At 42.4% G+C, this 528,959-nt stretch overlaps 3 protein-coding genes and 1 pseudogene across 17 annotated transcripts; 2 read left to right on the plus strand and 2 right to left on the minus strand.

Moving 5' to 3' along the window:
- Positions 1 to 13,214: 13,214 nt before the first annotated feature.
- On the plus strand, positions 13,215 to 144,148 carry lrrfip2 (leucine rich repeat (in FLII) interacting protein 2). Of its 11 annotated transcripts, none has more exons than XM_063054807.1 (28): positions 13,215 to 13,336; positions 15,875 to 16,056; positions 27,873 to 27,959; positions 29,853 to 29,900; positions 34,241 to 34,291; positions 34,375 to 34,419; positions 42,360 to 42,428; positions 47,684 to 47,737; positions 49,424 to 49,498; positions 54,115 to 54,153; positions 60,829 to 60,885; positions 60,977 to 61,030; positions 70,763 to 70,831; positions 76,383 to 76,496; positions 84,295 to 84,324; positions 95,844 to 95,975; positions 96,130 to 96,201; positions 99,080 to 99,250; positions 99,841 to 99,933; positions 100,828 to 100,920; positions 101,351 to 101,443; positions 101,825 to 101,935; positions 111,885 to 112,017; positions 112,343 to 112,392; positions 115,162 to 115,282; positions 119,247 to 119,326; positions 126,593 to 126,697; positions 137,151 to 144,148. In XM_063054807.1, exons 2-28 carry the CDS (start codon positions 15,967 to 15,969, stop codon positions 137,259 to 137,261), a joined length of 2,247 nt encoding a protein of 748 aa, XP_062910877.1. In that variant the 5' UTR covers positions 13,215 to 13,336; positions 15,875 to 15,966; the 3' UTR covers positions 137,262 to 144,148. The 11 variants fall into 11 exon arrangements, with proteins under 11 accessions (XP_062910877.1, XP_062910887.1, XP_062910899.1 ...); XM_063054817.1 differs by having other exon boundaries at positions 42,360 to 42,419; XM_063054829.1 differs by lacking the exon at positions 101,825 to 101,935.
- An 8,415-nt stretch (positions 144,149 to 152,563) lies between these two features.
- On the minus strand, positions 152,564 to 265,390 carry mlh1 (mutL homolog 1, colon cancer, nonpolyposis type 2 (E. coli)). Of its 3 annotated transcripts, none has more exons than XM_063054877.1 (19): positions 265,184 to 265,390; positions 258,640 to 258,730; positions 254,486 to 254,584; positions 236,050 to 236,123; positions 235,336 to 235,408; positions 227,589 to 227,680; positions 226,583 to 226,625; positions 210,582 to 210,670; positions 203,694 to 203,806; positions 199,847 to 199,940; positions 199,605 to 199,758; positions 190,334 to 190,674; positions 184,180 to 184,328; positions 181,315 to 181,423; positions 180,053 to 180,116; positions 179,802 to 179,966; positions 178,613 to 178,705; positions 170,792 to 170,905; positions 152,564 to 155,430 (listed from the first exon to the last, which is right to left on the minus strand). In XM_063054877.1, the coding sequence occupies exons 1-19, from the start codon at positions 265,294 to 265,296 to the stop codon at positions 155,266 to 155,268; spliced, it is 2,235 nt and encodes a 744-aa protein (XP_062910947.1). In that variant the 5' UTR covers positions 265,297 to 265,390; the 3' UTR covers positions 152,564 to 155,265. The 3 variants fall into 3 exon arrangements, 2 of the variants coding, with proteins under 2 accessions (XP_062910947.1, XP_062910953.1); XM_063054883.1 differs by lacking the exon at positions 265,184 to 265,390 and adding an exon at positions 264,930 to 265,044; XR_010018787.1 differs by having other exon boundaries at positions 155,410 to 155,430; positions 178,613 to 178,671.
- LOC134349934 (AP-1 complex subunit beta-1-like) lies at positions 240,453 to 258,677 on the minus strand (annotated as a pseudogene).
- A 179-nt stretch (positions 265,391 to 265,569) lies between the features above and the next one.
- LOC134349943 (TPR and ankyrin repeat-containing protein 1-like) lies at positions 265,570 to 412,456 on the plus strand. Of its 3 annotated transcripts, none has more exons than XM_063054909.1 (25): positions 265,570 to 265,702; positions 269,259 to 269,392; positions 291,322 to 291,456; positions 299,444 to 299,558; positions 310,285 to 310,438; positions 315,689 to 315,789; positions 316,868 to 316,954; positions 319,788 to 319,929; positions 325,586 to 325,726; positions 329,904 to 330,071; positions 330,170 to 330,343; positions 333,991 to 334,236; positions 334,419 to 334,592; positions 346,216 to 349,023; positions 353,037 to 353,236; positions 356,099 to 356,236; positions 361,586 to 361,726; positions 369,616 to 369,772; positions 372,377 to 372,465; positions 375,497 to 375,600; positions 382,568 to 382,700; positions 389,647 to 389,792; positions 398,269 to 401,285; positions 409,734 to 409,829; positions 410,835 to 412,456. In XM_063054909.1, the coding sequence occupies exons 3-25, from the start codon at positions 291,323 to 291,325 to the stop codon at positions 410,951 to 410,953; spliced, it is 8,784 nt and encodes a 2,927-aa protein (XP_062910979.1). In that variant the 5' UTR covers positions 265,570 to 265,702; positions 269,259 to 269,392; position 291,322; the 3' UTR covers positions 410,954 to 412,456. The 3 variants fall into 3 exon arrangements, with proteins under 3 accessions (XP_062910979.1, XP_062910975.1, XP_062910968.1); XM_063054905.1 differs by lacking the exon at positions 265,570 to 265,702 and adding an exon at positions 268,617 to 268,844; XM_063054898.1 differs by lacking the exon at positions 265,570 to 265,702 and adding an exon at positions 268,865 to 269,146.
- Positions 412,457 to 528,959: the final 116,503 nt, after the last annotated feature.

Here is a 528,959-nt window from a genome sequence, read left to right on the forward strand (position 1 = left end):
GGGGAGTTTGATATTTTCCTTTGAACCTGTTCCATGGTTTCCTTTGTTTCGGGACTGTCTGTGGGAAGACTAATCTCAGGGGTGTATACTGCATGCATACTTTGATAATAAACGTACTTTGAATCTTTGAATCATTCAATGTTCCAAATGTGAGAGGGAGGGAATGTGAATGCAGAAACACTTCAGGGCATGACTAAAGCGAAAGGGAAGAAAGCCCGAGAAACATACTTAAATTTAAGAGTGTCGAAGAACTTTGACATCTGAAAGAAACCTCTGTTAAAGACATATGACAGGTGGAACTAGGGACAATAATTATTTTGAGAAAAAGTCAGTGCTGCTGGAAGAAGCCAGGAGTATGGATCACAGGATGCGAATAGAACAGTAATGCTGGAAATGCTGAATGTGTAGGAGATATCCAAAATCATGACTAGATCCAAAATGTGAGGTGTGAAATTTCAGGTTTAAACCAGAAACATTTTCTAAGCAAAGATACTACGGCCCTTCATTAAGACTGACATAGCAAGAAACAAGTTAGTCTAGGTAGTAAGGAAAGTTGAGGAGGGTGATAGGTGGAACAAAGGGAATTTCTCGGATAGAGTGAAATGATAGTCATAGAGCCAAACAGACCTTCGGCCCACTGAGTGCATGCCGACCACATTGTCCACCTAGCTAGTCCCAATTTGCTGTGTTTTGCCTATATCCCTCCAGGCCCCTTCCCTCCATGTACCTAGCCAAGTACTTCTAAAATCTTACTCTGGTACCTTCCTCAACTATTTTCTCTGGCAGCCCATTAAATATACCCCACCCTCTGTGTGAAAATGTTGGACTCTGCTACTCTGGGGAAAAGATTACTGCCATCCACTTTACCTATACCTCTCATAGTTACAAACGTTTCCATAAGGTCAACATTCACTCTCCTACATGCAAAGAACAAGGACCAAGCCTGCCCTGTCTCCCCCTATAACTCATGCTCCCTAGCTCTGGCAACATTCTTGTAAATCCTTTCTGCATTTTTTCTGGTTTAGTCATGTCTTTCCTATAACAGGGTGACCAAAACTGTACACAGTACTGCAATGCAGACTCACCAATGACTTGTACAACTACATTATGTCCTGATTCAAATGTATAAAGTGACAGTTTGGATCAGCTTAAACTAATGTACTGATAATGTTGTCCAAAAAGAGACTATACAAGTGAAAGAGAAACTAGAAAAGTATGCCTTCCAAATGGCAGTTTTCATACAGACTGAACTTATTTTAACAACTGCTACAAAGCAGGATTTTGAACCAAAACGTCAACAATCTTTTCTTCCCAGATGCTGCTCAACTTGATGAGTTCTTCCAGCAGATTGTCCGTTGCTCCAGATTTCAACATCTGCAGACCTGTATGTCTTGAGTGAGAGAGAGAGGAACAAGAAAAGATGGTGCCAGCAGATTCTGCAGACTTCTTTCAGTTCATCCATGAAGCAGCCTATTTCTTTTTTCTTATGTCATTCTTTTCTTTTCAAGGTGGATATGGTTGTGTCAGAGTCTGTGATCTACAGTTCAAACGATGGTTCTTTGCAAGTGCTGGGTTTTCCAACCAACTGTGTGGCCTAACACATCGCTATCTCCACGAATGTCCTGGAAGACATGGAAGGTGTGATGGCTAATCGCCGACTGCTGCTGGAGGAAGGCCCCTGTACTCAAGTGATATCCCTCTCTTTGTTTCAATGAAGGGAGCAATCCTCTTGGTCCTTGAGATGGGGACTTGCAGAAGTCACACAGAAGAGTATAACATCGGAACAGCGAATTGCTGATCTCTGCTCTCATTGTGGGAGCAACCTCTCTCTCCTTTACTGGAGAGAGAGAGATCCTGTCTGAGATACCGAAGTGCTGGTTGGTGGACTGTAGCTTGATGAACTCTGGATCAATGGACTCTTTGGTATTCTGCTGCTGCTCGCATGGTGGGTGGGGAGGAGTTGGGGTTGGCGCTGCTGCTGACACGGGTGGGGGTCGATGCTTTTGCTACTGCTTGTGGGGAGGGGGCTTCGATGTTTCTAACATAGTAGGGGGTTTGTTTCATGGATGCCTGTGAAGAGGAGGAATTTCAGGTTGCATACTGTATATATTATGAGACACTCCCAACCACAGCAGCTTCTGAGATTTAAACGCTCTCTCTGGAGTACGGATAGTTGGTATGGCCTCTTTAAGGGCTTAGGACATTTCCGTTCATTGATAATCATGTTTTGGGCACCAAGACTTGAGTATTTAAGGAACACCTGAACATAGGTTCAGTGCTCAATCATAAGCCTACTGGTGATATCGTCTAGTGTTTGTTTTGTACTCAGATCCAACTTGATACCGTGTCTCGAACCTTGCTTCGGATACGCCGGCATTTAGGTCCAAGCCATCCTTGTCAAGGACTGTCATCACAGTATACATATTCTGATACTAAATGTACCTTGAAACTTGAATAAAAAAGATGGGGGGAGGGGAAGGAGGACAAGCTGGAAGGTGACAAGTGAAGCCAGGTGGGTGTGAAAGATAGAGGGCTGGAGAAGAAGGAATCTTATAGGAGAGGAGTGTGGACAATGGGAGAAAGGGAAGAAGGAGAGACACCAGGAGAAGTGATAGGCAGGTGAGGAGAAAAGGTGAGAGGCGAATAGAAGACAAAGGAAGGGAGAAGAGCAAAGAAAAAAAATACCAGAAGGAGAAATTGATTGTTATGCCAACAAGTTGGAGGCGACCTAGACGGCTCATAGTTAGTTACTAGTTAGTTCATATCTAGTTGTTCCTCCACACTGAGGGTGGCACCATCATGGCAAGAAAGGAGGCCATGGACCAACATGTCGGAACAGGAATTGGAACAGGAATTGAAATGGTTGACCACCAGGAAATTCCTCTTTTGCTGGATAGAGGGAAGGTGCTCGACAAAGTGGTCCCCCAATTTACGTTGTGTTTCACAAATGTAGAGGAAGCTGCATTGGGAGCACTAGATACCATAGGTGACCCCAGCAGATTCATCAGTGAAGTGTTGCCTCACTTCAAAGGACTGTTTGGGGCCCAGAATGGAGGTGAGGGAGGAGGTGAATAGGCAGTTGTAGAATTTCTGTTGCTTGCTGAGGTAAGTGCCAGGAGGAAGATTAGTTGAAGGGACAAATGGAGAAGGGAATCATGGAAGGAGCATCCTCTGCATAAAGCGGAGAGTGGCAGAGGAGGTAAAGATGTAATTGGCAGTAGGATTCCGTTGAAGATGGTGGGGTTGCAGAGAATGATGTGTCGGACATGAAACTCATGGGGTGGTAGGTGAGGACAGGAGGAACACTATCTCTGTTAAGGCGACAGGAAAAATAGGGTGAATGCGGATGTCCAGGAAATGAAGGAGATGTGGGTGAGGGCAACATCAATGATGGAGGAGGGGAAATCCCATTCTTTGAAGAAGGAGGACATTTCTGATATCCTGGTAAGGAAAACCTCATCCTGGGAACAGATGTGGCAGAGACAAAGGAACTGAGAAAAGGGAATAATATTTTAACAGGAGACAGGGTGGGAAGAGGTCTGGTCAAGATAACCGTGGGAATTGGTAGGTTTATAAAAGAAGTTGGTAGACAGTTTGTGTCCGGAGATGGAGACAGAGAGGTTAAGAAAGAGAACAGAGGTGTCAGAAATGGGCCGTGAATTTGTTGAGGGTGAGGACCAGTTCTGCCAGTCAGAGGGGATGATGGAGAGCTTTAAGGTTTTCTTGATGGTGGGGGGGGGGGTGGAAGTAGCCGTCCATGGTGAGAATGAGGCAATCAGGGACGGGGAATGTTGTTGGGGTGATTGAGAACATGTGAAGTGTTGCAGATGTACGTGGGAAGGCACTGAACCTAGAGGAATAGAATGGAATCGAGGCATGCAGACATGAGTTCAGTTGGGCAGGAGCAGGCAGAGCTAGAGATTGTTTTATTGGCCTTCCAATTCCCCTGGCAGCCTCCAAAGTTAACTGAAACAACTGCAGAAGTGTCAAATTGCTGAGTAACCTTTAAATAGCTCGGCTGTGCTGGATAGCTGTGGAAGCATGGTTCTCTAATGTTTCTACAGAAGTAAAACATAGCTGAGCTTTATCTGCAAATAATCCATATAATCTTTACACTAGGAATAATTTCATTCCACATGCTTCCTATACACCAATTGACAGTTCTGTTTGAGAAGTCACCAGACTGAATTTTGAAAATGGCATCTTTCTCACAAAATAACTTCTTTTCCCTGATTTATGTAATAAAACTATTCAAATTGAGCTTCGCAGGAGGAAGGACGGTTTGGCCGGAAACATCGACTGTACTCTTTTCCATAGATGCTGCCTGGCCTGCTGAGTTCCTCCAGCATTTTGTGTGTGTTGCTCAGATTTCCAGCATCTGCAGATTTTTCTCTTGTTTGAAATTAAGCTTTGCATAGTTTTTTGTAACAAATAGTGTTTTTATTATTTTAACATCAATTCTAGGGGATATTTCTGCCAAATAGGTGAGTGGAATACAGCAAAGAAGTAAACAAGACTTAAAAAGAAAGTCCAGTAGTTCCAGTTAAATGGCCATCAGTAAATCGGGACAGCCACTTATTTGGGACAACTTGCAAAGAACAAAAACTAATTGAGAAAATAGCCAGGATTCCCTTCATTTATTTGGAACATTATGCCAATACTGGGGCAAAAAACTGTTGCCAAACAGTTTCTAACCAGTGTCAGTTATGTGCACTTGCTTGACCTTTAGACACAACTCCGTGCTTTGAGCGAACAGCTTTTAAATAGCGTCGGTGTTTTGTGTTCAAAAAGTGGTGATTTTTGTCACTGATGGTTAGCAATAAATAAGTAGTAAGGCAATTTCAAACTGTTTCCCTCACTATGGTTTGCAGCATTCAGGCTTGAAGATTTTTGAAAGGCTGTGAGTGACAATGAAACAACTTCATTACTTCAACAAGTTAGAAACTATGAAAAATTTGAAAGTATCGACAATCATCTTGAAATGTTACAATGAAAATGAAGGCTTGGAGGAGACATTCATCAACAGCATTCTATGAAGGCAGTCCATTATCTGCACTGGATGTCTGCACTGATTTTGCTCATTTACACTGAACACGGATGAATTCCTCTGTTAGGAACTAATACAAAGCTTTGTACTATTTAGAGGTATTTGTAGTATTCTGATTTGTTCTGTACTTCATTTAAATATATAAATTGTTATTCAGTTAAAAGGTAGTTTGTCTTTTATTATACATTTTTAACTATTTCCATGAAACTTCAGCTAATTGGGGCAACTGCTTAATTGGGCCAAAATGTACTGGTCCCAATTAATGTGCCCTAATGAACTGGAGTCCATTGTATTTTCCCCAACAAGAACAAAGTAATTGCTAATCTTGCATTTTCATTTACAGATTATTATAAAGAAATAATAATTACCCTTTCAACAAGTTTTCAAAGGATTTGTACATTATTTAAGTGCCATCCAAAAAAAAACACTTTACGTTGATAATCTCACCAAACAGTGGAAGAATTGGCATCAATTCAGGAAATTTAAAACTGATAATTATATTTTACACAGGGGACCTGAGAAATAAGAGCAAACGAGAACTGGAGAGCGGCACAAATTTTTTTGGAAATTAATTTGTGCTCTAAGAAATGATAAAAGTTATTTCCATCATACTTTCCTGGAACTGCTAAGCTGGAATAATAGTGTAAACTGCAGATAAACTACAACTGTGATGAAAGCTTTCAGGGAATTCTAGACCACTATCTAGCCAGCTGGTGACATTGTTACAACCCTTTGCTAACTTGTTACTTTCCAATATACGAGTGTCTTTTGGAAATGATCAAATTCTGTAAAATAAATGGTTAAAACATTCTGTGTGCTATAAGGAGAATACAGTGCAAATGGATTGCTTAAGGATGGGGATCTAGAATGGAAATTTGATGTGAATATATCAGAACAAAAAGCATGACTACATCTTCACATTCCCAACTATCTAACTTTAGGTTCTTCAGTCATCAAACCACATGTGCAGCTACCTAACGTGCCCAATCACATTCTTGACGACCACGTCTCCTAAACTACCCTTCCAGTATGACCTTCATTGTCACCCCCTTGAATCCAAGAGGCAGAGACTTCCAAGACAAATTGGTATATTTAAAATTAGCTTTTTTAAAGATTTAAAGTATATTTATAATCAAAGTATGTAGGGAGTATACGACCCTGAAATTCATCTTCCCTACAGACAGGCAGAAAACAAAAAAAAACTATGGAATCAAATCAAAAAAAAAATCAAACCCTTTTTGTCACAAATATGAACAGAGTGCCATGGTTGATGAATTTGAGCTAGAACAGAAATTTAGCTGGTAAAATTAGCTTTGTTGATCAGTCTGTATCATCATGTAATAATGTGTTGGTTAAATTACTTGCAGTTGGTTAGGCAGATTGTAAGTCAATGCCGCTAAGCCTTGATGCATTGATTTATGAAGAGTTGGCCTGACAAAGCATAGAGATTGTAGCTTTTAATATCAAACTCTGAGTGGAGATCTAGGAATTTGAAAATAGCAGTGAATTTATCAACTGGGGAGAGGATAAAGAGATTTGGGATAGGTTACAAAGGTGGAGGATCAAAGTTTTCTTTGTTTTTGAGGAGGTTGTGATGATAGTAACTAAGGCTTTAATCTTGGCCTTCTGCTTCTTCTTCTTGTATTTTAATTCATTGGTCCATTTAGTTACTTCACTTGTGATGTTGGGTGCACATTTGTCGGTTTTGTGCTCTTCACTTTTTAAAGGAGGCTGCAACATTTGCACTCCCATAGAATCACTTTCATATAGAAACATAGAAACATAGAAAATAGGTGCAGGAGTAGGCCATTCGGCCCTTCGAGCCTGCACCGCCATTCAGTATGATCATGGCTGATCATCCAACTCAGAACCCTGTACCAGCCTTCCCTCCATACCCACGATCCCTTTAGCCACAAGGGCCATATCTAACTCCCTCTTAAATATAGCCAATGAACTGGCCTCAACTGTTTCCTGTGGCAGAGAATTTCATAGATGCACCACTCTCTGTGTGAAGAAGTTTTCCCTAATCTCGGTCCTAAAAGGCTTCCCCTTTATCCTCAAACTGTGACCCCTCGTTCTGGACTTCCCCAACATCGGGAACAAACTTCCTGCATCTAGCCTGTCCAATCACTTTAGGATTTTATACGTTTCAATAAGGTCCCCCCTCAATCTTCTAAATTCCAACGAGTATAAGCCTAGTCGATCCAGTCTTTCATCATATGAAAGTCCTGCCATCCCAGGAATCAATCTGGTGAACCTTCTTTGTACTCCCTCTATGGCAAGGATGTCTTTCCTCAGATTAGGGGATCAAAACTGCACACAATACTCCAGGTGTGGTCTCACCAAGGCCTTGTACAACTGCAGTAGTACCTCCCTGCTCCTGTACTCGAATCCTCTTGCTATGAATGCCAGCATACCATTCGCCTTTTTCACCGCCTGCTGTACCTGCATGCCCACTTTCAATGACTGGTGTATAATGACACCCAGGTCTCGTTGCACCTCCCCTTTTCCTAATCTGCCACCATTCAGATAATAATCTGTTTTCCTGTTTTTGCCACCAAAGTGGATAACTTCACATTTATCCACATTAAATTGCATCTGCCATGAATTTGCCCACTCACCTAACCTATCCAAGTCACCCTGCATCCTTTTAGCATCCTCCTCACAGCTAACACTGCCGCCCAGCTTCATGTCATCCGCAAGCTTGAAGATGCTGCATTTAATTCCCTCATCCAAGTCATTAATATATATTGTAAACAACTGGGGTCCCAGCACTGAGCCATGCGGTACCCCACTAGTCACTGCCATTCTGAAAAGGTCCCGTTTATTCCCACTCTTTGCTTCCTGTCTGCCAACCAATTCTCTATCCACATCAATACCTTACCCCCAATACCATGTGCTTTAAGTTTGCACACTAATCTCCTGAGTAGGACCTTGTCAAAAGCCTTTTGAAAATCCAAATATGCCACATCCACTGGTTCTCCCCTATCCACTCTACTAGTTACATCCTCAAAAAATTCTATGAGATTCGTCAGACATGATTTTCCTTTCACAAATCCATGCTGACTTTGTCCGATGATTTCACCGCTTTCCAAATGTGCTGTTATCACATCTTTGATAACTGACTCTAGCAGTTTCCCCACCACCGACGTTAGGCTAACCGGTCTATAATTCCCTGGTTTCTCTCTCCCTCCCTTTTTAAAAAATGGGGTTACATTAGCCACCCTCCAATCCTCAGGAACTAGTCCAGAATCTAAAGAGTTTTGAAAAATTATCTCTAATGCATCCACTATTTCTTGGGCTACTTCCTTAAGCATTCTGGGATGCAGACCATCTGGCCCTGGGGATTTATCTGCCTTTAATCCCTTCAATTTACCTAACACCACTTCCCTACTAACATGTATTTCCCTCAGTTCCTCCGTCTCACTGGACCCTCTGTCACCTACTATTTCCATAAGATTATTTATGTCCTCCTTAGTGAAGACAGAACCAAAGTAATTATTCAATTGGTCTGCCATGTCCTTGCTCCCCATAATCAATTCACCTGTTTCTGTCTGTAGGGGACCTACATTTGTCTTAACCAATCTTTTTCTTTTCACATATCTATAAAAGCTTTTACAGTCAGTTTTTATGTTCCCTGCCAGTTTTCTCTCATAATCTTTTTTCCCCTTCCTAATTAAGCCCTTTGTCCTCCTCTGCTGAACTCCGAATTTCTCCCAGTCCTCAGGTGAGCCACTTTTTCTGGCTAATTTGTATGCTTCTTCTTTGGAATTGATACTATCCCTAATTTCCCTTGTCAGCCACGGGTGCACTACCTTCCTTGATTTATTCTTTTGCCAAACTGGGATGAACAATTGTTGTAGTTCATCCATGTGATCTTTAAATGCTTGCTATTGCATATCTACCGTCAACCCTTTAAGTGTCATTTGCCAGTCTATCTTAGCTAATTCACGTCTCATACCTTCAAAGTTACCCTTCTTTAAGTTCAGAACCTTTGTTTCTGAATTAACTATGTCACTCTCCATCTTAATGAAGAATTCCACCATATTATGGTCACTCTTACCCAAGGGGCCTCTCACGACAAGATTGCTAATTAACCCTTCCTCATTGCTCAATACCCAGTCTAGAATAGCCTGCTCTCTAGTTGGTTCCTCGACATGTTGGTTCAAAAAACCATCCCGCATACATTCCAAGAAATCCTCTTCCTCAGCACCCTTACCAATTTGGTTCACCCAATCTACATGTAGATTGAAGTCACCCATTATAACTGCTGTTCCTTTATTGCACACATTTCTAATTTCCTGTTTAATACCATCCCCAACCTCACTACTACTGTTAGGTGGCCTGTACACAACTCCCACTAGCGTTTTCTTCCCCTTAGTGTTATGCAGCTCTACCCATATCGATTCCATATCCTCCCGGCTTATGTCCTTCCTTTCTATTGCGTTAATCTCCTCTCTAACCAGCAACGCCACCCCACCTCCTTTTCTTTCATGTCTATCCCTCCTGAATATTGAATATCCCTGAATGTTGAGCTCCCATCCTTGGTCACCCTGGAGCCATGTCTCTGTGATCCCAACTATATCATATTCATTAATAACAATCTGCACTTTTAATTCATCCACCTTATTACGAATGCTCCTTGCATTGACACACAAAGCCTTCAGGCGCGCTTTTACAACTCTCTTAGCCCTTATACAATTATGTTGAAAAGTGGCCCTTTTTGATTTTTGCTCTGGATTTGTCGGCCTGCCACTTTTACTTTTCACCTTACTACTTTTTGCTTCTACCCTCATTTTACACCCCTCTGTCTCTCTGCACTGGTTCCCATCCCCCTGTTGTGAACTAACCTCCTCTTGCCTAGCCTCTTTAATTTGATTCCCACCATATGAAAGGATGCTTTATGATTGTGACCAGAGTTTCACCAAATCCATCCTCCTCTCAGAGTTCCAGAATACAGTTGCTTATATGGTGGATGCAGATGCAGATAACTTGGGTACCTCTGTCCTGCTCTCTATATTCACAGGATCTAAACAAAATAAGAGCCCATGGTATTACAGAAAATATACTAGCATGGACAGAAGATGGCTGACTGGCAGAAAGCAGACTGGGAATAAAGGGACCCTTTTCTGGTTGGCTGCCTGTAACTAGTAGTGTTCTGCAGGGGTCAATGTTGGATCTGCTAAAGTACTTCATATGTTAATGATCTGGATGACGGTATTAATGACTTTGTGACCAAGTTTGCAGATGATACAAATAGGGCAAATGGTGTTGAAGAAGCAGGTAATTTGACAAAGGCCTTTGACAGATTAGCAAAATGGGCAAAGAAGTGGCTGATGCGTTACTGTGCAGGGAAGTGTATGGTCATGCACTTTGGTAGGAGGAATAAAGGTGTAGAATGTTTTCTAAATGTGGAGCAAATTTAGAAATTGGAGGTGCAAGGGGACTTGGGAGTCCTAATGCAGGATTCCCTACAATTTAACTTTCAGGTTGAGTCCGTTGTAAGGAAGGCAAATGTAATGTTAGACCTGCTGTACGCTCACTTCCAACAAGAAGAAACTAGAATGAAAAAGCAAGGATGTGATGCTGAGACTTTATAAGGCATTGGTCAGACCATAATTGGAGTATTGTGAGCAGTTTTGAGCTCCATATCTAAGAAAGGACATGCTGGCTTTGGAGAGATTCCAGACGAGGTTTACAAGAATGCTCCCAGGAAATGAAGGGTTAATGTATGAGAAGTATTTGATCCCTCTGAGCCTGTTTTTGAATATTGAAAGGCCTACATAGAATGGACATGGAGAGGATGCTTCATATGTTTCAAATAGTGGGAGAGTCTAGAGCAGTAGGGCACAGCCTCAGAATAGAGGAACATCCTTTTAGAATAGAGGTGAGGAGGAATTTATTTAGCTAGAGGGTGCTGAATCTGTGGAATTCATTGCCTCTGTCATTGGGTATATTTACAGCAGTTTGATAGGTTTATGATTAGTAAGGGAATCTAAGGTTGCAGGACGAAGGGTCTCGGCCCGAAACGTTGACTGTACCTCTTCCTAGAGATGCTGCCTGGCCTGCTGCGTTCACCAGCAACTTTGATGTGTGTGGCTTGAACTTCCAGCATCTGCAGATTTCCTCGTGTTTGCGTGATGCTTCTTTGTATTATAGTTTTATGGTATAATTGCCATAACCATCCATTTAATTGGACCAAAGGAAGAAGTATGTTCTGATCTCATTTACAATATCTATGAACCATATTTTATTCCAAAGAAAACCTATTTTCTCTTCATCAGTAATCTTAACTCACCCTGCTGTGTACTCACCTCCAACAAGTACAGAAATATTATGCTTTTTATTCCCTCAAACAGAGAAATAATCTATTTATCTGCCACTTCCCTATTCCTAGTTCACTTGATCAAATTTTCCAAATATTTCTCCATCATCTTCATCCTAGTCAAATATCTCCCTGTAACTTCTGTCCCATTTCCCATGAAAATCTGTCATCAGACTGTCATCTTCATGAGAGTTCCTTATTGTTGCCTCAGTCTTAAGTCTTATTGCTACCTCAATCTTATTTCTGATCATATTAGCCTATTTCCCTTCCTTGCTCCCTAGAGTTAAGGAGCAATTTAGCAAGGAAAAAGGCTCCTATTGGGCCCAAATCATCCAAGCCTGCCGCGATGCCCATCTCAGCTAGTTCCATTAGCCTGTGCTTGCCTCATATTCTTCTAAACCTTTCTTATTTATGTGCCTGTCCAAATTCCTTTTATTTTTTATTGTTGTACCTGTTACTCTACCTACCTCCATATTGAACTAACCCATCATATTGGCCACCATCAGCATATATTTAAAAATAAATGCATCCTTAACCAAGATCTTTGTAGTTTCCAAATGTTTTGAAAACAACACTCGGCAGGTCAGGCACCATCTGTATTTCAGTGCAGGACTGTTGGAGCTAAGCAGCATATCAGGTTTTTCTGATGGAAAGTGAAGAAAATGAACCAATATCACAGAACCATAATACACACCTGTAAGTAGCCAGTTCTAAAAACAGAAAAAAATTGAGTTACCTAAAATTAGGTCATTCAGTGCTGAGGCCAGAAAGATGCAACTTTCCCATACCAAATTTATATCCATATTGATAAAAGTTTATACGTTCGTCGTCACATAGCTTGTAAAGCAATATTCTACAGAATTAGAAGTTCACTTAAATTTTGAACAACAAAAGTTGTGTTTACAGAGTTTCAGGTTTGAATTAGCCCCACACCATCAGTTTCAAGAACAGTTCCTACTCCTTAACCATTAGGCTCTTGACCCAAAGGGGATAACTGCACTCATCTTCACTCACCTCAACACTGAACTTATGGACCACAACCTATAGACTCACCTTTAAGGACTTGTGTTCTTGATATTTGTTGCTTATTTATCATTATTTTTCTTTTCATTTGCTATTTGTTGTCCTTTGCACATTGGTTGTTTGTCTGTGTTGTATGTAGTTTTTCATCAATTCTGTTTTCCATTTACTGTGAATGCCCATAAGAAAACGAATCTCAGGTCAGTATATGGTGACATTAATGAAGTTTGATCAATTTGCTTTGAACACCTTAAGCCCTCTTCATTTAATTGTGATCGATATAGAGGCTTGGAATGGACCTAAATTGCTGAGAATCATCGGATTTCACCGACACAACATATACAAATTATGGAGTAACACACACAAGCTCGGCAGGCCAGACAGCATCAATGGAAAGAAATCGACATTTCAGGCTGAGACCCTTCAACAGGACTGTCCAAATTAAACATCAACATTTTATTCCTCTCCAGAGATGTCGCCTGACGTGCTGAGTTCCTCCAGCATTGTGTGTGTATGTTACACTGCATTTCCAGCATCTATAGAATCTCAAGGCTTGTGTGTGTGTGTTTGATAATAAACGTGCTTTGAATCTTGAATCTTTGACCTCAGCAGGTCAGGCAGCATCTATGGAAATGAATAAACTTCAGGGCGCGACCCTTCATCAGGACTGGAAAGGAAGAGGGAGATGCCAGAATAAGAAAGTGGGAGGAGGAGAAGGACAACCTACAGATTTCTCTTCACGCAAGGAACTTCCCTCAGCTATTCAGGAGCAGAAAGTAAATAAGCATGCGCAGGGATGGGCACGAGCCGCGTTCTCGGCGCCGGAAGTCGAGTGCGCGCACATAGGGGTGTGAGGGAGGTGACGTTGACTTCGGACGGCCGACTGTCAAAGCAGCGAAGAAAAGAGCACTGGTTGTGGTTCGTGGGCAATGTCCGACCTGTGGGTGAGCAGTGGGTTCGGGGGAGGATTCACTGAGCTGCCTAGGGCTTGGCCGGCTGTCCTGAGCTGCTCGGCCGAGGGTGGCCCCTTGATTGTTCCGCCCAACGATCGGTGTAAAACTCATCTCCTCCCGGCTTGTCCCTGTGTGGAGCAGGGACAAACCGCACCTCCGCCCCAGGCTGAATCAACTTGCTGGGCCTGTAATTCTCACCCTGTATTTGGCTCTTGTCCAAGCTGTTTTTTTTTGCCAAGTGTTTAAATCTGCGGAGCAAGTTATGAGGTGGGGTTTCCTTGGAGGCAGATGGTGAGAGGGCGATCATAGAGAGTAGGGATACAGGCTCTTCAGCACAGTTTAACCATGCCCACAGTGTTGCCCTACCAGAGCGACACCCATTTTCCTGCGCTTGGCCCACTTTTCCACTTTATATATCTACCCATATTTCTAAATGTCTTTTAAACCCTGTCATTGTAACTTGTCGCTAGCATTGCCTCCGACAGCTTGTTCCATATACCCACCACCCTGTGTGTGGAACAAACTGTCTCTCAGATTCCTTGTAAATCTTTCACCATCAATCTATGTTCTCTTGTCTTACCCTACCCTTGGGGAAAACAGTGAACATCCACCTTCGTTACACCCCTCATAATTTTATCAGTCTCTATAAGTCACCCTTCAGCTTTCTCCTCTGTACCTCCCTTTGCAACTGGATCCTTGACTTCCTCATCGGGAGCACAGTCAGTGTGGATCGGATATAACGTCGCTGACAATCAACATTGGCACACCTCAAAGATGTGTGCTCTACTTCCTCTACACCCACAAACTGTGTGGCTAGACTTAGCTCAAACCCCATCTATAAATTCGCCGATGACACAACCGCTGTTGGCAGAATTTCAGATGGTGACGAGGAGGTGTATGGGAGTGAGATAAATTAGCTGATTTGAGTGGTGTCACAGCAACAACCTTAACGTTGGTAAGACCAAGGAATTGATTGTGGACAAACCCAACCTATTCGCTGCCCTAAGCAATCGGAGTACTGGATAGGTTAATATTTAATCTAGGTTATTCTAGATTCTGAATTATTTGTTGTCATACTTCATTTCAAGACCGTAGAGAGTCAGCAAGGGCAGGGCTGATGGAGCGGTGAGAAGATATTCTCTGTTACTACAGCAATTCCCTTTGACGCCTTGCTGACTGTCACATTACCACTGCATATAAAATTCTCATTCTTGAGTTTCAGATTTTTTTTTGCATCACAGTTTCTGTATCTCTGTAATCTGTTGTTTGTTTTGGCTTTTGTGCTCTGTCTGACCATGGGCAGCAGCGTTTCTCCAGCACTTGAACCCTTCTACTTTAATGATCCTTTCTAATTCCATCCCCAGTCTAAGTTAGGGGGTCTTCTTTCTTGATTTTTCTATTTGATTTGGCTATTTTGCTTCCATTCTACTAATCCTTGTGCACTTTTTTGGTTTTTGTTTATGGTGTCAAGTCAAATGTATTGTCATTTAACTATGTACGTGTATAATGTCAAACAAGACATGGTTTTTCCAGACCAGGATGTAAAGTACACTTGTACACAACAACTGGACAATGAGAAATCCATTTTACTATGAGACAATGAGATTGTGCTTGTCTTCATTCAAGTGACTTTATGGTCGGTTTATTTTTTTCTGGAATTCAATGAAAATGGAAGCTTCCCAAAGTTACCTGGTATAACAGAGTTGCATGACTTTGACACCCAAAGCAACTGAACTATCAACTTGGTTTTGCTTTCGGTTTGAGTATGAAAGTGGAGTCAAATCACCACTCTGATCATTGCAGCACTAGAATTGTAGAAGATCAATGGAAAAATGTTAGGGCATAAATACTTTAATATTGTACTTTGTTTAGAAGTGAAATATTAGTTTGTTTCATCTAGTATTCAGCTAGATCTTCTATGTACATAGTAACAGACTACAACAAACTCAGTGGATCAAAATATTAGCGTATTTATTACTTGTAATGGAAAGTCTACCTCCATACATTAAGTCGTCGGTAGGAGCTTCAATCTTACAGCTGAAAACAGATAATTCTTATACATTTACAGAGTCCAGTAAGTCATCCTTTAATTGCAATCTTTTCTTATCTGCATCCATCTTGAATGAGTCACATTTGTCTTTGAGGCTTCCCTCCCTTCCCCCAACAGCTTTGTTCTGTTTTTCTGTGCTGTCAAAACACTCCCTGCCATAAAACACATACCCTGCTATAGATTACATGCTTTCAAACTTCCCATCCAAACATATCAACAAACGAGCAAAGCACTCTGGGATCACACAGGTTCTGTTTTGTCACATTACATTTTATAAAAATTTTAAGTTCATAAAGACTTCAGAATTACAGGTATATTTCCGCAGTTGACAAGTAAAATTATTATAGTAATCCATAGGATGTGTATCTTAATTCATGAAATTGAACACATTTGTAAATTTTGCATTTTAAATTATAATTTGTATGCAAGTTCAGGATGTGCAAGAGAGAAAAAAATTATGGCTTATTTTGCCTTTACAGCACAACCATAGAAGGGAGCACCTGTTCAAATTATACTTGGTTCTGCAGTCCCGAATATTCTAGAAGACATTGGGTTTAATCATTTGGAGAAAATGGGGACACCAGGCGCTGGAAGAAAACGGACACCTATCAAAGATAGATTCTCAGCCGAAGATGAAGCCCTGAGCCATATTGCCAGAGAGGTAGGTTGAATGTTCAAAGTTCATTTTGTTACATTTCTAGTCTGGTTATGATGCTGGATGTGCATAGGTAATCTAGCATATTATTTTACAAAACCCAGAGTAAAATTGAATCTTGACTTAAAAGAATTAAGATTTTCTTCATATCTGGTGTGTAACACATTTCTGTCATTGGAAGGCAATGCTGTGATCTTTAGACACTCCTGGGCAATCTGAGTAAATGTTTATCAAATTAGAAGCTTTCCTTATACATGTTCTTTCATAAATTTTAATGGTAGATGTATTTTATTTGAAAAGAGTTATACCTATTGTTTTCAAGTGTCCCAACCATGTGAAGATGACATGGGAAATTGGAGTAGGCCTTCTATGAGCATGTTGCACCATTTCAAACAATTGTGACTGATCATCAAAATTTAGTATCTTGTTCTTACTTTGTCCCCACATCCCTTGAGGTTGTTACCCATAAGAATTTAATTCAGTTCATTGTGCATAGTTAATGGTTTGACATCAAATCCCTTCTGTGGTTTAAAAAAAAATTCATTTGTTTGAAGAAAGTTATCATCTGTTGTCCAGTCCATGCACTAGAAGGTGAATCTGTTGAGCTGGAGTCCTTGGGGTGAGCCACATCTCTGTGAAGCAAAGTAGCAAAGTCATGTAATCTTGCTCTGAGGTCTTCATCTGTATTTTCCAGCAACTTTACATTAGCTAGGGGTTCATCTTGGAGTAGTGGGTAGGGCCCTGTGTTTCAATTTTATCTGGATCCAGACTGGCAGTCACATTTCCTGAGAAAGTTAATATGTTCCCTGAGCCTCCAGCTGCTACACTTACTTCCTGGGTGGCTTGCCAATTGTGAAGATCATAGTTTTTTAAAAATATGACTTGAAACAATGTTTGTTATTGGAGTGCCCACGGTTACAGATTTCAGTTGTAGCAGTTCTGAATGGGAATATTAGCTGATTCTCTTGGAGGCTGTACAAAAAAATACACTGCTCCCTGGCACAATATTTAGATTAGAGTACAGATAAGTGTGAGGTGATGTATATTGGAAAGTCAAGCCAGCTAAGGACTTGTACTATGAATTATCTGGCATGGGCTGAATGCATGAAATTGGGACAAGCTGGGTGGGCACCGTGGTCAGAGATTGGCCTGAAGAGCCAGTATCCATTGCTCTGTGATCTGCTGTGGGGCTGGTTCCAACTCCCAACAATTTGAGCTTTTGGTTGAGACGTTGTCCTGGATACTTCTAATGCCCACAAAATTGAGATTGGTCAGGTGTATCTTAATGTTATGAATGCCATGCTCTTTATTTTCCAGTTTTGCAGAACTGGAGATTAGCCAATGTTGTTCCTTAATTGAAGAAGGGAAATGGGGATAGTCCAGGGAATTACTGGTCGGTAAGCTTAATGCAAGTTGTAGGGAGGTTATTGCAGAGTTCTTAGGGATAGGATTTATGTGTATTTGCGAAAATTTAGCCTGGTTAGGGACAGTTAGCATGGCTTTGTGCAGCAAGTCTTGTCTTACAATCTTGATTGAGTTTTTTGTGGAGGCGACAAAGGTGATTGAGAGTAGGGTAGTGTATGTTGTCTGTGTGGATTTTAGTAAGACTGTGACAAAGCCCCTCTTGGTAGACGGTGTGAGTGTTGCACCTTGGAACATGGTAAACTGTTAATGTTCATAGGGATCTTAGGGTCTGGGTCCGTAGCTCTCTGAAAGTGGCTATACGAGTTGATAAGATGGTAAAAAAAGGCATGTGGCATGCTTGCCTTTATTAGTTGAAGAACTGAGTTAAAGAGTCAGGAAGTTATGTTGTAGTCCTCATTGCTCCATTATGGAAAGTCAGGTGGTGGATACAGAATTCAAAGTTTTTGAATGCATGCGGCATACAAAATAAGGTAGGTTATCTTGTAGCCTGGTTAGAAATGAGCAGGTATGATATTGTGTCATCACCGAGTTGTAGTTGGAAGGAGGTCACAGTTGGGAGCTTAACATCTAAGGATACACATTGTATCAAAAAACCAGGCAGGAGGGCATTGTTGGTTTAAAAAAAAGTGAATCAAATCCTTAGAAGTGACATAGGACCAGAAGATAAGACCAGAAGACAGAGAAGCACTTAGTGCAACAAGTGTGCACCACTATTCTATCATGGCTGATTTATTCTCCTTTACAACCCTATTCTCTCACCTTCTCCCTGTAACCTTTGACCCCTGACTAATCAATAATTGATCAACCTCCCCTTTAAGTATATTCACTGACTTGGCTTACCCAGCTGTCTGTGGCAATGAATTCCACAGATTCGCCATCCTCTGGCTTAATTAAATTCCTCCTCATCTAAATGGGTATCCCTGTATTCTGAGGCTATACCCTCTGGTCCTAGACTATAGAAAATATTCTCTCCACGTCCACTCTATCTAGGTCATGCGTACCACTAAAAAATGGTCTTGTGGTTGGATGAGACTGCAGTGGAACTTTCTGGTCTCAACACTCAAACAGTACATGTGGCTTAAACCTAATACTGCGCATCAGCCCGATAACACAGCCCTACTGTAAAATATGGTGGAGGTAGCATCGTGCTATGGGGATGTTTTTCAGCAGCAGGGACTGGAAATCTGTTCAGGATTGATGGGAAGATGAATGTTGCTAAATACAGAAAGATCCTGGATAAAAACCTGCTAGCCTCTGCCAGGAATCTTAAACTGGGGAGGAAGTTCATCTTTCAGCAAGACAATGACCCAAAGCACAATGCCAGAGCAACTATGGAGTGTCTTCAAATAAAGAAAATTAATGTCCTTGAGTGGCCCAGTCAGTCTTGACCTTAACTCAATCAAACATCTCTGGCAAGACCTCAGGATTACTGTCCATTGCCGCTTCCCAACTAACCTGCCACAGCTTAAGCAACTTTGCAAGGAAGAATGGACAAATCTTGCTCTACCACGTTGTGCAAAGCTGATTGAGACTTATCCAAAAAGACTGCTGGCTGTCACAAACAAGTGAAAATCTGCAGATGCTGGAAATCTAAGCAACACACACAAAATGGCTGGAGGATCTTAGAAGGCCAGGCTGCATCTATGGAAAAGAGTAAACAGTCGATGTTTTGGTCCAAGATCCTTCATCAGGACTTAAGGTTGTAATAGCTGTGAGAAGTGGTTCAACTAAGTGAAAGTTAGTCCGTAGGTTGTGGGAACATTTCAATGATGGGCCAAGTGAAGTTGAGTGGTTATCTCCTCTGGTTCGAGAGCCTGATGGTTGAGGAGTAATAAGTGTTCCTGACCTGGTGGTGTGAGTCCTGAGGCTTTGGAGTGTGCATAGATACACTGTCATAAGTGTAAACTGAGTAGAGCAGGGGGTTAAGCACACAGCCTTGTGGAGTACCTGTGCTGATGGAGATTGTGGAGGTGATATTGTTGCCAATCCAAACTGACTGGGGTCTGCAAGTGAGGAAATCGAGGATCCAATTGCACAATGAAGTTTTGAGGCCAAGGTCTTGAAGCTTATTGATTAGTTTTGAGGGGATGATAATATAGAATGCTGAGCTGTGGTTGATAAAAAGCATCCTAATGCATGTGTCTTTGCTGTCCAGATGTTCCAAGATTGAGTGAAGAGCCAAAGAAAAGGCATCTGCTGTGTACCTGTTGTGCCGGTTGGCAAATTAGAGCAGATCCAAGTCGTTTCTCAGGCCGGAGTTGATGTGCTTCATCACCAACCTCTCAACATATTTCATCACTGAGGATGTAAATACTACTAGACAATAGTAATTGAGGCAGGTTATCACATCCTTCTTAGGCACCGGTATAAAAATAAAGTCTGCTTGGAGCAGGGGGTACCTCAGACTGCCAATGCCAGAGGTTGAAGATCTCAGTGAACACTCCATCCAGTTGATCAGCACTGCTTTTCGTACTCGCTCTAGTATCCCATCTGGGCTGGATGGTTTCTGTGGGTTCACCCTCTTGATGCTCTCACTTTGGCTTCAAAGATTGAAATCTTTGGGTCTTCAGGCACTGTGGGAGTTTGTGATAATCCCTCCATGTTTTGACGGTCAAAGTGAGTATAGAAGGCATTTAATTCATCTGGAAGTGAAGCTCTTTTGTCACCTATGTCGCTTGATTTCACTTTGTAAGACATTATAGCTATAATTCATCTGGAAGTGAAGCTCTTTTGTCACCTATGTCACTTGATTTCACTTTGTAAGACATTATAGCACTCTAGCCCTGTCAAAGCTGTTGAGAATCCTCGAATGATTCAGATTTCATCTGGAATTGCCACTTTGCCCATGAGATGGCTTTCCAGCGATTGTACCTGGACCACTTGTAATTTTCTTACTTGGCAAACTTGAATGCCTCTGATCTGGCCTGCAGCAGATTGTAGATCTTATAGTTTCATCCAGGACTTCTGATTGGGGAAGACTGAATAATTTTGTGGGGACAATCTTGCTTGCAACTGTTTTTATAAAGACTGTGACAATCATGGTATATTCATTCAGATCTACAAATGAGTCCTTGAACACAGCTCAGTCGACCAATTTGAAGCAATCCTGTTGCTGCTTCCCTGCTTCCCATGACCACCTTTTTGTGGTCCTGATCTCTGGAGCCTTGCTGTTTAGCCTCTGCCTGTATGCAGGTAGAAGTAATCCAGAAACTACTACTTAGTTGATGTACTAATTAGTTTATTTAATACTTATTAATCTCTTTCCAAACTCTTTAAAATCTGCTGACAGGAATCCAGTCAGTTTTATACCTATACTGTGGGTACTTCTGTGGACTGTGACCTATTTCTTCTATTCCTTACACATAGATCATTAAGCTCAGTAATCCGGAGGTGAACTCCAGCTGATGATACTTTCTTCAGATATGTGAGTTTTCAGTTTGTGGCTCTAAACCTATCTAAGTGGTGGTACTTTTATCCTACATATGGTCACTAAAAGCTTTTCACCATATTCATGCATATTCTAGGATTACCCCTTCCTTTCAGTCTGTGTTGCAATACCTCCATTTCTTCTGAGAATTGTAAACTCATCAAATTCAAAGGCAGCAGCTTGCTTTGCGGCCAGCAGAGCTGCTGCCTCCCAGGGTGAGTTTGGTTTGCACGTTCTTCTTGTGATTGTGGGTTTTCTCCGGCTGCTCCAGTTTCCTCCCACATCTCATGAGTCATTGTTAATAGACTCTAATTGTACTTGGTGTGTAGGTGAGTGGTAGAATATTGAGGGGAGTTGATGAGAATGTAGGGAGAATAAAAAAAAGGATTAATGTAGAATTAGTGTGAATGGGTGGTTGATAGAGCAGACGGTTGACAGTTGAAGGATCTGTTCCTGAGCTATTTTAGTCAGATATGTTTATACTTTATTGTCACCAAACAATTGATACTAGAACGTACAATCATCATAGCGATATTTGATTCTGCGCTTCCTGCTCCCTGGATTACAAATCGATAGTAAATATTAAAAATTTAAATTATAAATCGTAAATAGAAAAATGGAAAGTAAGGTAGTGCAAAAAAAACTGAGAGGCAGGTCTGGATATTTGGAGTCAGGATCTGTTCAGCAGTCTTATCACAGTTGGAAAGAAGCTGTTTCCAAATCTGGCCGTACGAGTCTTCAAGCTCCTGAGCCTTCTCCCGGAGGGAAGAGAGACGAAAAGTGTTGTGGCTGGGTGGGTAGTGTCCTTGATTATCCTGGCAGCACTGCTCCGACAGCATGCGGTGTAAGGTGATCTTGTATTTTGAAATATACCATGAAATGTGTCATTTGTGATGTTTTAGAGGCAGCCACACATTCCAGCACTAACATAGCATGCCTACAATACCACAGAACAACACAAGCAGCAGCAACAAAACAAGAAAACAACAGCAAAACAAGCTCCTTTCCCATCCTTCCACATATACCTAGACAGGCCTCCAACCTCAATACAGTTAATCTCCCAGCCTCCAGTCCTTGTCCCCGAATTCTGTGACTCACAGTTACTGGATCTCCAGCTTTGGACTTCACCCCAGGATGCTGATCATGGACCTCAATCTCTGGACTTGCATGAACCTTCCTTCTGGGGTGCATGGGCTCTCATGATTCCTTCCGTGCCTGGGACTTGCTGCTGACTTCCAACCAGAGATTGGTCTCTGACCTAAGATCGCTGGTCTCCTCAGTGCGTGTACTTCTTGGATCACTGACATTTGAACATGGAAAGCTTTGACCTGGACTTGAACTCCTGCCCAGACTCTTCATTTACTACCCTGACTACCCAGTTTATCCCTCTAAGCCCTAACTTGACTCGTAAATCCCCCCTCTGGGCCCAAATGGCCAAATATCTATAATGGACACCCTTAAATTCTCTTCCGAATTTGAGACGAGTGATATCCTGCCATTGTTGCTTTTTCAATTTTATTTTTACCAGCCTTCCAAATACATATTCTCATGTACTTTAATCCCATCTAAATTACTAGTCTTGTTTATTGTTCTATAATTTGCTTATTTTGTTCAGACTAATGAAGAATATTTTTTCTATTTTGCACAAGGGATCAGATTTTTTGCTCGATAATTTACCTTGCCTTTCTGTTCTCCTAACATTTTATGTTTTACATGTTTACATAAGACTTTGGATTCTGTTTTGTGATAGCCACTAATGCACCTTGATCTTTTTTATGACATTCTCCTCTTTGGGATTCTACATGTAGATAGTTTTTGTGTTCCCAACTCATTCAACATTTTCTGTTTGTCTGTGAACTCAATGTAGTTTAAATTGGAATGATGCAATTGAAAATTGAAAAGAAAATTCAAATGGGTGGATTGCATAAGTTTGTCTATTTTATTAAGTTCCTCATCTAATTCCTGTTCAGTCAATTTTGTACCACTGATGACAAAATCTGCCATGAAAATGTGTTGAAATAACAAATGTAGTTTACATTTTAACTTAAAATATCTCATTCATATATTCTGCTGTTCCCCTCTCAAACAAATATACTGCTTTTGGGTACGATAGTGGAGGATGGCCTCTCAGAAAAAAATTGAAAGCATTAGCCAGATCATTGGCACCAGGTGTGGCTCTGATACAGAGCAGGAGATGGTGGAGATGAGAACTATAGTGGTTGGAAACTTGATAGTCAGGGGAAAATATGGAAATTCTTGGGTGCGAATGAGACTACATGATGGTATATTGCCTCCCAAGTACAAGGGCCAAGTTTGCAGTATGTTCTCAAGGCAGAGGGTGAGGAGATAGAGATCAGTGTCCACATTGGTAACGTTGGTATAGGTAGGAAAAGAAGGATTATAACCTTTGGTTTACTGATGTGTTTATGAGGGTAGGAATTAGAGGATTAGGCAGATGAATATGTATCTGAGGAGCTGGTGTAGGAGTAAGGGACATTTTGTACAGTTGGGATCTCTTCTGGGGCAGAGGTAAACTGTACAAGAGGAATGGGTTACACCTGAACTAAAGGGGTCTATTTTCCTGCTGGGAAGTCTTGCTGGTGCTAGTCTGTCAGGGGATGGAGCCCAAAGTTTAGTGCGGCAGATAAAAAAGTTGAAGCAGATAAAGCAAGCATGTTTAGTAGGCAGATCAGATAGGAGCAGGAAGGTGAGTCTGGAAGCTTGGAAAGGCTTAAGTGCATTTATTTTAATGCATAATGCATGACAGGTAAGGCAGATGGCATAGGCATGTTATAGCTATCACACAAACATTGTTAAAGGCTGGGCAGGACTAACAATCCAGTGTTCCGGACTACAACTGCCTTGGGTATGATTATGGTGGGGGTAAGGGAAAGAGGGAATTGCTTCTTTAATTAGGGGGAATCCCAGTAACTAACAGAGGATATATCTTGGAAATTGTTAATTCAGGCTATAAGGGTGGAAAGTAGAAATAAGAAGGGAGTGATCTTTTTGATGGGATTATACAATAGTTAGCAGGAATTAGAGGGTTAACTGTATAGGGAGATTGCAAATAATTGTAAAAACAATTTATAATGGCAAATGATTTGAACTTCCCCAATATTAACTGGGACAGCCATAGTGCTAGGGCCTGGATCGATCCAGGAAACATTTCACAGGCAACATATAGATGACCCTACGAGAGACAGGGCAACACTAGATTTCTTCTTGGGAAATGAGACAGGACTGAAGTGTCAGCCGGAGAGCATTTTTGGACCCATGTCTATATCATGAGAGATAGGACTGGTCCACAAGTTGAAGATGGAAAATGGTGTAAGGCCAATTTTGATGGAATTAAATGGGAGCTTGCAAAAATTGATTAGGAGAGGTGGTTTGCAGGTAAATGAATGCCTGACAAGTAGAAGGCTCTTAGCTGATAGGAAGAGTTCAGGAACAACATGTTCTTTGAGAGTGAAGAGCAAGGCTGGCAGAGTTATGGGATTCTGATTCAGGAAGGTCATTAAAGTTGAGAGGCATTGAAGTTGAGAGGTCTTGGCCTGCTGCGTTCACCAGCAACTTTGATGTGTGTTGCAGGACATTAAAGTTCTGGTCAGGGAAGGGGAGACATATGCCAAGTACAGAGAGCTGGGATCAGAAGAATTCCCTTGAGGAGTATAAAGGATGTCGGGGTATTGGGGGAGCAAAAAGTGACACGAGAGTACTTTGGTAGGTATATTAAGGGAGAGAATAGGGCCCCTTAAGGATCAATGTTTGTCTCTGTGGAACTACAGGAGATGAATTTTTGAATGTTTCTTGTCTGTATTTACCATGAAGAATATGATCATGGAAGCTGGGAATCCTGGGAAGAGCACGTATCCACATACAAAAGAATTGGTAGTCTTGAAGTATACAAAGTTAGATAAATCTCTGGGGGCTGACCAAGTGTATCTGAGGATACTGTGTTAAGGTAGGGAAGAAATTGTTAGGCCCTTTTTCGAGATACTTGTCATTAGCCACGAATAAGATACCAAAGTGTGGCTAATGCTGTACCATTATTTAAAAATAGACTGCAAAGACTGGTCTGCCTAATATCAGAGGTGGGTAAGTTTCTGGAGGAGATCCTGAAGGACAGGATCCACCTGCATTTGGAAAGGCTTGGACTCATTATTGATGGTTAGCATGGCTTTATTTGTGGGGAAATTGTGAGTTTTTGGAAGAGGTGACCTAGAGGGCTGATAAGGGCAGGGCAGTTCATGCTCTCTCCATTTTAAGAAGGCATTTGACAAAGTCCTACATGGTAGGCTGATCTGGAAAGTTGAATTAAATGAGATCCACAATGGGCATGCCAGTTGGAGACAGAATTGACTTGGTGGAAAGAGTCAGAGATTGGTTGAAGAAAGTTGTTTTTCCAAACTGGAGGCCTGTGACCAGTGTGCTGCAGTGATGATTGCTGTGTTCCCTGTTATGTGTCAGATATATCAATGATTTGGATGAGAATAGAGTTGGCATGGTTTGTAAATTTGCGGATGACAGCAAAATTAGTGGTAGAGTGGACTGTGAAGAAACTTGTCTAAGATTATATAAGGATCTTGAAATTAATTCTGGCAAGAGAATAGCGTTGCATTTTGGAAAGACAAACCAGGGCAGAAGTTGGGCAATAAATAGTAGTACCCTGAGGGGTGTTGTACAACAGAGATCTATAGGTACAAGGGCATAGTTGCTTAACAGTGTCGACATAAGTAGACAGAGTGATAAGTGATTCATGTCTTGCACCTTTTGTATATTTGAAGCTTAAATTGAGAATCGTGTTGAAACTTAGGGTACGTCCACACTACGCCGGATAGAAACATAGAAACATAGAAAATAGGTGCAGGAGTAGGCCATTCGGCCCTTTGAGCCTGCACCGCCATTTATTATGATCATGGCTGATCATCCAACTCAGAACCCCGCCCCAGTCTTCCCTCCATACCCCCTGATCCCCGTAGCCACAAGGGCCATATCTAACTCCCTCTTAAATATAGCCAATGAACTGGCCTCAACAGTTTCCTGTGGCAGAGAATTCCAGAGATTCACCACTCTCTGTGTGAAGAAGTTTTTCCTAATCTCGGTCCTAAAAGGCTTCCCCTCTATCCTCAAACTGTGACCCCTCGTTCTGGACTTCCCCAACATCGGGAACAATCTTCCTGCATCTAGCCTGTCCAATCCCTTTAGGATCTTATACGTTTCAATCAGATCCCCCCTCAATCTTCTAAATTCCAACGAGTACAAGCCCAGTTCATCCAGTCTTTCTTCATATGAAAGTCCTGCCATCCCAGGAATCAATCTGGTGAACCTTCTTTGTACTCCCTCTATGGCAAAGAAGCTTTTCCTCTTCGTTTTGCCCTCCTGTCCACGCTGAGCCGGCATTTTCAGCCCCCGAAAACGGAGATTTTCGAAAACACTCTCCAGAGTGAATAAATCTGAAAATGCTTAATATCCGGCGTAGTGTGTACGGGGTAACCGGAGAGATTTTAAAACGCTGTCATGACAACACCACAACAATGCTTTTTTCTGCTTCTGCTTGGTACTGCGCAAGCTGTTATGACGCACTGTCGGTGTGAATGGCGTGAGAGTTAAACTGTAAAGTGAGCTTTTTTGACTATTTAAAAACACTGTCATGATGTGCCAGAACAGATGTTCGTTGTTTTCTTGAACGCCACCACCTAACAATTTCAGAACAGACGGACGAGACTGAAGCCAGTTGACCCATAGCTTACTGAATTAATAAGTATACTCACTTCGCCCTGTTTTCTGTCCTTGCTTGTATGAAGGTGGTTTACCTATTTATGCAAGTACTTCTCTGACAATAGATGTGTAACAGCCTAATGTAACATTGTATGGAAATACAAGATAACGCTGATGCAGACATTTTATACATTTAATAAGGTGCTTTATTAATGTAACAGAGTTAGTCAGTTTTTCAACGTTGGTCGTCAGCCGGGTCGTACTGTCCGTGAACTCCCTGTGGGTTGCCTCCATACGCTCCAGTATTTGTTTTTTTTAAGTTTTAAGTCCTCCTTTGCGAGAGCCAAGAGCAATTCCTTTAAAGTTTTCCTACTCTGTAACTGGACAAACGCGCACAAAGTATACCGTTTCCTCTTCGCTTGTTTGCTGTGTGTGTCCTGCGCATGCCCAGTAGGAGGAGATTCGCCCAAATATCCATCTAATGTGGACGGAGATATTTTGAAAAAGGCTTAGTGTGGACGCCTGTCCTTTTTACTCGAAACCGGCGTTTTCAAAATTATCCGGCGTAGTGTGGACATAGCCTTAGAATTGAAGAACTGTTTTCCTTGTGACTATGTTGTGATGATAATGGTAGTTAAACTGTGGAAAATCTATTCCTTGGAAAGCCATTTTATTTTTGCAAAGTTACATTTGTGTGAAGAATTGTTTAATCTTAGATCAATTTTAAGTATTTTTGAATTACTCGTGTTAAAATTGTTTACAAATCTTGGATTAGGTAAACTAAGGCCATGGTAGCTTTCAGGGGCATTCTTAATCAACAACATGGTAAAGAATATTTTTATATAGATATTGAACTTAACTGTTTCTTCATACTTTGAATCTTTTAAAAATTCATTTGTGTTAAGGGAAAATTGCCTTTAATTTTCAATGACCTGTATTTCTTTGCGTGGTTGAAAGAGCTAAATATAATTTATATTTTGAAATGCTATTTTGGCTGATGCCTCAGCTGCTGGAAGCTTTGGAATTGATGCTGGACAGGAATCATTGAAAGAGGACCGCAAGGTTTTTGTGGTTTTCTTTGTTCATTTCCCTTTTACTACAAACGTTTGGCTTTTGTTACACTAGTAACCTATTGCTTTTATACCTTCATGGAGCTACCTTATTCTAACTATGCATTTTACTGTATATTTTAATGTACATGTGACAAATAATGGAACTCAACCAATCAATTTTCTTTGCTTTTTTGTAGGCAGAGGCCAGGCTTGCAGCCAAACGTGCAGCCCGAGCAGAGGCAAGAGATATTCGTATGAAAGAACTGGAGCGGCAGCAGAAGGAGGTATGGGAAGGCATGCTTTCTGAGTGCCTGAAGAAAGTAAGGTGCAGTGAGTAATGAAAATTGGCATGGTCATCTGCCAGGCACTTCAGTAGAATTAACGCAACAGTGTTGTGAAATTGAGAAGATTGTAAGATATTGTTTAAATCATATTTGCAAGTTGGGACACATGATTTAGCTTGGTTCTGAATGAGATGCAGGAAGAAATACCATCTTTCATGCCTGCACCACATTTTCTAACTATCTTGAATGTTGTGGCAGTGTTTATTGCCACTCAAGGAACCCCTAGACAATGTTGGTACGTTCTTTTTTGATCTGCTGTAAACTGTATTGCATGAAAGCTTGTATACAGAAGACATTGCATGTGGGTAGCCCTAGCCTCAGCCAAAAAAAGATATATTTTTGATGGTACATTGTCTGTGAATCATTCATCCCAAGTGTTTTTGTGGAGAACTGCAATACATCGTGTATGGGTCTTTGAGTGACATGCTGACCTAATTTTCCATTTGCACCATATAAGTATTAAGTGTTTTGAACAGTTCATTCGAACTGGTTCTTCATTTCTTGTTTCATTCAGTTAGATACTTATCTTTCATTTGTGTTCCTTTTTTTCATGGTATGCTTTTTGGCTGACTTGCAAGCATCAAATTAAATGCTTTTTAAATGTAATTATGTTTATGGATGCACTGAAGTAAACAAATTATTTAGCAATATTCCTATATTTTGTAATTATTTAGAATCTATTATTATGCCAGTCCTTGAATGAGGTGTTGGGTTTTTAAAGGAAAAGTTGTTGGAATGTTTTTCAAAATTGTGGGTTTTGCTGTGTCTAGATGTATTGGTTGTAAAAGTACGTGCAGAATCATTCAGAAGACAAATGTTGCATTGGCAAATTTCAAGGGTTAAGGAGTACATAGGAGAGGATATTTTATGTAAGTTGTATAGAGCCTTAGCTAGATCTGCTGAATTTCAATGGGTACTGCATTTCAGGAAGGTTATCTGAGTCTTGGTAGGAGGGTGTACAGCATGCATTCACCAGAATCGTATCAGGCTCTGAAAGGACAATAGTATTTCTTGTATAAATTGTGATAGACACTGACACAGCTTTGGAGGGAAGTCAAGCATATTTTGGTCAGACAAACTGTAATGTGTACTCCTCCACATTACTCTTTTTAAACTGTTGTGATCGTTTTTCATTGTTTATGGAAGATTATCAGAATATGGAGCATATGTATCAAAGGTTTAATAGTCTAATAAGTAATTAAATGGTCAAATTGACTTGAATTAAATGATGTTTTCCTTATTTGTCTTGTAAATGAACAAAAGTGACTCAATTAATCTGAGTTTAGTATTATAGCTGAGCCTCAGAAAACTGTAGCAATAAGAATGGCAAACATTTGAATTTTTTGACAAACCATTCTGTTCAGCCAACCAATCTTCTGGGCATGTGCTAAATATAATTATGTAACTGTGCACACATCATGTTTTGACAGAGTCATGGCACTTATTCACCTGGACTATGTGAGGTACTTGGTACATTTATTTGAAATATTGGAAAACAGGGTGGAGTGGTGGACATGCCCTCTTGTCAGTACGCAAGTCTTTAACAATTCCATAATAAAGTAATAGCTCACTAAGTGACTTGTATAGCTTCTGAAACTGCTTGTGATGATTTGATCTTCAATATCTTAAAGCAAAATTGTGTAGGAAAAACATGAAAATCTGAGCTCTCAGGATGTTGTAGCACTGCTTACTAAACACAAATTAAAGTTGGAACATGTGCCCAAACAGAACTGAAGCTTGCTTTTCCATCGTGTATCAGTAGTGCTCTGATCTGTCAGTGTTTCCTTTTCCTCTCTCAAGTAATTTTCTTTTTCTTTTAACTTCTTTGTGTAGATTTATCATTCATCTGACAGAAAATGGGGAGAAATTCACCAGTGGATGGTATAAAGCCTGGTGTTGGTTGTTACTGTGCAGTGGTGGCTGATGTTTAACTTACTAACAAGTACAATTTGAGTGCATTTGTTTACTTGGAATTATCTGAATTAACAGCTTTATTTTAGGTTTTCAGTCTAATAAATGCTAATGCATGCAGGGTATAGAATTTATATATTACAATTTGAGTGTCACAAATAAATGAAAATAAATTCAAAATTTGAATGTACTCTTCTGATTGAGCCCTGCCTCATTTATTTTAAATACTTGTTCAGGAGACATCTTCCTCAACAATTAGTTTCAATTTCTTGAGAAGATAATTTGTTGTTATAGCCTATTCACTTATGTACCCCTGCAGGATGAATAACATGCTAGTTTTCACATGTCTTGAAACATTCAAATCCACTGTGGATGTCACTGAAAATATCAACATTTTCAAGATGGTTCCAAACAGTTTTAAGGATCAACCCTCCTCTGAGGATTGATACTGCATTGGATTCTTTCAATAGGCTAAAAATGACCTAGCACCCTCCTGGATCAAAAATTAACTCAGGGACTTGAACTTTTAATTCTGGTCCTTTAACAACATGCTTACCTCTGGTTCTGTTATCTTCATTATAACTTTTCCACCCTTAGTAACACAATGTAGTTCTGGGGTTAATGCTTACAGCACTACCCTTTAATTTGCTACGTTTTTAAGATTTTTTTACATTGTTGTTGCTATGAGATTTAATGAATGGCTGATGACCATCAAATGAACAAATTTTCATTTGTATTAACAAAATCTAACTTAATTTTAGCGCCAAGAGCTGGCCATTATTTCTTGGAGGAGGAGCAATCTTAGGGACTACTTGGGTATTTTGAATCTTAATAACAAGCAGAACTCTGTAACCTTGACAAATTATGGTTGGATAGGTTGGCATATTTTTGCTGGAGTAAGGTAAGGCTTACAATGTGTACCCCAAAGACTCAGTGGTATTAAAATGAAATCTCATGACTCAAACTCCTGCACATTATACACCTATGGCAAGTTTGGGAAGGGATTGGAAGTCTGATGCTCTGCTGTGAATGTCATTAATATTTTTTAGTACTTGAGCATGTATCACTGAAATACACTCAGTGGCCACTTTAGTAGATACCACTTGTACCTAATTAAAGTGGTCACCGGTCCTGCTTGGTGGCGCAATAATATCAGCACCAGACTTTGGAGCGAAGGTTCCCGAGTTCGAATCCAAGTCGGGTTGAGTGTCGAGCTAGCAACTCGGCCTCGTAAAAACAAGAATAGCTTGCTACAGAAGCACCGTCATGACGATGCTCCGATAACTCCACTGCCGAGTTAAGGGCTTAAAGAAGAAGAAAGTGGTCACTGAGTTTATGTTCGTGGTCTTCAGCTGCTGTAGTTTATTCACTTCCAGGTTTGACGTGTTGTGCGGACTAGAATATAGAAAGAAGTAAGGAAACTTCACAAAGCATTGGTCAGACCACATTTGGAGTATTGTGAGCAGTTTGTGGCTCCATATCTAAGAAAGGATGCCCTGGGATTGGAGAGGTTCCAGAGGAGGTTTATGCGAATGATTCCGGGAATAAAAGGGTTAATGTTTAATGTCTCTGGGCCTGTTTAGATAGAGTAGTCATGGAGAATACGTTTCCAACATTGGGGGAGTCTAGAATCAGAGGGTACTGCTTCAAAATAGAGGGAGCTCCATTTAGAACAGGGATGAAGAGAGACTTCTTTAGCCAGAAGGTGCTGAATCAGTAAAATTCTTTCCCACAGGAGGCCAATTCATTAACTATATTTAAAGTGGTAGTTGCTAGTTTCGTAATTTGTAAGGGCATTAGTGGTTATGGGGAGAAGGCAGGAAAATACAATTGGGAGGCAAAATAAATCAGCTTTGGTTGAATGGTGGATGGACGTGATGGACAGAGTCTTAACTCTGCTTTTATAACTTAAAGACCTTTTGGTCTAAATTAACTCAGTTCCATTTAGTCTCTTGCAGCTTTATGCACGTTTATGTTTTACTTCAGCTACTAATCATATATCCTTTATCTTTCTCTACCTATTTTTTAAAATTACATTTCTATTTTCTATTTTATTTTGCACAATTCTCATCTGCATTAATTTGATCGCATGTATCTTAAACCACATTTTTTTGATCAGTTTTAATTTCATTTGAAAGAATTCAAACTTTGTTTCATTTTCTTTCCTTCTTGAGGTATTGTTCAAAGTTCAAAGGAAATTTATTGAGTATATGTCACTATACATGAGATTCATTTTCTTTCAGGCATTCACAGTCGAACAAATAAATGCAATAGAGTTTAAAAAAAAGCTACAGACAAAGACTGACAAACAACCAATGGGTAAAAGAAGACAAACTGTGCAAATTAAAAACATAATAATTATTTATAAATAAATAGATAGATAGATAAATAGATAGGTAGGGTAAATAAATAATACTGAAAATCTGAGCTGTAGAGTCCTTGAAAGTTAGTCCATAGGGTGTGGAATCAGTTCAGAGTTGAGATGAGTGAAATTATCCATACTGGTTTGGGATTGGAGGGTAATAACCGTTACCCTTCAGAGCAGAGCTGAGGAGGAATTTATTTAGCCAGAGTGTGTTGAATCTGCATAATTCTTTGCCATTGGAGGCTAATTAATTAGGTATATTTAAAGTCAGCAGTTCCCAATCTGGGGTCCATGGACCTCTCAATAAAGCTCCATGGCATGAAAAAGGTTGGGAACCCCTGATTGAACTGGTGGTTGTTAGCTTCATGATTAGTAAGATCTAATTACCAATTAGCCCTTACAAATGGTGGTGTGGGACCTCAAGCTCCTTTACCTCCTGTCTGACAATGGTAGCAAGAAGGCAGCATAGCTTGGATATTGGGGGTCCTTGATAATGGATGCTGCTTTCCTTGTAGATGTATTTATTGGTAGGTTTAGACTTTACCTACACTTTCTTCTGGTAAAACGTTCCCTCTTTCCAATTAGTTTTTGACACTGAATCCACATGTATCAGATTGAACTTATTTCCTCATGTTGGAGCACACTTCACTTTGCTGTGCATTATTCCAATAATTGATCCATTACTCCATTACTGCTTCCTTCCTGGTTGTCTCTGGACAGATGCTACTGATCTGCTGAGTATCCCCATTATCTTGTGTTTTATTTCTGCTTCATTGTTTAAAGTTCAAAGTAAATTTATTATCAAAGTGTATATATATATGTCACCATAAACAACCCTGAGATTCATTTACTTATAGGTACATTCAATAAATCCAATAACCACAGTAGAATCAACAGGGCAGACAACCAGTGCACAAAGTACAAATTGTGCAAACACGAAGAGAAAGAAAAAAAGAGTAATAAATAACTAAGTAATAAATATTGAGAACATGGGATAAAGAGTCCTTGAAAGTGAGTCCGTGGATTGTGGGATTGTCCATGGAGTCCAGTGATGGGGCAAGTGAACTTATTCCCTCTGGTTCAAGAGCCTGGTGGTTGAGGGGTAATGACTGTTTCTGAACCTGGTGGTGTGAATCCTGAGGCTCCTGTGCCTTTTTCCTGATGGCAACATAAATGAAAAAGCATGGGCTGAATGGTTGGGGTCCCTGATGATGGATGCTGCTTTCCTGCGACGATGCTCCCTGTAGATGTTTTCAGTAGTGGAAAGAGCATAATCTAAGATCTTGTATTTAGGGAATTGCACCTCCTCTTTACCATTTTATGTGGTCGCATTACTGTTAAGTATTGTGTTCATTAAGTCACTGATACTACCACTCATACTTAATTACTCCTGCATCTTTCATTGCTAACAGTTAACTTGGGTGCACTCCCCTAAAGCTTACATTATGGCAATCAGACACACCCTCAAACTGAAAAGGAGGCAAGGTGAAAACAGATTCTCCGCTTATTTGGTTAATGTTTTATGAAATTTGACAGGTGTAATCAAGCTTAACAGGTGATGACTCAGTTTAATTTGTGCAATTTGTGCTGCACTTAACCATTTAATTGATCCAGTCTCAAAGTAGTTTTAATCTTTTGCTGTAAAGTAGACAATTCATTGTAAGTTGTTGGTGGTTTTCTAGTGTCTTCTATTTAACAGTGTGTATCAGTTGATCAGAAAAAGCGATTTTTGACAAATGGTTGGAGTGCTGTGCTTTAATAATCACATAAATCAAATTCTGTGGACTGTTCTTTGCTGATCTTCTCTACTTCCAAGATAACCTCTCTCTCTTTGTGCATGATTATTATTGAAATATATTTAGCTTAATTTGTTCATCTTAATGAACTTGTACATCATTTGGTTGTTTGATATCTGTTCATTTGATGTTTGCTGTCTCCTTACCAGGAGAATGCAGAACGTGCTAAGCATTCTATTAGGCCTCACCGACATCACCTGGTTTGTACACCTTTTAAAAATCACTTTTTGGAGTTAATACCAGCTCTATCTGTTCTCATTTATTTTCTTTTTATACTTATCAGGGAGCCAATGATGCCCTGTCTGTTCGAAGTTATAGCAGCCCAAGGGTTAGTACTTCAATTCTATCAATGATTCTGGTCAGACTTCTCAAGTACATCTTATATTTAACTGAATAAGACATTTATGGTACACTGGCTATAATTTGTCTCCAAAGTTGGTCTACGAATGAACAGTAATTCTGACAAAAGATTGAGGCTGAGGAGATGGTGGTGGCGTCATTGTCCAAACACTGAAGTAGGGATCTTCAGTCTATGCTGGTGGACAAAACTATTTCTTTTAGCAAAAAGCAAGGAATGAAAGCGGATGAAAAACTATTTGTTGGGTTGTCAATATCTGCAGTGTAATAACTTATGGCTGTGTTAAATTGCTGTCCTGCTTAAATGCTATCAAAAAGCCAGAATGAGAGCAGATGAGGAGCTATTTTCAGTAAAGTTTCAGCAGTGATAGTTGCTGTCTAGGTTATGGATTAGAATGTCATCTAGTCATAAGGACTAGAAAGAAGCCCTTTGGTCCACCGTGTCTGTGCCCAACCTAAGTAAATTCCATTCCCTATATTTTTCCTGTATCCCTTTAAATCTTTCCTATCCCAATATCTATCCAAGTGCTTTTTAAACTTTGTAATTTTACCCCCCTCTACTACTACCTCACCCACCATCCAGTATCGTTGGGAGTAAAGGTCTTTCTTTAAACCTGTTCTCTGTAGTATCCTATGAACAGGACAGTGACCATTCTTATTATTTACACCCCTCGTAAAGCTCTTTAAGGTCACACCTTGATCTTCTTTGCTCCAGTCTTTCCAGTCTCCCCTTACAATCTCAGTCCCTGAAGTATTAGCAACATTCAAGTGAATCATTTTTACATCCTCTCACTTAATCATGTTATTCCTATAGTATGGCAACTGGAACTGCACGTAGTTTTCCAGATGGAGTTTCATCAATGTTCTTTGCATGTTTAGTCAACCAAATGAGTAACAATCCAATGATTTTGTGATTACATTACAATTGTTTTTGGTTTTATTTTAATTGTAAATTTGTAAATAAGATCTAAAATCAAGCACATACTAGCTCATTCTGAACATAAATGTGATTATATTTTTAGCTGCTACGTGAAATTATGGAAGGGCATAAATACTGCCCTTGAGAGCAATATCTTCTTCCTATAAATTATTTTTCAAGAAACATTGCATGAATTAGCTCTCACCCATTGTCTCCTGAATGGGAAATAACTTCATTTTAAAATTGTCATCTGTGTAATGAGCTCCGTACTTGGACTTTTACCTTTTCTTCGTCTGTAATCTTATCTGGATCTAGAATCATTTGTGTACCTTGAATTTTGGAGTGCTACATGTCTCCACATACAATATGGGAACAGTGAATCTAAATTCTGAAATTCTATACAGGTTTTCCCCGCCATCCAAAGGTAGAGCGTTTCTATGAAACGGTTCGTAAGCCGAAATGTCGTAAAGCGAAGAAGCAATTACCATTTATTTATATGGGAAAATTTTGTGAGCGTTCGCAGACCCAAAAATAACCTACCAAATCATGCCAAATAACACATAAAACCTAAAATAACAGTAACATATAGTAAAAGCAGGAATGATATGATAAATACACAGCCTATATAAAGTAGAAATACTTCTCCACAATCATCGCCGGCACTGTTCTCCGAAGCAAAAATCTCACGCAAGCGCTCTTGGCAAAAACATGGCGCAAGCGCTCTCCAGTAACCATTAAGCTATGAAGCTGCCAAATCATACCAAATCATACGTAAAAATACACAGCCTATATAAAGTAGAAATAATGTATGTGCAGTGTAGTATCACTTACTGGAATTGGGAAGACAGGGCCGAGCACACTGATGATGGAGTGTTAGACTGAGTTGTCGCAGGTTAGGGTGGTGCAATGGCCCCCACTCTCCAGGCTGCCGACTGATATATTGCCACGAAGCATGCAGCGGTAGCTGGAAGGCACACAGCACATCTTTAAGAAAAAAGCCGAAATAAACATGCTAATTAATTAGGTGCCGCCCAACACGTAATTGTCGGCCCAGATCATTGCCGATTGCATCGCCTCTGATCTGGGCCTACATTTACGTGTCGGGCAGCACCTAATTAATTAGCTTGTTTATTTAGGCTTTTTTCTTAAAGATGTGCTGGGTGCATCCTGGCTACCGCTGCATTCTCTGCGAATCGGTATCTGTCCAGGGCCTGGGTGTTGGGGTGGTGGGACACTGGGGTGTCATCTCATCATCGTCTGTTTCCATTAGAGCAGGCGACTCATCTTCTCCTATGACTGCCCGCCTCGATGTCGAAGGTCGAGGTTCGTCATCTGCTGTGGCTGATGTGGAAGGCTTGCTTGACTGCTGAGCCTCGCGCATTTTTCTATCATACAGTTCTTTGTAAGCACTCAAACCATCATGCAAATATCCCCTAAACCTACGTACCCTTTCAAAATTAAAGTCGTATTTTATCATTGCAGCGAAAATCTCACACGGTTGCTTCACATTCATTTCGCTACTGAATTTGGTTTCGATTGTTATCCTTTCCTCTTCCAATTGCATCAGCTCTTCATCTATCAGTTCTTGGTCATGGGATGCCAAAACCTCTTCAATATCGTCTTCGTCAGCTTCCACAAATCAAACTCACGTTGTCCTTACTTCGTTCACCATGATCGAAACACTTAATTATGTCTAGTTTTACGCTAAGTGTAACACCCTTACGAGCTCTTTCAGGCTTTTCCAATACCTCAGAACTCATCTCGCAAACGGCTGCTCACAGGCACGTATTAAAGCAAAGCCGTTCCGAATCCAGGGAAGAGTGGCTGCTCGGGGTGCGCGCTGCCTTTTATTGCGCGGCGCTGGTTTTTTATCACACGCTAATTTTTTTCGTAACAGTGAAAACACCTTCTGAAAGCGAAAACAGGGTACTAATGTAGGTCTTTCGTAACAGTGAGGTTTCGTAAAGCGAACGTTCGAAAAGCGGGGGACACCTGTATTAGAGAATATTTATGTTCTCTTTCCTCCTTTTAGAAAGTTATTTCCAATCCTAAGTATTTTGATCAGTGGAAAGGTTTCAATGTTCAAACTAAATATATATTATCTTGAGCAAGATCTGCTCCCAGAAAGCCAGTGCGGCTTCTGTGCTGAACGTGGGACCACGGACATGATTTTTGCTGCACGCCAACTCCAGGAAAAATGCCAGGAGCAACACAGCGACCTCTTCGTGACCTTTGTCGATCTAACCAAGGCTTTCAATACGGTCTGCAGAGAAGGCTTGTGGAAGATCATGGAGAAGTTTGGCTGCCCCAGCAAGTTCATCACAATCGTCCGGCAGTTCCACGACAGTATGATGGTGAAAGTTCTGGATGATGGTGACGAGTCAGAGGCCTTCCCAGTGACAAATGGCGTCAAACAAGGCTGTGTTCTTGCCCTGACTCTGTTCAGTATGGTATTCTCTGCCATGCTGACAGATGCCTTCCGTAACTACGAAGAAGGAATCCACGTCAGGTACAGGACTGACTGCAGGTTGTTCAACCTTAGGCGCCTGCAGGCAGTTACAAAGGTGCAAAAGACTGTCATCAGAGACTTCTTGTTTGCTGATGACTGTGCACTCAACGCCAGCACAGAGCAGGAGATGCAGCATGAAATGGACTGCTTCTCACAAGCTTGCGACAACTTCGGACTCACTATCAGCACCAAAAAGACCGAAGTTATGTACCAGCCTGCCCCAGGAAAGCCATACCAGGAGCCGTGCATCACGGTGAAGGGTCAGAACCTCCAGGCAGTCGACAACTTCACCTACCTGGGCAGCATACTCTCTCGCGCAGTGAATATAGACGCTGAGGTCAAGCAGCGTCGCCTTTGGGAGACTCCGTGAGAACGTCTGGGAGCGGAGGGGACTCAGCCTTACCACCAAGCTGAAGGTCTACTGTGCAGTGGTCCTTACCACCCTCCTTTACGCCAGCGAGACCTGGACTGTCTACAGCAGACACGCCAAACAGCTCAACCACTTTCAGCTGAGCTGTCTCCGCAGACTCTTCTACATCAGGTGGCAGGACAAAGTCCTCGACACGGAAATCCTGGAACGAGCTGGGCTCTGCAGCGTCTACACCCTCCTGCTGAAAGCCCAAGCCAGGTGGGCTGGACATGTGGTCAGAATGCCAGACAGCCGATTGCCTAAGCAGCTGCTGTACGGAGAACTGTGTCAGGGCAAGCGCTCAGTCGGGGGGCAGAAGAAACGTTACAAAGACTGCCTCAAAGCGTCCCTCAAAGGCCTGGATGTGGACATCAACACATGGGAGACGCTTGCCCTCGACCGTCCAGCTTGGCGCAGCAAGATCACCACAGGAGCCCCTGCAGCTGAAGTCAGACGCATCATCGAGGCGCAACGAAAGCGTGCTGTGCGCAAGGCCCGAGCAGCATCCACTGCCACAACAGCACCCACCCACTTGTGTCCCACATGTGGGCGAGCCTTCAGGGCCCGGATTGGCCTCATCAGTCACCTCTGGACCCACAGCCGCCAATCTCCCATTTGACTTTGAAGCCATGGTCATCTTCGACTACGAAGGACGAACAACAAACAACAACAACAACAATATTATCAAAGTACATATATATCACTATATACACCCCTGAAATTTATTTTCTTGCAGGCATTTACAGTAAACACAAAGAAACACAATAGAGTCAATAAAAGACTGCACCCAACAGGATGGACTGAAAAACAATGTGCAAAAGACAACAAACTGTTTGGCATAATTGCATATATTTACACAAAACAACAGAATTTTGCAGAATATTTGTCTTTCAGACAAGCACATTCATCCCATCCCTGCTGGGATTTTGGCTAAATGTTTGCTTTTTTTTGAGGACTAATGATAAATAACAGGACAAGTATGATATGTCAGAGCAACACATACGAAATGTTGGAGGAACCAGCAGGTCAGGCAGCATCTATGGAAAAAAGCTTGGTCGACATCTCAGGCCAAAAGCCTTTGGCAGGACTGGAAGAAAAAAGCTAAGGAGTAGATTTGAAAGTGGGGGAAGAGAGAGAGAAACACCAGGCGATAGTTGAAATTTGGAGAGGGCGGGATGCAGCAAAGAGCTGGGAAGTTGATTGGTGAAAGAGAAAGAAGGCCATGGAAGAAAGAAAAAAGCTGCGGGGGGGGGAGGAGGAGCACCAGAGGGAGGCGATGGGTGGGCAAGGAGATAACATGAGGGAGGGCAAAGGGGATGGGAAATGGTGAGGGGTAGGGGGCAGAGGCATTACGGGAAGTCTGAGAAATCGATATTCATGCTATCATGTTGGAGGTTACCCAAACGGAATATAAGGTGTTGTTCCTCCAAACTAAGTGTGACCTTATCACGATAGTGGAGGAGGCCGTGGGTGGACATATCGGAATGGGATTGAGAAGTGGAACTGTCGTGATAAGGCCACGCTTAGGTTGGAGGAACAACACCTTATATTCCATTTGGGTAGCCTCCAGCTTGATGGCATGAAATTGATTTCTCAAACTTCTAGTAATGCCTCCCACCCCTCCCTTCACTATTTCCCTCTCTCATGTTATCTCCTTTCCCACCGAAAAAGAGGAGCCTCCCTCTGGTGCTCCTCCCTCCCCCCCCATCCCCCTTTTTCTTTATTCTGTGGCCTTCTGTCTCTTTCACCAATAAACTTCCCAGCTCTTTGCTTCATCCCTCCCCCTCCAAGCTTCACCTATCGCCTAGTGTTTTCTCCCTTCCCTTCCACCTTTCAAAGTCCTGCTGAAGAATTTTGGCCCAAAACATCAACTGTGCTTTTTTCCATAGATGCTGCTTGGCCTGCTGAGTTCCTCCAGCATTTTGTGTGTGTTGCTCGGATTTCAGCATCTGCAGATTTTCTCGTTTGTAATTTGAAGTACAATATACAGGTGTCCCCCGCTTTACGAAACCTCACTGTTACGAAAAACCTACATTAGTACCCTGTTTTCGCTTTCAGAAGGTGTTTTCACTGTTACGAAAAAAAAGCAGCGCGCGATAAAAAATTCAGCGTGGGAAAAAAAATCAGCGCGCGATAAAAGGCAGTGTGTGTCCCGAGCAGCCGTTTGCAAGATGATTTCTATGGTGTCGGAAAAGCCTAAAAGAGCTCGTAAGGGTGTTACACTTAGCATAAAACGAGACATAATTAAGCGTTTCAATCATGGTGAACGAAGCAAGGACAAAGTGAGTTTGGCTTGTGGAAGCTGACGAACTTGATGTTAAAAAGGTTTTGACATCACACGACCAAGAACTGATAGATGAAGAGCTGATGCAATTGGAAGAGGAAAGGATAACAATCGAAACCGAATGCAGTAGCGAAATGAACGTGAAGCAACTGCGTGAGATTTTGGCTGCAATGATAAGTACGACTTTAATTTTGAAAGGGTACATAGGTTTAGGAGATATTTGCAGCATGGTTTGAGTCCTTACAAAGAACTGTGTGATAGAAAAATGCGCGAGGTTCAGCAGTCAAGCAAGCCTTCCACATCAGCCACAGCAGACAACGAACCCCGACCTTCGACATCGAGGTGGGCAGTTATAGGAGAAGGTGAGCTGCCTGCTCTAATGGAAATAGATGACGAGATGACAACCCAGTGTCCCACCACCCCAACACCCAGGCCCCGGACAGATACCGATAAGCGGAGAATGCAGCAGTAGCCAGGAGGCACACAGCACATCTTTAAGAAAAAAGCTGAAATATACATGCTAATTAATTAGGTGCCGCCCCACACTTAAATGTCGGCCCAGATCAAAGGCGATGCAATTGGCAGTTGGCACTGATCTGGGCCGACAATTACGTGCCGGGCAGCACCTAATTAATTAGCATGTTTATTTTGGCTTTTTTCTTAATGATGTGCTGGATGCCTCCCAGCTACCGCTGGACCCCTGCATGCTTCGCGGTTTGCTATCGGCGGCCTGGAGGGTGGGGGCCACTGCACCAGCCAACCTGTGACGACTCAGTCTAACACACCATCATCAGTGTGCTCGGTGCTGTCCCGATTCCAGTAAGTGTTACTACACCGTACATACATTATTTCTACTTTATATCGGCTATGTATTTTTATGTGTTGTTTGGTATGATTTGGCAGCTCCATAGCTTAAAGGTTACTGGACAGCGCTTGCGCCGGGTTTTTGCCAACAGTGCTTGCGTGAGATTTTCTGCCAACGGCGCTCGCGTGAGATTTTCGCTACGGAGAACAGTTCAGTAATGATTGTGGAAAAGTATTTCTACTTTATATAGGCTGTGTATTTATCATATCATTCCTGCTTTTACTATATTTACTGTTATTTTAGGTTTTATGTGTTATTTGGCATGATTTGGTAGGTTATTTTTGGGTCTGTGAACGCTCACAAAATTTTCCCATATAAATAAATGGTAATTTCTTCTTCACTTTACGACATTTCGGCTTACGAACCGTTTCATAGGAACACTGTACCTTCGGATGGCGGGGGAAACCTGTATCCCTGATTTTGATGCCAGAAAGGCTTTCGTGTGAGGACCATGATCTTTTTAATGCTTGCTGATGGGCGTTGCAATCTAAAGTGTGCAGCAATAGATCACTTAGTACAAAATTGCTGTCCGTGGTAAAGTGACATGAATGAACTTCTGCAGGTAGAACTGAATGCCAGTATCAAATTGCTATTGTGCATTTTATTTAGCTATCTCTGTGTCCTCAATTATTAAGTTACCATATTCAAAACATGATTTCAGGAGTGGATAAAATAATTGTGATTAGTCGCTTAAGATACTGTCCTTTATATTTAAACATGGAAAAAGAACTGCTTTTTTGAAAGATAGCAAATCATTCCCATGATTTGTCAGGAATCAGTTGACAAGCAACCAAAATTCTGTGTTTTCTCTGCACTTTTTGTCAGTCATTTACAACCCATGTAAAGTTCTTGTTTTGGAGCAGAATAGTCAAATAGTAAAGCATTCTTAAAATGTGTTTGTGTTCTTATTTTGTTCTTTTCAAAGCACTCTTACTTTGATGTACCTGTGCCTCACAGAAGCACCTCAAGGAGAAAGGATCTTGTGGTTTGTAAAGTAAAAATCTTCGTTGCTTGTTGAGTATTTTCATCCAGTCTTTTATATTCTGCAAGGAAAAGATATTAGGTGCATGGAAATTAAGAATTTCTAAGTAAATGCCCTTTACTAATTAACAAGTGTTCTTGGAGTGAAATATTCTGCGTCCTTTACAAAATGATTGCACGCATACTTGGAATGCTCTTTTGCTTGTAACAGTGTGCATTATTACTACATTTTCTGTTTATAGATTTCTAGCATCTGCAATTTTGAAGAGTAGAAAGGGTAAGCCAGGGAACTACAGACCAGTCAGCCTAACATCAGTGGTGGGAAGTTACTGGAGAGAATTCTGTGGGACAGGATCCACCAGTGTTTGAATGGCCAATGTCTGATTGGAGGAGTTAGTAATGCTTTATGTCTGGAAAGTTGTGTTTGATGAAACATTTAGAGTGTTTTGAACAGGTAAATAAAAGAGTAGATGATGTTAGGATAGTGGATGTTGGCAAGGCATTGAACAAGGTCCTATATCATAAGCTTGCCATTAAGGTTAGGTCTCATGGTATCCAGGGAGATTTGATTAGGTGGATTCATAATTGGCTCAGAGGTAAGAAGCTGAGAATGGTGGTTAAAGGTTGTTCTCAAAATGGAAACGTGACCAGTAGTGTTGGGGCCCTTGTTATTTGGTATTTATACAAAGTGATTTGGATGTGAATGCAAAAGGCTTGATCAGTAAGTTTGTGGATGTCACAAAAATTGTAGGTGTTTTTACAAAGAAAGTTATCATAGAATATTAGGCAATTTGGGAAGTGAGCTGAGGAGTGGCTCATGGATTTCAACACAGATAAGTGTGAGGTGATGCATATTAGAAATTCAAACCAGTGTAAGACTGTGAATGGTAGGGTATTAGGGTGTGTAATATTACAGAGGAACCTAGGAATATTAGTGCACAGTTCATTGAAAGCAGTGTCATTGGGAGACAGGGTGGTGAAAAATGCTAGCCTTGATCCTTTAGTGCTTTAGAGCTGCAGGAGATGAGTGGGATTTTTAAACAATATTTCTCCTCTGTATTTACTGCATTTACTGAAGAGAAAATCATGGTTGACCTGTTACTTAATAAAGGCAGCAAAAGTAAACCAGCATGCTGAACCAGACATCAGTGTTCAGTAATTTACTGGAGGAGATTCTAGAGGGACAGGATCTATCAGAATTTCTATAGACAAGGTCTGATGAGAGATAGTCAGCAAGGCTTTGTGAATGGGAAATACTGCCTGACAAATGTCCAAGTTTTTTGTACAGGCAGCCAAGTGCATAGATGAGGTCAGGGTTTTGGATGTTCGGCCAAGACACATGGTGCTCTCTAGGGATTGGTGTTTGTCATCATCTGTATCAGTGATTTGAATGAGAATGTTGAAGGTATGGTTAGTAAGTATTTACCTACTAATAAATGGTACTTTAATATCAACTGCATACTTACTAACCATGTGAAGAAAGCTATCAAAAATTATTAGTAATGGGACAAGGACTAGTAATGGCTGCTAATTCAGACAAACACTGGACATTGCATTTTGGGAACTCGTGGTAGCGTAGCAGTTAGCACGACGCTGTTACAGTTTGGGGTGTTGGAGTTCACAGTTCCCGGTGTCCTCTGTAAGGAGTCTACATCCTCTCCATGGAATACATGGGTTTTCTCCAGGTCCTCCAGTTTTCTCCCACAGTCCAAAGACGTACCGGGTAGGTTAATTGTAAATTGTCCTGTGGTTAGTTTAGAGTTAAATCCTGGTTGTCAGGGGTCGATGGGGTGGTGCTGCTCAAAGAGCAGGAAGGGCCTACTCCACACTGTATTGCAAGATAAATAAATTTTTCGCTAAATAAAAAAAATCAAACATGGGTAGGATTTATCCTATAAATGAGTGGGCCCTGGGGAGTATGTGGAATAGAGGGACTTTGGAGCACAAATATATAGTTTGCTGAAAGTGACGCCATAGGTAGATGTGGTGGTGAAGGAGGAATTTGGCATGCCAGCCCTCATCACTCAGACCACTGAGCAGGCATCACATTGAAGGGACATCATGTTGCGGTTGTCTAAGATTATGGTGAGGCTGCATTTGGAGTATTGTGTACAGTTTTAGTCACCTTCCTGAAGGAAAAATGTCAATCACGTGGAAAGAGTGCAAAGAAGATACACGAGAATGTTGCTGGAAATCAACCCTGAGTTGTAGGGAGGGCTCAGTCAGGCAGTGACTTCATTCCTGAAACTTTGGAGATTGATGAATAATCTTAAAGTGCTGTATAAAAGCATGAAAGGTATAAACAGGGTGAATTGTAAAATTAAAGATTAGCTTTATTTGTCACATGTACATTGAATCATACAGTGAAATAGGTTGTTTGAGTCAACGACAAACACAGTCTGAGGAAGTGCTGGAGACAGGCCACAAGTGTTACCATGCTTCCAGCATCAGCATAGCATGCCCACAACTTAATAACCCTAACCTGTATATCTTTAGGATGTGAGAAAAACTGGAGCACCTGGAGAAAGCCCATGCAGTCACGGGAAGAGTGTACAAATTCTTACAGACAGCAGTGGGAATTGAACCCTAATTGCTGGCACTGTAAAGTATTCGCTGACCGTTACACTACCATGTCGTTGTAGCGTGTACTGTCTTTTTCTCAGGAAAAGCAAGTCTAAAACGAGAAGGAAAGGAATTAAAAGGCACCAGAGGGGAACCAATTTACCTGGAGAGGGGTGTTTATTTGCAATAATCTGCTAGCAGATGTAGTTGAGGTAGGTATAGTGGAAAGTTGTTGTGCTGAAGGGCCAGTTTCCATGCTATATGACTAACAAGCTTTAAAAGGCATTTGAATAAGTACGTCGTTAGGAAAGCCTTGAGAGATATAGACCAAATATGGGCATATGGGACTAGCTCCGGTAGGCACCTTGGCTGGCATAGCTGAGACTAGGGGTTTGTTTCCATTCCTTGTTACTCTAAGTAAATGTCCATGCTAACCAATCCCATTTAATAGCACCTTGGCTATTGCTTTCTCATATTTTGATGATTAAAATGCTCATCCCTATACAGTTTAATTCAGGTCAGGCAGTGAAATCTGAAGTGTCACCACCTTATTGGTGAAAGTTTTTTTCCTCTGACTCTTTTATGCCTCACCTTAAACCTAACCCATCTACTTTGCACTTTGGAATAAAATTTTTCCCTGTCTGCCTACCCAAGCCCCTCATAATTTTGTATACTTCCATCAGGTTACCCTCAGCAGCCTCTACTCCAAGGTAAATGAAGTGGTTAAGGGCAGGTACTCCCATATTTAAAAAGTGTCTGCACAAGCATTCCTGGAAAATAGGTGGTGGCATGGACATGATGGGTTGAAGGGCCTGTTTTCATGGTGTATGACCTTGACTATAAACCTAGAAGGATGCTGAAAAGGATCTGGTGCTTTCCCGGCGTATTTTCCCTGTGACTTGATACGTTGAATAGCGCTCTTCTTGGGCTTCCAGCTGGATACATGTATTGATTTTAACTGACGTTTCGATGACGTACCCTGTCATCTTCATCAGGGATGATGCCTGGACATGTCTAGCCTACTGGTATTTATACCCCCGTTGTCTGTCCCTACTGGTTGTTAGTCCTCATCCAATCAGAATTCCACTGGCCCACCTTTTTTATAATTGAATTCCAGTTCTTACTTAGAGCCGAGACTTTTGTCTTTGTTAAGATTCTTTTGTTCTAGTTTTATTTTAATGGCTTTCTTCACCAGGCGGTCCCAAAACCCATTGGCGTGTCACAGTAGTTTAGTGCTGTCAAAATCAATCCTATGGGCATTGCGAATGCAATGTTCTGCTACCACCAATTTCTCTGGGTAATCCAAACAGATACACCTCCTGTACTCCATGATGCAATTTTCCACAGTGCATCCTGTCTGGTCGATATATGCTGTTCTGCATTCACAGGGAATCTTGTAAATGCCAACTGTCTTGCGTCCCAGGTCATCTTTGACCTGCGTAAACTGTGATGCGTTTGCCATTGCTACCGTCTGTCTTCCCTATATTTCCACAGTTTCTGGAAGGATCTCCAGGATTCTGAAGAAATACCGGATTAATACCATCCATAAACCCATAAGAAAGCTCAAATCGCAGTTTATGCGGGTTAAAATCGATATATGTACCCAGTTGAACGCCCAAGAAGAGATTATTCTAAAAGGGTGCAATCCAACATATCAAGTCACAGGGAAGGTGTACAAACACCACAAAGAACAGCATCTAGGGTCATGAAAGAGGAGAGAATCTGTCAATATTCCCTTGGGTGTTATTTACCAGAGAAACCTCTTTGCATTTAATGGCTAGTGAGGTTTTATGATAAAATGGTTTAACTTCTTGTGATATCAATCACCTCCAGTAACAATGATTCCAGACATAGTCATAGTCATACTTTATTGATCCCGGGGGAAATTGGTTTTCATTACAGTTGCACCATAAATAATAAATAGTAATAAAACCATAAATAGTTAAATAGTAATATGTAAATTATGCCAGGAAATAAGTCCAGGACCAGCCTGTTGGCTAAGAGTGTCTGACCCTCCAAGGGAGGAGTTGTAAAGTTTGATGGCCACAGACAGGAATGACTTCCTATGACGCTCTGTGTTGCATCTCGGTGGAATGAGTCTCTGGCTGAATGTATTCCTGTGCCCACCCAGTACATTATGTAGTGGATGGGAGACATTGTCCAAGATGGCATGCAACTTGGACAGCATCCTCTTTTCAGACACCACCATCAGAGAGTCCAGTTCTATCCCCACAACATCACTGGCCTTACGAATGAGTTTATTGATTCTGTTGGTGTCTGCCACCCTCAGCCTGCTGCCCCAGCACACAACAGCAAACATGATAGCACTGGCCACCACAGACTCGTAGAACATCCTCAGCATCGTCCAGCAGATGTTAAAGGACCTCAGTCTCCTCAGGAAATAGGGACGGCTCTGACCCTTCTTGTAGATAGCCTCAGTGTTCTTTGACCAGTCCAGTTTATTGTCAATTCGTATCCCCAGGTATTTGTAATCCTCCATCATGTCCACATGCTCATTTATTGAGGGACAGCTATCATGAAATGCCACCCTATTTTTCTCAACAATGTTTTCAACTGCTGGCCTGCCACACATCTTAGGAATGAATTGTGTGCACTCACCTTTTGCTTTTTTCATGCTTTATCTGTCTGCTTTGTGTTGGATATTTATTATTCTTGCACCTTATTTTCCTTTCTGTGGATTTGTAGTCATTGCCTCAGGAAAAGAACAAGTCAGCTCAACTCAAGAAAACCTCTCGATCTGTATGTAAACTGATTGTTGTATTGTTTTAAAATCTAATTCATAGACAATATTGTTTATTTTTGTGTGAGACGAAAAGAGAATCCTTAAAATTGCCTTTGCAGGATTTGGTTTGGAAAGTGAAGTATTTTCTACGTGATCTCAAAATATTTTGTGGTACAGGAATATGTGCAGCCGCTGTCTATGTATGTTTTATGTGTATACCAAGAGACTGCAGTTTCTTTTAATTAGCTGGGATCGCTTCAGGTTTTCTTATTGAACACAAAAAGTATACCATGCTAGAAATGGTAACTATATTAACAAGATTATATAAGTGCTCGGCTACAGCAAAGAGCTGAAGCTGTAAAAATATTTTTGAAGTATATGAATGAAAATGTTCTCCATTACATTGCAATTCTTGCACAATTTAGATAAGGTAGTTGAAAAATCTTCAGTTACTTAAAACTACATGCGAACTACACACTGATGAGGGAGAGGGAGAGGTGGAGAGTCCGTCATCGTGCCCGACGCCGGCCCCCTAGGCCTGAATCGACGTAGTAGTAGTACATGTGAATCACATAATCTGGCCCATTGTATGGAATACAGGTTAAGACAATACTTGAGACAAGTCTTCATGCAATCTCAGACCAAGGGGTTCAGGCTGTCTATCAAATTGATAGAAACAAAGAGACAATATAGTAATTAAGTTATCAAGTATGCAGATGGCCCTTGCAATTTGAATAATAAGGACAAGAAATTCCTTCCTCCCTCCTGCATGCTATGCCTTTTTTCAGCTTCCCAAAAATGTGGCTGATGAGAGGGAGAAAACTCTTTCCCTTGGAGAAGGTAAGAAAAGTCCAGGAGATCAGTTCAAGTAAATACACAGTGGCTCTAAATCCACTCAGAAGTTCACTTAGAAATCCATTTAGATGGAATCCACTTAGAAATTCACTTAGAAATCTATTTAGTAGATACCAAAATGATATGATTTCTGTTATAGCCAAGAACAAGCCTGGCTCTGTTCTGAAGATCTGAAAGGTCTTGATGGGCACTATATAACCTGGATGTGTAAATTGATAGCAGTTAAAACTACTTGTAGGAATCTAACATTGAAAATATTATTTTGGATTGAAAGGACCAAATAATTGGTGGTTACATTAAACTTTTGCACCTTGTGTAATCTAAAAATCAATGGGTTTTAATAATGACACAATTAAATTCTAATACTCATATTGAAATCTGATAAGGATATTCTGTCGTTTTAAATTTACTTGATTAATCAATAATTGTTGATTTAAAATATTAATGTTTAGATGGTAATTTTGAGACAGGAATACATTTGTTTTTATTTATGTTTCAGTGCTAGAGCTCAGTGAACAGTGATGCTCAGGTAGCCAGGGAGAAGCTCTCCACAGGTCCACCCCAGGTTACAGCAGATTCTGTTCCTTTTTATAGCCTGGTCTCCCACATGCTCTTAGTATGTAATGCACAGTACACAAGTTGAGAAGTCATAAACTTGGGAGGACTTGTATTTGCTGATTTCTTGGGTAGTTAACCCTTTGCCATGATTCATTGTAAATCTGCCATATATGTTTTATTATTTATTCTATTTTCTCCATTTTATGATATTTGTTGAATTGATGTCCATAAGTCTTATGATTTATTATTTTGAAAATATTAAAGTTTTTTCTCTTTAATTTGCTTTTCAGAGTGGAATATCTCATGACAAAATGAAGTACAGCATCTTACCTAGCTCTAACTCCTTCTCTTCCTTTTATACTCGGGTCTGTCCTTCTATTTTTGCCTTGTTACTTAATGTAAAGTTTGTTTTCTTTCTGACTCTATTTTGGGAGACTTTGCTTTGACTACCATTGCAATGGCTCTTTTCCATTTGGAGGTCTGTTTACAAATTAGCTGAAACTTGCAATTTTAAATTCTGGTTCTGAGTTCTATAAATGGGTAGAGACCAAGAAAAGCTGTGAATATCCATAAGGCATATTTTTGAGAAAGGCTAGATATTTCTGTAATAATATATATGCTTTTGCTTCTTCATGTGGAAAGATTTTAGACAGCTTTGAACATAATTTCAAACATGATGGCTATAAATGGTGTTATTCAGCTGCATATTGCTTTTGTTGATGTTTTCTTGGGCTAAAATCATATCCAATATGATGTGTGTTAGTGTCATACAGCTTGGGAAGGGGCACTTTGACCTACTGTATCCATGCCAACTTTCAAGCACTCATCTACACTAATTCCACCATTCCTCTTGCATCTCTTCCTCAACCTGATTCTCCTACCACCCACCCTCACCAGGGACTGTTTACAAATGTTAATTAGTCTACAAATCAGAACTTCTTTGACGTGAGCGGGAAACTGAAGCCCCTTGGGAAACCCACTCAATCATGTCGAATAGTGAGACTCTGTACAAACAGCAGCTAAGATAAAGTTCATAACCTGAGTGTCTAGAGCTGTACAGCATCAGCTGTGCCTCTTTCCTGCCCTACCACTGGAGTATATTTGAAATAATTCGAGTCACTATGAATTTCTTTGTCCATAAGAACTTAAGTCCATAAATTAGACTTAAGTTTGCAATTGAGGGACAACTGTTAGTGATACAGTGAAGCACCAGGGATTGGAAACTGTTGCATTTTGAGCTTCCAGTTATTGTCTAAGTGCTGTTAGTTTACTTTTACAAATCCTTGAGTATATGCCCATTTGCCCTCTCACTTGTGATCGGGGTCTCGGCCTGAGGCGTCGACTGCGCCTCTTCCTGTGGATGCTGCTTGGCCTGCTGCGTTTACCAGCAACTTTGATGTATGATCCTATTTCATTGTCTTTTTTCTAATTAGGAATTCATTAGCAGAACTATCAGCTCATCAACCACTATAATTTCTTCCTCAGGCTTTTTATAATGCTAAGCCCATGAATGCAGTTGTAAACGTAACTTTGCTGGATCAAATAACGACAGCACAAAAAGATGGTTACTTATCTTTTCACCCGTTTATTTCTTCGAGCTCAGCCGGCGAGTGAACTTAGACCCGACGTCAGGGAGAGACCCTTTCTCATCTCCCCGGCGGTTCTGCAAGTTCACTGCCCGATGTTAGAATTGTCAGAAGTTATAAGGCCACCGATACAAAAGAACAATCAGTTTGATAACTATTCCGGTCAAGTCAATGGACTATTGATACAAAAGTACAATCAATTTGTTAGACACTCCAGCCACCTTAATTAAAGAAAAGAATGTCCTACCTGGTTTGCTGGAGCCACAACTTAATTACAAAGATAAGAACATCTGTCAAGTATATGCTTCAATTAAGAAAGGAATGTTCTGTCTAATTTCCATCAGGTACTGCTTTTTGTCAAAATCAAAAGGCATGAAATCATATCTGTGAAAAGCTCAGAGACATCTATGTGGATCTGGGCAAACTTTAATCATCTTGCTCCAAAGAAGGCAGCTGTGAGACATTATTCAAACACACTGCAGTTACAGACATAGTCAGTACTGAATCCATTGTTTACAGGAATCTTGAGAATCCCCCATTCCCTTAAACTGATAGGATAGATGTGAATAATTGGCTACTTGAAATGATTCAATCCGCTGGTTTGAAAAATATTTCAGTTATGAGATGCCCACATCTCCACAAATGCCTTGCTTTAATACAGATTCATGGTACAGCACAAGAACACCGGGACTGGACGGGATGTACCCCAGGCTACTGTGGGAAATGAGGGAAGAAATTGCTGAGCCTCTGGCAATGATCTTTGCATCATCAATGAGGACAAGAGAGGTTCCGGAGGATTGGAAGGTTGCGAGTGTTGTTCCCTTCTTCAAGAAAGGGGGTAGAGATTGTCCAGGAAATTATAGACCAGTGTGACTTACTTCAGTGGTTTGTAAGTTGATGGAGAGGATCCTGAGAGTCAGGATTTATGAACATTTGGAGAGGCATAATATGATGAGGAATAGTCAGCATGGCACTGTGAAAGGTAGGTCGTGCCTTACAAGCCTGATTGCATTTTTTGAGGATGTGACTAAACATATTGATGAGGGTAGAGACGTGGGTGTAGTGTATATGGATTTCAGCAAGGCATTTGATAAGGTACCCCATGCCAGGCTTATTAAGAAAGTAAGGAGGCATGGGATCCAGGGGGATATTGCTTTGTGGATCCAGAACTGGCTTGTCCACAGAAGGCAAAGGGTGGTTGTAGATGGGTCATATTCTGCATGGAAGTCGGTCACCAGTGGTGTGTCTCAGGGAGTGCCTCAGGGATCTGTTCTGGGACCCCTACTCTTCATGATTTTTATAAATGACCTGGATGAGGAAGTGGAGGGATGGGTTAGTAAATTTGCTGATGACATAAAGGTTAGGGGTGTTGTGGATAGTGTGGAGGGCTGTCAGAGATTACAGCGGGACATTGATAGGATGCAAAACTGGGCTGAGAAATGGCAGATGGAGTTCAACCCAGATAAGTGTGAGGTGGTTAATTTTGGTAGGTCAAATATGATGACAGAATATAGCATTAATGGTAAGATTTTTGGCGGTGTGGAGGATCAAAGGGACCTTGGGGTCCGAGTCCATAGGGTACTTAAAGCTGCTATGCAGGTTGACTCTGTGGTTAAGAAGGCATACAGTGCATTGGCCTTCATCAACCGTGGATTGAGTTTAAGAGCTGAAGAGGTAATGTTGCAGCTCTATAAGATCCTGCTCAGACCCCACTTGGAGTACTGTGCTCAATTCTGGTCGCTTCACTGTAGGAAGGATGTGGAAACTATAGAAAGGGTGAGAGGAGATTTACAAGGATGTTGCCTGGATTGGGGAGCATGCCTTAAGAGAATAGGTTGAGTGAACTCGGCCTTTTCTCCTTGGAGCAACGGAGGATGAGAGCTTGCCTGATAGTGGTGTACAAGATAATGAGAGGCATTGATCGTGTGGATAGTCAGAGGCTTTTCCCCAGGGCTGAAATGGCTAGCATGAGAGGGCATAGTTTTAAGATGCTTGGAAGTAGGTACAGAGGAGATGTCAGCGGTAGGTTTCTTACGCAGAAGGTGGTGAGTGCGTGGAATGGGCTGCCAGCAGCGGTGGTGGAGGCGGAACCGATAGGGTCTTTTAAGAGACTCCTGGATAGGTACATGGAGCTTAGAAAAATAGAGGGCTATGGGAAAGCCTAGGTAGTTCTAAGGTAAGGACATATTCGGCACAGCTTTGGGCCGAAGGGCCTGTACTGTGCTGTAGGTTTTCCATGTTTCTAACAAACATCTCAGCTCAGGATCTCTGTGCTGACCATGATGACAAATTAATGAAACCTATCATCTATATTCCGCCATTTCTTATCCCCTTACATTCGTCCTCCCAAAGTGCAACACTTCACGTTGCCCGGATTAAACTCCATCTGACTTCTTCAGTCAGGTTCAGCAGCTGGTTTATATCCTGCAGTATCCTTTGACAGTCTTTTTTACTCTCACGACTCTGCTCATTTTTGTGTCATTTACAAACTGTAATCAGCCCATTACACTTCCTCCCAAGTCATATATCACAAATAATAGAGGTCCCAGCACTGATTCCCAGAGAACACTACTGGTCACAGAATAACACTTCACTACTACCCCTTGTTTTCTAGGACCAAGCCAATTTTGAATGTGATGTACCAATGGAGCATGGATCTCATGCAACTTAATCCAATGCACCTACTTTTGTTAGCATAGGACAGTACGATGCAGAATAAGGCTCTTTAACCATAGTATCGATGCCAACCTTGGTGCCATTTTATCAAATCCCATTTTCTGTCTGTATCCCTCAACTCCATGTCTATTCAGGCATCTACCACCTCCCCGGCAGCATGTTGTGGGCACCTACCACTCTTAATGTAAAACGAAAAAAAAATTGCCTCACATATCTCCTTTAAATTTTTCCCTGAACACTTTAAAGCTATACTCACTAGTATTTCTCATTTCCACTCGGGGGGGGGGGGGATTCTAACCATCTACCCATCTGTGCCTCTCATAAATGTATATACTTCTATCAGGTCACCACTCAACCTTTGATGCTTCTGAGAAAACAGACCAGTTTTTTCCAACCTCACCTTGTAATTAATGCTTTGTAATCTGAGCAACATCGTGGTGAGCCACTTCTACACCACTTTAACAAATACTATTTTAAGACATGAAAAAAATATTGCTTTTCATGTGATATAACAGGGTTGCTGGTCTTTTGCATAATTGAGAATGTGTTCATTCATTTTGATTCACCATTCTTTAATTTCCAATTTAGCCTTCCTCTCCTTATAGTGCTTTAACTACAATAGCCAAGAGTTACAGGGTTGGTAGAATTCATTGATCATATTTTTACAGTGAAATTAATAATAATGCTTAACTTGTATAAACACATCTTTCCTTATTTAGGCATCTTCTAACATTGGTCTAATTCGAAGTCAGAGTTTGGTTGGTATACTTCTGTTCTGCATGGGCTGCAGATGAAATCTTGAGGAATGTTGATTGTTTATAACAATAATAGTGCTTCTAAAGCAGAGTTTTTTTTAATGCCTGCAAAGACCAATGAAGCACTTGGCATTAAGGCAACAATAGTAAAGAATGGTTGTTTGTGATCACCAGCACGAGCTTGTGGTGTGCTTATTGCAGTATTTGAGGTGTTCTCTTATTTTTTAGAGCACAAATGTCTATTCTCGTGTCAGATTTTGTAGTCATACAGCACAGAAACAGGCCCTTTGTCCGTGCAGATCAAGATGTCTACCTGCTTGTGTCTCATTTGGTTGCATTTGACTTGTATCTCTCCATATCTTTCCTGTCAGTGTACATATTCAAATGACTATTAAATGTCATAATTGCATCTGTCTCTGTGCTTTCTCTGGCAGCTCATTCCATATACCCATCAACCTCTGTTTGAAGCTTTCCCTCCAAACCCTATGTCTGTTTTAAATCTTTCCACTCTCCTTAAACCATGATATCGCTATTGGTTTATTACTGTCACATGTACTACGATACAGTGAAAAGCTTGTCTTGCATATTATTCATACAGACCAAATTGTTACACAGTGCATTGAACTAGAATAAGATAAACAAAAACAATGCAGTGTAAAACATACTGGAAAAAGTGCAGTGCAGGTAAATGTTAAAGTGCAAGATTATAATGAAGTAGATTGTGAGGCCAAAAGTCCTCCTTATGATACTAGAGATCTGTTCAGGAGTCTGATAACAGTGGGATACAAACTGCCCTTGAACTTGGTTCTGTATCCTTTCAGACTTTTGTGTTTTCTGCTCAATAGGAGAGAGGAGAAGAGAGAATACCCAGGGTGGCTGTGGCCTTTGAATATCCTGGTTGATTTATTGAGGCAGGTTGAAGTATGTACAGAATCCATAGAGGATGGTTCCTGTGATGAGCTGAACTGCGTTCACAACTCTGCGGTTTCTAATGGTTGCATGCAGAGCAGTTGCCATAGTAAGCCAGTGAGCCAGTGAGCATCCATGCATTCTATTTTCTATAGTGCGTTGATAAAAAATGGTTAGATTCGATGAGGACCTGCCAGATTTCTTTAGCCTCCCAAGGAAGTAGAGCTTTTGATGAGCGTTGATGAGCTTTTTTGTCCGTGACATCAACATATGGATCAGGACAGTCTATTGCTGTTGTTCATAGCTAGGAATTTGAAGCTCTCAGCCCTCTCAACTTCAACACAGGAACATATGCACTGCCTTCCTTTCTGAATCTGAAGCGAATGACCAGCTGTATTGTTAACATTGAGGAAAAAGTTGTTGCCATGACCACCATGTTACCAAGCTCTCTTTCTCTTTCTTGTACTCCAACATCATTATTTCTGAAGCAGGCCAGTACAGCAGTATCATCTGCAAACTTCTAGGTGAGAGTTAGAACAGAATTTGACCATGCAGTTATGTGTGTACAAGGAATAGAGTGGGGGCTGAGGACACATCTTGTGGAGCAGTGTTTAGAATAATCATGGAGGAGGTGTTTATTTCTATCCTTCCTGATTCCAGTCTGGTCAGAAAGTCAAGGATCCAGTTGTAGAGGGAGCCATTAACCCCCATGCAAAAGTTTGATGAGTTTCCTTGGAATAGTAGTATCGAAGACAAAACTGTAGTCAATAAGCAGAAGGCTTATTATATAGGTGTCTTTATTGTCCAGATGTTTCAAAGATGAGTGTAGGGCCAGGGAGATGACATCTGCCATAGACGTGTTTCCGTGGGAGGCATATTACAATGGGTTGAGGATGGAAAGTTGGAGTCGATGCATGCCATGACCAGCCTCCTGAAGTACTTCATGGTGGTAGATGTTAAAGCCATAGATGTTAAAGTAGTAGTCATTAAGGCACTTTATTTTGTTGATAAGGTGCCTTAATGACCAGGTTGATACTATCCCTCTAGTTTTGAATCCACCTACCCTGGGTAAAACTATGCCTCTCTTCTTTTTATTTCTGCCTCTCATGATTTTATGTAACTCTATAGGGTCATTCCTCAGCTGTCTATGCTTCAGCAGGGAAAATTCCCAGTCTATCTAGCCTCTTCTTGTAATTCAAACTCTCCGATCCTGGTAACAATCTTGTAAATAATTTTTGGACCCTTTCTGGTTTAACATTATCTTGTCAGTGTCTTAGACAACTGTAACATGAGGCCCCAACTCCTATATTCAATATCCTGAGTGATGAAAGGAATCATACCACATACCCATATATAATCTTTGTCACCCTGTCTACCTGTGTCACCACTTTCAAGGAACTATATACCTGAACCCTAAGGTCTCTGTTCTATAATGCTCCCCAGGGCCCTACTGGTACTAGATAATCCATGCCCTGGTTTGCCATCCCAAGATATAATACTGCACACTTTCCAGAGTTAGCTTCTAGATCCTGTTGTAATCTTAGATAACATTCTTCACTGTTCACTATACCACTAATTTTGGTGACATCCACGAACTAGCTAACCATGTTATCTACCCTCTCCTCAAGTTCATTATTATAGATGAAAAATAAAAAGCACCATTGCATTGGTCAGTCTCCAATCTGGAAAAAAACTACTGTCCACTACCACCCCTTGACCCTACCACCAAACAAATTTGGTATCCAATTGGATTGGTCACCCTGGATCCTATGTGATATATCTTACTAGACCAACCTACCATGAATGACTTTGTCAAAGCTTGCTCAAGTCCACAGCAATCGTCTTTATCATGCCTGCAAAAAATCTTTTAATCAAATTTGTGAGACACCATTTCCCATGCCCAAAGCCATGCTATCACGAAGCGGTCCTTGCCTTTCCAAATGCAGACGTATTCTGTCTCCCATAATCCCCTCCAGTAACTTTCTCACCACGATGTCCTAGGATACAGTTGGTCATGGTCTGGAGATAAATAATTATTTAACTTTCTGTCCTTAAAGAATGTCAGCACCTGCTGTTTTGTAATGTAGATCTATTTCAAGATATCATTATCTTCTCTGTATTCCCGGGTCTCCTTGTCTTTCTTTCTGGTAAATACAGACAAGTGATATTTATTCACAGCCTTGCCCTTCGCCTGTGGCTTTATATCATAGGTGACTATGTTTACTCTTTAAGGGATCTCTTCGGATTCTTTACTTACCTATCAAGCTATGCCATGTCCTCTTTTTGCCCTTCTGATTGCCCGTTGATGTGTGCTCCTCCTACATCCCTTGCAGTTAATCCCAAATGACATATGCCTCCTTTTTCCTGACCAGAGCTTGATTATCCTTCAGCAACCAGGATTCCCTAAACATGCCAGAGGACTAACTAACCAAGGGCTGAAAAGAATGTTTAATAGACGTTATTGTCATTCACAACATAACGGTGGACAACTGTTTTAGTCCACAAACAAAATGTGCTATAGTAGGCTTAAGGGCAAGTGGATATTCATAGGCTTGGGGCCTCTATTCAATGGTGTCTGTTAACTAATCATTTCCTAGCAATATGCCCCATAATCAAGAAAAACTGCAACAACTAAGTTGTTTCAGAATGTATAATAGAAGGGAACAGGAAAGCGCAGGTGCTTAAATTAGGAAGAGAGAGGACTAGATATGTAGAAGAATAAATAATTTTTCAAATTAAAGAGTATCAAGAATTCTTGAACTCATTCTGAGCATAATTGAATTCTGATTTTATAACGAAATATGTTTTATTAAATTGTCTTCATTGTACTTACTGTTGGAGTATTATTTGACAATTGAGGCCCAGAATTTTTTGCAGAGTTGGTGCTTGTCAATTTTACCTTGACTACATCCCCCGATGAAGGTTATGAAAGCATCTAAATATGTAGTGCATTCCAGTTATTAATACCACAGAGGTGTGTCTGTTCTGGTAGAACTACATCACCATTCTGAACCATTCATCTGACTGCCCTTCTATTTGATTTCCATAATTATTCAGCAACTACTTGGAGATGTTAACATACTATGATTATTAGAATGAAAAGTTATAAACATTCAATAATTACATTTAAATGCATGTGAAACTAATTGAAACAGGTCACTCACTCCCTTGTCTTTTCCCCTCTATTCAAATGAATATAATTGCTGGACCTGTGAAAGACCTAATGATAAAGCAGAGAAAATATAATACAGATTCATACAAGTTATAGAGTTATACAGCACAGAAATATGCCCTTCAGCCCAAATATTCTGTGCTGACGTAAGATGCCACATCGAAACTATTTAAATTTCTCAGTGTTTGGCCCATAATCTTCTAAACCTTTCTAATCTATGTACCTGTCTAACTTCTACATATCTACATTTCTCGTAATTGCACCTGCCTCAGAGCCCATGTCAGTCCATGGCCTCCTATTGTGACAAAATGAAGCCACCCTCAGGGTGGAGGAGCAACACCTTAGCCTCCAACCTGATGGCATGAATATCGATTTCTCCTTCTGGTAAAATAGATTTTCCCTACACCTCCCCTCTTCTTCTATTCCCTACTCTGGCCTCTTACCTCTTCTCACCTGCCTATCTGGTTCCCTCCTCCTTCCCTTTCTCCTATGGTCTATTCTCCTCTCCTATCAGATTCCTTCCTCTCCAGCCCTTTACCTTTCCCACTGCCTCACTTCACCCTCTAGCTATCCTTTTTCCCTTTCCAGCACTCACAACACGCTGGAGGAACTCAGCAGGTCGGGCAGCATCCGTGGAAACAATCAGTCAACACTCAGTCCTGACGAAAGGTTCCGGCCCAAAATGTTGACTGATCGTTTCCACGGATGCTGCCCGACCTGCTGAGTTCCTCCAGCGTGTTGTGAGTGTTGCTTTGACCCCAGCATCTGCAGAGTATTTTGTGTTTACTTTTTCCCTTTCCTCCCACCTTATTGTCTTCACCTTTCCTTTCCAGTCCTGATGAAGGGTCTCGGCCTGAAATGTCAGCTGTTGATTCGTTTCCATAGATACTGCCTGACCTGCTGTGTTCCTTCAGCATTTTGTGTGTGTTGCTTTTGTTTTCTAGCATCTGCTGAATTTCTTGTGTTTCTAATGATGAACCTATCGACCTCCGCTTTAAATATGCCCAATGACTTGGCCTCCACAGCCATCTTTGGTAATGAATTGCACAGATTCACTAGACTCTGGGTAAATAAATTCCTCCTCATCTCCGTTCTAAGGTAGATGGTTGAAGGTTGTTTCTCAAATGGAGACCAGTTATTAGTTGTGTACCATAGGAGTTGCTTTTTGGACCCTTGTTAATCATTATTTATACAAGTGATTGCGATATGAATGCTCAAGGCTTGATCAGTAAGTTAGTAGGTTATGCCAAAATTTGCAAGTGTTGTTAGTGAAGGAAGTTAGCGTAGATTACAAGGGATCTTGACTGGTTAGGGAAGTGGACCAAGGATTGGCAAACTAATTTTTATACAGGCAAGGAGGTGATGCATTTTGAAAAGTCAAACCAGTCTAGATATTTGTACTATGAATGGTAGGTCACGAGGGAGTGAATAGAGGGATTCGGAGTACATGTGCATGATTCATTGAAGGTGGTGTCACGGGTAGACAGGGTGCTGAAAAAGGCATCAGTCAGGTAGCCATGCATTGGAGGTAGTGCATTATGTTGCAGTTGAATAAGTCTTTGGTGAGGTTACACTTGGAGTACTGTGTAGTTTTTTTGATCCTCCTATTATATAAAGGGTGAGATTAAGCCAGAATGATTTACAAGGATGTTGCCAGGACTAGAGGGCCTGTGTTATAAGAAGAGGTTGTGCAGACTAGGCTTTTATTTCTTCAAATGTAGGAGAATAAGGACGCAACATTATCAAAATGTTTAAAACTATGAGTGAGGTGGCTTTTTCCTAGGGTAGGAGAATCTAAAACTGGGAGCATTGATTCAGAATGAGAGGGGAAAGATTTAAAAGGAACTTGAGGGACAACTTTTCATGCAGTGGGTGGTGATTCTGTGGAAAGAGCTACCAGAGAAAGTTGTTGAGGTAGATACAATACTATCATTTAAGAAGTACTTGGATAGAATATGTGGACAGATATAGGCTGAATGCAGGAAATTAGGGCAATTTGGATGGGCACTGCATTGACTGTTAAGTCCGAGGGGTCGGTATCCATGCTGTATTATTTCAGAATCTATCTGCTGCTGTTCTTGGATTGGAAGTTGAACCTATAACCTTCTAACCAGGATGGAAGGCAAATGCTCACATCATTTGATGTCTTTGGGAACCTAGAAGCAACTTCAGTTTGATTAACTTCAATTAACTCAGTTTTTCAAGATCTTAGATTATATACAGTAAGTTTAATTAATGCATGTCAGTTTACACAAGGCAAAATGAATCTGATAAGAAGCTGACTTGAACAATGTTGAAACAGTAACTTTGTTATTCCTGTTTAGCTAACTTAACTCACAAAAATTAAAATATTGCTTGTATTAAGCTTGGCAGAACTATAAGAACAATGCTCTACTCTCTGGTTGTCATATTTTATCAAAATATGAACCAATTTGAAGCCTGAAGTTGCTGGAGTGTTTGGCTAGACATTTGTCTAATTTTAAAATTTGTAATATGTAGAGAGAATCAGTGGCTAAGGTGCTATCAATATGGTTGCCTGCCAAATTAGAACACATTACTCTAACAGTTAAACATCTGCCCATGATTTATACTTGTAGGCATCACTATGTGATGACAGGCTTCATAGTCGTCATTGGAGATATAACTCAAGAACTGTAAGTTTCCTTTGTTGAGTGCATGGCACATTTCAAAGAAATGCATTATTGAGATAGTGGACAGCTTTTAAAATCATGGCTTTTTTCACAGCCAACTGGAAGCAGCGTTTCTTCCCAAACAAGCTCATTACACAACAGCCCATGGGTAAGGAAAGTGTCTGAGCATGTGAATAGTTCCCAGTTAATTCATTAAGTTGTTGATTAAAGCAGCAGTGTATTCTGAAAAGAATAAGGCACTGCAGCAGAAATTTATTCCACTGTAGATATAAATACAGTGAATGATAGAAATTGCACTGCAGTAAGTAACTTGAATGAGTTGACCTGTATAATGATTTCAGAACATATGATAGGCAGTAGGAGCAGGAAGAGCCCTTACAGGACCTTATGCAAGTTCTGCCATTCAGTTGGATAATGCTCATTCACTATTCTGTGCACTTTCATATTCAATTTTTATACTGCTTAATACCTTTCAGAATCTAGTATTTAAATCCCAGCTGAAGGCCTTCTGAAAATCCAAATATGAACTTTAAACGCTATTTCTCTTTCAGAAATCTCTATAATTTTATTTTCCTGAGATTGTATCTTTTGTTATATATAGCATTCTTTTACTCAATTATAAATGCTGATCCATTCCTTTTTTCTTAAATAATACCATAAGACATGAGCAGAATTAGGCCATGCAGCCCCATTGAGTTTGCTCCACCATTCTATCATGGCAGATTTACTATCCCGCTCAATCCCATTCTCCTGCCTTTTCTCTGTAACCTGTGAAGCCCTGACTAATCAAGAACCTATCATCCTCCACTTTAAATATACTCAGTGACTTGGCCTCCGCAAAAGTCAGTAGAATTCCATAGGTTCACTATCCACTAACTATAAGAAATACTTCCTCATCTCTGTTCTAAATGGACATCCCTTTATTCTGAAGCTTTGCTTTCTGATCCTAGACTCACCCAATATAGGAACCATCTTCCCCATGTTCACCCTATCTAGGCCATTCAATATTTGATAGGTAGGTTTCAATGATATCCCCTTCTCATTCTTCTAAACTCCAGCAGGTACAGGCCCAGATCCATCAAATGCTCCTTGTACATTAAACTTTTGATACCTGGAATAATTCTCATGAACCTTCTGTGGACCCTGTCCAATGTCAGCACATCTTTTCTTACATAAGGGGCCCCAAACTGCTCACAATACTTAAAGTGTGGTCTGATCAATATCTTATAAAGCCTCAGCATTACATCCTTCCTTTAACATTCTAGTCCTCTTGAAATGAATGCTAGCATTGCATTTGCCTTCCTTTCCACCATTTCAATCTGTAAGTTATTTGTAGGGAATCCTTCAAGAGGACACCCAAATTCCTTTGTACCTCTGATTTTTAAAATTTTCTCCCTGTTTAGAAAATAGTCTACGCCTTCATTTCATCTTTCAAAGTCCATGACTATGCACTATATTCCATCTGGCACTTTGCCCATTCGCCCAATCAGTTAAAGTCCTTATGCAGCCTCCCTGTTTCCTCAACACTGCCTGCCCTTCCACCTGTTTGCATTTCATCCACAAACTTGGCTACAAAGCCATTAATTCCATCATCCAAACTATTGACATATAATGTGAAAAGAAGCCTTCCCAACACCAACCCCTGCAAAACACTTGTCAGCAGCAGCCAACCAGAAAAGCCCCCCTTTATTCCCACTTTTTTCTTCCTGCCATTCAGTCAATCTTCTATCCCCATTTGTATCTTTCCTGTAATACCGTGGGCACTTATCTTGTTAAGCAGCCTTGTGTGGCATCTTGTCAAAGGCCTTCTGAAAATCCAAGTAAACAACATCCACTCACTATCCTTTGTCTATTATGCCTGTTATTTCCCCAAAGCATTCAAACAGATTTTTCAGCCAAGATTTTCTCTTAAGGAAACAATGCTAACTTTGGCTTATTTTATCATGTGCCTCCAAGTACCCTGAAACCTCATCCTTACTAATGGACTCCAACATCCTCCAACCACTGAAATCAGGCTAACTGGCCTATAATTTCTTTTCTTCTGCCTCCCATCCTTGTTTAAAGAGTGGAGTAATATTTGCAGTTTTCCATTCCTCTGGATACCATTCCAGAATCTAGTGATTCTTGAAAGATCATTAGCAATGCCTGCACAATCTTCAGCTACCTCTTTCAGAACCCTGGGGTATAGTCTATCTGGTCCAGTTTACTTGTCTGTCATCAGACCTTTCAGCTTTCCAAGGACCTTCTTTTATTAATGGTAACTACATTCCCGACACTCTTGAATTTCTGGCATACTGCTGGTGTCTTCCACACTGAAGACTAATGCAAAGCACGTATTAAGTTCGTCCGCTATTTGTTCCCCATTGTGACCTATCCAGTGTAATTTTCCAGTGATCTGATAATTCATTCTTGCCTCTCTTTTGCTCTTCATATATTTTCTATTCTTTATATACAAGAAAAACTTTTGGTATCCTCTTCTATATTATGACAAGCATACCTTTCATCTTTTCTCTCCTTATTGCATTTTTTGTTGTCCTCTTTTGGTTTTAAAAGTTTCCCAATCCTCTAACTTCCCACTAATCTTTGCTCTATTATGTGCCCTTTCTTTTGCTTTTATGTTGTCTTTGATTTCCCTTGTCAGCCACAGTTCCCTCATCCACCCTTTGGAATACTACTTCATCTGTGGATCTTGAGCCTTCTGAATTATCCCCAGAAATTCCAGCCACTGCTGTTCTGCCATCATCCTTGCTAGTATCCCCTTGCAATTAACTTTAGCCATCTTCTCTCTCATGGCTCTATAATTCCTTTTACTCCACTGGAATACTGAGACATCTGACTTTATCCTCTCCCTCTTAAACTGTAGGGTGAATTCTATCATATCATGATCACTGTCTCCTGAGGGTTCCTTTATCTTAAACTTTCTAATAAAATCTGGTTCATCACACAACACCGAATCCAGAATTTCCTTTCCCCAAATTCCCTCAATGACAAGCTGCTGTAAAAAGTCACCTCGTAGGCATTCTACAAATTCCCTCTCTTGGGATCCAGCATCAACCTGATTTTTCCAATCTATCTGCATATTGAAATCCTCTATCACTATGGTAGTAGTGCTCTTTTTCTATCTCCGTTGTAATTTGTATCCCACATCCTGGCTACTGTTCAGAGGCCTTTCTGTAACTTGCATCAGGGTCTTTTTACCCTTGTAGCTTCTTGACTCTTCCCACAAGGCTTCTACATCTTCCCATCCTGTCTCACCTCTTTCTAATGATTTGATTTCATTTTTTACCAACAGAGCCACCCCAGCCCCTCTGCCTACTTGCCTGTTGTTTTGATACAATTTGTATTTTTGGATGTTAAGCTCCCAACTATGATGTTGTGGGCAACAACTCAGTGATGCCCACAACATCATACAATACTTGCTAATCTCTATCTGTCATACAAGATCACCTAACTTATTTTGTATACTGTATACATTTAAATATAACACCTTCAGTTCTGTATTCATCACTTTTTTCAATTTTGCCCCATGTTACACTTTAACTCAACCTACTGGCTGCAAATTTTCCCTATCTGCCGTCTGTCCTCACAGTCTCGCTACATGCTGCATCTACTTGCATACCAACTGCCCTGTCCCCAGCCCTATCACTGAGGTTCCCATGTCCCTGCTAAATTAGGTTTAAACCCTCCCCATCAGCTCTAGCAAACCTGCCCGTAAGGATATTGGTCCTCCTCAGGTTCAGGTGTAAACTCATACAACAGGAATTCTGCAGATGCTGGAAATTCAAGCAACACACATAAAAGTTGCTGGTGAATGCAGCAAGCCAGGCAGCATCTCTAGGAAGAGGTACAGTCGACGTTTCAGACGGAGACCCTTCGTCAAGACTAACTGGACTTCGCCAGTTAGTCCTGACGAAGGGTCTCGGCCTGAAACGTCGACTGTACCTCTTCCTAGAGATGCTACCTGGCCTGCTGCGTTCACCAGCGACTTTTATGTGTGTTGCTTCAGGTGTAAACTGTCCTTTTTGCACAGGTCATACCTTCCCCAGATTGGAATTAAGGAATCCCCTATCACTACTTCGCTCCTCTTCTCTCCCCTTCCTTTCTGAGCACAAAGCCAAACTCAATGCCAGAGACCTGTCACCATGGCTTCCCCCTGGTAGGTTGTAACCCCCCCCCCACCCACCGACAACCACAAAGTGGTATACTTATCATTGAGTGAAACGACCACAGGAGTACTCTGCACTAGCTGCCTATTCCCTCCCACTCCCCCTTGCCCCTCCCCTCCCCCTTCTTTGTCCCTTAACAAGCTTTATACAAAGCTTCAGAAATGGATGGAATAATTTCCAATAAGTTATTGAATAGTCAGAGACTTGCTCCCTAGTGAGAAGTTATTCTGGTGAAAGATGCAGAGACAGATGGAGATAGATGACCATTTGAATAATTCAGGAGATTTTATTTTTCAGCACTGTAGTAGAGTTCGCTCTCTGGGTATGACCTTTAAATTGTGTGGACTTTTGGTCTTGCCAAGATTAACTCAGTATCAGAATCAGGTTTGCTTTCTTCCTTTGCAAAATGCAATTCATTTCCCTGATCTTCTGTTTGAAATAGTGCTGAATAATAAGTTTGTATTATATCTAAGTGTATATAGATGGTCTGTACCTTTTGACTCCAAGGCAGGAGTTTTCTTCAGTGCCTCTCCAGGTCTTGATTTCTGTCCTTTTTTTCTCTGCATTTGGGCTCTTCACAATATTCGCCGTGAACCTTTCAAATTATTATTTCAAATGAGTTTGTGACAAATGTATTTCATCCACTGGTATTGGCACTGCTTTCCCTTGGAATTTAATGACTTCAGGAACTGCACTTTAACCATTTATCCCGTGGTGTTGCCAATTTGAGGGATCTTTGGACTTGGACACTAAGATCCCTCTTGCATCAATATTGCTAAGGATCCTATCATTTACTCTGTTCTTTCCCCTTGCATTTGACCTCCAAAATGCAACACCTCACCCTTGACTGCATTAAACTCTTATCTACCATTTCTCTGTCCATATCTGCTCTATATTTTGATGACCTTCTTTAGTATCCAAAACTCTACCAATTTTTGTGTTGACTTCAAACATGCTAATCAGTTCATCCACATTTTTATCCAAGTCTATGTATATCACAAATAACCAGCCCCAGCACTGATCTTTGCACTTCACTGCTGGTCGCAGACCTTCAGTTAGAATAACATACCTCTAACATCCTCTTTGCTCCAGGCGGTGGGGACGGGTGAGAGAAAGTGCTAGACTATCCAGTTTCCCATTATAATCTAAATACCCCATTGCCCTCCTTCTCAAATTATGTTAATATTCTTGTAAATCGTTTCTGCATGCTCTCCATATCAATAGCAGGGTGACCAGAAGTGCACACGGTACTCTAAACGAGGCCTTATCAACAATTGTTGACGTCCCAGCTCCTGCACTCAGTATTCTGAATAGTGATGCAGTTTGTATGACATGATCTGCCCCGCACAATGTCATGCTGACTATCCCAAGTAAGCCAATGTTTTTCCAAAGGTGAGTAAATCCTTTTCCTAAGAATCCCCACAGATAGCTTCCTTAGCACTCACTAATCTATAATTTCCTGGATCCTGCCTCTGGGACCCCTTCTCTTTGTGATTTTTATAAATGACCTGGATGAAAAAGTGGAGGGATGGGTTAGTAAATTTGCTGAATGACACAAAGGTTGGGGGTGTTGTGGATCGTGTGGAGAGCTGTCAGAGGTTACAGTGGGACATTGATAGGATGCAAAACTGGGCTGAGAAGTGGCAGATGGAGTTCAACCCAGGTAAGTGTGAGGTGGTTCATTTTGGTAGGTCAAATATGATGGCAGAATATAGTATTAATGGTAAGACTCTTGGCAGAGTGGAAGATCAGAGGGATCTTGGGGTCTGAGTCCATAGGACACTCAAAGCTGCTGTGCAGGTTGACTCTGTGGTTAAGAAGACATACAGTGCATTGGCCTTCAACAACCGTGTGATTGAGTTTAAGAACTGAGAGGTAATGTTACGGCTATATAGGACCCTGGTCAGACCCCACTTGGAGTACTGTGCTCAGTTCTGGTCACCTCACTACAGGAAGGATGTGGAAACTATAGAAAGGGTGCAGAGGAGATTTACAAGGATGTTGCCTGGACTGGGGAGCATGCCTTATGGAATAGATTGACTGAACTTGGCCTTTTCTTCTTGGAGTGATGGAGGATGAGAGTGTCCTAGTAGAGGTGTATAAGATGATGAGAGGCATTGTTTATGTGGATAGTCAGAGGCTTTTTCCCAGGACTGAAATGGCTAGCATGAGAGTGCATAGTTTTAAGGTGCTTGGAAGTAGGTACAGAGGAGACGTCAGGGGTAAGTTTTTTATGCATAGAGTGGTGAGTGCGTGGAATGGGCTGCCGGCCATGGTGGTGGAGGCGGATACGATAAGGTCTTTTAAGAGACTTCTGGAAAAATACATGGAGCTTAGAAAAATAGAGGGTAACCTTAAGTAATTTCTAAAGTAATTACATGTTCGGCACAGCATCATGGGCCGAAGGGCCTGTATTGTGCTGTGGGTTTTCTATGTTTCTATCTCTCTTGCCTTTTTTAAACAGTCAGTAGAGATAATCCAGGAAATTATAGGCCAGTGAACAATATAAGGATCTTTGCCAACATCCCAGCAATCTCCTCTTGTGCCTTTCTCAATAACTTGGGATAGAACCTGTAAGGCTCTGGGGATTTATCCACCTTAATGTTCTTCATTGGACCCAACACCACCTCTTCCTTCATTCTGACGTACTGTAGATTATTAGCATAACCTAAACTCAATTTGCTTTTTTCTGCAGTGCCTTGAAAAAATATACAGCCCCTAGCCCTTTGTTCACATAAATTAGTGTTACAACCAGGAATTTTGATAATTTTAACTTAGAATTTTTTATTTGTGAATAAAATGCTTCTTTTTCACAGTACAACCCAAAAATATAGGAAAAGTTGTAAAGCATGAAAAACTAATAATTCAAAAACTGGCATGTCAGCTCTTCAAAAGTATTCATCCCTCTTTTCTCAGTACTTAGCTGAACCACCTCACACAGCTATTTCAGCCAGTAGTCTTTTTGGTTAAGTCTCCCTTCCTGTTTACCCTGTATACCTCAGACTTTAGATACAACACTGAGTAATATCATCTGCAGAAATTCTTTGATGACTGGGCAATAGTTGGGTGTAGAAAGGGAGGACGGAAGGACAAATACTTCGTCAAATGGTGCAACCTGAATCATCTGCAGCTCATCATCAGTAAGACAAAGGAGATGGTGATGGGCATCAGGAAGACTAACAATAGGAAGACTAATCCTGCACTGCTCCCTGTTACTATTGACGGTGAGGATGTGGATGTGGTGAGGACCTACAAGTATCTGAGGGTTCAACTGGATGTCAGACTTGAATGGAGCACCAACACAGAGGCTGCATACAAGAAGGGCCAGAGTTGCCTCTACTTCCTGAGGAGACTGATTTTCAGGCCTCTCCTTCATATGTTCTACCAATATGCTGTTGCCAATACAATCTTGTATGCGGTGATGTGCCGGGGAAATGATATCAACACGGGTGATGCCAACAGGCTCAGTAAACTGATTAGAAAGGTTGTTTCTGTTATAGGAGTCAAACTGGACACACTGGAGGCTGTGGTAGAACAAAGGACCCTCTGGAAAATCCTGGCAATTCTGGATAATGTTTCTTACCCTCTGCATGCCACCTTGGCTGAACAGAGTAGTACTTCTAGTAGTAGACTAAGACAACTGCGCTGCTCCAAAGAGCACTATATGAGGTCATTCTAACCTTCAGCTCTATAATGAGTCAACATGTAGCCAGGGTAGTGATGACCTCCTCCTGTTTTACTGTTTGAGGTAACTTATTTTTTTATTCTTTCTTTCTTCTCTTCTAATATTTGTATATCTGTGCATTGTAATTTCCTTTGGGATCAATAAATTATCTATCTTTCTATATTAGCTTTTCACTATGTGCTGGAGCAAGATTTGTCATTCCTCCTTGCAAAATTGCTCAAACTGTGCCAGGTTAGTTCAGGAGCTGTGGTGGGCAGCAAACCTGAGGTATTGCCAGAGATGTTCGATCAGATTAAGGTCAGGACTCTGACTGGGCCACTCAAGGACATCAGCCACTCCATAGTTGCTCCGGCAGTGTGCTTTGGGTCGTTGTCCTGCTGATGCTACCTACACCATACTTTATATAGAGAGTGATCCTGAATAAAAACGTGCTAGCCTCTGCCAGAACACTTAAACTGGGGAGGAAGTTCATCTTTCAACAAGACGATGATCCAAAGCACACTGCTAGAGCAACTATGGAGCGTCTTCACATAAAGAAAACTGATGTCCTTGAGTGGCCCAATCAGAGTCCCAACCTTAATCCTATCAAATGTCTCTGGCAAGACCTCGAGATTGCTGTCCACCACCACACCCCAACTAATCTGGCACAGCTTGAGCAATTTTGCAAGAAGGAATTGACAAATCTTGCTCCATCATATTGTGTGAAGTTAATAGACTTATTGAAAAAGACTACTGGCTGTAATAGCTGCGAGAGGTGGTTCAACTAAGTACTGAGCAAAGGGGGATGAATATTTTTGAACTGCTGACATTTCAGCCTTTGAATTTTTAGTTTTTCATGCTCTGAAAAAAGCAGCATGTGACTAACGAATAAAAATTCTGCTAAATTGATCAAAATCCTGGTTGTAATACTCATTTATGTGAACAAACAGCTGGGGGGCTGAATACATTTTCAAGGCACTATATGTTCTTCTTCTTCTTAGTGAATATTTGTTCAGTATCTCACCCATATCCACTAACTTCAGGTATAAATTCCCTTGAAAGGTCTTTAGTTATCCTCTTGTTTGTATATGTATAAAATTCCTTTGTATTTTCCTTAATCCTTCTTGGCCCTGTTAATCCCTTTGAGTTCTTCCCTACTTTCTTTCTGTTCCTTAAGTGCCTGTCTGATTTTAGCTTCCTTAACCTTATGTAAGTTTACTTTTGCTTTTTGACTAAACTTCCAACATCTCTCAGCATCCAGAGTCACTGTATGTTACCATCCTTGTCTCTCCTCCTCACTGGAACATCTTGGTCCTGAATTCTGATCAGCTAGTCTTTAACTGACTCCCACATGCCTGATGTGAACTTGTCTAAGTTCAGCTGCTCCCAGTCTACTCTTCCTAGCTCCTGTCTAATAATGTTGTAGTTTGTCCTCCTCTAATTTAGTATCACACATCAAAGTTGCTGGTGAACGCAGCAGGCCAAGCCGCATCTGTTGGAAGAGGTGCAGTTGACGTTTCAGGCCGAGACCCTTCGTCAGGACTAACGAAAAAGTAACGAAAAAGTGTTAGTCCTGACGAAGGGTCTCGGCCTGAAACGTCGACTGCACCTCTCCCTACAGATGCTGCTTGGCCTGCTGCGTTCACCAGCAACTTTGATGTGTGTTGCTTGAATTTCCAGCATCTGCAGAATTCCTGTTGTTTGCGTTCTAATTTAGTATTTTCACTCAAGGTCCTGATTTATAACTTTCTGAAAACTTAAGAAGTATTTCTTGAATAATTGTAAACTTGTTATGTTTTTGATTAAAATTAGTTATCATTTGAGGGAGAAAATCACCTTACAGCTGAACTGTTGAACATTTAACAGTTTAACAATTAACTGTCCAATTGGAGTCTTGGAGTATTTTTAAGTTAAAGTCTTTTATCTCATTTGCATTCTCATGTGAAGAGCTGTACATTTTTTTAAAAAAAGAGACCTGTTAAGTTTCTTGAAACTGATATAACTGTCATCAAGATTTGTTCCATATTTGATTTACCTGAACTGTTCATAGAATTCAGATGATGAAACGTTAAGCACCGTATCCCAAGATAGTTTCAACCGGGAGCGTTATGACAGTATGGTGAGTTGTTTCTCTGCATGTGGAAATGCATTCTGTGGCATGAGCCCTCAGTGATACGTGGTGTTGTTTGATTCTTCCAAACATTCTGGCTTATTTGGATTGTTGTTTCAGCCAAAGTAGTGATAGATTGAACATATTTTATTGGTTTTAAAATGGCAATTTGTTTTGATGCCATTGTTTCAAAACCGCACATGATAGAGATCAGAGCGCAGAAAACGCTACTGATGCTTTGCAGCATTGGGAAACAGATTAGGCTGTTTATGTTTTGCATAAAACTCTTAATTCGAACTGTAAAGCAAAAGATATACAAGCCTTCTAGTAGCCATACAGAAGAAATAGATAACAGGTACAATAGATTAATTAAGTAGGTTAAATCATCGGCTTCTAAAGGAAAGCATGATACTTTCAGATAATGTTTTAATGTTAATGAACAACACAAACAAAATGCTGGAGGAACTCAGTAGGTCGGTTGGCATTTTTTGCAGGGAAATAAACAGTTGACATTTTGGGGTGAGACCATGCAGCAGGTCTAGAAATGAAGTGGACAGAGTCAGAATAAAAAGGTGGGGAAGAGGGAAGGAATATAAGCTGACAGGTAAGGTGATGGGCAAGACCAGGTAATGGGTAAGGCGGGTGGGTTGATGTAAGAAGCTGGGAGGTGATAGGCAAAAGAAGTACAGGGCTGAAGGAGGAGGAACGTGGAAGGAATGGATAGTGGACCATGGAATAAAGAAAGGGGTGACGAACCAAGGGAGGTGATGGGCAGATTGTGAGGGTGGGGACAGAGAAGAGAAGGGGCAAAAGGACCACCAGAATGGAGGAAAACGAAAAGGCTGGGGGAATAGGAAAGAGAGAAGAGATTATTGGAAGATCTGGTCAAGATGGCACTGAGCTGCAATATCCAGTGTTTTTTAGATTCATAGTTATGGCTTTGGGGACACCATGGGGAGCTAGGAGTTAGGTTAGAGATTAGCGACAGGCATTAGGGAGCCAAGGGCAGTAAATTAAGAGTCAGGAACAGGAGCCAATGTTTGGGTCAAGTTGGCGCTGAGTTCTAATGTCTGTTGATGTCATGGCTCAGATTTTATTGTTTAGGTTTATAGGGATAGTCTGGCAATAGTGTGAGGAGATAAGGGTCAGCTTAGAGTTAAGGATAGGGATGAGAGAGATTGAAGAGTTGGGCAGGAGTTGGCGTTCAGAGCCCAGGTTGAAATGCTCCACGGTCAAAAATCAACGATCTGAATGTCAATTGGGTCAGCAAACACTGAATAGAATAGTGATCCCCAGATCCTCAAATCCCAAGCCAGAGGTCCATAAGGGCAGGGGTTTCAAGGGATGCTGACCCTTCCCTCCCCCCCACCCCCAGCCATCAGTTTGGATGTGCTTGCGAGTTTGGAAGTTGCAATCCAGATGGGTCGGGTGAGTTGAAGGGAAAGATGTGCCTGGTGGTAGGATTCTCTTGGAGGTAGTTGCGGAGAATCCAGAGTATCTAAGTTCTGATAGCCGCTTCCCTCTTCCCCCACCCACCACCTCCCCTCCTCCTCTTTATTCCATGGTTGATTGTCCTCTCCTATCAGATTCCTCCGTCAGCCCTTTACCTCTTCCACTTATCACCTCTCAGCTTCTCTCATCATTCCTCACCTCCCCACCCACCCACCCACCTCCCCTCTCACCTGGTCTCACCTATTACCTGCCAGCTTCTACTCCTTCAAGCTTCACACATCATCCTCCCTTTCCCCACCCCCAACTTTTTGTTCTGGTTTCTGTCCACTTCCTTTCCAGTCCTGATGAAGTGTCTCGGTCCAAAATGTTGACTGTTTATTTCCCTTCACAGATGCTGCTCAACCTTCTCCTTTGTGTCCTGTTCAAGATTTTCAGCATCTGCAGAATTTTTTGTGTCTCTAATATGGAATCAAAAGCATGAAAAAAAGATGAAAGTGGCTTAGTTTTAGTAGCTAAAGGAAGAGTACAGTTTTCAAATAAAACTGAGATTGCTGACTTAAAGCAACACACATCAAAGTTGCTGGTGAACGCAGCAGGCCAGGCAGTATCTCTAGGAAGAGGTACAGTCGACGTTTCAGGCTGAGACCCTTCGTCAGGACTAACTGAAGGAAGAGTGAGTAAGGGATTTGAAAGCTGGAGGGGGAGGGGGAGATGCAAAATGATAGGAGAAGACAGGAGGGGGAGGGATGGAGCCAAGAGCTGGACAGTTGATTGGCAAAAGGGATATGAGAGGATCATGGGACAGGAGGCCCAGGGAGAAGGAAAAGGGGCGGAGGGACCCAGAGAATGAGCAGGGGGTATAGTCAGAGGGACAGACTGAGAAAAAGGAGAGTGAGAGAAAGAATGTGTGTATATAACTAAATAACGGATGGGGTACGAGGGGGAGGTGGGGCATTAGCGGAAGATAGAGAAGTCGATGTTCATGCCATCAGGTTGAAGGCTACCCAGGTGTTGTTCCTCCAACCTGAGTGTGGCTTCATCTTCACAGTAGAGGAGGCCGTGCTTAGACATGTCAGAATGGGAATGGGATGTGGAATTAAAATATGTGGCCACTGGGAGATCCTGCTTTCTCTGGTGGACAGAGCGTAGGTGTTCAGCAAAACGATCTCCCAGTCTGCGTCAGGTCTCACCAATTTATAGAAGGCCACAATGGGAGCACCGGACGCAGTATATCACCCCAGCCGACTCACAGGTGAAGTGTCGCCTCACCTGGAGGGACTGTCTGGGTCCCTGAATGGTGGTAAGGGAGGAAGTGTAAGGACATGTGTAGCACTTGTTCCGCTTACACAGGTAAGTGCCAGGAGGGAGATCAGTGGGGAGGAATGGGGGGGGACGAATGGACAAGGGAGTCGCATATAGGGAGTGATCCTTGCGGAAAGCGGGGGGGGGAGGGAAAGATGTGCTTAGTGGTGGGATCCCGTTGGAGGTGGCGGAAGTTACGGAGAATAATATGTTGGACCTGGAGGCTGGTGGGGTGGTAGGTGAGGACATGGGGAACCCTATTCATAGTGGGGTGGCGGGAGGATGGAGTGAGAGCAGATGTGCGTGAAATGGGGGAGATGCGTTTGAGAGCAGAGTTGATGGTGGAGGAAGGGAAGCCCCTTTTTTTAAAAAAGGAGGACATCTCCCTCGTCCTGGAATGAAAAGCCTGATCCTGAGAGCAGATGCAGCAGAGACGGAGGAATTGCAAGAAGGGGATGGCATTTTTGCAAGAGACAGGGTGAGAAGAAGAATAGTCCAGATAGCTGTAAGAGTCAGTAGGCTTATACTAGACATCAGTAGATAAGCTGTCTCCAGAGATAGAGACAGAAAGATTTAGAAAGGGGAGGGAGGTGTCGGAAATGGGCCAGGTAAACTTGAGGGCAGGGTGAAAGTTGGAGGCAAAGTTAATAAAGTCAATGAGCTCAGCATGTGTGCAGGAATCCCATTCCCATTCTGACACGGTCTCCTCTACTGTAAAGATGAAGCTACACTCAGGTTGGAGGAACAACACCTTATATTCCGTCTGGGTAGCCTCCAACCGATGGCATGAACATTGACTTCTCTAACTTCTGCTAATGCCCCACCTCCACCTCGTTCCCCATCCGTTATTTATATACACACATTCTTTCTCTTGCTCTCCTTTTTCTCCCTCTGTCCCTCTGACTATACCCCTTGCCCATCCTCTGGCGTTTTCCCCCCTCTCCCCCTTTTCCTTCTCCCTGGGCCTCCTGTCCCATGATCCTCTCATATCCCTTTTGCCAATCAACTGTCCAGCTCTTAGCTCCATCCCTCCCCCTCCTGTCTTCTCCTATCATTTTGGATGTCCCCCTCTCCCTCCCACTTCCAAATCTCTTACTAGCTCTTCCTTCAGTTAGTCCTGACGAAGGGTCTCAGCCTGAAACGTCGACCGTACCTCTTCCTAGAGATGCTGCCTGGCCTGCTGCGTTCACCAGCAACTTTGATGTTTGTTGCTTGAATTTCCAGCATCTGCAGAATTCCTCGTGTTTGCTGACTTAAAAGTTGAAAGAGAACCGCAAATGTTAATTCTAAGTTTATTCTACTGTATGGTCCCACTACAGCTCACAAATGATAAAGATTTGTGTTTTTTGGAAGGCTTATGTGTGTTTTATTAACTATTTCAATACCCAACAAACATCTCTGAAGAAAATGACCAAATGATTAAAAACACAGTAACACACAGGATGAAGGGTCTTGACCCGAAACCTTGACTGTTTATTCTCGCCATAGATTCTGCCTAACTTGCTGAGTTCCTCCAGCATTTTGTGTGTGTGGCTCAAGATTTCCAGCATCTGCAGTATTCTTATATTTAAAATTGCACTGTTTTTGAAACTGTACACCAATTATTTACTATTTTGCTTTCAATCTTTTCTGCCATTTTAACGTTTATTTATACTTCCAAATTAATTTAAATTTCAAATTCCTGTTATGCATTTAAGGATTAACTGGATTAACTCATTTATTGAGTTAGCCTGTGAACAGATCCTTCATGAAATTACAATTCCAATAATCTGAAACTGTGGCTGTAGTTCAGAGACTATTTGAGGACCATTTGCGCAGAATTCTATTCGGCAGGGTCATGAAGTAACAGTGATGACTTGTGTGTCTTTTAACATAACCATCAAGGCTGGAGAAAACAGAGATATGAAAAAGACAATGATAGGAGTTCATTATCATTGTCAAAGTGAAAAATATTTTAACTATAACTGAGACAGTCAAACCACGTGGCAAACCTTTTCTTGGTGGGGGGAGGGGTCTGTCGAGAATATCCTGGACAATTTAATACCATGGTAACAATTTACATTTGTAGCACCTTTCATGACCTCTGACAACAGCATTACTGTAATAGCCAGTGAAATCTTTTAAATATTCTCACACTTCTTAACTATTTAAAATAGGGTTCAACAAATGGCTCAGTTGCAGAGTTTTGACTTCAAACGTTGACAATTTCGCTGTACGGTTTTGACCTGAAATGTTGACAGGTTGTTTTCTCCCACAGATGCTGCATGACCTTCAGCATATTGTTGCTCAGTTGCAGATCATCAGATAATGCTATTACTAGCATGGAATTTTTGTATTCGTCTGAGAGAACATTATCAAAACAGCAGTAGATTAGAAATTGTGTTGCATGTGAAAAATGGACACTAAAGGGAATAATATAGCATGTAATGTGTGTGCCACCAAACCTGATATTACTGCATATTAGCATATAATTGTATGCTATTTCATGGAGTACCCAGCAGTTGCTCTAAGTGCACATTTGGTATCTGAGTGCAGCATGTGTCAGAGGCAAGCTACCAAATGACCATTGCTGAGCACCCATGCATTTTTCTAACAAAAGATTATCACATGATAATTTATTTAAATAACAGAAACTTACTGAGAGATCAGGATACAAAAGAAATGATACTTCGGGTGTAAACAGCCTATTGTCCTTCACATTATTCTGGTATCCTGACATCTGTAAATTATATGGCCCTTGCTGACTTCCGTATTATTTGATATCCTCTGTTACTTATTCCTTTCAATTTTTCTTTGTCCTCTACAGTCATCTGATTTTTCTGATCAGATTGGATCAACAGCTGCCTATTTTAGCCGTTCAAGCCGCCGGGGAAGTGTGGTTTCAGACTCTGATGATATAACTGTCCCAGATGTTTTTAGTGTGAGTGAGCACACCTGTGCTGTGTGATTTGGAGCTGAGTTTTAGAGGTGACCATTCCCCCTGTAATACTGTGATTTATGTCTTGTGATTTGGCAATTTATCATCTCCATGCATATTTTAACTTGCTGCTCCGTGGCTTCTGAAATAATGATCATATGTTTATTTTGGAAGTAACATTGTGATCTTTTAAAACTGCATGATTGTGTATATTAATTTAAGCCAAGCATTAATAAACATTGAATATAAATATTTGTTCAACTTTGTTTCAAATAATATTGGAAAAGTCTGGGAAAAGACTGTACACTGTCTACTTGTGGCCATTATTGTGTCTTACTATGTATTCAATAATAACATTTTGCATTCATACTTGTTAATATTGTGCTGATCAAAATTTGCAACTGTGTTTGTCACTAAATGATCATTGACCAACCTTGACAGTTTTGACTGAATGTTCCAGAATGTGTAGGAAAGGTCTTATGTACTAGTTTTCTTCAGTAGTATTTTAATGTTATTGCAGTGTTTTGAGATTTGTTGTACAAATTGTGTATGCTAACTTGTGTGCATGAAAGACTCGTGATTTTGTAGGTTTTTAATTTTCCTGCAGTAGTTTTCCCTCATACAGATCATCTCAGGTTACGGTAGGATTCTCTGTGGTGAATTGTTTAAACCCAAACAGTCAGCAAGTCAGAAATGTGGCTGTGAATCAATTTCCCAGTCAGCAGAAGATGCCTGAAACTCTGCAGTAGTTGACTAATCCTTACTGCCAGTCTCCCAAATGCTTGTTTGTATGTGCGGTCTGTTCCATACTAAGTCGGGTGTTCGTAAGGTGGGGAGAACCTATACTTAGAATATATTGTTTGCTGGCTTCCATAACTCACTGCAGGCAGTTTTCTTCATACCCAGTTAGCATGTTGAAACTATTTTTGACTGGCTTTTGGCACAGGGCAATACAATCACTAACCTGTTTTTAAGTAAATATGTCCAGGAAATGCACAGCCAACCCTCAGTACAGGGAGGGCTCAGTAATAGGTCCTGGTGTGCCTGTCACCCCCTTCACTTGCTGGACTGGGGTAGATAGGCAGCTCCATTGATTTGAACAGATATTTGTGATCTGGAGGTTATGAAGAAAAAAGTGTTGACATTTAACATTTATTTTTCCTTGCTGAGAATGAGAGTATGTGTGGGAAGGGTGATAAAGGACAGTTAATATAAAGGCATATGCCATTTCATTTTATAATGATATTATGTAGCATTATATTATATATTATATAGCAGTACAGCACAGATACAGGAGCTTCAGTTCATGCCTACCAAAACACCCACTCATTTTGTCCCATTTTCCTGTGTTTGGCCCGTACCCATCTAAACTTTGCTGCTGCATATATCTATTCCAAGTGCCTCGTAAATAATACTTCTGTAACTGCCTCAACCACTTTGCCGAGCAGCATGAGTTATATACTCACATTCCCTCTTGTGAAAAAGTTGCCCGTCAAGTCCCTCAGTATAGGACTACTTTATCCTAAGGAAAAGCCTGCTACCATTCACCTTCTTTCTGCCCCTCGTGATCTTATAACTTCTATAAGGTCTCCCCTCATTCTTCTACACTGTGCTGCAAAGAATAAAGACCTAGTCTGGCCTGCCTCTCCATATTATTCAGGTTCAATAGTCATAGCAACATCCTCATAAATCTCCGCAGTCTTTCCAGTTTAATCATGTCTTTCCAATAACAAGGTAACCAAAACTGTATACTGTATTCCAAGTGTGACCTTACCAGCAACTTGTACAATGGGCGACAGTAGCTTAGCGATTAGCACAACACTATTACTTCTCGGGGTTTGGAGTTTGGAGTTCGATTCCGATGTCATCTGTCAGGAGTGTGTACATCCTCCCCATGGAAATCATGGATTTTCTCCGGGTGCTTCAGTTTCCTCCCACAGTCCAAAGACATACCAGTTAGTAGGTTAATTGGTCAGTGTAAATTATCCTGTGATTAGGCTAGGGTTAAATTGGGAGTTGCAGGGTGATACAGCTTAAAGTGTCAGAAGGGCCTTTACCACATTGTATCTCAATATACAGTGTAAAAAAACATAATCTCCGAACTCCCATACTCAGTGCCCTGACTGATGAAACCCAACACGTTTAATGTCTTTTTCATCATCCTATTTACCCTGTGACTCTAGTTTCAACAAGCAGTGCACTTGTACTCTTAGGTTCCTCTTTTCCATTTCTTAGTACCCTACCATTCATAGTACAAAACGTAAGCTGGTTTGACTTTCCCAAATGGATTACTTCACACTTATCTATATTGAAATCTACAAACGTTTGCTACTCCTTGGCCAACCTTTCCTAAATGATTTCTCTGTTATCGATGATAATCTTTACTATCAATAACACTTAATAATTTCATATTATCCACAAATTTACCAATCAAGCCTTGTGCATTTGCAACCAAATCATTGATATAAGAATGAAGCGTCCCAATGCTGACCTCTACTGCACACCAGTAGTCACTGACCACCATTCTCAGAAACAACCTTCAACCAGCACCCTCTATTTCCGACCTCAGAGCCAATTCTGAGTACAGCGAAGTAGCTCTCCCAGGATTCCATGGGATCTCACCTCCCAGACCAGCTTATCTGTGGCAGCTCATTTCACATATGCACCATCCTCTGAAAGAAGTTTCCCGTCTGTCCCTCTTAAATCAAAGAAGACATCTTCAGTTATCTGAATAATCATTAATCAACCTGATATTTTTGCATGAAATGTGTGGATAGACTGTATGATGAGGTATAGGTGTATGATAAGCAAAATTACCAATGCCTTAGCAGTTAGCATATCGCTGTTACAGCGCCAGCAACCTTGCTCAATTCAGCTGCTGTTTGTAAGGAGTTTGCATATTCTCCAGTGAATATTTTGGTTTCCACCGGGTACCCTGGTCTCCTCTCACATTCCAAAAAGATGTATGGGTTTGTAGGTTAATTGGTTAATTGGTCACATGGGTGGAAGCTTGTTGGGCCTGTTGCAGTGTCATGTCTATTAATAAATAATTTCAAATGGCTACTAGTGTTTAAATTTCTGCAGAAAAGAGACACAATAAGAATACAACACAATATCTTTGCAGATGCCGAGGATACAAGGCTATCATGCCCAGTTTATTTTGTTAGATAAAAACAATTTGTTTGTAGGAAAATACTTGGGGCTGACTATGCTGCAGCTTTTGTTGTGTTGTGGCACTTTTTTAAAATTACAAAGGTCATTTTGCAATGCAATATTATAATGTCAGCACCAAGAGATGTTGTTATTAGAGTCATTTACACTGCCTATCAAATTTTAATTGCAAAAAGGCCATCCCAATCACTTGTCAAATTGTTGCAGATTTTTTGAGGTTTCTGGCTGTAGGAAGACCCAGGCTGATAAGAAATAGACCAATGAATTGAAGTGCAGAGTTGTACCTAATTGAAATAAAAGCAAGGAATGCTAGAAATCAGACATCTCACCCTGCAAAAACTCACTTCAGGGAGGTAGCACCCCTGCCCCCCGCAATCCCATATTCCCCCCCCCCACCATCCCCACGGTCGACCTCCAAGGGTGTATGTAATACTTTGTGTAGTGATTTTGTCTAATCTGTAAGCCAAGTTGGGTATATGCAGGAAATGTGATATTAAAATATGTACTTATATTATCATGTTTATTCTTTACAACTTTAAGCAAGTCTCCAGGGAGTTTGGCCTCTTCAAGTAGGACATCAATAGCATAGCTCCTTAGCAGCTAGCCAGCTAGTTTAAATAACGTTAGCTGTGCTAATGAACGAATGACACCTGTTAAACTCACCTCAACATGTCTTTTACATTTTAACCCACCATGGGCAATAGAAACAACACACATAAAAGTTGCTGGTGAACGCAGCAGGCCAGGCAGCATCTCTAGAAAGAGGTGCAGTCGACGTTTCAGGCCGAGACCCTTCGTCAGGACTAACGAAAAAGTAACGAAAAAGTGTTAGTCCTGACGAAGGGTCTCGGCCTGAAACGTCGACTGCACCTCTTCCTACAGATGCTGCTTGGCCTGCTGCGTTCACCAGCAACTTTGATGTGTGTTGCTTGAATTTCCAGCACCTGCAGAATTCCTGTTGTATGGGCAATAGAAAGGTCACTGTTGCAAACAGTGCAGCGAGCAACACTGTCATTATTTTTGAGGTCGACTATAAAGCCCGCCCACAGAGAAAACTGATAGGTCTACTTAGCAGAGATCCGCAATCGTTTTTGCACCGCAGACCGGTTTAATATTGACAATATTTTTGCGGACTGGCCGACTGGGGGCGGGGGTGTTAATCACAACTGGAATATAGATGATAAGTCAATGGCATCATAACATTTTAAGTAACGTTTGGATATTAAACACACCGCATATTTTCCCGTATGAACATATAAAATCATTGCAACACACCAATATCGCTGAATCAGTGGGAGCCCTGGGCTTGTTTCCCTGCAACAAGACGGTCCTATCGAGGGGTGATGGGAGACAGCGATACTCGAAGGGGGTTCCTTATGTCCAGTCTATTCCGCAACTTAGTTTTTGTTGCATTCATTGCAGAAATCTCCACTTCACAGAGATATGTTGGAAATGGAAGCAACGTTTTCAGTGCTTCCGTGGCTATCTCAGGATATTCAGCCTTGACTTTGATCCAGAATGCCGGCAGAGATGTTATGTCAAACATACTTTTCAGCCCGCCGTCATTTGCAAGCTCGAGGAGTTGATCTTTTTCCCGCGCTGACACAGATGATTCACTGGGGACATTTACAAATGGGTCACGGATCCATTCCTTTGCACATCTCGGGTCACTGGTGACTTCGCGTGCGTTAAAATTCAACAGTGCGTGACAGGGAATGAGGAAAGGTGCAGCTGACTCATATCGTTTCATATAACCAAATCATATTCTTTGTTGGTGGTTGAGGACCACTCTTAGCACGAAGAGAGACCAATCAGGATGCACGCTCTCCCTCTTCCTCTCCCTCTCAAAAAAATCTATTTCTGGGATATTGTAGATAATTTCTGGGCGTCAGGGAGCCACTATCAATATGCAGGAGACTCCCGGAACTTCCGGGAGAGATGGGATGTCTGAGAAATATCGAGCAGGCTGACATTATCTGTTGAATGAAAATGAGTTAACATTTCAGATCAATATAATTTCATCAGAACCTGGAAAAGCTGGTCATTTTTTTTTTCGGAACATGAGGAGTGCTGGAGAGAATAAGGGTGGGACACTTAGAGAGATGCAAATGGTTCTGTGCTTGTGGTTGATCTGTAAGGGGTAGCATTTGGACAGTAGGATAAAAGTATTGTTGGATCTGTTGTACTGAACCCTGCAGATCTGTGGAGAGGGAGTTGTACAGTTGATGTCTTATTATCTGAACTGGCTGGTTGCAAAACAAACTGAAAATCTAGTTAATTGAAACTGTTCAGTTGTGTTGCATCCTGAGGGTTGTCAGAAAATGTGATGCTGTTTCTTAAGCTCACATTGAATTTTGTTTGGACAGAAAGAGGCCAAGGTGGGTTTGGAATGGAGAATTAAAATGGCAGACAATTGGAAACTGCTGGCTAGTGGTGTAATGGCATTTGCACCAGACTTTGAGGCAAATGGTTCCAGGCTCAATTCCAGCAGACTTCTTGCACACTTTCTATCCATGCTGGGTTGAGCATTGAGCTAGCAACTCGGCCTTGTAAAAAAACAAACAAATGCTTAAAAAAGGGCAAGGTTGCTGCCTGATGCGCCACAAGGCTTGGAGAGGAACAACAACAGTTGAAAACTCAGGAGTGAACAGAGGTATTCTGCAAAGAACTTGCCCAGTCTGTATTTGGTTACGTAAATCCCAGTGTAGAAAGGAAACTGCAATGTGAGCACTGAGTGCAGTACACTAAATTAAGAAATGCAAATGAACCACTGCTTAACCTTGAAGGAGTATTTGAGCCCCTAGATTTTGGGAAAGAAAGAGATTAAGTGGCTGATGTTGTGAGATGAGCAGTTCATAGAGTTCAAGAGTTAGAATAAGAAGGCTGTGGGAGGGGAAGGAGTACAAGCTAGAAGGTGATAGGTGAAGCCAGGTGAGTAGGGGAGAGAGGATGAAGTAAGAAGCTAGGAGGTGATAGGTGGAAAAGGTAAACAGCTGGAGAAGACCACATCCTCAGAATAGAGAGATATCCGGTTAGAACAGAGATGACAAGAAATTTCTTTAGCCAGAGAGTGGTGTTTGTATGGAATTTGTTGCCAGAGGCGGATGTGGAAGCCGTTATTGAGTATATTTAAGGCAAAACTTGATAAATTTTTGAATAGTCAGGGCATGAAGGGTTATGGGGGGAAGGCAGGAGATTGGGGCTGAGAGGGAAATGGATCAGCCATGATGAAATGGTGGAGCAGACTCGATAGACCAAATGGTCTTATTCTCCTCCTATATTCAATGGTCTTATCTCAAAGATGAAATCTGATAGGAGAAGAGAGTGGATCATGGGAGAAAGAGGAGGAAGAGGGGCACCGAGGGAAGTGATAAGCAAGTGAGGAGAAGAGAAGGGTAAGGGCGGGGGGGAACAGCGGGGAATTGAGTAATTGGGAGGTGGGTGGAAGTTATTGGAAGTTGGAGAAATCAATGTTTTTGCCATCAGGTTGGAAGCTACTTGGACAGAAAGTGAGGTGTTGCTCCTTCAGTCTGAGTGTGGCCTTTCATAGCAGAGAGTAGGCCATGGACCAACAAGTCAGAATGGGAATGGAGTTTGGAATTAAAGTCGTTGGCCACTAGGAAATCTTGCTTTTTGAGGTTGGAGTGAAGATTTTGACCAAGTGTTCTAATGTGCATTGGGTCTCACCAATATAGAGGAGACCGCATTGGGAGCACCAGATACAGTTAACAACCCCAACAGAACTGCAGGGGAAGTGTTGCCTCACCTGGAAGAGGCTCTGAATGGAGGTGAATAGGTAGGTGTAGCACTTTTTCTGCTTGCAGGGAATAGTGCTAAAAGGGGAGGAATGAATGGACAAGGGAATCACAGAGGGAGTGATCCTTGTGGAGAGTTGGGGCAGGGGTAAAGGTGTGTGTTAAATGAGGCTGCAAGATAAACTCCAAGATTTTATATTTAGTGCCCCTCCCTTACGAAGGCAAGTTGCAGTAAAAGTCAGCTTGGCAAGCATTGACAGAATCAGCTTTATCAGGAGGTTTTGAGTATGATCTTTGATGATATTAGGATTAGTACTTTGTGAGCAGAATATTGTATGCTCAAAGGCTAAGTTAAAGGCAGCCAGGGCAGTGGAAAAATAGAGTCGAGGTCATGCTGTCAGCTCGTAATGAGTCAATGTAGAGAGGGTAAAATGGTCAGGCTGTCAGCTCATAATGAGTCAATGTAGAGAGGGTAAGATGCCTTCTCATTAGTAATTAGTTGAAAATTGACCAAATCATTTTTCAATTAATTTTCTAATGTTCATGTTAGTTGAGGTAATCCTTTACCACTTGATTGATGCACAGTATTTTTAGTCAAAGTGAAAGTTTTATTGCATAAATGATAAACAGTTAAAAGCAGGACTGCAGTTTAATGGAATCAAAAAGTTTACATGCTTTTCATTTTGAATGTCTGAAATTCCACTATTTGCCAAGCATGGCATAAATTTAACATTTAATTCCTTGTGTTTAGTTCACGCTTCATTTTATTTTTGTGCTAAACTTAATTTTCTGATGTACTTTCACATAAATTGGTAGTTAGATATGATTATTATTTAATATTGTAGTATTAATATATGTTTTTTGTTTGTTTACAGTTGGATGAGAAGACTGAATTATTTTCCCGAGTAAGTAACCACCAGTAAAAGTGATCTACGTGTATCTCTTTGTTCCATTGATGAGGTTGCTAGCTTCTTTCTGTATTAGGGAAAAAGTAGTTGATGTTAGAAAGTTGTCTTAGAATGAAGTTGAAGGCAAATAGAAATTTACAGAAAATTCTAGTTTTTAAAATTAGAAATATTTGAAGATTTTTTAGGTAATTTGTAACATAACTGTGATGTATTTTACTCAATCATGCCCGTTATTAAACACCATTAAATTAGTTTTAATTGTTGATAGTTATAGAATTGCTGCAACACATTCTATCATTTTAGCACATTGAATCTTTGCCAGATCCCAGCAGACAAATCCCATCACTCCCTAATGATTTTGCTACCCCACCAGCTCTGCTCCACTACACTGTAAATTTTATTTCTCAAGTGCCTCACGAATTTCACTTTGAAAAATTAAATTAGTTACATTTTCACCGTACCTACAAACAGTGAGTTCCTGGGAATCTTTACTTCCCACTTTTTAAATACAAGATTGTCTCTTATGTTGTTTCTATTTCTGGATAATATTTCAAATCTGTGCCCCTGGTTCTTTCTTGGTATTGCATATCATGTAATCTTTCTTTCTCTTCTGAACACCTTATATCATGGATTTTTTTCTTTTGATGAACACAAGAGATTCTTCAGATGCTGGAAATTTAAGCAACGCACACAAAATGCTGGAGGAAATTGGCACAGCATCTATAGATGAAATAAACGGTCGACTTTTCAGGCTGAGATCCTTTACCAGGAAGAGAGCAGGAGCCAGAATAAGAAAGCAATAGTAGGGAATGAGTGTAACTTTGCATGTGATAGGTGAAACCAGGTGAGGGGATAGGTGGTTAGGTGGGGGCAGATGGAATCAGAACCAATTGGGAAAGGTAGGGAAGCCTATGGATGAACTGTGTATGTAGGAGTAAATGGGGTGGGAGCAAGGACAGTGATGAGTGTTAGGACTTCTTCAACTTTATAACTTTCTTTGCTGACATTATGTTTTGATTTGCACATAGTATGTTACTTGTGCTTCTATTAGTAACCATCTTAGGCACGTCTCTTCTGCATCAGAACTTCTGCCAATACTCTGTGAATCTGAATGTCTTCTTCCTGCACAATCTAATTAACTTTGTTCTTTTCTATTCAAGCTGGCATGTGCCACCGGAAATAGCTCGGACATTAATGCCTTTTGAATTCCTTGTTAATATTCTTCTATCTTCTGACAGGCTGAATGTGAGAGCTATTCCTGTCCTTTCTATCTTATCAATATCAACAAACCCATACAATTTCTGGCTCATTCCAAGGTGCTTTGCATCCTCAGAATGAGGCTTTTTGTCCTGTCACCAGACAAGACAATACAATATTGGTATTCATCATTGCGGAAATACCTTTCATCCATGCCTGCAGGTTATGTACAGAATGTCACCGACCTCTCCAGTATCTAGCAAGGCATATAGTTATAGTGAGATGAAGCCCAGAGTCAGGCCTTGTGGGCTTTCAAGTCTGTGCTGACCACTGATCCACTTGCATTTAACTAACCTTGCAATTATCGTTTTTTATTCTCTCCTAATTCTCACAATTAGGACTTTATTCCTTGGAACATAGGAGATTTTGGGTGACCTGGAGAGGTATATAATATAGAGGGGCATCGACAGGGTGAAAGCACATAGTCTTTTCCCCAGGTATTTGTGCTGAAAGCATGAGTGCATGGGTTTAAGATTGGAGGCAAGAGTTCTAAAAGGAATATTGGAGGTGGTGAGTATTTGGAATGAGTTGCTAGAAATAATGGTTGAAACAGATATTAGCAATATTTAAAAGCTATCTGGATACATACTTGGATAGGAGAAGCTTAGAGGGCTATCGTCCAAATATGGGCTGAAGGTACTAGCCTGCTGAGCAACACAGCATGAATTGGGCTGAAGGGCCTCATTCCATGCTGGAAGACTATGAGAAGGACGTGGATCATTTGGAAAGTTGGGTAAAGTGGTGGCAGATGGAATTTAATCCAGGCTAGTGTGAGGCAGTGCATTTTAGGATGCTAGGAACTGATAGGACATGTATTTAAATGGACCTCAGGAGTGCTGATGCACAGATGGACCTCAGGGTGTGAATTCCCTGAAAATAGTGACATAGGGCCTTGAAGAAGGCATTTGGCATGCTTACCTTCATACGTCAAGGTATTGAGGGAAAGAGTTGGGATGTCACTTCACTGTTCTATGAAACGTTGGTCAGTCTGTACTTGTAGTGTTTTGATTGACACATTACAGGGAATATGTGGTAGTGTTAGAAGGAGTGAAGAAGAGATTGACAGGTTGTTGCCTGCAATGGAGAGCTTTGCTTTTAAGGAGAGACTAGATACGCTGGCTTTATTCTCACTGGAACCTCAAAGACTAGACTTTATAAGATTCTGGGGGGCAATAGATAGGGTAAAAAAATGTTCTTAGGTTAGAGCAGTCTGAAACTAAGTGGCACAGGTTTAAGGTGAGCAGGGAGTGATTTGAACAAGATCTTAGGGCCAGATCTTTCTCACAGAGGATGTGATGTTGCGGGGGGGGGGGGAAGGGGCGGTGGGGGGTGTTATATAAAATGTGCCAGTGGAGGATGTGGTAGAGTTAGAGTTCAAGTTTATTGTCATTCAATCATATACATGTATACTGCTAAATAAAACAAAGTTTCTTGGGGACAAAGGTGCAAAGCTGCATATATTACATACATCATATAAAATAATATTAATGCAATATTAATAGGTAAAAAAGTAATCTGAATTTTTAAGTTAACATAATGTACATATATGACGTATAGTTAAATATACAATAGTATACTGCTACTAGTGCTGTCATAAAGATGTGTACAGGGTGGTAGCAAGGTGTATCACCCTCGGGGATAGAAGCTGTTACCCTGCCTAACAGTCCTTGTTGTTATACTGTGGTATCTTCTGCATGACGGTAGGAGGTTAAAGAGATTGTAGGATGAATGGGTGGGGTCCTTGACCATGCTGAGGGCACTGCGAATGCAGCACTTCTGGTATACAGTGCCTATAAAAAAAGTATTCCCTCCCCCCTTGGAAGTTTTCAAGTTTTATTGTTTTACAACATTGAATCACAGTGGATTTAATTTGGCTTTTTTTTGACACTGATCAACAGAAGAAGACTTGTGTCAAAGTGAAAACAGATCTCTACAAAGTGATCTAAATTAATTACAAATATAAAACACAATAATTGATTGTGTAAATATTCACCCCTTCAAGTCAGTATTTAGTAGATGCACCATTGGCAGCAATTACAGCCTTGAGTCTATGTGGATAGGTCCTTATCAGCTTTGCACACCTGGACACTGCAATTTTTCCCTGTTCTTCCTTACAAAACTGCTCAAGTCCTGTCAGATTGCATGGGGATTGTGAGTGAACAGCCCTTTTCAAGTCCTGGCGTACATTCTTAATTGGATTGAGGTCTGGACTCTGACATGACCACTCCGGGACAGTAACTTTGTTGCTTTAAAGCCATTCCTGCCTAGCTTTGGCTTTATGCTTTGGGCCACTGTCTTGCTGGAAAACAAATCTTCTCCCAAATTGTAGTTCTCTTGCAGACTGTATCAGGTTTTCCTCCAGGATTTCCCTGTGTTTTGCTGCAGTCATTTTATCCTCTATCTTCACAAGCTTTCCAAGGCCTGCTGCAGTGAAGCATCCCCACAGCATGATTCAGTCACCACCATGCTTCACGGGAGGGATGGTGTATTTTTGATGATGTGCTGTGTTTAGCTCACATTTTGGTTTCATCAGACCATAAAATCGTCTTCCATCTGACTTCACAGTCTCTCACATGCCTCCTGGCAAACTCTAGTTGAGATTTCATGTGAGTTTTTTTGTCAACCATGGCTTTCTCTTTGCCACTCTTCCATAAAGCTGCAACTGGTGAAGCATCCGGGCAACAGTTGTATGTGTAGTCTCTCCCATCTCAGTCACTGAAGCTTGTAACTCCTCCAAAGTTGTCATAGGTCTCTTGGTGGCCTCCCTGACTAGTCCCCTTCTTGCGTGGCCGCTCAGTTTTTGAGGATGGCACGCTGTAGGCAGATTTACAGCTGTGCCATATTCTTTCCACTTCTTGATGATTGACTTAACTATACTCCAAGGGATATTCAGTGACTTGGAAATTTTCTTGTATCAATTTCCTGACTTGTGCTTTTCATTAACCCTTTTGCGGTGTTGCTTAGAGTGTTCTTTTGTCTTCATGCTGTAGTTTTTGCCAGGATACTGCCTCACCAGCAGTTGGACCTTCCAGATACAGGTGTATTTTTACTACAATCAATTAAAACACCTTGACTGCATATAGGTGATCTCCATTTAACTAATTATGTGATGACTTCTAAAACCAATTGGCTGCACCAGTGATGATTTAGTGTGTCATATTAAAGGGGTTGAATACTTACGCAAATAATTATTTTGTGTTTTATATTTGTAATTAATTTTGATCACTTTGTAGAGATCTGTTTTCACTTTGACACAAAAGAATCATTTTCTGTTGATCAGTGTCAAACAAAGCCAAATTAAATCCATTGTGATTCAATGTTGTAAAAAAAACATGAAAACTTAAGGGGGTGAATACTTTTATAGGCACTGTATATCCTGAATGGGAGTCGGGAGAGAGACACCAATTCTCTCAGCAGTCCCTGTAATCCACTGCAGGCTGTTACCATCTGATGCTTTGCAATTTCCATACCAGACGGTGATACAGTTGGTCAGGCTACTTGATGGTGCCGGTAGAATGTGGTTGGAATGGGGATGGGGAGCCTTGCTCATCTCAATTTCCTCAGGCAGTGGAAGTGCTGCTGTGCTTTCTTGACTGAAGAGGTGGCATTGAGGAACTAGGTGAGATCATCCATGATATGAACTCCAAAAAACTTGGTGCTCCTCATTCTCTCCATGGAGGAGCTGTTAATATACAGTAGGGTGTGGTCAGCCTGTACCTTCCTGAAGTTCACAATCATCTCTTAGTCTTCTCCACTTTGAGAGTCAATTTGTGTTCACACCAGTCCACAAGTCACTCTACCTCCTCCCTGTATCCTGACTCATCGTTGTTGCTGATGAGGTCAGCTACTGTTTTGTCATCAGCAAACTTAATGATGTGGTTAGAGCTGGATCTAGCAGTACAGTCATGCTTCAGCAATGTGACCAGCAGCAGTGATAGAGTCAAATACAATGGGTACTTGGTGAGGAAAAGAAAAAAGGGATATGGGCCTAACATTGGCAATAGGGATGAGAGTGGATAATCATGGTTGGTTTGGTTGAGTTGGACCCAAGGACCTGTTTGTGTGCTCCACAACTGCATGGATTAGAAGGTATGGGGCAGGGCAAGAATTATGTGATTTTAGAAGATGAGGTGCTAATGGAACTTATTGAATTTATGTAATCGATCTTTGCTCTTTGTATTAGAAAGGCACAGATCTCATTGCTAACTTGGGTTTTGAACTGGTTTGTCCATAGCAGACAGAGAATAATAGTGAAAAGCTAGAGGTGCGTGACTAGTGGGGTTCCATAAGGATTGGTGCTGGACCTCTGTTGCCTCTGATATATATCAGTGACTTAGATGAAAAGATAGGTGAATTTATAAGTTTGTGGTACCAAGACTGGTGAAGTTGTGGGTATAAAGGATTATCTAGGAATACAGCAGGATATAGATCAGTTACAGATATGGGCAGAGAAGTGACTGATGGAGTTTAATCTGGGCAATGTAATATGTTGTACTTTGAGAGGTCAATTGAAAGGAGAAATTGTACTGTAAATGGTAGACACCTTAAAAGCATTGAAGCCCAGAGGGATCTTGGGTTCCTGGTCCATAGTTCACTGGAAGTAGGCAAACAAGTGGATAAGGAGGTAAAGTAGATGTGTGGCATGCTTGCCTTCAACGGCAGGGATGTTGAGTATAAGAGTACGGAAGTCGTGTTGCAGCTATAATGAATTTTACTCAGGCTGAACATGGAGTATGGTGCCATGGAGTTCTGGGTGCCCCATTACGGGAAGGATGTGGAGTCTGTGAAAAGGGTACCAAAGAGGTTTACCAGGATGCTGCATGGAGTAGAAGGTATGAACTATGAGGAGAAGTTGGACAAGCTTGTATTGTTTTCCCAAAGGTGTCAGAGGTACAAGGGAGTCTTGATGGAGGTTTTTATGAGATGCATTGATAGGATAGAGAGTCAGAATCTTTTTCTCTGGGTAGAAATGTTGAATACCAGAGGATAAAGCTAGAAGAGGGAATGTAAAGGAAACTTGGACAGTTTTTACACAGAGTGGTAGGAACCTGGAATGGGTTACCAGGGATAGTAGTGGAGTTTAAGAGGCTTTTAGATAAACACATGAAGGGAGTAGAGGAATATGAGTGATACACAGGAAAAACACATTCAGTGTAAACCGGCATTAAGATCAGCACAATATTATGACTTGAATGGCTTGTCCAGTATTGTACTACGGGGGTTCCCAAGCCCGGTGCCGGTCCGCAGCCCAGTAGTTGGGGACCACTGCTGTACTATCTTCTATATAATACAAGATCACAACCTAAAATGCAAACTCAATGTTTCTCTCTTCATATTAGTATTTGATCTGCTGAATATTTCTAGCAATTTCTTTTGTTTCAGATTTCCAACTGTTATATTCTCCAGTTCATAGATGAAGCAGTTTTTTCCATCTTTCTGATGCCCTCATTCATCATCTTTCTATTTACAGTCCCCAAGACAGATTAGCTATGATAAAGATGCATTAATTTATTCTTTTATCTTGGTCTCCACCTTGTCACATACTTTTCCTTTGCTCGCTCCATCCCAATCCTGTTCACATTTTAAAAACTTAATATTTGCATTGTTTACTAGATTTATGCATCTCATAATATTATAAACATCTATCTGGTCTCCCCGAAGCCACTGCTTCAGAGAAAACTACCGTAGTTTGTCCAACCAGTCCTTAGAGCTCATACTGTTCAATCCAGGCAGCATTCTGCTGAAGTTCTGCATCCTGTGCAAAGCCTCCACATCTCTCCTGTAATGGGATGACCGGAGGGTTTCTAGTCAAGAAAACAAGATTAATTTGTCATAAAACATTGAATTATAATTTAAGTTATAATTTCTTGAGTTTTCTTGGCCATTTCTTGACAGTTTAAAAGATGAGGAAATCAGTTGAATTCTGGACAGTCAGTTTTTATGACAATAATTGGAGAAAAATCTTTCACAGAAAATAAATCATCCCCAAGGCTCCAAGTAATATGTAGATGGTGCTAATATAGAGGAACAACACTCAATATGAGGCATAGCAAGTGACTAAGGTGTCAGTGGAGAAGCACTTCGGGACCTGAGACCATAATTAGATTAGTTTTTAAATTATTATGGGAAGAGAGGGAAATAGTTCACAAGTTAAGTTTGGGCAGTCTAATTTTGACGATATGAGTCAGGAACTTGGAAAAGGAGATTGGGAGAGGCTGTTTGCAAGTAAAGGGGCATCTTGGGAGTGGGAAGCTTTTAAAAGTGAGGCAAGGATAGTGTTCAGGACCAACATGTTCCTGTTAGAGTGAACAGCAAGACTTGCACAGTTTGTTGATGAAAGATTTTGAGGCTCATGAAAAAAGAGGAGGCACATATATGGTTTCAGCAGCTGAGATCAAGGAGTATAAGGACATTGGGGCTATGTTTCGGGGGAGATCAGGAGTGCAAAAAGAGAAAAATTAGGTAGATTTGGCAGATAATGTAAAGGAGAGTCCTAAGGGATTCTTTAAGTGTATTAAGTACAAAAGCATAACTTGGGAGAAAAAAGGGCCCCTTACGGATTAACAGATTTGTCTATGCCAGTAACCACAGGAAATGGTGATACCTTAAATGAATATTTCTTGTGTGTAAATATGAATATTTCATGGAAGCTATGGAATTCAGGGAAGAGAACATTGCTGTCTTGAAGTATATGCACATTATCAAAGAAGTGGTGCTGACATAAATCCCTGGGGCCCTCACAGACATGTTTGTATCATTCACCATGGGAGAGGTGCCAAAAGACCAGAGGGTGGCTGAAGTTGTGTCTTTATTTATGAAGGGCTGCAAAGGAAACCAGGCAACCCAAAGTCAGGAAATCACTGATGAGAAAGTTGCTGGAAGGAATTCTGTGAGACAGGATCTACCTGCAGTTTGGAAAAGAAAGGGCTAATTATTACTAGTCATTATGGCTTTGTGCATGGAAAATTGTCCATCAAAAATCTGATGTTTTTTGAAGAGGTGACCATGAGTATTGATGAGGAGGACATGGCAAGGTAAGGTCCAGTGCGGTATGCTAGTCTGGAACATTACTGATGTGACCACTGCTGCACAATAGGTATCAGTCCTGGATCTGCAGTTGTTCTTTATCTGTATTAATGATTTAAGTGAAAAATTGGCGGTATTGTGGACTGTGAAGAAGGTTATTTAAGTTTACTGCAGGATCTCGAACAGCTGGAAAAGTGGATCAAGGAATGGCAGATGGAATTTAATTTGGAGAAGTGGAAAGTGTTGTATTTTGAGAAGTTAAGCCAGGGCAGGGCTTGCACAGTGTAGTACTGGGAGAGTGTGGTAGAACAGGAAGACCTAGAGGTTCAAGTACATAGCCCCCTGAATGGTGACACAGGTAGACTGGATGATGAAGAAGGCGTTTTCCATGCTTGCCTTGATCAGTCAGTGCACTAAGTACAAGAATTGGGGCTCCTCACCTACCACCCCACCAGCCTCCGGGTCCAACATATTATTCTTCGTAACTTCCGCCACCTCCAACGGGATCCCACCACTAAGCACATCTTTCCCTCCCCCCCTCTCTCTGCATTCCGCAGGGATCGCTCCCTACACAACTCCCTTGTCCATTCGTCCCTCCCATCCCTCCCCACCGATCTCCCTCCTGGCACTTATCCGTGTAAGCGGAACAAGTGTTACACATGCCCTTACACTTCCTCCCTTACCACCATTCAGGGCCCCAAACAGTCCTTCCAGGTGAGGCAACACTTCACCTGTGAGTCAGCTGGGGTGATGTACTGCGTCCGGTGCTCCCGATGTGGCCTTTTATATATTGGCGAGACTCGACGCAGACTGGGAGACCGCTTTGCTGAACACCTACGCTCTGTCCGCCAGAGAAAGCAGGATCTCCCAGTGGCCACATGTTTTAATTCCACATCCCATTCCCATTCTGACATGTCTATCCACGGCCTCCTGTACTGTAAAGATGAAGCCACACTCAGGTTGGAGGAACAACACCTTATATTCCGTCTGGGTAGCCTCCAACCTGATGGCATGAACATCGACTTTTCTAACTTCCGCTAATGCCCCACCTCCCCCTCGTACCCCATCTGTTACTTATTTTTATACACATGTTCTTTCTCTCACTCTCCTTTTTCTCCCTCTGTCCCTCTGAATATACCCGTTGCCCATCCTCTGGGTCCCCCCCCCCCGTCTTTCTTCCCGGACCTCCTGTCCCACGATCCTCTCGTATCCCTTTTGCCTATCACCTGTCCAGCTCTTGGCTCCATCCCTCCCCCTCCTGTCTTCTCCTATCATTTTGGATCTCCCCCTCCCCCTCCAACTTTCAAATCCCTTACTCACTCTTCCTTCAGTTAGTCCTAACGAAGGGTCTCGGCCTGAAACGTCGACTGCACCTCTTCCTAGAGATGCTGCCTGGCCTGCTGCGTTCACCAGCAATTTTTATGTGTGCTACAAGAATTGGGGGATCATGTTACAACTGTATAAGATGTTGATGATCCTTAATTACGAGTATTGTGAGCAATTCTGTTTGCCAAGTTAGAAAATGTATGTTATTAACCTGGAAAGGGTGTTTAAAAAAAGATTCACAAGGATGTCATCGAAGTGGAGGGCTTGATTTATAAGTAGGACTGGATAGCTGGGGCTTTTCTCCCTGGAGCATAGGAGTCAGGGGGAGGGGTGGGTGGTGGTGCAGTGATGCTTTTGTATTTATGACAGGTACAGATTAGGTTAATAGTCACAGTCTTTAGCCTAGGTTAGATGAGTCTAAAACTAGAGGGCACAGATTTAAGAGGGAAAAATTTTAAAAGGGATGTGAAGGAAAACCCTTTTAACACAGAGGATAGTGGGTATGTGGACTAAGCTGCCAGAGGGAGTGGGAGAGGCTGGTGCAATCACAACATTTAAATGGCATTTAGACAGATACAGTACATGAAAAGGGAAAAATTAGTGGAATATGGGCCAACTATTGGCAAACAAGGCCAGATCAGGTTGACAGCTTCCTCTGCATGGACAATTTTTCCATGCTGTATGGCTTGGCTCATTATTGGATTTTTGTTACAGACCATTCCTAGCAGTTTCTAATTGAGTGCAGGTTACTTTGAATAATAATTAATCAATATTACCATTGATACAGGTAAAGCCATCACAGGGAAAGCCCTCCCAACCATTGTGCATATCTACATGAAACACTGTTGTAGAAAAGTAGCATCCATCATCAAAGATCCTCACCACCCAGGTCATGCTTTATTCTCACCGCTGCCATCAGGTTGAAGCTACAAGAGCCTCAGGACTCGCACCACCAGGTTCAAGAACAGTTACTATCCCTCAACTAGGCCTTGAACAAAAGGGGATAACTGAACTCATCTATTGAGATGTTCCCACAACCAATGATTTAACTTTAAGGAATCTTTATCTTGTTATTTCATGCTCTGGTTATTTATCGCTATTGATTTATATTTATATTTGCATTTGTAGTTTGTTGTCTTCTATGCTCTACTTGATCTTTCATTGATCCTGTTATAGTTACTATTCTATAGAGTTGCTGAGTATGCCCATAGGAAGAAGAATCTCAGGGTTGTATGTACTCTGATAATAAAATTTACTTTGAACTTTGCTACTGACTTTATATTTTTTGAATGTATCTTCTACAATCCGGAATGATTTAACACCTTTTAAAATATTTCAGCATTTCAGACAGTGCAGCACTGACTCAGTGGGCACAGAAATGCCAGCTCAGATTATATGTTCATGGTACCAGTGTGCATTTTTATTGCTTGCTCTTATGGTCAAATTATGTCCATTGAGCCACAGATGACATGACCACTGTCTGATTGCACCTAGAAAATCCTACTGAAAGAATGGGTTATAGCTTATCAGTCAATAAGAATTTTGGAATTCTCAACCTTATCTTCTCCATGGGGCTGAGGAAGAAGGTTGCCCATGGTCCTATTGTTTTCTCTCAAGAGTTCGCTCTACTTTGAGCAACTATAAGATCTTGCACATACAATGTGGCAGCTTTCAGTAATAAGTAAAATACGTTTTGATCCTTTACATCATTCAGAATGATATCTGAAGATTAACCAATAGCCTGCGAGGTAAAATTTTGTTCTTTTTCCCCTGAAGCAACAATATGAAAAAACATAATCTGCTCTATCAGTTGTCAAACAGTTAGAGAAAAAGTTCTGTGTTCCAATATTTCGCTCTTATTCTCTGGCAATAAGTACCGACCATCTCTCCTTTTGTTCTTTGATTAGCCAGCATCTCGAAATGCAGTTTCAGGATTGTCTGCAGCCACACTGTCCTCCCTTGGAGGAGCTTCCTCACGACGAGGCAGTGGGGAGATGAGTAGCATTTTGGATCCAGATGTTTCACTTAGTGAAATGCGGGTAAGGTTTATTGAACTTTCAATATGGCTGGAAATATTTAATTGTTTTGAAATGCTTCTGTCAATTTTAAGAATTCTTATACAATGTGGTTACTTAATGTTTTTGCACCCTCCCCCTCCTATTTATCCACTGGTTCATTCCATGTGTCCAACAGGATATCTATGAGCTTAAGGACCAGATACAAGATGTAGAGGGGCGATACATGCAGGGATTAAAAGAACTTAAGGTATCAGGGCCATGTCCCCAGCATGTTTTGTCTGTTTCCTCTGGCTGCCATAATGGGAATTTGTGCTACACTTCTTAACATGCAAGAGTAGAAATCCTCCAGCAGTTGACTAACTTTTTTTTGAATGATTGCTAGAGAATGTGGATTCTTAAGGCATGTGTTCTGTTTTTCCTAATATAAACCTTTCAGCACTTTATGTTAACGTGCAGTATCAAAAAAAATTTGTAAGTAGTATTAATATTGTAAAGCAACCAATGTGAAAAGGTAGCAGTTAGAATCAATTACAAGTGACCTATAAAAGTAGAAAGCAATTGTTTAATTCTTGATCTGTGATTTATTTTGGTTTTAGTTTCATCAATTGTTTAGATATTCCTTGATTTATAAATATTTTATTTATTTTTGTTATAATTCCATTGACACGTTAGTCTATGCATTCTTGATATACAAATTTGAATTGCTACAATAAATGGCACACAGTTGGAGAAAGAGGGAAATATGAAGACAGAAATTATTAATATCTGTAATAATAACTGGCAGCAGCATACAATGTATTTCTGTTGTGCAGATCATGATGATTCTTGTTGGCACAACTACGTAAATATATCTACAATCAAATTAACTTGCTGCTGGAGAAAAGGGTACCAACTTTCAAAATTATGTGTTATATGGCATTTCCAAATGTGGTCACAAAATGACCAATCACAATTTTTTTGTGGTTAAGAACATGATAATGCAATTATTTTCTCATGCCACATTCCCTCTCCCCGAATTGGCAAACCACTACTAACATTTTGCTTCCCTGCTAATCAAGATCTGTGTTAAGAATTCAGATATTTGTGGTGATGTCTCTTTGTTATATTTAATTTACATATTTAAAGTTTAGGTTTATTGACTGACATTCATGAGCTCTGGGACCCAGCTAGATATTTTATGTTGAAACAATATACATATACATGTTTAATAAAACCTGAGAGTACAATCTATTCATAAATCAAGGAGTATCTCTATTTTTTGTAATTTATTTCATTTAGAATGTATCTTGAACCAAAATGGTGTCCTAGTTTTCTGAAATATTCCTCAGAAAATTTTAGTTATCTTTTTGGGAAGCGTGGATATTGGAAATTTAAAACCAAAATTTAATTTGCTACTGGAAATGAAAGCTGTCTTAGAAGCATTTCCACATGTGAATACCTTTGTAAAACAAACAAAAAATTCTAATCCTTTGAAATGCATGGCTAAATAATGTTTATTTTTGGCAAGGTGGAAGTGCTTTTATTTGGATTATGATAAGCTATTTGGAAAAGTCAGTAGTTTAATTAGAAAATGAAATGTCAATTAAAGGTGAAATTCATGTAAAAACTAATCAAAGATATCTGTCAGTTAATAAGCTTTACAAGTTGGACTCTGAGAATGGAAAGGGGAATCTTATTTTTAATTTATATGAATTTCAGTACCAATCTAAAAACTGTTTCATCATAAAAAATGAAGGGACTGTGTTCAATCTAGTAATCTTTCACATGATTGCTTTTTATATAATTGATTTGTGTTGTGTAAAATATTGTGTTATGTCTTTTGCTTCTGCATGGCATGATTATTGGCAAGGTATTTTATTTAACAAAGTTTCTTGCCTGTTAGAACGAAGACTTCTCATACTAAATTGTTTGTTAGAAAGCCTTACTAGTCTAAATGTATTACTTGTGACTAACCTATTATTACAGTAGTCTCTAATCCTGATTTATTACTACCTGCATTCTGCTTGTGTTTAATTTTTGACACCAAAGTAGAAGAAGTTGATATTATCGGGTTTTAGCAGTTTTGATTGAATATGTGGGCAAGTGGCAAGTCCTTTAGGGCTTGCCTGAAAGAGTAGCATAAAAAGAGAGGTAAAAGTGTCATGAATTTAAAGAACCACTGAAATATAACCAGAAGCAAAGGACTGTTTGGCTAAGCAAGTTGAGTTTGCATTCAACAAGTTATTTTTCTTGACTTACATTTTGAATTGTTTTTTCAAACATGAAGGCATTTAGGAATTTTTTGAGGGAATATTCAGAAGATTGCCAGATTGATTTTTTTTCCTATCTTGAAGCTGCTTATTGGCAGCTTCCAAATTATACATTTATACTTTAATAAGAATGTGGCAACATTTGGTAATTGAAGAATCATGTAACCTTTTAACCCACTATGTAGGTTGGGAAATTTCTCTATTAACAAATTTTCATTGGGACCAAATTGCATTCATAGAATGTGGAGACTGAGGCGAGGCTGTAAGGTTTACCAACATGAATGTATTCTGCCAATAGTGAATCTGACAAAATCCATTTTCAAAGCAGAAGTTTAATTTGAAGGTTTCTTATCAGCCCGTATTATGCGGTCTTTTTGAAGAGCTGTTTTTAGTGTTCTGCAATTAAGATGTACTTGAAATTTTGTTGAATTGGCCGTTGGACTTGAGATCATTACAGGGGTGTTTCTAGTCATATTTTAAAGAGTAAAGGAAATTGCTACAACATTACTTTTATCCCAAATAAAACCATTGTTAGAAATTATCAGCTGGTCAAGGCAGCATTTTGTGGAGAGAGAAATAGAGTTAAAACATTTCAGTTAAGTGATCCTTCCTGAAAGTCTATTGTTTCTCTTCAAGGCATTAAGTTCTAATTTATAAATGAAAAACAGTGGGAATAACTGAGAATTAATGCATGTTTATTATTTTTTCATGATGAAGACTTGATAAGAATCTAATTGACTATAATTATATTGACATTCTTGTCTACCACAAAACTGTCATGTTAGTTTACATGCATAGCTCCATGTTCCTTTTGTTTGCAGTCGTTTCCAACATTATTAATGCTATTACTGAAACATGAATTATTTTAACTTGCAGGATTCCTTATCTGAAGTAGAAGAGAAATATAAAAAAGCAATGGTTTCCAATGCACAACTTGACAATGATAAATCAAATCTAGTCTATCAAGTGGACACTCTAAAAGACGTTATTGAGGAGATGGAGGAGCAGATGGCAGAGCTATATAGAGAGAATGAGGAAAAATCCAAGGTAGTTGGTTATAAACTTCTGCACCATTAACTGGGTGTTACTGTTGACTTTGCACCATATTGATCAGGAAGTGGGGAAAACTATTCTAATTTTACAACTGTGGAATTATTTTAATTGAAATTACTGTTACTCAGTTTTTTTTTGTTGTTGAATGCATTGGCGTATCCTGCATGACATGGTCAAATGAGCATCAAAACCAGGTAAAAGCTTTGATTGTGATGCTTTGTGGGGAGCTTTGTGTCTTCAATACCAGGTTACCTCATTTCCAGGAGTAGAAAAAAAGGGAATTTCATTGGGCTAGTCTTTGCACTATACACCAAAGTCTCGTACGAGTAAACGTGTACATTCATCAGGTGAAAAGCTGGATGGGGCCCAGATCTGATGAGCTTTCATGGGCAATATATAAAATTGTACTCAAACACATGTCTGATCAGTTGGTAGTGTTCACTCTGGCAACAGGAAAGGGAAGTCACTTAAGGGAAGACTGAGAGAAAAAATATGCCTGTGTTTATCTCGTTACCCACAATATAAGAATATAAAATAGGAATAAAATTTTATAAAAACTATCATTTAAACTGTTTCTTTATCAGGAACTGGAACGACAGAAACATATGTGTAACGTGTCACAACATAAAATAGAAGAATTAAAAGAAGGTATTCGGCAAAGAGATGAGCTGATAGAGGTAGGTGGAAGGTTAAGGACCATTCCTGTCAAAGGTTATCTCCTGGATGTGAAAAGCATTTGGACAATTATATTGATTATAAAGGTGATGGTATTGCTGTTGGAAATTTTACAGAAAGTGGTATGGATTTTATTTGGAAGTAGAGCAATGTGGTATTTGGAGGTTTTTATTTCGTCCTTGTTCTATGATTGTTGTGGACTTGGAAACAGACCTTTGGGCCTCTGTGTTGTATCTCTCAATGACTCTTAAATAAGTTTCAAATTAAGCTTTGTTTCCAGGATGAAAGTTGAAAGGCTATGAAATTAGTTGACTATTCACCACATCATTGTGCCTGAGATGATTGTCTGTGGATTTGTTAAAACTTTTATCAGCATTATTTTTATTGCTTTAAAAGAATTAAAATTTCGAGCCTTTCAGGGTGAAATGTCTTGAATTTCTGTACCTTAGCTACCCTAAATTTGAGCAATAGGAGTAAAAAGCTGATTACACTTGATAGCTAATACCCAAAGAAATTGAGGTTTAGTAACAAAGTCTCCATTCTTGAGCAGTTTGAATAGGTTTAATAATGACTTGTCATCAGGACAGCTGTGAAACATTTAAATTTTATTTTGGAACTTCATTATTTTGTAACACTGGGGAAGGACAAAAATTTATTTCCCAACAGTAACACTGCCTGCTTCGATAAGTGAAACTTTTAGTATCTTCTTTAGGTAGATTCTAAACCAATGTGATGTTTAACGTAATCTGCTTCTTTTGTAATATATTAGCATTCACTTTCTGCAGATCCTTTTTATTTCTATATCCTAGATTCATTTTGTCTCCCCTTATTTTTTTCCCTTTTTTACTGTCATTTCTGTTGTTTACTTGCTCTGAATCTCCCCTCCTTGTCTATAGGAAAACAAGTGTCTACAACAGAGGGTGGACACCCTCATGAGGGAAGTGTTTGATCTGCAGGAAACTATCAACTGGAAAGACAAAAAAATTGGGGTAGGAGGTTAAAATGAACAGTGGGTTTGCAAATGCATGAGGTATTTATTGGTCGGTAAACATAAGGGTTTCTCTGACCAGTCACTATGTTGGAGCATGCTATAGTTGTTAACAAGTTAAATAAAATAAAATCATATTTGTTACAAGTAGTTTTAATACAAATTTTCTGTAATTTATTGGTTGTTTGATGTAGGTTTAGTATTTTTAAACATCTGAAAGCATGCTACAGATGGTGATAGTTGTGCAAGATGAAGAGGAATGATGAATATTACAAAATTTTAGATGAGGATGAGAATTTTGATACTTCTAAACTTGATCCCATTCACTTTTTTGCTCCTTACCATTTCATCCGCTTTGTTTATATGTTGTAATTCACATTTCCTTCATCTTTCTGCTGTTTTTCTTATTCTGCTTGCTGTCCTGTGATCAGGCTCTAGAGAGGCAGAAAGACTACTTTGACTGCATTAGGAATGAGCGTGATGAACTCAGAGATGAATTGACTGATCTGAGGGAAAGAACAAAGGTAGGAAATGTACATGGTTGAGGCCAAAGATTGATTTATTTTGGTTTATGCTGAACTTTTATTTTCAGTTGAAATCGGTGACTGAACATTAAGTAGTGTAACGTTAAAAGGTTTGATAAGCACCATTACTATTTGTAGTCAAAATTTCACTTCAGAGAGCAGTTTCCTTCATGACACAATAACATCAGTCATTCTTAACATATAACTGTTTTTAAGGAAAGCTATTTAAAGTAATAGAAAATTCCTTCTCTGTTAATTCCAAGAGAGCAAGAATTGTTTACCTTGAATGAGAAAGCTTAATCTTTTTGATTGTTCCAGTGTGATTAATATTCACCATTTTTTAAATCAACTGTTCAGCGTGTGCTTTTTATTGTTTGTTAGGTCCTTCTATGGAAAGTGGAGAGCGAAGGTTCAACACTTTCACATGATACTTCACTTAACATGTTTTTAAAAAAATTTTGCCCCGCTGTGAAACAAAAGAGTGGAAAAAAGGTATCTTCTGTTAGCAACAGAACTGAGCATTTTTCATGATTTAACTCTCAGTTTCAAACGAGATTAGCCTGTAATTTGTAGTTTTTATGGTGACAAAACTATTAATATTCCCTCCGTAATTTTTCTGTATTAGGTCCTGTTCATGCCTTTGTACTTAGTCGACCCACAAAGTCTCTCAATTTCATAATGCCACTTTTTAAATTGTTTACTACTCTTCTCTATCTTTATTTTGGTCCTGTGTAACCAAGAAAGGAGGATTTTTTGACTCGTTGAGCTTTCTGTCTCTCAGCGATCCTATTAATCCCATTCCCTGGTTTGTTTCCTTGTTGTGCATTTAATCATCGTGTTCTGACAGCTATGTCTCAAGTGACAGAATTTGGGAATTTGTTCCAATCTGTTGAATCCTGAGGATTTCGTCATCCTGAGGTTCTTCGGAAGTCAGGAATGAGGCAGAAAACTTGTTGATTAGGGCCATTTATTAAATGTTACAGGAATGAAGAAGGAACAAAGAAAAAGAAACAAAAAACAAATAAGTCATGGTCTTATGCAAAAATTAGCTCAGACTATGAAGATAAAAAAATTCAGTGATAACAATTTAACTCTGAAACAGCCGGATTCAAGTGGCATGACTCCTGCTAGAAAAAAACTACAAAGCTTCTAAAAAAAAATACAGAATCTCTAATACAACAATTACTGGAAAATTCACTGAATAATTACATTTATATTGCTGATTATATTAAAATTCAAGCAAGCATAGGAAAGTTTAAACAAAGTTTATATTTTTAAAGCAAAATAACAATTTTCACTATAATCCAGCATACCTTCTTCACTGTAGCTTCATTTCAGAGTTAACTTAAAGCTGACCCTTATGGCTCTACTTTTCATTGTCTAATATTGTGTTGCCTGGTTTTTGTGTAGAAAAGCTCTGCAAATGATTCCTCACGGAGTCCAGTGATGGAATATGTTCCTGCAGTTTCGCAATACTTGTGCTATATCAGTTTATGGAACAGAGAACAGTACAGCACAGCAACAGGCTATTTGTCCCACAGTACTATACTGACCTAATTAAAACAATGATTGCTAATTACACTGATCTCTTCTGCCACATGTTGCCTGTATATCTTCATTCTCTACATATTCATGTGCCTATCTAAAGGAGCCTCTTAAAGTCCTCTGTCCATATCTGCCTCCACCACCACCTATGGCAATGCATTCCAAGCAACCATTAAACGAGATGTGTAGGGGGAGGGGAATGAAGGAATAAAAACTTTCCCCACACATCTCTTTTGAACTCCCCTCTCACCTTAAATGCACACCTAGTTTTAGAATTTCAACTCTGGAAAAATCGATCTCTGCCTCTCATAATGTTATAAACTTCTGTCAGGTCTTCCCTCAACCTCTTGCTGCTCCAGAGAAAACAACGTTAATTTGACCAACCTCTCCTGCCCCCTAATTCAGGCAATATCCTGATTCACCTCTTCTAACCCTCTCCAAAGTCTCCACATTTTTCCTATAACGGGTGACCAGAATTGAAGGCAGTGCTGGCAGAGGAACAATATTTGCATTTGAAGGGAGAAAAACGGTTACAAAGCACCAAAATGAGTTTGTTATTTAGTGATTTTTATTGAAAATTTTTTAAAAATGATTTAGGTCTTTAATGGTTTTTATTCATTTCTGAAACTAATGCTTTGAATATTTCTGCAAAACTTTAGCTTCTGAGCATTAGAAATAATAAAGAGGGTTTTCCTTTGACAGCAGCCAAGCCGAAGAGCATGTTAGAATGGGCTGCTGATGCTGTTACCTATATTTTCATGTGTATGGATTGTTTAAGCCATATCCCCATGATTATGGGCATCATGGTAACATACCAGTTAGTTCAACACAATTACCGCTCAGGGCATCAGAGTTTGGAGTGCAATCCCAATGCTGGCTGTAAAGAGTTTGTTCATTCTATCTGTAACTGCTTGAGTTTCCTCTAGATGCTCTGGTTTCCTCCCACAGTCCGAAGATTAATTAGCCATTGTAAACTGTCCTATTAAATGTTAAGGTTAATGTTAAATAGGTGGGTTGCTGGGTGGAGCAGCTTGTTCATCCAGAAAGACCTGTTCCACTGCATCTCGAAACACATAAATAAATAATAAATTCATCCCTGGAAGTTGTTGACTCTATACAGGGCCTCTCCACCCCACCCCCCCCACCCGAGGTTGTGTATGTTGACTTTGGAGATTTACACTAGGTAAGTATGGGGCTTTGTTGTATGTCAATGACTGCTGCAGGTAATCTGTTGTTTATGCTAAAATTGACGTTGTTATGAAATCAGAAATTAAATTTTCTGTTAAAAGCTTCAGAGGTTTCAATGCAAGAGCTGTAGGTTTTTGTCTTTAAGTAGACTGCAGCTTCTGGTGGTCACACATGCAGTTTGCAAGTAATATTTGAATGTTATGTCATTGTGGTGACCTGTTCTCTAGTCTTTGAATCTTTCCAGTAATGCTCAAATGAGGATCAGTGATTTTATGTGAACTTCTTTAAATTTTTGACCCCTATAAGTGTTAAATAATGAATTGTCTATAAATTAGTGTTTAGCTTCTTGCTGAGCTATAGTTGTGCTGAAAAATCTCTGGTGCTGCAAAGCTGATTATTTACATTGAAGTGACAAAGTGATGAAAAATGCCGTAGATTTTAAAACTAATCTTTTTAACATTTGATATTTGAAATCTTTATTTCATTTTCTTTGAAATGATTAAAAATAATTGTAATCTATATTTTACATTCTGGTTTGCTGCCTGTGAGAATTTATTGGTCTTATTGGTGCTACAGTAGCTGTGAAACACTTGTTTTGGGATGCCACAGATGCCTTGTAGCTGGAGCCAGGTTAAAGGCCATGTACGAATAGGGAAAATTGGCATCATATTTGAGGACAGCCTAATTCATTATTAGTGACAAACTCAGTCCATTTGAACATTGCTGTGGTTTAGTGATCTAAAAATCTGTGCTATTTAGCTATTATAATCTATCTTTTATAAGGCAATGAATCAAATAATCCCATTGTTATTAAAATCTATGCAAGTATATCCTGTCAGGCTGAACTGTTAAATTCAAATATGCCACACAATGATATTATTAGCAATGACATTAAATTTGGTAAATCCTGTTGCCTGGGACTCATCTCCAGAATGCTGACCAAATATATTTTCACCTAAAAATAGCCCTTGACTTTGATATAAAATTACATAATTAGCTTAAAGTAACTTTCTATTTGTGATCTCCTCTTGAGGTACAAACCTTGTTTAATTGTAAATATTTTCTCACATTGGACAATTAATTTTACTGTGTTAACTCACTGTATCAATTCTGTAGATTAGCTCCATCTGGGTTTTGGATAGTATTGAAATGTAGGAAGCTTTAGAGATAAATTTTACTCAAAGTGTGAAAGACTGGAACAAATGGTCTCAGCAAGTTTTAGAACATGGAACAGTATAGCACAGGAACAGGCCTTTCAGCGCATGATGACTGTGCAAGCACAATGCCAAATTAACCTAAATTCCTTATGTCTACACATGGTCCCTATGCCTCCATTCCTGCATATTCATGTGCCTGTCCAAAAGCCACTCAAATGTCCCTATACTTTTTGTATCTAGTACTACCCTGGCAGCCTGTTCCAAGTACTTAGCACTCTATGTAAAATTAAAAAAAATTGTCCCACACATCTTTAAATATTTTGCCTTTCACCTTAACTGCATGTCCTCTCCCATTTCTACCCTGGAAAAAGATTCTGACTGTCAATCCTATTTATCCCTCTCATAATTTTATAAACTTCTATCACACCTTCCCTCAATCTCTGCCACTCCTGAGAAAACAATCCAAGTTTGTCCAACCTCTCCTTATAGCTGTTGTACCCTAATCAGCAGCATTTTTGGTAAACCTCTTCAGCCTTTTCAAAGCCCCCACATCCTTCCTGTAATAGGGCGACCAGAACTGCACACAATATTCCAAGTGGCGCCTAACCTAAATTTTATATACAGTTGCAAGAAAATGTTTGTGAACCCTTCACAATTACTAGTTTTCTGCATTAATTACTCATAAAATGTAGTCTGATTTTCATCTTAAGTCATAATAATAGACAAACATAATCTGCCTAAACTGATAACACACAAACAATTGTACTTTCATGTCTTTATTTAGCACATTGTTTAGTCATTCACAGTCCAGGCTGGAAAACGTATGTGAACCCTTGTATTTTATAACTGGTAGAACCTCCTTCAGCAGCAATAACCTCTACCAACCGTTTCCTGTAGTTGCTGATCAGACTTGCACAATGGGAAGGAGGAATTTTCCTCCATACAAAACTGTTTCACTTCATCAATATTCCTTGCATGAACAGCCCTCTTCATGCCACAGCATCTCAATTGGGTTAGGGCCTGGACTCTGATTTGACCATTCCAAAGCACAAATTTTCTTCTTTTTAAACTGTTCTGTTGTTGGTTTACTCTTGTGTTTTGTCTTATTGTCTTGTTGTATCATCCAGCCTCTAGTAAACTTCAGGTGATGGCCCACCACCCAGACATTCTCCTGTAAAATGCCTTGATACAATTTTGAATTCATTTTTCCCAAGAAATGCTCTTGTAGCCTTTTCTAGCTTCATGCATCACCGATTCAACCTGCAAGATATCCTTTAGTGACTCCTGCACAAGGAATCCCAACTCCCTTTGCAACTCTGATTTTTCTCCCAGTTTAGAAAACTGTCTATGCTTTTATTCCTTCTTCCAAGGTGCATGGCCAAAGACTTCCCAACACTATATTACACTTGCCACTTCTTTGCACATTCTCCTAATCTAAGTCCTTCTGCAACACTACCTGGCCCTCTAACTATATTTATATCAAAGGAAAATATGGTCACAAAGCTATCTATTCTGTCATCCAAATCATTGACATGTAATGTGAAAAGAAGTGGTTCCAATACCAACCCCAGTGGAACAACACTATTCACCGGCACTCAACCAGAAAAGGCCACCTTTATTCCCACTCTTTGCCTCCTGCCAGTCAGCCAGTCCTCTGTCAATGCTAGAATCTTTCCTGTAGAACCATGGGCTCCTAACTTGTTAAGCAGCCTCATGTGTGGCACCTTGTCAAAGGCCTTATGAAAATCCAAGTAAACAACATCCCAGACTCTCCTTTGCCTATCTGGCTTGTTAGTTCCTCAAACAATTCTGACAGATTTGTCAGGCAAGAATTCTCCTTAAGGAAATCTTGCTGACTTCAGCTTGTTTTATTATATTGCTTCGTCGTTAATAATGAACTCCAGTATCTTCCCAGCCACTGAAGTCAGGCTAACTGGCCTATAATTTTTTCTGCCTCTCTTCCTTCTTGAGGAGTGGAGTGATATTTTCAATTTTCAAGTCCTCTGGAAACATTCCAGAATCTAGTGATTCTTGAAAGATCATTACTAATGCCTCCACAATATCTTCAGCTACTTCTTTCAGAACACAGGGATGTAGTCTCTCTGGTCCAGGTGACTTACTTACCTTGAGACCTTTCAACTTCGCAAGCACCTTCTTCTTAGTAATAGCAACTGCACTCAATTGTGCCCCCTGACACACTTGAATTTCTGGCATACTGCTAGTGTATTCTACAGTGAAGACTGATGCAAATACTTATTAAGTTCATCCACTATTTCTTCGTCCCCTATTACTTCCTCTCCATTGTCATTTTCCAGTGGTCCAATATCCACTCTTGCCTCTCTTTTTCTTTTTGTATATCAAAAAAATCTTTTTGTATCCTCTTTGATAGTATTGACTAACTTACGTTCATATTTCATCTTTTCTCTTTTTAGTTGCCTTCTGTAGCTTTTTAAAAGCTACCCATTCCTCTAACTCCCCATTAATTTTTGTTCTATTACATGCTCTGTTTTTTGCTTTTATGCTTTTTGACTATTTGTCTGCCACAGTTGTATCATCCTCCCTTCATCTTTGGGTTGTATCTATCCTGTGGCTTCCAAATTGCTCCCAGAAGCTCTAGCCACTGCTGTTCTGCCAACACTCATGTTGATTTCCCTTCCAATCAGCTTTGGCCAGCTGCTTTCTTTTATTCTTTTATTCCACTGTAATACTGATTTAGCTGACTTTATCTTCTCCCTCTCAAACTGAATTCTATCATATTATGATAACGACCTCCTAGGGTTCCTTTATCTTATACAACACCCAGTCCAGAATTACCTTTCCCCTAACCGCAAACTGCTCTAAAAAGCATTCTAAAAGTTCCCTCTCTTGTGATTCAGCACCAATTTGATTTTCTCAATCTACATGCATATTGAAATCCCCATGACTATCATAATATTGTACTTTTGCCGTGCCTTTTCTACCTCCTATTGTAATTTTTATCCCCCATCCTGGCCGGAGGGTTGAAAATGCTTTCTTTGAATTGAATATCTCCAGTGGAGACACCTCTGAATGTTCAAATACTTCAGCTAGGACACCTCCCTGAATTTACAGAATGGTACAAATTTCTTTAAGCTGTAGTTGATGCAGGGCAATTAACACAGCCCCATTTAATGTATGACTGAAGCATATGCAATCTTGTAGTCTGTGGAGCAGTTTGTGCTTGTAACTTCAATTTACAGCTTGTATTTTATAAAAATAACTTAAGACTAATTGCAAGCTTCCTGAACTTATTGACATTTACAATAAGAACTGAAGCCTGGTTCTTGTTTGAATGAATATCTGCTTTATCCACTTAATTCCAGAATACTCTCTAGCAATCCCTACCCTCTGCACCAGCTCCTCAGCCAAGCATTCCTCAGCTATATCTTCCTATTTTTACACTCTGTTGCACGTGGCAATAGGGGTAATCCAGAGACTACTACCCTTGAAACCATGCTTCTTAACCTTTTTCGCTATGCAATTGCTCAGAGTCATCCTTGACCTAGCACCAGGGAGACAAAGCATCAGTCTAGCGTCCCTTTTGCAACCACAAAATCTCCTGTCTGCTCCCTTTCTATCACTTCAGTCCTGTCAGCTTTCTCCCTTCTCTGATAAACCTGAAAGGCAGTCCTAGTGCAAAGATCCAGCTGCTGTTGCTGCTCTTGTCTCCTGAATGGTCAGCCCTCCAACAGTATCTAAATCGGTATACTTATTTTCAGGGGGAATGGACACAGGGGAATCTTGCACTATTTATTGACTCTCCTGTACCTTTCCTCCTGGTCACCAAGCTACCTTCACACCTTGGGTGTGACCATCTGGATGATCTTAAGTGCATCCAGCTCCAACTTCACCCCTTAACACAGACATCTTGGAGTTGCAACTGGACAATTTCCCATAGGTGTAGTTCTCGGGGACACTGGAACTGTCCTTGATCTCCCACATCTTGTAGGATGAGCATATCACTGCCGTAACTGTCATCCAACCATAAAGACTAAAATTGAAAGATCTTATCTGTGTTTATCTTGACATTTTGTTCCTTTATTTCCTACTGACTGTATATTTGCTCCTCTAACTCTCACTAACTGTCCTCTGGCCTATAATACAATCCCATCAAGGTGATCACTCCCTAATTATTTCTGAGTTCTACACATAGCCTCACTGGATGATCCACCAGAAATATCCTCTCTAAATACTACTGTGATGTCCCTAATCAAAAAACAGCTCTCCTTCCTTTCTTCCCTCTATCTCTCACGCCTATTCCATCTATGCCACAGCACACTAAGTTGGTAATCTTGCCAGTCAACCATGTTTTGGTTGTATTTGACACCCAATCCTTATGTACCTATCTGGAGTTTATTTGCCTTGCTTAGCAGGCTTCTTGCATTAAAATAAATGCAGTTTAGTCTCTGAACCCTTCTTGCTCCCTGTCCTGCTTACTAAACTTGCTTGCTTTTAACTTCTATGTTTGCTTCAGCTGTCTCATCTGCCAGATTACTGCTTTTGGTCCTGAAACATTGACTGTTTATTCATTTCTATAAATGCTGCCTAACCTGCTGAGTCCCCCAGCATTTTGTGTGTGTTACAAGGATATTGGTCCCTTTCGAATTCAGGTCCCTCTTTAACAGGTCACCTCTGTCCATGAAAAGATCCCAGTGCTCTGAGAACCTGAATCCCTTCTCCCAACTGCATCAGCACTGTAGTCCTCATTCATCTGCCGAATATTCCTATTGTGATCCTCTCTGGCGTGTGGCATTGAGAGTAATCCAGAGATTTACAAACCTCGGAAGTCCTGCGTTTTAAGCTTCTGGAGCGTCGACTGTTCATTTCCTTCTGTAAATGCTGCCCATCCCACTGAGTTCCTCCAGCATTTTGTGTGTGTAACTCAAGCTATTGATGATACTTGCACCTTGAAACTTGAAGCTCTCAACCACCTCAAAGTTCAAAGTAAATTTATTATCAAAGTACCTATATGTCACCACATACAACCCTGAGATTCATTTACTTGCAGGCATTCACAGTGAATACACAGAAACACATTATGAAAGACTGCACAGAACAAAACAGGCAAGCAACAAACACTGCAACTACAAAAAGAAGAAATATTAATAATAATAAACAAATAAGCAAAAATATCAAGAACATGAGATGTAGTTTCCTTGAAAGTGAGTCCATAAGTTGTGGGAACAGTTCAGTTTTGGGGTGAGTGAAGTCGAGTCATGTTATCCCCTCTGGTTCAAGAGCCTGATGGTTGAGGGGAAATAACTGTTCCTGAGTCTGGTGATGGGGGTCCTGAGGCTTCTGTACCTCCTTTCCTGATGATAGCAGTGAGAAGCGAGTATGGCCTGGATGGTGGCCTCCTTGATGATGGATGCTGCTTTATTCTGACAGCACTCCATGTAGATGTGCTCAATGGTGGGGAGTTCTTTACGCATGATGACTAGGCTCTATCTATTACTTTCTGTCAGCTTTTCAGTTCAAGGATGTTGGTGTTTCCATACCAGGCTGTGATGCAACTAGACAGTATACTCTCCATCACATATCCATAGAAGTTTGTCAAAGATATAGGTGACGTACCAAATCTACACTAACTTCTAAGAAAGTTTTGAGGCACTGCTGTGCCTTCTTTGTAATGGTACCTTTGTGCTGGACCTGAGACAGATACTCTAAAATGATAACACAGAGGAATTCAATGTTACTGACCCCTCCTTTCCTTTGATATCCCAATGAGGTCTGGCTCATGGACCTCTAGTTTTTTCCTCTTCTATTCTGTGATCAGCTTCTTGGACTTGCTGACATTGAGTAAATAGTTGTTGTTGTGACACCACTCAGCCAGATTTTCAATCTGCCTCCTATATGCTGATTTGTCATCACAGTGGTGTTGTCAGCAAACTTAAATATGGCATTGGAGCTGTGCTTAACCTGATTGTCACAAGTATAAAGTGAGTGGAGCAGGGGACTAAGCCCACAGCCTTGTGGTGCACCTGTGCTGATGGTGCTTGTGGAGGAGATGTTGCCAATCTGAACTTACTGGGGTCTTGAAGTGAGGAAATTGAGGATCAAGGAAGTATTGAGGCCAAGGTCTTGAAGGTTTTTGATTAGTTTTGAGGGAATGATAGTATTAAATGCCGAGAGCAGTCAAAGAGAAGCATCCTGATTTATATATTTTCACTGTCCACCTGTTCCAGGGTTGAGTGAAGAGGCAGTAAAATGGCATCTGCCATTCACAAACAAGTGAATCTGCAGTTGGTAGAAATCCAAGTAACACACACAAAATGCTGGAGGCATCAGCAGGCCAGGCAGCATCTATGGAAAAGAGTACAGTTGATGTTTCGGGCCAAAAAGTATTTGAATGTATATGATTTTGAAAACAGATCCATAAAACAGGAAAATCAGCAACTTTTGCTAAATTTACTCCCATTACATTTTTTTTCTCATTAAAGAATAGTTTCATGATGATAACCGGTTGATTTGATCACAGAAAATCAAAAATAGTGGATTTACTGCAGATGATGTTTAATAATTTTATCTTCCAGAAACACGGTTTGGTGATTATTCCAGAAAGTACACCAAATGGTGATGTAAACCATGAACCTATTGTTGGTGCAATTACAGTTGTGTCTCAAGAGGCTGCACAAGTACTTGAAAGTGCTGGCGATGGGCCACTAGGTAATTGGCATGACAATTTGCCGCATTGGCAAACTGTAAACTTTTTACTTTATCTGTTGGATTGTATTTTATACTGGTACTTTATGGTTGAGATATTGCAATAAATCTTTAAGTCTCTAACCAGGAATACACAAATCATTACTGTTGTAGAATATATTAAATATATAGAATTTATGTTGTAATGATGCACTTCTGCCCTAAATCAGTCAGCTGCTATCATTAGTCAATATGAATTTGTTCAATTTCTGAATTAAGTAATGCAAGTCTTGTTGCTTTTAAATTTTAAGCTTGTAAACATCATGTAATATCTATTTCTTCATCTTAGATGTGCGGCTAAAGAAACTGGCTGATGAAAAGGAAGAATTACTTGCACAGGTAATTATATACCTTTGGAAAGTTGGTGAGAAAGCAAAAATGTATTTGAGAAATAGTAATATTAAACTGAATGCTGTAGGTGGTGGGTAATGGATAGAACATAGGACTTTCAGCATTATGTCTTCATAAAAGCACAATCAGTTCCTATTGGGCACCAACTATCAATGTCTTTCAGAAGTGCAGACCCAAGTGAAGAAATGACTGTCCGTGTTTGTTCTAAGTGCAGTAGTTTTATACCTAAATTTTCTCCTTCTGACTTGATCTTGTTTTATGTACTTTGCCGCTTGAAATAAGAAAAAGTTTTATTCCTAGCATTAAAGAGACCAAAAGGTATTTATTATTTGTACAAAACCTCATTTTTCTGAAACATAGTAAAACATTTCGCATAAAGTCAATTATTCAGAAACGTTATCATTAATGTAGCCTTTGTGAATAAATATGCTGCTTAAAAATGTGCTCCCGCTGATGTCTGTGGAGCAATGCAAGAAAATGGATGGAGTAATTTTCAGCAGCAGGTGAGAATAACAAAATATCAGGTATCAATTCAAGAAGTTCAGCATCAGTTGTCTGACTACTTGTTCAGTAATCTGTTTATTATCTTCTGGAACCTCTCTACCTCAAATTCATTGATTGCTAGGTGTTGTAATGCGATATAAAGAAAAAGAAGCAGGAGTATATCATTTGGTCTGCTTATATTTCATCTGCTTTTCATTAAGGTCATAGCTGATCTCAGAATCAGGTTTATTATCACCGGCATGTGTCATGAAACTTGTTAACTTAGCAGCAGTAGTTCAATGCAATACATAATATAGAAGAATCAATCAATCAATTCCAGTATCTGTATATTGAATAGATCAAAAATTGTGCAAAAACAGAAATAATATAGATTTAAAAAGTGAGTTAGCAGTGTTCATGGGTTCATTTAGTAATCAGATGGCAGAGGGGAAGAAGCTGTTCTTGAATCACTGAGTGTGTGCCTTCAGGCTTCTGTACCTCCTACCTGATGGTAACAGTGAGGAAAGGGCATACCTTGGGTGCTGGGAGTCCTTAATAATGGACGCTGCCTTTCTGAGACACCGCTCCTTGAAGATATCCTGGGTACTTTGTAGGCTAATACCCAAGATGGAGCTGCAGCTTCTTTCAGCCCTGTGCAGTAGCACTCTCCCCTCCACCCCAGCAGTCTGTCAGAATGCTGTCCACGGTACATCTATAGATCTTCGATATTAATACCACTTTCCTGCTGTAACCCCACATCTTATGGTTTTCTTAGTCTTTAAAATTAATGCTCTGATCAACTGAGTCTTTGCTGTCCTTGTTGGCAGAGATCTAAAGATGTATCGCATTAGCAAAGCAATTTTTTCTCTTATTTTGAAACTGGCTCCTAATAATGGTCCCCTTGTTGGGTTATCATCAACCCTTTATACAATTTGTCAAGTCCCAGAATAATTCTGTATTTTTGAATGAGATTATCTTCCTTTGGAATTTTGCAGAGGGAAAAAAGCTGTTTCCTGACCTGCTGATTTTTCCAGCAAAGGTTGGTGATGCAGACATTTATAGCGAGAGGATTCGAGTACAGGAGCAGGGAGGTACTACTGCAGTTGTACAAGGCCTTGGTGAGACCACACCTGGAGTATTGGGTGCAGTTTTGGTCCCCTAATCTGAGGAAAGACATCTTTGCCATAGAGGGAGTACAAAGAAGGTTCACCAGATTGATTCCTGGGATGGCAGGACTTTCATATGAAGAAAGACTGGATGAACTGGGCTCGTACTCGTTGGAATTTAGAAGATTGAGGGGGGATCTGATTGAAACGTATAAGATCCTAAAGGGATTGGACAGGCTAGATGCAGGAAGATTGTTCCCGATGTTGGGGAAGTCCAGAACGAGGGGTCACAGTTTGAGGATAGAGGGGAAGCCTTTTAGGACCTAGATTAGGAAAAACTTCTTCACACAGAGAGTGGTGAATCTGTGGAATTCTCTGCCACAGGAAACTGTTGAGGCCAGTTCATTGGCTATATTTAAGAGGGAGTTAGATATGGCCCTTGTGGCTACAGGGGTCAGGGGGTATGGAGGGAAGGCTGGGGCGGGGTTCTGAGTTGGATGATCAGCCATGATCATAATAAATGGCGGTGCAGGCTCGAAGGGCTGAATGGCCTACTCCTGCACCTATTTTCTATGTTTCTATGTTCTTGATGGGAAAGGAGTTAAAAAGTTACAGTGGGTAGGAAAGATTGTGGAGTTGAGGTTACAATCAAATCAGCCTTCCTGTTATTGAATGCCAGAGCATAATCAAGGTGGTGAGTGCCCTACTGCTCTTCTGCCCCCGATTTGTATGTTCGATGTTCTTTATGACTGTGAACATTTCTCAGTTACCACAGTTGCTCTGACATCCTTTCTGTTCCTACTCCAATTCTAAGTAGTTCATTCAGAATCTTTCCCTTCTAAAGTGTTAGTTTGCCAAATTCCTGTAATGACACTTCATAGTGCATTAGTAAGAGAAGTATTAGATCTGTTGTTGAACTACGGGAAAAAAATAGTATTATTTTTAACTAGTAACAGAAACCCATTAATTACTTTAATATAGATTTTGGCCAAAGATCATGATACCATGACTAAATAGTACAATGGGTTATTCTAAATACTGTTTAACAGAGGGTCATGTGTTTGTGTTCATATTTTTATTTATTTTGTCTGTGATTTATATGTGGGGTCAGTTTTTTGATTGTTAAAGATTATTGATCAAATGTTCTCTGGGCAACTTGCTTTGGTAGATCAGAAAACTGAAACTGCAGTTGGAAGAGGAACGACAGAAAAACTCTAAGATTGAGAATGTGCTCACAGATTCTGATCGATTAGAAAATGGCACAGACCTACAAATTCTTGAAATGCAGAGTAAGTTTGAGAAGTATTGTGTGTATCTTTTTAAATTCCAAGCTGACATGACTGCTATTCAGGAGACAGAAGAGATTGCAGGTGCTGGAAATCTGGACTAACACACAAAAAGTGGATTAGGCAGCAACTATAGAGGGAAATGGACAGTCAATATTTCAAGTTGAGACCCTTCATCCAGACTGGAAAGAAAGAGGGAAGTAGCCAGTAGAGGAAGGTCAGGGGTGGGGGGAGAAGGGGTGCAACAAGAGCTGGCAGGTGAGAGGTGGATCCAGGTATGGGGATGGGGAGAGTGGGAATATTGTAAGAAGCTGGGAGGTGATAGGTGAAAGTGATAAAGTGCTGAAGATGGAATCTGTGGGAGAGGACAGTGCATCATGGAATATAACTAGACAGCGGAACTGCTGGGTAATGGGCAGATGGAGAGGGTGTGGGAGGGAAAAGAGAGTGTGATGAAGACCGGGGACTAAGGGAGAAAAAAATTAAGGAAGGGAACAGAGTCAGAGAATTACAACATGGAATGGGCCTTGCAGCTCAACTTGCCCATGCCGAATGTTGCCCAGCAAGCTAGTCTCATTTGCTTGCGTTTGGCCCATAGCTCTCTAAACATCTCCTTTCCATGTACTTGACTAGATGGCTTTTAAATAATGCCAATGTGCTTGCCTCAACCACAATGTCTGGCAGCTGATTCCAAATATGCATCACGTTTTGTATGAAGAGGTCACTTTTAAATCTTTTACCTCTGATCTTAAGCCTATGCCTTCTTGTTTATAGCATGACCTCCCTGGGAAAAAGATTGTGCTTTCACCCTGTCTGTGTTCCTTATGATCTTGTTAACTTCTATCAGGTTACCCCTCAGTTCCTTACATTCCAGGGAATAAAGTGATAGCCTATGCAATCCCTTCCTTGTAACTCAGGCTCCCAAGGCCAGGCAATATCCTGATAAGTCTTTTCTGCACTCTTTCGAGTTTAATAACATCTTTCTTTTAAGAGGATCACCAAAACTGTGCACAATACTCCAAGTGAGCCTCACCATTATCTTGTACATCTGCAGCATCTTAACTCCCAAACTCAGTGTTCTGACTGGTGAAGTCCAGCATGCCAAATACTTTCTTCACCACCCTATCTACCTATGCGCCACTTTCATTGAACTATGCGCTTGCTCTCTTAGGTCCCTCTGTTCCATAACACTTCCCAGGGCTCTTCTATTCACTGTGCAAATTCCATCCTGGTTCAATCTCCTGAAATAAGTCACATTTATCTGGATTAAAAGCTATTTGCCAATCCTGAGCCCGCATATCCAGCTGATCAAGATCTCCCTGTAATTTTTCATAATGTGCTACACTATCCAGAACATTGCCTATTTTAGTATCATCCACAAACCCCTGTGGCGCACCACTAGACACAGGACATTAATCCAAGAAACAGCTGTCAACCATCATTCTCAACTTCTGAGTACTCAGTAAATTATGAATACAATTCATAATCTCTCCATGCATCCCATGCGATCTAAACCTCAAGACTAACCTGCCATAGGGGACCTTGTCAAAGGCCTTGCTGAAGTCTATATGGACTACATCCACCACTCAACCCTCATCTAGCCTCTTGATTAAGAAGAACTCCCAATAGACTTGGCAGACATTACTTCTCATGCACAAAACCGTGCTGACTATTCCAAATCAGACACTGTTCCTCCAAATGTTGGTAGATCCCTCCTCCAGCAATTTTCCACAGCCAATATCAGACATATTGTTCTGCAGTTTCCTGGCATGTTTTTGGCTACACTTTTTATACAATGGTGCCTCATTAACAACTCTCTAGCCCTCAGAAACCTCACCCTGGCCAGAGATGAAGCATAAATGTCTGCAAGGGCCACTGCAGTTTCTTCTTTCACCTTCCCACAAGGTCTGAGAGTGCTCTGGGTATGGCCGTGATTATTTATTCGCTTTAGTGCCCTTTGAGTCCTCCAATGCCTCCTGTCTGCTAATTAAAAATCTCTCTCATTTCTGTTGGTTCCACATACAGACATGCATGCTGATCTTCAAGGCAACCTATTCTTCTCCAGCTACCCATTTACTTCCAATATACCCATAATTCTATGGGATTAATCTGTTGGATTAATATAATCCAATTAATATAGTATTAATATAATCTGTTAGGATTTTGCCTCACCTTGCCAGCCACCAACTTCTCATATTCTTCTTTTGACTTCCTAATTCATACCTTAAATGCAATCCAATGGTACTTGTAACCATCAAGAGGTTCACTAGGTCCCAATTGTTTATGTGCAGTGTATGCCTCCCTCTTTTATTTAATCAAAGCCTTAAACTCAGGGTTCCCAAAACCTACCAGACTTGCTCTTCGTCCTGATAGGAACATGCAGGCCATGAAAAGAGGGGAGTTGTTATCGGAAATTAGAGAAATCGATACTCATGGTATCATGTTGGAGATTACCAAGACAAAATACAGTATGAGGTGCTTTTCCTCAAATATGTGACTAGCCTCAACTTTGCAGTAGACAAAGCCATGGACAGACATGTTGGTGTGGGAATAGGCAGTGGAATTAAAATGGCTAGCCACTGGGATATCCTGCCTGGTACAGTGGATGGAGTGAAAATGCTGGACTATTCAGAGGGGAAAAAAATTCATCATTATGTAAGCCTCGGGCTCGCTCAGCTCGCATTGGTCTAGGGCCCCACCAAACTGTGTGATCAAGTTTGTGTAGATGCTGTGTGATGTACCCCACAACACCCAATAACAGACAGTACACCATATGCGATTAAATTATTACACTTTATAACTCTTACTTGAACTATGGGATTAGTAAAGAACCAAAATATAAAATAAAAAGGTGCCAAGAATAATAATTAGACAGTTCATGCACTGTTGGAATTCACGCAGTATCCTTGGTCCACCATTTGACTTCCTCCGAACTCTGTGGGTCCCAAGCCCCTGCTTGGGGTCTGCTCCGCTAGCCAGCTCATAGCATCTCTTCGTGTGCGTCTTCTCTCTTCATCCCCATGGCGCGTTCTGACCAAATCCCACGCAACAACAGCTTTCAGATACACAAGAAAGAATAACATATGTCCCAATTGGTTAGCAAATGAATACAAGTCCTGTTATCACTAATTATAACCCAAAGATGCTGCTACAGAGAACCCCTTACGTCAGTTAACATTACAGAGAAGCCATTTTATTAGCCTTAGCAAGTAACATGAAAGAAGAACCCCTTACAGTTAGTTTTCACCTAAATTCTACCCTCTGTCTTTCTGAAGACTTTGATATATCCAGGTTGTCGAAGCATTCACTTAACTACAATAAAAGGGGTTCATTTAATCAGGTTCTTCACGTCAAGGTTTTGCTCACTATGGCAAAACTGTACATTTTGCCACACATGGTGAGTGGTAGAATTTTAGGTAATTTGAAATCCTAGTTGTGGATGCCAAGCAGAATATTTTTCCATAGGAAAAAATGAAGAACTATGTCCCGTTTAATGATTTTTCACACAATGGAAGGTTGTTCGGAGCAACCCACTTTGTTAACTGAGGAAAACATATATTGAGCTATGCTTCAATCTGGACATTGGCTTCTGTGGCTGAACTCAGTCATGTGACCATTGAGAGTCAATGAATAGTGCAAGAGATTTCCATTTGTCAAATCTTTGGCTGATTTATTCATATGGCATTTACAAACAAGCATGAGTCATCATATTGCTACATAATAAAATGCTTGATTTATCTCAGGGAAAAATTTCAAATAGCCTCATTTCTTAAATCAGATTATTTGCACTCCATTATGTTGGAGCGATGAGCCATGACATTTGATTACTGTTGATGTCATATTGTTCAGTTCTATGTTATTATCTCAGCTATCAAGTCCAGAGCATTTTTAATACAGTTAAAATTGTGCTGTATGCTCTTTTGAAATTCATCATTCATTCATGTTTCCTTCCTCTTTCTGCTTTCAGGAGATGCAAATCGGCAGTTGAGTGAATACAAGTTTAAACTTTCTAAAGCTGAACAGGACATAGCCACTGTGGAACAAAATGTGAGTATCTTTCTGAAAGGTTTTTCTAAATGTTAATTAGCTGAAGTTATAATAATTATAGCCTATTTATTAAAATTTTGTGTCTTATATTCATTTAGGTTGACTTCTTCCTGTCTTCATGCCATTGTCATGATATTTCACTTGATCTTTGCACTGATGCAGAAACTTGACATGAAATATTGACAGTTCATTTGCTCCTACAGATGCTGCTCGATCAGCCAAATTCTTCCTACAGATTGTTCATTGCTTCACGTTCCAGTTTGTGCCTCTGTCATGATATTTGATTTTCTTTTAATGCAATATGTAACATTAACAGTCTTTAAATGACAGTATTAGAATTTCTCAATATCAATATTATCTGCTTTAGATATTGTTTGGAGAGGGTGGGAAATGACCTATCAGGAGAAAATCACAGCAACCAGGTCTTTGGCACTGAGTGTGGTTCTGTGGCTCAGAAGGGAAGGGTGGGGGGGAGGTGGTAGAAGAGAAGTGCAGTAGTGATAGGGGATTCCATAGACAGAGCAGCAAACAGGAGATCCTGTGGACGTGAAAGAGACACCTGGATGGGATGTTGCCTCCCAGGTGCCAAGGTCAGGAATGTTTTGGATTGGGTGCATAGCATTCTAAAGGGGGAGGGTGAGCATCCAGAAGTTGTTATACATATTGGTACCAATGACATAGGTAGGAAAAAGGATGAGGTCCTGAGGAGCAAATATAGGGAGCTAAATAGGAGCTCAAAGGTCAAAGTACATTTATTATCTCAGTATGTATTCTATATACAGTATAACCTTAAGATTTGTCTCCTTTCAGGCAGCCACAAAACAAAGAAACCCAATAGAGCCCATTAAAAAAGAAGGCCCAATGTACAAACTACCAATGTGCAAAAAAAAAGAACAAATCATACAAATAATCATAGTCATAGTCGTAGTCATACTTTATTGATCCCAAGGGAAATTGGTTAATTTGGTTAATAATAAAAAAATAAGCAAATAACATTCAGAACTAAAATTCATGGAAGTGAGTTCACAGCCACAAAGCCAGTCACAGCCGATCCAGGAACCCATTAATTGCAGTCCATAGCCTCCGTTCAGAGCAGAGATGAGTAAAACTCGTTGAGCAATGAGCTGAACACTAGCCTGTCCCTCGCCTCCGTTACCAACAACCTGACCTTTTCAATCTGGCCTGGCACTTACGTCAGCCGTACCTTGGGTCGTTCCTTGCTCCTGGTCTTGGGCCCTGCCATATTGACTCTGCCTCACCTCTGGTCTGCCGCTTCAAGTTGGCTCCAAGTCTACTTTAACCAAGGCCATACCCTTCACTCTCAGGTCTGCACCCCGCCACCTCAATTCGGCCTGTACACGCCATGCCACAACCATCCTGCACCTTCAAGTCTTCCAGACAAGAGAAAATCTGCAGATGTGGGAAATCCGAGCAACACACACAAAATGCTGGAGGAACTCAGCAGACCAGGCAGCATCAATGGAAAAAAGTACAGTTGACGTTTCGGCCCAATAGCAAAGAGACACTGTTGGAAATATGCAAAAATAATGGAGTTGTTATCATGGGAGTCTTCAACTTCCCTAATATTGATTGGCACTTCCTTAGTGCAAAAGGTATGGATAGGGTGGAATTTGTTAGATGTGTCCAGTGTCCAGGGAGGAATCCCGACTCAGTATGTAGACAGCACAACTAGTGGAGAGGTCATATTGATGTGAGGCAATGAATCAGGTCAGGTTTCAGATCTCTCAGTTGGAGAGTATTTTGACCACAACTCACTGACCTTTACTATAGCCTTGGATAGCGATAGGAACAGAAAGGATGTGAAAGTCCAAACACGAGGAAATCTGCAGATGCTGGAATTTCAAGCAACACACATAAGAATTGACGAAGGGTCTCGGCCCGAAACATCGACTGTATCTCTTCCTATAGATGCTGCCTGGCCTGCTGCGTTCACCAGCAATTTTTAAGGATGTGAAAGTATTTATTTGGGGGATGGCATATTGCAATGCTGTTAGGCAGGAACTGAGGAGCATAAATAGGCAACAGATGTACTCAGGGAAATATACAACAGAAATGTGAAGGTTGTTTAGGGAGCATTTGCTGGGGTTTCTGAATAGGTTTGTTGCATTGTCCCATGAAGGAATGGTAGGGTGAAGGGACCATGGTTAACAAGATGTGGAACATGTAGTCAAGAGGAAGAAAGAAATTTATTTCCTCATCAAAGATATTTATAAAAATCTCAGAGTATGGGTCCCAGGGCAGATCCCTTTGGAACACCACCACTGGTCACTGACCTCTGACCTCCAGGCAAAATATGCTCCATCTACAACCACCATCTGTCTTCTATGGGGAAGCCAATTCTGAATCCACACAACCAAATTTCCCTGGATCCTATGCCTCCTGACTTTCTCAATGAGCAATTACATAGGGAATGTTATCAAATGCTTAAGAAAGGCTGAAAGGACAAGTCAGGAAACCACAGGCTGGTGAGTGGTAGGAAAGCTACTGGAGGGAATTCTGAGGGACAGAATCTTCCAGTATTTTAATAGACAAGGTCTGATTGGGGATAGTCGGCATGCCTTTGTGTATGGGAAGTCATGTCTCAGCACAGAACTGTTGCACGGCAAGCCATGATGCATCCAGATGGAATGTTTCTATGATGCATCTATAACATCTGGTGAAGGTCGAAAGGATCATGCCAAATTTCATTAGCCTCCTGTGGAAATCAGAATCGGATTTATTTTCGCTGACAAATCATGTGAAATTGGATGTATTGTAGCACCAGTACACTGCAAAGATGTACAAATCTATAAAGTATAGAAATAATTAGTGCTTTAAAAAATAGGAATAATTATGTAGTGTTAATTAACCATTCAGAAATCTGGTAGTGGAGTGTTTGGAATATTGGTGTGGTTTTTCTGACAGAACATCTACGTGATTTGACCAGGTGTGTTGGTGATTTTTGCTCTTCGGAAATTGAAGCTCTCAACCATCTTCATCTTAGCACTGTTGATATAAACAGGATGTGCAGTGCACTGCCTGGCTTCCTGAAGTCACTGACTAAAACTTGTTCTTACCTCAACAACTTCTCTTTTGAATCCTCTCTTTTTGTAAAACAAAGGTGTAGGCGTTGACACTCACATAGGTGTCAACTTTTGTTGGTTTTGTGGATTAGTCCTTGTTCCTAACCTACTCTGGCACACTTCGTTAATTCTTTCTCTGTGACATAGACAACTGCATTGGTGCTGCTTCTTGTATTCAGATAGAACTTCTTTATTTTTAATACCTCTGCTACTAACTTCCACCGTGACTTCATATTCACATGGACCATTTCTGACACACCTCTATCTTTTCTGGATCTCCCTTTCTCTGTCTCAGGAGACAAACTATCCCCCAAATCTTCTGTAAATCCTCTGACTCCAACACCTACATCAGCTACACCTACACACACCCTACCTTCTGGAAGGATGCCATCCTGTTCTTTCAGTTTCTCTGTCTCTGCTGCACCTTTTCTTGAAAGAGTGTTTCCATTTCAGGAAATATGAAATATTCTCCTTTATCAGGAAACATGGCTTGCTCCTTCACTTCACCCTCATCATCACTTAGGTGAGGCAGAAATTCACATGCACTTCCTACAAACTCATCTATTGCAATCAATCCTTTCACTGTAGATGAGGCTGCATCAGCAAGGCCAATCATAGACTAGGCACTTGTGCTCTGTTCACAGCAGCCATGTTGACTTACCAGTTGGATATCATTTCAACTCCCTTTCCTTTCATATTCCCACATTGTACACTGTCCTCTGCCTTCTTCACTGCTTCGGTGAGGTCAGAGACAAGCTGGAAAAACAACACCCCATAATCTGCTTGCCTCACCTGTGACCCAGTTTCAGGTAATCCATGCCCCTGGTGCTCCTTTTTCACTCATACAGGTCCACCCAAATTCTCTCTTCCTTTGTTTGTCTTTTCCAATCCTCAACCCCAAGCCTTTCCTTCATTTCCTAACTCCTCACCCATCTTGTTCTATTTGTCCATCATCTTTCCTATTTCTGGTTTCTGCAAGCCCCTTCTCCCTTCCCTTCTCTCCTCCTAATTAGCTATGTTGTCTTTTTTTTTTGTTGTTGGCTGTTTCTACCTGTTGCCTATCCACCTCTGTCTCACATCTCTTTATATTGGCTATCTTCGTTCTACACATAGGGGTTGAAATCCATAATCCTGATGCAGGATTTTGGTCCAAAATGTCAATCATCCCTTTGCCTCCGTAGATGCTGCTTGACCTGTTTAGTTCCTCCAGCACTTTGTTTTGTCTATACTGACTCTAGTAAGGTCTTTGACAAGTTCTTACATAGTGGTCTGGCCTAGGTTAAGATACAAAAGATCCCAGCTGAGCTGAGCTGGCTGAATAGATCCAAAATTGGCTTGATAATGGGAAGAAGATGATAAAAATGGAAGAATAAAGACTTGGATGTGAATATAGACTGTATGATTAGTAGGTTTGCAGAAGTTGATGTTGTGGATAGCAAGGAAGGTTGTCAAGGACTACAGCAGCTTATAGATTCTTTAGAAAGGGACCTAAAGAACTCTTCCAGGTCAGGCAAAGGATCACATACTCCTCCTCCACCTTTGGCTACTACTGTCAGTACTCTGTACCAGTAAGACCAAGTATAGAGCAGGTGGCCATTATGCAAAGCACCTGTGCTTTGATTGCTGTGGTCATTTTGGCCTTCCAATTGCATGTTATTTTAACCTCCTTTCTATTGCCACACCATCCTGGCTGTCTGGCTTTCTCTATTGCTACAGTGAGGTCAAATACAAATCTGAAGAACAACATCTTATTACCAAAGAGTATGAACATGTCAAGTAACCCATGTCCCTAAAGTTCTCGTCCCACACACACTGGCCTGTCCATCTAGGTGCTTTCTCCCTTTATTTACATTTCCCATCTCCTCACTTTCTCCCAGCTGGTCCTATCTGCCCATCATCCCTTACCTTTCTGGTTCCACTTATCCATTTACATACCCATTTCCATCCTATGACAAGCCACTGATTAGGTTATATTTAGTATTGTGTGCGGTTCTGGTTGTTATTCTATAGGAAGGATATGATTGTGTTTGAGAGTGGAGAGAAGCTTCTTTGTTAGACTAGGTGGGTGGTTAGTCCAGTTTCGTCTCCGAGTTTTACCATCACTATTGTGATACAAGTGGTTGGCTTGCTGGCTCAAGAACAAATCCCATTGTCATACAAATTTTCAATGTATTTTGTTCCTCTTCCCCTCATTCCGATTAACTTGCCATTAAGGGAGGGAATGTAAATAATTCAGTCCTCTTAACCTTTGTTCATATGACCATCTGTCATTTAAGGAATTAATTATGTAAATCTTTGTTGCATTTCTTCAGTTGCAAGATTTAAGGGATTAATCATGTGAACCTTTTCTGTGTGTCTCTAATGTATTCTTAAATAGAAGGTCAGACCTATATGGATGTCAGTTTGCAGCACATCCTTATGTATTTGATGCTTGGCATCTATATTACTCTGAACGTTGAGCCTTTGTACTTAGAATTTTGATTGTTATACTCATATCTCCTTGCAGTAAAGGCTATTTGTCTTATTTGCTTACTTAGCTGCATGTTAATTTTCACTGATTCATATGGAAGGATATTTGGGCCCCTTAGAACTAAAACATTCTTATTCCTTCATTCTTGTGGGGTCAAAGTTATGTATTTGTTGAGAAAACGGCATTGTGGGAATACCTTTGCCAGAAGAACATTTTTAAAAGTACGTATAGCATCTGGGCTGGAGGGCTTGAGTTATGAAGAGAGTTTGGATACGCTTGGCTGTTTTCCCTGGAGCAAAGGAGATGAGGGGAGACTTAATAAAAGTATATAAAATCAAGAAAAACATGAATAATCCATAGCATTTTTCCCGGGGTAAATGAGCCAGAAACTAGAGGACAGAGGTTTAAGAGTGTGGGAAGGTTTATTGCAAGTCTGAGGGTCAAGTTTGATACTTAGAGTCTAGTGGGTATATGGAATGATCTGCCATTAGAGACAGGTAAAATTATAATGAATAAAAGATATTAGACTGGGACTATATGGCAAGTTAATGGGAACGTGAAGGGGGGGTGGGGGGGGTGCGGGGACCAATATACATAGTAAATTATCATGAGTATAGGATTGGGTTCTGGGCCAGCAAGCCATCTACTTGTATCATAACTGTGACTAAAAGACATTTGGACAGGTACATTGATGGGAATAATCTAGAGTAGGGGTTCCCAACCTGGGGTCCACAGATCTCTTGCTTAATGGTATTGAACCATGGCACAAAGAAAGTTGGGAACTTAGAAGGGGTTAGATTCTAGAAGGGGTTCTAGAGGGAATACCCTTGGTGTAGAGGGTTACAGCTCAAATTTGGGAATAGATGGGGCCTTTTCTAGTCGGCAGCCAATGATTAGTAGTGTTCTGTAGGGGCTGTAGAGAAGATATTTCCCATAGTGGGGGAGTCACGGACCAGAGACCACAGCCACAGAATACAACGATATTCCTTTAGAACAGAGATGAGGAGGAATTTAAGTAGATGGTAGTGAATCTGTGGGATTTATTACCGTGGACAGCTGTGGAGGCCAAGTCACTGGGTATTTTAAAGTAGATGTTGATACATTCTTGATTAGTAAGGGTGTCAAATGTTACAAGTAAAAGGCAGGAGAAGGGAGTTGAGAGGGATAATAAATTAGCCATTATAAAATGGAGAAACAGACTTAATGGACTGAATGGGATAATCCTGCTCGTATGTCTTATGGTCCAATGTAGGTAAATGGAACTAGCTGAAATATGTATTTTGCTTGGCATAGGCAAATTGCCCTGAAAGAGCCTGTTTCTGTGCTGTACAATTGAATGATTCTAAGAACTGTGTCTGTTCAAGGTGGATCACTGTCTGCATCTGCTGAAGGGCAATTATGGATGTGTAGTAAATGAGCAAATTCAAACAAATACTGCAAGTTTGAGAATTAAATTTGAGGATTATTGGGGCAAGGCAGAAAGTGGAGTGGTGGCAAAGACAAAATCGGTGATGATTTATTTTATTGTATAGCAGAATGGGGTTAAGGACCTAATGGCCTAATTGCTACTTTTTATATTCTTGCTATTTTATGTTTTGTCAGGCTATGGGATCATACCATTCTTTGATGTCTGTTATTAAATAAATTAGTCTTGAAGTATTGTCTGGATGCAATTTTATTTAAATTGCTTATGTTTCTTGTTTATATTTATAGGTTGCCAGACTTGAAGGGCAGTTACATAGGTATAAAACAGCATCAGAGAACTCTGAAAAAATAGAGGATGAACTTAAAGCAGAAAAAAGAAGGTTACAGCGAGAGGTATGAGTATTTGGTTGCTGTGCTCACTTGATACTGCTATGTTTTTCAGCATTCCAGAAACAAGTAACTTTCAAGTAATCTTATAGGGAAATGGAACTAAAAGAGTATCTTTTTCTAACATTTAGTTCAAGTATATTGTGTTCTTTATGTGCCTTGGTGACATCGTTCATTTCAGCTGAAAAGCTGAGTCATTTGAGTCATTTTTAGTGCAGATTTGGGTTTGTGAATAACTGCTTTATACAAAAATGCATTTCGTATATTTAGCTGATTGCAAATGCAGTTTAAAATCCAAACAGCTTAACATGATAACTCTAAATGAGATATGCCAGCAAACCAATCTAGATGGTGATTCAACTATAAACACGAGATTCTGCAGATCCTGGAAATCTTGAGCAACGCACAAAGTTTTGGAGGAACTCTGCAAGTCATGCAGCATTTATGGAGGGGAATATACTGTTGATGTTTTGGGCTGAAAACCTCCATCAGGACTGGAAAAGAAGGAGCAGAAGCCAAAATAAGGTAGGGCGAGAGGAAGGAGTACAAGCTAGAAGAGGAAAGTAGGGGGTGGGAGAGAGGGATGTAGTGAGAAGCTGGAGGGTGATAGGTAGAATAGGTAAGAGGTAAGGAAGAAGAAGGAATGTCACTATCCTCCACTAATAGATTCCTTCCTCTTCAGCCCTTTATGTCTTCCATCTATCACCATTCAACTTCTGACTTCATCTCCCCTCCCTAACCCACCCACCTTCCCCCTCACCTAGTCTAATGTATTATCTGACAGTGTGTACTCCTTCCCCTCCTCCAACTTATTCTTGCTTTTCCCCCCTTCTTTTCCAGTTCTGATGAGGGGATGTTGGCCCGAAACAGTGACTGTTTATTCTCCTCCATTGATATTGCATGACTTGCTGAGTTCCTCTAGCATCTTGTGTCTGTAAACAACAGGAATTCTGCAGATGCTGGAAATTCAAGCAACACACATCAAAGTTGCTGGTGAACGCAGCAGGCCAAACAGCATCTCTAGGAAGAGGTACAGTCAACGTTTCAGGCCGAGACCCTGACTAGTCCTGACGAAGGGCCTCTTCTTTTACCTTCCGTTTTACCTAACATGAGAGTCTTCTCCAAGGAATCCTCTCTTCTCATGATGTGGTCAAAATATTTGAGCTCTTATCTCATAATCAAGCCTCCTAGTGAGCAGTCTGGCTGTATTTCTTCAAGTATTGACGTTGGATCTTCTTGCTGTCCAACGAACTCTTAACACTTTCCTCCAGCATCCACGTTCACGGGGATCGATTCTTTTGTATTCAGCCTTACTAATAGTCCAGCTCTCACAGCCATACATCACAACTGGAAATGCCATAGACTTGACTATATAGATCTTTGTAGACAATATTATGTCTCTGATCTTCAGTATTTTATCTAAATTTACCATTGCTGCCCTCCTCAGAAGTAATATACCAATTCTACATACCTGTTGATACCCCAAGTTCATCTGTCGTACATCTTGTATTGAGATAAATGTAATTTAATCCAGATGATTTTTCTTGCTCTTTGCCATACTCCTTCCATTCTGCATGTTCAATTTGCTTTTAGCATCTTCTCAATCCCTAACCAGCCTCTGAATTGCCTCACTTCTTCTTGGGATCCCATCTCCTTGCCAGTCTACTTTACAACTTCCCTAATAGCACTGGCAAATCTGCCTGCAAAACTATTGGACATATTGCACATGTCAATGTTGCCCCAAAAGAGATAACAATAGTGAAAAATTTCAAGAGGATCTGAAGTGTATGTCTGGCATATTCTAAAAGCAAGATGACACAACCAAGGGAAGTCAAAGCCAACATAAAAGCCAAGAGAGGGCATGCAATAGAAAATTAGTAGGAAGTGAGAGGATTGGGAAGCTTTCAAAAACCAACAGAAGGCAACTAAAAAAAGTTATTAAGAAGGTAAAAATGGAAAACAAAAGTAAGTGAGCCAATAATGTTAAAGAGGATACCAAAAGTTTCTTCAGATACATAATGGGTAAAAGAGAGGCGAGAGTGGATATCGAACCACTGGAAAACAATCCTGGAGAGGTAGTAATGAGAGGGACAAGGAAATGGCGGACGAACTGAACAATTATTTTGCATCAGTGTTCATTTTGGAAGCCACTAGCTGTTCCAGGTATCAGGGGTCATGAAGTGTGCGAAGCTACCATTACTAGAGAAAAGGTTCTTGGGAAACTGAAAGATACAATAGACAATAGGTGCAGAAGTAGACCATTCAGCTCTTAGAGCCTGCACCGCCATTCTGAGACCATGGCTGATCATCTACTATCAATACGCGGTTCCTGCCTTGTCCCCATAACCTTTGATTCCCCTATCCATAAGATACCTATCTAGCCCCTTCTTGAAAGCATCCAGAGAATTGGCCTCCACTGCCTTCTGAGGCAGCGCGTTCCACACCTCCACAACTCTCTGGGAGAAGAAGTTCCTCCTCAACCCTGTCCTAAATGACCTACCCCTTATTCTTAAACCATGCCCTCTGGTACTGGACTCTCCCAGCATCTGGAACATATTTCCTGCCTCTATCTTGTCCAATCCCTTAATAATCTTATATGTCTCAATCAGATCCCCCCTCAATCTCCTTAATTCCAGCGTGTACAAGCCCAGTCTCTCTAACCTGTCTGCGTAAGACAGTCCGGACATCCCAGGAATAAACCTAGTGAACCTACGCTGCACCTCCTCCACAGCCATGATGACCTTCCTTAACCCTGGAGACCCAAACTGCACACAATACTCCAGGTGTGGTCTCACCAGGGCTCTGTACAAATGCAAAAGGATTTCCTTGCTCTTGTACTCCATTCCCTTTGTAATAAAGGCCAACATTCCATTAGCCTTCTTCACTGCCTGCTGCACTTGCTCATTCACCTTCAGAGACTGATGAACAAGTACTCCCAGATCTCTTTGTATTTCTCCCTTACCTAACTCCACACTGTTCAGATAATAATCTGCCTTCCTGTTCTTGCTCCCAAAGTGAATAACCTCACACTTATTCACATTAAACACCATCTGCCAAGTTTCTGCCCACTCACCCAGCCTATCCAAGTCACCTTGAATTCTCCTAACATCCTCATCACATGTCACACTGCCACCCAGCTTAGTATCATCAGCAAACTTGCTGATGTTATTCACAATGCCTTCATCTAAATCATTGACGTAAATCGTAAACAGCTGTGGTATGAAGGTAAATAGGTCACTTGAACCAAAAGATGTACACCCCAGGGTTCTGAAGGGGGTGGCTGAAGAGATTATGGAGGCATTAGTAATGATCTTTCAAGAATCACTAGAATTTGGAATGGTTCTGGTAGAGTGGAAAATTGCAAATGCCACTCCGCTCTTCAAGAAGGAAAAGGCAGAAAAAATTATAGGCCAGTTAGCTTGACTTCAGTGGCTGGGAAGTTGTTGGAGTCAATTATTAAGGATGAGGTCTCAGGGTACTTGGAGGCACATGATGAAACAGTAGTTTGAAAATCTTGCCTGACAAAGCTGTTGGAAATCTTTGAAGAAATAACAGGTAGGATAGACAAAGGATAATCAGTTGATGTTGAGTACTTGGATTTTCAGAAGGCCTTTGACAAGGTGACACACATGAGGCTGCTTAGCAAGCTACAAGCCCATGGTATTACAAGAAAGATTCTAACATGGAAAATACAGTGGCTGATTGGCAGGAGGCAAAGAGTGGGAATAAAGGGAACTTTTTCTGGTTGGCTGCTGGTAACTAGTGGTGTTCCACAGGTGTCTGTTTCGAGACCGATTCTTTTTACATTAGTGTCAATCATTTGGATGATGGCTTTATTGCAAAGCTTACAATATGAAAATAGGTGAAGGGACAGGTAGTTTTGAGGAAGCAGGGAGGCTGCAGAAGGACTTAGATTAGGAGAACGGGCAAAGAAATGGCAGAGGAAATGCAGTGTTGGGAAGTGTATGGTCTTGCAGTTTGGTAAAATAAATAAAAGGGTTAAAAGGAACGTCCTTTTGGAATGGTAAAGAATTCCACAGATTCACCACTGTGAAATTCCTCCTCATCTCCATTCTAAAAGGATGTCCCTCTATTCTGAAGCCTTGTCCTCTGGTCAGACTCTCCCACCACAGAAAACGTCCTCTCCACACTCACTCTTTTAAGGCTTTTCACCATTCCATAGGTTTCAATGAGGTCACCCCTCATTCTTCTAGTGAATACAGGCCCACAGCCACCAAACACTCTTCATATGACAAGCCATTCAATCTTGGAATCATTCTCATGAACCTCCTTTGAACCCTCTCCAGTTTCAGCACATCCTTTTTAAGATGGAGGGCTTAAATTTGCTCACAGTACTCCAAGTGAGGCCTCACTGGTGCTTTATAAAGTTTCAACATTACATCATTGCTTTTATATTCCAGTCATCTTGAAATGAATGCTGACAGTGCATTTGCCTTCCTCACTATGACTCAACCTGGAAATTAACCTTTAGGGGATCCTGCACAAGGACTTCCAAGTCCCTTTGCACCTCAGTTTTTTGTATTTTCTCTCCATTTAGAAAATAGTCAACCCTTTAATTTCTTCTACTGAAGTGCATGGCCATACACATCTCCACACTGTAATCCTTTTGCCATTTCTTTGGATATGGGGAGAAGACAGAAGATTGAGGCTGAGAGGAAAATTGGATCAGCCACGATGAAATGGCGGAGCAGAGCTGATGGGCCTAATGGCCTAAATTTGCTCCTATATCTTATGGTCTTGTGGTCTTTTATGGAATAACCTACTGGAGTTGGTAGTAGATATGGTTAAAATGAATGGCAGAGCAGACTCAATGGACCAAATGGCCAATGTGTCTTATGGTCATAGAGAGAATCATGGAGCAATACAGCAGGGATATAGGCTCTTCTGCCCAAAGAATCCATGCCAACCAAGGTGCCACCCAGCTAGTTGGAATTTCCTACATTTGGCCCGTAACTCCCTGAGTCATACTCCTCCATGTTCCCTATCCAACTGCTTCTTAAATGATACCATTGTACCTGCATCAAACACTTCTGTTAGTGCTTACACTATAGAGAGCACACTCTTTGTGACAAGGTTGCCTCTCGGGTCCTTTTTAAATCTTTCCCTCTCATCCTAAGCCTCTGCCCCTCGCCTAGCATTTGCACTCCCCTGCCCTAGGGAAAACACCTTAACAAAAAGATTTAAAGTTTAGCTTTATTTGTCATGTGTACATCGTAACATCAAAGTACACATTGAAATACATTGTTTGAGTTAATGGCCAATGTAATCTGAGGATTGTGGTGGGGTTAGTCCACAGGTGTGATCACTCTTCCCAGCGACAACACAGCTTGCCCACAACTCACTAACCCTAACCCTAACCGTGGGATGTGGGATGACACCTGTGGAATAAAACTGGAGTACCTGGAGGAAGCCCACCTGGTCACATAGAGAATGTACAAACTCCTTACAGACAGTGGTGGAAATTGAAACTTGATTGGTGATCACTGACGCTAACCAGTGCTACGCTACCGTGTCGCCTATCTGTGCCTCTCATGATTTTAAACATTTGTAGAAGGTTGCCCCACGTTCTCATACTTTCCAAGGAAAAAAGACCCAGTCTAGTCAACCTCTTTGTATAACCGAGGCCTTCGTGTCCTGGCAGATTCTTGTAAATCCTTTGTGCACTCCTCTTCGTTTAACCACATCAAAACTGTAATGGATGACCCAAACAGTACACAGTACTCCCAAATGTGACTTCACCAATAACTTACACAACTAGGATGTAATGTCCCACTTCCTATACTAAGTGCCCTGACTGATGAAGGATAGCAGGCATGATGCCTTTTTCACCACACTGTCACGCTGATGCTGCTTTCAGTGACCTATGCGCTTGCACTCCTTGGTAAATTCTGATCCATTACACTCCCTAGTGCCTTATCATTCATAGTGTAAGTTCTGGTATGTGCTGGTTTATCTTTCCAAAACACATCATCTCACACTTATCCATTTGCCACTCTTCAGCCTACTTCATAAACTGAACAAGATACCCCTGTAATCTATGATCTTCTTCACTACCATGTCATCCACAAACTTCCTGATCAAGTCTTGTGCATTTGTGTCCAAATCATTTACATAACTAATCAAGTTCAAGTTCAAGTTTAATTGTCATTCAGCCATACACAATTGCCTATGAATACAGCCAAACAAAACAGCATTACTCTGGGGCTAAGGTACAAAACAGTTTACCAACAGTCATTCACAGCACAAGGCACATGTAGCACATGCTGAGTCGACACTGGGGGCAGCACTGACTCCAGCATGGACGCAGTGCCACACTGTATCCAGCACTCTTGTGGAGTGCCTGATTCCGACACCCATCCATAGGGGTGTCTGCAAACAGGCAACGCAGTGACTTGAGGACTGTGACTAAAGCCACTTAAATCCCACAACCTTTGTCCCTGCTGTTCACAATAAACTAATAAATTGGATTTACAACATTCCAAATCCAAGTTCCTGAATCCATGAATGTTGCAGCAGTCTTCAGTCAAGCACAACACATCTAGTCTTCTGCCAAATGGACTCCCATCACTGATGTTAGGCTGACCGGCCTATAATTCCCTGACTTGTCCTTGCTACCCTTCTGAAGCAACAGATCACTCTTCCACTCTCAGGAACTTTACCAGTGGAAAACAATTAAGCAAATATGTTTGCAACAGTCTGGGCAATTTCTTCTCTAGCTTCTCTCAACGTCCGAGAATGCACTTGTTCTGGCTCTGGGGATTTATACATCGTAATGTGCTGTAAGCTGCGAGTACCTCCTTCCTGATGATATGAAAGTCAACACTGAACATAACATAGAACAGTACAGTACAGCGCAGCACAGGAACAGGCTTGATGGCACATGATGTTGTGCAAAATGGTAATCAAATGGCCAACTAAGCTAATCCCCTCTGTCTACACCATCTCCATATCCTTCCATTTCCTGCACATTCATGTACCTATCTAAGAGTCTGTTGTATTTGCTTCCACAACTCCCACCTCAGAAGCATATTCCAGGCACCTGCCACTCTCTGTAAAGAACTTGCCCTGCACATCTCCATTGAACTTGCCTCTTCTCACCTTAAGTGTATACCCTCTGGTATACATTTTCTGGGAAAAAGATGCTGACTGTCTGTGCCTCTCATAATCTCATAAACCTCTATCAAATCTCCCTCAGCTCTGCTGCTCCAAAGATCAAAGTTCAAAGTAAACCTTATTACAGAGTACATTCATGTCACCACATAGAACCCTGAGATTCTTCTTCTATGGGCATACTTAGAAAATCTATCAAACAGTAACTGTAAACATCAGGAGCTGTTAACTGTAAACAAACTGTGCAAATGCAGATATAAATAACGAGCATGATATAACAAGATAAAAGTCATTAAAGTGAAACTATTGGTTGAGAGAACACCAGAAGTAGAATGATTGTAGTTATACACACAAAATGCTGGAGGAACTCAGCAGGCCTGGCAGCATTTACGGAAAAGAGTACAGTTGATGTTTTGGGCTGAGACCCAAAGCAGGACTCCTCCAGCATTTTGTGTGTGTTGTTTGGATTTCCTGCAACTGCAGATTTTCTCTTGTTTATGATTGTAGTTATCCCCTTTTGTTCAAAAGTCTGATGTTTGAGGGGTAGTAACTGTTCATGAACCTGGTGGTGTGAGTCCTGAGGCACTTGTACCTTCTAGTTGATGACAGCATCAAGAAAAGAGCATGCCCTGGGTGGTGAAGATCTTTGGTGATGGATGCTACTTTTCTATGGCAAAGTTTCATGTAGATGTGCTCAATGGTTGGGAGGGTTTTATCCATGATGTACCGGGCCAAATCCACTACCTTTTGTAGGATTTTCCGTTCAAAGGCATTGGTGTTCCCATACTAGGCCATAATGCAGCCAGTCAGTACACTTTACATCACACATCAAGGCTTTTGATGACATGCCAAATCTCTGCAGACTCCTGAGGAAGCAGAGGCAATGTCCTGCTTTCTTTCCAATTATATTTAGATTAGATTAGATTATGAGGACACGCAGTCCTCTTTTATTGTCATTTAGTAATGATGTATCTAGGATAGGTCCTTTGAGATAGTGGCACCCAGGAATTTAAAGTTACTGACCCTCTCCACCTCTGATCCTCCTATGATTACTGGCTTATACACCTCTGGTTTCCCTCTCCTGAAGTCTACAACCAGTTCCTTGGTCTTACTGACATTGAGTGAGAGGTTGTTGTTCTCACACCACTCGCACAAGTTTTCAATCTCCCTCCTGTATGCTGATTCATCACCACCTTTGATACAACCCTCAACAGTGGTGTATCTGCAAATTTGTAAGTGGTGTTGGAGCTGAACTTAGCCATATAGTCATAAGTGTAAAGCGAATCGAGCAGGGGGGTTAAGTACACATCCTTGCGGTGCCCTTGTGCTGATGAAGATTGTGGAGGAGATGCTTTTGCCAATTCAAACTGATTGAATTTTGCCAATTCAAATTGTCAAATTCAGCTAGATTTGCCAATTTAAGTCTAGGATCCAATTGAACAATGAAGTATTGGGGCCCAGGTCTTGGAGTTTTCTGATTAGTTTTGAGGGGATGATGGTGTTAAATACTGAGCTGTAATCGATAAGAGTATCTTTGCTGTGCAGATGTTCCAGGGTTGAGTGCAGAGCCAATATGATGACATCTGCTGTGGACCTGTTGCTTTGGTAGATGAATTGGAGCAAGTTGTTTCTCAGACAGGACAACAGCCCACATTTGTCCAACCTCTCATCGTACAGACCCTTTAATCCAGGAGGCATCGTGGTAAACCCCTTAAGTACCCTCTCCAAAGCCTCCACATCCGCCTTGTAGTGGGACCATCAGAATTGAATGCAATACTTCAGATACTGCCTAATTAGAGCTTTGTAATTTCCCTGCTCTTGAACCTAGTTCCTTGATTATTAAAGGCAAGCATGCTGTGTGCCTTCTTTACCACCCATCAATCACAAGATCCCTCTTCTTATTAACACTGGGCATTGCCAATAACATGGAACTGCTTCTTTATATTTGGTTTGCCAAAGTGCAGCACCTCACATTTGATAAACACAAGAGATCCTACAGATGCTGGAAATCCAGAGTAACATACACAGAATGGTGGCAGAACCCAGCAGGACAGGCAGCCTGTATGGAAACGAGGGGGGGAAGAAGCTAAAATAAGAAGGTGGGGCCCTCTTATTCTGACATTTTTCTGCAGTCCTGATGAAGGGTCTTGAGCTGAAATGACAACTGTTTATTCATTTCTGTAGATGCTGCTTGACCTACTGAACTCCTCTAGCATTTTGTGTGTTACACTTCACATTTGGGTGGGTGAAACTCCATCTGCAATTTCTCTGCCATATCTGAAACTTCTCTATATCCCGCTGTATCCTTTGCCAGTCTTCTACACCATCCTAAACACCACCAATCTTCCTATCATCTGCAAACTCACTAACCCACCCATCTATGTTTCCATGCAGATCGTTTATATATATATATATCATTAACAGCAAAGGTGCCAGTCCTCAGAGGTCCCTGAGGAACACCAGTCACAGACCTCCAGCTAAAATAAATCCCATCGAACACTGCCAACCCTGGATCCAAAGGGCTAATTCAGCCTGGATCCCATGAATGTTAATCTTCTGGATTAGCGTTTAAGCACAGGAACAGGCCCTTTGACCCATGATGTCTATGCACATTATAAGATCAAACTAAATTAATCCATTCACATGGTTTATATCCCTCCATCACTTGCCTGTTTATGGCCTGCCTATATGCTATTGTATCTGCTTCCACCACCTCTCCAACAGCGCATTCAAGATGTTAAAAAATGGTTTTGTAAATATCCTGTAAACTTCTCTAGAGTAGGTTACATGGTTGGTATAACATTGTGGGTCAAAGGGACTGTAATGTGCTGTAAATTTCTATGTTCTGTATTATTTTTAATATATTTTATATATAATATTTATAATAAAAATAGTAATATTTCTATATTACAGGAAGGATATTAATAAGGTTGAAAGAGTGCAGAGAAGGTTTACAAGGATGTTGCCAGGACTTGAGAAACTGAGTTACAGAGAAAGGTTGAATAGGTTATGATTTTATTCCCTGGAGCGTAGAGCTCACTTTTAACATTTAAGAAAAACTTGGACAGGTGCATGGATGAGAGGTGTATGGAGGGATATGGTCCAGGTGCAGGTCAGTGGGACTAGGCAGAAAAATGGTTCGGCACAGCCAGAAAGGGCCAAAAGACCTGTTTCTGTGCTGTAATGTTCAACAGTTCTATGTTCTATATTCTCCCCTCTGGCTTTATATCAGTTTAAATATGGCACCTTTTTCTGAGAGTTCCAGTTTTTTTTAGATTTTCTATGCAACTGCTGTTTGAGTTAACGTGTCTTCTTTCCTTCTTCACAGTTGCGATTAGCATTGGATAGAAATGAGGAAATGGAAATGACCAATAGCCACTTGGTGAAGCGATTAGAGAAAATGAAAGCCAATCGAAATGCACTCCTCTCTCAGCAATAGAGATCAAAGAGCTAATGCACTGCATCTTAAACTAACAAAACCTCCAGATGTTCCAACTTATAGACCTTTTCTATTGGCCCAGCCACTATTAAATCCCGAAACATGTTTATCTATATGGCTCTGGATTTATAAATGTAGACAAACTTTTGTAATTTATGAGAGAACGAAGACATCACCTAATGTCTACATGTTTGATAATAGTTAATTATGTAACCTTGTAGCTCACTGGGTTAATTATACTCTTTGAGTTGGGATGTGTTCTTGATATGACTAATTAGCATGTAAATATGAATTGTTATAGCTTTAGTACATCAGAATGATTTACCTTTCTGCTGCTGAGAAATGATAGTGGTTGCTTAAAGACCTTGAAGGACTGTATGAACAGAACTGATACAGAAGAAAACTTCACAAGCTCCTTTTGAAAAATCGGCTACTGTTTAGTGGCCATAATAAATCACCACTACACATTTCAAGTGCCTTTTCTATGGTGTAGTGAAGATTATCTTGCTTTTGTTACCTAATCAACAACATGTATGGACTGTTCATTTGGTCTAAAGTAATATAATCTGTCTTTTAAAAACTAAACATGCAAATTTCTGGAACAAGTATTTGCCAAAAGTGACACTTGGTTTTCCATAATTAACATTCTAAAGAATTATATGCAACTTATTCTCATAAATAAATGGACTATAGGTAAGTGTTGAATCAGTTTCAACCACCGTATTATGTATTTCAAAACACAAAAGTGGCAACACTCTACTCCTTACTATGTTCATTAAAGTAAAGCAAATGGAAAATTATATCTTTTGCTCTATAAAGCTATTGGACTGCATCTTCAAAACATTGCTTATGTTCCTTGTTTGTAAATGTTTGGTCTTTTCAAGAAAACAGGCTTGTGAATGAGGGTTTTGACATTAAATGTAAACGTGGACACTTTATATGGCATAACTAATGATGTTTTTTATCATTGCTGTCTGTGTCTTCATGAAATGGGTGCACATAGGAAGGAGGCTGTAAGGCACTTAATGACTAAACGTTTGCTTGCTTAACAATGTTAAGTGGTCAGTGAGAAAGATACACAAATGTGTAGAAATAGCAGAAATATTGTAGAAACTTTGTGGGCAAGATAGAAACCAATTAATTGTAAGAGGAAAGTAAATGGTAGGACCATGAGGAGCACTGAGGTAGAGAGAGAGAGATCTTGGGGTGCAAATCCATAGTCCCTGAAAATGACAACATGCTGAAAGTGACCAAACAAATAGATAAGGTGGTACAGGCAGCATGCCTGCCTTCATTGATTCAGCCACGGAAATATATGAGTCAGGTTGCAGCCATATGAAAATGGTTAAGCTGCACTGGGTGCGTTGTGTGCAATTTTGCTTGCCCCATTGAAGGAAGGATATGGAGGCTTTGGAAAGGATGCAGAAGAGATTTATCACGATGCTGCCTGGATTAGAGGGGATGAGCCAAAAGGCAAGGTTGGACAAACTTCAAGTGTTTTTTAGAGAGGTTTGAAGACTGAAGGTCAAAGGGGATGTGTGGGGCAAATGTTTGGTTTTACACAGAGAGGCAGTGAGATGATGATAATGAGAAGAGGACATGTTCTGGATGGTGAGGGTCCTTATGATGGATGCTACATTTTGAGGCACCAGCTCTTCAAGCTGCCTTCAGCAGTAGAGAACATGGTGCCTGTGATGGAACTTGCTGTGTCTATAACCCCTGGAGCCTTACTTGTGGTGAGTAAGTGTCAGATTTTAAAAATGACTGAAGCCTTTTGTGAAATTCTGCAGAGATTGAGATTGTTTAGGTTCTTCAGTACTTGGCAATGGCCAATACAAAGAATTTAGGTTTTAGTGGAGTCGCCATTGTGGGAATGGGACAGAGTTGGAGTGAAGAACTGAAGCTTTGCTGAGAAGAGGCAGAGGCACGGTGAGGCTTTGGTTTCTTTATTTATGTAGCTACAGTAGCAAGAATGGATCCCAGGGTAGTTTTGTGCTCCTATTGCAAGAAGTGGGAGATTGCTATATCTTCAATGTGCATCTTGGTGCAGTTCCTCACAGAGTGTGTGAGGGAACTGGAGCTCAAGCTGGATGACCAACGGATCATTCTGGGGAATGAGTTCATAGATGGATGCAAAAGGAAGGCAGTGACATCTACGTTGCAGGAGTTGGGTAGCTGGGTGACTCAGCAGAAGGATAAGCGGATGGTGCAGAGTACCCCTGTAGCTGTTCCCCTAAATAATAAGTACTGTATACGGTTGGGATAGAATCATAGAAAAGTACAGCATAGAAATAGGCCCTTCAGCCTATCTAGTCCATGCTGAACTATTTAAACTACCTAATCCCATTGACCTGCACCAGTACCATAGCCCTCCATACCTCTACCATCAATGTACTTATCCAAACTTCTCTTGAATGTTGAAATCGAGCTTGCATGCACTACCTGTGCTGGAAGTTCATCCTACACACTCACAACCCTAAGACTGAAGAAGTTTTCCCTCATGTTCCCCTTAAACTTTTCACCTTTCACCCTTAATACATGACCTCTGGTTGTAGTACCCCCTCCAACCTCAGTGGAAAAAAGCCTGTTTGCATTTACCCTATTTATACCCTTCATAATTTTGTATACCTCTATCAAATCCCCTCTCAATCTTCTACATTTACAAGGAATAAAGTCCTAACCTTTTCAATCTATCGTTATAGCTCAGGTCTTCCTGACCCGGCAACATCCAAAAGCTTTCTTTATGACCCTATTTACCTGTGACACTACGTTAAATGAACTATGGACCTGTATTCCCAGATCCCTTGTTCTACTACACACCTAAGTGGTCTACCATTCACTGGTTGGTCCTATCAAAGAGCAAAACCTCGCACTTGTTTGCCTTAAATTCCATCTGCCATTTTTCAGCCTATTTTTCTAGTTGGTTCAAACCACTGCAAGCCATGATAGCCTTCCTCACTGTCCACTACACCCCCAATATTGGCATCATCCGCAAATCTGCTGATCCAGTTAACAATATTATCATCCAGATTGTTGATATAGATGACAAACAACAGACCCAGCACTGATTCCAGCTGCACTCCACTAGTCACAGGTCTCAAGTCAGAGAGGAAACCAACTATTGCCACTCTGAATTTTCCCACAAAGCTAATGTCTAATCCAATTTACTACCTCATCTCGAATGCCAAGCTAATGAGCCTTCTTGACCAACCTTCCATGTGGGACCTTGTCAAATGCCCTGCCAAAGTCCATGTAGACAACATCCACTACCTTGCCTTCATCAGCTTTCCTGGTAATTTCCTCAAAAAGCTATAATATTGATTAAACATGATGTACCACCAACACAGCCATGCTGACTATCCTTAATTAGTGTACATCTATCCAAATACTTATATATTAGTCCTTTAGAATAATACTTTCCAATAACTTTCCCACCACTGATGTCAGGTTCACCAGTTCTATAATTTCCTGGTTTATTTTGGTGCCTTTCTTAAACAGTGGAACAACATTGGCTATTCTCTAATCCTCTGGTACCTCACCTGTGCTAATGATGACTTAATTTCTGCACTTGCCTCTTGCAGGTTCCGAAGGAACAACTCGTCAGGCACTGGGAATTTATCCATTGTAATTTGCCACCTCCTGTAATCTGTACAGTATACGGTTCATGAGGATGATGCCAATTTGCCTCATTTCTATAGACGCTATATCTGTCTCCTGAATGAATAAATGCAAAAGAACAATCATTTAAGACCCCCTCCCCATCTCACTTGTCTCTATACATGGATTACCATTCTGATCTTCCAGAGGACCAATTTTGCTCCTTGCAATCCTTTTGCTCTTAAAATATCTGTAGAATCTCATGCAACCTCATGCCTTCTTTCCTGGTTTCTTGCATTTCTTATACTCCATAAGCAACTCGTTTGTTCCTACCTGCCTATACCTGCTATGCACTTGCTTTTTTTTTAACTAACCAGGGCCTCAATATCTCTTGAAAACCAAGGTTCCTCACACTTATTGTCTTTACCTTTTATTCTGACAGGTACATACAAGCTTTGTAAAGGCATTATGATCACTAAGTGCAAAGTGTTCCCCTACATAAACTTCTGTCACCTGCCCTGTCTCATTTCCCTAATATGTGATAATAGAGGATCAGGTATCACATGCTGTCTTGTTGGGACTTCTACGTGTTGATTAAGGAAACCTTCCTGAACACATTTGACAAACTCTATCCCATCTAGTCTTTTTACAGTATGGGAGTCCCAGTCAATATGTGGAAAGTTAACATCAACTGCTACAACAACTTTACGTTTCTTGTAACAATCTGCAATCTCTCTGTAAATTTGTTCCTCTAAATCCCTCAGATTATTGTGCCTAATATAGCCTCATTAATGTGGTCATATCTTTCTTACTTCTCAGTTCCACCCTTATCGCCTCACTAAATGAGTTCTCAAGTCTATCCTGACTGAGCAACACCATGACATTTTCCTTGACTAGTAACACCACCCCTCCTCCTTTAATCCCTCCTGCTGTGTCGCATCTAGAACAACAGAACCCTGGAATATTGAACTGCCAGTCCTGCCCCTCCTGCAACCAAGTCTCACTAATGGCTACAGTATCATAATTCTAGGTGTTGAACCATGCCTGATCTCATCTGCCTTTCCTGTGATACTCTTTTTATTGAAATACATGCAGCTCAGGACATTGGTTCCAACATTATCAACCTTTTGATGGCAAAACACACAGATTCCTGATGAAGGGTCTCGGTTCAAAATGTCGACTGTTCATTCATTTCCATTGGTGCTTCCAGACCTGCTGAGTTCCCCCAGCATTTTGTGTGTTTTGCCTTGGATTTCCAATATCTGCAGATTTCTTCATGTTTGTCAACCTTTTGATTCCTGATTTTGGCTGAGGTCTTAACAACATCTGTGTCAGCAACCTCTCCACTATCTGTCTGGGCACTCTGGTTCCCATCCCCCTGCAACTTTAGTTCAAACCCTACCATGCAGCATTGGCAAACCTCCCCTTCCAGTTCAGGTGCAAACCGTCTCTTCTGTATAGGTCCCACCTTCCATAAGACCATAAGTTGTAGGAGCAGAATTAGCCATTTGGTCTATTGAGTCTACTCTGCCATTTCATCACAGCTGATCCATTTTCCATCTCAGCCCCAATCCCTGTACCCTTTTATTCCTTGTCCAATCAAGAGTCTTATCAACCTGGTGAAGGAAATTCCTCTTACTCTCTGTTCTCTATTTTGAGCCCATGTCCTCCGGTCTTAGACTCCCCCACCAATCCCCCCATTCTCTCCACATCTACTCTATCGAGGCCTTTCGACATTCCATAGGGTTTCAATGAGGTCACCCCTCATTCTTCTGAATTCCAGTGAGTAGAGACCCAGAGTCACCAAATGCTTCTCAAATGAAAGTTTTTCAATCCCGGAATCATTTTCGTGTACTTCCTTTGAACCTTCTCCAATGTCCCTGGAAGAGAGCCCAATGATCCAATAATCTTATGCACTCCCTTCTCCACCAACTCCTCAGCCATGTGTTAAACTATATAATCTTCCCATTTCTAGCCTCGCTAGCATGTGGCATGGGTAGCAATCCTGACAATGCTGCAGGTCCTGCTCCTTAACCTAGCACCTAGCTACTTGAACTCATTTTACAGAATCTTGTCTCTCTTCCTACCTATATCTTTGGACCACAACCCCTGGCTGTCCACCCTCCTACTTAAGAATGTTGAGGACTGGATCTGAGATGTCCCAGACCCTTGTATCTGTTAGGCAACATACCATCCAAGAAACGTAGAAACATAGAAAACCTACAGCACAATACAGGCCCTTCGGCCCACAAAGCTGTGCTGAACATGTCCCTACCTTAGAACTACCTAGGCTTTACCCATAGCCCTCTACTTTTCTAAGCTCCATGTAGCCATCCAGGAGTCTCTTAAAAGACCCTATCATTTCTTCCTCCACCACCGCTGCCGGCAGCCCATTCCACGCACTCACCACTCTGTAAAAATACTTACCCCTGACATCTCCTCTGTACCTACTTCCAAGCACCTGAAAACTATGCCCTCTCGTGCTAGCCATTTCAGCCCTGGGGAAAAGACTCTGACTATCCACACGATCAATGCCTCTCATTATCTTGTACAACTCTATCAGGTCACCTCTCATCCTCTGAGGCTCCAAGGAGAAAAGGCCAAGTTCACTCAACCTATTCTCATAAGGCATGCTCCCCAATCCAGGCAACATCCTCGTAAATCTCCTCTGCACCCTTTCTATGGTTTCTATGTCCTTCCTGTAGTGAAGCGACCAGAATTGAGCACAGTACTCCAAGTGGGGTCTGACCAGGGTCCTATATAGCTGCAACATTACCCCTCTGCTCTTAAACTCAATCCCACAATTGATGAAGGCCAATGTACTGTATGCCTTCTTAACCACAGAGTTAACCTATGTAGCAGCTTTGAGTGTCCTGTGGACTTGGACCCCAAGATCCCTCTGCTCCTCCACACTACCAAGAGTCTTACTATTAATTCTATATTCTGTGATCACATTTGACCTACCAAAATGAACCACCTCACACTTATCTGGGTTGAATTCCATCTGCCACTTCTCAGCCCAGTTTTGCATCCTATCAATGTCCCGCTGTAACCCTTCACAGCTTCCACACTACCCACACCTCCAACCTTTGTGTCATCAGCAAATTTACTAACCCATCCCTCTACTTCCTCATCTAGGTCATGTATGAAAATCACAAATCTCATCCTCGTCCACAGAACCTCCTTTCTGTTTCTCTAACTTGAATTCCCCGATCACCCTAACTTTAAGTTTTAATTTCCCCTATCACCACCGCTGAACTCTTTTCACCCCTCCCCCTTCCCTTCCCTTCTAAGTTGCAGAGTCAGATTCAGTGCCAGAGACTGGATCACCATGATGCTAGGTGATGCCCCGCCAGTGGTATGCAAAGTGGTATACCTGTTGTTGAGGGAGATGGTCACAGGGGTACTCTGCAGTGTCACTCCTGTGTCCTGCACTTTGGGTGTTACTACTATGTTCTATCTATCACCCCTTCAGTCTCCCAAATGATCTGGAGTTCATCCATTTCCAGCTCCAACTCCTGAATGCAGAGTGGTAGAAGCTGCAGCTGGATAGATGCACTTCTTGCAAGTGTAGTCAGGGACACTGGAGGTCTCCCTGCCTTCCCACATCCTGCAAGAGGAGCATTCCAATATCCCACCTGGCATCTCTACTGCTCTAATTGCAAATAGAATGAAGGAAGAATAATGAATTGTTGGGGGAACTCTACCTACAGATTTTTTGCCTTCTCTCACTGAAGCCTTGTAGAGCTAAAGCCTAAAAAAAAATTCCACTCTAACCCTGACCACTCCAATGAGAGCCGCTCCGCTTGTCCCTGCTTTAATCTGTTCTTGCCAATCAATCCTGATCTCCAATTGAGCACTGCTCAAAGCACTAAACTGCCGTGTGTCACTGCTATTTCTGCTCAATCGGTGAACCTGAGTGATCTATGTCTTCTTAGGCCTCCGATCTCCAACTGCATGCTATTCAAAGCTACTTTCAGCAGCATTGGGTGGGGGGGGGGTCATTGTTGGAGGGGTGGAGAACATACCAGGGGAAAGCCACAGTGGTGACCAGCTGACAGTATTATTATCATCTCTGGCACTGAGTCTGGTTCTGTGGTTCAGAAGGGAAGGGTGGAGAAGAGGAGAGCTGTGAGGATAGGGGATTCAGGTAAAAGACATCCAGATGGTATGTTACCTCCCAAAGTGCTAGGGTCAGGGATGTCTCAGATCGAATCTGCAGCATTCTTAAGGGGAAGGGTCTCAGCTGTAAGTCGTGGTATGTAGTGGTGCCAATGAAAGAGGTAGGAAAATGGATGCAGTCCTGGGCAATGAATACAGAGATCAAGGTTGGAAGCTGAAAAGCATAACCTCAAGGGTAGCAATCTCAGGGCTGATGCCTGTGCCCATAGGATCATATGGCAGATGAATGTGTGGTTGAAGAATTGGTGTAGGGGGTAGGGTTTCAGATCTATGGATCTCTTCTGGGGAAGCTATGACCTGAACAATAGGTACATATTACACCTGAGCAAGTGGTCAACCAATATCCTTGCAGGCTGGTTTGTGAGAGCTGATGGGGAAATTGGTGTTCCCTTACACCAACTGCTCCATCCTCCAACCTGTTGTCTTAGTTCTCTTCCCCACCCCACCCCCACCCTAAACTAGGTCAGATAATGGAGCATTTGGTATAATGGTTGATGCAATGTGTCGGGAGAATGTGAGAAAGGATAAGCAATGGATTGGGTGTAATTGAAATCAGTTGGATGGGTTAAAATGTATCTATTTTAATGTGAGAAATTGAGCATGAATCAATGCATGGAATATATGATGTGGCCATTACAGAGATTTGCCTGTCACAAGGGCATGATTGGCTGCTGGTTGTTCTAGGGTTTATATGTTTCAAAAGAGACAGGGAAGGAGGTAAAAGTATTGTGAATCAGAGATAGTATCACAGCTGCAGAAAGGGAGGAGATCATGGAGAGATTAGCAGGTTTGTGGATGACACCAAGATTGGTGGTGGAATTTAATGCAGACAAGTGACAGGTGTTGCACTTTGGGAGGACAAAGCAGGGTAGGACTTGCACAGCGAGTGGTAGGGCACTGAGGAGTGCGGTAGAACAGAGGGACCTGGGAATACCAGTCTATAATTTCTTGAATGTGGCGTCGCAAGCACATATGGTCGTAAAGAGAACTTTGGGCACACTTGGCAGTTCGGACTTTATATATCAGAGATAAGGAGTAGGGAAGTGCATGAAGTGTAGGTGAGGCCAAATTTGGAGTACTGTGGGCAGTTATAGTGATCTAACTACAGGAAAGATAGCAATAAGGTTGAAAACGTACAGAGACAATTTGCAAGTATTTTGCCGTGACTTGAGGACCTGAATTATAGGGAAAGGTTGAATAGGTTAGGACTTTACTCCCTGTAGCATAGGAGATTTAATGGTGGTACACAAAATTATGAGGTATATTGATCGGGAAAATGTAAGCAGGCTTTTTCCACTGAGGTTGGGTGAGACTAAAACTAGATGTTTTGCGTGAAGGGTGAAATTTTTTAGGGGAGCTTTAGGGGATTGTCTCCACTCAGTGGTAAGAGTGTGGAATGAGCTGCCAGCAGAAGTGGTGGATGCAGGTTTGATTTCAATATTTAAGAGAAATTTGGATCAGTACATGAATGGGAGAGGTATGAAGGTCTATGGTCCAGGTGCAGGCCCATGGGACTAGGAAGCATGATAGTTCAGCATGGACTAGATGGGTTGAAGAGCCTGTTGTGCTGCAGTGTTCTATGACTTTATGAATGTCTGTTGAGTCATTGTAGATGGAAGTCAGTAAAAAGGAAGGGAGCGATGGGTCTATAGACAACCCATTAGCAATAGATATACAGAGTGAATCAGGAGGCAGATTCCAGAAAAAGTAGGGTCTAAAAATAATAGGGTTGTTGTCAGGTTTGACTTCAACTTCCTGAATATTGACTTGCACTTTCTTAATGCAAGAGTTTCAGATTGGATGGAATTTGTCCAGGAAGGATTCCTGACTCATCATGTGGACAGGCTGACTAGAAGAGAGGCCATATTGCATCTGTGACAGAATTTTGGTGAGTGAGCAGCTTAGAGACAGTGACCACAACTCCCTGACATTTACTATCGCCTTGTACACAGATAGGAGCAAACAGTATGGGAAAGTACTTAACTGGGGGAGGGTGAATTATTGAGAATAGGTATTCAGGTAAATGCACAATGGAAACATTGAGGATGGACACTTTTAAGGGGTTCTGAATAGGTTTGTCCCACTGAGGCAGGGACAGGATGATGGGAAAGAAACCATGTTTGACAAGTGATATGAAACATCTGATCAAGAGGAAGAAAGAAGTGTACTTAAGGTTCGGGAAGCAAGGATCAGATGGGGCTCTGGAGGGTTATAAGGTAGCAAAGAATGAGATTAAGAATAGAGTTGGGAGAGCTAGACGGGGAGACAAGAAGTCCTGAGTGAGTAGGATTAAGGAAAGCCCCATGGTTTTTTGCACGTACAGGAGGATGACTGAAGTGAGGGTACAACTGATGAGAGGTGAAAAGTTAAACATACCTGGAGTCAGAAGATATAGGTGAGGTCCTTAATAAACACATCAGTGACAGGAACCTTGACAAGTGTGAGGACAGAGCAGAATAGGCTAATATGCTGGATCATGTGAATGTTAAGGAAAAAGATGGTACCAGAACTTTTGAAAAACTTTTGATAGACAAAAGATCCTGGAGCCAGATGGGATATACCCCAGGTTACTATGAGAAGTGAGGGAAAGAGATTGTTATGCCTTTGGCAACGAACAAGGGTGGTGAATGATATTCCTTTCTTCAAGAAAGGTACAGGCTTTATGAGCATTTGGAGTAGTGTTGGCTGATTATGGTTAGTCTGCATGGCTTTGTGAGGGGCAGGTTGTGCCTCACAAGCCTGACTAAGTAACAAAACAAATTGAAAATAGAGCAGTGGATACGGTGTATAACGTGTGTGAAACGGTTTCCAATGGTAGGCTCTTTGGAAAGTCACGCGGCATGGGAACCAGGGAGACTTAGCTGGGTGGATTCTGAATTGGTTTGCCCACAGAAGACAATAAGATATATAAGATGATAATGGTCTTTGATAGAGTGGGCAGCCAATGCCTGTTTCTCCCAGGGTGGAAATGTCTAATACGAACATAGAACTTTACAGTAAGTACAGGCTTTTCAGCCCATGATGGTGCCGACCTTTTAACCTACTTTGAGATCAATCTAACCCTTTCCTCCTACATAACCCTCTAGAAACTATCATCCATGTACCTATCTAAGACTTTCTCAAATGCCCCTAATTTATCTGCCTCTGCCACCACCCCTGAAAGGGCTTGCCATGCACCCACCATTCTCTGTGTAAGGAACTTGCATCTGACCTCTGCCCCTGTACCAATCACCTTAAAATAATGCCCCCTTGTATTATCTATTCCTGTCCTGGGAAAAAGTCTCTGAATATCCAATCTATCTGTGGCTCTTATAATCTTGTACTTCTGTATAAAGTCACCATTCTTTCCTCCTTTGCTAGAGAAAAGTTCTAGATCGCTCAAAGTATAGCAGGGGCCATTGCAGAGTTATTTAAAAAGCTTTAGCCACGGATGAGTTGCTGGAGGATTGGAAGATAGCTAATATTGTTCCATTGTTTAAGAAAGGCTCTAAGAATAAGCCAGGAAATTATAGGCCAGTGAGACTGACGTCAGTAGTGGGAAAGTCAGTAGAAGGTATTCCGAGGGACTGGATATGTCGGTATTTGGATAGACATGGACTGATTAGGGATTAACAACATCACTTTGTGCATGGTAAGTTGTGTCTCGCCAATGCTAGAGTTTTTCAAAGTTACAGGGAAATTGATGGCGGTAAGGAAGTAGATGCTGTCTACATGGGCTGTAGCAACGATTTTGACAAGGTCTCATATGGGAGGTTGGTCAAGAAGGTTCATTAGCTTGGCATTCAAGATGAGGTAGTACATTACAGTAGACACTGGCTTCTTGGAAGAAGCCAGAGAGTGGTAGCAGATGATTGCCTCTTTGACTGGAGACCTGTGATGGATGAATGGTGCGCCGCAGGGATTGGTGCTGGGTCAGTTCTTGTTTATCATATTTATCAATGATCTGAGTGATAATGTAAATTGGATCAGCAAATTTGTGAATGATCTCTAGATTTGGGGTGTAGTGGACAGTGAGGAAGATGATCTGGACCAGCTGAAAAAATGGACTTAAAATTGCCAGATGGAATTTAGTGCAGACAAGTGTGAGGTGTTGCAGTTTTGGAGGACAAAGTAGGATAGGACTTGCTCTGTTGAGCAGTAGGACACTGAGGAGTGTGATAGAACAGAGGGATCTGGGAATACAGATCAATAATCCGTTGAAAATGGTGTCATGGGTAGGTCCAAAAAGAAAACTTTTGGCACATTGGCCTTCATAAATCAAGGTACAGGAGATGGGATGTTATGTTGAAGTTGTAAAGGACATTTTTGAGGCCTAATTTGGACTATTGTGTGCAGTTTTAGTCACCTACCTACAGGAAAGATGTCAATAAGATTGAAAGGGTGCGGAGAAAATATACAAGGATGTTGCCAGGACTTGAGGACCTGAGTTATAGGGAAAGGTCAAATAGGTTAGAACTTTATTCCCTAGAGCATAGGAGAACAAGGGGAGATTTGATGGAGGTGTACAAAATTATGATGAGTATAGATAGTTTAAATGCAAGCAGGCTTTTTCCACCGAGTTTGGGTGAGGACTAGACTAGAACTAGAGCTCATGGGTTAAGGGTGAAAAATGACATTTTTACGTGGAACTGGAGGGGGAACCTCTTCACTCAGAGGGTGGTGAGAGTGTGGAATGAGCTGTCAGTGGAAGTGCTGGATGTGGGTTTGATTTCAATGTTTAAGAGAAAATTCGATAGGTACATACATGGATGGGAAGGCTATGTATGGGCAGGTCAATGAGACTAGGCAGATTAATAGTTTGACATGAACTAATGGCCGAAGGGCCTTTTCCTCTGTTGTAGTGTTCTATGACTCTATCTTCATAAGACATGCCCTCTAGTCCAGGCAATATCCTGGTAAATCTCCTCTGCACCCTTTATAAAGCTTCCACATCATTCTTATATTGAGACGACCAGAACTGAACTCAATATTCCAAGTGTAGTCTCGCGAGGGGTTTGTAGAACTGCAACGTTACCTTGGAGTTCTTGACCTCAATCCTGTGTCTACTGAAGGCCAATATACTATATGCCTTCTTAACAGCCCTATCAACTTGTGCGGCATCTTTGAGGGATCAATTGGCCATGGTCCTCAAGATCCCCCCGTTCCTCCACTCTGCCAAGAATACTATCATTAACCCTGTAGTCTGCATTCAAATCTGACCTTTCAAAATGAATCATTTCACTCTTTTACTGGGTTGAACTCCATCTGCCACTTCTCAGCCCAGCTCTGTATCCTGACAATGTCCCACTGCAGCCTGCAGCAATCCTCCACGCTGTCCACAACTCCCCCAACCTTTATGTCATCTTCCATCTTACCTTCCCACCCATCTACTTCCTCCTCCAAGTCATTTCTAAAATTAATAAAGAGCAGGGGTCCCAGAGCAGATCCCTGTGGAACACTACTGGTCACCAACCTCCAAACAGAATTATCTCCATCTACCACTACCTTCTGCCTTCTGTGGGCAAAATCAAAAAGGATGACAGATACAGGACTGAAGGTTTTATGTGAATGTATGCAATATATTAAATAAGGTATATTGTAGAGCAGTTAGAGATTGGCAGATATGACATAGACATCATGAGTCGTGGCTGAAACAAGATTATAATTGGGAGCTTAACATCAAAGGATACACATTGTATCAAAAGTACAGTCAGATAGGCAGAGAGGATGGGGTGGCTCTGTTGGTAAAAAATTGAAATCAAATCCTCAGAAAGAAGTGACATAGGATGGGAAGATGTAAAATCCTTGTGGGTAGATTTAAGAAACTGCAAGGGTAATAAAGATCCTATTAGGAGTTATATAACAGGAACAGGAGCCAGGATATGGGCTACAAATTACAATGGACATGTCAAAAGGGAAATGTTATGTGGTATTTCAATATGGAGGTAGATTGGGTAAATCAGGTTGGTGCTATGTCCCAAGAGAGAGAATTTGTGGAATGCTTACAAGATGACTTTTTAAGAGCAGCTTGTGGTTGAGCCCGCTAGGGTATCAATTATTCTGGATTGGGTGTTGTGTAATGAACTGAATTTGATTAGGGAGCTTAAGGTAAAGGAACCCTTAGAATACAGTTCTCTAGTATGATAGAATTCACTGTGCAATTCGAGAGAGAGAAGCCAAAGTCAGATGTTTCAGTATTACAATGGAGTAAAGGGAATTACAGAGGCGTGAGAGAGGAGCTGGCCGAAGTTGATTGGAAGGGGACACTAGCAGAGATGATGACTGGAGTTTCTGGGAGTAACTCTAAAGGTGCAGGATAGATACACATTGGTGCTAGAAGCAGATACTATATACACACACACACACAAAATGCTAGAGGAACTCAGCAGGCCAGACAGCATCTATGGAAATGAAATAAAAACAGTTGACATGTTGGGCTAAGGCACTCCTCAGGAGTGGAAAGGAAGGGAAAGGAGGAGCAGTTAGAAGGTGATAGGTGAATGGGAAAGAAAAAGGGCTAGAGAAGAAGGAACCTGTTAGAAGGAGAGTGGGCCATGGGAGAAAGGGAAGGAGAGGCAGCAGGGGAGATGATAGGCATATGAGGAGAAGAGATAAGAGGCCAGAGTAGGGAATAAAAGAAGAGACAAGGGGAAGGAAAAAGAAACTGTAAGGAGAAATTGATGTCCATGCCTTCAGGTTGGAGGCTACCTCGATGGAATACAAGATGTTGCTCCTCCACCCTGAAGGTGGCCTCATCATGGCAAAAGAGGAGGCAATAGACTGACGTGTCAGTACGGAAATGGTGATAGGAACTAAAATGCTGGCCACTGAGAAATTCCACTTTTGACAGATGGAACAGAGACGTTCCATTGGAGATATTTAAGGGAGTTTTAGATAGGCACATGCATAAAGAAAAACGTAGGGCTATGCAGGAGGGAAGTGTACATTGATCTTGGAGGTTAGCACAACACAATGGGCTGAAGCGCCTGAACTACAAGGGGTGAGTTCTTGGCCTAAGGTAGAAGGAGTCAATTTTAAAAAACCTAGCACATTTATTTTTCAACATAGCCCCCTCCTACATGTACACACTTAGTCCAGCAGTCATGGAGCATATCGATCCCTTCTTTGCAGAAGTGGTCCACAGCAGGGGTGATTGATAAGTTCGTAGCCTAAGGTAGAAAGAGATGAGTTATTACCTTCAAACTTTCTGCATTATCACTCAGAGTTGAACTGCACATGCATGTAACGAGAGCGTCTTGGACCTCCAGGTGGTCCACAGCAGGGGTGATTGATAAGTTTGTGGCCTAAGGCAGAAGGAGATGTGTTATACAACTCTCGTTAAATGCACATGCAGTTCAACTCTTTTGAGTGAAAATGCAGAAAGTTTGAAGTTTCTCTTCATCTCCTACCGTGGGCCATAAACTTATCAATCACCCTTGTTGTGGACCACTTTCTGGAGGTCAAAGACACTGACTTCTACAAAGAAGGGATCTGTATGCTCCACGACTGCTGGACTAAGTGTGTAAATGTAGGAAAAATAAATGTGCTAGGTTTTCTAAAATTGACTCCTTCTACCCTAGGCCACGAAGTTATCAATCACCCCTCATATCTACGTTCTCTTGCAATCCTGTGCATTGCACCTTGTAGACCAGGTTGTGATGCTAGCTGTAAGAATCCTCTCCACAGTATGTCTATGGAAATTTGAGCATCAGGGAGTTGTGGTCACTGTCTCTGAGCTGCTCACTCAACAAAATTCTGTCACAGATCCAGCATGGCCTCTCCTCAAGTCAGCCTGTGCACATAACGTGTCTTTGGGATTGCATCAACATTTTGGGCCCAGAATTCTGACATCCAGGAACTTGAAGCTGCTCAGCTTTCCACCAAACCTCTCAATGAGGAGTGCTGTGTGTTCTCCCAACTTCCACTTCTCAACCAGCCAATCTGACTCCTCTATGTCACCTTGTCTCTATCTGTGATTCTACAAACAACACTGGTGAATTTATAGATTGTGTTTGAACTGTGCTTAGCCACACAGTTGTGATTGTACTGTTCAAGAGGCTCTTAGATTGACACTGGTCAGTACAGATCCTGGGCTGGAGAGCCTGTTCCTGTGCTTTACTGTTCTACATTCACACCATATAGGATGTGACACATTTGTCTACATTAGAGCATCGGGTATAAGTGCAAGATCATATTGCAGCTGTGTAAGACTTGTGTAAGTATAAAACTGTAAATGTCAGAGTATCATATGCAATCCTGACCTCTGCATTATAGGAAGGATGTATAGGCTTTCAAAAAGGTGCAGTTAGAAGGTGATAGGTGAAGCTAGGTGGATGGGAAAGAAAAAGGGCTAGAGAAGAAGGAACCTGTTAGAAGGAGAGTGGGCCATGGGAGAAAGGGAAGGAGAGGCAGCAGGGGAGATGATAGGCATGTGAGGAGAAGAGATAAGAGGCCGGAGTAGGGAATAAAAGAAGAGACAAGAGGAAGGAAAAAGAAACTGTAAGGAGAAATATTGGCTCTGGATTGGAGAATATTAGGTTTTAAAAAAACCCAACAGGTTGGACAAATTTATATATTTTTTCCTCTGGAATGTCAGACCTGATAGAAAGTACTTGATGGCTCTGGCTCTTAGAGCTTAGAAAACAAGAGGGGTGGGGAATCTCATTAAAACCTACTGAATCTGAAAGGCTGAGGGTGAGTGTACTTGGGAGAAGATGTGGGAGACCCTAGGACCAGAGGGCACAGCATCAACATAGAGGATGTCTGTTCAGAACAGAGATCAGGACCTTCTTTTGCCAAACAGTGTTGAATCTGTGGAATTCATTGCCACAGATTACCATGGAGGCCAAGTCATTGGATATATTTAAAGCAGAGATTGATAGGTTCTTGATTAGTCAGATCATCAAAGGTTGCAGAAAGAAAGGAGAATGGGCTTGGGAATAAAAATAAATCAGTCATGACTGAATGGCAGCGCATACTTGATGGGCCACATGGCTTAATTCTGCTCCCATGTTCTATGTTCTGCTCTGTTTACATAGGGAATTAAACAAATTTTAATGATAGGATGAAAATCAAGGTAGTGGGAAAAGATATACAGTATTGGGAAAGAACCTAAAATGATCAAAGTACAGGAAATAGTTTGCATAATGTAGACAAGTCCTTATGCTAGCAAAGGAAAGCAATAATTTATGCATACCATAATTACCACAAACTGCAATGTGATATTGACTAGTTTCAGACACTTGAATACCCTGATGTACCCTGCTCTTGCTCTCTATCAAAGCACAGGGAAATCAAGTATCAAGAGCTCAATGTATTTTTTGTCAAAACCAGAGTAAAAATCTTTATTATTATTACAAGATCAATTACAGCCTCTGATGTTGTTACAGATAAATATCCCTTCAGCATACAAGCTTTTTTTAAAAAAATGTAGAGACCCACTTAAATGTGAATCAAATAAAACTTTGTTCAGCTTTTTGAGCAATATTGTTCAGTTTTTTTTAAGTCAAAGGCCGTTATATAGATCAGTGCAAGAAAGTGACTGCCCAAGGTAACTTCATTAATAATTTGTGCTTATGCTTACAGAAGATCAGACAACATTGTGGCTCAAGCAACTTCCACCACTCAATTAACATGCAACTATCAAATAGAAACCCGCAAAAAACTGAATTGCTGCTGCTCTGCATATAAATTGTTCATTTCAGTCTGTTCAACTGTGGGAAGGGAACATTAGCCAAGTGCAAAATTATCATAATGCAAATGCATTGCTGCTTATGGTAGGATGGCACAAGATAGATTAGGGTTGTCGTTTATTGAGTTCAGAAACAATGAATGAATGACACTGGGTTGTGCATTTAAAAATTAAATGGTTAGAAAAAATTTATTACAGCATATGATTACACCACTTAAAGCTTTGAAGAAATGTTTGATTTATTTGAAGATTTATGTACAACTGAAAAAAACACTTTGCCTTGAGGGAAAATCAAGGTCGCTCAATTTAGGACCCTGAATGAACTGACAGGAATTACAAGAGGCAGAAACAATTACAGCATCCAGAAAAGCATTTGGGCAAATAAAGTCCTAATTGGATTACTGTAAGCATCACATATGGCATAGACAAATGAGTTCATTGTCATGCTGTACAATTCTACGGACTTGGAATACTACTGGCATAATGAATATTACTTGCAGCACTTAAAATCTGTTTATAAACAGATATTTAGCTCTGTCTCCTTGTAGTAATTGATCAACATCTCTCAAAGACTTTGTACAAATCAGATAAATTGGCAAGCTGCAGGATAGATCCATTTTCTGCAAACTGCTTTGGTGGAAGGAGCAAAGTCCTGAAAGCTTTGGATATAATGTGTTCTACAGACCACTTCCAAGACTTGTCACTGCCAAGTTCTTCATGCTAGAAGGAATAATAAAAGAATCAAGTAATAATTTATTAAAGATTAAACAATCATACTCATGTCAGAAAGAAATCTGCAAATAATTCTTGTTTCCACTGTTCATTTTCTTGTCTTCCCATCATTTCATAGAAACACAGAAAACCTACAGCACAATACAGGCCCTCTGGCCCACAAAGCTGTGCCAAACATGTCCTTGCCTTAGAACTACCTGGACTTACCCATAGCCCTCTATTTTTCTAAGCTTCATGTACCCATCCAGGAGTCTCTTAAAAGACCCTATTGTTTCCGCCTCCACCAGCCCATTCCACAACTCACTACTCTGTGTAAAAAAGACATACCCCTGCCACCTCCCCTGTACCTGCTTCCAAGCACCTTAAAACTATGCCCTCTCGTGCTAGCCATTTCAGCCCTGGGAAAAAGCCTCTGACTATCCACACGATCAATGCCTCTCATTACCTTGTACACCTCTATCAGGTCACCTCTCATCCTCCGTCGCTCCAAGGAGAAAAGGCTGAGTTCACTCAACCTATTTTCATAAGGCATGCTCCCCAATCCAGGCAACATCCTTATAAATCTCCTCTGCACCCTTTCTATGGTTTCCAAGTCCTTCGTGTAGTGCGGTGACCAGAACTGAGCACAGTACTACAAGTGGGGTCTGACCAGGGTTCTATACAGCTGCAACATTACCTCTTAGCTCTTAAACTCAATCCCACGATTGATGAAGGCTAATGCACCGTATGCCTTCTTAACCACAGAGTCAACCTGCGCAGCAGCTTTGAGTGTCGCCTCTGATCTCGGCTGACATTTACATGCCGGGTGATACCTAATTAATTAGCTTGTTTATTTCGGCTTTGACTTAAAGATGTGTTAGGTGCGTTCCGACTACTGCTGCACCACTGCATTCTTCGTGGCAATGTATCGGTCTGCGGCCCGGAGGTTGGGGACCACTGCTCCACACTGCCAAGAGTCTCACCATTAATGCTATATCCTGCCATCATATTTGACCTGCCAAAATAAACCACCTCATACTTATCTGGTTTGAACTCCATCTGCCACTTCTCAGCCCAGTTTTGCATCCTATCAATGTCCCGCTGTAGCCTCTGACAGCCCTCCACACCATCCACAACACCCCCAATGTTTGTGTCATCAGCAAATTTACTAACCCACTTCTTCATCCAGGTCATTTATAAAAATCACGAAGAGTAGAGGTCACAGAACAGATCCCTGAGGCACACCACTGGTCACCGGCCTCCATGCAGAATATGACCCATCTACAACCACTCTTTGCTCTTTACCTTCTGTGGGCACAACCACTCTTTGCCTTCTGATTTCAATCTTATTCAAGTGGTAGCCACCTGTGTATGAACCTCAACCATCAGTCAACAGATTATTCTTCAAACTTTTGGAAGAAAACAGTAACCAAATGCAGAATTGTCAATGTAGATCTATAGTTGCCTATGGTAGAATGTGCAAGGTAGCTCACACAAAATGCCGGAGGAGCTCAACAAGTCAGGCAGTATCAATGGAAATGAATAAACAGTAAACATTTGGGCCAAGACCCTTCATCAGGACTGGAAAGGAAGGGGGAAGAAGTCAGAATAAGGTGGTGGGGAAAGGGGAGGGAGTACAAGCTAGAAGGTGATGAATTCAGAATCTGGGAGGTGACTGGAGAAGAAGGAATCTGACAGGAGAGGAGAATAGACCATGGGTGAAAAGGAAGAGAGGGGCAGCACCAGAGGGAGGTGATAGGCAAGAGAAAAAAAGAGGGGGGGGGGGAGGGAGAGAGAAATGAAGAAGGGAATGGGGAGTTGGAAGAATTACCAGAAGTTGGAGAAATCAATGTTCTGCCACTAGGTTGGAGGTTACCCAGACAGAATGAGGTACTGCTCCTCCAACCTGAGAATGGGTAGAGGCAGCAATGGACTGACATGTTGAAATGCAAATAGGGATTGGAATTAAAATAGTTGGCCACGGGGAAATATTGCTCTTTGCAGAGGGAGTAAAGATGCTCGACAAAAGAGTCCCTCAATCCATGTTGGGCCTCACCAATGTAGTACAGGCCGCATTGGGAGTACCCAGTACAGTAGACGATCCCACCAGATTCACCAGTGAAGTTTTGTTTCACCTGGAAGGACTGACTGGGGCCCTGAATGGAGGTGAGGAAGGAGGTGAACGGGCAGGTGTAGCACTTTTTGCACTTGCTGGGTTAAGTGCCAAGAGGGAGATGAAGGGAGATTAGGGGGGTGGAACAAATTGACAAGGGAATCGCAGAAGAAGCAGGAAGTGGAGAGTAGTGGGGAAGAAAGAATGATAGGCCGGATCGCAGAGGTTCATGGGATGGTAGGTGAGAACAAGAAGAACTCTATCCCTATTAATGTGGCAGGAAGATGGGGCAAGGCCAGATGTCTGAGAAATGGAGATGTGGGTGAGGGCAGCATCAATGATGGAGGAAGGAGAAACCATTCTTCAAAGGAGGACATATCTGATACCCTGAAAAGAAAAGCCTCATCCTGGGAACAAATGCAACAAAGACAAAGCAACTGAGAAAAGGGTGGGAAGTGGTATAGTCAGATAGTCATGGAAGTTGGTAGGTTTGTAAAAGAGATCAGTACATGGTTTGTCACCAGAGATGGAGACAGATTACATTGATAACAGCAGTGCTGTTTCAGGCACCCGTGCTGAGCTCACCAGTTTCATAAACTTTGCCTCCAGCTTCCACCCTGCCCTTAAATTCACTCGGTCCATTTCTGACATCTCTCTCCATTTTCTCTATCTCTGTCTCCATCTCCAGGGGTCAGTGCCAGGCCCACTGCTATTTGTCAATCACTCAGATGGGGCTGTACAAGGCATGGTTAGTAAGTTTACAGATGACACTGTGACGAAAGAGGGTTACAAAGAGTACACATAGATTAAGATGTTAACTGTCCTGTGCTGGCACCAGTGGGATCAACAGTTGATCTGCCACCTGTCTTCAGGAGAAAGAGAGATAAGGAAGACAATGGAGCAGCATTTGGAAATGTTAATGAAGAGACGGGAGAGTTTAACGGAAGGAGACACGGTCTGAGAACTGTCAAGATCGGCTCCTTTTTGAACCCTGAACTGTTTGAAGTGTGATGGACAGGCGATACCCCAGCAGGGGGATAAAAAGGAACAGGTTCGCTAAGGCAGGACACACACGACACCACGAGGTAACGAGACCCTGGAAACGGTGCGCCTTCCACAAGTCGGTGGGAGTTTTTGGAGGGCTGGTCGCGGGACCAAGCCATAGACGCACAGGGTGGAAAGGTACGATCGGCGGGAACCTGGTGTGTGTCCGCCCTTGCCTGGGTGCCAGGTTCACTGCAGAGGAACGATCGTATCTGAAATGGAGGGGTCACAGTTGGTGACCTCAGAAGACATTACAAAGGGCTCGCCCGAAAGCTGACTGCGAAGAATATCGAAGGTCTGTGTGGAAGCCGTTTTGAATAATCATTCGCTTTCGCTCTGTCTCTCCTTCCCCCCCTCCCCGCCCCCCCCGTCCACCGCCACAGCAGTGATTACTGTGAACTGAACTGAACTCAATTGAACTGAACTTTGCGTCACTTTGAAACTGGTCATTTACCCCTAGACGACGATAGAGCTTGATTGATCCTATTATCCTAGTTCTGTGTACATGTGTGTTTATCATTGCTGAATTGTTGCATTTATATCCTTACTATTAGAGTACTGTGTTGCTTGTTTCTTTAATAAAACTTTCTTAGTTCCAGTAATCCAGACTCCAACTGACTGATCCATTTCTGCTGGTTTGGCAACCCAGTTACGGGGTACGTAACATAAGTGGGGGCTCGTCCGGGATTTTGAATACTAAATTTGGGACGGAGTAAATTGATTGGGTTAAAATTCCCGAAAGAAAGAAAAGGCAAACAGCAGAAATGGAGATTGAGGAATTTCTAAAGGTGCTGACCTTGGAGGCATTAGAGGATGCCAGGAAAGCGGAATTGGCAGCTGTGGCCAAACGATTGAACCTTGTTAAGGGGAAGTCGACAATGAGGAGAGAGGAGATGCACAGAGCTATCATAGAGCACTATGTATCTAAAGGTGTGTTTCCCCAAGGGGAGCTGGAGGTGGTGCAGATTGAAAAACTGAGACTCGAGCACGAGTTCCGGGTACGGCAGCTAGAACACGAAGAGAAGCAGTTAGAAAGGCAGGAGAAAGAGAAAGAGAGGCAGTTGGAGCGAGAAGAGAGGCAGAGGGAAAGGGAATTTGAGCTGGAGAAGTTAAAGATGATGGCAGAGCAGGGGCCTATGCTGAACCAAGGTGGAGGGTTCAAGGCGACCCAGGAGGTTAGGCTGGTTCCCCCATTTGACGATACCGATGTGGATCGGTACTTTCTCCATTTCGAAAAAGTTGCTACAAGTCAGGACTGGCCGAGGGATAAGTGGGCTGTTTTGCTTCAGAGTGTACTTAAAGGAAAAGCCCAACAAGCTTACTCAGCTTTGTCCGCGGAAAATGTCCAGAGGTATGAGGTGGTGAAAGAGGCCATCCTCAGGATTTATGAGTTGGTCCCGGAGGCATACCGGCAGAGGTTCCAGAATGAGAGGAAGCAGTGGGACCGCACGTATTTAGAGTTTGCCCGTGAGATGCAGACATATTGTGAGCGTTGGTGCGCCTTGAAGGGGGTAGATGGGGATTATGACAGACTGCTACAGCTGATCCTGATTGAGCAGTTTAAAGGTTGTGTCCCTGAGGGTATGAGACCCTACCTAGATGAGAAAGAGGCAGCCACGTTAGCCGCAACTGCTAAGTTAGCGGATGAGTACACGTTGACGCATAGAATGAAGTTTGTCCCGAGTAAAGGCCACCAGAAGGGTAGTCAGGACGGTGGGGAGAGTCCGCCAGAGAAGTCAGAAAATAAGCCAGGGACTAGTGAGAAGGATAAGGTAGACCGGGAGCAGTCTGGTAGGAAGTCTCCTGGGGTCGTCTGTTATAATTGTGGGAAAGTCGGACACTTTGCGTCCAGGTGCTTTGCCCCAAAGAAGGAGACGGGGAAAGGAAAAACGGCGATTTTGACTGGCTGTATCGAGCTGGTAAACGAACTGCTAGGAGAGGAAAGGTCTGCCAAAGTTCAGGAAGGGCGCAAGAGGTTTATCTCGGCCGGATTGGTGTCGATGAAGGAGGGGTTAAACCCAGTTCCAGTGCGGATCTGGAGAGACACGGGAGCGTGTCAGTCATTGATATTGAAGAGTGTATTAGAGTTCAGCTCAGAGACCCAGACTGGGGAGGTCAAAGTCAAAGGTATTGGGGAAGGGACAGAGGCAGTCCCTTTGCACCAGATACACCTACAAAGCAACTTGGTCTCTGGACCAGTCACGATCGGGGTGAGGCCCGAATTACCGATAAAAGGCGTGGAAGTCTTGCTCGGTAATGACCTCGCTGGAGGAATTGTGTTCTCGACAGTGAGATTGACAGGTCAGCCTGCCAGCATTGAGGCCCCGCCCACGGACTCACAGGTTCATCCTGGGACTGCCGAAGTAAATTTAGCTGAGACGTTTCTACCAGCCTTGTACCAGGGGGAAGTAGAAAGTGAAAAGAAGGAGTGTAGTGAAACAAGAGGTAGTGAGGGAGCTGAAACCGACTTAGCATTAGAAAAGAAGGACTTTATACAGGCGCAGGAGCGAGACGAGGAAACAGCTCGCTGTGAAACAGAGTTAGGAAGAGAACCAGTAGGCTATGGTGTGAAGGGGGAGGTGATAAGGAAGGAAGGGAGACCAAGTACCACAGATAAGGAATGGGGGATGGTGCCAAAAATCTCTTGGGGTGAGATTTTTAACCTGGCCCACAAGGTACCCCTCGGTGGACATTTTGAGGTGCTGAAGGAAACAGTTGGCGGAATCATGAAAGAGGTTTACTGGCTGCACAGGAGGAAGGATGTTATTGATTATGGCAGACGCGAACTGAGACGGTCTCAGGCTTTTGATATGCTAACAAACCTAGTCGGTGTTAGCGCGGAAATCAACGAAGCTAGGGTCCCCCGATGAAAAAAAAAAATTTTTTTGTAAAGATGAGGATGGTATCCACCAGATGGGAGAAGGCTATTGTTTTGGCCAGCTCTGCTGATAAGGTCTCTCCCTTAATCCCCGAACAAAGTGACTCTTTAGGAGAATTAATTAAACGGCTCGCACACCTGTGTTTGATTGTCCTGAGGCGATGCAAAGAACTGGGACGTTGGGTGGTGTTTGTCATGCGAGGTCAGCCTAGTGAGCAACACCCCTATAGAATGAGTAATTCAGTGACGAAAGGGCTAACGAACACATAAGTGTATATTGGCGATGTAATACGGCTGTCTGAAGCCAGCTTGATAGTGAACCTTAAAAAAAATGAGTTCGGCCACACGAAGGTCACTTATCTGGGGATTGTGGTAACACAGGGGCAGCTGGCAGCGATGCAAGCTAAGGTGCGGGCTATCTCTGACATCCCAACCCCGACAGACAAGAGGGCCCTCAGAAGGCTCTTGGAGATGGTGAGGTACTGTAGGAAGTTTTGCAATAACTCTGCGGTTACTACCCCTCCCCCTCCTACTAAGCCCTTGCGAGAGAAAACTAAGTCGGATGGGACGACCCTTGTTATCGTGGTCCGGGACGAAACCCAATGAGAGGTTATACTGATCGCAATTCATCAGTGTTTTCGGCCACTATGAAGTTTGCTAAGTTGGAGCCTGGTTTAGGGGATTATTAATAACACATATAAAAGGAACAGAAAATGTGATTGCTGGCTGTCTGTCAGGTGTTGACAACTTAAAATTCTCTCTATTAGCCAAATAGCTGATGAAGATGTATATTTGTGTGTATCTAATAATGTATTCATGTTTGTAATTTTTACCCCGGTAAAAATCCTTAAAGGTGAGGGGTGTGACGAAAGAGGGTTACAAAGAGTACACATAGATTAAGATGTTAACTGTCCTGTGCTGGCACCAGTGGGATCAACAGTTGATCTGCCACCTGTCTTCAGGAGAAAGAGAGATAAGGAAGACAATGGAGCAGCATTTGGAAATGTTAATGAAGAGACGGGAGAGTTTAACGGAAGGAGACACGGGCTGAGAGCTGTCAAGATGGCTCCTTTTTGAACCCTGAACTGTTTGAAGTGTGATGGACAGGCGATACCCCAGCAGGGGGATAAAAAGGGACAGGTTCGCTAAGGCAGGACACACACAACACTACGAGGTAACGAGACCCTGGAAGCGGTGCGCCTTCCACAAGTCGGTGGGAGTTTTTGGAGGGCTGGTCGCGGGACCAAGCCATAGACACACAGGGTGGAAAGGTACGATCGGCGGGAACCTGGTGTGTGTCCGCCCTTGCCTGGGTGCCAGGTTCACTGCAGAGGAACGATCGTATCTGAAATGGAGGGGTCACAGTTGGTGACCTCAGAAGACATTACAAAGGGCTCGCCCAAAAGCTGACTGCGAAGAATATCGAAGGTCTGTGTGGAAGCCGTTTTGAATATTCATTCGCTTTCGCTCTCTCTCTCCTCCCCCCCCCCCGCCATCCACCGCCACGGCAGTGATTACTGTGAACTGAACTGAACTCAATTGAACTGAACTTTGCGTCACTTTGAAACTGGTCATTTACCCCTAGATGACGATAGAGCTTGATTGATCCTATTATCCTAGTTCTGTGTACATGTGTGTTTATCATTGCTGAATTGTTGCATTTATATCCTTACTATTAGAGTACTGTGTTGTTTATTTCTTTAATAAAACTTTCTTAGTTCCAGTAATCCAGACTCCAACTGAGTGATCCATTTCTGCTGGTTTGGCAACCCAGTTACGGGGTACGTAACAACACTAAAAGAGGTGATGTTTCTGACAGGGAAAACATTTATCAAGATTTACAGAGGTATCTTCATCAGCTGGGTAAGAGGCCCAAGGAATGGCAAATGGAGTTTAATTCTGAAAGTTATGAGGTGTTGCATTTTGAGAAAACAAATCAGAGTGGGACATTCAGTCAAAAGTAGACCCCTGGGTAACATTTTAGAATAGAGGGATCTAGGAGTACAAGTACATGATTTCCTGAGGGTGGCATTGCAAGTAGACAGTGGCTTTTGGCATATTGCCTTCATCAGTCAGGGTATTGAGTTTAGAAGGTGGGATGTCACGTTGCAGCTGTACAATACACTGGAGAGGTTGGATTTGGAATTTGTGTAAATGTTTGGGAACTCTGCAATACAGAAGGTGGTGTTGGAAAGTGTAAAGAGGATGTTACCAGCATTCGAGAGACTGAGTAATGGTAAACATTTGAGCAGGATGAGGCTGTTTTCAGTTGAGAATGAGGGTTAATCTTATAAAGGTGTATAAAATCTGAGGGACATAGCTAGGGTGAATACACTACCCCCCATCCCGCCAGGGTTGGGGAAATCAAGAACTTGAGGGCACAGGCTTAAGGTGGGTGGCGATTACCGACTGCGTTGCCTCTGATCTGGGTCGACATTTACGTGCCGGGCAGTACCTAATTAATTAGCTTGTTTATTTCGGCTTTTTTCTTAAAGATGTGCTGGGTGCGTTCCGACTACCGCTACACCGCTGCATTCTTCACGGCAATGTATCGGTCCGCGGCCTGGAGGTTGGGGACCACTGACAAAGGAGTGTCAGTGGGTGCTGTATACTTGGATTTTCAGATGGCCTTTGACAAGGTGCCACACATGAGACTGCTTAACAAGATAAGAGCCCATGGTATTACAGGAAAGATACTAGCATAGATAGAGCATTGGCTGAGTGGTAGGAGGCAAAGAGTGAGACTAAAGGGGGCTTTATTCTGGTTGGCTGTTGGTGATGAGTGGCATTCTGCAAGGTTTGGTGTTGGACTGCTTCTTTTTATGCTGTGTCAATGATTTGGACGACGGAATTGAAGGCTTTGTGGCTAGGTTTGTGTATGATATGAAGATAGGTTGAGGGATGGGTCGCGTTGAGGAAGCAGGGAGACTGCAGAAGGACTTAAGACAGATTAGGAGAATGGGCAAAGAAGTGGCAGATGGAATAAAGTATCAGGAAGTGTATGTTGGTGCATTTTGGCAGAAGGAACAAATATATAGACTTTTTTTTAAACTGGCATAAAATTTAAAAATCTGGGATGTGAAGATACTTGAGAGCCCTTATGCAGGTTGAGGCTGTGGTGAGGAAGGCAAAAGTCATGTTAGCATTCATTTTGAGAGACAAGAATATAAAAGCAAGGATGTAATGCTGAGGTTTTATTAGGCACTGACAAGGCCTCACTTGAGTATTGTGAGCCATTTTGAGCTTCTTATCTAAGACAGGATGTGCTGACATTGGAGAAGGTTCAGAGGAGGTTCATGAGAATGAAAAGTTTAACACACTAGGAGGGTTTGATGGCTCTGGGCCTTTACTCATTGGAATTTAGAAGGCTGGGGGGAGTACCTTATTGAAACTATTGAATGCTGATAGCGTGGATGTGGAGAGGACATCTTCCAACAGTGGAGGAGTACAGGACCTGACGGCACATCTTCAGAAGAGGGACGACCATTTAAAACAGAGATGAAGAGGAATTTCTTTAGTCAGAGGGTGGCGAAACTCTGGAATTCGTTGTTCCAGGCAGCTGTGGAGGCCAAGTAATTGGGTTCATTTAAGGCGGAGGTTGACAGGTTGTTGACTAGTTAGGGTGTGAAAGATTATGGGGAGAAGGCAGAAGAGTGGGGTTGAGGGGGAAATGGATCAGCCATGATGAAATGGCAGAACAATTACAATAGGCGAATACCTTAATTCTGCTCCTATATTTTATGGTCTTACGAATTAAATCTCTACTTATTGTAAATTTATAGTGTCCTTTTATAACTATGCATTTCTGCATTTAAGAATTTTTGCAGCAAGAGGAAAGCAGTAACTGTTTATAGCACATTGACAAGTAAAGATTATCTATTTGTCTAGTTCTTTCAAGTTTGTTCTTATGTTGGAAACAAGTACTTTTAATTAATACATCCAATTAGCTAAGGATGGATAAGTATTGAGAGGAAAACTAATCAAAATGCTCTTCATCATATTTACCCTATGTGTACCTTGGCTCTTTGCTAATTTTACACTACTTTGAAGAGGAGATCCCTTAAATTTGTCATTAACACTTCTGGTTGAATTTTTGGTGAGTTTTAATGCAAAATTAGTATACCTAACTTAAAACTGCTAGAACATCAGGAAAATTGCTTTGGTGTATTTAGATCCTTGTGTCTACATTCTAAATTAGAGATGTTCATGGTATTTTAATATACAAAAGGACTGAAACTTCACTCTCAAAATTTCAGGTAAACATTCCCTCCCATCCCATTTTCCCTCCTAAACTAATTGTCTTTTCTCTTTCCCACCCTCTCCATCTGCCCATCACCCACTCACTCATTCCATGCTCCACTGTCCTATCAGATTCTAGCTTCAGACCTTTGTCACTTCCACTTAAATTCTCTCTCATCCTTCACATGCCTATCAACACTACCCCTCACTTGGATCAACTTATCACCTGCCACCTCTTTATACTCGTTATCTCCCCTCTTTCTTTCCAGTCCAGATGTATGGTCTGAACCCAAAATATCAACTATCAATTTTCCTCCACGGAATTAAACCTGTACAAGCTCCTTCTTTAACAAATTATCATCCAACTAAGGACAAAAAATGGGACAAAAACATGATTATAGTTTTCTGAGTGATATCATATTCAACAGTCCTGAAACGATCTTTACAAATAATCAATAATAGACAATAGGTTCAGGAGTAGGCCATTCAGCCCTTTGAGTCAGCACCGCCATTCACTGTGATCATGGCTGATCATCCACCATCAGTATCCAGTTCCTGCCTTATCCCCATATCTCTTGACTCTGCTATCTTTAAGAGCTCTATCTAATTCTTTCTTGAAAGCACCCAGAGAATTGGCCTCCATTGCCTTCTGAGGCAGAGCATTCCACAGATCCACAACTCTGTGTGTGAAAAAGTTTTTCCTCAACTCCGTTCTAAATGGCCTGTGCCTTATTCTTAAACTGTGGCCTCTGGTTCTGGACTACCCCAACATTGGGAACATGTTTCCTGCCTCGAGCATGTCCAATCCCCATCTTATATGTTTCAATCAGATCCCCTCTCATCCTTCTAAATTCCAGTGTATACAAGTCCAGTTGCTCCAATCTTTCAACATATGACAGTCCCACCATCCCGGGAATTAACCTCGTGAACCTACGCTGCACTCCCTCAATAGCAAGAATGTCCTTCCTCAAATATGGAGACCAAAACTGCACACAATACTCCAGATGTGGTTTCACCAGGGCCCTGTACAGCTGCAGAAGGACCTCTTTGCTCCAATACTCAACTCCCCTTGTTATGATAGCCAACATGCCATTAGCTTTCTTCACTGCCTGCTGTACCTGCATGCTTACTTTCAGTGACTGATGAACAAGGACACCTAGATCTTGTTGTACTTCCCCTTTTCCTAACTTGACACCATTCAGATAGTAATCTGCCTTCCTGTTCTTGCCACTAAAGTGGATAACCTCACATTTATCCACATTAAACTGCATCTGCCCACTCACCCAACCTGCCCAAGTCACCCTGCATTCTCATAACACCCTCCTCACATTTCACATTGCCACCCAGCTTTGAGTCATCTGCAAATTTGCTAATTGTTACATGCTCAAGGAGATGTGTTTTTTTTTGTGAGAATGATGTAATGGTCTTTTGGAGGTCACCTGATGTGATTTTCCCGCCAATGTGAGGTCACGGGATGACATGCCCCGTGACTGTACAAGGGTTGACCCAGGTGACGCAGTTAGTTTTTTTTGAGTTTGTAGATTTCCAGGTAGAACGTGTTGTGCCTCCGTTTCTGCTGCATCTGTTTTTTGTGACGCAGTTTCATTTTTAAAACGGTTGTACGTTCTGTTGAAAGTTTCCATATTACTTGGACTGGAAATTTGCGGCTGGAAGTGCCAATTTACTCAATTCTGACATTTGAAGGGAGTGTGAAGAATTCATCGAAGGATCGAGAGAAGTCGGCATCGTTTGGCAGTTTAATAAAGAATCGACCTTATTGAGTCTTCGTTGGAGAGAACCTGCATTGAGATAACTCTTGCAAAAGGGCAATGAGTTCATGCAAACAGGTGCCCTCTCTCTAAAGGAATTTAAGGTCAGTTGATTTAAACTGTTTATTTTCGGCATCGGGAATCCCATGGACAGAACCAGCAGTAAAAGTGCATCGGTGAAGAAATCTTTCTCCAGACAAGTCTCTCCCAATTGAATGTGTAAAACTGTTGGACTTTCGAAGTTATCACTTTAAGAACTATATCTGACTGTATCGCTTTAAGATCTGTTTTCGCATTTAACGCTTTAAGAACCAGAGCCGAGTGGTGAGTTGGTGAACAACTGCATACCTGTAAAACTCCGGTTAAAGTTTTCCTTTGTTTTTTTTTCCCTTATCGTTTATACGTGTTTAATAAATGTTTGGTTGTTTTTATATAACCTGTCTTGATTAATATTCATTGTTGCTGGTTACGTAACATATTACTTTTAATCCCTTTATCTAAATCATTAATGTATATTGTAAATAGCTGCGGTCCCAGCACTGAGCCTTGCGGTACCCCACTAGTCACTGCCTGCCATTCTGAAAGGGACCCGTTAGTCCCTACTCTCTGTTTCCTGTCTGCCAACCAATTTTCTATCCACATCAGTACCCAACCATCAATACCATGTGCTCCAATTTTGCCCACTAATCTCCCCTGTGGGACCTTATCAAAGGCTTTCTGAAAGTCCAGGTACACTACATCCACTGGCTCTCCCTTGTCCATTTTCATAGTTACATCCTCAAAAAATTCCAGGAGATTAGTCAAGCATGATTTCCCCTTTGTAAATCTATGCTGACTTGGACCGATCCTGTTACTGCTATCCAAATGTGCCGCTATTTCATCTTTTATAATTGACTCCAGCATCTTCCCCACCACTGGTGTCAGGCGAACTGGTCTATAATTCCCTGTTTTCTCTCTCCCTCCTTTCTTAAAAAGCAGGATAACATTAGCTACCCTCCAATCCACAGGAACTAATCCTGAATCTATAGAACATTGGAAAATGATGACCAATACATCATCGGGCCCTGGGGATTTATCAGCCTTCAGTCCCATCAGTCTATCCAACACCATTTTCTGCCTAATGTGAATTTGTTCAGTTACTCCGTTACCCTAGGTCCTCTGGTCACTATTACATCTGGGAGCTTGCTTGTGTCTTCCCTAGTGAAGACAGATCCAAAGTACCGGTTCAACTCGTCTGCCACTTCTTTGTTCCCCATAGTAAATTCACCCGTTTCTGTCTTCAAAGACCCAACTTTGGTCTTAGCTAACTTTTTTCCTCTTCACATACCTAAAGAAGCTTTTACAACCCTCCTTTATATTCTTGGCTAGCTTACCTCATCTTTTCTTCCTGTAATGCCTTTTTAGTTATCTTCTGTTGCTCTTCAGAAGTTTCCCAGTCCTCTGGCTTCCCACTCATCTTTGCTATGTTATACTTTTATTTTTATACTGTCCTTGACTTCCCTTGTCATCCACGGTCGCCCCTTACTTCCCTTAGAATCTTTCTTCCTCTTTGGAATGAACTGATCCTGCACCTGCTGTATTATTCCCAGAAATACCTGCCATTGTTGTTCCACTGTCATCCCCGCTAGGGTATCTTTCCAGTCAACTTTGGCCAGCTCCTCCCTCATGGCTTCATAGTCCCCTTTGTTCAACTATAATACTGACACTTCCGATTTTCCCTTCTCCCTCTCAAATTGTAGATTAAAACTTATCGTATTATGGTCACTACCTCCTAATGGCTCCTTTACCTTGCATACCCTTATCAAATCCGGTTCATTGCACAACACCAAATCTAGAATTGCGTTCTCTCTGGTAGGCTCCAGTACAAGCTGTTCTGAGGATCCATCTTGGAGGCACTTCACAAACTCCCTTTCTTGGGGTCCAGTACCAACCTGATTTTCCCAGTCTACCTGCATGTTAAAATCCCCCATAACAACCGTAGCGTTACCTTTGCTACATGCCAATTTTAACTCTTGATTCAACTTGCACCCTATACCCAGGCTACTGTTTGGGGGCCTGTAGATAACTCACATCAGGGTCTTTTTGCCCTTACAATTTCTCAGTTCTATCCATACTGACTCTACATCTCCTGATTCTATGTCGCCCCTTGCAAGGGACTGAATTTCATTCCTCACCAACAGAGCCACCCCACCCCACCCGCTCTGCCCACCTGTCTGTCCTTTCAACAGGACGTATACCCCTGAATATTCCTTTCCCAGCCCTGGTCCTCTTGCAGCCATGTCTCTGTTAATCCCACAACATCATACTTGCCAATTTCCAACTGAGCCTCAAGCTCATCCACTTTATTTCTTATACTTCATGCATCCATATTTTAATCCACTACTCCTCTCACCTTTCACATCGATTCCTATTGTACTTGGCCATACTCTCCGATCCCTTCCTGAGCTTTCTGCCCTGTTAATTCTGTTGTCTTTCTTAACTTTTCTTATTCTCTCATTCCCTTTAACTCCATCCTTATATTTCCAGTTCGTCCCCTCCCCTTCCCCCCCCCGCCCCCCACTACTTAGTTTAAACACACCCGTGTAGCAGTGGCAAACCTGCCTGCCAGAATGCTGGTCTCCCGTCTGTTAAGGTGCAACCCGTCCCTTCTGTACAATTCATCCTTACCCCAAAACAGATCCCAGTGGTCTAAGAATCTAAATCCCTGCACCAGCTCCTCAGCCACACATTCAGATCCCCTATCTCCCTGTTCCTACCCTCACCAGCACGAGGAACTGGAAGCAAACCCGAGATAACCACCCTGGAGGTCCTGCTTTTCAGCCTTCTTTCGAGTTCTCTGAAGTCCTGCAGATTACAAAGCAACCTCAGTAATTAGGAATGTGTGTATATAATGGTACTTCCATCGACTTTTGGGGGTGGGGGGAGAGAAGAGGGAACAAATTTTTATCTTTTTTCTATACCAGTACCAGTTCCCACTACTTATCCCAACTCTCCAGATTCTGCTTCTAAGGTACTCTGGGTTAAATGCAGAGGCTGATGTCTTACATGTACATAGCTTCTAAGCAGGACGTAGATGCAGATGCAGATCCTACCTCCAAAGCAACAGAAGCAAGTCTACTACCATGAAGCATTAACAGTATCCACTACATGGTAGAGATCCATGCTTGGTCTATGCACAACTTCAGGACTTGCTCCCTTCCAAGTAACTATTTACTTATACACCAAGTACTAACACAATGTATTAAGACAATGAACATGTGTGCTGCCATCAATGCTGAGGACAGTGGGACAAATTTTTTCAGTAAGTTTAGATATTTGCATTTTTACCTGTTGTAGCAAGACTGGAGAATTATACAGTGTGTATTCTTTTCTGATGGAATAAAACATACTGCATTCCTTGCTCAATGTTTCAAAGCACTCCTTTTCTTCATCCCAGTTCACCTGTAGAATAATACAGCTTGGGTAGTCAAAGGAACTTTACACAAAGCTTCCATATTATTTTATTATATTACATTACTATATTACAATTATTTATCAAGTCATCATTGTTTAATATTGGAGTATTCAACTTCAAATTGACAGTGTCACTATATAACAGCAATCCATGATTGAATTTTACAGCAATGGACAGGCCATTTGGTCCACAATGTTATGCTGATTTTGATGCCAATTAACAATTGAAATATTAAAAACTAAACTGGATCAGAAAATTTGCAGATGACACCAAGATTGGGGGTGTAGTGAACAGCGAGGTAGACTATCAAAGCTTGCAGTAGAATTGAGACCAGCTGGAAAAATGGGCTTATAATTGGCAGATGGAATTTAATGGAGACAAGTGTGAGCTGATGCACTCTAGGAGGAGAGGACTAACCAGGGTAGGTATTACACGATGAGTGGAAGGGTACTTAGGAGTGTGGTAGAACAGAGGGATATAGGAATACAGAACCACAATTCTTTGAAAATGATTGAACAGGTAGATAAGGTTATAAAGAAAGCATTTGGCATATTGGCCTTCATAAATCAAAGTACTGAGTACATGAGTCAGGATGTTATGCTGAAGATGTTGCCAAGGCCAAACGTGGAGTACTGTGTGCAGTTCCTGTCAACTACCTGAAGGAAAGATGTCAATAAGATTCAAAGAGTGCAAGGAACATCTGTAAGGATGTTGCCAGGACTTGGGACCCGAGCTACAGGGAAAGGTTGAAAAGAGTTAGACATTATTCCCTAGAGTGTAGGATACAAAATTATAATCATATAAATAGAGTAAATGTAAGCAGGCCTCTTCCACTTAGGTTGAGTGAGACTAGAACCGGAGGTCATGGGTGAAAGGTGAACTGTTTAAAGGGAACAACTTTACTCAAGAATGTGGACGAGCTGCCAGCTTAAGTGGTAGGTGTGGGGTTGATTTCAACATCTGTAATCCTGAATTTATGAATTTGTAACTTTTGTAAATTGTAATGAAATCAAATGGGGGTTTATGAAATCCTAAGGTGCTTTATGACCAAAGGGGATGTTTGATATCTTAGGGGGTGGGGGAGGAGGGTGGATACAGGATGGAACTTCTAAAGCTCAAATGTTTGAACAAGGATTATGATAACAAAGGAATGTAATGTTATAGAATGGAGCAACCTAATCACTGGTCTTTGTGGAAAAAAAAAGGTATAAAAGTACTTTGGTTTAAACAGAAGATAGAAGCCATATTTCCAGAGGAAACTTGGTTGGAAGTACATCTCCCCGCGCAAGTAAAATAATACATGCCCTAATATTGTCATAGTCATACTTTATTGATCCCAGGAGAAATTGGTTTTCGTTACAGTTGCACCATAAATAATTAAATAGTAATAAAACCATAAATAGCTAAATAGTAATATGTAAATTATGCTAGGAACTAAGTCCAGGACCAGCCTATTGGCTCAGGGTGTCTGACCCTCCAAGGGAGGAGTTGTAAAGTTTGATGGCCACAGGCAGGAATGACTTCCTATGACGCTCTGTGCTGCATCTCGGTGGAATGAGTCTCTGGCTGAATGTACTCCTGTGCCCACCCAGTACATTATGTAGCGGATGGGAGACATTGACCAAGATGGCTTGCAACTTAAACAGCATCCTCTTTTCAGACACCACCGTCAGAGAGTCCAGTTCCATCCCCACACGATTCAATCTGCATTTGTTCTAGCTTGTTTCTTTATATTGGAAGACTGTACATGACACAGGAGAAAGGTGAAATGTTTAAGGGGAACAACTTCACTCAGAGTGTGAATGAGCCGCTAGTTTAAGTGGTAGGTGTGGGGTAAGAGAAATTTAGGTAGGTAACATGGATGGGAGGGTATGGAGGACTATGGTGCAGATGCAGGTCAATGGGATTAGGCAGATTCCTAGTTGCGCATGGACCAGAAGGCCCAAGGAACTTGTTTCTGCGCTGAGGTGTTCTATAATTCTATCTTCATAACCTATACCTTCTCATCTAGGCAGCATCCTGGTAAATCTCTGCACCCTCTCTAAAGGTTCAACATTCCTCCGATAAATGAGGCGACCAAAACTGAACACAATATTCTAAGTGGTCTAACCAGGATTTAATAGAGCTACATTATCACACTGTTCTTGAACATAATCCCCTGACTAATGAAACCAACACAGCATACGCCTTGAATACTGAAATGTCCTCCTCCTGTGTACCATCTATATCCCTCCAATCAGTTAATTTTTATGTGTCTATTTAAAAGCTTCAAACTCCACTAAGCTGCCTGCTTCCACTACTACTTAGTAACCTATTGTTTAAAAAAAACTTGCTGCTCATATTGCCTTTAAGCTTCCCCACGTCTAACCTTAAAACAATGTCTTCTGGTATTTGACATTTCTACCCTGGGAAAAAGATTCTGATGGAGCAAAAAAAAGGGCTCAAGAACAGTAATCTAAAAAATCAATTATACAAAAAATAAATAAATGAATATTAATTTAAGTAATGTCAATGAGAACATGAAAGCAGAGCTAGCTGAATGCAAAGTAAATTAGGTAAGAGATTTTTCAATTAAAATTAAGCAGCAGATAATATACAATCTTTCAGAATACAGTGAAACTCTATCCAGCATGCTCAGGATTTAGGGGTAATCCAGAAAAATGAACTAATCTTGCTGAATTAGCAGAATTTTTAGACTGTTGCATGTTATTTCTACCCCAACCTATTTATAATTCAGTTTTTAACTCAATGTTGCGCCTGGTGAGTTTAAAGCAAAGGAATGGAGTGTTGCAAACATGTGATGGTGTGCCAGATGCTAAAAGCATCAGCATCTCCATATATTCACATTATGGAATACTGGAGTTGCTAACATGCATCTTGGAGCATGAAAAAAATGTTCAGAGTTAAGTGAAAAAAATTAAAGATATGAAACTTGGAAGCAATTATTTGCAACGTCAGGTGGCAGTTCTAAAGATTGGACTGATTATAAACAGATATTTATGGAAACTTATGGTTATAAAAGTTAAAGCACTCATCCTGAAGAAAGTCTGAATTAACAAAGAAATGGGCGATGAGTAAAAAAAACACTAACACTGTGCAATATTTCAGAATTGACCATAAGTTAAAGTAGAGGGAGGAATATGGGACAGTTACACATCATCAGGCAAGTGGCACAGAACAAATTGTTGGAGTTGTGGGCTGACATGTCTGCCATCACGACGGGCTTCATTCCAAGGATGACATTATAGAGGTGCACAATATAGAGGTCGCCTAGCAGTTAGTGAAATGCATCTATAGCTTGAGGTGTTCCAGAGTTCGGAGTTAAATTCCAGTGCCGTCAGTAAGGAGCTTGTACGTTTCCCCCATGACTACAAAGGTTCTCTGGTTTCCTCCCATAGTCCAAAGACATAGTGATTAGTAAGTTAATTGGTCATTGTCCTCTGATTGTTGTTCCTCTCCACGCATCGTGAAGCATTGGGCAATTTCTTCAGTATTTGTCTGTTTTTTTTAAAAAATGAGGTTGAGCTGTTAGCTCGACATTCAACCCAGCATGGATGGAAAGCACGTAAGGAGCTGGCCAGATTCAAACCCAGGAAGTCCAGTGCGGATGCCCAACACCACTGGCCGGCCAGGGTCAGCAGGTCCTGTCATTAGATTAGGCTATAGTTAAATAGATATGTTGCTGGGCGGTGTGGCTCGTTGGGCTCTCGGGCCTGATCCGTGCTGTATCTCTAAATAAAAATAAACATGACAGGCATAGATAGAAATTATGCAGTCTTCCTCCCGAGAGAAAGGTAATAAAAAACTAGAGGACTTTAGTGTGAGAAGGGAAAGGTTTACAAAAAAAGGACCAGTGGGGCAAAATGGAGTACAGTGCGTCCATGGAACGAGCTGCTCGAGGCTAAGGCATCATTTTAACATGTTTGGACAGGTACATCGATAGGAAAGGTTTAGGAGGGATATGTGCTCAACACAGAAAATAGGACTAGCTGAGGCATGCAGCTTAATCGATATGACAAGTTGGATCAGAAGTTCTTTTTCTGTGCTGTAAAATTCTATAAAGCTTTATAAATTTGTTGGAGAGATGCATGGAGAAATTTCACATCTGGACAAATATGAGGTACGACACTTTGGGAGGTTAAACACTAGAGGAAAGTATACAATAAATAGCAGGACCCTTCGGAATATTTGCATACAGAGAAATCTTGGGGTACAAGTCCACAGCTCCTCGAATATTGCAACACAAGTAAACAGGGTGGTAAAGGTGGCATACAACATACTTTCCTTCATCAGTCACAGCAATGAATATGAAAGCTGTGAACTGACATTTGGAGTATGTGTGCAGTCCTAGCTGCCACATTACCATGAGAGTTAGTAGCAGAATTAGGGCCATTCAGTCTACTGAGTCCGTACCGCCATTCCACCACTTCTCAACTTCATTCTTCTGCCTTTTTCCTGTGACCTTTGATGTTCTTACCTATCAATAAAACTATTAACCTATGCTTTAAATATAAATTATTAATAAATTATATGAAAGATGAAGCAGCTTTGGAGAGAGTGCAGAGGAGGTTCAGCAGGATGATGCCTGAATTAGAGATAATGAGAATCGGCTAACTTGGACTGCTCTTTTTCCTGGAGCAGTGGCCAAGGGGGCATATTCAGAGAATTATGAGGGGTACAAATAGGGCAGATTGGTCTTCTTCCCCAACATCCAAGAACGGAAATGTCAAACACAGACAGCATAGTTTTAAGAGCAGAAAGGGGAATATTAAAGGGTGTGTGTATATATACACACACGAGTGGTACATGCCTGAAATGCTCTGCTAGTGGGTTGGGGGTGAGTGGGTGATAAGGGGGTTGTGGTGGAGGCGGATTTAATGGTGTTCTTTAAGAACATTTGGACAGGCACATGAAATTGCAGGGAATGCAATGATACGGACCATATGCAGACCGACAGGGTTAGATTAATCTGTCTACGTGGTCAGAACAGCACCAAGGGCCTATTCCTGTGCTGTACTGTTTGGTATTCTTAAGGTCCTGAATAGTGCAATTGTCCTGAAGGTTAAATCACATAGTATACAAAGTAAAACAGCCAACTAGATACAAAATTGGTTTAGTGATAGGAGTCGGAGGGTGGTAAGTGAGGCGTTTTAAGATTGGTCAAGTCAAGTCAAGTCACTTTTTATTGTCATTTCGACCATAACTGCTGATACAGTACACAGTAAAAACGAGACAATGTTTTTCAGGACCATGGTGCTACATGAAACAATACAAAAACTACACTGAACTATGTAAAAACAACACAAAAACTACACTAGGACTGCATAAGGTGCACAAAACAGTGCAGGCATTACAAAAAATAATAAACAAGACAATATGCACAGTAGAGGGCAGTAGGTTGGTGTCAGTCCAAGCTCTGGGTATTGAGGAGTCTGATGGCTTGGGGGAAGAAACTGTTACATAGTCTGGTTGTGAGAGCCCGAATACTCGGTGCCTTTTGCCAGATGGCAGGAGGGAGAAAAGTTTGTATGAGGGGTGCATGGGGTCCTTCATAATGCTGTTTGCTTTGTGGATGCAGCGTGTGGTGTAAATGTCAGTGACGGCGGGAAGAAAGACCTCGATGATCTTCTCAGCTGACCTCACTATCTGCTGCAGGGTCTTGCAATCTGAGATGCTGCAATATCCGAATCCGAACCAGGCAGTGATGCAGCTGCTCAGGATGCTCTCAATACAACCTCTGTTGAATGTGGTGAGGTTGGGGGGTGGGAGATGGACTTTCCTCAGCCTTCGCAGAAAGTAGAGACGCTGCTGGGCCTTCTTTGCTATGGAGCTGGTGTTGAGGGACCAGGTGAGATTCTCTGCCAGGTGAACACCAAGAAATTTGGTGCTCTTAACGATCTCTACGGAGGAGTCGTTGATGTTCAGCGGAGAGTGGTCGTTCCGTGTCCTCCTGAAGTCAACAACCATCTCTTTTGTTTTGTTCACATTCAGAGACAGGTTGTTGACTCTGCACCAGTCTATTAGCCGCAGCACCTCCTCTCTGTATGCTGACTCATCGTTCTTGCTGATGAGACCCACCACGGTCGTGTCATCGGCAAACTTGATGATGTGGTTCGAGCTGTGTGTTGCAGCACAGTCGGTAACCAGTGGTGTGCAACAGGGATCAGTGTTGGGCCCACTGTTGTTTGTCATCTATGTTAGTAATTTGATTGATAGTGTAGGTGGCATGGTTACCAAGTTTGCAGATGACACCAATATTGGAGGCGTTGTGGACAGTCAAGGTGACTTTCTAAGATTACAATAGGATCTATAAATCAGCTGAGAATGTTGCCCAAAGAATAGCATATTGAATTTAGTGTGAATACAGTTAGACAGGGGCAGAACTTACATCGTAAATGGCAGCGCTCTGAAGACACAGAACAAATAAACCTTGCACTATAAGGACACAGTTCCCTGTAAGTGATGACATTGGTCGATAGGAGGGTAAGAAGGCATATGGTAAGCTTGAGTTGATGGGGTGTTAGAGCGATTTTTGGGTTTAGCACATTAACATTTAGCAAAGGACTTCTCAGCCACTGATTTTCAAATCTGAATGCAAACTGTAGATTTAAATTAAATGAATAGCTCCTAAAAGCTGTGTATCATAAACCAGAAAATGCTGATTAAAATTCATTAGATGTCTGTGGTGTGGGTGCGAATCAGGAAGTGTGAAGTTTGTGTGTAGTCCCAAAGAAAGCATTGCAAATATGGAATTGTCTTTTGACGTTTAGTACACAAAATAGTGAGCCCCACATTAGGCCAATGAGACCTTTCTACCAAAAGTGTCTCCATATGCCGGCTGCTGTATCTTGTTCTGTCGAATAAAGGGGCTGTTTCATATCTACCAGTACTCTTTCTCTAGTGACTTCTTCCATGCAACAACATGGGTCAAGGCATGAGCTGGAACATCATGCTACAGCTGAACAGGATATTGAGGCATCTGGAATATTATGTGCAATTCTAGTTGCCAAGCTCTAAGAAGAATACCATTAAGCTGGAAAGGGTGCAAGGACATTACTAGAACCACAGGATTTGAGTTATTTGGGGGGGGGAAAGATAGGCTGTTGCATTTCCTCCCTGTAGGAGGCTAAGGCATGACCTTATAGTGGGTTTAAAAATCATGAGAGTAGAAGATAAGGTTGCTGTTTTCTTCCTTGGGTAGAGGAGTCTAAAACTAGAGTACAAGGGGAAGTATAAAGCACACCTGAGGAGCAACTTTTTCCACATGGAGGTTGCTGGGTACATGGAACACAGTCAGAAGTGTTAGAAGCAGGTACAATTACAAAATGTAAGACAACTGGATACATGGATAGTAAATGTTGAAAGAAATATGGCTAAATACAAAAACCACTAGCTCAGGTAGGCAACTTGATCAACGTAGATGAGTTGGACAAAAGGGCCATTTATGTTTAGTATGATTAACTCACCAAACTTCCTTAGACAGCAAAGGCTTTGGAACAAAACCATCAGGAAATTGTCCTTCAAGCCTTCCTGACTGGTAACACACGACTGATTCCTTCACCATTGCTGGGTTAAAATGCTGGAACTCTCTCTCCATACCTCAAGGACTACAGTGTTCAAGGCAGCAGCTCACCCCCATCTGGCTCAGCCTGCAAAACCCATATTCCTTGAATTAAGAGTGTAAAAGTACCTACCTCTGTAGCTAGACGCAAGATGAACATCGGCAATCCCTCAAGGGCTGGAATATAATTTTCTAAAAGCAGAGGTAATCCAGTTAAGTTTCCCTCCTGTGAATAACCACAGTAAATCCATTTTGAGAATGCTTAACCTCAAGTTTGCTGCAAAACGTGAGCAACACACACAAATGTTGGAGGAACTCAGTAAGTCAGGTAGTATCTTTGGAGGGTAATAAATAGTCTATGTGCAAGCTGAGACCCTTCGTCAGAAGTGGAAAGGAAGGGGGCTGAACCCAGAATCAGTAAGTGGGGGAGGGGAAAGATAGGTAATAGATGAAACCAGGTGACGGGGATGATGGGTAGGTGTAGGAAGGTAAGGATGAAGACAAAGCTGGGACGGAATGGGTGAAGAAAGTAAAAGAATGAAGGAGGAATCTGACAAGAAAGGACAGCGGACCATGGAAGAAAGGGAAGGAGGGGAACCAGAAGGAGGTGAGCGCAGGTAAAGGGAAGAGAAAGGGTAACAGGAGAGCCAGAATGAGGAAACGAAAAAAAGAAAAAAAAATGACTGAAAGTTGGCCCTCAACAATCAGGCTCTTGAACCAAAGGGGATAACTTCACTTACCACAACACTGAAGTGTTCTCACAACCTATGGACTCACTTTCAAAGACTCTTCATCTCATGTTCTTGTTATTTATTCTTTCTTTCTTTCTTTTTGTACTTACACAGTTCATTGTCTTTTACATACTGATTGAACGCTAAATTAGTGTAGTCTTTCATTGATTCCATTATGGATTTATTGAGTATGCCCGCAAGAAAATGAATCTCAGTGTTGTACATGGTAACCTATGTACTTTGATAATAAATTTGCTTTGAGCTTTGAAATCAATCTTTATGCAATCAGGATGAAGACTCTCCAATATAAGATTGGCCTCATCACGGCAGTAGACACCATGGATAGACATATCAGAATGGGATTGTGAAATTGAATTGAAATAGGCAGTCGCCAGGAGATCCTGCCTTTTATGGTTGATAGTTCAAAGGTCCTTGAAGAATTGTTTCCCCAGTTTGCATCCTCCAACAAGTTGAGAGTGTAAAATTAGATACCTTGCTATTTTCTTTTTATTGACTTTCAGCAAGGAATCGACAAACTACTTCAGATGGAGAATAATGTTAATATTAAGTCAGCTTAAGTTATATACTAACCTCATCAATACCAAGGGAAAAATAATCTTGCAGCATTTCAGATTTTGTCTTCAGGAAGTCCACAATATACTCTGCTAATCCTTCTTTAGGACCATCCTCCTCTGTCCATCCACTTTCTGGACTATCCAGTGCCATCATGGCCAGTTCATACAGTGGGGCTGGGGTCTGAACACAAAGTGAAAGAACAAATTTAGTGTCTTCAACTGGTGACTAAACCCATGGGAAAAAAAACGTCCACCAGACATACTTACCGATAACCTCAAAACTCCAAAATTGCCAAAGTCATAGATCAAGATTTGGTGAAATAATTCCTGACTGAAAAATCACACATTTTGTTCAGAAAACGGTGTATAAACAAGATATTTCACAAAAACAAAGTTGCTCAGCCCCACAGTAATATTTATACTCTGCACTCCATACTTCTCTAAATTATAATTGATAATCATATCAATAACATGAATAAGCAGCTCTGCTGTCTTTCATGATTTCTCCATAATTGAACAGTAATCTGCTTTATTATACACCTTAATCAGTGAATTTTCAACTTGTTATCTTGCCTCCACAGCATCTCATATTGTTATTGATGGTGTCTCCAACGTGGGTGATTGTTCCTTCAGCTGGAGATACAGCAGAGATCCTATGGATGATCGTTTTCTCAGAAACCAGTGGATAGCTGCCAACAGTGAACACTAATCACTAAAGCCCTACAAGTGAAGACAGATCCATTTCTAGCAGGGGCAAAGTTTTCTTATAAAATGCAGGACTACAATTCAAGACTCGAGCAAACTATTGGACTAAGCGTGCTAACCAAGAGGTCTGAAGAAGAATTTCCAAGCTTTCTTACCCCCTCCTTGCTTCTGTTATCTGCTTTTTTTTAAGAAAAAAAATCCCCATTGTGACATGGAACAAACTGGGTGAACCACAATTGTTTATAATTACTGTTCGTATCCTCATGTACATATCAACGACTGTCAATTCTACAAAATAACACAACTTTTTAGTGTAAACCTAAATATTTGTTGAGGTTTTATAGCAACCCAGGAGAAGGCCATTTGGCCCATAAGGTTCAAATCAGCTCCTAAGGGTCCAATCCCCTCTGTCTTATTCCCAACCCTCATTTGCTTCTACATTTGTAACTTATTCAGTCTCACAAATAACCAGTAAATTCTGATTTTTCCCCACATTAACTTGTACCAAAGGTAGCCAATTATTGTACCAGAACTATTTTGAAATGTGGGAGGAAACCCATAATCATGAGTACGTGCAAATGGCACACAGACAGCATTTGAAATCAGGATTTAACCTGGGTCCATGGATCTAAAGCAGCAGCACTGTATGCTGCACCACCTTCTTGCAATTGATCAATTTCTTCTAAAAAGACATTTCTAGCAGTGAAATTTTCATATTATTCCAATTTTTAAAAAAAGTTCCTTGTCATCACTGGCATGGAAGCTATTGATGGCCACATCTACATTAAACAGTACTCTCTCGGTTGTGTGCATGTTGAAAATACCTGAGTTTAGTAGTGTTGATCAGGTAAAGTTTAGTTTGGTACTGCACCAATGCCCACTGAGGATTCACACAACCTATAAATACATGATTCTGTAACATATCTTGGAGGCCTTAAAAATAAAAGACTCAGAGTTAGTATCTGCAACACAATGATAATATCTCCTTACATTGTCAAGGTGCATACCACGTGATTGTATCTGACATGTATTAGTTTCACAACACAAGTACAAACAAATCATTCTAAATTCTTAGTAGCTGATTCATGACCCAAGCCCTGAATTTCTTGGCATCAATCTTGACTGTTCCTTCTGATCCCAGAAATCAATAACATTTATAAAATTATGATAGACAGCTGGCATTTCTCCCCACCCCCAACACTCCCCTCACCACTAGTCAAAATGTCTAATACTACTGGGCATGAATTTAAGGCAAGAGGGGGAAGTTCAAAGATGATGTGCGGGGCAAGTTATGTTTCTCTCCCTCACAAGCTAAGTGGCAGGTATATGTAATGCAATGCCTGGTGTTGGAGACAAATACAATAGAGGCATTTCAGTAGGCCGAAGGGCCCATCCCTATCCTATACTGATTTATATTCTAATATTTAGGAAATAAAATGCAACAATAGAAGTAGAAAAACCTCACTGGCAGATAGTGAGAATCTGAAGAAATTGCTGGTAAAGTGTAGATCACTGTGACACTGAATGCTTCAGATCAGTAAATCTCTCTCTCAATGAATGTCCATTGCCTGTTTTGTATTTCCAGTGGAAAAATGAAAGGGCAAGGTGTGGAGCACATGCTCACACACTGACCATCTGCAGTCAATCTCTACTTTCACAGAATATTGTACCTAGACATGAACGAGTTATCTCCACAACAACTCAATGGTGATGTTTTATGTCCTGATCTTATGCTCCATTCCACTCCCTTGTCAACCCATGCCCATAAGACTAAGTGTAAAGCTGCTTTCTGTCATTTAGCACATATTTCTAAAGGCCCATCAATCAACAGAAAAATACAATTCTCTAACAACAGGAATACTGCAGATGCTGGAAATTCAAGCAACACACATCAAAGTTGCTGGTGAATGCAGCAGGCCAGGCAGCATCTCTAGGAAGAGGTACAGTCGACGTTTCAGGCCGAGACCCTTCGTCAGGACGAACTGGAGGAAGAGTTAGTAAGAGATTTGAAAGTGGGAGGGGGAGGGGGAGCTCCAAAATGATAGGAGAAGACAGGAGGGGGAGGGATGGAGCCAAGAGCTGGACAGGTGATTGGCAAAAGTGATATGAGAGGATCATGGGACAGGAGGTCTGGGGAGAAAGACAAGGGGAGGGAGGGGGAACCAGAGGATGGGCAAGGGGTATAGTCAGAGGGACAGAGGGAGAAAAAGGAGAGTGAGAGAAAGAATGTGTGTATAAAGATAAATAACGGATGGGATACGAGGGGGAGGTGGGGCATTAGCGGAAGTTAAGAGAAGTCAATGTTCATGCCATGAAGTTGGAGGCTACCCAGACAGAATATAAGGTGTTGTTCCTCCAACCTGAGTGTGGCTTCATCTTTACAGTAAAGGAGGCCATGGATAGACATGTCAGAATGGGAATGGGATGTGGAATTAAAATGTGTGGTCACTGGGAGATCCACTGGGAATACAATTCTCTTCCCATTCTTCCTTATGGAATACTGAACTTATGGCCTCAGGCTCCTTCTCACAGTCAATTTAATGCTATAAATTTGTTGACAACACAACTATTTTTGACAGAATTTCAGATGGTGACAAGGTGGTGTACAGCAGCTAGATAGACGGCAGTGGAGTGGTGTTGCAACCTTGCACTCAATGTTAGTAAGACTAAGGAACTGACTGTAAACTTCAGGAAGGGGAAGTAGAAGGAACCAGTCCTCATCAACAAATCAGAAGTGGAAAGGGTGAGCAGTTTCAAGCTCCTGGGTGTCAACATCTCTGAAGATCGATCCTGGGCCCAGCATATTGATGCAATTACAAAGAAGGCATGACAGAAGTTATGACAGCATTAGGAGTTTGAGGAAATTTGCTATTTCACCAAAGATTCTTGCAAATTCCCACAGATATACAGTGGACCGCATTCTAACTGGTTACATCACCAACTGGTATGGAGGGGCCACTGCACAGGATTGGAAAAGGCTGCAAAAAGTTGCAAACTCAGCAAGTTCCGTCGTGGGCATTAAACTCCCCAGCATCGATGACACCTTCAAAGGGCGATGCCTCAAAAAGGCAGCATCAATAATCACCAAGGACATAGCCTCTTCGCATTGTTACCACTAAGGTACAGGCGCCTGAAGACATGCACTCAATGTTTCAGAAACAACTTATTTCCCTCTGCCATATTTCTGAATGGACAATGAACCCATGAACACTTCCTCACTATTTCCCCCCTCCCTTTTTGTACTATATATTTAATTTATTTTTTGTTTATACTTTTTATTATAATTTATACATTATTGTTATGTATTATAATGTACTACTGCTGCAAAACAACACATTTCACAACATATATCAATGATATTAAACTTGATTCTTCTCAGACAAATTTATGAAGTAAAAACAACTTTGATTTGCAACATGATGAACTATCAAGTAGTTTCTGAAAAGCATCAGCCTGTGTGGAGGTTCAAATGTGATACATCACAATCCCTTGTGAAAATAGGGATATTCTGTCATTTGTCAATGATATACACAAAATGCAGGAGGAACTCAGCATGTCAGGCAGCATCTATGGTAAAGAATAAAGAGTCAATGTTTCAGGCTGAGACCCCAATGATGGGTTGAATACACGTGATATTAGCACACAACTTGTGTTTCTCCTTAAGAAAAAGACTCATCTAATAGCTGTACCTGTATGGTTTTGACTGTTGATGTCCTCCCGCAAAGAGAGTATACTGGTAAGGTTAATAATTCGCCTCTTTGGAAGATGAGCAGCTGTCATATTATGACTGGAGTTCATTTCCTTTTCTTCATCTGGCAATTCGGCCCTTGATCGTTTTCTGGCAAATAAAATTACACCCTATTCAGATATCAAACTACATTACTGTCAATATAATAGACTAACAATTTTATAAAACCCATTCATGATTATTTCCACCTCCATCCAACTTTCACAACTGGGTGACTTCTCATTTCTTCTTTTGACAACCTGTTAGTTAGGCTATATGTTCCTGGAGTTTTCATGGCTTATCATACTAAAGTACTATGCCTAATACAGGTGCACATTCCTTTATCCGAAATTCTGAAATCCAAAAAGCTCTGAAAACCTAAGTTTTTCTCGCCAACAGCTGATGTCACTCAGGTGTGCCTTGACAGCACTAGCAGAGTCCACCAGATGTCAGTTGTGGCTCAGCGCTTATACTAGTTACACGTGCATTTGCTGTTCGCTGATATTTTGTGTTCACTGTTGACTTTGTGTTTAATTTCACTGAGAAAATGTCAAAAAGAGCTGCAGATACCCCTCGGGGTAACAATGAGAAAAGGAGAAGGAAACATCTGTTTCATTATCAATAACGCAGAAAGTGGAGTTACTGTAGAAGCTTGATCGTGGTGTGTCTGTGTAGCATCTTACTGAAGAAAATAGTGTTGGAACTACCACTGTATATGATTTAAATAAACAGAAAGACAAGTTACTGAGGTTTTATAGTGACAGTGACAGTGACGTTCTACATTTATTCCAAAAACTCATTTACCTTGTGTTTGATTCGGTTCGTTTGAAGCTGTATATTTTTATGTTTTATTGAATGTTTTTGCTGGAAATAAAATTTTTTCTTGTCATTATTCCCTAAACAATACAGTATAACAACTATCTACATAGCATTTACATTGTATTAGGTATTATAAGTAATCTAGAGATGATTTAAAGTATATGGGAAAATGAGCGCAGGGTTGGTGCGTCGCTGGGTCCTAAAGACCACCGCACTGAGCCAGATTAAATAAGAGACTTGAGCATACACGAGAAATCATTTGAAAGTGGGAGGGGGAGGGGGAGATCCAAAATGATAGGAGAAGACAGGAGGGGGAAGGGATGGATCTAAGAGCTGGAGAAGGGAGAAGATAATCGGACGGGAAGCCTGGGGAGAAAGAGAAGTGGGGAGGGGAGCCCAGAGGGTGGAGAGCAGGCAAGGAGTTATAGTGAGAGGGACAGAGGGAGAAAAAAGAGAGAGAGAGAAAAAAAAGGGGGAAAAGAATAAAAAATATATAAGATAAATAAATAAGGGATGGGGTGTGAAGGGGAGGAGGCACATTAACAGAAGTTAGAGAAGTCATCAGCCATCAGGTTGGAGGCTACCCAGACGGAATATAAGGTGGTGTTCCCCCAATCTGAGTGTGGCTTCATCTTGACAGTAGAGGAGGCCATGGATAGACATATCAGAATGGGAATGGGATGTGGAATTAAAATGTGTGGCCACTGGGAGATCTTGCTTTCTCTGGCAGACAGAGCGTAGGTGTTCAGCGAAACTGTCTCCTAGCCTGCATTGGGTCTCACTAATATATAGAAGGCTGCACCGGGAGCACCGGATGCAGTATATCACTCCAGCCAACTCACAGGTGAAGTGTCACCTCACCTGGAAGGATTGTCCGGGGCCCTGAATGGTGGTGAGGGAGGAAGTGTAAGGGCATGTGTAGCACTTGTTCCGCTTACAAGGATAAGTGCCAGGAGGGATATCGGTGGGGAGGAATGGGGGGGGGGGGACGATGAATGGACAAGGGAGTCACATAGGGAGCGATCCCTGCGGAAAGCAGAAAGGCGGGGGGAGGGAGGGAAAGATGTGCTTGGTGGTGGGATCCCATTGGAGGTGGCTGAAGTTACGGAGAATATGTTGGACCCGGAGGCTGGTGGGGTGGTAGGCAAGGACAAGGGGAACCCTATTCCGAGTGGGGTGGCGGGAGGATGGGGTGAGAGCAGATGTGCGTGAAATGGGAGAGATAAGTTTGATGCAGAGTTGATGGTGGAGGAAGGGAAGCCTCTTTCTTTAAAAAAGGAAGACATCTCCTTCGTCTTGGAATGAAGCCTCATCCTGAGAGCAGATGCAGCGGAGACGGAGGAATCGTGAGAAGGGGATGGCATTTCTGCAAGACAGGGTGGGAAGAGGAATAGTCCAGGCAGCTGTGAGAGTCCGTAGGCTTATAGTAGACATCAGTAGATAAGCTGTCTCCAGAGGTAGAGACAGAAAGATCAAGAAAGGGGAGGGAGGTGTCGGAAATGGACCAGGTAAACTTGAGGGCAGGGTGAAAGTTGGAGGCAAAGTTAATGAAGTCAACGAGCTCAGCATGCGTGCAGGAAGCAGCGCCAATGCAGTCGATGTAGCGAAGGAAAAGAGGGGGACAGAAACCGGTATAGGCTTGTAACATAGATTGTTCCACAAAGCCAAAGAAAAGGCAGGCATAGCTGGGACCCATACGGGTGCCCGTGGCTACACCTTCAGTTTGGAGGAAGTGGGAGGAGAGTGGTGGTAGAGGGGAACTGGTTAGGTCTGGAATCCAAAAAGAAGTGGAGAGCTTTGAGACCATCCTGCTGGGGGTTGGAGGTATATAGGGACTGAACATCCATGGTGAAAATAAAGCGGTGGGGGCCAGGGAACTTAAAATCATTGAAAAGATTCAGAGCGTGAGAAGTGTCACGATCATAGGCAGGAAGGGATTGAACAAGAGGGGATAAAACAGTGTCAAGGTATGAAGAAATAAGTTTGATGGGGCAGGAGCAAGCTGAGACAATGGGTCTACCTGGACAGGCAGGTTTGTGGATCTTGGGTAGGAGGTAGAAATGAGAAGTGTAGGGTGTGGGAACCATAAGGTTGGTAGCAGTGGCTGGGAGATCCCCTGAGCTGATATAGTTGGTGATGGTATGGGAGACAATGGCCTGGTGCTCCTTAGTGGGGTCATAATCGAGGGGTAAATAAGAGGAGGTATCCGCGAGTTGACGCTGTGCCTTGGCAAGGTAGAGGTCAGTACGCCAGACCACAGCAGCACCGTCCTTATCGGCGGGTTTCGTAGTAAGGTTAGGATTAGTGCGGAGGAGTGGAGAACAGAGCGTTTGAAAGGAGTGAGGTTGGAATTGGAACAAGGTGTGGTGAAGTCGAGACGATTTATGTCCCGTTGGCAGTTAGCAATAAAGAGATCCAGAGCAGGCAGAAGACCAGAGCGGGGTGTCCATGAAGAGCAGACGGGTTGAAGATGGGAGAAGGGGTCATCGGTCGGGGTGAGAGAGTCCTTGCCGAAAAAGTAAGCTCGAAGACGGTGTCACAGACCCCGTGACGGGGATAAAGAACCAGCAGAGATGGAAAACACTTTGGAGTCTCATATTGCTATAAACTAATAATATTAGTAACTACGCAATACAGTAATATAAATGTAAATAAATCAAACAGGTTAGCAATGATTATATATAAAAATAAGTGTGGAATATATATGTATGAAACCCAAGCTTCGTTAGGTCTAGGGGAAAAAAGATACAGTCTTACGATGTTGAGTAAAGTTCCGTTCGTGGTATTTAGTTGAGGGGGGGAGGGGGAGAGGGAAGGGGAGGGGGAGGGGGAGGGGGAGGTGGAGAGGGAGGGGGAGAGGGAGGGGGAGGGGGAGGGGGAGGGGGAGGGGGAGGGGGAGGGGGAGGGGGAGGGGGAGGGGGAGGGGGAGGGGGAGGGGGAGGGGGAGGGGGAGGGGGAGGGGGAGAGGGAGAGGGAGAGGGAGAGGGAGAGGGAGAGGGAGAGGGAGAGGGAGAGGGAGAGGGAGAGGGAGAGGGAGAGGGAGAGGGAGAGGGAGAGGGAGAGGGAGAGGGAAGGGGAGGGGGAGGGGGAGGTGGAGAGGGAGAGGGAGAGGGAGAGGGAGAGGGAGAGGGAGAGGGAGAGGGAGAGGGAGAGATGGATGAGTCTTCAGGTGAGCTGATGCCGTCGATCTTCTCGTCGTCCTCCGAAATCCTTTACAAGTCCCCGACTGTGACTTTAACCAGGGGGACCGGTCTTCTGTGGTGGAGCTATCACCCAGGCGAGGGTGGACACATAGACAACTCCCCACCCGTCAACCCCTCCTTTACCGTTGGAATGGCAATTTGGATCGATCCACCTGATCAATCCTCCAAAACCCACTTTCTCTGCGGGCACAATAATGCTCCTTCAGTGTCCGGATCATGTGTCCCGAGGTCTGTATCATCTGACTTCCCATTTATTTCACCAGGCTGAGCATCACCTGTCACTCAAAGAGTCCCTCCTTCCTTTGTCTGTAAAGGAGTGCAAGCAGGCAACATGTCCTTGAAAGTAACATCAATAACCAGCCTTTGGTCACCATAGCAACCTTCGAGCTGCTCGGTGCTGTCTCTAGCTCCAAACTCAGTAAAAATCCAAAGTTACTTCCAATGCCTTAAGGTGACAGTCCAACCGCTAATCTTCGTCTCTCTCTCTCTTTTCAAAAGCAACATGTCAGTGGTAAATAACTCTGTCTCTCTCTCCTTTCCAAACAAACCATCAATGATGAATGTCTCTCTCTGTCTCTCTTCAAACAGTTAATAGGGGCACTCCTGGATCCCCTCACAACGGAGCCGGCAGAAGAAGAGACTCAGCATCATGGCATACGCGGAACTCGCTGAGGTGTGGGCGAAGGGGGACAAAGGTAAGGCCCTTACTGAGGACAGAGCGCTCTTCCTCAGAGAGCTGAAGGTCGGAGGGGATAGTAAAGACCTGGCGCAGATGAGAGCTGGGATCAGAGGGGGGGGGGGAGGGTGAGGGAGGCTGGTGGTGTCAGTAGAGAGGGGAGGGTTGGGATGAGAGGAAGATGGAGTCTCTGAGGGCCCAGGAGTTGACGGTGGGATCTGAGGGAGATGGGGTTGCAGAGTGGTGGTGGGGGAAGGGAAGACGGGAGTCACAATAGCAGCACATGAAGTCCCAGCTTGGAGTTCAAGGTTGGAGTCGCAGTTGGTGGTTGCGCAATCGCTTTGAAGGTGTTCATGGTCGTTGCTGGAGTCCGGGTTTTGAATATGCCCTGGGGTGCTGGAGCCGCCGAGATCGAGCATATGTGTTTTTTGGTATCGGTGGGGAGCTGAAATCTGAAAAATTCTGAATTCTGAAATGCAACTGGCCCCAAGGATTTTGGATAAGGGATTGTGGACCTGTACCAACTTCCCTCATTCAATCTATTGCATTGTCCATAGAGATAGAAGATGCCACAGCTCTCCAGAAGTGCTATGGCTATGATGGAGGGAGTGGAGGGGAAGAAGGGAAGTAAAGAAAATTAAGCTGTGGTTTCCCCTGACCTATATAAGGGGTTTAGACTCTGCTCAAAAGCCAACTGGTATAGGTTTCACCATTAAAGGTTGACTTAAGATCAAACTGAAAAGGCAAGCTTTTATCTTTCATAACCAAGTAATTTTTATTGAAGCACAGGTCCTCTCCCAACTTTCTGAAGGACATTCCCAGCTGGGAATATGAGGACCTTATCCTCTATCCAAAACATTTCAATAATTGATGGAATGACATCTCACTCAGGATGGTCAGTCAATATCAAAACGTCGATGATAACAAAGATGGCTCTCGTCGAGCCTGTTGGTGTTGGCACTACCCACAAGGGGCCATGCATACCTGATCCCGAAGTTCATATTTCACAGGGGTTGCCTTTGCACATCTTTTAAGTGGGATATGTGTTGCACACCAGCTGACTTAACAGAGCTAGGTCTCAGTAACGGAAGAACAAGATCTGCTACATTGGCATAGATGCTCTTGGGCAGTGTGTTCCTCTTCACATGCCCACATTCCCAATCCCCAATCTCTCGTCCTTCAATGTATATGTCAACCCCTAACCACCCCACCCTCCTCCGCTCTTTACACTCCTCATGCTGGGTTGCATTTCCCCCCACTTTCTTGTGTGCACAGAACTATGGGGTATGGGACAGAAAGGGTAACAATGAACTAAATCTCAATCTAAAACAACCTCCTGGACCTATGTGCAGGTCTCCAACTTCAAGATATTAACATTCTGAAGTTTATTAGATATCTGATTTGACAGAAGTATTTACCTGGATGAGCCACTGGAGGAGTCTTCAATACAGGGATGTACATGCTTCTCCACAGTCTTAACCACGCTCTCAACATCTTTCACAGATGGTACTTCAAAGTCACTTGCATCCAACATCTCAGAGTCCTGATACCTAGGTACGTCTGCAGCAGGAGGAACAGCAGGCAGCACAGCGTGTGACTTGTTGACTGGTTGAAGGAAAGCATCCATCTTCTGTTCCCTGGCGTCTGTTCGCACCATCTGGCGAGGGCATGGTTTGTCACTGATACCTGGAACCATGGATGATGCTGCCAAAGGTTTGACAATGTCACTGGATGTTATGACTGGCCCTGGTAGTAAAGTCTAAAAGGATTTAAAATACACTATAGTTTTAGTTATCCATATATAGTTTTACTTACACTCAAGTAAAACAAGTTTAAATTGGATTGTTTTCATACAAATCACCACGTTAGAATTAACATGCAAAAGAGAGACAGTGCAGAGGCTGGAAAGAAAAAAAGAAAACGCTAGAAGCAGTACACCATAACAGCATTTTGTGGAGACAAAGCATTAACGTTTTGAGTAAATGACCTTGCATCAGACCAGAGACAAGTTGGAGATAAAACAAATTTTAAAAAAGGCATGAGAGGTCAAGCGACAAAAAGGTGATGGTTCAGGTGGCAACAGGTGTCAAGGCATAAATAGATGACGAACATGTCTGAAACTGTAAGAAAAAACTCAAATGCTGAAAATCAAAGCCACAAGGGGTCAATTTGATGATTAACTGAAAATTTTGAATTGAACAGCACATCTACAAAGCTGTAATGTACCAAGTTGTGAGGTATGCTGCTCACCAAGTTTACAATAGGCTTCACTGGAACAGTATGGGAAGTCAAAGATAGTAGGAGTGGGATGAAGAATTAATGCAAGGTCAAGGATGGAACAGAGGTGATCACCCACTGCTGGAGACACCACATGGTGAGCAGTGACCTAAAACAATAGATGTTACTGCCAGTAATATATTACTACTCCACCTGGAAAGTTAAGTTCACGTACACAAGATAAAAAGTGCAGCTACTGCATTGGTTGTACTGTAAAGTGCAATAAGAGACCTCTACTGATTTATTTTAAAGTGAGATAGCCTTTGCACCCACTGCCACATTGATCTGACAGAATAATTCTTGGTATAACACCAGGAAGGTTCATGATGATTGGAGATGACTCATCAGCACACATTAGCACATATGGGCTCTGTGACATTTACTTGGCTCTACGCTGAACTGAGGCTGAGGCTGTGGCCCGTTCTTGCTGCTCCCAGCTTCATGTCTATAGACTCACTTTGGTTCTGAATGCTCTTTGCTTACGTTTATTGTTCACACAATTTGTTTTTATTTTCCCTCACTGCACATTGGGTGTTTGACTGTTTTTTTAAAATGTGTTCTTTTGGGAATTCTTTGTTTTGTAGCTACCTGTAAGGAGACACATCAAGGATGTATAGTGTAGACATATTTTAATAATAAATGTACTTTGAACAAAGGCCCTGTCAGCACAATAGACTAGGGAGTTTTTGGTCTTTCACTGCTAAGTAATGATCAGAAGATTAAGATGCTCCTCTTCCTGCTAGAAGAACAAGCCTCTATTGGCTTACAAATTGATTTGGTTCACTGTGTGAACAGCCTGCAAAGCATTGGAAGACTGCAATCTGCTGACTAATGTATTATTAGAGATACTCCCAAGGTTTACTGGGACAAGTTACAGGTACCCTGGGATAGACTACATACGAAAACTGTGGCTACCGGAACAAAGGCAAATCACAGGTGGCTTACAAGGATAGTGAAGAGAGTCATGTTCCATAGCATGATAGAGAGAGAGAGACAGAACCACAGAAGAAGGGTATAGTGAGAGAGCAAGTGAAAGAAAATTAATGAATAAATTTCTTTAACTAGAAGCCTTCATATAACACACATATAGTGTGTTCTGGTGAGCTAAAGATGTATTTTGGTAGTAATATTACATACAGCTTACAAATTCAAAGACAATTGGTATCTTAAACTGCAACAAACTTGACAGAGTAACATATTAGATTGTCAAAGTTATTAATTTTCAGTCACCAAAGAAATAAATTTGACTTGTCATATTGAACAATTTTTGTTGACATAAAAATTAATGAATGCCATTCATTACACTTCAGCATTCAATTTCTATTTTAGTTTTTAAACAAAAACCCTGAAATTGATAGTTAATTGCTGAAGGTGAGAGGGACAAGATTTTTCAGAGGTTTTGACAATCCCTGAGGGATGATCAATTTCCAACAGAACTCAGAAGAAAACAAAATTTAAAAATTGCTGCAAAGGTAATTTACTGCAACATCTGACAAGGAACATTCTACAATTTATGATAAAAACTGCACTACAAATTAATACTAACTATTCAAAATAAGTAATTAAATAAAAACTAAAAAACACGACATCACCTTTTTATCATTTAGAGATACAGCACATTAACAGACAGGCCTTTCTGGCCCAATGAGCCCACACTGTCTGGTTACACCCACGTGACCAATTAACCTAACCTGTTTGTCTTTGAACCATGGGAGGAAACTGGTGGAGCACCTGGAGGAAACCCATGCAGTCACAAGGAGAAAGTACAAACTCCTTACAGATAGCAGTGGAATTGAACCTGGGTTTCCTGGTGCTGTAATCATGTTACGCTAACTATTACACTACCATTTCTTTGATGGCCGGCTGGTGGCACAATGGGATTAGCGCTGGACTCCGGAGTGAAGATCTCCTGCGTTTGAATCCAAGTCCGGCTACACCCGAGCACGCTTTCCATCCGTGCCGGGTTGAGCGTTGAGCTAGCCACTCGGCCTCGTAAAAAGAAAGGGTTGAGTCAGGAACGTTCATATTGTGACCCGGTTAATCCAAAAGGAGACCAATCCTGACACCACGCGCCAGACAAGAATGGTTGACTGTCTGGTGCGACATGCTAAAGAAAAAAATTTCTTTGATGATGGTTACAATATCGTCATTTCAGGACATTAATGGAATCAGCAGAGAATTAAGTCATTCACATTAAACAAAAATGGATGGTGAAGCAGACAGTCAAAATTTTACTCTACAAGATCCTTGCTATAGATTAATCCGAAGGAAACAGTTGCTAATCAGAGTGCCAGGACTTGGAATATATTGCCTGAAAAAGTGTGGAAACAGTATTCTGGATTTAAAAAAAAAGAGTACCTGGAAGGTCATCCAGAGTAGACTAGGCATTGAGGGCTAAAGATGAAGCACTGGAAGATAGAATTAATATGGGCTAGTTTCCACTGATCAGTATGGACATGCAGGGCGAAATGGCCGATTTTCCTTATGTATTGTCTGTTAATTATTGATAAAGATGCACAGAACCTCAACTGAAATAGCATCAGCTGCAGAGCTTTGAACATTTACCAATGAAGGGTATATAGAATCCCACTACATGGAAACAAGCCCCTCAACCCAACCCAACCCATTCACATCAGTTCAGCTACTCCCATTTTTCTAGGTTTGGCACATATCCTGCAACATATTTCAGGGTCCTGTCATTTCCAGCGCAAGTCCTGCCCTGATTTAACTTACAAAATGCAACACTTCACAGCTGGCAGTATAAATTCCATCTGCCCGCTTTCCCCATTTCTGGATCCTGTTGTAATCTGAGGCAACCTTTTTCACCATTTTCTGCATCAGCAATTTTGGTGACTTCTGTAAGCTTACCAACCAGGCCAACTACATTCTCAGCCACATCGTAAATCATTAATCCCAGCAGCGCAACTCCTGTCACAGGGCTCCACTCTGAAAAAACCTCTGCTACCATCCTCTGACTCTTACCACACTTGTATTCAATTGGCTGGCTCACCTTAGATCTTGTGATCTAACCTTCTTGATTAGTCTACCACTGCTCTGCTTCTGTCAATCCTCAAAAACATCAACTTCATAAAATATGATCTATCACACCAAGACATGCTGACTAGGCATGGTCACTGGGATTGAATTACAGGCTCCCAAGAAGCTACGGGAATAGGAGGAGCAGCTATGTAGAGAGATTGAAGCTAGTAGTAAACATAATAGGGTAGTATGAGTGGGAAATTTCAACTTCCCCAACACTGACTGGGCCAAACATAGGGTAAAGGCTTGGATGGAGTAGAATTGGTGAAGTGTATCCAAAATACCTTACTTTATCAGTATTGAGGGACATAACACTAGACCTCCTAGGAAATAAGGTATGACAAGTGGCTAAAAGTGTTTGTCAGTGAGTACTTTGGGTCTAGTGACCATAATGCCACTAGCTTTAAAATAATTAGAGGATGCAATCAGTTTACAGATTAAGCTTCTAAATTGGGCAGAAAAAAAAAATTGTAGCCATTAGGCAGGAACTTGCAATGGATGATTTAGGTGAGATTGTTTGCAGAGAAAGGAATATCTGCCAATTGGAAGGCCTTTAGAAGTGTGATGTCAGAGGTCAGAGTTCAGAGCCTGCATGTTCCTGTTAGGGTTCAGGGCAAAGCTGGCAGGTTTCCGGAGCCCTGGATGACAAGAAGCATTGATATTGCAGTCAAAAAACAATGGGAGACGTACACTGTGCGTAAGTAATCGGGAATTAATGATTTGGAACAATTGAGATCTAGTGAAGGAGATGAGGGAGGAAAATGAGGTTGAGGGGGATACTAAATCAGCCATGACAGAGCAGAATCAATCACTGAATGGCCTAATCCTGCTCCTATATCTTATGGTTTTATCTCTTGATGATTACAAGTAGTAGCGGAGTACAACTGAGAGAGAAATTAGGAAGGCAGATAAAGGATATGAGAAGAGGTGAGGCAAAAATCACAAAAAGATTATACAGGTATATTGAAAAGATAGCTAGGTAGAGAAGTCCTCTTGAAAATCAGCATGGGCTTCTGTGTGGAACTAAAGGAAATCTCCCAACGGGATCCCACCACCAACCACATCTTTCCCTCCAACGCCCCTTTCTGCTTTCCATAGAGATTGCTTCCTACACGACCCCCTTGTCCATTTGTTACCCCCCACTGATCTTTCTCCTGGCACTTATCCTTGCAAGCACAACAAGTGCTAAATCTGCCCCTACACCTCCTTTGTCACTACCATTCAGGTCCCAAACAGACATTCCAGATGAGCTGACACTTCACCTGCAAGTCTGTTGGGATCATCTACTGTATCTGGTGCTCTGTGTGACCTCCTATACATCAGTGAGACCCGATGTAGCTTGGGAAACCACTTTGCTGAGCACCTATGCCCTGTCCACCAGAAAAAGTATGATCTCCAAATCCCATTCCGATATGGCAGTCTGTGGCCTCCACTATTGTTGTGATAAGGCCACACTCAGGTTGGAGGAGCAACACCTTATATTCCATCTGGGAAGCCTCCAACCTGATGGCATGAACATCGATTTCTTGATCTTCTGGTAATGCTCTCCACTAACCCCCCCCCACCCCACCATTCCCCATCCCCTTTTCCCTCTCACCTCATCTCCTTACCAGCCCATCCACTACACTCTGGTGCTCCTTCCCTCTATTCTTTCTTCCATAGCCTTCTTTCCTCTCCTATTAGATTCCCCCTTCTCCAGCCCTGTATCTCTTTCACCAATCAACTTCCCAGTTCTTTACTCCAGTTTCACCTATCGCCTTGTGTTTCTTCCTCCCCTCCTCCCACCTTCTAACTCTGACTCATCTTTTTTTCTCCAGTCTTGAAGGGTTTCAGCCCAAAACATCAACTATACTCTTTTCCATAGATGCTGCCTGGCCTGCTAAGTTCCACCAGCATTGTCTGTGTGTTGTAAAGGACATAGCTGATGTTTTTAATGAACATTTCAGGTTTTATTGAGGAGGAACTGATGGGGCTGAGGAAATGGGGGAAATAATGGTGATTTTTGGACCATGCAAGAGTTAGCAGGGAGATGATATTGTAGGTCTTTAAGTACATCAAGTTACATAAAACACCAGGGCATGTCCCTGTGCATTCTTAGGCGCTGTGGGAAACTGGAGGAGACATTGCATAGACCCTTGTGGATTTTTGCTTCATCTTTGATCACACATGCCATTCCAGAGCACCAGAATGTGGCTAAAGTGGGACTACTGTTTAAAAAGGTTAGCAGAACAAGCCAAGAAACTGCAAGCTGGTGAGTCTGACATTACTAATAGGTATATTGCTGGAGGAAGTTCTGAGGGACAGCATCTACAAAGAGGCAGAATCTGACTTGGAACAGGTAGTACCGCTTTGTGTGGGAAGACACGTCTGACAAATCTCTTGGAGAGGATAAAAACTAGCAGCCAAGGTAATGAAATTTATGAGTTTCAGATGTGAGCAGGAAGTAGTACTATGCAACGTACAGCAAGAACATAACTCCATTCATTTTCCAAAATTCTATGCGTCTACTGCATACATTGGAGGGCACCATGGTAGCGCAGAAGTTAGCACAACACTATTACAGCTTGGGGTTTCGAGAGTTAGTAGTTCAATCCAGGTATCCTCTGTAAGGGGTTTATATATCCTCCCCGTGAAATGCATGGGTTTCCTCCCACAGTCGAAAGTCATACCAGTTAAAAGGTTAATTGGTCATTGTAAATTGTCCCATGATTAGGCTAGAGTTAAATCAATGAGCTGCTGGTGGTATGGCTTGAAGGGCCTGTTCTGCACTGTATCTCTGAATAACAAAAAAATAAAAATGAAATGATTAAATTGCATTCTTTGGAAATTTTAATCAAAAATAGAAGCCGCTGGACATACACTGCAGAAAGTCAGGAGGCATCTGTGGAAACAAGCATTGACATTTCAGGTCAAAGAACCTTTGCCAGAACTGTAAAAGACAGAAAATAATTTGCTTTCAAGTTGCAGAGGGTAAGTGAGGAAATGGAGGACACAGGCAATCGCTTTGATATGCTAGGACTGCCTGGCTGAAAATGGGAACTTATTAGAAAAAGAAGATAGTGTAAAACCTGTGAAATGCAGGACAGGTTATTGCTGAAGCCATAAAGAAGGTTGCTGTGTCTGTGGAAAGAAAAAACCTGAATTAATGTCAAAGATGGGTAACATTAACACCAAACTGGCCAGTCCACATAAAGGTGAAAATTATCTGAAATTGCTTAAGGCAATATTAAGTCTGGAAGGCTGCTACATTCCTGGACAAAAGATCTTTAACCATGCATTCTAATTGTACAGGAAGCCACAGTAGAATTGGGATGAAAAACTAACATGGCAGACAACCAGATGCTCAGACTTAATGGCATCTGACTCCTCCAATAAAGATCATATTGCAGACAGTGAAAGCAATGCACAATGAATGAATCACTGCTCATCTGTAAGAACTATTTTGGCTGCAAAGTTCAAAGTAAAACTTATTATCAGAGTACATACATGTCACTGCATACAACCCTGAGATTCTTTTTCTGCAGGCATACCTAGCAAATCTATAGAACAGTAATTGTGAACTGTAAACATCAGGAACTGTTAACAGAGCAAATGCAGATACAAATAAATAGCAATAAATAACAAACATGAAATAATATAAAAGAGTCTTTACACGAGTGTAGCTATCTCCTTTTGTTGAGCCTGATGGTTGAGGGGTAGTAAGTGTTGTTAAACCCAGCGGTGCGAGTCCTGCGGCACTTGCACCCTCGATCTGATGGCAGCAGCGAGAAATAGCATGGCCAGGGTGGAGAGGATCATCGATGATGGATGCTGCTTTTCTACAGCAATGTTTCACGTAGGTGTGCTCAGTGTTTGGGAGGGTTTTACCCATAACGTACTGGGCCAAATCCACGACCTTTGTAGGATTTTCTGCTCAAAGGCATGGGTGTTCATAATGCAGCCAGTAAGCACACTTTCCACAACACATCTATAGAAGTTTGCCAAGGTTTTCAATGACATGCAGGGGCGCAGTGGTAGCTGGAGCACTCTGAAACGTGTTTGGCACCTCTTTAAGAAAAAAGCTGAAATAAACAAGCTAATTAATTAGGTGCCACCCAGGGTGATTTGAGTCTCTCAGAAACTGCTGATCTCCTGGGATTTTTACATACATCATACTTTGGAGTTTACAAAGAATGGTGCCAAAAACAAAAAAAATCCAGCGAGTGGATTTAACATGATGTTTTTGCTCACGGAACAGCGACTCGCTGGATTTTTTTTGTTTTTGGCATCATTCTTTGTAAACTCTAGAGTATGATGGGCGTAAAAATCCCAGGAGATCAGCAGTTTCTGAGAGACTCAAATCACCCTTGTCATTCTGCAATCTTAAAGTAGATTGGAGAAGATGAAGCATCTGGAGTTGAATTCCCACTGAAAATAGGGGAATTAAGAAAGAACCACCAACCACATATAAAGGCCCACTCCACTTATGAACCCCCCCCCCCAAGCTGTTCTTCCAACTTCATCATTGATTGCTTTTCTTGTCAGGTCCCCCAAGACTATCATAGAAACATAGAAATATAGAAACATAGAAAATAGGTGCAGGAGTAGGCCATTCGGCCCTTCGAGCCTGCACCGCCATTTATTATGATCATGGCTGATCATCCAACTCAGAACCCAGCCTTCCCTCCATACCCCCTGACCCCTGTAGCCACAAGGGCCATATCTAACTTCCTTTTAAACATAGCTAATGAACTGGCCTCAACAGTTTGCTGTGGCAGAGAATTCCACAGATTCACCACTCTCTGTGTGAAGAAGTTTTTCCTAATCTCGGTCCTAAAAGGCTTCCCCTCTATCCTCAAACTGTGACCCCTCGTTCTGGACCTCCCCAACATCGGGAACAATCTTCCCGCATCCAGCCTGTCCAATCCCTTTAGGATCTTATACGTTTCAATCAGATCCCCCCTCAATCTTCTAAATTCCAACGAGTACAAGCCCAGTTCATCCAGTCTTTCTTCATATGAAAGACCTGCCATCCCAGGAATCAATCTGGTGAACCTTCTTTGTACTCCCTCTATGGCAAAGATGTCTTTCCTCAGATTAGGGGACCAAAACTGCACACAATACTCCAGGTGTGGTCTCACCAAGGCCTTGTACAACTGCAGTAGTACCTCCCTGCTCCTGTACTCGAATCCTCTCGCTATAAATGCCAGCATACAGTGACCTTCTCATGTACAACTACACTTAAATATTTTATGATTCAAGCAATATACAAACACAAGGTGGTTTTGAATGGTTAGTCTTAAACAGTGAACCTGGAGACGAATTTTATAATCCCTGCAAAATAAAGATCAGAACACCTTCCCACTTATTGACTATGGCAATCACAACACTAACCTGAGTGAAATAGGTTCTGGAGGAGTTTGCTCCAAGCAGCTTACTCTCCACATATTGTTGCACACTCTCGATGATACTATCTTCATGTAGAAAGTGTACTTCATGCTTTGTTGGATGGACGTTTACATCTACATTTTGTGGTAATATTTCAAGGCTTAAAATATACATAAAAAAAACTTCAAACAGTGCAAACATAGCAAGAATAAATGGATGAAATAAAGTTCTCCCCGTATCGTATTTACCTCAGATATAGGAAGGGATGTGTATTTTTGGGAAGGTATGCTGCATAAACATTTTCAATTGCTTTTCGTAAAGCACTTGATTCTACCAAGCGATCTTGAGAAAAAATTGAAAGTAAACTTGAATAAATAACGAGTTGGCAAACAATTTTTTTCATTACATTTTCCATTAAATCTATAGTGAGTACTTCAACTGCTTAGAGAATTTTAAGGATTCACCAACAATTTGAGTGAAGTAATTTATCCACATTGCAATACAATTCTGAGAGCAATCATTGGTTTTAGGCTTTGTCACAAAAAGAAATATAGCTTTAAGGCCAGCAAGAACTACTTAAGATTCAAAACAGAATCAGACAGCCAAACCATGGGAAAAATACTTTGATTACATTACCTATGGCTCTTATAAATGTTAAGCAACTCTATCAGATCACCTTTTATCCTAGGGAAAACAATCTGAGCCTATCCAATCTCTCATTAGTGTCTCCCATCCACTACATAATGTACTGGGTGGGCACAGGAGTACATTCTGCCAGAGACTCATTCCACCGAGATGCAGCACAAAGCGTCATAGGAAGTCATTCCTGCCTGCGGCCATCAAACTTTACAACTCCTCCCTTAGAGGGTCTGACACCCTGAGCCAATAGGCTGGTCCTGGACTTATTTCATAATTTACTGGCATAATTTACATATTACTATTTAACTATTTATGGTTTTATTATTATTTATTATTTATGGAGCAACTGTAACGAAAAACAATTTCCCCCGGGGATTAATAAAGTATGACTATTATGACCATGATTGTCTAATCCAAGCAACATCCTGGCGAATCTTCTCTGCATTCTTTTGAATGCAATCACTTCCTCCAATTGTGTGGTGACCAGAACTGCAGATAATACTCCAAGTGTGGTCTAATCAGTTTTTTGTAAAGTCGCTAATTTAAAAGTATGCCATATGCCTTCCTCACTTTCTACCGGCGTTGTGACATTCGGCAAACTATTGATTCTTACTCCAGGTAGCTCTGTAGATCAACATTCCTTACTGCCCTTACATTTACTATGTATATACTTGTTCCATTTGAGTTTTCAAGAACAATTCTCGGGATTATATTTCATTGACCAACAGTGCATCCAAACTGCAAACAGGCCCTCTGGCCACTGAGTCCATGGTGACCATCAATTACTCATTTACACAAATCCTACACTAGTCCCTTTAATTTATGGCCTGTTGGGGGGAAAAAAAAAGACAGATATTGAAGGGTAAACTCAAGCTGCCAGGAAGTCCGGTTGGAAGTTGCACCAGCATACCAGAATGGATGGAGGCTGGTGACCCACCCTCCAAGGTTCAGTGAGTTTGTGGGGCGGGGGGGGGGTCTGGAGTCAGATTCCCATGCCAGCAGGAGGAACAAGGTCCAATGATCCTCTAGGTTCATGAATCGGTGAGACTGGAGTCAAAGCCTAGCGTCTGAACTCCCATCATCGACAAGGCCTGGTGATCGATTGATGACAATGATCAAGGCCCAAGGGTCGAATTGGAAGTCCGGAAACAAAGACACGTTGATCGGAGCATCAGGGTCTGCGAAGCTCTACAAGTCTGATGGCGTAGTCAAAGATCCAATGTCTTTGTGTCCGTGTCTACTGAAGACTGGAGGCTGAAAACGACAGCCTTTTTTGGGGTTTGAGGGCTGTGTATATGCATGGGTGGGAGGGAGGAACAGAACTTAGTTTACTATGGATTTTTGTTGCTTGTCATGCCCTGGTTTGTTGTGATCTGTACTGCTCTGCTAAACATTGTGGGTATGCCATGTTTGCCCCAGAATTGTGTGGTGACATTTGCAGGCTGCCCCAGCACACCCTCCTGTGCGTAGGGTATAAATGCAAACAATGCATTTTGCTGTATTTTTGAAGGAATTTGGATTAAGGATAGCACTTGAACTGGCAAAAGGCGAAAAGGTTGATAGTGATAATGATTTGGACTCTGGTATAATTTCAATTCTGTTATATCAACTAAGTTTTATTATTGCAAATTTAAGGATAGGTCAATGCAGGAAAAAAGTTAACAAATTTGTATGGAATGATTGTGTGATTGGTAAATTAATTTCACTAATAGACAAGAATGAGCACAGTTTGGTTTCAGAAGCCAAATACCACATGGATATTAAGAGTCAAAGTAGAGTACTTGGGGATAAACTAATCACTTAAAATACCACACCAGGTTAATGTCAAAAAACATATCATCATTTTTAAAAAGCAGAAAAACAGAAACCAAAAGCAGCAGTGAGAGATCAACTCAAGTGAGATTGGAGTAAAGATAACTGACTCAGAGTAGTTGGAAAGGGCACAGAAAAGATTCATGAGGTGTTATCGGAACTGGAAGGTTCGAATTACAAGGAGAGGCTGGGACTTTTCTTCCTGAGATCAAAGGAAGTTGAGGGGCAAACATAAAAAGATGATGGGCATAGATTGATGAATGGTCAGTCTGTTTACCAGGATTGAGGAAATGAAAATTACAGAGCAAAGATTTAAGGCAAGTGGACAAACATTTAGAGAGACCCTGAGAGGCAGTTCCCCTCCCCCCCCCAAACACACACAGGGACTCATTAGTATATGAACTGAGCATCAAAGTACAGAAACAAATACAATTACAAATATTTAAAGACATTTGGACAGGTAGATGGATTGGAAAGGCTTGGAGTGATGAGCCAAACAAATGGGACTAAGCTCAGGTAGACATCTTAGTCCACATACATAATTCTAAATGCTTTCCTGATTCAAATAATAGAACAACTGAAGATAAAATTTATCACATTTCCAACGCACGCATGCTCTTTTAAAAGCATTTAAACTTTGGACAACAATGTGAGCTTCTTGTAGACTCCAATCCTTTATTTACACATTTCAATCCTAAAATTCAAATGGCAAGGGACAGAAAAGAACAAGAATAATATGTGGAAATGGCAAATGATAAAATACTGGGGGAGCTGGTGAGGATGTACGGAAATCAAAATAGAGTTAATGTAATAAATCGGTGTTTGATTATCAGTGTGAGTTTAGTCACACAGCATAGAAACAGGTCCTTTGGTACACTATGACCTGCTGGATGAATTTTCCTATTCATATCATACTGGTAAACTAATGAGATGCAGACAGATAGGATCATAAGTAAAATAATAATAATAAAACTAATTTCTCTGCTACATTTGAGGCCAAATAAAATGGACATAATCATTAGGTGGTGTCATGTCCCCTACAATATATTTGTCATAGGTATGTTCCCTCATGCGACCTATATTGATTCTTGGTGCAGCTTTGCTTTGGAAGCAAGATCACTTTTAAGTGCGCACTTCTCCTAATGGAATCACAGAATGACAAACAGCAGATTCAGCTTTCTCCAACTTCAACATTCGCTGTCATGTTGCATTGCACTGTGTGAGACGCTTGTTAATTGCTTAAATTGTTATTCCACCGATGTAAGAAAGTACTAAACAATTCAATTATGACAAATACTGAAGTGAGCAATAAGGTCTTTACACCATAGTGCAGAAAAGGCACAAAGCTGAATAGATTCCCTCCCAGCATAGAGCTCAGCCCAACAGAAGCACGACTCAATCATACATGAAGAGATGGATGTCTGATTTGCTCTAACCATTAGTAGACTCAATATATGTTTCAAGTTCCCCATTATATTTTCTACAGAGAAAGACCATACCTACAATGAAATTCTATAATTCCAAGCATATTGGAGGAAAGAGATATCCTGATGGAAATTAAGAGCTCAAAAGGACGACAGCAATTGGCTCATAAACCAAACTGGAGCTTAAAAAAAAAACTATCAGTTCAAGATGTTCACTTACGATTTATGAAGAGCAAAAAGATGCATTTTTTCACAGAATAATTTGCATTGGATATGTAACCTTTCATTTTGAAAGCAAATTTTGGTTCTTCAAAGGACACTTCAATTAATTCCCTGGAATGGAAAGAAAAATAGAAGAAATTCAAAGTCTAAAAGGGTTTCTAAATTGCCCAGATATGAATAATAAACATGAAATTGTTTGGGATTCCACCATATCCATAGCCAATTATTTTCAGGAACTGATGAGTGACCTTAGAAGTCCCCATGCAGATGATATTGTCCGACACAATTTCTAAATAATTTTGCTACACTAAGCAACTTAGCCAGCTAGTTACAGGAGAGGGGCATGGATGATTTGATGACTCAGGGCTGCAGTACAGATTCATTGCTTTTCAGTCGAAAGTTCATGATTACATCAAGTGAGGGCTATATGTTGAGTCAAACTTTGTTGACAGTTTACAGGTCAGTAGGACACAAGTGTAATAGTCACATGGCCACGGGAAAATAGCAGCATTTGTTCTTTCAAGTACTGTAATTGCAAATAAAAACAGATAGCAACTGCAGTTTTGAATGACAGGCCAGAAGATGGCACCGCTATCAAGGACCCCAATTACACAGGTTCAAAGTAAACTCAAAGGTTCACTTATCACGAAAGCATGTATGCATATACAGCTGAAATTTGTATTTCTCCAGATAGCCATGAAACAAAGACCATGGAAGTCATTCAGAGAGAAATTTATCAAAGTACATATATCAACTTATACTACCCTGTGACTCATTTTCTTGTGGGCATTCAAAATAAATACAAAGGAACACAACAGAATCAATGGAAAAACTACAGTCATGGAATTGAATTGTCTTTATTTCCATTAAGTCTCTGTCTGAATGTGCAAATTATAGTAATTTGTAATAAATACTATGTACAGTAAGATATACAACAGAACAGTCAATATAATTAGAAATATAATTGTGTCAGCTTGAATTAATCAGTCTGATGGCCTGGTGGAAGAAGTTGTTCCAGAGCTTGTTAGTCCTGGCTTTTATGCTGTGGTACCGTTTCCCAGATGGTAGCAGTTGGAACAATTTGTTGTGGGGATGACTCAGTTCCCCAAAGATCCTTGGGCCCTTTATACGCACCTGTCTCTGTAAACGTCCTGAATAGTGGGAAGTTCACATCAACAAATGTGCTGGACTGTCGGCGCAACTTTCTGCAGAGTTATGCGATTGAGGGAAGTTCAGTTCCCATACCAGGCAGTGATACAGCCAGTCAGGATGCTCTCAAATCTGCCCCTGTAGGAAGTCCTTAGGATTTGGGGACTCATGCTGAACTTCTTCAACCGTGTGAGGTGAAAGAGGCGCTATTGTGTTTTCACCACACAGACAGTATGAACAGACCGAGTGAGGTCCTCGGTGATGTATATACCGAGGAATTTGAAGCTGTTCACCCTCTCAACCGCAGATCCATTGATGACAATAGGGGTGAGCCTGTCTCCGTTCCTCCTGTAGTCTACAACCAGCTCTTTTGCTTTTCCAACAATGAGGGAGAGGTTGTTTTCTGGACACCACTGTATCAGGGTGATGACTTCTTCTCTGTAGGTTGCCTCATTATTATTTGAGATAACACCAATCAATGTAGTATCATTTGCAAATTTAATTAGCAGATTGGAGTTCTGGGTGGCAACACAGTAATGGGTGTACAGAGAGTAAAAGAGTAAAGAAGGGGGCTTAGGACACAGCCCTGGAGGGCTCCTGTGTTGAGGGAGCCCACTCTTACCACCTGCTGGCGATCCAACCGGAAGTCTAGGATCCAACTGCACAAGGTAGAGTGAAGGCAGAGGTCTCTGAGCTTCTTGACCAGCCTGGAGGGAAGTATGGTGTTGAATGCTGAACTGTAGTCCAAGAACAGCATTCTCACATAAGGATCCCTCCTCTCCAGGTGTGTATAGCTGTGGCTATTATGTCATTTGTTGATTCGTTGTGTCAGTAGGTGAACTGTAGGGGGTCCAGTGCTGCAAATGTAGTCCTTGACCAGTGTCTCAAAGCACTTGCTTATTATTGAGGTGAGTGCAACAGAACGCCAGTTATTCAGACATGTTACCTTGGTCTTTTTAGGTACAGGTGGATGTTTTGAAGCAGGAGGGCACTCTACACTGGAAGAGGGAGAAATTAAAAACGTCTGCAAACACACCAGTCAGTTGTGCTGTGCACATTCTGAGTACCTGCCCTGTGATACCGTTCGGTCCCATAGCCCTGCAGCTGTCCATTCATTGGAAACATCTGAGTACTTTAGCCTCAGATGATCAAGGTGCAAGTCGCAAGGGCAGCCCGCCTCGGGAACTCAGTGTTGGCGACATCGAACTGAGCAAAGAAGGTTTAGCTCATCTGGCAGCACCACTGCGTTTAGCTTTGAACAAAACTAAACAAGCAATTAATATGCAAAAGACAACAAATTGTGCAATACAAAAAGTTAAAAACAAAATTAGTGAGACTTGGTTGCAGGAGGGACAAGTTGGGCAGCTCAACGTTCCAAGATTCCATTATTTTAGGTGCCTTAGAGTGGGAGGTGTTACAGTGAGTTTTTGGGTAGATGATTCATTTGCACCTACATGACTCTGGCCACCAGCCTTCTATTTGACAAAGTACTGTGGATTGAGTTCACAACAATGCATTTCCTAAAAGCTGTAAATATCGGGAACTAGCCAGACGCTGTAGATGGAAGTGTGAAGTTTACAGGTACTTTCGAAGACAGTATTATCTATACTTCATAGATATGAATTGTCTTCTATGTTAGCACGTAAAATGCCAAATAAATATATTGTGGATTTAACTTGCACTCCTAAAGCCTGTGGATATCAACCCAGACATGTTGGCATTGGAAGGAAAGGATGAAGTCAGAAGGCGTGATGCCTTGCATGGAGCTTCAAAAGGGAGCATTGTCTGTAACTTTTTAAATAGCGATTGCCCTTTGTGTTTAGCATATAAATATTGAGCCCACTTTGGGTTAGCAGACCTTTCTACCGAAAACGTCTCTGTCCGTATGATGCCTGCTGTACCTTGTTGTGTCGAATAAAGAAGCTGCTTTGCATCTACCAGTGACTCTGTCTCTCCGGTGATTTCATTCACCCCACAACAGGAGGGATTAAGGGGGAGGGGTGGCATTAGTAATCAGGAAAAATGTCACAGCAGTGCTCAGTCAGGACAGATTGGAAAGCTGTTCTTAGTGGGACTTTATGGGTAGAACTAAGAAAGGCATGACCGTGTTAATGGGATATTATACACTACCCAACAGTCTACGAGATTTAGAAGAGCAAATTTGTAGAGATGTCAGTCTGTTGCAAGAAACAAGGTAGTGATAGTAGGGGATTTTAACTTTTCACATATTGACAGGGACTCCCAGACTGTAAAAGGGCTAGATGGGATAGAGTTTGCCAAATGTGTTCAGGAATGTTTCCTTAATTAGTACAAATAAGTCCCAACAAGAGAGAGTGCAATACCAGATGTCCTATTAGGGAATGAGATAGGGCAGGTAACAGAAATTTGTGTAGGGGAACACTTTGCATCCAATGATTATAGTTTCAAGGTACTTATGGAGAAGGATAGGTCTGGTCCTTGGGTTAAGATTCTAAATTGAAGAAGGGTCGATTTTGATGACGTGAGAAAGGATCTGGCAATTGTGAATTAAGGAGGCCTCAAAAGTGAAATTTTGAGAGTATACTGTTTTTATATGTTCCTGTCAGAATAAAAGGAAAAGATAACAGGTTTAGGGTTTGGTTTTCAAGAGATATTGAGGCCCTGGTTAAGAAAAAGGAGGTGTTAGCAGGTAAAGGCAGGCAGGAACAAAATAAAGTATTTGAGTACAAGAAATGCAAGAGGATACTTCAGAAGAAAATCAGTAGCTCTAAAAGACACAAGGTTGTGCTAGCACACAAGGTGAAGGAGAATCCTATGGGCTTTTACAGATGAGTTAAGAGCAAAATGACAAGGGACAAAATTGGTCCTCTGGAAGATCAGAATGGTAATCTATGTGTGCAGCCAAAATAGATGGGGGAGATCTCAAGGTCGTGGACCCTATTCAGGGTAAAGAGGTGGTGGTGTTTGCCATCTCAGGGCAAATTAGGGTAGATAAAACCCCAAGACCCTAACAAAGTGTTCCCTCTGACCCTGTGGGAGGCTAGTGCAGAAATTGAGGGGACCCTAGCAGAGATATTTAAAACATTAGCCACAGCTGAGGTGTCAGGAGGATTGGAGGATAGCTAATGTTACTCCATTATTGAAAAAAAGGCTCCAAGAGTAAGCCAGGAAGTTATAGGTTGATGAGTTTGGCATCAGTCCTGGGCAAATTATTGGGAGGTACTCTAAGGGACTAGATACATAAGTATTTGGATAGATGGTGTGATTAGGGATAGTCCACATGGCTTTATGCATAGTAGGTCACATCTAACTAACCTTGAGCTTTTCCAAGGCAGTTACCAGGAAAGTTGATGAAGGCAAGGCAGTAGATGTTGTCTACACGGACTTCAGCAAGGACTTCGACAAGGTCCCGCACGGAACATTGGTCAAGAAGGTTCAGTCGCTTGGCATTCAAGATGAGGTAGTAAATTGGCTTTAAGTAAGAAGCCAGAGAGTGGTTGTAGATGATTGCCTCTCTGACTGGAGGCCTATGACTAGTGGTGTGCCACAGGATTCAGTACTGGGTCTGTGTTGTTTCTCATCTATATCAGTGATCTGGTTGATATTGTGGTGAACTAGATCAGCAAATCTGCAGATGACACCAACATTGGGAGTGTAGTGGATAGCAAGGAAGACTATCAAAGCTTGCAGAGGGATCTGGACCAGCTGGAAACATGGGTTGAAAAGTGGCAGATGGAATTTAATGCAGACAAGTGCAAGGTGTTGCATTTTGGTAGGACCAACCAGGGTAGCTCTTACACTGAATGGTAGGGCACTGAGGAGTGCAGTAGAACAGAGGGATATGGGAATATAGGTCCACAATTTATTCGAACTGCTGGCACAGGGAGATAGGGTCATAAAGAAAACTTTTAGCATATTGGCCTTTGAAAATCAATGTATTAAGTACAGAAGTTGGGATGTTATGCTGAAACCGTATAAGACGCTGGTGGAGTATGGTGTGCAGTTTTGGTCACCAACTTACAGGAAAGATATCAATGAGATTGGAAAAGCGCTGAGAAAATTTATAAGGACTATGACTCGACTTGAGGACCTAAGTTATAAGGAAAGGTTGAATAAGTTAGGACAACGAAGATGGAGTGGAGATTTTATAGAGGTATACAAAGTTATGAAGGTATAGATAGGCTAAATGCAAGCAGGCTCTTTCCACTGAGGTTGGGTGAGACTATAGCTAAAGTTCAAGGGTTAAGAGTGAAAAGTGAAATGTTAAAAGAGAACATGAGTGGGGAACTTTCCTCAGTGAGAATGTGGAATGAGCTGATAACGCAAGTTGTGGATGCAGGGTCGATTTCAACATCCAAGAGAAATTTGGATAGGCTTATGGAAGGTTACGGTTGGGGTGAAGATTGATGGAACCAGGCAGATTAAATGATTTGGCACGGATTGGATGGCCAAAGGTCCTGTTTCTGTGCTATAGTGTTCTATGACTCTAAAATAATAATAATAATAATCAATAAGTACTGAGAACACAATTTGTAAAGTCCTTGTAAGTTTGTGGATTCAGTTCAGTGTTGCGCTAAGTGAAGTTAACACCTCATGTTCAAGAGTCTGGATGTTAAGGGATAATAACTGTTCTTGAATCTGGTGGTGTGGAACCCAAGGCTTCTGCATCTCTATCCTGATGGCAACAGTGAACAGAGAGCATGGCTTGAATGATGGAGGTTCTTGATGAAGGACGCTGCTTTCTCATGACAGTGCTCCTTGCTGTGATGTTAGGCAAAATGGAGTGGATCCAAGTCGCTTCTCAGGCAGGAGATGGTATGTTTCATCACCAACCTCTAAAAGCACTTCATCACTGTGGATGTAAGTGCTACTGGATGATAGCCATTGAGGCAATTTACCATGTTCTTCTTGGACACTGGTATAATTGAAGCAGATAGGTACTTCAAACTGAAGTGAGTTAAAGATATCAGTGAACAGTCCAGCCAGTTGATTAGCATAGGTCTTCAGTACTTGGCCAATTACACCGCCTGGGCCAGATGTTCTCCATCAGTTCACCCTCCTGAAGGATGCTCCCAATCGGCCTCAGAGACTGAAATCACAGGGTTGTTGGGGCTGTGGGAGTTCATGGAGCTGCCTTAAAGTTTTGTAGGTCAAAGCGAGCGTAAAAGGCATGAGATCACCTGGGAGCAAAGCCTTGTTGTGACATGGATGTCTGAGACGAAAAAAAAAACTTCTGCCGCAGATTTTGGCAATTTGAAGTTTATGATTTGAAGTGACATCAGTTGGCAAACTAACATCTTGTGAGCTCAGAAGTTACACAATTTCAGACATCCTTTTAAATAGAGATAAGATAGCACAGTGGCTCAGTCTGAAGTACTGGTTCCTCACACCACATACCAGAGGCCTTAGTTCAATCGTTGCTTTAGCTACCATCTGCTTGTAGTTCACAAATTCTTCTTGTGATTGCATGAGATTCTTTTGGGTGCTCTGGTTTTGCCTCTGATCCTAAAGACATCAACACTGGCAAATTAATTGGTCAACTGCAAAATTACCCTTATTATATATTTGAGTTATGTAATCTGGGAAGAATGTAGGAAAATAAAATAGGATTAATGTAGGATTAGTGTAAATAGGTGGTTGATGGCCAACACAAACTGAGTGGGCCAAAGGGCCTGTTTTTGTACTGTGTTACTATGATTCTCGGAATGAACTGGGTAACTGGAAAGATAAATAAATGTACATCACAAGTTAACCATACCTGCTCACAGCATTTCCAAAGATTGTTCGAATATTGTCAAGGGTTGAGGCATTGGGCAACGTTCTCACGTCAGCAACAGTTTCACCTTGCTAAACAAATTAATAATTTGATATACAAATAATTAATACTTTCATATTAGCATCAAAAATATATATATCTTGCTTCCTGAAAATTTTTCTAACTGAATGTTACAAATAGCTGAATTAAAAGGGTACATGCAAATAAGGAAGCCAAATAAACACAAAGGGAAAAGGAATAGAAGATTATGTTGATGGTAAGAGGCAGCTGGTGTGTAGCATAAACACCAACCTGGTCTAATGGGTTCACTGCTTCTGTGCTGTTGTCTGTCTACCTAAAGACGTTGTGCCTAACACACACATTTTTGTGATTGTCAAACATACTTTGCAACATTTCCCAGATCAACTAGTTAGTCCTTCAAAAGCCACACATCTTCTGAACTACAAATAATGCCACATACGACGTTGGTGCAAGGCAGGGGACAGATATTCTGAAAGCAATGACAAGCTAGCTTCTCCATGCTTTTGCAAAACATCATAAGCCTCATATTAGATTTTGCCCTAAAATGTTAAGATCATTTCTCTTTCCCGCAATCCTGCATGACCTGCAAAGTGTTCTTTTATTTTCGATCGATAGCATCTGCAGTGTTTATTTAATGCAAGTCTCAAACTTTGATCTGCATGCACCATTATCTACATATTAATTCTTGATCCCAGAAAGCAATCCCAGGATTTTCCCATTTCTTCTACATGGGAAAAGGAAAAGAGTACAAATTGAAAGAAAAGGGTGTATGCATAAACAGAAGCAATAGAATTGTGTGATTCATAAATAAGAGCTTAGAATACATCAGCAAAAAGATTACTAAAAACATTTAGCAACTTGGGGTAGCCAAACTAGAGCACTGTGTCCAGCTCTGAGCACAGCATGAAAAAAGAAGTGAGGACACATTGCAGTAGAAATTTACCCAAATGATTCCAGGAGTAAGGGGAAACCTTGAAGTTATTCTATTTACTCTATTTTGCACAAAGGTTGTACAAGTTTCAGATGAGAGTTCAAAATCAGCTAGAAAATGGTTCTCAGAATGAATTATTCAAATTGGAAAACAGGCTCTTCAGCCCAGCTGGTGGAACAGACTCAATATCTCATTACAACTCACCCCTACAGTTGCAACATCCTTGAGTGTTTTCTGCACCCTTTCTAATTCAATGAATTAAAAATTTCCAGAAGATATATTTGTTTCCTCCTTCATGTGTCAAAAATGGTGATGAATGTTTTGAGAACACACAGGTGTCCTGCTACACAGCCTCAAGAGTAGATAATGATGAAAAACATGCTCTTCTGCAAAACCCGATGTCTTTACATTATTTGTCTAGGACAAAGTTCACTAGAGAGGTACCATCTGGTACCTGGGAAAAATACAGGGCAGGAGTTTTGAAAGATATAGAAATGGTGCTATTTCTTTGTGCAAATAAGAATCTCACCTTAAAGACACACAATACTGTAAAAGAGGCTGTTGGACACCGGAAGATCTCCGCAGTTTTATATTAGATTGAGTCATTGACTGGTTGCCAAATATATTTGTCACAGGATAGACACAGCAGCATAATTCAGCAGAACATTTTACAAAGGATACATCTGCAGGTAGGGCTGAGGTTAGGTACCAGGGAGGACAGATGACACCCATGGGCTTGGGAGTAACAGTTAACACACAGGGTGTTGCTCTTGCTCTTGTTGGAGAGCTGAGATGAAAAGCAGGAGTGGCAACCTGCCTATGATAGAGAAGGGTAGGGTTACCCAAACAAAATGGCCTAAGAAGCTTGTTGCACATCTAAGAAAAGGAACAAAGGTTAAAATATTTCCTTAAAATGACATCCTTCTGATAGATGGGCAACTAGAATAGCACACAATACTCCAAGTGCTATCTCACCAACATCTTGTACCACTGAAATATGGCATTCCAACTGTTGTACTCAATTTTTGCAATGTATAAGACCATGGGACACAGAAGCAGAATTAGACCATTTAGCCTACTGAGCCTGCTCCACCATTCCACAATGTCTGATTTATTATCCCCCAACACCATTCCCCTGCCTTCTCCCTGTATCCTTTCACACCCTAATTAAGAACTTATCAACCTCCAATTTAAATATATCCCTGACTTGGCTTCTACAGCAGTCTATGGCCATGAATTCAACAGATTCACCATCCCCCAGCTAAAGAAATATCTCAACTGTTCTAAATGAATATTCTGAGGCTTCGTCCGCTGGTCCTAGACTCCCCTATTATAGGAAATATCCTCTCCATATTCACTCTACCTAGGCCTTTCAATATTCCATAGAGCAAAGAAAGCCATTAAACACCCATTCCCAAAATCATTCTCACAAACTTCCTTTGGACCCTTTCCAATGCCAGCACATTTTGTCTTAGATTAGGAGCCCAAGATTAATCACAAAACTCTACGTGCAGCCTGCCCAATGTTTTATAAAGCTTAAGCATCTTGATCAAGCCTTTGATCAAGAAGACGCCGGTAAGTGGCGACTATGCATGCAGCTTCGATGGGAATCATCAAATATTTTTGTTTAGGAGTACTACAGCTGAAATCCACAGTAAGCAACATTGTTTTAAGACACTTTAAAAAATCTATCGATATTCAAATTTAGCAACATTGGCAGATCTTGGGTCATGAGTGCAGTTCCGCTTTAAGAAAACAGAAGAATGAAAGGTGATCCATTCTGCAGGTGCGAATGAAACACAGAGGCCTCTCAACTATCCTGCTGGCGAATGTCTCTGGAAAATAAAATTGAAGACCTCAGAGCTAGATTGCAATTCCAGAGAGATATCAGGAACTGCTGTGTACTTTCATTTAAGAAACATGGCTCATTCCAACATCTCAGACACTGTGCTGCAGCTCAAGGGCTTCATCATCCACTGCAAAGACCAAAGAAACGGAGCGTTTTTTTTAAATGGTAGAGAAGGTAGAGTATGCTTTATGATTAATTCATTGTGGTGCACAGATGTGGTAGTTTGTCTCAGTCCTGCTCATCTGACCTGGAACATCTTGAGGTCAAATGTCGTCCTTTTCATCTGTGAAAGGATCATCCCGAGAGCAGTGAACATTTCTCTTCAGGCTAACGTTGAGCAGGCAATATAGGAGCACCATGATCAACAATCACAAAACAGTGCACCTGGATGCCTTTCCTATCATTGGTGGGTGGGGGGGGGCGGGTGGATTTTAATCAGGTCAGCTTGAAGAAGTCTCTGAACCACCACCAACATAGCACTTGTGGAACCAGGAGAGCCAACACACCTGACCACTGTTATACCACCATCAAAAACACTTACCGTGCTATCCTGAGCCTGCACTTTGGAAAGTCTGAGCACCTGGTTGTAAATCTACTCCCAGCATAAAGGAAGAGACTAAAAACTGCAGCAGCAGTGGTGAGGACCAAGAAGGTATGGTCAAAGGAGGAGGCGGAGCACTTAGCCGACTGCTTCGAGACGGTGGATCGGACAATATTCACGGAATCATCTTTTGAGATTGAATGAATACACCACAGTCGTCATCAGCTTCATTAAGAACTGTGTGGATGAGTGAGAACATACCAAACATACCCAAACTAAAAGATGTGGATGAACCAGGAGATCCATAATCTGCTGAGGGTAAAATCAGTGGATTTCAAGATCAGTGATCCAGAACTAGCATACAAGTAGTATAGGCACGACCTATGGAAAGCTATTTTAAGAGCGAGAACACAATTCTGATTGAAGTTAAAGACTGAATCGGATGCACATTGGGTCTGGCAGGGTTTACAAGGCATTATTTCCTACACGGTGAAACCTAACAACATGAATGGCAGTGATGCTTCATTCCAACATGAGCTCAACACCTTTTACACACACTTTGAAAGGGGGAATAAAACTACACCCGTGTGAACCCCTGGAGCATTTGATGACTGTGTTCGTCTCTGAAGTCGATGTCAGAACATCTGTCAAGATGCAGAACCCTTGAAGGGCATCAAGCCCTGATGTTCTATCTGGTAGGACACTGAAAACCTGTGCCAGCTAACCGGTGGGAGTCTTCAATGACATCTTCAATCTCTCATTGCTGCAGTTAGAGGTCCCACCTGTTTCAAAAGGGTGACAATCATTCCAGTGCCCAAGAAGAGCAGGGTGAGCTGCCTCAAGAACTATCACACAGTTGCACTCACATCTACTGTGATGATGCTCTTTGAGAGGTTTGTCATGGCCAAAATCCACTCCTTCCAAAGCAAGGACTTGGACCAGTGGCAATTTGCCCATTGTCACTACAGGTCTAAGGCGGATGCAATCTCACTGGCTCTTCACTGTGTCTTGGATCACCTGGACAATACTTATGTCAGATGTTGTTTACTGATTACAGATCCAGCGTTCAACACAATCACACCCTCAGTTTTAGTCAAGCTCCAAAAGTCTGGACCTCTGTACCTCTCTCTGCAACTGGATTCTCCACTTCCTCACTGGGAGACCACAGTCAGTGAGGAACACAAATAACATCCCCCTTTGTTGCTAATCAATACTGGATACCAAGTATGAGTGCTTAGCCCATGCTCTACTGTCTTTGCACCCATGACTTGTGTGGCTAAGCACAGCTCAAACACCATCTATAAATTTGCCAATAACACAACTATTGTTGGCAAAATTTTAGATGACGAGGCAGCATACAGGAGCAAGATAGATCAGCTAGTTGAGTGGTGTCACAACAACAACCTTATGCTCAAAGTCAGCAAGACCAAGGAATTGATCGTGGACTTCAAGAAGGGGAAGTTGAGAAAACACAGAAGTCCTCAATAAGAGATCAGCAATGGAAAGGGTGTGCAGTTTAAAATATTTGGGCATCAACATCTCTGAAGATCTACCTTGGGCCCAGCACCTTGATGCAATACCAAAGGCAGCATGACAGCTGCTACATTTTATTAGGGGTTTGAGGAGACTTGGCATGTCATCAAAGGCACTCGCAAATTTCTACAAGGTAATTTCTTCGGCAGTTTGAACGGGGCACAACTGTGCAAGCGCGTGAAGGTCGGCCTGAGACAGCTGGAGAGTTTAAAAAGCGAGCAGATTGAGATGAGGAAAGTCATTTCTTCGTCAGTTTGAACGGGGCACAACTGCGCAAGCGTGTGAAGGTTGACCTGTGAGACAGCGGGAGAGTTTAAAAAGCGAGCAGATTAATGGAGCGGGCGACGGATTAGTGGGTGGCTTTGGCTCAAGAGGCTTCAGTGAGCTGAGGCTGAGGACAAGCTTGCTCCCAGTGAGGTAAGGCCGGGTAAGTTCCTTTAATTAACTTAGGAGTAGGTAATGGAGGCAGCAGTTAGGGCAGTCGAGTGCTCCGTTTGCAGTATGTGGGAAGTCAGGGTGAGCACAATTGTCGCTGACGACTACACCTGTAAAAGGTGCATCCAGCTGCAGCTCCTGACAAACGGAGTTAGGGAACTGGAGCTAGAGCTGGATGAACTTCAGATCATTTATGAGGCAGAGGCAGAAATAGGAGTTTCAGGGAGACAGTCACCCCTAAAAGTCAGGAGGCAGGTTGCTGGGTGACGATCAGGAGAAGGAAGGGGAATAGACAGAAGGAGCAGAGCACCCCTGTGGCCGTTCCCATCAACAATAAGTACATCGTTTTGGATATTGTTGGTGGGGATGACCTACCAGGGACAAGTTGCAGTGGTCGTGTCTCTGGCACCAAGACTGGACCCTCAGCTCAGAAAGGAAGGAGGGAAAAGAGGAGAGCAGTAATGATAGGGGATTCGATAGTTAGGGGGACAGATAAGAGGATCTGTGGGAGAGATCGAGAATCCCGGATGGTCTGTTGCCTCACTGGTGCCAGGGTCCGCGATATCTCGGATCGAGTTCTAGGTATTCTCAGGAGGGAGGGTGAGCAGCCAGATGTCATGGTCCATGTAGGGACCAATGATGTGGATAGGAAGAAGGAGGTCCTGCAAAGGGAGTTTAGGGAGTCTGAAGGACAAGACCTCCAGGGTTGCAATCTCAAGATTGCTACCCATGCCACATGCTAGTGAGGCTACAAATAGGAAGATAATGCAGCTAAATATGTGGCTAAGGAGATGTGCAGGAGTGAGGGCTTCATGTTTCTGGACAATTGGGCCTTGTTCCAGGGAGACTGGGACCTGTTCCGACGGGACAGGTTGCACCTGAACTGGAGGGGCACTCATACCCTTGTGGGAAGGTTTGCTAGTGTTGCTCCGGGGGGTTGTAACTAGATTTGCAGGGGGAAGGGAACCAGAATGTTAGAGCAGATAGTGAGGTGGAGGAGGATAAAGGTGATGCGAGAACTGTAAGTATAGTGCATGGAGTAAAGCTGGATTTAACATATAAAGAGGCTTTGAGGAAAGAGAAGCAGAATAAAGGGTGTAAGGATAGTAAGGTAGAAGGGCTAAAGTGTGTGTACTTCAATGCAAGAAGCGTCAGGAACAAACTGAGAGCTTGGATATATACATGGAATTATGATGTAGTGGCCATTACAGAGACGTGGCCTGCACCAGGGCAAGAATGGATTCTCAATATTCTTGGATTTCAGTGCTTTAAAAGGGATAGAGAGGGGGGAAAAGTGGAAGAGGGGTGGCATTACTGGTCGGGGATACTATTACAGCTACAGAAAGGGTGGGTAATGCAGCAGGATCTTCTTTTGAATCAGTATGGGTAGAAGTCAGGAACAGGAAGGGAGCAGTTACTCTATTTGGGGGTATTCTATAGTCCCCCTGGTAGCAGCAGAGATACCAAGGAGCAGATTGGGAGGCAGATTTTGGAAAGGTTGTTATCATGGGGGACTTTAACTTTCCTAAAATTGATTGGCACTTGATTAGTTCCAATGGTTTAGACAGGGCAGAGTTTGTTAAGTGTGTCCAGGACAGATTCCCGTCACAGCATGTTACAGGCCGACTAGGGGGAATGCCATACTAGATCTAGTATTAGGTAACGAACCGGGTCAGGTCACAGATCTCTCGGTGGGTGAGCATCTGGGGAACAGTGGCCACCGCTCCCCAGCCTTTAACATTATCATGGAAAAGGATAGAATTAGAGAGGACAGGAAAATTTTTAACTGGGGAAGGGCAAATTATGAGGCTATAAGTCTAGAACTTGCGGGTGTGAATTGGGATGATGTTTTTGCAGGGAAATGTACTACAAACATGTGGTCGATGTTTAGGGATCTCTTGCAGGTTGTTAGGGATAATTTTGTCCCAGTGAGGAAGATAAAGAATGGTAGGGTGAAGGAAGAATGGGTGACAAGTGAGGTGGAAAATCTAGTCAGACAGCATACATGAGGTTTAGGAAGCAAGGATCAGATGGGTCTATTGAGGAATATAGGGTAGCAAGAAAGGAGCTTAGGGGCTGAGGAGAGCGAGAAGGTGGCATGAGTAGGCCTTGGTGAGTAGGGTAAAGGAAAACCCCAAGGCATTCTTCAATTATGTGAAGAACAAAAGGATGACTGGAATGAAGGTAGGACCAATCAGAGATGAAGGTGGGAAGATGTGCATGGAGGCTGTGGAAGTGAGCGAGGTCCTCAATGAATACTTCTCTTCGGTATTCACCAATGAAAGGGAACTTGATGACAGTGAGGACAATATGAGTGAGGTTGATGTTCTGGAGCATGTTGATATTAAGGGAGACAATAGACAATAGGTGCAGGAGTAGGCTATTCAGCCCTTCGAGCCAGCACCGCCATTCACTGTGATCATGGCTGATCATCCACTATCAGTATCCAGTTCTTGCCTTATCCCCATAACCTTTGATTCCACTATCTTTAAGAGCTCTATCCATCTCTTTTTTGAAAGCATCCAGAGACTTGGCCTCCACTGCCTTCTGGGGCAGAGCATTCCATATATCCACCACTCTCTGGGTGAAAAAGTTTTTCCTCAACTCCGTTCTAAATGGCCTACCCCTAATTCTTAAACTGTGGCCTCTGGTTCTGGACTCACCCATCAGCGGGAACATGCTTCCTGCCTGCAGCGTGTCCAATCCCTTAATAATCTTATATGCTTCAATAAGATTCCCTCTCAGCCTTCTAAATTCCAAGGAATACAAGCCCAGTCGCTCCAATCTTTTGACATATGACAGACCTGCCATCCAGGGAATTAACCTTGTGAACCTACGCTGCACTCCCTCAATAGCAAGAATGTCCTTCCTCAAATTTGGAGACCAAAACTGCACACAGTACTCCAGGTGTGGTCTCACCAGGGCCCTGTACAGCTGCAGAAGGACCGCTTTGCTCTTATACTCAACTCCCCTTGTTATGAAGACCAGCATGCCATTAGCTTTCTTCACTGCCTGCTATACTTGCATGCTTGCTTTCAGTGACTGATGTACAAGCACACCTAGATCTCGTTGTGCTTCCCCTTTTCCTAACTTGACTCAATTTAGATAATAATCTGCCTTCCCGTTCTTACCACCAAAGTGGATAACCTCACATTTATCCACATTAAACTGCATCTGCCATGCATCTGCCCACTCACCCAGCCTGTCCAAGTCACCCTGCATTCTCATAACATCCTCCTCACATTTCACACTGCCTCCCAGCTTTGTGCCATGGAGTTGTTAAAATACATTAGGACAGATAAGTCCCCGGGGCCTGACAGAATATTCCCCAGGCTGCTCCATGAGGCGAGGGAAGAGACTGTTGAGCCTCTGGCTAGGATCTTTCATCTTCTCGTTGTCCACGGGAATGGTACCAGAGGATTGGAGGGAGGCGAATGATGTCCCCTTGTTCAAAAAAGGGAGTAGGGATAGTCCGGGTAATTATAGACCAGTGAGCCTTACGTCTGTGGTGGGAAAGCTGTTGGAAAAGATTCTTAGAGATAGAATTTACGGGCATTTAGAGAATCATGGTCTGATCAGGGACAGTCAGCATGGCTTTGTAAAGGGCAGATCGTGTCTAACAAGCCTGATCGAGTTCTTTGAGGAGGTGACCAGGCATATAGATGAGGGTAGTGCAGTGGATGTGATCTATATGGATTTTAGTAAGGCATTTGACAAGGTTCCACATGGTAGGCTTATTCAGAAAGTCAGAAGGCATGGGATCCAGGGAAGTTTGGCCAGGTGCATGCAGAATTGGCTTGCCTGCGGAAGGCAGAGGGTCGTGGTGAAGGAAGTACATTCGGATCGGAGGGTTGTGACTAGTGGTGTCCCACAAGGATCTGTTCTGGGACCTCTACTTTTCATGATTTTTATTAACGACCTGGATGTGGGGGTAGAAGGCTGGGTTGGCAAGTTTGCAGATGACACAAAGGTTGGTGGTGTTGTGGATAGTGTAGAGGATTGTCAAAGATTGCAGAGAGACATTGATAGGTTGCAGAAATGGGCTGAGAAGTGGCAGATGGAGTTCAACCCAGAGAAGTGTGAGGTGGTACACTTTGGAAGGACAAACTCCAAGGCAGAGTACAAAGTAAATGGCAGGATACTTGGTAGTGTGGAGGAGCAGAGGGATCTGGGGGTACATGTCCACAGATCCCTGAAAGTTGCCTCACAGGTGGATAGGGTAGTTAAGAAAGCTTATGGGGTGTTAGCTTTCATAAGTCGAGGGATATGTTTAAGAGTGGCGAGGTAATGATGCAGTTCTATAAAACTCTGGTTAGGCCACACTTGGAGTACTGTGTCCAGTTCTGGTCGCCTCACTATAGGAAGGATGTGGAAGCAGTGGAAAGGGTACAGAGATTTACCAGGATGCTGCCTGGTTTAGAGAGTATGCATTATGATCAGAGATTAAGGGAGCTAGAGCTTTACTCGTTGGAGAGGAGGAGGATGAGAGGAGACATGATAGAGGTGTACAAGATATTAAGAGGAATAGATCGACTGGATAGCCAGTGCCTCTTCCCCAGGGCACCACTGCTCAATACAAGAGGACATGGCTTTAAGGTAAGGGGTGGAAAGTTCAAGGGGGATATTAGAGGAAGGTTTTTTACTCAGAGAGTGGTTGGTGCGTGGAATACACTGCCTGAGTCAGTGGTGGAAGCAGATACACTAGTGAAATTTAAGAGACTACTAGACAGGTATATGGAGGAATTTAAGGTGGGGGGGGTTATATGGGAGGCAGGGTTTCAGGGTCAGCACAACATTGTGGGCCAAAGGGCCTGTACTGTGCTGTACTATTCTATGTTCTATACCACGTACAGCCTTCTAACTGGTTGCATCATTGTCTGGTATAGAAGGGCCACTGCACAGTATTGGAAAAAGCTGCAGGAAGTTGTAAATTCAGCAAGTTCCATCATGGGCACTAGCCTCCCCAACATACAGGACAGCTTCATAAACCAATGGCTCGAGAATGGAGGCATCAATCATTAAGGATCCCCATCACCCAAAACATTGCCTCCCCCCTTTCGTTACTACCATCAAAGGGAGGTACAGAAACCAGAAGATACACACTCGACATTTCAGTAACAGCTCCTTCCCCTGCGCCATCAGATTTCTGGACAATGAAACCTCGAACATTACCTGCATTTTTTTTGCACTGCTTTTTTTTTATTACATGCACTTCTTGTTGTAACTTATATTTTTTTTAAAATGTTCGAAATATTGCGGAATATTGGTAGCTTGGGTTTGCTATTTGGAAGTCTGGTTGATTGCTGAGCTTGGTAAAATGTCTGTAGACGTTTTGGCTCCAATCAAGAAGCCACCATCAGTGTGCAGTTGAGGGCGCTGTCTCCTCAGAGTGCTGGCTTATACACTCCTCCGGGGTCTGAACGGATATTGACCAGACATCCTGCTCCAGGGCTTGTTCAAAAACCCTGAACAGCTTAGTAACAGAGGATTCCGACTGGTTACGAGGGAGGTCCCTTGCAAGAGTTTATAATGTACTGCAATGTACTGCTGCCATTAAACAATAAATTTCACGACATAAGCCAATGGTATTAAACCTAATTCTGATTCTGTATGCAAGTGTGCCAAATGTCTTACTACCATCCCAACTACCTGGGTTGCCATTTTTAGGGAACATGTACCCTAAGGCTTTCTACAATACTCTCACAGTAAATAGCAAGGCCCTGAAAACTCCTGCCCTAGTTAACTTTTCAAAATGGAAAATTTCACTCGTCAGGGAGTTAAATTTCATTTGTCAATTCTTGGTCACTTCATCTACATCCAGTTATAATTTTCAGTAACCTTCAGTTCCTTATAGTCAAAATGCTGGAGGAACTCAGTATCTCAGGCAGCATCTACAGAGGGAAGTGAACAGTCGACATTTGAGGCTGAAACCTTTCATCAGGACCTAATGCATGATCTTGGCCTGAAACATCAACCGTTCATTTCCCTCCATGGATACTGACTGACCTGTCAAGTTCCTCAAACATTCTATGTGTGTCACTCAAAATTTCCAGCATCTGGGGCATCTCATGTCTGTCTACTACATTATCAATTTATGCTATCTTCAAATTTACTAAACATATCTGAACAGCAACTGTCCATTACCACAAGATACAGATGCTGCAGGTGTGACAGAGGTACAGTTTGATGAGGGGGATACAGTTTGATAAGAATACTGGTATGGAAGGCAAGGTCCTGTGGAATCCAGGAAGAACTACTTAGGTCGATTCAAAACTGGCTTGAAGCTACGAAGCAAAGGGTGACGGTTGAATGTTGTAATGGAGACCGATGACTAGTGGTGTGTCTCAGGGGTCAGGATTGGGACATTTGCTAATCATTACTTATAACGATTTGCACGTGAATCCACAAGGCTTGATCAGTAAGCTTGTGGATGACAAAATTATCTGGTGTCATTGATAGTGAAGAAGTTTATCATAGATTATATAAGGATCAGTTAAGGAAGATAAGAGGCAAACGGATTTTGTGGTGTTTGTAATGTTTCAGTAAGCATTCTTTGTTGTTTACATAATTCATTATGGATTATACATAAAAATACGTGAATGGCATGCGTCATTATGCCACCACATTACAAGTGCATGCCTCACTTTAGTCAAACTAAACATATACAGGTTATCCCCGTCTCCTGTGTTTGCCTTTCAATTAGTTTTGTGTTTCAAGAAGATTTCAATACAAATAAGAGTGAGGTTAAGCATTTTGAAAAGTCAAACCAGCCTAGGATTTGTACTACGAATGGTAGGGAACTAGGGAGTGTAACAGAACAGAGGGACATAGGAACTCAGTTTAACTAGGATCATATGTAGACAGAGTGTTTAGCATGTTGTGAGATTATGTCGCAGTTGTACAAGTCATCAGTGAGGCCACAGTTGGAGTGCTGTATACGGCTTTGGCCACTGTTATAGGAAAATATGCAGAAAAGATTAACAAGGATGTTGTCAGAAATAGAGATCATGTTGTAGTCCTGTGTTATAGGGAGCAGTTAGCAGGCTTTGTCTTTATTCCTTGGAGCAGAGGAAAACGGGGGACAAACATGCAAATGTTTACAATTATGAGAAGCTTAGATAAGATAATACAGGTAACAATTCTCCTCCAGGCTAGGGGAGACCAAAACTAGGGGGCTTAGATTAAGACAAAAGGGGAAAAATATATAAAGGGACCTGAGGGGCAATCTTTTTTCATGCAAAGGGTGGTGAGAGTATATGGAACGAGCTACTAGATGAAATGCTTGAGGCAGGTATAATTGCATCCTAGAAGAAATTGGTTAAGTACAGAAGGGACAAGGCTTAGAGGGATATGGGCTGGTCGCAGGAAATTCAGATTAACTGGGTGGGCCCTGCAGTCAGCAATGGACTCTGAGTTGAAGGACCTATACTCATGCTACGTTACTCTCTGACTGCCACATCCCCTTCCTGGCCCGACTCCTTCCACAGTCTCTTCCAATCTACCTTTGCTATTCACACAAAATGCTGGAACAACTCTGCAGGCCAAGCAGCGTCTATGGAAAAAAGTACAGTCGATGTTTTGGGCTGAAACCCTTCGGCAGGACTGGAGAAGAAAAGCTGAGAAGTAGATTTAAAAGGTGGGGGGAGGAGAGAGAGAAACGAGGGAGATGATGGGCGGGCAAGGAGGTAACATGAGAGAGGGACAAGGGGATGGGGAACGGCGAAGGGGTGGAGGGGCAGTGGAGGTACTACTGGAAGCTTAAGAAATCAATGTTCATGCCATCAGGTTGGAGGCCATGGACGGACATATTGGGATAGGAATGGGAAGAGAAATTAAAATGGGTGGCCACTGGGAGATCCCGCTTGTTCTGGCAGACAGAGCGTAGATGCTCGGTGAAGCAGTCTCCCAATCTATGTCAGATCTCACCGATATACAAGAGGCCACACCGGAAACACCAAACATAATTTATGACTACAGCAGACTCACAGGTAAAGTGTCACCTCATCTGGAAGGACTGTTTGGGGCCCTGAATGGTAGTGAGGGACGAAGTGTAGGGGCAGGTAAAGAACTTGTTCCACTTGCAAGGATAAGTGCCAGGAGGGAGATCAGTGGGGAGGGATGAATGGACAAGGGAGAGACATAGGGAGTGACGTAGGGAGTGATCCCTACTGAAAGCAGAAAGTTGTGGGGGGGGGGGGAGAGAGAAAGAGGGAAAGATGTGTTTGGTGGTGGGATCCGGTTGGAGCTGGCAGAAGTTTTGGAGAATATGTGCTGGACGAGGTAGTAGGTGAGGAGGAGAGGAACCCTATCCCTGGTAGTGTGGCAGGAGGATGGGGTAAGAGCAGATGTGCCTGAAATGGAAGAGATGCGGCTGGGGGCAGCGCTGATGGTAGAGGAAAGGAAGCCCCTTTCTTTGAAAAAAAAGAGGATATCTCCTTCATTCTAGAATGAAAAGCCTCATCCTGAGAGCAGATGCGGTGGAGATGGAGGAATTGAGAGAAGGGGATGACATTTTTACAAGTAGCAGGGTGAGACGAGGTATAGTCCAGGTAGCTGTGAGAGTCCGTTGGTTGTGTTGCTCAGATTTCCAGCATCTGCAGATTTTCTCGTTTGTGATTTACCTTTGCTATTTCCTGTTTAATACCAAAATTAGCCTTGTCCCAATTTGACTAAATTGTGGACCTGTATTATCCTTTTCCCATAACTATTTTTAAGGTAGTAGAACGATGGTACTCATCTCAAAGTACTCCCCAAACGACACTTCAATCATTTTCCCAGCCTCATTTCTCATTAAGACATAAAGTGCTGTCCCCTGTCTGGTTGAGCCATCTACATAGTGACATGTCATCATTGGAAAAGGACCTAAAACAGAAGGTAAGGAGCAAAGCTGCAAGTGACATGAGGAAAATTCTTTATATGCAGCGATTGTCTAAGATGTGGGATGCACTACTGGCTTTGGGGTGGTGAAAATGCACAGATTCAATTATTGCATTCAAAACAAAAAATATGGAAAAGAAATACTGCAATAGGGGAAAGGATGGGGAGGCCAAGGCAAAGTGCCATCATGGACTCAACAGATTAGATAAATGGCCTTGTTCTCTAGGTAACCCATCGATCTGTCACAACTTTGGCAGAACTTACTTCTGGGCAATATCAACTAGAATACAAGCTGCTGACTATTATGAACAATCTGTCATCTTAGACTACATTCAAATCTGTGAAAATCAAGAGCTGACAATCGTAGTATTTGTACAATCATTCAGGAGATACTACATTGGCACTTGTAAAATTCAGATTCTGGAAAACACTTAAGAGTCAGAAATCACTACAACAGTCCTTCAGCCCAGCTTGTCCTTTCTAACCAGGATGTCACCTAAACCAGTTTTATTTACCTGACTGACCCATATCCCTCTGAACCTTTGACTCACGTACTGTCCAAGTGTCTCAAATGTAATTTTTGTATCTCAACCACTTCTTCTGCATCACCTTCTATGTGAAGTTTCCTCTTATGCTGAAGGCAAGATGGGAAAGATTTAAAAGGTGTAAGCCCATTTGTTCTTGATTCCCTTTCTATAGGAAAAAGGCTGTAGCATTGACCCTTCCTATGCTCATCAGGATTTACATGGCTCTATAAAGGTGTATAAAATCTCAATCCCAACGCTTCAAAGAATAAAGTGCTAGCTTGCCCAACTTCTCCCTCTAACTCTGGCTCTCAAATCCTGACAATATTTGCATACACTTTCTCTGTCCTTTTTCCATCTTGATGTCATCTTAACATTAATCTTTAACAGGGTTACGAATACACAATACTTGTACCAATGACAACAAACATCTCAATTCCTATACTCAATGCTTTGACAGATGAAGGCCTTCACCATCCTGTCTACCTTTCTTGTCCCCAGATACAAAAGAACCAAAGACTTACAAATATAACGAGGTTGCCAGGTGGAGGGAGGGAGGTGACGTCGACTCAGACCGTGGTTGAAAATGACCAGTATTGCTAAGTATAATATATTCTATATGGCAAAATGATTTTATTTGGTGTGCTTTTGTTTGAAAAAAGAATGCTTCCTCTCCTCCCTCCAATCCGTCTAGAATCTAAACTGCCAGTGTAGTGTTAAACAAAAATAAATCAGATAATCTGGCAGTTCAAGCAGTTAGTTGAATGTCACAGTCATTTCACAATGTAACTGTTAAAAGCACAACCTGAAACTAACTTTTTCTCTTCCCAAGTATTGTCTAGCCTATTGCGCACTTCCAGGATTGTTTTATTTCGATTTTCTTGATTCACAATTGTTTTTTATTTTGATTCTTCTGCGTCAGTGGGGAGATTTCAAATTCTATTCACACAATGAAACTGCCAATTTGCCAGTGAAACTCATGAATCACATTTCAAAACCTTTAGTACATAGTAAAAGCTTGACTAGTTTGTAAATTGCGGTCCAAAAGACCCAGCACAGAACTTTACAGTACTCGCAGGAAAGCTGAAAAGTATGCACAGCAAATTCATTGTACTCAAGGCTGTAGAGGTAATGCATCTAAATACCAGTCACTTAACAGCTGGAGAAATCAAAATCTACCCCAATTGTTTCTGATGTATTACTTTGTATAAAGGTCCTCTTTGAAACCCATTATTTCAAGAGGAAACCATAGTCAACGCATTCTACACTCACCTTCTTCACACTGAAGCTCACTCCTGAATTGTGAATTGCATACCTGCAAGATTAAGCAGTATTTCAAAATTAATTTGTATTCCACGAAAAAAATCCCCCCTCATACAATTAAAATATTAAAATGTACTTTATCATATAAAGCAGATTGTGTGAAAACAATCATCTACCCAACACAACAAATAAAAACATCATTCATGTAAAGGTTGGACATACAGGATAACCTCAACCTTCCCCAAGAGCTGATACTTGAGCATACAAGTGACAAATAAGATCCCATCTGGACAGACTCTCTTGAAGGGATTCTTTTCCTATTGGAAGTCAGCCTATGTATGACAAGAATGGCAAAGATCGCAGAACCATGTAAGAAACCCAGTGCAGCAAAAGTGAAAGTCTGACATTTTGCTTTCAGTAACAATGAAGATCTAAAGGCATTGTTGTGGAAACTATAATCTGACCCACACATTATTTCCCTTGAGTTGCTGTTCCTTCAGATTTGGTAACACCACCAGCAAGATTTAAACTTAAGACAAGTGTGAAGCTATCAGTCACTTATTTAAACCTCCAGCATAGGTACATTTCACCCTATTAAGTTGGATACAACGTGGCTGTTCTTTGAGATTTATAACATTTTCTTCAGAAACATTTGACCCAATGCCATCTATAGATTGATAGTTCAGTATTTTTCCTCTTCCAAGTACTAATAATTCTAAACTACAAGTAACAAATTTCTGGAGTAAATAAACACGCACCATTGTTCTCCCTTCCAAAATATTACACCTCTAACCAAAATAAACTGCATTTACAAGTTTAAAATTACTATAGCCATTTAAGCCTTATGGTTCAGCTTCAATGCGATCAAGATACAAGGCACATATTCCACATGCATTAGAGCTTTCTCCAAATTCCAAATATATACCTCATAACTCAATAAATCTTTATATCAAGCAATGAATTCCCTGCAAAATGAACTGGTGAACTTAGAGAAATTAATAAAAAATTTTAAAACCTGCTCACAACTTCCACAACTTTAGAAAACTCATCACTGGGATTTTTCAGAGCCTTCCTTCGTGTAGCGATATTGTAGAAGAGGTCTTCCACCTGTAAGCAGATGTCAACATCCAGTTACTGCACAAAATATTTCAGTAGCGTCTTCAAGAAATCTCAGTACTATCAACTTATTGGGCCAAAGGGATTAAAATACATAACTAGTGTTATAGTCTTAACGTTTTACATCTATTACTATAAACGGATTCAAAGACATAACATGGGATTTCAATCACATATCACTACAATGTAACACTGCAATTATAGGGAACATTCCATTGATAATAATACACCTGAAATATCAAAGGCATTTGACAGTTAACTTGGCATAAATATAAGCGCATGCTTATTTTACATCAATTTCTATAGATCCCATTAGTATCAATCACAAGCAAGTTTCTGAGGCCACCAGAAAGCAGTAATTTATAATGGATACAGAGTCTCAAACAGAAATGCTCCTCAGCCCAAAAAGTTCATGCTGACCATTTTGTCCACCTAGCAAATCATAACTTCCTGCATTTGGCTTGTATCCATATAGACCCTTCTCTTCCATATACCTATACAAGTGCTTTGTAAATTATTCTTCTGAACCTGCCTTCCTCTAGCAACCCATTCCATATACTTACAACCTCTGTGTGAAAAAGTTGCCCCCTCCGTGTCTTTTAAATCTTAACTCTCTTTTCCTATGCATCTAGTTTTGGACTCCCCTATCTTGGGAAAAAAGACTATAATCATCCTCATTATCCATGCCTCTCATAATTGTTAACAATAAGATCATAATATATAGGAGCAGAATTAGGTCATTTGGCCCATTGAATTTGCTCTGCTGTATCATCATGTTGCTGTGCCAACCCTTTAACCTACTCCACGATCAACCTAATCCTTCCCTCCCACATAGCCCTGCATTTTTCTTTCATCCATGTGCCTATCAAAGAGTCTCTTAAATATTCCTTATGTATCAGCCTCTACAACTAGCCCAGGCAGCATGTTCCACCCACCTACTGATCTGTATAAAAACCTACCTCAGAAAATGCTCTTATACTTTCCTCCAAACATCTTAAAGCTATTACAAACAAAGAACTGTGCAGATGCTGGAAATCCAAAGCAACACACACAAATGCTGGAAAAACTCAACAGACCAGGCAGCATCTATGGAAAAAGTAAACCGTCAACCTTTTGGGCCAAGACCCTTCATCAGGACAGGAAAGAAAGAAGTCAGAGTAAGAAGGTGAAGGTGGGGGTGGGGGGGGGGGATGGAGAAGAGAAGAGGAGAGGAAGAAACACAAGGTGATAGGTGAAACCGGGAGAGGGGGATGGGTGCAGTACAGAGCTCGGAAGTTGATTTGTGAAGAGATATAGGGCTGGAGAAGAGGTAATCTGATAGAAGAGGACAGAAGGCATGGAAGGAAGAAAAGGGGGAGGAGCACCAGAGGGTGGTGATGGGCGGAAAAGAAGTCAAGGTGAGAAGGGGAAAAACAGGAATGGGGAATGGTGAAGGGGAGAGGGGCAATTACCAGAAGTTTAAGAAATCGATGTTCATGCCATCTGGAACAAAAGGTGTTGCTTCTTCAACCTGAGTGTGGCCTCATCGTGGCAGTACAGTAGGCCATGAACTGACATGCTGGAATGGGAATGGGAAGTAGAATTGAAATGGGTGGCCACCGTGAAATCCCACTTTTTGTGGCAGATGGAGCGGAGGTGCTTGATGAAGCGGTCTCCCAATCTACATCGGGTCTCACCGATGTACAGGAGGCCACACTGGGTGCACTGATACAGATGACCCTAAAAGGCTTGCAGATGAAGTGTCGCCTCACCTAGAAGGACTGTTTGGGGCCCGGAACGGTAGTGAGGGAGATGGTATGGGGCAGGTGTGGCACTTGTTCCACTTGCAAGGGCAAGTATCAGGAGGGAGATCAGTGGAGAGGGACAAGTGGTCAAGGGAGACACAGAGCAAATGATCCTTGTGGAAGCAGAAAGTGGAGGGAGGAATGAGAAGGCAAAGATGTGCTTGGTGGTGGCTTTTGCAAGGGTAACTACCAGGAGACCATCAGTGGAGAGGAACAAGTGGACCTTAAAGTTATTCCCTTTTGTATTAGCCAATTCCACCCTGAGGAAAATCCCTGGTGTTCACTGTATCTATGGTTCTTATCTCCAATAGTGCAGGCAAAATCTATTTCATTTTGAGATAGCAAAGGTGATTGATGAAGGAAAGGCAGTACATGTTGTCTAAAAGGACTTTAAGGCATTTGCCAAAGTTCCACATAGTAGGCTTGTTCAGAAGGTCAAGGCAAGCTGGTTGACTGGATCCAAAATTTGTCTTGGTGATACACAGAATAGGTTATGGTAGAAGGATATTTTTTTCTGGTCACTGGAAGTCTGTGACTACCGCTGCAACATACGGATTGGTATTGGGACCTTTGCTACTTGACGTATATTCATAACTTGGATGTGAATGTAGGAAGTATGATTAGTAAGCTTGCAGATTACACAAAAAAATTAGTGGTGCTGTGAATAGCAAGGAAGGTGGCCCAAGGGCAAAAAGGACAGAGATCAGTTAGAAACGAGAGTGGAGGACTGATAGATGAAATTGAATCCCAACAACCGAGAGGTGAATAAAATGAGATTCTGCACATGCTGGAAATCTAGAGCAGGACTGATGGAGGGTCTCCATTCATAACGTCGACCGTTCATTCCCCTCCATATATGCTGCACAGCTTGCTGAGTTCCTCCAGCTTTTTAAATAGGGCTGCAACTAAAAACTGGAAAGTGCAAGTCCTGACAAAGAGCCTGTGATGTGAACCATTAACTATTTCTCTTCCCACGGATGCAGGCCGACACAAGTAGATCCAGCAGTGTCTGTTTACATTTTAAGTGCAAAGTAAGACATGTACTGTAAACTGTAGGACACCAAGCAATGTCTATGAACAGAAAAATCTCAGAATTCAAATTCGTAGCTCCCTTAAAGTGGCAACACTGGTTGATAGGACTATGAAGGCAGCATATGGCATATATGCCTATAGAGGTCGCGGCATAGAATATAAAAGGGTTCAAAGTTACGTTACAAATGCACAAAATAATTATTAGGCCACACTTGGGTGTATTGTGTGCTTTCATGGTGATTGTGGTGAAGAGGGTGCAGGGAGATTCACCAGTATATTTGTAGTAATAGATAATTCCAGTTATGGGAAAAATTGGATAGTATAGGCTTGCTTTCCCTGGAGTAAAGGAAGTTGAATAGTGACCTGATAAAATATTATGAAAGGCAGAGTTAGGATAGATAATCAAAATCATTTGGCCTTATTAGGGTAATCAAACATTCTTTTGGGACTCATATCTAAGAAAACATGCACTGGTATTGGAGGTGGTCCAGATGCTTACAAGAATCTCAGGAATGAAAGAGTTAACATACCAGGCACTAGCACTCACCGGAGTTCATCAGAATGAGGGGGAAGATCTCATGGAAACCTTCAAAACAGGAAAGGCTTAGAGAGAGTGGATGTGGAGAGGGCATTTCCTATAGTGGGAGAGTCTAGGACCATAGGGCGCAGTTTCAGAATAGAAAGCTGCCCTTGATGACAGAGAAAAAGAGGGATTTCTTTTTCAGAGGGTGGTGGGTCTGTGGAACTAATCGCCACAGACAGCTGTGGAGAGCAGGTCACTGGGGATATTTAAAGTGGAGGTTAGAGGTTTTTTTTTAATTAGTAAGGGTGTCAAAGGTCACAGGGAGAAGGCAGGAGAATGTGGTTGAAATTAAAAATAAATCAGCCATTATCAAAGGTTGGAGAAGACTCGATGGGCCAATTGGCTTAATTCCCTTCCTACGTCTTATGGTCTAACAGCACATCGGCGAGAGGAAGGAGCTTTACAGACAATGTAAGGGCCAAGTTGACACCTTGGACATGCTACCAGAGGTGAAGAAAGCAGACACATTTGAGGCATCTAAATAGTCACTTAAATTGACAAAACATCGAAGGAAGTAGTCATAATGCAAGCAAATGAGGTTACAAAAAGTCAGCATGAACTTGGTATGCCAAATGACTTATTTTTGTGCTGAATGACTATAATTACATGCTCTACACCCTCCCAAAGGCACTCATATCCTTTCTGCATTGATGAACTGGATGCATAATTTCAGTTGTATAGAACACTGATGAGACCACAAATTCAAAATAATCTGCTACTTTTATACTTTCCACTTCAAACAGCTTTCTAAACACATCCTGTCACTTTCAAACATCTTTGCACCTAAACACCATTCACACACAACACCTTGGAACTGTGCCTTCAGATAAACACATCTCCTCTCCCATTTCTTCCTACTGCCCAAAAAATATTACTACACACCAATGTTCCCTCTAATTTGTAATGACCATTGTTCGCAAAAATCCTGAATTTTATATATAGGAAGTACCCAGTTTAATAGCTAGCAAAATACTGTCAATAAGAACTTTGACCCCCCCCCCCCGCCCCGGGTTTGATTGTTTTCATTCTCGTTCAACTGCACTCGCACAAATCTTACGTAGCATGCCTGTAGCGGGTTATGAAGAATTTTCTTGCTAGAGCTTTTGCACACCATCCATATGTGATTTGCTTGCTAAAAGCAGCTCAGAGGCTTCTGCCTTCACCCTGCCTTGTGCAGCTACACCCTCAAATTCCTGTCAGATCGCCAGCAGGTGGTAAGAGTGGGCTCCCTCACCTCTGCCCCTCTACACAGGTGCCCCTCAGGGCAGTGTCCTAAGCCCTCTCCTTTACTCTCTGTATACCCATGACTGTGTCACCACTCACAGCTCCAACCTAATTAAATTTGCTGACGATACTACATATTATCTCAAGTAATAACGAGGCAGCCTACAGAGAAGAAATCATCACCCCGACACTACTACTACTACTTCAACTCAGGACTAGGGGCCAGCGTCGGGCAAAACAGTGGTGTCAAGAAAACAACCTCTCCCTCAATGCCGCAAAAACGAAGGAGCTGGTTGTGGACTACAGGAGGAATGGAGACAGGTTAACCCCTATTGACATCAATGGATCTGGGGTTGCGAGGGTGAACAGCTTTAAGTTCCTCGGCATACACATCACTGAGGACCTCACTTAGTCTGTACATACCAGCTGTGTGGTCAAAAAAGCACAACAGCACCTCGCTCACCTCAGACGGTTGAAGAAGTTTGGTATGAGTCCTCAACTCCTAAGGACTTACTACAGGGGCACAATTGAGAGCATCCTGACTGGCTGAATCACTGCCTGGTATGGGAACTGTACTTCCCTCAATCGCAGGACTCTGCAGAGAGTGGTGCAGACAGTCCAGTGGATCTATAGATATGAACTTCCCACTATTCAGGCCATTTACAGAGACAGGAGCGCAAAAAGGTCCTGAAGGATCATTGGAGGCCGAAGTTACCCCAACCACAAACTGTTCCAGATGCTACTATCCGGGAAACAATACTGCAGCATGCCACCAGACTGATTAATTCATGCTGACGCTATTGTATTTCTATGCTATATTGACTGCCCTGTTGTACATACTATTTATTACAGATTACTATAAACTGCACATTTAGACGAAAATGTAACGTAAAGATTTTTACTCCTCATGTATGTGAAGGATATAAGAAATAAAGTCAATTCAATTTTAGAAGTTTCCAAATATTAGAAAACATAGTACAGCACAAGAACAGGTCACTTGGCCCACAATGTTGTGCCAAACCAGCTAAAAAGCAAATCAAACACATCCAAATGCTAATCCCTCCTACCTACTCCATGTCCACATCGTTCCATCTTCCTTACAACCATGTGCCTATCCAAATGTCTCTTAAAAGCCTCTAATGTATTTGCCTCTGCCACCATACCAGGCTGCATATTCCAGTCATCCATGACTGAGTAAAAAAATTACCCCTCACATCCCCCTTGAACCTACCTCCTCTCACCTTCAATACATGCCCTCTGGTATTAGACATTTCAAAACTTGGGAAACAGATAGACTCTGCCCACTATCTATCCCTCTCGTAATCTTGTCAACCTCTATCAGATCTCACCTCAGCCTCTGACACTCCAGAGAAAACAACCGAAATTCATCCAACCTGTCGTGATAACACGTCCTCTAAACCAGGCAGCAGCCTGGTAAACCTATTCTGCACACCCTCCAAAGCCTCAACTCCTTCTTATAGTGTGCCAACCAGAATTGTATGCAATACTTCAGATGTGGCCCAGTTAGAGTTTTATAAAGTTACAACACAACCTCCTGACTTTTGAACTCAATGCCTCAACTAAAAGCATGCATTCCATAAGCCTTCTTAACCTTATCAATCTGTGTAGCCACTTTCAAGGAGCTATGAAGCTGGATCCCAAGATATTCTCTGCTCAGCAAAACTTGCATTTTCCCTTCCAAGGTGTAACACCTTAACATTTATCTGGGTTAAACTCCATCTGCCATTTCTCAGCCCATACTGCAACTGACTTACATCGCACAGCATTCTTTAACAGTCTTCTACACTACCCACAATTCCGCCAATCATGGTATCATCAGCAAATTTACTAACGCACTCATCCATATTTTCATCCAGGTCGTTTAGAAACATAGAAATATAGAAAACCTACAGCACAATACAGGCCCTTTGGCTCACAAAGCTGTGCCGAACACGTCCTTACCTGAGAAATTACCTAGGGTTACCGATAACCCTCTATTTTTCTGAGTTCCATTTACCTGTCCAGGAGTCTCTTAAAAGACCCTACTGCATCTGCCTCCACCACCGTTACCAGCAGCCCATTCCACGCACTCACCACTCTCTACATACAAAACTTAGCCCTGATAGCTCCTCTGTACCTACTTCCAAGCATCTTAAAACTGTGTCCTCTCATGCTAGCCATTTCAGCCCTGGGAAAAAGCCTCTCTATTGTCCACATGATAAATGCTTCTCATCATCTTATACACCTATCTATCAGGTCACCTCTCATCCTCCGTTGCTCCAAGGAAAAAAGGCCGAGTTCACTCAACCTATTCTCATTAAGCATGCTCCCCAATCCAGGCAACATCCTTGTAAATCTCCTCCACTTCTTCCCACTTGCAAATTATCCAGCAAATTTTGCATTGTGACAATACCTGCAGGTAACATCAGTTTCTGTACTGTACATAAATACTTGCAATTGCATGTTCCTGACCTCATGGGATTTCGCTATAGCAATTTCCACTGTTTCATTAAGCCATTCTACTTTAAATGAACCAGTAGTTCTTTTGCACTTCACGATCTTTGCTTCTTTGGAATTTGACATAGTGAATGAATAATTTCTTTAAAAAACAGTATAAAAAAGCTAGTTCTAAAATCTGCAGACAAATCATTGCAAACTCCACATTGTCAACACTGTATCCGCATCAGAAACCAGAAAAAGAAATGCGACAGCGTACGATTGTGAAATGTACTTAACATGCCAATAGAGGGTGACAAACTGCTGTGTGAAGTTTAAATTCCTTTGTGTACTAGTAGCAAAAGATTTGTGAGCACACACATCTTAGAGGCAATGTTGCTACTCATATTGACTTTGAATTTGGGAGGTGGCCACAAATCTATGGAAAGAAAAAGGCAGAAGACAGGAGCAGTGGTTTACATAAAAATAAGACAGAATTAGGTTGTTTTGAAACAGTACCTTGGGAAAGAACATTAAAACAAGTGAACATTCACAAGAGACAAAAATATTATTAAGGAGGGACATACTGTTATCTGTGTGCCTTGATTTCCAGCACATGGTTTTGGAGGAGCTTTCAATTTCCCATCACAGTAGCTACACCTTTAAAACAAAAGCACAATTCAATAAATTTCAAGGAAGTTCACATTATTAAAGAATTGACCTTTTAAACTTCAATAAATAAAGAATAAAGCATTGTGAAACTTTTGTCATAGCAGCCGAAAAATTTGTCAAATTTACTACTTATGCTGACTCCACAAAATTGTTTCAGCTAAGGGAAACAAATCTGGGATTGCCTCTTGCTTCTGTCATGGAAAACTCACATTTGGAGAGCTGGTTCCAAAGACTATCTTACCATTTCCTATATCTCAGGATCAATGAGCTCACAATGACAATGCACCAACAATCTGATGCTGAAAAATTAAGTTAAACCATTTAGCCACGTTTAATAGAATAATGATTTACAGGCAAATGACAAGTTGCATTTTACAAATAATTAATTTTTCAGGCGCTTCACATAATGAAAGGCTGTTAACTAACCAAATCACCAGCTGTTCCAGAGCATGGTGATGTTCTTAAAGCAAGTCATCAACACTTTCAATCTCAGATCTGGCTGGGTGTGGTTCAAATGCTATAAAGAACAGATTTATAACTCTCAGCCACGACTCCCATGATTTTCTGACCATATGTTCCAAAGGACACTGATTTTGAAACATATCCAAAAAAAATTACAAGTCAATTACCTCAACGCACACTTAGCATCAGCAGTTTTGGTCATCACGGTGACATGTGCCACATGGCTTATGCTGGCAAGAGCCTAAAAAAAATAGATATTCTCATAAGTTAATGCATTCAAACTTCACATTGCTTGAAAGATATCAATCTCAATTGTAATACCTCAGGAATTTATCATGAGACCAAACTGTCCACGATTTCCCCAGTGATATCTAAAGACTGATTTTGAAATGCACAAGCAGAAATGGAGTGGGGATTTGGGGGAAAATCAGCACAGAGGCTTCTGGTGATAAAACCCTTAACTATATTGTGACTGGTAGTATTGAAAAATAGAGAGGAAATTTCCACAGCAATATCTGTAACAAACCTTGGCCACAAAAACCACTGAGAGGCACACCATTGAACACTATTAACCCAACATTATGCCACACAGCACATGAACAGGCCCTTTGGCTCACAATGTTATACCAAACTAATTAAATGCTTAGCTAAACTGAACCCTTCTGCCTCCACCATGTCCACATTCCTCCATTCACGTACATCCACATGCTTGTACAAAGATCACTTAAACACCTCCATTGTATTTCTTCCACTACCACCCCGGTATCACATTTCAGGCACCCACGACTCAGTGAAAAATAAAAACGCAGTCCTGCACCTCTCCTTGGAACTTATTCCTTCTCACCTTTCATGCCCTTTAGTATTAGGCTTTCCAAACCTGGGAAAATATACTCGCCATCTATTCCTCTCATAATCTTATCAGATCTGCTCTCAAAATGGTGCCAGAGAGTGAAGATCTTTTTTGTGTCGCTTCCAAGGAAATCATGAAGCACAGTGGTTCTGGTTAATTGGGCCAATGGTCAATCACTTACTTGGGTCAACTTGTAAAGAACAAAAACTAATTGACAAAATAATTGGGAGTCCCTTCATTTACTTGGGGCACTATGCCACTTAATTGGGACAGGAATGCATTGCCAAACCGCTCCTAACTAGTGTCAGTCACTGGATTTATGAGGCAGTGAAGACACTACACCCTACTTAGAGCGAACAGCTTTTAAACAGTGTCAGTTCCTTGTGATTGAGTTCAAAAGTTATTTTTGTCACTGATAGTTGGCAAGAAATAAGCAATTCAGAACTGTATTGCTCACTGTAGTTTCAAGCATTCAGGCTTTACGTCAACAAGTTAGGAACTATGATGAATTTGAAGGTAGTCATTTTGAATATTATAATAAAAATGAAGATTTGGAGGATACAATTGTTGAAAGCATTGCATGAAAGCAGTCCATTAACTGCACTGAATGTCTGCGCTGATATTGTTTATTTAAACAATCAAAAGAAAATGGTAGCATACACTGGATGAATTCTTCTGATAACTATTAGGAACCAATACACATTTTTATAGTACTATAGTAGTATTGATAGGATTCTAATTTGTTCTGTATGTCATTTAAATATATAATGTTTTAAATCAGTTTGTGTTATTTTATACCTTTCTAATTATGTTCATGAAACTTCAGTTAATTGGTGTAAACATAAATTCGCTGGACCAAATCACTACACCACAGACAAGTCTTTATTTTAACCTTTCACCTGTCTATTTGTTCGAACTCAGCCGGCGAGAACCTTGAGCCGAACATCAAAAAGATACAGAAATTCTCTCAACACACGTAAAAGTTGCAGGTGAATGCAGCAGGCCAGGCAGCATCTCTAGGAAGAGGTACAGTCAACGTTTCGGGCCGAGACCTTTCGTCAGGACCAACTGAAAGAAGAGCTAGTAAGAGATTTGAGAGGGGGAGGAGGAGATCTGAAATGACAGGAGAACACAGGAGGGGGAGGGATGGAGCCAAGAGCTGGACAGTTGATTGGCAAAAGGGATATGAGAGGATCATGGGACAGGAGGCCTAGGGAGAAAGAAAAGGGGGAAGCCACATATTTAAATTCCACGTCCCATTCCCATTCTGATATGTCCATCCATGGCCTCCTCTACTGTAAAGATGAAGCCACACTCAGGTTGGAGGAACAACACCTTATATTCCGTCTGGGTAGCCTCCAACCTGATGGCATGAACATTGACTTCTCTAACTTCTGTTAATGCCCCACCTCCCCCTCGTACCCCATCCGTTATTTATTTATATACACATATTCTTTTTCTCTCTCTCCTTTTTCTCCCTCTGTCCCCCTCACTATACCCCTTGCCCATCCTCTGGGCTTCCCCCACTTCCCCCTTTTCTTTCTCCCTGGGCCTCCTGTCCCATGATCCTCTCATATCCCTTTTGCCAATCAACTGTCCAGCTCTTGGCTCCATCCCTTCCCCTCCTGTCTATCATTTTGGATCTCCCCCTCCCCCTCCCACTTTAAAATCTCTTACTAGCTCTTCTTTCAGTTAGTCCTGACAAAGGGTCTCGGCCCAAAACGTTGACTGTACCTCTCCCTAGAGATGCTGCCTGGCCTGCTGCGTTCACCAGCAACTTTTATGTGTGTTGATTGAAATTCCAGCATCTGTAGATTTCCTTCTGTTTGCAGAAATTCTCTCTCTCTTTCTGGTGGCTCAACCAGCTTCTGACTTGACAGGCAGAAAACACTACAATTTATAAGATTAACAGACAAAAAACACTCAGTTACCATGATATTCCCGCCAAGTCAGTTAGAGCAAACTTAATTAATTAGATGAGAGTACACTAAATCACGGGTTTTAATTACAGACAAATTCTTGCCTTATCAGTAAAACTTGAATAGACAAAGGTGGGAACATAGATCAATATGTGAACCCATAAGAGATGATGTATGCAGCATGTGTGAATACAGCTCACAGATCGTTCTCCAAGGGACAGCTGTGAGTTAATACAGGTGTCCCCCACTTTCCAAACATTCACTTTACAAAACCTCGCTGTTATGAAAAAAGGCAACGCATGAAAATAGCAGCGTGCGCCCCAAGCAGCCAAGATCCTCTCCTGGAACTGCATTCTAGCCGGCATTGCTTAAACATGCGCCTGTGTGCAGCCGTAAGCAAGATGAGTTCTAAGGTATCGGAAAAGCCTAAAAGAGCTCATAAGGGTGTTACACTTAGCGTAAAACTAGACATAATTAAGCATTTCAATTGTGGTGAACGAAGTAAGGACTAATGAGTTTGGCTTGTGGAAGTTGACAAACATGATGTTGAAGAGGTTTTGGCATCCCATGACCAAGAACTGATAGATGAAGAGCTGATGCAATTGGAAGAGGAGAGGATAACAAGCCAAACCAAATGCAGTAGCAGACAGACTGAAAGTGAAGTCGTCCAGGAACTGAAAGTGAAGCAACTGCATGAGATTTTCGCTGCAATGATTGCAGAAAAGTACGACTTTAATTTTGAAAGGGTACATAGGTTTAGGGCATATTTGCAGGATGGTTTGAGTGCTTGCAAAGAACTGTATGATAGAAAAATGCGCAGGGCTAAGCAGTCAAGCATACTGTCGTTTTTCAAGCCTTCCACATCAGCCACAGCAGACGACGAACCTCAACCTTCGACATCCAGGCAGGTAGACATAGAAGATGACCTGCTTGCCCTGATGGAAACAGACAACGATGAGATGACACCCCAGTGTCCCACCACCCCAACCCCCGGGCCACGGACCGATACATTGCCGCTGAGAATGCAGTGGTAGCTGGAACGCACCCGACGCATCTTTAGGAAAAAAGCTGAAATAAACAAGCTAATTAATTAGGTGTCGCCCAGCACGTAAATAATTAGCTTGCTTATTTCGACGTTTTTCTTAAAGATGTGCTGGGTGCGTCCCGGCCACCGCTGCACCCCTGCATGCTTCGCGGATCGGTATCGGTCGGCGGCCTGGAGGTTGGGGACCACTGCACCACCCTAACCCCCGACGACTCAGCCTAACACACCATCATCAGCGTGCTTGACGCTGTCTTCCCGATTCCGGTAACTGATACTATACTGTACATACATTATTTCTACTTTATATAGGCTGTGTATTTTTATGTGTTATTTAGTATGATTTGGCAGCTTTGTAGCTTAAAGGTCACTGCAAAGAATGTTTTTGCCGAGAGCGCTTGTGTGAGATTTTCGCTACGAAGAACAGTGCGGCAATGACTGTAGAAAAGTAGTTCTACTTTATATAGGCTGTGTATTTATCATATCATTCCTGCTATTACTATATGTTACTGTTATTTTAGGTTTTGTGTTATTTGGCATGATTTGGTAGGTTATTTTTTTAGGTCTGCGAACGCTCACAAATTTTTCCCATATAAATAAATGGTAATTGCTTCTTCACTTTACGATATTCCGCTTACGAACTGTTTCATAGGAAGGCTCTACCTTTGGATGGCGGGGGAAACTTGTATAAACAAACTGAACAGACAGACATACTTTATTGATCCCGAGGGAAACTGACTTTCATTACAGCTGCACCAACCAAAAATAGAGCATAAATATAGCAATACAAAAACCACAAACAATCAAACAACAATATGCAAACTATGCCAAATGAAAATAAGTCCAGAACCAGCCTATTGGCTCAGGGTGTCTGATCCCCCCACGGGAGGAGCTGCAAAGTTCGATGGCCACAGGCAGGAACAACCTCCCATGACGCCCAGTGTTGTATTTCGGTGGAATATGGCTGGAGTCCAACAGCAAAAAGTTCAATATCCAGGCTACAAACATGTTCCTCCATCGTAATATGCCCAGGATTGCACCATCCGTTGTTAACCAGAACAGCAAGCCCCCAACTCTTTTCCACTTACCGCTCTCAGTGCACTTCCGGTCAGCCCGAACGGTCTGAAAGCCCTCCATGGAAAAGTTTTGGTCCAGTATGTCCTCGTGCAGCCATATTTCAGTAAAACACATAACACTACTCTCCCGAAACGTTCTCTGACTCCTGACTAGCGCCTTCAACTCATCCATTTTATTACCCACCAAACTCCTCCTCTCCATAAGTCTCTGTTGTCTCGACCAGGTCCTCTTTCCTCGGCCTTTGTGATCCCCCTCTGCATCCTCTATGTGTTTTCCTCCAGATTTCAGCAGGGGTGTCCGCTACTCTGTTCGCTAAACCGGCCGGCATAAGTGCAATCAGCTGGTCCCTGGAATAAACAATAGGACCATACTGTTGCCCCGCTAATGAGATGCGTCCAAATGTAACTATTTCCAGCACTAAAAGCCCAAATAAAGCTCTCTCCACCAGCACGTTAGAGAAGGTGCAGCTTCAACATGTTACCGTGAAAAAAAATACAACAAATAACGTAAATTAAAAAAGTAAGAAAACTAGTTGGAACGGCTGTAACAGGCTGCATGCACGACCAGCGCATGCGTACTGAAGGCAGTTTTTCTTCAGTCAAAGACAGCCTCTGCAACTTTTCACAGAACACAGCATACACAAGCTGGCACTTAATATTAACCCACTATTTACCAGACTCAGAGAATCATTTCTTATTTCCCCAACGCCCTTAAGCTTCTTCATTCCCTCCTTTTTATCATTACATGATAACCTTTCATAACAGATTGTCGCTTCTACAACAGGACACAAAACATGGCCAAAAGCACCGTCGGATACAGATAATAATCAAAGTTAATACAATCAGACTTCCAAAATGCATAAATACCACTATCAACCAACACATTTTCCTTTCGTCCAAGAGAGTCCTCCTACTCATTTCCTTCAATAACACATTTGCAGTCTGTTCAATATATCCTCTGAGATTGCCCCTTCACAAATGCACTGGGTGGCTTATGATACACAGGGGCCAGTGTTCCAATATGGCAGATTAATTCATAAAGGAGGTTGGCTCAATAAGATCAGTTTCTTCTGAAATTAGAGGTTTTCCTGCCAATACAACCTCTTTTGCTGCCACTGGATCTGTAGAACGTAGATGTCAGTATATATAGCCACGGTCTTTCAAGTCAGGGTTGTCAGAATCCTGTGTCACTAAACTTAGCACTTGCTGCACCAGTTCTTGCGTCTCAGTCGTTTTGTTTTAAAAGAACAGCTTCACAATAGCAATCAAAAGTTGTTGTTGAACCCGTGTGCTCTCATCTTGGAATCCTTCCAGGAAGCTTGCTAATAGCTCATCAGCATTGTCAATTCTTTCTGCATACTCTCCAACTATCCATATCATCGCTGCTCCTGCTTCTGGCTCATCTAATGAGTCCAGATTTTCACAAAGTGTTGCAGTAACCCTTTAATACTTGTTTGGGTATTTATGGAAAATGTCCTTTATTACTACAATAGCTTCTTGGATGACGTAGCTTACTTTTGTCTGAATGAGGTCAAGCAGCGCACTCAAGCAGCATTCTGCTGATTGCTCAACTTTAATTGCACATCATCCAATTGCACACACAGCCTTTTGTACAAAGTCAACATCTACTTCAGTGGCATACTCCTTCAATTCTGCCAAGATCTGTGCAATGTTGTCTTGAGAAGCCAATCGAATCATAATATCCAGTTTTACATATATTGCATCATTGTATTTTACAAAGAAAACCTTCATTTCGTGCTTAGGAATCTCAGAACTTTTTTTGTATAATGAGGTTGATATTCCGGAGGGCAACATATTGGAGTTCTGGTTCTGTAGACAACAGCGTTACCAGTGGGGGAGCCAGCTCCTTCAACAAAGTGCCATAGTAAGCCAAGTCCTATGAAAACATTTCTATGAGTTGCATCAGAACCTTTACCGCTGATAAGACAACAGCTGAGTTGGCGTGAGATAAACGTGGTATCACAAGCTCACAGATCCCTTGAGCTTCTTGGTCATCCTTTATATAATTGGCCAAACAATTCAAGGATAAATATCTGGCCCCATTCAGTACATTTGTTTAAGGCAGTTAAAAGCTTGTTAATTGCCTGAAAATTCAGGTGTAACAAGTTGCTGTTTGGATGCAATTCTGCAATCTCCAACAGAGCAGCCACATTATCTGCAATGACCATTGAATTAGAGTCGGATATCAAATTCTTTAGATATTTTCGCAGGGGCTCAAACAAATACTCAGTAATTTTATCCACAAGAATACAGTCTATTGTTCTCACGGTCAGCACTCTGATAAGTGGATTGGGATCTTCACAGTCCTTAACAAAAGTGTTGACAGCCACAATTGCCATATCTGGTTGGCTCTTTACATAGTTCATTAGATAGAGGTACACCAGCTTCTTCAACTCCAAATTGTCTGTCTGCATATGGTTTACAATATCAGGAAAGTGGGCACTGACATCTTTGCCACCAGTCATTGATGTAATCTCTTTCTTCACTGCCTCTTTCTTTTTCTCCTGCTTGTCACTGTTGAGTCCTGCTTTAAGTTTGAAGATGGCTCCTTTCTTCATTGTTGAGAAATATTTAGAATCAGTCATGGTGAGTGTGGTCCTCTCCACTGAGGTCTGAGTTTCCCTTGACCAGGACAAAATCTCCAGGCTCAATCGTGGGGTAGTCACCTCTAGGCTGGGCCTCGTCTTCCCGATAGGCCTACTGCACCTGTGAACGCAAGCTTTGGAGAGTTTTGGTTAATTTGCATAAATATTTTCCTATCTCCTCCCCTAAGGTATACAGATCTAATTCTGCAGGTAGGCTCTCAGGGAGGAGTGGTGAACAAGGTCAGGGTCCCCATGGGGTTCTCAAAGGCTTCTCGTAGATAATTTCTGCAGGTGATAACCCCATCTTACTTGATGGCGTGATTCTCATATGGAATAGGGCTAAGGGTAAAACCTTCAACCAGGTCAATCCAGATTCTTGTGTAAATTTGGCCAACTTATCTTTCAAAGTACCATTGGCTTGTTCCACTATGCCGGCTGCTTTTGGATGATGGGTGCAGTGGAACTGCTGTTTTATAGCAAGTTCTTTACAGACTTCCTCATTTATTTTGGCAACAAAGTGTGGTCCATTGTCCGAGCTTATCATTTCTGGAAGTCCATAGCGAGGAATTATTTCTTTTAGCAATATTTTCACAACAATCATAGTGGTATTATTAGTTGTAGGAACAGCTTTAATCCATCTGCTAAATACATCTACTATCACTAAGCAATACTTACAACAATGTACTCTAGGTAGTTCTATAAAATCAAATTGCAAACAAGAAAAAGGCCCACCAAGCAAGGGGGTAGTTGCAGATTATAAATTAAACATGCTGTGGCTTGCTTTTCAGCTGCTTTCTGGAAATCAGGGTGATTGTAATAATGTATTAACCATCCACTCCTTGACCAAGTGTGTACAATTATTTACATAATCTATCAAAATAGGTAAAAACAGAGAGAACACAGGGAGGGAGGAGAAGATAGCAACGCAATGCAGCGCACGTGGCCGTTCCGAATGATATCGTATCTGTGAAGTAGGATGCCGTGCACAATCCTGATTTGATAGAGACAGACGTGAAGAAGCACGGAGGAACATCTGGAGAAACTTCTGAAATGCCTGCTTCGCTGCCTTGCTACTGTGCGATCGAGAATCTCCGGAGGGGAAGGCCCCAAATCCTCGGCTTTGCCTATTGCCTGTTGCTGGGGCCGGGGTCGAAGCACTCGGCAGAGATGGTGCTCGGTGTCGGAGGCTCGGAGTTTTCGGATGGACTCGGAGTCGGACTGGGGTCGGATGCTTCCGGGATGCTGCATCGGCAAGTTTGCGTTGCTGGAGGTTTACCGTCTGTGTGAGATAATGGGACTTCCGAGAGACTTTGAGACTTTTACCGTGCCCATGGTCTGTTCTTATCAAATTACGGTATTGTTTTGCACTGTTGTAACTATATGTTATAATTATGTGGTTTTTGTCAGTTTTTCAGTCTTGGTTTGACATGTGTTTCTGTGATATCATTCTGGAAAAACATTGTATCATTTCTTAATGCATGCATTACTAAATGACAATAAAAGAGGACTGTGTGTCCTCATAATCTAATCTAATCTAATCTGTCCCGCAGGGGTCACCCATAAATTGGTTCAAGGTGGCAACCTATTTGGGACCATAGTTTGCACTCTCCTTCAGGGGCGTTCCCCTTTGAACGTATGTATTTCTCCCATGTCTGGCATACCCGTCCTTAGATTTTGTCTAATAGGAGCTTGCTGGGTTCCCAAGGAACTAAAAGTGTGGGATTCAAGGCTGTCTGTTTAGTTGCTTCATCAACTCTATCATTGCCCTTAGATATCTCGTCAGATTCCCCAGTATGGGTTGCACATTTAATAACAGCCAAAACTCGAGGTAGCTGTAGAGTAGTAAGTTGCTTACAAAGGTAGCATTACTAATGGCAGGGGAGGGGGGCAGAGGAAGTCAGGAATCCCCAAAGTTCCGTAGTGAGTGCATAACGGGAGTCTGTGTAAAAGTTCGCACTTCAGTCTGTTTGAGATGTCTTTTCCACAGGCTTTTTCATTTTAAAATTCAACATGTTAATCAAAGAGGATTCCAGTTTATGCTTGTACTCCTCCACTGAAGCCCTCATTCAGGTCCTCTTTATTTTGTTACAAATAGTTGTGGACTCCCTCTTCAAAGTCATCTTCATTTATGACGTTGCATTTTTTTTTAGGTCTTCTACAAAGAATTGGTCTTGTGGTGGATTCTTCAAAATCAGAACTGAGTAAGCTGTTAGACTGCACTTTGGTCTGTTGCTAGCATACAGGCATGAGTCAGAGCAAGCTGCTCAGCTTTCTGGGCGGAGAAAGCTGCTTCAAAGGAGACTTGCTCAATTACTTCACTGTTGTCACTTATGGCATAGCCAGAACATCATTTTCCTGTTGGATCCACAAAAGAGCTTCCATCCTCAAAACATTGCCTCGGGCTTGAGGGGGTATTGCAGAATGGATGGGAGAGTCTGTCCTTTTCTCACGGTGATCCAGACAGGAGGGGCAGTTGGTGCGGCCTACTTCATGGCCTGAAATTGCCCAGAGATGGGGTACAACGTCTTGGGTTCGGTCAATATTAAAAGAGTGTGATACCAGATGTCCCATCTTCACCTCCGACTCCTTCTAGTATCGTAGTCGGCCCGCGGCCAAATCTTGCCATTCTCCCTCAGTGCTAGAGGCTTCTTTTGTCAGGGTGTAGGCAAGGAACCCTAGGCTCTTTGGCTTGAACACAGGGCGAACCCTAACGGTGGTATGGGACACCACCAGTCCTGTCTATCACCGAAGGAAACACGGAACTTCAGCCAGTAACGCACTACCCTCTCTTCCTTTAACTTCTCCAGTCACCGTGACTGGGGACTTCAGTCCCTTGAAGTGTGCATAATATTGGCTCTCCTCAATTGAGCACCCTGTAGGTTCATAGCAGAGAGTCACATGGGGATTGACGTCTGGCAGTGGGGGTTCAAACCAAGTGGAGTCCAGATTAAATGTCTACCATTGGGGGGTTGGTAACTGAACTGTCGGCTGTTCACTAATCCCAGGATGATACCCCTGTCTGTGCTTAGAATCTCGACTTCCAATGGACAGAACAAGTCTCACTCTGCTAGATTACACCCCACACTGGGACATCTGGGCTGTAAACCTCACACTGGGTCCCCCTGGAATTCCACGTGCGTTCTGTGCTTCGGTTCCCATTTCTGATCCCCAGATATAGCCCGCTCGCATCCTTCTTCCTGCTGAACATATTCACCTTTAATATTAGTTCCCTTCTGGGTTGATCGGGATTCAAAAGCCAGGTCCCAGTAATATGTCAAAGCTCGTCGTGTTTGATTTCGATCAGAGTCAGACCAATCCATATTATTTGTTTTAATCATGTTGGCTAACTTAATTGGTATGCCTTGGAGCAATAAGGCATTAAACTGGGTGTGGGGGAGGCTAATTCCCATTAATTAAAGGCTTAGTCTACTGCAAAAGTGCCATAGCAGGCCACAAGTCTCTCCCGATAGTCTGGTCCCGATTTCTCAGGCTTAGGTTTGCATTCAAGTACTTAGTGATATTTACAGGTTGTTGGAGAGTCCTCTCCAAGGCTTGAATGATCTGGTCTGTCTGTTCATTCTCATTATGGATTCCCGCCTGTAACTCCTGATAGGTTTGGTATCTTAATTCTGCAGACTGAATAAATCTTGTGGGGTTGCATTATACGTTTGTATAGTACTGCAGACATACTGAGCAAACTGTACTGGTTTTTCTTTTCTATCTGGGGCCTGATTCATGATCATTATGATTTCTTGAGGCTTCCAAGATGCATGGTTTTATTAGATTCTCCCCCCCCCCAACCACTCGGAATAATCCTCGGTATTCCCTTCCTAGATCTCAGGGTATAGAGAGCCTCCCCTTCCCTGCCACCGCTGCTTTACCTGAGCAGCCACCATATTTGAATACTGGGAGGATTGGGGTTTGGGAGCACTGGGTGCACTTGGCCCCTGGTAAGGTGGGGGATACGGTGACTGCCCAATCCTCATCGCAGTCACTGTCCTCAAACAGGGTCAGTATGCCAGATATAGGTTTGGGATCCCGTATTGGCCCTGGATTTCATGAGCAGCACTACCGATTTAAAACCTTCCTGTCTGTCCATATGTGCCTTTGCCTGTTTTCTTTGTTCTTCATTCTCTTTCTTCTCCCTTCTACCCATTCGCACTCTGCCTTCAACGTCTCCCAACTCTTGGGAGTGCCATCACCTGTACATACCTCTACCCCTTCTATCACAGGCGTTTTTCCTCCAAATGGCCAGTAAAGTATTATTCCATTTGGTATCAGCTTTATCTTTCCACTCTTTGATCAATAATTTCCACTTTTTACCGCAATTCTTTTTCCGAATTAAATTTATTGCTTGTTCACAAGAGGTTATATCTCAAGCTTTCCCTTGTGGCCACACACCATTTCCCAGTTTTTTTTAACCTCCCGCCGCTGCACTGAACCTCTGGAGGCGTCTGTCACCTGTGCTGGTTGTTTGCTTATACAGCTTAATTGACCAGGTCAGAGACCTGTTGTCCAATTATACAAATAGACTGGACGCTTTCCTTGCCCATTGCCCAATTAATTAAGTTGACTCAATTATACAGCTTAATCGACCAGGCCAAAGACCTGTTGCCCAATTAGTTTAATTGACCAAGCCAAAGTCCTGTTGTCCAATTTTTCAGCACCCGCAGACTTTAATACTCACAAAACAACTGCTTACCTTATTCTCCCCGTCTGGGTGGTTCGTTGGATCCCGTCAAGGTACCAGTTTCGATGGGTGAGGGGCAGAACACCTGACCGGACACAAGGAGTGGCCAGAGGTAAATCACCTCCGGGCGCCCTACCACTCGGTTGTGTTCGATTCAAACTCTCGGTCGCTTATTCAGCCCAGAGAAACGTTCCCTACGTTGGGATCCGAGTCACGGCACTAAATGTAAACATAAGTTCGCCGGACCAGATAACGACACCACACACAAGTCTTTATTTTAACCTTTCACCTGTTTATTTGTTCGAACTCAGCCGGTGAGAACCTCGAAGCTGAACATCAAAAAGAGACAGAAATTCTCTCTTTCTGGCGGCTCAACCAGCTTCTGACTTGACAGGCAGAAAATGCTACAATTTATAGGACTAACAGACAAAGAACACTCAGTTACCATGATATTCCTGCCAAGTCAGTTGGAGCAAATTTAATTAATTAGATAAGACAGTACACTGAATCATGGGTTTTAATTACAGACAAATTCTTGCCTTAACAGTAAAACTTGAATAGACAAAGGCGGGAACATAGATCAATATGTGAATCCATAAGACAAGATGTACGCAGCATGTGTGAATACAGCCCACAGATCATTCTCAAAGGGACAGCTGTGAGCTGTTAATATAAACAAACTGAAAGCAGATTTTTTCCAGTCAAGGACAGTCTCTGCAACTTTTCACAGAGCAGAGCATACACAAGCTGGCACTTAATATTAACCCGCCATTTACCAGAATCAGAGAATCATTTCTTACTTCCCCAACTTCATCATTGGGACAGCCGCTTCATTGGGACAGCTGACGCCGCCGTGACTGTCTGAAGCCCAACTGCAAAAGGAAGGTTGGGCATGGGGCTAACAACCCCATCCCGTAAAAACCCAGTGCTGCAGAAACACCAACAGAAGTGCCAAAGACCTGGGAGAGGAAGAATACATCAAGATGGATTACATCTGGGAATGACTTGAAAGACTGGCCTAGGACAGCGGACCCTAGCAAGACACTGTCGGTGGCTTATGCCCCAGTAGGGGTGATGGTTTAAGTAATTGGGCTAAAATGCACTGGTCTCGATGTGTCCCAATTAATCAGAATCCACTGTATTCCTGTTTAGAACTACTACAGCTAAAGTCTGCAACCACAGACATTGCAACATTGTTTCAAGTCATTTACATTATGGATATTCAGAACTGAGACTGGGACTGCAGACCACCCTGGGAGCGAGTGCAGCAGCTGGAGTCTTAGAGAATTACTCCATTGCATCAGGAAGTCTGGCTGCTGGGGAGGACTGCAGGTAAAACTGAAGTGAAGAACCCCAAGGTTCACCCCTCCCCACTTACCATCCTGCGAGCAAATGTACAGTCTCCGGAAAATAAAACTCAACACCTCAGAGCAAGCTTGCAGCAGCAGGGTCATCAGGAACTGCAGTGTACACTGCTTCACAGACACATGGTTCACCCCGAGCACTCTGGACACAGCACTGCAGCCCAAGGATGTTGCCTTCTACTGCATGAACTCGACAGCAGTGTCAGTGTTTGCTTCATGAATAAGGCGTGGTGAAAATATGGTTGTTTCGTCTCAATCTCGCTCACCCAACCTGTAACATCTAAAAGTCAAGTGTCATGCATTCTATCTGCCGATGGAGTTCTGTCATCACCCTGGTTGCAATGTACATTCCACCACCGGCAAATATCGAGCTGGCACTGACGGACGAGAACTGAATGCAAAAACCTGGATGTGGTTTAACCGTAACCAGTGTTTTATAAAGCTGCAACATGATTTTGTAACTCCCGACCCCGTGCTTCGACTAAAGGTAAGCATGTCATATACCTTTACCATCCCATCAACGTGTGCAGCCAATTACAGGGAGTTGTGGACATGGATCCCCAAGATCCCTCGGTAGATCACTGTAGAGTCTTGCCATTAACCATGTACCATCTCTTAATGTTTGATATCCCAATTTGTAACACTCCATAGTTAGAGATAAAATTCCATCTGCCATTTCATCACCCATACCTGTAACTAATCTATACCCCACTATATTCTTTGGCAATCTTCCATGCTATCCTCAACTCACCAATCTTTGTATTGTCTGTGAAGTTACTAACCCAGCCACCCATATTTTAAGTCACGTCATTTATATAGAGCACAGGACAGCAATCCCAGTCCCAAGGTCACCCCGGACCTTCAGCCAGAATAAGACCCATCAATCACTATCCTGTCTTCTATGGTCAAGCCAAATCTGAACCCAAATAGCCAGTTACCATAGATCCCATGCTTTTCAATTTTCTGGATGAGCCTACCACAAGAGATCTCATCAAACACCTGGTTAAAATCCATGTAGACTGCATCCACAAATCTGCCTTCAACCATTTTTGTAACCTCCTTGAAAATCTCAATTTTTTAAGACATGGACTGACCTACACAAGGCTATGCTGACTGTCCTTAATTAGATTACGTTAATGTTAAGAAATTCTATCCATACGAATCCTTTCCAAAAGCTCTCTTACCACTGAATTGAGACTCAGCCCATAGTTTTCAGGATTGTCCCCATTTCTTTTCCCAAGTAACGAAACAACATTAACTACTCTCCAGTAACCCCCCCCCCCACACCACGCTGGACCTTAACCGTGACTTGAAAAGATATGAAGATCATGATGGGCTTCCGCTATCTCAATACAGAGCATATCCCATAAAGCCCTGGGGAGCTTAGCTACCTTAATGTTCTTTAAGAGACTCAACGCTTCATCTCAAAATGCCCTAGTATATTAGCATTCTCTAGTGACCTCACTATCCTCCACATACTTTTCCCTGATAAATACTGAAGTACTTATTTAGGACCTCACCCATATCCTTTGCCTTCAAGCACACTCCCTCCTTTATCCTTGAGTGGTCCTCCTGCCTCCCTAGTTGTCCTCACGCTCTTGATGCATGCATAGAATCCTCCCTGCCAAGAACTCTTCATGGCCCATCCTAGTTCTACTTTTACAAAAGCTTTCTTTTTCTTCTTGACTAAATTCACCAGATCCCTCAACACCCAAGGTTCCCTGACCTCACTTTCCTTCTTGCTAGAACATACTTATCCTATACTCTGTGCAGTTGATCAATAAACACCCTCATGTGCAGACTTTTTCAAAAGCAGCTATTCCAAGTTAACTTCCCATAGCTCCTGCATAATACTCATATTTTGCCTTGCTTCAATTTACTACTCTCCTGAAAGATCCATTCTGATCCTTATTCAAACTTAAGGAGTTCCTTACTCAAATTTAAATTAAAACTTAAGGAGATGTGATCTCTGCTTAACTCTGCTCACACTGAATGGTCAGTCAATGTGGCCAGGCTCACTTCCCAACACCAAGTTCAGTATGGTCACTCCTCTTGGTGGACTATCTATATACTGATTTAATAAAACCTTCCTAGACACTGAACAAATTCTGCCCAGTCTATGTACTGGTTTTGACATGAGCTTTCTCTTCATTTTCTGACCTGGTGCTCTGGTTCCATCCTTCTGCCAAACCAGCTTAAACTCTCCCAAGTAGCACTAGCTAACCTCCTTACCAGGATTATTAGCTGTCTTCCAGTTATGATGCAACCTGTCCCCCTTGTACAGATCACTCCTGCCTCAGAAAAGAATTGCCAAAATATCAAGCAGTTATCCTGCCTATTTCAGCTCTGCCCTGACTGTAGCCATCTCCAGCTACAGGTCAAGAACTTTTTCACTGCCACTGCGTTCTTCTGCTCCTTTTCTTCCACCCACTACCCTCTGTTAATTCCAGGTCTCTTGGGCTTCACTCTACCCCTCATCCCTTCCTTCATTTCTCTGAGCACCATCTTCCTCACTTTCCTTGATCCTTCCTCTTTCATGATCCCTCCAACATTCTACTCTCTCCTGACTCCAGCCATGTCTTCACCATCCCCTTCAACCTTCGAGGAAGAATGTTTCGTACTGTTATGAGCCTCATCTTTGTCCCAGTGCCCACACCTCAATGAGTTCCATGCCCACCATGATGCCATCCATCTTCCATCACCTCTGTCACTAAGCCAAGCATTGACAAGCATTGCCCACCCACTACCACCATTGACATCGCCTTCCCCCCATATTTCCTCTATTTCTCACAAATCTGCTCTTACCCCTGCTCCTGCTGTCACAACAGGAATGGGGCTCCCCTTGTCCATTCCTACCAATCCACGAGCCTCCACACCCAGCACATCATTTTCTTTAAATTCCATCATCTCCAACAAGATCCTACTACTAAGCACATCTCCCCCCACCCAACCCATCCTATTTTCCAGAGGGCTTGTTCTCCATGTGATTCACTCGTCCACTTGTTCCTCCCCTCTGATCTCTACTGTTATGATGAAGCCAAACTCAGGTTGGAGGAATAACAGCTCATTCTGTCTGGATAGCCTCAAATTTGATGGCATATACATTGATTTCTACCCCTCCCTCTTTTTCTCTTCTTCCATTCCCTTTCTGGTTACTCTCTTACCTCTTCTCCTCACCTGCCTATCATCTCCCTTTGGTGCCCTTCTTCCTTACCTTTCTTCCATGGTCCATAATCCTCTCCAAAGCCTCTACTATAACCTCTGCCATTTCTTTCAGTACCCTGGGATGCATTCCATCAGGACCGGGGACGTGCCTACCGTTAGGCCCACAAGTTTGTTCAGCACTACCTCTTTAGAGATAGCTATTGTATCGAGGTCCCCACCTCCCATCGCATCCATATCTCTCTTTTGCGTGTTAGATGTGTCCTCCACCAAGAAGACCGACACAAAATAGTCATTCAAAGCCTCATGACCCAATATCAATTTCCAGTTTTCATCCTCCAAGGGACCTATGTACATTTTGGACAACCTTTTCCACTTTATATAGTTATAAAAACTTTTACTATCTGTTTTTATATTTTGTGCTAGTTTATTTTCATAATCTATCTTCCTTTTCTTTATTGCTCGCTTAATGGTTCTTCGCTGCTTTTTCAAGTTTTCTGAATCACCCGGTTTCCTTTTACTCTTGGCGACTTTGTACACATGAGCTTTTAGTTTGATGCCTTCCCTTATTTCCTTAGCTATCCATGCCTGGCTTTCTCACCCTTACTGCCCTTGCTTTTAACTGGAATATACCTTTGTTGAGAACCATGAAAAATCTCTTTGAAAGTCTTCACTGTTGCTCAACTGTCCCACCATATGGACTGCATTCCCAGTCTACTCTATCCAACTCCTCCCTCATCTTGTTGTAGTCTCCATTGTTTAGGCATAATACACTGGTTTTAGATTTCAGGCAGCTAGCAAAATTTGCATAAGACACAAGACATAGGAGTAGAATTAGGTCATTCATCCCATCGAGTCTGCTCCACCAATATGGCTGATTCTTCTCAAGCCCATTTTCCTGCCCTCTCCCAATAATCTTTGGCACCCTTACTTAACAAGAATTTATCAACCTCCACTTTTAAAACTACTAAAATGAATTAAGCTCCACAGTTGTTTGTGGCAATGGATTCTGCAGATTTACCACTCTACTGGCTAAAGAAATTCCTCATCTGTTTTAAATGGACATCATTGCATTTTGATGCTCTCCAGCACACCCTCCCACCCCAAGTCCTAGTCTCCTCCACTGTTGGAAACCTCCTCTCCACTCCACTGAGGCCTTTCAATATTCCATAATTTTCAATGAAATCCCCCATTATTCTTCTAAACACCAGACCCATCAAATGCTCCTTCCACTTCAGCCCTTTCTTTCCTGGATCATTCTCATCAACCTCCTTTGGACACTGTCCTATACCAACACATCCTTTCTCAGGTAAAGGGCCCAAAACTGCTCACAATACTCCAAATTCAGCCTGACCAACGCTCTACAAAGCCTCAGCACTACATTATTACTTTTACATTATAGCCTTCTTGAAATGAATGTTAACATTGCATTTGCCTTCTTTCCTACCAACTCAACCTGCAAGTTAACCTGTAGGGGACTCTGCTTGAGGATTCCCAAGTCCCTTTACATCTTCGATTTCTGAGTTTGCTCCCGGCACATGAACAGGCAGGAATGGAGGGATAAATCCATCTGCCTGAACATAGTTTTATTTTAACTTGGTATTATAATCAATGCACACACATTAGCTGAAGGGCCAGTTCCCACGCTGTACTGTTCTAACTCCTTCATATAGAAAGATGAAATTCGCAAAATATATTTTCACAACAGTATAAAAGGCAAAACAAATTTTTAAACGAGTTTTTATTCCTTCTAAATTTGTTCACTTCTTCTTCGGATCATTCTTCTTCAGATATGTCCATGCAGGCTGGACAACTGAAGAGAATCTCCTACCCTTATGGATTTTACCCCATTGCATATTTTAATTGTAATAAAATAATTAATTTTCACACATACCTCTCCTCTAAATCCATACGTAGAGATGCTGGCAAGATCTTCAAATTTCTGTAACTTGCTTGTAGTAAATCTTTCACAAAGTATTTCCAAATCTTCCTTCTGATTATACAAAAAGTTAACACATTATTGAAAAACATTGTGGTGGTGGGGAGGGAGAGGGGGAAGAAAGTGAAATAAAACATGGCAACTTCTGAAAATCTATTTTGTATGCTGTCCCAGATAAAACTGAAGCTTTTGATTCAAACAGGTAATTCCACAAGATAGAGGGCAAATTTTGCAAAGATGATAATCAGTTGGTAAAAAAAATAAAGCAATGGTAGATGGAATTTAGCTCTGAAGGGTAAGACAATGAATCTTGGGAGGACTAAAAAGAGTAGGTCATGAATGGGAGGGGAACATGAAGAACATATGTATTCAAGTGTACAACCCTAAAGATACGCAAATGTGACAGCATATGAAATAACTGCCTTAATTTCAAGTGCATAAAGTACAGAGCAGTGAGGTCATTGTACAGGTCATAAAGCATTGTACAAGAGGACTTAATTTTAACTTTACTGGAGAAAAGTACATGGTAGATTTATCAGAGGTAAAATCTATCAGAGGTAGATTTTAAAATAAAGAGTAGAATGTATTACCAAGGATGGTGATACATGTAGATGCATAAGTGACATTTAAGATACTCTCAGAAGGCATGTGGATGAAAAATAAAAGCAGGGCTATATGGGAGGGGAAGGTTAGATTGATCTTGGAGTAGGTTAAAAGGTTGGCACATCAGAGGCTGAAGAGTCTGTACTGTGCAGCACAGTATGTTACAGGTTAAGACAGTCTCACAGAAAACAAGATCACCCAGTGAAATACACATGACTACGGAGGACTTGCAAATTACATACAGACTGCTAAGAACTAAGCCAGGTTGCTGGAACTGTGAAGCAGAATGCTTTAATTTAACCATTTTTAATTGTATTCTCACAAATATAATACCACTAGATATTTTAAGTACATACAAGACAATAATATTATGGGATTATCATATTACAGATATTGAAAAAAACGTGGTTGAGGGAAACAAATAATTCCAAGGTGATAGATGGAGAAGAAGGTGGAGTTGCATTATTTAATAGGAAGAACATCAGCAGTACTTGAGATATAAAACAAGAACATATATCTAATCTACGTGATTAGAACTTAAAAATAAAAACAGGTATCACTTTGATTAGGGTGGCGGGGTGGAAATACTGTATGTTTCTACCAAAGCAGGTGCAAGGTGCTCCTCCCCTCTCCTTGCAAGTCACCCTTGGGCAAGGTGTGGCCCACCCCCCCGCACCCGATCAGGGTCACATGAAGCCATGAGAGTAGGTGATGGATGGTTGCACAAGCAGCTGGTGCATATCACAAGTCTGGTTGTGCAACCATTGATGCCAGGCAGACAACCTATGAAGAGTTTTGACCATGGCTGTCGTCACCTGTCTTGTATCTTGCCCAGAAGGTGGCAATGGCAAACCACTTTTGAAAATTTTGCCAAGAACAATCATGGTCAAGACCATCACAACCCACGTCATACAACACGGCATGTAATGATAACGATGAATCACTTTGATAGGATTATAATATAGCTTCACCCCTGAAGGAAATAGAGGAGCAAATTTGTAGGGGAAATCAGATAGGCGTGGAAATAATAGGATTGTAATAATATACTATTTAAAAATTCCATAACAATGACTAGAGCTCAGTGCTCAGGAATTACATGGGAGAGAATTTGTTTTTTTTTTGAGTCCAGTAAAGGTTTCTTAAGCAAATGCAATTTGCCCTACAAAGAAAGGGGCTGCACTCAACCTCCTCTAAGGAAAAGAGCAGGAAAGTGACTGGTGTGTCAGTAGGATGCTCTTTGAAATCACTGACCACAATTCTACTAGTTTTAAGATAAATGACAGAATTGATCCACAAGTCTGAAATTTGGGCAAGGCCAAATTTGACAGCATTACACAGGAACTTACAAACGTTGATTGGGAATGTTGCTAGGATTGGAGGACTTGATTAATGATGAAGGATGAGATAGGGTGAGACCACTTTCCCCCCACCCATCGTGAAGGTGGTATGGATAGAGGTCCACACGTTATAATTGCCTGTCTTTTGGCTTGTACACGGGAATGAATGCATCGAAGATAGATCAGTTGGATGTGGATAAATATCCCAGTTGCTATGGGGCTGCAGGCATCTTCTGCTAGGTTGGAATGGTTCATTTTCAACATGTATCCTTTCCACACATAGAGCTGCCATAATTGGGAGTGCTGAGCTGATTCACTCAACGTCAGTGAGACCAGCTAGCAGCCACTCCTCATGAACCTGCTCCCTCTCTCCTGTCAGGGCAAATTTTGTCCATTTCCAACTTACAAGCAGTTCAGTTTACTAATAGTTCACTGAATAGGACCCTGTCATAACATGGGGACTGTTTTATACAAAATCATGAGGGACATAGGCAAGTTAAATAGCCATAATTATTTTCCAAGGGTAGGACAGTCTAAAAATAACAGTACATAGGCTTAATGTGAGAGGGGAAAGATTTAATGGAAATCTGAGAGACAACTTCCCATCCCCACAGAGATACTACACTACACTAGATCTTAGCCAAAAGGCTGAGAAGCGATAGTAGTGGCTGCTAGGTACAACATACACAATACATTTTTACAGGTATACAAGGAAGATTTGAGGGATACGAGCCAAGCATAGGTAAATTGTATTAGAATAGGTAAGCATCTTGGTTGTCATGGAAAAGTTGGACTGATGGGACTGATCCCATGCTATATAACAATGAATCAAAGAATCATTAATTTTCTGCAAAAGACCTTCAGATTATTTCCTAATGTAACTTCCAGTTAATTTGTCTTTCTCTCCCTTTACACTTCTAAAAATGATACACATATTACCTTCATATTCTATTCTGTGACAAACTACACTTTGAGAGCTTTTAACAGCATTCAAGGGTTTGTATTTCAAATAGACTCAATATTGAGAGGTCAATAGTGTGGTGCAATGGATTCACCAACTGTTGTTACGGAAATCAATTACCAGAAAGTCTATATGTAATGACTCTTACAATGTGATAGACTTGACCTGAAGGCAACCAAAGCACACATCATGCATCACGTGAAATTCCAAAGGCCTTTGAGTGTCCAAAGACTCATATTCACAGGTTCATACTGCTGCTTGAATTTGATGGGGTGCAACATTTAGTAATGACCAGGAACCTAAGTGATTATTAGTGCATTAGCAGATTGACACGCAAGTTTTTCAACTTCTGCACCTGGTCTATGGTTAAAAAAAATTCATCTGCATTCTGCAATTTGCCACATCAGTTTGAAATGCATACTTTTTTTTTGCAGGCCACCAGAAAGCATTTTACATCTTCCAAAAGTATTCTTCAGTGTCATAGTGGAAACGTAGCAATCATTTTTGATATAGCAAAGCCCCACAAACAACAATTACAAGATGGTCTAATTCAGTAATACATGCAGTTAAATATTGGGGTACAACACAGGAGAAGTTAAACCTACTTTTTTTTTTAACATAGGTTATTTTGTATCTAGCCAAATCAGATGGGAAATCAAATTTAATCCCTTCCATCAGCATAACATCCCTCTGTACCACAGTGAAGTGTCATTCTAGATGTCTGTGCTCAATGCTCAGGACTGGGATTTGAATGCACAACAGAAACAACAGTGTTGCTAAGCTATATCTGATTAGCTGTATTTCAGGACTATGTCTTTGGAGAATCTCAAAGGCACTGACCAGCTGTAAACCAACTTCTATTACTTGAACCTCACCGTCATACAAGGTAACTTGCAACACTTCAATCAATGACTCAGGTTCTGGTGTGGTTTTCAAAATAGGCAGGTACAACATGTGAAAGTGGATAAATCCCCAGGCCTTGATCAAGTACATTCTGGGAGTTCAATGAAGAAAAACTGCTGGAAGCCTGGCAGAAATGGTTGTATTATCATTAACCATGAGTGAGATACAGAAAGATTAGTAGGTAGCTAATGGGCTGCAATGAAATGATAACTTATCCACTTTTTGTGTTTGTTTTCCATGACACTGAAGGTATGCAAACAGAACCCAGATAATTTATTGTATTTTGTAAAACAATGAATTCTTACCCTGATACCAGTCCCATTATCCTGAATCTGAATCATCTTCAATCCACCATCCTTTAAAACAACTTGAATATTTGTAGATTTGGCATCCAAACTGTTAACAAAAAACATTATCCTATTATCACAGCAAACCAAAGACCGGTTCAAGCAAAGTCTTCTAGATTATCAGAAACTGTCCAGCATATTAATTTGGATCATTGCATTTCGAGGTGTAAACCATCACACATATAGAACAATTTTTTAAAAATGTGTATTTGAGGGACTTGTGGACCTGGAAAAAGATTAAATTTGTCAATCGGCAAGAGTCCATGAAAAGGTAGTAGTGATAGATCAGTTCTGAAAGGCTGCAGAGTATGTAGTTAACAAAGTGTCCGCTTTTCGAACATTCGCTTTACGAAACCTCACTGTTACGAAAGACCTACATTAGTACCTGTTTTCGTTTTCAGAAGGTGTTTTCACTGTTACGAAAGAAAAGCAGCGCACAATAAAAGGCAGCACGCGCCCCGAGCAGCTGTTCTCCCCCCAGATTTGGAACGGCATTGCTTAAACACGTGCCTGTGAGCAGCCGTTTGCAAGATGAGTTCTATGATATTGGAAAAGCCTAAAAGAGCTCGTAAGGGTATTGCACTTAGCCTAAAACCAGACATAATTAAGCGTTTCGATTGTGGTGAACGAAGTAAGGACTAAGTGAGTTTGGCTTGTGGAAGCTGACGAAGATGATGTTGAAGAGGTTTTGGCATCTCATGACCAAGAACTGATAGATGAAGAGCTGATGCAATTGGAAGAAAAAAGGATAACAATTGAAACCAAATGAGTAATGATAAAGTACGACTTTAATTTTGAAAGGGTCCGTCGGTTTAGGGGATATTTGCAAGATGGTTTGAGTGCTTACAACGATCTGTATGATAGAAAAATGCGCGAGGCTCAGCAGTCAAGGAAGCCTTCCACATCAGCCACAGCAGACGACGAACCTCGACTTTCGAAATCGAGGCAGGCAGTCATAGGAGAAGATGAGCTGCCTGCTCTAATGGAAACAGATGACAAGATGGCACCCCAGTGTCCCACCACCCCAACACCCAGGCCGCAGACAGATACTGTACCGATTCACAGAGAATGCAGTAGCCAGGAGGCACACAGCACATCTTTAAGAAAAAGCCGAAATAAACATGCTAAGTAATTAGGTGCCACCCCACACGTAAATGTCGGCCCAGATCAAAGGCAATGCAATCGGCACCGATCTGCGCCAACAAATACGTGCCGGGCAGCACCTAATTAATTAGCATGTTTACTTCGGCTTTTTTCTTAAAGATGTGCTGTGTGCCTCCCGGCTACCGCTGGACCCCTGCATGCTTCGCGGCAATGTACTGGTCGGCGGCCCGGAGGGTGGGGGCCACTGCACCACCCAACCTGCGACAACTCAGTCTAACACACCATCAGTGTGCTCTGCGCTCTTCCCAATTCCAGTAAGTGATACTACACTGTACATACATTATTTCTACTTTTTATCGGCTGTGTATTTTTATGTGTTATTTGGTATGATTTGGCAGTTTCATAGCTTAAAGGTTACTGGAGAGAGTGTTTCTGCCAACAGCACTTGCGTGAGATTTTCTGCCGACGGCGCTTGTGCGAGATTTTCGCTACGGAGAACAGTTCAGTAATGACTGTGGAAAAGTATTCTACCTTATATAGGCTGTGTATTTATCATATCATTCCTGCTTTTACTATGTGTTACTGTTATTTTAGGTTTTATGTGTTATTTGGCATGATTTGGTAGGTTATTTTTGGGTCTGCGAATGCTCACAAAATTTTCCCATATAAATAAATGATAATTGCTTCTTCGCTTTACGACAGGGGTCCCCAACCTTTCTCGCGCTGCGGACCGGCCGACCGGGGGGGGGGGGGGGTAGTGTTGCCAACGGACAAGAGTAGTGTTTGCCCCGAGAAAGACTACAATGAACATGAAGCATTGCGCGGGCACCAGTGCGCATGCGTGTACCTGCCGATATTATTCTCTGCAAACCGTTTTTGGCGATTCTGTTCGGGGGTAGGGGGGTGTTAATCACGACCGGAATATTGGTAATAAGTGGCTAATACACTCAATTTCGTTTCTAAAAGGGTTTATCTAACGAATTTAATATTAATCACACAGGGCTTATTTTCCTCGCATGAATATAGTGATAAGTCGATCATCAGGGGAGGACGGGGAGCTTGAAGTATGTGTTGAAAGAACTTCCAGTAGAAGTGGTAGAGACAGGTTCGATATTATCATTTAAAGAAAAATTGGATAGCTATATGGACTGGAAAGGAATGGAGGGTTATGGGCTGAGTGCAGGTCGGTGGGACAAGGTGAGAGTAGCTTTCGGCACGGATTAGAAGGGCCGAGATCGCCTATTTCCGTGCTGTAATTGTTATATGGTTATATAAGTCACTTATAATAGCATCATAACATTTTAAGTAACGTTTGGATATTAAACATACAGCGCATATTTTGCTTGTATGAACATATAAAATCATTGCAACGAACCAATATCACTGAATCAGCGGGAGCCCTGGGCTGAATTCTTGTTTCCCTGCAACAAGACGGTCCCATCGAGGGGTGATGGGAGACAGCGATACTCGAAGGGGGTTCCTTATGTCCAGTCTATTCCACAATTTAGTTTTCGTTGCATTCCTTGCAGAGATATGTTGGAAATGGAAGCAACGTTTTCAGTGCTTTCGAGGCTATCTCAGGATATTTAGCCTTGACTTTGATCCAGAATGCCGGCAGAGATGTTATGTCAAATATACTTTTCAGCCCGCCGTCATTTGCAAGCTCAAGGAGTTGATCTCCTTCCCGCGCTGACATGGATGACGCGCGGGTAATGACCTCGCGTGCGTAATGGCTCAACAGTGGGCGTGACAGGGAATGAGGAAAGGTGCAGCTGACTCATATCGCCAAATCATATCGTTTCGCCGCGGCCCAGTACCGGTCTGCAGCCCGGTGGTTGGGGACCGCTGCTTTACGACATTTCGGCTTACGAACCGTTTCATAGGAATGCTCTACCTTCGGATGGTGGGGGAAACCTGTATTTGACTTGTGCACACCAGCACCAATAAATGAGCTCCCCTAATGTTACTACATTGAAATAAATAGAAGTTTGTTCCTGCAAACAAAATCAGTTTCCTTTCGCCACTTTTATTGTTACTTCTCATCAGTCTTGTGATTTTGATGCCACCCATTACAATCCTTCCATAATGATTTTTCTGCGTATTTTACGGGCATAAAGCCGTAACACATTGGAGCATAATTATGCCACTCGGCCCACTGACTCTGCTCCACCATTCCATCATGACTGATTTAATATCCCTCTCAACCTCATTCTCCTGTCTTCTCCCCATTACCTTTGATGCCCTGACTAGTCAAGAACCTAATCAACCTCCGCTTTAAATATACCCAATGACTTGACCTCGACAGCCATCTGCGGCAATAGATACCAAATTCACTACCCTTTGTCTAAATAAATTTTTCCTCATCTCTATTCTAAATGGATGGCCCTTTATTCTGAGGTTGTTCCCTCTGAACCTACACTCCCCCACTCTTAGAAACATCCTCTCCACATCCACTCTACCTGGGTCTTTCAATATTCAAAAGGTTTCAGTGAGATCCCACTCATTCTTCTAAACTCTAACAAGTACAGGCCAAGAGCTATCAAATGCATTTCTTACATTAACCCTTTCATTCCCAGTCATTCTTATGTCCCTCCTCCAGACCCTCTCCAAAGCCAGTACATCTTTTTCTAGTTCAGGGACCCGAGTGTGGTCTGACCAATGCTCTACAAAGTCTTACAACTTACGGACAAAAATCAATTTGTATCAAAATGGGCACATTACCAATGAATGGCTTTTAATAGGAAATTGCATAAAGTCAGAGCACAGATACAGGTCCTTTGACCTAGTCCATGCCGAACGCGTTGTCCACCCTGCTAGGCCTAATTTCCTCCATATCCTTCCAAGCCCCAACCCTCCATGTACCTATGCAAGTGCTTCTTAAATGATACCATTGTACTGCCTCAATCACTCCCTCTGGCAGCTCATTCCACTTTCTACTTGAAAAAGTTGCCCTTCACATCCCTTTCAATGCCCCCCCATACTCACCCTAAACCTATGCCCCTTAGTGTTCCCTTGGAAAAAGATTGCAACTATCCACCTTATCTAGGCCCATAATTTTAAACATTTCTATAAAGTGGCTCCACATTCTTCTACATTCCAAGGAATAAGGATTTCTACCTACAACTCAGACCCTGTAATCCAGGCAATACCATGAATTTTCTCTGCACTTTTCCAGTTTAACCACGCCTTTCCTATAAGAGTGACCAAAGTTGTACAAAGTACGACTGCAACCTCACCAATGCCTGTATAACTGCAACATAATGTCCAACTATGATAACCAATGTCTTAACTAATGAAGGCCAGCATACCAAATACTCTTCCTCACTACCTTTTACATGTGATGCTGCTTTCAATGAACTGTGCTCTTGTACTCTGAGATCCCTCTGTTCCATTACATTCCCTAGTGCCCTACTATACAGTCTGATGCTAATTTGACTATTACCTCACATTTCACTGTATTAAAACCCATCTGCTGCTTCTTGAACCACTCCCCTATCAGACCACAATCCCCTGCAATCTCTGATAAACTTCCTCACTATCACTATACTTCCTAATTTTATATCATCAGCAAACTTATCAACCTGTTTTCAATCATATGCAAATAATTTATATAAATAACAACGGTTGCAAAACCGACCTCTGCAGCACGTTGCAGGCTTCCATTCAGAAACAACCTTTAACTTTCACTTTCTTTAACCTTCTCCTTTCTACCTCCCAGCCCATTTGAACCCATCTGAGTAGGTCTCCCTTGAATCAATGTGACCTAACTTTCCAAACCACCCTACTATGCAAGACCTTGTCAAAGGCCCTGCTAAAGTCTATATAGACAACATACACTGCCCTACTCTCATTTACCTTTTTAGTTACCTCTTCAAAACAACTTCAAAAGATTCTCCAAACAAAACCCTCTCACGCACAAAAGCATGTTGATTCCTTCTAATCAGGCAGATCCTGCCCTCAGAATTCTTTCCCCTAACTTACACCACTGGTGTAAGTCTGATGGGCCTATAGTGCCTTGGCTTGTCCTTGCCATCCTTCTTAAACAACAGAACAGCTCCAGCCAAGTTTCAGACTGTTGAAACTTCACCAGTAACTAATAATGAAGCAAATAGCTCAATGAGGGCCTGCACAATTTCTCCTCTAGCCTCCCAAAAAAGTCCAAGGAGACATTTGGTCAGGCCTGGGATTTATCTGCACTGCAAGGCTGCAAAAACCTCGTTCCTGGTAATATGAAAGATCTCCAAAATATCTCCACTTATTTTCCTTCTATCTTGAGCATGAGAGTTTGTGTTTGATGAATCTCCTCAGTAAAAACAGAGTCCAAATCTTTTTTCTACCCATCTCCTGTGGATGGAGATATAAGTAGCCCTTATCTCCAAGAGGACTTAGTCTTTCCCTAGCCAGCATTTTAATACAGCTATAAAACTTCCTACATTTTTCTTAACCTTGCCTGTCAGATTTTGTGCCTTGTCTTTGCTCTCTAGATTTCCCTAATTGTATTAACCTTTATTTTAAATAATCATTTACCCTTTTTACATAAAAGCTTCCATTTTTCTTGACCAGGGCATCAACATCCCTCTTCAGCCAAGGTTCCCTAAACTTGCCAGGTTTATCCTTCACACTTACAGGAACATGCTGCTCTTGGACTCCTGATATCTCTCTCTCTTTCTCTCATAACCTTCCCACGTGCCATTTGTTCCTTTCCCTTTAAACAGGCTCTTGCAAACAACTTTGGCCTCATCCTGCTCAATTCCTCCAGAATGAGCTCTGCTCCAATTTATGATCCTAATTCTGTCTTATCTTTTTCCATCACCATCAATTGTTAGAAGTACTGTCGCAAGATCCAGAGTGTTCCTTGACTGCCAATTCAGTTGCCAGACCAGCTTTGTTCCATGAGAAGGTTCAGTCTTGCACTATTCCAGATAGGGCCCTCAAATATATTGACGAAGGAAGCTTTACAGTGCATAATTCACAAATTCCACCCACCCTGGCCATTAAAACTCTGGATCATCCAGCAATGCTGCGGGAAATTAAAATCTCCCACTAATACAACACTGTTATTCTTACAACTATGAGCAATTTCACTTCACAGCTACCCAAGTTCCGATTGATCATGACACGGTTAACACAATGCTTTACAGTACCAGCAACCCGGGTTCAATTCTGTAAGGAGTTTGCATGGCCTCTGAGTACACTGGTTTCTTCCACAGTCCAACATCCTACTGGTTGGGAGGTTAAGTGCTCATTATAAATTGTCCCGTGGTTAGAGTACTCGAAGGAGGGGCCTATAAAGAAAATAAAATTAAAGGAGCGATGCAAAGGGCGTATAAACGGACTAACCCGTTCTCTCCCCCCGCCCCCCCCAATACACACACAACATAGATTCTGTCCAGCCCACCTGTTCTCTAGCATTTCTTTGATGGCATTAGCAGGCCGCTGAATCACCTCGCCAGCAGCAATCCTGTTCACCACCACTTCTTCCAACCTACGGATCACTCCAGGAACAGCCATGACGCGGTCAGCCCACCGCGGAAAATACCCCGAACCCAAACAAGCGTTTTAGCCCGCCGCCACCAAAACGTTGGCGCACTCACGGCCGTCACGTGACCGGCTCAGCGCCTGCCACTCCGAAAGAAAATCCCGCCCATCGCGCGAGCGGCAGCAAATGGTGTCAGTCATTTGGCCGGAGCCGCTCCCGATGGGATCCCTGGCTGTCAGTCATCGAACGGGGCCGTTCCAAATGGAGAGCGCGAGCTCGAGCTCACATCCAACCTTCCCCCCCCACCCTCGCACGGCTGTTTTGAAGTCTAACCCCGGGGAAAAACTGCTCTCCGGAGCTTGGTTCCGCATGTGCAAGAGGATGATGGCGGTGAAGCTGACTTGGAGGTTTTGTCTGCAGTTATGAACAGTGGATACGGTAACAGAAAAGTCCTGTGATTTTTCATCCCCATTAATGTGTTGTAAAGCACAGTTCTGTGCTTGGAAAGATTTTTGCATACACAATACACCATGTTGCAAAATGAAAGGCCAAAGGGAAACACAACGAAAACGCGTGAGATGCGGATGCTGGGAATCTTGAGCAACCCACACAAAATGCTGGAGGAACTCAGCAAGTCAGACAACATTTATGGAGAGTCTTGGCCTGCAAAGTCGCTTGTTTAGTCAGTCCCCTTTCCATAGACGCCAGCAGACTTGCTGAGTTCCTCCAGCAATTTGTGTGTGAGAGAAACAAGACAAAAAATTATGTCGCACTGTATTTTAAAATCCGATGGTAGGCTTACTTATTTGTTTTGGGGGAAATGTAGTCATCACAACTTAGAATTGGGACTAAAATGTTCATTTTAGCTTTATACCAGCAAAGATATGCATTGTGTTAGAAAACGCGTGTAGCTTTTTTTATTAAATGGTTGTATCGAACCGTTGCTATTAACAGGATAGCATTTGAGAATTGCTTGAGTTGATATACTATTAGTATAAGTTCAAATTGTGTTACAGTTCTGATTGGTTCTGTTGAATTGGCGGCTGCTTCGAGCCTCGCACTACGAAGTTATTTACTCTTAGATGTGTTTTCTCAGTTGGCGGCTGCAGAAGCTGACGCTGGCCCTCTTCAAAACATAAACATGATGGAGTTGTTAGACCCACGTGGTCAGTGGTTGCTGGAAAACGGCTGATCTTGAAACTGATGGTGCGAGGCTTCAGGTTTCTGTACCTCCTGCCCAGTGCTAGCTGTGAGAAGATGCCATGGCCTGGATGGTGGGGATCTTTGATGATGAATGATGCCTTCTTGAAACTGCGCCTCTTGTAGACACTACGCATAGCGGAGATGGTTGTGCTTGTGTTGTATTGGGCAGATTTCTCTCTGCTGCTTCGTATGTCCCTGTGCATTCGAAATGCCATACTAAGCCGTGATGTAACTAGCCTGGAACGCCTTGATTTGTAATAGCCTTAACGACCAAGCTACTGTTGCAAAACTCACCACTAACAAAAACAATAAGGGTTTCTTAGTCCTGAAGAAGGGTGTCAGCCTGAAACGTCAACTGTTTGTTCATTTCCATGGATGCTGCCTGACCTGCTGAGATCCTCCAGCATTTTGTGTGTGTTGCTTTGGATTTCCAGCATCTGCAGACATTTAAGGTTTTCTATATTTTGAAAGTATTAACAAATTGAGCTATAGTCCAATAGAACTTAAGTCTGGGATTTATTGTGAAAAACAAGGAGATGGCAGATGAATTAAATGTGTATTTTGCATCAGACTTCACAATATAGCTTCAAATCAGGAACTGGAAGGGTAGGATGTACTGAAGAAATTACAATCAACCAGGGAAGTAACACTGAGGAAATGCATTGGAGGCAGTGTAGAGAAGAGGAGTTGATTGAGACACATCCTGTTCAGGATGGATACTTTTCCTCTTGCTGGAAAATGTACAACCAAGGCCTCACTAATTTTATATTAAGGGTTGCCTATTTAAAACAGATAAGTGATCTTTTCTTGTAGGACGTGAGTCTTGAGCTATACTAATATGTTTGTTTATTCTTTTGACCACATTCATATCCATTGCCCTCTGCACAGAGGTACTTACTGTGAGATTATAAAGGAAGAGTACAAAACTACATCTGCACCATGGCCTTTCATTAACTTTCTTTATCTACAGTGATTTATTCCTTTGACCACCTTACTTTGGTTGCCAAGCATGCAATCCATCTACAAAATGTACTGCAGTTAGAAAAAAAACCATAGAAACTACAGCACAGAAACAGGCCTTTTGGCCCTTGGCTGTGCCAAACCATTTTCTGCCTAGTCCCACTGACCTGCACACAGACCATATCCCTCCTTACACCTCCCATCCATGTATCTGTCCAATTTATTCTTAAATGTTAAAAAAGAACCCGCATTTACCACCTCGTCTGGCAGCTCATTCCATACTCCCACCACTCTCCGTGTGAAGAAGCCCCCCCTGGTGTTCCCTTTAAACTTTTCCCCCCTTACCCTTAACCCATGTCCTTTGGTTTTTTTCTCCCCTTGCCTCAGTGGAAAAAGCCTGCTTGCATTCACTCTATCTATACCCATCATAATTTTATATACCTCTATCAAATCTCCCCTCATTCTTCTACGCTCCAGGGAATAAAGTCCTAACCTATTCAACCTTTCTCTGTAACTGAGTTTCTCAAGTCCCAGCAACATCCTTGTAAACCTTCTCTGCACTCTTTCAACCTTATTTATATCCTTCCTGTAATTTGGTGACCAAAACTGAACACAATACTCCAGATTCGGCCTCACCAATGCCTTATACAACCTCATCATAACATTCCAGCTCTTATTTGCCTTTGCCTCTTTTGTCACCCTCTGGAAGTTCTGGTTCAGAATTCTGCATTCAGTTCTAGTTGCCCCATTATAGGGAGCTTTTGGAGAGGGTGCAGAAGAGTTTAGCTGGATATTACCTGAAATACTAGTCAAGTGCTGAAAGGAGAACTTGAGCAAACTTGGGTTGTTTTCTCTAGCCGAGGGGAGGCATGATACTAGTTTAAAAGATTATGAGAGACTCATCAGCGTTTAAAGTGAGGGGGCTAAATTCAAAGGAGATTTAGAAAAATATATTTTGACGAGCGGTGGGTGCTTGGAAATGTGCTGCTGGGGGAGGTATGATAAAGGTATTCAGGAGGTTCTGAGGTTCCGGGGTCTCTGGCGCTGTGAGGCCGTGGCTGGACTACAGTGCGGCCCCAAATATTTTGCTTCCAATCTCGTGAAGCGTGCCCGGGGGGAAGTAACCGCGCATTTTGCCGGAAACCTGTGCTTGGTTGCGAAGATGGTTTTATTGGGAGCAGACGTGACGAACCGCTTCGCCTGCGGCGGCAGGAATGTGAAACCTTATTAGTCACACCGATATTAGGTTCAGGGCACTGGAGGACAAATTGATTGTTTTTCACTCCGCCCGAACCGAAAGTTACACGTGTAGTTCTTTCCCTTGGAAGGGTTTTAAGTTTTGTTTTCCCGGCGGTGACGCGTTGCAGCGTCAGGTCCGATGCTGGAAGCCGCGGCGAAGAGTGAGCCGTGATAAGTAGTGAGTAACCTGGTGGTTGAGGGATTGGGGACGAAACTCGGATGGGGTGCGGAGGTAGTTGTTCCAATGTTCTCGCTCCTTCCCCACCCAGCTCTCCTGCCCTCGCAATTCCTATCGACCCCAACTTGCTGACACTCTGCAAGTTTCACCCCGCAGCTTCGCCGCCGTTCTTGCATTGCTTCTGTTACCTTGGCTTCTTCAGAAGGCATCCCTTTGAATTGAGGTGTAGAAGACCTTACCAGCTCCAGCTTTGTTCGTTTGGCCGCACGGTTGTTGTCTGGTGAATATCCTGGAATTAATTAGTACGTAGGATCTGTGATTTCTCGTCTGAATCCTAATTTAATAAGTTCTTTCGAATGTTTTCGTATTTCCATTTGGTAACCCTAACAATTTTTTTTATTGCTGATCGTTTAGCAAATAAATCCTCAATGCGGGGAAGAAGACCAGGAGACTGAAACAGACAGAACAACACATTAATAGACCTGAAAAAGACTCGAGTGCTGAACTCTGGAGGGCTTCTGCACCCCGGTCAGAAGACCAGTGTGAAGGTAATGAATTATTATTTTGTGTGTAGGTAATTAAATAAAACATGGCTGTCGTGTTTAGGTTGATGTTGTCTCCATACCTAATTGTGATGGTGCTTATTGTCCTACAGTAATTTGCAGTGATGAGGCAATTCGTAGAACTGTGGCATAATAGGCTTCCACTACAAAAACAGGAAGCTGGATCAGTCAGAATATGTGGAGACAAATTGTCCAGGTCGATGTTTCCAACTGAGCCTTCGTTTGTATCTTTTGTCTCCATAGATGCTGATTGGCCCACTGACTTCCTCCAACTTAGTTTTTGTTTTGTATTCAGGTCCAGGACCTGTACTTTCTTTTGCCTTAGTTTACAGTTTAAAGTACTGGGGGAGAAAATGAGTATTCTGATTTCAGTAGTGAAAAGACAAGTAGGATGATAGATTTGAAATTCTGTAGCATGTTTTTAATGGGTACATTGCTCATGGCAAGGATGAAGGTTGTATTTAGGGAGGTTTTGATACTGAAGGGTTATTTCTTGAATAATGTTTACGCATGTGTTAGCTTAAAATATATATTCTAATTTGATTCTGGAGCTTCAATGTGCTTGTTAGCTGCTATTCGCTTTATTATTACCAGATCCTTGCGTTTTTTTTCTCAAGCTGAAGTATCTTTAAACCCCTTGTCCTGATTCTGAAAAAAATCTGTTTGATCCCTTGCACATCTTTGTTTAACTTGGCTACAATTTTCAGGGTTAAGATTAATAGAAAATGAGCGGGTTTTATTTTTGAGGTTGTTTCAACTGTCAATGTTATTGAAGTAGTGGGAAATTTAAGTTTTTTTTTATCACACCAGAGCTGTCAGATTTCATTGTGCATCTATGTTTTTTTTAAAAAGTAAGCATTATATTAAATAAATATTCAAAATACAGTGTATTCCGGTTAATTAGGCCATCAGTTAATTGGGGCAGCCACTTATTTGGGACAACTGTTAAAGTAGATTAACTAATCAAGGAAAATAGCTGGGAATACCTTCACTTATTTGCTGCTTAATAGGACAGGAGACTGTTGCTGAACAGTTTCTAACTAGTGTCAGTTGTGTGTACTTATGCTGTGCTTGGAGTGAACAGTTTTTAAATAGTGTCAGTTGTGTGTTTACGTCAAAAACCAGTGTTTTTTGTCACTGATAGTTGGTGATAAATAAGCAGTAAGACAATTTGGTAATGTTTTGCTCACTGTGGTTTCAAGCATTCAGGCTTGGAAATGTCAGAAACAGCCAGAAGTGAAAATGAAACTGTTGCACTATTTCAACATATTAGGAACAACGAAGAACTTGAAGGTATCAACAATCACCTTGAATGTTACCTTGGGTCTCTACCAGACACTCAACTCTTGGCTGTGGCTTTGTGTAGCTGTTTGCACGTGACAGAGGTCACACTCCGGTTACACCATTTTGACAGGTGGGCTAAACCAGATGAGCATTGCTGGTAGGTTTCATTACCTAGTGAGATAGGTTGCTTCACAGCCTGGTATGGAAACATTGATGCCCTTGAATAGGGAAAGTCTGCAAAAAGTGGTGCATATGTCTCGTCCATCACGAGTGAAGCCCTCACCACCATTGAGCGCACCTACATGGGGTGCAGTCGCAGAAAAACAGCACCCACTATCCAGGCCATGCTCTCTTCTCGCTGCTGCCATCAGGAAGAAAACGCTGAAACTTCAGGATCTGCTTCACCAGGTTCAGGAACAGTTCTTGCCCCTCAACCATCAGGAGGGGATAACTTCACTTGCCCCATCACTGAACTGTTCTCACAACCTCTGAACTCAGCTTCAAGGACTCTTCATCTCATGTTCTCGATATTTATTTATTATTATTTATATTTTTTCTTTTTGTGTTTGCACAGTTTGTTGCCTTTTGCACGTTGATGGCTTGTCTGACCTGTTGGGGCGGTCTTTCATTGATTCTATTGTTTCTTGTATTTATTGTGAATGTTCATAAGAAAATGAATCTCAGGGTCATATGTGGTGATGTGTATATATATATATACTTTGACCATAGATTTACTTGAACTTTGAACATTTGAGATAGGGACATGCTGTCCAAGTGTGCAAATTTAGCTCCGGTGGACTGGGCAGGTGAAATCTACAGTAAGATCCAATGGCTAGGAAGGCAGTTTTGCGATGCCCTCTGAAGAGTGAGGGGTGTGACAAGGCATGTTTATCCACTGCAGTCAGGGAAGTCCCCAGTTGAGATGTCTACTCTTACCACTGGACCCAGACTCCCGAGGTTGAGAAAGTGGAACTGCCACAGTGCAATGCCTTTTTAAATACATTTTAAAAAACCTCCCACGTAGGTTTCCTGTCATCGTCGGATAAGACGGATATTCACGAGTAGCGGCGTTCTAATTTGTTCTGTATTTCATTTAAATGCATAGCTTATTACACAGCTAAATAGCAGTTTGTCTTTTTATACCTTTTTAACTATTTCCATGAAATATCAGCTAGTTGGGGAAGCCACTTATTTGGTCGAAAATGTACTGTTCCTGATGTGTCCCAATTAATTGGCATCCACTGTACTGAAGTGATGCTCTGTTTTTTAAAAAATGTCTATTTGTGCTTAAAATTTATTTTTAAAGCAATTTTTTCCAGTTCTAACAAGGTGTTCCTGATCTTGGCAATTAACGCTTGGTGCACATGTTTGTCAGTTCCGCTAACTATTTCTAGCATTTTCTGTACTTTCAGGCTATGTTTTCAGTAGTTATATCATCTTTCTTGCGTTTTGACCATATATGTTGGTTTCTTGGTAACTTACACAATCTTCCCATTACAATTTCAGCACATGTAATGGGTGTGACACTGTAGAGATCTTTGTATGTTGAAAAAAGCTCTTGCTCTATGAAATATGACATTTGCACAGTACTAGCTGATGTTTTTTCAAGCCATTTCTTAGTGTGCCAGGAGATCCACTGAGTTTAACAGGAAATAAGGATGCTTTTAAGGACAGACAGGATTTTTAACAATTGATTGGTTAATCACCTTTGCAATTATGAGGGTATTCGAGACCACATGTTATCTTGGATGTCATGGGAGTGAACTTATTCAATTGAATAATAACCAGCAAGTCCATCTTCATTTTCAAACTTCTGGTTTCATGATTACAGGTCGACCTTCACTAATCTAACTACCTGTAATCCGGTTCCTTCGATAATCTGGCACTGATTATGCTTAATGTGATCCTTCTGTAATTCGGCATTTTCACTAATCCGGCGCTCCTCAGGTCCCAGTGGTGCCTGTGAAGGTGGACCTGTATTATAATTCCAATATTCATTTTGAAATCAATGTTTAAAACTACCAGTGTAAATTTGCCATGGTAATTATAATTTCTCTTCAGTGGCAGGACAATTTCCAAGGTTGGAAGAACAATATTTGCTGCTCATGTTTGCTCTTCTGTACAGTGGAAGGCAAATGTGAATTGGGTGACTCCTCAATAGAATATTGCCATTTTATTGTCTGGAATTTGTATCTATTTCACACTCCACTCTGCCCTCTGTCTTTGGCTTTCTATATTCTTTAGAAAAAGGTCAGTGTAATCTTGAGAATGAACTGGACACATGATTTTTTCTAGACTCAGTGTTGAGTTCAGCAATTTCAGATAAACAACATTTCTATTATTATAACCAGCACTCTCAGTGTTACTCTACTTTTCATATTTGTGTATTGACCTACCTCTTGCTATTCACTAATGTCTTTAAAACACTTTCACTTGATTCCTTTACCCTTTTTGTCGTAGATTTTCTCGTGCCCTCCACACTTTTTCTTCCCCAAGCTATCTCTGGCCTTTATATGAAGTCAAGCTTGAAGTTAATCAATCATCCTCCATTCCTCTTCCATGTACAGAACGGACAAGGAAAACATTGTGCATTCAGTACTTTCCTCAAGGCAACATTTGATTAGCTTGGAGCAGGTATATTGGGAAATGCCAGGAGTTAAAATACAATAGTGCAGCACTAGGCACATCATTAGGCCCATAATTTTGTGCCAATTTTGATACAAAGCCAGATGAGCAAAGCATTTACAGGAAAATAAAGAAATAACAATCTATGAAAAGTGATACATAAACAAAGACTGACAAACAAGCAATGTGTGAAAGAAGAAAAGGTAGAGTCAAATCTTGAAAGGTGCTATGAGAGTACCAATAACAGAATCAAAGTTGAGTTTGTTTTCATATGCACAGGTGAAAAGAAAAGCTTATTTGCAGCAGCATCACAGGCACATGGTATCATATAAACAGTGTCCATTTTATTAGTTGCAGAAGTAGGACCCGCTGTGGTCTTCTTTTGTTGTAGCCCATCCATCAAGGTCTGATATGCATTGAGAGATACTCTTCTGCACACTATTATTGTAACACATGGTTATTTGGGTTTCTGTCACCTTCCTGTCAACTGAACCTGTCTGGCTATTCTCTGATCCCTCTCATTAAGAAGGCGTCTTCGCCCACTGAACTGCTGGTCACTGGATTTTTTTTGTTTGTTGTTATTGTTCGCACCATTCTCTGGAAACTGTTGTGCCTGAAAATCCCAGAAGATCAGCAGTTTCGGAGAGATTTAAATCATCCTGTCTGGCATCAACAATCATTTCAGGGTCAAAGTCACTTAGATCACATTTTTCCCCATTCTGATGTTTGATTTGAACAACAACTGAACCACTTGACCATCTCCGCATGCTTTTATGCAGTGAGTTGCTGCTACATGATTTTCTGATTAGATACTTGTTTTAACAAGCTAATGCACCTAATGAAGTAACCACCGAGTGTATATGGCCAAAGCGGTAAATAAGTCCCAGTTTGAAAGATCAGTGTGGTTGTCTGTCTGTGGACCTATGGGTGATGGGTGAGTTGTGAAATGCATACTTGTCTGTATTATGGTGGAGAAGTTCATGGAAAGTAGGGTATTCTGGGAAAAGAACAGTGTCCTGAAGCAAATTAACATTACAAAAATGTAGAAATGTAGTTGATGACAGTCTTAAAATGGATAGAGCTGGATAAATCCTTGTGGTCTGACTAAGTGTATCACAGGACATTTTAGGAAGGTAAGGAATAAACTGCTTGGGCCCTGGAAGAGATATTATGTTTATGTTTGTCTTGCTAGCCATAGATGTACTGGACTTCAGTTGTTACAGTTCATTCCACACTCTTATTGTTCTGGATATGCAATATGCAGGACAGGCTTTTCACTGTATCTTGGTACATATGATAATAAACCAACTACAGTTACCAAAAGACTGGAGGAAGGCTAATATTGTCCCTGTGTTTAAGAAGGGTATGAAGAACAAGCTAGGGAACTACAGGAGGTAAGTCTGACATCAGTGGTGGGATAGCTACTGGAGGAGATTCTGCAAAACAGGATCCCTTGGTGTCTAATAAGGCAATGACTGGTGAGGGATAGTTTGCATGTCTCTGTGTGTATGACACTGAGTCTTACAAATTTGACTGTCACAATTCCCTGCATGCTGTCATGGTGATGTTTACTGGCAATGAACCAAGCTGCATTTGAACTACATATTCATGAACATCACTGCAAACGCACAACTCTAGCTACGTGTCCCTGGTGTTGTAGAGGATAGGTCTGGCTCTGTTGACAGGCAAAATCCTGTGGCCCAGATGTAGCCACACTACCTGTTCTTCATGAAAGAGTTCTTTCAAGCAAATACCTGTCCATCAGTAGTGGTCAGCAAGGAATGGGTTCTGGCGGGGTGGATCCCTCAGCAAACTGTTCAAACCATTTGGCAAAATGTCTCATTGCCAAACTCATCAACGAGCACAAAGACCTCGCTTGGCTGGTAGTGAGAGGGGTTCTCACAGTCAGGTATTTCCCATATAGATGATGTCGTCCCCTGTGCACACTGCCCTCAAACAGCTGAGGTGGAGAAGAGACAGTCAGCTAAGAGGGTGTGGAGTCAGATGCAATGGTCCGTGTCCAGTTCATCCCCAGCACCCATGTAACAGAGGACTCTTTCCCCAGCACCCATGTAACAGAGGACTCTTTCCCCAGCACCCATGTAACAGAGGACTCTTTCCTCAGCACCCATGTAACAGAGGACTCTTTCCCCAGCACCCATGTAACAGAGGACTCTTTCCTCAGCACCCATGTAACAGAGGACTCTTTCCCCAGCACCCATGTAACAGAGGACTCTTTCCCCAGCACCCATGTAACAGAGGACTCTTTCCTCAGCACCCATGTAACAGAGGACTCTTTCCCCAGCACCCATGTAACAGAGGACTCTTTCCTCAGCACCCATGTAACAGAGGACTCTTTCCCCAGCACCCATGTAACAGAGGACTCTTTCCTCAGCACCCATGTAACAGAGGACTCTTTCCCCAGCACCCATGTAACAGAGGACTCTTTCCCCAGCACCCTTGTAACAGAGGACTCTTTCATCCCTACACTATCCTCAGCTCTGTGTTCACAAAAGAAAGCTCAATCAAGTTTGTAAGACGTGTTGAGAGGGTGCAGAAGTGGTTTTACCATGATGCTGCCTGGAATACAGGGTATGTGCTATAAAGATAAGATTGGAGAAGTGTGGATAGCTTTCTTTGGAATGGCGGAGGTGGAGGGAGAACCGATAGAAATCTAAAATATTATGAGCAATGTAAATAGCTTGTATTTCTCCTAGGGTCAAAATGCCTAATACAAGATGGCATTCATTTAGAGTGTAAGTAGAAATTTAAAAGCAGTGGCACAGTAGTGTAGCAGTTAGTGCAATGCTTTACAGTGCCAGCGATCTCTGATTGGGGTTCAATTCCTACCGTTATTTGTAAGGAATTTGTATGTTCTCCTTGTGATCCCATCGGTTTCCTTTGGCTGCTCCGATTTTCTCCCATATTCCAAAGCTGTACAAGTTATTTGTAGTAAGTTGTTGGCACGCGACGTTGGTACTGGAAGCATAGTGACACTTGCGGGCTGCCCCAGCACATCTTTGGACTGTGGTGGTCATTGATGCTTACAGTGCATTTCACTGTATGGTTTGATGTGAGGTGAGGGTCTCCGTTGGCCAGAGTTGACCATGATACTGTGTCCTAGCTGTCTAGATACGCAAGCCTGGGTAGTATAATATGGAAAGCAAACTGTTACCCGTGTACAAGCTCCCCCTCTCCACGCAACTGATGAACCCAAAGGAACGGCAGAGGCCGGTACAGTTTGGTACCAGCAGTGTCGTGGGAGTTGCCAGTTAGTATTGAACTTACTGTCTAGACTGCCTTATGGACTCCAGCTCCGGACTTTTCTCTCTGGGTTTACTCCTAAGGTCTTCTCCATGAGTGGGTATAATGCAAGGCAGTGGAGGGTTGAAATCAGAGTTTTCCTTCTAGGTGAGCTGCCAACCACGGCTGACAAGCCCTATCTGCCCAAAGTGACTGGTTTTAAGGCGCCAGTAACCCGCTTTTGCCCCTTCTGTCAGTAGGAATGGTTTTGCTGGGCTTAGTAGGTAACCACAAATGAAGGCTAGGAGCTGGACTTGGTTGTCAGAGGCTATTTGAGGCACACAACACTGGGACCATTTAATAAGTAGTGGGAGCTTGACCCTGTTACCACCCCCTCCTATAACAACCTTAAGGAACCTTATGTTTTGATGTACAAATAATCTATGATTGTCAAAGGAGATGTGCAGGGCAAGTTTTTAACATGGAGTACAGTGAGTGCCTGATAGTGGAAGGAAATATGATAGAGGAGACCTTCTCAGACAGGCACATGAGTGTGCTGAGCATGGAGGCATATGAATGTTGTGTTGGGAGAAATGACGAGTTTAGTTTGACATTTAATTACGAGTTTAATTAGTTCGGCACAACAACATAAGCTGAAAAGACTATACCTATGCTGCATTGTTCTATGTTTTATGTTCTATGAATCCACTGCACTTTTTAAACAAGGGAGATATATACTAGCTATTCACCAAACCTCTGGGACCTCGACTAAGGCTAAAGAGAATACACCAATTCCCATTTGTGGGTTGGAGGTGAAGGGAGTAAGACGCTTCAAATTCTTGGGCATTAACATCTTTTAGCATACTGTCTCTAAATGAAGTGTGGTGCTGTGAGTCTTGAAGAGACTTAATATTCTATTAGAGCCTCAACGCCACCATCACTGTGATATCAATACACATGAGAGTGTCAGCGTACCTCTCCCCATCCTTCTTTTCGGTAAATACAGATGCAAAGTACTTATTTTGTACCAAGCCTGCTTCCTCCAACTCTAGCATAAATTGTCTGATTTATTCCTTTTTCTGTCGCGTGCATGCGTCCGTGTGTATGCGATGTTGGCGGGACGATGTCTTTTTCATGGCCTTTACAAGGCGTGGAGCGAGAGAGAGAGACTGTGTGGTGCAGCTCTCCTCACACGGACATTTTGCAGTATTTTTCTTCTATTTTACGAGGTCGAGTTGCGATCTCGACACTCAACCTGGCACGGATGGACAGCGTACTCGGGAGCGGATCCGACTGGGTTCGAACCCGGGAACTTCCGTTCCAGAGTTTCAGATTCTTCTGAACTACCCTCTTGTTTTTAATGTTTGTGTAAAATACCTTGGGATTTTTTCTAATCCAACATGTAAAGGACATTTCATGACCCCTTGTAGCCCTCCTGATTTCACATTGGGGTCAGGAGTGAGATGCGAGATAGACAATGAGACTGAAGAGCTACAACATCAGATAAATTCCCTTAAGACCCAGGGAATAAGACGAGGGACCGAGCAGTATGCCTCCCCCCACACCCATGGGCTGGGCTCAAGCAGACAAGACCCGGAGGGAGGTCCTGGGAACCGAGCATTGTGCCTTCCCAGGGAGCCCCAATGGAGCAAGTGTACCCAGGCTCCTCAACCCAGGGGACAGAGCAAAGTGCATTACTCACCTCCATCGTGACCCGCACTGGGGAATCCAAGGTGCTGCAGCCATGGGAGCATGGGCACCAACGCCGGCAGAGCTGCGTGACTACAGGACCCTCGTAGTGGCGCTGGAGCGGCATTTTGAGCAGAGGCCGTTGACGGAATCAATGAGGGAAGAACTGTGGAGCAGACGGCGCCGTATGGGAAGAAGCCTGGGGGCACTAGCAGCTGATCTCCGCCACTGTGCTCAGCATGGCTACCCCCAGTTCCCTCCCGCGGCTGAGGGACAGCTTTCCCTCCACACCTTTGTAAAGGCGCTGACGCCAGAGCGCCTTTGGCAGCATGTTTGCCTGACATCACCATCATTGCTGGACGAGGCACTGACTGAGGCGGAAAGGGCAGAAGCAATTTTAGCCCCTCAAGGTGTTCCAGCGAGCCTGGGCTTAGTCACCGAGGTGGAAGAGGAATCTTGATGAGGAGGAGCCCGTGAGACAGGTCCAATCAGCGCTATGCTGGCCTCAAAATGATCTCTGCAAGTCGTTTGGCTTGGGACTGCCCCGCACCGGCACGTGCCACAGCCCAGAGCAGCCATTGGAAACACCGAGTGGGCAGTGCTGCACGAATCCTCCAGCAGAACCCTTCCGTTGCCACCCCTCCGGGCGGGCCGTTTTTGGGGGAAGAGCAAGGCTTACATGTGGACTGCCTGCGTGGTGGAGGGCATCAGGTGCCGTATGTTGGTGGACAGGGGGTCAACCATCACTACCATCCGTCCCAGTGTTCTCCCCGGCACGGACCAGCCATCCCCGCCTGGGTGGACAACAACAGCAGTCCAGCTGGCTACGGTCTGCGGTGATAGTGAGGGAGGAGGAGGCTGTGCATCACAGTGGGGAGAAATGCAGTGGACACAAGGTGTGGCTAGCTGACATCCGAGAGTCCTGAATCATTGGCCTGGACCTGCTGTCCCACTAGAGGCCCGTATGGATGTGTCGGGGGCAACTCTCTACCTCGGTGCTGAAGCCATGGCTCTCTGGCGGGGCAGCTCCAGGAAGCAGTCCCAGTGGGAACAGCAACCACACCGGTGTCACAGCGGCCTGGGGCAGTGCAGCACACCTGGCAGCGGCCCAACGCAACACCGCTGAACCAGGAGCAAGTGACGGTCACAGTGCTTCAGATGACAGCTGACAATGACCTCCCCACCATGGACCAGCAGCGAGGGACTCCTCCTACTGGCATTGCATGGAGTAGACGTGTTTCTCGAACGGCTCCATTCTTTTTAAATTACTGAATCCAATCTGCTTTGAAAACTTACTCTGGGAGTATTATGATGTCTCATGCTAAAACTTCTAAAAATGAAGAGGATCCCTCTGTGACTATGGAAGCTATTACAGAGCTTATTTGGAAAGCTCAGAGCGAAACGTCTGAACAACTTTCGGATGTATGTTTAAAAGTTACCACAGAGCTTAATCGAATGGAGGTTCTGCTGCAGACTTTTCAAAAAACTTTACAGAACATACTACTCAGATTCAAGAACATGAAGATGCTTTAATGAGACTGGATACTAAGATGGATGAGTTGGAAAAGTTTGGAGATAAACAATGGAAAATCGTTGAATCTCTAAGACAAAAGATTGTCGCTTAGGAGAATGGATCAAGAAGGAACAATATACGAATTCTAGGTCTTCCTGAGTTGGTCGAAGGCAATCGACTTTCAGAATGTTTTGCAAAGCTGTTGGCTCGTGTGTTTTCTGATGCTTTGGATACTCCACCAAGAATAGACCAGGCACACCGAGCCCCAGTGTTTAGATCCTCTTCTCAACAAAAACCTCGACCTGTGATAATTGCTTTTCATGACTTCCAAACAAAGGTTACTATAATTCGCCAATCTCGTCGGTTAGGTATGATTAACTTTGAAGATTATAAGATAAGGCTGGTCGAAGATTATTTGCCTGAGGTGTTACATGAACGTTTTAAGTATAAAATGGTCATGACGGAGTTATACGACAAAGGCTATAAACCTTCACTAAATTATCCCGCTCGCCTCAGGATCATTTTGAAAAATGGATCTCCGAAGTGGTTTCTTTCGATTGAGGAAGTGCACGATTTTCTTGTGGCGAATTAAGTCCAGAAGATTAATTGTTTAATACTGTATTATATAAACTTCTGGTCAGGTCACTCGTCTGAGTGCTACTGGTATCGTAAACCAGTACTACCTGTCGCGTGGTTGGGTGGTCAGTGACTAAACCGCCTCCCCCACCAGGCTTGCCTGGTGAGGAGGGTGGCTAGACACCCTGCAGGATGAAAAACAAGACCTGTCAAAGGACAGATGAACCCTCTCGTAGGGTCAACGGCCATCTAGCAAACACGTGTCGTGAAGCGTGGAAAGGGCATCCCTTGCATCGAAGCTTGGTCTGGCCATTCACTGCAACAGAACTTCCCCCATGCTGCTGGATCCGTGAGGGGATGTCAAGAGGGTGGGTCTGGACCTGTGCAACCCCCTACTCACCTAAAATCCACTCACGCACATGCTGTTCCTTTCTGAGGAGTGGGGTACCACCCCACTAACTGACTGAAAGGAACCATCATCATCCTATGGGATGGATAGCCAGAGAGGAGAGAGAGAGATTATATAAACTATGCTTCCTTGGCTTGACCGATTCTTTGTTGTTGGAAATTTGTGGTCTAATGGTTTAGTACGTCTTTCTTTTGAACAATTCTCTCTTCTATTCTCGTATACTCTTATAATTAGTTTCTGTTCTTATCGTATTTTCTTTGCTGGGTTAATTTTTTTTTTCAACATGATGTTTTGAATTCTTCTTTAGCCCTTTTGAATAATATTTAGTCTCAACTCCAGGTTTAACTGTTTATTTCTGCTTCATATAACCTTGTTCCCTCAGTTTGACTGATCAATTCGTTGCAATTGTGCAGTTTGTGTTTATTACTTCTTTCTTTGAACAATTTTTTCGATATATTTTTTATAAATAATCCTTTTTCTTCTCATTTTTTATTTTTTCTGTTTAGAAAATTAATAGACTTCAGTAAGTTTTCTTTGTAATTACTTTTTGCAAACATTATGTTTTGAATTTTTTTAGTTCTTTTGAAGGTTACTTAGTCTAGGTTGGAATTCATTCTGCACTAATCTTTTCTTCTCTTGGAGCTCTGCCAGTAAGATGTCAGTAGATCAGCTTTTGCCCTGTCTCGGGTGATTTTTTTTCTTTGGGAGGGGGTGGGCTGTTTTTTTTTCTTTTTATCAGCTGTTTGGTTATCCCCGCCTCATCTATTGCTTGGTCAAGTATTTTGAATTATAAGGTTTGGATTTTTGGTCTCTTCCAGTGGTTTAAATGTTTAATCTCTGATTTAAACATATTTAAATGGTATACAGGTCCACAATCCCTTATCTGAAATCCTTGGAGCCGGTTGCATTTCGGAATTCAGAATTTTTTGGATTTCAGACCACCCCTCCCATACCAAAAAACACATATGTTTGTTGATAATCATTTGATACCCTCTGTTCGATCCTGTGGATATAAAGAAATTGCTGTTTCAGATCATGCCGCCATCTTTTTATTTTTAAATCTTTCGGGTGTTTCTCGATCTAACGAATTTTGGCGTTTTAATCCAATTTTACTATCGGATAAGGCTTTTTAAAAATTTTTTGGGAGTCAAATTACTTTTTTCTTTGAAGGAAATGCGCCAGATGACAATTCTAGCCTTATTATTTGGGATGCTTTTAAGGCTTATATTAGAGGCCAAATTATTTCTTATACAACAAGTATTAAGAAAAAAGCTAATAAGGAGAGAACTGATTTAGCCAATCAGCTGAAACATTCAGATCAAAACTATGCTTCTGGTCTGGATACCGTCTTATACAAAAAACGTGTTGAAGTTAAAACTAAATATGATCTGTTCTTAACTTACCCTGTTGAAACTCAACTTTTGAAAGATTAAAGTCAATTTTATGTTCATGGTGATAAAACGGGCAAACTTTTGGCTAATCAACTTAAAACTTTAATAGTTAAATGTCAAGTTAAGGAAATCTCCAAAGCGAATGGTGATATAACTTCTGATCAACTAGAAATAAACGATACTCTTAGAGAATTTTACTCTAAACTGTATAGCTCCGATTCCCCTAAAGCCAATTTTGCTGTGAATAATTTTCTAAATCATTTAAACATTCCCTCACTTTCTGAGGTTAATCAAAAATGGTTAGATCAACCTTTTTCTTCTGAAGAAATTGCCCGGGTTGTCCATTCTCTGAGTTCGGGAAAGGCTCCCGGTCCTGACAGATTTTCTGGAGAGTTCTATAAGGCTTTTGCTCCTTTGCTTATTCCTTACTTACTTTCTGTCCTTTCTGACTCTTTTAAATTAGGCATGTTGCCACAATCTTTTTATGATGCCTCTATTTCACTTATTCTCAAAAAGAATAAAGATCCAACTGATTTCTTCCTACAGACCCATTTCCTTACTTAATGTTGACGCTAAAATTTTATCTAAACTTTTGGTTCATAGGATGGAAAACATTCTGCCTTCTATTGTCTCTGATGACCAGACCAGATTTATTAAAAATCGTTATTCTCATTTTAATATTTGTCGTTTACTGAATGTTACTTACTCTCCCTCTAAAGTAACTTCGGAATGCGTCATCTCTTTAGACGCTGAGAAAGCCTTTGACTGGGTTGAATGGAATTATTTATTTAAAATATTAGAAAAATTTAACTTTGGGTCCAATTTTATTCAATGGATTAAATTAATTTATTTATCTCCCACTGCACAGGTTCCTACTAATTCTCGGTGTTCTAAACCATTTAATCTCCAGCGTGGAACCAGACAAGGATGTCCTTTGAGTCCCTTGCTTATTGATTTGGCTTTAGAGCCTTCAGCCGTCGCGTTTCATGAATCCGTTGACATCTCGGGTATTTTAAGGAGGGGTATCACTCATAAGTTGTTGCTTCATGCTGATGACCTTTTGCTCTACATCTCTAATGTGGAGTTCTCTCTACCCTCAGTACTTCCTTTACTTTCTGAATTTAGTCAGTTCTCAGGATATAAACTTAATCTTCATAGGAGTGAACTTTTTCCTTTGAATAATTTGGTATCAGTCAACTCTGACCTTTTAAAAATTGTAAGAAATCAATTTACTTTTTTGGGTACAACAATTACTAGGAATTATAAATTTCTTTTTGAAGAAAACTTTATCACTCTTTTGGAGTATGTCAAGAAGGTACTATCAAATTGGTCTCCCCTTTCATTATGGTTGATTGGACATAACAATTCTATTAAGATGAATATTTTGCTGAAGTTTTTATATTTATTTCAAGCCTCACCTGTTTTTATTCCTAAATCCTTTTTTGACTCTTTAGACTCGATTATATCTTCTTACTTACGGAATAATAAAACCCCCGATTAAACAAAGTTCATCTTCAGAAAACTAAAAAAAAATGGAGGATTAGCTCTACCCAATTTTAGGTTTTATTACTGGGCAGTCAACATACGCTACCTTACGTTTTGCTTATATTAATCATGAAGACTGTCCGGTTTGGGTTTCTTCAGAAGTTGATTCTGTTAATAAATTTTCTATTATTTCTCTTAATGGTTCTTCAATTCTTCTATCTTAAAGTAATTTAACTGATAATTATGTAGTTAAGCATTCTTTGAGGATTTGGTTACAATTTAGAAAATTCTTTGGGTTATTTGGTTTTTCACACTCTAGTCCCATTTTTTCTAATGATTTTTTTAAACCTTCTTTGACTGATGTAGTTTTTAAAGAGTGGAGTAGACTAAGTATTAAATGTTTTCAGGATCTATTTGTTGGAGATAGCCATCCCTCATTTGATCAACTATCTATTAAGTATAATCTTCGTAATCTTTGTACAAATTAGAGACTTCTTGCGTTCTCAACTTCATACGTTTTCTAAATGTCCAGATAAGAATTTAATTGATACAATTTTTACTCTGAAACCTTTTCATAATGGATCTATTTCTAATATTTATAGTATGTTGTTGGCAATGAGAAACATTCCGTTGGACAAAATTAAAAACCTCTGGGAACAAGACCTACAGATTTCAATTGATGAGGATACTTGGAATGAAATTTTTAAATTTGTTCACACCCCTTCGTTATGTGCGCATCACTCTCTTTTACAATTCAAAGTGGTTCATAGAGCCTACACGACTAAAGATAAGCTCTCTCGTTTTAACTAAGATTTTTCTCCATACTATAATAGGTGTAATGTCGAAGAGGCCTCTCTAATTCATATGTTTTGGTCCTGCCCGCGGCTTGATAAATTTTGGAAAAGATCTCAAACTTTCTCGGAGCTTTTTAAAGTAAACTTTAAACCCAACCCTCTGACTGCCTTGTTTGGCATTGTTGGAGGAAATGATTTTACTCTTAAGCTCGCAAACACGAGGAATTCTGCAGATGCTGGAAATTCAAGCAACACACATCAAAGTAGCTGGTGAACGCAGCAGGCCAGGCAGCATCTCTAGGAAGAGGTACAGTCGACGTTTCGGGCCGAGACCCTTCGTCAGGACTAACTGAAGGAAGAGCAAGTAAGAGATTTGAAAGTGGGAGGGGGAGATCCAAAATGATAGGTGAAGACAGGAGGGGAAGGGATGGAGCCAAGAGCTGGACAGGTCATTGGCAAAAGGGATATGAGAGGATCATGGGACAGGAGGCCCATTGAGAAGGAAAAGGTGGGGGGGAACCCAGAGGATGGGCAAGGAGTATAGTCAGAGGGAGAAAAAAGAGAGAGAGAAAGAATGTGTGTATATAAATAAATAACGGATGGGGTACAAGGGGGAGGTGGGGCATTAGCAGAAGTTAGAGAAGTCAATGTTCATGCCATCAAGTTGGAGGCTACCCAGATGGAATTTAAGGTGTTGTTCCTCCAACCTGGGTGTGGCTTCATCTTTACAGCAGAGGAGGCCGTGGATGGACATATCAGAATGGGAATGGGATGCAGAATTAAAATGTGTGGCCACTGGGAGAGCCTACTTTCTAGATCTTTCTAGATCGTTCTGTCTCTATCTCTGGAGACAGCTTATCTACTGATGTCTACTATAAGCCTACTGACTCTCACAGCTATCTGGACTATTCTTCTTCTCGCCCTGTCTCTTGCAAAAATGCCACCCCCTTCTCGCAATTCCTCCATCTCCGCCGTATCTGCTCTCAGGATGAGGCTTTTCATTCCAGGACAAGAGAGATGTCCTCCTTTTTTAAAGAAAGGGGCTTCCCTTCCTCCACCATCAACTCTGCGCTCAAACGCATCTCCCACATTTAACGCACATCTGCTCTCACTCCATCCTCCTGCCACCCCACTAGGAATAGAGTTCCCCTTGTCCTCACCTACCACCCCGCCAGCCTCCGGGTCCAACATATAATTCTCTGTAACTTCCGCCACCTCCAACGGGATCCCACCACTAAGCACGTGTTTCCCTCCCCCCCCCCCACTTTCCGCAGGGATCGCTCCCTATGTGACTCCCTTGTCCATTCGTTCCCCCCCATCCCTCCCTCCCACTGATCTCCCTCCTGGCACTTATCCTTGTAAGTGGAACAAGTGCTACACATGCCCTTACACTTCCTCTCTCACACCATTCAGGGCCCCAGACAATTCTTCCAGGTGAGGCAACACTTCACCTGTGAGTCGGCTGGGGTGATATACTGTGTTCGGGGCTCCCGATGTGGCCTTCTATATATTGGCGAGACCCAACGCAGACTGGGAGATCGTTTTGCTGAATACTTACGCTCTGTCCGGCAGAGAAAGCAGGATCTCCCAGTGGCCACACATTTTAATTCCACATCCCATTCCCATTCTGATATGTCTATCCACGGCCTCCTCTACTGTAAAGATGAAACCACACTCAGGTTGGAGGAACAACACCTTATATTCCGTCTGGGTAGCCTCGAACCTGACGGCATGAACATTGAGTTCTCTCACTTCCGCTAATGCTCCACCTCCCCCTTGTACCCCATCCATTATTTAGTTATATACACACAATCTTTCTTTCTCTCTCTCTCTGTCTCTCTCCTTTTTCTCCCTCTGTCCCTCTGACTATACCCCTTGCCCATCCTCTGGGTTTTCCACCCCCTCCCCCCCCACCTTTTCCTTCTCCCTGGGCCTCCTGTCCCATGATCCTCCCATATCCCTTTTGCCAATCACCTGTCCGGCTCTTGGCTCCATCCCTTCCCCTCCTGTCTTCTCCTATCATTTTGGATCTCCCCCTCCCCCTTCCACTTTCAAATCTCTTACTTGCTCTTCCTTCAGTTAGTCCTAACAAAGGGTCTTGGCCCAAAACGTCGACTGTACCTCTTCCTAGAGATGCTGCCTGGCCTGCTGCGTTCACCAGCAACTTTGATGTGTGTTACTCTTAAGCTGAAAGATTTGCATATTTTGGCCTTTATTTCTCTTTTAGCCAGAAGAGTTTTGTTGCTTAAATGGAAAGATGCCGCTCTGCCTGCTCATGCCCATTGGTTGATTGATGTTATGTCATGTTTAAATTGAGAGAAGATTAGGTGTTCTATTTCTATACCTAGACAAGATTCTTTTCACATTATGGGGACCTTTTTGAAACTACTTTCACAGTCTTTGACTTGTTCAGCAATGATGATGGCTATTATATGTTTGAATTTACGACTATATGTCCAAGATTTTTTTTTCTTTTAACCGAACAGCTGTTTTTTTTCTCTCTTTTTGTTTTGGGGTTTTGATTTTCCTTTAGATTAGAATAAAATATACCTTTTCAGTATTATGGTTAATTTACTACACATGGATATGGGGCATTTCAACCTTCTTTCTGTTTGCATAATTTCATAATGTATTTTGTATTCGTCTGTGCAAGCAATTAATAAAAATATTGAAAAGACCAGCAGCTGCACAGCAATCAGGTGAGTGATCCGATGTTGGCCCAGGTAAGGGGATGACTAACTGTGGGACGACGGCCGGAGTGGGCAGAGGTCTCTGCCCTGGATCCAGAGACCAAAGCCCTGTACTCGCAGTGGGGAACGCTGGAAGTCCCCGACGGTTTGCTGTTCAGGTGGTGGCAGTTGTCCGATGGTGACCGACATCTCCTGCAGCTGGTCTCCCAGGGGTTCTGCGTCATGGTGCTGCAGTTGGTGGATGGGCTGGTGGGGGCCGGCCATTTCAGGGTCGCAAAGACGCTGGGGCAGGCTGCATGAACGCTTCTACTGGCCTGGGTACAGGCAGGATATGGAGCTGTTCGTGCGCTGCTGCGACTCTTCCAGAATCCAGAAGGGGCTGGTGCCAATGCAGCAGTTCATGATCAGGGCCCAGCATGGGTTGACTGCCCCTCCCGGAAGAAGGGACTATCCCCCAGGCTTGGAAGCCACTGGAAGGGGCCGGGAGAGGAGCTTGACCGCATCTCTGATGTGGTACATCGGGTGCTGTTGCCTGTGCGGCGGAAGGCAGTCGTGCTGCACCGGGACCAACTGGCACCGTGTCAGACCTTGGCCATCACTAACCCGGCGAGGCTGAAGGAAGGAGATGGCACTCCGGTTGTCCTGCCTCTTGCATCACACAACCAGGTGGCAGCGTCCACGCCCACCAGAACTTTTGGACTTTGCTGGGGATGACTAACCCCTGTGGTGGGGGCAGTGTGACGTTCTGAGGTGGGGCGTGGTCGACAGCCTGCCCCTGCATTTCTAATGACCTGTACTGTTTATGATTCATGTGTTAAAATGCTTTTGTGGGATTTTGGTGGGAAGTTCCAGTTCACTTATTTTTACATTTTAGCTTGGATTATACAGTTATTTGCTTGTGTATTTGTGGGTCATTCTAACTGTAACCGGGGTGTGTGATGGTCACCTCCCCGTCTTGAGAGACTGGTTGGGTTCAATCTCCTAGTCATGGTGCCTGTCTGTTTTGTGTTTATCACAATAAAACGGTTGTTGAGTTAACACGCTTTCTCGTCTTGTCATTATGGACCAAATGCTCGCCACAATATGTACTTCTCCAAGAACTTGTATGTATTATTAATGGAGCTGCCTCAGCCACTTTCTCTGGCAGCTTATTCCACATATTGACCACCCTCTTCAGTATTCACCAATGAGAGGGAACTTGATGACGGTGAGGACAATATGAGTGAGGTTGATGTTCTGGAGCATGTTGATAGTAAGGGAGAGGAGGTGTTGGAGTTGTTAAAATACATTAAAATACATAAGTCCCCAGGGCCTGATAGAATATTCCCCAGGCTGCTCTGTGAGGCAAGGGAAGAGATTGCTGAGCCTCTGGCTAGGTTCTTTATGTCCTCGTTGTCTACAGGAATGGTACCGGAGGATTGGAGGGAGGCGATTGTTCTCTTGTTCAACAAAGGTAGTAGGGATAGTCCGGGTAATTATAGACCAGTGAGTCTTACGTCTGTGGTGGGAAAGCTGTTGGAAAAGATTCTTAGAGATAGGATCTTTGGGCATTTAGAGAATCAAGGTCTGATCAGGGACAGTCAGCATGGCTTTGTGAAGGGCAGATCATGTCTAACAAGCCTGATAGAGCTCTAGGCAACCAGGCATATAGATGAGGGTAGTGCAGTGGATGTAATCTGTATGGATTTTATTAAGGCTAAAGGTTCCCCATGGTAGGCTTATTCAGAAAGTCAGAAGGCATGGGATCTAGGGAAGTTTGGCCAGGTGCATTCAGAATTGGCTTGCCTGCAGAAGGCAGAGGGTCGTGGTGGAGGGGGTACATTCGTATTGGAGGGTTATGACTAGTGATGTCCCACAAGGATCTGTTCTGGGACCTCTACTTTTGGTGAATTTTATTAATGACCTGGGTGTGGGGGTGGAAGGCTGGGTTGGCAAGTTTGCAGACGACACAAAGGTTAGTGGTGTTGTGGATAGTGTAAAGGATTGTGAAAGATTGCAGAGAGACATTGATAGGTTGCAGAAGTGGGCTGAGAAGTGGCAGATGGAGTTCAACCCAGAGAAGTGTGAGGTGGTACACTTTGGAAGGACAAAAACCAAGGCAGAGTATAAAGTAAATGGTAGGATACTTGGTAGTGTGGAGGAGCAGAGGGATCTGGGGGTACATGTCCACAGATCCCTGAAAGTTGCCTCACAGGTAGATAGGGTAGTTAAGAAAGCTTATGGGGTGTTAGCTTTCGTAAGTCGAGGGATAGAGTTTAAGAGCTGCGATGTAATGATGCAGCTCTATAAAACTCTGGTTAGGCCACACTTGGAGTACTGTGTCCAGTTCTGGTGGCCTCACTATAGGAAGGATGTGGAAGCATTGGAAAGGGTACAGAGGAGATTTACCAGGATGCTGCCTGGTTTAGAGAGTATGGATTATGATCAGAGATTAAGGGAGCTAGGGTTTTACTCTTTGGAGAGAAGGAGGATGAGAGGAGACATGATAGAGGTATAAAAGATATTAAGAGGAATAGATAGAGTGGATAGCCAGTGCCTCTTCCCCAGGGCGCCACTGCCCAATACAAGGGGACATGGCTTTAAGGTAAGGGTTGAGAAGTTCAAGGGGGATATTAGAGGAAGGTTTTTTACTTGGAGAGTGGTTGGTGCATGGAATACACTGCCTGAGTCATTGGTGGAGGAAGATACACTAGTGAAATTTAAGAGACTACTAGACAGGTATATGGAGGAATTTAAGGTGGGGGGTTATATGGGAGGCAGGGTTTGAGGGTCGGCACAACAACGTGGGCCGAAGGGCCTGTACTGTTCTGTATAATTCTATGAAATCATTCCTATGTTGCTCTGGCAATGTGCTTTGGGTCATTGTTCTGCTGAAAGATGAACGTCCTCCCCAGTTTAATCTTTCTGGCAGAGGCTAGCTGCATTCATCTTCCCATCATTCCTGACCAAGTTTCCAGTCCCTACTGCTGAAAAGCATCCCCTTAGCAGTAGGGATGGTGTTACCTGGCTGATGCGCAATACAGTATTAGATTTATGCTGCACGTACGCATCCACTTCAGTCTCAACTGATCACAAGACCTTCCAATCTTTACAGTATCTTCTAAGTGACGCAGTGTCTTTACAGGCAAAGACATGTTTTTCTTTCCTCCTTGCTACTCTTTGATAAATACCCTTTTTGTTCAATGCCTTGGAGATTGTGGAGATGTAAACTTCATCTCCAGTTGCAGTCACTGACCTCTGCAGCTCACTCAGAATGACTGTAGGCATCCCAGTGGCCTCCCTTATAACTGCCATTCTTCTCCAGTGGCTAAGTTTAGAGGGGCAGCCTGACCTGGTCAGTATTGCTGTGGTTTAATGATGGACTGCACTCAGCTCCAAGGTATGTTTAGTGTCTTTGAGATGGTCATGTATCCTTCCACAGATTTGTGCTTCTCTATTATTATTTACCTGACTTGTCTTGAATGCTCTTTTGTCCTCATTTTGGTTTGGTCTGTTGAAAATCTACCATATTTTTGGACCCAGACAGAGGAGATATTTATTCAGATGTTTCTCCAGTTTTCTACATCAACAAATTGGGCAAGTTTGTTAGGTAATATGGAGTATTGCACTGGAGGAAATTTTGCCTGGTAATTAGAAAGGGAATTTGTACTTCTTCAGCTCACAATTTTGGTTTTTAATGTTTAGTAAATTATTGACTGGTTTTAGAATTTTTCTTTTGATTTGACATGATGCACAATGTTTTGTAGATTAGCTCAAAAATCCTACTTCAATATGCTTTAAATTTAGAAAATGAGACAGCAAAATATGAAAATAGTTTTGGGGGCTAAATACTTTTTCAAGGCACTATATGTTGTCCCTTGGGTCCTTTTAAATCGCCCTCTTTTCTCACCTTAATCCTGTGCCCCTTTGTTCTTGATTCCCCGGCCCTAGGGGGAAAAAGACTGTGTGGATTCACCCTATCTATGGCCTTCATGATTTTATCATGCATGTATAGGATCACCCTTCATTCTCCTACACACCAATTTTTTTTAAAAATCCCAACCTGGTCAATCTCAGCTCCACGAGTCCTGGTGACATCGTCATAAATCTCCACATTCTTTTAAAGTTCAAAGTAAAATTTTGTTATCAAAGTACCTGCGTGTCACCATATGTAACCTTGAGATACTAGTGTGTTGTCTCACAGTTACACTGTGCAAGTGTTTTCTTTTCTTACAGAATGGATCAGATTGCATTTGCAACACACCTAAAATTTCTTGGAAATGAAGCATTTAAGCAAAAGAAATATCACGTTGCACTCCAAAGGTATGATGCGGCTCTGCAAATCCTTCAACGTTGGCAACCAGAAGGAAGGTAAAAAAATATATTTTTTTTAACTTTGCAAGTATTACATGTGATTTCCAACATAAGCCTCCAATTCAAATTTTACTCCAATGCAGGGTTGATTTGGAAAGGATTGCTGGGTTATAGAAACATAGAAACATAGAAAATAGGTGCAGGAGTAGGCCATTCGGCCCTTCGAGCCTGCACCGCCATTTATTATGATCATGGCTGATCATCCAACTCAGAACCCCGCCCCAGCCTTCCCTCCATACCCCCGACCCCCGTAGCCACAAGGGCCATATCTAACTCCCTCTTAAATATAGCCAATGAACTGGCCTCAACAGTTTCCTGTGGCAGAGAATTCCACAGATTCACCACTCTCTGTGTGAAGAAGTTTTTCCTAATCTCGGTCCTAAAAGGCTTCCCCTCTATCCTCAAACTGTGCCCCCTCGTTCTGGACTTCCCCAACATTGGGAACAATCTTCCTGCATCTAGCCTGTCCAATCCCTTTAGGATCTTATACATTTCAATCAGATCCCCCCTCAATCTTCTAAATTCCAACGAGTACAAGCCCAATTCATCCAGTCTTTCTTCATATGAAAGTCCTGCCGTCCCAGGAATCAATCTGGTGAACCTTTTTTGTATTCCCTCTATGGCAAAGATGTCTTTCCTCAGATTAGGGGACCATTATGTTTTCCATTTTATGTTTGTGCCTCCTCTATGAGTGCATGTGGGCCTGAACAGACATTTTCCAGGCCTGCTGACTGAATTAGCTACCTGACTGTATAGTATTTGCTGAGCAAACGCAAGTACTGTGAAGTGTGGTTTTCAGCAGAAGGAAAGGGAGTGGAACAGCATGTCAGGACAGTGAATATAGAAGCTGCGATGTTGCTGCATTTGTTTAAGTCATTGATGAGGCTGCACTTGGAGTACTATGGACAATTTTGGTCAGCTGTCATTGGAAGGTCGTGGTTAGTGCAGAAAAGATTTAAAAGGATGTCATGATGAAGGGTCTCGGCCTGAAGCATTAGGTGTTTATTCCCATCCATAGGCTTGCTGAATCCCTGCAGCATGTTGTACAAGGATATTGCTGGTACTTAAGGGCCTGAGATACAGGAAGTTGACCAGGCTGGGCCTTTATTCCTTGGAATGTGGGAGAATGAGGAATAACCTTATCGTAATGCTTAAAGCTGTGAGAGCCTTGGAAATCGTCTTCCCCTCAGGGCAAGGGGGCATAGATCTAGGGTGAGTGAAAAGATTTACAAGGGACCTGGGGGGCAATTTTTTCCACACGTATGGCGTTAAGTTTAAGGAACAAGTTGCCAGAGGAAGTGGTTAAGGCAGGCACAGTAGTTTTATTTAAGAAGCACTTGGATAGGTATGTGGAGGGATAGGAATTGAATGCAGGAATTTGGGATGAGCTGGGTGATCACCTTGGTTTTCATAGACTTGTTGGGCTGATGGCCCTTTATGACTCTGTAACACCTTTCATTGTATTGTTGGACATACATGATTCAGTACATTGCCCAGTCATCTAAAAAGGTAAGCATTTGGGGAAATTTATATAATTATTTCTGTTTACTGAACGGCATTGAAATGAATAAACATTGTAGCTATAAAAGTAGGTTACTGCTTACCTATGCTGAAATCCCAAAGCTCTTGCACCATCTGCCTAGTCTAAGTAACTGGTGATGGAATATTACCTACTTGCCACTACGAATGTAGCGCCATCAACATTACAGTTTAATAACTCCCTGGACAAAATCCAGAACTTGATTGGAACTGCATCCACCACCCTGTCAGCCAGTGCACTATGACAGCAGTGTTTCAACTACAACAACCAAATGAACTCCCGTGTTTGATAAAGACAGAGGTGATCTACACTGAAATGCACCTCTACAGATCTACACATCTACATTTTCCCCTCTAAATCAAATGTCATCCAAATGTATAAATATATTGTCCCTTCATTATTTCTGGGATCTAAGTCCTGGAGCAATGTGCCTAACAGCATTGTGGGAGTACCATCAGTGAAAAGAGTTGTAGCATTCAAGAAGCAGTTGGAATCAGTGAGGGAATTGAAGTCCAGTAAATGCTCTTGAGATGTAGCATAGTGTCAAAAATGAAGATGGGCAAAAGATACTTCTCTTGTGCTGTCCAGTTCTAGTTTCTGGAAAAATGACTGCACATTGACTCTATCGGTGCCCTTCATGATTTTATTACACTTCAAAAAGATCATCTGTTGTTCCGCTATGTTCCAGTGAAAAGAATCCCTTGAGTCCCAGCAGGATCCTCTTAAATCTCCTCTGCTTTCTTTCCAGCTTAATTGCATCTTTTCTATTGCTGGGTGACCAAAACTAAAACATAATATTCTCAATACAACCTCACATCAGTGTCTTGTAGAATTGCAATGTAACATCCCAACTTCATACTCAAAAGCCCTGACTGATGAAGGCCACTATACCAAAAAAAACCTTCTTCACTAACATGACTATCTGTGATGCTACTATTGGTGAGCCATTTATTTGTATTTCTAGATCCTTACAACACTCCAAAGGGCCATACTGTTCACTGTGAATCGCTTTCCTTTATTTGTTTTCCCAAATGCAACACTTCATCAATTAAATACCATTTCCCGTTTCCCATTCCTTTGCCCAATTACCCAGCTATCAAGGTTCCTCTGTAAATTCTGATAATCTCATTTCTGATTAGCAGCCATTTTCTTTACAAGTGTTTGTATATTTTATCCCTCAGAATTTCTTCTGGTATCTTGCCTATCACAGATGTTCATCTAATTGGTCTATAGTTTGCATTTTATTTTTCTTTGCAGCCCTTAAGTGAAGGCATATTACCCGTCCTCCAGTCTTCCAACAAATCTAGTTAAGATGGGCTGGTGGCCAATGAAACAAGAAAAACAACTAAATACTTTGTTAATCACTCTTTTTCTGGCAAACGAGCATCTCAAACAAAAGCCTGTGACTTCCCTTTGAACTTGGCAATTCAATGTGGCATGACCGAGGTGAGGCAAAGCGGCAGGCTCATTGCTAAGAGCAGAGAAGACCCGGGGTTCAGTTGAATTAAGCGCCGCACTGTATCGGCAAGGTCGTGTTCAGGGCGGCAGGGTTCAGATCCCAGACCGTACCGAAGCAACTGAAACCGTTGTTTTAATAGATTGTGAAGACTGGAACTGGAGACAAGGGATCAGCTGGTTGAGCACGCTGCTCTGCTCTGTGCTGAACTAAGGGTCTGACGACAGGCTTGCTTTGTGGACTTCAGTTCAAAACGCTATTTGCTTGTATTTATTGTTTGCATGATTTGTTTTTCTTTCTGCATGTTTGGGTGTTTGACAGTCTATATCTTAACAGGTTCTTTTAGTTTTCTTTGTTTTGTGGTTGCCTGTTTGAAGATGAATCGCAAGGTGTATAATGTACATAGTTGATAATAAATGTACGTTGAACTTCAACCATCCTTATTGATGCATATCCCTCACCCAGAACTCCTGAAATTTTCTCCCTCGTTTCCTGTAGTGTTTTTCTTCAACATCTGTATCAAATTTCTCAGGTTTAAGTTGCATAACAAAATCAATTATTCCAATTCACTCAGTAATATGATATACATAAAGTTTTCATGTGGTGTTTTTCTCATGAAAGTGGCAACATGTTCAATTTTCTCTGGAAAAATATAATTTGATAATATGGTCTTTTTGTTAAATGTTTGGACCTAATTTTACAGATTTCAGTAGCACAACTAAATAAATGATTCTCAACCACTCATTACCATGATATGTATGTACTAACGTTCTTCAAGACAAGTTACCACATAGTGTCTCTGAAGAAAGTAGCAATGTATGCTTTTTGCTGTTGGAAACTCTTTGATAGTGGTTGTTACTTTATACATTTTGGTCTATCTTCTCAAACATACTTTAAGTAAAACAATTTTTTAAAATTCTAAATGACTCAGTACCATGATTTTCATAAAGATATATAAAACTAGTTACCACGTAGTATTTCTGATGTAAGGGGCAATATATACATTCTCCTCCTTGGAAAAATTGATTCTGCTACTGTGGTAGTTTTGCTGTACCTTTAGATCTCATTTCTCAGACTTAAGTTGCACAACCAAATAAATGATTCCAAATCACCCACTACCATGCGATACATAAAATAAAGTTTATGTAAACAACTTATCACATAGTCTTTTCTGAGGAAAATTATAATATAAACATTTTGCTCTGGAAACATCAAAATCTCCAGTCGTGACTGTTTGTAAGACCTTCTAATTAGCTATCCCAAGGTCTGATGTTTTCATATCTTTCTCTACAGTATAAACAGACAAGAAATACTAATTGAAGATCTCCTCCATCTCCTGCGGCTTCATGCAAAGATGTCTATTTTGTCTTTGGGGGCCTTATTCTCTCCCTAGGTACTATTTTCCTTTGACATACATACAATATCTTTAGATTCTCCTGAATATTCCCTGTCAATACTTTCTCATAACCCCTTTTTTCCTCTTCTGATTCCCTCTTAACTATATCCCTTGAACACTTGTACTGCTTCAGAGATTCTTTTACACATGACCCATTCCTTCTTGCTCCTGATCAGTGTCTCAATATCCCTCATCATCCAGGGTTCACTATTCCTGCCAGCCTTACCCTTCCACTATAACAGGCAAATCAGATCTTAATCTCCTATTTCACTTGTAAAAGCTAACGACTTGCCAGATGCTGCTTTGCCTGTGAACACCCGACTCCAATCAACTTGGCCAAGTTCCTGTCCAGTACCATCAAAATTTGTTTTTAGGATTTTAACTTGTGGTCCAGCACTTTCCCGTTCCATAACTAATTTAAAATTAATAGAACTATGCCCACTGTGCTCCCCTACTGACACCCCAGTCCCTGTTCCTGCCCTATTTCACAAGATTAAATCAAAATTTTCTCTCTTCCTAGTTGGACCTCATTATATGTTACATGAAGAGACTTTGTTGAACACACAAAACAAATTCCACCCTATCCACACCCTTTGCATAATAGCAGTCCCAGTCTATATGAGGAATTCCAGCTCACTACAGCCTTGCCCACTTTGTGTGCCTTCACTGTTTTTTCCCTGTAACAGTACCATTCTGCATTACCATTGTTTTCGCTTTTACTACCTCAGAGTAATGCGTATTGGTGGCATGCAAAGCAAAGGCTTTCATTGTACCTTAGACCATGTGAAATAATACACTGATTTACTATTATTCTGGCTACTTGGTGCAATCTCCCTGCTCATTTGTTCCTCAGTAAGTGGTGAAAGAACATTTTTCTCCGAAGACCGGTGTAGGATTTGCTACATGAAAGGTGGTGGAGCCAAGCAAAATTAACTGCCTGTCTGTATCATTATTGCACTGCAACTTGCAAGGCTATGGACCAAGACCGAGGAAGTGGTTTTATCTTCTGTAAAACCCAGAGGACATGGGTTAAGGGTGATGGGGGAAAAGTTTAAAGGGAACATTTGGGGGGGCTTCTTCACACAAAGAGCGGTGGGAGTGTGGAATGAGCTGCCAGATGAAGTGGTAAATACGGGCTCACTTTTAACATTTAAGAAAAACTTGGACAGGTACATGGATGAGAGGTGTATGGAAGGATATGGTCCAGGTGCAGGTCAGTGGGACTAGGCAGAAAAATGGTTCTGCACAGCCAAGAAGGGCCAAAAGGCCTGTTTCTGTGCTGTAATGTTCTATGGTTCTAATAGATGTGAAATGGAACAGCTCAGGAAGAAGTGGTTTGGCCTACATTGTTGTGCCAAACTGATTAAATTAGTAATTAAATGCCTAATGAATCATTTCTGCCCAAACAATGCCTAAAATCCCTCAATTTTCTGCACATTTGTCTAAGAGGTTCTTCAGTGCCTCCACCATCACACCTCGACCACATTCCGGGCACCCACTACACATGTCCTCTGAACTTGCCTTCGCTTACCTTAAATGCATGCGCTCTAGTATTACAGATTTTTATCTTGGGGGTGGGGGGGAATATTGACAATCTTCACTATCTATGCCCCTTGTAAACTTATAAACTTCTATCAGGTCTTCCCTTAACCTCCGCTCCTCTAGAGAAAAGACCACGGGTTTGTCCAATCTCATGTTATAGGACATGACCTCTAATCTAGGCAGCTCCCTCTGCAAAGCCTCCATATACTTTTTATAATAGGCAATCAAACTTATATGCAATATTGCAGAAGTGGCCTACCCAGACTTCTATAAAGCTGCAACATAATCTCAATAATAAAGGCAAGCATACCGTACGCCACCTTTAACTGGACTATCAACTTCCGGAGCCAGTTTTGGGGAGCTATGGACTTGGAGATACACCCCCTCCCGACCAAAGATCTCTGTCAAAACCATTAAGGGTCCTGCCATTAACTGTGTCCTGTCCTTGTCAAGAACACACTTCCCATTTAGCCAGATTAAAATCCACCTGCCATTTCTCTGCATCTGATATACGTTTTGCTTTGTCTAATGGACACAATTCACAATGCCATTCTTGGTATCATCTGTAAACTTACTACCCATGTATCTACATTTTCACCGAAGTCATTTATATACGATTGATTCCAGTTAATTGGGTTAGCTACTTAAATGGGCCAAATGTACTGGTCCTAATGTGAACCAAAGTTTCATAGAAATAGTTCAGGTATAAAAAAGACAAAATGCTTTTTAACTAAGTAGCAAATTGTGTATTTAAATGAAATTGAGAGCAAATTTGAAATCTACCAATACTACTACAGTACTATAAATCTATAATAATTCCTAATAGTTATTTACAGAGGAATTCATCCAGATATGCTGGCGTGTTCTTTTGTTTGACTGTAAATGATCAAAATCAGAGCAAACACCTAGTGCAGATAATAGACTACTTTCATACAATGCTATCGAAGATTGTATCCTCCAAATCTTCGTTTTCATTGTAACATTCAAAATGATCGTCAATAGATACCTTCAAATTCTTCATTGTTCCTAACTGTCGAAATAGTGAAATTGTTTCATTTTCACTCCCGGTTGTTTCTGGCATCTCCCAAGTCTAAATGCGTGAAACCACTCTGAACAAAACAGTTCTGAATTGTCTTACTGCTTATTTCTCGCCAACTATTGGTGTCAAACGTCACTGCTTTTTGAACAGAAATATATGTAACTGATTCTGTTTTTAAAATCTGTTCACTGTAAGTGAGGTGTAGTGTCTAATAACCACACTCATGAATGCGATTAACTCTAGTTAGAAACTGTTCAGCAAGTCTCCTGCCCCAATTAAGCGGCATAGTGTCAGGGAATCCTGGCTATTTTCTTGATTAGTCTTTTAAGAGTTGTGCCAAATAAGCGACTGCCCTGATTAACCAGAATCCACTGTATATCACAAACAGCATAGGTTCCAGAATGGATCATGGACTCCAGCCAGAAAATGTCATAAAGACCACTGCTATCTGCCTTCTATTGTTATTCCTCTCCACACCTTGTGGTGCATCAGGCGGCAACCTTTACCGTTTCCTTAGCATTTGCCTTTTTTTTTTACGAGGCCGAGTAGCTAGCTTCATGCTGATCTCATGAAAAATGTGCAATGTTAAAGCTGAATTCTAATGATGGACCTTTATAAGCTTATAGTAAATAACTATTTGGTGTATGGGGTGCAAATTTAATTCTGCTCTAATGTATTGGAACTATGTTTAGGAAGGAAATGGGTATGCAGCACAGGCTTTAAAGTACTGAGAGTTCTGGGAATGTGTTTTTGAAGTAAACGCAATATGAAAGTATGAATAAGGTGATAAGCAGCTGAAAGAAGAGGAATTAGAAATCAGTTGGGTGGAAGGGTTTTTATTGCATGCTTTAATTCTCAATGTCTCCATAAAAAAACATGGACTGCTGCTGAAATAGAGAGTAAATGTCATTGTAAACTAGATGGAGCTAAAGGTGAAGTTGCTTTTATAATTGCTGAATGTTTTATCGTGTTCACTCAGACATACGTTTAATGCGTGTTTTCTGTTCATAGGGAGTTAGCTGTGCTCTTCTGCAACAAATCCAATGCCCTTTATAACCTGGAATTGTGGCAAGAAGCTCTTCAATCTGCTCACTTTGCTACTGCCATGGACCATACTTATATTAAGGTAAGCAAGTGTTTTTGTGCATTTATGGTTTTTACTTCACTTTAGCTCATGGCGTCATTCACGGTTTTCAAATGACCAATTCACCAAGGTAAGCAGAATGCCTGTGTTTATACTTAAGGTTAGTAAGTTTTTTAAAATGCATTTATAATGCTTTTTTTATTTCTGAGCAATGAGTTAGAGTCAGTGGATGTTGTTTTTCAGAAGGCTTTAAACAAGGTGTTGGACTAGACGTTGCTGAATAAGACAAAAGCCCATGGTTTTACAGGAAAGGTGATAACATTGACAGAAGATTGACTGACTGGCACAAGGCAAAGACTGGGAATAAAGGAGGCCATTTCTAGTTGGCTGCTGATGATGAGCAGTGTTCTGCAGGCGTTGTTGTTGGGTCTGTTACATTTCACATCAAATGTGGAGGAGCAGGTAGTGTTGAGGAAGTAAGGGATTTGCGAAAGCACAGTTTAGGAGGATGGGCAAAGGACTAGAAGGTGCAAAACAGTGTAGGGAAGTGTATGGTCATGCAATTTGGCAAAAGAAATAAAGGTAATTTATTTAAAAGGGAAAAATATAAGAAATCCGAGGTGCAAGGTGACTTGGAGTTGTACTGCACATTTTCGTAAAGGTTTACTGGCAGGTTGAGTCAGTAATAAGGGGAGAAAAATGAATTGTTAGCATTCATCTGGGGAAAACTAGAATAGAAAAGCCAGCATATAATGCTGAGACTTTATAAGGCATTTTTTAAGAAAACTTTTGGAGTATTGGGAGCAGTTTTGGGCTCCCGTATCTGAGAAAGGATGTGCTGGCATTGCAGAGGGTACAGGGGATGTTCACAGGAATGATCCTGGGAATGAAAAGGTTAATGTTTGAGGAGTATTTGATGACTTTGGACCTGTACTCGCTGGAGTTTAGAAGAATGAGGGGAGGATCTCATTGAAACCTATTTAATATTGGAGGCCTAGATAGAGTAGATGTGGAGTAATGTATCCATTAGTGGGAGAGACTGGGACCAGAAGTCACAGCCTCAGAATAGAAGGGCATCCCTTCAGAACAGATATGAGGAATTTCTTTGGCCAGAGAGTGGTGAATCCATTATTCATTACCATATGTGGCTTTGTTATTAAGCCATTATGTTTATTTAAAGTTGATTGGTTTTTGGTTAGTAAACATGCAAAAGTTTGAGGAGAAGGCAGGAGAATGAGGCTGAGAGGGAAAATAAATCAGTAATGATCGACCAGTGGAGCAGACTCGATGGGCTGAATGGCCAAATTCTGTTCCTATATCCTATGGCCTTAAAATTATAGGGGACTATCAGTGAGTGTACACACAACAACAGGATACCGATCAGTTGGAGATATGGGCAGGGGAATGGTAGATGGAGTATAATCTGCACAAATATGAGTTGTTTCACTTTGGGAGGTCAAATGGAAATGTGGCAAACCCTGAGAGCAATGATGTTCAGAGGGTATACATAAATCCATAGCTCGCTGAAAATGGCATCCCAAGTAACTAGGTAAAGAAGATTTATAGGCTGCTTGTATTCACCTCTCAGTTTTGTCACATAACTTTAAAAAAATGTTGGGGGAATATGTTGTAGCTGTATAAAACTTTGGAAGTATATGCACCATCATGGTGATGGCATTACAGGAAGCTTTGGAGTGGGTGTAAAACATCTTCATCACGATGCTGCCTGTTAACAAGAGAGTGTTAGCTATCAGAAGATGTTGGACCAACTTGGATGTTTTCTGTACAGCGACGGAAGCTGAGGATTGACTTAGTAAGAGTATATAGAATTATGACAGGCATAGATCAGAATCAGGTTTATTATCACCGGCGTGTGTTAAATTTGTTAACTTAACAGCAGTAGTTCATTGCAATGTATAATATAGAAGAAGAAATCCAATCAATCAATTGTAGTATATGTATATTGAACAGATTAAAAATTTTGCAAAAACAGAAATAATATATATTGAAAAAGTGAGGTAGTGTGCATGGGTTCAGTGCCCATTTAGGAATCGATGGCAGAGGGGAAGTAGCTGTTCCTGAATCTCTGAGTGTGTGCCTTCAGGCTTCTGTACCTCCTACCTGATAGTAACAACGAGAAAAGGCCATGTCCTGTGTGCTGGAGATCGTTAATAATGTACGCTGCCTTTCTGAGATACCGCTCTTTGAAGATGTCCTGGGTAATTTGTAGGCTAGTACCCAAGATGGCGCCAACTAAATTTACAACCTTCTGCAGCTTCTTTCGGCCCTGTGCAGTAGCAGTCTCCCCTACCCCGCCCCCCCCCCCATACCAGACAGTGATGCAGCCTGTCAGAATGCTCTCCACGGTACAACTATAGAAGTTTTCAAGTGTATTTGTTGACATGCCAAATCTCTTCAAACTCCTACTAAAGTACACTTGCTGTCTTGCCGCCTTTATAACTGCATCAATATGTTGCGACCAGGTTAGGTCCTCAGAGATTTGACACCCAGGAACTTGAAACTGCTCACTCTCTCCACTTCTGATCTCTCTATGAGGATTGGCATGTGTTCCTCCGTCTTACCCTTCCTGAAGTCCACAATCAGCTCTTTCGTCTTGCTGACGTGGAGTACAAGGTTGCTGCTGCAACACCACTCCACTAGTTGACATAGCTCACTCCTGTACGCCCTCTCATCTCCATCTGAGATTCTACCAACAATGGTTGTGTAACGCTCAGCTATATTGGCTCGTATTTATCTAGGGTAAACCCCGTCTGCTGCCCACCTTGTCTCCGGTTACGTCGATTGCTGTACAGCTGCCACCTGATTCGGCTTCAAACATCAATTATCAGCCAGCACACAATGTACGTTTTATCAATTACACTTTATAGATATTACTAAGTCTATGAGATTAATAGAGGGACAATACAAAAAAAAATAGAAAAGGTGCCAGTCTTATCAAAGTTCAATTTCTTCGTGCACACGTTGGAGCTCAGGACCTCCTTTCTTCCCTCTGTGATCCACTCGGACCCTTCGACTCGCAGCCCGGGACCATCCGGAGTGATTGACCAGAGCACTCCCCGTACCTCCATCATCCTCACGGTCTCTCCTTTGACTCCCTAACCGGAGTGATCGACCGGAGCACTCCCCGTACGTCCGTCGTCCTCACGGTCTCCCCTCCAACTCCCCACCCAAAGTGATTGACCGGAGCACTCCCAGTACGTCCGTCGTCCTCCCGGTCTCCCCTCCAACTCCCCACCCAGAGTGATCGACCGGAGCACTCCCCGTACGTCCGTCGTCCTCCCGGTCTCTCCTAGTGATCAACCTGAGCTTTCCTGCAAGTCCGTCGTCCTCACGGTCTCTCCTCCAACTCCCCGCCCGGAGTGATCGATCAGAGCTTTCCCCGCACGTCCGTCGTCCTCACGGTCTTTCCTCCAACTCCCCGCCAAAACCCCCGTTTCCCAGTCATATGAGACAGCATATCACCCCAAGAAAGAATAACATGGACACCCATTGGTTCATTTGCTCTGTTATCAATAATATAACCCAAGCAAACTGCTAGCTGGAGACTTTCTCAGCATTTAACATAACAAAGAAGCCATTTTGATTAACATACGCAGTAACATACAAGAAAAACCCCTTACCCTCTCCCCCCACCAAATAAAAGTCATGTCCTCATGATATTAACAGAGTTCACCATTGCTCCTTGCAAGACACAAAACTCAACCCAGGTGCATAAAGCAGTGACATAACTTCCCAGGGCAGTAGAGATCACACCCTGTTCTCCCGGTGCTGTGTAGGTCAACCACTCCTGGGAGTGCTTACTTCTCTGAGACCTCTGTACCTCTTCTGCTGACTCTTCCAGTTCAGACACCCCAGGCCTACCTGTCGGACCCTCACCCTCACCCTCACTGGGACCTTTCGGCACCTGTGAGCCCTCTGTCTTGGTTTCTGGTTCCACCCTCTCTTCCCTCAATGCCGGCTGTATTTCAGACGGCTCCTCAACACTCTCCCTCCTCTCCCCTCACTCAGTGGGGGAAGGGCCAGGGGCCTCTTCTTCCGACACTGGGGAATTAGCGAACGGAAACAGGTGCCACAAGTCTGAATCATCGTCTTCCAATGATGTATCCCTTTTCGAGGTGGGAACCGGCCCCATCTCCTTCGCAGCAGGCTCTTCCCGCGCCCCGCGCCCTCGCAGAGTCCTCACACTAGGCATAAACTCCCATTCGGGCTCTGGGTCCATCTTCACCTCTCGACCCAGAGGCAACAGGTGGTTCCAATGGAGTACCTTGACAGGCCCCTTCCCGTCCTCGGGTCTCACCCGGCAAACAGGGAGATTTGGCATCTGGCTCTCCACCACATAGGGGGTGGCCGCCCACTAATCCGCCAACTTGTGCTTACCAGGTAGTCCTGAATTCCGGATAAGGACTCGGTCTCCCAGCAATAGTTGGGCGAACTTTACCTTCTGATCATAGCTCCTTTTATTCCGCTGGTTCTGCTTGGTGGCTGCCGCCTCAGCCAACTCGTACGTCCTTTTCAACTCTCTCCTCGTATCAGACACATACTTCAGACATGGCTTCGAAGGTAATTCACCTGCTTCAGTCCCAAAACACAGGTCAACGGGCAACCTTGCTTCCCGCCCGAACATCATATAGTAGGGCGAGTACCCCGTAGCGTCATTGCGAGTACAATTGTAAAAGTGAACCAAATGCCCGATGTGTTACTCCACTTACTCTTCTGACCGATCTCCAGAGTCCCGAGCATGTCCAACAGGGTCCTGTTAAACCTCTTGGGCTGCAGGTGATAGGGTGTGGTCCTGGATTTCTCAACCCCAAGCATACCCAGTAATTCATGGATAAGCCTGCTCTCAAAGTCCCGTCCCTGATCACTATGGATCCGCTGGGAGAGGCCATAATGAACAAAGTACTTCTCCCATAACACCTTCGCCACTGTAGTCGCTTTCTGGTCCTTAGTGGGAAATGCCTGCGTGTATCTAGTGTAGTGATCCGTGATGACTAAGACATTCGCGGTGCTGCTGGTGTCTGGCTCAATAGACAGGAAATCCATACACACCAGGTCCATGGGTCCCGCACTCTGCAAGTGGGACAACGGGGCCGCCTGCGCAGGCAAGGTCTTCCTCCGGATGCAGCGACTGCATTTCTTACAGTATTCTTCAACCTCCCCCCTCATCCAGGGCCAGTAAAACTGGTCCTTGAGTAATCCATAGGTCTTTTCTACCCCCAAGTGCCTGGAATCATCCATGTAGCGCCTGGAGCACAGTCTTCCGATGCTTCTCAGGCATGACCAGCTGCCAGTACCGGGGGTGGTCCGGGGCGACGTGACCCGGTACAAGACTTGGTTCTTCAGCTTCAACCAAGGGCACTCCTTCAGTAGTAGGGGCACTGAGGCGTGCTTCGCCTTCTCCACCTGAGCCATATCACCCCGGCTAACCGCGTACCAGATAGTGCCAGTGCTCGGGTCATCCCGCTGAGCCGCCCCCACTTCCTGGGGGCTCAACTCCAGCAACTGCCTGTTCCTTGGAGCAGTCAAATTACAGTACACAGTGGGTAACGCATCATCATCTGCCCCCAATTGATCCACTGTCCGATCCGGCCCCATCGGGGCTCCTGCTTCAGCGTCGTTCGCAAATTGACACATGGCCTTCACTCCCGGGGCAGGGACACTCTCCCACTCCTCAGCCGTGCCCGACCCCTCATGCGCCCGACGAGATAGAGCATCTGCATCGATGCTCCGACTCCTGGCCGGTACTTCAGGCTGAACTCATAGACAGAAAAGGCCGCTAACCACCGGTGCCCAGTAGCGTCCAGCTTTGCCGAGGTCAGGATATAAGTGAGAGGGTTGTTGTCAGTTCTTACCTCAAACTTGGTCCCGTATAGATAGTCGCTCAATTTGTCCACCACCGCCCATTTCAACGCCAGGAACTCCAACTTGTGAGTGGGATAGTTTCTCTCAGATGGTGACAAGCTTCGGCTAACAAACCCACTGGCCTCAATCCGTTGCCCTGTTCCTGGTACAGGACAGCCCCCAGACTCTCTCGACTGGCATCAGTGTGCAGCACATATGGCTTCTGGGGATCGGCAAAAGTCAACACGGGGCCTGTGTCAGCGCCCTTTTCAGAGATTAAAACACCTCCTCACATTGAGCATCCCACCTCAATTCAAAAGACTCCACCGGGCTTAAGTATCCTCCTGCCTCCGGCCCTCGGTCTCCCTTCCTTTTCTTCCCCACAGGTGGATAGCCACACAACAGCTGGTTCAATGGGTGACTCATTTTAGTGTATCCTTTCACGAATCGCCGGTAATACCCACAGAGCCCCAAAAACGAGCGCAGGGCGCTCACCTTCTGGGGTCTTGGCCAGGTGGTCACTGCGTCTATCTTGGCTGGAACAGTAGCCACTCCATTTCGAGAAATTATGTGTCCAAGGTCCAAGATAGTGGACCGACGGCTTACAGAACTGGCATTTATCCAGGGAAGGTTTCAACCCTTCCTCCTTCAGCGGATTCAGCACCTTCAGCAGCCGCTCCTCATGTTCCTCCAAAGTAGATCCGAACACTATCAGGTCATCCAGATACACCAACACCTCCAGCAGGTTCATATACCCCACCGTACTCTTCATGAGCCGCTGGAAGGTGGCTGGGGCCCCCGAGATGCCTTCGGGCATTTGTTCGAACTGAAAAAATCCCAGGGGGCAGATAAAGGCCGTCTTGTCATTATCGGCCTCACTCATCGGAATCTGGTAATACCCACTCCGCAAATCCAATACACTAAATCACTGCGCCCCACTTAAACAGGCCAATGCGTCTTCCACCCTCAGGACCACTGGTCGGGGACAGTGAGCCGGTTCAGGGTCCTATAGTCCACACACATGCGTACCTTCCCATTTTACTTCCTAACCACTACCATGGGGGACGCATAGGGGCTCCGGGACTCCTTAATAATCCCTGCATCCTTCAACTGTCGCACATCTTCCACATCTGCTGGGGCCAACTGCCGCGACCTTTCTCTAAATGGTGTGTCATTTGTCACATGGATAGTGTGACGAGTGCTCTTGGAACAACCCACATCAAACTCGCCCTGAGAAAAGACATCCCCTAGTTTCAGCATCTCCTCCACCAGCCTGCTCTTATACTCCGGCGGTACAGGGGAGTCTTTAAAATTAAAGGCCTCCTCGGTCAGCCGCCCCGTTCTCCAATAGTTTTCCTCCAGTGGGCCTCACGGGGGCGCTGGACATCACTGTCTCCGGGAACAAGTGCACAAGTGGCATCCTGCGCTTAAAGGTGATCTCCCTCTCCGTTGTGTTTCTTACAATCACCCCCATCCGGCGTGCTTGTACAACTGAGGGCCTCTGCAATTCAGGTCTCACCAGCGCCCCAGCCGGGAACCGGGACTCCCCTTCAAGGTCTTCTGGGGTGTCTACTAACAGGGCCTCACCCACCGGTACTCTGGGGAATCTGGGGGCCCCATCTCTAGTGCCACCTCCCCTGGCCGAGATCACTTTAGGCCTCGCCTGAGTACACCACACCGTCCCTCGTTTGAACTCAGGATCCAGCCCCTGGGGGTCACCCACTTCTTCGAACACCGCTCGAAATACTGTGTGTACCGAGAGGGTCTCCAGAAAGTTCTCCCCGCCTTCTCCTTACAGGCTCCCAGGAGCCGTTGCACCAGAGGGGAGTTAGTCCCCACCAGCAGGGCAGTGCCAGTAGTTTCCACCGGGTCCGGACAAACCAACACCAATGTCTCAAGGGCTTCCAACACTCCCACATCGCCCTCCGAGAATTCCAATCTCACTGACAGGTACCCATCGTATGGGTAATCACTATCACTTATACCCCAAATCTCCAATGTATTAAATGGGGTTACTGGCAAATGCTTTAGATATTTGTTGTAGAATGACCAGTACAATAAGGTAACCTGCTATCCTGTGTCAAGGATGGCTCTTGCAAAGATTCCCTCTATCCGTAGGGACACACTGGATCGGGGTCCCACCAGTCCATCCGGAATAACGGCTTGTGCTTTCGGGGGTCCCATGGCTGATTTCTGGGAACGTGTTCCTCCTGAGACTCCAGTCTGTTCCCTCACTGAGTCTCTCCTAAGTTTCCCGACACCTCTCCCCTCTTAGTGGCCCAGGGGCTTTCCCTCTGCAGGGTGCCTTGTTTCTCACAATCCCTCCGAAAGTGACCCGCTTCCCCACAGCTGTAGCACACCCCCAGCCATTCACATTCCTGTCGGAAATGCCCCTCTTTCCCACAGTTACAGCACACACTACCCACCACCCCTCTCCTGGAACGCCCCCCACTCCCAGCCCACGGTGCAGGCCGGCCCCTGAAGGGGGTATTCTCCCTGTATATCCCCTCAAGCGGGGGGGTCTTGGGTTTCTCTGTTCTCAACCCAGCCACCACCTCATGAATCGCTGAGGACTGTCCCCAGTGGCCCGAGCCCCTTTTCCAGCCCAACGCGCTCTCCTCCTCCCGCACCTTTCTAATCAGCTGCCCGAATGATGGAGGGGGCTCCTTTTATAGGACTGCCAGAGACTCCAGGCCATCTTGTCCTCCTTCAGGGAACCACTAAATATCCGACTCATCCTCAACCTCACCACTTCATCTGCCTTCACTACCCCTTGGCGCCACAACCCAGTAAGCATTCTCTCCAGCCGAAAAATGTATTCTGAGAGCTTTTCCCCTCTACCCTGCCCCATGTGGTGAAACTCTGCTAAAAGCTCCCAGGGGTCTCCTGACATTCCAAACGCTCCCTCCAAGGCTTCCAGATACTCCGCCAGGGAAGCTGAGGGCCATTCTGCCCTCAGCTCGTGGACTACACTGGCTGCCCCTCCCCTCAAACTTTCCACCAATTGCTGTCTCTTTTCCTCATCTGAACCTGGCCACGCCTCTAACAACGGGGACGTATTCTCAATCCATACCTCGTAGTCGTCCTCCCCTTCCAGGGTGGGCATGGCTCCTGAGAAAATTCTCAGCTTCGGGCAGGACCCCTCGACCCTTCTCACCAGGGAGGTAATGGCGGCCGCTAACTCGAAGGTCTCACCTCCAGCTGGGGGACGGGGCCTGGCCAAGCCTTGCCACTCTGACCCTCCACCACTGGCTACTGGCACCTCCCCTGGGATCTCATCTAGCTCCTCCTTCGGCATCTCCTCACTTTCTTCCTCTGGGTGGGTGTGGAGACCCCACGGTCCCGTCTCCCCCTGTACGCTGACCGTTGCTGGCAGTTCCAACGTCATGACGTCAGCACTCGTACGAACCAACACCCAGCTAGATTCCACTTCTTTACTGCACCTTCTAGCTACCAGTTCTACCTGCCCTATACCCTTGATCAAACTCACCCCTCGCACTAGTACATCTCCCGAAATGCGGAAATCCACCCCACTTAACATGCACACATGATTCACTGGTACGTCCTCTAACTCACACCAGCTTACAATCTTATCTCGATCCATCTTCGCACTACTTAACGTGGCGATTTATACAGCTTTACCGAAAATCCAATCCCGGATGAGCCCCCACAAATGTATCGCTCAGCTATATTGGCTCGTATTTATCTAGGGGAAACCCTGTCCACCGACCACCTTGTCTCCGGTTTTCATAGACCTCTGACGTCCCCAGTTGCTGGCACTGTCAAAGCTGCAAGGTGGTCAGCACTTCCTAGTGTTTGTACCAAAGCGAGCGTCATAAAAACAGTCTCGGTGTCTTCTGTTCCGCAGTTGTGGGTGTCCTTATGTTGGGGTCCTTGCCGACTGGGCTTATTGAGGTTGAGAAAGGAGTTACTGAGTGATGCTACTACATAGAAATATTTGGTGGTGTTGGCGGAGATTTCTCGAAGTGGCCTACTCCTGCACCTATTTTGCTTCCTGAGCTCTGGCAGTTTCAAAGTGACTGCATTGACCGACATGTTGAATAGCTCTGGAAGGGGTCAACAATGTAGGTTTTTGCAAATATGTTTCAGAGAAGCTGTAGCAGTTCATTTATTGTTCACCAAAAACTGAACATAGTGTGCAAAAAACCCTCTACGTAATTACATCAGACCATCCTTTTGAAGTGAAACCCCAACTCAATGTCAGTGTTTGTGAATTATGTACATTTCTACCAGTTACGTTATCTTACACATTCCTAAAAATGGTAGAGGCAGATGTGATAGTAGCTTTTAAGGTGGTCAAGTGGAACACAAAAAATGGAGAGAAAGAGACCATGTGCATATAGTTATGATTATGGCACAGAGATTTTGGACTGAAGTTCCTGTACTGTATTGTTCTGTGTCATATATGGTAAAACATTGATAATCCGCTATCTTACCATTTGAAAATCTGACATAAATTCAATCATCTGGAAATCCGGATAATTTGACATGTGGCTCACTGGATGTTGTTTGCCATGTGGCCCACACAGTTGCTGATGCCCTGGTTCCTGTGCACAAACAACATTTGCAGGCCCTGCATTCTCTTGGAAACTTACGGGCTTCACTGAATGTTATTGTGTAACCTCTTTTCAAAAAGTGATTAAAAGTGTGTTTCAAAAAAAAAGTCCAATAGTTAGGAAAATCTGATAGTGCAGCAGCACTGAAGTTCTGAGTTGCCAGATTAACAAAGTTTTACATCATTAAAGAAGTATAGTCATATAAAAGCTCACTACATTGAATTCAACTGCATTATCATTCAAATTGAACTTCTTTCTTTTTAAATGGACGAGATTTGCTCTGTTATTACATAATTAATGTAATCTAATAAACTTTTTTTCTGACCTAGGGCTACTACTGGGCTGGAAATTCTTCACTGAAGATGCATAATAATGAGCTGGCTTGTCGTTTCTTCTACGAAGGGTTAAATGTCTTGGATGATGATCGAGGCAGAAATCAGAACCAGATTGCAGATTTCGTTGTTGGAATCCTGATAGCTCAGGGTGTGTTAATACATGTTCAGTGCTCTTCACTGCCTCAGAATCCCTATTGTAGATTATTGATGTTGATAGTATTGGAATATAACAAAGCCAGCTGTAGGAACTCACTGAGTCAAACAGCATCATGGGGTAGGAGATGGTCACAGGATTGGAAGGAATTGTTGCTGTTTCGGGTTGAAACCCTGCATCAGCACACCACAGCATAATATTGGCTCTGATCAGCTGGATGTGTGTAATGCCTTAAAACAGAATCACAGGATATATCAAGATTTGACCATGGATGAGAAAAATCTGGAAAGATTAAATCTTTGCATCCAAAAAGGTTAGAGATATTTTCAAATGGTGTGGGAAGTCAGGCAGTCCTCCGGTGTCCCTGATGACTACGCCTGCCAGAAGTGCATCCAACTGCAGCACCTTACAGATCACGTTAGGGAACTGGAGCCCAATGGCCTACACTTCGTTGGGAGATTGAGGGGTTGATAGACAGAAGCAGTCACAATTAGGTTGCAGGATGTAGGTAAAGGAGTAATAGTTACGACATGGAAAGGGAATGAGCAATCAGTGCAGAGTACCCCTGTGGTTGTTCCCCTCAATAGCAAGTATACTGCTTTGGATACTGTTGAGAAAGCTACATAAGCCGGGTCTGTCTCTGTAGCTCAGGTGAAAAGAGGAGTGTGGTAGTGATAGATTCATTTGTTGGGGGAACAGGCAGGTGATTCTGTGGACGAGGAAGAGTCTTCCGGGTGATATGGTGCCTCCAGTTGCCAGGGTCATGGTCCACATTGCTACCAATGACACCGACAAGAAGGGTGATGAGGTCTTGCAAAGTGAGCTCAAGAAGTTAGGTGCTGAATTAAAAGACAGGACATCCAGGGTAGTCGTCTGGGGATTTCTACCCATGCCACATATCAGTGAAACAAGGAATGGGAAGATAGTGCAGTTTAACTTGTTGACAAGGAGATGGTGCCAAGGGAGGGCTTCAGCTTTTGGGTTACTGGGCTCTTTTCCAGGGCAGGTGGGACCTGCACCACAGGATGGTTTGCACCTGAACTGGAGGGAGAACCAATATCCTTACAAAAAGGGTCACTAGTCAGACTAACAAGAGTTTAAATTAGAGGTGCAGAGGTGTAGGAACCAGAGTGGCAGGGTGGCAAGTGGAGTTGCTGTGGGGTAAATAGTATAAGCAAAGGCAGAAATCGCTGGTTGATGAGCTGAACTGGGGTAATGTTCTGAAATGCATCCATTTCAGGTAAGGCAGGTGAATTTAGAGTGGAATTATGTTGTAGCCATTAGTGAGACTTGGTTGCAGGAGGGGCAGAACTGGCAGCTCAATGTTCTGGGATTTTGCTGTTTTAGTCATGATGGAAAGGGAGGTATTAAAGGGGGAGAGGTGGCATTGTACGTCAGAGAAAATGTCATAGCAATGCTCAAAGAGGTGGGCTCATGTACTGAGGCAATATGGGTGGAACTGTAGAATGAAAAGAGATGACTACATGAATGGCACTATACTACAGACCTCCCAATCTCAGTGGGATTTAGAGTTTTGGAGTATTAGCCGACAGTGCAAGAAATATAAGGTTGCCATAGTTAGTGATTTTAACTTTCCAACTATTGGGTGGGCTAGAGTTTGTCAAAAGTGTTCAGTAAAGTTTCCTTAATAATTCAAAGTCTTAAGTAGAAAGAGTGCAACACTGGATCTCACCTTGTGGAAAGAAGACAGAGTAAGTGACAAAGTGTGTAGGGGAACACTTTGGACGTAGTGATTGTAATTCCATTAGTTTCAAGATAATTATGGAGGAGGATAGGACTGGTCCTTAGAATAAGGTTCTAAATTGTATAAGACTAATTTTGGTGGTATTAGAATGGATCTGGTAGACATGGATTGGGATGGCCTATCTTCTAGCAAAGAGATGCTCAATAGATGGGAGGCTTTCAAGAGTGAAATATTAAGAGATGGAATTTTTACATTCCTGTTAGAATAAAAGGCACAATTAACAGGTTGAGGAACATTGTTTATCAAAGGATATTGAGACCCTGTAAAGAAGGAGGCAGTGCATATCAGGTAAAGGCAGTTGGGATCAAATGATGTGCTTGAAGAGTATAAGAAATGCTGGAGAACACGTGACAGAGAAATCAGGAGGTCTAATAGAGAAGATGAGGTTACTCTGGCAGACAAGGTGAAAGCGAAGCCCAAGGATTCCTCTAGCCATGTTAAGATCAAACAGATTGCAAGGGGAAAATTGGTTCTCTTGAAGACCAGCATGGTCATCTGTGCATGGAGCTAAGGGAGATGAGGGAGCTCCTAAATTATTTTTTTTTTGTCGATATTTATGTGGCAGACAGACACAGAGATTATAGAACTGAGGCAAAGCAGTAGTGAGGTCATGAACCATATCTGGATTACAGAAGAGGCGGTGCTGGCTGTCTTGAGGTGAAGTAGGGTTGATAAGTCCCCACAGCTTGACAACATGTCCCCTCAGACCTTGTGGGATGCCAGTGCCGAATTTGCAGGTGCCCTGCAGAGATATTTATAACCTCTTTAGCCATAGGTGAGGTGCCAGAGGATTGTTCTGTTGTTCAAGAAACGCTCTAAAAATAAGCTGGGAAATTATAGGTTGGTGAATTTCATATCAGTCGTGGGTAAATTATTGGAAGGTATTCTAAGGGACAGGACATATGAGTCTTTGAATAGAGAGCCTGATTTGGGATGGCTTTGTGTGTGTTAGGTCATGTTTTAACGAATCATATAGAGTTTTTTTTAAGGATGTTACCAGGAAGGTTGTTGAAGGAAAGATAGTGAACATTGTCTCCAGGGCCTTTAACAGAATCTACCATCAGAGGCTGGTCCAGAATGCGAAATTGTTTGGCACTTAGGATGAAGTTGCCAATTGGATCCAAAATTGGCTTAGTCGGAGAAGCCAGAGAGTGGTGGAAGATGGCTGACTCTCTGACTGGAGGGCTGTGACCACAGGTGTGTCGCAGGGTTCAGTGGTGGGCCCCTTCTTGTTCATCATCTATAGTGATTTAAATGATGATGTGGTCAACTGGATGAAAACATCTGATGATACCAAGAATGGGAGCATAGTGGACAGTGAGGAAGGCTATCAAAGCTTGCAGCTTGTTTTTGACTGGCTGGGAAAATGGGCTAAAGAACGTCAGATGGACCTTAATGCGGACAAATGTGAGGTGTTTCACTTTGGGAGTACAGGACAAAGTAGGACTTGCACAGTGAATGCTGGGGCTCTGAGAATCACCATAGAACAAAGATGCTTGGAAATATAGATCCACAATTCCTTGAAAGTGGCATCACAGATAAATAGGATCATAAAGCGAGCTTTTTAGCACATAGGCCTTCATGAGTGCAGGAATTGGGATGTTACATTGAAGTTGTACAACACATTGATGAAGCCAAGTTGAGAATATTGTATGCAGTTTTGGTCACCTACCTACAAGAAAGATATCCATGAGTGGATAGAGTGCAGAAAAATATTTCCAAGTATGTTGCCGGAACATGAGGACCTGAGTTATAGGAAATGGTTGAATCAATTTGAACTTTTTGCTCTGGAACACAGTAGGCCAAAGGGCGATCATATAGGTGTATACACAATTGAGGAGATAGACAGGTCTTTTTCCCCTCAAGTTGGTGAGATGAGAACTAGAGACCATAGGCTAAGGGTGAAAGGGAATCTTCGCTCAGATGGTGGTGCAAGTGTGGAATGAGTTACCAGTGGTTGTGGTAGAAGTGGGTTCAATTGTAACATTTAAAGACACGTTTAGATAGATTTCAGTGTTTCAAAAGGATTGGGAGGGGCGTAATAGAGGCAGTGAGTGGCATTGCTAATCAGGGATAATTTCACAATTGCAGAAAGGCCATCATGGTGAGTTCATCTACTTGAGACAGTGGGGGTGGGGATGCAACAACCACTCATTTGGGATTATCTAGAACTTTCCCCTTTCACCATTGCAATAAAGACACCAAGGAACAGATTGGAAGCCAGATTTCAGAAAGGTAAAAAAATAATGAGTTGTTGTCATGGGTGATTCAACTTCCCTAATATTGATTGGCACCCTCTTAATACAAAAGATGGGGCTGAATTTGTCAGGTATGCTCAGGAAGAATTCCTGACATATTATGTAAACAACACACTTTGCACCATTAAAACAAAATCTTCATGACACTTGAAAAGATTCTGCTCCCGGGGCAGTTAATCTGATCAACTATTCTGGTTATTTTCTCACTATTACTTCCGTCACTGCTTGTATTGGCAACACTTTAAACCCCTTTTTATAATGTCGTTTACATCATAAATACGTGCTACTATTTATGTGTTTAAGCATATCCATACTTTAACCTCTAACTTTATTTTTTATATATTTCTTTATTCTTTATATTTGCTGAATGGTGTTTTGTTGTATGTTGCACGAACACCACAGCAAATTCCTAATGCATATAACTGTATATGGCAAATAAAGTTGATCCTTGATCCCCCCTCATTCCTTGATGTAGTCAGGCCGACTAGAAGGGATTCCATTCTGGATCTGGTGCTAGGCAATGAATCTGGCTAGATGACAGATCTCTCAGTGGGTGAGCACTTCCTGTGATTATGTGGATAGGCTGGGGTTAAGTAGATAGGTGGGTTATGTGGCTCGCTGGACCAGAGGGCCCTGTTCCATGCTGTATCTGTAAATAAATATTCATTGCCTCTTTCAAAAAGAAGCCTACAATTCTTGACACAAATTTTTATTTGTCTTTGAAACACAAAGGAGCAACCTTTTAGTTTCTATAAGTTTCCTGCCTATTGCTGTTTATCAGAGGGATGCTATACCTGGCTATAGAGCACACAGCTGAGTCATAATACTCCAAAATCCTAATTGTACCTCTTTGGTGGCTTGGCCTGTTGTAGTTGCAGACTCTCCTAAACAACCCCAGAGCACCATAGAAAGCTGAGTGACCAGATGCAATGGGTTTGAACATCTTTAGCTTGCCAAATTCACATGGGCGAAATTCATATTATAAAGCCAATTGATCATGTATATAACCTGTAGAACTTTGCTGAAGTGAAGTACCATTATTTATCGTCTTGTGATTTCAAAAAATGTATTATATTGGTGTTCTGTTCGTAACTAACAATCGGCAAGTATCACGGATTAATAATAAAACTGTTTATGCAGAAATGTTATGACATGTTCATGATAAACTTAAAATATGTCATTTATAGATCAATTTTCTACCATATTAACTTGTTTTAATAGGGACAGATCGCAGGACTTTTGAGATCCTAAAATGGAAAAGTTACAGTCCCCGGATTTGGCAAATAGTTATAGATAAAGCTGCAATTAAAAATTTATGGATGGTAAGCAGTAACTTGGAATGATTTAATTAATATTGGAACTTAGCTGAAGCACATATTTGCTATAGAATATTCAATGTGACTCATGGAGAGATGAATCCTGGAAACACTGACCACGTGGTCATTAGATGTGTCCAGGTATTCTGCAGTAACTATTCAGTTAGACTTTTATGTAATAGCTCTTGGTTTTCAAAAAAGATTCTGCCTAATAATTGGTGTCATGACTCATGGATTACTTGAACAGTATATACACCAGTATTAAAAATACACTTAATGGGTTATCCTTGTAAATAGGTCGACAAAGCAGGCAAACTTGTGCACTAAGCTCAGATATTGAGGCTTTTAGGAACACCCATATCAATTTTTTTATACAATTCTCTGATAGTCCAGAGTTTCAGCAGTACAACTCCATTAAAAAAGAGAATTTTATTATCAGCAGGTTTATTATTATTATTAATTATTATAATAATTCTTACTTACCAAGCACCAGGTTTGATAAAATTACATTCCTCTATCGATACTTCGGCTTCCCTGTTCGTACCCTGACACTTAACTTCAGTGGAAACAAAAGTGGAATCATGTATGCCCATAATACAAAGCAATGCACAAAGACTCTTCAATTGCATAAGACATTTTTCAGTTTTTGTTTCTTTGATAACAAGGGGGAAACAGGTCAGGAATGTTACAGGAAAGTGCTTCAAACAGTTATTGAAATGTTGTGTGAGTGTTCACCTTACTATCTTGGTATAAAATTGCTGGTGAATACTGATCCATGAAAGAACTGCCCCCACAACTCACCGCTCCCCAAATGTTGATGAATTATTATGCTGGACAGATCCAAGGTTTTATCCCTGTCAGATCCTATAATGATCATTATTGTCTTAATCTAAGTGTGAGGGAATAAAGGTAACCCTTCTGATACACTGCCAAACCTGCGTCCACGAGAGCAAAGGTAGAAAACAAACACTTTTTTAACAGAAGCTTATTATCATGGAAATATTAAGCAGTGCAGTAATTCACTTCAGTTGTTTTCAGAGTGTTAAATATGTGATGACATTAATTTCAATACATTTCTTCGCAGGCTCTTTATCTTGCAGTTTGCGAATGTAGATGTATCCCAAGAAACAACTACAGTGCCAAGCAAATTCCACTTAAGAACCTATTCGGGGTATGTTTTCAACTCGTCGCTATTGCTGGGAATATATCTATAGATGATGTACTGTACCTTTTCTCTTGGAACGGTTGGGAATTTGTAAAATAGATTCTGGCATGAGTTAAAAATGTGATTTCAGAGAACAGGTTATTTAATTATGTAGATCTTGGAATATTGTGCAAGTAAGTTAATGGGCAAACTGAAGACTGAGGTGAGTGAATATTTAGTGAATACATGGGGGAGGATGTTTGCTTTTGGGTTAATGCTGTGAATTTAGAAACAATTATTATAATGCTCTTTGTTTATCAAACTCAGCAAAAGCTACAATTAGTATGTAATGCATGCATTGTTATTTCCCTCACTCAAGGTTATGTTTCAAATTGTTTGTTTATTCATTCATTTCCATTCATGCATTTTTACCACAACCATTTCAAAAATACTTTCATAAACTTTATCTGAAATCAGGCCATTGCTTTTATTTAACTGAACAGAAACTGAAACTGAGCAATAATATCCTAACTTGACTGACTGGCCCACCTGCAGGTGCTGAAAGCGAAAATGAAGTCCAAATGTAGACTTTTGGTAGAAAGCTGAGCCCTTCCAGTACAATCTTTAATGATATTATTAAAAGAGCTTGACATTTCAATCAATAATGTATTCGTATTATAAGTCTTATCAAGGAAAAGTAGCATTTACTATTTTGTAGTAACAGAATAAATAAATCTATACAGGTAGTTTACCTCTTTTAAATTGGGCAGTTAACATGCTGCCTGATTGACCTGACAGCAGCAGTTAACAATTGCCAGAAGAAATTACCAGAATTCAGAAAGAAGAAACAAAAATGCTTTTCAAAAATGTTGGTTGTTATGGTCTGTGGTTACACTGTCATACAAAGTTTCCTGGTCCTTGGTAAAGAGCCAAACGTGTCTTCATTACATTTCCAACTTCCTTCCTTGATGAAAGAGGCTTCACTACAGTGAACCACATCCTCACAAAAAAAAGAAACCATTTGGACATTGTTACATGTGGGGACTTAAAAGTCTTTTGTTTTGCTGAAGTTTTAGGAAAATGTAGGAGAATGAGGAGGCAACCTTAAGAGTGTTTAAAGTATAAGAAGCATGGTTAAGATGAATCTTTTCCCCAGAGAAGGAGAGTGAAGAACTAGGGGCACAGGTTTAGTGTTAGAGAGAACCTGAGGGGCAACATTTTCAGACAAAAGGATGGAAGAAGCTGCCGGAGGAGAAGGTTGAGGCAGGTACAGTAGTGTTATTAAAGAAGCAATTAGAATGATACACAGTACAGTACGGGCCAAATGAACGAAATTAACAAGCTGGGTGGGTACCATGGTCAGCATGGATTGTTGGGCTGAAGGATTGTATTCTATGACTGTTGATGTTTGGTACGGGCATAGAGCATACAGGAGTACAGCAATGTACTCCTGCCCATAATGTTGTGCTAACTTAATTGAACTAATGATTATACTAATCCCACCTAATTAAACTATTCCCATCTGCTTATGCTATATCAATATCTCAGGACACTCATGGTAGGTGTTGGGGTATGGCGTCAACAGTTATGATAGTGACACCAAGGAAACATTTAGACAGGCACCTGAATATGCTTTCCTTGTTCCCGTAATTTGGCAACATGTTCAGCAGGGACATTGTGCACTGAAGAACCTGCTCTTGTGCAATTCTGTTATGTGTTCTCTTTCCTTAGACACAGAGGGTTACAGTTATGTGGTATGAGCTGCAGGAGAAGTGTTAGAGGCAGATGCAATTAGAGTGTTTAAAAGGCATATTGACAGGTACTTGGAAAGAAGCAAATGGGATGAGTGAGCATAGATAGGCGTCATGGTTGTCATGCATTGGTTAGTCCAGTGAGCCCGTTTCTGTGTTGTTCAACTCAGTGACTATAATTCTATAAAACATTAGCTAGGCCATTGCCAGTGCTGTTTTCATTTCTAGGTGTCACAGTCCAGCAAGGATGTGACTACACTGGAGAAGATAATGCAAGGATTCGCCAGGGTGTTGCCTGGGTTGGTGCATTTCAGTTACAAGAACAGATTAGATAGGTCAAGTCCTGACGAAGGGTCTCAGTCCGAAACGTCGACTCTACCTCTTCCAATAGATGCTGCCTGGCCTGCTGCGTTCACCAACATTTTTTTATGTGTGTTAGATAGGTCAAGATTATTTTTGGAGTGGAGCAGACTAAAGGGTTGGGGGGCATAGAAGAGGGTAGATAGTAGGAAAGTTATCACCATCGTTGTTCAAAATTCAAAGGAATAAGTTTAAGTAAAGAGATAAACAGGTTTAGAGGGGATTTGAGGAAAGAATTTTCAGAGGATGTTTTGAATCTGGAATGCACTGCCTGAATTGGTGGCAGAATCAGCTACTCTCACAGTAGTTTTACACAGAACTAAAGTGGAGAATAAATAAACAACTGTAACTTCTCCCAGTAAAATCAGTATGATTTTTCTAAAGTATGCATGGACTGGAGGAGTTGCATGTAACTAAATGTATGAACTTATACATTATGCCATTATTGAATTGCTCAAAACGTATAAAATAAAGTAAGTACAAGTATTAATCATATTCATGTAGAGCAGTATGGCCACAAGCTGATTGACAAAGGAATTGCTCTATCATCTCCACTTTTGCTAACTAAATCAGTGTCACTACAAACAACATTTTCGATTTTTTGCTAATATACTGAGTGATGACGATGCTGCCTGTTGCTGTGATGAAGTGAGCAAAGGTGCACAGAAAGTAGTCAGAAAATTAAATAGTCTTACAGAAGTTTATCAGTGTACATTCAAATGACCTTTTCCACTTCCTATATTTTTAAGTGTGTCCCTCCTGGGGTTGAACCAGTGCGTCAATGTACGTGGATAATAAAACTTTTCCGTGCCTTAGTGACTCAGCATGCAAACGTCGAGAGTATTGGACCATTTCCACTTCATTCCATCCTCAAACTTGCTATAAGGACCAGTAAGTATTTTTTAAAAATTAAAATCTGTTGCATTGCATTCTTAGTCATAGCACTCACGCTAATAATTTGGAAGTTCATAGTCTCAAATCCCACTTCAGAAAAAAGCACAAGTAATCTTGGCTGACACTTTTTTGCATCTCTGGGGAACGCTGATAAACATAAAAGATCATCTGAAGTTGCTGAAGAAAGGCAACAAAATTTTGGACCAGCCAATTTTTAAGCCTTCATTAATGCTGCCAATAATATATTTTTCATTGCTGTTGGTAGGATCTAGTAGTATGCAAATTAGCTACAAAGTTTCGCAATATTATAATAGCTACACAATAAAATTCTTTGTTGAGAAGCACTTAGCATTTGTTTTTACAATGTTTCCTTTAGAAAATATGTTTATTTGAAGTAAGATTGATGGAGTTTCTATTTGCATTCTTGAGACTTCATGGAGTTCACAGAATTTAGAGTGCGCCCTTTCACACAGTAGGACAAATGCAAGAAAACCAAATCTTGTGACCATGCCGTAAGCACTTCAGATGCATTTCATAACATAAAGGAAGCCAAATCTAGAGTTGAATCAGATTTATTAGCATAATATTTGAGCCCAAGTTAATTTTTAGGCTATATAGTTGCTTTATCTCCAAGAGCTTTTTTCATCTCCAACAGCTTTTTTCATCTCCATATTGTTGCCTCTGCAATGTCTCAACTCATTTGTTCCAGAATACCCAATTAATGCTTTTGTTACCTCTGGGTTTCAGTGTTGACCTTATCTGTATCCCATCCATAAACACAAATCCATCCAGCATTTTACCATACAAATCAGAATAAATTTCATTCACCTATTGTCCTAGTATTTGTGGATCTTATTGCTGCACGATCTCACAGTGCGTTGATTCTTAATACGCACAACAGCTAAGCTTTCGCTTTCTCTACACCTCCAATATCCTATATATCTTCAAGTTTTCTGCAGTACTCCAGCTTTGGTTCCTGCAGCATTCATATTGTCAATTGTTGCACTGTTGTCATGTGTACATTCTCTTTCGATTCTAAACTAGTCTTACTACCCATCTTTCCCCTTTTAAGATGATTCTTCAACCATATCTCTTTTGAAAGCTGGATAAAAATTTGGTTAAGGATCTGTTAATGTGCCTCTGTTTATGTGTCTCTGTTTAATAGTGCATAGTACCATGTGATGTTTTACCGTGCTAAAGAGACAACATTTTTTAAAAAGTTATGCAGTGTTGATATCTTGCATTTATATGCTGTTCTTCTTATATTCTGGTTATGTTAGTCAAATGAATTCTTTTGAAGTGTGGCTACAAGTTGTATTCTTTCATTTTGGGGATTGTTTCTTAGAGCAGTATGTTGCAGAACCTACCCAAGAACAGGCAGTTTTAGAATAGATAGGTCAAGTATGATGAATGTATCATGTCATGTATGCAGAATAGGTCATGTATGATTTCCACCCACACAGATTCAGTAGACAGTCTCTCCATAACATTCTCTCTTTCTGCAACTATGATACTGTCCCTGATCAGCAGGGCCACTCCTCTTTTACCTCCCTCCCTGTCCCTTTTGAAACACTGAAAGCCCAGAACATCCAGCAGCCACTCCTGCCCTTGTGACAACTGAGCTCCATAATGGCCACACTCTTGTTCCATGTACTTGCGATGCTCTGTAAGTTCATCAACTTTGTTCCTGATACTTGTTGCATTAAAACAGGTAAACTTCAATCCACCCTTCTACTGCAATTTTGCCCTAGCAACTGCCTTTCTTTCCTCACCAAATTTACATACTACATCTACCTTTATACCATATGCTCCATCCTTTGACCTATTAATCTGCTTCCTGTTACTTTGCCAGACTAATTTAAACACTCCCCAATAGTTCTAGCAAATCTTCCCACAAAGATTTTGGTTCCCCTCAAGTTCAGGTGTAACCCATTCTTTTTATAAAGGTCATATCTTCTCCAGAAGAGATCCCAATCTCAATTCACAAATCTAAAACCCTACTCCCCTGCACCAATTCCTCAGCCACATATTCATCTGCCAAATCATCTTATTTTTACCCTCACTGGCGTGTGGCAGAGTCCTGAGTTACTACCCTTAAGGTCTTGCTTTTCATCCTCCTATCATAGCTCCCTATATTCACTCTTCAAGATCTCATCCCTTTTCCGACCTATGACGTTGGTACCAATATCAGAGTCGGAATCAGATTTATCTTCACTGACTTGTGTGGGGAATGTTTTTTTTGGTTTTGCAGTAATACTGTACAATACACACAATGTACTATAAATTACAGTCAGAAATATGTATGCATAGTACTATGCAAAAGTCTGAGGCACATATATATGACTAGGCACAGTACTGTAATTTTATATATTGCACTGTACTGCTGCCGCCAAAAAAAACACTTCATGATATATGTGAGCTATGATAAAACCTGATATGGGTCTTAATTGTGAACTGAGAGTGGGAAGTGGGCAGGGAGAGGAGAAGCATGGTTGGGAAAAAGGGAAGGGAGAGGGGAGGGAGTGGGAAGCACCAGATAGACGTTCTGTAATGATCAATAAACCAGTTGTCTGGAATCCAATGACCTTGCCTGGTGTCTCAGAGCTGGGTGTATCTGTACCAGTGCCACCCCTTGCCCTTGGCACTCCTTCTCTGCCACCTGTCCCATACCCTTCCCATGGCTGCCAGATTTACAAACTTGCTCTCAACTCCAAGTTGACAAATACAGTATTGTGCAAAAGTCTTGGGCACCCTAGCTATATATATGCACAGTACTGTATAATGTAAAATACGTAGTGCAACTTTTTCAATCTTGTACATTGGCCCCTCCATACCAGAAGGTGATGCAGTTGGTTAGAATGCTCTCCACAGCACCTGCAGAAATTTGCTAGTCTTTGTTGACGTACCTAATCTCCTGAAATTCCTAATGAAGTATAGCTGCTGACATGTTTTCTTTGCAACTGCATCAATATTTTGCATCCAGGATATATCTTTGGAGATGTTGACACCCAGGAACTTGAAACTGTTCACGCTTTCTAATGCTGACCCCCTTGATGTGTGTTCTCTTCCTGAAGTCCAGACCAACTTCTTTGGTCTTACTGACATCAAGTGCAAGGTTGTTGCAACACCATTCAACCTGTCGATCTATCTCATTCCTGTATGCTTCCATGTCTCTATCGTAACTTCTGCTGATAGCAGTTAAATTTATAGATGGTGTTTATGCTGTGCCTAGCCATGTCAGTCATGGGTATAGAGAGAGCAGAGCAATGGGCTAAGTGTGCATGCCTGTGGTATGCCCTGTGTTGATTGTTAGTGATAAAGAGATATTATTTTCTGATCCACATTGACCTCCTAATGAAGAAGTCTAGGAAGAATCCAGTTGCAGAGATACGTATAGAAGCCTAGGTTTTAAAACTTATTTGATTAGTACTGAGAGGATGATGATGTGGAGCAGACTCAAAGGGCCGAATGGCCTGCTTCTGCTCCTATATCTTATGTTCTTATGTAGAATGCTGAGCTATAATCGATAAACAACAGCCTGATGCAAGTATTGCCATTGTCCAGGTGGTCCAAAACCCAGTAGCGAGCCAGTGAGATTGCATCCTCTGTAGACCTATTGTGGCTGTAGGCATACTGCAGTGTGTCCAGGCCCTTGTTTAGGCAGGAGTTAATTCTAGCCATGATCAACCTTTCCAAGCTCTTCATCACAGGAAATACGAGCGATAGTCACTGAGGCAGCTTACTTTGTTCTTCTTGGGCGTCTTGATGCCCATTTGAATCAGATAGGAACCTCCAACTGCAACAATCTGAATTTGAAGATGTCTTTTAGAACTTGAAACATGGGAATTGGGCTGCACAGGTTTTCAGTGCCCTAACGGGTACACCATCAGAGCCTGATGCCTTGCGAGGGTTCACCCTCTAGAAAGATCTTCTTGGTGCAATTCTCTGAGACAGAATGCTCACCTATCAAGTCTTGCCCTGGTTTATTTCCCAAAACAGTGTCCAGTATGTTTTTTCCTCTGGTTGGACTCTGCACATATCGTCTCAAGAATACCTCTTGGATGCACTGAAGAGATGCCAAACTAAGCTGCTCACTGCAAAAGGACATGGTGCAAGCACTCAAGGATAAAGGAGGGAATTTGTGCTTGGAGTCAGCATGTGGCTGATTTACTAAGTTATTACTTTGTGTTGGTGTTTACTGAAGAGAAGGATATGGAGGATGGTGAAAGCAGTATGATGTGCTGATGTGCCAAGTATTTGAGGTTAAGGAGGATGTGGTGCTGGGTTTTCTGAAAAGCCTTAAGTTAGATAAATCAGTAGGTTCTGATAGCATATGTTCCAGAAAGAAGCAAGTGAGGAGATTCCCGGGGCTTTGACAAAGATCTCTGTGTACTCAATAGTAACAGGCTCGGTCCTGGAACACTCAGGAGTAACAGATGTTGAAGTATGCAAATAGGGATAACCTAGATAATCTGGGTGATCGGTAGGCAAGCTCTTTGGGAGAATACAGAGGCATAGGAGTTGGGGACATTTTGGAAATGTCAAATAAAAAGAGAAAGTATATAGTTAATGGTAGACTCTTATAGTACTGAGCTACAGAAGGATCTTTGCATCCAGGTTCAGAGTTCACTGAAAATTATGAAAATGGATTAGGTAGTAATGAAGGTGTATGGTATGGTTGCCTTCATTAATAGAGGCATTGAGTATAGTAGATTAGCAGTCATGTTGCAGCTGTATAAAGCTTTAATCAGGATGTACTTGGACTATTGCCTGCAATTTTGGTTGACCCATTTTAGGAAGGATGTGGAAAGGGTGCAAGAGAGGTTTACTGGAATGCTGCCTGGATTAGAGGGCATGAACTGTAAACTTGGGTTATTCTCATTAGAGTGTTGCGGGCTGAGGGGTTGACCGGAAAGAGATCTTTAAAATTTTGAGAGGCAAAGAAAGAATAGACTGTCAGAATCTTCCAAGAATTTACCCAGAATAGAAACATCAAACTCCAGAGGATATGCTTTTAAAACCCGGGGGGGGGGGGGGGGGGGGTGTTAATGCAGAGTGGTAGGTTCCTGGAATAATTACCAGGGGCAGCACTTTGATGGAGTTTTCAAGCTTTTAGGTATACACGTAAATATGAAGGGAATGGAGGGATATGGATGATACACAGTCGGCACAACATTGTGCACCAAACTGTACTCTACTGTTCTATGATACACAGAAGGACATTTCATATATCAGAGTATGTATAATATTGTGGGCTGAATGGCCTGTGCACAGGCTGTACTAAAACAATAGAAAACAGGGAATGAATTCTGGCCTTGCAGGATCTCTTGGGTTAGTGTGTTTTTTTTCATGAAAAAACAATTTTGTTCCTTCACAATTTATCACAGAACATCTTTCAATTGAAATACTGAATTATTATCACGAGTGCCATTTTCAGATGTTAACATTTCTGTTTTCACAAGGAGGAGCATTAATGGTCAGCATTTTAATGACATTTGTTGATTTCTCACACTTACCAGGGAAGTTCTCAAAACATTGTCATCTAACCCATGATTGTAATAACTCACCACTTTTCTGTGCAGATACAGTAGCTGAGCAAGTAGAAAGCTAACTGTCCCGTTGCTATTTTACTGTTTTATTATTTTCATCATAGATGATAAAAAACTCTTTAAGTGGATTCTAAATCAAAAACCATCCCTGAACGACACAATTAACCACCAGGATGAAGATGGCCAATCTCTTTTACATATAGTGGCTTCTTGGCACACAATGGCAAATGGATATAGTCGGAATTGTAAGTAGTAAATTGTACTGTGGTATACAAACATGCCAGTTTTTCAAATTTTTCAGATAGTGTTGATAATTATAAGTATATATAATGAAGAATGTGTTTAAGACTGTGACAGCTGTGTTAAAATGTTTGAATCAGAATCTGGTTTAATATTTTTTGCGGCAGCAGTACAATACAATACATAATAAAAACTGATTTACAGAAAATGTCCATTCAGAAATTGGATGGCAGAGTGGAAGAAGCTGTTCCTTAATCTTTGAGTGGGTACCTTCGGGCTACTGTATCTCCTTCCTGCTGATATCAGTGAGAACAGGGCATTTCCTGGGCAGTGGGGTCCTTAATGATGGATGCTGCCTTGTTATGGCATTACTCCTTGAAGATGTCCTGTATGCTGGGAAGGCTAGTGCCCATGATGGAATTGACTGAGTTCACAACTTCCTGCCCCTTCGATCCTGTGCAGTGCTCCTCCCCCATACCAGACGGTGTTGCGGCTAGTTAAAATGCTCTCCATGGAATACAGTACTGAGTGATCCATTATAAAATTAATGACACTCAAATATTCAAAGTAATCTGAATTGTACCAGCTAGAGTTTATTCACTTTGACTGCTACTTGCAGGAGGTAATTCAAGGGTTAACAGACCTATTGTCATTTTTCTTTTATTATCTACAAACCAACTAGCAAGGAGTTAAAGATATGAAAAAGGGTAAGGGAAAAGAGAAAACTGAGTGAAATAAGGGTGAGACAACAGAAGCTGGAGCATTAAGACATTTGCATATGGGTCATAGGCAAATTTAATTATCAAAGGATTTTACTGTAGTACAGTTTTTGGGTCAGTGACTATGACAAAGACAAATTCTTCCTCATTTTCTAGCTTTCCCTGAAGCCAATATACCCAAAGTTGCTGAGGGAGGGTGAGGTGGAGAGAGCAAAAAGCCTAGAACAGAGGACTGGAGAATAGTAAAAGTTGAAATGCTTTTCTTAAAAGGAGAGAATGTAAGAACATCCATGGTAACAAAAGAACCTTGCTTTAACCTTAATTGTCAGGAAATTACAAAGTATGGATACTTGGGGTGTTGCCAAAGTAGAGCCAAGAGAACTTTGTTGAAAGTTTGACTGAGGAAATAAATGCAAGTCAATTCATGAACTGGACTATATATAAATTACATGGATTTTTGGAGGCATTTGATAAAAATGGGCATGAAAGATGGTCAGCAAAATTGAAACCTTGGAAATGGAGTCAATAGGGGTATGGTCAGCAAATAGGTGGGAAGCAGACAGAAGTGAGAAATGATTGTCTACCAATTTTCTGGCTGAAAAACTGATGTTTCCCAAGGATTATTGCTGGGACATTTTACCTTTTTTTTGGGTGCGTGCAATGTGTATTGTAATATTAACACATTGACAGATGACATTTATCTTGGAAGCATGGTAAACCGCTGGAAATATAATATCAAGTAGTCATAAATTGGTTAACTGAATCATAGCATATAGAAGGTAATGAAGTGATACATTTTAACATTAGAATTAGGAAAGATCATATTGAATAAATTCTGGTTGTACATATGCATAAACCCCTAAAAGTAGTAAGGCATGTTGAGAAAGTAGTCAGTAAAGCACCTGGAACCATGTTAATCATAATTGAGGCCTAGAGCACAATTGTGCAGGGCCTGCCCAGGTTATGAACATGTGATTGATGTACAAGCCATACACATGAACACGCAAAGTGTACTTTGCTGGATGCTGCATGGCTGCAAGTGTCTTTTGTTACCTGGGAACTCTGTTTGTAACCATGTTTCTGACATGAAATCTTTTCTTATGAACTTTCTTGGTTACGGACAACTCCCAAGAAATGGACCCTGCTACAGTGTAAGGGGAATCTGTACATCAAACATGGAGGAACTCAGCAGGTCAGGCAGCATCTATGGAAAAGATTAAACAGTTGACGTTTCGGGCCAAGACCCTTAAGCATCTTGGGTTTCCAGCATCTTGTTGTGATTTGACATTTTTTTTTACCCTGGGGAAAATAACTTTTGACTGTCCACCTTAATAATTTCCTGATTTTAGGAAAAGTAGGAGGGCAAACGTGCCAGTGTACATTGGGAAATCAGCGATGAAGAGAGTCAGGTTTAGATTCCTGGGCATTAACATATCGGATGACTTGTCCTGCGTCTGTCACACAGATACAATCATAAGGAAAGCACATTAGCATCTTTACTTTCTTAAGAGGTTGAAGAGGTTTGGCTTGTTACTAAACACTCTTAACAAATATCTACAAATGTACTGTTGGAAGTATCCTGACTGCATAACAGTCTGCTACAGCTATTTGCATATACAAGAACATGAAAAGCTGCAGAGAGAAGTGGATGCTGCATATCCCTCCCCTCCACCAGTTGCATCTACAGGAGGCACTGCCATCATCAAAGATCCCCACCATCTGGGCTATGCCATCTTCTAACAGCTACCATCAGGCAGGAGGTGCAAGGGTCCTGCCATTAACTGTCCTTTGCATTTGATCTTCCATTACATTACATTCTTACATTTGAAGAGCAGTGCCTCACTCCTGGCAAGCTTAAACACCATCTGCCACTTTTCCATCCCCATATCTGCAATAGATCTATATCCTGCTGTATCATTTGGCAATCTTCTATACTGTCCATAACACCACTAGTCTTTGTATTGTCTGCAAACCTATTAACCACCCATCCTTATTTTCACCCAGGTCATTTACGTATATCTACAAACAGCAGAGGTCCCAGTACAGATCCATGTGGAACACCTCTAGTCATGGTCCTCCAGCCAGAATAAATACTGTTCTATGTCTTCCAAGGGCAAAGAAATTCTGAATACAAATGCTAGCCACTGTGAGCCATGCATTACTATCTTCATCAATTGTTTTGCCACCTCCTCAAAAAAGTGCATTGGATGTGATTTGCCCTGCACAAAGCTATGCTGACTGTCACTAATTAATCAGTGGGTCTCCAAATGTTCATCAATTTTATCCCTAAGAATCCTCTCCAACAGCTGCTCTGTCACAGGCTTGAGATTTGCAGGTCTATGGTTACCAGGATTATCCCTGTTTCCCTCCTTAAGCGATGGATCTTTAGTTACTCGTTACTCCTCTGAGATTGCAACTAGAGAGGACATGATGAATTTGGTCAGAGCCTCAACAATCTCATCCCTTACCTCGCTCTATAGACTGGGGTTTATCACTTTAGGTCCTGGGTGCTTATCCCCTTAATGTTCTTCAAGATACCCAGCACTACCTGTCCCTTAATTTCAAAAATGTCCCATCATATTAGCACAGTCCGCACTTACCTGACTCTCCTCCACTTTCTTCCTTGTAAATACTGATGCAAAGTTTTGATTTAGGACCTCATCCACATTTGCCTCCGAGCACGCTTCTTCCTCCTTTATCTTTCTCCACAGTTACCTTCTTACAGGTGTAGAATGCCTTGAACTTTGCTTTAATCCTGCTTGCCAAGGATATTTCTTAGCTACTTCTGGCTCTCCTAATTCCCTTCTTGGGTTCTTTTTCAGCTCTTGATAATCCTCAAGCTCCTTGTTTGATTTTAATTCCGAAACCTTACATATACTTTTCTTTTTCTTCTTGACTAATTTCACCACCTGTCTTGTAAACCAAGAATCCCTTACCTTGCCATTCTTGTCTTTCCTTCTTATTGGAAAATACCTGACTTGTACTCTGTGCACTCAGATGCGGTCCAGCTACTCTCCTTTGTTCCTCCTTAATACTCTTGCAGTGTGCCAATTTAATACTCTCCAATGCTTCTCCTTATTCATGGTTATGACACTATTTCCTAAATGTTCTCCCACCGAAATGTCAATCATTCAACCACCTCGGTCCAGTATATCTGCTCCCCCCCACCCCCACCGTTCAGCTGTTTTAAGTAACCCACTTGAATGCATGTAATAAATTCTGCCCCACCTAAACCTCTTGCACTGGGGAGGTCTCATTCCATAAAGGTGAAGTTAAACTCGTACGTGACAAGACCGTTATTTTTAACGCTTTTCCTCGTCTGCATGCATATCTGTTCCTCAACATCCCAGTGGTTACTGGGCTGCCTAACCCACTGAGTTCCTCTGATTTCAGCATCTGAAATCTATTGTGTCTCAGTTTATGAAATGTTCACTTTTCCCAAACCCTTTTTCTCTTGCTGTAGGTCAGACTGAAGATGTCCGCACTCTTCTACAGTTAGGAGCTGATCCCAGCGTTCCTGATAGATTAAACCAGCTTCCAGTTGATTATCTGCGGAAAAATAAGAACATTGTAGCAGTGGATTTGATCAATGAACACTGTACAGCTTTCTCAGCAAACCGAGCATTCAAAGGTATCAACATGCTGCATGGGTGACACTCTTTCACTTAAAAATGGGTGGAAATGCAGTACTTACTTTCTTTTTTACTTTTTTTAAAATGATTCATGTAGAAACAGCAAGCCAGGTGGAGGAGTGTATGTCTGCTTTCCCTGTTGTTACATTGGAGGAGGCTGCTGCACAACTTAAGCAGTTTTGTGACTCACTTGACAGAGAGAAGCCATGCAAAAACTTGTTAGCCCAAAGACAAGTTCAAGTGTTTTTGCAACAGCTCTCCACACAGACAGGTATGCTTCCCTTTACAAATGTAATAAATGTCAAAGAGCAAGTAGTTTTAGTTGATCTATGTATTCTGTGGTTTTTTGCTTTTATTTTTCCCATTTGCACAATTTTTGCACATCGGGGTGGTTGATGGTTTTCTTAAATGGGATCCATGGTTTTCTTTGTTTCAACTCTGTCTGTGGGAAGTCTATTCTCAGGTTGTATGCAGCATACATACATTGATAATAAATATACTTTGAACTTTGAATTCTTTTGTGCGTGGTAACCCGATTTCATTGTTGTTGGAGATTGAGAATCAATTGCAGTTAAGAGAAGAGCTCTAGTCTCAGGTCTCCCGGTTATTTGCCCTTGTGCTTGACATCACCTTTTATATGCAGTAGTTTCTGATGAATTGGGCCATCAATTGATCGGGGAAGCCGCTTAGTAAAGAAGCCAACTTTTGAAGAACAAAAACGAATCAAGAACATTGCTAGAATTCCCTTTGTTTATTTGGGAGACTATGTCGCTTAACTGGGGCAAACAGGTTCTTATTAGCTTCAGTCGTACACACTTGTGCGGTTGTTAGATGCTACACCGTGCTTAGAGTGATCTGTTTTTATGTTCAGAGAGCAGTGATTTTTGTTGGTGAGAAATAAGCAGTAAGACAATTCAGAACTGTAGTGTTCTCTGCGGTTTCAAGCATTGAGCCTTGGAGATGCCATTAACACCCGGAAGTGAAAATGAAACAATTTCACTACTTCAAGTTAGGAACTATGAAGAATTTGAGGGTATCGACGATCATCTTGAATACTGCGATGAAAATGAAGAGTTGCAGGATGCAATCAGCAATAGGATTGTATGAAGTCAATCCATTATCTGCACTACTCACAACACGCTGGAGGAACTCAGCAGGTCGGGCAGTTTCCGTGGAAATGATCAGTCAACATTTCGGGCCGGAACCCTTCATCAATACTTGGGAGTCAGGATTGCTGAGGATTAGATTGATTTGATTCCATTTAGGAAACATGGTTTGGGCAGTGGATGTGGGACATCAAAGTGATCCAATATACACACAGAAATTCCTAAATGGCTTGTTGGGCTGACATTGCAGGAAGAAGAAACTGTTGATTTGGAGGCCTTGCTCGCAACCAAATGGATGTTACACACTTCATTACTCAAATGAGCTGCTGAACTGAGATTGACTCCTGTGGCAATCATCTGTCTGTATGTGTGTGTTTCCTAAGGGTGGATATCATGGACTGATTTTAACCTGCACTCATCAGTATTTCTGAACAGTACAGCACCTTTGCTGGGAGTAAGAAAAAGGTGATGTAATAATTCAGAGGTTCTGGGATCTGAAATGTTAATTCTGTTTCCATTTTAATAGATGCTGCCCGACTTGCTAAAGGTTTCCAGCATTGTGTGTTCGTATTGTAGATTTCTAGCCACTGCAATCCTTTGTATTTTTGGTGGCCAGGGGTGTTTGGGGTGGATGGAGGGAGGAGAAATGAAGGAGATTATGATTATGAGGACACGCAGTCCCCTTTTATTGTCATTTAGTAATGCATGCATTAAGAAATGATGAAATGTTTTTCCAGAATGATATCACGAAAAACACATGACAAACTGACTTAAAAACTAACAAAAACCACATAATTATAACATTATAGCATTGCTAAACAATACCGTAATTTGATAAGAACAAACCATGGCACAGTAAAAGTCTCAAAGTCTCTCATAAGTCCCATCATCTCACACAGATGGTAAACCTCCAGCACCGCCAACTTGCCGGTGCAGCACCCTGGAAGCATCCGACCGCAGTCCAACTCCAGGTCTGTCTGAAAAACTCCAAGCCTCCAACCACCTCCAGACACCGAGCACCGAGCACCATCTCTGCCAAGCGCTTCGGCCCTGGCAACAGGCGATACGCAAAGCCGAGGATTTGGGGCCTTCGTCTCTGGAGATTTTTGATCGCACAGTAGCAGCAGCAGTGAAGCAGGCATTTCAGAAGTTACTACAGATGTTCCTCTGTGCTTCTCACGGCTGTCTCCATCAAGTCCGGATTGTGCACGGCCCCTAGTTACACATACGATATCATTCGGAACGGCCGCGCGCGCTGCATGCGTCGCCATCTTCTCCTCCCTCCTCCTTTAGCAGGACTGGAGGAAAAAGAGATGAGGACTCAGCCCAAAATGTTGACTGTACTCTTTTCCATAGATGCTGCCTGGCCTGCTGAGTTCCTCCAGCATTTTGTGTGTTGTAAAAGTAAACAATGCCTGTTTAATGCAACATGGTTATATTATTGCTGAACTGTAGTGATTAAGGCTTTACTGGGTTGGTACAAGAACTGGATGGTTGAAGTGAAGTAGCTCTTCTTGAGCCTGGTGTTGTGGGACTTCTGGCTTCTGTACCTCCTGCCGGATGGTAGCTATAGAGAAAACGGCAAGGTCCAGATGGTGTTGATCTTTAGATAGATGTTGTTTTCTTGAGGCCTCGTGTAGATGCTGTTAAGGATGGGTAGTAATGTACCTCTGATGTATTAGGCAGAGTCCATTACTTTCTGCAGCTTCTTTCAATTGGAATGCCATACCAGACCATGATGCAAGCAGTTGGGATACTTTGAACAGAACTTCTAAATAAGTTTGTTAGATACATGGAGAGGTGGGGCTTGGAACGATGTGGGCGGAACACAGGAAATTGGGACTAGATGGGTGGACATTGTGGTCAAGATATACCTGTGCTGTATTTATTGTTCCATGGCTGGGAAAGGAAGGGGTTTAGACAAAAAAAAAATGTAGCAAGTAAGTCAAAGAGAAATAAGTATAATGAGAGGAATATGTTGTGAGGATGGCTCTGGGTAGAGGATGGTGACAGGATGAGGTAATGTTGAACATGGGTACAATAGGGGTTCCAAAATTATGGTATTTGATGAAATAGGTAGATCTGGGGCAAACTGCCATTGGATTAGGGACAGTGGATCCAGGAGCAGCATATATTGTGGTGGTCGTCGGGGGGTCACTGCAAAGGTGCTGTGGAGATACCCAAGTATTAGCTTGCAGATCTTCACTTTGCCACTGCATTCACAATATAAATGTACCCCTGATTTTCCCAGTGATGGAAACACCTGGAGTAAATTGGACCACTCACAGTGATCCTTCAACCATATATGAATATAGCCAAATGAAACTCTGTTCCTCTGGGGCCAAGGTGCAAAATACGTTACCAACAGCTCACTGCACATAGCACATATGGTTACAATTTCAGAAAAAAAACATACAGTCGCAAAGAAAATAAAATAATAATATAAACACGTGAAAGCCTGCGGATGCTGGATGTCCAAAGCAACACATAGGAAATGGTGGAGGAACTCAGCAGGTCAGTCAGCATCCATGGAATGATAATATTGCCCCAGTCCTTGAGTGGCATAACCATAGTGTAGATCTATGGTAAATTGCCCTGGTACAGCTTGTTCTTCCACCGAGCAAACACCAGAGGGTAGCACCAAATGATCACATTAGGATTAAATTCCATTTGTCAATGTTCCACCTAGCTGTATCCTTATATAGCCATAATCAACATTCATTGCAGTCTACAACACAACCAATTTTTCTGTTGTCATCTGCAAAATCGTTCTGTATCTAAACCATTTGTATAATTTGTGTTTGTTTTTCAGAGATTAGCACAGCCACTTTAACTGACATGGACCCTAAATTTGTAACCAACTTGATAAAGCAACTTCTTCACAAATGTAAATGGGATGAAGCTTTGCGCCTACTGAATGTGGGATCTAATGAAATGCAAAGCAAAGAAACTGTTTTGAGATACGACTTTTCAGATTTGAATTTTTGCCCAATTATGTGCAATCTTAACCAGCATGACAACAAAGAAATAATTCTGCAAAAATTAATAGATTCTGGAGGTAAGGTTTTTTTAAAAAGTAAATATCAGTCTTAAAGATGCATCATATCCTTCTCTGATTTGTTAAATCTGTGCCTTCACTTTGTATCATAAATACTTCATTGTTGTAAAGGGACATCCTAGTATCATTTTCCTTTTCCCGGCACTTACTGACACATTCTTTGTTGTTTATTGTTTTTACAGCTCCTGTCTGTGGAATTGGTAGTCAAGAATCTCCAATGCAGTTTTCGCTGAGAAAGGATGATTTCAAGCTTGTGCATTTCTTGTTGAAAAATGGGGCAAATCCACGTGATCTTAGTATAATGCGAGGTGACACTCCTCTTCATGCTGCAGTTTATATTGTTCTGGACAAAAAGGGTAAATCTTTGGCTTTACTTGCTAAATTATTGTTAACTAACTTCAATACAGTTCTTAAATTAAACTTATGAATTTGTCATAATTAACTTTAATATGGAAATATAACCATAATTAAAAATGTTCAGAACATCGGTGTTTCCAAAACTTTTAAAATGCCCCTTCTTTCTCAGATAATTGAGTTATACGGCATAGAAACAGAGCCTTCAGCCTAATTCATCCATGCTGACTGTGTGCTGGTCCCACCTGCCTAACTTTGACATATAGCTCTCTAAACTTCTCCATGTGCTTGTTAGATGGCTTCGAAACCTTGCTAATGTGCTCACCGTTACCATTATTTCTTGTGGCATGTTCCAAATACGCACCACCCCATTGCGTGAAGAAGCTGCTCCTAATGTTCCTTTCAAATCTCTTGCCTCTGATCTTAAACTATGTTTATTTGTTTCTAGCACCACCTCCCAACAAAAAAGACAATGAGCTTTCAGCCTGGCTATGTCCCTCATGATCTTACATACCTCTATCAGGTAACCATCAGTCTCCTACATTACAGGGAATAAATTCCTGTTCTATGTAACCTCTACTTGTAACTCAGGCCCCCAAGTAAATGCAATCCTGGTAAATATTTTCTGCACTATTTCTACTTTGATATATTTCTTTTATCCAAGTGACACCAACTGTACACAATATTCCAGATAAAGCCGCATCAACATCTAATATAACTGCACCGTGCTTCCCAGCTCCTGTACTGGCCTTGACTGGTGAAGGCCAGAGTGCCAACCACCCTTTCTACCTGAGACACTACTTTCTGTAAACTATGCACTTGCTCTCCTAGGTCCCTCTGTTTCATAATAATTCCCTCGCACTAATCTGGATTGAAAGCCATTTGTCAATCCTCAGGCCACATAGCTAGCTTAGCTGCTCAAGATCACCCTTTAATTTTTGATGACCTTTTACACTATCTACAACATGAGCGATTTTAGTATTATCTGCCGACTTACTAACCATGACTTGCATCCAGAATGTCCGTATAAATTACATACAGCAGAGGTGCCAGTTCCTGTGGCACACCACTAGTTGTGGGCCTCCAGTCAGTGAAACAATGCTAGACAGTCACATTCTGTTTCCTTGCAATAAACCTATTATGAATCCAATCTGCTATCTTCCCCTGGATCCTATGCAATATAACTTGCCAGACTGGCCATTCGTGAGCCTATACCTTCTTTGTTACCTCCTCGAAGAACTCCCCAAGAGATCTGTCAGACAGGACTTCCCAGGCGTGAAGTTGTGCTGACTGTCCAAAAGTGGACCCTGTGTCTTTAAATGTTGGTAGACCCTGTTCATCAGAATCAGGTTTTATCATAACTAACTTAGGTCGCAGAATACATTATTTTCCGGCAGCTGTATAAGCGCAACACACAAAAAATTACTTTAAGCTACAATAAGAAATATCCTAAAAAAAGTGCAAAAGGAGAGCAAAACAGTGAGGTAGTGTTCACGGACTGTTCCTAAATCTGGTGGAGGAAGGATAAAAGCTGTTTGTAAAACATTTAAGTGTGTATTAGCAGGCTCCTTAACCCTCCTGTCTGGTGGCAGTAGTGAGAAAACAGCATGTCTTGATTGGTGATCGTCCTTTATGATGGATGCTGTCTTGAGGCACTGCTATTTGAAGGTGTCTTTCTGGGCCTGTACTTGCTGGAGTTTAGAAGAATGGGGGGTTTTTGGGGGGGGGGGGAGTCTCATTGAAACCTATCGAATATTGAAAGGGCTAGATAGAGTGGATGTGCAAAGGGTGTTTTCCCTAGTTGGTGAGTCAAAGACCAGTGGGCACAGCCTCAGAGTAGAACAGAGATGAGGAGGAATTTCTTTAGCCAAAGGGTGGTGAATCTGTGGAATTCATTACCACAGATAGCTGGGAAGGCCAAGTCATTGAGTATATTTAAAGCAGAGGCTGATAGGTGGTTGATTAGTCAGGGTGTCAAATGTTATGGGGAGAAGTCAGCAGAATGGGGATGAAAGGGGATAATAAATGAGCCATGATGATATAGCGGAGCAGGCTCATTAGGCTGAATGCCCGAATTCTGCTTCTATGTCTTGTGTCCTGATAAATGTGAGGTGCTACGTTTTGGTAGGACTAATCAAAATAGGACATACGTGGTAAATGGTAGGGCATTGAAGAATGCAGTAGAACAGAGGGATCGAGGAATAATGGTGCATAGTTCCCTGAAGGTGGAATCTCATGTGGATAGGGTGGTGAAGAAAGCTTATGGTATGCTGGCCTTCATAAATCAGAGCATTGAGTATAGGAGTTGGGATGTAATGTTGAAATTGTACAAGGCATTGGTAAGGCCAAATTTGGAGTATTGTGTACAGTTCTGGTCTCTAAATTATAAGAAAGATGTCAACAAAATTGAGAGAGTACAAAGGAGATTTACTAGAATGTTGCCTGGGTTTCATCTCCTAAGTTACAGAGAAAGGTTGAACAAGTTAAGTCTTTATTCTTTGGAGGGTAGAAGGTTGAGGAGGGGACTTGGTAGAGGTATTTAAAATTATGAGGGGGATAGATAGAGTTGATGTGGATAGGCTTTTTCCATTGAGAGTGGGGGAGATTCAAACAAGAGGACATGAGTTGAGAGTTAAAGGGCAAAAGTTTAGGGGTAACATGAGGGGGAACTTCGTTACTCAGAGAGTGGTAGCTGTGTGGAACGAGCTTCCAGCAGAAGTGGTTGAGGCAGGTTCGATGTTGTTATTTAAAGTTAAATTGGATAGATATATGGACAGGAAAGGAATGAAGGGTTATGAGCTGAGTGCAGGTCGGTGTGACCAGGTGAGAGTAAGAGTTCAGCACGGACTAGAAGGGCCGAGATGGCCTGTTTCCGTGCTGTAATTGTTATATGGTTATATGGTACACGGTGGTAAGGAGACTAGTGCCTTTGATGGAGCTGGGTGTGTCTACAGCCCTCTGCAGCTTTTTATTTTCCTATGCATTCGAACCTCTGTACCAGGTGGTGATGCAAGCAAATAGTGAAAGATCTGTAGAAACTTGCTAGAGTTTTTGATGACATGTCAAATCTCTTCAAGCTGCTAAAGAGGTATAGCTGCTGGTGTGCTTTCTTCTTAATTGCATCAGAGTTGTTTCCAAGATAGATCTTTAGAGGTGCTGACACCCAGGAACTTAAAAACTGCTCATTGTTTCCACTGCTGGTCCCTCGATGAGGACTGGTGTGTGTTCCCTTGATTTTCCATTTCCTGAAGTCCACAGTTAAATCCTTGGTCTGACTGTCACTGAGAGCAAGGTTATTGTTGTGATACCACTCAACCAGCTGATATATCTCACTCGTGTTCACCTCCTCATCACACATCTGAGATCCTGCCAACAACAGTTGTGCCTTCAGTGAATTTAAAGGTGGCGATTGAGCTGTGCCTAGCCATACAATCGTGAGTGGAGTAGTAGGTTAAGCACGGATCCTTGAAGTGTGCCTGAGTTGATTTGTCTGCGAGGAGCAGATGTTACTTCCGATCCACACTGACTGGTCTTCCTATAAGGAAGTCCAGTTGCAGAAGGAGGTACGGAGGCCCAGGTTTTGAAGCTTACTGCTTAGTACTTAGGGCATGATGGTATTGAATGCTGAGCTATAATCAATAAGTGGCATCCTGATGTAGAAATTGCTGCTGTCCAGGTAGCCCAAGGCTAAGTGGAGACCCAGTAAGATTGCATCTTTTGTAGACCTGATGTGGCATTAGGCAAATTGTAGTGGGTTGTTCTGTACTGCTCAACTAGGTCTTTTTAATAAACAGTAACAGACAACAACAAACTTGGAGTGGAGCAACTTATAAGGGCATTTATCATTTGCATCTCCGTATGTTAAGTCGTCGGTAGAAAACTTCAGTCTTACAGCTCAAACAGATCATTTTTGTATGTTTACAAGAGTCTAGTAATCATTAACTTCATGTCCTTGAGGTCATTCCATCTTTAACTGCACCCTGTTTTATCTCACATTTATCTTGCATGAGCCCATTTGTCTTTGTCCTCGAGGTTCCCCCCACCCCCCAAAACAACTGTGTCTTGTTTCTCTGCTTTTAATCGTGCAAAGTCCAGACACTCTGTGCTCTAAGTCACGTACTCCTGCAAGCTTCTTATCTAGCTACGTCAGCAAGTTAGTAATGCACTCTGGGATTATAGAGATTCCATTTTATCACAATACAATTTACAAAGATTATAAATTCGTATAAACTTCAAGGATACAGATACATTTCCACAGGATCCAGATCCTTCCTCTGGTAGAAGTTAATTTTAGCTATGACCATTCTGTCAAGCCTTCATCACTGTAGATGTGAGTGCTACCTGGTAATAGTCTCTGTGGCAGCTCACCCTGCTCTCAGAATCCCTTCCAGTAATTTACCCACCATGAATGTCAAACTCAATGTCCTGCACAGTACTTTGCAAAAATCTTAGGTACGTGTAAAAACATTCTGTAAAACGAAGATGCTTTCAAATACAAAGAAATGAAAAGATTCTAAATATCAAAAAAGCGAAAAAGAACAGTAAACAGCTAAGAACTAAAATCAAATCAATATTTGGTGTCACCATCCTTTGCCTTTAATACTGCATCAATTCTCTTAGGTACACTGTCGTGCAGCTTTATAGGAAAATCAGCTGGTAGGTTATTCCAAGCACCTTGGAGAACTTGCCACAGTTATTCTGCAGACTTTGGCTGTGTTGCTTGCTTCTGTATGTGCAGGTAATCCCAGACAGCCTCACTGATGTTGAGATCGAGGCTCTGTGGAGGCCATACCATCCACTGCAGAACTCCTTGTTCTTTATTTCACTGAAGACAGTTCTTTCGGACCTTGGCAGTGTGTTTGGGGTCATTGTCCTGCTGCAGAATGAAGTTGGGACTGATCAGCCACCTCCCTGGATGATGGATGAGAATCTGCTTGTACTTCTCAGCATTGAGGATTCCATTCATTCTGACCAGATCACTCACTCCATTTGCAGAAATGCAATTCCAGACCTGCAGGGAACCTCTGTGAGTTGGCTGCAGACACTTATCCATTCAGCACTCTCCAGCTCTTCTATGGACAAACTGCCTTCTAATTGAGCCAAAGTTTTCAAATTTTGACTCTTCAATCCAGAGCATTTGCTGCAATTGTTCAGTCCTTCAGTCCTTGTGTTTTTGTGCATAGATGAGTCTCTTGGGTTTGGTTCCACTTTGAAGGAATGGTTTTTGGTGGCAACTTTTCCATGAAGACCACTTCTGACAAATCCTCTCTGGATTGTCGAGAGGTGTACTTGGGTTCCAGTGGTTTCTGTGAGTTCAGAGCTGGTAGCTCTGCTGGACCTCTTCTGATTTAGATGGGACATCAGTTTGATGCATCTTTCTTCTACTGCACTCAGTTTCTGTGGCCAACCACTGTGTTTCTGGTCCTCAACCATGCCCATTTCTTTATTTTTATATGTTTAGAGAATCCAATAATCATCAATTTCGTGTCTTTCATGCTTCTTCAGAAGAGCTTGGACAGCACATCTTGAAATTCCTCTCTGTCATGAAATTTCTGCATGGGAGAGACCTTGCTGATACAAGATGACCACTTTGTGTTGTGTTGCTATGCTCACTCTTGCATGGCGTAAGAAGTGAAGATTGGAAAGTACACCGTCACATCTGCCACACCCTCACCTTTTAATTTGGTTGTCCTTTGCCCAGGTTGATTCCTTCTACACCCATTTCCATTTCAGTTAATCAGTTTGGTTCATTTGACTCATTATGTCATTGAACATTAGCACCTGATTGTTCTGTGTTTAATCGTGCACTGGGTAATAGACCGACAAAGTAATCAAATCTTTATTTGAAAAATGATTTAATATGTTACTTTAATGAAATATAAAAATTTCACTAACATTTAAATTTTTGGAAAATGAATGTTTGGCAATCTAAAATCTGCTCTTCCTACTGACACATTAATACAGAAGACAAAAAAAACCCATCTAAAACAAAATGTATATGAAAATCTTGGATGCCTAAGACTTTTGCACAGTACTGTAGTTTCCTTACTTTTTTTTTTGCTACCCTTTTTAAACAATGGTCCCCCATTAGCCTCTTTCCAGTTCTCTGGAACCACACCTGAGGTGAAAGATGAAACAAATTCTCTGTTGCAACCTCTGCAATTTCTTCTCTAGCTCACCACTAGTTCTGAGAATGCACCAAGCCAAGTCCTAGGGATTTATCCATCTTCATGATTGTTAAGGCTGCCGTTGCCTCCTTTCTGCTGATGCGTATGTTGTTGAAGATATCACCACTCATGTCACTCATCTTCTTGACAGAATTTTTATTTTCAACAGTAACAAGCCCAATCCCAATTACACCTATGTGACCAATTTGCCTACTAACCCATACATATTTAGAACATGGCAGGAAACTGGAACACCTGGGGGGAAACCCACACAAACATATGGAGAACATACAAACTCCCTACAGAAAGTGGCAGAATTGAACCTGGGTTGCTGGTGCTGTGATACTGTTAAGCTAATTGCTGTGCTACTGAGCTGCCACCAAATTTCTGAATTAAATGAGTTTTTAAACTTTTGTATGAACATTTGAATTATTTTAAGTCTTCTTAATTTTGCAAACAAGGCATATTTATTTCCATTATTTCAACATTGCATCCTTTTACATTTCATTTTTACTGGAATTCTAAAGTGAACCACGTTTAGCGATCCACTGTTTTCATTAGATTTCTTCTTGTGCTCCACCAGTAATGGAATTTGAGGGCTTTTGTCCTAATAGTGACACTTTCTCCTTTAAGGAAGTTAATTACACTCAAAACTTTCGATATGTTTTTTAAACAGCAACTTACATTAAATTTTAACTGTATTTTATTTTGTTTGTAAACTCATGGCTAACTTAGAGAAAAAATATAATGAGCATAAAATCAAGAGTGTTCTTTAAATATCAAGATAATAGTTTGTTATAGAGTTATTGGACGCCTTCCTCAATCTGGAGAGCTTTGTTAATTTATTTTGGGATGTTTAACCCTTTGCATTTGGATGAAAAGACATTTTCATGAAGGACCAGGCATAACTGACCCAGATAGCTTTTAACTTATTTGAAATAAATAAAGCAATTGTTGGTGTACTCTAAGTACTCCCTTGCAGGAGGGATGTAAGTTGGAAAGTATGTTAATAAAAATGTCTTTAATGTGGTGATTGTTATATAAAATGGCTGGAGATGGAGCTGGACAAGAGAATGTGGTAGACATCTACAAGATTACAGAATATTTTTCTGGAGAAGTTACATTGGTGACTGGATAGATAATGAATAAATGCAAACTTAAGAAATTTGAAAGGCAACATTTAATAAGCCCTTTTAGCATTGTGTGTTAATCTACAAAATAAATTGTTGAAATAGTATCCACAGAAGTTCTAAAAGCAAACTTGGAAAGATTGCACCGGTGTGATTGCTAAGAAAACATGTACTTGCTTTCAAGAAAGTACTGGATTGGTTCCAGGCATGGCAGATTTGCTGCAGATTGAAACAGATTTCTCCAGAGTTTAGGAAAATAGCATATGATCTCACCAAAACTTAAAAGTTTCTTACAGGTTTTGATAGGCTAGAGGATATTCAGCCTAACTAAAGAGTTCAGGATCAGGGAGCACGGTCGTAAGTAAAGGCTAGGCCATTTGTGACTGAAATGATGAAAGGCTTCTTTACTCAAAGGGTGCTGATCTTTTGGAATACTCTGCCCTGAAGAGATGCAGAGACTCATTCATTTTGTTCATTCAAAACAGAGAACTTTGGAGAACCAGTGAATGTGGGGATTATTCTGGAAGTGGCATTGATGGTTCTTGATGATGACTTAAGGGCTGGATAGCTCAATCCTGTTCCTATTGCTGGTACTCTTTGATAAAGAGAAATATTGGAGCAAATTTGATTGTCACCATTGATCTCTATATCATAAAATAGGATATTTGCTTCAGGATCTCTCCTGGCAGAAATTCTGGAGACTTCTGGGAGGTTTCTGCATGGCAAAGCTCTCAGGCCTACTCTTCCTTCACGTAGGCAAAACAATCCTGCTCATCAAATGTAGAGATTTCGATATGTAACCAGACTCCTTGATCTGTTTGAAGTGCTTTTCTTGTTTGAGCTTGTAAGAATGTTTCTAAAACTTTCAAAAACAAAGAACCCCACAAAGTTGTTCAAAAATGTGAAAAATACTCAAATTTAGTCCTAAAATACTTTGATGCTTTCAAATTTTTTAGGTACTTATAGGTGGAGAGTTTCTTAAATGCATCTATTTTAATGCTAGGAGCATTGTAAGAAAGATGGATGAGCTTAGAGCATGGATTGATACCTGGAAATATGATGTTGTAGGTATTAGTGAAATGTGGTTGCAGTAGGGGTGTGATTGACAACTAAACATTCCAGGATTTCGTTGCTTCAGGTGTGATAGGATAGGAGGGGCAAGAGAGGGAGGTGTTAGATTGCTTGGCAGAGAAAATATTACAGCGTTGCTTTGGCGGGATTAGTGGACTCATCTAGGGAGGCGATTTGGGTGGAATTGTGGAATAGGAAAGGTGTTGTGATGCTTATAGGGGTGTATTATAGACCACCTAATGGGGACCGAGAACTGGAGGAGCAAATTTGTAAGGAGATAGCAGATATTTGTAGTAAGCTCAAGGTTGTGATTGTGGGAGATTTTAATTTTCCACACATAGACTGGGCTGGATGGTTTGGAGTTTGTCAGATGTGTGCAGGATAGTTTTTTGGAGCAATACATAGAAGTACCAACTAGAAAAGGGGCAGTGTTGGATCTCCTGTTAGGGAATGAGACAGGGCAGGTGACGGAGGTATGTGCTGGGGAGCACTTTGGGTCCAGTGATCACAATACCATTAGTTTCAGTGTAATTATGGAGAAGGATAGGACTGGACCTAGGATTGAGATTTTTGATTCGAGAAAGGCTAACTTTGAGGAGATGCGAAAGGATTTAGAAGGAGTGGATTGGGACAGTTTCTTTTATGGGAAGGATGTAATAGAGAAATGGAGGTCATTTAAAGGTGAAATTTTGAGGGTTCAGAATCTTTATATTCCTGTTAGGTTGAAAGGAAAGGTTAAAAGTTTGAGAGAGCCATGGTTTTCAAGGGATATTGGAAACTTGGTTCGGAAAAAGAGAGGGATCTTCAATAATTATAGGCAGCTTGGAGTTAATGAGGAACTCGAGGAATATAAAGAATATAATAAGAATCTTAAAGAAATTAGAAAAGCTAAAAGAAGATACGAGGCTCCTTTGGCAAGTAAGGTGAAAATAAATCTAAAGGGTTTCTACAGTTATGTTAGTGGCAAAAGGATAGTGAGGGATAAAATTGGTCCCTTGGAGAATCAGAGGGGATGGCTATGTACGGAGTCAAAAGAGATGGGGGAGATTTTGAACAATTTCTTTTCTTCAGTATTCACTAAGGAGAAGGATATTGTGTAAGGTAAGGGAAACAAGAAGGGTAGTTATGGAAAGTATGACAATTAAAGAAGAGGAAGTACTGGCGCTTTTAAGGAATATAAAAGTGGATAAATCTCCGGGTCCGGACAAGACATTCCTTAGGACCTTGAGGGAAGTTAGTGTAGAAGTAGCAGGGGCTCTTGACAGAAATATTTCAAATGTCATTGGAAACGGGGATGGTGCCGGAGGATTGGCGTATTGCTCATGTGGTTCCATTGTTTAAAAAGGGTTCTAAGAGTAAACCTAGCAATTATTGGCCTGTGAGTTTGACGTCAGTGGTGGGTAAATTGATGGAAAGTATTCTTAGAGATGGTATATATAATTATCTGGATAGACAGAGTCTGATTAGGAACAGTCAACATTGATTTGTGCGTGGAAGGTCATGTTTGACAAATCTTACTGAATTTTTTGATGAGGTACTAAGAAAGTTGACGAGGGTAAAGCGGTGGATGTTGTCTATATGGACTTCAGTAAGCCCTTTGACAAGGTTCCACATGGAAGGTTAGTCAGGAAGGTTCAACCGTTAGGCATTAATATGGAAGTAGTAAAATGGGTTCAGCAGTGGCTAGATGGGAGACGCCAGAGAGTAGTGGTGGATAACTGTGTGTCAGATTAGAGGACGGTGTGTAGCGGCGTGCTTCAGGGATCTGTACTGGGTCCAATGTTTGTAATATATATTAATGATCTGGATGATGGGGTGGTAAATTGGATTAGTAAGTATGCAGATAATATTAAGATAGGTGGCATTGTGGATGATGAGGTAGGTTTTCAAAGCTTGCAGAGAGATTTAGGCCAGTTAGAAGAGTGGGCTGAAAGATGGCAGATGGAGTTTAATGCTGATAAATGTGAGGTGTTACATTTTGGTAGGACTAATCAAAATAGGACTTACATGGTAAATGGTAGGGCATTGAAGAATGCAGTAGAACAGTGGGATCTAGGAATAATGGTGCATAGTTCCCTGAAGGTGGAATCTCATGTGGATAGGGTGGTGAAGAAAGCTTTTGGTATGCTGGCCTTTATTGAGAGCATTGAGTATAGGAATTGGGATGTCATGTTGAAATTGTATAAGGCATTGGTAAGGCCAAATTTGAAGTATTGTGTACAGTTCTGGTCACCGAATTATAGGAAAGATGTCAATAAAATTGAGAGAGTACAGAGGGGGTTTACTAAAATGTTGCCTGAGTTTCATCTACTAAGTTACAGAGAAAGGTTGAACAAGTTAGGTCTTTATTCTTTGGAGAGTAGAAGGTTGAGTGGGGGGGACTTGGTAGAGGTATTTAAAATTATGAGGGGGATTGATAGAGTTGACATGGATAGGCTTTTTCCATTGAGAATGAGGGAGATTCAAACAAGAGGACATGAGTTGAGAGTTAATGGGGAAAAGTTTAGAGGTAACATGAGGGGGAACTTTACTCAGAGAGAGGTAGCTGTGTGGAACGAGCTTCCAGCAGAAGTGGTTGAGGCAGGTTCGATGTTGTCGTTTAAAGTTAAATTGGATAGATATATGGACAGGACAGGAATGGAGGGTTATGGGCTGAGTGCAGGTCGGTGGGACTAGGTGAGAGTAAGAGTTCGGCACGGACTAGAAGGGCCGAGATGGCCTGTTTCCGTGCTGAAATTGTTATATGGTTATATACTTAGAAACATTTAAGGTTACAAGGCAGTGTAAGCATCTGTCTAAAAGTACTTTTAAATTAGTGGATTCTTACGGAAGGCACCTGCAGCTTTTATCTCCTTTTATTCAAATCAAAGAGGAAAGGCACAATTCTTAATGATGAATGAGGAATAATTGTAGGCTTTATTGAAGTTCCTATTTACACTGAACTCTACAAGATGCACGTCATCTTAGACCTCTGGCAATTGGTAAACAGGTATTTCTAAGTTCATATTACCGTCCATGGAAAGTCCACACTTGAAAATCGTGGGGTAATGATTAGGAATGCTAGCAGTTTCATTGTCATCAGACTGCAAGAAACCTCTACCAAATTAATTATACAAAGCAAGAGTTGGAGAGTGGATTTAGGCCAGATACCTTGTATTGAAACTGTTGTAGATTTTGTGGTTAAAAACTTCTGCTTCATTCTAGGCTATGTCAGTATTTAAGTTTAAAGTAGTTTTGATTTTCTGTTCTATTTGCAGATGAGTTTGGCTTGCACATATTGAAATATCTGTTGGAGAACTACAACTCTGAATCAAGCTTCCCAAACCTCAACGCCAGCTCTCAAGATAAGGATGGAAATACTGTGTTGCACATCATGTTTCAGAGACCCTTTTCAAAAAACCATGAGGAAATAATGGATATGATAACCAAGTTTGAAATCAATGACAGGGTGAAAAACAAGGATGGGAAGCTATTTTCCTACAAAATTAAGAAAGATGACCAGCGGATGATTGTGTGGAATAAAGTGAAATCACGTTATCGAAAGAAAAGAGAACAAAATGACCAAAACCAGAAGGCACGGACATCAAAGAGTATGAAAAATGTAATGCATGTTAAGTGCCCCTCTCATCAGACAACAGAAATACCATGCGCTCTACAGTCTCAGGAGTGTGATCTTAATAGTGCCAGTTCTCAAGCAGTAGAAGGACCATCATTAAAGTTATTGAATGAAGAGCATGTTTTATCTACTCAGCAAATTGTTGCAAATGAAATTGCAAAATTGATTCAACAATTTCATGTCATTGAGACAACAACAGAAGAACACCCTTTAAAAATGCCCCTTTCTGATGGCCAGCTGAGTGACGCAACTCAGGCTAAGTCTGAAGTTCTCAAAGCAGACTTTTATCAAAATGCTGCTAATGTTGAAGCTGTAATGTTGAATGGGGCTGGTGATATAGAGCATCAAAACCTGATACCAGAAGAAGTGACCAATTTACAGGACCTGGATTTTGATAATATGACGTGGGAGATTGAATGCACATCGGAAGTACTGAAGAAGCTTGGCTCTAGAGATGTACCTCAGCACATGAAGACGAAAACTATAAAAGCGATTCAACAACTTGGTAATGGAGAATGGACACAAAGCCTCCAGAAACCACTCAAGTACCTGAAAAGCCCCATCAAACTTTACGAAGCCAAACTTGACAAAGGGGCACGAATGCTGTGGGAGCTTGCAGTGGACTTTTCACCCCGCTGCAGTGAAAAACCAGAGAAGATCTTTGAATCAGAGCTTTCTTCCCATCCTCAGGAGCGAGTCACAGGAAGGATATATAGTGAGATCATTCGAATCTGGGATATTATCTTGGATCACAATAAGGTTGATCGAGCCTTGACAGCAATTGCCAGTTCATACAACCGCGGAGCAGCCTGCAGCCTCCGGAAGAAACTTAAAGGTATAAGCAAAGCTGTGTTTACCTCAAACTTAAATGCCCAAAAGAAGATCCCATTGATCTTTGTAGAATATGTCAATTGGAAAGAACTGAAAGAAAAGCTACCAGAATACTTCCCACCTGCCAGTGCAGTGGAGACAGAATATAACATAATGAAGTTCCATAGCTTTAGTACTAATATGGCTCTTAATATCATTACTAATCTGGAATCCAGGGTTGAATATCCTTTTAGAGTGGGAGAATTGGAGTATGCAATAATTGACCTTGACCCCAAACCATTGGAAGCAATCATTCTCATTGGACGAAGTGGAACTGGGAAGACCACTTGCTGTCTGTACAGACTTTGGAAACATTTTCAGCTCTACTGGAAGAAGGTAGAAGAGGTTGGCAGCCCCCTGCTGGTGCGACAGCTTTGGCTTAAGAAGAAATCTCAGGTTGACAGTGAAAAGGATGAAGCAGTGATTGACTCATCAGATTGCGCTAATGGGGAGAATGATTTTCAATGTAATGCACAAAATTGTGATTTGCATCTGAATGAAGCATCACTTACTACTTGTGACAGTGAATTGACACATCATCATGAAGATGAGCCAGAAGATGATACTGGTATCAACCAACTTGAGCACTTGCATCAAATTTTTGTCACCAAAAACCACGTCTTGTGTCAGGAAGTCTTGAAAAACTTTATTGAGCTTACCAAATCCACCAAAGCCACAAACCATTTCAAACCTCCTGATCTCACATTTTATAGACTTCAGGATATTAATGATGAGAATTACCCCCTATTCATGACCTCTAAACAATTGTTGCTGTTGATTGATGCATCCTTGCCAGAACCCTTTTTCCCTCGGAATGAAGATGGCAGTCTAAAAAGGAACATTGCGGGGTGGTCTGTTCAAGAAGAAATGACAATACCAGATTTGCATGGTGAGGATGAAGAAGAAGAGTATGAAGGAGAGTTTCTAGATGATGAACAAATGGCTGTAGAGGATCACAGCAAAGAATTTGATCCTCGTATCTTTGTTTCTTATGAAGTATTTGCATGTGATATTTGGCCCAAAATGGTAAAAGGAAAACCACAGTTTAATCCTGCTTTGGTGTGGAAGGAGATCAAATCCTTCTTAAAAGGTTCTGTTGAGGCTTTAAATAGCCCTCAAGGCTGTCTAACAGAAGAACAGTATATTAACCTGGGGAAAAAAAGAGCACCAAACTTCCGTGAAGACAGAACAGAAATCTATTCCTTCTTTCAGATGTACCAGCAAATAAAATCACAATACGGATACTTTGATGAGGAAGATTTGTTGTACAGCCTTTCCTTGCGACTGTCCAAATTAGATGAACTTCCGTGGTCCATTCATGAACTGTATGGTGATGAAATACAGGATTTTACACAAGCAGAGCTTGCAACCCTCATGAAGTGCATCAATGACCCAAATTCTATGTTCCTTACTGGTGATACAGCTCAGAGCATTATGAAGGGTGTGGCTTTCCGCTTTAGTGACCTGCGTTCCCTGTTTTATTATGCCCGTGATTCTAGTCAAAGCAATAAGAAACAGTATCATGTAAAAGTGCCAAGCAAAATATATCAGCTACATCAGAACTACCGGTCACACTCAGGTAATGCAAATAATTTTTTGCTAAATTATTAAAAATACACACATAAAATCTTAGTTCCTTTTGGGATAAAAATGCTGATTTTTGTTTCTACCCCAATACTGAGAGGATGGAGTTTTATTGTAAGTTCCTTTCCACACTACTTGCCATAATATTGAAATCTAGTCACCATTCGTCTATGTGGTGTTGCTGTAACTTGTTGGGTACATCAGGGCATTCATATTGTCATATTACAGCTGGAACCAAGATTGTGGTGGCTCAGCTGTGCAGAAAGGGAGGGAGAAGGTCAACAGAGCAATAGCTGTGTGGTATTTTATAGCTAGGGGAGCAGACTGACTTTGTAACAGTTAGAAATTTGATTATACAGGATGGAACATAGAACAGTACAGCACAGGAATTGGCCTTTCAGCCAATAATGTTGTACCTTACTAATTAACTAAACTAGTAATTAATTACTTATGCATGCTAATTCATCTGACTGTACATTATCCATATCCCTCCATGTTCTGCACATTCATGTGTCTATCTAGCAGTCTCTTAAAGACCTCTATCGTACTTGCCTCCACTACCATTTCTGGCACTGCATTCCAGGCATCCTCCCTTCTCGGTGTAAAATACCTTGCCCCTCAAATTTGGTTTGAACTTTTCCCTCTCACCTTAAAGATATTCTTACCCTGGGGAAGAAAAGATACCAGCTTTCTAGCTATGACTGTCATTATCTTATACACTCTGTCAAGTCTTCCCTCAGCATTTGCCACTCCAGTGAAAACAACCCAAGTTTCCCAATCTCTCCCTTTCCCTATAACACGTGCCCTCTAATCTAGGTAGCATGCTGTAAACCTCTTGTGCATTCTCTTTGAAGTCTGAACATCTTCCTATAATGGAGCAACCAGAATTGAATGTTAATGTTCCAGCTGCAGCCAAACCAGAGCTTTATGAAGTTGCAACATACAGTAACTTCCTGACTCCTGAACTCAATGCACTGACAATCAAAGACAAGCAGGCCATATGCATCATTTATCACCATATCAACCTGTGCGGTTGCTTTCAGGGATAACACTGTTAATGATCCTGCTATCAATTGCATACTCTCCATTTGCATTTGCTTTGCCTGAAGCGCAGCACCTCACATTTGTCTGGATTAAGTGCCATCTACCATTTCTCTGCCTGTATGTACAACTGATCTATGCATTGCTGTATTCTTTAGCTTCTTATATATACACGCACACAGACACACACAACCCCCCCCCCCCGAGGTCACAGTATGGATCCTTGCTGACGCCTCTAGTCACAGACCTCCAGCCAGAATAGGTTCCATTGACTACTACTCTCTGCTTTATAAGCGCAAGCCAATTCTGAGTCCAAAAGGCCAAGTTACCAGTGGTGCACTGCATATCAATTTTATAGATGAGCCTACCATGAGGAACCTAGTCAAATGCCTTACTGAAATCAATGTAGATGACATCCACAGCTCTACCTTCATCAATCATCTTTGTTACCTCTTTGAAAAGCCCAGTCAATTTAGTAAAGATCCAATCACAAACAAGAGAAAAACAACAGATGCTGGAAGTCCAAGCAACGTACAACAAAATGCTGAGTCTCAGCCCAGAACGTTAACTGTACTCTTTTCCATAGATGCTGCCTGGCCTGCTGAGTTCTTCCAGCATTTTGTGTATATTGCAAGTTAGTGAAGATGTGACTTGCCTCACTCAAAACCATGCTAATTAATTAGGCTGTGATTTTCCAAATGCTCATAAATCCTACACCTAAGAATGATTCCATTAGTAGCCTTACTATTGATGTGAGGTTCACTGGTCTATGGTTTCCAGGATTACTCTCTCTTCTTGTATAATGAAACAAAATTAACTACTTGCCACTCCTCTGGGGCCGTGCCTGTGGCTAGAGAGGACACAAAGATCTCTGCCAAGGCCCCAACTATCTCATCTTTTGTCTTTCTCAATAACCTGGGATTCAAAGGAAGCCACATGGTCACAGGAATAACACACAAACTCCAAGCATACAGCAGAAATAATGAGAGCATAGATTTAAGATCAGAAACAAGAGATTTAAAAGGGACATCAGGGGTAGCTTCTTCAAGCAAAGGGAGCTGCCAGAAATAGTAGTTGAAGTGGACACATCAGCATTGAGATAAGCACACGGATAGGAAAGATTTAAAGTTCTGTGGGCAGATAGGACTTGCTCAGTTGGTATGAAGAGCCTGCTTCCATGCTCTCTGATTCTATCCTCAAGGTCCTTATCTTGATAAATATCAAAGCAGATTTGAGTAGAATGCTTAGAAGGCAGTGATCATGATATGATAGAGTTCACCCTGCAGTTTGAGAGAGAGAACCTAAATGAGATATATCAGTGTTACAGTGGAATAAAGAGTATTGCACAGGCATAAGAGAAGAGCTGGCCAAAGTTGATTGGAAGGGGACACTAGCAGGGATGACGGCATAACAGCATTGGCTGGAGTTTCTGGGAGTAATTCAGAAGGCAGAGGATAGATACATCCTAAAGAAGAAATAGTATTCTAAAGGGTGGATGAGGAAACTGGTGGATAAAGGAAGTCAAAGACAGCATAAAAGTAAAGGAGAGGGCATATAATATAGCAAAAATCAATGGGAAACTAGAGGATTGGAAAGCTTGTAAAAACCAACAGAAGGCAACTTTTTTTAAAAAAAGCAAAAAAGGAGAAGAATGGTGACATATGAAGGTAAGCAGCCAATAGCAACAGAGGACAGCAAAAGACTTTTCAGGTATATGAAGGGTAAAAGAGTGGGTTGAGTGAGTATCAGACCACCTGAAAATGACACTGAAGTAAAGGGGGACAAAGAAATGCTGGAGGAACTTAATAAATACTTTGTGTCAGTCTTCACTATAGAAGATTACTGCAGTATGCCAGAAGAGAGGGCAGCTACTATTACAAAGGAGAAGGTGCTTGGAAAGTTGAAGGGTCTGAAGGTAGATAAGTCACCTGGACCAGATGAGCTACTCCCCAGGGTTGTAAAAGAGGTAGCTCAAGAGATCATTAGTAGTGATTTTTCAGTTAATAGCATTAAGGTGCAGAGGGATCTGGGGTTCAGCTCCATAGCTCATTGAAAGAGGCTGCGTAACTGGTAGGGTTAGAGGCTTGGGGAAGACCTGATAGAGAATTTTTAAATTAAGTGACATAGAGTAAATAGTCAGAATTTTCCCCAGGGTAAAAATACCATGCAACAGGCAGCATGTTTTTAAGGTTAAAAGGGGGAAGTGCTAAGGCAATGTGAAAGGGTAAGTATTTTATGCAGAGAGTCGTAAATGGCTAGAATAGATTATTGGGATAGTAGTGGAAGCGGGCAGTTCAGTGGAGTTTAAGAGTTTCTTGGACAGACACATGAATGTGGGATGAGTGTTGGGATATAGATGATACGGAGGAGGAGGGCATTTAGCATAAACTGGCATTTGTATGTGTGCAATAATGTGGACTGAATGGCCTGTCCAGCACTGTAATGTTCTATAATACTATACAGTCTGTCTTTATTGGACTTCTGCCCTGAAATGTACTGAAGGTGTCCTGGCAAACTGTTTTTCACTGTTCATTATTAGGCAATTTTTTTTATCTCATTACTGTTTCTAAGACATAATGCACAAGCTGGCGTATTTCTTATGTTACAATAGCGTGTGCACTTTAAAGCTGATACTATTAGTTCTTTAAAAGTTTGGATCATCATGGGGTTGTTTTAAAAATGCTGACCATGACAGCTGCCACCATTGTAACCAAGAATATATGAAAAATCTCCCTTTTAACGCAAGTAGAATTTTAAGTTAAGAAATGAGCAATGTGGATAGAATTTGTATGTGTATATATACTATCTGTATATGAGGCTGCACAAAAATGGAAGAGTCTATATCTGGTTTCCAAATTAACCACTTCTGGCAATCCATTAGAGAACACTGGCAAAAGCAGTGATGAGATGTGTGTAAAATTTTGTGTGCTTTGCATCTATTCATGCAAGTTCCTTTTACAAATTTAGGAATTTTGAATTTGGCTTCGGGTGTGGTGGATCTTCTCCAATATTATTTTCCGGAATCCTTTGATCGCTTGCCAAGAGACACTGGGCTCTTTGATGGACCAAAACCTTCACTGCTGGAATCCTGCAGTGTCAGTGACTTGGCTATTTTGCTTCGAGGAAATAAACGGAAATCCCAGCCAATAGAATTTGGAGCTCATCAGGTATGCACTTTAATCTGTGCATGGATTTTACGTCACCAGGTTTATTCTGACCAATCAATGATTAAATTTAATATCAGAGAATGTATACAGTGTGAAATTCTCACTCTTTGCAGACATACACAAAACAGAAAAATGCCCAATGAATGAAATAAATATCAGAACCCCAAAACCCATCCTCTCCCTCCCCATGCACAAGCAGCAAACGCATTGACCCTTCCCCTCCCACTTGTTCAAACAAAACACCTCCCCTCCAACCATGCAAGCAATCACAAAGCCTGGCAAGAGACCTTGATCCAGAGTCCCATCAAAAGCTACAGTCCTTCCCAACACTTCGGTATCTCAGACAGGCTCTCTCTCAGTAGTGAGGAAGAGAGAGAGTGCTCCTGCAACAGCAAGAGCGGGAGACCAGCAGCTTAGTATTTTGCTGTTACAATCTTCTGCGTCACTTCTCTGAGTCGTCCAACTGAAGAATCAACAGGCTCTCACTCACCATCAAAAAGAGGAAAAGGGAGGATCGCTCGAATGCTGGGCCCTTCTTCCGACAGCAGTGCACACCGCCTGCTATCTCAATGTTTCGGTATTATGTGACTCTTCAGTCAGCAACATCAGTGAGGAACCAGGTCGTCCGTGGGCTGCACCTCGAAGGCACTCGTCTTCCAGGCCGCACAGCGAGTCCAAGAACGAGAACCCACACCCATGGAGAACCATAGTTTGAGCTGCAGCTGTAGATCATGGGCTCTGACAAGACCCCAGCCACCATGAAAAGAAAAAAGAGACAACAAAAGAAGAATAAGCTATTTCATGGACAAACTGGAAGAAGTTGCCTAGATCTGCGAAAACCTCTGGTGCCATCTCTTCTAGCTTCTGTGAGCATATTGAAAATAAATCATATTGGCTATGATTTAAAATAATGGCCATTTTCATTTTTGTAAAAATTATAAGGGAATTCTCACAAATGGGAAAGTATTTGATTCGTCTTCTATATTCCTGACACAGAGTCCAAAAAAGAATCAAAACGATGTTTTCACGAGCTCTAATAGTAACAGAAATTATCTATTCAAAGCAAATGCTCTGAATTTTGACTTTCTTACCACTATTCAACTGAAAACTAGTTTAACTAGGAGAAATTTGAATCAGCTCTGAGTCAAATCATGTTAGTCAGAAATTCATTCAGGCACCTCCTAGTCACACATCATCATCACAACTGCAACATGATCTTTAGGGAAGCACCTGATGTTAATTCCTTGAAAATGCTTAATTGCGTTAATACTGCAGCATTGACTGAGAGACCTGCAGATAAATCAGAATCAAAAGTTTAATTTGACAGAATAAATCTTTAATCTCCCAATCCCTTCACCAGCATTGCATGGAACGGCTCTACCCCAGATATCCTCAGTGTATGGTCTACAACTGATCATTTGCCCAAATAAAAGTGCTTTCCGTGAAGTTTTAGCATACTGTCACACTGATCAAACAACCTGATGCCTCCTCATCCTTGTCACCTAAATTGTTGTCTTATAAACCTCATGTAAATTAACTGTATAGGACTATGGGTCCCTGAGTGATAAAAAGGGAAGAATGGAAAGCGCAGGTGTTGCACTTCCTAATTTCATGGGAAGATTGAAGAGTGGACCAGGGAATTGCAAGGGGAAGTGGTTCTCTTTGAACTGCTGATAGAATGGGGAGAGGGAAATGATGGGACCTTGTTGAAACAGGTAGAACTTGCACAGAAATTGACAGTTTCAGCCTTATTTACTTTGGTGTAAATAACTTGCAACTGCCATCAAATTGTATTGCCAGTTTCGGTATTTGTGGTTGTCCAAAAATTAATTAGAAAGCTTGGTAGAGAATGAAATAGAGTTTGTAACCCATTTGATATGAATTGGATCAATGTGTATAGTTCTAACTGCAAATGTAGATTTAAGTTTTAATTTTGGTGGTGGCCTCCTCTTCATTTTCATGCCAGAGACTGAAGTGTCATGATATGGTCCAGGTTTCATTGTGGTTGATTGATGGGTTGTCTTGCTGCCATGGTTGTATGCAATGAATGCAACCAACAGTGTCCAAAATCAAGGCATGTGGGATCCCCAGTGACTTGGTAGATTGGATTCCAAACTGGCTTGGCCACAGAGATGGAGGTTAATGGTGTAATTCCTATTAGCCGTCTTTGACTAATGGATCAGTGCTAGGACCTCAGCTGTTTATGATAAATAACTTGGAGGAAAATCTCGTAGATTAGTATAAGCAATAAGAAATAACAAAATAGCCAAATATGTTGGAATTGTCAAATTATCTTGTTGTTCAGAAGCTGAAAGAGGGGCCGTACAGAAACTCATAGTCTTAGTCATCTCAATCAAGTTCCAATTGATGGTATACACAAGCTGCTGCATGGAGCAATTTTCACAAACATATTCTGCTGTCTAGATTTATCATAAGGACACACATTTGCAATCTGACAGGTCAAGAGATCTGAAATACAGGTAAGGTAGGTAATAATCAGCAGGTAAGGAAGCATCCATAGAAACCATCAGCATTTCTGAACAATGTCCTTTCTGTCTGCCCAGATACTACCTGACCTGCTGAGTATTTCCAGTGTTCTTTGTTTTTATCTTTGCTCTAAGCGGATTGAGGTGGTTGGTGTTTAGGAATAGAGAAAGATTCCCTATCTGGATTTATATTCTACCTTGCCGTGGTATATTCTTGAGCTTTGAAGCAGGTATGTAGTATAAAGGTTGAATCTACCAAGGGAAGTGAGTTGTGAAAAATGATCATTATTGAGGTTGTGTGGTTGTAAAAGTTTTTATTTCAATTGACATGTAACCTTGCAATTCTTGTTTTACTTTCAAAAATAATACCTTGCAGGTTATTTTGGTTGTGAATGAAGCAGCCAAGGATACAATCCCAGAGGAGTTAAGTCTTGCACTTGTTCTGACTATATATGAAGCTAAAGGTCTGGAATTTGACGATGTCCTCCTTTATAATTTCTTCACTGATTCTGAGGTAACGATATTTATTCATTTGATATTGCTAATCACCTTTTCAGTAGATTTTACAGTTCCGTTCCTGATCTCTTCCTCGCCTGAGTTATAAAGGAAGTTAATTCCCAGTGATTTGTCTCCCCACTTTGACTTTTATTTATTTTAGTTAGAGATTTAGCATGGAATAGATCCTTCCAGCCCTTTGAGCTGTGCTGCCTAGCAACCCACCAACTTCACCCTAGCCCAGGGTTCCCAACCTTTTTTATGCCATGGACCAACACCATTAAGCAAAGGGTCGGTGAACCCCAGGTTGGGAACCCCTGCCCTAGCCTAATCACGGAACAATTTACAATAACAAATTAACCAACTAATGAGCATATCTTTAGACTGTGGGAGGAAACCGGAGCACCCAAGGGAAATCCATGCCCGCATGGGAAGGAACATACAAACTTGCTTCCAGAGTATACCAGAATTGAACTCTGAACTCTGACGCCCTGACCTGTAATAACATCGCAATAACTACTTCAAGAGCCCCTAATCTGAAATTTGTTAAAATTGAAATTGGTTTCATGCAGATTTTCAGGCACATAACCAAGTGTTTCCAACTGGTGCCAAAGCTCTGGAGTCAGAGCTCAAATAATGTGCAAAGGTCGAGTATACAGAGAACATGAGGGAAAAACTTGTGACAAATGTCTAAACCTCCTTTTGACACAAAATGGAAGGCAACAAAGACTCAGTGGTTTGTTTAAAAAATTAGATGGTACTGCATGCAAACTTGAACATATTGGGCTGTGAATCCATAGGAAAGTCATGAAAGCAGTGAAAAGATTTTCCCAGCCAATCTTTAAACATGTTAGGACTTTGAATATTTTTGTGGCATTGGAAGTATAAATTAATGTAAATTGACAACAGGAGACACAAAAGCATTCAATTTCAGGACATTTCAATTGTTTAACAATTAAAATATTTAATAATTGTTTAATGGAACAGACTGCTGACAGATTAAAGAAAGGTACAAAAATAGATTGTCGTCATGTGTGAGTCAACTTTTCCAGTATAGGCTGGGATCCCCTTGGTGCAGGATAGTTAGACTGGGTAGAACTTGTTAGGTACATTCAGGAGAGTTTCTTAAAACTCAAGACGAGAAATAGGACAGTCAGGAGAATCCATGATTGGTCCTTGGCAAGTAAGATTATAGAGAATCCTAAGTACCGAGAGGATGACTAGGGCGAGGGTAGGACCAGTCAAGAATAAAGGAGGGAACATGAACATCAATGTGTAGTACATAACTGAGGTCTTAAATGAGTACTTTGCATCATTACTTCCCAAAGGAGGAGTAGGGTAGTGTGATCTGTTGGAATGTGCTAATGTGCATTCTGAGGTGATGTTGAGTCTCTTGAAGAACATTAAGGTGGTTAAGTCCCCAGGGCCTGATGGGAAATACCCCAGGTTATTGAGAGAGGCATGAAATGAGATTGCTGCTGGCTTGACCAAGACATTTGGACCCTCTGTAGCCACGGATGATGTCCCAGAGGACGGTGCATAATTACTGTTGTTCTCTTCTTCACAAAGGGAAATTGGGATAACTCATCAGACTAAACACACTGTCCTGATGAGGTATGTCAAGGAGAGGAAGATACAGAGGCTCAGCTGGTTTGTTAGTAGTGAGGGAATGATTGTGTCGAATACCAAACTGTAGTCAATAAATTTAACAGCCTGATTTATGTATTGCTGTTGTCCAGGTACTCCAAAGTTGAGTGGAGAGTCAGTGCGATTGTATCTGCTGTAGACTTGTTGTGGCATTAGGCAGGTTTAAGCAGGTCCAGTTCCTTGCTCAGGCAGGAGTTAATTCTAGCCATGACCAACCTCTCAAAGCACTTCAACATAGTAAATGTGAGTGCTACCGGGTGATAGTCTTTGTGGCAACTAACCCTGCTCTCACGGGCAGCAGTATGAGTGATGCCCTTTTGAAGCACGTGGGACCCACCAGCTGCGGCAGCGAGAGTGAAGAAACCCTCCAGCCAGTACACCATTTTCAATACCTTGCCAGGTACACCGTTGGGACCTAATATCTTGTGCAGGTTCACCCTCCTGAAGGATGTCCTGACCTCAGCCTTTGAGACAGAATATAGAGTCACCAGATACTGTGGCAATCTGTGCAGGCATATTGTTATTCTCCCTTTCAAAGCATTCACAAAAGGCTTTGAGCTCTTCTAGGTGTGAAGCATCACAGCCATTTCTGCTGTTAGGTTTCACCTCATATTTTTGAGGGCATTCTCTGTAAATCTATAGGATAATAACCATAATAGAATCAATGAAAGACCGCACAAAGGTCATTCAACCAGACAACAAACTGTGCAAATACAAAAGGAAGAAAGCAGGAGGAGAGCGCGTGCGCAGCCCTCTGGTGAAAAATGATATCGTATCCGTTAAATAGGGGCCGTGGACAATTCTGATTTAATGTAGAGGGACGTGAAAGCACAGAGGAACATCTGGAAAATTTTCTGAAACACTTGTTCGCTGCTGTCGTTACTGCACGGTCGGGAATCTTTCGGAGGGAAGGCCTCAAAATCCCCGGCTTTGCCTGCTGTTGGCGACCGAGAAGGAGGTCGAATCATTCGGATAGAGATGGCGCTCAGTACTCGGTGTCGGAGAGCTGATCAGAGCTCAAAGTTTTGGGATGACTAAGAGTTGGACCGTGGTCGGTATGGCAGGGAGAGTTTTTCTTCCTTCTCCCGTCTGCGTGAGATGTGGGACATTTGAGAGACGTTGAACTTTTACTGTGCTCATGGACTTCTTCATCAAGTTATGGTATTGTTGCACTGTTGTAACTATATGTTATAATTATGTGGTTTTGTTAGTTTTTTTCAGTCTTGATCTGTCCTGTGTTTTTGTGATATCACACTGGAGGAAATATTGTATCATTTCTTAATGCATGCATTACTAAATGACAATAAAAGAGGACTGCGTGTCTTCATAATCTAAATTAGCAATAAATATTGAGAATATGAGATGAAGAGTCCTTGAAAGTGAGTCCAATGGTTGTGTGAACATTTCACTAGTGAGGCAAGTGAAACTGAGTGAAGTTATTCCCTTTGGTTCAAGGGTCTGATGGTTGAGGGGTAGTAACTGTTCCTGAACCTGGTGGTGTGAGTCCTGAAACTCCTTTACCCGTTTCCTGATGGCAGCAGTGAGAAGACAGCATGTCCTGGTGGTGAGGTCCCTGGTGATGGATGCTGCTTTCCTGTGACTGTGTTTCACGTAGATGTGCTCAATGGTTGGGAAGGCCTTACCCATGATGGACTGGGCTCTATCCACCACTTTTTGCAGGATTTTCCATTCAAGAGCATTAATAACACCAAAGAATATAAAGTGGCTAACCCTCTCCACCTCTGATCTTCCAATGAGAATTGACTCATGCACCTCTGGTTGCAATCTCCTGGTCAATAATCAGCTCCTTGGTCTTGATAACATTGAGAAAGAGGTTGTTGTTACGAAGTTGTAGCTGTTTTGAGGTAAGAGACGCAACGGAGTGCACAGCAGCTATGGCATTTACCTTATGGCTGTTACCTCCTATAAGGCGTAACTGAAGATAAATGGCTGTGGTGCTTCATTCCTCAAACTCAAGGCATTTTATGCATGTGTTGAAAGAGAGACTAAAACTACACTCATGCGGATCTCCACAGCATCTGGCAAAACGAATCTCTGCATTGAAGCTCACAGGTCCCGGCATTCACGCTCCTGAAGAATGTACTGAAAACCTGTGCTGATCAACTGACTGGAGCGTTCAAGCCCATCTTCAACCTCTCACTACTGTAGTTGGAGATTCCCAAAAGCTTCAAAGGGGCATCTATCATACGGTGCCCAAGAAGAGCAGTGTGAGCTTCCTCAACGACTGTTGCCCAGTAGCACTCACATCCACTGTGATGAAGTGGTTTGAGAGGTTCATCATGGCTAGAACTAACTCCTGCCTGAGTGAGGACCTGGACTCACTGTGATATGCCTACTGCTACAGCAGGTCTATTGTAGATGTAAACTTACCAGCTTTCCACTTGATCTTGGACCTCCAAGACATCTGTAATACCTGTGGTATGCTACTACATATTAATTGCAGCTTGGGGTTCAATGCCATCATCCCATCAGTGCCAAAGAACAAGCTTCAAAGCCTGGGCTTCTGTACCTATTCATCATAATAGTGTTGTAAGGCAGTGGTGGTGCATGTGGGAGGAAATGATAGGATTTGGCGATATGAGTCAGCTGCACCTTTCCTCAATCCCTGTCACGCACTGTTGAACTTGAACGCACACAAGGTCATCAGTGACTCAAGACGTGCAAAGGAATGGGTCCGTGACCCATTTGTGAATGTCCCCAGTGAATCATCCATGTCAACGCAGGAAAAAGATCAACTCCTCGAGCTTGCAATTAACGGTGGGCTGAAAAGTATGTTTGACATAACATCTCTGCCGGCATTCTGGATCAAAGTCAAGGCTGAATATCCTGAGATAGCCACAAAAGCACTGAAAACGTTGCTTCCATTTCCAACATTATATCGCTGCGAAGCGGTGTTTTTTTGCAATGAATACAACGAAAACTAAATTGCGGAATAGACTGGACATAAGGAACCCCCTTCGAGTATCACTGTCTCCCATCACACCTGGATGGGACCGTTTTGTTGCAGGAAAACAAGCCCAGGGCACCCACTGATTCAGCGATATTGGTGTGTTGCAATGACTTTATATGTTCATATGAGGAAAATGTGCACTGTGTGTTTAATATCCAAATGTTACTTAAAATGTTACGATGCTATTGACTTATAATTAACTTATCAATATTCATGTGAGGAAAATGTGCGCTGTGTGTTTAATATTAAATGTGTTAGATAAACCCTTTTAGAAATGAAATTGAGTGTATTAGCCACTTATAAGTGACTTATAGTTGACTTATCACCTATACTCCGGTCGTGATTAACATCCCCCCCCCCCCCCCCGGTTGGCGGGTCCGCAAGAATATTGTCAATATTAAACCGGTCCACGGTGCAAAAAAGGTTGGGGAACCCTGTTGTAAGGACATCAGCCTGAAACTATGAATGTTTCTGTCTCGTGAACTACTGAGCAAGAGCAGCAGAAAGAGGTGATTCCGATTTTTTTTTTACAGATTTCAAGCAACAGCACTTCCTTGATTTTTGGTTCTATTCATGTAGTAGAGTAGAACTGATTGTGATCAGTGGAAGTGGAGAAAAAGCATGGCAGACGGTTGTTATGAAGAGTTGATTGTAATGCATAGCACCCACCTGCACTCCTTACAATCCTTCCTGAAGATCAATGCCTGAAGAGTATACTGAATATATTCTTTCTTTTCCTTATCTCTGCAGGCTGATAAGGAATGGCGGGTCATCTCTTCCTTTCAACCTTCACCTCAGTCAAAAGACCACCAAGAAGTATTACTAGCTCAACCTTTGGATGATGTCGTTCCTCAAAGCAGGCCCCTTGCATTCAATTCAGAGAGGCACAAGGTAAAACTGGGACACTATATTTTGTCAGATATAAATGAGAAGGATTTATTCCAGTGTACCATGGCTATGTGGGTACCACTGCATTCCACATCACGCTGAACTAGTTGCTACTGAAGCTGCAGAACTGCTTTTGCCACAGGCTAGTTCATTTGTGAGTTGTTGTAATCCACACAGCCATTTTGTCACAGTCATTAGGTGTAAGGTCTAACCCCATTGTTTTATTTTTGTCTCCAATATGTTTAGCTACTCTCAGGTAAATAATATCACTCTGTTACGGATACAGTGTGCTGTTCAGTGAAAGAGCCTCATCGTGCAGATATTCTTGAGCACTATCACAGGCAATCCATAAGACACAGGAACAGAATTAGACCTTTCATCCATCACATCTGTGTCACCATTCAATCATGCTTGATTTTATTATCCCTCCCAACCTTGTTCTCTGGTCTTTCCCCTGTAACCTTTGACATCCCTACTAATCAAGAAACTACCAACCTCTGCTTTAAATATACCCAATAGATTGGCCTCCACAGCTGTCTACAGCAATGAGTTCCACAGATTCACCACCCTCTGGCTAAAGAAATCCATGCCATTGCTGTAGTAAGGGACATCCTTCTATTCTGATCCTGGACCCCTTCACAAGAGGAAACGTCCTCTCCACATCCATTCTATCTAATCCTTTTAACATTTGATATGTTTCAATGAGATGCTCCCCCCCCACCCTATTCTTCTAAACTCAAGCAAGTACAAGCCAAAGCTGACAAATGCTTCTCATACATTAACCCTTTCATTATCATTAAACTCCTCTGGACCTACTTCAATGCCAGCACATCCTTTCCTAGATGAAGGGCTCAAAATTGCTCATAATACTCCAGGTGCAGCCTGACCAACGCCTTATTACATTACATTACATTACATCCTTGCTCTTGTATTCTCGTCCTTTCGCAATGAATCCTGTCGTTACATTTGCCTTCCTTACCACCAACTCAACTTGTAAGTTAAGCTTTAGGGAATCATGAACACCCTGGATTTCCGAATTTTCTCCTCACTTAGAAAGTAATCTGCTCCTTTATTCCTTCTACCAAAGTGTATGACTGTATACTTCCCTACACTATATTCCATCTGCCACTTTTTTGCTCATTCTCCCAATCTATCTAAATTTTTCTGCAGATGCCAATCCTGCCTGCCCCTCCACCCGTCTTTGTATTGACCACAAACTTGGCCAGAAAGCTATCAATTCCATTATCCGTATAACATCAAAAGAGGTGTTCCCAACACCCACGAGTCACTAGCAGCCAACTAGAAAAGGCTCCCTTTATTCCCTCTCTTTCCCTCAGCCAACCTTCTATCCATTCTAGTATCTTTTCTGTGTTACAATGGGCTCTTGTTAAGCAGCCTCATGTGCGGCACCTTGTCAAAAGCCTGAAAATCCAAGTAAACAACATCCACTGATTCTCCTTTGTCTTTCCTGCCTGTTCTTTCCTCAAGGAGTTCCAATAGATTTGTCATGTACGAGTTCCCCAATTTTATCATATGCCTCCCTGCATCCCAAAAATTCATTCTTAATCCTCTTTTATTGTCATTTAGTAATGCATGCATTAAGAAATGATACATTATTTCCTCCGGTGTGATATCACAAAACACAGGACAAACCAAGACTGAAAAAACTGACAAAACCACATAATTATACATATAATTATAACAGTGCACAATACATAACTTGATGAAGAAAGTCCATGAGCACAGTAAAGTTCAAAGTTTCTCAAATGTACCACATCTCACGCAGTCGGGAGAGGGAAGAAAAACTCTCCCTGCCATGCCGACCATAATCTGACTCTGAGTCATCCGAAAACTTCAAGCTCTGATCAGCTCTCCGACACCGAGTACTGAGCGCCATCTCTGTCCAAGCGATTTGACCTCCTTCTTGGTCGCCAAAAGTAGGCAAGGCCCGGGATTTTGAGGCCTACCCTCCGAAAGATTCCCGACCACACAGTAATGACAGCAGCGGATGGGCGTTTCAGAAATTTCTCCAGATGTTCCTCTGTGATTTCACATCCATTCTCCATCAAATCAGAATTGTCCACAGCCCCTATTTAACAGATACAACATCATTGTTCACCAGAGAGCTGCGCACGCACGGCGCGCTGCCATCTTCTCCTCCCTCCTGCCTTCTTAAAGAGTGAAGTGACATTTACAATTTTCTAGTCTTTTTGGAATCTTTCGAGAATCCTGCAATTTTTGAAGGGTCACTACTATGCCTCCAAAATCTCTTCAGCTGCCTCTTTCAGAACCTTGGGGTGTAGTCCATCTGGTCCAGGTGTCTTACCTACTGTATGACCTTTCAGCTTCCCGAGCACCTCCTCCTTGGTAATAGCAACTACATTCACTTCTGTCCCCTGAACATTAATTTACATTAATTTATACTTCCAATGCAACAAAAATATTCAAAATCCTAACATGTTTTAAAGATTGGTTGTGAAAATCTTTTCACTGCTTTCACGACTTTCCTGCGGATTCACAACCCAATATGTTCAAGTTTGCATGGAGTACCATCTAATTTTTTAAACAAACCACTGAGTCTTCGTTGCATTCCATTTTGTGTCAAAAGGAGGTTTAGACGTTTGTCACAGGTTTTTTGGCATACTGCTAGTGTCTTCCACAGCGAAGACCAACACGAAATACTTATTAAGTTTTCCTCCATTTCTACAGTACGTATGACCCCCATTACTACTTCTGGTATCCTCTTTTATATTCTTGGCCAACAAACCTTAATATTTCAGCTTTTCTCTTCCTATTGTTTTTTTAGTTGCCTTTTGTTGGTTTTTAAAACCTTTCTATTCTTCTAACATCCCATTATTTTTTGCTATACCATATGCCCTCTTTTGCTTAATACTGTCTTTGGCTTCCCTTGTCAGCTACAGTTGCCTTATCCTCCCTTTGGAATACTTCTTTGGCACAAGTCTTTCATGTGCCTTTGGAATTGCTCCCAGAAACTCCAGCCATTGCTGTTCTGCTGTCATCCCTGCTAGTGTCCCCTTCCAATCAATGCTGGCCAGCTCCTTTATCATACCTCTGTACTTCCCTTTACACCACTGTAGAACTGATACATCTGATTTTAGGTTCTCCCTCTCAAACTGTAGGGTTAATTTTTATCATATTATGATCACTGTCTCCTAACGGTTCTTTTACCTTAAGCTCTAATCAAATCTGTTTCATTTCACCACATCCAATCCAAATATGCCTTTCTCTAGTGGGCTCAACCACAAGCTGCTCTAAAAAGCCATCTTATATTCATTATACAATTTCCTTCTCTTGGGATCCAGCACCAATGTGATTTTCCAAACCTGCCTGCATATTGAAATCCTCCGTGACTATCATAACATTGTCCTTTTTACATGTCTTTGCTATGTCCTGTAATGCAATCTATCCTTGTGAAGCAATAACAGCCAAGTCTGGTATAGAATTAGAATCCCCAATTGTTTCATTCCAAATCTGGATATTATGAAGTAAAGGATGCACTTGAGTAATTAATTTTGATCTATTTTATGGTTGATTAATTTTGGTCATGTTATTTAATGTTGAAGCAGGCCCTTCAGTCCATTTTGTCCATGTTAGTTATCACACACACAACCTTCTTTGTTTTGGAATCCAACCTTTCATCTGAATACTGCTTTGCAAGATTATCTACTTCCATTACCTCCTTGGTGGTGTTTTGCAGATCTCAGCCACTTCACAGATGAAAAAAAATCTTCTTCAAATCACCCTATACCTTCCTTAAAACTACGCCCTCAGGTCATTGACTTCTCAGCTAAGGGAAAAAGTTTTTTTTTAATATCTCCATTTCTATTCCCTTTTTGAGACATAGAACACTACAGCACAGAAGCGGGCCCTTCTGCCCATCTAGTCCATGCTTAGAGCCTGTTACACTGCTGGTATTTAGGGCAACAATGAAGCTGCTCCATCCTTGGTAGTTGGCAAACCTTCCTCTCAGTTTTCACTACTGTCAGCCATGCAAGTCCCAGGTGGAGTCTCAGGAATAATAAGACCATAAGATATAGGAGCAGAAGTAGGCCTTCGGCCCATCAAGTCTGCTCCGCCATTCAATCATGGGCTGATCCAATTCTTCCAGTCATCCCCACTCCCCTGCTTTCACCCCATACCCTTTGATGCCCTGGCTAACCAAGAACCTATCTATTTCTGCCTTAAATACACCCAATGTCTTGGCCTCCACAGCCGCTCGTGGCGGCAAATTCCACAGATTTACCACCCGCTGACTAATTTCTCCGTATCTCAGTTCTAAAAGGACATCCTTCAATTCTGAAATCATGCCCTCATGTCCTAGAATCCCCTACCATGGGAAATAACTTTGCCGTAACTAATCTGTTCTAGCCTTTTAACATTCGAAATGTTTCTATGAGATCCCCCCTCATTCTCCTGAACTCCAAGGAATACAACCCAAGAGCTGCCAGACGTTCTTCATACGGCAACCCTTTCATTCCTGGAATCATTGTCGTGAATCTTCTCTGAACCCTCTCCAATGTCAGTATATCCTTTCTAAAATAAGGAGCCCAAAACTTCACACAAGACTCCTAAGTGTGGTCTCACAAGTGCCTTATAGAGCGTCAACATCACATCCCTGCTCTTATATTCTATACCTCTATAAATGAATGCCAACATTGCATTCGCCTTCTTCACAACCAACTCAACCTGGAGGTTAACCTTTAGAGTATCTTGCACAAGGACTCCCAAGTCCCTTTGTATCTCTGCATTTTGAATTCTCTCCCCATCTAAATAATAGTCTGCCGGTTTATTTCTTCCACCAAAGTGCATGATCATACTCTTTCCAACACTGTATTTCATTTGCCACTTCTTTGCCCATTCCCCTAAACTATCTCAGTCTCTCTGTTTCCTCAACACTACCTGCTCCTCCACCTATCCTTGTATCATCAGCAAATTAAGCCACAAATCCATTAATCCCATAGTCCAAATCATTGACATACATCGTAAAAAGCAGCAGTCCCAACACCAACCCCTGTGGAACTCCAGTGGTAACCAGCAGCCAGCCAGAATAGGATCCCTTTATTCCCACTCTCTGTTTTCTGCTGACCAACCAATGCTGCACCCACACTGGTAACTTCCCTGTAATTCCATGGGCTCTTATCTTGCTGAGCAGCTCATGTGCAGCACCTTGTCAAAGGCCTTCTGAAAATCTAAATACACCACATCTACTGCATCTACGTTGTCTGCCCTGCTTGTAATTTCCTCAAAGAATTGCAGTAGGTTTGTCAGGCAGGATTTTCCTTTCAGGAAACTATGCTGGCTTTGACCTGTCGTCATGTGCCTCCAGGTACTCCGTAATCTCCCTAACAATCGATTCCAACAACTTCCCAACCACTGATGTCAGGCTAACAGGTCTATAATTTTCCTTCTGCTGCCTCCCACCTTTCTTAAATAGCAGAGTAACATTTGCATTTTTCCAATCATCTGGTACAATGCCAGAACCTATCAATTCTTGAAAGATCATCGTTAATGCCACCGCAATCTCTCCAGCGGCTTATACCAGTATCACACTCAAATATAGACTCTTCATTGCTGTTTCCATAACAATTTTCTTTCACCTGCCAGGGTTGTTAGCCCTGAGCTGAACCCCAAACCTAAAGGACCAGTGGACCATTCTCAGTCTGTCCTCTACGCTTTGACCTGTTCGACATGGGTGACCTTCCCAAGTGCCAAAGCATAAAGCCCTGATTCCAGGCAGCATAGCTGGCTGGGTCATTGAGGCATGCAAACCTCCAAACCACATCAAGGTTGTGGTTCTCTTGGAGGCATGTAGTCCATGCCAAAGTATTATTCTGCCTGATCCCATAGACCTGACCTGGCCATAACCCTCCATACCTCGCCCTTCCTTGTACTTAACCAAATTTCTCTAAAATGTTGAACTTGAATCTGTATCCACCACTTCTCCTGGTTGTTTGTTCCACATTCTCACCACTCTCTGGGTGAAGAAGTTCACCCTCATGTTCCCCTTAAGTATTTGATCTATCACCCTTAACAGATGACCTCTAGTTGTAGTCTCACCCAACCTCAGTGGAAAACACCTTCTTGCATTTACCCTATCTATTCCCCTCATAATTTTGCTCAGATCTTTCAAATTCTCGTACACTCTAGGGAATAAAGTCCAAACCTATTCAATCTTTCCCCTATAACTCAGGTCCTCAAGTCCCAACAACATCCTTGTAAATTTTCTCTGCAGTCTTTCAATCATATTGATATCCTTCCTGTAGGTAGATGACTAGAGCAGCACACAATTCTTCAAACTAGGTGTCACCAACGTCTTAAACAACTTCAACATGATATCCTAAATCCTGTACTCAGTACTTTGATTTATGAAGGCCAAGATGCTAGAAGCTTTCTTTATACCCCATCTACCTGTGACACCACTTGTAAGGGTCAGTTTTCCCAATTCCATCCATTCTACCACACTCTGCAGTGCTCTACTGCTCACCGTCTTCAGTCCTACACTGGTTTGTCTTCTCAACATGCAACACCTCACACTGTCTGCATTAAATTCCACATGCCATTTTTCAGCCCATTTTTCCATACCACTGCAAGCTTGGATAGCTTCCCTCACTGTCCACTACATCCCCCAATCTCGGTGTCATCCACAGTTTACCACATTATCATCCAGATCGTTGATGTAGATAACAAACAATGGACTCAGCACCAATCTCTGAGGCACACCACTAGCCACAGGCCCCCAGTCAGAGAGGCAGCCATCTGCTTACACTCTCTGGCTTTTCCAAGGGAACACCTCGTCAGACCCTGAGGATTTATCCACCCTGGTTTACTGCAAGACAGCAATCACCTCTGCCCCCATGGTCCATTTCCGTCTGCTGTTTTGCTGCACTTCTGTAGACTCTGACCATCTCCTGGGTAAATACAGATGCAAAAAAAATCCATTTCAGGTTTGCCCCCATCTCTTTCGGCTCCATGTATAGATGACCACTCTACTCTCGTAGAAGACCAGTTTTGCTCCTTGCTATCCTTTAGCTCTTAATATGTATGTTGAAGCCTTTGGGATTCTCCTTCACCTTGTCTGCTAGAGGTACCTCATGTCTTCTTGAGTCTCCTGATTTCCTCCTTAAGTGTTCTCTTCCATTTCTTATACCCCCACCAGTTACTCATTTTCCCTTGCCGCCTATACCTGCTATGCACCTCATTCTTAACCAAGGCCTCACTATCTCTCAAATTTCAGGTTTTCTCTCAGCCTTGTTGCTCCAAAAGAAATAGTCCCAGCATATCCAGTTTCTCCTAATAATTGAAATACTTTATCCAAGGCGACATCCTAGTAATCTTCTCTGCAACCTTTACAGTGTTATTGAATTATTCTTACAGTGTGGTGACCAGAAATACACACAGTGCTCCACTTGTGGCCTCACTAATGACTTAGTTATTTGTTCTATAATTTCCCAGCTCCTGTATTCTATGTCCCAGCTAATGAGAATCGTTTCCAGGGTGGCTTTTTCACCACTTTATCTACCTCTGTAGCTGTTTTCAAAGATCTTTGTATACCAAAGTTGCTGTGTTCAACTTATGGTTTTATCACTTGTTTTGTGTCTTCTGACCTTATTAATCATTCCTAAATTCACGATTCCACATTTTTCAGAATTAAATACCAACTGCCATTTATTTTTCTGGCCAATTTACCAATTGATCAGTATTGTCCTGTGGTCATGGACCACTCTTCTCAGTCTTAAGATTCTATGCTTTTGGAATTTTCAATAATTTATTAACTTTAATCACAGTTCATACAGGAAGTGTCACAGTAGAAGGACAAGTAATGGTTACTGTGCTGCTCATAATGATTAACATGCTTTCTTTCTGTGTGTTAGCTGCTGAATTGTGAACTAAAACAGTTGTACACAGCCTTCACAAGAGCAAGGGTGAACCTGTGGATATTTGATGAAAACAAAGGAAAACGTGCCCCAGCCTTTGAATACTTCATCAAAGGACATTTTGTCAATGTTGTCAAAACCAATGAAGATAAAGGTAGGAAAACAGTTGTAGAGGATAAAGTAGGTCATATCTCTTAGTATATTTATTAAGGAAGGGTATCTGCAGACCAAAAGGCTCAAAGATGATCCTGCCAAATACTTCAATTTAATTATCAGGACCATTATGTGTTGGCGCGTGGCCAAGTAGTTAAGGCATTTGTCTAGTGATCTAAAGGTCGCTAGTTTGAGCCTCAGCTGAGGCAGCGTGTTGTGTCCTTGAGCAAGGCACTTAACCACACATTGCTCTGCGACGACACCGGTGCCAAGCTGTATCGGCCCTAGTGCCCTTCCCTTGGATAACATCAGTGGCGTGGAGAGGGGAGACTTGCAGCTTGGGCAACTGCCGGTCTTCCATACAACCTTGCCCAGGCCTGCACTCTGGAAACCTTCCAAGGCGCAAAGCCATGGTCTCACGAGACTAACGGATGCCTATATATAATTATCAGAACAGAAGAATAGAGAAAAACCTAAACTTTACATGTTTCTCATTGTAATGACTTCATAGAGTCATAAAGTTAAGCTCACCACATCTGTTTTGACTCTTGTGCCTAAACCCACTTGCCTGCATGAGTTAATTCTTTGATCATTCAAGTATCTGTCAAGATGCCTGTTAAATGGTGTTACTGCTCCTGTCTCCAATACCTCCTTTGGCAGCTCATTCCAGATACCAACTATGCTTTGCATGGCAGATTTACCCCTCAGACCCCTTTAAAGCTCTTCTACTTCTAGATATCCCTACCATTTGAAACAGACTCCGGCTATCAACTCAATCTGTGTTTCTCATAACTTTATATACCTCTATCAAATCATCTCCCAGCTTCTTTCACTCCAAGGAAAATGAGATGAGCCTACCCAAACTCTCCTGATAACTCAAGTCCTCTGAACCAGGTAGCATCCTTGTGCATCTTTTCTGCACTCTTTCTAGCTTAATCACATCCTCCTTATAATATTGTAGACAGTACTGCAATGCAGCCTAGTCAGTGGTCTGTTGCAATAGAATTGTACAACAAAGAAACAGACCCTTCAGTCCTTCTGGTCCATTTACATCTATTCTAGTTCTATTTGTCAGTATTCAGCCCATTTCTCTCTGAACCTTTCCTACTTGTGCAACTGTCTTTTAAAATGTGCGTTTGTACCTGCCTCCACCACTTCCTGCAGCAGCTTGTCTCACATGTATACCACCCTTTGTGTTTAAAAAAAAATACCCTCAAGTTCATATTAAATCTTCCCCCTCTCATATTAAACCTTAGTTGTCTTCTAGTTCTTGATTGCCCAACCCTGGAAAAACACTGAGTGCATTCACCTATCCATGTCCCTTTTGATTTTATACACCTCTATAAGGATCCTCCCAGTCTCCTGTGCTCCATGGAATGAAGTCTTGGTCTGTCCAACCTCTCCCTATAAGTTAGTCCTTCAAGTATTGGCAACATCTTTCTGAATCTTTTATGCACTCTTTCCAGTTTTTTCCTATAGTGGAGTGACCAAAACTGAACTGAACCAAGTACTCCCAGGTTTTACACTCAGTTCCCTGACTGATGAAGCCTAGAGTGCCTTCTTCACTACCCTACCTAACAGTGATTCCACTTTCAAGGAACCATGCACTTGATCTGTCCTACAACATTGCCTTGCACTTACCTGAATTAATCTGCATTTGCCATTTTTAGCTCACGTGCTCTGCTGGTCAATACTTCCGTGTAATTTTTGATAACCACCCACACTATCCACTACGCCACCTGTTTTAGTGTGATTTGCAAACTTATTAAACGTGCCTTATTAATTGTAATAAATCATTTATATAGATGACAGAAAACAATGGGCGCAAGGCTGACTTCCGAGGCAGACAACTAGTTATGGGCCTCAAATCAGCCAATCCCCTTTGGCTTTCTACCATCAAGCCTACTGTGTATCTTCCATGGATTCATGCAATCTAACCTCCCAGAGCAGCATACCATGTGAAATCTTATAAAAGGCCTTACTAAAATCTATATAGACCACTGTAATCTGATGTGCCAGCTGTTATAAATGATAAATATTCTGAAATCAAATTCCTTGGGTGCTCCAGTTTCCTCCCACAGTTCAAAGACGTACCAGATGGAGTTAATTGGTCATTGTAAGTTGTCCTGTGATTAGGGAAAGGTTAAATCGGGGGCTGCTGGGCAGCGCAGCTCAAAGAGCTAGAAGCGCCTATTCCAGGCTATATCTCAATTATTAAATAAAAATTCAGTTGCCAGGATAAAGCAGAAAATTCTGGAAATATAGAATAGGTCAGGCAGCATTTATAAAGAAAGTAACAAGGTTCATATTTCAGGTTAGTGACCATTCATCTGTGGGAGAAGTGAGTTATTCTATCCCACACTACCTTGCAAACTTGAGCCCATGCCCTCTGGCTTAAAGAAGAGACCTGCTAGTTGAACTAGCGGATAATGGTGTACAGTACAGTACAGTACAAAGCACCTTCACTTGTCATGTGAAATAAGCTTCTGCTTCTTTCCAAATGATTGGAGTACTGTATTGTCTTGATACCAATATATTGAAAAGTTGATATCTCTTATCGGGGTAAAGTGGGCTGCTGTTCATCTGAAATAATTTCCTTTTGCAGAGCTCGATGACAGCATGTTTGTTAAAACTTCGACAAAACAAGAATGGACAGAAAGAGGCGACTACTTTGCAAAACATCAGTGTTGGAAGGTGAGAGCTAAAATTTTCATCAAATTGTGAACCTTGGTTTGTGGCTTGCAATGAATCTACAAACGTCTACAAGCTGTGTTCTCAAATTCCATTATTTTATAATCCAGTGTATATAAACTGAAGATTTATGTAGAAACACGGAGAATAGGACAGGAATGGGCCATTTGGTCCTTTGAACTTGCTCTGTCTGAGTAACTATTCCAATGTGCTCTGGCATGAAGCCTTTCTTATCTCTGACCTTAAATATAGTCAGTGACTTGTTCTTCATAGCCCCTCCGTAAGCAGCAAATGCACAAGTTCTACCACCCATTGACATCATCTTCCATCTTCATAAAGCCATTTGATTTCTCATTCAAGGTACCTTGCCCAGTGGAAATATCCTGCTGTATCCGGTCTTTTTAGCCCTATTAGAATTTTGAAATTTCTCTTTGATCCACTTATTGTTTTTCTAAGCTCTTATGGTTACCAACCTAGTCAGCCTAATCACTTCTCATATTGCACTTCGACAGTTCCAGGACTCAGTCTAGTGAACGATAGTTGCACTCCGTCTGATGACAAATATACCTTTAAAGGAGATGAAAACTGCATGTAAGTCTCCAAATGTGGATTCAGCAAGGCTGTTTGAAAACGTGGGAAGAAGACGCTTTGCTCCTTTTCTTAAATCCTGTTATGAGGAAGGTTAATAAACCATTTGCTTTCTTTACCACTTGCTATACCTACATGTGTGCAAGAACAGCCAAATCTCTATCTGCATTGACATTTTCTAGCCTTACATCATTTAAAAATACACAATATTTTTATTTTTTCTACCGAAGTGGGAAAGTTCACATTGATCCATGCCATTCCTCATCTGCCATGTTCTTGCCCACTCACTCACTATCTCAGTTGCCCAGAAGTCTCTTCTCTTGTCCTCACAGTTTGCAGGATACTGTAGTAGAAATGCTGCCTCTAAACAGAACAGTACAGCACAGTATGGGCCCTTATGGCCACAATGTTGTGTCTACCTATGTAAACCTACTCCACAATCAATCTAACCTTTCCCTCCTACACAGCCCATAGCCCTCCATTTTTCTTATATCCGCCTTTAAAGCGCCTTTAAAATGTTCCTATTGTATCAACCTCTGTCACCATGCTTGGCTCAAAGTTAGGGTTCTCTCCTTCACCCTGTCTCTATCCCACACTCTCTAAAACATTATGGGGTTCTCCATTGGTGGGGGTCAACTATGGATGTTGCCTCCCAGCTGTCACGATACACAAGCTAGGGCAGTACAATATGGAGAGCAAGTTGTTGCCCATATAGTAAGCTCCCCCTCTCCATACAGCTGGTGAATCCAAAGGAATGGCAGAGACCAATACAGTTAGGCACCAGGTGAGTCACAGGGGTTGCCAGTCAGTGCTGAACTGAACGTTGGCATACAGTTCTGAATTTCTCTGTGGGGTTTACTCCCAAAGCCTTCCCCATGAATAGGTATAGCGCAAGGCAGCAGAGGTTTGAGATCAGAGTTTTCCTTCTCTTAGATGAGCTGACAAACCCCATCTGCCCGAAGGAACTGATTTTAAGATCTCAGTAACCCCCTTTGCCCCTTCTCCAGTCAGTAGAAACTGACCTGCTGGGCTTAGTAGCTGAGTCGTACATGAAGACCAGGACCTGAAGTTGGTTGTCAGAGGCTATTTCAGGCACATTGGTAGCATTTAATAGGTAGTGAGAGCTTATCCCCACTACCACCACTGGCTATAACAACCTTAACGAATCCTATAATAATATAAACATAAAAAAATTAACAGCTAGTGAATTTACCACTATAATGTAAGAAGTAATGAAATGGATATCTCCAAGTATTAGAAGGACCTGGGGAAATGCCTCTGGGGTTAAAAGTCTCTGGTTCCTCCAAACATTTTGCAACTGCCAAACTGTTTCTCAAATTACTCAAACACTTTGATCAATTCAGAGCATGAGAAACATCAGTCAATGTCTACACTACATCTTTGTCTTGGACTGAAAGTTCCCTTTGCCTCCTTCAACAATTGATGGAATCTGCTCAGGATCTGTCTATGTGGAAGTGTGAAAATGAGGTAAAAATGAAGCCTTTTCCAGATCAACTTATCACAAATTAGATTCTTTATTTTCATTTGTCACATGAAATAAACAGGTTTACCAATACTTCAGTAAAATGTTAGAATTTATTGTATCGTGTTGAAATAAAATGTAAGCCAACAACACCTTGTTTAATTCACAGTAGTGTTAAGAAGTTGCTCTGAAAGTAAAATCTTACCTCACTTCGGCTAACATTTCTTTTAACAAACTAAAGAGCAATGTTTAGTCCTGGATGGACGGCGAAATAGAGCAGTAATTTCTCTGATCAGACTGGCTGTGTATTTCCTGTATTTCCTCATTCTGCCTTTCTCACATTATATACTGAGACCAGAAACTACCCTCTCAATTTCAGCAGTGTTCAGTGAAGTAAACTTTCTGAATGTAGTTATTATGAATGGTCCACAAAAAAGATCTGAGAACTTACAATTCCTTAAATTTGACATGGCATGACGGAAGTAGCTTGTCAATATTGGCTCTAATGTACAATTTCCAGCACTTTGACATTTTCAACCATTTGAAAGCATTTTCAAATATTTGCTAAGAAAAATAACTACCGACACAAATGACTTTGCAATGTGAAATGTTCTAGTAGCCAAGTTAGAAGCAGCTCTAAAAACAACCTTGGTGGCTGAAGCTCTGGAATTCTGTCCATAATTCTCTCTCAAGATGTTCTTTAAGCATGCATCTTTGACCGAGCCAGTGGCTACTTTTTCCCAGTCTCAAAGCACTGTTTCATTGCATTTATGGCTGTTTTGCTAAAATGAAGATGATTATTGAAGGTAATTTTATTCTGTTGAGGCACATGGTTTTCAATATGTTGATGCATGTAGCGTTTTAACTGTCCAGTAGCATGGAAATTAGTTTTATATTTGAGTTACTTATAATTACGTTGTCAATTTCCTGCAATGTGTATAAGCTCCATTTATAACTTCATAGGTTGCTGCCAAATGCTATCAGAAGGGTGGAGAGTTGGAAAAAGAGAAACTAGCACAAGCTCATGATGCTGTTCTCAATGTACAAGTCAAGAAAAAAAGCTCAAGGTAAGCCCTGTTGGTTTTCATATTGACAATATTAGTGCCCATCTTTATGATGTGGTGTATCATCCTCTGTGCTGACCGCAAATCAAGAATCAACATTTGAATTCTGCTTCAGTACATTACTTTTTAAATACGGTTATTTCTGCTTGGTCCTGAATAATTTTCCCCTGTCAAAGCTACTTTGGTACCTTTTTGTATGTATATGTTTTACCAGCCAGTAGATCAACCTCCTTGTTTGGAAGTTCCTAATTTGGTTTAATTCAAATCTAGCCATAAGCTTTTTATTTTATTTCTTTTGGGAAAATGATTATCTTTGGCAAGGTTCTCATTTACTGCTGATCCTTAATTGCTCTTGAAAGATGCTGTTGGGTAGGAGGAAGGAAGTTCTGGAACTTTGAGCAGTAATACATTTCGTGGTCAGGATGGTGTATGACTTGGGGGCGGTGATGTTCTAAGGCACCTGCTGCTCCTTTCTTTTATGGTAGTGTAAGTCATGTCATAGTAAACTGGTGAGTAACAGCAATGCATTTTGTAGCATCCATATACAGCAACAGTGTGATGGTTGAGCAGTATTCTGCTGCCATACTCATACTCTGCAATTCTCGCTCTTATGCTAAGACATGGGGCCAGAATTAGGTTTATTGTCACAAACATATGTCATGAACTTTGTTATTTTGTAGTACAGTACATAAAAATGCTAAATTACAACAATATATATTTTCAAAAATTTTAATTCAATAAATAGTATCCTGCAAAAAGAGAGGGAAAATAGTGAGGTATTGTTCATGGATTCATTGACCATTCAGAAATGTGAAGTCAGAGGGGAAGAAATTGGTCCCAAAGCTCTTGAGTGTGTGTCTTCAGGCTCCTGTACCTCCTCTCTGATGGTAGTAATGAGAAAAGGGCATGTTCTGGCTGATGGGGTACTTAATCATGGATGACACCTTTTGAAGGTGTCCTCGATAGTAGGGTGGCTGGTGCCCATGACACAGCTGACTGAGTTTACAACGTTCTGCGCTTGCCTTCTTCATAATTGCTTCAATAAGTTGTACCCAAGATGGAACCTGTGAGTTGCTGACACCCAGGAACTTGAAACCACTAATCCTTTCCACTACTGACCCCTTGATGAGGACTGATGTATGTTCCCTCGACTTCTTCCTGAAGTCGACAATTAATTACTTGGTCTCTCTGACGTTGAGTACAAGGTTATTGTTGCAACACCACTCAGCCAGCCTATTATCTCACTCTTGTATGCCTCCTCATCACCATCTGAGATTCTGCATACAGTAGTTGTGTCATCAACAGATTTATAGATGGTGTTTGCGCTGTACCTAGCTACACACTCATGGGTGTCGAATGAATAGAGCATTGGGCTAAGCATGCATCCTTGAGGTGCACCGGTCCTGATTGTCAGTGAGGAGGAGATGCTATTCCTGATCTGCACTGACCATGGCTCCCGATGTGGAAGTCCACGATCAAGTTGCCGACGGAGGAACGTAGACTCAGGTTTTGAAGCTTGTTGATTAATACTGAAGGAATGATGGTGTGGAACACTGAGCTGTAATCAATAAACAGCAGCCAAAATAATGTTGGTCCAAAGCCAAGTGGAGAGTCAACGAGTTATATAACATTCCTATTTCTGCATATTTACGTGCCTATCTAAAATTGTCTTAAACTCTCCTATGCTCTCTGCCTTTACCACCACCCTAGCAGTACATTCCAGGCCCACATCACTCTCTGTGTCAATCAATCAATCAATTAAATAAATGACTGACTGACTAACTTGCCCCACACAGCTCACTTGTACTTTCACACTCTCAACATAAATACATGCCTTCCAGTGCTAAACATTTCAGATCTGGGGAAAAGGTACTGGTTGTACACCAATGGCACACATAGTTTTATAAATTTTATCAAATCTTCCTTCAGCCTCCGCTGCCCCAGCTGGTCTGACATCTCTTCATAGCAAGTCCTTCAAAGCAAGCAGCATCCTGGTAAATCTCCTCTGCACCTTAACCAAAGCCTCCACACCCATAATTGGGCAACCGTGGAGGCCGTGGCTGACAAGGGAAGTAAAGGACAGTATAAAAATAAAAGGGAAGAAGTATAACATAGCAAAGATGAGCGGGAAGCCAGAGGACTGGGAAACTTAAAGAGCAACAGAAGATAACTAAAAAGGCAATACAGGGAGAAAAGATGAGGTAAGCCAGCCAAGAATATAAAGGAGGATAGTAAAAGCTTCTTTAGGTATGTGAAAAGGAAAGAAATAAGTTAAGGGGTGAATTTATTATGGGGAACAAGGAAATGGCAGACGAGTTGAACAGGTACTTTGGATCTGTCTTCACTAGGGAAGACACAAACGATCTCCCAGATATAATAGTGGCCAAAGGACCTAGGGTAATGGATGAACTGAAGGAAATTTATATTAGGCAAGAAATGGTGTTGGATAGACTGTTGGGTCTGAAGGCTGATAAGTCCCCAGGACCTGATGGTCTGCATCCCAGGGTACTTAAGGAGGTGGCTTTAGAAATCGTGGACGCACTGGTAATCATTTTCCAATGTTCTATAGATTCAGGATCAGTTCCTGTGGATTGGAGGGTGGCTAATGTTGTCCCATTTCTCAAGAAGGGAGGAAGAGAGAAAACAGGGAATTATAGACCGGTTAGCCTGCCGTCAGTGGTGGGAAAGATGTTGGAGTCAATTATAAAAGATGAAATTACGACACATCTGGATAGAAGTAACAGCATTGGTCCGAGTCAGCATGGATTTACGAAGGGGAAATCGTGCTTAACTAATCTTCTGGAATTTTTTGAGGATGTAACTATGAAAATGGACAGGGGAGAGTCAGTACCTGGACTTTCAGAAAGCCTTTGATAAAATTCCACATAGGAGATTAGTGGGCAAAATTAGGGCACATGGTATTGGGAGCAGAGTACTGACATGGATTGAAAATTGGCTGGCCGACAGAAAACAAAGAGTAGCGATTAACGGGTCCCTTTCGGAATGGCAGGCGGTGACCAGTGGGGAACCGCAGGGTTCAGTGCTAAGACCACAGCTGTTTACAATATATATTAATGATTTAGATGAGGGAATTAAAAGTAACATTAGCAAATACACAAAGCTGGGTGGCAGTGTGAAATGTGAGGAGGATGTTATGAGAATACAGGGTGACTTGGACAGGCTGGGTGAGTGGGCAGATGCATGGCAGATGCAGTTTAAGGTGGATAAATGTGAGGTTATCCACTTTGGTGGTAAGAACGGGAAGGCAGATTATTATCTAAATGAAGTCAAGTTAGGAAAAGGGGAAGTACAACGAGATCTAGGTGTTCTTGTATATCGGTCACTGAAAGCAAGCATGCAGGTACAGCAGGCAGTGAAGAAAGCTAATGGCATGCTGGCCTTCATAACAAGGGGAATTGAGTATAGGAGCAAAGAGGTCCATTTGCAGCTGTACAGGGCCCTGGTGAGACTACACCTGGAGTATTGTGTGCAGTTTTGGTCTCCAAATTTGAGGAAGGACATTCCTGCTATTGAGGGAGTGCAGCGTAGGTTCACAAGGTTAATTCCCGGGATGGCATGACTGTCATATGTTGAAAGATTGGAGCGACTGGGCTTGTATGATCTGGAATTTAGAAGGCTGAGAGGGGATCTTATTGAAACATAAGATTATTAAGGGATTGGACACGCTGCAGGCAGGAAGCATGTTCCTGCTGATGGGTGAGTCCAGAACCAGAGGCCACAGTTTAAGAATAAGGGGTAGGCCATTTAGAACGGAGTTGAGGAAAAACTTTTTCACCCAGAGAGTGGTGGATATATGGAATGCTCTGCTCCAGAAGGCAGTGGAGGCCAAGTCTTTGGATGCTTTCAAGAAAGAGATGGCTAGAGCTCTTAAAGATGGCGGAATCAAAGGTTATGGGGAAAAGGCAGGAACTGGATACTGATTGTGGATGATCAGCCATGATCACAATGAATGGCGGTGCTGACTCGAAGGGCTGAATGGCCTACTCCACCTATTGTCTATTGTCTAAGACTGATCACAGTTTTCTAAGTGTGGCCTGACCAGAGTTTTATAAAGTTGTAACTTCCTGTCTCTTGAACTCACTGCCTCACCTAATAAAGGCAAGCAAGGCAGACACATTTTTTTGCCTTCCTATCTTCAAGTGCAGCCACTTTTAAGGAGACATATATGTGGACCCACTTTCATTAACTGTGTACTCTCCAGTTATGTTGAATCTCCCAAAGTGCAGCACCTCACTTGGCCAGATTAAACTCCATCTGCTACTACTTTGCCTATATTAGCAACTGATCTATAACCTGCTGTAAACTATGCCAATCTTCTATGAAATTCACAATGCTACCTTTGTGGTGTCTGCCAACTTACCCACCCTGCCACATTTTCATCCAAGTCATTTATAGCTATGCCAAATAGCAGAGGTTCCAGTTCTGATCCCTACATATCACCCCTAGTCACAGACCTCTCCAGCATTAGACCCATCCACCAATACCCATTCTTCTATGGGCAAGCCAGTTTTTGATCAAGTAACAGTGGATCCCATCCATCCTCATTTTCTGGATGAGGGTACCATGCAGCACTTTGTGAAATGCCTTACTAAAGCTGATATATAAAGAAAATTTAACAGTTCTACCTCCTTCAATCACCTTCATCAACTTCTTAAAAAACTCAGTTAGATATGAAAGACATGACTTGCCCCTCACAAAGTTATACTGACTGTCCATAATTAGACCGTGCTTTCCAAGTGCTCTTAAATCTTACCCCTACAAATTCTCTCCATTATTTTCCCTACTACTGAAATGGGACTTGCCAGTCTAAATTTACATTCTTGAAAAAAGGAACAACATTAGTCACCCAGAAGCCCTGGTATCTGAAACCCGTACAGCTGGATTTCAAATAATCTCCACGTGTCACATATGGACTTACCCAAAAATAAACTCTTCCCAATTAACTTTCCCTAGCTCCTGTCTGATGCCCTCATAATTTCACCCCACCTCAATTTAATACTTTCTTGCAAGGTCCACTTTTATTCTTATTCATAGCTATCTTAAAGATTAAGGAGTTTTGACCACCGTTTCCCAAGTATTCTCCCAGGTCAGCCACTTTGTCTTGCTCATTTTCTAGTACGCGATAAAGTGCAGCCCTCTCTTTAGCTGGACTACCCACATACTGCTTCAAAAAACCTTCTTGGACACACCCAACAAATTATGCTCCATCTAAACATTTTGTATGAAGGAGTTACCAGTCAGTGTTGGGGAAGTTGAAGTTACCTACAGTGATAACACTAGGGTCTTTCTTCGCTCCTTTCCATAATCAGCTTGTATTTCTATTTGTGGGGTGTTGTACTTTGGGAAGTCAGATATACGTGGAAAGTATATAGAACAGCAGGGTATTGCTGTACAGAGGGATCTTGGGGTCCAAGTCCAAAGCTCACTTAAAGTGGCCACACAAATAGTTAAGGTGCGAAAGGTGTGTTGCATGTTTGCCTTCATTGGTCGGGGCATTCAGAATAAGAGTAAGGAAGCCATGTTGCAGGTTTATAAAAATTTGATTAGAACCTACTTGGAGTATTGTGTGCAATTCTGGTCACCCCATTAAATGAAGGATGTTAGACTTTGGAAAGGGTGTGGAAGAGGTTTCCAGGAAGTTGCCTGAATTAGAGGGTATGAGCTATAAGGAGAGGTAGGACAAACTTGGGTTATTTTCTCTGGCCTGTTGGAGGTTGAAGGGAGAGCTGACTGAAGTTTGTAAGGTCATGAGAGGTATAGAGAGGGTAGACAGTGAGAATCTCTTTCAATGGGTAAAAATGTCAAGTAATACAGGACACATTTAGGTGAGGGGGAGTGGGGAACGTTAAAAAGTGATGTGCAGCCGAAGTTTTTTTAAACACAGATAGTTAGTTGCCTGGACTATTGGCCTGGAGTAGTGGTGGATTCAGATATGATAAAGGCATTCAAGAGAGTGTTAGACATGTGAGCATGCAGAGAATGGAATCATTTATAGGCAGAAAAGTTTTAGTTTAATTCAGCAACATGTTTGGCACTGATAGTGTGGTCCAGGGGGCCTTTTCCTGTGCTGTACCAGTTTCTGTGTTATACCTGAATCTCTCTCAACTGCACCAGCTTCTAAGCCATACATTGAACTGAATTCTCTTCCTATTCACTACCTCGCTATCTTGAGGCACAGTGAGTAACTCAGAGATTACAACTCCAAAGTTCAAACTTACTACATAGCTTGCTAAATTATCCTCGCAGTATGCCAACTTCTTGTCAATGGCATTGATACGTATATGCAGCAAAGCCTCTGGTTGCTCACTCTCCACTTTCAGAATATCCTGTGCCTACTCAGAAACATTATTGACCCTGGCATCTGAGAGGCACTGCGTTATCCTCAAATCCCACTGGTGGCCACAGAAGTGCCCGTCAGTGCTCTGGTTAGAGAGTTCCTTATCACTGTTGCTCTCCTGGACTGTGTTTTATTCTGCTTTACAGTTGACCCAGCCATGGTGCCACTGAATCAGCTGATGGTGCTGTTTTCCCCAGACAGGCTGCTTCCACACCCCCCTCCCCCCAATAGTTTTCAAAATGGTATACTGTTATAAGGTAGTTAGGAATGTTACCAGGAGAAAATGCTCAATGTCAAATGCAAGAAGAAAACTTGTAAATGTATTTGGAAGTTACAGAGATAAAGTTCTGAAATGCATCTGACAATTTTGCTGCACAATTGTGCATATCATTAGGGATAAACTCACTTTCACTGATAATCACCAAAGTATTTGGAGGGTAAGTACATTGATGAATGATTTCTTGGCACACAGTAATACTGAGCAGTAACTGAATCTATGGGGTTCGGAATGACATCTTTCTTACAGACTTTGTGAATTGCTGAAGTATTTCTTCAGTAAAAGGTATTTTTCCCCTATAAAGAGGAATAAAAATGCATTTTCTTACATTCCAGGGAAATTCAGATGGAATACCTTCAACTGGCTAAGACGTACCTGGAGTGCAAGGTTCCAAAACTCTCGCTGAAATGTTTGAGAAATGCAAAGGAGTTCAAACTTTGTGCTGAATTGCTTGAGAAATTAGGAAAGGTACATGATCGCTGCATCTTTATTTATCTTTGTTTTATAAGATAATTGCTTTCACATTGCACCTTTTTAATATGATATCCCTCGTTCCAAGCATGTGCTTGTGTCTATCCAACTGCTTCTTATATGCCTCTATTGTACCTGCAACCACTATTCCTTGGCAGACATTTTCAAACACTTAACCGCTCTCTGTATATAAAAAAAAATGCCCTAAACAACACCTTTAATCTTTCCCCTATCACCTTAAATAGATATCCTCCAGTAGCTGGCATTTCTACACTGGGATAAAGATTCTACCTACCCAATCTATTACCTCTTTAATCTTGTAAACTTCATTCAGGTCTCTCTTTGCCCTCTGGTACTTCAGAAAAAAACAACTTGTTTGTCCAGCCTCTCTTTATAACTTATAAATTCCAATTCAGGCAGCATCCCTGGAAACCTTTTCTGCACCCCTTCTAAAGCCTCCCTATCCTTTCCGTAATTGGATGACCAGAAGTGCAGACAAACCGAAGTTTTATTTAGCTACTATCATGGTAGTGCCCTAACCAATGAAGGAAAGCATGCCATATGCCTTCTTTCAGCATGCCATTTACCTTTAACCTTTAAGTTGATGGGGGGAAGTGGAAATCTCTTGCAACTATAATACAGTTTCTCTTTCATCTCTTTCTAATATGCTATCTATCTGTTCTTCTACATTCTGCTAACTGGTTGGAGGCCTGTCGTAATATCCTGGCAAAATTGCTCAAATTTCGTTTCTAAACTCGACCTGTATCTGAAGAACCTTCTCAGACACCTTTCTTCATTACTGCAGTGATGGACTCTTTGATTAGTAATGTAATGCCCTTCTCTCTTCTACATAACCCCACCTCCACCATGTGTCAAACTTCTATACTCTAGGTGGTTGAATTGCCAGTCCTACCTTGCTTTCCTAACTCAAAGATAGCAACGAAATGTTATTCGCATGTGCAGCTTAATACTCATCTATCTCACATGTCAGGCTTAGTGTTTTAAAATGGATTGCATTTAGTTTTCCAGTCCTCCCATGTTCCTAATCTTGCCCATGTCTGCTAGGCTTTCTGGACTAACCTTGCTTTTGTTTTCTTCTACACGTGTAACTGAATCTCATCCCCAGCTGTGTGTCTTCCCCCCGATTAAATGGTTTAAAAACTCCCCAACAGCTGGTGCATGCCTTTTTGCTTGGATTTTAGCTACATTCCAGTTCAGGCACTTGTACAGCTCCCACCAACCCCAGACCATGGTAGAGCACTGGGGAGACCATTCAACCCATAATCTTGTGCTGACCATGATGCCAATATATATACTAAATATTCTCCTTGTCATCTGTATCAACAGTCTGGATGATAATGTAAACCAGATAAGCAAACTTGCAGCTGCCACCAAAATAGGAGGCATAGTGAGTGGACAACTGCAAAATAGGGTGTAGAATGGCAAATGGAATTTAATGAGGGTGAGGTGTTACATTGAGGTGGGACTTAGTGATCAGAAGGGCACTGAGGAGTGTGGTAGTTCTGAAGGATCTGGGAATGCGGGCCCATAATTCCTTGGAGGTGGCATCACAGGTAGATAGGGTCATTTGGCTTAGGAATTGGGATGTTATGTTGATGTATGAGGCATTGGTGAGGCTTAATTTAGATGGAATATTGTGTGCAGTTCTAGTCACCAACCTACAGGAAAGATATCAATATAATTGGTAGGGTAGAAGAAAAAAATTACAAGGGTGTTGCAGGGACTTAAGGACCTGAGTTATAGGGGAAGGTTAAATATATTAGGACTTCATTTCCTGGAGTGTAGGAGGGTGAAGGGAGATTTGATAGACATATATTAAATAATGAGAAGGATAGATAGGGTAAATGCAAGCAGGCTTTTTCCACTGAGGCTGGGTGAGTCCAGAACTCGATGTCATGGGTTAAGGGTAAAAGGTGAAATATTTAAGGAGAACATAAGGGAGAATTTCTTCACTCAGAGTGATAAGAGTGTGAAACAAACTGCCAACAGAATTGGTGGATGTGTGTTGATTGCAATATTTAAGAGAAGTTTGGATTGGTACATGCATAGGAAGGTGCAGGTTGATGTGACTAGGCAGAACAATAGTTTGGTATGGACTATATGAGCCTCAGGTTGTTTCTGTGCTGTCATACTCCGTCTGTATCATCCATATCCGCTATTCCCTACAAGTTCATGTGTCGATCTAAAAGGCTATTAAACTTCACTGAACTCTCTGCTTCCATTACTGCACCTGGCACCTACTACAGTATGCATAAAAAGCTTGCCCCTCAAATTGCCTTTAATCTTCCCCCATCCAATCTTAAAAGCATGTCTTCTCATGTTTCACATGTCTACCTTGGTTAAAAGATCATAACTCTCGCCTCTCATAATTTTAAAAACCTCTTATCAGCTCTCTCCTCAACCTTTGATGCTCTGGAGAGAACAACCCTAGTTGGCCAACCTTTCCTTTCAGCTCATAGCCTCTAATCTGGGCAGCACTGTGTTGGGACGACTAAGACAGCAAGTGTAGTGTGACTGAAGTTTTATGTAGCTTCAGGATAACTTCCTTACTTTAATACTGTACACTCCTAACAATGATGACAAGCATGCCATGCACCCTCTTTATCACCTTATGTAGCCCCATTCAGTGAACTGTGGTTCAATGTTCCCTCTGTAGCTCAATGCAATTAAAGAGCCTACCATTATTTGTATGCTTTCTCCTTTCATTTGACCTCCCAAATGAAAGGAAATTTTAATTTAGCAGCTCAAATGAAAGGAGAAATTTATCCAGGTTAAACTCCATCTGCCACTTCCCTGCCCATATCTGTAACTGACCCCACTGTATTCTTTGATGTCCTTTATGCTGTCGTCCACAAATTTGCAAATCTGCCTGTCTACTTTTCATTCAGCTTTTGATATATATCATAAACAACAGTTTAGATAATTACATATATTGAAGGTTGAAATAGATTTGACAGATTGAGGGTTTGAGAATTATGAGGAAATGACAGAGAGTTGAGGCCAGCATTAATTATCTATGTTTATATCAATGGTGGGGCAGGCTTGAAAAGCCTAGTTGTTCTCTCCAGCTTCTACTTTCTTGTATCTTGTTCTCCTTAGTAAACCGGAGAAGTATTAATTTAAGGCTCTCAGCTATACAGGCACTGTTTGCTATTTTGGTTCGTAATAAGACCTATTCATGGCTTAGGTAGTCTTGTGCCTTTAATATACGTACAAAATAGAACATAAAAATCTACAGCACATTACAGATCCTTTGGCCCCCAATGTTGTGCCAACTATGTAACCTACTCTAGAAACTGTCTAGAATATCCCTACCGTATAGCCCTCTATTTTTCTAAGCTCCATGTACCAATCTAGGACCCACCACTTTGTGTAAAGAAAAAAAACAACTTACCTCTGACTTCCCCCTTGTACCTACTTCCAAGCTCCTTAAAACTATGCCCCTCGCATTAGCCATTTCAGTCTTAGGAAAAAGCCGCTGGCCATTCACACGATCAGTGCCTCTCATCATTTGATGCACCTTTATCAGGTCACCTGTCATCATCCATCGCTCCAAGGAGAAAAGGCCAAGTTCTCTCCAATCCAGGCAACATCCTTGTAAATCTCCTCTACACTCTCTACAGTATCTACATCCCTTCTGTAGTGAGGTGACCAGAATTGAACACAGTACTCCAAGTGTGGTCTAACTAAGGTCTTACATAGCTGTAACATTACCTCACGGCTCTTGAACTCAATCCCACGGTTGATGAAGTCCATCACACCATATGTCTTCATAACAACACTGGCAAACTGCGCAGCAGCTTTGAATGTCCTCAAGACACAGACCCCAGATTTCATTGATCCTCCACACTGCTGAGTCTTACCATTAATATAATATTCTGTCTTTAAATTTGACCTACTGAAATGAACCACCTCACACTTATCTGTGGGTTGAACTCTATCTGCCACTTCTCAGCCCAGTTTTGCATCCTATCAATGTCCCGCTGTAACCTCTAACAACCCTCCAGACTATCCAAAACACCTCCAACTTTTGTGTCATCAGTAAACTTACTAACCCACCATTCTACTTCCTCATCCAGGTCATTCATAAAAATCACAGCGGGGAAGGGTCCTAGTATAGATTCTTGAGGAACACCACTGGTCACCGTCCTCCCTCACTTCCCACGGTAGCCTGGGGTATATCTTGTCCGGTCCCAGCGACTTACTTAACTTAGTACCTTTCAGAAGCTCCAGCCCACCCTCTTTCTTAATGTCTAAACGCTCAGCATTTCCGTCCACTCTTAAGTCATCCCCACAGTTGCCAAGGTCCTTTTCACCGGTGAAAACTGAAGCAAAGTATTCATTAAGTACCTCCGCATCTCCTCTGACTCCATGCACGTTTCCATTATCCCTCCTGATTGGTCCTATTCTCGCACGGTTCATCCTCTTGCTCTTCACATACTTGTAGAATGCCTTGGGGTTTTCCTTAATCCTGCTTGCCAATGGCCCCTTCTAGCTCTCCTAATTTCATTCTTGAGCTCCTTCCTGGCACCCTTGTAATTTTCTAGAGCTCCAACAGTACCTAGTTTCTTGAACCTTTTGTAGCTTTTCTTTACTTCTTAACTAGATTTTCTACATCCTTTGTACACCATGGTTCTTTTACCCTACCATCCTTTTCCTGCCTCAATGGAACATACCTATGCAGAACTCCATGTAAGTAATCAGAAAACTAAAATCACCCATCACAGCAACCCTATTATTATTGCACCGTTCCAGAATCTGCCTCCCTATCTGCTCCTCGGTTACTGTTGGAGGGTCTGTAAAAAAAAAAAAAACACCCAGTAGAGTTATTGCCCCCTTCCTGTTTCTGACATCCACCCACAGTGACTCAGTAGACAATCCCTCCATGACTTCCTCTTTTTCTGCAGCCACGATACTATCCCTGATTAACAATGCCACTCCCCCAAGTATCCAAAACACTTTGCATTTTCCTCAATCTTGTCATTCAGTAGTATTTTACACCCTCTCTTTGCCTCCTCATCTTTATAAATCATTGTTGCTGAAAAGATTTCTGGAAGTGTTTTTCATACGATGTTTTGCAAGATTTTCACTACATTGAGACACGAGACTGCAGATGTTAGAATGTGAGCAGCACACGAACTTTGGAGGTACAGCAGGTCAGGCAGCATTTATGGAGGGAAATCGACTGCTGATGTTGCAAACCATGACTCTTCATCTGGAGCCAACATTGATTTCAGCTAATTACAGATGTACGCCACCTCAAGATATCTTGAGAATAGGCAGCATATGCTGGCCTTACTAACAGCACTATCCTTGTTAAATTGAAACTAAAAGCAGCAGCAACAATTTATTATTACAATTTAATGTCCAAGAAATAGTGGATGCATTAGTGATAATTTTTCAAAACTCATTAGATTCTGGACTAGTTCCTGAGGATTGGAGGGTGGCTAATGTACTCCACTTTTTAAAAAAGGAGGGAGAGAGAAACCGGGGAATTATAGACCGGTTAGCCTAACGTCGGTGGTGGGGAAACTGCGGGAGCCAGTTATCAAAGATGTGATAACAGCACATTTGGAAAGCGGTGAAATCATCGGACAAAGTCAGCATGGATTTGTGAAAGGAAAATCATGTCTGACGAATCGCATAGAATTTTTTGAGGATGTAACTAGTAGAGTGGATAGGGGAGAACCAGTGGATGCGGTATATTTGGATTTTCAAAAGGCTTTTGACAAGGTCCCACACAGGAGATTAGTGTGCAAACTTAAAGCACACGGTATTGGGGGTAAGGTATTGATGTGGATAGAGAATTGGTTGGCAGACAGGAAGCAAAGAGTGAGAATAAACGGGACCTTTTCAGAATGGCAGGCAGTGACTAGTGGGGTACCGCAAGGCTCAGTGCTGGGACCCCAGTTGTTTACAATATATATTAATGACTTGGATGAGGGAATTAAATGCAGCATCTCCAAGTTTGCGGATGACACGAAGCTAGGTGGCAGTGTTAGCTGTGAGGAGGATGCTAAGAGGATGCAGGGTGACCTGGATAGGTTGGGTGAGTGGGCAAATTCATGGCAGATGCAATTTAATGTGCATAAATGTGAAGTTATCCACTTTGGTGGCAAGAACAGGAAAACAGATTATTATCTGAATGGTGGCCGATTAGGAAAAGGGGAGGTGCAACGAGACCTGGGTGTCATTATACACCAGTCATCGAAAGTGGGCATGCAGGTACAGCAGGTGGTGAAAAAGGCGAATGGTATGCTGGCATTTATAGCAAGAGGATTTGAGTACAGGAGCAGGGAGGTACTACTGCAGTTGTACAAGGCCTTGGTGAGACCACACCTGGAGTATTGTGTGCAGTTTTGGTCCCCTAATCTGAGGAAAGACATCCTTGCCATAGAGGGAGTACAAAGAAGGTTCACCAGATTGATTCCTGGGATAGCAGGACTTTCATATGAAGAAGGACTGGATGAACTGGGCTTGTACTCATTGGAATTTAGAAGATTGAGGGGGGATCTGATTGAAACGTATAAAATCCTAAAGGGATTGGACAGGCTAGATGCAGGAAGATTGTTCCCGATGTTGGGGAAGTCCAGAACGAGGGGTCACAGTTTGAGGATAAAGGGGAAGCCTTTTAGGACTGAGATTAGGAAAAACTTCTTCACACAGAGAGTGGTGAATCTGTGGAATTCTCTGCCACAGGAAACAGTTGAGGCCAGTTCATTGGCTATATTTAAGAGGGAGTTAGATATGGCCCTTGTGGCTACGGGGATCAGGGGGTATGGAGGGAAGGCTGGTGCAGGGTTCTGAGTTGGATGATCAGCCATGATCATAATAAATGGCGGTGCAGGCTCGAAGGGCCGACTGGGCTACTCCTGCACCTATTTTCTATGTTTTCTATGTTATTTTCCTGTTTCTTTTTCAGGTGGGAGAAGCAGCTACCATGTACAGAAGAGCTCAGTGCTACAGACAATCTGCAAGGTGTTTTGAACAACTGTGCCAGTTTGAAATGGCTCTCAAAATGCTCTGTTGTGGTGAATTGTATGAAGAAGCCGTACAGGCTGTGTTGAGGTAATGTTCAGACATTTACAGTCTGTATTTATTGTGGTAGACATTTGAAAGCTTTGCCGTGGGAACCGTACTTTATACCACCTGTTATAAATGTTCTTTCTTTCTTGTTTTATAGTTCTTTGCATGCTATTTATTCCAGTGTGTGTTGTGACTTGATTGAACAGTTACTCACATATATTATACATTCTTTAGGTAGATCCATCCCTTAGAACTGTTTTCAGTTGAAATAAACAGACTACCTTGTAACTGAAGCACAGCTGGCTTATCATAGAGTTTATACAACAAGGAGGCAGGCCTTTCAGCTCAACTGGTCCATGTCAACCAAGCTGTCTACCTGAGCTAATCCCATTTGCCTTTATTTGCTATTGGTATTTATATTAATTTGTTTTTGCCACATGCACTCAGATACAGTGTAAACCTTGTTTTGCATGCCATCCGTCATGATATAAAGGTAGTCAAAAGAAAACAGAATTCACATATAGTGCTGTGGAGAAGTTGTAGTTCAGGTTGACGAATAAGAGTACAAGGGCTATGACAACACAGAATGGGTGATTAAGACTTCAAGAGTTTATCTTTTAATGTATGAGAGGTCCATCCAAGAGTCTAATAACATTGAGATAAAACTGCCTTTGAGTCTGGTGGTTTGTACTCTCAGGCTTTTGTATCTTCTCCCAGACAGGCGAGGGAAAAAAGAGGGTGACTGGGATGGGAAGGATGCTTAATTATCTCAGCTGCTTTCCCAAGGCAGTGGGAAGTAAGATAGAGTCATAGAAGGGAAGAAGGCTTGCAGAATGGACTGGGCTGTATTCATCACTTTTTGCAGTTTCTCACTGTCTTGGGCAGCGCAAGCTGTGATGCATCTGGATGGGATGCTTTCTATGGTGCAGAAATTGGTCAAAGTTATCACTGCCATATCAAATTTCCATAGCCTTCTGATGAAGTATAGGCTTTCTTGGCCACAACCTTCATGTGGCTGAACCAGGACAAATTGTTGGTTGTACTTGCGTATATCTTGGAAGTTCTCAACCATCTCCACGGCACAATTGATACAGCCAGGGCCATGTACTTCACCCCACTTGCTGAAGTCAATGACCGGCTCCTTCACTGTTGAGGGAAAGGTTGTTGTCTTGACGTCATGTCCCAGTCCTGCAGTCTGTCTTGTTGTTAGAGATCCAGTCCACTACAGTGGTATCATCCACAAGCTTATAAATGAAGTTGCACCAGAATTTGGCAACACAGTCATGAGTAAATAGGAAATATCGTAAGGGGCTGAAGACATAGCCTTACGGAACACTGGTGCTAAGGCTAATCATGGAGAAGATACCTCTACTGATTGTGGTCTGTTGCTCAGGAAACCAAGGATCCAGTTGCAGAGGGAGTCCTGGGTTTTGGAGTTTGGTTGGGATTATGATATTGAAGATGGAGTCTATCTCATAGTGGTCATGTCTAAATGTCTTTAAATTTTGTAATTGTGGTCTCACTAGTTACCTGTGCAGTTGTAATAAAAAGATCAGCACCTGCAGCAATGAATGCAATTGTGTTCAATGTCATCTTCTCCACACTTCCTACAAGTGGCTTATACTGTCTGAACGTAAAAAAGACATTTATGAGAAACAAAAACACATTTGGTTGGCACCCGAGCGCATCGCCATATTACAGGCAGCTCACCCTGCTCTGCTTGGGCACTGGTTTTATTGTTGCCCTTTTGAAGCGGATGGGAGCCTCTGACTGCAGCAGTGAGAGATTCAAAGATGTCCTTCAGCACGCCCGCTAGTTGGTTGGCACAGGTCTTCAGTGCCCTACCAGGTACACCATTAGGGCCTGACGCCTGGAGAGGGTTCACGCTCTTGAAAGATATTCTGGCAGCAGCCTTTGAGACAGAGATTACTGGGTTACCAGATACTGCAGGGATTTGCACAGGTGTAGTTTTATTCTCCCTTTCAAAGCATGTATAAAAGACTTTGAGCTCACCTGGGAGTGAAGCGTTGTAGCCATTTTTGATCTTGGGTTTCACTTTGTAGGAAGTAATGGCCTGCAAACCCTGCCAAAGGGAACGTGCATGTGATTCCATCTCTAATTTCAATCAGGATTGTGTTTTCACTCTTAAAGTAGCCTTCTGTATGTTGTATCTATACTTCTTGGAGAGTTCTGGATCATCGGTCTTGAATGCTACAGATCTAGCCCTCAGCAGACTATGAATCTTCTGGTTCATCCACAGATTTTAGTCTGGTATGTTCTCGAAGGCTCATACTTATCTAAATACAAAATAAACTGCAGATGCTGGGGTCAAAGCAACACTCACAACACGCTGGAGGAACTCAGCAGGTCAGGCAGCATCGGTGGAAACGATGAGTCGACGTTTCAGGCTGGAACCCTTCATCAGGACTGTAGAGGGAAGGGAACTTATCATACTTATCTATGTAGGTCTTGATGAAGTCGGTGACAACAGTGGCATATTCATTCATATTAGAAGATGCATCTCTTGACTATTGTCCAGTACACCCACTCAAATCAGTACTGTAAGAGCTCATCCACCTCCTTTGACCATATGTTCTTGGTCCTCAGCACTGGAGCTGCAGTCTGTAGTCTCTGCTTATAAGCCAGAAGTAGAAGTACGTGAGGTGATTGGACTTTCCAACGTGTGTGGCCTAATAAGTGCCCTGCCTTTGTGAAGAATGGTGAAGCACTGCATCCGAAATGGTGAAGGTTAGCCACGTTTCCATGAAGCAAAGTGAAGCATCAGTCCCTGATGTCCTCTGGTACTGCAATCTTGCTCTAACCTCTGGTACTGCATTGCTCTAAGGTCTTTAATTTTATTTTCCAGTGACCATATATTTTCCCGCAGGATAGCCGGGAGTGGGAGTGAGTCGGGGCGGGGGGTGGAATGTCTAAAGCCTCTACATTTTATTCGTACCAGTATACTGGTGCACCTCTCTCCTTCCATTTTCTTAAAAGGTGACTGCATTCACAACGCATGTCTACCGATTTTTGAGTATGGATAGATGTTTTTAAAAGCCCTGAAATGATGTTGCCTCCTGAAGTAGCCACAATAATATTACTCATAATGGATTACAATACAAGCCAGTGAGCCCCAGATCAGTGGTAGGGAAGCTGTGATAAGGGTGTAGATGGATAGGATTTATGCACATTTGCAAATGTATGCCCTGTTTGGGGACAGTAAGCATGATTTTATGTGGGGCAGATTGTGGCTAGCAAACCTGATTGAGTTTATTGAGGGGTGACAAAGGTGCATGATGACACTAAGGCAGTGGACATTATCAACATGGACTTTAAGTAAGGCCCTCCAGGGTTGATTCAGTGGATAAAGATGCATGGATTTCAGGATGAATTGCAAGTTTGGATTCAGAACTGGCTTGCCGGATGAAGATGGAGAATAGGGTCGGAAAGCTGGTATTTTGGCTGGAGGGCCATGACCAGTGGTTTTTCATAAGGATCAGAGCTGGGACTCTGTTGTTTGTGATATATATCAACAATCTGGGTGTAAATATAGTTGGGTGGATTATCAAGTTTGCTGATGACACCAAGATTGGTGGAGTTGTGGACAGCATAAAGAACTGTCATAGAATACAGCAGGATATAGATCAGTTACAGATGCAGGAGGAGTTTCATCCAGACAGGTGTGAGGTTCTGCACCTTGGAAGATCAAATCAAAGAAGAAAGTATACAGTTAATGGTAGTCCATTCACAAACAAGAGAAAATCTGACTGTACTCGAAAATCCAAAACATTGACTGTGCTCTTGCATAGATGCTGCCTGGCCTGCTGAGTTCTTCTAGCATTTTGAGTGTGTTGCAGTTAATGGTAGGCCACTTATCAGCATTGGAGTCCAGGTTCCGAAGTTCACTGAATAAGGAAGTAAAGAAGACGTATGACATGCTTGCATTCGTTGGTAGGAATGTTGAGTAGAAGAGTAAGGAAGTCATGCTGCAGTTATATAAAATACAGTCAGACCACACTTAGAGAATCTAATGCAGTTCTGGTTGTTCCAGTATAGGCTGTGTTATGAATCAGCAGCAATAGAGATGAATTTGAGTCAAGTTCTTATAAAATAAACGACATTTAACCTCTACTCAAATTAACATGGAACAGTAAACGAACGATTAACTTGAATGGATGTTAACAGCATTATGCTTCTATAGTTATCAAACGATCGAACTTAAAAGAAAATTCTCAACAGATCTCATTTAAGCACAGTCTTAAGGTGGTAGTTTAATAAGTCCATATGATTTATGAAATAACTGAGAGGAGAGATTTCCCGAACCTTGCGATGAAGAAAAGTGGAAACTGCAGACACCAGCTCCAGCTGAGAAATACCCTTTTCGAAGTTATGACATGGAGTACAAGTTCTCAAAGCAACTGTTCTTTCTGACGGAAGTGGTCATCGCACAACCCAAACCGTGTCAGGGTTAACAAAAAGTGCGTGCCACGTACGGACGGTTCCAGATGTCAGTCACACCCGTAATGCGCCGAATGCCACTGGTTAACCCCAATTCCTCTGGGGTTCGTTCGGATTCTTCACTCTCATTCACTCTTCTTCTCCGATGGCGTAACTACCACCGATGAGTTCCTACCAAAATGAACTACGCAACAAATGCAGCCTCCCCTTATATACCAGTTAACACGTGACATCACATCACAAGACAATTACATCATATTCACGAGATACTCACGGGACAGGTAACAGATGGATGTGGAGAGTGCAGAATAGGTGTACCATGATGCTGCCTGCATTAGAGGTTATGAGCCATACGGACAGGTTGAGTAAATTTAAGATTTTCCTCTAGAACATTGGAGGTTGAAGGATGACCTGATAAAGGTTTCTAAAATTATAAGAGGATAGAGGGGAAGGCAGGATTTTTTCTCTAGGTAGTTATTTCAAAAACCAGAGGGTATGCTTTTAACGTTAGAGGGAAAGAAGTTGAAAGGTGATGTGAGAGACAATTTTTTTTACGCAGAGAATGGAATGGTAACTGAGGAATGGGTTACCATTGGTAGTAATGAAAGCAGGCAATTTCTCAGGGTTTAAGAGGCTTTTAAGGAGATGCATGAATATGAAGAAAATGGGAGAGGGGGTGCATTTTTGAAATACTGGAGGAAGATTTTTAATATAAACTTGCACTCATGGAAGGTTTTAACTTCTCTGATATTGACTGGGCCACACAAAGACTGTTAAGGGCCTGCCTAAGATGAAATTTGTAAATGTGTCCAGGAGCTTTTCCTGAGTCAATATTTATGTAGGGACAAACTTAGGAGCGTACAATATTGGGGTCTCCTGTTGGGGAATGAGGCAGGGCAAGTAACTAAAGTGATCGTCAAGGAACAATTTGCCAACCATAATTCTATTAGTTAAGATACTGATGAAAAAGGATGGTACAGGTCCGCATGGTTTACTTTGGGGGAATTAGACAGGATCCTAGCAGAGGTTGATTAGGTAAAATTATTTGATTGGAGGGACATTGGAGAGAGTTGGTCCCCTTGGCGAATCAGCTTTGTCCTGAGGCACAGGAGATGACTGGGGTTTTTAATGAGTTTCTCTTTGGTGTTTACTAATATGCTCAAGGGATAATTAGATTAGATTATGAAGACACGCAGTCCTCCTTTATTGTCATTTAGTAATGCATGCATTAATGGAAGCAAGTGTAATGTTTTGGAGCATATTCATGTTACCAAATAGGAGGCATTTGCAGTCTTACAGAGCATGAGCAGGAAAACAGATTATTATCTGAATGGTGGCCGATTAGGAAAAGGGGAGGTGCAACGAGACCTGGGTGTCATTATACACCAGTCATTGAAAGTGGGCATGCAGGTACAGCAGGCGGTGAAAAAGGCGAATGGTATGCTGGCATTCATAGCAAGAGGATTCAAGTACAGGAGCAGGGAGGTACTACTGCAGTTGTACAAGGCCTTGGTGAGACCACACCTGGAGTATTGTGTGCAGTTTTGGTCCCCTAATCTGAGGAAAGACATTCGTTCCATAGAGGGAGTACAAAGAAGGTTCACCAGATTGATTCCTGGGATGGCAGGACTTTCATATGAAGAAAGACTGGATGAACTGGGCTTATACTCATTGGAATTTAGAAGATTGAGGGGGGATCTTATTGAAACGTATAAAACCCTAAAGGGATTGGACAGGCTAGATGCAGGAAGATTGTTCCCGATGTTGGGGAAGTCCAGAACGAGGGGTCACAGTTTGAGGATAAAGGGGAAGCCTTTTAGGACCGAGATTAGGAAAAACTTCTTCACACAGAGAGTGGTGAATCTGTGGAATTCTCTGCCACAGGAAACAGTTGAGGCCAGTTCATTGGCTATATTTAAGAGGGAGTTAGATATGGCCCTTGTGGCTAAAGGGATCAGGGGGTATGGAGGGAAGGCTGGTACAGGGTTCTGAGTTGGATGATCAGCCATGATCATACTGAATGGTGTGCAGGCTCAAAGGGCCGAATGGCCTACTCCTGCACCTATTTTCTATGTTTCTATGAAGGTGGATAAATCTCCAGAAACTGGTCAACTACATCCTCTGTTTTTGTTGGAGGCTAGAGAAGAAATTGCAGAGGCCCTTGGGGAGATACTTGCTTCATTATTAGCTACTGGTGAAGTTCCAGAAGGAGGGGTGTGGTTGAGGTTATGGGTCAAATAGAAGTAATTGGAGCAACCAAGCTGGACAATGTGGTAGGCGTGGACTCATTGACCAAGAGGCCATTATCCATACTGTATTGCTCTCTGACCTTAAGATTGGCATGGTATCACGAGCCAAATCTGTACTGTATTGTTCCAGGCTTTGTGATTCAGCTTTCTGTGGTGGAGTTCCATAGGATTGGCACTATCTGTGAGAAGAATTTTCTCTTTATTGCTGCTTTTATTGGCTTGCCCCTTGTCCTTAGACCATATATTTCAGGGCTAGACACCCTGGCCTTGCCAATATCCTTCCAGTCTCTAACCTGGACTGTTCTGTTTGGCTTTTGTGGATTTCTGAGTGTCCCCCCTCAATCTATTGCATTCTAATAAAAATAAACCACAATGAGTCAATTAATGTCCTTGCATTGCTGCTGTCATTCCCAAGATCTTTCTGCACTGAATAGTCTTATGTAGCAAGACTGTCAGATAAGAAGACCACATTTGCATGCAGTACTCAAGGTGTGGTCTCACCGAACCCTGTACAACTGCAATATGACATCTCTGCTCCTACATACGAGTTCTCTTATTATGAAGTCCAGTATACAGTTTGCACTTTTAACCGCCTGCTGTGCACACATTCTTAGCTATTGATACAGAGGTGCATTCAGGTGTCTATTCACTTTCACCTTTCCTGCTCTATTGTTGTTCAGATAATAGTCTGCCTTAAATTGCTACCAAATGCGTAACCTGACAGTTATCATTATTCCACATCTACCATGTAACTACCCAATCCTTCATCCTGACTGCATCAACCTAGAGTTTCTCTGCATCCACCTTAAGTGTTACATTCACTTCAAGCTTTATATCATCCATAAACTTTGAGATATCACACTTAATAGTCTCATCTGAATTAGTAATATTTAGGAATAGCACTGATCCCAGTGGTACCCAATTTGTTGCTGGCTGCCATGCAGAAAAAGACCAAGCAATTCAGTTGTTTTAGCATCTTAACCCCAATCCCAAGTATTTTAATTTTGCATGCTATTCTATTTTGTGGGACCTTATTGAAAGATTCTTGAAAGTTCACTGACTATCCTTTACCTGTTCTGTATCTTCAAAATATTCCATTAAGTTTGCGAAGCGTGATGTTATCTTTCACAAACATGCATAGACTTTATCTAAAAAGAAAAAGAAATTTGTTGTCTCTCTATGCCTCTTACAATTTTATAAACATTTATCAGCTGTCCTGTCAGCTTCCACCACTCCAGAGAAAACAGTCCAAGTTTGTCCAAACTCTTGTTACAACACATGCCCTCTAATCTAGGCATCATCCTGGTAAGCCTCTTCTTCACCCTCTCCAAAGCTTCCACATTCTTCCTGTAGTGAGACAACCAAAACTGAATGCTACTTTCCAGCTGTGAGCTGACGGGGGTTTTATAAACCTGCAACATCGCTTCCTGATTCTTGAACTCAGTGTCTCAACCAATAAAGGCCAGCTTGCTATACCCCTTCTTTACCGCTCTAATTAGATTAGCCACAGTCTTGGGGCCAATATGATTCTGATTCATGTGCTCGTGTCGTATGGAAGAAAGAAACAAAGGGGCACAGTTGTGTTCTTATGTACCCACTGCCCTTTTCTGGCAGTAGGATTTGCAAGTTTGAGAGTTGCGATTGGTGTAATTGAGACTGCATCCATTTTGTGGTTGGTACAAAGAGCATCCACAGTCCACCGAGGAAGTGAGCATTTATTCAAGAAAGAACCTTTTAGTGTGTTCATTATAAATAACCTATATGGTCTTGCAACTGTTAAGCGTATTAATGTGTGTTCTTTACAATTTTAGGTATGAAGCAATACTTCGTGAAAAGAAAGAGCCTTTTACTAAACTTCCATACTCTGTGGATCAGTTCCGGTTAGAAGCTGCTGCAAAGTATCTGAGGGAAAACAAACTCACTGAAATGATGGAGCCTTTGTCTCTGCTGGACCTTGAAGACCAGCTAGTTTTCTTAAAGTCAAATAAGTGTTGGCCTCAAGCAGCTGAGCTGCTGAAAAACCGCGGTCGAGCAGAGGAGGCTGCCATGTTAATGCGGGAGCATGGGAGGCTCCAGGAAGCAGCAGAGCTTTCAAATCAGAAGGAATTTCAAGCCGAATGTCTTATTGCTACAGCCCGATTGAGCCTTCTGAAACAAAGGAATAAAGAAAGAAGTACAGTAGAAAAATCAGCTGTCCAAGAAATGCTGGATGAAGCAACTACCCTCTTGAAATCTGTAAAAAGGCATTCCTCTAACATAGCAGAAGCTGTGCTACTGGAAGGGCTTCTGAGAGAGGAGACGACTCTGATTGAAAGGGCTCTTACATTGTTTGTTCGTGAAAATAATGGTGCTGGAGCTATGGAAAGCCTATTTTATTTAATGCAGAAAGACACTATGGTTTCGTCGTATTTTGAACAATCATTAACTTGTCTGGAGTTGTTGTTGAAGTTAATGAAAGCCCTTGAGAATCCACAGAATAATGCTCAGAAAGAGATGGTGAAAGCTTGCTATGCATTTTTTGGAATTTTACCAGAGAATGTTAAATATTGCAGAATCCCAGTATATGAAGGAGTATGGTTCTTTGAACTAGTTTTTGACCCCGATCTTAATGAGAAGCAAGGCAGTTTTTACCAATGTGAAATGAAAGAAATTAAAACCTTGTTACAGAAGCATTTCTTGCTTCGCCTTTGTGACTTTGCTGGAAAACTCAAGTCAGCAGGACAAAATATTCCAGATGTTTGTTCTAAGTTTATTTGTGGCTTGCCCTGTGGGTTGGAGTCCTGTCCAGATTTACATAAGATTATGAAAAGGCATGAAGCAAAACGTTCTCTTGAAGCTAAAGTGTATCTGACAGTTCTGAATGGGATTTTGCTCGAAGCTAAACTTCTCTGGCCTGAAAAGAATTTTGCAGAGGTTAAGAAAATTGAAGAGATCCTCACTGGAAATCCTTATGCTTTATGCACCTTAATGATGAATGCACTTTACCCAAAACATTTCTTTCGCAGCATTATATCTGCCAACCCTGCTGCTTGCTATGAGGTCCTGGGATTAGTTAAAAGAAATGATTACCAAAGTTTCAGGTCTGTACTGAAGGCGTACTTGGATCACTGCTTTAAATGTTCCTCAGTTCAGGAGCGAAGAGAATCAACAGATTTTTGGTTTCACGTGCAACAAGTGTATCTTCTAACTTCTGACTATGCCAAGATTGACGAGCTTCTCTCTAAAGAAGAGCAAGCGTATGACTCTGAACGAAGGCATTGTGATTGCTTCACAGATGATCAGAACAAAAGGATGAAAAAGAGATCTCCAAAAGGCAGGCTTGGGATGTTGCCCACCAACACGCTACATTTGTGTATTTTCAGACTGCTGTTTATGTCTATGAAAAATTTCTATGAAAGCTCAGACCCAGAGCAGTGTATTCATAATTTTTTCCGGTTCATGAATGTGCTCGTTAGAAGATGTAGGGATCCTCTCATCCCCAGTATTGCCAACACTGTTACGGTTCTTGAATTCCAATTCATTTTATGTTCTTGTGTCCTTATGCATCTTACAAAGAATCTTGTTGTCTGTCTTCCACGAAGCTTTATTGCTCTTCTCCATTATTGGAACTTCATGTTCAAAGGACAGTTCAGACATACAAAACCAAAAAACATCTTTAGCATTATAAATGACTATAAACCAAAGGAAGTGCCCAAAGTGGTTTACAGAATGAGGCGACATTTATCCTACCTGGCCTCTGTCTTGTGTGGTGAACGGGACAAAGACTTCAATGTTCTTCTGGATGCTTTCAGTGATCCAGACTATACTTCCTCAGGAGAGGCAGAGAGGACAGTGGTCCTTTGCCTGGTAATGTTGATCAATGCAAGACAAGTTCTAGAACCTTGGGCAACAGAAATGATCAGATGCAACTTCAGGAACGTGGGAAAGAAGCTGATAAAACTCTCCCAGTACCATGAGACAAAGATTCCCGCAAGATTAAGAGATCTTGTTGAAAAAGTTAATGGAGCACAAAGTGTTAAAGATGTAGTCAGCAGTCTTCAAGAGTTACTGAATAAAAGGGATGATGAGAATTTACATGACTGCATTTGGAAATGGGACCACTATTCTGGCCCTGGATTTGTGCGAGGTATTTATTTTCGAAACCTTCACATTGAAAATTTTACTGATGAATATCAATCAAAAAATAATGAAATGGTAGCCATCCCAGATGAAGATATTGCTGCTGATGCTGCTCAGTATCTTGAAGAAAAAGATGATTGTCTACAGGATGTGGCTTCTCAATTACGGAAAGCAATTGTGAGAAGTAAATGGCAAAGTTTACTACATGTAATTAGTGTGTGCAGATACTTGCTAACGTTGATGACAGTTTCGGATGTAACCCAGCAAATGGAAGAGGTTCCCAGCCACTTCAGAGAAGCACACATAGATGAGACACAGTGTGATATTTGTGGAGTAAAGTTTACAAGAAATGCTAAAGGTTTTGCTGATAGCCAGGAGCAGGAATTTGAAGAGACCTTTGATCAGACCTCAGAAAACTGGGAAGAAAATGAAAATGAAGAACATGGTGAAGATTTTGAAAACCATATCAGGCATGAAGAACACAAGAGGAAAGAAGCTGTCTATAAAGCTTACTTGGATTACTTCAGAATTTCTGTGGAGCCTATCATGGGCAAAGGCAGAACTTTGCTCCATTGCCTTGAGGAAGTGGCGACAGAACATTTGACATCAAAAGAATTAACGAAAGTGAAGTATGGAAAACTGAAGAGCAGTATGGCTGCAGTTGTAGATTTAATAGACAATATCTACAACCAAAAGATCTGGATAAAAGGTAATGTTCATTGCTTTAAAATTGGCGCTTATTTCTCCATTGTTCTCCATTTGCGAGCGGAGCAAGAAATAGGAATAGAGTATAGTTGAACATGTGGCAAAAGAGCTGGTGTCAGAGGGAGGATTTCATATACCTGGATCATTGAGCTCTCTTCCAAGACATGCAGGACCTGTAAAAGAAGGAAGAGTTCTACCTAAAAGAGATGGCCACCAAGTTCTCCGCACTAAGATTTGTTTGTGCTGCTGGGGAGGATTTAAAGTAGTGTGGTGGAAGCTGGGAATGTTAACAGAAGGATTAAGGAAAAAGTAGGAGTTAATGCAAGTAAGGCACAACAATGACATTATTTTAAGGCAAAAGGTCTTAAAATTAGAGAGCATGGAAGCTGGCATTTTGACCTAACTCATCCCGTTCTCGTTTGCCTGCATTTGGCCCATGTTCCTCCAAACTTTCTGTTCATATATCCATCCAAATGTCGTTATTTGTCTATTTACTGATGTAGAGATACATTGCAGAATAGACCCTTCCAGCCCTTCGATCTGCACTGCCCTGCAGCCCAGCGATTTAACCCTAGACTAGTCACGGGACAGTTTACAATGACCAATTAACCTACTAACTGTTGCGTCTTTGGACTGTGGAAGGAAACTGGAGCACCGAGAGGAAACCCACGCGCAAACAGGAAGGAACGTGCAAACTTACTTACAGAATTGAACTCCAAGCTTTGACGTCCTGAGCTCTAATAGCATCGCACTAACCGTTACACTGCCGTGCCTTTTAAACATTATATTTATTAATGCCTCCAACACTCCTCTGTTAGCTCGTTCCATGCTCTGTGTGAAAACATTGCCCCTTGGATCTTTTCCCCTCACCTAAATTTATGCCCTCTTAGTTTAGACTTCCCTACTTTGGGAAAAAGACTTTGGCTATTCTCCTTATCTGTGTCTGCATGATTTTATAAGACCCATAAGACGTTGGAGCAGAATTCGACATGAAGGAACATTGATTAATTAGTGTAGGGATATTTGTTGGATGAAATCAGTGAGGTTTCCTTGTTACTCCATGAATGCAGTGACATATAATAGAGTCTGGAGTTCAGAAAGTTCATCCCAGCCCTTCCTCCCGTGGGTCTATCCTGCTCATGAGGGAGAACATGCTCAGGAAAGATGAAGGAGTCTAGAACATTGACTAAGAAAAATAATTTCTGAAGAATGTGATTGGAAATTTTTAGAAGAGTGACTTGAGTATGGCACAGGGAAATGCCAATGATATTAGTTTGGATTTTGAGAAGGGATTTCAAAAAGATTCTCGTAAATGATAACTAATATTGAAGTTTCTGGTATTGAAAACTCATCCTGTTTTCAAAGGTTCAAAGGCTCATTTATTATCAAAGTATACAGCTCTGAAATTCTTCTCCAGATAGCCGGAAAACCAAGAAAGAAAAGTACAGTAGCAAGATCATCAACCCCCGAATCCCTCCTCCCCACACAAAAAGAGAACAAAAAGGAACAGGCACATTGACCCCCAAATCCCACCCCCCCACACACACAAGAAAAAAAAGAGATCTTGCGAAAGGCACAGAATATAAAAAAATTAAAAGACTGAAAAAAGTCTAAAGTCCAAGTATATTTTCTTTCAGAATATAACGATGAAGGAGCAAGAATGTCCTTGAAATTTCTGAAATAATACTTGAACAGAATGGAGCTTAACATTATCCAGCCTTTTGACTTTCTTCTAAATTAAATTTCTAATTATCATAAGTAACACAGTTTTCTTTTTAAACAGAAACTAACTAATCTTGGATCTGTGGGATGGATAACAGTCAGTGAGTGATGTCTTTAATGTAACACAATACAGGAATTCATAACCATAACTCGTGCATTAACTTCATTGACAAATAAGAATCTAGTTTATGATCTAACTAAAAAAAATGGATGTAATATTAAACTCTGAGCAACAATGAAGAACATGTTTATGCAGCAAATTTCAAATGTATTCAACTAGCATTCTAAAAATCAATAATTTGACACATACACCTGACATTCTGAGTGAGAGTCAATCAGTGTATTGCTATTGATTCCATAAGAGCAGTATTAGGCCATATGACTCACTGAGTCTGCAACACCATTTAGTCATGGGAGATTTATTTTCCCTCAATCCCATTCTCCTGCCTTCTTCCTGTAACCTTTGACACCTCCATAGCCATCTGTGGCAATGAATTCCATTGATTCTGTAGTTAGGGGATCAGATTCTGTGGATGCAGGAAAGAAACGTGGATGGTAGTTTGCCTCTCAGGTGCCAGGGTCCGGGATGTTTCTGATCATGTCCACGATATCTTGAAGTGGTAAGGAGAACAGCCAGAGGTCGTGGTACATATTGGTACCAACAACATAGGTAGGAAAAGGGAGGAAGTCCTGAAAAAAGACTACAGTGAGTTAGGAAGGAAGTTGAGAAGCAGGACCATAAAGGTAGTAATCTTGGGATTACTGCCTGTGCCATGTGACAGTGAGTATAGGAATTGAATGAGGTGGAGGATAAATGTGTGGCTGAGGGATTGGAGCAGGGGGCAGGGATTCAGATTTCTGGATCATTGGGATCTCTTCTGGGGCAGGTGTCACCTGTATATAAAAAAAAAGGACAGATTGCATTTGAATCTGAGGAGGACCAATATCCTGTTGAGGAAGTTTGCAAAGGTTATTGGGGAGAGTTTAAACTAGAATTGCTGGGGGGTGGGAACTGAACTAAAGTGACGGAGGAAAGGCAGGTTGGCTCACAAATAGAGAAAGCTTGGAGACAGTGTGAAAGGGAGGATAGGCAGGTGATAGAGAAGGGACGCACTCAGACCGATGGTTTGAGGTGTGTCTATTTTAATGTGAGGAGTGTTATGAATAAAGCAGATGAGCTTAGAGCGTGGATCAGAACTTGGAGTTATGATGTTGTGGCCATTACAGAGACTTGGATGACTCAGGGACAGGAATGGCTACTTCAAGTGCCAGGCTTTAAATGTTTCAGAACGGACAGGGAGGGACGGAGGCAAAAGAGGTGGGGACATGGCACTGTTGATCAGAGATAGTGTCATGGCTGCAGAAAAGGAGGAAGTCATGGAGGGGTTGTCTACGGAGTCTCTGTGGGTGAAAGTTAGGGATAGGAAGGGGTCAATAACTCTACTGGGTGTTTTTTATAGATCACCCAATAGTAACAGGGACATCGAGGAGAAGATAAGGAGACAGATTCTGGAAAGGAGTAATAATGACAGGGTTGTTATGGTGGGAGATTTTAATTTCCCAAATATTGATTGGCATCTCCTCAGAGTGAGGGGTTTAGATGGGGTGGAGTTTGTTAGGTGTGTTCAAGAAGGTTTCTTGGCATAATATGTAGATAAGCCTACAAGAGGAGAGGTTGTACTTGATGTGGTATTGGGAAATGAACCTGGTCAGGTGTCAGGTCTCTCAGTGACAGAGTATTTTGGAGATCGTGATCACAATTCTATCTCCTTTACCACAGCATTGGAGAGGGATAGGAACAGACAAGTTAGGGAAACATTTAATTGGAGTAAGGGGAAATATGAGGCTATCAGGCAGGAACTTGGAAGCATAAATTGGAAACAGATGTTCTCAGGGCAACGTACGGAAGAAATATGGCAAATGTTCAGGTGATATATGTGTGGGGTTCTGCGTAGACGTGTTCCAGTGAGACAGGGCAAGGATGGTAGGGTACAGGAACCATGGTGTACAAAGGCATTTGTAAATGTAGTCAAGAAGAAAAGAAGAGCTTACGGAAGGTTCAAAAAACTAGGTAATGATAGAGATCTAGAAGATTATAAGGCTGGCAGGAAGGAGCTTAAGAATGAAATTAAGAGGGCCAGAAGGGGCCATGAGAAGGCATTGGTGGACAGGATTAGGAAAACCCCAAGGCATTCTACAAGTATGTGAAGAGCAAGAGGATAAGACGTGAAAGAATAGGACCATTCAAGTGTGACAGTGGAAAAGTGTGTATGGAACTGCAAGAGATTGTAGAGTTACTTAATGAATACTTTGCTTCAGTATTCACTACGGAAAAGGATCTTGGCGATTGTAGGGATGACTTGCAGCGGACTGAAAAGCTTGAGCATGTAGATACTAAGAAAGAGGATGTGCTGGAGCTTTTGGGAAGCATCAAGTTGGATAAGTCACCAGGACTGGAGGGGATGTACCCCAGGCTACTGTGGGAAGCGAGGGAGGAGAGTGCTGAGTCTCTGGCGATGATCTTTGCGTCATCAATGAGGATGGCAGAGGTTCCAGAGGATTGGAGGGTTGTGGATGATGTTCCCTTATTCAAGAAGGGGAGTAGGGATAGCCCAGGAGATAATAGACCAGTGAGTCTTACTTCAGTGGTTGGTAAGTTGATGGAGAAGATCCTGAGAGCAGGATTTATGAACATTTGGAGAGGCATAATATAATTAAGAATAGTCAGCATAGCTTTGTCAAAGGCAGGTCGTGCCTTACGAGCCTGATTGAATTTTTTGAGGATGTGACTATACACATTGATGAAGGTGGAGCCATATATGTAGTGCATATGATTTCAGCAAGGCATTTGATAAGGTACCCCATGCAAGGCTTATTGAGAAAGTAAGGAGGCATGGGATCCAAGGGGACATTGCTTTGTGGCTTCAGAACTGGCTTGCCCACAGAAGGCAAAAAGTGGTTGTAGACGGGTCATATTGTGCATAGAGGTCGGTCACCCATGGTGTGCCTCAGGGATCTGTTCTGGGACCCTACTCTTTGTGATTTTTATAAATGACCTGGACGAGGAAGTGGAGGGATGGGTTAGTAAATTTGCTGATGTTGCAAAGGTTGGGTGTTGTGGATAGTGTGGAGGGCTGTCAGAGGTTACAGCGGCACATTGATAAGATGCAAAATTGGGCTGAGAAGTGGCAGATGGAGTTCAACCCAGATAAGTGTGAGGTGGTTCATTTTGGTAGATGGAATATGATGGCAGAATATAGCATTAATGACAAGATACTTGGCAGTGTGGAGGATCAGAGGGATCTTGGAGTCCAAGTCCATCGGACACTCAAATTTGCTTCTGTGGTTAAGAAGGCATACGGTGCATTGGCCTCCTTCAATTGTGGGATTGAGTTTAAGAGCCAGGAGGTAATGTTGCAGCTGTATAGAACCCTGGTCAGACCCCACTTGGAGTACTGTGCTCAGTTCTGGTTGCCTCACTACAGGAAGGACGTGGAAACTATAGAAAGGGTGCAGAGGAGATTTACCATGATGTTGCCTGGATTGGGGAGCATGCCTTATGAGAATAGGTTGAGTGAACTTGGCCTTTTTTCCTTAGAGCAACGGAGGATGAGAGGTGACCTTGATAGAGGTGTACAAGATAATGAGAGGCATTGATCGTGTGGATAGTCAGAGGCTTTTTCCCAGGGCTGAAATGGCTTGCATGAGAGGGCATAGTTTTAAGGTGCTTGAGATGTCAGAGGTAAGTTTTTTTACGCAGAGAGTGATGAGTGCGTGGAATGGGCTGCCGGCATCGGTGGTGGAGGCAGAAACGATCGGGTCTTTTAAGAGACTTTTGGATAGGTACATGGAGCTTAGAAAAATGGAGGGCTATGGAAAAGCCTAGATAGTTCTAAGGTGGGGACATGTTCGGCACAGCTTTGTGGGTCAAAGGGCCTGTATTGTGCTGTAGGTTTTCTTTGTTTCTATGATTTGTCAGTCTCTGGCTAAAAAATTTCTTCCTCATCTATGCTCTGAAGAGGCATCCTTCTATTTTGAGGTTGTGCCATCTAGTCCAAGACTCTCGCGCTAGTAGAAACATCCTGTCCACTTCCACTTTATCTTGTCCTTTCAATATTCTGTATTTTCAATGAGATCCCCATTCATTCTTCTAAACTCCAGCGAGTACAGGCCCAGAGCCATCAAACATTCCTCACATGTTAACCTTTTCATTCTCAAGATCATTCTCATAAACCACCTCTGAACCCTCTCCAATGCCAACACATCCTTTCTTAAGTATGGGGCCCAAAGCTGCTCACAATACTCCAAATGTGGGCTGACCAATGCTTTATAAAGTCTCAGCATTTGTCTTTCCCACTACTGACCTAGTCTGCAAGATGATGTTGAGGGAATCCTGCACTGGGAATCCCAAGTCCCTTTTCACCTCCGATTTCTGAATTCTCATCCTTTTTAGCAAAGAATCTGTATCTTTATTCCTTCTACCAATGTACATTACCTGACCTAACGACGGGCCTCGGCCTGAAACGTCGACTGTACCTCTTCCTAGAGATGCTGCCTGGCCTGCTGCGTTCACCAGCAACTTTGATGTGTGTTGCTTGAATTTCCAGCATCTGCAGTATTCCTGTTGTTTGCGTTTTCTTTTGTAGACTTCCTGTTTCCTGTAACCTACCTGCCCCTCCACCTATCTTCCACAAACTTTCCCAAACAGCCATCAGTTCCATCATCCAGATTATTAACATGCAACAGGAAAAATAGTGGACTCAACACTGATCCCTGTAGGACGTCATCAGGCAACCAATTAGAAAAGGCCCCTTCTATTCCCACTCTTTGTCTTCTGCCAGTCAGTCAGTCTTCTGTCCATACTTTTCATTCATCAGCCTCCTATGCTCCAGGGACAAAACCCCCAGCCTATCCATTGTCTCTTGATAAATCAAGCCCTCCATTCTAGTGATATCTTTGCAAAACTTGGCTGTCTAGCTGTAGGGAGAATATCATTAAGTTAGAAAAGGTGCAGCAAAGCTAACAAATATCATTGTTAGAGCCCCAGCAATTTCTTTCCTGTCTTCCCACAGTGTCCTAGGAGGCATCTGTTTAGGCCGTGGGGATTCAATCACTTTCAAAACCACTCTTTTGCAATGTGGAATGTTTCGAGACATCACTGTTCCCTTCCTTGATTTCCCAAGCTATCATGACCTTTACATTTTTCAATTTTTATCAGTCACTCGCCCCACACACCTACATAAAAGGGACAATATAGTGCGACCAATTAACCACAAGCTTGCATGACTTTGGGATATGGAAAGAAGTCAGAGCATTCAGGGAAATCCCACATGAGAAAAACATGCAAACTCCAAAATGCAACACAAAAGGCAAAGAGGCATGGGTAATATGATCATTGTTGAGAGATTTAAACAGGGCATCATGAGTAGTTTCTTCATGCATGAACTGACAAAAGTAGTGGTTGACAGAGTACATTAGCTGCATTTTAAAACCATCTAGATAAGAACATAGATGTTTTGAGGAGTATGCTGGGCAACACAGTTAGCATGAATGAGTTGGGTCTGTTTCCATGCTATGAAATTCCTTGACCCGAGATCAGTATTTTACTAAATAAAGACAAAAGCCTGGAAATACATTGCAAATTGAAGCTCAGTGTTCCACCAGCCACTTTTATCCTTGAAAAACTCCTTTGGAACCCACTGGCAACTGAGGGCCTGGGTCCAACAGAACTGAACTGATTATACACCAGAGTAAGGGCATTTCTTTGCATATTGTTGCTGGGATAAAATGTATTAAAAAAAACGAACTAGGCTGGGGGTTGAGAAGGTGGTCATAGGGTTCAGAGGCCAGTGTTCAGAGTGTGGTTTGCAGAGATAGGGTTCAGAGGCCAGTGTTCAGAGTGTGGTTTGCAGAGATAGGGTTCAGAGGCCAGTGTTCAGAGTGTGGTTTGCAGAGATAGGGTTCTGAAAGCAATTGTTAGTTCATAGTAGTTGAGGTCTGCAATGATGGGACTTAGCAAATTTGAGATTGCTGCAAGTCAGGAAATTGTGGTGGCATGGGCCACATTATTACAGGGCAGGCAAATAAATCAGTCATGGGCAGCCCAACCTAGTAAGGTTCCCAGTGATGGACAACAAACTGCTCAGGAAGGTGCAAATCAAGCTGTGACAAGAGAGTACACCAGTGTTACAAACTACTGGGGCTGACACTACAGAAAGATGGCTTCCTGCACCTAGCATAGGTGATGTGAAGATATGCATCTGATGAGGAATATGGCCATCTGCTTTTATATAAGACAAGACACGATAACTTTTTAAATATTAAAATAATTGAGGGAAATATATTTAATGCAGGAATGTACTACCAAGGGAAAAGATCAGTTATGATCTTTGTTGTGCCTAGTTGCATATCAGGAATGGCAGGATTCAATCCAAAAATCATGATGATAAATTTCCACTGAGGGATGAGAGAGATAATGACATTGAATTTCACGACCAGGTTTCCTGACTGAGATGACATTAATGAACCTAACTCTCTATGATAATCTGTTACAGGAAACCTTTCATTGATATCGGTTCTGGTGTTTGTAAACATTAGTTACAATCAGAACTTACAAACCTTAAATGATTGTTAGTAAGCTCTACGATTTTATTTGTAGTCTTTGTCAGTGATATATTGTAGATGGTTATACAGATACCAACAAATATGTTTGTCTTTATATGACTCATAGGTGAAGAAATGTTGTCGCTGAAAATTGAAAGCCTCCAGAAAATTGTAGATAGCACTGACCTATGGCAGAAGCAATCTTGCAACCTGAACGATGATGGTATGTACCACCTATAGTAAATCAATATGTAATTCAGTATCTATCAGATGTATTGCTATACAATGTCCATTGTTAAAGGTTATTTCCATTAAAATGATAATCCTAGCCAATATTTTTATTAGCACTTAAATCTTAAACGTAACTTCAAATTCAATTTGATTGTTGAACCGTTGAAGTTCTGTACAGTACCTACTATACATGATGGAGAGAACCACACCAGATTGAAAACTTAAACACAAAGTCTGCAGATGCTGGAAATCCAAAGCAAGACACACAAAATGCTGGAGGAACTCAACAGGTCAGAAAGCATCTGTGGAAATGCATAGATAATCAACATTTCGGGCCAAGACCCTTCAGGACAGGGGCAAGATTTTGGCCTGAAACTTTGCCTATCTGTTCATTTCTATAGATGCTGCCTGACCTGCTAAGTTCCCCCAGCATCTTGTGTGAGATTGAAAACCTAATCTAGGGAATTGAATTGTTTAAGAAAATTTTTTAAATCAACTGCTCCTTCTAGTCTACAATTTTCATGTTTTTTTCTCATCAGACTGTGCAATATTTTATACATCTCTGATTTATTGGAAGAATCAAAATTAAGCAGGGATCAAATTCAATAGATAAGCTGCTTTCTTTACTGGTAATCTATTTTCTTGTTGGATGATTCAAATTAGCTTGACGCTCCTGTATTTGTTACATTAATTACTATTGCACCAAAATAAATTCTTTAAAGATTTTGATCAAATTTCCTCTTCTGCAGGATTTAAAATGAAAACAGTTGGAAATACTGAGCAGGTTAGGCAGCATCATAGGAAAGTGAAACAACATTTTACAATTGTTTGTAGATCTGAGAGCCTTTGAACTACTTTCACATGAAACAGCCTGATCTGTACAGTGCTGGCATTTCTATTGGTTTTGTTTGTGCAGTTAGATTATTGTAAACAGTTGGCGTTTCTCCATATGTAATCCAGTTGATAACTCTGGTAAATCCATTATAAAAATCTGCAGGGCTTGAAGCTAACCAGAGTACAGCTGATTTTCAAGGCATCGAAGATGGTCATGAAAATTTTGATGAACTGTGCTCCAAGAAGAAAAAGAAGTCCTCAAAAAAGAAAAGGAAGCGTTAATTTGGAGCTATATTTGTACAATGATTGAAGGTTTGGGGTATCAATCATTTTCCATGTAAATATATAATTCTGCATTTATTGAAAATATATTCTTGTATATTGGTTAGAACTCTTCTTAACAATTTAGCAAAGGCCAGATTTTCTCACCTGTTTACCAATACCTTTATAGCATTTTTCATAGTAACTTTTTCATCATTTTTAGTTATGTTCTTGGAATTCTGATGTGATGTACAGTCAATATATCCCTATGAAAACATTTTGTATCAATGTGTCAGAGTATCATTGTTTAGATAGGCGTAAACTTCTCTAATTATTAGTGGACCACAAGACTTGTATCAGGTGCAAGAATTAATGCATTCTGATATATACCAGAAATAAAATGTAAGCCTGAATTGCTTTTATTGAGTATTACCTCTAAATGCTAGGGCCTCCTCTAGGCAAAATAGAGTTAATATGTTCTCAACTGTTTTAAAGGTTTTAATTTCTTGATACCAATGTTATAATTGCTGTATTCGAAATTTTATATTGACTGGTTTGATGAAAGCATTGTAAACTTATCATTTAAGTATGATTAAGTGTTTCAAATGTTTTTGAGTACAATTGGAAATTATATTTTTAGGTAGACAATTTGGACCAAGATCAACAGAGGGCTGATTCCCTTATAAAATATAGAGGAAGTGTTGTATACTATAAATAAAATAATGATTTGAATATAAGAATTGTTTGGCTGGTAGGTAAAGTTAGGGTCCAGTTGAGTCAGTCAGTTCAAGTACCACAACTTGGAGATTTTTCTAAGATTTCAAATTGCAATGGTATAGTTTAAATTACGCTATTTAAGAGTAGGCCAATAAGCAAACCTGATCACTGGCATGGAGCTTTACTTTTTTTCTTTTGAAAGATTGATTCCTTTCAATAAATGCCAGTAAGTAACATGATTTCTGGTCTCCAATCATTTAAGACATTTTTACTCATAAAACCATAAGAGCAGAAATAGACCATTTGGCCCATTTAGAACCTTTACTATTGAAATGAGAACTTTTCAAGACATAGATGATTCCTTTTGCATTATTTGGAATGTGATTACAAATTTGTTGATTACTTGTAGAAGAAAATTTAAAAAAAACAGAAGTACAAGCTGACTTTCAAGTGCTGAACAACCTTTGAAATAGTTTTTGTTCTTGAAACTATCTCCAGAAGCTCCAGTTTCAACCCACATTCCAAAGATGTATGGTTAGTAGGTTAATCGGTCACACTGAGCAGTGTGAAGGGCCTGTTACTGTAATGTATCTCTAAATAAAAATAAAAGATTTCAAAGAAAACAATTAGCAAATAACAATATACTTTAACAATAATTTTTTTTTCCCAGGAAATGGTGAGTAAAATTTTTCACCAGCTGACAAACTTTTTTCTAGAAGGCCATGTTAGTCTTTATTTTTGTTAAAATTTTTAACAATTGTTCGAAAGATTTTGATCTGTAAAATGTAAAAACTGAAGTAAAACATTTTTCACCATGTTTAATATTGTGTCTCTCTTTACATTAATGTTCAATATGGGACAGTATGGTTCTCACGGTAATGTAGGGACTAGCAGAACCTGGTGATCAGGTTCAGTTCCCACCACTGCCTGCAAGGAGTTTCATCCAGGTGCTCCAGTTCCCTCACACATTTCAAATTAAGTTGTGGGCATGCTTTGTTGGCACAGGAAACATGGTGACACATACAGGCTGCTCCCAGCAAATCCTCTGGCTGTGTTGGTCATTGATGCAAAACAAACATTTCACTGTATGTTTTGATGTACATGTGACAAATCTTCAATTGAGAGAAAAATTATACGAGAGGTGCTATCTAGTGAGTGATTTAAGGGCAATTATCCAGTGAATTTCCTTGAATTAGATCTTATTTTTAACATGGCTTACATGCAGTTCTGTTTTCAATGTTACAGATGTGTTGGGTCCTCACTGTACTGTGCCACTACCACAGACAAATTTACACTCGAGAATATGCCTTGTTATAAAACTATTAGGCACATGAATATAAGCCATATATGAATAATTAGGCAATTTGGCCCATCGAGCCTGCTCTACCATTCCATCATGGCTGATTTATTATCCATTTCAAACCCATTCTTCTGCTTTCTCCCCATAACCTTTGACACCCTTACTAATCAAGAACCTATCAACAACCTCTGCTTTAAAGATACCAATGACTTGACCTTCACAGCCATCTGTGACAACGAATTCCACAGATGCACCGCACTCTGATGAAAAAAATTCCTCCCCACCTCTGTACTAAAGTGGTATCTTTCCATTCTGAGGCTGTGCCTTCTGGCCCTAGACTCTCTAGGAGTCATTGAATCCTGCATAAGAACTCCAAAGTCCATTTGCCTCTCTGATTTCTGAAATTGCTTCCAGTTTAGAAAATAGTCTATGCCTTTATTCCTTCTACCAAAGTGCATGATAACATCCTTCCTTACATTAGATTTCATCTGCCATTTGTTTGCCCATTCCCCCAATCTGTCTAGATACTTATGCAGAATTCCTGCTTCCTCAACACTACCTTCTCCTCCATTTAATTTTGTTTCATCCACAAACTTGGCTACGAAGGCATCAATTTCATCTTCCAAACCATTGTCATATAACGTGAAAAGAAGCAGTCTTAATACCGATCCCTGCGGAATACCACTTGTCACCAGCAGCCAAACAGAAAAGGCCCCCTTTACTCCCACACTTTGTCTCCTCTCACTCAGCCAATCTTCTATCATATTAGTATCTTTCCTGTAATACCATGGACTCTTATCTTATGTACCAACCTCATGTATGGAATTTTGTCTAAGGTCTTTTAAAAATTCAAGTAAATGTTCACTGTTTCTCCTTTGTCTAATCTGCTGTTATTTCCTCAATGAATTCCAACAGATTTGCCAGGCAAGATTTCCCCTTAAAGAAACCATGCTGACTTTGGCCTATTTATAATGAGCCTCAAAGTACTCTGAAATCTCATCCTTAATAATGGACTCCAACATCTTTCCAACTACTGAAGTCATGCTAATTGGCCTAAATTTCCAGTCTTTTCCCTCCTACCCTTCTTAAAGAGGGAAGAGACATTTGAAAATTTTCAGTCCTCCAGAGTCTGGTGATTTTTGAAAGATCACCGCTAACATGATGGTCACAATCTCTTTAGTTACCTTTTCCAGAACCCTGGGCTGCTGTTCATCTGGAGCAGGTGACTGAGCTATCTTAAGACCTTTCAGCTTCTGAAACACCTTAGTAATAACAGCTACACTCACTTCTACCCAATAATATTCTCGAATTTCTGGCATACTGCTAGTGTCTTCCATAGTGAAGACTGACACAAAATACTTATTAGGCTTGTCTGTCATTATAACCTCTCCAGTGGTTATTTTTCAGCAGTCTAGTATCCATTCTCACCTCTTCATTACTCTATATTTCTGGAAAAAAAATTGGTATCTTCTTTCATAGTATTGGATAGCTTACCTTCATATTTCAACTTTTCTCCCCTTACTGCTTTTTTAGTTGCCTTCTGTTGGTTTTTAAAAGCTTCCCACTATTACCTTTTCTATCACAAACAAGAGAAAATCTGCAGATTGTGGAAATCCAAGCAACACACACAAAATGCTGGAGAAACTCAGTCGACCAGGCAACATCAATGGAAAAAGTAGACAGTTGACATTTTGGGTCGAGACCCTTCAGCAGGACTGGAGAAAAAAATGAGGATTCAGAGTTAGAAGGTGCAGTGGGTTGGGGATGGTGAGGGGAGGAAGAAACGCAAGGTGAGAGGTGAAACCGGGGGAGGAGTGAAGTAAGGAGCTGGGAAGTTGATTGGTGAAAGAGATACAGGGCTGGAGAGGGGTAAATCTAATAGGAGAGGACAGAAAGGCATGGGGGAAAGAAAAGTGGGAGCAGCACCAGAGGGAGGTGATGGGTAGGTCAGGAGACAAGGTGAGAAAGGGAAAAGGAGATGGGAAGGATTAGCCATTACTAGAATTATTAGCCACACTCAGGTTGGAGGAACAACACCTTATATTCCGTCTGGGTAGCCTCCAACCTGATGGCATGAACATTGACTTCTCTAACTTCCATTAATGTCCCTTCTCCCTTTCTTACCCTATCACTTACTTACTTACTTACTTATTTATTTCCCCCTTTCTTTCTTTTCAAATCTTTTTATTGCTATATTATACAGGAAAAATAACATGAGTACATTGAAGTAACAACACTTACAATGCCTCAAAAAAAAATTATCTTAAAGATTGAAAAAAATGTTTGTGATAACAAAAAAAACCTACTGAGCAGAAAAGAGAGAAAAAAAGAACCCATTAGGTGTACAACCCCGGAGTCATGCGTCACACAAAAACCTTCTAAAAATAAACATCAAACCGCCAGCAAGAAAAGAAAATATACTAAAAAATATACAATTAGATCGTGGAAAAATTATATCAATTAACTCAAATGATAATAATGAGCAAATGAGCCCCATCTTTTCTCAAAATCAAATAAAGGTTCAAAGGTTCGACTTCTAATTTTCTCCAAACTAAGACATAGCATCACTTGAGAGAACAGTTGTGACAAAGTGGGAGCTGAAGTATCCTTCCACTTCAGCAAAATGGCCCTCCTAGCTATCAATGTAACAAATGCAATAACATGTTGGTCAGACACAGAAATACCATGAATATTTTGAGGAATTATTCCAAAAAGCACAGTTAATTTATTAGGTTGTAAATTAATTTGAAGTGCTTTAGAAATTGTTGAAAAAACCGACTTCCAGAACTGTTCCAATATAGAACAAGACCAAAACATATATGTCAGTATAGCTATCTCAGTTTTACATCTATCACAATGACTATCAACATTAGAAAAGGTTTTAGAAAGTCTCTCCTCTGTCAAATGATAACGATGTACAATTTTAAATTGAATCAATGAATTGCTAGCACAAATTGAAGAAGAGTTAACCAACTTCAATATCTGCATCCAATCCTCCAGCATAAAAGTCAAATTAAGTTCCTTTTCCCAATCCTGTTTAATCTTAGATAAAGGACGCTTATCCCATTGTAATAATAAATTATAGATTCTTCCAATAGAACCCTTAATCAAAGGATTCATACTCACAATAGTATCTAACAGGTCAGCCCCTTTCTTTCTCTCTCTTTTTTCTCCCTCTGTCCCTCTCACTATATCTTCCTCTGGTGCTCTTCTCCCCCTTTCTTTCTCCCTAGGCCTCCTCTCCCATGATCCTCTCCCTTTTCCAGCCTCGTATCCCTTTTGCCAATGAACTTTCCAGCTCTTGGCTCCATCCCTCCCCCTCCTGTCTTCTCCTATCATTTCGGATCTCCCCTTCCCCCTCCCACTTTCAAATCTCTTACTATCTCTTCTTTCAGTTAGTCCTGACGAAGGGTCTCGGCCTGAAACGTCGACTGTACCTTTTCCTATAGATGCTACCTGGTCTGCTGCATTCCACCAGCATTTTGTGTGTGTTGCTTCAATAATCAGCTCTTTGGTCTTGCTGACATTGAGTGAGAATGTGGCACCACTCGGCCATATTTTCAATCTCCCTCCTATATGCTGATTCATCACCACCTTTGATTTGGTCAATGACAATGGTATCATCAGCAAACTTAAATAAACATTAGAGCTGTGCTTAGCTTTGCAGTTATATGTGTAGACTGAGTACAACAGAGGGCTAAGCACGCAGCCCTGCGGTGTTCCTGTCCTGATGGAGATTGTGGAGGAGATATTGTTGCCAATCCGAACTGACTGGAGTCTGTAAGCGAGGAAATTGAGAATCCAATCACACAAGGTGGTATCAAGGCCAAGGTCTTAAAGTTTATTGATTAGTTTAATTAATCTCTTATCAATGCTCCTATCTTTCCTGCTTTACCGTGGGCTCTTACCTTGTTTCATAGCCTCGAGTGTAGCGCTTCTTCAAAGGCCTTCTGAAAATCCAAATAAACAGCATCTACTGACCCTCCTTTGTCTATCCTGCCTGTTATTTCCTCAAAGAATTCTGACAGGTTTGTCAGGCTAGATTTCCCCTTAAGGAAACCATGCTGGCTTCAACCTATTTTATCGTATACCTCAAACTACCCCAAAACCTCATCCTTAATAATAAACTCCTGCATCTTCCCAACCACTGAAGTCCGGCTAAGTAGTCTATAATTTCCTGTCTTTTATCTTCCTCCCTTCTGAAGGAGTAGAGTGACATTTGTAAATTTCTAGTCCTGTGGAACCTTTCCAGAATCTAAGGATTTTTGAAAGATCACTATTAATGCTTTCACACTCTCTTCAGCTACCACTTTCAGAACCCTGGGGTGCATTCATCTGGTCCAAGTGACTAATCTACTTTCAGATCTTTCCGCTTCCAAAGCACCCCCCCCCCCGCCTTAGTATACTAGCATACTCACAGTGAAGACTGATGCAAGAATCTTATTATGTTTGCTCTCCATTTCTTTGTCCCTCATTACTACCTCTCTAGTGTGATTTTCCAGCAGTTCAATATCCAATCCTGCCTGTCTTTTACTCTTTATAGATCAAAAAAACTTTTGGCATCCTCTTTTATATTATTGGAGAGCTCACCTTCATGTTTCATCTCTTAATTAGGTTTTTAGTTGCCCTCTGTTGCCTTTTTAAAAGCTTCCCATTTATTTTTGCTGTATCATATTCCCTCTCTTTTGCCTTTATGCTGTCTTCGACTTCTCTTGTTAGGCAAGGTTGCATCATTCTCCCTTTAGAACATTTCTTCCTTGGGGTGTATCTACCCTGACCTTTCTGAACTGCTCCCAGAAACTCCAGACGTTACTGTTCTACTGTCATCCCTACTAGTGTCCCCTTCCAATCAACTTTGGCCAGTTCCTCTCTTGTGCCTCTGTAACTACCTTTACTCCACTTTACGACTGATACATCTGACTTTAGCTTCTCTCTCTCTCTCTCTCAAACTGTAGGATGAATTCTATCATTTGTTGCCACATATTGTTTTTATAGGAAGCGGTAATGTTTCTCTGGAAACACGGATTTGATAGTGTGGTTGTTTCATTATATAGTTGGATGTAACTTCTTAGACTAATGCTGCACTGGCAAATAAATTATTCCAAACTACACAGCACCATGAGATATACAAAATAAAGTTGTTTAAAGCAAGTTGCCATGCAGTGGTTTTGAAAAAATACAGTGGCAATATAGGCATGGTGCTTTGGAAGCACTGATTCAGATAATGTTGTTTTATTATACATTTGGATCTAACTTCTCAGATATCGATTGCCCAACAAAATAAATTATTCCAACCAATCATTACCATGGGATACATAAGCTAGAGTTGTTTATAAGTTCACATGTAGTGTTTCTGAACAGAGTGGCAATTTATGCACTTTGCTATCACAAACACTGATTCTGAGAGTGTGGTCATTTTCTTATACTTTGAGATCTAACTTCTCAGACTTAGGTGACACATCCAAAAACATAATCCAAACCAATCATAACTATACTTTATACTTCATTGTCACCAGACAATTGATACTAGAATGTACAATCATCACAGCGATATTTGATTCTGCGCTTCGCACTCCCTGGACTACAAATCGATAGTAAGTATTAAAAATTTAAATTATAAATCATAAATAGAAAATAGAAAAGGGAAAGTAAGGTAGTACAAAAAAAAAACGGGAGGCAGGTCTGGATATTTGGAGGGTACGGCCCAGATCCGGGTCAGGATCCATTCAGCAGTCTTATCACAGTTGGAAAGAAGCTGTTCCCAAATCCGGCTGTACGAGTCTTCAAGCTCCTGAGCCTTCTCCCAGAGGAAAGAGGGACGAAAAGTGTATTGACTGGGTGGGTCATGTCCTTGATTATCCTGGCAGCACTGCTCCAACAGCGTGCGGTGTAAAGTGAGTCCAAGGACGGAAGATTGGTTTGTGTGATGTGCTGAGCCGTGTTCACGATCTTCTGCAGCCTCTTCCGGTCTAGGACAGGACAACTTCCATACCAGGTTGTGGTGCACCCTAGAAGAATGCTTTCTACAGTGCATCTATAAAAATTAGTGAGGGTTTTAGGGGCAGGCCAAATTTCTTTAGTTTTCTCAGGAAGTAAAGGCGCTGGTGAGCCTTCTTGGCAGTGGACTCTGCTTGGTTGGTCCAAGTCAGGTCATTTGTGATATCGACCCCGAGGAATGTAAAGCTTTTGACCTGTTCCAGTTGCGCACCACCGATGTAAATGGGGTTGTGCAGTCCGCTACTCCTTCTGGAGTCAACAACCAATTCCTTCATCTTGCTGATGTTGAGGGATAGGTTATCATCTTCACACCATGCCACCAGGTTCTTAATTTTCTCTCTGTACTCAAACTCATCATTACCCAAGATACGGCCTACAATTGTTGTGTCATCAGCAAACTTGTATATTGAGTTTGATGGAAACTTGGCTACACAATCATGGGTACACAGTGAGTACAGCAGGGGGCTGAGTACACAGCCTTGTGGGGCACCGGTGCTCAGAGTGATTGCAGAGGAGAGCTTGTCCCCTATTTTTACAGCCTGGGTTCTGTCTGTCAGGACGTTGAAGATCCAGCTGCAGATCTGAGTGCTAAGGCTGAGGTTCCGGAGCTTAGGAATCAGTTTATTTAGAATGATGGTATTAAAGGCAGAGCTGTAGTCAATGAAAAGGAGACTTACGTATGCGTCTTTATTCTCCAGGTGTTCTAAGGAGGAATGTAGGGCCAGAGAGATGGCATCTGCCGTTGACCTGTTGCTCCGGTAGGCGAATTGCAAAGAGTCGAGGTTGACTGGTAGGCCGTGGTTGATGTGTGCCATAACCAATCGCTCGAAGTACTTCACAGCAATTGATGTCAGAGCCACTGGTCGATAGTCATTCAGACATGCCACCTTGCTCTTCTTCAGCACTGGGATTATTGTTGCCTTCTTAAAACACGAGGGGATCTTAGACTGAAGCAAGGAGCAGTTGAAGATGTCGGCAAACACTCCAGCTAGCTCGCTTGCACAGGCCCGGAGAACCCGTCCCAGGACGCCATCTGGGCCCGTCACCTTCCTTGGATTTATCTTCAGGAAAGCCCTTCTAACATCCTGCTCGGTGACGATGAATCTCGATGCCACCAGGTCCGGTTCATCCGGAGGGAGCGGGACGCTCCTCTTCTGTTCGAATCTTGCGTAGAATACGTTAAGTTCGTCAAGAAGAGAAGCACTACAGCTATTGATATTCCCAGCCTTTTCTTTGCACCCAGTGATCTCATTTAGACCCTGCCATAGATAGACACGTTTGTAATGCAAAATTTACAACTGGCAAAACCAATGTTTTAGGGCAAGGAGTATACAATGCCACATTCTACAATCAAACCATGTAGTAAATAATTTCAAAGAACTTTATTTTTTGCATTTCATGGTGTCGATATGTTTAGCAACACTTATTTTATCGTACAATTTACACCTGAGAAGTTAGGACCAAAGGTATCACAGCATTTCCAGATTGGCTGTATTTGTTTTTCAGAGTAAATAGCATATGGGAGCCAACAAGTGAAGTGTATATATATCTTAAGTTAAATAAGTAGCACAAAAACAGAAAAAAGTAGTGATGTAGTGTTCATGGGTTCAATGTCTATTCAGAAATCGGATGGCAGAGGGGAAGAAGCTGTTCCTGAATCGCTGAGCGTGTGCCTTCAGCTTTTGTACCTCCTTCCTGATGGTGGCAATGAGAACACCTGCCCTTACACCTCCTCCCGCACTACCATTCAGGGCCTCAAACAGTCCTTCCAGGTGAGGCAACACTTCACCTGTGAGTCTGTTAGGGTCATATACTGTGTCCGGTGCTCACAGTGTGGCTTCCTGTATATCGATAAGACCTGACATGAATTGGGAGACCACTTCGCCAAGCACCTACGTTCCATTTGTCAGAAGAAGTGGGATCTCCTAGTGGCCACCCATTTTAATTCCACTTCCCATTCCCATTCCAATATGTCAATCCATGGCCTCCTTTAATTGTCGTGATGTGGCCACACTCAGGTTGGAGGAACACACCTTATATTCGGTCTAGGTAGTCTCCAACCTGATGGCATGAACATCGATTTCTCAAACCTGGTAATGCCCCCCATCCCTTTTTCCCTCTCTCACCTTATCTCCTGACCTGCCCATCGTCTCCCTCTGGTGCTCATCCCCCTTTTCTTTCTTCCATGGCCTTCTGTTCTCTCCTATCAGATTCCCCCTTCTCCAGCCCTGTATCTCTTTCACCAACCAACTTCCCAGCTATTCACTTCATTTCTCCCTCTCCCGTTTCACATATCACCTTGAGTTTCTTCCTCCCCTCACCCACCTTTTAAATCTACTCCTCAGTGTTTTTTTCTCCAGTCCTGCCAAAGGGTCCCAGCCCAAAACATCGACTGTACTTTTTTCCATAGATGCTGCCTGGCCTGCTGAGTTCCTCCAGCGTTTTGTGTGCGTTGCTTGGATTTCCAGCATCTTCAGATATTCTATGGGCTATGGCATGCTATGAAATGCTATGGGCACCTGTATGGGTCCTAGCTATGCCTGCCTTTTTGTTGGCTTTGTGGAACAATCTATGTTCCGTGCCTATTCTGGTATCTGTCCCCCACTTTTCCTTCGCTACATCGACGACTGCATTGGTGCTGCTTCCTGCACGCATGCAGAACTCGTTGACTTTATTAACTTTGCCTCCAACTTTCACCCTGCCCTCAAGTTTACCTGGACACCATTTCGGACACCTCCCTCCCCTTTCTAGATCTTTCTGTCTCTGTCTCTGGAGACAGCTTATCCACTGATGTCTACTATAAGCCTACTGACTCTCACAGCTATCTGGACTATTCCTCTTCTCACCCTGTCTCTTGCAAAAATGCCATCCCCTTCTCGCAATTCCTTCGCCTCCGCCGCATCTGCTCTCAGGATGAGGCTTTTCATTCTAGGACGAGAGAGATGTCTTCCTTTTTTAAAGGAAGGGGCTTCCCTTCCTCCACTATCAACTCTGCTCTTAAACGCATCTCCCCCATTTCACGTACATCTGCTCTCAGTCCATCCTCCCGCCACCCCACTAGGAATAGGGTTCCCCTGGTCCTCACCTACCACCCCACCAGCCTCCGGGTCCAACATATTATTCTCCGTAACTTCCGCCACCTCCAACGGGATCCCACCACTAAGCACATCCTTCCCTCCCCCCCCCTCTGCATTCCGCAGGGATCGCTCCCTACACAACTCCCTTGTCCATTCGTCCCCCCCATCCCTCCCCACTGATCTCCCTCCTGGCACTTATCCGTGTAAGCGGAACAAGTGCTACACATGCCCTTACACTTCCTCCCTTACCACCATTCAGGGCCCCAAACAGTCCTTCCAGGTGAGGCAACACTTCACCTGTGAGTCGACTGGGGTGATATACTGTGTCCGGTGCTCCCGATGTGGCCTTTTATATATTGGCGAGACCCGACGCAGACTGGGAGACCGCTTTGCTGAACATCTACGCTCTGTCCGCCAGAGAAAGCAGGATCTCCCAGTGGTCACACATTTTAATTCCACATCCCATTCCCATTCTGACATGTCCATCCACGGCCTCCTCTACTGTAAAGATGAAGCCACACTCAGGTTGGAGGAACAACACCTTATATTCCATCTGGGTAGCCTCCAACCTGATGGCATGAACATCGACTTCTCTAACTTCCACTAAAGCCCCACCTCCCCCTCGTACCCCATCTGTTACTCATTTTTATGCACACATTCTTTCTCTCACTCTCCTTTTTCTCCCTCTGTCCCTCTGAATATACCTCTTGCCTATCCTCTGGGTCCCCCCCCCCCCTTGTCTTTCTTCCCGGACCTCCTGTCCCATGATCCTCTCATATCCCTTTTGCCTATCACCTGTCCAGCTCTTGGCTCCATCCCTCCCCCTCCTGTCTTCTCCTATCATTTTGGATCTCCCCCTCCCCCTCCAACTTGCAAATCCCTTACTCACTCTTCCTTCAGTTAGTCCTGACGAAGGGTCTCGGCCTGAAACGTCGACTGCACCTCTTCCTAGAGATGCTGCTTGGCCTGCTGCGTTCACCAGCAACTTTGATGTGTGTTGCTTGAATTTCCAGCATCTGCAGAATTCCTATTGTTTATCTTCAGATATTCTCTTGTTTGTGGCCCACAACAGAGGAGAGAGCCAATTTCACTCGTTCTCTGTGATGTTCACTCCTCTCTCCGAGGCGCCAGAGCCTTTCGCTGTTTCGTCATTGGGACAATTTAATCGCTGGCCCAGATAGACTGAAAAGACAGGGTGTCGGCTGGGACAAGAACCCATTTTGCTCGTTCTCCGCGATGGTCATCTCCAAGGCACAGAGGCTATGAAGACTGCCCCGGCTGCTGTGCTCCATGCCCAATAATATGATGAACAGATAAGCGAGGTTTTGGGCCTACTCTGGGCTGCTGCAGGGTTCAGACCTGCTGACTCATTTTTGGTTCGGAATGCTGTTGTTCACTTCCATTATTGACATGACTTGTATTTTTATTCTTTCTCTTGCGCATTGAGTGGAGGTCTTTTTATTTTTATTCTTTTCTTTCTTTAAATTGTCTTTTTTCAGGTTTCTTGCTTTGTGGCTTCCTGTTAGTAAGCAAATCTCAAGGTTGTATAATTTATACATTCTTTGATCATCTGATTCAGCATACAATTAATTTTGTAGGGACATGTGCTCTTATCGTTGGCTGTAAGCACTGTAAATACACAGCATTTCATAGGAAATACACGTTGGGTATTCTATAGGTAGATGGGATTGGGCTGTTCTAAGGGTGTGTCAACGTAAATTTGGATTAGCTTCACTCTCCGGTGACATCATAAATAGGGGTTCGATACACATGCATAGGGAGATACACAGACATATATACTCTGGTCTTTTGTCGTCATGCCACTGAAGCCTTGAGGGTAAGAAAGAATTCAGAGGCTGTTAGCAAACATTTAACAAACGTACAGTGATTAACTTGTACAGACACCTTACAAGCTGCGAGCTCACAAAGAGCTAAAGAGTCATTTGGAATTGTTCAGACTTTCATCTAATTTTTTTTTACAAAATTTTATACATCACCACACATCCCCATGATTACATACACCAGCAAAGAAGTCCCCCAGCAAACCTCTCTGCTTTTCCGTTCAATGGCATTGGTATTTCCATACAAGGCTGTGATGCAACCAGTCAGTATACTCTCTACTGCACATCTATAGAAGTTTGACAAAGTTTTAGATGTGCCAAATCTTCACAGACTTCTCAGAAAGTAGAAGTGCTGCCGTGCAAATTTCTTTGTAATGACACTTATGCGTTGGACCCAAGACAGATCCTCTGAAATGATAACAAAGAGGGATTTAAAGTTGCTGACCCTCTCCACCTCTGATCTCCCAATGAGGACTGGCTCATGAATCTCTGGTTTCCTCCTCCTGAAGTCATTTATCAGCTCTGTGGTCTTGCTGACACTAAGTGAGAGGTTGCTGATGTGGCACCAGTTAGCTCGATTTTCAATTTCCCTGCTATATGCTGATTAATCACCACCTTCGATTCAGCCAATGACAAGTTTAAGTTCAGCTAACTTAAATATGCCAGCTGAGCTTAGCCTCACAGTCATGAGCATAAAGAGAGCAGAGCAGACAGTTACATCACACAGCCCTGTGGTGAACTTGTTCTAATAGAAATTCAGGAGGTGTTGCCAATCTGAACTGACTGGGATCTGCAAGTGAGGAAGCTGAGGATTCAGTTGCACAAGGAGGTATTGAGGCCTAGGTCTTATTGATTAGTTTTGAGGGGATGATAGGGGAGATTTGGCAAATTTGTAATTACCACTGGATCAGTCATCCAAAAACCCAGTTATACATGCTGTGAACATGAGTTTAATCCTAACATGGCAGATGGTGAATTTGAATTCATAAAAATATCTGATGACCATGAAACCATGTTGTCGTAAAAACTCATCTAGTTCACTAATGTCCCTTAGGGGAGGAATCTGCTGTCCTTACCTGGTCTGGCCTATATGTGACTCCAGACCCACAGCAATGTGGTTGACTGTTAAATGTTCTCTGTAATAGCCTAGCAAGCAACTCAGTTGTATCCAACCGCTAAAAAGAAAATAATACCGGAATACTCACCACTCGCCTGGATGAGTACAGCTCCATCAACACTCAAGAAACTTGACACCATCCAGTACAAGGCAGCCCACTTGATTGGTACCCCTTCCACAAGCATCCAATCCCTCCACCATCGACGAACAGTTGCAGCAGTGTGTACTATCTACAAGATGCACTGCAACAACACACCAAAGTTCCTATGGCAGCACCTTCCAGACCCACGACCGCTACCATCTAGAAGGACGAGAACAGCAGAAACCTGCCAACACCACCATTTGGAAACCCCCTTCCAAGTCACTCACCATCCTGACTTGGAAATATATCACTGTTCCTTCATTTTTGCTGGGTTAAAATCACAGAATTCTATCCCTAAGAGCACTGTTGGTGTACCTGTGCCTCAGGGACTGCAACAGTTCAAGGAGGAAGCTCACTACCACCTTCTCAAGGGCAATGAGGGATGGGCAATAAACGCTGGTATAGCTGGCGACGGCCACATCCTGTAAATGAATAAAAAAATAAAGTATTAAATCTCGAGCAATAGTCAAGGAAGGACATCCTGATGTATGCATCTTCAGTGTCCAGATGCCCAAGGGTTCTGTAAAGAGAGGATGAAATCTGCTGTTGACCTGTTGTGACAGTGGGCAACTGGCTGGATCCCAGTCACTTCTCAGACAGGTACCGCATCTGGGCCGGAAGCTTTCCATGGGTACACGCCTCTCTCCCCTGAAGGATGCTCTCATGTCACCCTCAGAGACTGAAATCCCAGTTTCATTGGGGTTTGTGGGAGTTCGTGAAGGTGCCTCTATGCTTTGATGGCCAAAGCGAGCATACGTAGCATTGAGCTCATCCATGAGAAAAACCTTGTTGAGACCTACATCAATTGATTTCTCTTTGTAGGAAGAGGTAACGTTCAAGCCCCACCACTGTCATATGTGGGGGGTGCTGGTGGCAGACCCAAATGCAAGACACAGACACTGACGTACTAGGAACAGGACTTGACTAGAGAGCTGGGACAAGAACACAGACTTGGGCTAGGACAATGGCTAGGCAAGTGGGACCAGGACAAGGAACTGGGAACTAGGAGCCTGGGCTTGACTCCGAGCCGGAGACTAGACAAGGACCCAGAACCTGGGTCTTTACTCGGGCTCGGACCCCAGAACTAGGTGAGGACATGACGTGGCTACAGGACTGGAGATGGCTTGGGTACTTCGAGATGAGGACATGACAAGACTTGGGTTTGGACTCTGAGCCAGAGACTGGACAAGGACCCAGAACCTGGGTCTTGACTTGGGCTCGGACTCCGGAACTAGGCAAGGACATGACGTGGTCTTGGGAGACAGGACTAGGTGAGGCTATAGGATAGAACGAAAGACTCCTGAGCAAGATGAGGGAACTCCGGTACAGGATGAGGGAACCCCAGCACAGGAAGAAGCACATGGACAAGACGAGAACACGAAGCCTTGACTTGGTACTCAGGAACAGCCGAGTCTTGGACTTGGGACGACAGGAACACAGAGCCTTGGTCTAGAGCACAGGAACACAGAGCCTTGGACTTGAGAGACAGGAACACAGGGACATGGAACACAAGGCCGGGACCCCTCCTTGGGAACAGGACTTAGGGACGGGGCTCTACACAGAATGCTGAACAGGACGAGACAGTTCCGAACACTAGGTAGTGGCAAACGGCTGGACCTACCTAGCGAAGGCGTGGACACAGAGATGGATCCCAATACTAGGTAGCGGCAAACGGCTGGACCTACCCAGCGATGGTGTGGACACAGAGACAGTTCCAACTCAACGATAGACAGTTCCTTAACTTGATGCAGCAAGGCTCCGGTCTCGCTCCAGTGGTTGAACTTGACAAGGTTGCAGGCAAGGCTCCAGAAGGAAGGGGAAGGGAAGGGAAGAGTCCAGCCTCAGGGTAATGGCAGAAACGGCCTGACTTACCCAATGGAGGCAAGGACAGGAAGGAAGGGACTGATACAACCACAGGGTAATGGCAAAGACAGCCTGACTTACCCCACAGAGGCGAGGACCGGATACTCTCGAGACGACCCAGCAACCACACTCGAACCCAGCCCCAAGACGAGCATCAGGTGCCCATGATTAAGCCCAATTGAAAAAGGGGACAGCCAGAAGACCCAGAGTCCGGAGTCCACGGACCGGACCATGAACCGGAACGCAGACTTCACGGACCGGTCCATGACAACCACAGCTGTCGCACATCCTTCAGTGATTCGTGTTTGGTTCAGAATTGCTACTTCGCACGAGAGATGGCTTTCTGGAGATCGTACCTGGACCTCTTGTATATTGTCGCTACTGATCTGGCCCTCAGCATTGCGGTTCTTATTGTTCATCCAGTGCTTCTGAAGGGGGAAAACCCTGAAGAATTGTAGGGTACACTTGTCTACAACTGTTTTTAAAAGTCCGTGTCTAGCGTTCTGTATGCTTTCATACCCTCCGATGAATCCTTGAACACGATCCAATCCACCCATTCGAAGCAATCCCGTAGCCACTGCTCTGCCCCTGCGACCACACCTCCTTGTTATCCTTACTTCCGGAGCCTTGCTCTTTAGCCTCTGCCTGTGTACAGGGAGGCGGAGAACAGACAAATGATCAGATTTCCCCATTTGCAGTCTCGGCAAGGAACAACAGGTATTACTAATCGTAGTACAGCAGCGGTCGAGTGTGTTGGGACCCCTGGTGCTGCAAGCGATATGTTGATGATAACTGGGCAGAGATTTCTTCAAACAAGTCTGATTGACGTCCCCGACAATGATTTACGTGACGTTGGGGTAGGGTGTTTCTTGTTTGCCCTTAGTACATCCAGTGCCTGCTTAACATCGCCTTTAAATGTATGTATATTTTGGAAATCACTGAATTTTTATCAAATACCATCTGTTCACCAACATTCCCCAGGACCAGACTTTTTTCCATTCATCATCGCTCTGTAACCTAAGACTATCTGTTACAGGGCCATAGGATGCGGACCCAAGTGCAGGACACCGACACGTAGGTAACATTAACAGAAGTGTGTTTATTAACAGTTGTAAAGAAAGCCAGAGAGCGAGGATTAGATGCCTACATGGACATGATCGTAGGACAACAAACCGGAGGAGCCTGGACCCGGGACTCGGACATGGAGCCTGGATTGTCATGGTCCCATCTGGCAATTCCCCATCTTGCTATTACATATTTAGTTGGGCTTTAATCCCCTCGTCTGATTTCCACTCATTCCCAGTTCCACTAATTACAGCACGCCTGGTCCCCATTAGCGAACATAGGCGGCACAGCCATGCTTTGCCAGTTCGTTGGTCGACTCTAGAATGAGTAGACCTCGGTTCCTGATTCCTTGGGACTGTCAGTTCTAAACTCCGCATCATTTCCTGGATACTCTAGGTAAACCTTTTCTCCGTGTAAAGACTCTCCTGGATACCGGTTCCCCGTTCGCGGCGGTGCGGACGCCTCACGACTTTGCCCCTGAGCTTGTGTCCTGCATTTGGGTTCATCCTCAGCCTCGTCCTTGCAACGCGTATCTCCTGTTAACCATCCAACTTGACACATAGTTCACCAAATTGGTTTGCATTCAATAAAATCGAATACTGTATTCCGGCTTCCTCGTGGCACCTTTTCGAAGTTCTCTGCGACGTAAACCGTATCAAATGAACTGTTGCCATTGACATGCTGTTATTTCTTTGGGAAGTCTCACTGAGTAGTTAGATCCAATCTGACATCAACCAAAATGGCTATCCCTGATCAATCCTTGCCTTCCGAAATAATGGAGCTTTATTCCATCCTGATGTTTTCCCCACATCGTCGATGTCAGTGACGTTGGATGACTCGCTGGCCTGTAATTGTCCAATTTATCCTTTCAGGACCTTCTTCATTAATCGCAACACAGCTGCTGCCGACCAGTTGTGTGGCACCAGACCCATCCGATCACCCCCTTTGCCTTTCACGGCAGTCCGGGTACATCTTGGCAAGCCAAATATATTAACTTATGCCTGCTAAGAGTTTCAGTACAACATCATAATTAACATTTACGTTGCAAAACGAGGCTTCCCCTCTTCCGTGAAATCTGCAACTTGTCTTTCTCCTTAATGAATACCGATCAGAAATTGCCTTTTATACACACATACTGTTCGCTTCCTTGGTTGTTAACGGGGTTTATTCTTTCCCTGTTAATACCGATGATATCAACGTACCAATATATTAGATCAACAGTGACGTCCAAGATCAGTAAGGCGGTTGTACAAGGCTTCGGGGAGAGCGAAAGGATGACAAGGCACAGAAGAAGTCATGGTCACCAACTTTAATCAAGGAAGACCACAGTTTGCAAGGACCATGAGGTCGAGAGAATGGAACTGTTCCAATACAACGGATTTTCCACTTTTAAAACTCCCGCCCAGGTCTCCTGTCATTGTTGCAAACCACGGACAACTAACACAATGGTAATATCATACTATTGTATTCAGTACCTTGTCTTGTCCCTAATCTCTTCTTGCAGGGAAAGTAAGAACATAGTACGACCGAGGAACAGGTCCGTCTGTCCTTGATATCAAAACCAACTACATTTCCAATATAAGTTGCACATTAGCCTTCATGCGGTTGACATCCAAACATTCCCTATCTGTTCATGTGCCGGAGTATATGGCTCTTAAAATTTCTTATACTGTATTTCTGTATGCATTTTGTAACCCTGAACGTGAATTCTTAGTCTCATCTTCCTTTGCAGAGTCTTCCTTTGCAATTATCCTGCCTTTACTATCCCTTGACATCGAGTATCCCTTGGACCTGCAAGCTGTACTTTCCATCTTCATGGGAAGTCGATGGCCGTGAAATCCCACTGACTCAATTCTAATGACACCCCTGTTGGACGTGTACTTACCTGCAACGAGTTGTTACAACGTTGTGCCAGAGTGTGAACGGAATCGGAACTTACGTGAAACACCACACATAGAAGTTGCTGGTGAACACAGCAGGCCAGGCAGCATCTCTAGGAAGAGGTACAGTCAACGTTTCGGGCCGAGACCCTTCGTGACGACTGTACCTCTTCCTAGAGATGCTGTCTGGCCTGCTGCGTTCACCAGCAACTTTTATGTGTGTTGCTTGAAATTCCAGCATCTGCAGATTTCCTCGTGTTTATGTGAACACGTTGTGCTCTATGATGTTGTGAAACCAGATCGAACATGAGAGGAGATCGGACAGTATTTGCGAGATGTATGTTCGAGAGATCATGCCATTCAAGGGAATTTGCTGAGGCTGAATATAAAATTCAAACCAGTTCGGACTGGTAAATGGGAAAACACCATACGGGTGTTGCTATCAAACCACTATGGAGGCGGCGCTCAGTTTAGCAAGGGGAGGTTGGGATCTGCCGATCTACAAAATTTGGATGACCCGCTCAGGACAGTCGGATAAGCCCACAGCTGAAAGGGGAACACATTTAGTTAAAAGTTTTATCATTCCAATAGATCACACCAATTTGACACGTGGTCGGTTTAAAATACCATATTACTCTGTGAAATTCTAGGATCCGGGATGGGGAGAATTTGTTTGTTTATACTTATTTAATTTCATTGACTTAGTCCGTTAATTTGAGATAATACTTATAATTAATTTGGAAAACTACGAAGACAATTACCGCAATGTCCATCTTTAATCACAGCAACACTGTCCTGAGAGAGGGGCTCTGATACTTGGAATTACATTACTAATTGAAACAAAATGCAGAAAAACGTCTAAACGATGTGAGGTTGAGCTGGTGGGGAGGGACTGAAGGTCGTTTGAAATGATATCTTAATAGCTGGAAGAAAAGTTCTACACTTTTTCACCCATCAGTGTGATGAGCCCTTTGGATGTCAATTCAGCCTCCGAAGTAAACACAGGGATTTCATCAGGGACTTCAATCAGCTGTAGTCATCTGTCTGTTCATTTAAAAAAAAATTCTAAATATTATGAAATCTCATTGTCCCATTGGGGATCCTAACGCATATAAAGCAGTTTATGAAGCAGCAGCTGGATGACCTTCAACTCATAAAGGAGAATGAGGTAGTCATAGATGAGAGCTACAGGGAGGTAGTCACACCTAGGCTGTCGGAAGCAGGTCGTTGGGTGACAGTCAGAGGGGCCAAAGCAAAGGTGAGCAGTCAGGCAGTGCAGAGCACCCCATAGCCATTCCCCTGAATAATAAGTTTACCATCCTGGATACTGTTGGCAGGGACGACTGACCAGGTGTGAGCCACGGTGGCAGGACCTCTGGCACTGAGTCTGACCCGGTGGTGCTGAAGGGTGGGACGGAGAAGAGGAGAGCTGTCGTCGTTGGAGACTCTATAGTCAGGGGAGCAGACAGGAAATTTTGTGGACGTGAGAAAGACACCCGCATAGTTTGTTGCCTCCCGGGTGCCAGGGTCCGGGATGTCTCTGACCGGGTGCACGACATCCTGGTACGAAAGGGAAAGCAGCCAGAAGCCGTGATAAATGTTGGCACCAATGACATAGGCAGGAAGAGGGATGAGGTCCTGAAGTGTGAATTTTGGGAACTAGGCAGAAGGCTGAAGAACAGGACCTCAAGGGTGGCGTTCTCAGGATTGCTGCCAGTGCTACGTGACAGTGATGGTAAGAATTGGAGGAGATGGCAGTTGAATGCGTGGCTGAGGGGTTGGTGCCGGGAGCAGGGTTTTAGATTTTTGGATCATTAGGATCTTTTCTGGGGAAGGTGGGACCTGTCCAGATTGGATGCGTTGCACCTGAACTTGAGGGGGAGCAATATCCTTGCAGGTAGGTTTGCTGCCATGGTTCGGGAGGGTTTAAACTAATTTCCAAGGGGGATGGGACCCGGAGCGATAGAGCAGTGAAAGAAGTGCATGGAGTAAAGCCAGATCTTAGAGAGGCTTTGAGGAAAGAGAAGCAGAATAAAGGGTGTAAAGGTAGTAAGACAGAAGGGCTAAAGTGTGTGTACTTCAATGGAAGAAGCATCAGGAACAAAAGTGATGAACTGAGAACTTGGATACATACATGGAATTATGATGTACTGGCCATTACAGAGACTTGGCTGGCACCAGGGCAGGAATGGATTCTCAATATTCCTGGATTTCAGTGCTTTAAAAGGGGTAGAGAGGGGAGAAAAGGGGAGGAGGGGTGGCATTACTGGTCGGGGTTACTATTACAGCTACAGAAAGGGTGGGTAATGTAGCAGGATCCTCTTTTGAGTCAGTATGGGTGGAAGTCAGGAATAGGAAGGGAGAAGTTACTCTATTGGGGGTATTCTATAGGCCCCCTGGTAGCAGCAGAGATACAGATGAACAGATTGGGAGGCAGATTTTGGAAAGGTGCAAAAATAACAGGGTTGTTATCATGGGGGACTTTAACTTTCATAATATTGATCGGCACCTGATTAGTTCCAAGGGTTTAGATGGGGCAGAGTTTGTTAAGTGTGTCCAGGACAGATTCCTGTCACACTATGTGGACAGGCTGATTAGGGGGAATGCCATACTAGATCTAGTACTAGGTAATGAACCAGGTCAGGTCACAGATCTCTCAGTGGGTGAGCATTTGGGGGACAGTGACCACCGCTCCCTGGCCTTTAGCATTATCATGGAAAAGGATAGAATCAGAGAGGACAGGAACATTTTTAATTGGGGAAGGGCAAATTATGAGGCTATAAGGCTAGAACTTGCGGGTGTGAATTGGGATGCTGTTTTTGCAGGAAAATGTACTACGGACATATGGTCGATGTTTAGAGATCTCTTGCAGGATGTTAGGGATAAATTTGTCCCGGTGAGGAAGATAAAGAATGGTAGGGTGAAGGAACCAATTGAGGTGGAAAATCTAGTCAGGTGGAAGAAGGCAGCATACATGAGGTTTAGGAAGCAAGGATCAGATGGGCTGAGAAGAGCAAGAAAGGGGCATGAGAAGGCCTTGGTGAGTAGGGTAAAGTAAAACCCCAAGGCATTCTTCAATTATGTGAAGAAGAAAAGGATGACAGGAGTGAAGGTAGGACCAATTAGAGATAAAGGTGGGAAGATGTGCCTGGAGGCTATGGAAGTGAACGAGGTCCTCAATGAATACTTCTCTTCGGTATTCACCAATGAGAGGGAACTTGATGATGGTGAGGACAATATGAGTGAAGTTGATGTTCTGGAGCATGTTGATATTAAGGGAGAGGAGGTGTTGGAGTTGTTAAAATACATTAGGACGGATAAGTCCCCGGGGCCTGACAGAATATTCCCCAGGCTGCTCCACAAGGTGAGGGAAGAGATTGCTGAGACTCGGGCTAGGATCTTTATGTCCTCGTTGCCCACGAGAATGGTACCAGAGGATTGGAGGGAGGCGAATGTTGTCCCCTTGTTCAGAAAAGGTAGTAGGGATAGTCTGGGTAATTATAGACCAGTGAGCCTTACGTCTGTGGTGGGAAAGCTGTTGGAAAAGATTCTTAGAGATAGGATTTATGGGCATTTAGAGAATCATGGTCTGATCGGGGACAGTCAGCATGGCTTTGTGAAGTGCAAATCGTGTCTAACAAGCCTGATAGAGTTCTTTGAGGAGGTGACCAAGCATATAGATGAGGGTAGTGCAGTGGATGTGATCTATATGGATTTTAGTAAGGCATTTGACAAGGTTCCACATGGTAGGCTTATTCAGAAAGTCAGAAGGCATGGGATCCAGGGAAGTTTGGCCAGGTGGATTCAGAATTGGTTTGCCTGCTGAAGGCAGAGGGTCATGGTGGAAGGAGTACGTTCAGATTGGAGGATTGTGATTAGTAGTGTCCCACAAGGATTTGTTCTGGGACCTCTACTTTTTGTGATTTTTATTAACGACCTGGATGTGGGAGTAGAGGCGTGGGTTGGCAAGTTTGCAGACGACACAAAGGTTGGTCGTGTTGTGAATAGTGTAGAGAATTGTCAAAGATTGCAGACAGACATTGACAGGATGCAGAAGTGGGCTGAGAAGTGGCAGATGGAGTTCAACCCGGAGAAGTGTGAGGTGGTACACTTTGGAAGGACAAACTCCAAGGCAGAGTACAAAGTAAATGGCAGGATACTTGGTAGTGTGGAGGAGCAGAGGGATATGGGGGTACATGTCCACAGATTGCTGGAAGTTGCCTCACAGGTAGATAGGGTAGATAAGAAAGCTTATAGGGTGTTAGCTTTCATAAGTCGAGGGATAGAGTTTAAGAGTCGCGATGTAATGATGCAGCTCTATAAAACTTTGGTTAGGCCACAATTGGAGTACTGTGTCCAGTTCTGGTTGCCTCATAGGAAGGATGTGGAAGCATTGGAAAGGGTACAGAGGAGATTTACCAGGATGCTGCCTGGTTTAGAGAGTATGCATTATGATCAGAGATTAAGGGAGCTAGAGCTTTATTCTTTGGAGAGGAGGAGGATGAGAGGAGACATGATAGAGGTGTACAAGATAATAAGAGGAATAGATAGAGTGGATAGTCAGCGCCCCTTCCCCAGGGCACCACTGCTCAATACAAGAGGACATGGCTTTAAGGTAAGGGGTGGGAAGTTTAAGGGGGATATTAGAGGAAGGTTTTTTACTCAAAGAGTGGTTGGTGCATGGAATGCACTGCCTGAGTCACTGGTGGAGGCAGATACACTCGTGAAGTTTAAGAGACTACTAGACAGGTATATGGAGGAATTTAAGGTGGGGAGTTATATAGGAGGCAGGGTTTGAGGGTTATAACAATTTATTATTTAATTCCAAGACATTCGCTGCAGGATGAAGACGAATCACGCATCATTTCACAGGTTGGAGAGATATTTCATTGTTGAAAAAATACTGTACATGATTATTGCCACCATTGCCACCTCCTGGTCAAATTCCGTAGAAGTGTGTGTGTGTGTGTGTGTGTGAGAGAGTGAAGAACGTGCAGACCAATTACACCTTTTCGTTATCTGATCTGATTACATTAAAAACTTTCTGGAAATTATGGGCAGCTAAACGTCCAGCCTTGGGGGATCTTAGGGAGCAGTTTCCAACAAGAAAGGTTGGTGAGCAGGAGTCCATGAGGTCACGAAGAGTCGGACTGGACTTACCGACTGCTCAAAAACGTCCAATGGAAAGAAGGAACTAAAGAAAATTAGTGTTAGTAGAAATAGAGCATAAACAGGAATTGATCAACTGCTCCGCAGGCACCAATATGGACATTAGTGCTTATTTTGTGCCGAGCTAAGGTTAATTCGCACTTTAATAATAATAGTCGGTGTCTTTATTTTACACCGGAATGACTTTGACTGAAGCACTCGACCCCACGATGGGCAGAGCAAAATATTCTTTTGTCTTTCGGAGGGGGTGGGAATGATGGTTGACAAGACACGGTTGCGATCAGATGGCTCCAAATGAAGAGCTCTGAGCTGAACGATTATATATCAATAACCGCGATAGGACTCCAGCAAAACATGCCTACCATATAAACCGGGGGACAGGGAAAAGGCGGAACTATAGTCAATGATGAAGGGGGCATAACGGAGTGTAACCGAAGGCAGTGAAACTGCAGACTTGTAAACGAGTAAAGGGATTAGAAGAGCCGGTGTAGCTTTGTGAAAAGGGTAACTGTTTTTAACTAAACTAACCCAGAAGTTTATTGATAATATTCGACAACTAGACAGGAGAGAAATAGTGGATATGCAACATTTTAATTTTCACGGCATTTCAAAAAAAAAAGCCAGTTCAGAGATTGGGAAAATTAGTGCAAAGAAGTTGGATGTGAGACTGTGCAATAGAGAGGACATTGTCGGCAGACCAGAAATACTGAGCAGCAATGACTGGCAAGGTCTTGTGGTGTGGCAGGAATCAATGCCTTCCTCAGAGCTCATGAGGATAGTACAAATAACCTGGATATGGAAAAATAGGGTAACGTTTCAGAAATTGTAGAGGGCATAAAACGGTGGGGTTATGATCTGTGAGGCTGATGCCATTCGAGTTAGGAACTTTGAGCGAGTAGAGAAATATCATCAGCTTCAGTCTGCGCTCGATAAATAGGCAGGTCCTCACTTTTTTACGGATAGAATAAAGGCAGGGTAATATATATTTTCTAGGCGGTTGTGAAACATTGACAAATAGGAACGGGATGTCGCCTTACACGATAGTGAAATTGGACATGCACCAGGAGAGAGAAGGGAGCTGGTATTGGCTTACAAAACAATTCGATGAGCACTGAACTAGTAATACCCTGTAGAAATTCTACGGCGTCCTGATGAGAACTCATATGGTGGAATGTGATGTCCTGATCTTAAAGTTCAATGGAGTATGTAAGGTAGGTCAACAAAGTTCATCACACTGATTCTTCGCGCGCTGGGAAGATGCATGTGAGATACTGTAGATTCCTCAAGGTCAATATTCACTAAATTGTAAGTATCACATCTTATTGAAGCGTGCACATTTCCGGCAGGGACTGGCAGAATAATAAGAATATAGTCAGATATATGGAGTCAGAATGGATGAACTATTGTGGAGAGAAAACAGAGGTAAGGCGATCAGTTGCTGAAGGGCAGATGAGACGCAAAAGGCGGAAGTACCTACAGTGTTCGATGTATCGAAGGTTTGCCTTACTCTACTAGTAACGCTGTTACCAACGTTACCAGACGTGTCGATAACATATCGCTTGAATATTTTAAGTATTCTCAGTAACTGCTGGCCATTTATTGTACTCAGTGACCGGTAAACCAGCATCTGTAACACCAGGGAGCCATTGGAAAAGTGTTCCTGTATTTAGAGGTGCTGATGAAGAGCGTTCTCTGAATGTATCTCTTGGGTGGGTTTACATGGACAGGTCGCTGATTGGGTGTTACTGAGCAATATCAAACACATTCCTCTCAGGCCACATTTTAAAAAGCAAGTGGCTAATAGACGATATTATGACCTGTCCTCACTGCCCGGATGAAATCATCTAAGCAAGTGACACACGTAAAAGTTGCTGGTGAACGCAGCAGGCCAGGCAGCATCTCTAGGAAGAGGTACAGTCGACGTTTCAGGCCGAGACCCTCCGTCAGGACAAAGCAAGTGGGAGAGTCCATCACTGTAGTTTTACACTCAGTGCAATGCTAGTTCAGTAACACGTTCAATCCTTTGCCGGATCCGCATTAACCCGCGCCCGGGAAACCGCAGCGGGACGTCCGTCCACACGTACTATATCGTTGGAATGAAGGCCAATTTGCCACGGAACTGTTTGTTGCACCGAAATTCCTACTTTCAGCGACGTGTGCAAGGACGCCAACTCATGTTGTAGCGGCATTTTTACCCATTTTTCATCGTTCAGCAAAACTTTGATATTTAATTCATCCATCCAAGTCCAAGTGATTGGTTTGGTGACTGAACAGCTGAAACCAAATCACCAATCTCCGCTCCAGTCCACTAATATTTGCCGTGTACAGTACCGAGAATCGCCTCGCCTTTTAATTCTCTTCTTCCCGGTCTGTAAATCTGTTCCGCCATTTACATTATTGGAAAATTTCACATGATTTAAGTTTCACGAATTCTTGACCAATTCTACTATTTCTTCACAAGTGTTTTACCGTTGAATCTTCTATAATAAATTCTTCCATTAACTTCACGTTGATGTTAGCCATGGGTTGCGGATTATGTCTTTATAACCAGTGGTGTTACACACTCCAGTCTGAAGTTTAAAATAATGCGAATGACGCTTGTGCATCCACTATTCCTAAATCACTCTTTCAGTGCTCTGGATCGATGTAATCGGGCCATGAAGATAAGTCAACAATCAGTCCCATTAGTTTCACAAGCATGTTTAATAACTTTGATCTGCTATGGTTCCTAACTTTCTTTGTACCTTTCGCTACGCAGTTCATATAGATCAAAACTGTTCTACTCATTGCAATCGCAAAAGGACGTGTGAAAATCCTATGCTATAAAATCTATTCCGATACAAATTGCCGCGTTTTGACTCTCTGTAGAAATCTACACTTACCTTCACAAACCTTCTTCCGCTTCAGATATTGGAATGAACTTTCATTCTCCTTGCAAGGCAATTCTCCGAGTTCATCCTTCTCGGCGTACTTGTTCCTTTGTTGAAATGCTCTCAGTGATCAAGAGTGTGTTTTGTATAGACAACTTTATAAGCCTGTTCTATGGATCTGATATGTTCCTCCCCAAGTCACGAAACAGCGCTTTTCCCTGACACGTTGTGTAACAGCGAATAACTATACAAAACTCCTTCTCTAGTTATGACCACTGCCTCCTCACAATCAACGTACTAGTGCACTGTCTCAAACCATCCGAACCAATTCTCGTACTTTTGTAGTCTCCTTGTCCCGATTCCGAAGTTTGTTTGTGAACCCGGTGCATTGTCCCTTGACCAATCGACCTGTACATTCAAGTCATGCATTACTGCAGTTGTACACATTACACGTGGTCATTATTTGTTAGTGTTCAAGGCATGGGCTGCTCCGGACCTACGGACGGCAACATTTTCTGTTTCGGATCTACTCTCATACGAACTTTTCCTCATGGATTTTCAAGCCATTTCCCTTCCTCATTATTGCACTGATTTCATCGTTTAGGAAAAATATAAAACACAATCCCAACAATCTGCTTTCTGTCCTTGCTTGTCTCTCCGAAATGTTGAATATCCGACCAGGTCCAGCTTCCATCCCCTGGTCGCCGCGCAGTCATACTTCTTGAAAAAACACATGCATTTGGGGTGTTAGCTCAGTTACATTATTTCACACGTTAAGTAACAACGGTTTTAACTTCAACCTTTTGAAATAATAAGCTCTGTCATATTTCTGGACTGTCTCCATATTTTACTCAAGTTTTATTTTCTCCGCCGGCCTATGTTGTTTCACCCTTTTCTGTCATTTTGCAACGTGTTCTTTACATATCACAGTTGCAGACGTCTGCAATGGCGTTTGTCATCAGTAAGCACAGGGTTCTGGTTCCTCTCTCTCTCTCTCTCTCTCCAGTCAATTTAGTGGCGATTCTGATTCTCCCCGGGGAAAGTACGACCTCTCCACATGCACTACTCGCTATTTGGTGGCCGTGGTGGTGGCGGTGGCGGTGGCGGTGTCGGATCTGATGGTCATCACCACCGAGGTCATTCTGTATCAGATATATTCAGCTATTTTGTATCACTATCTTCCATTAAATTTCCTGGATATCACCCCGGGCGGACTGTTACGCGAGTGCCGGCCTTTCCAGCCGCAGATTATTCTGTCTGGTTCACTGTCGCTTTCACATTTGATCGATGTATTGCCATTTGCTGCCACAAGTTAAAGACAAAATACTGCACCGCGAAAACTGCGGCTGCAATTCTAACAACAACAGGCATTCTGCTCTTTCTGAAAAACATTCCCTTCTGTTTCACACGTGAACTTGGAGAGGTCATCAACAACGTGTCGTGGTTCTCTTACGTGATGCTAACTGAACCGCGATGGGTACTGGTTCGGTACAGATTTAATCCCCTTGCTCCCTTTCGCTGTAATTCTCCTGCTTAACCGTCTGAGAGTCAGGCACATTCTAGTGGCCGGCCGAGTCCATAAAGGGCTGAAGAGTCAGAGTAAGAGGGAGAATAGCAGCGACACGGAATTGGAGAGCGGAAGAAGATCTATGTTTTTACTTTTTACCATCTCTGGCAACTTCATCATCCTGTGGTGGACGAATGTTCTGGACTTCGTCTATTATCCGATCGCAGGCGCAGGAGGAGAGTGGAGTGATTCTGAATACTTATTTCTTGAGGGATTTTAGCTGCTGCGTTAACACATTTACTTTTGCTGCGGCACAATCCAGATTCAGGGATCGGTTGAAGAGCGCGGTGAAATATCCAATCAGATTAATGCTTGGGATTTTTAAATGAGTGACTGTCTCTAATAAAAAGCTATGTGTGTACACCTTGTCCCAATATGGACTGTCACTCCAGACAGATCCCCCTCATTGGCAAAGCAGCACTGCGGGAAGGAAATGAAAAGAGGCAGTTCTGGGATTTACAACCAGTTAGGCAGCGGACAGGCAAGTACGCGCTAATACCCCCAACGAAACCAAAACAAACATCAGCAATGAAATTACAGGGAAGTGCTCGTCCCAGTACACGCAGAAATAGACGGACGCACGATGCGAACACGGACGTCTTGCCACACAGACGCTTCTCCAGCCGCCGCTTTGCCCGTCATTTAAGTCACTTGTTCCATATTCTTTTTCCGAACTCCATATTCCTCTACCTCATTCCAGGTCCCATGTTCGATTCGCCACTGTCCCACTATCAGTATCTACCCGACTGGGATCTCCCAAACACAGTCCCCTCACTTGCTCTGTGGCCTTGATCACTCTCGCCCTCTCTCTCTCCAACTGATAAGCTACGCCATTCCCCCTTTCATCCGAATTTTCTCTCCTATCTCTCTCGCCAACCGCAACTTTTTCTACAATATGTATGTTATACGAATTTCTGTCGCTAGATTTAACCTCTTCACCAAATACTGGGTTCTCTCTTCGGCCGTTCCCTCGTTACTTCCGTCTCTCCTGTTACATCTCAGACCAGATTGCATCAATCCACTCTGTTGCACTCTTTCACCTTCCAACATCACCACAGACTGCTTCCTTTCCGAAAACATTAATCCCGGGGAACAGAAACGAAATGCTTAATGTCTTCGCTCACGTCACTCGGTGCAATGCTGTAAAGTTCATCGTCAGTCGCGATGCTTCGCCGCAGCCCAACCATCTGAAGCTGCACAGAGAGCTCAAATATAGTGGCTACTTGGCCAGTTCCAAATCCTAAAGATTAAGCTCATATCTCTGGATGGAAGATTTTACGTTGCTAGTTAATGTTCTGAGCGTTCAATAAATCTGAAACAACGTGACATCAAGATTTTGAAAATGAAGTCGTTGTCTGTAATGCAATTCCATGCTTATAAATGTGAACTAACAAGTTAATGGAGTGGATGCATTTTTAGGGGAACATGTCGTTTCCAGTTAAACGAGGTGTTTTGTCCTGAATGGTGGTCGTTTTTCTCTAAAACAAACCGCACCAACTGGACGAAGCAGGATCGCATTACCGATTTGAGGAAAAACTAGTGTCGGTTGCATCAGTGTGGCCAGCTCCGGGGCCTCTCTTCTATCTCCCGTTTATTTCTCGCAGAAGAGCTGCGTTGTGCAATGTTTTACGATTCCATCCAGAATGTTGATGGTGAGATTTAACCGTAAGGATCAGACTCAAGGCGCAGACACTTCAATTTCGGAGACACCATTAATTGTAATTTAAACGCCCTCCGCCAGCTCTTTGTTGTGGGTGTTTTTGAGTAACTTTCAGTGAAACAGCAAGAAAAAAAACCGCTGGTAAAATAATTAGGGTAAGGCAAAAGAACGCTGGGCGGGCGGCGGGCACACTAAAATTTGCAAAATGTAAATAAAATATTTAGGAAAACTCTCTAGAGTCAAAGGAGATGTCGTGTTTGGCAAACAGGATATGCAGGCATCTTCTTTTACTAAGCAGACTGACACGGCCAGCAAGATATAAGCTACTTTGCCTGTGCAATAACCCGCAGGCTAATGAGACGAGCATTGGAACTCAGATTGCTGTTGATGTCCGCACTGATGCACCGGTAAACGAAATCAGATTCATAACTCTATTTTGTGAAGTTTTACCTCTACTTTGCCTGTGCCTAATCCCGCAATAACCAGCAGGCTAATGTGACATGCATCGGAACTCAGCTGTCAGCACTGACACCCCAGTAAACCAAATCAAATTCACAACTCTATTTTGTGAAGTGAATGCGACTGATATGGAGATCTCTCCAGTTATCCCGTTCTGCTCTTGGTTCCACTCCCTTTCCGGGTCGGAGATTTGAGGGCAACGTGGATAATGTGTGTGATGGCAGCGATTTACCGACAGGAAATGTTTCAGAAAATGAGAGGACGCAGTGTCACTATTCTCTCTACGCTCACGAATGTGTGGCTTCTCACAGTTCAAACGCCATTTATAAATTCGTCCATAACTCAACCACTGCTGTGGAATGTTAGTGGTGGTGAGGAGACGCACAGGGGTGCGATAGATTATTGAGTGGTGTCACAATAACAACGTCGCATCTATGGTCAGCAACACCAAATAACTGATTGCAGTTCCTGGACGGAGAAATGAGGAAACACACACATCAGTCCTCCTGAAGGAACTGCGTTGGGAAGGGTGAATAGCTGCTAGTTCCTGGGCGGAAACAGCTGAGAGGATCTCTATTGGAGCAATCAGGAAGAAGGCACGCCAGCCCTTACACAGTACTTAGTTAAGAAATTAAGGAGGCTCGTACGTCACCAAAAATTATTATGTATTTCTATTAATCTACGGGACAGAGTTTTAGGAATGGTTACATCACGGCCTGTTTTGGAATATCTAATGCACAGGAATAGAAGAGGCTACAGAACACTTCCGCGACGACCACAAGCTTCTCCAGTATCGAGGGAACGTCAGAAGGCGGTGACGTCAATCATTAAGAACCCTCCCCAGCAGGGCATTCCCTATTATTGTACTGAAAGCGGAGAGAAAAGATTCTTTTTCTTTTATCAGGGAGGCCGAAGACTCACATTCAGCGATTCAGAAAGTTTCTTCACTTCCACCATAGGATTTCTGAACGGCACATAAACCCAAGAACTTTACTTTGTTGTTCCTTTTGTTTTTGCACTATTTACATACTGATTTTATTATTGTGTATTTTATAGTACTTCTGTCCCTTTGTCAGGAAGGGGCGCTGGGAACGGACCCAAATGCAAGACACAGAGACTGAAGTACAAGGATCCGGACTTGAGTAGAGTAGGGACATGATAGGATACAGACAAGGAGCAGGGACAAGAACGCAGACTTGGGCTTGGACCCTGAGCCAGAGATTGGACAAGGACCAAGAACCTGGGTCTTGCCTCGGGCTCGGGCCCCAGAACCAGGCAAGGAGATGACATGACTACAGGACATGAGGCTGGGATCTTGAGGCTTGATCTTGAGCCTGGAGACATAGAAACAGAAAATAGGTGAAGTAGGCCATTCGGCCCTTCGAGCCTGCACCACCATTCAGTATGATCATGGCTGATCATCCAACTCAGAACCCTGTACCTGCCTTCCCTCCATACCCCCCAATCTCTTTAGCCACAAGGGCCATATCTAACTCCCTCTTAAATATAGCCAATGAACTGGCCTCAACTGTTTCCTGTGGCAGAGAATTCCACAGATTCACCACTCTCTGTGTGAAGAAGTTTTTCCTAATCTCAGTCCTAAAGGGCTTCCCCTTTATCCTCAAACCGTGACCCCTCATCATGGACTTCCCCAACATTGGGAACAATCTTCCTGCATCTAGCCTGTCCACTCCCTTTAGGATTTTATACGTTTCAATAAGATTCCCCCTCAATCTTCTAAATTCCAACGAGTATAAGCCTAGTTCATCCAGTCTTTCATCATATGAAAGTCCTGCCATCCCAGGAATCAATCTGGTGAACCTTCTTTGTACTCCCTCTATGGCAAGGATGTCTTTTCTCAGATTAGGGGACCAAAACTGCACACAATACTCCAGGTGAGGTCTCACCAAGGCCTTGTACAACTGCAGTAGTATCTCCCTGCTCCTGTACTCGAATCCTCTTGCTATGAATACCAGCATACCATTCGCCTTTTTCACCGCCTGCTGTACCTGCGTGCCCACTTTCAATGACTGGTGTATAATGACACCCAGGTCTCGTTGCACCTCCTCTTTTCCTAATTGGTCAACATTCAGATAATAATCTGTTTTCCTGTTTTTGCCACCAGTGGATAACCTCATATTTATCCACATTAAATGCCATGAATTTGCCCACTCACCTAACCTATCCAAGTCACCTTGCATCCTCTTAACATCCTCCTCACAGCTAACACTGCCGCCCAGCTTCATGTCATCCTTAAACTTGGAGATGCTTCATTTAATTCTCTCATCCAAGTCATTAATATATATTGTGAACAACTGGGGTCCCAGCACTGAGCCTTGCGGTACCCCACTAGTCACTGCCTGCCATTCTGAAAAGGTCCCATTTATTCCCACTCTTTCCTTTATATCTGCCAATCAATTCTCTATCCACATCAATACCATACCCCCAATACCATGTGCTTTAAGTTTGCACACTAATCTCCTGTGTGGGACCTTGTCAAAAACCTTTTGAAAATCCAAATATACCACATCCACTGGTTCTCCCCTATCCATTCTACTAGTTACATCCTCAAAAAATTCTATGAGATTCATCAGACATGTTTTTCCTTTCACAAATCTATGCTGACTTTGTCTGATGATTTCACCGCTTTCCAAATGTGCTGTTATCACATCTTTGATAACTGACTCTAGCATTTTCCCCACCCCCGATGTTCAGCTAACTGGTCTACAATTCCCTGGTTTCTCTCTCCCTCCTTTTTTAAAAAGCGGGGGTTACATTAGCCACCCTCCAATCCTCAGGAACTAGTCCAGAATCTGAAGAGTTTTGAAAAATTATCACTAATGCATCAACTATTTCTTGGGCTACTTCCTTAAGCAATCTGGGATGCAGACTATTTGGCCCTGGGGATTTATCCGCCTTTAATCCCTTCAATTTACCTAACACCACTTCCCTACTAACATGTATTTCCCTCAGTTCCTCCATCTCACTGGACCCTCTGTCCCCTATTTCTGGGCTGGGGTCTTGGATCTTGAGCTGGGAGACGAGCTGGGGTCTTGAGATTTGGAGGCTGATAACTCGGAGGCTGGAACTTGGAGACAGACTGGGAACTGTACACCAACATAAAGCTGGGACTTATCTTTGAAAAAGCTGAGACTCCTCTAACACGACACCAGCATGAGACAGGACAGTACATAGACAGAGCCGGGACTCATACTTAGACAAGCCAGGACTCAACTTCTCTCCACCAAGGTGGGACAGGGCCATCCGTCTGTAATGGCAGAACGGCCAGACCTACCCAACAGATGCAAAGACAAGACAAGACAGGTCCCCCCGTGGGGAAACGGCAGGACGGCATGACTTACCCCATGGAGGCGAGGACAAGAAGAGACAAACACCAAAGAATGACAGACAGTTGCATCTCTGCTTTGGGGTTGCTCCGAGTTGCAATTACAGCCAGCAACCTCAGCTGGCTATGGAAATAGCCGGATCCCTACCTAGCTCAGAGTGGCCGACAGCCACTCAGCTGGCCTGGGAAACAGCCAAATCCATACTGCGATAACAGCTCGAACTACCGACAGCAAGGCTCTATGAAGCAATGGTTCTCCAACGTGGCCTGAAGGTGACAAGTGGCCACCCTAGCCTTCCACAGGCAGGTTGCTCCCAAGGGATCTTGACAAGACAAACCAACAGCCCACACTCAAGCCCAAGGCCACTTATATTCCAAGCCCCAAGATGGGAATCAGGTGCCTATGATTAACTCAAACTAAACAAGGGACAGCCGGAAGACCTGGAATCCTGAGTCCACGGACTGGACCAGGAACCAGAATGCAGATTTTACCGACCAGACCATGACACCCTTAGCATGGTACTGCTTCTGCAAAATTAAAATATTGCCATCATACTGTATGACAATGCTAATAAGTCTGATTCAGATTCTGCTTTGATTATAATCAGAGCCTATAAAAATATTCACCACCCTTGGAAGTTTTCATGTTTTATTGTTCTATAACATTGAATCACAATGCATTTAATTGGGCTTTTTTTTGACACTAATCAACAAAAAAGGACTATTTCATGTTAAAGTGAAAACAGATCTCTACAAAGTGATTTAAGTGAATTACAATGATAAAAAACAAAATAATTGATTGCACAAGTATTCACCTGCTTCCAGTCAGTATTTAGTAGATGCACTTTTGGCAGCAATTACAGCCGCGAGTCTATGTGGATTGGTCGCTATCTTTGCACACCTGGACACTGCAGATTTTCTCCATTCTCCTTTACAAAACTGCTCAAGTGTTATCAGATTGCATGGGGATCCTGTGTGAATAGCCCTGTTCAAATCCAGGCACAAATTCTCAAATGGAGTAAAGTCCAAAGTCTGACTTGGATACTCCAGCACATTAACTTTGTTGTTTTTAAGCCATTCCTGTTTAGCTTTGGCTTATGTTTGGGGTCATTGTCTTGCTGGGAAAACAAATCTCCTAAGTCACAGTTCTCTTGCAGACCGTTAGGTTTTTCTCCAGGATTTCCTTGTATTTTGCTGCATTCATTTTACCCTCTACTTTGACAAGTCTTCCAAGGACTGCTTCAGTGAAGCATCCCCACAGCATGCCTCACAGCAAGGATAGTGTGTTTTGGATGATGTGCAGTATTTGGCTTACACCAAACATAGCATTTAGTCTGGTTGCCAAAAAACTCAACTTTGGTTTCATCAGATGTGGAATCCTTTTCCAGCTGACTTCAGAGACTCCCAAGTGCCTTCTGGCAAACTCTAGCTGAGATTTCATGGGAGTTTTTTTCCCCCCAACAATGTTCTCTTTGCCACTCTCCCATAAAACTGACTGGTGAAGCACCTGGCAGCAACTGTTGTATGTGCAGTCTCTCCCATCGCAGTTATTGAAGCCTGTGACTCCTCCAGAGTTGTCATAGATCTCTTGGTGGCCTCCCTCACTAATCCCCTTGAAAGTCGCTCAGTTCTTGAGGGCAGCCTGCACTGGGCACATTTACAGCTGTGCCATATTCTTTCCTTTTCTTGATGATTGTACTGTACTCCATGGGATATTCGGTGACTTGGAAATTTTCTTGAAGCCATCTCCTGACTTGTGCTTTTGTCGCAAGGACGTGGCTGGGGACGAACCCAAGTGCAGGGCACAGATGCTGAGGCAGGGTCGTTAGGCGTAGACCCCTCGCGAACGGGGAGTCAATACCCAGGAGACGATGCGAAGCTTAGAACTGACAGTTCTCAGGAATAGGAAACAGGGTTTACTCTCACGAGAGTCGACCAACGAACTGGCGGCTTCTTGCTATGGTCGCAGGGTTTCTATCCTGCCGTTTGATGGGAAGCAGGTGCGTGTAGTTAGTGGTACTTGGGAATGACTGGAATCTAAATGAGGTGATCGAGGCCCAAATCTTGAGGCGAATGTCAAGGTGCGGGATTGCCGACGGGACTATGACAGTACCCTCTCCCTCAGTGGGAGCCTCCAGGCGATCTTCCCGGCCTGTCCGGATGGTCCCGATGAAAATTCTGGATGAGGGAGGGGTCTAGGATGAAGGAGCGGTGGATCCAGGAACGCGCTTCTGGACCGTACCCTTCCCAGTCCACCAGATACTGGAGACCCCCGCCCCGACGGCGCACATCTAGTAGTCGTCGGACAGTGTATGCCGGATGGTTGTCATTGATACGGGCAGGTGGGGGAGTCTCGGCAGGGGGACACAGCGGGCTGATGGAAACTGGCTTTAACTGAGACACATGAAAGGTTGGGTGGATGCGCATGGATCCAGGCAGCTTTAGGCGGACCACTGTGGAATTGATTACCCTTTCAACCTTGAATGATCTCAGGAAGCGAGGGGCGAGTTTTCTATGTTTGTTCTTGAGCGGGATGTCCTTGGAGGCCAGCCACACCATATGCCCAGGTCGGTACTCCGGCGCCGGGATGCGATGTCGGTCGGCTATCTTCTCATTTCGATTTATTGATTTGAGTAGGGCGGTGCGTGTCTCCTCCCAAATCTTAAGGCACCGATTAATATGATCCTGAACCGACTGTACTGCAATCTCTTTTTGCGCGGGAAACAGCGAGGGTTGATACCCAAGGGAGCACTCGAACGGAGACCTCCCAATGGCAGAGCTCACCAGAGAGTTGTGGGCGTACTCAACCCACGGGAGGTGGTCGGTCCAGGTCGATGGGTTGTTTGCCGTTACACAACGAAACATCGCCTCCAGATCTTAGTTTGCCCGTTCCGTCTGCCCGTTCGTCTGGCGGTGGAAGCCGGAAGACAGGCTGACCGATGCGCCCAAGGCTTGGCAGAAGGCCTTCCATACTTGCGAGACAAACTGGGGACCTCGATCGGAGACGATGTCCGCGGGGATTCCGTGGAGGCGGAAGACGTGGCGGACGAGAAGATCTGCGGTTTCCTGAGAGGAAGGAGGTTTAGGGAGGGCCACAAGGTGCACCGCCTTAGAGAATCGAATCGGTCTACCACGGTGAGGACTGGTGTTTCCGCGGGAAGGGGGTAGACCGGTGACGAAGTCTAAGGCGATGTGTGACCAGGGACAGGTAGAGGACGAAGTAGCCCCGCAGGTGGTCAATGAGAGACTTTTCCCCGGGCACAGATGGAACAAGCTGAGACACAAGAAAGGGTCTCCCCCTCCATGGACGGCCACCAAAAGTGCTTCCTCAGGAGAGCCAGGGTCCGATCACTCCCGGGGTGGCAGGCGAACCGGGATGTGTACCCCCATTGGAGAACCTGGGATCTGACGGAGGCGGACACGTACAGGCGATCGCCGAGTCCATTGCCAGGGTCGGGGTCGTCCCGCTAGGCTTCCTTTACTTTAGCCTCAATCTCCCAAGTGAGGATGGCAACCACGCAGGAAGGTGGGAGGATAGTCTTGGGACTGGAGGTGTCATCCTTGGAGTCATGCTGGCGAGACAGAGCGTCTGGCTTCTCGTTCTTGGATGCTGGACGGTACGTGAGGGTAAACCTGAACCGGCCAAAAAAATAATGCCCAACGGGCCTGGCGGGAATTCAGGCGCTTGGTGGTCTGGATATATTCAAGGTTTTTATGGTCCGTCCCCACGATGAATGGGTGTTCCGCTCCCTCCAACCAGTGTCTCTACTCTAACACCAGTTTGATCGCCAGTAGCTCCCGGTTCCCCACGTCGTAATTTCGTTCAGCGGGAGACAGTCGGCGAGAGAAGGCGGCACAGGGATGTAGTTTCTGATCCGGGCCCGGACGTTGGGACAGTACCGCTCCCACCCCAGAGTCGGAGGCGTCAACCTCCATGATGAATTGACAGGAGAGGTCCAGTTGAATCAGAACGGGAGCAGACGTGAAACGCCTCTTTAGTTCCGCGAATGTCGAGTCCGCCTCGGGGTCCAAAGGAAAGGTGCGGCAGCTGAGGTAAGTCGGGTCAGAGGAGCCACCACCTGACTGTAGTTTCTGATGAACCGGCGATAGAAGTTCGCAAACCCCTGGAACCGTTGGAGTTGCTTACGGTCCGTGAGTTTGGGCCACTCCGTCACAGCCAGGATCTTCTTGGGATCAGCTCACCTGTCCTCTCTCGATGACATAACCTAGGAAGCTGATCAAGGGGACGTGGAATTCGCACTTCTCCGCCTTTACGAATAACTTATTCTCCCCCAGTCTCTGCAGGACTTGACAGACATGAAGCACGTGTTGCTGGGGACTGCTGGAAAAGATTAGGATGTCATCCAGATAGACAAACACAAAGCGGTTAATAAAGTCTCTTAGTACATCGTTAATCAGGGCTTGAAAGACTGCAGGGGCATTGGTGAGGCCAAAAGGCATGACTCGAAGTGGTTTAAAGCGGTATTGAATGCCGTCTTCCACTCGTCCCCCTCCCTTATTCGGACCAGAAGGTAGGCGCTTCGTAGGTCTAACTTCGAGAATATGGTGGCTCCGTGAAGTGGCTCGAACGCAGAATTTATCAGAGGCAGTGGTACTTGTTCTTAATGGTTTTATGATTTAGGCCTCGGTAGTCGATGCGGGGACGTAGGGAACCATCCTTCTTCCCCACCAGGGAGGACGAGGGTCGGATGATGCCCGCCGCGAGAGATTCACTGATGTAACCCTCCATTGCTTCCCTCTCTGGCCGGGTCAAGTTATACAGGCGACTGGTGGGTAGAGGAGCTCCGGGGAGGTGGTCGATAGCACAATCGTATGGTCGATGCGGAGGCAGGGAATGGACGCGTTGCTTACTAAATACGTATCCCAGGTCGTGGTACTCTGCTGGAATCCTGGACAAGTCAGCGGGTTCAACTGCAGATGAGGTCGAGGTGGTTTTCGCAGGGGAAAGGGCCGACTGTAGACAGGTGGCGTGACAAAACGGACTCCAGCTGGCTATCCTCGCGGTGGACCAATCAATGCAAGGGTTGTGGCGGCTCAACCATGGGTATCCAACTATTGGGGCTTGAGGGGAGGAGATCAAGTTAAATTGTACCTGTTCCCGATGGTTCCCCGAGAGAATCAAAGACAGTGATGGGGTACGGTGAGTGATTCGGGCCAGAAGTCTTCCGTCCAGTGCGCGGGCTTCCAGAGGGGTAGCCAACGGCTCTCGAGGAATTCCGGCTGGGAAGCTACATCTTCAGCCAACAGATCCCCCTCAGCACCGGAGTCTATCAAGGCAGACAAGGACAGGGACTGTTGGTTGTAGCTTACAGTAGCTTGGATCTGCATCCGGGATTGGGGGACAGAAGGGAATGTGGTTTGGCTCACCAGGGTCCCCCTTTCTACTGGTGAACCCTCCCTTTTGGCCGAAGGGGACAAGTGTCACGAAAATGGCCAGACTGACCACAGTAGAAACAATCCCCTGCTCTGAATCTCCAGAGTTACTCTGAGGGAGAAAGACCGCTCCGTCCCAGCTGTATTGGTTCCTGTCCCAGGGTGGCGGAAACAGCCGGGCCGGATGCTATTCTAGGAGTGGGAGGAAGAGAGGGGTTAGGGCTGGGAGTAGATGGTAAAGCATGCCGTGGGGTGGCCAAAGGACGACCGGTTCTCTCCCTCTGTCCTTCTCGGAGTCAGTTGTCCAGCCTGGTGGCCAGGGAGATCAATGAATCCAGGCTGTTAGTGTCATCCCTAGCCGCCAACTCGTCCTTTACCTTGTCACAGAGGCCTTGCCGGAATACCTCCTGGAGTGCCTCATCATTCCAGCCCGAGTCGGCCGCTAGCATCCGGATCTCCACGGAGTATTCTGCAACATGACATGAGCCTTGATGGAGGGCGAGTAGCCGCTTAGCGGCATCTTTACCGCAGACGGGATGGTCAAAAATCTTCCTTATTTCTGAGATGAAGGTGGGGAAGGAAGAGGCTGATTATCCCAAATCGTGGTGGCCCACGCTAAGGCATTTCCTTGCAATAACCACATAATGTAAGCTATTTTAGATCTGTCCGTGGCGTACGTGGATGGCTGCTGCTCGAACACCAGGGAATATTGTAGCAGAAAAGCCCGGCACTTCCCCAGATCTCCGGCGTAGGGTTCTAAAGGTTCGGGGACGCGCGGCTCCCTTAGCGGACGTGTTGTTGACACCTCGGGCGTCGCCACCACAGGCTGTCTGGGCTGGTCAGACGGAGTCCCCGAAGTCGACGGGGTAAGATGGGTGGATACTCGGTCGACCTGTTCACTGACCTTTCTTACGTCTGCTGACAGGCGACGGAGGTTCTCCAAGACTTCCCGGAGCAGCGGGTCGTGCAAGTCCTGGCTGGCGAGGGCTTGTTGCAGAGGATTCGTGTCCGCTGGGTTCAGGTTGGCCAGTTCGTTCTGTTGCAAGGACGTGGCTGGGGACGAACCCAAGTGCAGGACACAGATGCTGAGGCAGAGTCGTTAGGCGTAGACCCTTCGCGAACGGGGAGTCAATACCCAGGAGACGATGCGAAGCTTAGAACTAACAGTTCTCAGGAATAGGAAACAGGCCCAAATCTTGAGGCAAATGGCAAGGTGGGGGATTGCCAGACGGGACCATAACAGCTTTATGACAATCTTTTTCCCGGAATTCTTTGGAGTGCTCTTTTGTCTTCATGGTGTAGTTTTTGCCAGGATACTGACTCACCAGCAGTTGGATCTTCCAGATACAGGTGTATTTTTATTACAATCAATTGAAACACCTTGACTGTACACAGGTCTCCGAACACAGATCTCCATTGAACTTCTAAAACCAAACGGCTACATCAGTGATGATTTGGTGTGTCGTATTAAGGGGAGGGGTGGGGTGAATACTTATGCAATCGGTTATTTTGTTTTATATTTGTAATTTAATCAGATAATTTTTAGAGATTTGTTTTCACTTTGACACGAAAGAGTCTTGTTCTGTTGATCAGTGTCAAAAAAGGCAAATTAAATCCACTGCGATTCAATGATGTAAAACAATAAAACATGAAAACTTTGGGGAGGGGGTTAATACTTTTCATAGGCACTCTATGATTATGACTAAGTTTATGATTATAAACCGGAAAACTCTCCGGTAATTACCGATAACCACACGTACGTTAGGTAAAGATTAACTGACCGCTGCATATGAGGGCCCCTGACCAGCTGCTTTAACTGATACCGGGCTTTATGAGAACATTATCAGGGATTTCATTCATCGCAGAGCATTACAGTTTGAAGCAAGCATTATGCTTTGTGTAGGTGATTAACGTCCGTGGCGAATGAGTCTGGAATGTCATCTCGCCCAGAACCTTGGGGGCAAACCTTCGCAGAATCGAGGAAGTTGCGTGTAATAGTCTCCTGAGTTGTATGCCAGTCCCGAACGAGTCAGAGTCAAAACTCCGTTTCTGTAGGATTACATTGCTAACAGATAAACAGGCGAACACTAGAAGAAGGAACTCTGGAGGAACTATGAACGCCTCCAAGCCGTGCTCGATGCAAGTTTTTAATAATGAACTGAAACACTAAGGTGACCGCACATTTCACCACATGCTTCATCTGTTCCCTAAACCTGGATTGAGTTACCACTGGCAATTGTTACTATTCATATCACGTTTGCAGATATAAAACGGGATAATTTGTTCACCATCACTCCCGCCCACCGTATCTAACGAATAAATGAACTGTGCAACATGTGATATCCGCGGGATAATAGAGCTTTAGGACAGGGAGAGGAATACAATTTAAGTACTCCTCCTTCTTCAACTCGGCTACTCTGTGTTCTCCCCCTTGCTCTTACCCAACGACTCCTTATAGGCCGTTCTGTCCATTGACATGTGTCTGCCCGATCGTTCAGAATTACAGCGGAAGAGAGCCCGTCAAGAGTTTAATCCCACCCATCCAGCCCCACCCCATCGCCATTGCCCATCAGTCGAACAATCCTCGCACTGGTTTCTCTTACCCACTACACACCTCTGCTTTCCTCACTCGTTCCTTACATTCCACGCTTCACTTCCCTCTCCCATCCAATTCATTCTACAGTGTTTTGATACCCGTACTTATCCACTCCAACTTTCTGACATTTCCACTCAATCCATCATCCTCGCTGCCACCCCCCACCTACCCAATGGATCGTCCTATGGGTCGCCGGCGTTTGCTCTACGCTTTCCCTGTGTGTAGCAAGCGGCAGCAAAATCCCCTGTAACTTTTACGCTGGAATAGTTGAAGGACCCTGACCCAATAATCTGGTGTCGATTTCACTCCATTGATGCTGCCTGACCTTTGAAGACCTCTTGCGTTTTGTATTTTGTTCCGTATTCCAGTGTCTGCACTCTTTTATGACTAAGTGGACCGTATGGCAACGGGTAGCGTTTGGAAGTAGTTGCAATGGCGACGATCTGCTTTGAACTTAGAAGATTTAAAAAAAATATTTCACGGAGTTTCCTAAAAATGAGTAGGGATCTTTCATCCCTGCAATACACTGATTCCATTCGTAGACGTACACACCAGTAACCTGACTCCATTCATAGATGTACACACCAGTAACTTGAAGAATATGGGAGGGTTAGTGACAACGACATCGGCACTGTGAACAAGGAGCGGTATCCAGGTGTCCAGGATATCGAGGGCGGCTTGCTGACGTGGGATGTAGGTCAGATATTCAAAACACTTGTGACGACGAGTCAGTGGGTCCCTCGATCTCGCATGTGGGATAAATGTTGAAGGACGCCAAACATTGGAACATGTCTTTGAGTAGACACAAGATTAAACGTCAGTGACATTGGAAGGTAAAAAGTGTCCGTGACCCCAACACCACGGCTCAAGTCTTTTGCAAATCAGAACCTACTATTGTACCTGGCATCGGCATCTTCCGTGAACTCCGGTCGCAAGGTACCGAAAGGTTTTCCTATTTATCTCGTTCAATACGCTGTGATGTTACAAACATTCTGTATCGTTTATATAGTGGTTCAATCACTGAGCGAATTTACTATATGAACCCTGTCCCTGTCTAACCAGATCCGAAAATCCTGATCGGGTTATTCCAAATCATTCGGATTCTGTCCTGCTGTATATTAGAACTCGTTCGACTGCACGAACTCACTGGAGATGGTGCATAATCTGACCCTGGTCGGCCTGCTCTCGGGGAACAGCCTGGATGGAGCCTGCTCGCTGGTCACATTAGTAACTGGTATGACGTCTATAATGAGTTGATTGGACGCTCTAATTTTACCCGATACCTATTGGTTGCTTGAGCTGACCCACTATCCGTTGAGGCCTGAGCCCAATTTACGGGGGCCGGCCTGATGAGATTGTCGTCTTCGACCGCATGTGGGAGCTGGAGGACGATAAACGTCGTACAGCTCTGTTGTCTGTCCCAGAAAACCCCATTGCCAAGATCCAGTTCTAGGCTCTAAAATCAAAGAGCGCTGTATCATTGAGCCAGGCAAGTGGGTCCACCGTGTCTACACCTGAATGAAAGTGAACATCAAGTGCTATCAACCCCATCTTCTAGAACTTATTGTAGCCTTCCCCCTCCCACTTTCAAATCTCTTACTAGCTCTTCTTTCAGTTAGCCCTGACGAAGGGTCTCGGCCGGAAACGTCGACTGTACCTCTTCCTAGAGATGCTGCCTGGCCTGCTGCGTTCACCAGCAACTTTGATGTGTGTAGCCTTCTCGTGAGGCGTTTCTGGTGCTACTACAGATATTTAAATAATGATAATGTTGTCAGCAATAGTACTTCTCTGGTAGCCTATTCCGGGCACTCATTAGTCTATGAGTGATAAAATGGTATCTGGTATTCCCTCTAGAGCTCTTACCCATTACCCTAAGTCCATGACTTCTAGATTTAATTACATCTGATATGAAAACATTTTTGATGCCTAGACACTTTATTACTTTAAGATAGATTACATAGACACTTTATTGATCTGAAAGGAAAGTACAGTCTCACAGTAGCATTACAAGTACATAGATATGAATATTAGAAGAGAAGTAGAAAGAACAAAAATAATTTCCCACAAATTAGACAGGAGGGGGGTCATCACTTCCCCAGCTATAGTTGACTCATTATAGAGCCTAATGACCAAGGGTAAGAATGACTTCATATAGCGCTCTTTGGAGCAACACAGCTCCTTAGTCTATTACTAAAAGTGCTCCTCTGTTCAGCCAAGATGGGTGAGAAACATTGTCCAGAATTGTCAGGATTTTCCGTAGGGTCCTTAGTTCTACCACAGCCTCCAGCATGTCCATTTTGACTCCTATAACAAAGCCAGGCTTTTTAATCGGTTTATTTAATCAGCCCATTGCCATTACCCGCATTGATACTACTGCCCCAGCACACTACCACATAGAAGATCGTACTGTGACAACAGGCTGGTAGAACATGTGAAGGAGAGACCTGCATACTCCAAAGTCTCCTCAGGAAGTAGAGGTGACTCTGGCCCTTCTCGTACACATCCTCTGTGTTGGTGCTCCACTCAATTCTGTCATCCAGGTGCACCTCAGGCACTGGTAGATCCTCACCACATCCACTTTCTCACCATCAGGGAGCAGTGCAGGCTTTGTCTTCCTAAAGTCCATCACCATCTCCTTTGTCTTACTGATGATGAGCTGCAGATGATTCAGCTTGCACCATTTGACAAAGTCCTCCACCAGGGCCCTGTATTCATCCCCCCTACATACACCCAACTATTGCTGAGTCATCATGATGTGTGAGGTCAGGGACACTGCATGGTAGTCATTCAAGACTTCTGGTTGGCTCTTCTTAGGTGCTGGGACCACACATGATGTTTTCTACACAGTCGGAACGGGATGAGACTCAGATTGAAAATACACTGGGGAACTCCACACAGCTGCTCAGCACACTCCTTCAGGACCTTGGGGTTCACACCATCCAGTCCCAATGCTTTGCCGTGTCTGAGTTTCCCCAGAGCCCTTCTCCCTGCTCAGTAGTGAAAGTGAGTCCATGATGACTGTGAAGATGATGCAGAGTAGGGTTGGGGGAGGTGAAGATCGGGATGATAGCAGTTGGTATGTGGAGGTGTGGATGGTAGTTTAGGGCAAGGAGGGGATGTAGATAGTGGTAGCCTGTGTTGTTCATCCACATGTTGAATTCTAGGGAGAGGATGGAGGAGGGGAGGCGTTGGTGCTGAGGGAGCAATGGGTGCCTGGACACCTGGACTGGTGTGCTGAGGGGGGTGTGAACAGGAGGACAATTGTCAAACCTATTGAAGAATTAGTTTAACTCATTACCCCACTCACGGCTGCATTCTGAGGCTGTACAGCTCGGCTGATTGAAGCCAGTGATGTTCTTCATACCTCTCCACTCCTCCCGTGTGCTTCTCTGTCCAAGCTTGTTCTTCATCTCTCTCCTGTGTTCCTCTTCAGTCACCTTGATCTTCTCCTTCAGCTCCCTCGGAACATGTTTCAATTCCTCCCTCTCTCCTGATCTACAGCTCTTAAGGCAGAGTAATTCTAGGCAGTTTCTAGAGCAGGTCACATGGTCAGCACAACATTGTGGGCCGAAGGGCCTGTAAAGTGCTGTAGATTTCTATGTCCTATGTTGTAGAACATGGTTTGTCGAATCTTTAGGTTGTGCTCAGTGATCATTTTAAAGGCTGAAATGAGTGAAGTTATCCACACTCGTTCAAAGGGCCTGATGGTTGAATAGTAATACTATCCCTGAACAGGTGGTGTGGGAACTGAGGCTGATACCTCATTCCTGATGGCAGCATCGAGAAGAGAGAATGGCCAGGATTGTATACATGCACAATGGTGGAGAGTGGAGAGGGTTTTCCTGTCATGTGCTTGGGTGTATCCATCACTTTTTGTAAGTGTTGCTGTTCTTGGGCATTGGTGTTTTCAAACCAGGACATAAGACCGTAAGACATAGGAGCAGAATCAGGCCATTTGGCCCATCAAGTCTGCTCTGCCAATACATCATGGCTGATTTATTATCCCTGTTTAACCCATTATCCTGCCATATCCCCGTAAGATTTGATGCCCTTACTAATCAGTAACTTATCAACCTCCACTTTAAACATACCCACAGCTGACTATGGCAATGAATTTCACAAATTCACCACCCTCTGGCTAAAGAATATTCTCCACATCTTTGTTCTAAAGGGACATCCTACTACTCTGATGCTCTGTCCTCTTGTCCTAGACTCCACCACTATATGAAAAATCCTCTCCATGTCTACTCCATCTAGGCCTTTCAAAATTCCAAGGGTTTCAATGAGATCACCCCCACCATTCTTCTAAACTCCAGCGAGTACAGGCCTTGAGCCATCAAACGCACCTCATATGCTAACCCTTTCATTCCCAGGATCATACTTGTGAACCTCCTCTGGACCCACTCCCATGCTAGCATAGCCTTTCCTAGATATGGGACCTGAGACTGTCACAATGTTCCAAGTGCAGTCTGATGAAGTCCTTAGAAAGCCTTAGCATTACATCCTTGCTTTTACATTCTGCTTCTCCGAAAATGAGTGTTAACATTGCATTTGCCTTCTTTACCATGAACTCAACCTGCAAATTAACCTTCAGTGAATCCTGCGCAAGAACTCCCAAGTTCTTTGCTCCTCTGATTTCTGAACTTTTTCCCTGTTTAGAAAATAGTCTGCTCCTTCATATCTTCTACCAAACTGCATGACCCATTCTCTTCCCTACACTATATTCCATCTGCCACTTCTTTGCCTATTTTCCTAATTGGTCTCTGTCCTTTTGCAGACTCCCTGCCTCCTCAACACTACCTGCCCCTCCACCTCTCTCGGCGTCATCTGCAAACTTGGGTACAAAGCTGTCAGTTCTGCCATCCAAATCATTAACTTTCAAAGTGAGAAGAAATGGTCCCTACACCAATACCTGCAGAATTCCGTTCCTGTAATACCCATTTAGCAGCCACATGGGTGACACTCTGTCAAAGGCCTTTTGAAATTCCAAGTAAACAACATCCACTGACTCTCCTCTGTCTATCCTGCTTGTTATTTCCTCGAAGAATTCCAACAGATTTTCACCTGAAGGAAACCATGTTGACCTCACCCATGTTATCATATTCCTCCAAGTACCCTGAAATGTCATCCTTAGGAATGGACACCAACATCATACCAACCACTGAAGCTAGGCTTACTGGTGTATAATATCCTGATTTTTGCCTCTATCCCTTAAAGAGTGGAATGACATTTGCGATGTATAAATTCAGTTGTGGATGAGTGCATCCCCATTAAATCACAGAGAGTCTTCCCCAACCAGAAGTCCTGGATGAACCAAGAGATCAGAAATCTGCTGAAGACTAGATCAGTAGTGCTCAGGTCTGGTGACCAACTAAAATAAAGTCCATTTATGATCTCCAGAAAGCCACCTCACATGCAAAGTGGCAATTCTGAACCAATATTTATACACAGAAGGAGGAGATTGAAAATCTGGCTGAGTGGTGGCACAGTAATAACCTCTCACTCAATGTCGGCAAGACCAAAAAGCTATTTATTGACTACAGAAGGAAGCATCCTGAGGCCCATGAACCAGTCCCCAGCTGGAGTATATGAGGTGGAGATTCTTATTTCAGAGAATCTGTTCTGGGACTAGCACCTAAATGCCATTAAAAAGAAATCACCATAGCGTCTCTACTTTCTTAGAAGTTTGTGAAGATTTGGCATGTCATCTAAAACTTTGACAAGTTTCTATAAATGTGCGGTGGAGATTATACTGACTTGTGGACTGGTAGGCAAACATCAATGCCCTTCAACAGAAAAGCCGACAAAAAGTAATGGATACAGTTTAGATCATCCTGGGGATGGCCCACTCTACCATTGAGCATGTCTAAAAGGAGTGCTGTCATAGGAAAGCAGCATCCATCATCAAGGATCCCCACCACCCAGGACATGGTCTCTTCTTGCTGCTGCCATTGGGAAGAAGGTACAGGAGCCCAAGGACTCACACCACCAGGTTCAGGAACAGTTATTACCCCCTCAACCATCAACTCTTGAACCAGAAGGGATAACTTCATTCAACTTGACTTGCTCCATCATTGAACTGTTCATAACCTATGGACTCACTTTCAAGGACTCTTCACCTCATGTTCTTGATACTTATTGCTTACTTATTATGAGGAGTATTATTATACTTTCTTCTGTTTGTATTTGTACTTTATTTTATTTTGCACATTGTTGTCTGTATTGTGTGTGGTTTTTCATTTATTCTACTACGTTTCTTTGCCAACAGGAAACTAAATCTCAGGATTGTATATGGTGACATATAATAAATTTACTTTGAACTTTGTCTTCAGTTTTGCTTTTATGCTGGTTTTGACTTTGCTTGTCAGCCATAGTTGCCTCTTCCTCCCTTTAGAATACTTCTTCAGGATGTGTTTATTCTGAGCCTTCCAAGTTGCTTCTAGAAACTCCAGCCTTTGCTGTTCGCCTGTCGTCAGCTTTGGCCAGGTAATTTCTCATGCCTCTGTAAATCCCTTTAGTCCACTGTAATACTGATACACCTGACTTTAGTTGTTCCCTCTCAAACTGCAGGGTGAATTCTATCATATTATGATTACTGCTTCATAAGGGTTCCTTTACCTTACGTTCCCTAATCAATTCAGGTTTATTACACGGCACTCAATACAGAATTGCCTTTTGCCTAGAGGGCTCAACCACAAGCTACTATAAAAAGCCAAGATGTGGGCATCCTACAAATTACTTTTCTTGGGATCAGGCACCAAACTGATTTTCCCAATCTCCCTATATATTGAAATCCCTGCATGACCCAAATCCCCATATGACTATCATAACATTGTCCCATATATCCCCATATGACCCAAATCCCCGTATGACTATTGTAACATTGTCCTTTTTACATGCAAAAGTAACTTAGATCTACCCCATCTGTTTTGGCTTCATTCATAGATGACCACACTGATCTTCAACTGGAAGCAGTTTTGTCCCTCCTACCCATTTGCTCATAACACTGTATATCTATAGAAACTCTTGGGATTCTCTTTTACTTTGTCGGCAAGAGCAATATCATGTTATTCATTCAATCCTCCTTACTACTCTATTACGTGTTTTCTCATGTTCCTATATACTCCTTAAACATTGATTTCATGTTTATACTTGATATACCCCTCCTTCTTCTTCTTATTCTTAACCTGGACCTCAGTATCTCTCAAACATGAAAGTTCCTTGAACCTTTCAGCCAGATCTCTTCTGATGCTAACAAAATTGATCTTTCTACAATTTAGAATCCCAACCAGAGGACTAGTCCGTCCTCCTCCATAATTATATTGAAACCAATGGAATTTTGATCAGTAGATGCGAAGTGTTTTGTGTCCTGCCCTGTCTTGTTCTCTAATAGGAGATGCAGAATCTCTATATATTGATCTGTAATCTCTGTATATTGATTAAGGAAATTTTCCTGAATGCATTTGATAATCTCTATCTCATCCACTCCTTTCGCAATATGGGAGTCCCAGTTAATATATGGAGAGTTAAAATCTCCAACCTTCTCAACTTTATTTTTGTTTCAACTATCTACTAACTCTCTCCAAATTTGCTCCTCTAAATCCTGCTGACAATTGATGCTCTAAAATATAATCTCATTAACATGGTCATCACTTTCTTATTCCACATATAGCTTCAGTAGACGAGCTGTCCAATTTGTCGACTCTGAGCAGTGCTGTGGCATGTTATTGATATGATGACTAATGCCACCCTACCCCCTTTAATACCTCCTCCGTCTAAAACACAGCATCCCAGAACATTACGTTGCTTTTCCTGCTCTCCTGCAACCAAGACTCACTAATGGCTACAATGCCATAATTCTACGTGCTTGTCCATGCTCTAAATTCATCTGACTTACTAATAATATTCCTTGCATTGAAATAGACACAGGTTCCTAAGGTTGTAGTAGCTGGAGGTGGTAATGGGGACAATCTCTCACTACTTAATACGCGTTTCCAATGGTGTTTATTTCAAATAGCCTTGGACAACCAAGTCCAGCTCCTGGCCTTCAGGTGTGGCTTTGCTACTAAGCCCAGTAGAACCATTTCTACTGATAGGAGAAGGGGCAAAAGCGGGCTAATGGCACCTTGAAACCAGTCACTTTGCGCAGATGGGGCTCATTAGCCGTAGATGGCAGCTCATCTAGAAGAAGGAAAACTCTGATCTCAAAATTCTGCAGCCTTGTGGCTATACCCATTCATGGGGAAGGCTTTGGGAGTTAACCCAAGGGAAAAATCTGAGGCAGTCTTATATTGAGTTCAGTCTCTGCCGTTCCTTTGGGTTCATCAGATGTGTAGAGAGGGAGAGCTTGCTACATGGGCAAAAACTTGCTCTCCATATCATACTGCCCAGGCTTGTGTATCTAGACATCTAGCATGCAATATCCATGGTTGACCCTGACCAACAGAGGCCTCAAAGAAATAGACACATATCAGAACATTAGTCCCACTATGCTCATCAACAAGTCAGTTTCTGTCTTTGCTTAACATCTACATTCCCCATAATCACTCCACCTGCTAACCAGCTACTATGGTTTCAACCCACTGCATTACTGGTTTAAAGTCCCCGCAGTACTAGCAAACCATCCCACTGGTAGAGGTCCCACCTTCCCTGGATGAGAGCATGATGATTCAAAACCTAAAGCCTTCCCTCTTGCACCATCTCTTTAGCTATGTGTTAAACTGCTCTGTCTTCCTAATTCTGGCCTCACTAGCATGTGGCTCAGATAGCAATACTGCGATTACCGCCCCCCCCCCCACCCTCCGAAGGTGATAATCTTTGACTAAGCACCTATCCCTTTGAATTTACTTTGCAGGATCTCATCATCCTTCTGCCTGTGTCATTGGTACAGAAGTCATTGCACCAGACCTCTGGCTGCTCATTCACCCCTGAGAACGCTATGGACTCCATTTGAGAGTCTTTGACACTAGCACCCCTAGGCAACCATCCAGGAATCTCATTCTCATCCATAATATCTCCTGTCTGTCCCAATAACCAATAAATCCCCTATCACTATTGCCGAGAGGATTTATGTGCAATAGGAAAACAACGGCATCAGTAAGGACAGTCATAATGACGTTGTGCAGGGTAAGTCTTGTCTTATTTAGTGGAGCTTTTTTCGAGGAGGTGAGAAAATGATTGATGAAGGTGGACATGGATTTTAGTAAGGTGTTTGACTGGGTGCTGCTTGGAAAGCTCATCCAGAAGGTCAAAGTGCAATAGGATCCATGGTAAATTGGCCATTTGGATTCAGAACTGACTTGTCCATAGAAAGCTGAAGCTAGTGGTCGATAGGAATTGTTCAGGCTGGAGATCCATGATTACTGGTGTTTCACAGGGGCCCGTACTGGGATCTTTGCTGTTCATGATATATATCAATGACCAAGGAGGAAATGTGGATGGGTGCATTTGTAAGTTTGCAAATGATAGGAAGATCAATGGTGTTGTGGATAGCATAAAACAGTGGCAAAGGATGCATTGGGTTATAGATTAAGTGCAGATATAGGTGGAAGAATGAAAGATGAAGTTTAACCAGGCCAAATATGGCATTGCACCTTGTGAGATCAAATGTAAAGAGACAGTGCACTATCAATGGCAAAACCATTAACGGTGTTGATGAACAGGGGGATTTTGGGCTCCAAGTCCACAGCTCCCTGTTAGTTGCTGCACAGGTTGATAGTATGTAGAGAAGGCATGTCGCATGCTTGGCATTATTAGTTGAGGAACTGAGTTTAAGAGTTGGGAAGTTGTGGTGCTTCGACGGTATTTTGAGTTCTTGCATTCAGTCAGGTCACCCATTATAGGCCTGATGCCTGTTATAGCGGTCTCCAATATACATTGGGTCTCTTTGCTGTAGAGGAAACCGCATCAGCAGCACCAGATACAGTAGTTGACCCAACAGACTTGCAGGTTGTTACAATTAACAAGCGTTTATCGTGTCCAGTGCAGCCAAATAGGTTTGTTTGACTCGTAGTCACCTGGAAACAATTAACACATTCACACACACAGAATTAGTAGGTCAAACGTTAATTGATGGATGGACAAGCCTGACAAATCGACCAATCCCATGATGTCATATGACAGGCCAATAAACAGTCACCCAGTGGATAGGACATCTCTCCACCCATACGTTTTTAGGCAATACTAGCTTGATGATATTCCACTGGTTTTCTTGTCAGTTCTGACTGTCACAATCCAGAAACCCCAGGATCCACTGTTGGTCTGGATTCAGTGATTCCAGCATTGATAGGTTGCGAGGTTGAACCATCTTGTTCACTAGCTTCTTCTGGGATGAGGGATTCACTTGGCCGTCTCCTGATGTGTTCTGCATGGGAGGTTGGTCAAGAAGGTTCCGTCGCTTGGCATTCAAAATGAGATAGTCAATTAGATTTGACATTAGCTTTGTGGGGATAGCTAGAGAGTGGTAGTACTTGGTTACCTCTCTGACTAGAGGCCTGTGTCTAGTGGAGTTTGTCATCTATATCAATGTGGTTAACAGGATCAGCAAATTTGCGGAAGACACTAAGATTAGAAGTGTACTGGATAGCGAGGAAGACTATCAGAGCTTGCAGTAGTAACTGGACCAGCTGGAAAAATGGGCTGAAAAATGGCAGGTGAAATTTAATGCAGACAAGTGTGAGGTGTTGTACTTTGGTAAGGTAGGACACTGAGGAGAGCAATAGCACAAAGAGATCTGGGAATACAGATCCATAATCCTTTGAAAGTAGTGTCACAAGTAGATAGGGTCATAAAGAAAGCTTCTGGCACATTGGCCTTCATAATTCAAAGTACTGAGTACAGGAGATGGGATGTTATACTGAAGTTGTAAAAGACATTGGCGAGGCCTAATTTGGAGTATTGTGTGCAGTTTTGGTCACCTACCTACAGGAAAGATGTATAAAACTTTGAAAGAGTACAGAGAAAATTTACAAGGATGTTGCTGGGTCTGGAGGACCTGACTTTTGAGGAAATGTTCAATAGGTCAGGACTTTATTCCTTGGAATGCAGAAGATTGAGGGGAAATTTGATGGAGGTATACAAAAGTAAGAGGGGTATAGTTAGGGTAAATGCAAGCTGGCTTTTTCCATTGAGATTGAGTCGGACTACAGCTAGAGGTCATGGGTTAAGGGTGAAAGGTGTAATGTTTAAGGGAACATGAGGGGAAGTTTCTTTACTCAGAGGGTGGTGAGAGTGGGGAATGAGCTGCCAGCACAAGTGGAGGATGCAATTTTGATTTCAATGTTTAAGAGGTTTTTATAGGCACATGGATGGGAGGGGTATGGAGAGCTATGGTTCTGGTGCAGGTTGAGGGTGGAAGCAGTTTAAATAGTTCAGTACAGACTAGATGGGCTGAAGAACATGTTTCTGTGCTATACGTTTTTATGACTCTGTGTTCATTTTTATTAGATAAAATAAATCGGGTAATGATGAGTTTGAGTACAGAGAGGAAATTAAGAACCTGGTGGGATGGTGCGAAGACAATAACCTATCCCTCAATGTCAGCAAGACGAAGGAATTGGTTGTTGACTTCAGAAGGAGTAGCGGACTGCAGGACCCAATTTACATCGGTGGTGCGCAAGTGGAACAGGTCAAAAGCTTTAAGTTCCTCGGGGTCAATATCACAAATGACCTGACTTGGTCCAACCAAGCAGAGTCCACTGCCAAGAAGGCTCACCAGCACCTTTACTTCCTGAGAAAACTAAAGAAATTTGGCCTGTCCCCTAAAACGCTCACTAATTTTTATAGATGCACAGTAGAAAGCATTCTTCTAGGGTGCATCACAACCTGGTATGGAAGTTGTCCTGTCCAAGACTGAAAGAAGTTGCAGAAGATTGTGAACATGGCGCAGCACATCACACAAACCAATCTTCCGTCCTTGGACTCACTTTACACCACACGCAGTCGGAGCAGTGCTGCCAGGATAATCTAGGACACGACCCACCCAGCCAACACACTTTTTATCCCTCTTCCCTCTGGGAGAAGGCTCAGGAGCTTGAAGACTCATATGACCAGATTTGGGAACAGGTTCTTTCCAACTATGATAAGACTGCTGAACGGATCCTGACCCGTTTCTGGGCCGTACCCTCCAAATATCTGGACCTGCCTCTCAATTTTTTTGCACTACCTTACTTTCCATTTTCTATTTTCTATTTATGATTTATAATTTAAATTTTTAATATTTACTATCGATTTGTAATCCAAGGAGCGGGAAGCGCAGAATCAAATATCGCTGTAATGATTGTATGTTCTAGTATCAATTGTTTGGCAATAGTAAAGTATAAAGTATAATCACTTTTATGTGGTTGTAGAAACTCTTAGAATCTGTGCTTTTATTTCCTGCTTCTTTTGGTTTATATTTTCCTCCTCTTAAATGATATTTTAGTATTTCTTTACTGCTTTCAAAAACCTTCTCACTCCGTTTTGCAAATGTTTTAACACCATCCCTAACCTCTTCAATTAGCTGGGCAAGGATCCCTCTTCCCATGGAGCCTTGAATTTCAAAGTAATATCATTATGAAGTACTTGTTTCAAAGTCTTCCACTGTTTATCTACTGAAATACATTTAATCGAATAATCAGTCTGTCCTAGACAGCTAGCTCCTCATAGCACACCATTGCCTATATTTAAATATAACATATCAATTTTAGTTTTAGATTCATAGTGGAGTTGGTATTCTGCTTCAGGATTCCACAAGGGCACTGGTATTGGAACACAGTCTAAGTCAATGTCCCACATCTCCATGTTCAGTCAAATATCTTTCAGAGGTGTGTTAGATTATCAGTCTGGCCATCTTTCCATGAAACCTACACTGTGGTCGCTCTGTTGGGTACACTTATACATCTGCTCATTAATGCAATTATCTAATCGGCAAATCATGCAGTAGCAACTCAATGCATAAGAACATGCAGACATAGTCAAGAGGTTTAGATGTTGTTCAGACTAAACATCAGAATGGGAAAGAAACTTTGACCATGGAATGATTGTTGGTGGTTTGAGTATCCCAGGAACTGCTGATCTCTTGGGATTTTCACATACAATAGTCTCTGGAGTTTACAGGGAAAACATCCAGTGAGCGCAGTTCTGTGGGTGAAAACACCTTGTTAATGAGAGCGGTCGGAGGAGAATGGCTTCAAGCTGACAGGAAGGTGACAGTAACTCAAATAATCACATGTTATGACAGCGCTGTGCAGAAGGGCATCTCTGAATGTACAACTCGTCAAACCTGAAGTGGCTGGTCTACAGCATTAGAAGACCATGAACAGTGATTACCTGATTAGATAGAGGAGTTGCCTAATAAAATGGCCACTGAGTGTAGTATATAGGGTTTTTCCATTATTTCAAAGTGGCCACTGAAATAGAATGATACTTTGCATCTGTGAGTAAGAGAGTGAGATTTGAGTAGAGCAAGTCTCGTTGGGAGTGAGTTTTACTTCTGCCAATAAAAGAAGTGAGGTAGAAATGGAACAGCAATTTCTGGAGTGGACCAGGGTTAGAGTGGTTAGGCTTTGGCTCAACAAGCTTAGGCAAGAACAGGCAGAGGCTCTAAGTAATTTTCTAGTAAGTTATTCTTTCTCTATCTTGTCTATTAGTACATAGTGAAGTGAGAATGGATCCAGGGTGAGTGGTGTGTTCTTCGTGTGAGATGTGGAAACTCTGGGAAACCTCCAGTCTCTGTGATAATGTTACCAGGTTCGGATATGGCCCAAGTGCGGAGTGAGAGAGACTGAAGCTGGTCAATAGTTCACAGACATTAATGCGAACAGTGTTAAAGGGAAAATAAATCGATAAACGCTGGGCCAAACAGGCCACTAACTAAAACTCTGAAAAGGAAAATGAAGCCTACACTGTGGCTGAAAAGAACATCTAAACATTAAACAAACACCGCTAGTCTTCAGAGTCAGGTGACTTGAAAATCCAATATCTCAGGGAAGGCCGAATGCAAAACAGCAGCGAAGCATTGCTATGCTCTGTCTGAGTCTCGACAAGCACTACGATGACAAGAACGGAGTTAAATACGATCACAATTAAATAATAATTAGCTGACACGTGCAACTTCACAAGTGCAGTTGCCGTTATCTACTGCATGGCCGAATCCATGGTTGTAACAGTTAACTACATCTGCATGCAGTGCATCGAGCTGCAGCTCCTTAGAGACTGTGTTAAGGAACTGGAGCTGCAGCTGGATGAACTTCAGCTCATTCTGGAGAATGAAGAGGTGATAGATAGTAGCTACAGGGAGGTAGTCATCCCTAAATTGAAGGAGGCAGGTACCCTGGTGACTGTCAGGAGAGGGAAAGGGAACGGGCAGCCGGTGCAGAGTTCCCCGCAATAATAAATACACAGGTTTGGATACAGTTGGAGGTGGGACAGTGACCAGCACTGAGTCTGGCTCTGTGGCTCAGAAAGGAAGGGGAAGAAGAGGAGAGCAGTAGTGATAGAGGTTTCGGTAGTTAGAGGGGCGGACAGGAGATTCAGTGGACATGCGGATCAAAGGTTGTCTCCCAGTTGCCAGGGCCAGGGATACCTCAGACTGGGTCCACGGCATTCTAAAGTGGGGGGGGGGGTGAACAGCTGGAAATTGTGGTACCAATGACGTAGGTCAGAAAAGCAATGTAGTCCTGATGAGAAAATATACTGAGTTAGGTAGCCAGTTGAGAAGCTGGACCTCCAGGGTAATAATCTTTGTATTGCTGCCTGTGCCATGTGCCACTGAGAGTAAAAATAGGAAGATTTGGTAGATGAATGCATGGCTGAGGAATTGGTGCAGGAGACAAAATTTCAGACTTCTGGAACATTGGGATCTCTTCCGGGGAAAGCATGAACTGTACAAAAAAGGATGGGATGGGTTGAAGTGTAACATGGCAGAAAAATCAAGAACTGATGGTGTTATATTTGAATGCATGCAGTACACGGAATAAGGTAGATAATCTTGTAGCACAGTTGGAAATTGGCAGGTATGATGTTGTGGCCATATCTAAGTCATAGTTGAAAGAAGGTCGTGGTTGGTAACAACATTCAAGCGTTGTATCAAAAGGACAGGCAGGTAGGCAAAGGGGCTGGGATGACTCTGTTGGTAAAAAATGAAATCAAATCCTTAGAAAGAGGTGACATGCTGTAGGATCAGAAGATGTATAATCCTTGTGGGTAGAGTTAAGAAACTGCAAGGGTAAAGAGAACCTAATGAGGGGCTTCTGAACAGTAGCCAGGATGTGGGGTAAAAATCACAATGGAACATGGAAAAGGCATGTAAAAAAATGTCACAGTAGTCATTGGGATTTCAATATGACAGGTGGATCAGGAAAATCAGGCTGGTTTCGGATCCCAAGAGAAGGAATTTGTAGAGTGCCTACAAAATGGCTTTGCAGAGCTACTTGTGGTTGAGCCCTTTCGGAATCAGAATCAGATTTAATATCACCAACATCTGTTGTGAAATATGTTGATCTTACAGCAGCAATACAATGAAATATATGATAAAAAACTGAGTTACATTAAGTATATACTTTTCTATTAATTAGTTAAGTTAAATGAAGTAGTGCAAAATAACAGAAATAAAAAAGTATATGTAGTATTCATAGGTACTATGTCCATTTAGAAATTAGATGGCAGAGGGGAAGAAGCTGTTCCTGAATCGCTGAGTGTGTGCCTTCAGGCTTCTGATCTCCTGCCTGATGGTAACAGTGTGAAGAGGGCATGCCCTGGGTGGCGGGGATCCTTAATGATGGTGTCACCATTCTAATGCACCACTCCTTGAAGATGCCTTGGTGCCTTGGATTCTTTGGAGGTTGTTACCCATGATATATCTGACTAACTTTACAAGTTTCTGCAACTTATGTTCATTTTGAACAATAGCCACCAGACAGTGATGCAGCCAGTCAGAATGCTCTCCATGGTACACTTGCAGAAGTTTTCAAGTGTTTTGGTCTACAGGCCAAATACCCCCAAATTCCTTATGAAACATAGCCACTGTCTTGACTTATTTATAGCTGCATCAATATGTTGCGATCAGGTTAGGTCTTCGGAAATATTGACACTTAGGGACTTGAATTTGCTCACTCTCTCCACTTCTGATCCCTCTATGAGGATTGGTTTCTGTCCCCTTGTATTATCCTTCCTGAAGTCCACAATCCTCTCTTTTGTCTTGCTGATGTTGAGGGCAAGGTTGCTGCGACACCACTCAACAAACTGGTATATCTTGCTCCTGTATGCCCTTTCGTGATCCTCTGAAATTCTGCCAACAATGGTTGAATGAATGAAAAATATTGTAAAAGCTTGAGTGCTATGTAATGAATCAGATTTGATGAGGGAGCTTAAGGTAAAGGAACCTTTAGGAGGCAGTGATCATAATATGATAGAATTCACCCTGCAGTTTGAGAGGGAGAAGATGAAGTCAGATATATCTGTATTACAGTAGTGTAAAGGGAATTACAGAGGCATGAGAGAGGAGCTGTCCAAAGTCAATTGGATTGGGACATTAACAGGGATGAAGGTAGAACTGCAGCAATGGCTGCAGTTTCTGAGAGCAAATTCGGAAGGCGCAGGATAGATACATACCAAAGAAGAAATATTCTAAAGGGAGGATGAAGTAACCATGGCTGACAAGGGAAGTAAAGACAGCATAAAAGCAAAAGAAAGACTATACAATGCAGCAAATATTAGTGGGAATTTAGAGGATTGGGAAGCTTTTGAAAAGCACCGGTAGGCAATATAGAGAGAAAAAGTGAAATATGAAAGTAAGCTACCTAATAATATAAAAGAGGTTACAAAATGTTTTTTCCATATATATACACACACACACACACACACACACACACACACACACATATATATATGTGTGTGTGTGTGTGTGTGTGTGTGTGTATATATGGAAAAAACATTTTGTAACCTCTTTTATATTATTAGGTAGCTTACTAAGTTCATCTGCCATTTCATATATATATATATATGAAATGGCAGATGAACTTACTGAGTATTTTGTGTCAGGCTTCACTGGGAAGATACGAGCAGATTGCCATAATTTCAAGAGGTCAGAAGGCAGAAGTGAGTGTAATTGCTTGGAGAAGGTGCTTGGAAAGCTGAAAAGGTTGAAGGTAGGTAAGCCACCTGGACCATGTGGACTACATGCCAGGTTTCTGAAAGAGGTAGCTGAAGAGATCGTGGAACCATTATTAGGAATCAGTAAGTTCTGAAGTAGTTCAGTGGTTGGAAAGATATTGGAGTTCATTATTAAAGATGACATTTCAGGGTACTTAGAAGCAGATGATAAAATGGGCCAAAGTCAGCCAGGTTTCCTTCAGGGGAAATCATGCCTGAGAAATCTATTTGAATTCTTTGAGGAAATAACAGACAGGATAGGCAAAGGAGAGTCAGTTGATGCTATTTACGTGAATCTTCAGAAGGCCTTTGATAAGGCACATTAGGCTGCCAAACAAGAAAAGAACCTGTATTACAGGAAAGATACTAGCATGGACAGTATGTGCTGGATTGTAACTAAATGTGCTGTATGTGACTATATGTACTGTGTTCTGTACCTTAGCCCCCAGAGGAACAATATTTTGTTCAGCTGTATACATGCATTTGGTTTAATGACAATAAACTTGTACTTGAACTTGAAATAATTGTGATTTAGAAACAAGCCACATTCCTAGAGTTCGTGTGCATTTTAATATGTAGACTTAGGGACACAGAGTATGGAAATGGGCTCTTCAGCCTCACTGGTTCACCACAGCCAAGCTGCTCTCATTTCCCCACATTTAACCCATACCATACTTCTTTCACCCAGGGGTTCCCAACCTGCGGTCCACAGAACCCCAGGTTAATGGTAGGGGTTCCATGGCAAAAATAAAAGGTTGTGAACCCCTGCTCTAAACCTTTCCTTTACACCATTCTGGACAGGATGGATTGACAGGCGGAGAACACCAGAGACGCTGACCATAGATAATTAGAAACTTTTTGATTCCTATCTCAATTTGGGATTGGAAAGCTCCTGTACAATGACCCAGGAGTCCCCATGATCCATTGGTGAGCACACGAGCATCCTCTAACAGCCACGCTCCTAATCGTTGCTACTTTGACTTGAAATGAAGAAAGAGATTAGGGTGATTGAGGATTTGTGGGAGTGGGGGCGAGTGGGTGAGGTGAATATGGGTTTTGAGGGCAGTAATCAGGGAATGTGTGTGTGATTTAGTGGGGACATGTAAATGTAAAAGGGACATCAGGGCCAGCTTCTTCATACAAGGGATGGTCTGCATTTGGAATGAGTTGCCAGAAATAATGGTTGAGGGGGTGTGGGATTTCTGTGATTTTTCTGATCCCCGAGTTCTTTTAGTAGTCCAAGAATGAGTGAACACTTGTTGCTTCACTATCATTTACTTTAAAGTTTAAATGAAGAAACAGATACAGAGTACATGAAACTGAGTGAGGCTTCGAGAAACAAAGATACAAAGAAGAAGATGGTGCCTTTGCAAAACCTGGCACTTTTGTACTTATGTTAAGACAAAATCTTGAGACAAGAGGGAACCAATCACAAGTTACACAATAACAGCACAGATGTAATGTACTACCACAGCCAATGAAAAATGAAGAGATGACAGACTATTATGCAACTGCTATACCACATGTCCATCAGAAGGTGGAGACAAACACCACACATTCTGAAAATACACAAGTTTGTTAAAAATACAAATAGTGTGTCAGTAAAACTATGACTTTATTCTTGCATTAATTCAAGTGATATCTTATTAAAAGCATAAACAACAACTGATTCCAATAGCAGCATTTAAAAGCCACACAGATAAGCAGATGGATTGGAGAGGTTTACAGAGCTGCAGACTAAATGCAGGCAGGTAGGAACTAATGACACACATCAAAGTTGCTGGTGAACGCAGCAGGCCAGGCAGCATCTCTAGGAAGAGGTACAGTCGACGTTTCAGGCCGAGACCCTTCATCAGGACTAACTGAAGGAAGAGTGAGTAAGGGATTTGAAAGTGGGAGGGGGAGGGGGAGATCCAAAATGATAGGAGAAGACAGGAGGGGGAGGGATGGAGCCAAGAGCTAGACAGGTGATTGGCAAAAGGGATACGAGAGGATCATGGGACAGGAGGTCCGGGAAGAAAGACAAGTGCGGAGGGGGGGGGGAACCCAGACGATGGGCAAGGGGTATATTCAGAGGGACAGAGGGAGAAAAAGGAGAGTGAGAGAAAGAATGTGTGTATAAAAATAAGTAACAGATGGGGTACGAGGGGGAGGTGGGGCCTAGCGGAAGTTAGAGAAGTCGATGTTCATGCCATCAGGTTGGAGGCCACCCAGACGGAATATGTGTTGTTGCTCCAACCTGAGTGTGGCTTCATCTTTACAGTAGAGGAGGCCGTGGATAGACATGTCAGAATGGGAATGGGATGTGGAATTAAAATGTGTGGCAACTGGGAGATCCTGCTTTCTCTGGCGGACAGAGCGTAGATGTTCAGCAAAGCGGTCTCCCAGTCTGCGTTGGGTCTCGCCAATGTATAGAAGGCCACATCGGGAGCACCGGACACAGTATATCACCCCAGCCGACTCACAGGTGAAGCGTCGCCTCACCTGGGAGGACTGTTTGGGGCCCTGAATGGTGGTAAGGGAGGAAATGTAAGGGCATGTGCAGCACTTGTTCCGCTTACACGGATAAGTGCCAGGACGGAGATCAGTGGGGAGGGATGGGGGGGGACGAATGGACAAGGGAGTCGCATAGGGAGCGATCCCTGCGGAAAGCGGGGGGGGGAGGGAAAGATGTGCTTAGTGGTGGGATCCCGTTGGAGGTGGCGGAAATTACGGAGAATAATATGTTGGACCCGGAGGCTGGTGGGGTGGTAGGTGAGGACCAGGGGAACCCTATTCCTAGTGGGGTGGTGGGAGGATGGAGTGAGAGAGGATGTACGTGAAATGGGGGAGATGCGTTTAAGAGCAGAGTTGATAGTGGAGGAAGGGAAGCCCCTTTCTTTAAAAAAGGAGGACATCTCCCTTGTCCTAGAATGAAAAGCCTCATCCTGAGAGCAGATGCGGCGGAGACGGAGGAATTGCGAGAAGAGGATGGCGTTTTTGCAAGAGACAGGGCGAGAAGAGGAATAATCCAGATAGCTGTGAGAGTCAGTAGGCTTATAGTAGATATCAGTGGATAAGCTGTCTCCAGAGACTGAGACAGAAAGATCTAGAAAGGGGAGGGAGGTGTCCGAAATGGACCAGGTAAACTTGAGGGCAGGGTGAAAGTTGGAGGCAAAGTTAATAAAGTCAATGAGCTCTGCATGCGTGCAGGAAGCAGCGCCAATGCAGTCGTCGATGTAGCGAAGGAAAAGTGGGGGACCAGAATACCCAGAATAGGCACGGAGCATAGATTGTTCCACAAAGCCAACAAAAAGGCAGGCATAGCTAGGACCCATACGGGTGCCCATAGCTACACCTTTAGTTTGGAGGAAGTGGGAGGAGCCAAAGGAGAAATTATTAAGAGTAAGGACTAATTCCGCTAGACGGAGCAGAGTGGTGGTAGAGGGGAACTGATTGGGTCTGGAATCCAAAAAGAAGCGTAGAGCTTTGAGACCTTCCTGATGGGGGATGGAAGTATATAGGGACTGGACATCCATAGTGAAAATATAGCGGTGGGGGCCAGGGAACTTAAAATCATCGAAAAGTTTAAGAGCGTGAGAAGTGTCACGAACATAGGTCGGAAGGGATTGAACAAGGGGGGATAAAACCATGTCGAGGTATGCAGAAGTGAGTTCGGTGGGGCAGGAGCAAGCTGAGACAATAGGTCTGCCAGGATAGGCAGGTTTGTGGATCTTGGGTAGGATGTAGAAATGGGAAATATGAGGTGTGGGAACTATAAGGTTGGTAGCAGTGGATGGGAGATCCCCTGAGTGGATAAAGTCAGTGATGGTGTGGGAGACAATGGCCTCGTGCTCCTTAGTGGGGTCACGATTGAGGGGTAAATAAGAGGAGGTATCCGCGAGTTCTCGCTGTGGAACTAATGAGATGTCCTCCTTCTTCAAAGAAAGGGGCTTTCCTTCTTCCACTATCAACGTTGTTCTCATCTACATCACTTCCATTTCATGCACGTCTGCCCTCACCCTATCCACCTGTCACCGCGCCGGGGACAGGGTTCCCTTTGCCCTCACCCCGTCTGCCCGCCACCGCGCCGGGGACAGGGTTCCCTTTGCCCTCACCCCGTCCACCCACCACCGCTCCGGGGACAGGGTTCCCTTTGCCCTCACCCTATCAGCATCTGTGTCTAGCACATAATTCTCTGTAACTTCTGCCATCTCCAATGAGATCCCACCACCCTTCTTCCCTCCTCACCGCCGCCCCCCCCCCGTTTCCACTTTCCGCAGGGATCGTTTCCTATGTGACTTCATTCTCCCCACTGATCTCCGTCCTGGCATTTATTTTTGCAAGTGGAACAAATGCAACAGCTGCCCCTGCATCTCCTCGCTCACTATCATTAAGGGAATATGCATCCCCAACTCACCTGTGTCATTTTTGTCATGACCGTAGCAACAATATACACTGAGGAATGGAAAATGAAATTCTAATTTTATGTTCAATCCCACATTGTGAAGGATCCCAAACACAGAAGTGGATTACAATAGCATGAAGACACTGATAACTCTGACTGGGCAGAAATTACCACATTGTTTTAGACATGGATTGACATTATATTGTAGTGAGAAAATGACATTGTGTGCTGCCTAGCAAATACAGGTGGTCTGAGAAAACTTGGCCTGACATAGAACTCAGAAAAATGAGAAATTATCTAAATGAGATATAAAAGATTCTGATAAGATTCTGGAGACAGGGAGTAGAGCATCTATAACTACAGAGCATAGGTATGATGATTTTGTGAGAAAGATAAGGAAAATTGTCCTTACCTTTATGAAGGTGCAGCTGTTCTTTCACTGAGTATATTTAAGGCTGACACTGATAGATGTTTGGACACTGAAGAGATCAGGAATGTGGTTGGTGATCAAGTTTGAAAATCAGCTTGCAGCACAGGAATTTCTATGATTGTACTGAATTCCTCCTTCAATCTTTTGCCTTTTCCACCTATCGCCTCCCAGCTTCTCATGTTACCCCCTCCCCCAACCCCCACCTTCTCCCTCTCTCGGCTTCATCTATCACCTGCCAGCTTCTATTTCTTCCCCCTCCCTACCTTCTTATTCTGGCTCCTTCTCCCTTCTTTTCCAATCCTCGTCCATCTATCTCCGTGGATGCTTCCTGACCTGCTGAGTTCCTCCAGCCTTTTGTACGTGGTCCCCTGGATTTACAACATCTGCATCGCTTGTATTTAATACTCCAACACAGTGTTAATTCAATTCAGTTTATATTTATATAACAGCAACATTATCCTTGTATACAGCAACACTGAAAATATTTCAACTGTTTCATAGTACCCTGAAAGAAATATGTTATGTTTCGTTTTTTAACTCCAAAATGTGTCGACTTCATTCTTACTTTAGTGAGGCATGCACTTACACACTGGCTGTGTGGTTAAAAAAAAAGCACAACAGTATCTCTTCCACCTTCAGCATGAGCCCCCAAATCCTCAAGACCTTCTACAGGGGCACTATTGAGAGCATCCCGACTGGCTGTATCACCGCCTGGTACGGGAACTGCACCAACCTTGATCGCTGGGCACTGCAGAGAGTGGTACGGACAGCCCAGTGCATCTGTAGATGTGAACCAACCTCCATTGAGGACATTTACAGCAGCAGGTGCGTAAAGAAGGCCTGGAAGATCATCAGGGACACCAGTCACCCCAACCATCAACTGTTTCTCTAGGGATCTCTAGGGTCCTAGAGATGCTGCCTGGCCTGCTGCGTTCACCAGCAACTTTTATGTGTGTTGCTTGAAATTCCAGCATCTGTAGATTTCCTCGTGTTTGCATAAACTGTTTCAGCTGCTTCCATCTGGCAAACAGTAATGCAGCATTAAAGCCAGGAACAAAAGGCTATGGGACAGCTTCTTTCTACAAGCAATTAGATTTATAAATTCACATGTCTGTACATTGCGACAGAGTCATAACACAAAATGTTTTACTCCCTCATGTTGTGGGATGGATATAAGATTTAAATAAATAAATTCAATTAAATTATGATGTGGTGGTGTAATGACATATGGCATTCATGTACTTCATACATATAACCTGTAATAAATTATGTAAACAACCAAATAATGTTTATTCAAACAATATATTTACAATATTCCTCAAGCATTACCCTGAAATATTAAAAACTCAACACTCCTCCCTGTTTAGTAGAGAATGGGTCTCAACTTGTATACATATTATACAGTGCCTGTAAGAAGTATTCACCTCCCCCACTGGAAGTTTTCATGTTTTATTGCTTTATAACATTGAATCAGTGGATTTAATTTGGCTTTTTTGACACTGACCAAAAGAAAAGAGTCTTTTGTGTCAAAATGAAAACAATTTTCTATAAATTGGCCTCAATCTATTACAATTATTGAACACAGAAAATTGATTGCATAATTACTCACCTCTCCCATAAAGCTGCGACGGGTGAAGTATGCAGGCAACAGTTGGTGTACCTGCAGTCTCTCTCATCTCGGCCACTCAAGCTTGTAACTCCTCCAGAGTTATCATAGGTCTCTCGGTGGCCTCCCTCACTAGTCCTCTTCTTGCATGGTCATTCTGTTTTTGAGGATGGCCTGTTCAAGGCAGATTTGCAGCTGTGCAATATTCTTTCTATTTCTTGATGATTGACTTAACTGTACTCCAAGGGATATACAGCGACTTCAAAATTTACTTGTATCCATCTCCTGACATGTTTTTCAATAACCTTTTTGTAGAGTTGCTTGGAGTGTTCTTTTGTCTTCATGGTGTAGTTTTTGCCAGGATACTGACTCACCAGCAATTGGACCTTCCAGATACAGATGTATATTTACTACAATCAATTGAAACACTTTGACTGTGCACAGATTGTCCATTCGACAAATTATGTGACTTCTAAAACCAGTGTTGACTCGGTGCGTCATATTAAAGGAGGTAAATACTTATGCAATCAATTATTTTGTTATACGTTTGTAATTAATTAATATTTTTCTGTTGATCAGTGTCAAAAAGCCAAATTAAATCCACTGTGATTCAAGGTTTCAAAACAATAAAAATAAAAAAAATTCCAAGGGTGGTGGTGAATACTTTTTAGAGGCATCGCATGCATAATAAATGTCCCATTCAGGCTAAAGATTTAATTGCCGTGGAGGATTTCTTACTCTTATGGGATACAGTCTTTCCTGACTGGGTGGGGGTGTGGTGCCACTCTGCTTGGCGGGAGAGACTTGTTGCTGCGAAACAATCTCAGGTTCCAAGGACTCCTCCAGATTGTTTGTAAGACTTGACTCTGCGTCTGTTGGAAGTGGTCCTGACAGCTCTAGACACCTTTCTTCTCTAACAGTTGAGAGTCAATTGCTGTCCTAAACTGATCAATGTCAGATGTATTTTCCACTGTGTGGGAGAGTGGTCCATTTCTGTCCTTCATCTTTCTAAGTAACCACTTTTGATCACCCCTGTAGTCTCTCTTGTCCGGGAGTGAAACAGCGAACCTCTTGTTTGAGGAGCCCTCAATTTGTCTCAGCTGTTTGTACGGCATACGCATTCTGAGATTGGGTTTGAGAGATCCAAGTGTGAACACAAGGAAAGACCCAGGAACAGCACAGCTGGTGAGTTGTTGGTTGTGGAATGTGCTGTATTGTGATTTGCAAGGAGAAAATTGGCAAGCTTCTGATTCAGTGTGATTCTTTCTTTAAACTCTGGACTAACATTTTCACCAAGCCATTTGTACCTGGGTGGTACAGTGCAGATGTTATATGTCTTATTCCATTCATTTTCAGGAAGAACTGAAGCTATTGAACAACAAACTGTTGTTCATTGTCGCTGACTAAGTGTTCTGAAGCACCAATCTTTGAGAAGAGGCTCCTGAACGCATCAACAGTGTGCAAGGCTGTAGTGGAGGCTAGTGTATTGTAGTGGACCACTTCTGCCCAATTTGGAGCTGCATCCACTATTACCAAGAAATTTGTGCACATGGACGTTTGGCAAAATCTACATGAAACCTCTGACAGGGATGGAGAGGCCCTGTTCTTGGTATCTTCTGGATGTGTTGGCATCCCAGAAAGTGCATGGAGAGTTGTTTGATCTGCTGATCTGTCCCAGGCCACCAAACAAACCTTTGAGCCAGTACTTTCATTTTGCCTATGCCTAGATAACTGGCATGCATGGTAGCTCATCCAACACGTTAGCTCTCAGGTTGAATAGTACAACAATCTCAATCCCCACATAAGGCGACCCTCATTAAGGGCAAGTTCGTCCCGTGCCGGTAAAAATGGGGAACCTAGGAACTCTGCTGCACATTCCAGCCATATAGTACTGACTTCTAGACCAGAGAAAGTGTGGGCTCTTTTCTGGTATTTCCTTTTCCAAGGGTAAATTGGACAGACCATCAGCATTTCCATGATTAGTCACCCTCGCGAATTCAATCTTGCAATTGTGTCCTCCAAGAAACGGAGCCCATCTCTGCAGCTGAGCTGCCACTGTTACTGGAACACCCTTCTGAGGATTGAAGTTGGACACTAGAGGCTGTTGATCAGTAATGGTGGTAAACCCTGTTCCATACCAGTACTGGTTGAAACATCTTACACGCCAGACTGGACTCCAGGCCTCTCTGTCAATCTGGGCATAAATTTTCTCTGCAACGGTAGGGTAAGGGAACGTGATGCAAAGACTACGGGGCATTCATTTCCATCACTCATAACATGTGACATAACTGCACCTATACCATAAGGCAAGGCATCATGGACAAGTTTCACTGTACGATGTGGCTCGTAATATGTGAATATAGTGTCTGCTGTCACCATTTCCTTCACCTTTTGGAAAGTCACTTCACGGTGCCATTGCCTTTTCTTCCCAATCTGTTGTAATGAGTTCAAGGGGTGGAGTACAGTAACCAACTTGGACAGGAACCTGTTATAGTAATAGACAAATCCTAAAAAGGACCACAACTGTGACACAACATTTGGCCTTGGGCATCATCACTGCCTGAATTTTCTCTGCACACTTGTTTAATCCTTGTGCATCAATCATATGACCACAGTAAGTGATGCTTGGTTTGAAGAATTCACACTGTCACATTGTGCTCTGAACCCATAACCTTCTAATCTTTTTAACAATATCTTGCGATTTGGATATCCTTGTCATTCTTATTGGTAACAATGATATCATCTAGTATGTGGGCAGCTTTGCTGTCAATCTGTGTGTAATTTTTCTCTGCAGTGATAAGAGAACATTATGCAAGGCTTAATGCTTAAGGCTTATGCGGCGTTCAGTTCCATCCCTCAGAACATGTGACATGGCTGTGCCAGCATCATAAGGCAATACATCACAGACAAGCTTCACTGGACGATGTGGATGATAACATGTGAGTACAGTGTCTGAAATAACCATTTACTTTGTCTTTTGGAAAGCCAGGTGCAGATGCTAAACCAAACATAAGCTTATTATAGCAATAAAGTCCTTCGTGAGTTTATTCTGTGTGAAGCACTATGGTTGCTTCTTCCATCTACATCTGTAGGTGGGCCTCAGCCATTCACTTTGCTGAGATGTTTTCCTTCAGAAAGGTTGCAAAAGTATCCTCGATCCTGCGTAGAGGATATTGATCAACTTTCAGTTCTGGGATGATGGTGACCTTAATATCAGCACAGATCCTAACAGACTCATTCCCCTTGGCTAGGGGACCACTGGTGTTAACCATGGCCTCCACTCAATCTTGGAAATAATTCCTTCAGCCTCCATGCCATCTAGTTCACTGGCTACTTTATCATGGATGGTGTAAGGAATTGGACAGCCTTTGTAAACCTTGGGTGCGGAATTTTCATTTAACACTATTTTACCCTTGATATGTTTGAGTTTTCCAATGCCATCCTTGAATACTGCTCTGGCATCATCCAGTATCTTTCTCAATTCATCTTCAGTTGACTCTATTGCAAGGGATGTAGCATGCAAATAGTGAATGGATCTCTAATCAAAATGTAGTTGTCTCAGCTAATCATGGCCCCACAATGCTGGCCCTCCTGTTTTTACCACAGACAAGCCCAATGTAGTTTGTTGATCATTGTATTTCACTGTTGCAAATGTCATTTCCACAGAAATTATCTTTACTCCAGTAAAGTTCTTAGTTCGGTATCTGCAGGCTTCAGTTTAGTATATTTGAAGATGTTCAAACTCATTTTGTGCATTGACTGGAGCAGCTGAGTCAGTCTCCATTTCCATTTTAATTCATTTGCTGTTCACTGCAGGTGTAACCCAAATTACTTGTTTATTGTTAGTTTTCACATTGTAACTCTCAAGGCTACTCAGTCCTGAGTTACTCTATGATTATTATCACCCAGTATTCTCTGTTTATGACCCCGTGAATTTAGTCCATTTTCTCCCTTCCTTTTTTACCTCAACCATGTCTGTCCTTTCCTGAAGAAGTACATGTTAAACTACTTTTTCCAAAACTCGAACATCTTGCTGCACTTTAACATATGGGTAGTCGTTCTGTGTTTGTTCAAAACTTATTCATCACCACTATTATGTTTTGTAACTCCAAAACTTAAAACTAATCAAAATAAAAACAAGGGATCCCAAGAGATGCGTGTGTTAGTTTATTTCATTTTATACTTTAATCGAGGCTAATGCATATGACGTGATGGTGTGATAACACATGCTATTCACGTACTTTTACATATAACCTATATTAATTATGTAAACAACAAGGACTGCTTAATCAAACAATATTTTTACAATATTACTCAAATATCATTGAAATATTTACACTTTATCTTAGAAAAGATGCATTGGCATTGGATAGGGTCCAGAGAAGTTGCAGGAGAACATTGGAGAAGCATTTGATGGCCCTGGGCCAGTAGTCATTGTAATTTACAAGAAGAAGAAGAAACCTTATTTAAATCTATTGAATTTTGAAAGGCCTTGATGGAGTGGAATGGATGGAATGATGGATATTTCCTGTGGTGGGGACTCTAGGACCAGAGGGCACAGTCTCACAACAGAGATGAGGAGGAATTTCTTTAGGAGGACGGTTATAAATCTATGGCATTCTTTGCCATAGACGGTTGTAGAGGGCAGGTCATTAGGTATACTTAAGGTGGAGGTTGATAGGTTCTTGATTGTAAGAGTGTCAAAGGTTACGGGGAGAAGACAGGAGAATAGGGTTGAGAGGATAATAAATCAGCCTTGATCAAATGGCAGAGCAGACAATGAGCGAATGGCCTAAAATCTGCTCCTGTGTCTTCCCTATAATTCAGGTCCCCAAGTCCCAGCAACAACCTTTTAAATTTTCTCTGTATTCTTTCAGGCTTACTGGTATCTCTCCTGCAGGTAGGTGACCAGTACTGCACATAATACTTCAAATTAGGCCACAACAATGTCTCTTACAGCTTCAGCACAACATCTGAACTCCTGTACTCACTGCCCCAATTTTTGAAGACCAATTTGCCAAAAGCTCTCTTTATAACCTTATTGATCTGTGACACCACTTTCAAGGAATTATGGATCTGAATTCCCAGGTACCTTTTTCTCTCAATACACCCCAGAACCCTACCATTCGCTCCGTAATTCTTAACCTGGTTTTCCTGCCAAAATGCAACACCTCACACTTGCCTGCATTAAATTCCTTCTATTAATATTTTTTTCCAGCTTTGATAGTCCTGTTCACTACACCTCCAGTCTTCGTGTCACCTCCACTTGCTGATCCAGTTTACCATGCTATCATCTAAATTATTACTATAAATAATAAACAACATCGGACCCAGCATCAATCCTTGTGGCACACCTTTAGTTAAAGGCCTCAGTCAGAGAGGAAACCCTCTGCTGCCCACTGTGGCTTATTCTGCTAAACAATGTTGTATCCAATTGGCTACTTCTTCTTGAATGTTCAGCGGCTTAACATTCTGAACCAGACTTCTATGCGGGTCTTGCTCAGATGTTTTGCTAAGGTCCATGTAGACAACATCCACCGCCTTTCTTTTATCAGCCTTCTTGGTAAAATCTCCTCAAAGTTTGTTAGACGTGAACTATGACACACAATGCCATGTTGACTATCCCTAATCAAGCTCTGTATATCCAAACATATATATATATCCTGTCCCTCAGAGATTTCCAGTAATTTACCCATGACTTATATCAGGTTCACTGATCTTTAATTTCCTGGCTTATTCTTAGAACTTTTCTTGAACAATGGGACAATATTAGCTATCCTCCAGTCTTATGGCAACTCACCAGTGGCTAAGGACATTTTCCTGCAATTTCAGTATTAGCCTGACACGGAGTCTGAGGGGACAGCTAGTCAGGCCCTGACCAATTCCATTCTAATTCACCTCAAGACAGCCAGCAACTCTTCTTCCATAATCTGGATATAGTCATGATCTCATCATACATTTGCCTCATTTCTATAGTCTCTGTGTTTGTCTCCGAAGTAAGTACAAATGCAAAAAAAAAATCACTTAAGATCTTCCCCTATCTTTTTTCAGTTCCATGCATGCTGATCTTCAAGTGGATCAACTTGAGGAAAGGTCTACGAGTTGAAACATTAACACTATTTCTCTTCTCTCAAAGGAAGCTTATCTTACTGAGGACCCTCAGCATTTTTTGTTTGCATTTTATAGATGTATTCTCCTATGACATAGGTAGGAAAAGGGAGGAGGCCTTGAAAAAAGACTACAGTGAGTTAGGAAAGAAATTGAGAAGCAGGACCTCAAAAGTAGTAATCTCGGGATTACTGCCTGTGCCACGTGACAGTGAGTATAGGAATAGAATGAGGTGGAGGATAAATGTGTGGCTGAGGGATTGGAGCAGGGGGCAGGGATTCAGATTTCTGGATCATTGGGACCTCTTCCGGGGCAGGTATGACCTGTACAAAAAGGGTGGATTGCACTTGAACCCCAAGGGGACCAATATAATGGCGGGAAGGTTTACTAATGCTATTGGGGAGAGTTTAAACTAGAATTGCTGGGGGGTGGGAACCGAACTAAAGTGACTGAGGAAAGAGAGGTTGGTTCACAAATAGAAGAAGTTTGGAGACAGTGCAAAAGGGAGGATAGGCAGGTGATAGAGAAGGGATGCTCTCAGTTGGATGGTTTGAGATGTGTCTATTTTAATGTGAGGAGTATTATGAACAAAGCGGATGAGCTTAGAGCCTGGATCAGCACTTGGAGCTATGATGTTGTGGCCATTACAGAGACTTGGATGGTGCAGGGGCAGGAATGGCTACTTCAAGTGCCATGCTTTAGATCAGCGGTAGGCAACCAGATCCGGCCCGTGAATGTATTTTGACCGGCCCGCGAGCAAATATTGGGATACTATGCTTATTCGGCTCACAAGCGATTTTTCCTTATTCTGAGTGTTTCACGCGACCACACTGATGGACCTGCATGGCGTCTTGTTTCACTGGCCCTAGGTTCTGTTTTGCTCCAAACCAAACACTGGTATATACGAATGACGGGAAGACAGACTACCTTATTATTATATATTAGATACTCTCCGTGCACGCACAAGTTTTCAGATGGGATCGTTCAAATTTGTAAACAGAAACCGCGTCACTGTGTTTTAACAAGAAATCCATGCTAAATATCCAGATATTTATATGTGCTATGATACCTGTTGAATAACTCGCGTTTTGAAATAAAATCGAAGAAAAAAATTCCAGTGGCAATGAATGCAAAACGCAGGAAGGTAGACACTGAGTGCAGAAATTTCCAAGACACTTGGACACTAGATTACTTCTTCATCGAGCAAGCTTTGTCTCATTTGCCTAGAAAATGAGACAAAGGTCCAAGAATTGAGAAAAGAGTTTTCATCTTGTTTTCTTGATTTTCACTTACATGCAAATGAGTTCAATCTGTTTGCTACTCCATTTGATATGGAAGTGGACACTGCATCAGAAATTTTTCAAATGGAATTGATTGAGATGCAGTGTGATGACATATTGAGATCAAAATTTCATTCTGAAGATGTGTCAGTGCTTGACTTCTATAGAAAATATATTCATCCAAGCGGGAAGTATCCTGACTTAGTGGACCATGCAAAAACAATAGCATCATTGTTTGGCAGCACTTATCTGTGTGAGCAATTATTTTCAAAAATGAAGCACACCAAGAACCATTTGAGAACAAGATTGACTGATGCCAATCTGGACAATGTCTTGCTCTTGACATCAACAAGTCTGACACCCAATATTGAGAAACTTTCAATCAACAAACAGCATCAAGTTTCACAGTGATTTATTGACTGCATTGGAACATAGAACATAGAACACTACAGCACAGAAACAAACCTTTTGGCCCTCCTTGGCTGTGCCGAACCATGTTTCTGCCTAGTCCCGCTGACCTGCACCTGGAGCATATCCCTCCATACACCTCCCATCCATATACCTGTCCAAGTTTTGCTTAAATATTAAAAGTGAGCCCGCATTTACCACTTCATCTGGCAGCTCATTCCACACTCCCACCACTCTCTGTGTGAAGAAGCCCCCCCAATGTTCCCTTTGAAGTTTTCCCCCTTCACCCTTAACCCATGTCCTCTGGTTTTTTCTCCCCTAGCCTCAGCAGAAAAAGCCTGCTTGCATTCACTCTATCTATACGCATCATAATTTTATATACCTCTATCAAATTTCCCGTCATTCTTCTATGCTCCAGGGAATAAAGTCCTAACCTATTTAACCTTTCTCTGTAACTCAGTTTCTCAAGTCCCAGCAAACATCCTTGTAAACCTTCTCTGCACTCTTTCAACCTTATTAATATCCTTCCTGTAATTTGGTGACCAAAACTGTACACAATACTCCAAACTCAGCCTCACCAATACCTTATACAACCTCACCATAACGTTCCAACTCTTATACTCAATACACACATCAAAGTTGCTAGTGAACGCAGCAGGCCAGGCAGCATCTCTAGGAAGAGGTACAGTCGACGTTTCAGGCCGAGACCCTTCGTCAGGACTAGCTGAAGGAAGAGTTAGTAAGAGATCTGACGAAGGGTCTCGGCCTGAAACGTTGACTGTACCTCTTCCTAGAGATGCTGCCTGGCCTGCTGCATTCACCAGCAACTTTGATGTGTGTTGCTTGAATTTCCAGTATCTGCAGATTTCCTGTTGTTTGTTGTTTGTCTTATACTCAATACTTTGATTTATAAGGGCCAATGTACCAAAAGCTCGCTTTATGACCCTATCTACCTGTGACGCCACTTTTAGGGAAGTTTGTATCTGTATTCCCAGATCCCTTTGTTCTACTGCACTCCTCAGTGCCCTACCATTTACCTTGTATGTTCTACCTTGGTTTGTCCTTCCAAAGTGAAATACCTGACACTTGTCTGTATTAAACTCCATCTGCCATTTTTCAACCTATTTTTCCAGCTGGTCCAAATCCCTCTGCAAGTTTTGAAAACCTTCCTCACTGTTCACTACACCTCCACTCTTTGTATCATCAGCGAATTTGCTGATCCAATTTACCACATTATCATCCAGATCATTGAGATAGATGACAAATAACAATGGACCCAGCACTGATCCCTGAGGCACACCACTAGTCACAGGCCTCCACTCAGAGAAGCAATCCTCCACTACCACGCTCTGGCTTCTTCCATTGAGCCAATGTCTAATCCAATTTACCACCTCTCCATTTACACCTAGCGAATGAATCTTCCTAACTAACCTCCCATGCGGGACATTGTCAAAGGCCTTACTGAAGTCCATGTAGACAACATCCACTGCCTTCCCTTCATCCACTTTCCTGGTAATCTCCTCGAAAAACTCTAATAGATTGGTTAAACATGACCTTCTAATAGTTTGGTTAAACATGACCTTCTAATAGATTGGTTAAACATTAAAATTTACTTTTTTATTATACTTAATTTACCACCATTCAATGCGTCGGGTTCATACGTTTTATGTTTAAAGATTCATCGTGTCCTTTTAATAGATTCAAAAGATGCCTTGATTGAAATGAATTGCAACTAAACTGAGCTCTTTGATTACTACTTGGCATCCTTGGTTAAGCACAAATGATTTTCTAGCCTGCATTATTCATTAACTTGAGGCAAAACATAACTAGATGTATTTAAGTGGATAATTCTCATATTTCAGGTTTTTTTATGGCATTTATCTGGCCCACCGTCCGCTCATTAATATGCAATCCGGCCCACAGAGGCAAAAAGGTTGCCGACCACTGCTTTAGATGTCTCAGAAAGGACAGGGAGGGAGGCAAAAGCGATGGGGCGTGGCACTGTTGATCAGAGATAGTGTCATAGCTGCAGAAAAGGAGGAAGTCATGGAGGGGTTGTCTACAGAGTCCCTGTGGGTGGAAGTTAGGAATAGGAAGGGGTCAATAACTCTACTGGATGTTTTTTATAGACCACCCAATAGTAACAGGGACATCAAGGAGCAGATAGGGAGACAGATTCTGGAAAGGAGTAATCATAAGAGGGTTGTTGTGGTGGGAGATTTTAATTTCCCAAATATTGATTGGCATCGCCCTAGAGTGAGGGGTTTAGATGGGGTGGAGTTTGTTAGGTGTGTTCAGGAAGGTTTCTTGACACAATATGTAGATAAGCCTGCAAGAGGAGAGGCTGTACTTGATCTGGTATTAGGAAATGAACCTGGTCAGGTGTCAGGTCTCTCAGTGGGAGAGCATTTTAGAGATAGTGATTACAATTCGATCTCCTTTACAATAGCATTGGAGAGGGATAGGAACAGACAAGTTAGGGAAATGTTTAATTGGAGTAAGGGGAGCTATGAGGTTATCAGGCAGGAACTTGGAAGCATAAATTGGAAACAGATGTTCTCAGGGAAACGTATGGAAGAAATGTGGCAAATGTTCAGGGGATATTTGCGTGGAGTTCTGAGTAAGTATGTTCCAATGAGACATGGAAAGGATGGTAGGGTACAAGATCCATGGTGTACAAAGGCTGTTGTAAATCTAGTCAAGAAGAAAAGAAAAGCTTACGAAAGGTTCAAAACACTAGGTAATGATATGAATCTGGAAGATTATAAGGCTAGCAGGAAGGAGCTTAAGAATGAAATTAGGAGAGGCAGAAGGGGCCATGAGAAGGCCTTGGCGGACAGGATTAAGGAAAAGCCCAAGGTATTCTACAAGTATGTGAAGAGCAAGAGGATAAAACATGAGAGAATAAGACCAATCAAGTGTGACAGTGGGAAAGTGTGTATGGAACCGGAGGAAATAGCCAAGGTACTTAATGAATACTTTGCTTCAGTATTCACTATGGAAAAGGATCTTGGCAATTGTAGGGATGACTTGCAGTGGTCTAAAATGCTTGGGAATGTAGATATTAAGGAAGAGGATGTGCTGGAGCTTTTAGAAAGCATCAAGTTGAATAAGTCACTGGGACTGAATGGGATGTAACCCAGGCTACTGTGGGAAGTGAGGGAAGAGATTGCTGAGCCTCTGATGATGATCTTTGCATCATCAACGGGGACGGGAGAGGTTCCGAAGGATTGGTGGATTGCAGATGTTGTTCCTTTATTCAAGAAAGGGAGTAGGGATATCCCAGGAAATTATAGGTCAGTGAATCTTACTTCAGTGGTTGGTAAGTTGATAGAGAAGATCCTGAGAGGCAGGATTTATGAAACATTTATATAATATGATTAGGAATAGTTAGCATGGCTTTGTCAAAGGCAGGTCGTGACTTACGAGCCTGACTGAATTTTTTGAGGATGCACATTGATGAAGGTAGAGCCGTAGATGTAGTGTATATGGATTTCAGCAAGGCATTTGACAAGGTACCTCATGCAAGGCTTATTGAGAAAGTAAGGAGGCATGGGATCCAAGGGGACCTTGCTTTGTGGATCCAGAACTGGCTCGCCCACAGAAGGCAAAGAGTGGTTGTTTTTTAGATTAAAGTCTGTCCCAAGCCTTGTGGCCCATCAGGCCGGTGCTTATGCCAGTTTCCATGGTGTGAAGCGACCGAGAGTACCAGACTACTCCCCAGATAGGGTGCCAGTCTACCGCGAGGTTAACACCCAGCATTCTTTTTTGCCGGTACCCATTCTCAGCTGGGTAGACTGGAACATTGTGTGATTAAGTGCCTTGCTCAAGGACACACACGCTGCCTTGCCCGAGGCTCAAACCCATGATGTTCAGATTGCTAGTCCAACACCCTAACCACTTGGCCACGCGCCACACAAAGAGTGGTTGTAGACAGGTCATATTCTGCATGGAGGTTGGTCACCAGTGGTGTGCCTCAGGGATCTGTTCTGGGACTGCTACTCTTTGTGATTTTCATAAATGACCTGGATGAGGAAATGGAGGGATGGGTTAGTGAATTTGCTGATGACACAAAGGTTGGGGGTGTTGTGGATAGTGTGGAGGGCTGTCAGAGGTTACAGCGGGACATTAATAGGATGCAAAACTGGGCTGAGAAGTGGCAGATGGAGTTCAACCCAGATAAGTGTGAGGTGGTTCATTCTGGTAGGTCAAGTATGATGGCAGAACATAGTATTAACGGTAAGACTCTTGGCAGTGTGGAGGATCAGAGGGATCTTGGGGTCCAAGTCCACAGGACACACAAAGTTGCTGCACAGGTTTACTCTGTGGTTAAGAAGGCATCTGGTGCATTGGCCTTCATCAACGGTGGGATTGAGTTTAAGAGCAGAGAGGTAATGTTGCAGCTATATAGGACCCTGGGCAGACCTCACTTGGAGGACTGTGCTCAATTCTGGTCGCCTTACTATAGGAAGGACGTGGAAACCATAGAAAGGGTGCAGAGGAGATTTACAAGGATGTTGCCTGGATTGGGGAGCATGCCTTATGAGAATAGGTTGAGTGATCTCGGCCTTTTCTCCTTGGAGCAACGGAGGATGAGAGGTGACTTGATAGAGGTGTACAAGATAATGAGAGGCATTGATTGTGAGGATAGTCAGAGGCTTTTTCCCAGGGCTGAAATGGCTAGCATGAGAGGGCACAGTTTTAAGGTGCTTGGAAGTAGGTACAGAGGAGATGTCAGGGGTAAGATTTTTATGCAGAGAGTGGTGAGTGCGTGGAATGGGCTGCCGGCGGCAGTGGTTGAAGTGGAAATGATAAGGTCTTTTAGGAGTCTCCTGGATGGCTACATGGAGCTTAGAAAAATTGAGGACTATGGGTAAAGAGAAGGTAGTTCTAAGGTAAGGACATGTTCGCCACAGCTTTGTGGGCCGAAGGGCCTGTATTGTGCTGTAGGTTTTCTATGCTTCTATTTTCTACACTTCTGAGCCAAGCTAGAGTCGCAAAGTACCAGGGTCGATGGTGGAGTGGTGGTGAGGAAAAATGAAGTTAGCCCTATATACAAAGAAGGTTGAGCATGGTAGGAACAATGTTCTGAGCTACATCTATCACAATTCAAGGTGTATTGTAGGTAAAGTGGATGAGCTTAGAACATGGATCGGCATGTGGAATTATGACATTGTAGGTACTAGTGGGGCTTGGTTGCAGGAGGGGAAGGACTGCAGAGAGAGCTGGAGAAAGTTCCTTGTGGAATTTACACACCAATTTTAAAATGCAAGCAGGGCCTGTTAGGACTTGTCTGCTGAGCAGGAGATAGTTTAGGTTATTAGTAACTTAGCAAGGGCCAATAAAAAGCAGAGAGATGCAAGTTGAGCAGCCATTGTGAGACTGACCATTGTAAGAATGGGCCACAATTAGATTGGGAGGCTTTGGCTCAGTAGGCCTTGCAAGAACAGGTAGAAGCTCTAAGTAGGTTTCTAGTTTGTATTTTTTCTCCTTCTTTATTTATTAGTACATAACTAGTGCAAGAGAATGCAAGAGAAGGGTTAGTGCTATGCTCTTCATGTGAAATGTGGGAATTTGGGAGACCTCCTGTCAGGACACTGGAGCAGGGGTCCAATCGCAGACCCAGTACTGTGCACACAATGATATTAATTGAGTAATAAATCCCAAGGTGCAAACAAAGTTGGTGTCAAAGTTCAAGAAGAGATCAAAACATCCAGAGAAATCCAAAAACCAGAATTGTGAAATAGACAGAGTCAATATTCAGATAGACAGAATACAGATACAAATGCTGGAAAGGCTCACTAGCACAATCTGACAATAAACAGGTGAAAACACAGGACTGAAATACACTGAGCAATAAACAGAGAGGCAGATGATAGGTGGAGCACAATGAGACGCAGGTGGCAGCAATACAGGTAATAATGAGAAACAGATGAAAGACGGAGTGCTCAGCAATACAGGGGCTGGAGTAGAGTAGGAGCGGGGACAGGAGCACATGGCAATACAAAACCACAGACTGACAGCTAGGGGGAAACATACAAAACGACAGACTTCAGCTGGAGGTACTGACACCTCCAGACGATGCATGGAGTGCATTGAGCTGTAACTCCTTAGACACCATGCTCAGGAACTGGAGCTGCAGCTCATATTGACGTTTGGCTCATCTGGGAGAATGAAGAGCAGCAAAAGGGAGTTAAACATCCCTAAGTTGCAGGAGGCAGGTACTTGGAATCGGGAGATGGGAATGGAGTAGGTAGCTAGTGCAGAGTACCCCTGTGGCTGTTGCCCTCAATAATAATACCACTTTTAATTCTGCTGGGGTGTGGGTGACCTACCGGGGGAAGACACAGCGACCAGGTCTCTGGCTCTGTGGCTCAGAAGGGAAAGGGGGAGAAGGGGAGTGCAGCAGTGAGAGGTCATTAGAGGAGTATACAGGAGACTCTATGGATGACTAAGAGACACCCGCAAGTTTTGTTGCAAGCAGAGCACCTTATGCATCCAGTACCTCCTGTGCACACATTTCATGAAATTCTGCACCCTTTTTCTCCAAACATACCTTTGCTCATTGTGGCCAAAAGGTTCTATTTTAACTTCATCAGTCCACATGACTTGTTTCCAAAATGCATCAGGCTTGTTTAGATGTTCCTTTGCAAACTTCTGATGCTGAGTTCTGGTGCAATGAGCAAAGGTATGTTTGGAGAAAAAAGGGTGCAGAATTTCATGAAAAGAACACCTCTCCAACTGTTAAGCACGGGGGTGGATTGATCATGCTTTGGGATTGTGTTGCAGCCAGAGGCATGGGGAACATTTCACTGGTAAAGGGAAGAATGAATTCAGTTAAATACCAGCAAATTCTGGAAGCAAACATCACACTGTCTGTAAAAAAGCTGAAGATGAAAAGAAGATAGCTTCTACAACAGGATAATGATCCTAAACACACCTCAAAATCCACAATGGACTACCTCAAGAGGCGCAAGCTGAAGGTTTTGCCATGGCCCTCACAGTCCCCTGACCTAAACATCATAGAGAATCTGTGGATAGACCTCAAAAGAGCAGTGCATGCAAGACGGCCCAAGAATCTCACAGAACTAGAAGCCTTTTGCAAGGAAGAATGAGCGAAAATCCCCCAAACAAGAATTGAAAGACTCTTAGCTGGCTACAGAAAACATTTACAAACTGTGATTGTCATGGTCCGGTCCGTGAAGTCCGCATTCCGGTTCAGGACTCCGGGTCTTCCAGCTGTCCCTTGTTTGAATTAATCATAGGCACCGATTCCCATCTTTGGGCTTGCAATATAAGTAGCCTTGGAATTGAGTGTGGGCTGTTCCTCCTTAGAGCAACCTGCTGATGGAAGGCTAGTGAAACCATTTGTGATTTCTAGGCCTGGTTGGAGGACCACTGCTTCATGGAGCCTTGTTACCACTTGTTGGAGTAATCTTTGCAGTATGATTTGGCTGTTTCCTGGGCCAGCTGAGTGGCTGCCAGCCACTCTGAGCTAGGTAGGGATCCTGCTGTTTCTGTACCCAGCTGAGGTTGCTGGCTGAACTGAGACTTGGAGCTACCCTGGAGCAGAGATGGAACTGTCTGTTGTTCTTTGGTGTTTGTCTCTTCTTGTCCTTGCCTCTGTGGGGTAAGTTAGGCTGTTTTGCTGTTGTCCTTTGGGGGGACATGTCTTTGTCTCTGTTGGGTAAGTCTGGCCGTCCTGCTGTTACCCAACAGGTGGACCTGTCCCACCTTGGTGTGGAGATGAAGTTGAGTCCTGGCTTGTTGAAGGATAAGTCCAGGCTCTATGTTGATGTTCAGTTCCCAGTCTGTCTCTTAGCCACAGCCTCTGAGTTATCAGCCTCTGCATTTCAAGATGACGGTCCGGCAGCCGAGGGCCCCGGCGCGGACGGTCCGGCAGCCGAGGGCCCCGGTGCGGACGGTCCGGCAGCCAAGCTCCGAGGGCCCCAGTGCCGACGGTCCGGCAGCCAAGCCTCAAGCCATGTCATGTCCTTGCCTGGTTCTGGGGACCGAGCCTGAGGCAAGACCCAGGTTCTGGGACCTTGTCCAGTCTTGGGCTTGGGGTCCAAGCCTTGTCTCCTAGTCTATGGTTCCTAGTCCTGGTCCCACTTTCCCTAGCCCAACTCTGTTGTTGTCCCTGCTCCTTGCCTGAATCCTGCCATGTCCCTACTCTCGTCAAGTCCTGTTCCTTGTACTTCAGTGTCTGTGTCTTGCATTTGGGTCCATTCCCAGCACCCCCTTGTGACAGTGATACTTACCAAAGGGTGTTACTAAGTACTGACCATGCAGGATGCCCGAACTTTTGCTTCAATCCCTTTTCCTTTTTTATTTTGAAACTGTAAAAGATGGAAATAAAAATAATCTTAAAATATTAAAGAGATGTCATCTTTAACTTTATGCCTTTTGGAAACCAGGCCATCTTTTACTCGCTTAGCTATTCGCAGTACAGAAATTTTGACCAGGGCATCCAGATGTTTGTATGCCACTGTATATATAGATCTCTAAATAGCCAGGATGAGGGTACAAATTGAAATGGGAGATAGAAAAGGTATGTTAAAATGGCAATGTTATGATGGTCATTGGGGATATCAATATGCACATAATTTGGGAAAATCATGTTGGTGCTGGATCACAAGGAAAAAATATTGTAGAATGCATATTAGATGGCTTTTTTGAGCAGTTCATGTTTGAACCCACTAGGGAGGAGGCAATTCTGGATTAGGTGTTGTGTAATGAATCAGATTTGATTAGGGAGTTTAGGGTGAAGAACCCTTAGCATGCAGTGAGCATAATAGGATAGATTTCACCTTGTAGTTTGAGAGCGAGAAGCCAGAATCAGGCATATCAGTATTACAATAGAGTACAGAGGCATGAGGGAGGAACTGGTGAAAGTTGATTGGAAGGAGACACTACCAAGGATGGCTGGAGTTTCCGGTAGCAATTCAGAAGATGCAAGATGGATACTTCTCAAAGAAGAAGAAATATTCTAAAGGGAGGATAAGGCAATCATGACTGCCAAGGGAAGTCAAAGACAGCACGATACCAAAAGTGAGGGTACATAATATAGCAAAAAGTAGTAGGAAGTAAAATGATTGTGAATATTTTTTTAAAAAAGACAACCAACAGAAGGCAACTAAAAAGCCATGAGGCAAGGGAAGATTAAATGTGAAGGCAAAGCACTGATAATGCAAAAGAGGATACAGAAGTTTTTTTTTCAGATATATAAAGAGTAAAGGAAGTGAGAGTGGATCTCAGACCACTGGAAAATGATGCTGGTAAGGTGGAAATGGGAGACAAAGCAATGGTGAATGAACTTAAGTATTTTGTACCAGTTTTCAGTGTAAGGCACTAGCAGTATTCTGGAAGTTTGAGAGTGTCAAGGACAGAAGTGAGTGCAGTTGCTATTACTAAGGATAATGTGGTTGGGAAGCTGAAAGGTCTGAAAGTAGATAAGCCACCTGGACCAGATGGACTTCACCCCAGGGTTCTGAAAGAGGTAGCTGAAGAGACTGTGGAGGCATTAGTAGTGATATTTGAAAAGTTACTAGATTCTGGAATGGTAGATGTTGTTTACTTGGAGTTTCTGAAGGCTTTTGACAAGGTCCTGAATATAAACTAAACAAGATAACAGCCACAGTGTTGGATAGGATATTGGCTGTCAACCAGTAGGCAAAGAGTGGGCATAAAAGATGCCTTTTCCAATTGGCTACCAGTGACTAGTGATGTTCCTCGAGGGTTGGTGTTGGGATTGCTTCTTTTCAGGTAATATGTCAATGATTTGGGTGACAGAGTTGATGGCTTTATGGCCAAGTTTGTTGATGATACGAAGAAAGGTGAAGGAGTAAGTAGTGTTGAGGAAGCAAGGATTCTGCAAATAATTTGGCCAGATAAGGAGAATGGGCAAAGTAGTGGCAGATGGAATAAAATGTAGGTAAGTATATGGTCATGCACTTTGATAGAAGGAATAAAGGTATGGACTCTTTTGTAAACAGGGGAAAAAAAAAAATCAGGGATCAGAGGCCTAGGAGTCATCCTGCAGGATTCCCTGTCAGGTAACTTGCAGGTTTAGTCAGAGGTAAGGAAGGAAAGTGAGGGAACTAGAATATAAAAGTGAGGATGTAATGCTGAGGCTTTATAAGGCATTGGTTTTGAATTGAATTGACTTTATTACTTACATCCTTCAAATACATGAGTGGTAACAATCTTTATGTCTCTATTCCAATGTGCAATTATAGTAATTTATAATAAATATGTACAATAGGATAGTTAATATAACATAGCAGTACAGTAGCATCAGCATGAATTAAGCAGTCTGATGGCCTGGTGGAAAAAGCTGTCCTGGAGCCTGTTGGTCCTGGCTTTTATGCTGCGGTACTGTTTCCCAGATGGTAGCAGCTGAAACAGTTTTTGGTTGGGGTGACTTGGGTCTCCAATGATCCTTTGGGCCCTTTTCACTCACCTGTCTTTGTAAATATCCTGAATAGTGGAAAGTTCACATCTACAGATGTGCTGGGCTGCACTGGAGAGGATTTGGAGAACCCAGGAATGAAAGGGTTAACATGCCAGGAGTATTTGGTGGCTCTGGGCCTGTACTCGCTGAAGTTCAGAAGAATGAGGAGGGCATCTCATTGAAAAGCCTTGATAGAGTGGATGTGCACAGGATGTTTCCTATAATAAGTTCTGGCTCCTTCACCCTCGCTCCGCAGAAATGACAGCAACTTGTCTTTAAAGTTTCCATTCCTCGCTATGGGAAACTCAGCTTCCGGTTTGACATGCTCACCCACACTCTCCTCCTCCCAGAAAGTATGGACAGCCCATGGGCCCCACCTCTCCCGGGGCCCCAGTAGTACCAGGCAGTTCCACTGCTGTTACGTCAGCGCTAGTCTGAACTAAAACAAAGTCTTTGCCTGCCATTTTGTCAAACCTCCCCTCCATGATCGTAACTGTTCCTGATGCTTTAATGGTACCTAAAGTCCGAATTAACAATTTATTGGGTCTACAACTGTCTACCTCACTCAATACACATGGATTCGTTAATAACCCCGTGGATTCACACCGCCGCTCAGCATCCATAAATACGTATTGTTATCACTTTACCGGACAATAGTTTAACACACAACCTACTGGATCAATGCTCAGGAAAATCACACAGCATCCAATGAAATCGATCCTGGACAAGCCCCCACAAATGAAACCCCTGGTTTCCTTGGCTGCGCAAGTCTAGGGAAGACACAGTCCAGTCCTGCCAAACACGTGAGATTGAACCTGCTCTTCCACCCCAAACCTCGGTTTGTGTGGATGCTGTGTAATTTGCAATCCTGTTACAACTCAGTGCCAAGAAACAACAGACAGCGCCCTGCATACGATTATGTTTCATCTCTAACTTTATGACTTTTTGACTTTTCATCTTCTACTCACTTTAACTATTCACAGTAACAGAAATTTTGACCGGGTTGCCCTAACTTTTGCATGACACTGTATATTAGGGGTTCCAACTTTTTTTAATGCCCTGGACCCTTACCATTAATGAGGGGGTCCATGGACCCCAGGTTTTGAACCCCTGCGTGATATAAAGAAAACTTGCCCTTACATCTCACTTGAACTAGTATTAGACATTTTGACCCTGGGAAAAATATACCTTCTGACTTGCATATTTATGCCTCTGGTAATCTTATAAACCTCTATCAGGTTTTCCCCCAGCCTCTGCTCTGCAGACAAGACAAACTAAGTTTGTCCAACCTCTCATTCCAGCACATGTCGTCTAATCCAGGCTGCTTTCCTATAGTCCTCTTCCACACCCTTTCTAAAACCTTGACATCCTTCCTATAGTGAGGCCTTCCATATTGTAGAGTAAGAGTGATTTGCTTGGTGTAGGAGGGAATGCAAGGGAACAAACCTGTTCCTGGGAAGATTTCTGAAGAACTATGATGTATTTCATTTGAAGAAAATCATAAAACCATAAGACACAGGAACAGAAATAGGCCATCGAGTGCTCGGCCATTCCATCATGCTGATTTATTATCTGCACATGAGACTTGGATGAACGGCAGTGCTCTGATGACATGAAAAGGCAATAATTGGTAGAGTCTGAGGGGACTGGCTGCTGACGTAGTGAGATTGTTAAAGGCACAGAACTCCTTCGCTTCTTCTACATGCAAGCGCTCGAATTTTCTTCTTGGTGCGACAGGAAGCCCAGAGGAGCCCATGACGGGGTTTCAGAACATGCTTCAGGAGAAGGGGGAGAGACTTTCCACCTACATTGTCTGGCTAGAGAGGCAGTTGAGTTGCTTACGTTGTAATGGGGGGCATTCAAACGGTTGAGGCAAATCAGTTAAGAGTGGCAAAAGGCGCATGGTCACAGGACGTGATCACCTGGGGTCTCTGAATGTCTCGTAAGAAGCACCCCCCCCTCCCTCGTTTGTCAAGCTGAAAGTCAGAGAGGAAGAGAATGCAATGGAGGCACAGGAGGCCTCCATCAGCAGGGTACAGTCCTCGGTAGTAGCCCCCTTGACTGGTGACCACCGATAGGCCACCCCGGGGAGTGGTAAAGGAGCTCGTGGCGGAGTTTAGAACTGAGATGTCCCGTTTGGGATAGGTGGGTATGGCAACTCCGCATGACAAGACCAACAGGGAGTCAAATCCCTTGGGTGGACAGACTAACCAGAAGGCTGCTGGTGAACGGGGTCCTATGAAAAGGGGAGCGACCGGTATTGTCTGTTATAACTGTGGTGAAGAGGGACACTTCAGGCGGGAGTGTGAAGGACAGGGAAAACCCTCGGAGAGTGAGCCGCTGGGTACCTAAGTGGAGAGACCCAGTGACAAACCGGCCTAGCATCTTGAGGGGAACACCCTGAAATAAAACACTCTATTCCAGAAGGCTTAGTGGGGCCGAGCTCCAGGGTATCACTATGGATTGAAGGCATTTGTGCTAGAGCCATATGTGACACCGGATCAAAGGTCACTTTGCTGTACCGTTCGTTTTACAACCGGTATTTGAGGCATTTACTATTGATTCCACTCAGTGCGCTAGAGATCTGGGGTCTTAGTATGGATGACTATCTGTACGATGGTTACTTGTCATTGAAGCTGGAGTTTTTGGAGGCAGAGGAGGGAGTAGCTGAAGTCCTTGATACATTAGTGTCATTTGTTTGGACCCAGTCAAGAAGTGTGAAGATTCAATCCTGGTGGGGACAAATAATACTATTGTGAGGAGGCTAGTGGGAGCTTGCAAGGAGAAAGTTGGAAAGAGCTTTCTGAAAACATTGTCCACCCACCCAGTGTTCCAAGTTGCTTTTGAGGAAGTGCATGGCTGCGCTGGGCTGGACGATGAGCATAACGAGGGAGAGTGCAGATCTCTCTTCGAGAATACGGTTGCTCCCTGGAGATGTTCAAACTGAGCAGAAAGAAGGGGAAGAAACATAGAAAACATAGAAACATAGAAAACCTACAGCACAATACAGGCCCTTTGGCCCACAAAGCTGTGCCAAACACGTCCCTACCTTAGAACTACCTAGGCTTTATCCATAGCCCAAACAACAGGAATTCTGCAGATGCTGGAAATTCAAGCAACACACATCAAAGTTGCTGGTGAACGTAGCAGGCCAGGCAGCATCTCTAGGAAGACTAGTCCTGATGAAGGGTCTCGGCCTGAAACGTCGACTGTACCTCTTCCTAGAGATGCTGCCTGGCCTGCTGTGTTCACCAGCAACTTTGATGTGTGTTGCTTTATCCATACCCCTCTTTTTTCATGGCCCCTTCTGGCTCTCCTAATTTCATTCTTAAGCTCCTTCCTGCTAGCCTTATAATCTTCTAGATTCATATCATTACCTAGTGTTTTGAACCTTTCATAAGCTCTTCTTTTCTTCTTGACTAGATTTACAACAGCCTTTGTGCACTGCGGATCTCGTACCTTACCATCCTTTCCATGTCTCATTAGAATGTACCTACTCAGAACACCAAACAAATATCCCCTGAATATTTGCCACATTTCTTCCTTGGGTTTCCCTGAGAACATTTGTTTCCAATTTATGCTTCCATGTTCCTGCCTAATAGCTTCATAGTTCCCCTAACTCCAATTAAACATTTCCCTAACTTGTCTATTCCTATCCCTCTCCAATGCTATGGTAAAGGAGATAGAATTGTGATTACTATCTCCAAAACGCTTTCCCACTGAGAGACCTGACACCTGACCAGGTTCACTTCCCAATACCAGATCAAGTACAGCCTCTCCTCTTGTAGGCTTATCTACATATTGTGTCAAGAAACCTTCCTTACAAACCTAACACACCTAACAAACTCTACCCAATCTAAACCCCTCACTCTGAGGAGATGCCAATCTATATTTGGGAAATTAAAATCTCCCACCACAACAACTCTGTTATTACTACTCCTTTCCAGAATCTGTCTCCCTATCTGCTCCTTGATGTCCCTGTTACTATTGGGTGGTCTATAAAACACACCCAGTAGAGTTATTGACCTCTTCCTATTCCTAAGTTCCACCCACAGAGACTCTGTAGACAACCTCTCCATGACTTCCTCCTTTTCTGCAGCTGTGACGCTATCTCTGATCAACAGTGCCACATCCACACCTTTTTTGCCTCCCTCCCTATCCTTTCTGAAAGATCTGAAGCCTGGCACTTGAATTAGCCATTCCTGCCCCTGCACCTTCCAAGTCTCTGTAATGGCCACAACATTGTAGCTCCAAGTGCTGATCCACGCTCTAAGCTCATCCGCTTTATTCACGATACTCCTCGCATTAAAATCGACACATCTCAAACCATCAGACTGAGCACGTCCCTTCTCTATCACCTGCCTATCCTCCCTTTTGCACTGTCTCCAAGCTTTCTCTATTTGTGAGCCAACCTCCCTTTCCTCCGTCACTTCAGTTCGGTTCCAAGCCCCCAGCAATTCTAATTTAAACTCTTCCCCCCCCCATAGCCTTTGCAAACCTCCCTGCCAGGATAATGGTCCCCCTCGGATTCAAGTGCAACCCATCCTTTTTGTACAGGTCACACCTGCCCCAGAAGAGGTCCCAGTGATCCAGAAATCTGAATCCCTGCTCCCTGCTCCAATCCCTTGGCCACACATTTATCCTCCACCTCATTCTATTCCTATGCTCACTGTCATGTGGCACAGGCAGTAATCCTGAGATAACTACCTTTGAGGTCTTGCTTCTCAACTTCCTTCATAAGTCCCTGTAGTATGTTTACAGGGCCTCTTCCCTTTTCCCTCTTATGTCGTTGGTACCAATATGTACCATGATCTCTGGCTGTTCTCCTTTCCACTTCAAGATATCGTGGATGTGATCAGAAACATCCTGGACCCTGACACCTGGGAGGCAAACTACCATCCGAGTTTCTTTCTGCGTCCACAAAATCGCCTATCTGACCCCCTAGCTATAGAGTCCCCTATCACTGCTGCCATCCTCTTCCTTTCCCTACCCTTCTAAGCCACAGGGCCAGACTCTGTGCCAGAGGCGCAACCACTGTTGCTTCCCCCAGGTAGGCCATTCCCCCCCCCCAACAGTACTCAAACAGGAGTACTTATTGTTTAGGGGAACAGCCACTGGGGTATTCTCTAGTACCTGCTTGCCCTTCCCTCTCCTGACTGTTACCCACTTATCAGTCCCCCCAGGCCCTGGTGTGACTACCTGCCTATAGCTCCTCTCTATCACCTCCTCACTCTCCCTGACCAGACGAAGGTCATCGAGCTGCAGCTCCAGTTTCCTAACATGGTCTCTAAGGAGCTGCAGCTCGATGCACCAGGTGCAGATGTGGTTGTCCAGGAGGCTGGGAGTCTCCAGGACCTCCCACGTCTGACACCGAGCACAGAAAACTGGCCTCACGTACATACTTTCTGTCTTTGTTTTAAACAGATAACCTACCTGACCTTGACCTTTTATCGCCGAAGCCCTGTTGAGCCAAAGCCTTCCTACTCTGTTTCCCACTACTCTGACACCCGCTCCTCCGACACCCGATCTGTAAATCTGTCTTCCCTTTAAACTCTTTCCGCTGTTCTCACTGGCCGATCTTCACGCGCTTGTGCAGTCGTGTCCCGTTCAAACTGCTGAAGAAGGTAGTGGTTCTATACTGTGATGAAGGGCTGATATTCAATGCAGGGATGAAGCTGTCGTCCCACTTTCTCACAAAAAAGAAGCCCGCTCCTGCTAGCGAGGCTGACAGAGGGATAAGAACTGAGGCCAACGCCTCTTTGATGTATTTTTCCATGACCACCATTTCAGGATGGGAGCGGGAAAAGAGCCGGTCCTGGGGAGGACTAGTAACAGATAAGAGGTCGATGGTGCAGTCGTATGGCCGATGTGGAGGCAGTGAGGTGGCCTTCTTCTTATAGAAGATCTCAAGGAGGTCAGCATATTTGGCAGGAACACCAGACAGGTCCACACTTGCAGCTGGCACAGGAGGGGATACGCTGACAGGGGTTTGAGCTGGGGCCAGACAGGTAGACAGGCATTCCGGCCCCCACTCTTGGAGCACCTTTAGGGACCAATCGATCCATGAGTTGTGTCGAGATAGCCCGTGAAGGCCAAGACTGAACAGCAGGTCAGGCAAATCAACAAGATAGATGGAGAACTGTTCCTTATGGTTGCCTTCTCGGAGAAGGAGGAGAGGAGGAGGCGGGAGGTGCTGATTCTGAGAGTGGGACTGTCCCGGCTGAATTGCGGCAGCAAGAGCTGACACCTGATTCTGTTTCTCTGTGGTGAGTTGCTGAACTGTCTCTGCGGGTGCTGATCATTCTTCCTGCCTGGACTGGGTTTGCCGCCCTGAAAGTAATTGCCGTATTGCATGAGTCACTTCTGCCAACCTAATCGCTACTGACTTTAATTAGCTTCGGTTTGGGCTGGGCTCGCTGCTCTGTGAGTGGCTGTCACACTGTGTGAGCCACTTCTACCAGTGCAGCCTCCACGGACTTTAACTTCTCTCCTGCCTGGCCAGTGAACGTCAGGGCCATGCTCAGCTGTCCTGTCTTCATTGGGTTCATTTTGGTGGTTGAGTCTTGGAGACAAGGATGTGCAGTGATGGCCCAAGTAAAGAAGGAGAGACATGGAAATGGATTGAACACTTCACTGATTTTTCATTAAAACTGTGCAGAATAAAAGGAAAAATAATAAAAGCTAGACCAAAAAGGCAGTAAACTAAAACTTTCAAACTAAAGCTAATGCTGACGCTGCAGTTCAAAAACCACTGGAGGGATGCTATAGTGTGCTGTTTAAAACAATTTTAACAGCCAGAAGATTTATTTGTAGACAACACACACCATTTCTTTAAAAATCTGCACATTCAAGGACCATAGAACATTACAGTACAGGAACAGACCCTTTGACCCTGGATATCTGTTATGAACATTTAGGTTTTCGCAAATAAGCTTATGAAAACTGTAACAACACATCTATTGAAATCCAAAACCTGAACACAAAGCGTGCTAAAAGTCCTTTACGTAATTACCTCATCACGTCAGACCAGCCTCTTAAAGTGAACCCCAGCTCAATATTGGTGGTTGTGAATTCTGTACATTTCCATCATGGTGTAGGACACTCTTGGGTTCCTGCTGGGTTCCCCCATTTACATTACCCTGCAGAGGCACACCCCCCATGCTCCCGCCCCAGAATTCACTGAAGCTGGTATTGAGAGCCTGTCCAGAGCTCGGATGGTCCTATCATGGTCCTATGTTCTATAACGGAGGAACAGCAGGTGCCTCTGTCTCATCCAGAGGAGCGTTGACATGTTTATGGTCGTGTCATGATGGCAGGAGCATGGTATGGAATCCGCCAAATCTTGGCGGGCTGGTTTAAGGTGGTCTATTGAAATACATTCAAGTCTACCCCTCTTATCTATGATAAAAGTCTTTTGTCTCCATTCCAAAATGCAGAACAGGGCATTGTAAGGGGACCTAGGGGAGTGTTGGTGTGTACATGGTGGATGAAAACAAATGAGGCTGAATGCAGGTCAACAAGAACACAGGAGAAGGGTAGAATATTGCTGAGAGGCCGACAGGCAGTTGTGGCATCAGGAATAAAATCAGCTGGCACTTGTAACAGCTGCCCTTATATCAATTCAGCTGCGGATGACTTCAAGTCCTGTTTTGGAGATGTTCTGTGCCTCAGCAGGACCCGTAAGAGATGGTCATGCCAGCACTCATCTCTTAGGGAAGCCCTCAGAGCAGTCCCGCATAGGCCATTGGACTGTGGGTGATACGCCATGGTGTGATGTAGCCTAACACCGAGGTTCTGGGGCCTTCGCAGCCCCGAGGTCTGATATGAACTAGGCACTGTGGTCAGAGGAAATATCAGATTGGATATCAAACCCAGGCGCTGATGAATGCCCGAGTCATATCTGTGACCAATGCTAGAGGGACCTGGAGGTATGGAGGTAAGGAGGTGCATGAGACCGCAGGAGGAGGGAGGAGGACCATCAAGGTCCATATTGACATGGTCAAACCATCATACAGAGATGTCAAAAGGTGCCAGTGGTGCCTGGATAGGACAGTTATTTTTTGCCTGCTGGCACTCCACACTGGCTGCAGTCCAATCACGCAAATTCTAAGGCCATTCCCCCAAGATTTAGTGCAAACAGTTTCTGTGAGACCTTCTGGCCTGGATGTGGGAGGCTGTGTACGGAGTCAAAAACAGTTCGCCTCCAGATTGTGGGTACTGTGAGGTGAGGGCTACTGATTGAGACATCACACAGGAGAGAAACCCCAGCTTCCCCGAACCTAATGTCGGCCAACTGCAGGCCCATGACTGCTGTTCGGTAAACCTGAACCTCTGGGTCGGTGGCTTGGTTGGCTGTCATGCCAGTGTAGTATTTTGTATATCAGTTGTGAATTCTGATATGTAGGCCAGTGGTGTCACTGCCATGCAGACCAAGGGTCTGATATCTTGGCCATTGTGTACATGAGGGGTTTGTAGACAACAAACACTGTGAAAAGGCAACCTTCTAGAAGAAAACGAAAATAGTGGACAGCACAGACAGAGACTGAGAAGCTCACGGTCAAATATGCTGTGCTTTCTTTTGGGGGGTATAGAGCTGCTGGCTGAAGGAGGCGAGTGGCTGCCACATGCCTCCGACCAACTGTTTGTCCACAGCACTCTCAGCACAGGCTGAAACATCAGTAGTAATGGCTATAGGTACGTTGGGGAGTAGGTGCACCAGTAAGGTTGCATCGCTATCATCAAATATCCCGGTTACGTCCACTGACCAGTCCAATCACGCAAATTCTAAGGCCATGCCACACCAGGTTTAATGCAAACAGTTTCTATGAGATCTTCTGGCCTGGATGTGGGAGGCCATGTACGGAGTCAAAAACAGTTCACTTTCAGATTGTGGATACTATGGGGTGAGGGTGACCGATTGAGACATCACACAGGAGAGAAACCCCAGCTTCCCTGAACTTAACGTCAGTCAACCACAGGTCCATGAGTAGAAGAAATGAAAGGGTTGACAATTTTCTAAATGGTGAGAAAATACAAAAAACTGAGGTGCAAAGGGACTTGGGAGTCCTTGTGCAGGATTCCCCAAAGGTTAATTTGCGGGTTGAGTCTGTGGTGAGGAAAGCAAGTACAATGTTAGCATTAATTTCAACAGGACTAGAATATAAAAGCAAGGATGTAATGTTGAGACTTTATAAAGCACTGGTGAGGCCTCACTTGGAGTATTGTGAGCAGCTTTGGGCCCCTTTTCTTAGAAAGGATCTGCTGAAATTGGAGAGGGTTCAAAGGAGATTCACAAAAATGATTCCAGGATTGAATGGCTTGTCCTATGAACATCGTTTGATAGCTCTGGTCTTGTATTCACTGAAATTCAGAAGACTGAGGGGGTGACCTAAATGAAACCTATCGAATGGTGAAAACCTTCATAGAGTGGGTGTGGAGAGGATGTTTCCTATGTTGCGAGAGTGTAAGATCCGAGGACATAGCCTCAGAATAGAGGGGTGTCTTTTTAGAATGGAGATGAGGAGGAATTTCTTAATCCAGAGAGTGGTGAATCTGTGGAATTCTTTGCACAGATAACTGTGGAGGCCAAGTTTTTATGTATATTTAAGGCAGAAGTTGATAGATTCTTGATCAGTCAGGACATGAAGGGATATGGGGAGAAGGCAGGAGATTGGAGCCGAGAAGAAAATTGGATCATCCATAATGAAATGGCAGAGCAGACTCAATGGGTCAAGTGGATTAATTCTGCTCCTACATCAACTTACAACATCTCCACCTGCCCCTATGAATACTATTTGGTCTGGCTAATGCCCTGGCTGTTTTACAGGCCCTGGCCAATGATGTGCTCTGGGACATGTTGAATCAATTTGTTTTTGTCTCTTTGGATGACATTCTTATCTATTCCCCCTCTCACCAGGAACACATCCAACATGTCCTGAGGTTTCTCAGAAGGGTCCACAAAAAAAAACCTTTTATGCCAAGCCAGAGAAATGCGAGCTCCACAAAAGAGCAGGTGCTGTTCTTGGGCTTCAACCCTTCCAGTGTTCAAATAGACCCATGTGAAGTTCAGGCAGTCACAGAATGGCCCAAACCATCTGTGGTCAAACAGGTGAGGCGCTTCAAGGGGTTTGAAAACTTTTTGTGGCCGCTTCATCAGAAACTTCAATTTCAGGAGATCGCTGCAGGATTCCCATGGATAAGTGAAGCAGACCAAGCATTCTCAGAACTGAAATGATGCTTCACCATCGCCCCAGTGCTGCAACATCCAGACCCTTCCTGTCCATTCATAGTTGAGGTTGATGCATCAGATGTCACATCGGAGTTATACTCTCCCAGTGCTCTTCTGTGGTTAATCAGCTGCACCCCTGTGCTTTTCTTCCCTGTCTGCAGAGTGTAACTATAATGTTGGGAACTGAGAACTTCTGGCTGTCAAGTAAGTTCTGGACGCAGGCTAGACTAGCTGGAAGGGGAATAGGACCACTTTCTGCTATGGACAGATCACAAGAATCTCTCCTACATCTGCGGCACCAGGAGAGTCAACATCGATCAAGCCCTCTTCTTCACCCAGTTTAATTTCACCCATACCTACTATCCTAGCAGCAAGAATATTAAAGCTGATGCTCTCTCCTGCCAGCCACTCCAGAGCCCATCTTTCCTCACTCGTCTATAGGTGCCCCAATAATTTGGGGAATTAGGAGAGAGCTGCATGTAGAGTTCTTTGTTTGAAAGTTCAGAGCTGTAAGTTGGCCCCATGCTACGTGGGGCAATTCATAGTGGAGAAGGCTATCAACCAAGCCTTCTAAAGAATGCGACTACCATCTTCATTAAAGATTCACCAAGTGTTCCATGTTTCCCAGCTCAAGCTGGTGACTTCCTGCCCCCACCCCCTTCTCCCCACCTGGTGGATGGGACCCTGGTCTATTTTGTATAGCCTTTCTGGCATCTTGCCGGGTCCAATATCTCGTGGATTGGGAGGGGTTTGATCCTGAGGAATGCTCTTGGCTTCTGGTTCACATCATCCTGAACAAGTCTCTCATCTGGGACTTCTAGTGGGCATAGGCGTCCGGCACCTCAGGAGCTATGCCCAGGGAGGGAGGCCCTGTCACAACCACAGACTCTACCACAAAGTCTGAGCACCCCCACAGGCAGGAAGCTGAACAGGGTTGACAATCTCGACCATGAGTATGCATGCTCTAGCCAATTAGTATTTCATTGTGGTTGTGTTTAACCCCCTTAATTTGTTTCAGTTTTGTTGAATCTTGACTGATGCACAGCAACAGCTACGTTCCCTGCTTATGGTGTTTATAAAAAGCATTCACTCCCCTTGGAAGTTTTCATGTTTTATTGTTTTACAATATTAAATCAAAGTGGATTAAATTTGGCTTTTTTGACACTGATTAACAGAAAAGACTTTCATTTCAAAGTGAGAAGAAATTCCTACAAATTGGTTTAAATTTATTGCAATTATTGAACACAAAATAATTGATTGCATAACTACTCATCCCCTTCAAGTCAGTATTTAGTAGATGCACCTTTGGCAACAATTACAGCCTTGAGTCTGTGTGGATAGGTCTCCAGCAGCTTTGCACATCTGGACATTGCAATTTTTCCCCACTCTTCTTTACAAAACTGCTGATACTCTGTCAGATTGCATGTGGATCATGACTGAATAGCCCTTTTCAAGTCCAGCCACAAATTCTCAATTGGATTGAGGTCTGGACTCTGATTTGGCCACTCCAGGACATAAATTTTGTTATTTTTAAGCCATTCCTCTGTAGCTTTGGCTTTATGTTTGGGGTCATTGTCTTGCTGGAAAACAAATTTTCTCCCAAGTCCAGTTCTCTTGCAGACTTCATCAGTTTTCCTCCAGAAATTCCCTGTATTTTGCTGCATTCATTTTACCCTCTACCTTCCAGGGCCTGCTACAGTAAAGCATCTCCACAGCATGATGCAGCCACCATCACGCTTCATGATAGGGATGGAGTGCTTTTACTGATGTGTGTTGTTTGGCTTATGCCAAACATAGCATTTAGTCTGATGGCCAAAAAGCTCAATTCTGGTTTCATCAGACCATAGAACTGGAGTCTCCCACAAGCCTTCTGGCAAACTCTAGCTGAGATTTCATGAGTTTTTTCAACAGTGGCTTTCTCTTTGCCACTCTCCCATAAAGCTGTGTCTAGTGAAGCACCCGGGCAACAGTTGTTTTATGTGCAGACAGTGAAGCTTGTAACTCCTCCAGAGTTGTCACGGTCTCTTGGTGGCCTCCCTCACTAATCCCCTTCTTGCACTCAGTTTTTGAGGACAGCCTACTCTAGGCAGATTTACAGCTGTGCCATATTCTTTCAATTTCTTGATGATTGACTTAACTGTACTCCAAGCAGTATTCAGTGATGTCGAAATTTTCTTATACCCATCTCCTGAGTTGTGCTTTTCAATAACTTTTTTGAGGACTCTTTTGGAGTGTTCTTTTGACCTCACGGTGTAGTTTTTGCCTGGAGACTGACTCACCAAAAGTTGGTCCTTCCAGATACAGGTGTATTTTTACTCCAATCAATTCAAACACCTTGACTGCACACAGGTCTCTAAAAACAGATCTCCATTTAACCAATTATATGACTTCTAAAACCAAATGGCTGCACCAGTGATAATTTGGTGTGTATTATTAAAGGGGATGAAAATGCAATCAATTATTTTGTGTTTTATATTTGCAATTAATTTAGATCACTTTGCAGAGATCTGTTTTCACTTTGACACAAAAGAGTCTTCTTTTGTTCATCAGTGTCAAAAAAAAGCCAAATTAAATCCACTTTGATTCAATGTTGTAAAACAATAAGACATGAAAACTTCCAAGGAGGTGAATACTTTTTATAGGCACTGTACTTTAACCCTTATTCTGGGAAACAAGACCACAGCTCAGATTGATGCTGTATTAATTTACTTACTGTTTCTGAGCCACATTGTCAATGTCAGCTTTAGTTTGAGAGTTCTAGTTAATGGCCTTGTTAAACTGGTGTTTATCCTCTTTCCTTTTGTTCTCAATAGTTCTTATTAAAATTCAATGAACTGTCCAATCTGCTTCAGTGTCTCTCCCTCTTTAGTTGGACCATAACCACACATCCTTGTCAACATTAGAGATAGGGACGTTGTCGGAGAAGATTCTGAGGGACATTTTATATCAACTTGAAAAGAGAGGGACTAAATGGGATCAGTCAATATGGTTTTGAGTATTTTGAGGAGTAACTAAGAAAATGTGGTAAATATTATTTATGCACCTTTGTCAAGGCTTTTGATAAGATCCTGCATGGTAGGCTTCTCCAGAACATTAAGGCACAAGGGATTCTCGGTGTGTTGGCAAACTGGATGCAAAGTTGGCTAGATGGCAGGAGGCAGAGGATTGTAGTGGATTTGTGCGTTTGCTGACAGGAATCTTGTCAGAAGTTTTGTACAGATTATATACTGTACATATATAAATGTATACCTATAATTGGGACACATTGGAATCAGTACATTTTGGTCAGTGAAGCGGCTGTCCCAATTAGCTGAAGTTTCATGGAAATAGTTAAGAATGTATAAAAAAAGAAAAAGTACCATTTAACTGAGTAACTAAATATGTATTTAAATATGAAGGACAGAATAAATGGTGTTGGCGCATGGCCAAGTGGTTAAGGCGTTCGTCTAGTGATCTGAAGGTCGCTAGTTCGAGCCTTGGCTGAGGCAGCATGTTGTGTCCTTGAGCAAGGCACTTAACCACACATTGCTCTGCGATGACACCCGTGCCAAATTGTATGGGTCCTAATGCCCTTCCCTTGGACAACATCGGTGGCGTGGAGAGGGGAGACTTGCAGCATGGGCAACTGCCGGTCTTTCATACGACCTTGCCCAGGCCTGCGCCTGGAACCTTCCAAGGCACAAATCCATGGTCTCACAAGACTAACGGATGCCTACAAAAATACACAGAATAAATGAGAATACCATCAATACCAATAAAGTACGATAAAACTGTATTAGTTCCTAATTGTATATTGACGGAGGAATTAATCCTGTGTACCTGTATGCTGCTGCATTCTTTTGATAATGCACCATGTAGATAATGGACTTCCTTCATGCAATGCTATCGAAGATTATATCTTTCAAATCTTCATAGCAACATTCAAGATGGTTGTCAATACCTTCAAATCCTTCATAGTTTCTAACTTACTGAAGTAGTGAAATCATTTCATTTAGATTCCTGGCCATTTGCAGCATCTCCAAGCCTGAATACTTGAAACTGCTGTGAGCAAAACAGTTCTGAATTGTCTAGCTGCTTATTTTTCACCAACTATCAGTGACAAAGATCACTGCTGTTTGAACAGAAGTGCACGCAACTGATGAACATTTAAAAACTATTGGCTCGGAGTATGGTGTAGCGTCTAACAGCTGAACAAGTGCATGCAAGTGACACTAGTTAGAAACTGTTCAGCAACAGTTTCCTGCCCTCAGTTAAGTGGCATAGTGTCTAAATAAACACAGAGAAGCCTGGCTATTTTCTTAATAAGTTTTTGTTCTTTAAGGTTGTCCCAAATGAATGGCTGCCCTGATTAACCAAAATCCACTGTGTGTGTGTGTGTGTATAGAATTGAACTGAATTGAATGGAATTGACTTTATTTCTTACATCCTTCACATACATTGGAGTAAAAATCTTTACGTTACGTCTCCGTCAGAAGGTGCAATGTGCAAATTATAGTAATTCGTAATAAATAGTATGTACTGTAAGATATACAACAGAACAGACAATATAGCTCTGAAATACAATTGTGCCAGCCGACTCACAGGTGAAGTGTCGCCTCACCTGGAAGGACTGTTCGGCTGGGTTGATATACTGCGTCCGGTGCTCCCGATGTGGCCTTTTATATATTGGCGAGACCCGACGCAGACTGGGAGACCGCTTTGCTGAACACCTATGCTCTGTCCGCCAGAGAAAGCAGGATCTCCCGGTGGCCACACATTTTAATTCCACCTCCTATTCCTATTCTGACATGTCTATCCACGGCCTCCTCTACTGTAAAGATGAAGCCACACTCAGGTTGGAGGAACAACACCTTGTATTCCGTCTGGGTAGCCTCCAACCTGATGGCATGAACATCGACTTCTCTAACTTCCGCTAATGCCCCACTTCCCCCTCGTACCCCATCTGTTACTTATTTTTATACACACATTCTTTCTCTCACTCTCCTTCTTCTCCCTCTGTCCCTCTGAATATACCCCTTGCCCATCCTCTGGGTCCCCCGCGCTCCCCCCGCACTTGTCTTTCTTCCCGGACCTCCTGTCCCATGATCCTCTCGTATCCCTTTTGCCAATCACCTGTCCAGCTCTTGGCTCCATCCCTCCCCCTCCTGTCTTCTCCTATCATTTTGGATCTCCCCCTCCCCCTCCAACTTTCAAATCTCTTACTCACTCTTCCTTCAGTTAGTCCTGATGAAGGGTCTCGGCCTGAAACGTTGACTGTACCTCTTCCTGCCTGGCCTGCTGCGTTCACCAGCAACTTTGATGTGTGTTGCTTGAATTTCCAGCATCTGCAGAATTCCTGTTATATACAGACCAAGTGAGGTTCTCAGTGATGTGTATACCGAGGAACTTAAAGCTGTTCACCCTCGCAATCTCAGATCCACTGATGTCAATAGGGGTTTGCCTGACTCCATTCCTCCTGTAGTCCACAAACAGCTCCTTTGTTTTTGCGATATTGAGGGAGAGGTTGTTTTCTTGACACCACTGTGCCAGGGTGATGACTTCTCTGTAGGCTGCCTCATTATTATTTGAGATAAGGCTAATCAATGTAGTATCATCTACAAATTTAATTAGTGGATTGGAGCTGTGGTTGGCAACAGAGTCATGGGTGTATAGAGAATAAAGGAGGGACCTTAGGACACAACCCTGGGGAGCTCCTGCATTGAGGGACAGAGGTCTCTGAGCTTCTTATAAAGTCTGGAGGGAATTATGGTGTTGAATGCTGAACTGTAGTCTAAGAACAGCATTCTCACATAAGCATCATTCTTCTCTAGATGTGTAAGGACGGTGTGTAGAGCAGTGGCTATTGCGTCATTTGTCAATTGGTTGTGTCGGTAGGTGAATTGTAGGGGGTCCAGCGTGGGTGGTAGCAAGCTGCAGATGTACTCCTTGACCAGCCTCTCAAAGCATTTGCTTATTATTGAGATGAGTGCAACAGGACGCCAGCCATATGACATGTTACCTTGGTCTTTTTAGGTACAGGGACAATGGTGTATGTTTTGAAGCAGGAGAGCACTCTACGCTGGGAGAGGGTGAGATTAAAAATGTCCACTCGTTGGAAACACTTGCATACTTCAGCCTCAGAGATGACCAAGGTGCAGGGTGCATCAACGACTCTCCTCTGGGGCTCAGTGTTGGCGACATTGAACAGAGTGTGAAAAAGATTTAGCTCATCTGGGAGCGAGACAGTGATGTTGGCAGCACCACTGCATTTAGCTTTGAAGTCTGCGATGGTGTGCAGACCTTGTTATAAGCTACTCGTGTTGTTGGTGGGGAATTGTGTCTGGATCTTGTCCCTGTATTGTCGTTTCGTTGCCTTGACGACTTTGCGTAGATTGTAGCTGCGTTTCTTGGTGGTTACCAGCAGTGAAAGTTCTGTCTCGCTCAGTGGCTGCAGTGTGCTCGGAACTGCTGATCCAGGGCTTCTGGTTTGGATAGACCCTGACCGATTTTTGGGAGACAAATGTCCTCGATGCACTTCCGGATGAAGTGTGTGTGTGTGATAAATAAATAGATATTTATATAGTTGAAGTACTTTATTTCTATACATTGGCAAAGGAAATTGGCAAAGGAACAACAGGCATTTCACCAAAACGATGAACTATCATACAAGTAAAGTTGCTTAAGTAAAGGTTTAGTGCTTTGACAGATCTGGAAATCTGGAAATTTAGGTAGTGTGTTGCAAGGTGGGCACTAGGTTACAATATTAGTGTTAGTTTAGTCACAGATTTGTTCAGTTACATCAACCAGAGTCAACTGGACCATTATTGCCCAACATAATCCCTTGACATTATCATGTAAATTCAGCACACTAGTTCAATAGTTCTCTTGATGTCTTTCCCTTCCAAACATGTTAAATTTATAACTGAATCTGCATTAAATAATTAGATACACAGAACAACAGAAGTAAAACTATCAAACAAATTGATTGGATTAAAACAATCTATTTTGGATCAAAAACACAAAAGGAAAAATGACTTGGCCATGGCTTACAGAGGTTAGTATAGTTTCAAAAGGAGGCACAAAGCATTGCAGAAATAGAAGGCCTGATGACTGGGAGTAGGGATTATGAATGGTAAAGAGGATGCAGAGGCTTTGAGGCAATTTAGACAAGTTGTATATTTGGGGAACTACATGACAGTGGCAAGTCGTGATGGTGGCTGGCATCCCTCTGTCTTGAAGAACAATGGGCGATCACCATTACAAGCCTGGGTGGAAGGTATGGAGATCCTGAGATGCCCAGTTGTCAAGGTCCCCCTCTCAGCTTCACCAAAGGAAAGCTTATGAGGCAATACATTTGACACTAGCTTGGCTGCAGGAGCTGCCGGAAGGATGTTCAGTGATGTCCAGCCACTTTAGGGGCTCCACTCCTGATTTGCTGTCTGGGTCTTCGTCTCTCCTCGAGTCTGCCCACAAGGCCGTGGGGCTTATTTGGCCAGTGGCAGTACAAAATGGATAAATGTGAAATTAGCTATTTTGGCATGAATAAATAGAAATACAGAGTATTATTTACATTATGATTGATCGGTAGACTATTAAATTCTTGGGTGTAACTCAGGATATCTAACAGATGCTGGCCTTCCATCACAAAACAAAAATTATGAAATGCATTTTAAGGAAACGGAGATGGTTTGATATTACTCAATTGCGATGCATAAATCAGAATTTTTTCCCCTTTTCTTTCAGCTTTGTGGGTTTTATTTCAATAATATTAACAGTTCTTTAAAAATATTAACATTTAATGAACCTCTTCTACCATTTCATATTTATACCAGGCCTTGAAAAATCACCAAGCTGAAATGATATATATGCAGATTCTCACCTTGTAGCTTGTGCAGCAAAGTATTGGACTCTGACCAGAGAACTTCCTTTAACCATGTAGGTCTGGCTAATGCTACAGATGACCTTCATGCCCCAGGGCACACAGGCCCCCTCCTTTCGAGTGATCTCATTCACCAGTCCATTCAGCTTCCATTCAGAAGGCTGTGGGTACACTCCACCCTTCCCCTCTCCACCCAAGCTCCCTCCCAGCCAGAGTACTGTTCTGGACAGTGGTGCTTTTGTGGCGAACATGATCCTCTAAGCCCTGGCTTCGCAACCCGATTCTGTTGATATCTTGTTAGTGTTTTTAATTCTGGTCTGGTATCAAAAGAATTTGAAGTCCCTCGACTCGGCTCTGATCAGGTGGAGCAAATGCTTTATAAATAAATAAGGATCAGTTCTGTGGGGGCATGACAGGGCTGATTACATACAGATTACTGGGAGAATGCCGCTTATACATGCAACACTTCCTTTTTTCATAACAAATGACCTCACTGTGGAGAGTAATTACTCAACCTGACTATGCGCTTGGAATTCAGATCAAATATCAGGCATGGGCTTCAGTTTTGTGCCAAAGTAGGTTTCTATGCTGAATCCCAAGGTTATAACTGCATGGTTAAGTGCTGGCAGCTGCACAGTTTAAGAACATATCTGTTTGTTAGCACACACAGAACTGAAAAACTTTCATTGGCAATTGAAACTCAATGACGTTCTTTGAAGTGAATCACTGCTGCCTTGTAACTTTTTAAAACAACATTAGCATTTAATGCAATGCAGTATTTCTGGCTCCTAAATCACATAATTTGTCCATTGCAAATTGAAAAATTGCTACTACTCTGCTCTCAGGGCTTTTAATGTATATGTAAAGTGCACTGAAATGTTTTTAAGAAATTGTAACAAGTGACTTCCTTCACAAAATGGTACTTTTGGTAAAATTGCACCTGCAGGTTTACTTAGAGAAACTAATTTGAAAATAGAATCAGCATTCTCATATACCAAACAACCTGACAAAGGTTAATTCCAACAAGATTCTGTTGTTACTCTGCAGTGTGTGATTCCTGAAACCATCTTCCTGTTTTTCTCCTTGGGCAGTCCCTGAGAACTGAGAACGAACACATGAAAAGAGATCAGGACTAGGGCCACCAATCCCCACAAACCTATTCCCCCATTCAGTGAGACCGTGGCGGATTTATGCCGGCCTCTACTCTGGTTCTGTTCCCTCTGTCTGTGGATCTTTCAAAAATATCTCTGCTTACCCTTCAAATGAGCTTGCCTCCACAACACTCTGAGGCAGAGATTCGTCACCACTTGCTTCCAGTCTGGTTTTGTTGTCTCTGAGGTAGCTAATAAGGACAACATTGGAACTATTGACTCTTGCACAGATGAGGCAGGAGTTGGTTAACAGGCAGGCAGGAAGCAGTTTGTGAGATGGTGCTATAATGCTGCCAGTAACGTTATAGATTCTGTGTGGTCCCAATGGACAGCTTTGATGTCATCAATATGACAGAATTCTCCTTTGCCATTTTGAGCTCTCATTGGCACAGGGGTTCCCCAGAATCACTGGGCTGCTGTATTTCCTCAAGGAAGAGCTGAGCATATTCTTGAAGATTTTACTCTTTCCTTTGGCAGTTTGCTCAAATGACAGAGTCCAGAACAGAGCATCACTCCCTGGAGGCTGGTGTCAGATCTGCAATCAAGGGGCCAGCCCAATGTACCTGACCAAGAGAAATAGTGTGTTTGTATTCTTATTGCTCCACTTTTATTCTTTCTTCTCTCTCTCTCTCGATATGCACTCAATTTGTGTTGGTTAATTTTGTCATGTAAGTTATGTATAACATAGGTTAAGATACACACAGTGGCCACTTTACTAGGTACCTCCTATACCTAATAAAGAGGCCACTGAGTGTATGTTCATGGTCTTCTGCTGCTGTAGCCAAACCACTTCAAGATTTGACATGTTGTGCACTCAGTAATGCTCCTCTGCACACCACTGTTGTAATGTGTGGTAAAACCTGAGTTACTGTTGCCTTCTTGTCAGCTCCGTCTGGCCATCCTCCTTTGACCTCTATCATTAACAAGGAATTTTCACACACAGGACTGCCACTCACTGGATGTCTTTTTTGTTTTTCACACCATTCTCTGTAAGTTCTAGTGACTGCTGTGTATGAAAATCCTATGAGATCAGCAGTTTCTGAGATACTCAAACCAACCCATCTAACATCAACAGTGATTCAACAGTCAAAATCATTTAGATCACATTTCTTCCCTAGTCTGATGTTTGGACCGAACAACAACCGAACCTCTTGACCATGTCTGCATGCTTTTATGCATTGAGCTGTTGCCACATGATTGGCTGATTAGCTATTTGCATGAATGAGCAGGTGTACAGGTCTACCTAATAAATTGGCCACAGAGTGTAAGTTTATGTTAACTTATGTTTGTAATGAACTCTGCTGCATGACATAATTTTCATGACATTTTATACTGTGGGTATGACTTGAAATTGAATGCTGGAGTTGCTGGACTAAGACTTTCACATTGACTTTGGTTTGTTTATCCTTCCAGTGAGTTTGGAGGTTATTGCAAAGACAGCATTGGTGTAATTTTTCAGTACCTTATGATGTCTGTCATTGATAGTTCATCAAGGATGTCATGCTGAGGCATTGTGAGGCATTGGTCATACTGCACTTGGAGTATTGTGAGCAGTTTGGGGCTCCTTATCTAAGAAAAGATGTGCTGGCTTTGGAGAGTGTCAGAGGACATTCCCAGGGATGAAATGGTTAATATTTGCTGGTTTTGGGGCTGCACTCACTGGAGTTTAGAAGAATGAAGAAGGGATCTCAATGAAACCTATTGAATCTTAAAAGGCTTAGATACAGTGGATGTGGAGAGGATATTTCCAATAACTGGGAGTCTTGAACCAAAGAGCACAGTCTCAGAATACAAGGATGTCCCTTTAGAACAGAGATGAGGAGGAATTTCTTCAGCGAGAGGGTGATGAATTTGTGGAATTCTTTGCCATTGCTACTGATGGCTGTGAAGGCCAAGCCAGGTATTCATAGGTTCTTGATTAGTAAGGGCATCAAAAGTTACAGGAGAAAGCAGGAAATTTGGGATGAGAGTGATAATAAATCAGCCATGATAGAATGGTGGAGCAGGCTCGATGAGCTGAATGGCGTAATTCTATTGGAAGCATACAGTAAACCACAAATTTTGTGCCAGCTCTTAAGTCTTGATTATCAGATACCCTTTTCCTGAATCACCCGAAGGTTCTGCTAGCAAATTGAAGACAATAGTGAATTTTATCCACAACGCCAGGGGGTGGATCTCAGTGTATGGATTGTGGAACATGTTTCCCAGGGCCTTCCAAAAGACCTTCATTGCTCAAAGGCGATCTTGTGCAGTAGGGGCAGTTGGTCAATGCTTCACTGAATAAATCAATAATGTCTTAGAGCTCGGACTCCAAAGTTGCGTAAGCTCAAGCATCATCTGCATTCTGTAGTTCATGTACCAAAGGTTGGGTAACCGTGACTCTGGCCTACAGTCACCATAGGCTGAACAGTTTCCCATTACTTACATCAGAAGATTAGCTCTACTCCATAGGAAGTTTGTTGGGACCAATCTACAACATAAGACCATAAGATATAGGAGCAGAAGTAGGCCATTCCGCCCATCGAGTCTGCTCTGTCATTCAATCATGGCTGATCCAATTCTTCCAGTCATCCCAACTCCCCTGCTTTCACCCCATACCCTTTGATGCCCTGGCTAATCAAGAACTTATCTATCTCTGCCTTAAATGTACCCAATGACTTGGCCTCCACAGCCGCTTGTGACAACAAATTCCACAGATTTACCACCCTTTGACTAAAGTAATTTCTCTGCACCTCTGTTCTAAATGGACATACTTCAATCTTGAAGTCATGCCCTTTTGTCTTAAACTCCCTAACCATGGGAAATAACTTTGCCATATCTAATCTGTTCAGGCCTTGTAACATTCAGAATGTTCCTATGATATCCCCCCTCATTCTCCTGAACTCCAGGAATACAGCCCAAGAGCTGCCAGATGTTCCTCATATGGTAACCCTTTCATTCCTGGAATCATTCTCAGGAATCTTCTCTGACCCCTCTCCAATGTCAGTACATCCTTTCTAAAATAAGGGGCCCAAAACTGCACACAATATTCCAAGTGTGGTCTCACAAGTGCCTGATAGAGCCTCAACATCACATCCCTGCTCTTATATTCTACACCTCTAGAAATGAATGCCAACAGTGCATTCGCCTTCTTCACCACTGACTCATCCTGGAGGTTAACCTTTAGGGTATCCTGCACAAGGACTCCCAAGTCTCTTAGCATCTCTGTTTTCTCTCTCCATCTAAATAATAGTCTGCCCGTTTATTTCTTCCACCAAAGTGCATGACCATATACTTTCCAACATTGTATTTCATTTGCCACTTCTTCGCCCATTCCTTTAAACTATCTAAGTCTCTCAACAGGCTCTCTGTTTCCTCAACACTACCCGCACCCCCCCCAATATCTTTGTATCATTGGTAAATTTAGCCACAAATCCATTAATCCCATAGTCCAAATCATTGACATACATCATAAAAAGCAGTGGTCTCAACACAGACAACTGCGGAACTCCACTGGCAACTGGCAGCCAGACAGGATAGGCTCCCTTTATTCCCACTCTCTGTTTTCTGCTGATCAACCAATGCTCCACCTATGCTAGTAACTTCCCTGTAATTCCATGGGCTCTTATCTTGCTAAGCAGCCTCATGTGCGGCACCTTGTCAAAGGTCTTCTGAAAATCCAAGTACACCACATCCACTGCATCTCCTTTGTCTACCCTGCCTGTAATTCAATTGCAGTAGGTTAGTCGGGCGAGATTTTCCTTTCGGGAAACCATGCTGGCTTTGGCCTATTTTATCATGTGCCTCCAGGTATTCCATAATCTCATCCCTAACTATCGATTCCAACAACTTTCCAACCACTGATGTCAGGCTAACAGGTTTATTGTTTCCTTTCTGCTCCTCCCACCCTTCTTAAAAAGTACCATAACATTTGCAATTTTTCAGTCATCTGGTACAATGCCAGAATCTATTGATTCTTGAAAGATCATTGTTAATGCCTCCACAATCCCTCCAGCTACTTCCTTCAGAACCCAAGGGTGCATTCCATCAAGTCCAGGAGATTTATCTACCCTCAGACCATTAAGCTTCCTGAGCACCTTCTCAGTCGTAATTTTCACTGCACATACTTCATTTCCCTGACACTTTTCAATGTCCAGTATACTGCGGATATCTTCCACTGTGAAGACTGATGCAAAATACACATTCAGTTCCTCTGCCATCTCTGCATCTCTCATTACAGTATCTCCAGTGTCATTTTCTATTGGTCCTATATCTACCCTCAACTCTCTTTTACACTTTATATACTTAAAAAGCTTTAAGTATCTTCTTTTTTTTGTAATTTATTTTTTATTGAATTTCATCATCAAACAAACATTTCCATAAGATGTATTACAGATACTGTACATATATATCATATAATCATATTTGTCACAGATCTCCACATAATATTTATCTGGGGTATACACTTATAGAAAGGAGAGGAAAGAAAGAACAATCCAAAAAAGAAAACTATGTTCATAGTAGGGAGTGATCTTTTTTTTTTACAACATATTCATTGACTTGTGAGAATAAAATCAGGTCTATGAGGTGTTGTGTAGTTCAACCATTTATTCCAGTATGAATAAAATTGTTCCAACTTATGATTAACATTTAGAGTTGGGCTCTCCTGTGATAACCATTTCCTGGTAAGGGTCTTTTTACCAGCCACCAACAGTACATTCATTAAATATTTATATCTTTTCCACCATTCTTGAGGTATATACCCAAAATATATGGTCTTACTCTCTAAGGGTATTTCACATTTAAAAATGTCTTGTAGGGCATTATGTATCCCACTCCAATCCCACTTTGATAACGGGGCATTCCCAGAAAATATGATAATGGTTTGCATTTTGATTTCCACAATTTCTCCAGCAAACAGAGGGGTTACTATCATAATGGGATTTCTGAGAGGGTGCAATAAAATATCTTATCAAGTTTTAGCTTTTAGTATCTTCGTTGATATTAGTCGCCAGCTTCATTTCATAATCTATCTTTTCCTTCCTAATGACTTTCTTAGTTTCCTTCTGCAAGTTTTTAAAAGCTTCCCAATCCTCTATTTTCCCACTAGCTTTGGCTTCCTTGTATGCCCTCTCTTTTGCTTTTACTTTGGCTCTGACTCCACTTGTCAGCCATGGCAGTGTCTTTCTTCCATTCAAAATTTTTTTCTTATTTCGAATTCATCTGTCTTGCACTTCCCTCATTTTTCACAGAAACTCCAGCCATCTCTGCTCTGCTGTCCTTCCTGCTAGTGTCCCTTTCCAGTCAACCTTGGCGAGTTCCCCTCTCATGCCATTGTAATTTCTTTTATTCCACTGAAATACCGCCACATTGGAATTTAGCTTCTGCTTCTCAAATTTCAAAGTGAGCTTGATCATATTGTCAAAGTTGCTGGTGAACGCAGCAGGCCAAGCAGCATCTGTAGGAAGAGGTGCAGTCGACGTTTCAGGCTGAGACCCTTCGTCAGGACTAACTGAAGGAAGAGTGAGTAAGGGATTTGAAAGTTGGAGGGGGAGGGGGAGATCCAAAATGATAGGAGAAGACAGGAGGGGGAGGGATAGAGCCAAGAGCTGGACAGGTGATTGGCAAAAGGGGATACGAGAGGATCATGGGACAGGAGGTCCGGGAAGAAAGACAAGGGGGGGGGACCCAGAGGATGGGCAAGAGGTATATTCAGAGGGACAGAGGGAGAAAAAGGAGAGTGAGAGAAAGAATGTGTGCATAAAAATAAGTAACAGATGGAGGATGAGGGGGAGGTGGGGCCTAGCGGAAGTTAGAGAAGTCGATGTTCATGCCATCAGGTTGGAGGCTACCCAGACGGAATGTAAGGTGTTGTTCCTCCAACCTGAGTGTGGCTTCATCTTTACAGTAGAGGAGGCCGTGGATAGACATGTCAGAATGGGAATGGGATGTGGAATTAAAATGTGTGGCCACTGGGAGATCCTGCTTTCTCTGGCGGACAGAGCGTAGATGTTCAGCAAAGCGGTCTCCCAGTCTGCGTCGGGTCTCGCCAATATATAAAAGGCCACATCGGGAGCACCGGACGCAGTATATCACCCCAGTGGACTCACAGGTGAAGTGTTGCCTCACCTGGAAGGACTGTTTGGGGCCCTGAATGGTGGTAAGGGAGGAAGTGTAAGGGCATGTGTAGCACTTGTTTCGCTTACACGGATAAGTGCCAGGAGGGAGATCAGTGGGGAGGGATGGGGGGGACGAATGGACAAGGGAGTTGTGTAGGGAGCGATCCCTGCGGAATGCAGAGGGGGGGGGAGGGAAGGATGTGCTTAGTGGTGGGATCCCGTTGGAGGTGACGGAAGTTACGGAGAATAATATGTTGGACCCGGAGGCTGGTGGGGTGGTAGGTGAGGACCAGGGGAACCCTATTCCTAGTGGGGTGGCAGGAGGATGGAGTGAGAGCAGATGTACGTGAAATGGGGGAGATGCGTTTAAGAGCAGAGTTGATAGTGGAGGAAGGGAAGCCCCTTTCTTTAAAAAAGGAAGACATCTCCCCCCTCCTAGAATGAAAAGCCTCATCCTGAGAGCAGATGCGGCGGAGACAGAGGAATTGCGAGAAGTGGATATATTTTATATATTGGCGAGACCCGACGCAGACTGCGAGACCGCTTTGCTGAACATCTACGCTCTGTCCGCCAGAGAAAGCAGGATCTCCCAGTGACCACACATTTTAATTCCACATCCCATTCCCATTCTGACATGTCTATCCACGGCCTCCTCTACTGTAAAGATGAAGCCACACTCAGGTTGGAGGAACAACACCTTATATTCTGTCTGGGTAGCCTCCAACCTGATGGCATGAACATCGACTTCTCTAACTTCCGCTAGGCCCCACCTCCCCCTCGTACCCCATCTGTTACTTATTTTTATGCACACATTCTTTCTCTCACTCTCCTTTTTCTACCTCTGTCCCTCTGAATATACCTCTTGCCCATCCTCTGGGACCCCCCCCCCTTGTCTTTCTTCCCGGACCTCCTGTCCCATGATCCTCTCGTATCCCCTTTTGCCTATCACCTGTCCAGCTCTTGGCTCTATCCCTCCCCCTCCTGTTTTCTCCTATCATTTTGGATCTCCCCCTCCCCCTCCAACTTTCAAATCCCTTACTCACTCTTCCTTCAGTTAGTCCTGACGAGGGTCTCGGCCTGAAACGTCGACTGCACCTCTTCCTACAGATGCTGCTTGGCCTGCTGCATTCACCAGCAACTTTGATGTGTGTTGCTTGAATTTCCAGCATCTGCAGAATTCCTGTTGTTTTTGATCATATTGTGATCACTATTCCCTGAGGGTTCCTTAATCTTAAACTCTCTTATCACCGGATCATTGCACAACACCCAATCCAGCACAGCCGATCCTCTAGTGAGCTCAACAACAAGCTGTTCTAAAAAACCATCCCTTAGACCTTCTTCAAATTCTCTCTCTTGAGGTCCAGTACTGGCCTGGTTTTTCCAATCCACTTTTATGTTAAAATCCCCAACGATTATCATGACATTGCCCTTCTGACACTCCTTTTCTATCTCCTGCTGTAATTTGTAATCCACACCCCGGCTGCTGTTTGGAACATGGTGGTGAGAAAGATTTTTAAAAAGTGTCAGATAAACTACACAGTTTTGCTTGGCATATGTCTTCACTGAGACAGGTCCTGTTGTTGACCCTTTAATTGACATCATGGCTTGCATGCCATCATGGGCCAAGATGGAGATGAATGCCAAATTTGCATAGGATGAACCATTTTCTTTCTTAATTAATGGAGTCAAAGGTTTTAGTAAGGCCAGAAGGCAATGCATGTTGGCTGGTTGCAGCTCCCTGCATTTATTTAATAGTTGACACATAGTGAAGATCACATTCTGTAATGCCTCTTGATTGACAGGTCCAAAACTGTGATCCTAGTAACAATTTTTCAGCTATTGGGAGAAGAGGACACTGGTGATGACTTTCAGCGAGATTCACCTTACCTCCTTTCTTGAAGATGGTCAAGAAATCTGATCTCTGAGGTCTTCTTCCCTTCCTAGACATGGACAGTGAGAAGGTAGATTTGTGACAGAAGCTTGTCAGTGCTAAGTTTTAGGATTGAAGTGTACAGTCATGTTCCAAGGTCTTGTTTTATTCAAAATGAGAAATGGACATCTCGATTTCTTGTTGGTAAGTGTGGTGGTAAGGTTGGACTGAATAGGTTGCCTTGCGATGGAGTCCACAGTATTAAGTGGAAGAGGTTCCTTCCAGTGGGCATTGATTGCCCCTCTGTCCCAGAAAAGGTCAGCCACAATTCGACTCTCAGTACTTCGGGACATTGGATGTTTGGACTATACATGGCTTTTACAGTGTTAAGGAAGCCACATATCTTGACAGAAAACAAGAAAAAATGCAGTTTATTTAAGAGTATTTTATAAAAAATTAAAGAAAAATACTCATAACATACACAATAATTTTTATTCCTTTATCTGATATGACGGTATTGGGTTTGTTGACTGCGAAGTTCTAAACTCACACAAATATTTTAAGCCCTGTCAGATATGAATAGCCACATGTACTTTTGGTAAAGGGAGATTATACTGTAACTACCCAATCTTCAAAGGCTGGTTTACTTCCTGTTTATTCTCCATGGCATGTTTAGCTGTCAATATCCACTATTTGAGTGATAGGTCCCCTCTCCTTACCAAGGAGAAGATACTTCCAGCTCACAGAGTAGTTTAGAACACAGTTCATTTATTTACAGTATACATGTTTAAATCCAAACAACACTCTTAAAACACATTTAAAACTTATAGAGGATTTCTATCTTATAAAATATTTCCAAATTACAAACCAGTTCTAAAGCACGAACCATTTCCAAAACACAAAGCACAAAGCATTTCATCAATATAAAGTATTTCACAAACACAAAGGATTTCTAAACACAGGTACAGTTCCTACAAACTAAAAAGACATACCATCAAGTTGCAAACAAACAAATCATCCGTTACAGAAACTGAATCTGAAGAAGCGGGTTCACTCCTTGTTTCTTTCATGTTTTTAATTTTCCTTACCCCATTCCTAATAAGCCTGAACAGCTCTCTACACTTATTGTTTCTCAACCGCTTGGGTAACTTTACAAGTGTGTGATATTTCCTCAGGTATCCTTTTAACACAGTCTAAAAACATTTTTGAAAACAATACTCTTAGCTACAGCAGCTACCATGAATGCTGTAAAGCTAACTTCCTTGAGCACATAAAACCTTTCAACCAGAAACACATCAGTTACTGATATGCTAAATTGTACTATCCATCTGGTCAGCAAGCTTTCTTGAACTAAGCAACTTAAGCTTCAGTTTGTCTGTTTGGAACAACCTGTGATAAACAAGTCATTGTCTTATACTGCATCTTGAGCAATAATAAAGCAGATACAGTGAGCTAGCAGCTGCTTTTGCAGACAGAGCATCTTCTACATTTTCTACAATAGCACCTTCTATTTACAAAGTTGTGTTTTTAACTTCAAGCTGATTAATGCTTTTTATTTACATTTCAAGAACTGTAGATTGACTTCCTTTATAACCAGAAACTAAACAAACTGTTAGTTGGAAGTTTACTTACATTTGTTTCATCTTACAAGTGGTGAGTGTGTTTAGAAAGTAAGGTTAGCAGAAATGAGATCTCCTGTCCCAGGTCAGTGAATATCCATCACACTGGTATACCCTCTGGTGAGCAGATTGCAAGACAATTCATGCTCAATAAAGAAATAATATGTGGTTCAATCAAAAGCAGCACCTTAAATAATTACAGAATACTATCACAACTTAATCATGCCAACAGAAGCCCAGAAATATATAGCATACATGAATAAATAGAGTTTCCACAGATCAATCAGACTCCAAAGGAAAGATGGAACAAGATCAAGAGAATAATTGGCACTATTCTTCCACCTTACATTCAGTGGCTACTTTATAATGTAGTGCCTGTACCTAGTAAATGGCCATTGAGTGTATGTTTGTGGTTTTCTGCTGCCATAGCCCATTCACTTTAAGGTTGGACGTGTTTTGCATTCAGGGACCTTCCTGTCAGATTGAACTAGTCTGGCCATTCTCCTTTGACCACTCTCATTAACAAGACGTTTTCACCCACAGAACTACTGCTCACTGGATGTTTTTTTTTTGTTTCACACCATTCTCTAAATTCTATTCACTGTTGTGTGTGCAAGTCCCAGCAGTTTCTAAAATACTCAAACCACCCCATCTGATCATTCCACAGTCAAAGTCAATTAGATCACATTTCTTCCCCATTTTGGTGTTTGGTCTGAACAACAACTGAACTTCTTGACCACATTTGCATGCTTTTATATGCACTGAGTTGTTGCTACATGATTGGCTGATTGGAAATTTGCATAAACAAGGTATATAGGTCACTGAGTGTACTTATCCAGAAATTAGTACATACATGTAGCAGCAGAACCTCTGTAATCTGACACCTGTCAGATTTGACAGGCTACTACTTAAATCAAATCTGCTGTTCAGTCAAGAGTCAGATCTATGTTCCCTTTCTTTTGTCCCTCTTTCAGCCTCCTCAGTCCCAAACTTCTGCTGGTTTAGTTGCTCTTGGGCATGGCTTCTCCGCTCTCCAGGCCAATTCTCTCTACCAATCTGTATTCTCCATTGTAGCTGCTTCTTTGCTGGCCTGGAATTTCCAGTTACTACAGCACGCCTAATTATAAAATGCCAGATAACAATGCTATCACAGTATTAAACTATGTCATTTCACTTTTAAGACATTTTTAAATACATGATTTTAACTTGGGTATTGATCTGATTATTTTGGTTTAACATTCAGCACTATTGCTAGAATAATGACATAAAATATTGAATCTGCTCAGCAGATCTTACGGAATCTATGGAAAGAGCAAAATAGTTAATCCATTTCAATGATATTTCATTGGAACTTGTCATTTCTTGGTTATTCTTAGTTCTGGTCTGTAACCTCACATTTTGATAACCAATGTTTATTGATCTTGCATGTGACAATTCACATTAGTGGGAAATTCCTGATCTCTTGCTTCCAGTGAAGTCTGGCTTTTGCAGAAAATACACCAGTTGTGGTGAAAAAAGCACAATTGCACCTCTTTCACCTCAGACGGTTGAGGAAGTTTGGCATGGGGCCCCTAAATCCTAAGAACTTTCTACAGGGGCACAATTGAGAGCATCCTGACTGGTTGCATCACTGCCTGGTATGGGAACTGTACTTCCCTCAGCTGCAGGATTCTGCAGAGATAGTGAACTTCCCATGATTCAGGACATTTACAAGACAGGTGTGTAAAAAAGGGCCCGAAGGATCATTGGGGACCCAAGTCACCCCAACCACAATCTATTCCAGCTGCTACCATCCAGGAAACAGTACCACCACATAAAAGCCAGGACCATCAGGCTCTGGGACAGTTTCTTCCACCAGGCCATCAGAATGATTAACTCACGCTGATCTGAGTGTATTTTTATGTTACATTGACTGTTCTATTTATATAAATTACTATGATTGCACATTGCATATTTAGACGGAGACGTAACATAAAGATTTTTACTCTGTATGTGAAGGATGTAAGAAATAAAGTCAATTCAATTCAATATTGGAGGGCTTCCAACGACTTGGCCCTTTCATCCTGTTGAAAGAACAGTTGCTGCCAGCTGGCAATTATGGAGGTGCATTACATGGGAATGTTTCTTCCCTGTAGTAATCAAGAATTATACAGAAATGAAGGCGAATATTTTGACTAATGGCTGCCTACTGTGCCTGTTCTTCTGTGAAATTGCACATTAAAGAATGTATGTATTCTGCCTCATGTATAAATCTCACTGATTTATCCATCTTCCTGCATCTCCTACAAAATTGTTAATTTAGTTTATATTACCTCAAGTATTCTTCACACTTATAAACTGCAGCACTTAACACTCTCCTGAATCTAACTGATGTATATTTATTTATTTATTGAGATACAGCAGGAATAGGCTCTTCCAGCCCTTCAAGCCATGCCACCCAGCAGTCCCCCAATTTAGTCCGAGCCGAATCACAGGACTGTTAACAACGACCTATTAACCTACCTACAGTACTCCTCTGGACTGTGGGAGTGTCCGGAGGAAACCCACAAGGTCGTGGGGAGAACATATGAACTCCTTACAGGTAGCGTAGGGAACTAAACTCGGGTTGCCTGTACAGTTAAGAATTGTGCTACCCCATGCTACCCCACCTGTTAATATATTTTCCGAGGTTTACTCCTCATTGTTTCCCAAGTTAATTATTATTTTCATATTTTAACGTTGTCAACCAAGTCTGTAGCAAAGATTTTAAAAGCAATTTAAAACATCCATGTCCATGGTTTTTAAGATGAAATGCCTCTTTATTTTAGTTGCTGTCAAGCAAATGTTAACACAAAGAGATATCAGTGAAAACCAAATAATTTAAATGTGACATAAGTTTGTAGCACAGTGACAGCCTGTTTCAGAGATAATTTAGAAGGTACAATGGTACAATCATGGAATAAGTATAATAATACGTATCTATACCTTTACAATTGGACGAAAGTTCAACTCAGCATTAAAAAAGATATCATCTGAAATTCAGTTTCATCATCAAATATACAGAGTGGCTGGGTACATACATCTATTGATGCTTCTGGACACATTTTCAGTGATGTTCCTGGAATCATCGGGTGTTTCGGGTCTTTCAACATCATATACCCTCCTCCAGGTGACCCAGCCGGGGCTGATCAGACCCCAGCTTGTGTCTAGATGGCTAGTTACTTATGACTCCATGGCTCCCCTCTTTTGAGCCACAGCCATCTTGAGGCCCTCTCTGCCGCATTGGTGGTACTGCGGATGGCTCTCCTCTTCCTCTCTCCCTCAATGCCCAAATTGCTGAAGGTTCTGGCTAAAGAACGGGCTGAGAATCCCCTACAACCAGCCTCCACTGGGAGACACCTCACTCTCCATCCAGCCTGCTGGCAGTTGCTGACCAGTCCTGAGTACTTGGAGAGCTTCCTATCAAAGGCTTCTTCCAAGCGATCTTCCCATGGGACTGTCAGCTCCAGCAGCACCACTTGCTTAGTAGACAATGTCTGGTTGCAGGGTGGTGGCTTCATTATGGTTGGGGAACTTCAGCTGCCGTTCAAGGTCCACCAACAGCTGACAGTCCCTTGCAGATGTCTGCAGATGTTCCTTTGGCAGGGATTGGCTGCTCCCCAGCTCTGACAAAGGCAATGGTCTGCTTGGAGGGTCGGGACCGCTTCGCCCACTCAACTCCTGTGCTGACGGCTTCAGCGATGGTCTTCAGGACCTGATCATGCCTCCACCTGTACCGTCCCTCATATCATAGAAAATACTGTAACCTTTGATTTTTCTTGTCTATGGAAACTTCTGAAGATAAAGGGCATAACAATAGGAAGATTGCTGGGCTGCTAATAATCAGCTGCAGAATTCTCCTCCTCACTGGCCAGTTCTTTTCTAACTTCTCTGCCTGCACATTGACGCACAGAAGTCAAGGGTGAGCAATTAGTCAGATTCTGGTACACTGCATACCCATACTGCCATTAGAGTTGCTGCGAAGGTGATTCGGTTAGGGTTAAGTCGGGGTTGTGGCCGGTTGCTGGGCGGTGTGGCCCAAAGGGACAGAAGGCCTATTCTACGCTGTAACTCAATAAATCAATAAGAGCAAAAGGCAGAGTTCTAATATACTGATGGAGGGGCCAGATGAGAACTACCAGAATGTTGCTGCCATAAATGCGGCAAAACTCGCACAGTACAATCCTCGCTGATTTGATTTGATGCAAAGTAACCAATTTCACTCTGTTTCGATGTATCTGTGTCAGAAAAAAATTAATCTTTATGCTCTCATTCATTTAAATGACGTCAATAGTCTTGAGTAAAAAGTCAGGTAACTTAAAAAGTAAAAAGTGGTTTACTTATTTTACCTTAATATTTTTGCATTATTTTTCCAACCTTTAAGATGTTCCAAATTAAATATGCAATTTAATGACAAGCAACTTTGTAGCATTTCTTAAAGTTAGCGATTATCGGAGATAATTAATGTTTTTTGTAACACTCACAACACGCTGGAGGAACTCAGCAGGTCGGGCAGCATATGTGGAACGAAGGGTTCCGGCCCGAAACGTCAACTGATCTTTTCCACGGATGCTGCCCGACCTGCTGAGTTCCTCTGCCGTGTTATGAGTGTTGCTTTGACCCCAGCATCTGCAGATTATTTTGTGCTAAATGTTTTTTGTAGACAGTTCCTGCTCTGCTTTGCCTTGCCTCATGAGAAGACTCACAGGTGCTACCAGTTAGTTTGTCCTCTGAGTCATTTTAACCAGATATCCCTAAACTGAAATTTTATATGGTGGGACAATGACCAAAGCAGTCGTTGAGCATTGCTCATAAAAGGTTGACTCTGTGGTTAAGAAAGCATATGGTGCATTGGCCTTCATCAATCGTGGGATTGAGTTTAGGAGCTGAGAGGTAATGTTGCAGCTATATAGGACCCTGGGCAGACCTCACTTGGAGTACTGTGCTCAATTCTGGTCGCCTCACTATAGGAAGAACGTGGAAACCATAGAAAGGGTGCAGAGGAGATTTACAAGGATGTTGCCTGGATTGGGGAGTATGCCTTATGAGAATAGGTTGAGTGAACTCGGCCTTTTTTCCTTGGAGCGACAGAGGATGAGAGGTGACCTCAAAGAAGTGTACAAGATAATGAGAGGCATTGATCGTGTGGATTGTCAGAGGCTTTTTCCCAGGGCTGGAACGGCTAGCACAAGAGGGCACAGTTTTAAGGTGCTTGGAAATAGGTACAGAGGAGATGTCAGGGGTGAGTTTTTTTACTCAGAGAGTGGTGAGTGAGTGGAGTGGGCTGCTGGCGATGGTGGTGGAGCCGGATAAGATAGGGTCT

The sequence above is a fragment of the Mobula hypostoma genome, chromosome 1 (assembly GCF_963921235.1).
Source record: "Mobula hypostoma chromosome 1, sMobHyp1.1, whole genome shotgun sequence".
Lineage (NCBI taxonomy): Eukaryota > Metazoa > Chordata > Chondrichthyes > Myliobatiformes > Myliobatidae > Mobula > Mobula hypostoma.

Coding starts and splice junctions, on each gene's coding strand:
- lrrfip2 (XM_063054807.1), top strand. CDS start 15,967: ATGGGGACACCAGGCGCTGGAAGAAAACGGACACCTATCAAAGATAGA. Junction 76,497..84,294: donor CTGTCCCAGATGTTTTTAGT/GTGAGTGAGCAC, acceptor GTTTGTTTACAG/TTGGATGAGAAGACTGAATT. Junction 112,018..112,342: donor TGCTGGCGATGGGCCACTAG/GTAATTGGCATG, acceptor TCTTCATCTTAG/ATGTGCGGCTAAAGAAACTG.
- mlh1 (XM_063054877.1), bottom strand. CDS start 265,296: ATGGCTGTTCCTGGAGTGATCCGTAGGTTGGAAGAAGTGGTGGTGAAC. Junction 180,117..181,314: donor ATCAACACTACTAAACTCAG/GTATTTTCAACA, acceptor GTGATTTTTCAG/TCAGGAATTATTTCACCAAA. Junction 179,967..180,052: donor TTGGAGTTTTGAGGTTATCG/GTAAGTATGTCT, acceptor CTTTGTGTTCAG/ACCCCAGCCCCACTGTATGA.
- LOC134349943 (XM_063054909.1), top strand. CDS start 291,323: ATGGATCAGATTGCATTTGCAACACACCTAAAATTTCTTGGAAATGAA. Junction 319,930..325,585: donor CAAACTTGCTATAAGGACCA/GTAAGTATTTTT, acceptor TTTTCATCATAG/ATGATAAAAAACTCTTTAAG. Junction 353,237..356,098: donor TAGAATTTGGAGCTCATCAG/GTATGCACTTTA, acceptor AATACCTTGCAG/GTTATTTTGGTTGTGAATGA.